This window comes from Lutjanus erythropterus, chromosome 11 (assembly GCF_056507025.1).
Source record: "Lutjanus erythropterus isolate fLutEry1 chromosome 11, fLutEry1.hap2, whole genome shotgun sequence".
Taxonomy (NCBI): domain Eukaryota; kingdom Metazoa; phylum Chordata; class Actinopteri; order Lutjaniformes; family Lutjanidae; genus Lutjanus; species Lutjanus erythropterus.
Window position 1 is genome coordinate 18,830,455 of NC_139327.1, and position 560,945 is coordinate 19,391,399.

At 38.5% G+C, this 560,945-nt stretch overlaps 29 protein-coding genes across 50 annotated transcripts; 16 read left to right on the forward strand and 13 right to left on the reverse strand.

Annotated features, from left to right (window-relative positions):
• Positions 1 to 5,220: 5,220 nt before the first annotated feature.
• Positions 5,221 to 15,054, forward strand: wasf3a (WASP family member 3a). Of its 3 annotated transcripts, none has more exons than XM_084731128.1 (9): positions 5,221 to 5,422; positions 8,359 to 8,563; positions 10,869 to 11,003; positions 11,113 to 11,266; positions 11,371 to 11,488; positions 11,914 to 12,098; positions 13,166 to 13,387; positions 13,484 to 13,788; positions 14,830 to 15,054. In XM_084731128.1, the coding sequence occupies exons 2-9, from the start codon at positions 8,431 to 8,433 to the stop codon at positions 14,985 to 14,987; spliced, it is 1,410 nt and encodes a 469-aa protein (XP_084587254.1). In that variant the 5' UTR covers positions 5,221 to 5,422; positions 8,359 to 8,430; the 3' UTR covers positions 14,988 to 15,054. The 3 variants fall into 3 exon arrangements, with proteins under 3 accessions (XP_084587254.1, XP_084587252.1, XP_084587253.1); XM_084731126.1 differs by having other exon boundaries at positions 8,395 to 8,563; XM_084731127.1 differs by having other exon boundaries at positions 8,398 to 8,563.
• Positions 15,055 to 17,083: 2,029 nt separating this feature from the next.
• Positions 17,084 to 24,451, forward strand: LOC146318917 (V-type proton ATPase catalytic subunit A-like). The gene is made up of 14 exons (XM_084731129.1): positions 17,084 to 17,241; positions 18,235 to 18,363; positions 18,551 to 18,765; positions 18,858 to 18,995; positions 19,078 to 19,229; positions 20,279 to 20,441; positions 20,633 to 20,741; positions 20,936 to 21,058; positions 21,173 to 21,287; positions 21,874 to 21,937; positions 22,051 to 22,254; positions 22,880 to 22,974; positions 23,408 to 23,579; positions 23,693 to 24,451. Exons 1-14 carry the CDS (start codon positions 17,160 to 17,162, stop codon positions 23,783 to 23,785), a joined length of 1,854 nt encoding a protein of 617 aa, XP_084587255.1. The 5' UTR covers positions 17,084 to 17,159; the 3' UTR covers positions 23,786 to 24,451.
• Positions 24,452 to 28,957: 4,506 nt separating this feature from the next.
• LOC146318918 (palmitoyltransferase ZDHHC23-B-like) lies at positions 28,958 to 35,734 on the forward strand. Of its 3 annotated transcripts, none has more exons than XM_084731130.1 (5): positions 28,958 to 29,583; positions 31,099 to 31,252; positions 32,145 to 32,783; positions 34,377 to 34,553; positions 35,053 to 35,734. In XM_084731130.1, the coding sequence occupies exons 2-5, from the start codon at positions 31,134 to 31,136 to the stop codon at positions 35,324 to 35,326; spliced, it is 1,209 nt and encodes a 402-aa protein (XP_084587256.1). In that variant the 5' UTR covers positions 28,958 to 29,583; positions 31,099 to 31,133; the 3' UTR covers positions 35,327 to 35,734. The 3 variants fall into 3 exon arrangements, with proteins under 3 accessions (XP_084587256.1, XP_084587257.1, XP_084587261.1); XM_084731131.1 differs by having other exon boundaries at positions 34,386 to 34,553; XM_084731135.1 differs by lacking the exon at positions 31,099 to 31,252.
• Positions 35,735 to 41,232: 5,498 nt separating this feature from the next.
• On the forward strand, positions 41,233 to 43,792 carry LOC146318919 (lipocalin). Of its 2 annotated transcripts, none has more exons than XM_084730284.1 (6): positions 41,233 to 41,391; positions 42,203 to 42,342; positions 42,761 to 42,840; positions 42,963 to 43,076; positions 43,165 to 43,266; positions 43,352 to 43,792. In XM_084730284.1, exons 1-6 carry the CDS (start codon positions 41,299 to 41,301, stop codon positions 43,369 to 43,371), a joined length of 549 nt encoding a protein of 182 aa, XP_084586410.1. In that variant the 5' UTR covers positions 41,233 to 41,298; the 3' UTR covers positions 43,372 to 43,792. The 2 variants fall into 2 exon arrangements, with proteins under 2 accessions (XP_084586410.1, XP_084586411.1); XM_084730285.1 differs by having other exon boundaries at positions 41,234 to 41,391; positions 42,761 to 42,834.
• A 3,225-nt stretch (positions 43,793 to 47,017) lies between these two features.
• On the reverse strand, positions 47,018 to 57,786 carry LOC146318920 (zinc finger Y-chromosomal protein 1). Of its 3 annotated transcripts, none has more exons than XM_084731137.1 (8): positions 57,392 to 57,786; positions 54,716 to 54,812; positions 53,819 to 54,133; positions 52,484 to 52,633; positions 51,189 to 51,314; positions 50,962 to 51,096; positions 50,673 to 50,816; positions 47,018 to 48,710 (listed from the first exon to the last, which is right to left on the reverse strand). In XM_084731137.1, exons 2-8 carry the CDS (start codon positions 54,780 to 54,782, stop codon positions 47,410 to 47,412), a joined length of 2,238 nt encoding a protein of 745 aa, XP_084587263.1. In that variant the 5' UTR covers positions 54,783 to 54,812; positions 57,392 to 57,786; the 3' UTR covers positions 47,018 to 47,409. The 3 variants fall into 3 exon arrangements, with proteins under 3 accessions (XP_084587263.1, XP_084587262.1, XP_084587264.1); XM_084731136.1 differs by having other exon boundaries at positions 57,438 to 57,785; XM_084731138.1 differs by lacking the exon at positions 50,962 to 51,096 and having other exon boundaries at positions 57,438 to 57,778.
• A 1,250-nt stretch (positions 57,787 to 59,036) lies between these two features.
• On the reverse strand, positions 59,037 to 60,667 carry LOC146318921 (diamine acetyltransferase 1-like). Its single transcript, XM_084730286.1, has 6 exons — positions 60,426 to 60,667; positions 60,283 to 60,334; positions 60,111 to 60,191; positions 59,909 to 60,010; positions 59,735 to 59,775; positions 59,037 to 59,627 (listed from the first exon to the last, which is right to left on the reverse strand). The coding sequence occupies exons 1-6, from the start codon at positions 60,489 to 60,491 to the stop codon at positions 59,460 to 59,462; spliced, it is 510 nt and encodes a 169-aa protein (XP_084586412.1). The 5' UTR covers positions 60,492 to 60,667; the 3' UTR covers positions 59,037 to 59,459.
• A 2,404-nt stretch (positions 60,668 to 63,071) lies between these two features.
• prdx4 (peroxiredoxin 4) lies at positions 63,072 to 68,654 on the reverse strand. Its single transcript, XM_084731140.1, has 7 exons — positions 68,359 to 68,654; positions 66,372 to 66,489; positions 66,143 to 66,259; positions 64,954 to 65,076; positions 64,400 to 64,530; positions 64,190 to 64,224; positions 63,072 to 63,196 (listed from the first exon to the last, which is right to left on the reverse strand). Exons 1-7 carry the CDS (start codon positions 68,561 to 68,563, stop codon positions 63,146 to 63,148), a joined length of 780 nt encoding a protein of 259 aa, XP_084587266.1. The 5' UTR covers positions 68,564 to 68,654; the 3' UTR covers positions 63,072 to 63,145.
• Positions 68,655 to 71,357: 2,703 nt separating this feature from the next.
• On the reverse strand, positions 71,358 to 81,070 carry pdha1a (pyruvate dehydrogenase E1 subunit alpha 1a). The gene is made up of 11 exons (XM_084731139.1): positions 80,917 to 81,070; positions 79,125 to 79,193; positions 78,860 to 79,033; positions 78,543 to 78,669; positions 78,355 to 78,446; positions 77,165 to 77,257; positions 75,868 to 76,023; positions 75,451 to 75,522; positions 75,296 to 75,363; positions 74,640 to 74,748; positions 71,358 to 73,368 (listed from the first exon to the last, which is right to left on the reverse strand). Exons 1-11 carry the CDS (start codon positions 80,962 to 80,964, stop codon positions 73,204 to 73,206), a joined length of 1,173 nt encoding a protein of 390 aa, XP_084587265.1. The 5' UTR covers positions 80,965 to 81,070; the 3' UTR covers positions 71,358 to 73,203.
• Positions 81,071 to 84,308: 3,238 nt separating this feature from the next.
• map7d2a (MAP7 domain containing 2a) lies at positions 84,309 to 102,329 on the forward strand. 4 transcript variants are annotated; one of them, XM_084731144.1, is made up of 17 exons: positions 84,309 to 84,751; positions 88,603 to 88,695; positions 89,199 to 89,273; positions 89,376 to 89,453; positions 90,030 to 90,193; positions 90,624 to 90,720; positions 91,473 to 91,562; positions 95,080 to 95,180; positions 95,276 to 95,391; positions 95,712 to 96,094; positions 96,185 to 96,332; positions 96,432 to 96,654; positions 97,072 to 97,176; positions 97,300 to 97,350; positions 97,565 to 97,604; positions 99,308 to 99,992; positions 101,264 to 102,329. In XM_084731144.1, exons 1-17 carry the CDS (start codon positions 84,715 to 84,717, stop codon positions 101,520 to 101,522), a joined length of 2,745 nt encoding a protein of 914 aa, XP_084587270.1. In that variant the 5' UTR covers positions 84,309 to 84,714; the 3' UTR covers positions 101,523 to 102,329. The 4 variants fall into 4 exon arrangements, with proteins under 4 accessions (XP_084587270.1, XP_084587271.1, XP_084587267.1 ...); XM_084731141.1 differs by having other exon boundaries at positions 84,310 to 84,751; positions 89,199 to 89,282; XM_084731142.1 differs by having other exon boundaries at positions 84,310 to 84,751; positions 89,199 to 89,282; positions 97,568 to 97,604.
• Positions 102,330 to 105,320: 2,991 nt separating this feature from the next.
• On the forward strand, positions 105,321 to 114,952 carry LOC146318925 (uncharacterized). Of its 2 annotated transcripts, none has more exons than XM_084731146.1 (10): positions 105,321 to 105,539; positions 107,710 to 107,771; positions 107,909 to 108,628; positions 108,941 to 109,576; positions 112,450 to 112,565; positions 112,745 to 112,844; positions 112,971 to 113,049; positions 113,939 to 114,010; positions 114,121 to 114,270; positions 114,413 to 114,952. In XM_084731146.1, exons 2-9 carry the CDS (start codon positions 107,731 to 107,733, stop codon positions 114,259 to 114,261), a joined length of 1,905 nt encoding a protein of 634 aa, XP_084587272.1. In that variant the 5' UTR covers positions 105,321 to 105,539; positions 107,710 to 107,730; the 3' UTR covers positions 114,262 to 114,270; positions 114,413 to 114,952. The 2 variants fall into 2 exon arrangements, with proteins under 2 accessions (XP_084587272.1, XP_084587273.1); XM_084731147.1 differs by having other exon boundaries at positions 105,323 to 105,539; positions 107,909 to 108,598.
• Positions 114,953 to 116,297: 1,345 nt separating this feature from the next.
• On the forward strand, positions 116,298 to 118,787 carry LOC146318926 (uncharacterized). The gene is given in 9 exon segments (XM_084730337.1): positions 116,298 to 116,318; positions 116,321 to 116,361; positions 116,739 to 116,778; positions 116,781 to 116,850; positions 117,050 to 117,171; positions 117,536 to 117,646; positions 117,731 to 117,948; positions 118,093 to 118,156; positions 118,649 to 118,787. Coding segments are annotated over 9 exon segments (726 nt in total). The 3' UTR covers positions 118,688 to 118,787.
• Positions 118,788 to 120,393: 1,606 nt separating this feature from the next.
• Positions 120,394 to 128,965, reverse strand: lipia (lipase, member Ia). 2 transcript variants are annotated; one of them, XM_084730288.1, is made up of 11 exons: positions 128,839 to 128,965; positions 128,271 to 128,354; positions 126,222 to 126,592; positions 126,028 to 126,136; positions 123,744 to 123,845; positions 123,513 to 123,602; positions 123,156 to 123,323; positions 122,821 to 122,910; positions 120,910 to 121,018; positions 120,629 to 120,802; positions 120,394 to 120,494 (listed from the first exon to the last, which is right to left on the reverse strand). In XM_084730288.1, exons 2-11 carry the CDS (start codon positions 128,326 to 128,328, stop codon positions 120,410 to 120,412), a joined length of 1,356 nt encoding a protein of 451 aa, XP_084586414.1. In that variant the 5' UTR covers positions 128,329 to 128,354; positions 128,839 to 128,965; the 3' UTR covers positions 120,394 to 120,409. The 2 variants fall into 2 exon arrangements, with proteins under 2 accessions (XP_084586414.1, XP_084586413.1); XM_084730287.1 differs by having other exon boundaries at positions 126,222 to 126,595.
• Positions 128,966 to 131,870: 2,905 nt separating this feature from the next.
• LOC146318928 (choline-phosphate cytidylyltransferase B-like) lies at positions 131,871 to 136,861 on the forward strand. Its single transcript, XM_084731148.1, has 8 exons — positions 131,871 to 132,160; positions 133,593 to 133,692; positions 134,164 to 134,280; positions 134,959 to 135,110; positions 135,223 to 135,301; positions 135,388 to 135,530; positions 135,630 to 135,818; positions 136,432 to 136,861. Exons 1-8 carry the CDS (start codon positions 132,077 to 132,079, stop codon positions 136,672 to 136,674), a joined length of 1,107 nt encoding a protein of 368 aa, XP_084587274.1. The 5' UTR covers positions 131,871 to 132,076; the 3' UTR covers positions 136,675 to 136,861.
• Positions 136,862 to 138,476: 1,615 nt separating this feature from the next.
• LOC146318929 (palmitoyltransferase ZDHHC20-B-like) lies at positions 138,477 to 146,040 on the forward strand. Its single transcript, XM_084731149.1, has 13 exons — positions 138,477 to 138,654; positions 140,513 to 140,539; positions 140,643 to 140,737; positions 140,890 to 141,010; positions 142,659 to 142,728; positions 143,193 to 143,225; positions 143,368 to 143,488; positions 144,059 to 144,191; positions 144,285 to 144,411; positions 144,527 to 144,613; positions 144,705 to 144,781; positions 145,056 to 145,102; positions 145,190 to 146,040. Exons 1-12 carry the CDS (start codon positions 138,492 to 138,494, stop codon positions 145,097 to 145,099), a joined length of 1,098 nt encoding a protein of 365 aa, XP_084587275.1. The 5' UTR covers positions 138,477 to 138,491; the 3' UTR covers positions 145,100 to 145,102; positions 145,190 to 146,040.
• A 3,482-nt stretch (positions 146,041 to 149,522) lies between these two features.
• Positions 149,523 to 156,038, forward strand: LOC146318930 (organic solute transporter subunit alpha-like). Its single transcript, XM_084730290.1, has 8 exons — positions 149,523 to 149,858; positions 150,703 to 150,854; positions 151,547 to 151,620; positions 152,002 to 152,160; positions 152,715 to 152,826; positions 152,924 to 153,070; positions 155,208 to 155,313; positions 155,418 to 156,038. The coding sequence occupies exons 1-8, from the start codon at positions 149,783 to 149,785 to the stop codon at positions 155,576 to 155,578; spliced, it is 987 nt and encodes a 328-aa protein (XP_084586416.1). The 5' UTR covers positions 149,523 to 149,782; the 3' UTR covers positions 155,579 to 156,038.
• A 3,697-nt stretch (positions 156,039 to 159,735) lies between these two features.
• LOC146318931 (uncharacterized) lies at positions 159,736 to 165,015 on the forward strand. Its single transcript, XM_084731150.1, has 2 exons — positions 159,736 to 162,567; positions 162,751 to 165,015. Exons 1-2 carry the CDS (start codon positions 160,432 to 160,434, stop codon positions 164,023 to 164,025), a joined length of 3,411 nt encoding a protein of 1,136 aa, XP_084587276.1. The 5' UTR covers positions 159,736 to 160,431; the 3' UTR covers positions 164,026 to 165,015.
• Positions 165,016 to 171,498: 6,483 nt separating this feature from the next.
• On the reverse strand, positions 171,499 to 197,899 carry phldb2a (pleckstrin homology-like domain, family B, member 2a). The gene is made up of 18 exons (XM_084731151.1): positions 197,748 to 197,899; positions 194,689 to 194,813; positions 192,429 to 192,925; positions 190,596 to 191,057; positions 188,919 to 189,254; positions 184,105 to 184,239; positions 183,700 to 183,837; positions 181,797 to 181,943; positions 180,880 to 180,990; positions 180,713 to 180,802; positions 179,743 to 179,880; positions 178,592 to 178,691; positions 177,065 to 177,263; positions 176,351 to 176,441; positions 175,770 to 175,916; positions 175,431 to 175,650; positions 174,587 to 174,672; positions 171,499 to 174,358 (listed from the first exon to the last, which is right to left on the reverse strand). Exons 2-18 carry the CDS (start codon positions 194,741 to 194,743, stop codon positions 174,218 to 174,220), a joined length of 3,093 nt encoding a protein of 1,030 aa, XP_084587277.1. The 5' UTR covers positions 194,744 to 194,813; positions 197,748 to 197,899; the 3' UTR covers positions 171,499 to 174,217.
• Positions 197,900 to 211,618: 13,719 nt separating this feature from the next.
• gabrr3a (gamma-aminobutyric acid type A receptor subunit rho3a) lies at positions 211,619 to 223,645 on the forward strand. 2 transcript variants are annotated; one of them, XM_084731152.1, is made up of 9 exons: positions 211,619 to 212,063; positions 212,694 to 212,806; positions 216,364 to 216,431; positions 217,139 to 217,362; positions 218,640 to 218,722; positions 219,396 to 219,533; positions 221,336 to 221,488; positions 222,936 to 223,129; positions 223,274 to 223,645. In XM_084731152.1, exons 1-9 carry the CDS (start codon positions 211,921 to 211,923, stop codon positions 223,574 to 223,576), a joined length of 1,419 nt encoding a protein of 472 aa, XP_084587278.1. In that variant the 5' UTR covers positions 211,619 to 211,920; the 3' UTR covers positions 223,577 to 223,645. The 2 variants fall into 2 exon arrangements, with proteins under 2 accessions (XP_084587278.1, XP_084587279.1); XM_084731153.1 differs by lacking the exon at positions 219,396 to 219,533.
• Positions 223,646 to 227,592: 3,947 nt separating this feature from the next.
• Positions 227,593 to 247,444, forward strand: LOC146318934 (uncharacterized). The gene is made up of 32 exons (XM_084730624.1): positions 227,593 to 227,972; positions 229,553 to 229,626; positions 230,240 to 230,311; positions 231,889 to 231,959; positions 232,061 to 232,299; positions 232,362 to 232,519; positions 232,617 to 232,869; positions 234,122 to 234,158; positions 234,244 to 234,281; positions 234,356 to 234,486; positions 234,571 to 234,649; positions 234,799 to 234,857; positions 235,995 to 236,042; positions 236,143 to 236,210; positions 236,323 to 236,360; positions 236,466 to 236,498; positions 237,063 to 237,125; positions 237,247 to 237,374; positions 237,524 to 237,644; positions 237,741 to 238,114; positions 238,212 to 238,413; positions 238,880 to 239,036; positions 241,572 to 241,736; positions 242,138 to 242,260; positions 242,384 to 242,429; positions 242,524 to 242,627; positions 242,720 to 242,844; positions 243,682 to 244,053; positions 244,152 to 244,435; positions 245,945 to 246,046; positions 246,204 to 246,356; positions 246,835 to 247,444. The coding sequence occupies exons 1-32, from the start codon at positions 227,899 to 227,901 to the stop codon at positions 246,936 to 246,938; spliced, it is 4,095 nt and encodes a 1,364-aa protein (XP_084586750.1). The 5' UTR covers positions 227,593 to 227,898; the 3' UTR covers positions 246,939 to 247,444.
• A 2,095-nt stretch (positions 247,445 to 249,539) lies between these two features.
• Positions 249,540 to 260,836, reverse strand: sms (spermine synthase). The gene is given in 11 exon segments (XM_084730625.1): positions 249,540 to 249,639; positions 251,178 to 251,293; positions 253,311 to 253,390; positions 253,496 to 253,610; positions 253,967 to 254,056; positions 254,223 to 254,377; positions 255,086 to 255,261; positions 255,361 to 255,425; positions 256,363 to 256,450; positions 257,804 to 257,924; positions 260,654 to 260,836. Coding segments are annotated over 11 exon segments (1,152 nt in total). The 5' UTR covers positions 260,700 to 260,836.
• A 4,154-nt stretch (positions 260,837 to 264,990) lies between these two features.
• On the reverse strand, positions 264,991 to 270,548 carry LOC146318936 (uncharacterized). Its single transcript, XM_084730292.1, has 5 exons — positions 269,738 to 270,548; positions 268,663 to 268,921; positions 266,796 to 266,829; positions 265,989 to 266,163; positions 264,991 to 265,467 (listed from the first exon to the last, which is right to left on the reverse strand). The coding sequence occupies exons 1-5, from the start codon at positions 269,778 to 269,780 to the stop codon at positions 265,124 to 265,126; spliced, it is 855 nt and encodes a 284-aa protein (XP_084586418.1). The 5' UTR covers positions 269,781 to 270,548; the 3' UTR covers positions 264,991 to 265,123.
• Positions 270,549 to 272,117: 1,569 nt separating this feature from the next.
• Positions 272,118 to 336,728, reverse strand: LOC146318937 (ryanodine receptor 1-like). 2 transcript variants are annotated; one of them, XM_084731156.1, is made up of 107 exons: positions 336,585 to 336,728; positions 330,520 to 330,639; positions 330,323 to 330,421; positions 330,169 to 330,189; positions 329,010 to 329,084; positions 328,791 to 328,869; positions 328,592 to 328,704; positions 328,401 to 328,500; positions 328,225 to 328,321; positions 327,205 to 327,279; positions 326,952 to 327,108; positions 326,703 to 326,867; positions 326,481 to 326,602; positions 326,180 to 326,366; positions 325,930 to 326,065; positions 325,697 to 325,792; positions 324,977 to 325,095; positions 324,678 to 324,811; positions 324,317 to 324,558; positions 323,293 to 323,485; positions 322,959 to 323,175; positions 322,777 to 322,881; positions 322,569 to 322,672; positions 322,401 to 322,484; positions 322,116 to 322,275; positions 321,863 to 322,010; positions 321,039 to 321,244; positions 320,776 to 320,950; positions 320,478 to 320,686; positions 319,815 to 320,173; positions 319,568 to 319,697; positions 319,245 to 319,405; positions 318,993 to 319,155; positions 318,824 to 318,910; positions 318,049 to 318,275; positions 317,528 to 317,966; positions 316,306 to 316,887; positions 316,008 to 316,208; positions 315,477 to 315,588; positions 315,221 to 315,364; positions 314,392 to 314,665; positions 314,183 to 314,297; positions 313,655 to 313,787; positions 313,466 to 313,560; positions 312,964 to 313,099; positions 312,685 to 312,871; positions 312,473 to 312,584; positions 312,236 to 312,356; positions 311,721 to 311,890; positions 311,405 to 311,625; positions 311,238 to 311,328; positions 310,993 to 311,133; positions 310,743 to 310,906; positions 310,554 to 310,632; positions 310,227 to 310,316; positions 309,994 to 310,134; positions 309,839 to 309,916; positions 309,684 to 309,759; positions 309,457 to 309,580; positions 308,600 to 308,715; positions 308,410 to 308,477; positions 308,197 to 308,318; positions 308,006 to 308,055; positions 307,745 to 307,805; positions 307,516 to 307,642; positions 306,673 to 306,784; positions 306,492 to 306,573; positions 306,270 to 306,400; positions 305,860 to 306,180; positions 304,942 to 305,182; positions 304,696 to 304,783; positions 304,501 to 304,593; positions 303,270 to 303,284; positions 298,257 to 298,427; positions 298,043 to 298,102; positions 297,803 to 297,937; positions 296,524 to 296,636; positions 296,308 to 296,404; positions 296,115 to 296,224; positions 295,979 to 296,030; positions 295,792 to 295,884; positions 291,308 to 291,407; positions 291,136 to 291,215; positions 290,958 to 291,034; positions 290,796 to 290,869; positions 288,852 to 288,869; positions 286,564 to 286,644; positions 286,393 to 286,481; positions 285,863 to 285,991; positions 285,679 to 285,783; positions 279,838 to 279,919; positions 278,411 to 279,732; positions 277,693 to 277,775; positions 276,618 to 276,777; positions 276,442 to 276,528; positions 276,047 to 276,319; positions 275,756 to 275,886; positions 275,591 to 275,633; positions 275,378 to 275,511; positions 275,235 to 275,295; positions 274,725 to 274,871; positions 274,482 to 274,616; positions 274,236 to 274,392; positions 274,088 to 274,152; positions 272,767 to 272,867; positions 272,641 to 272,692; positions 272,118 to 272,503 (listed from the first exon to the last, which is right to left on the reverse strand). In XM_084731156.1, the coding sequence occupies exons 1-107, from the start codon at positions 336,630 to 336,632 to the stop codon at positions 272,408 to 272,410; spliced, it is 15,279 nt and encodes a 5,092-aa protein (XP_084587282.1). In that variant the 5' UTR covers positions 336,633 to 336,728; the 3' UTR covers positions 272,118 to 272,407. The 2 variants fall into 2 exon arrangements, with proteins under 2 accessions (XP_084587282.1, XP_084587280.1); XM_084731154.1 differs by lacking the exon at positions 303,270 to 303,284.
• Positions 336,729 to 337,664: 936 nt separating this feature from the next.
• On the forward strand, positions 337,665 to 351,846 carry nfrkb (nuclear factor related to kappaB binding protein). Its single transcript, XM_084731157.1, has 26 exons — positions 337,665 to 337,762; positions 338,157 to 338,309; positions 338,432 to 338,633; positions 338,743 to 338,870; positions 338,950 to 339,121; positions 339,712 to 339,816; positions 339,903 to 339,976; positions 340,053 to 340,134; positions 340,897 to 341,092; positions 341,182 to 341,293; positions 341,378 to 341,504; positions 342,323 to 342,400; positions 342,497 to 342,573; positions 342,708 to 342,754; positions 343,397 to 343,457; positions 343,570 to 343,744; positions 343,830 to 343,936; positions 344,110 to 344,233; positions 344,592 to 344,671; positions 344,865 to 345,061; positions 345,189 to 345,459; positions 345,604 to 345,783; positions 346,626 to 347,360; positions 349,181 to 349,287; positions 349,910 to 350,045; positions 351,009 to 351,846. Exons 2-26 carry the CDS (start codon positions 338,184 to 338,186, stop codon positions 351,147 to 351,149), a joined length of 3,840 nt encoding a protein of 1,279 aa, XP_084587283.1. The 5' UTR covers positions 337,665 to 337,762; positions 338,157 to 338,183; the 3' UTR covers positions 351,150 to 351,846.
• A 118-nt stretch (positions 351,847 to 351,964) lies between these two features.
• tmem45b (transmembrane protein 45B) lies at positions 351,965 to 357,379 on the reverse strand. The gene is made up of 6 exons (XM_084731158.1): positions 357,226 to 357,379; positions 355,577 to 355,774; positions 355,265 to 355,477; positions 354,990 to 355,174; positions 353,801 to 353,943; positions 351,965 to 352,212 (listed from the first exon to the last, which is right to left on the reverse strand). The coding sequence occupies exons 2-6, from the start codon at positions 355,764 to 355,766 to the stop codon at positions 352,101 to 352,103; spliced, it is 843 nt and encodes a 280-aa protein (XP_084587284.1). The 5' UTR covers positions 355,767 to 355,774; positions 357,226 to 357,379; the 3' UTR covers positions 351,965 to 352,100.
• A 528-nt stretch (positions 357,380 to 357,907) lies between these two features.
• Positions 357,908 to 360,114, reverse strand: gng8 (guanine nucleotide binding protein (G protein), gamma 8). Its single transcript, XM_084731159.1, has 3 exons — positions 359,773 to 360,114; positions 358,966 to 359,079; positions 357,908 to 358,121 (listed from the first exon to the last, which is right to left on the reverse strand). Exons 2-3 carry the CDS (start codon positions 359,047 to 359,049, stop codon positions 357,993 to 357,995), a joined length of 213 nt encoding a protein of 70 aa, XP_084587285.1. The 5' UTR covers positions 359,050 to 359,079; positions 359,773 to 360,114; the 3' UTR covers positions 357,908 to 357,992.
• Positions 360,115 to 364,269: 4,155 nt separating this feature from the next.
• brd8a (bromodomain containing 8a) lies at positions 364,270 to 381,236 on the forward strand. The gene is made up of 20 exons (XM_084731160.1): positions 364,270 to 364,685; positions 365,134 to 365,230; positions 366,616 to 366,685; positions 366,814 to 366,863; positions 367,016 to 367,138; positions 367,235 to 367,315; positions 367,433 to 367,497; positions 368,846 to 368,988; positions 369,934 to 370,125; positions 371,434 to 371,518; positions 371,712 to 371,873; positions 372,219 to 372,379; positions 373,647 to 374,130; positions 374,250 to 374,293; positions 374,422 to 374,690; positions 374,845 to 374,937; positions 376,738 to 376,806; positions 377,025 to 377,307; positions 379,936 to 379,980; positions 380,173 to 381,236. The coding sequence occupies exons 1-20, from the start codon at positions 364,643 to 364,645 to the stop codon at positions 380,230 to 380,232; spliced, it is 2,619 nt and encodes an 872-aa protein (XP_084587286.1). The 5' UTR covers positions 364,270 to 364,642; the 3' UTR covers positions 380,233 to 381,236.
• A 3,066-nt stretch (positions 381,237 to 384,302) lies between these two features.
• dnajc18 (DnaJ (Hsp40) homolog, subfamily C, member 18) lies at positions 384,303 to 392,201 on the reverse strand. 2 transcript variants are annotated; one of them, XM_084731161.1, is made up of 8 exons: positions 391,723 to 392,200; positions 390,085 to 390,253; positions 389,631 to 389,776; positions 388,336 to 388,542; positions 387,513 to 387,625; positions 387,068 to 387,177; positions 386,774 to 386,946; positions 384,303 to 385,011 (listed from the first exon to the last, which is right to left on the reverse strand). In XM_084731161.1, the coding sequence occupies exons 1-8, from the start codon at positions 391,847 to 391,849 to the stop codon at positions 384,887 to 384,889; spliced, it is 1,170 nt and encodes a 389-aa protein (XP_084587287.1). In that variant the 5' UTR covers positions 391,850 to 392,200; the 3' UTR covers positions 384,303 to 384,886. The 2 variants fall into 2 exon arrangements, with proteins under 2 accessions (XP_084587287.1, XP_084587288.1); XM_084731162.1 differs by lacking the exon at positions 386,774 to 386,946 and having other exon boundaries at positions 391,723 to 392,201.
• Positions 392,202 to 394,213: 2,012 nt separating this feature from the next.
• ppp3ca (protein phosphatase 3, catalytic subunit, alpha isozyme) lies at positions 394,214 to 438,901 on the reverse strand. 2 transcript variants are annotated; one of them, XM_084731163.1, is made up of 14 exons: positions 438,522 to 438,898; positions 427,365 to 427,565; positions 420,154 to 420,278; positions 419,916 to 420,027; positions 418,981 to 419,126; positions 418,744 to 418,883; positions 406,939 to 407,016; positions 406,738 to 406,832; positions 404,199 to 404,324; positions 404,017 to 404,094; positions 402,744 to 402,828; positions 402,433 to 402,530; positions 400,305 to 400,355; positions 394,214 to 397,851 (listed from the first exon to the last, which is right to left on the reverse strand). In XM_084731163.1, exons 1-14 carry the CDS (start codon positions 438,574 to 438,576, stop codon positions 397,673 to 397,675), a joined length of 1,569 nt encoding a protein of 522 aa, XP_084587289.1. In that variant the 5' UTR covers positions 438,577 to 438,898; the 3' UTR covers positions 394,214 to 397,672. The 2 variants fall into 2 exon arrangements, with proteins under 2 accessions (XP_084587289.1, XP_084587290.1); XM_084731164.1 differs by lacking the exon at positions 400,305 to 400,355 and having other exon boundaries at positions 438,522 to 438,901.
• A 15,790-nt stretch (positions 438,902 to 454,691) lies between these two features.
• Positions 454,692 to 485,548, forward strand: cxxc5a (CXXC finger protein 5a). 6 transcript variants are annotated; one of them, XM_084731170.1, is made up of 4 exons: positions 454,692 to 454,830; positions 454,959 to 455,021; positions 465,781 to 466,801; positions 484,409 to 485,548. In XM_084731170.1, the coding sequence occupies exons 3-4, from the start codon at positions 466,007 to 466,009 to the stop codon at positions 484,451 to 484,453; spliced, it is 840 nt and encodes a 279-aa protein (XP_084587296.1). In that variant the 5' UTR covers positions 454,692 to 454,830; positions 454,959 to 455,021; positions 465,781 to 466,006; the 3' UTR covers positions 484,454 to 485,548. The 6 variants fall into 6 exon arrangements, with proteins under 6 accessions (XP_084587296.1, XP_084587292.1, XP_084587293.1 ...); XM_084731166.1 differs by having other exon boundaries at positions 454,959 to 455,017; XM_084731167.1 differs by having other exon boundaries at positions 454,717 to 454,804; positions 454,959 to 455,017.
• The last annotated feature ends 75,397 nt before the right edge of the window (positions 485,549 to 560,945 follow it).

The following is a 560,945-nucleotide window of genomic DNA, read 5'->3' on the forward strand; positions in this document are numbered from 1 at the left end:
TATCATGGATAATATCGTCACAGTCTGGTACGGTATTGAGACATTGCTATATTGAAATATTCAATTTATTGTTACATTGCTAATATGGTATAATAGGGTCAATTTTAATGATTTGTTCATACATAAGAGTAGTAGTAATGTTCAATTATGTTGATACAAAATTATTTTATGTAATGCTATTTTTAAAGTAGATCTGGTTAATTATTTTTAGCAAACAACTAAGCTTCGATTATGAACAAACAATAAAATAAAAACCCACATGATACATGTGATTTGGATGGAAGCTCCCAAAAAACTTGTAAATTGACCTTGAGTTGTGCTGGGATTGTTCTGTCAAACTACTATCATTATTATATGATGAGAAGAGATGAGAAGTCCTGAAAGAACTATGGATGAAATTATAACAGTTACTGAGTTTGCATGCCAACAGATCCATCTCCATGACGACTGAGCTAACTCCTTCTGCTGATGAAGACCATGTGATATGGTTGAAAGCCCTGGGAAAAGCTAAATGGAACTTGATTTGGAATTGTTTTCTCAAATCCCCAAATATGATAGGAAATGTGTTTTATAGTGACATACAGTGAAGTTTTGGGTGCTTATGGACTGAGTTTATCTGTTACCTGGACTTGGAGGACTGGGACCCAACAGTTAAACCTGCTCCTTCATTGCTCACATAGCTGATCAGCAGCAGGACCTGTTTAATGAAGAAATATATTAATTTAAACATATGTGTCTTTGTGCAAGCCTCAATAACACAACACAAACAAAAATAACAAGTCAATGAAATACAAAAGTGACATAGCAAAGTGACATAGAGAAGAAAATGTACATTTACTAATAGAAAAAATAAGTCTTGAACTGCAGACGAATAAGTAAAATGTTAAAATACTTAAAATCACCTAAAGGGACCCACAGATTAGCTGATAATTCACCTGTGCTACCAATAATAACCAGCAGATGGCCAAGTAAAAACGTGGAGAGTATGAGCATCAGAAGCCTTTATTCTGTTTTTATGATGAAAATATAATTTATTGTACTACTTCAACATGCTGCCATTGTGAAATCTAAAATATTGTAAGTTTAGTACCAAATGAGACATGAAAAGAAAGTTAAATATTAAAGCCCTATGTAATTTTTGACTTAACTAGGGCCACGTCTAACAATAATTGTTTTTGTCGATGAACCTGTTTATCATTTTCTGGATTGATCTATTGGATGTTTGGTCTATAAAATGTCAGAAAAAGGTGAACAATGTTGATCAGCGTTTCCCAAAACCCAAGGTGACGTCCTCAAATATCTTTCATCCACAACCTAAGACATTCAGATAACTGTGACACAGGAAGAAACCAGAGAATATTTACATTTGAGAAGCTGAAATCTGAGAATTTGGGCATTTTTTCTAGATTCGAAACAATTAATCAATAATCAAATTTTTTTATAGTTGTCAACTAATTAATTAATCAACTAATCATTGCAGCTGTAGATGTAATGTCCCTTTTCAGCGATGTTTAAAAGAATACTCCTGCAATCTAGGGTTTGACTTAACACACTGACAAATTGAGGGACTCACAAAAGACAGAATTAAAGCAGAAGAGGCTGAGATGTCCTGACTTTTAGTTCCTTGTTTGGTTCAAGCTCCAAAAATACTTCAGCCGACATTTCCCATAGTGCAACTTCTGCTATCAACATAATTACATTTAGTCAATTAATCAATTAGTTGTCAACCAATAAATCAATTAAAAATTGATAAATGGTTTTGAGTAATTTTGAAAAGAAAATGTCCATATTTTCAGCTTTCAGCTTCTCAATTGTAAATATTTTTGGTTTCTTTACTCCTCCTTGACAGTAAATTGAATATCTTTGAGATGTGAACCAAAGAAGACATTTGATGCAAATTCTATCAAGTTACGTTTACTTTAAAAAAAAAAAGAAAGAAAGAAAGAAACCAATTACCTTGGGAAAAGTAAGTAAAATAACTTAACTGTGTCAAGTTGTGCGACCAACTTACTCAGAAAAAACAAATAAATTAAAGAATGAAACAAGTATGAGGGCAAAAGTACTGGAAACTCAGTGTAAGCAAGTAAAATTCTAGTACATATTAAATTAAACTAAATTTTATGTGTAAAATTGGTGGAGTGCCCCTTTAACAAAACGTTTGTATATGTGCAAGGCTGCTATGGACACCTAACTCTAAAGTCTCCAGCAATGAATCCGGCATTTAAATGTTTCATGAGTCTGCCAGACACAGACACCACAAGGTAACAAGAAACAATCATGAAAGAGAGAAACTGAACATTAAGGATTTCTACACTGACACAGCTCAGCATGTGTGTGTGTGTGTGTGTGTGTGTGTGTGTGTGTGTGTGTGTGTAGGTGTGTAGGTGTGTAGGTGTGTAGGTGTGTGTAGGTGTGTGTGGCACTCTCTCACTAGGTAATAACTGGCAAGGCATTGGCAGTGATCAATATGGAGTAGGACTAGAAAGCCATAATAGGAGGACAAATATCAGAGGAGAGGCAGTCTGGGTGTCTGTGTGTGTGTGTGTAATGGATGATAGAGGAGGTGTTAGTGTTTGGGCTGGGTTGTGGGTAGTGTGTGTGTTTGTGTGTGTGTGTGTGTGTGTGTGTGTGTGTGTGTGTGTGTGTGTGTGTGTGTGCACTAAGTGGGTAAGCTGCTGGTTGGCTACATTGTGTGAAGCCAGCGGGGTCAATGGTGGCGATAATGGGGAGGGTAAGTACTGTATTGGGGTTAATACTTCTGAGCTGGCCAAGAGATTATGGCACTGTCTAAAATATGGAAGACCCCTCAATGAAATGCTTTGCTGCCAGGCTTAACAGCAGACTGACAGCATCAAGAGTACATGTACAACTGTACCAAAAGACAGTCAGAAATAGCAAAAAAAGCTTTAAAATTACACAGTAAAAGAACTGGGTGAAAAATATAGTGGATCCATCTTAAAGGCTTCTTAAATGTGAAACTTTCTGAATTTATTTTGTAAATAATCTGCCTCCCAGTGGTCAGTCAAGTCAGTCTTGACTGGTTATACTGAACTTTGCATGCAATTGTTTTCTGATCAGCTGGGTCTAATGAATCTTCTGCAATGTTGTCATGTAAAACTAACAATCTCTTAACATACTTTTAGTAATTAAAAGTATTTTTGTGTCATAGTAACAGCATCTATTCGGTTTGTGACAAAGTATCTTGACTGTCTTATGTATTTGGTTCTTAGCTATTATCCAATATGATGCTTCTTTGATTTATCTTTCACATAATTTGCTTTCCTGCACCTGCCTAAATATAGGATGGAAAAGTATACTCATATAGTCATCCCCACAAAATCAAAATGGAAACACAAACTCCTCAAGAGCCTTTTTTGTTACTCCAGCTGAAGTGTCTATTCATGAGTTCCTGATACCTTTGGGACATTATTTCAAAATTTTACTTCTTGCATACCAGGCATTACAAGGCCTGGCCCTCTGTGCTTAATGGACTTGAGTTTAACATTTTGGGAAATACACTTTTGGAGGAAGGTGGCTGTTCCAAGGTCATGGGTTAGGGTTAACTTTTTTGTTTAATAACTTTTATTTTGCAGGTTGTACACTAGAAGTTAAAAAGTGCTCTGTAAATAGTAAAAAGTGGCTTTTCTGCTCAAAATTCACTCTTAGCACCCATCAAAAAATGAGACATTAACTTGTACTGTACGCTCATTGCCCATGCAGATTACATCGAGATAGTCAGAGTTAACAATGTCTATATAAGCTATACTCGTGTAGCAATCATGAGTTATGGAATCATGGTGTGCTACTTATAAAGATTTAAGCCCCCCTATATGGGTTACACTAGTCTCTCCCACAATCCAGATGATGCCATCTGGGAGAAAAGAGCAGTATGTGTGTGTGTGTGTGTGTGTGTGTGCGCGCACGCATGTGTGTGTGTGTGTGTGTGTGCGCGCACGCATGTGTGTGTGTGTGTGTGTGTGTGTGTGTGGCTTTCAAATCAAATGTTGAGTGTCTCATTTCACTATTAATCCAGGTTGTCCCCACTAAGATGTTAACAGACCGGCTGTGACTGACATGCTGCTGTTTATGCCAAATGGATGGTTTGAAACAAAAATCGGAAGAACTGTTGCACAAGGTTAAATAAAAAAACACATATTTTTGATCAGCTGCAACACACGAGGAATAATAATGGACATGTACTTTCATAATAATGAGAGGACATGGAAGAAACTCAAAGGTTGCAGAACGAGAAGATGTACTAACCTTAGAAGCACATTTTTCATAAATGTAATGCTGCATGTATGTATGTGATAAAAGCTTTATAATGAAGAACTGTAGTACTGGAGAGATGCCCTGACCTACAAATCTTGTTCTGTAGATGTAGGATAACATGTTTGTTTAGTACAGACCCCCAACAAATGTCACATCATCGTGATCTTAAGAGGTTTTTTCAGTGAAAATGAAAAATGCCACCAATCTCGAAACATATTGAAATGTCTGTCTAAACATTGCTTAAATATTAGGCTGCTAATCTGACAAAACTCTATGAATAATCAATAAATTAAGAAAAAACAGGTCTCTGTTAACATTAATGGACAATTAAAGAATTCCTTAGTTGCAGCCTTGATTTGATTAGTTGTAACTACAGGGCTGCACCATATTGTAAAAAAAAAGTAATATTGCAATTACTGGAGGATATTGCAATTGCCATATGATGCACAAACAGTGGGCATGATTTTTGCAGTACAATTTTCATTTTCAATAAAAAAAATAAATAAATAAAATCATGATGGTGTGACATTTGTTGGGGTCTCTACCAAACAAGAATGTTTTCTTGCATATGGAGGACAGGATTTGTAGGCCAGGGGCATCTCTGCAGCACTACAGTACTTCATTATAGATGATGCTGTTTCATCACACATTTTAACTTAGCTTCTGTGACTTGGATATTACACTTTGCCATATTATGATTTTGATAATATTTTGATTAACTGCACAGCCCTGGTTTTTAATAAGAATAACTGGAAAGTGCCATATTAATATCAAATTCATAGAAGGCAGCTAATGACTTACAGTCCATTAACACAGGAATAATACACCCTAAAATAAAACACTGGATGTCAAACTGCTGGCATGATTGACTGTGATTGGATGACAGGAGTAAATCTGCTGACCAAATCCCCTCCTGGCTCAGGCAGTGATTTGGAGCAGAGAGATTTGTTTTCAGAGTGAACTCCGCCCTGCAGAGATGTCTACTGTCACCGTCCAACAGAGGACTGCAGCAGGCCAGCACAGACACGCTTTAATTTGGATGAATAAATCGCTTGGAGTCAACTTTCACTGCTCCGTGCCAGCGCGCTAACGTGAAAAAAAAAAAAACGTAGGCTACCAACTGACAAGCTAACCCAACGGCTACTCTATGGTAAGACAGATGACAGTTACTGTGTTTTAAGCATCTCTTGGTGCCGGTGAGATATATTTTTAGGTGCCCCATGTTTTGTGTACGTGTGTTGACAAAGTTACCTGCTGTTAGATGTTCAAACTCTTTGTCAATAAGACCAAACAGTTCTGTAACTGTCAGCTTCAATGCGCCTCCAAAGTAAAGGGCCGACAAACTAGCATGTGTGGTAGCAGAGTGCCTTTCTAACGTTCACGCGGTGAATTATGGGAAATTTGAGGCGATTAGTCTATTTGTCAACTGTCATTAAGTTCAATTAATACCCTCATATTAACTTCATAACATCTATAGCATGCTTTATCATTTGATTAAAAAAACATATTTATTTTGGTTATCATTTCCTTTTTATTCAGTCCTATTGGGACTGCAATTAACATTAATGGTTATTTTCATCATTGATTATCTGTTGATTTTCTTGATTAAGCATTTTCCTGCATATAAATAAAATAAGAATAAAATAAATGGTGAATAATGTTGTATGGTTTATCTCAAAGCCCAAGATTTCTTCCTTATGTTGTGTTTCTTCCTTATGTTTTGTACAGAGTAAAGATACCAGAAAATATTTACATTTAAGAAGCTGGGATCAGAGAATTTCAACCTTTTTTTTCTTTAAAAAAATTATTAATTATGTATTATTCACTTAATACATTATCAAAACAGTCGGCAGTTAATTTGATAGTTGACCACTAATGGATTAATTGTTGCAGCTCTAATTTGATTTTTGATTTGTCAATTTGTTCAGTTAATACCCTCACGTTAACTTCATAGTTAACAGCTAAAGCAGGCTGAATGTAGCTCTCAAACACTTTTTTATGTTTGCTTGTAACCAGAAGCACAATAGAAACAAATGAGGAGCAAACAGCTGCTAGGCCACAGATAATAGACAAACTCTATGACAATTTAAAACTGACAGCTATGGTACACTGATGGGACAGCCAAAGAAGGTCAGCTTAAAGGTCCAGTGAGTAAGATTTATTGGCAGAATATGGCAGAAATTGAATATGACATTCATTCTTGAATCTTTGTCATTTAAGAATTTAGGTAAATTTTGCTACTCCAGTCATCAACAGAAATTTGTTCAAGGCCTAGTGTATAGAATTCACAAGGATTAACTAGCAGAATATGGCAGAAATGGCATATAATATTCATAAGTTTGTTTTCATTTGTGTATACTAAGCTGCAAATAAAAACTGCTCTAAGAAACGTTTTCCTTATTGTAGAATGAGCTGTTTATAACTCTAGTCAGTGTGGGTTCTCCTCCATGGAGGCAGCCATGTTGCAACACCATGCAGTAGCCCACAGAACCTTGTTGCTACCTAGTTAACCAGCCCGTGTTTTAAAGTTTTAAACCACTGTAATCAGTGATGTCGTCAACAAGGGGCATTGCGCAACACACAACAACATATATTAGTATGACCCTCTCACCTCAGTTCCCAAAGAAAAACCTGCTATTTTGTTGTTCCAGCTGAGAAGATTTCAGGTTCCAAACCAATTTATTTTTGGGTGAAAATGCCAAATGGTTCAAAATTAGGTGCTTGAACCAAAACAGGGCCTGTTGCATGTTGGTGAGAAAGGTCTATCAATGAGTGCTAGTATCCTTGTTTTTATCAGGTTTTCAGTATCTGGTTATGTTTTGTGCATGTAAGACCTTATTCCAATATCAAGAAACCTGGATATACTACCTGGAGTATGACAGAAATCAGGAAATGGAGGGCATGGAAACACCAAATCCAGGTTTCTGAACCATATAGTGGCTGAAATGGTGAGAAATAAAGACACACCTGCAGGCAGATGATCGGAAACCTGGATACTAGGACTGGGCAATAAATTAATATTATATTGATATCATGATTTGAGACCAGATATCATTATATCACAATATGGCATAAGTGTTGTCTTTTTGTGGTTTTAAAGGCTGCATTACTGATGGTTATTTATTAAAAATCTCATTGGGTTATTTTTTTGTGAAAGCGCCAGTAGTCATCCCTTTAATACTGTCACAATATTGATACTGATATTGAGGTGTTTTGTCAAAAATATTGTGATGTATCATTTTGTTCATTTTGCCCAGCCCTATTGGACACTGTTATCATGTATACAGGGATATGAATAACCATGTTTTTCATATTCCATGTAAACGCCACATCCTGCATATGATCAAAAACAGGATAAGGCTCGAGACCAGGATACTAATGCACATGATAAACACACAAATCAAACATTCTGGGGTGCTCTGACTTGTTTGCTGTGGTACACTGAATATGAAAATCGTGCTGGTTATGGTAAATTGTTCTTATTGTTATCAGTGCGCTGATTCACCTCTATCTCTAATCTCTGGCAATCACTCAATCTCTTCCATGTAATAAAGGAGTGTAAAGTGACTTGCAAATTCACTTAATAATTGCCACATCTGTTGCCTTTGCACCTCTTCTCTCACAATACGCTGGCTGAATGAAACAGCTGTTGCTGAGCATGTTTAATCCTTTATAAAAATGCCCAATAACATACAATAGGTGTACCACTTTGACAGGTGGTGATAAACTGTGACGTTCAACAGCAAGTGGTCCAATATTCAACATGACAAATATAACAAAATCATAAAAGCTTTAATTTTGATTTTGATTCTTTCCATTACACTTTTTACCACTCTTTTTAAACTAATATAATTAAAACAAAAGAGGACAACAGGCCCACCAATCGCTGACTTAAATGTTGAATTCAGTTTAGAAAAAAAGAAATGGAAGTGAACATACTATTTACACCTGTAAGATCATTAACATACAGAAAGTACAGAAATACTGGAAGTCATTACACTAATTATAATCAATAACAGTCTGTACGCATGAATGTGGACTCTATGCTTAATTACTATTGATGTTTCTTTATGAATATGTTTGTAGTGTCCAGTGAGCTGTCAGCTGTCCTCTGTCCTCCAGCAGGTGCTGGGATGTGCCGAGATGTGAGAAGGGGTCATGCCTTTGGTCAAGAGAAACATCGAGCCTCGGCACCTGTGCCACAGTGCGGTCCCTGATGGGATTGGCAACGAGCTGGAATGCGTGACCAACAACACACTGTCTGCCATCATCCGCCAGCTTAGTAGTCTGAGTAAGATCACAGTTGCTCATATTTAGTGATGCTTGTGTCATAACATCTTCAGATGCTTCTTTGACTCAAGGTCATTACAGGAGGGAAGCTGTCACACAAACACATGACGACCACAACCTGAATTGAAATCAATCAAGGACAAGTGCATCAAGTTGAGCAAAATCAGCACAAATTAGCACAAAGCAAGTGAATAAAAAGTCCTGGATTCGTGGATGGTGACAGTTAAGGGGATAGTTCAGATATTTGAAGCAGAGTATTAGGTACTTATTGATAGTCAGTGTATAACCTACTGTAGATGCTGGTTGGCACACCCACATTTTTGGGAAGCAGAGAGGAGGACCAGCAATGTACTGTTGTGGATAGTGTCAGCAGCAAAATCTTAAAAAATGAATATCAGTTTCAGTGCATATATTTAGAATATTTCCACTGCTTTACCTTTCTGTCAGATGGCTTTTTTTGACAGGAAACCCATCCATCCATTTTCTGTAACCGCTTATTCCCGAAGGGTCGCGGGGGGCTGGAGCCTATCCCAGCTGACATTGGGCGAGAGGCAGGGTACGGCCTGGACAAGTTGCCAGTTTGTTGCAGGGCTGACACACAGAGACAGACAACCACTCACACTCACACCTAGGGGCAATTTAGAGTCACCAGTTAACCTAGCATGCATGTCTTTGGACTGTGGGAGGAAGCTGGAGTGCTAACCACTGCACCACCGTGCCGCCCTTGACAGGAAACTGCTTTACAAAATCAGAAATTTTACCTCACAGTAGTTGCTGGTCAATCACTGCTTCAATCTATTAGTTTGTTTGTGTTATTGTGTGACTCCAGTGAATCTGAACTAACCTTTTAAAAGACCAAAGTCGCACAATAACACAAACAAACAAACCAATCAAGGCAGCGGTAGAGCAGCAACTCCCACATTTTGCAAGGTAAAATTACTGATTTCACTAATGGACTAATTTAGCTACCTAAAAAAAGGCTTTCCCAACAGATGTGTTTTCTGACAGGAAACCAACCTTATATAAGCCAAATACATTTTCATACATTGTAGCTGACCCTGTCCACAGCTATACATTGCTTAGCTTCCTACACTGGTACTCCTGCTGTTTCTCCAAACTGGGGGCACACTGGTTGTCATCTATTGTAGGTAATAAACTGACTATGGATAAATAGCTCATACAACCCCACTTCAAAAAATCTGAACCATCCCTTTAAGGCAACCAGGAATAATGCAGTACATAATGAATTCTAACTTATTTGTTTAATATGCAGTCTCATCTCAATTAATATTTCAGTCCAGTTTGGACAAAAACAATGTAGTGACATGTTTTTGGTTGTTGTTACTTAAAAACAACAGCTTCCTTGTGGGTTCTCAGATGATTTGACCCTGGACATATTGACTTACATCTACTTTGTGTTAGAATTTTCTTTCTTTGGAAGGTTATTAAGAGAAAACAATGACCATAAATACCAGTTTCACTTGTTTGTTTGGTTTTTGCAAGACAAAAAGCAATTAACACTTGACAGTTTGAGTTCATGTACATTATTATCTGTGTACACTCTAATCAGCAAATTTGCACAGAGGCAGAGTGGTTTAAATGGTTGATGATGTGTGGAAATGTCTCTACTGTATTACTGTATAAACACTAGTGTACCTGTGTGTTTTATTGTGTAAAAATGTAGAGGGAACGACTGTTTTAGGAGGCATCCATTTACTCCTGGACATCTGGCCCAGGATACTCTGATTAGTGTGTGTGTGTGTGTGTGTGTGTGTGTGTGTGTGTGTGTGTGTGTGTGTGTGTGCGTGTGTGTGTGGATTTAGTGAAGTTACAGGAGCTTAGAGCTTACCGTAAAGCTTTGTATCACAGGCAGATAAGACGGAGAGTGAGTGGGCGGAGACACAAACAGGGGCAGTCTAATGATAGCTTCCACATTAAGTGGATCTGAGCCGTTTGACGTGTGCCACTCATGCTGTTGTGTGCAGGGAGCACACACTTAATGCTTGTGTATAATCCAGAGAAATATAATGCATTCAGAAATGTCCAAACACTACTGTCAAATAGAAAGAATCTCTGTTTAATACAATAGTTTAATACTGGGTTTGCTGTTATTTTATTTAATGTCTTCTTCTGAATACACATATGATTTCTGAATCTTTTAGTAGGGCTTTACTTTATCAAAAAACACTACATAGCATGCAAAATAGGTGTGCTGCTCTTCTGTCTTTACCTTTGACACCCTTTTCTTTGTGTTAATAAAACCGTTTTTTTCTTCCTGTGTTTTTTCTTCTTTGCTCTGGTTGCAGGTAAACATGCAGAAAATGTTTTTGGGGAGCTTTTTAACGAGGCCAACACCTTCTATGGCCGTGCCAACTCTCTCCAAGACCGCATCGACCGCTTGGCTGTCAAGGTCACACAGCTGGACTCCAGCGTGGAGGAAGGTAAGTTCACTGGAAACAATCTGTCTTGATTTCATCTTGTTTTCTTATCTTTTGTTAATTCTCACATGATTTATATTAAATTTAAAGCCTCTGTGTTGCTGTTTTGTAGTCTCTCTTCAGGACATAAACATGAGGAAGGCCTTCAAAAGCTCTACTGTCCAGAACCAGCAGGTTTTGTCCAAAGGCAGCACTCCGAACTCGATAGCTGAGATGCACAACAGCAGCGACAAGCCACCTCCTCTCAGCACCCTCACTGCCTACAGGTGCTGCATGTGTTGTAAAAAGTACAACATCTGAGCAGGTTACGTTTTCTGTTTAAGTGTGCAATGTTTTCTGTTACATGTGCAATGTTATATTTCAAATATAGGGAGGATTCCACTGATGCAATGAAATTCTACTCAGACCCGTCGTACTTTTTTGACTTGTGGAAGGAGAAAATGCTTCAAGACACAGAAGAGAAGAGAAAAGAAAGGCGGAGACAAAGGGTGAGAGTGCACTGTACTCACTGCTTTATTTTTTTTATATATTCAGAGTTCCTACACGGTATGGAAGCGTATTTTACGTTTACATGACAAATTCTGAATAACATTGCACTGTTTTAACATTGCAGCTTGAACAAAATGCTGTGCACTGAACTTGTCGTGGTTTGGTGTTAATTGATTTGCATGAGCTACAGTATTCTGCTACAGTCTTTGGCAGCATACCTGTATACATAGTCAGAATGTAACATGTTAACAGCTGATTTTTAAAACCATCTATTTACATGGTAAACATCTATCTATTTTTAATCAGATGCCAAATATAGTCTGAGAAATTTACCAAAAAGTATGGAAATTTGTAGGAACCCTCTTTATTTATTTTGCAAGTGGGCTTTCATCTCCTTTTCTGTCCTTCCGTCTACTTTTCCCAGGAACAGAAGCGATGCATGGAAAGCAGCACCCTTCAGCGTGAGGTGAAGAAGGTGAGAAAGGCTCGAAATCGCAGGCAAGAGTGGAACATGATGGCATTCGATAAGGAGCTTCGCCCAGATCACCGCCATCCGCAGAGTCTCCGCCGAGGGGCATCGTCTGAGGGCTCGCTCTCCCCAGATGGCAGGTTAGTGATTCGTTTTTGACAGAAAGTAGACAGGCAGTAGATGTGTTTTTAATGGAGCAATGTGTAAGAATCCAAAACTTTCAAAAATTAACTAAAATTATCAACAGAATGTGAAGAAATAACAGTTTTGACATTATGGCAAAGATACCTGTGTACTGTGTTGCCGAAATATTTACCAAAGTTCACTACTTTGTACCTCAAGAAGTGATGCAGATTCAGCTGGGAGATGTATGATTTCTGTGTTTGCAACATTTCATAAGCTCTCTTAGCTTTTTTAGTCTAATAAAAAAAAAACTAAATAAACTCAAAATGTCGAGAAGATAAATCTTGTTATACCAATTTTCATAATTACAAAGAAAAATACAACTGTACACCTATTGGATTCAGGTTTTTCCCTTTAATCAAACTCAGTTGAACTTAATTGCCTTGTTAACTCATTGTAGATCACACATCGACAGAAACTAAATAAAACTCAACAAAGTCACCTTCATTTGTCTCCATTGCTCCAACAATGTGGAATATTTTGTCTCTTCATGCTGTTTTTTCTTTGGATGTTTGCAGTGATAACAGTTGTTAACAGTTGCATCTGTTCTTTCTGATACTGCATATGAAATAGGTTACCTATTAGGAGTTTTATGTTGACTGGATTGATTAGGATACTATAGAAATTGCAAAAATGAAAGGATTGTCCTGATATTCAGATGACATAATATCTCTTCTATGTCTCTGTTCTTATGCTTCCTGTTGCTCTTTAGCTGCACATATCTAAGAAAGGCAACATTTATCTTGGAAAAGCATCTTTAAATAGATTGCATAACTGTTATTATCAAAAATATCAAGGCAAAATATAGATTTCGGGAAATTGTAGTGAAAACAGAAGACAAAGATTGGAATGAGTAAAATGTAAGCTGGTCATCATTAGGGGGGTAAATCCTATTTTCATGAATTGGACCTTGTGACTCAAAAATCTCTGTTGTGTAAGGCTTCATTTTATAACAACAAATCCACCGTCTGGATATTTGAAAGCTTCTGAATGAGAAGCTTTCTGTCTTTCATTGTTTATGCAGACCTGACCTTCCAGACTACCCTGTCCCCCCAGTGCCTGCCCACGCCATTTGTAATTATGCCAAGTCACATGACTACGTACCCAGGAACACACACCCTTCACCACCTGTGGAGCATGAATACCACAGCATTGATGTCAACTACAAGAGGGTAACCTACGCCATGGCAGAGCCGCATGCGGCAGACCGAATGAACGGCTCGATACATCCACCTGCAGATTATAAGTATGTTTGTTTGTGGTTTTCATAATCAGAGAAAGAAGTAAATTTAATGTCGCTTTTCCACTGCAACATAATCCTCTTTCTTTCACTGTCGACCAGCTCCGGCCCCCCGCCTCCTGTCCCGGGCCCACCCATCCCATCAGCCCAGACAGCCTTTGGTTTTCCTCTGGGTGCACTGCCACCAACACCACATAATGGAGTTCTACACATTGGCCCAGGCTACCCGCTGCCACCTGTACCTCCTCCAGGGCCACGCATGGTCCCTCCTCCCCCAGGTCCCCCACCTCCACCTCTTCCTCCCCCAGCTGCACCCTCACACCTAGGACGACACAGCGAAGGCGACAGAGGTGAGACGAAACCTGTGAAGGACGCGAGAAGTGACCTGCTGTCCGCCATCCGCATAGGTGAGTCGGGGTATTGAAGCAAGTCCTATGTGAGTGACCAGTCTACCATTTTTTATGCACATTTGTGACTGTCTGCTCAAGGATCTCTCATGGTAGCTGTGATTCACAATTTTCCTTTTTTATTGTCTGGTCTGTTTTATACCAACTACCTACTTCTCACTCCTCTTCACTGGCCAGTTGGGGCCACAAGTCATCAACGTCTGCTAAGATGCAGATTAATTCCATACCTGATATGTTATGATACGGTAAAATTAGGAATGATACAAGATGAATAAATCCCCATTTTGTTCTCTGCTATGCATCTTCTTAGTCACTATACTGGAGCATTCGAGGTCTACTACCAGCAAATGGAGATGCAAACTTCACCACAAAATGGACTGTAACTCACTTAATTCTAAACCATTGTTTGTGAAATTTAGTTTGTTATAATCTTGAAAAATTAAACATTATAGTGGTTACTTGTTGGAATTAAATTTGATCTAATCTCAGCTTTATGCCACAACATTAACCTTCTGAATAGCCACAACTTTCATTTCATGCAGGCCAAAATCAAGTGTAAATTATTCACAGTTATGAGTTTCTTCAAAAATATAAATTTCTATATAACAAAATACTCTAAATAAATAACTATGTTTAAGTTGAGAAGTTTGGACTTAAAGCCTTGTTTACAGTTTTTACAGTAAGGTGAACCCAGGATGCTCCGTAATAATACCATTACACTGTTTAATGCAGCTTTAAGAAAACTTTATTACAAACTGTGCATACATCTAGATAACATGCTCAATAATATACTATACAATACAAAAATTTAATTTCAAAATTTTTCATCTGTGCTCGCATCTGGCAGTTGTGATGGCATTGCAGTATGTGCTTTACCACTTCACTGCCACTACTCTTGTAGTTTGGCATTGTTCTCTGCTGGTCAGATAAAAGTAGACATGACATGCATAAAATTGCATCTCATCTTGTATGTGACCCTGTGCATGGCAGGTGCACAATATGTGATCTTATTTAAACATACTGCATGTGTGCTCTGATCAGGCATCCAGCTGAAGAAGGTCCAAGAACAGCAGGAGCAGCAGAACAAGCGGGAGCCGGTCGGGAATGACGTGGCCACCATCCTGTCCCGCCGTATTGCAGTGGAGTACACTGACTCTGACGATGACTCTGAGCTGGACGACAACGAGTGGTCAGACTGAACAGCTGGCTCTAATGTTTTGCTTTATTGGATCTTTAGTGCAAATAAAGAAAAATGTGAATCATTCACTTTGGCTCCACCTAGTGGACTCTACATACCAAACCACTGCTGCCCAAGTACCTTTATCTCATGTTGTATTATTAATATTTGTTGCTACACGTGTTACTCTTGAGGAAAATACATGAGGGAACACCATTCTACTGACATTTTCAGGTCTGCTAAATACAGTTTATTGATTACCTGTGATAAATAATGACAAATTGTTTTCTACCACTGATGAAATGTGTATATTCTTTTAAAATGTCCTCTTCTAATAACAAACAGACACCTTGAAACTATACCCATCACTCCACTGATGAAATGTGCAGTAGATTTTAAAAACAATGTCTGAGCTTGAGACCTTTTTCACAGAAGACATTTTGACATGTCACGGTAAGAAAAGAACGGGTATAAATAATAAACTCATTGGCTCAGTTCCATGTAGCTGCTTCAGTTTCAGGGTCCTGGTGTTGTTCATGCTGACACACTGTCATGACACGTGAATAGAACAGAGCCATCTTTAATGTCAGTAGTAACACCTGTGCTTTTCCTGTTATGACAAGTCAAAATGTCTGCAGTGAAAATGGTCTATTATAAATGAATGGGTGCAGCTACATTGAGTATAACTTTGAAGAATTTTAGTATTTATTTTTTATTATTTTATACAGTCCTGATAAAAGTTTGATCTAAATGTACACCTCCCTATATCATATGAGTATTTGATGAATAAGTCCATTTGATATTTTGTAATTGCTACCTCAATTTGTGACCATCTCACTGTCCTACAGTATGTGTAGTAGGGTTATCATGAACAGTCTGAATACAGCTTTGTTCTGCCATCAAATTATTATTTGTTGTAAAGCGTCTCTGAAAATGTTGAAATGTCATTAAATATTTTCAGTATCAGACAAAAAATCATGATAATTGTGATTGTCTCCTCCTTTACTATCTTCCTCTTTCTTCTCCTTATCTGGACAACATAATCCTATAGTTTTTATATTTATAGTATAATCTCAAAAGAATATGTTATGTATTGTATTTTAGTTTAAATGTATTTGAACAGAGGGTGTTCATTATGTACACATAACAGCAGCAAGGCATATTTGAAACTTGTCAGTCAGTCAAAAGCCGACACATAAATAAACAATATAGTAGGTGTACCTTGGTTAAATTATCTTAAAACAGTTTGAAACAATTCTAGTTGGTTAATTGAGGTGGACGTTTTATTTCTATCCAGCAGAGGTCAGTAAAGCACCTGGTGGCAGTGTGTAGACCGCCGGAACTTATCGGTGGGCAGGAAACTGGTGAGCCCCGGCCGCCATGTTGGCTCCAACCAAGTCTGACCGGCGGAAAGCGTTTGAGCCGCAATGGAGATGTTTTCTTCCCGTGACAGTCCGGTGGCTGGCAGGTGATTAGCACAGGGAAGCTCCTCCTCTGCCTGCTACGGTAGAGACAAACCTGGGCAACTGCATATCAAGACAAAGTAAGATATTTTCTAATAATAATATGGGATTTGGGATTTATAAGATTTTGATATTTCCTTCCAGTCTTGTAGCAAATATTGCGCGAATAATCGTCAATTTAGCTTAATCTGTTTGTGATGGTGATGACGATAGCTAATGTTTGCTAGCTAGTGTAGACTTAACGCACAAATCAGCTTTGCTCTCAACGTTAAGTGTGTGTGTGTGTGTGTGTAGTAACAGACATTATGCTACCATCTGGCCAGCAAACATGTCCACAGCCATGAACAGGAGTAACTTACTTAACCTTGTCTTCAACCCTGGTTGAAAGGAAAATACATGTTAGGAGTTGCAGCCTCATCTGAGTAAGCTAGTGACCTCACACTGCCAGGCTTAGTCATTCATTTCCTAGATAGCCCTGGTTAATTTTGTATGGTGCTTATAAGCATTTACATTTCATCATCATTGTTTAAAGCCACAGACTGTGTAAAAGTAGGCTGACACATTTGCTCTGCAACATTAGCTTGGTTATTATTAGCTAAGATGAGGTACTGCATGATGTGTGTGTTAAACTATGTTAAAGGTGTCTACTGAGCATATTCAGTTAAAAGGACTTGACAGCATCTGTCTCATTTTTATCCTTCAAGGGATTCTGCAGGACAGAAACAATCAAGATGGATACCTCAAAACTTCCTAAGATCCAGGATGAAGAGCGAGAGAGCCAGTTTGGATATGTGCATGGAGTCTCTGGGCCAGGTATGGGTTATTCTCCTTCTCTTAGTAGATTGCGTTGTTTTGTTTTTTTTTAAATCTGATTTGTCAAAAGCCACTCACTGTAAGTCCAGCTACTAGGGATGCTCAATATAGATTTTTTTCAGACAACACAGATAACCAATAATAGCTAATATAGATAAGATAACACATAATATCATATTTATCTGTTTTAAAAAGGAGTTAACCTGTAGTTTATGCATACCCGAGGGTAAGAAAAGCAAAGAACTGTTCTTTTTTTCTTTTTTTTTTAAGTATAAGATATGAAAAAACCTCACAAATATAGGCTACTTTGGCTTTTATAGAGCATTTTGCCTAACAAAAAATCGCATTAAATGATTTGACATATTTTGTCAAACCACATATTATAGCCAAAATTTATCAGCTATAATTTAATTGTTAGAATAATAAATGAAATATAATTGTCCCATTATTAGCCGGAAATGTATCAGCCCAAATACTTATTTTGCATCCCTACCAGCTACTATAGGGATGTAATTTTATGGAAAATGAGAAACTGTATATTGGGAAAACAACCAGATCTTAATGTTTTGGTCAGAATACCTGAGACATTATTAAACCTCACCACAGTCATGTACTGAAGACAATGTTCACGGATGCCCTTTATTCCCAGATATATTAAAGGGGAAGCTATCATGGTATAAACTATATTAGGAAAAGAAAAACTCCGATAGTGCATACATTTCAGCTCATAGTGTAGTATATCAATATATTGCCTAGCTCTAAGTGGTCAAGCAACTGAATCAAACAGTGTCTTTGTCTAGGTATAAATCCCTGTAGCTGTTGGCGAACATAATACTTAAAATACAAAATCAGAGAGCAAATATAAAAATCACACAGGCGTCATTTTTTATTTCAAGTAAAAATGTGTTTGGTGATTTGTGATGCTCTACTACATTATTTGCTCATTTTCCTCATTTTTAAATGTTTCTTTTTTCTTCATCTATACAATCACAGTGGTGACAGCCACAGCAATGGCAGGAGCAGCCATGTACGAGCTGGTTCGTGTAGGTCACAGTGAACTGGTGGGAGAAATCATCCGGTTAGAGGGAGACATGGCAACTATCCAGGTCTACGAAGAGACTTGTATCCTTTCTGTTGCTGTATAATCGTCCTCTGAGTTTAAACATGTAACAAACCATGTCACAATCTTCTTTAACTATGTTCACATTTTACAAAAGACAGATTTTAGAGCTAATTCACTGACAGAAAACAGCTGTCTGAATTTGATGTGCATGCGGTGTGTTTTGTATTCCCTAACTTAACGCTACAGCTGGTGTGTCCGTCGGTGACCCTGTCCTTCGGACGGGGAAACCCCTCTCTGTAGAGCTGGGACCGGGAATTATGGGCTCCATTTTTGATGGTATCCAGCGTCCACTAAAGGACATCAATGACCTCACTAAAAGTATTTATATCCCCAGAGGAGTAAACATTGGTGCTCTCAACAGAGACCTCAAATGGGAATTCACCCCTGGACAGAATCTTCGGGTAGGAATAACAAAACTCGAGTCTGGTGTGGACTCAGATGATTCTCCTCTGCAACTGCTCTGACTAATTTCATGTGATCTTCTCTTCTCTAGGTTGGCAGTCACGTGACAGGTGGTGATATCTACGGCATGGTGCTTGAGAACTCTTTAATTAAGCACAAGCTGATGCTTCCACCTCGCAACAGAGGCACCGTCACCTACCTCGCCCCACCTGGAAACTATGACATCTCTGTGAGTGTTAGTCCAGCAGAAAAGTTCCTCTGTTGGTTCAAAATGTTCTGGCGAACTGATTTTCTGATCTTGTTGCATTCAGGATGTGGTTCTGGAGCTGGAATTCGAAGGCGTGAAGGAGAAGTTCACCATGGTGCAGGTGTGGCCAGTACGACAAGTCCGCCCTGTCACAGAGAAGCTACCTGCTAATCACCCGCTGCTGACTGGTCAGAGAGTTCTGGACGCGCTTTTCCCGTGAGTAGACCTCTCAATAGTACATGATGCACTCATTTGTCTTCATAATTACAGATGTTTAACAACTGAGGCCGGTTGCACAGAACACCTAAGGTTTAGGTTTTCCTCAAAGTCAAGGAATCTGGTTTTGCTCCTCATCTTGATCTTATATCAAAGGGATCCCTTAATGTTAGTTAAACGGTTGCATAAAAGACCTTAGCAACCAAAGAATGGGAAAAAAAAATAAGGTACCTCTGTCTCTATCTTAACTGTAATATGGTCAGGTTTATGGGGATGATGTATGGAATACATTCTGTTAAAAATTAATTATTTTAAAGCACATTTAGAAGACTAAGTCATTAAGCCTGCTTCATGTTGCTAGCTAGGCTAAAGTTGCCATCACAGTCTATTTTATATCTTTATCTTAAATACTATCTTAATAATCCAATCCTTAACAATTACTTCAAGTAAGCTGTAAGATACATAAAGTCATTCTTCCCAGATTTGATGGATGTATTCCTGTCTTTGTTGGCCAGAACAGACAAGTTACTGTAATTTTTGGATCTCTCAGAGGAGGTGGTTATAGGTATTGCAAACACCCATGACGGTAAACGAAAGGTCTCCATTGAAACTATGGAATTTTATCGCTGCAAAATCTTTCAGTGCAGTAAATGCCTTGGTTTTTCCTCAACTAAGGAAACTTTTTAACAGAATCTGCACAGCATCCTTGAGTAAATCCCTTGGCTAAGGAGAAATTAAGCCTTAAGTGTCATACTGAAGGAGAAAACTTGAGTTGTTTTGTGCATTCAGTCCCTGGTTTTTAGTTGTGGGCACAGAAAATCTTTATGTACTGTATTGAGTGTGTTTCTCTGTAGAAAAAGTATGGTATTTTTTTGAGATTGTCAGGACTTCAGCCTCTATTTCAACTTGCACTTTTGCTCTTTTTCTAAACTTTCATAAAGTAAGTTTTCGACTGGTGACTGTAGCCATGTGTGGGGCCGCTTCTTTTATGTTGTGTGATTAAAATCTGTATGCTGCAAATTAATCTCCATGACCTCTGTGCTGTATAGCTGTGTGCAGGGTGGCACCACAGCTATACCAGGCGCCTTTGGATGTGGAAAGACCGTGATCTCCCAGTCCTTGTCCAAGTACTCCAACAGTGACGTCATTATTTATGTTGGTTGCGGAGAGCGTGGAAATGAAATGTCTGAAGTGCTGCGGGATTTCCCAGAGGTAGGTGGTACGAAAAGTTTTGTCATATCTGTGATTTCTTCCCAGTGTCCATTTCAAACAGCTCATTTTAAGCTAAAAAAAGAATAAATGAAAAAAGAGAAACATAAATGATTTTATGAAATATTTGTTAAGGGCTAAAAATCTTCAATTCATTTACATTATGTAATGTTAACACCGCTCTCGCCCAACAGCTTACTATGGAGGTCGATGGAAAGGTGGAGAGCATCATGAAGAGAACAGCACTGGTTGCTAATACTTCCAACATGCCTGTGGCTGCCAGAGAGGCCTCAATTTATACAGGTACCAGCCAAAAACATTATACAGACTCTGTTTATTTTAAATGCTACTACATGATTTCTCCTTTAATTTAAGTTAATTTCCCCTTTCTTGTTTCTTTATAAGCCATGGGAAACTTCTAACACCCTGAAATCCCATTCTGATTGATGTAGGAGGAGTTAACATTAAGTAAATGGCCTTGTTTCTTACCTGTGCAGGTATCACGCTGTCTGAATACTTCAGAGATATGGGCTATAATGTGAGCATGATGGCCGACTCAACATCTCGATGGGCCGAAGCTCTGAGAGAAATCTCTGGAAGATTAGCTGAAATGCCTGCAGGTAAGTTCATAATGGATGTGATTGATTCCATATGTATTTGAAAAAAGGCTTTAAGGCGATATTTTGGACAGTTTGTTGTGAACCTGTTACAACTGTGTGTGTTGTTGTCTGCAGACAGCGGGTATCCTGCTTACCTCGGTGCCAGGCTCGCCTCCTTCTATGAGCGTGCTGGACGTGTGAAGTGCCTGGGAAATCCAGAGAGAGAAGGCAGCGTTAGCATCGTAGGAGCGTGAGTTTGACTTTCATATAATCAAGGAAAATTATGTTGTAGTCTTTTTTTTTTCAGCATCTGCTTTATGCTTCAGCACAGCGGCACGTACATGTGGATATTTACTTACAACAGGTTATGTCCTGGTGGTTTTGCTTGTATTACTGCTTACCTACACATCTCCCTAAGCAGACCAAGGATTTAAAATTAGTTTCCTACCTGCCAAGCAGCTGTTGCTTTCAGTTCCTTTCAGGAACAATTTAAATCAACTTGTAGAACTCATCTTCTTGGTGTTTTCAGGGATCCTCCACAGACTGAGTTTCTGCAAGTTTATTGTCATAGCAATATGAAGTGAATTAAAACCAAAGGATGGGTGGAGTTCAAATATACACACAACATAATGTCATACACTGCTTGTTGTACTTTTGAAGCTACCTTTGATTGTGAAATAACTATCGCTACCTCTTCTAAGTTATTTTTTTTTTTTGTATGATTTTTAAAGATTTGCACAAAATAATGAGTCTTGGAAAGGTCTTTGACAGTTGGACCTCATGATTAGCTTTTCAAAATTTTCAGCTGACCTTTCAATACTCTGAATTCCTCTTAGTGTGTCGCCCCCTGGTGGAGATTTCTCAGACCCTGTCACTTCAGCTACATTGGGAATTGTTCAGGTAAGTCATTGGTAGTGGCTCCTCAGCTCTTTATCCTAACATTTGGCATAATTCAACTCGCAGACAGTATTTCTTTCTGGATGTGTCAATCTTCTTTGTCTTCTTTTCTGTAGGTGTTCTGGGGATTGGACAAGAAGCTGGCTCAGAGAAAGCATTTCCCCTCTGTAAACTGGCTGATTAGCTACAGCAAGTACACACGAGCTCTGGATGAATATTACGACAAACATTTCCCTGAGTTTGTTCCTCTCCGCACTAAAGCCAAGGAGATCCTACAAGAGGAGGAGGACCTTGCTGAAATTGTGCAGCTTGTAGGCAAGGTGAGACTTGTTAATATTATGTAACATGATATAACACAAACTATGGCTTCAAAAGTAACTTAAGAATTCAGGCAACACCTGTGAATTGCTGAAAAATAAAATTTCATATGTTATGTGATCAGAAACTCTTATTGTGAAAAAAGAAAGAATTTTCCACACTGTCTGCCACATGTCGTCACTTTGTGAACAATGTTTCAGTCCTCAGACCTTCATCAGGAAAAACTCGTATATGTAGACATCACAGTTTATAGTTAGAGGAGCTAATCAACTTTAATCTGTGTGAATGTCAGGAGTGGATGCCCTTCAAATGGTGGTTTTACAATGTTTATTTTTGTATATATATTCATGGGACTATTAGTGTTTGTCTATTTATAAAGTTTACCCGATGAAGGTTAGAGGATTGACACGTCTATAATAAAGTTGATACAAGTGATGGAAAAAACTGTGGCTCAATACAAAACAAACTGTTGACTATAGAGCCAGTTAATCAGTGTATTTCATGTGTGAGATCTGTGTTTTATAGGAGAAGCTTTCATCAGAGCTATAGATTTAAAATCATTTAAATTCTTTGCATCCTCACCTGGTAAATCAACAACTCTGAAAAAAAGTGATGTTTTGTTTTCAGGCTTCGCTCGCTGAGACTGATAAGATCACTCTAGAAGTCGCTAAGCTCATTAAGGATGACTTCCTGCAGCAGAATGGTTATACCCCCTACGACAGGTGAAGACAAAACATCTCACCAACCACAAAACACTCATCTTTTCCATTCACAAGCCTGAAGTGGCTTTCACACCTTCATCTTCTTTTTTAAGTCCACAATGAACATATTGAATCTTGTAAACATTGAAGTGGCTACACAACAATTGAAGACAAAAACATAAAAAACATTTCTGTTTGACATCCCTTTTTTAGGAAGAAATTATTCACACGAACAGCAAGTTAGCAACATTTCTGGAAGTTATGAGCTACAGCAAAGTCATTACTGTTCAGCAACTACACAGCTTCAAACTTGATGGATTTAGAAGGAATTCACATTATTTGAAGTGTTGTGGTTGTATGAGGTTATGGTTTGTCAGTGTCTGTAAGTATTTGTCCTTCACTTGATAATTACCTTAAGCACGAGCTTCACACCTCCTTCTGTACGGACTCACAGGTTCTGCCCCTTCTACAAAACTGTTGGCATCCTCTCAAACATGATTGCATTTTATGACATGGCCCGACATGCAGTGGAGTCGACAGCGCAGAGTGACAACAAAATCACCTGGGCTATGATCAGGGAGCACATGGGAGAGACGCTGTACAAAATCAGCTCCATGAAGTTCAAGGTATGTGATTGTTCCCCATTTTATGGGGGAGATGTTTATGTTCGTCAATCAAGAAACATAACCAACTATTCTCTGTTGATTTAATTCCTGTTAATGTTCATTTGAATCTTTAGGACCCTGTCAAGGATGGCGAAGCTAAGATCAAGGCAGACTTCGCCCAGCTGCTGGAGGACATGCAGAACTCTTTCCGGACCTTGGAGGAATGAGTTTGTTATCTCCCAGTTCCTCTCCCGAGCATCCAAATCCCAGTGCAGTGCAACATAGTGCAGATTAAACGGCCCCATCTTCTGAACGTCTGCCTCAGTCATGTGAACTCATTTATTCCTCGGTGGTGTTTACGTCCCCTTAAACATTCCATGACCTGCACAAATGTCCATGTTATTTTGTTGATTTTTTGACTCTTCAAAAACACAGAACTGGAATTCCCTGAGACTCCTGAACATATAATGGTTTGCTCTGCGGATGTAGCAACACCTTCATTGCATAGCACTTAAAGATCACTACACCATCATGTTGTGGTTGTAATCAGTGGGCCCCAATCATGCGCTGTATTTGCACTTAAATAATTGCTGCAACAAAGAACGGAAATATTTCTTTTCCCCCAGATGTGACGGTGATCAATATAGGTAATTAATCAAATGGGAACATGCACATGGGTAAAGGGACAGATGCACTGTGTTGCTGTATATCAGGGGGTTAATGGCATTCTTCCACCTTACCTCTTCAGTGTGATAGTGATGTTGTGGACTATATACTTGATATTCTGTGTAAAAATGTGAATGAATGAGTCTGTTAGAGTTGTGTTGTAACAGATGTCTCACTATTATATTCATGGTACATTACTGTGTCCTGAAATAAATGTAAACAAATGACTTAAGTTTACTGCCTCAATGTCTGAAAGCCTGCTTTATAAAACAGAGGGTAAATACATCAAGAACAAATAGCAGTAATCTCAAAAAGACTTCTTGTTCACAGTGATAAAACAAAGATTATTTTTTTAAACTCTTTTAACATTGAAACAACTGAACCTGAGCACAAGAATTGATCTTTAACTGCTGCAGCTCATGGGCACACAGATATTCAGTGAGAGACCCTCACCTCTAGGTGGTGCACACATATTGCTTGAATGCTGCAGGCTGACTGTTAGGAAAAGGCTCTTTTGCAAAACTAATTTTCCCAGTGAGTGTGCTTTTAGTAGCTTTAGTATCCTTTTGACTGTGTGAAAAACAGAATTTTTTTTCATATCCCTGTACCGTCACATCAAATACAAGTGTTCAAACTGTCATGTTTGTCATTTCATATTAATTTCTCTCAAATGTAACTTGACAAAGTTGTTATTTTTTAAATCTTTAAACGGTTAGTCTAGGAGACAATGTCAGAAGGCCCTTCACATGTATAAATATATGTATGTATACATAAATTGGCCCTAAAATTATTTTGTAATTAATATAAAAAATATAATTGTTACATTTTCTAGAAAATCTGCAATCTGAGCATTAAAATGATTTTTTTTTTCACATTTAACAAGCTATTCCTATGATATACTCAGACTGATAAACACTAAATGTGCACCAGTCAGCTGCAGTAGGCAATAGTATTTCATTCTAGTTTTGGTTGCCAACTAAGTTTGACCATTGCATGTCACTAACAATATTAAATTGAAGGGTTCTTGTGTGTGTGTGTGTGTGTGACTGTGGGCACCCAACTCTAAAGTAGTCAATCCTGTCTTCTGGGTTCTGTGTGTCTTGGGCCCAGTTCCAGTTTGGCCACTACACACTCCCACTCCATAACCAAGTGTAACTTTCTGTGGAGTCACACTTGCGGCTGTGGATGGTTTCTTAAATAAGAAGGAGGGTATAAACACAACAGCAAGCTCAGGGACACCCTGACCTTTCTGCAGCGGAAACAGGAAAATTTGTCTGACATGATAGACATTGCAATTAAAGACATTGTAATTAAATAAATGTTTATCTAAAATATCTTCTTACATACAGAATTGACAAGAATCAAGGTGGCAATGACACAACACACTCACTACCTTCATGGAAGAGTAAACTCAGCCACATCTCATTTTTTGTCTTGTCATTCTATCATATGTGCATAAAAAATAATCTATCAAATGTCTTTTTGAGATTATATAACTTATTACGTATTTTTTGGAAATGACAACGATATTTATAAGTATGTGGTGTGCACTTGACAGGAGTGACAGTGCGTTTTTAATCCTGCATCCTTTAAGTGGTTTACATGGCTGCAGAGAGGCAGAAGGTTTTGAATGTTTACACTCAATTTGTAAATTGCAGCTTTAAGCATTTAATGCTCAAAAACTCTTCATTATCATTATCATCCTGTGTGGATGTGGTTTGATTAGATTTGAATGTCGGTGGCCTGGAAAGATGCGCTAAACATACTCCTCAACTGTTATCACATTTTGATTCAGATTTTCATACATTTTGATTGGTGCACAGACGGATGCAGCACCACTTTTCCCCAGTGAGTCCCACCCACTTGAAATCAGTAAGAAGCACATGGAACATGACAAAACAATATGAAAATCTATAACATGGAATCAATCATCTAAAGTGTTTGAACTTGTGCAAAAAGTTGAGTGGTCATGACCTTAATCACAATAAGAAGCGAACTGCAAATAGGTTTTCAGAGCCTCTATAAAATAGGACCAACACTATGGTGCATCTAACACCATTATGACTCTTTCTAAACCTAACCTGGAGCATAGACAGTGTCAACAGAGTTGGACTGATTACTCTATCACTGTACCATCATCTGCAGTGAAAATGTTGTTTCTGCAGATGTGGAAGGATATGAAGCTTACGGGGAAGAAGAGAGAAGAAGGCCACTTTCACCAGTGCTTGTGTTTTGTTTGTTGCACATACATCATTTGTTGTAGTTTGCTGATGTGTGATCTTCAGCATGTGCTCTTGGTTCAGCCGGTCGTCTACGACTCACAGCAGTAATTCCTCCAAAATAGATTAGAGAGCCGGTATCTCAAGTTCCGGGCTCCATCAAGACTAATGGAAGCATAACCCACAGGAGCAAGAGCAGCATCTTTTTCTCTGCATTGATTCAGTCCTTCCAGACTCACAGTGGTGCAGACGTTAAGAGGTTTCAGTGGTCTGAGAATACACCAGCCTATAATGTACCTGCCTCTCTTGCTCTCAGTCTTCAGTTTGTAATGACTGACAGGCAGTATGTGTGTGTGTGTGTCCGTTAAGGACACTTAAAAGAAACTGTCTTTGGGTTTTCTCGTGTGGAAATGGCAGATTCCATCACATATGTGGGTAACATTTGTGCGGCCGTTGCTAACAAGCAAGCAACTGAATAATAAAAGACTCTTCTAGCCAATGTAATTATTGACTAGCTTGTCTCTAATGTCAGCAAACAGATGACTTGTAATTGCTACAAGTCTCTGACTACTTAATAAACTTAAAAATACCTGCTCATAATCCAGACACCAATGTTTTTCCCAGTTCTCTGGGAAATACTTGGATACTTTTAGAAAAGCTGCATTTTACCCCTAAAGTCACACAGTAACTGGCACTACACTTCCATTTTGGTTCCATATGTTTTGGATTCCCCATCTTTAGTTAACTGACATACTGTAGCAGCAGGTTAAGGACTAGATTCAAGCTCCTGTATTGGCAAACAAGCTCTCTGCTGAAGTGTTCATGAGCAAGAATCTAAATCCAAATTCCTGACGCATGCATGAGGAGCTGATTTGTATTTGACCCTGTGCTCTAACCCTGTGAAGAAAAGGGAAAAGAAAACTTCCCTGCAGGGGTCGTTCATCACATTGTCACATTGTTAGTATCCAGTGTTGTCATAAATGTCATCATTGCATTATTGTAAATAGCTTCCACACAAAACTTAAGTCAACTGAACTGGGGTTGAATAATTAGTCTCATTTGAGTTTTGTAAGTTTAATTAACTGGAGGAAACATATTCAAAAAGCTGTTCAGTCACACTGATGAACATTCATACACCATATATTAATTAGTGAATGGAGCTTCTGGGTGTGAAAATTGAAACCAATGTGGATGTGTTTTAAACCTGCATTCTTTCTAATGGCCACATTTCCACATTTAGGTGATGAAGTTCTGTGTAATACGTATCAATATATATATATATATATGAATTCACATTTATTCATAAGGTTTATGAGACTTTCAGGAACAAAGTTCCTCTCTGTTAATCCACTATGAGAGATCGTGCTCCTCTGTCCTGAATCTCTGTAGGTTAGGCTCTCAGACAGCAGCACTCTTCATGAAGTAAAGGTTTGGATATTTTGCACTCCATTTTTTTCCACAGTGGAAGTTTGACATGACTGATAGAGCAGCTTAAATACACAGGTTCTTCCTGACTTCCTAGACATTGTTGTCAAAAGTAACCTTACATAAAAAGCAAGTGTAAAACTTCTTAGGATGGCTCACATTATACGTACTCATACCACAGGGAGACAACACCACAGCAATGGCGACTTGTTAACTTCCACTACTTTACTGGATTAATCTATTAATCTATACAGTATAATGTTAATTTAGTAAATTATGGTCCTATTTAGAGTAAAATGAACCATAAAGCTAGGATGCTTTAGGGCAGAGCTGATTCAGTCAGTGAAATCAAATTGAAATAGTCAAATCTGGATGAATATTCTGATGCTACATTGCCTATTTCTTGCTTAAAATGTCTTCAAAAACATATTTTAGCGCACTGTTTAGTTGCAATATGAGAAAAATTGCAACCAAACACGGCATTATTTCCTGCACAGACCAGCCAAAACCAAGCACCACCCAAGTCCCAGTACATCACCCACCAGTTCCACACTCTTGTTGGTACTGTGCTTGCTGTGGTTGCAGAAAACAAGATAGCGACCCCTGATCATCCATAAACCAATGGATGACTTCACGGTCATTGCACATTATTTTGATTTCCTTTTACATTTTCTAATTTATTGAAGAAGAACCTGACTACACGTCATATGAACATAAAAACATTGGGTACATAATTTACAACCTTATTTTTGTACTTGAACAATGAAAATATATGCTAAGTGCACAGTGAGTGGTGAATTGGTCTACAATTAGCTACAATACAAAAAAAATGTGTCAAATGGACATAAAGTTTTCATGTCATTTTGGCAGTCTGAAAATTTGTGTGGACTCTACATAAAAAAAAACTGTCAGAAACACAGGCTCACATTAACAGCAGCACACACACAGATACACTCTTCCAGAGTTTTCCAGGTTGCTTGTGGGAGGAAATACGATCCCAGAGGGTGGGGCTGCCCCGTGGATCATCGCTCACTCTCTCATCTATGAGTGCCTGTCATGCCTCTCATACACACACTCTGGTCCAGCTCAGTGTGGATTGTCAGGGCTGCTGTTGAACACCTCAACATGGCCTGTCAGCTGGGGATCAAGGTATGAAAGGCTCTTGGCTTCCACAGCCACTTGAGGTAGCGCCTATATTTACCAAGCATGCCAGTGTTAAAACTTCAGATAGTGTCTAATAGAGGCTGTGCATCAGAAATAGGCTTTGCTGGGGAACGACTTGTGAACTATTTAATGACATGTGAGGAAGATAGTCTTGGGGAAAGTGAGCTGGCAGATGCAACACAATATCAAACCACTTGTCAGGAGGAATCCCAGTTGCCTTCTGTTGGGAGACTTCCACCGTGGGAATCTAAGAAATGAAAACCATCTCAGTGCACTGATACTGTGTCGCTGCAGCACCGCCACCAGAGCAGAAACATGCCAATTTCCTTTTTCAACACAAATGACTGATGAGAAAGTAGGCTGCTGTTTTCTTTTTTTTTTTTCTCTTGCCCTCCTCAGTCATTGACAGAGGGAGCTTGGTGACAAGGGGTCATCTTCTTAATCATTTTCCTCTTCATCATCTGCTGAATATCGCACAACTTTTACCTGGAAAGAGAAAATCTGGCATTTCAGACCACGTTTATTGATGTTTTTTGTTGTGGAGCCTAAAGGTAAGAAAAAAAGGAAAGGTTTATTTTGGCTTTGGCAAGTTAGACATTTGTTTTAACGCAACTAGAATATTTGGATAAAGAATTAAATAAATCATTGTTGGTGAGTAATAGTCTTGGATATTAAAACTGTTGAATTAGGCAACTCCATAAGACAAACAGACTGAATTTGACTGAAGTGTATATTTTGTCTTCTTATTTTTAATACTAAGTCTGGGACAGGTTCTGTACGAAGAGGCTGTAACCCAAGTTATAAACCAGAATAAAGTAATAACTCACACTGACAATAACTCAAGTGCATCTCTGAGTGTTGAGGACTTGGGTTTGCTGGCCCAGATACTTTGTCCCCGAGGACACTGTGGCCTTGTTTCAACAAATTGCATTAGGAGCTCTTGGGGACTGAGAATCTTCTGATTTTTTGGGCATGATTAATTTTTATAACAAACAGAAGATCTAGCAACTCTAGTAAGTTACAGATATTAGGTTGAGTCCAGTATAAATTGCTGTAATCCAAATAATAGTGTATTGTTATTGTGTGACTTTATAAATATCATATAGGGATTACAGAGGTTTTATATCATCACACACTGTCAAAGTAGTGGTAGATTTATTGCAGTCACCTGTTTCCATGCCTTGTTTATCTTGGACTCAAAACTGCAATCAAATGTGTGCATTATTTTATATAAATCTCCTGCAGTTAGATTTACACGAGATTCTGGATTTCATTTTTGTCATCATTCTGTAGAAACAATAAAGGGAGAGGTCAGTGTTGGAAGAAGACAGAGGTGTTGAAAATGTTAATTAAATAAAAATAGTAATTTACTTAAAAAGTAAAAGAGCTCAATACAGAGAAATCTTCTTCATGACTGTTATATTAGAATGTATATGATATCATTAGATTATTATTACTCCTAAAACTAAAGCAGAATTTCTCTGCTGTAGTTGTTGAGATGGGGCTCATTTTGAACTATTTTATATTCACTGCAAATAATCTTATTCAGATTATCTCATTCAGATGATTATTAAAATAGTTAATTTTCTGACAAGCATTTTAGTTGTACTGATAAAAATTATTGGGTGGGTTAATTTATAACAAAGCTTCATATTTTATAAGCACTTTAGACCTTTTATGTGTAAAATTTGTAATGTTATAAAGCTGCCAGAGAATGTATTGAAGTGGAAAGTACAATCTTTCCCTTTAAAACGTAATGGAGTAAAAGTATAAAGTGACATGAAAAGAAAAGACTGTGTACTTAGATAGTAGATTACTTGAGTAAATGTACTTAGTTACATTCAGTCACTGGAGAGAGGTCATTAAGTTAGGGTCAGATCTTTATGTACATGTGCGTGTGTGCTTGCAGCAGACAGTGGCTGCGTGCTGTGTGTAGTCCCTTTGTTATGCAGCAGTTAGTAAGATATTTTAGCAGTTTCTCTACACCAGTGTGCTGTAACTGTTCATGGTTCATGGTTCAGGAGTGCAGAGTTTTGAAATGACGGCCTTTTGTGTTGAAATGACAGCTTGTAAACTTCAAAGTCATCTTTAGCAAGCCATTATGAAATGGGAGAAGTTAAAGCCTCCAGAGCCAGATGATCCTATGTGTTGCTGTGAGTGTGATATCTACCAGTACGGATGTTGCTGTGACTGTGAAGATCTGGATGAAGCCTTTAACAGGTACGAAGAGCTTGAGGAAAAGAGTCAGTACCACTAGAATATAGTACTGTACTGGAAAGTAAAAGAAGCCTTTTGTTGCTTGACTTAAATGTTAGGCTGACAAGGACTCCACACGCCATAATGGATCTGTTAAGATAATGTATTTCAATTGTTAGCTCACTAGCTACAACTGATAGCTATTGTTTGCAAAAGTGTTATTTTCCTCCCAAGACTGTTTTGCCTAGTCTCCCCTACTGTGCTGTGATTGTCTAATATTCGTTGCCTCGATGACTTGTAACTTGTAATTCCGACATGAAGGTTGTGAACACAGTGTTGCGCTCACAACCAATCAGAGCACAGTCTTTGCAAACTATCACAGCACAGTAGGGTGGAGCTAAGCAGAACAGTCTTAAAAAAAATGCTTGGCAAAATGAGAGCTAACTAGCCAGCTAATCTACATCAATTGTTAGCTACATAATTATCTAGCATTCTGTTAACATTAGGAGAAAGTTGACCAAGGTTCCTCCAGCTACCAAGCTAGCTCAATTGTGGCAGGACTTAGAAACAGTCAATTATTGAGTGATAATGCACAGCACAGAGAGGAGGAGAAATGAGGGGCCCACACCTCATATTTCCCCCCTAAAGGGTTAGTCTGGCCCTTGTTAGAAATCCTTTATTGAGATTACATCACAAAGTAAAAAAGAAAAAAAGATAGAAAACCTATTATCTTCCTCAATATAATGGCATTTTAAAGCATCAATGTAAGCTACTCTGTAAATCCTAAATTTAAAAAAGGAAAGACCAGTTCTTAATTCAAAATCAGTGTGTTCAAAAACTAATGATGTTCCAGTAATTAAAAAAGCATCTGTCTCAGCCACAAAAACAATGACTTGATGACTCCTGTTCTCTGTAGGTGGCTGAGAGACAGACCACCTAAATGTGGGTATCATTCTGCCGTACTTGGGGCCATAATTGACAACCTGGAGATCTCCATGATCCCAGCCCTGGTGCTGCTGCCTCTCCTGCTGCGGGTTGCAGCGCTGCACTACCTGCTGGGAATCATCATCCTGACCGCTCTGCCTGGCCTGGTGCTGTGGTACTACTACGCCACACACAAAAAGAGGAGGCGTACCCTCTTCTTCCTCACTCTGTCACTCTACTCCCTGTTCTACATGTATTACCTGTTCATCACAGAGATTTTACCACGTGGTGACGTCAGCCAGTTGCAGCTGTGCACTGTGACCGCTGGCATGATTTTCACCATCGTCTGTCTGGTTCACACCAAGAGAGGCCCGGGACTTGTGACCACTTCAACACATGAAGCACACAGTCATGGTCAGGAGCCTGGCAAGGACTCTGCACACCGTAATGGATCTATCCAATCAGCAGCCTCCTCCTCGGGGACTGCTGCGGCAGAGTTACAGGCAACAAAAGAGGCTCTGACAGCCAAATGGAGCAGGTGTCCTCTGTGTAAAGTAATGCGACCCCCACGAGCCGGACACTGTAGAACCTGTGGATCCTGTGTCCTTCGACTGGACCACCACTGCATCTGGTGGGTTGGATTTAACATAAATATTTATATATTTCTTGTGTTTCTTCTTCTCACTTCTAAGTCAATCATTCTTTTTCTGAGTTGTGCATTCACAACAGATCATGAAAATGAATATAGACTTATGATGGATTAGATAACCCTCTAATTACTAATCACAGGTCTAAACATGTTGATGGTCCTCCTGATCTGAATTTGTCTGGGCTTGACATCTACAAATAGGCTGAAACATTCATACTGGTCAGTCAACAGTAAATTCATCATGACATATTTGATGTGAATCAGCCATTAAACTTTAATTTAAAAATTTCCCGCTTACACACAGTTGTGTAGTTGTATTTGTTGTGTGCTGGATCAAAACAGCACCACACAAGAGGGAGTTCTGTTGTACTGAATATCTCTGGCTGTACAGCCAAATCACAGTCGTGCTGATATTTAGTACAACAACACAACCTCAAGTGCAATATTGTTTTCATACAATAGATCAAAATGCACCATTTATTAGTTAACAGTAGTAAGCAACAAAAGTTGATATTGTTGTTTGTTTGTTTATTTACTCATTTATTCGCCTCCACCAACACAAATAGTTCTGTAACTGGACTGGGACTTGACTGTTGCCAAGTAACACACAAACATTTTCCTGCACATGAATGTCAGCTAACTAGCTAATTTGTGTAGGTTGAAACATTAAGATGAATCCATTTGCTGATAATGAAATCTGTTCAGGGATCAGTCTTGTAATTGATCCGTATAATCCATGCATATATTTATTTGGATAATTTCTTAACCATGGTAACAGGAATGCATGTAAGCGTGGGTATTTTCCTTGAATAATAGGTCAAAAGCTGTTAAAACTGCTGTATTTGTATTCTGGTCTTTGCACTTTGTCAGATTAAAAAGTGTATGACAGGGATCCCACAGTAATAAGGCCTGAATCATCACTGTACAAGACGTCCCCTTTACCCTGTAAAGCAGAGTAATACATGTAGTTAAAAGTCCCAGTGATGTTATACTGTATATCAGCACTCTGCCCAGTCAAATAACTAGCACTGAGTAGTGCTTGAACAGTCTGCAACCTTGAGTCTGCACTAAAAATATTCTCAATAAACCACTTTGCATCTTATGCACAAGTGCTGCATTGTCTCCTAAACTCCTTTTACACCCCTTTCGCACAGCAACTCAAGAATCCACAAGCTACTCAGAGGAGCTGTATGTGTGAACACAAATATCTGCATTTTTTGGCCTGAGTTTAACCCTACCAGCTCCCTAGTGCTAAATCTAGGCAAGCCACAAGTGTGATTAGTTTAAGAAAGTCTGTAATACACTTATGACCTGAGACGTAAAATAAAATGTGGGTATTCAGTAATTTTCCCATTCCCTGGCTATAGATATATCCATTGCATCATGTATGAGCATACTTTATCTATTATCACTACACTAGAATATATGATATTAAGTGAAGAAAGACATATGATTATTTATGAAACAATATGAACAAAAGTCATTCAAATGTAAACCTAAAAAACTACATATGGTGTCATCTGGTCTGACTGGTACCTTGTGTTGTGTGTCTGTGTTGTGGTTGTATGTGTTGAGGTGTTGCAGGATAAACAGCTGTGTCGGACAGGCAAACCATCGCAGTTTCCTGCTGACTTTGTCTGTGTTCGTGTTGACCTCTCTGTATGGGATCAGTTTGGTGCTTCGCAGCCTGTGTCCTCGTCAGTATCTAATGACGGCTCTCCTCTACTGCCCCGCTGTCTACACTCATTCTAGGTACAGTAGAGCTCTCTTTTTTGTTCTGTCTCCACCGAAAGCTGCAGGTGACTTAATGTAAGAGTAGATGAGAAGTCAACATTGCAACAGTTCTTCAAAGGTGCAGTGTCTAAGAGTTTGGAGATATACTGGCAGAATATGGCAGGACTGAAATGTAATATTCCTAATTATGTTGTCATTAGCGTGTAATCAGTGTGTATATGTTTTTGTCTAGTTATTAGCCAAATTTTTCATTCAACCCGTATTTATTTCTCAGGGACACATTGAGAGGTGGCCCTCATTTTCAATGATGCTGAGATTACATTAGACAACAAAAGCGGAAATACAAATACAAATTTACAATACAATACAAACTTTGTCATTTCCCACACAGTGAATAGCCTAGCATTGTCCTAAAAGAAATTTTGAGTGCAAAAAAGTTGAAAATGCTGTTCCTTTACATGCCTTTCAAACATTATATATTGTTGTTGTTACAGTAACTCCTTGTTTGTGTTTACAGCACAGCACTTTGCTTCACCTGTGCCTGGTACAGCAGTATTGTCACAGCTGGTTTGTTTTACCTGTTGGTAACGCAAGTTGTGAACATCAGCTTCAACGTGACAGAGCGGGAGTCTCGGCTGGCTCTGAGGAATAAAGCGGGCCAGAGCCGTCTGTGGGGACTCGTCATCGACACAGGAGAGTATTCACGTGGCTTCTGTCAGAACTGGGTTGAGTTCCTCACCATGGCAGATGCTTCGCCTTCTCCTCGCTCCAGCCTCCCTGACTTGGTCTAGTTTTGCTTTAGACTCTCCAGTAACACAATCATAACACACTGTTAATGCAGCATGTGTGAACATGTCCATCTCACGTATTTATTAGGATATATCAGCTGATTACTTCCAATGACTATTGCATTCCAGCCTCTTCATATAATACATTAAGAGCTCTATAAGTTACAGGATAATATTGAGGTACTGCTTAATAAACTACACATTCATAATTGTTTTAGGGTTGGAATTTGTTGCACAGTTGTCTGAGAAAATAACCTACAGGCATAAGGCTGCAGGCACTGCCATGTTATTGTACATACTGTATTTTCTCTACTCACAGAAAGTGAACATTGTTATGCTGTCTGACTGAAAAATATTTTTGACTGCATGTCAGTTTAAAAAAAATGAAATAAAACCTTGTAATTAATGAGAGCTGACTCCGTGGAGTTCATGTAAAGGCAAAAATGGAGATCAGTGTAAAAGATGCAGTTTTGCACCAGATGAAAGATATTGTGACAGTAACTGAAAGTGTTTGTCCTCTGTGCAGTGACCACAGGACTTCTCAGATTTAATTTGTAAGTTTGAGCTGCCACCTTACTGCAACTCCTCAGATGTAATTTGATAGACTCAGCTCTGACTCTGCTGTCATGAACTAAATCCATGTTCGCAACATGCTTGTCATTAGCATGTTTTGCACATTTGAATGTTAACATGCTTTATAATATGTGGCATTTGACATTTAGCATTTTACCATGCTAATATGTACTGCAGAGATGGCATTAAAGAAGTGGGTGTAGCCTGCCAGCAGCAGACTACAAGGTCTGTAAAAAGAAGTCTGATTGTATGTCAACTTATGAGAAAATGACACTACTTCTCACTTGACTTTATTGCTTCAGCAAACAGTTTCTTTTTGAGTTTATGATCTCAATTTCTACTTTCAACTCTTCTTCTATACAGCATGATGTTCATTTTGTAAATGACAATTGCATTTAAAGTAAAATAGACAATTAAGCAGGGAAGGGCATGGCTACCTTATGAGTGATCAGTCACTACCATGGCAACCTATCAGCCACAAAAAAAAGAGAAAGTAATGGCTAAACTCAAGCGTCTAACACAATAATACACAAACTAATGGGTGACATCACGGTAGCTACATCGACTTCTTTTATGTTGTAGTGATGTAATGTATGATGTAATGTTGAGCATGTTAGCTTGAGGTTTCTGCCTGTTGAAAGGAAGGTTTCTCACTGCTGTCACCTCAGTGCTTGCTCTTGGTGGGAGCTATTGGCTTTAAAAAGAGTAAAAAGAGCCAGCTGAGGTCATAAACCTAGGAGAAATGGAGACATGCTGGAGAGATTATATATCCCATCTATATATCCCATCCTAGCACTTCTATAAAGCCTAATGTTAGACTGTTCAGTCAGCATTAGATATAACAAAACAGGCATTAAAAACTGGCACAGACAGATAAAGCCCTGCATCTGACCCCTGTGAGTGAGTCAGTGTGGGTGTAACATTACAGTCATAACTTCCTGCACCAGCATCAGTCATCTTTACTGTTATGACTGATGCAATCTTGTTTTTTCCTGTATTTACTTAATATTATTGTCTGCAGTGCTCTGATATTGATTTTTTAATCTAATGTTTTTTGTCTATTGCTGTCTCATAGTGCCAGCAGTGCACATTTTTACACTGTCCAGACCTGCACATTTTGAGACATGCAGAGATTGTTTCTGTACAGTCAATTACAGATATTATTTATTTATATTAAGCTGAAGGCCACAATCCTGTCCAACACTGTGATGTGTAACATTTAATGTGTATAAGTAAATCTCTTTACCCTTACGCTGCATAAAAATCCAAACTAAACAATATATGTACTCTCCTATAATGCCTACACTCCAGTGTTTCACTCCATTATTTTCCATTATCAGTTATTATAATGCACATCTGGAGCCATCAATCTAGCTGTTTAAATCAATACAGTTCCTCCATTTAAATCACTCAGTCCATCAACTGATATGCTTATCTGGTCTCTTAACTCCATTGTAAGTCCATGCCAGTGGCTGGTATGGATGATCTTTCCTCTGGTGCCACCCTCAGGTCAGTCTGTGCATTAAAGCTGTATGGCTCTAGACCTACACTGATCGGCTCAACCAAGCTTTAATTGTCAGTTATCATATTTTACAGCAGTAAAACTTGTGAACTTTTCTAATTGAACATGTCCCTGCATTTTTAAATTGTCTAGGATACACACTGTCCACCTGCACATCTACATCTTTTGTAAACAGGTCATTTAATCTAATTTTCAACAGTCGTAATATGTAACATTATTGTCATATAACCTGTCTATACATATCTACCATTTTTAAACACTAGTGTGGCATAATTATCCCTGCCACAAAATATATTATTTTCCCATGATATTTTCTCATGTGAATAACTTACAGCCAAATGTCAGTACAATGTCTGATCAGTTTTATAAGCTTTGTTCGTCTTGCAGTGCCTAAAGATGTTTATAAAGCTTTGGTTCACCGCAACAACTACTGATCAGACTGAGATGAAATGTGGTATGTAGATAAAGAAACCTGTCATGATTCCTTTAGCCTCATCTGCAGTTGAAAATACCCTCTTGGCCAACACATTTATCCATGACAAGGTGTCTTAAAAACTATGAGCAGATTTGTATTTAATTTGCTGTTGAATATTCAGCACCACCATGAAATTTTACACTTTCATGCTGCTCAACATAAAACCCAAGGTAGAACTCTTTTCATTTTGGTCCCTCCAAGAGCTTTCCTCTACCGCCATCATCAGGCCGATATGTTAACTTTATCCACAGCAGACTCAGCACATTAAACTCCCTGAGTTTAAAATTTAAAATGTATTTTGTTCATTCTATCACATTCATATCAGAGGTGAATATCTATGACTGAGAATTAAAAAAAACAAAAAAACAAGAACTTCACTCTTGTGTCCTGATTCAAATCTCCTTTTATTTTATTACAATCATTCTTTTTTTTTTTTTTTCTTGCCTTCAATGAATGTATAGAACATACTGTATTCATGTATGGTGTGTGTGTATACATGCATGCCTCACAGCTCCTTGGCACACAGGACAGATATCTCATCACAGAGACTTCTACTGCTTTGGGCAAAGAGCTGTTAACAAAATATTAGGTCATTTTTTTTCCTGTGATGATCTACAGTCTCATGAAGCAGTTAGATGGGAAGTTTCAGTTATTCATAAAATTTTAAATCGAGCAATTCATATATTCCCTTCATCTACTTTCTGGATGGTGTGCTAATGTACTCCATTTCAAGATAAATGCTGCTCATTCAAACTGTAACTAAAACAAGCCAGAATTGCTTATATAGGCTTTATTTATGGTAATATAACAAGATCAGTCATGTGTGAACAATCTAAAGTTGGAATAACTGGAGGACTTGTCCCATTTTCCCAACATGACATGAACTCATTTCACCCCAGACAAACCATTACCTTTATTACACAGTTAATTGTTCCTTTTGTAAATCTGTTTGACACTTTAACAACTCAGTCTGTTGTGTAAATAATGATTAAAAATTTGGAACCTTTCTGCACTGCTTGTGATGACTCATGAATTACTGTTAAATGTTCATTGGAGAGATTTTTGCAGCTGCAGTTTTATGTAAGTGTACAAGTACAATATGCTTTTCTGGCACATTGCCACAATTTTTCTCGCCTCGGGGCAAAAAACATGCCTGTTTAAACTGGCAAGGTATGTAAGAGAGGGGAATCTTTGAACTGTGGCATGATTCTGCCTGTAGTGTACTAGACAGTTTCCAGCTTATTTTTAATAAATCTCCTTATCATTATTTCTGGAATTATATCTGAGCAGTGGAGGTACGATCCTACAGAAAGTCGAGAGCTCAGCCTTGTGACCAACTGACCTAAAAGTGACAATAAAACCTTAAATACAGACTTAGAAATGTTTTCAATTGTGCACTTCAATTCAGTGAAGTAGTGGAAGGAGTGTTCTGATCTTTTACTTAACTTACAGCATAGATATACTGCACTCAAAATGTTGCATATGTAAAAGGACAAAAGGATTGGCATCAATATACTTAAATCCCTTCAGTGCAATCAGTGTTACTTTAATGTAGCAGCTGATAAAGATGGTCATTATCATTATGAGACTGGAGACCCTCATAAGATCAGTCTTCAAACTCTGCCTCGTCCAGGATGAGGGTGGTGTGTTGGTGGAGTTCCTCAAAGTGCTCCTTCCACCACCCGACAATATTCCCAGTCTGGGGTCAGCAGCTCTCCTCCCAGGCCTAACAAAGCTTGAGCTAGCCCTGCTTTCCCTTCCTGAGTCATCGAATAGTTGCAAGAACTTCTTTGAGTCCACCTGAAAGTCCTTCTCCATAGCCTCCCTGAATTCCTCCCACTCCCAGGAGACCCCCGGGCCAATGAAGCCCAAAAAGTCTCCTTCTCCGGCTTGATGGTTCCCTTCACAGTCGCCATCTGTGCCTGTTGTGGTGGCAACCAATGGCTTTCTGGCCTTCTGACCACAGTTTCTCAAGGCTACCTCTGCAGTGGAAGTTTTGACCATGATCCATTCCAGCCTCCTCCAGGAACTGAATGATTTAATATTCCAGTTAGGCTATACTCCATTTGCTAATGGAGGCTGTGTGACATGATTAAAGGGATAGTTCACACCAAAATCAAAAATACATATTTATCCTTTGGCCTGTAGTTCATCCATCTAGATTGTTTTGGTGTGTGTTGCAGAGTTATGGAGATATAGGCTGAAGAGATGTCTACCTTCTCTTGAATATAATAGAACTAGATGGCATTCAGCCTATGTTGCTCAAAGCATCAAAAAAATACATTTGAAAAAGTCAACAGCAGCATCTCTTTCCAGAAATCAAGACCCGCTTACCCAAGATAATCTACAGACTTTGTTGTAAGCAGTTTCATGTAGGAACTACTTTCTTTCAACAGCACAAAGCAGTTTCATGTAGGAACTCCTTTTTTGCTAGTAGTTCCTACACGAAACTGCTCACAACAAGGTCTGTGGATTTTTTTTTTTTTTTTTTTGCACTTTGAGCACCACAAGGCAAGTACCATCTAGTTCCAATATATTAAAAACAGGGCAGACGTCTCTCAGACGTCTGATATCGCCAAAACTTAGCAACTCACGCTAAAACCATCTAGATGGATAAATTGAGAGCTACAAGCTGCATACAAAGTTGTTTTTATTTATCTATCTAATAATTCATGCGCTTTCAGACAGACGAGGAGAGGAAAATATTTACAGACTTTAAACACATAAAAGTCTCTCTCGGTTCCCAGGAAAGCATTTCAATGCACCAAATGTTGATGCATGCATTAGGAAGCCAATCTGCAGGGGCATTTGTGTTGCCTCTGTGTGTTACTATTGCAACTGCTGACGGATGAATTGTATTCTGTGGTCCCTCTGCCACAGAAAGCACTGGAGGGCAGCCATTGCTTTGTTTACCACTCTTGGTTACTGTTTTCACAGCATACACTCACAAACAGGAGGCTGCAACATGAAACTGAATTATGAAAAACACAATGCTTTCCAGCTCTAACTATGTGACAGGCAGGAGAGAAGGTTATCTCTGCACATTTGTTGATCAGGTTTTGTTGATTTTTCTTGGCTTGTTTCTCCTGCTGGCTGCCCACTGCCGTGCATTCATCTTTCACATGGTTGACTGAATTCTGCCCTGGCAGAGCTAAAAGCTTACCTTGTGGCTGTGAAACTGTATGTTTCTCTGAAGCTTCACGTGTTTGAACCCATCCCAGCTCCAGGGTTTGTGTGGGCGTGGGTGTATGTGTGTGTGTGTGCGTGTGTGTGTGTGTTTGTTTGGGCTGGGAGGGAAAAGGTAATGTCACTCTCCACTATAAAAAGGGTTGTCAGGCAGAACTTCAACATCAGATCTACATCCACACTCTTCTCCATCATCCTTTCTGTGACCGATCAGAAGCTATGACTTTACTCCTGAGGCTGCTGGGAGCTGTGCTCTGCTCCTTGGTGGTTTCTTCTGAAATTGTACCCCAGGCAGACTTCAATTTACAGGCGGTGAGACACTAAATTGTTTTTATTTTAGGCACAACATTAATTTATGATGCCTGTATGCATTTTGTTGTTTTATTTTCAATTTTTGTGTTCAGTTCAGTTTAGATTCAGTTGGTTTCCTCATTTTAGTTTAGTTTTCATTGTTTAAAACTGTTTAGTTTTACTTGAGTTTTTACAAGCTTACTAGCTTACTAGTGTACTAGCTTATTTTATAAAATGGGGGGTATTTGTTGGGTGCATGATTGAAGACTTTCCAAAGATGTAGTACAATACAAACAACATTTTGTGAAGGCAACTGACTCACAACCATGTAGTCTCAATAAACATATGCACCAATGTCTCCTCATGGTTGACTAAAACTACAGACATTTCCTGGATATTTTTATTTCAATTTAGTTGGTTTTGTTTTATTTATTTATTTATTTATTTATTTTTCTTATACCTAGCTCACAGCTGGAGCTGCTTTTGGCAAAATACAAGATTTTCTTCAGAATGTTTGATGGCATACATAAACCAACATTTGCTAAATTAAATGAAGACAAGGCACAATTGACTTAGACTGACTGTTGTAAACCTGTTTATAATTCCTTCCTATTTTGTAAAAATAAAACCGTTTACTTGAAGTAGTTGCTTATTTGCCACATTTTTTTCTAAACCTTCCATCACATTTTACACATTAAGTGTGCATAACAATCTTGCAGATGACCACATTTCAAAATTGCATGGCACAGAAATATGGAGATTGAAACACACTGTGCTACAGTGAGTGTTACTGTAAGTATATGCAGTGTTTTTGCCCTGCGTGTGTCCACAGGTGGCAGGGAAGTGGTACCTGATTGGATTTGCCACTAATGCCCAGTGGTTTGTCAGCCGCAGGGCCAGTATGAAGGTGGGCACGGCCATGTTAACCCCGACTGCAGACGGGGACCTGGACATCTCATACGCCAGCCTCAAGTGAGTGTGAGACAACTGACAGGAGGAGAGCAGATTAAAGGGACAGTTCAGATTATTTCAAATGTGTTTGTATGAGGTACTTATCAATAGTCAGTGTATTAGTTATGGAAGATCGGCATGTGACCAGTTTGGAGAAGCAGAGAGGAGTACCAGCTTGAAAACTAAGCAGTGAACTGCTGTGGACAGGGTCTGTACCAAAAGGTACTCTAAATTAATACCAGTGCACACTATTTTTGTACTAGTTTTACAGCTTTACTTTGATGGCAGGCAGTCTTTTTTTATGGGAAATTGCTGTCACAGAAGCCAGATATTGCTCTCTCCAAACCAATTAAATAGTCTGAACAATCCCTTTAAAATGAAAACCTAAAAGGGAGTCCAGTGGTGACATGTTTACCATGTTTCAATGGTTGCCTTGCAGCTCTAATGGCTCTTGCTGGAGGCTGAACAACCTGGCCAAGAAGACGGATGTGCCTGGAAAATTCACGTACACAAGTGAGCGTGAGTCCATCCAAACACACACACATAAAAACACATAGAGGCACGCATGAAACATTCACAATTAATCCATCCAAAGCGTTTCTGCTGTCACATGATCCGTTCTGGCTTCCTCCCTCCATCAGGCTGGGGGAATGAGAATGACTTGTGCATGGTTGATGTCAAGTACGACGAGTATGCCCTGACTCACACCATTAAGACCAAGGCAGGCGTCGCCACCGTTGTCAACAAACTATATGGTAACGCCACCATCATCCATGTTAGACAACGTCCTGAGTCTCGGTGTGTTCAGCACAGTCATGCAGATTAATGTCATGTGTTCAACAGGCCGCAGCATGGACCTCAGCGCTGACCTGCTGGAGAAGTTCAGGCAGTTCTCCTTGGACACTGGCATCCTGCCTGAAAACATCGCTTTCCTTCCCAAAAATGGTACTTATTATATCAATATTTAATATAAAAATAATAAGGGTACTGTTATGCACTAATCACCTTTCTCATTTCTATTTTTCTTTAGCGGAATGCCCAGCTGCCTAATTCTCAGCTCATCATATGTCGATGATGCTGTCTGAAGACCTTTGTTGCAAATATTCTACAACTATGAGATCATGGCCATGAATGAATAAAAAAAAAGTTTTGGTTATTTACTCTGCTCTTTCAGATGTACTAACAAAAGCTCATTAAGTTGCTAAACACGATGTAAATTTTGGCTTCAATATAAAACACTTTGCTTGTTGCAACTGAAAACAATCTTTTACGATTCACTTCAGACATGTTCTGAGACATATAAAATGCTTTTACAATAATTATGTATCTGATATGTTTTTTCTACAACAAAGTTCAATTACCTAATTTAATTTTTTTTAAAGATATCTAGTTGTACACAAGATGTCTCCTCCTTCACTTAAGTCCACTGGCATCTAGACAAGCTGTAAAAATAAAATCATGCTTGCATGTACTCACCTTCAAGGTTCCCTGGGGAGCTTTAGACCTCCAGTATCAATATGGATCTGTTTTTTCATGAATAGTTCTCAGTTTCATTTTTCTAATGCATGCACACATGGGTGATGTGAGGCACATTCCAACAATTTCACATTAATTCACTGATTTACAAATGGCACTGATGTGCCAAAAAATGCAGCAATGCACCGACAAAGGCAGAGAGAAGAGTGCAAGCATGTAACTATGGAGGTATGAAAATGCAGATGTCAAACATACTATGAAATATCAGCTTTGCAAATGTTTAGACCTGAATGTAAACATATAGCATTTGTTTGTTTACAGCAAAACTCCACAAAATACCTTTAAACTCTGATTTAAGGTGAGCATGGAGAAACGTATGGAAGCCCATTTTCTGCCAATGTAGTGAGAAAAAAAAGTAAATAATAAATAATAATGAAAAAAAATTCTCAAAATATTGACTTAGTATCTCAAACTAATTAGTTATAATGAGCTAGTTTCTAAAAAGCAGTATATCCAAATAATGAGAAACTTTCTCAGAATGAGTATGCATATAAAAAAAAATGACATTTTATTTCAAAATAACTTAATCTTATAAACATTTAACTATTTTGAGACATCATCTCAAAATTTGTTAGTATCTCAAAATAAAGACTTAGTACCCAAATCATTATTGTGTGCTGCTAGGTCATTATTTTGATAAGCAAGTCATTTTGAGATAAATAATCATTATTTCAACAAAGTTTCTCATCATAATGACTTAAAGGATCTTCTTTTTCCTCATTACAGTGGCAGAAATGGGCTTCCATTCCCTGTTCAGCACATGAATGTATAAACAGCCTTTTAGTGTCACGCTCTGCACATACATCATTCTGTACAGTGAAGCCCAAACACCCAAGTGATACAACAATGAGCAAAACACACTTCTGAGCAGAACTGGATTTTAACAATGTGGGCAGAATAAGACACAAACAGCTAAAATACTTTGCTTTTATTACCTTTTTTAACAAATACGCTGAAGTACATCCATAACAACACAGTTCAGATTTCCTTTTTATCAAGTGTTTACATCTACACGCTTTGTACAGATTTGTATACAAAACAATAATTTACGTCCCATAGAAGTCTAGTTACACTTAACTATACAACAACTTGTAAATGAAATAAATATAAAAACAGAAATAATCACAGGTGATAACAAAAAATGTAAAAAGCCATAGTACAAGTACACCACCAGCACCTGTCTTCTGAAGTTGCATCTAAAAAGATATACATTTTCCCTTTCTACTGGTAAAAGTACATCTGAGTGTGTGTGGGCAAAAAACAAAGAGTTCAGTCCATAGATTCATAACAGCAGCACCAGATACACTGAATGACTCCTTTTTAGACCAGACAGTTATATACGGATACTGATGAGAAGTATTTTTTAAAAACCCAGCCTAATATCGGTATCACACTGATACTTGTAGATTATGCTTTTTCTATGATTTAACAAATACCGTGTCAATTCATATGAAAAACAAACCATCTGTACGAACAGCTCATCAATGTTGAAAACATTTTCCTCATCACAGAAATCAGCTTTTTCAAATTAATGGGATTTCACTCCCCAGGAAGCATGAAGGGAATACTGTCAGTAAGTCAGGGCTTCATCTCAACTGCTTTGGACTATAGTTCTGAACAACTTACAGTACAGTTACTGACCGGAAACTGAAATATCGGACAATGGGGTAATGTTCGCATGGTGATATACTGTAGATGCATAATGTGACCTTTTATTCACTAACATGACACATCCACTATTTCACTGTGTATTTTGTGTTCATTCCATGATCAGAGACCCCCAGTGTGTAGAAAGCTAAGAATGATTGTTTCTTCTCTCTCTGTGCTGTACACAGCCAGCTTTGTGTTTCTGTTAACACAACAAAACACACTATGTTACAGAGTGGTGGGGTCAGAGCACCAGGAAGCACAACAGATGCTTTTGTTTGTCATTCACTCTCCCTCATGCACACACACACACACACACACACACACACACACACACACACACACACACACATACAGACTCTCATTAGCCCTTTTTACACAGAGGTCACACCATACTGCTGCAACGCTACTTTGATTTTGACACTGAACCAAACAACGCCGCCCCAGTGTGTGATTTTATACAGCATGCCGGTGTTGCAGAATCAAAAGAAGCATGATGTGACACAACAGCATGCAACAAGTGATTTTGTTCGTCTGCTCTTTTCTAATCACACACAGAGCTGAAAACCTCATGAATTTATGAAGTTGAGATTTTTGTGCGTTCCCACAATGCTCAACAATAAGGATAAGTAAAATGCCATGTCAGGCTAGTGAATCAGCCAAGTGGTAAAAGAGAATTAAACTATTTTGATAACTGATGAATGTTTAAAGTAATTTTTCATTCAACAATGGTTTTCAGCAGATTTTATGCTCCTCTCCATTTATATTATAACAAAATATCTTTGGGTTTGGGACTGACAAAAAAAGACATTTAAAGACATCACCTCAACTCTGAGAAACTGGGATGAACATTTTTTCCTTATTTTCTGGAACTTCATAGAAGTCTCAGCTCTAGATTAAACAATCAATTAAGCAATTAACTTTGGTATTTGTTATTTGATAACCTCTGCTAAATAAAACAAATTGTAGAGGGGGAAGTAAAAAGCAAGGTGTTTTCTGACCTGCTTGCTTCACTGTGTAAGTTACTTCAAGTTAACAGGGTGTTGCTTCTTTTGCAACAAAGTTAAAGAGATCACCTTGTGTGATGATCTGTGTGGAATATCAGTCCTGTCTGTGTGTCTGCTAAGTGCACACAGCAGAAAAAATGTGTCCTCTTATCTCTCTCTACTTAAACAAAGCTGACAAGTATGTGGAAGTAAGCAATTTAAAAAACACATCTACCTCTGCTAGCAGATCATACGTGGAATGAAAATGCTCCCACACTGCCTCTCTGTTACTTTTCTACAGATGGTGAGGCAGTATAACAGCACAACAATCCTGCCATGAACAGGCTGTGTAAAAGGGGCTTTCCTTGCTCACACGCACTCACAGCACACACGACTTGATTACTGCATTCAGTTATGATCTTTACCAGGATGGCAAGTGCTACTGGGAACAGGCTGCTAATCCATACTGCTGCGTTTAGTACATTTTAACAAAATGATGCAAATGTTTTGCAAATTACACTTCAGTTTGAGACAAATAATTAGGACCATTGTGATTTGTGACAACTGATTGCTGCCTGCAAAACTTAAAAAATGTTTATCTACAAAGAGACATCTGCACAATCTGCCATGCACACTGTCACCAGCAAGGGACATGCAGTTAAAAGTGCAAGTCTACGGAGGGGTTCTGTTGCTAACTCTGACAGAGCGTTAACATTTATGTACATGTGTATACACTTCTGAACAAACATTAGGCTGAGGATCAAAAAAGGGCAAAACAACAGAACGACTAAGTGCAGCACGCACACACGCCTCATTATCTTAATGTGAATGGTGCTGTGCTGAGGGTGCAGTGATTGGGGTGTGATGGTTGCTTCGACATTGTTCTTTTGTTGTGGCACAGTATTTGGCTCGGTCAGAGTCACTCTGCCTGCACTACGTCCTTGTGGTGGCGCATGATATGCTGGTTCTTCTCCGAGGGCCGTCGGAAGCCTTTTGAGCAGATTTCGCAGCGGTGCGGGTAGTCTTTTGTGTGAATGGAAATCACATGTCGCTTGAAACCTGACGCGTCCCCGGTGCTGTAGTCACAGTACTGGCACTGGTAGATTCTCCTTTCTTTTTGTCCTTTGCCAATAACTACAGTCACACTGCTGGCTAAGCTGGCTGCACTCACTCTGCCAGGCGGGCCGGAGCCACCAGACCCGCTTGGCGCAGACTTTTTAGGTGTTGCAACAGGAGTGTGTGTCTCTGTCCTCTTGGCCTCGCTCTTTTCAGGAGAGGCCTGTTGCTCCTTCGTGTGGACAGACAAGATGTGACGACTGAGAACAAAAGGGTCTGCAATCTTAAAGTTGCAGTGTCGGCACTGATGGAGTTTCTTGGTGCGGTGCGACCCCGAGTGCTTCTTCAGTTCCGACGGCCGGTGGAAGCCTTTACCACAGATGGCACATTTGTGTGGGTAGTCCTTGGTGTGAACAGATATGATATGGCGTTTCAGGTCACTGGAGTTGGAACTTTTGTGATCACAGTGGGCACAATGGTGGGTCTTATTCTCCTCGTGTGTTAGTCCGTGCTGCATTAGCTCCTCCTCCTCTGCGAAGGTCTGGAAACAGCGCTCGCACTTATATGGCATTTCCTTGCTATGCTTAGTCTTGATGTGCGTCTTGAGATTAGAGGAATCGGCCGACTTGTAGTCGCAGTAGAGGCAGGAATAAGGCTTCTCGCCTGTGTGTGTACGCATGTGTTTCTTTAACTCTGATGGGTGTCGAAAGCCTTTTCCACATTCCACACAAATGTGCGGGAAGCTTTTGCTGTGAACAGCCAACAAGTGCCGGTTGAGCAATCCTTGCTCAGCAGTTTCATAGTCACAGAACTTGCATTTATGCATCTTGGTGGGCGGTGGAGGCGGCTGGTTCTTGGGCTCTCGGTGGTGGTGCTGCAGTCTGTGAGAGAACAGCGCCGCCTGCTGGTGGAACTCCTTGCCACACATTTCACACTCAAAAGGGGCCTTGCTGCTCAGAGCGTGTACCTCCATGTGGTTGTGCAGGCTGGCTTTCTTGTTGGTGGTGAAGTCACAGTCTGTACATTGGTACTTTTTCCTCGTCAGAACATCCTGATGATGATTCTTGGTGTGGCGTTTCAGGAAACCTCGTGACTTAAACTTTTTACCACAAAGCATGCAGGGGTAAACTGTGAGAGGCTGACCATATGGACCAATGATGATAGCTGGAGAGAAAAATGACAAGAGGGAAACATAATGACAAGATGGCCATAATCTTATTTGTCAAATAAACTTTTCATCATCTCAGAAGCTTCTATTTTGGTGTTTTAATCTTTTAAAAAACAAACCCATTCTTTACCAATAACAATCCCAATAAAACAAGTGATATCAGTGACATGTTCAGTTGATTTAAATGTATTGAAAACAATCTGTATATAAAGCAATAAATAAAATAAGCACCCACACATTATTGACTCTTGATCCTTATAAGGCAAAGAATAAATTACATGTCCACATATTCAAAAGCAGACGTCACTGTCAAAGAGAAAGAGAGAGTAAACTGCTGATAAGCCTGTGAAACGTTACACGCCACAGCAGCAGGTTCACTGCTGCCACAAGTCACAGAGTGGACTGCAGTCAAACAGGTGAACACACAGTGCTGACACACAGCCCTGCTGACTGTCTACATGGTACATCAAGTAATACTGTTTACTATGGGTGTAATGGTATGTGTATTCATCCTGAACTGTTTTGGTACAGGACGTTCTCCATTCAGTACGACCTGTGACCCAAATTGTCAAAATTGTCTATTTCTATCAATTGCTCGCACAACAGGACCAGAAATTCTAAAGCGCACGTTTCACCAGGAACATTCTGGCAGTGCACCAGTTGTTGTGGATCAGCTGTAGCATGCTAGTTGGCTTAGCCCAGTTAGTCAAACTCATGGAGAGTTGCTGTTCACAGTTAGTTACAGTGAAAAGATTAGTGTCAAACTGTGTGCCAACATTGTTCATCTGAGTCGGTTTGTTTGTGGAAACACATCAACACGTCATTTGTGGCAGCATCACCAGAGTGTATCGATTAGCAACAAAAACGAGATAGAAGGTGTGACAATCTCCTTACAACGTTCATACACCCTATCACTCTTTCATTTTTCTTTTCATAACCATACAGATGCTGCTTATTGATACTTATACTTATCAATAGGAGTGGCTTTGGTTCAATGATGAATAGATTCTGGATGCATCTCGATGCATCAAAATTTAAAACTTTTAAGCCATGGGGTGTGGCTTGGATTGTATTTATCTACAGCTGCTCACATTCAGTCATTCTCACCAAAACTCAAGAAGTAGCCTAGTTTAGAAGTAAACATGAGACATATGATACATTTCGCAGGGGATCTTTTTGTCTGGTTTGACTCAGAATCTATTTTTCACTAAATTAATAGAAAAGAGGACAGAATTTTCAGTCTCTTGCTCCAGTTTCCATGAAATACAATATGGATCATAACTGGTAATTAAATGGCCTGCAGTCTTTTTATTTAAAAAAAATGCATTAATAAGATGAATTAATCAATTTGAAAGAATCCTATAGTCCGACTATATGACAATAAAAAAAAAAAAATGAGGGGAGTGTTTCACTGTGTGTGGCATTATTCACATTATGTCAGCAGTGGAGAGCAGCCTCTCTGCTGCACTGGGAACTCTGAGGAAAAACCTCGCTGTCCAACATACAGAGAAGGTACAGAGTTTTTGAGGTGAAAAAAACAGAGAGAGCAGAGAGTCATTTTCTTGATCACAGAGTTGATTGAAGTTGTTTAATGCAGTGGTGTGTGTTGCTCAGCCACTCTTCATTGTTACAGCTGATCACAACTCTGCCACATAAACTTTGTTTGGACCAAGTAAAGTCTCAAAGTGCCACCAAAAACAACACACTGAGTTGTTTTGGTTTCTTTTTCCTATCAATTTAAATTCAATATGTTGTAAAACAGACTGCTGGTTAGACTGCAGATTTAAAATCACTGTGGGCTCCTTCCACAAAGCGTTCTTTCTGCTGTTGCTGAGCACTGCACAACTCCACTGTCGCAATTACAATCTAAAAGTCTTCTTTTGGTGTGATGAGTGATTTGATTGGCATTTACCATTTAAATTCCAACTTCACATCCACAGACTTTGTGTTGCTCTTACCTGTCTGTACCTGGCGAGGTTCCGACCGTCTCTTGCTCTTGTTGCGTTGTCTGTTGATTTCATTGACCCCGTCAGATTCATCAATGTGCAGCAGTGCGCTGGCTGCACCGTTTCGGTTTTCACAACTCTCGCTATCCTCTGCACCTATGAGGCAAACAGAACATGTTTAATACAGAAATTAAAAACTAACAGCGTTTGTTAAAGCTCAAGCCAAGACACTCAGAGACGTGGTTGATGCACAGGCTTCCAGTGTTGTTTTAAAAGCAATTTAATAGACAGGGGTGCTGACCATAAGCAGCTGCCCAGGCCACAGGCATGAAGTCCTTGCTTAGAGACACGCTGTCATACGAGCGGTCGTGAGTTACTGGCTCTTCCCCTCCTACCACCACTTCCATATAAACCTCATCAGTCACCTTGGACCCACCTGTAGATGAGCCCAACATGTACAAAACCAAAAAACTGGTGACGTTTACTTTCATGACTGTCATCCCCGCTGGTTAGGTCCAAGTAACTCACCATGGTTTCCTTGATTGTGATGAGAATCCCCGACGGACATGTAAACCATCTTCTCTCTGAGCGTCTGGCCTGACTCCGTTAATGCCACACTTTCTGTATCTCCATCACTGATGTCAACAGACTCTCCTGCAGGATAAAAACACCCTTTAAATCCTCCACGTTTCTGCCACAAAAACTGGGCAACTGACCCTCACACCTTTGGGGTATCCACGTGGTTAACCAAGTTACATTTAAGACCGGGCCGTTTGAATAGCACACAGAATGCAATCTAATACTTGTTTCACAATCATACTGGCCAAAGTATGTATGATAGGGGCAATGGAGACAATATGGCCTAGAATTATTCATTATATTATTACATTTTTCTCATTTCAGCAACTTCCCAGCCACAAATAATAATTACTAATTAAATAAATGTGACTTGGATAAGTCGCATAATATGGCTGGGTGAACAAACCAACTGAAAGTGATTAATTAATTTAAGTTTTTGTTAAGATCTCTGCTTGCCAATTATAAAACACTGAGTAGGCCTGTCACTTGTTAGACAATACATTATACCACTGATATGATAATAGCATATTAATGTAAGTACTTTGATTCAAAGAGCAACAAACTTTTAATTGAGACAGCATATGACAAAAGGACAGAAGCAAGGTGATGAGGAATGACAGCAACTCATGTCTCAGCATAGGTTTGCCTCTTCATTTGTCTTCATTTGTCATGACCTTGATCATTGTTGCTGACCTCAATAAGTCAGTAACGTAAGTATTGTGACAGGCCTGAAGATGAGCCTCTCAGTGCTGTAGCTAGCAGTGGTGACAGCGCTTACCAGGCATCTGATGGTGCTGATTGAAATGATTAACAGCCTCCTGTGCACACACTACACTGTTGCAACAGGCCCATCTGCTAGGGGTCTAACTCCTCATGACAGCCCACAAGTGATACAACATTTTATAGCCAACATTGCTGCATACAGAAAGAGGTAATACTGAAAACTTTTGAATACTACATTTAAGGCTTTATTTAGGAGCCTGCATTCATTGCTTTTTAGGATATTTTAAGATCTGCACATACCCTGTTTTCACCTAAGGAACAGAAAACGTCATGTGGCCAATAACCTCAACAATAAAAGTTTTAGAAAGAAAACAAAATATTTGTGCTTAGTGGTGGATGTAACTAACTGTGTAGCAAGTGAGCTAGACTGGAGTAGGACTCAACTTTTTTTTTTTTTTTTTCCAAACAAGACAATATTTTAGACCCACATGAGCAGAAGATGAAACTCAATTGCCACTCACCCATGTCATCCTCCCCAGAATCAGCCTTGAAGATGTACACCTTTATCACCTCCTGCCCGTCCTCATCCTTCTCCACTTCCTGGTCCTCCACAGCTCCCTCCACTGTTACCTCCGTTCCATCCTCAGACACCATTTTACCAGCTTCATCCACTAGCAAGGGGGGACACAAATCACACTTTATGTGTAGGGGGTCAGCCAGACATGAGCTGATATAAATTCTGACAATATGAATGCTTAATAAATCACCACTATTTATATTTAGTAATATTTATAAGCTGGTCTGAATTCTTAATAAATATTACCCAGCCAATTCTGAGATATAATACCATTAATCATTTTCAAAATAATTGCTTTTGGAGAACTTCTGGTTTATCAATACTGCAGCAAATTAAAACTGAGATTAAAGTCTACCATTCCTGCTTTCATGTCACTACACCCCAATGCCTTTTACATGTGGTTAGCAACTCTTTATTAATGCATACGTGGTTAAAGACAAGCTCAAAAAACGTTGTATGTTGCATGTCCACTTATTAACACACAAAGTCAGGATTAAATTTTAACAGTAAATAGTGGTGACAGTCTGCTGCTTAGCTTCAGACTGTGACCTAATACCACTTTGGGGTTGTTAAACAAGGAAACTGTTCAGTGGTGCAGACAGCACTGCAAATTGCTGCTATTGTGCTAATGTGATTATGTGCCAGTGATGTTTAAACTTTGACATTTGTTATGGTCTATATTAGTTCACAAACTACAGTATTAGCATTAACCAGATTTAATATTTTGGACACAAAGTGTCAAGTTTTCCTGCTTTAATCAAATAGAAATAAACAGAATAGAGTAGCATTTAGATTCTAAAAATAAACCCGAAACCTGGATCAGGAACTGCAGGTAAACAGAAGCATGGCTGAATTTGGTTATTTACATGATACTGATAGACTCCTGCCCTTAATAAAAACGAGAAGAAATACATGAAACAACTTCTGTATAAGAGCTGAACACTCAACAAACCTTAAGTGTTAAAATTGCTATTTTCAACACTGTAGCTAGCCTATATCATTTCAAAACCTGTAATAGCCATACATTATTTTTTATATTCTATCTTAGAAACACTTCATTCCTTAGTCCATGTTTAGGCACTATTTTTAAACTATAGGAAGAATATATATTACATTTACACCATTTCAACGTATGTCTTGACCACATCTTCTATGCATTTATGCCTAGCTTTTTTCTGCACAAGACAAAGTGGCTCAAGTGTAAATGCAGTCCACAATGTTGCTTTCCAGTGGAGCAGTGGCACATTTGAATCCAGACCCAGCAGAGCAGTAAACTTACACGATATCATTAGATAATCTCCACAGCCATCTTGGTCGTCCTCCTGCTGCTCTGGGTCCAGCCCATCTTCAGGGATGTCTCCCATGGCAACGCCTTCCTCCTCACCCTCCAGAGCCATCACACAGGTCTCCACAGCAACATCTTCATCTTCATCGCAGTGCACATACTCAGACACTACATCCTCCACAGCGTCCTGGATGACTAGCTCATCTGGGGCGAACCTGTGAACTGCCATGCCTTCGCCCTCACCTTCTGACACCAACACAGTCTCTTGAAGCTCCACAACAAACTCCTGCCCGCCGGCACCACCCTCATCTAGAAGAAGCAGGATTAAGCAGTCAAGCAGAAAGCAGTTAAGAGCAAAGGTTTATTGTATGTGGATTTTTTTAAAAGTCATATTAAATGCGGTTACTAATATCCTACAAACATCATGCAACCATAATATGAATTTGCATTCAATGGTCATAACATCCTGTTTCAGACTAGAGCTGCACTGATAAATCAATCAAAAGTAAATTTGCAAACTATTTTTTGATAACTGATGTATCATTTCAGTCATTTTTTCAAGCAAATATATTTTAAAAAATGCTGGTTCCAGCTTCTTACGTAAAATGTGATTCTTTTCTCTGTAATTTATGATAGTAAATGAAGAGTCTTTGTCTTTTGGGTTTTTGATTGGACAACAAACTATGTGAAGATATCAGATTAACTGATAATGAAAATAATCAGCCCTAATCCGGATAACACTTTAAACATATAATTTAAAAAATGTTAAGTTAATGGGCTAATCAAAGAGTTCGTTTTCATTAACTAACCCAACATTACCATGTTTATCAGAATTCACAAACATACTTTGAGAAAATAAAAACATACATTAATATAAACATGACAAATTACCCGATCCGTGTAATATTATTTTAGGCTCTTCAGAATGTATTGCAAGCCTGGTGACATCCTCATCCATTGTCCTCGCACTGCATTTGTTACTGGAGAGCTGAAAGCAAACAACAGAAAGTTTAGATCTTTGGCGATCAAAACTAAGCAAACCCCAGCAAAACCCAGGTAATTCCTCTCAGTATGAAGGCAAACTGCAGGTCACCCAAGTCCATTTTCCCATACAATGTATTAAATTAAAAATATCTGTACTGACAACTGTCTTGAAGAAGTTTCCTTGTGCTGTTTGTGTTTGAACTCTTAATCTCAAGAATATTTGATCAGCACACACAAAAGCAAAAATCATGTATGTGCTTGTGATCACTAATGTTATTTAAAACTATTTGATTTTTATAAGAAAAAGCCAGATGATGGGGTACCCTGGTAGCTAGAGTGTGCAACCCATGTACTAAGACTAAGTCCTTTTCACAGTGTCCTGGGTTTGAATCCAGCTTGTGGCCCCTCGTTACACTTTGCGCTCTCTCTCTCTCTCTCTCTCTCTCTCTCCTATCATCAATAAAGGCAAAAGAAAAACTTAAAAAAAAAGAAAAAAAAAAAAGAAATCCAACTGATGCAGACCATCAAATGTGATTCTAATATTTCATGTTAACCTAAACAGAAACCAATAATTTCTTTTCCAGAAGCACCAAGGGCAAACCACAATCAGCTTGTCATGCTTTGCTTGTTGAATACAAACACGGTGTGTATGTGTGTGTGTGTGTGTGTGTGTGTGTTGTTAATTTGACATTATAATGTGATTCACATGATGGAGGTCACAGGCCTGGTGGTGTTGCACAACTGCTGCAGTCCGAGCATCACCCTAACAGCCTACAAATCAGTCCTTCAAAGACTGTTGCAGCAAATACTATATGTATTGGTTAGTGTGGGCTTGGTATCAAACACTATGCACAGTTGACATTTTCACCAAGAAATGGGGCAGCAGTTATAACCTCCATTCTTTCTTGGTAGCAACCACAATATATCCCACCTTCATTGTACCATGTAATATTGACAAAAGTATTGATACGTTACCACCTGGTTAAAATGATACAATATTCTTTGATTCCTTAGTCTTTATTGTCCTGCCTAAAATTTTGCTTTCAGCATAGCAAAACCAGACAGTGTTCAGTGACTTTTCCTGTGACAGCACTGTGTACAGGTTGTCAAGTTCCTAAGACTTTAATAATTTTGCTGTGTTTTTGCAGCGTGCTTAGTTGTATCCTGCTGCTGCAATGAACGAGTCCCCCTGTAGAGTACTTCATTTGTTTACCGATTTTATTTACGCACAACAATATAAGGGCCCCTGATATAAAAGACATCACCTATCTGACGCCAGGCTCACTGATCAGTTACCATTTTTTAAGTGTTAGCTTGATTCTGCGACATATGACAGCAAGTGAAATGACCAGCGGCATAATTTCCATGGCTGCATCCCTGCTTCAGCTACAGAAATTAAAACTGTCAGCCCCCTAGGCCCCAACTTCATCGTGGAGATGAAGGTGAGACAATATGCGACAAAATTTCTCCCTGCCACACACAAACGCATAACTAGACGGATGCAGAGATGTAAACAGTGGTGTGGACGGTGCAGCCGGGGTGCCATTTAATTTCCACTGGATGTACCATCCCCCACCTCCAGGTGGAAAATGATGACAACGGTGTGTGGAGATGTGGCGCACAACACAGTGCACCACTGTGCTGAAAGATGTCGCTAATACATTAAAACCTACCAGACTAAGTGGGCTACTCATTTATGCTTGACTAAACGCAGCGTAAACCCCGACGAGATGATTCACGGTCGTGCCTTCAACTGACCACTGGAGCAGCGTTAGCACTGATTACACGCGCAGTGTCCAACTGTCACGAATAAAATACACATATAGGAATAGCTAACTGCACCTACATACATGCTTTTTGACCAAAGTATATCACAAAAACGTTAGGTTTTGTTAGTTGTACACTGGCGATGCTCTGTTGTAGCCTGCTAGCTCGTTTTCTACAACCGATTTTCACCACTGTCCTGTCTAGATGGGAACCTCAAACAAGGAAGAGATCTCGCGAGGCTTATCATTTTAACCCAACTGTAAATCCTTTCCTAACCCTTACCAAATATTTCTTGTCCCTAAATTAATGAGATATTTACCACAGCATTTCACAATATAAACCATAATTATTTTGGATAAGGTACGCGATAAATCCACAGCCCCGTACAAATCTCGTGAGACTTCCGCAAATGTAGGTTTCCCTTTTACACACGACCTTTCAGTTATCGCACTAGCGTCCGCCATTTTGTTAGCTTGGTGTCTGCACGAATGCTAATTTTAACATTAATTGAAAGTACCCCTTGGCGGTCAGGATATATTAACTGCACTTCTACTAAAGGCTACATTGTGTATTAACTGTTACAATCTATCGCAAACAATGTTAGGCAACTCGACCAGCGAATATAAAAGCCCGCTCCTTTCAGCAGGCTGGCTAGCTAACCGGAGAGGCCAGAGATGCCAATTACGGCCTCTATAGAGGCCTGGGCCTGAGAAGAAAAGGCCCAACCCTTTGCGGCCTCTCGGTGAGAATAAAGAAATAAATTAAATACTGCATGCATGCAAAAACAAAGACACACGGACACGCATAAATGCATACATAGCTCTGCAAACGGGCGCCCTCGGAGCAGAAATGACCCGCGTACCAGATTTATGCTGCAGGGATGGCCTCCGTCCGCTCCTCGGCTTCCCAGGCCGCCTGGTTCCCCCAGACTCGGGCAGGATTCAGTCGGGAATTTTGTGTTATTTGGGCGGGCCGGAGAGGAGCAGAGAAGGAGGGGTTAGGGGTTGTTTCTGGAGCTCTGCTGAAAGCAAAGCAGGACGTCTGGAGCCAGATCTTGTCATGCTACAGCCCCCCGCTCCTCCAGCTCTGAGGCCGCCGTCAGCACGACACGTCACAGCCCGAGAGCAGCAGGAAAATGCGGAAGAGTTGTGGTGGAGATCACACCGGCGGCAGGCACCAAACAGGCCATAATCTGACTGACTGAGGAGGCACACTGCTCAAACCTGCACTGACTGTAGTGGTAATTTTAATTCGTTTGAGCCCCAAGGTCGGTGTAGCTAGTAAATGGGCTGAGGGCTGCCTCAGTTCCCCAAACAGAAGAAAACTCGTATGCGGCGGTGAGGTGGACAGTGAAAGGTGATTAAATCATGACCTCCAGGCAGACATCTTCCAACATTTGAACAAATCGCTGACTAGAACTGGGTGATAGGGACAAGATCATCACAATAGTTTCCACCAGATACTATAATGTCGATATTGTGACAATATTGTAAGGATGAATGTTGGTGCTTTCACAAAATATTAACATTAAGGCCTGACCAATATTGGATTTTTGGGGCAGATACAGATATCGATATTAGGGAGGAAAATAATTATGTATTGATATATCTGCTTATGAGCTTTATACAGCATATATAATATATACATAAATACACATTCTTTACAATGACCATCAAAAGTGGTTAACACTTGTGACATAGAGGTGGGATATTTTACAGTTTAACAATACATTTTATTGTCCAAAATGACATATAAAACAGTAAACCTTTATTGGTATTTTTAATAATTATAAATAAAAATACAAATAGAGGAAATTATATGTATGTATTTGACTTGAATTAAGAAAATGACAATGCTGTCTTTAAAGCTAATAGATAAAAACAATCTGCATTATGTTTTGTTAAAAAAAAGGTTTCATATCATTGCATATTGGACAATATGCTGATACTGATAGAGGCCAATTTATCTGTGACAGGCCAATATCTGGCTGATAATATCACTTGACCAGTATATTGGTTTGGCTCTAATTCACACAGATTTTGGATTAATAATTATCAGTAATATTTTTTAATTACTAAGTGGGTAAAAGCAGATAATATAAATACTGGTAAATTCATAAAATTACATCTTTTTACCAAAATGCAGTCTTTTAAACCAGGAAAAGACACTTATGCCAGTTAACAATATAATATCCAAAATTTAAGACAATACCCAGTTTCATATAACAGTATAAATGTAACATATATACATATATGGTCCATAGACATGATATTATACCTAATACCTAATGTAATACCTATATTACATCCAAAGTGATTATAAAGCTATAACACCCAATAACTTTGTTTAACTCAAACATACAGTATGTACAAAGGGCAAAATAATTTCTGGTTGAAATGCTACTTACATATTAATGCATCAGTAATAATAATGCAATAATAACAGACAGGGACCATTCTGCTCCATCATGAGTACTTTTATTTGTGATACTTTAAATACCTTTAGCTGATAATACTTATTTAATTCATAGAACATTTTCAACATGTTGACATTTTGGTGTTGCTGCTTTTATTTAATCAAACTTCCACCACTGATTCTAAGCTATTAGCACACAAGGATCAACAGTGTCTTGTAACTTTATATTTGTTATGCTACAACCAAAGGTTCATTACTGGATACTTTTGATTCAGAAGTTATTTCAAAATGTATTCATTTAATGTAGTGAAAAAAGAGCAAAACAAAAACACTCCCTCTGCAAATAATTATCAGAGGGTAACAGTTGATTTTTAAATGTATCTATTAAGTCTGTGCCTAATCACTGACCAAACAAAACAGGATTATTGCTCTTAAGTCAAGTAATAAAAGTCCAAGTTCACAGTAAACTCTATTTGGCAGTCATTTTCAACAAGTCCTCCTTTTCAATCTCAAAAAGACGCCAGCCCTCCTCAGAGGACAGATCAGCTGCCCCTCTTCGCTTGTAAAACTCAATAGACTTTGTGTTGTTTTCTGCCACTAAGAAGTGCATGCCACTGCAGCGGGTCTTCACCGCAGTCTAGGGGGAGAAAAAAACAAGACAGAACACATGGAGATATATAAAATATTGAATGCAGTTGAAATTAAGTTGAATCTGTCACAAAGAAGTTTTAACCATAACTGTACCTCACTCAGCACCTTCAGGATTTGTGAACCAATGCCAAGACCTGGTGAAAGATAAGATGTGCAGAGTGCAGGTAAAATAGTTAGTAGACCAGAAATGCCCCTGAAAGCTTTTTTCTCTGTAACTGATTAACCTTTACCATCATCATGTACTTATAACAGCACTGACAACCTTACCTCGAAACTCCTGCATGACATAGAAGTCCTCCAAGTACAGGAGCTTTCCAATCCAAGGATCATAGGTGAAGTAGTACATGGCAAAGGCAATCACAGTGTACTCTAGAGGAAAATGGGTCAGGCTGTGAAATTTAAACCTATTTTTTATGTGACATGACACTAAAATTGTGAAAGGTTTTGCGTTAGGATTGTGTTGTTTTACCCTCTGAGTTCTGCTCCTTTGGGACTTCCGCAACCAGACAGTGGTAGAATGGATGATCCCCAAATCCGTCTTCAAGTAGATCTACAAGTGGGACATTGGTTTTATAAGACTGCATTAAGACAGGAAGCATTTTAAGAAAATCCATGTAAATATCTGTATAAAATTTAAGCACCTTTCTCGCTCAACACAACCTTCTCCTCCATCTCTTCAAATTTAGCAAGTTCCTAAAAGGTAGAAAGATGATGCATTTTCTGTCAAAAGGCCCAGAATGTCCTATTGTTTGTCTCACTGTTAGGCTTTGAACATTTGGCTTACCTTTATGAGTCGCAGGATATCTGGCACGTCGCTGGGTTTAGCCTTCCGTAATATAAAACTGGCCATTTTCTCTTTTTACTCTTTTTCCCTTTGCTCACTAGTCCTCTGAATGTGAATAAAAGCAAAATTTGTTTCTTCATTCGCTCCTCAGGAGTTCATCCCCTGGAAATGAATTTAGAAAACCGGCAAACACAGAACTGCATTGGATGCGTCTCGCTGAGTGTTAGAGCAGCTTCAGTAACATCCCTTTTATGTGTCTCTGAGGACGTAAACCTGTTCAATGATCCATTTATGGTCAAACCGCCATTTCCATCCTGTTTTTTCCTTCTTCTATTGGCTCCTTATCTTTGTGTGAATCACTGTGCTTAATCTGAATGCCGTTCAAAAGTTGAATATTAACCAGTCCTGGAAAAAAAACACGGTCAGTGCATGTAATGTCTTGTGGAGCTGAGTAAAGATTAGCTCATGTGTAAAAACGAATGTAAAATCTGTGCAACCTTTAACTATGACCGCAATTGTTCCTCAGTAGGCCAGTCCTGCTCTGCAAACATTCAGTCACAGACAGCAAACATTTGCATTGCTAACATGACAAAAACAAAACTTTTAATGATCTATTAATATTATATAATATGTCATTAATGGGTTGGGCCACCGATTAAAAGTAAACATGGAAAATGAGTTTCGATTTCAGGTTATGAATAGCAGCAGGTAATTAACTTTTGATGTTGTAGTTTAGAGTCGAGGTGACATTTGTTGGTGTAACGATTAGCCAGGAAAGCATCTATGATTTATATTTTGCGATTTTGTGTTGATACTCCCAATGGCTGCAGATGATATATTGTCATCTTTATGTATAGAGTTATTGTCTAGTTTTCATTATGTATCCTTTAAGCAGGCTTTATACAAGTACATATGGTTGACTTGCTTAAGCACATTTTTTCTGCTAATATGAATAAAGTAAAAACATGACATTTATGGTTTTGGGTGCACTTCAGTTACAGTTGCATGGTCTAATAAACCATTTCTATTATTGGTGATAATGCTGGAAGTATTGAAAACATAGATTCTTATATGCATGAAATTCTTGATTATTATTCTCTCTTCTTTATAACTCTTCCATATTGTTTAACATAGAAACGTCAAACATCAAAATATTCAGCATAGTTAGGAATGATGCACTATTATATTTCTCATTCATACCTTTTATACTGTTGAAAATATTAAATGTTTTCTAGGAAATTTCCGACATTTAAAATAATAAATGGAATGCTCAAAATTCACACATTGTTAGTTTTCCAGTCATTTTCAACTCTTATCTACTTATTCATACTTTAAGCCAGAAACTTCATTCAAACATTATAATGTTCCACATCTTCAGTGCTCTATTGGTATTACCAACCTTAAAATCCACTTCATACTTTTTAGATCTTTTCCCACTTTTCCAACTCTTCATATTCTTTCAGCTCCTTCTTTTTACAAGTTATACAGTTTTGCTCCCAGCCATTAGTCAAGCAATGCAGTTTAGCTCCCAGTTTATGTTTTGCACCCTTCATCTTGTTCCCACTTTTATTCATACTCCCTCAGCTGCTGATACAAACAAATTCAAGTCAGTGATTGGTCGGCCAATTGATAAGTCATGTCATTCCTTGGTTGCACCGTTCTAAAATCAGTGCACCTGTACTCACCAATTTTTATACTGTATAGCAAAATAGATGCACATTAGACCATGGACCCCCAATTTGAGAGAATTTTATCTGAAGGAATTAACCTCAAATCTTTATTTATTTTAGCTTTAAAAATAACTAAGACTTCATAGTCAAATCAATCATCAAACTAGGATTATTAGAAATTACAATCAATCAAAAAAAGGCCAACCCAATTTTCTCCCTTTGTTGGTCCCTGCAGCCCAGTTTGAAAACTGCTGTACACTCAATAACTTTTCTTTAACTTTGCACCAGTTCAGCTGCAGAAAATACCACACAATACTCTTTTCTCCACGAGCTCTACTGTCAAGCAACACTTTCAGTTAATGTCCCTTACGAAAAACATCCTATTAGACATTAGTACTAGTAGCGTAGTTACTACTACTCTTTAATTCGCCTGTTGCTTTAGTATGTAGGACAAAGCAGGAATGCGATGTTGATTAACAGTTACTTCTGAGGTTAAGTTATATATGGTTTACTCAGAATTTTAACTTTGTTTTAAACCTTGTTTATGTACATTTGTATGAGCAATGTTGGTGGGTGCCACTTTTTCATTGTTGTGCATATAACAAAAAAAACCTTCAAACTTTGTTTGCTGTTTGCTCTCAGCCGCTCCAGTGAAAACATATTTAATCTTTAGTCAATGCTTAAGCGAGGTTGTCTTTACTGTCTGTGCAGAGGCTGGGACTGGATTCCAAGGCAAGCTGAAAACATCCTAACACCATACTGATACACTTTCTTGACTATTTGTAATCTTGTTGCTGCTTGTTAGCATCTGGTAGCCACTGGGTGATTTCACATCAACGACAGCTGTTCCTTCCCACTCTGATGCAGACTTTGGTGTTTTTAGATTCATCTCACTTGAGCGCTAAAATGAAGTGGCAGTTTAAGCCCACTTTGTACTTTTGTTTTCTTTAGTGCAGAAAGTTTCAGACAGACAACATTTTAGGAAAACACATTTTAATTGTTCTTTCTGTAAGTGGTTGATTTCACAGACAGGGACGACAGAAACGAAGATCAGTTCAGTTTATCAAAATACTTCAGCTTGCCTGATGGGTCGGGAATGATCTGTAGGGAAGAATTAATTAAATTAGAAATATACTACAATATACTACAAACCAGGACATGTAATAATGTTGTTTCTTTACAACAAACTAGTCTTCTGGTATCCTGTTTATTGGTTTGTTTCACAATGAAAAATCTGGCTAATGTTTACAACTTTTTAAACATTAGCCAGATTTTTCATGAAAATAATGCATTTTGGTCAAGCATCAGAAATATCTACCAGCTGTAGCTACTATAGCAAGCCCTTTAACATTTAATTTCAGATATCCTTAATTGCTTTTCAGATATCTATTATAGCTACTTAAAATTATATTCATACTTTTAACAACTGTATGTGAGACATCGTACGACTCCTTTAACTAGTCAGACTGGAATTTAGATATCAAAAAATGTATTTGCACTACTTTAAATGTCATTATAGATATCTCTAGTGCACATATCTGATATGAATATGCTAATTAAGTCAGCATTTCCAAAACGGTTTGTTGATAACTCAGATGTACTGGAAATATAACTATTGATGTCTGTCACAATCAATTGCCACAGAAAAAATGGAAATTCAACTGTAGGTATCTGTAATTGTTTTTCTTATTAGTGAAAAGGGAATTACTGATATCTTTGATTAAAATAAAGATATCAGTAAATCAGTCAAAATGTGTGAAAAAATCTTTCAACATGTCAAAAATATTTTACAGATATCATAAATGAACAATTCGAACATGTCAAAATGTCACTGCCACTAATGAAAACTAAACAAATACTAGTTAAATGTTAAAATTACTTGCCATTCAGTTGTAGCATGTTCATAACATGCTGAAATTTAAGTTATTTGTGAAATGTGAGCGCTTTTCTCTTTGCAAAACAGACAGAGACTGCTTGTCATTTAGATAGACATATTTGTTATTGCACAAGATGTATACCCTAGCTGAGATCTTCTGTCTTTTCTACAACACTAGTTAGTGACCACAGATCCAAATCAGCCCTGTTGATACTTACTGTGTCACTGCCGGGCTTCCATCCTGCTGGACACACTGTAAAAATGAGACAGATGCAGTCAGAACAAGAAAAACAACTACAAGTGTCCAGGTACTGCTGCATTACTGCATTATAGCAATGAAAAATGAATGATTTGAATGACTTAATATAAATCAGCTTGTGCATGCAGAACTTAAATTTCACACATCAGTGCGTTTTAAATTCTCGTACCTTCTCCATGTTTGTCAGTGTACTGGAAGGCCTGCACCAGCCGCAGAGTCTCATCCACAGATCGTCCCACTGGAAGATCGTTCATGGTGATCTGTCTCAGGATGCCTTTGTCGTCGATGATGAACAATCCCCTGAGAGAGATTTAAGAACAACTTACTGTTAGCTGTTTACTGTTTAACATGAACATGTCCGTGAATCACGTGTCCCTACACTACACAATACATAAAGTGGCTGAAAGGTATTTTACCCACTTGAAAAAGGTCTACCTACAAAAATCAGTTTAAGTTTTAGAATATTTACTCTATTAGTTTGTGTTGTTGTGTGACTTTGGTGTTTTTTGTTTTGTTTTTTTAAGGTCTCCAATTTGAGGGTGTGTCGACTGCCATCTACTTTAGGTAATACACTATTGATAAGTATCTCATACAACCCAACTTTATGTAATCTGAACTAGCATAACAGCAGCATAACAGCGTTACATAAACAAGATGTGGTTCTGTAAGTTAGCCGTCTATAAACCTTTGACAATGACCATAAATGTAAATGTAAAACTGCACCTCAGCGTGTGTCCCTGGTCCTCCAGGTAGACTCCGTAGTCTTTTGAGATCTGGTGAGTGAGGTCTGACAGCAGAGGGATTTTCATTGGTCCGAGTCCACCCTGCTTCCTGGGTGTGTTGATCCTGGTATTAACAAGAAAAGTGAGAAAAACTGTTGGGCCATATTACAGAAACTTGTTATCTTAAGTCTTAACATAGAATTTTTCCCAATTTGGTATTGCAAAAGCAAATCATAACTAACTACAGGAATCCTGTCTCATCTTAATCCATCCTATTTTATCTCAGGTTAGGAAATCCAAAATACTCAATCCAACCTCACTTACCAACTTTTATGTCTGTTATCTAGCAAACACCACTACTTTTCTCATTTCACTGAGTTTAACATCTTTGTACACATTTTTTAACACTGAAACAAACTGAAACATACATGAAAACATACAAAGAAGATAGAGCTAAAATAAAGAGTAGTTAACATCAAGACAAATGGGTCAGAGGTTTTGGTAACATCTGTAGAGAAATCCAAAGATGTTATTTTGGGGAAATTTACAACAATACTGACCTAAGAAATAAAAGAAAGTGGGCTAAGATAGCAGACTCAGTCTACACGGTATCCAACATCCAAAAGGAATGAAAGAGTGGCCATATGGATTAAACAAGTTAGTTAAGTTAGCTAGTGTTAGTTAACACTACTGTTCACTATATTGTAAGTAAGTTAGCTACTACTAGAGGTGGAAAAGTGAAAATTCTTAATGGTGTTCTATATTCAGGAGACTTTATTTAAGAATTTGGGAGTTAAGTTAGAATGCTTGTGTAATACAATTTTCCTATTTTAAGTTTGTATAGAAATATTTACTACTAAAATCAGTTCCTAACCCCAGTTACAATGGTTAACCAGTTACGATAGGATCTGCAAGTTAGTAAGTTTCTCTGTTACTGCCTCTGAGCACAAAATAACAAACAACAAAAGAACAATCAATGGGGAAAACACATTTTAAAAAAGGACCAACTTTCCCTCAGAAAAAAATCTAACACCACCTAAATGCCTAGAATTAATCTGTTGAAATTTTAAGTATTTGTATTATTATTCCACTCCGGTCAGTCTACTATAATGGCAATTATTGAATGTTGGTTATTATTATTTTTTTTTTCTGATATCATTTTATGGGTTTACTGAGGACAGTGTTCTTACCAGGCCAGATGGGTGAACTGGGAGTCGACAGAGCAGGCGACCACCTCTGTATTGATAGCCTGAAACTCATGCACGCGATCACTGAATGCGATGATCTCAGTGGGGCAAACAAATGTGCTGCAAAAGGCAGAACAAACACACAGATGACATTAGAATACACGCAGTTGTGCAGCAATCTCTGCAAAACAAATAAAATGATTATGTAAGGTGTATTTCAGATGTTACTCACAAGTCTAGGGGGTAGAAGAAAAAGACGATATATTTGCCTCTGTAGTCTGACAGCTTCAGCTCCTTGAATTCACCATTAATGACAGCTGTTCCCTCCCAGTGTGGTGCAGGCTTTGAAACTGAAGTAAGCACAACAATACATGGATTGATAAAACCAGGTATTTTTTTTACATCCATCACAAGCATTTTGATGCTACAAATCACTATATTTATATCAGAAATAATGTGAAGAGATTGAAAGAAAGATACACACTTCTGTTCATTGTTATCATTTTCCTATGCCTATATTTGCTCTTTTTTTTCTCTCTCTCTCTCTTTTTTCACTGCACAGTGCACGATTGTGGTTGTTCCAAATAAAGTTTCAAATCTTAATTGCCAATGCAGTTTTCCTGCATCATCCTACATCATTACATATACTGATAGTATGCCATTGTTATCATTTTTTATTTGGAACAAGCTCCTTATCCTTTTTTAAAAATGATTGCTTTAAAAAGCAATATGGAACTGTTGCATATGCAGAAATGAGCACTGCAGTCCAAAATCATGAGTTGAAGCCACAGACTGTATATTAAGTAGGTTGAAATCCTATTTAATATACAGTCTATGGGTAAAGCAAATTGTTTCCCCCCAACCCTTCCTCCTCAGATTTGAGGAAGCTCAGGCAGGCTGCAAGAACACTGCAGGAGCGCAAGACCAGCGCAACATTATCATTTGAAAATGACAAGCGACAATGAGTCCCACTCTGCAAGTTGATCAGCTTTTCAGCGACTGCCTGCCAGACTCCAACATATTGGAGTCCCGTCAACATACATACTCCTAAAAAACAAACACTCACTCATTTGGTGAACATTCAGCCTTAATTTTAACTCTAATTAATGTGAGTCAGGTAAACTATAATAAAGTTAACGGGTTGGAATAGAGATTTCTAAGGAGAGCACGCTGGTTTGAGCACTGTTGGCAAAGAACCAAGTATTTAAATTTAACATGTTTCCTTAATATCAGATTGCATATCATGGTCATTTTATAATTTAGTACAGTACACATATTACAGATTTCTCCTTTCAATCTATTTTAAAAACATAATTTTATAAGCATACTTTTAATGGGATTTTGGTCTGATAAATGACTTCTTAAACCCTTTTTATCCAAGTGCATTCTCTCTGATATTGATTGCATCTGTGATAATAAAACTAATAATTTATATTGTTTTGTTTAATTGTCATAATGCTGTATACCTTTTATACTGTTTTTGAATTATTTTTGTCATAGTCATTTGTATATCTGTCTTGAAAAGCATTTTTGTAACTTTTGTTTGAAAAAAATGCTATTCAGGCCTAAATTAAGATTATATCATTATTATTATCATTGTTGTTGTTGTTAATTTTCTTCTCACACTCTAAGCATTACATCATTTTGAAGTGTTAGTGTTAGTTCGCCCACGCAGAGTCCATTTCTGCTGGTCAACACACTGCAAAAGTTGGTATTGTGGCGTGGGTTAAAGTCTGAAAATCCATGACGACACATGACAAACAGACAAAACTACACTTGTGAAGAGGCGCAAGGGGCCGGAAATATGGTAAATGTAAAACTGCTGCATGTTTTAAGGCATCATGCACTACAAAAGTGATAGTTTATTAATGTTTCTGTTATTTTGTCCAGCCCTCTGAACAGTGTTGGTACTGTGCCAGACACCGTCATGTGTGAAAGGGGCGGAGGGAGGGAGAATGACGTGTCCTTCAAAATCCATTTTATTATAAGTTTAATTACCCCACAAAACTATAACATGAGAATCAGACCATAAGACGACAAAACATGAGCACAGGCTGCAGACAGACAGTGACAGTCCGTGTCTCTTGTCCTGACAGCAGGAGCACCATGCAGCAGCTGCAGCAGCTGTTAGACAAAGACATGCAAACCTCTGCAGCGCGTCCTCGTTACGCACAGACAGACATGTCACCTGTATGTCTGAGGGGAAGAGAGAAACTCACTCTTGGCTTTGCTGAGGTGCAGGGAATGGTCGGACACGGGAACACGGAAAGCCTCCCCTGGATAGACGTGTCCTCCCGCGTAGTTGTGACACTGGGAGTTTTTCACTTGAGCGCTTCCCTCTGCAGATGTGACCGTGATGAGGAAGAGGAGGAGGAGAGCGGAGAAAAGCTCCTTCTGTAATTTAACGTGCAGGACGAACTCCATTGTGCCGACGCTTTGAGAGCACGTAGCTACTAAGTGGCAAGTCTTTTGGCAGGATTTGAAGAGACCTTCTTCCTCCTCCTCTTCTTCTTCATGCAGGTTTTGCAGCAGTTGGCGTCCTTCTTGTTGCATTACTGCCATCTCCTGGAGTTAATTAGCCCTCTCCTGTCTCATAAGTAAGCTTAAGATATTAAGGTATGCCAACACTGACAAACAAATACATTTCCCTTTAAATTTTCTTTTTTATATTGAATAAATGTTTTTGTTTTTTTTAAATATATATATATTGGGTCATGTTTCTGTGGTTGAAGCATTCTTAGGTATTTTATTTCCCTAATTCCAAGATGAGTCATAACAACTGCAGCCAGGTATATTATATTTGGAGACATTGCAATTCCTAAAAAGACATCAGAAATAAATAATATGCTCTTCACTCTGCATCCAAGACACCATAATGTTAAAAGGTTTTGAGGATTAAAAACAAAGTTATAAACATGAAAAGTTATACCTCTTTTTGTCATTTTAGTTTTTTAGTTTTTATTTATTGTCTTTCAATCAATCAGTCTACATACAGACATGACTTATAAATGTCCAGTATTATATTATAATATGTTTTCCAGACATACATTAACAAAACAAAAATAAGAACAGAGCAGTTACAATTACAATACCCTAAATGTTAACAAATGCACCCATATGTACTGTACGCTGAGCCCTAAAAGAACAAGAAGAAATTGTCCCAGACTTGATCAAATTTCCTTTTTGTACTTAAAAAAACCCAACGAAATACATAAATGTCATACCTTATAGAATTTACAGGCAGATAATCATTCCCTGCATAAAGTTATCTGCTTTTATTATAATAATAATGTAACAATACATTAATAATACATGAATTGATTGGTACAAAATGAGAGGCTGTATGAAAGACACACATCAAAGTGCTGACATAAACAACCAAAAGGCCATGGTACACCTGAGAACAAAGAAACTAAAATTTCAAAATTTCAGCTACAGTGAACTAATCATTGAGTCACTGACAACAAACAACAGCTCTTAGATACAAACACACAGATACATTAGTGTCATTGTGCTATGGACACTAAAAAATAGAAAAATATTAATCAATTTTGGATTTAAAGTTATCATTATTTGCTGACACAAAATATACGACCTGAATGATTCAGTTCTACATCTTTAAGTGTTCAGGGTTCGTTATCTGATCCAGATATTCAGATCTGTGTCAAAATGTTGCATGAAGGAAGGAAGAGAATGCAGAAGTTCCAAGAAGAAGCTGATAAAGTTTAGTTGACAGACTTGAGTTTAGTCCACGGGTTTGTTTTGTGCATCTCCAGGATGGATTGCTACAGATGTTATGGTTGCACAGGGAAGGATGGGGGTTCAGGGTTTGTCATGACAAACTCTGAAGCTTCTTAACAGTCTTTGATAATTACTGCAGCTCACAGAGTTCCAACCTTAAAACCTGCACGCTTTTATTGACTGGGGGCCACACAACAATGCCAAACAGGCTGAAACCGAGAGACCTCTCCAATACATTAAAATATGACAAAATAGGACAATACAAGTAGAGGACTAACTCTGTTTGACAAAACTAACTCTACTGTAACTCTAGTTACAATCATAACTCATCTGCCACCTGGCTTCAATCACAAATCCCACATCTTTATATATCTCAGAACCTAGTGGTCTTCTGTCTTTTGTTTCCTCCTCAGTTTAAACCTTTTAGAGGTTCACAGTTTGAACGTATTTTGTTACGGTGAACTCCTCCATGCAGGCTGTTTTTTACTGAGCATGCCTTCCCTCCACATGGAGACCTGCGGACCTCCTCAACCTCCTCCAGTGAACAACAGCTGAGGTGGCAGATATTGTAGCAGGGATGTGAATGACATTTTTAAAGCTATTACAAATCATATTGAATTATTAATTATCAGCATCTTAGTCCATACTCAGTCATTGAGATTAATATGAGACTTAAACATTTTTAAACTCATGTAAAAAGTGTAGTGTAACAATAAAATGGAATAAAGTATTTGCTTTAACAAATTGTCATTTTTGTCCACTTGCTTCAACATCAATTCAAGATGTCTACCAAATGAACCCCATGTGACATTAGTTGACTTAAAAAATTCTCAGCTAGACACCGTTAGGGTCCTATCAAAAGAAAAAAATTAAGAAATGTATCCTGAGACCAGGGATGAAGTCTCCTCTCTTGTATAAGTCTGTGCTTGAACAAGCGTGCTTCATAGATGTACCGTTACCATACTGGTGGTTCTCACAGATGGAAATGATAGGGTACCTCCAAAGTGCTGCCATGTCAAAGGTTTCAAAAGCCTGACCCCAAGGTGGAACCCAGAGATATTTTGTTTTGGAAAAATAACACCTCTCTATTTTTACCCAAGACCTCTATGAATAACATCCTCCAAGTGGAAATTCAAAGGTTCATCAGTTGAAATTTAAAGGTCCAGTGCATAAGATTTACAGGGATTTTGATAGAATATGGCAGACATGGAGTATAATATTCATAAGTATGTTTTCATTAGTGTGTAATCACCTGAAAATAAGAATCATGTCTTTGTTACCCTACAATGAGCTGTTTATGTCTATAGATGGGGTTCCATAGATACAGAAGAATAGATACCACATTTGCAATTAATTTATTAATCAATAACTTTGCTGAAAAGTAACTTGCATTGACCACCTTTGACTGAAGTACAAGGTCAAGGTTTTAGACATTTTGCCAAACAGCTGTACACAGAGACAAAGAGAAGTACACAAATACAGGGCCTTACAGTCTTTTTATTACAGTGCACGCACACTCCATTTCCATGGAGCGTTTCCTTGCAGCATCTGCCCTCCTCAATGTAACAGTTTACTACAACAAATACTAGTTGTATTAAGATAGGTACTGACATTTTAAATTTTAGTTTGTCTTCTTGTTTGACTAAATACTTTCCACATTACAGAGAAAAGACCCTTCCCTTCTGGTACCCTTTAAAGGGTTACAAACATTGTTACAGTACATGTTGAAATGCAGGCTGTTTGTATTTTGCTACCTGAGGTGTCTAAACAGGCATTTTTCCACAATAATGTGTAGGAGTGCTGAACAAGAAAAAAACACACTGAAATTCAAAATGTTCATATATCCCTGTACATTTCAGCAAACTATGCACCACCGCTATCTGTCGTGTTAAAGCAGTGGCACATGAAGCTACTGATGCTCTGCCAGCTGAACCAACAATACTTAACCCAGCATGTAGTGAAGCCTAGCTGATGAATACACTGCCTAAAAGTCACGATGTTTCATGTACATTCACTTGGATGGTTCAGTAAACATTTAGGATAGTTCATATCCTTACAAATGTACGCCAGGAACTGAATAAGAGCTTCTGAGTATCTGCAAAATAACTACATGGATATAAACACGTCATCAAACATCTGACTTTTAGATGCTTAGCTTGGACTGTGACACAAACATGAGAGGACAAAGTCACTCCCTCATCAACACTAGATCTGCTAGGCACATATTTGGTTTGGCAAGCTATATTAAAACATTTCAAACCTTTCCCTTCATATTCTTTACCCTCTCTTACAAATTGGAAGAAAAAAACATGGCGAAAGATCGGGAGTGTTGACTGTACCCACAGTCTTTACCCTGATGTCTCTGATGGTTAAATAAAAAAAGACAAGAGCTAGTTAACTCAAACCGAGTAGTTTATCATGTACACTTCAGTATAAAGAGTACAAAGTTGCTGTTTTGTTTTTTGTTTTTTTACAGGTCAGACAGTCTGAGATGAACAGTGATGAATGGACATTTGCTTAATCATACCTCAAAATTAACCAGAGATAATCACCAAACAAGTAAATTTAAGATTTTAAATATATTCACTTGGGGCCAGATTTACAAAACCTTCTGAAGATAAGTGCTCAATGTTAAGAGAACTAATATAACTTTAATACATTCCTCTAAAACATAAGAATTATAAACAGAGGTATCTTTTGGTGCATTTACTACATATATGAAATAATGACTTTAAATAATCCAAAGTTACTGAACATTAAATGAAAACTCTACAGTTTGGTTGGCTAATAGTACTTTAATCTTTATGACAAATCTAAATAAATAGGGGACAGGATTTGAGAAGAATATGGCACCAATGTGACAGAAATGCACTTGAGGTTGTTGGTTTGACATTTCCCTCGGTAAGGCCGTGTTTATGGTTATTATTTATGTAGCACCGATAACTTTCATGGCTGTAGAGGCTGCTTTTGAAAACAATACAAGAATTAATGGCAGTAAATGGCTCTTCTGAAGGTAGAATAATGACCCTGTCTGGTGTCTGTATGCAGACACCAAGAGGAGTAATGTAAATAAGAAAGTTTTATCTATTAGTGTTGTTGTCCATCTTTTATTCTCAGAACATCTTTGTCAATATGGTCCCTGCTGTTAAAATGCACAGCACTGAAATCAATTTACTTGTTGATTCTTCAAGCTCTGGGTCTGAGGTACTGGTTTATGGTGCGTTATGTGATGTGTGTGTGTGTGTGTGTGTGTGTGTGTGTGTGTGTGTATATGCAAAGGGCAGGGGAGTTAGCATACATATATATAATAGGGTGGAAAAACTTTAGCTGACAGACTTCAGCTTGCTCCAGGGGTGCGTGCCGCGCACCTCCACGGGTGGATTGTTGTAAAAGATGTGGTTGCACAAGTCATCCAGTTGGGGTTCAGGATCTGTGGTGGCAAACTGAGCAGCATCTTCAATTTCCTTCCTCACCTCTACATCGATCTCCTGCAGACACAACACAGACGAGACAGAAAATTATAGTAGTCTACTTACAGTACATCTACACAACCAAATTTGGCTTTGCAGGTGTTCTGAAAAAAAAAAAAGGATTAGATTATGGATAAAATATCAGTACATTAGAATTACAAAATACATAATGAAAACTAGATCTTAATCATCTGTAGCAGACATAAACATACATAAAGTATATAACAGACTAAAGCCCTGTTCAGAATGGACTAGCATTCCCAGAGGAACTTGTTCATGTAGAAATTAAAACAAGTGAGAATAACTCTCTCTTGTGTATAAACAATGCACTGCAGTTTTGGGTGTCAACTCAACAATTCCCTTACCTCAAAAGAGGACTGCAGCAGAAATCATGTTCTTTCTTTTATGTGCTGCATGTTATCAGTTTTTAAAAGTCAAAGCTCACAAACTTCTTATAGTCCCTAATAACAACATCCAGCTGAACAGCTGAAGGATTCGTATTTCATACATGTGGTGATAAATTGAAGATGTCATCTGGGTATCATTTTAAAAATTACAGTATCAGTACTTCTAAAGTGACACTGATACCTATTGAATACTTCATTTAATACCTTTTTATTCCCTACTCAAATTGATACCCGTGTGAATGGAAGTGCTCCTGAAGTATCTGCATTTTCTGCATTTATTTTTAATCACATGCCTGTAGTATAGTCATACTTTCAATGTTTACAGTGTTTTGGTGGCGGCATGGCACCGAACTGTCAACTCTGTCAAATACACCACGCTCGACTTCACCGCATCATAGACTGTATGGGTTGTAGCTGCGGTAGTGGGCCAATCACGCGCCGCATTAAACTGAAGAATGCTTCCAGTGAGCAAAACATTTCACTGGTAAAGTTTTGATTCTACTTGTACTTATTTTAGCTGACATCTTAAAAGGTATTAAATACTGACACCTAGCCCCATCAGTTATAGAAAGACATGTGGTCAAAAATGTTTTTTATTGCATTTTATTTTATATTTCTTAGTTAATTAGTTCCATAATGTGTGGTTTAATTTCCATAAACCCAAACATTTCATTAAGGGAGTCGTCATCAAAAAAAAAAATGTTTCTCTTCCTTTATGTTTGTCTTCTTGGTGCATTTTTGTTCTTATCAAAATGAAAACACTCTTGAACTCTCTTGAATAAATAAGATTTAAACATTTTAATGTAAAAAAGTGTTTTTAAAAATTGTTAAGGATGATACAGAAATTTATTTTTTTTTAGTGAATGACTTTCTATAGATTACCTTGAGCTCTTCCACACTCGCCATGTTGTTGCTGAGCATACGGTCCTTCAGCATGGAGATGGGGTCACTCTTCCCGCGGACCTCCTGGATCTCCTCACGTGTGCGGTAGCTGAAAGGGGAAAGATTGGTGCAGGGATGTTGTAGGGAAGCACTAATACAATCATTTTCTATTAATGAGAGCAGAGCTGACACCAAATCAGAGTGCCACAATTTAAGTATTTGAAAATCTTGATCATCAGGAATACATTACTTTATTATTGACTGTTAATATGAGGATAAGTGATTTGTGTAAAACCAATCAGTAGTAAAAAATGTAAGCAACTTTGCTATGATTTGTGGTGTTTTTACATTTCTCACTGGAACTTTGAGAAACTCCTCCTGTATTATTTAAGCCGGTCATTCCTCTGCTAAAACCATATAGTCCATTCCTATGCTCGGTCAGGGTTGTGCAAGGCCACTACAGCGAGAGGGAGACTAAATGAAGACTACTGTGGGACAGTGGCAGGAGCAAGGGGCAGCAGCATAGTGAAGATAGACATTATTATTAATACATAAATAAAATTATTATCAATAAATAAAATAGTTATAGTAATAAGTTTCAGCAAATCTTTAAATAACAACTTAAAATGTACAAACATTAGTAACTGATCATTTACCTGACTCCAGGGTCACTCATACTGTGTCCATGATAGCGGTAGGTCTGAAGCTCCATGAGAATGGGACCCTGATGAAACGGAGGACAAAAATAATTCAGCGGAGGAAATGACAACTACCTTTTCTGTTTGATTATAAGTCAACATTTTTAACTCACCTTCCCAGATCGGCAGTAATCAGCTGCGAACCTGGTTGCTTCCCGAACACACAGAACATCCATCCCATCCACCTGGACACAAAAACAAGAGCCCAACTTTCACTGAATGAACTGAATTGAATAATGTAACTGTCCCCTTCAGAGAACAGATTGTAGTCATTTATACTATAAGGACAACAACACTCACTAATAAACACTCAAGTTACTATCAAGTTCACATCACTTTGTTTACCTAGTAACCTGAAACTTCACAGTAATTTGAGTGTTTCTTAGTGATTGCAACAGATATCCTGGACAAATCAACAAATTAAAACACAGCTGTGCAAAAATACAGTAAAAGTGTGTATGAAATCTATTTGTAGTTGTTTTTTTATCAGTGAGGAGAAACAGATTTAAAGAGATAAGTTGGAACAGTACCCTGAGACCAGGAATAAAGTCTCCTCTCTTGTAGTAGTCTGTGCTGGCTGCAGCTCGCTCCACTGATGTCCCCATACCATACCTGTTGTTCTCACAGATGAAGATAGCGGGCAGCTTCCACAGAGCTGCCATGTTGTAGGTTTCAAAAATCTGACCCTGTGAAGCACACACAAAGCTCAGTTACATGATGTCTATTGGCTCAGTTACAGCTCTGATTTACAAGTAGTGAAATGGACAATTAAACTTATCCATCAATAATAATGGTCTAACTTACATTCACTGTAATATATGTATCAATAAAGTTGCTAGTCCAATGTCTTAATGTCTTTTAGCACATGTAGGCCATGATGGTGCACACAGCTTTCACAAGATGTTTTTGCACTTTTGAAAACATGCAGATGTAAAAGTAGGAGCAACATGGTGGTAAGGTTCATCTACAGTTAATGAGTGTTTGTGTGGGCTCTAATTCCCTGCAAATTCCCTGAACATGATAAACAAGTTAGAGGACAGATGGACAGTTGAGTGCATTAGTAATATTAAACCCTTATAATTGAAAAAAGACTGTCTCTTCCTTTTGAACAAAGTTGCTATTGATCCCACCCAATAACTAAACAAAACTAGATTAAAACTTGAGACCATCTTGCGATGCCTGTCAATGTTGACAGTCCACACAGAATCTAGCACTGAAGTGATTTTGAGTACTCTGCCAGGTGTTTTTGTCTGTTTGTGGACAGATTTTGTCAAAATGATTGTGTCATAACCATGCAGGATGCAATCACAAAACTCAACAGGTGTTTATCAAAATAAATTCTGAGTTTGAAGGTGGGTGAGATCCACACCATGAATACTGAGTACTCATGTAAAAAAGACTGCTGATTACTCATGTATCGTAAGATCAACATGTTGATCTTACAATTGACTTACATTTGTATTTAATACCATGACAACTAGTGTGATCCCACTGCAAGATAGTCTTTAGTTTCACCCATGTCTTAGAGTGGATCGGAATTCATACACCCATCTTCAAATCTCATTTTGATCTCAACAACACACCTATGAAGTTTCGTGACTGTATCTTGCAGAGGTCGTGATGTTATTGCATTGACAAGGTCTACAAACAATCAGACAGACAGACAAATAAACTCTGGGCAAACTACTCAAAACCACCTCTGTGATAGTTCCTGCTACACTCAGTGCCTCCAGGACAATACATTGCCAACATGCACACACTCACAAGGTAAAAATGATACCAGTCATGCTACTGCAACTGGTAACCACAGTGATTTCTGTGTCATACCTGGTTGGCAGCACCGTCACCATAGAGAGCGACACACAATTCGTTGTTGCCCAAATACTTGCAGGCCAGAGCCACACCAGCACCCAGGGGAACCTATGAAAAATCAGAGATGACTGGGGTCATATTATGTCAATGTTTGATGAAACACAGAGTGTCGATACGGATTTTTCAGTGGGCTCATCAGCCCAAAGGTTGAAATCCCCCCACAAAAGTTAAACCATGACATTCAGCAAAACAGTTATTGTTACATGAAAACAGAATCATATAGAAAACCCTAGCTGGGTGTGTTTTGTGTAAATAATTTTTCTAAGAAAGCCAATATTATCTTTAATGGGACTTGCCTGTATCCAGTAACCTGACACTTACTATCCTTTCCTCTATATGTGAACGTATTACTAGTCTATCTACTTCTAAGGAGCCCTGCACCTGCTGTATACATTTGTTTTGCATTAACATAATATCATTAGTCTGGCTGGTGCCTTGAGCTGAATGGCAACTTATGACATGAGAAAACAAATAATACCAAGAATTTATGGAAGGTGGACATCTCATTTTTCCAGGGTTTCTTGCCATAATATTTTTAGCAAAACTAGAGCACCAGCCAGGCTATAGGGTTTTCAAAAGTATCAATACTTCAAGACATTTTGGATCTGTTAATTATAGTATCAAAATCACTGAAGCTATAAAAAAATAATTTGAATGCTCATTCAAGACTTCAGTGCAGTTGCGTCTTTATAATCCTGCATGAAATTTGGCTTTCAGTTTTGCAAAACCAGACAGTGTTCAGTGACTTTTTCTGTACCAGCACTGTGTGCAGTTTCAGTAAAAAAAGGAAAAAAATGATCATACTTTTTTTTTCTTTTTGCCGTGGCATCAAAAGAGCTAGTGTTGTTGTGTATACCAGAATTGCGTCAGAATTTGTGACCAGTGTCACCTTCGTTTAGTTCCACTATACATCCACAATATCAAACCCACTAATTATGCCTGTGTTTAGCCTTTCTAAGACTTATCACAATTACAGCAACCTGACTGTATACTGATACGACATGTAGGTTTGTGTTCACATTAAATCCACAACATATGAATTTCTCCCTTCTGAAACTACTAAAACAACATTCAGAGAGTATGTGGAACAAAGAAACACTAAAGGATAAATCGATAAATGTATCATTTAGATCTCGGGGTTGTACCTGAGCTCCGACAATTCCATTTCCTCCATAGAAGTTTTTACAGTACATGTGCATAGAGCCTCCTTTGCCCTTTGCAATACCTCCTCTTCTTCCTGAAAATTAAAAACAAAAACATGCAGGGATTAGAAATCTGACGTTAAAGGGAACAATTTGCATCTCAAAATAAATCAACAATCTAAATGTCTCACCGGTGAGCTCAGCCATGATCTCCTTCACAGTCCCTCCTCTGGTGTAAGTGTAGCCGTGGGCGCGGTAAGCAGTGATCAGGTGGTCTGTCAGATTAATGGCTGCTTCAATACCAACCGCACAGGCCTCCTACGAAGAGAAAACAGGTGAGATGAGATCTTTGTGGGACATATGTGGGTCCTTTTCAATCACTGAGCATCCACTTTAAAGATAGCCAGTTGTATTTCAAAACTTTACATCATACATACAACATTCAATATTCTCCTGAAGTGACCCTATTCCTATATTTTTTTTTTCTGTAAAGTTTAGGAAAAATTACCTGGCCGTCATACAAGTGACAGAATCCTCTGATGATCTTCTGCTTGTACAGCTGATCTGCCTTCAGCTCCATGCGCCTCATGGTCTGCATGATGCGGTAGTACTTCAGACCCTCCTCACGCGTCATAACCACCTGAGTGGCCGGGGCCTCGTCCAGCTTGTGGACGTCACATTTCTAGAGGGAAGACAATACCCCAAATAACTCACAAACTGCCAGCTGCACTGATCAGTTTAGCTGAAAATACAAATCAATGGTTGAAGCTTACCTTTATCTCAAAGGTGGCCTCAGTTGTGAAGTCAGCATACGTGCGCGCTGACATGATCACTGCAGCTCCCTGAAGTGGGAGAAAAGAAAACAGTTTAGGAAAAATAACAGATATACAGGTTTTCAAATATGCTAAGGTTTGAAATTTTTCAATACTAGAACAAAAACAATGTCTTTCTTTCTTGACAAAACACCACCATGTCAAAACCTCTTTTTTCCATTTAACACAATAAGCCATAAATTCTCATATTCTGTATCAAAGGTCGTCGAAACACAAGCAGCTGTACTACAATTTTCTCTTACTAAAAAAGACTAAAATAATCAAAATACTGATTTAAATTAGGAACTATCTGACCAACAACATGTAGCCAAGATTGGGACATTTGTGACATTTGATGGCAGCATTCAGACAGTTTTTGATAATCAATGTTGTTGATACATTTAACTACCCAGACCTAAAATTTGCAACTGTTTAGTGAGACACAATGTTTGGGTAAACTGCAGAGCAGAAACAAACGCTGCTTCTGACAAAACAAATCCAAAGATATTAGTAAAAAAAATATATAAGCCTCATAAACCACAACCAATATGCATATTCAACTGCAACATGGTATTCATCATTTTGATAAATCCTGATATAGTTAATCCAACAATCACTGTATTTATCCCCCGAGCTTGTGTTTTGATTATTCATCTTACCACAGCTTAGCACAAGACATTTTTAGTGTTTTAAACTAACATGACTAATTGTTTTTTAAATACTTAATTGCAAAGATTAAAACTTCATCATTCCCTCCATTTGTTTCTCCCGAAAGCACTGCATATTAGTATGCTTTTTATACAAAGTAAATTGATAAGTAACGGACAAAACCTAAAAGATGCCAACTCAACCATACCAAAGCAAGAGAACAAAGGGTGGAAAGAAGGGAAAAACAAAAACAGGGGGTGGGGCATGATAGGTAAGGGGCGAGGGATGAGAGCGAGATAGTATTAATAAGACATTTTATAAAATCTGTCTATGTGGTCAATATTATTAAATTTGTTAATGTCATCTCTGATTGTAAAGGTTAGTTTCTCCATGTCCAAAATTTATCCTGTTATTGATAGCCATGAATTTAGTTTTGGTGAATTTGGTTGTTTCCATGTGCTTCTTTGGCTTGCACATACAATACTATTAAAAGAATTGCATGCCAGCTGGTTTTATGTTGTGTGGTAAATTAAGATCCAAAATATCTTCTAGTTTCAGAGCTTATTTTAAGTCAAACTTTAAGATTTCCTCCATCCTCTTCCAAAAAGGTGTCAATATTAGGCACTTAAAAAGTATGTGTATAGTTTGCTGCCTGCCCACATCTTCTCCAGCAGCAAGTCTAATTGTGTTATAAAGGAAATATCTATCAATAAGGACGACAACTATCACAAATTCTGTAAAGTATTCATGAGGAAAGGCACCTGTGGTATAAATGGCAATAAAAAAAATACACATTTCTAGTAACGTCCTGCTGTTTCTTCCACCACTTAACGGTTCAACTAACTAACTAAGTGTGAAACTGCGTAAAATTCAAGGAAATTTTGCAGGACTGTCACACTGCTGACCAAAATACTGCCGCTATTACAGAAACTTTAGATAGATTTTGGAGACTTTAGCTGTGTTAGCCAAACCAGCTATCATTCGGCCTGACAAGGTCAGAACAGCGCTGACAGGACTGTTTTGTGTAAACATTAGAGATTTTAAAGACAGACTGTAAAGAAATGTATGCGTAAAACCGACCACAGTTTGAAATGTGTGTACTTACATTTCTCCGAGCGCCAGCTCTCAGCACATTGGAGATATTGGTCAGCATCTTTCCTGAGCTCGCTCACCACAGTCCTGCCCTGCACAGCACACCGTTCCGTCCTTCTGTCAGCTCTGTCCTTCCGGCTCCGCTCACTATTCTTCTTCTGTGACTCCAATAACGGCAGAACAACACGCTGCTGCCAACACTCCTCCTCTGGTCTGAATGTGGCAACGCAAGTATGACAGAATAACTCATTTCTGAATTATATTTTAATTCTAGGTCATTACTGGGACATATGACATTTTACTATTAGTACTGCTACTACCACTGCTACCACTACTACTACTATTACTACTACTACTAATAATAATAATAATAACAACATCAACGACAACAATAATAATAATAATGATAAATTCTTTCTCTTTTTTCTGAACTAATCAAAGCCCAACGTATAGGACAATATTGAACTAATCCTTCCCTTTGCCAGAAATTATTAGGTCACACTAAATTGTAAAATGGAGCCATGTTTTACAGCTGGGATCTCTGACAGCAGATTATATGAAGCTTATAATTCTGGCATCGAAAACAAAATAAAAAAAGTAAGTAAATAAAAAAAAAATGAGATGGCAAAGGAAATGTTGGCATTGAGACACTTGTATTGTAGAAAGTTGTACTGGCACTCAAACACATTTTGGGACTGACAAGAATAAAAGAATAAAACAAATTAATAATTATTATTATTTTATTTTATTTCATTTCATTTTATTTATTTTTTGTATTCTGGTGTGTTTTTCAATGACAGTGTTCTAATATTTTTCTTCATGTTTTTGGCTTTTTTATGGTGGCAGTTTTTTTCATTGTTACCATTTTCACTTCATGTGCATAACGAAGTTATAAAAAAATTTTAAATATGTATTTTTAAGCTGTTAAAGGGGGCCTGGGGTCTCCAGTACCCCTGCATTAATATAAACAAATTGTGAAGATCCTACCAAAACAGATGAACATGAACATTGTATATTTCTATACTATACAATTTCAGAAATGGTAGGGCCTTGAGGTCACACCTGTGTTATTGCCTAGTCTCAAGGCCATGCCTGTTTCAGGGGTGTTTGTCAAATTCATGTGTTAAAGCTTATTTTTGCTACCTTAATTTATATTGGTTTATATTGCACACTACATTTAGTATCTGACCGACAATAAACTTATGGCAGGAAATATTTCAACAGGAGTATGAGTTAATCTTTGGGACTGCAGGCAAAATAAAGCTGCCCTGTGTAGTCTGCAGTAGGCTGCACTTTAGTAGATGGGATGTTACATTCACTCAGTGCACAGAGAGTTGGAGAAATGGGGAGGATATGAGGCCCACAGCTACATTTTATTCCAGTGCCCAGACCATTAGACCACAACAAAGGCTTTTACTGTAGTCTGAGATTATATTTGATAGCTAAAAATGGTGAAAAATGGTGTGATCCTGTATGTTAAGGACATAGGGTAACAAATTTTGATAAATGCGATATCAGACAATGGTGCTTGGCAGTGTATAGATCTGTCTGCCATCACTGACCCATTACAATGTATTGACCCCACACAATGTCTCTCACCACTGCACGTAATGACCCCACAGACAGGTCTCATGCACAGCTCCAGCAGTTCCCAGTTGGGTGCCCCATGGAGAGGGTGGGAACTGATGTCCTTGGACTGTTTCCCTGCACGGACAGGGGTAACTGTTTCATCCTCACTGCCATGGACTATTTCAACAACTGGCCCAAGGCATACAGCCTGCCAGACTAGGAGGCAGAGACCATTGTGGACGCACCGGTGGAGGGAATGTTCAGCGGGTTCGGGGTGCCTGAAGCCATTCACACTGACCAGGGCAGAAACTTTGAGTCCCGTGTGTTTGTAGTAATGTGTGAGAAACTGGGCTCCCACAAGACCCGCACCACACCCCTTCACCCACAGAACAACGGCCTAGTTGAGAGATTTAACCGCATGCTAGCACAGCAACTGGCCATAGTGACAACTAAACACTAACATGACTGGGATACACGTTCCCCTGGTGTTAATGGCATACTGCTCGGCTGCTCAGGACTCTACATCCTGCTCTCCTGCCCTTCTCATGTTAGGAAGGAAGGGAAATTCAGACCCCAGCAGAGATGGTGGGTGTATAACTCCCAGAGGAAGAATGGTAGATGCCATAATTTGGACAGTGAGTGGGTGGGGCCTTGCAGGGTCCGGAAAGAGACTGCGTGAAGGACCCAGATATCACCAAGAGGACGGAAGGTTGTCCTGCATCCCTACAGGGGAACAGCCACCCTAGTGGGATCAAGGTGTGGGACACAAGGGACTCCAGACATGACCCTGAGTCCCTACCAAGCCCTCTTGGATGTCTCATCCTGCCCCTCACAAACTGAACCGTTTCCCCTTCACCCTGTCCCCACTCCTGCCCCCAACCCTGCCCTGACCCCTGCCCCAGCCCACATCCCAGCCCTTTCGCACCCTACCCTAATGTATCATGACCAGACGCACAAAAAAGGCTCTTGACACATATTCTAAACCCAACAGGAAGTTGGCCATTTTGAATGTCATGTTCAATTTTTTTTTTTATTTTAATTAACTGCTTCCACAGAAATAATCTGATTGACTTCAAAATCAGTTTGTGCCAACTAGACTACATTGAGATCAAGAGTTATTAAAAGATTTGGTCAGCGTTGAAGTGTACCGTCAAGTTTCGGTGTCTCGCCATGAAACACTTAACTGCTATAACTTTGGATTAAATGATGCAATGTACACCAAACTTCATGTTTGATAAGAGTAACCTTTTCTTTCTTTTGTTTCTATAATTACTGTCTCTGTTACTGACTATCCTTATTTTTTAAAAAATCTATAAATATATTGTGCAAAAAGAGAAACAAGCAAACAAAAACCCCACCAACCCCATTTTTCCTCTTTATTTTGTCAACACAATGCCAAAAGACAGCATCAGACAAAAAACGAGTATCACATAGACAAAAGAATTACAAATCTAACAAAGTGAAAAGAACAAATTAAAATGTTAATTAATGAAAATAAAAACGCTAGAATGAGAAAAAAACATTAAAGTTAACATTAATTGTTTTGCTTTTTTGTTTTCTGACGACTCACTTAAGGATACATATTCATACAGTTTCTTTCAGCAAAACGATAAAAGATGAAGTCAGTCTCCTAACATGATGTAATACAGTAGATCATTTATGGTTAACCTCTTTTGTATGATAAGTTTGAAACGGTTGTTTGTTACACTGATGGGGTGCGCACTGTATTAGTATCTATATTTGATTCTATGTTGCCCATGTTGTCAGTGCAGTGCATCCAGACTGGCTCTTTAAAGTCAGCTAAATGTTGTTTGTATGTGGTTTCATTGTGTGCAGAGAGGAAATCTCCGTCTCCCGGTAATGTGTTAACAGCCTGCCTGCTGCCTGCCTGTGCATCAGGGCGGGCTTACGCAGCGACGCACGGTGCGGTTGATCGATTGTAAACTCGATTGTGTGCGCAGCATCCTCTCTCCGCTTCAGTCCCAGCAGCATCTCTCTCCTCCATACACACAACACTGACTCCGCTGTCCTGAACCATCATCTCCAGCCTTCATCATGACCTTTAGGCTGTGTGGTTGACTGCTGTCTGCTTGCTTTTTGTCTGTTCTGTCTCTGCCGTGGAGAGAAACGGATACCTGTGCTGCTGCTGCATCGGCATCACTGCAGCGGACTGTTTGGGGTGACCGCGCGTCCATAGGAGGCTACATTTGGGTGTATTAATCCTTCCTGTGACAGCTACACCATGGCGAAAACAACCCCATCATCCAGTGCAATAACAGGTATGATCGATGTCAGGTTTGTTAGTCTGGTTTCATCACGCTGTCGGGCTCTGTTGTTGTGTTTGAGCCGCAGACTCATGAATGACGCAACTGACATTTCCACTGCTTTATGTGCATCATGCTGATCATCCGCATTCAATTTCTTGTTTGTTCGCTGATTGCTTTGACTTGATGTGGGTTTATAAGATGCATTACGAAACATACAGATTGATAGTGTTTTTTTTAATTATAAAATAAACTCAAATTCATTAGGCCTGTTGTTTTTTTTTATCACGAGTGAAAGTATGTTTCTGCCTTCTGTCATTGTGTGATTCACATTTTTTCATAAGGGGATATCAGCGTAACATTGTGATGAAGGTCTGATTACTTCTAAGCAAAATCTATCTGTGTGTGTGTGTGTGTGTGTGTGTGTGTCTTGTATAGCCCTTTTTTCTTTGGTGATGACGCGTCTCAGTCGGATAAAAGGGTTCAATGGGTGGAGGAGAGAGGAAGACTGGACAGACCCGTGGATTACACTATCATTGCTATGAGCATCAAACCACTGTGTGATGATGACTTTGTGGGTGTGAGGTTGGATCATTGTCTAGATCAGGATCAGGATGAACCTTTCACATTGTATTTACCCTCCACGCCCAGAAAAAAAGGGGGAAACCTCCCTGCAGGTCAATAACAATCACATTTGATGCAGTTGTATGAGTGACTTCATGCTATTCCAGGAAGGAGAAAAGACTTGTCACACTAGTTCACTGTTCTGGTGAGAATGTACTGGAAATGATGCAAGGTGACTACTGGAGACATGAGGGTCATACTTGATTTTCCAGAACACTAATAAGATGTAACAAGATGTACTTTGCCTCAAATTAGACAAAAACCTAGAAGTAATATGTTACTTCTTGTATCAGACCCTAAATTAGATAATTACCAGACACTTTACAACAGAACTAAACTGCAAATTAAAGTGCATTGTTGTCACTGTTAGACTTTCATTTTTTTTTTTTTACAGGGTACTTAGGGACACATTACGACATAACTCTACTGCAAACTAAAGCAAAATTACATATTTGCTACTTTCCCATTTAAAAACAATCTGTGAACCAGATCTGCCAAGTAAAGGCCAAAATTACAGAGGCAGAGGGATATTTTGTCAATGGGTGACTGCACAGACTTACTGTAATACTGTAGGCAGATAATGTGATTTGATCAATGAAATAGGCATCAGTTTTGGCTGCTCCTCCAATTGTGTGGGACCAGCCAAAGAAGCTGCATCTCAAGCAGATATGTGATAATAAAGTCTATTAAGGGCCTAACAGTGGGAAATAATACACTTTAGTTTACAGTACAATTCAGTTGTAATGCGTCCCATATTATCCTCTTATAGCTTGGTATAGCTCTTATAAGTATACTGTAAAACAAAGTGCAGCTGACATGTTGGAACTTTTAGACTGGGGCTGCAACTAAAGATTATTTCCATTAATGATTAATTGTTATTTTCACAGTTAATTATTTTTAATTCAGTTTCTCAAGGCCCTGAGTGACATCTTCTTTTTTCCAACCAGTGGCAGAAAAGTTAAAAACTCTTCACTTACTGTAAATGACAAATAAAAGCAGCAAATTCTCGCGTTTATTAAGTTGGAACCAGGAAATGATTGAGATTCTTGTTTTTAAAATGACTGAAATGATTAATCAATTATTGAGATTGTTGGAAACAAATTTTCCTTTGATTGACTAATCAATTAAGCTCTGTAAGACGGAGAAATAGCATGGATGTCTAAGCAGTATTGCCTTGAAAACCATGAAAGCTTCAGTAAATACATTAGAGGTAGGTACTGTAGAAACTGAAGAAATCAATTGTTAACATGGAAAATAATAAATGCATCAAGATAAGTATGATGAATGTGTACAGTAATATGTTTAGTTAAGTCAGTCAAGTGTAAAAGTTTAGGTCAAGTGAGCAAAGTGGATTACAGGCAGCAGCTCTCCTGTCTGACCTCAGCCAAACCACATTTGTACAGACCCAATGTTGTCTGCCAGGTTTCAGTATAAAACAATAAAAGCCCTGACTGTAAAGAGAGTAATTCACTTGATCAAGTGAAGCGACTGACTGTGTTGGCAGTTTAGCCTACAACGCACTTATTGATTGAGCTGAATTTGTGGAATTAAATTTTTTTTTAATTGGCATGTTCTAAGATAAGCATCCACCCACCGTGTACAGACTTACATGTGGTTACTGTTACTAACTGTCCATGTTACATAATAGATTTATCCACTAGTTATTTATTTGATGTTTATTTTGACTCTAATACTGATAAAATGCATTTGTTTAATGGTACCTGCTTCATATTAGTGCATAAACTCAAAAATGTATCACATTTTGAGCCCATACTGCAATTTAGACATTTTCTCTCAATCACAGACTTGTTATAGTATACATTACAAGTTAGTGTGTGATGTGTCATCTGTGTGGATCCACACCCACACACAGGCAGGGGCATAATGGCAATATTTCAATGTACGCTGCGATAATTTTTGACAATATGACAAAATTAGCAGCTGATTTTTGACTCTCCTTGTACTCAGATGGATGCTTCTGTTTGGGGTGATGCAATAAGTTTGTTGAATTTCCCCCTCAGTTGTAGTCTTCTTGCACTTCTTACATATTACTATGGTTTGTTGTATATTTTGAACCAAACCACTTCCACACTTCCTGAAATTACTCTCTTATTTGGAACTAACTCTTCCATCATGGAGCGAATAATGTTACTTTTGCTTTCAGCCATGCTTGTTGTTGCTGTGCGTAACAGTGTGATGTCTTTCTGCCATAATATTGTCATAATCATGACATGAACATTTTATAATGTAAAAAAAATGCTGCCAATATTTTTGTGAATGACATGATATGGCACACCCCTAACACACACACACACACACACACACACACACACACACACACACACAGGGCAAAAAGACATGCATTTTCCCCCACCCCCAATTAAAAACATGAAAGCAGAGACTTCTCTTTTGACAAACCACTTGGTTGAGAGCCTTATGCATTACATTTCTTTACAATTTGAATTGTGATTATAGAAACTTCCTAACGTATAGGATAAGAAAAGTCTAAGGTAGGATTTTCTCTAGGAAGTTGGTATTACAAAAGCAAACCTAACTTTAGGACTCCTACCTTAATCTTATTTTAGAACCAACCAACACTACCTTTCTCATCTCGCCAAGCTTAACAGTTTTATAGCCGTTATTTTTCTCAGTGAAATATGCTGAAACATTCAAAAAAGGAGCAAAAACAACAACGGGCACTTATCTTCAAGACAGATGAGTTAGAGGTTTAAAGATGTTCTTTTGGGGAAATTTACAACAATGTTGATTTGGGAAATGAAAGAAGAGAGTTGGCTCAGATAGCAGACACAGTCTACACCGTATCTGTAATCTGCTATGTAAAAGCAATGAAAGAGCAACCATACAGATTAATCCAGTTATCTAACACTACTGTTAGTTACTGTTGGTTAACACTACCATTAGTTACTTTGGTGAACACTGTTGTTACTTATTTAATAGGTTGGAGACTACATGTGGGAAAGTTAAAGTCAGGACAGCTTTATGGTTATCTTAAAATTAAGTATAAATTATTATTTTTTTTTTTTTAACATTTTGGTATTTGGATCGGAACATTTACAGTTCATCTGTCATGGCTTTTTTCTAAATCACACAGGACCCTAATTACCATGATTACAGAAGAGTTAAGTATGTATATATTTATTTAAGTGCATATAAGTTGTGCTTTGTGATAACAAGGTGTTTAGGTTAACACTGTGTCTTCTTTTATCTGTTTTGTGCACCAGGTGAAAAGATGGCACCACCATCCATCACTCTACTTCCTGACAAGAAATCTCCGACAAACGGCCACAGCTCTCCAGCCCGAACAGGAAAAACGAGTGAGTAATCCTCTCCGGCTTCTGGCACGTACTATAATTCACACTCTGCTTTCAAGTGGTTTCATATGGATGAAAATGACTCACAAAATGATGTGGATTAATGCCAATTACTAGAGAAACATTATAGACTGAATTATATGCCTCTGTGGGCCTCTTCATTTCAATGTGCTGTTATTAGTGAACGCAGCAGCAACACCAGCTCAGCAACAATAACTAAAGGAGACATTCAGCATATGTGCAGTGACTATCACATCAAGGACAGTTTCTTCCCCTCTCCAGCATACTGCTGCAGTTTGCCCTTGGCATGGATGAGGCTACTTGGCATTTTGCAACACAATGCATTTAGTACAGCAGAGCAGCACCACACACACACACAGCTGAGGAGATGTTTCCCCCTGCTGGTGAGAACGCAGCTCTGCAGGTCCGAACTGTAGCGCTGATGTCATTCCTCTTTGGACTAAGCTGTGTGTGCTCTCTGTTTCCTTCTGTCATCATGATCCCAGCTCCATCAGAGAAGAAGCCGCACATTAATGGACACGCGTCCCCATCACACCTAGCAGCCAATAACAACCATGCAGGTAAACAAAGTGAGTAAGTGTTTCTATTAAATAGCTTTTCCGCTTTGATTTTATTTTACTGCATTTGCACTGCCTTGTCTGAGTTTTTCATTCATCTTTCAGTTGTGGAGGGTTACATGAAGACAGACGACAGGATGCGATTAGCCAAAGAGAGACGTGAGGAGAGGGAAAGAAGCCTGGGTAGGTGATGTCCTGGGTATTTTTGACGCAAAGAGACTGACTTTGTGAACTCTGAAACGCCTTTAAGTTATTATTTTTCAGTTCAGTATCTCTGCAAAGTTTTTTTTTTTTTTTTATGCTGGCATTTTTCTCTCTGCCGTTTAATTGGTTATGGAAGTGCTTGGCTAGCCAGTAGAAGATTTATCCTGAGTTCACTGGGTTTTTTGATGTGATGAGCCAAGTCACTTCAGAGGACGTGACAGTACCAGAGAATAATCCACAGAAGTAGGTCTCTCACTCACAGTTAATCATGCAGCTCCTGCAGTTGCCTCATGATGACAAGGATTTCTATCTTCATGACAATCAAATTCACTGCAACACAAGTTCAGCTCATAATGGAAGATTTTGTGAGATATTACCAAACTCCAAAGAAAAAAAATACACTATTCTTAAAACAAAACAACAAAAACAAACAAAAAAAAAATCTAAGACATCTGAGTTTGTTCTTTGGTATAATGTATATCTTGAGCTCAACATGACCAGCTGAGTAGCAACCATCCATGGGACCTGTATCAGATGTGGTCTTGTCTCTTTCAGCGGCCCGGGAGCAGCTGATCCGGGAGAAGGAGCGCAGAGCTCGACTGCAGTATGAACGCACAGTGGAGGAGCGCTGGAGGCGGCTAGAGGAGCAGAGGCAGAAAGAGGAGCTTCGCAGAGCTGCGGTGGAGGAGAAGAGGAGGCAGCAGCTCGAGGAGGAGAGGGTCAGCTGATCTTACAAAAATGATAATAATAATTTTATTTATTGAGCCCTTTTCAAGTACAAAGTGCTTACCATGGTCAGAAAATTAAAACATAAGAAAGATTAGGGATAACTGAAAGAGGTAAATAATGAAACCTACATAAATTACAAACATACATACATAATACAACCACATATGTAAACATATACATAAACACACAATATTTAAAACTCAATGAAAGAAAATAAAAAATCTACTGGCCCATTGCCACAGAAGTGTAATTTGTCAGTTGAGGAAAAAGCCTCATAAACAAGATCTGTCTAACCTACGAATGCACTTCTGCCTACTGTATCTATCTAATTTGTAGTTGTATGTGTAAAAATTACAAAGATGTAAAACCAGAAGGGTGACAGTGTTGAAATTAAGGATGTTTCTGCTGTGTTGCGTTCAGGAGCGGCTTGAGGCTCTGATGAAACGCTCTCTAGAGCGAAGCCTACAGCTGGAGCAGAGGACCAAACGCTGGAGCAGAGGCTGTCCCACAGGAGCAGGTAAGACCTGAGCATATAGTTGCAACTAGAGATTGTTTTGGACACGCGAGACATGGATGGAACAAATGTGAATGATTGGAAACAGAAGCTGCAGGATATGGAAGAAAAATCGTGCTTTTTTTCCCAGAAGGATTGCATTTTGCTGTATTTCTATAAGATACCATGGCAGAGTATGGGAGTGTATGTATACTATGGGTGTGTGTGTGTGAGTGTGAGTGGATGAGTGTGTTAAAGAGAGGCTTTCTCTTGGCCTGTTCATTTCCGACAGCCTGGCTGCTGAAGTACGCATGAGCAGAAATGTGTTCCTGGTTTCCCACAGAGGTAGGATGGAGTTACACATCTGCACTGGTGTCAATGTAGCACTAAACTGCACCTTTTAACACTAAATTTGCCAGGGTTCCATGACTACTAGAGATGAATGCATTTTATGTTAGGGTATCTTTTAAAAATTAAATAACAACAAGCTGCTAGCTGTTCTGGTGTTAAACTTCTGTGGATGATTGAAATAATGGAGATGTGAAAATAACACTGAAATCTGGGCATATTTCTGTCACCACAGCTGGAAATATTCAAAGCCCACACCAACTGGCTTCAGACTAAAAAAAGGGACAGTTTAGGTTACATTGCATCCCTGCTGCTGTGTTAACTCCCATCCAGGTCTCTACAGGTGGATGAGGGATTGCTAAAATAAACTGTTCATAACGCTCTGACTGCTCACCTCTGCTCTGCTCTGCTCCGCCCGCTGCCTATAGGTGACAGTGAGAATGCCCCACTCCCTTACTCTGCTGCCTCCGCCTTTTCCCATGGCATTGCCTCCCCCCTTCCTGCTGTCAGCGAATCTGGTAAAGTTAAGCCCCCCCCCCCCCCCCCCCTTGCCCTCCCAAATGTATCTCCCCTCCTGTTCAACCAACAGTTACTATGTCTGTGTTTGTTTGCCTTTGGGCGGGCCTGAAACTTCAACTGAAACCAAAGGCAAATGTCTTCTTTCTGTGATGTGTGCATGTTCAGCTGCTGTGTTGCTGAAGTTTTAATGCTGTCCTTACTGTGCAAATGAGATGTAAATGTGCTTATCTATGTACTCTAGGCTTTGGTATGTTTGCTGTGTTTGTGCTCTGCTGCAGTGGCTTTTATCTTTGAGTTAAAGACAGCATGAAGACAGGCTTCAGCGTGCAAATTAACAGGCAGATGTTATCATAACAGCTTATACTGAAAGATATCCAGACATTTATCCATAAACACTGGTGTTATCATGATCTAACCTAATTTTCAGGCAGCATTATGAAATGAAACATTTCAGACTTCCTAATGTCCTGGATTCTTTCTCCACTGTGCAGGAAGACGAGGACAGCAAGAAATGCATTGCAATACAGGCGAATAAGACACATAACACACTTGACAACAAGAAGACATTACAACATGATCTCAAAAAAGAGAGAAAAAACAGTTGGACAAAATAGAAGAATTAAAGGAATAAATAAAAACTAATAAAATTGAAAGAATCCCCTGTACTACTATACTTATTAGAGCCAGACAGATGTATTGGTCGGCCAATATTATTGGCCTGATGTTGGCCTAGCGCAGTTATATCAGTCTGTATAGTTTATGGTGTATATGTTGTCTGATATTTTTAATAGAGATATAGCAGATTTTTTGTTTCATAGGCAGCATTTTATGTATATTTGATATTTTCTGTTTCTTCATTTCTAATTATTGAAAGTTTTGTTTCAGTGCTGTCGTGTCACTTATGAGTGTATTAAGAGTTTTGTATAGTCCCATCCTTCACTAGAACAAATCTTTGACCATTTCCTATTATGTTCATAATGGCTTGTAACAGTTATTTCACTTTACAGAATAATTGTATTTGTTATCTGGGGACAGTGTTAATCCATAGCCTCCAAAATAATGCTTTAATGTTTAAAGTAAATGTGGCCTGCACCAATTTTGGATGTTGGTTGAAAGAATTGTCACATATTGATGAAGGAAAAACAATTGTGTCTGTTTTTCCAATTTCTCATTACAGAATCTACAAAATGATACACTGTTAAACATAATACAAGTTCAATCAATTTAAAATTTCGAGTTATTTTGTTTTCAGACCACCTCAGAACTTAGAAACATGAATTGTTCTGACCTGAAGCCTTTTGATTTGAATTAATGTACTAGTGTGAATTCGCTCAACTCAGAAAAGTACGTTTCAAAAGAGACTTGGTCAGCATATCAGCGGACTTTCCAGCTTGCAGTTGTTTGAGATTTAACACTCTATTCAGACCCCTCTGTTTGTTAGTTTGACATACCTGATGTCATCTTGCTGTGTCTTTAATTCATGTTGAGATAAATCATACCACCATACAATTAGTTGATTTAGCTTAATATTTTATGTTACTTGAATGTATTCTCAAATTTGCTTAACTTAATTTAACTGCATTTACATTTTCAAAACTTATGGAGTAGGAATCAATGGTTGCTTTGTAGACTGTTCTCAAAAATTGACCAAGTCTTTTGTTTTCTTCCATTAATTCATCACCTTCAGCCCTGTATTCATCTGTGATGTGTGAGTAAACACATAATTTCAGTATGTATAGCTCTCCTTCAGATTTCCCTAGAAGTCAACGTCCGGATTAGTTTCCCCAGATTAGTAACTCTCAGTAATTACAAACAGGCTATAGGACACTGGATCGGATTGACTTGAAAATCTCAATGATCTCAAACACTAGCTGCATTATTTTCACAGATTGTAGATGCATTTCTTTCATTTGTCTTTTGATAACGTGGGAGGATGGTTTCAAAATGAAAGCAGCTAAGTGGTGCTGACTCCAGGTCCTGCTGGAGCAGACGGTTTTGGAGATTAACCGCACATGACCTAGAACAGAAATATGTGCACTAAAATAGACACAGATACAGGCATCCCACTGGCAGAGCTGCGCTCTTTAGAGATTACTCTTTACAGATGGTGACAGACGGACGAGAAGTTGTAAGAAAATTGTGTGTGTTGTGTTGTAGTTGTTGTTCATGTTCCTTTGCTTTTGTGATTGTGAGTGTGCACAAGGTCTGTGTGTGTGTGTGTCATTGTTTTGGGTGTGGCAAGGACACAAATGTTGGGAATCGGGTTCGGGATTATTGTTCACAGCCACCATGCTGGCATGTGTGTGCTTGTATCACACTGCAGCATACAGACTCAGGATTCTTGCCTAAAAATGTGGCATTACCACACACCATCCTGTCTGACTGTTGGCTGAACCAGCCGGACTGGCAGTTGAAAGACAAAGATGTGTTCAATATCCCTCAGTCAGGCCTAATCTAATTCTGGGAAAATCAATGGCCTGTTTTTGGCAGAATCAGAGCAAGAAAGTGTCCTTCCATGTTTGTTTGTCAATTTTACAAAAATGAATAGGACAGAAGAGCTGACAGGACAAAGTTCATCATCAGCTTAACTTATTGTTGCAAAAAGTAAAAACATAACATATGATGCTGAGAAATACTTTCTAGATTTTGAAGAGAAACTTATCACTCAGTGAAACATGGGTGCCTGTATCCATAGTACATTCATGCCAGAAATTTATGAGAAAGTCCTTCCCAAAATAAAAAATACACATTTTCTTTTTCTCTTTGCATCTGTGGTGCTACTTATAAAATAATATATAAAATAATAAAATGATGGAACTAGATGTTACTCAGTTTGTGGTGCTTAAAGCGCCAAAAATGCATTTGAAAAACTCAACAGCAATGTCTCTGTCCAGAAATCATGATCCAGTTGCCAAATGATTTGAGATGCAAATAATGTTCCATAACTCAAACTTCAGCGGAATAACTCCCTGGCAGCAGCGTGGCATGTTTAAGATAATCCACAGACCTTGTTGTAGTTCATGTAGGAACTATTTTTTTTTCATGAGTTTTCCCAATTTAATTTAATTTTTCTTTTTTCAGCTCTGATGGCTAAGCCATTGTTAGGCTACTGAGTCTTGATTTGCAAAAATCAATCGATCACTGGTGTTGTGCTCTGACAACTTTTATTTACATTTTCAAATACTTCATGTGCCTGACACCACAAGTACACAAGCATGGAAAGAAAAAAAATCCTAGTAGAGCTGATGATTCTGGCTTTGATTCTGATAATTAAAATTGAAAATTGAACTGTCCTTTAAAAATTGTGACTCAAAATGCGACAGATTCTCATGGTAACTTGTTCTGCAGCATCATTCAACTGACTTTGGCTACAAGTGAGTGAGTCTGTAAGCTTCAGCTGGGTGCAGCAAACACTGTTCAGTCAAGTCCCCCCCCCGGTTATTGTATTGATATCCCTCTATCACTTCACATTCACCATCATCTGATTTGATAAGCATCATGTCTGTCATCATGCAGCGCCCTGCAGCCCTCACAGGTCACCTTTCTGCAGCTCGCTGAACCCTGCAGACAGAGCTGGACTTCAGGGAGGCTCTCAGTCCACTCCCAATACCCCGAAGGTCAGATCTCGCACATACTCACATAACATCTGAACCAATCAAACATTAATGGATATTTGCTGTGATCTTACATCTTAAATCGCTCTAACTTACAGAAAGAGCGTCTACGCAGAGAGAGAAGAACTGCATCCCCAGGTTGTGGATCCCCTGTGAGAAGATCTGAATCCCCTGCTAGTTTCACCAAGCACTTGGCTTCCCCTACTACCTCCAAGTATGATTATTTGTTTGGTGCTCAATTCAGAGTCAGATGAGATTGTTACCTTGTTTGCACAGCACTTCTTTTATAAGCGAGATGGCATGTCGGTGGAAGCAAATTTAGACTACACTCAGAGTGCAGGATGAGTCACCAACAGTTTTAAATTGTTATCCACAAAAACTCGAACTCTAAAATATCATTAAAAATATTCCAGAATACCTACAAAACTAAACTTTGATCATTGTATAGCACAATTCATATGTGATAAAAATACTCAAACATCTTTATGGGAGCTTTATTTTAAGCTACATGTCTTTCTGTCTACCTGTGTGCAGGCTGGCATCTAACATGCGCAGCCTTTCTCCAAGCAATGCACATCGGTACCATTACTCTCCCACAAGACATCGTCCAACCCTGTCAACTGATGACAGGAAAGCAGAAGACAAGAAGGTGGAAAAACAAGCCAAAGATGAGACTGCAGTGAAAAAAACTACAGACAACAACATCACAAATCCAACTTCACAGGCTGAGAAGAATGTGGCCAACGCTGACATCACTAAATCCAGATCATCTAAAAGTGAAACATTTGAGAAGCATCTCAAAGGCAACACCTCTGAAAAAAATCAGTCACCCGACAGAAAGGACCACATGTCTCCAAAAGCGGACTCCTCTGAGAAGAAGATGCAGAGCAACACTCAGGATGGAGACAAGAAAAAAGGTGCGCTTTATACAAATGACAGTACTTGTAACTTAATATTAAATTAAGTTTTAAGATGATCTTACATTAGTTTTTCTGTGCGCTTGACAGAATCAGCATCGTGCACGTCCACAGTGAAGGCGGCAGCTGGCACAACAAATGCAGAGGAGGCTACCAGGTTGCTGGCAGAGCGTCGACGTCAGGCTCGAGCTCAGAAAGAACTTGAAGACAAAAAACGGGAAATAGAAGAAGAAGAAAGGTGAGTTCATTGAATAAACTGTATTTTAAAGACAGCAATAAATAGTATATAGGTTTAAGCCTTGAATAGGCTTGATAAGTGTATGCACCTGTTGATCAGACTAAAGGAAGAGCAGCTGAAGAAGCAACTTGCACAGGAGCAGCGACAGCAGGAGGCAAAGGCTCAATCAGTCAAGGAAAGGAGCAAAAATGAGGAAGATCCTCACAGGCTGAAGCAAGAAGAAGACAAACGAAAGGAGGAGGAGAAGGAGAAGGAGAAGGAGAAGGAGAAGGAGAAGGAGAAGGAGAAGGAGAAGGAGCTACAGACCCAGACAGACAAAGAGGTAGGAGATCACTATAACGTGCTAAAAAACCAAAGGTATACTTTGTAGATCCTGGGTCTGCATGATGTAAATCCCACGGGAATCCCATGTCCTGCAGGATTCCTGATAAAAAGTCAGCCTCTAGCAGTCACAACACATTGGGGGCTCGTAGAATTTACATGTACACTCTGATGACACAATTTACATCAATAAAACAATAATGGTGGCTCTACACATCCATATATTTGTCCATTTGGTAGTATATTCAGGCCTTAAGGCAATTGTTTGTTTGTTTTTTTACTAAATGCTGTATGTATTGTATTTACAGTTTTGGTAAATGTCTTTTGAATTTCAGGTGAATTTTTTTTAATATATTTTGTAAAATATGTTCTGTCACCAGTTTCTGGCCACAAATAAGTTTAATCTTGATATTGACAGAGAGAAAAAGCTAAATACCAGGCTCAAGAAGATGCAGAACGTCAGCGGCAAGACAGAGAACTGCTGACGCAACAAGAAGAGGAGGAGAGGCAACTAAGAAAAAAGGTTATTTTAAAGAGAAAGAAATAACATCCACTGCATGCTTATTTCATGTTGCACTTTAAGTATTTTAAACTCTGAATCCCGGATAGTTCACACTGTGATGAATTATTGATACATATTTTGCAGAGGATCGAGGAGATCATGAAGAGAACAAGGAAGGGTGAAGCTGACTTGAAGGTACTGTAAGAGATGCCCTCTGTTCTCATACAGTAACCCTGCTGCCTTTAAGCACCTGCTGATTGTGTGAAGATTTTTTAAACTTTAATTTATTGAAAACTCTGATTCTCTGTTGTAATTATCTGAATTAAATTCTATTGTTGGTCATACTTTGGTTTGTGTCCTAATTACCCCCAAATGTTGACTCGATCGTCTCTGTTCTGCATTGAATCAGAAGGAGGAGCAGGTGGAGACGAAGGCCGTCTCACCGCCAGGTTAGTTTGTTATTCAGTCACCCTGCAAATACTTCAGTTTGCCTGCTGTCCCTGCTTATTCTTCCCCTCTCTGTATGCCTTGCAGCTGTAAAAATGCAAACAGGGCATGCTGTGTGGTTTATTATTTGATTCATTTATTAGTTTATTTTGAGCATGTGCAGCAGCAATCTACATTTTTATGAGTTGGCTTCTGTGATATTTCAATCAGGGACAGATGCCAATATTTTCTTGTTTTTGTCTTGTAATGATTCTGATCCTTGAACACCTAAGATCTTTGGCTACACCAGCTTAAGTTCACCATGCAAAATTGTTTATTCTGTTGCTTGAGCTTTGGGCCATACATTCAAATCATTTTGTGGGTGGGGTGGTGATTATACAATAATTTCTGGAATATGGAGCAGCAGCCAAGGACTTTCTTCTTGGTGCTGAGAGGGCACCTTTTACTGTAGAGCAGCACCAAGGGAGCTGACTGTAAAATTAGCTGCTCTTGAAAATGCCCTTGGAAGATCTATTCAGCTCTGCGCAGTGTGAGTTAACACTTTATTTGGATTGTCCAGTGTTCATTCCAGTGGTAGAAAGTAGCCAAGTACATTTACTCAAGTACTGTAGGGTTATTTAAGTATTATTTTGAGGTACAGTACTTACGGTGGTTTACTCAAGTCTGTCATACATAATAATTATAGATGAATGCACCACAGAATTGTCTTTTCTATGTGTTATTGTCTCATTCATTTACAGTGAAATCATTTTTGATGTTAAAGAGGCAGCACACAGAGATGCTAAATAATAATAATAATGATAATAATAATAATAATAATAATAATTGATGATTCCCCTCAAATGAATTAAAACTAAATTAAAGTACAGGTATTTGTGTAAAAATGTAGGGAGTAAAAGTAGAGTTGTCAGAAAAATAAACACTCAAGTACAGTACCTGAAAACTCTACATGAGTACAGTAATGCAGTATTTGTACTTTGTTACTTCCCTGTCGTTATAATCCAATAACATAAATATGATTCTGAAATGGAACATTCTGCATAATTATAATGCTTTTATTATTGTTACTTAAAGTACATTTTGATGTTTTGTACACTTTACGTACAAGTACGATTTTGAATGCAGGACTTTTTATCAGTACTTTTAAAATTCAGTACTTTAAAGTAAAAGACCTGAATACTACCTCCACCACTGGTTAATTCTCAACTCAATCTGGTTTTATCATTTCCCAAGCCCCGTCCCTTTTGTGCTCTGTGCTCCAATAAAATGAAGTTGACCCATCATGGAACTTCAGTCAGATTTGTCCCAGCCTGTTTCCTGTACTTAGATATTCTATGTGCGAGAGTCATCTATAGTGAAAAGAAAAACAAATTTTGAAGATGATTAGCTATGCTATGCTATGACTGATGAGGTCATTTAAGATGCAATTCTGTATACTGTATGCGTCTTTAACAGGTCTCCCAGCAACATCTTTTAACCATCTTCAAAATATGTTTTTCTTTCCTACATAGATGTATGTAGCACATACCATGTCTAAGCAGGCAACGTTCAGGATCAACTTGTCCATGAATACTGGTGATATGTGACATCGACTGTTACTATCAGCAGGAACAGACTCAATTCACCTTAAATGAAATCAGTTGATGTTAGCTGGACAGTTCAAATAAAGCGAAGCCCACTGTGGTGTTTTTTATATCCTTCACAGGTGAGGAATCGACTGTTCAAACTAACGCTCAGGTGAACGAGCAAGCAGTCAAAAAGGTTGAGTTTCAGGTCAAAGAGCAGGTCACAGTCCAGGTCAACACGAAGGAAAGTGGCCTGGTGAAGAAAGAAGCAGCTGGAGCAGCACAGATGGACAACCAGAAGAGTGTGCCAGTTAAAACCAACAGTCATCCAGTGACACCAACACACAGTGTTCCTGACAAGAAACCGGACACCAAGCAAGCCAGTGAGGAGCTCAGCAGCCAACCTAACAAAGAGGGCAAGGCTGCTGTCCTCAAGCAACAGGAAAGACAGGTGGAAATGAATGTAAACAAGCAGCACAGGGCAAATGTTACAGCCACAGACCAAATACGTAAAGAGCCATCAAAGCCAGCAGCAGATGCCAAAGTCAACCAAAGGGAGGGTGGTGGTGTTGTGATGAATGGAGCAGTGAAGGGTGAGGAAAGTGCCTTGAAGAGCAGCCGTTTAACAGCTGAGGTAAGCAAGCAACAGAGCCTGTGTGTGTCAGCAGCAGAGGGGAAAGCTAAAGGAGGGTCCCAGACGGAAGTTGTTAGACCCTCTGTGACACCCCTGCCAGTGGGACACCTATCCCCGCCTGTCATCAAGCTGGAGCCGCTGGATGTGAAGGGTTCAGGGTCTGGTGATGAGGTGCGGTCCATGGAGGTCAGGTGAGTCATCAGGTAACTTATTAAAGAGTACCACATTACACGTGTGGTCCTCAAGGACAACAATATTGATTGACCCTTCCTAAGTCCCGCCCCTTTTCACTCTGTGCTCTAACAATTGAAAAAGCTTGGTGGCCTACAAAGTAAAACCTCAGTCAACTTTCTCCTTTCCTGTTTCCTGTACGCAGATTTGCTCTGTGCTAGGCTCATCCACACTAGCTAATGTTAGCAAAATGCTAACCAGCTCGCTAATTAGCCAGCTAATCCATATTAATGTTAATGTTAGGCAGCTACTTACATCTGATAGCTCAGGAGTTCCCAAACTTTCCCATGTTAGCTCATGACTAAGACCCCTTTTTATAAAATGTCTTTAAAACCCCAATAATAATAATACTAATACTACTAATACTACTATTCCCCCCTTTGTAATCACCAACATTTGGATTAGCAATTGTAATTTAATTACATATTTTTTCTCAATAGCTGTAACATATTTTTTATTTAACAAAATATGTATTATTATTTTTATTATTATTATTTTATTTTTTAATGTATTTATTTAATTTAATAACACTACTAGTTACTAGTTTCATGTAAGTAGTCACTCTCCAGCAGTGCTAGTATCCTATTAGATATTTTTGTGAAACTTTTGTCATGATTAGTGTATGAATGCTTGTGGCTAAAAGCATGTTTTGTGAGATCACAGTGACCTTTGACCTTTAACCGTCTAAGCAGTTCTTTCATTCTTCAGTCCAAGAGGATGTTTATACTAAAATTTAAGAGATTCCCTATTTAAGAAAGGAACAGACCTGAGGTCACACTGACCTTTCATATTTGTCTACCAAACTTTAATCAGTCCATTTTTGAGTCCAACTAGTCATTTGTGTTTGACATTTCCTCAAAGCTTCCTCAAGGTTTGTGTTATTGTCTCCTCCAGGTTTATGCCTGGAGGAGACAATAACAATTATATTTTAGATAATAATTGTACATTAGAAATCTTATATTATATTAATAATTTGCATTACTGGAACCTGGCTGCTTAGTCCCCACTTTTCTTTTACAGGTCCCCCAGCAACATCCTCTAACTTTCTGCAAAATTTGGTTTTCTTGTTACCATAGACAAGCTGAGGACATAACACATCGAACTTCAGGAAACAGGAAAGGAGGAGGTTGAGTGAGGTTCCTCAGGTTCCAAAGTTGCTCAACTGGAGCACAGAGCAAAAAGGGGCAGGATTTAGAAAGGGTCACATGTTTTCTTATCATTATCATTTCAGCCCAGCTTCAAAGGAGGAACTGATTTCAATCCCAGAGTTCTCACCAGTCAACGAAATCCAGCACAGCAGTGTGAGCAACACCCGAGCTCTTGAAGATCTGATGGACCTGACAGGCAGCGTCACATACCCCAAACTGTCCTCTGAAGGCAACATCGGCGACTGCAACAAGAACCTCATTGAGGGTGTTGTTAGTCCCATGTCAGACTCAAAGCTCATTGGGATGTCGCCTCCATCCTCAAATAAACTCAGCATTAAGTAGTCCATTAATCTCTTTTCTTTCTCTCTCGCTTGCCTTCTCTCTCTCTTCCCTCTGTCTGTCGCACACACACATTGACATACACACACACTGGGTGTCACATTTTGAGTATGTGCACCTGTGTCACTACATTTATGGGAATAGAGCCATAGAGATTGACTTAAAAAACTGTAAACTATGACTTGCAATAGAACCCAAGCATCTGCTATATTCTAATCTCACAGTAACTGATCATTGAAATGATACTTCAAGGATTTTGTTTAATCTATCTGTTCTAAGTGTGTGTGTGTGTGTGTGTGTGTGTGAAGGAGGGTCAGGTAGAGAAGGAGTGTCTGTGAAATAATGACAAAAAAGACAAATATCAGGGTTTTGAATATTCTAAAAAGAATTTAGAAAACACAGTATTGCTAACGTATGGTAAGACTCTCATTTTCCCTGCACAGATTCCTCACAGCTGGGTCCCAGTTCAGTCCCAGTACTGGAGTAACAAAGCCTGCTCAGAGCATTGATGACTGCATTTGTACCTCTGCCTTTCCACATGCCCTCTTAAGCCTTTAAATCTAATTCAGTGTGTTGCTGGGGAAGGCATGACTATTTCAATTTCAGGATAGCCTAATTTGTAATACTTGTCCTTTCTAGGTAATGTTATACATGCATGTATTGATGATTGATTTGGCTGGAACTGAATGGATTTATCTGGCAAACTAAAATCCAGCAGGACTCTCAGGACCACTGCAGTCCTTCACTCTTCCTAACCCATATTAGGATTTCATGGCAATGATATGATTCCCTTTACTCTTTTTTTTTTTTTTTTTTTTTTTTTAATATCTCTAACTGGGACTTTCTAACTGCACGTGAGTGAGAAGGATGATTCCAAAGCTGAAAACTTGAATGTTATTATTGCACATTTAAAAACACCATAGCATCAGCAGCACAAATGATGGTACATTACGACACGTTTGTTGCAAACTAGAGTGAACTGCAAATATACAGTAATTGCATTCATAAAAGCTTATTTCACTGACAAGGTGCACAATTGTGATGAAAATACTGACAGCTGAGCAACTTCTTGTCATTTAAAAAGTTTTCTGTAGGTGTGCCTTGCTATGTAAACGGTTTCTGAGGCACAGCACTAATGGATGCATTAATCTGTTAGACATACAATAACATACATAGATTCCAGTTAATAGATTTTTGGCTGTTGATGTCTAAGACTGAAGTGAACTGGAGCAGGAGTGTTTGCTTAATGGGACAGTACACCCCAAAATCAAAAGTACATATTTTTTCCTCTTACACGTACTGCTATTTATCCATTGTTTCTGTTATGGTATGAGTTGCTTCGTTTTGGAGATAATGACTGTAAAGATGTCTTCCTTCTCTGGAATATAATAGAACCAGATGGCACTTAACTTGTGTTGCTCAAAGTGACAAAAATTACATGTGAACAATTCATCAGCAATGTCTCCTTCCAGAAATGAGCCAGTTACTCAAGATAATCCACAAACCTTGTTTGAGCAGTTTCATGTAGGAACTATTTTCTTTCAACTAAACTACAGCCATTAACCATATCACCATTCCTGGCGACTAATGTTGCTAACAGTTAAACTGAAATTTTATCTTTCCAGACTGAGCAGGGTCACATGGTAGCCACAACACAATGTTGCTAGCGTTAGCAGAGCTAGCAGCAGCAGCTTGCTCTCCTTGCAGGTTAACGTCCACATTCCTGTGTTGAATGTGGTCACAGATTGATCCATTCAAGCGGTTATATGCAATATTATTCTGACACAGCCAGCAAGCAATGTTATTTTTATTTTCTAGATTAAAATATTGCCCTGGTTTTACGTTATGTCATCTGTTCCCTTTGCTGTTGCTGTTAACATTAATGGCATCCTCCTCAGCTGAGCTGTAACATTAGCACCACTGAACTAGCTAGCACAATGATATGGTTTCGGGTGTCATTTAGTAGTAAGAAAATAGTTTCTACATGAAGCTGCTCACAACAAGGTCTGCGGTTTATCTTGAGGGTCAGGAAAAATTTCTGAAAAGACACCTTGCTGTTGAGTTTTGCTAATTGTTATTTTCTTGGGTGCTTTGAGCACCACAAGCCGAATGCCATCTAGTTTCATTATATTGGAGAGAAGGCAGACATTTCTAGAGCCAATATGAAAAATGTTGCAACTCACAACAAAGCTGTCTGGACAGATAAATGACACTACAGGTAAGAGTGAAAATATCTATTTTTGATTTTGGGCTGAACTGTCCCTTTAACAATCAACTTGTAAGTGTGCCCTGTAGCTATAAAGATGCTGTTTGCTGTTACAGTTCTTCTTCCATCATCCTGTACTGTGTGGTCGTGTGTGGGAAATCCAGTGGGCTCCTATAACTTCTTGAGCAATTCATAAAATCACTAATAACTGCAATCTTTCATTTTCTGTGTAATGTCTCAATGTTATTTCGGTAGAGATGCCTTATGAGGGACTGGATTTTAGTGTCATCTTCTGGCTGTGTATGTTCTTTCTGTTTGGCCACTGGGATTGTTGTGTGTGACCTGTAATACTTGAACCTTGGTTTGAGACGCGTCATCTCCGTCATGCTGCAAACAATTATGCCAACATTAAATTATTATGTCACTTATTAAGGGACAGTTAGTGTTCCTCTGACAATATATAGCCTGGAAAAGGCATTAATTGTCTTAAGTGAAGTAGCCATATATGTATGTTACATACAGTATTTCAAAAGTTAGGATTTGCTGTATATTTTGCAACATTGCTGTTCCACATAAACTAAAATTACGCTTTTTTCCTTTTTTTTTTCTTTTTTTTTTTTGCAAAAAGGACTGATATATAGAACCACTTTAAAAGGTGTTCAATTCTGCTCATAGCCATGTTCCAACACAGTCAGCTTAACTCTTTAAGTTATGTAATTACTGTAGAGATTGTGCATGATTAGCATGGTCATAACAATGTTATCAGAAACAATAAAAGGTAAAACTGAAAATTCTGTGTTTTTGTTTGTATGTGAATGTGTGTGTTATTAGTGCAGCGGTGCTGTTGAATCATATTGGGTTACATTGAGAAGAACTGTCTCAATTTCAAAAATTCAGTCTAATGGTGGAGGAAAATGTCAGAAACAACCTCTCTACATCGTCAAAATTGAAAATGAAGTTAAATAAAACAAAAACTGTTACAACAGACATATTAGGAGTTTCCCCCAGTAAATATTAGAAATAAATGTTTCCCAGTAAAAGTTAGCATAAGAAAGTAACACACATCCCTTTGGAGGAGTGTACGGATTACATTTTTGCTGTCCGTGTGTCAGCTGTGTCCAGAATCAATAAAATTGACATGTCTGAACAGGATTGTTATTCCAGAGGGAATAACTCCAAAGACTGAAATATTCAGAGAAATCAAAGTTTTTGAGAAATGACACAGAAAACCCTCACTGAAAATCTAATGTTAACATGATTAATTTGGTATTATTATTATTATTATTATTATTATTATTATTATTATTATTATTAGATTTTGATGAAATTATTGTAAATATTTTAACTGGTGCCCATGATAAAAGCATCGTATGTGAACAGAAAAAACAATACTTTGCACAGGCCAGCCAGCAGTCTGGATTGACATGTAGTTCACACTCCGAGACAGTAGGTGGCACTTCAGTTTGGCTGAAAAGGCAGGAAGGGCCAGGGCGGTGCGACGGTCTTGCCTACAAGAGAACTCCAGACCCGCGAAGGATCTCGCGAGAATGATCAGTTTAACCAAAACCATGATCTTCCCCCGACCATAACCAAGTATTTTCTGTCCCTAAACCTAGCAGATCTTATTCACAGTGTTGTCACAATATAAAACATAATTATTTTGCGCAACGTTTGCTCTCCGAAGAAACAACGGTTAAAAATCTCGCGAGAGTTTTTCATATCAAGGGTTTCCTTCTAGACACGACCGCGCGACGAGAAGAGAGAAGATAAACTGTGTCGTACATAGCTTTCACTTAATCGACGGCTGGTCTTCGGTAAGTAGTAAACGGTAGCTAGAAGACAAGTTACAGTTATTCATACTTAACGGCATCGTCTCATGTTTTATTTCGTGTATTAATTTATCTTCTTTTGCGAATGTCATTTTGTGATAACCGCGTCCAGCGGCTTTGTAAACAAGCAAAATACCCAGGCTAACGTTAGCTAACTGGCCTTAGCTAGCTAATTTAGCAATAAGGTAAGGTTGTTGGCGTTAGCTCGACCCGCATTTCCAGGGCTGTGTAGCTTTATCTAAAGTAGGCCTAAACATTGTAATACATTACTAACGTTAATGTCTCTGCGGTGATCACCACCCTTCTGCGGGGTTTGATTTGTCCGCAAACGGAACATTAAGACTGAGACGGGTTATTTTCTCAGCCAACTGTCGGTCGTTGATACCTAAAATGGAAGCACGGTCTGTTCAGGTCCGTCACCAGGAGTTAAGGATCAGAAACTGAACCCACGGCGATTCCAGCAACATGTCCAACCTAAACAAGCAGACTAAGGAAGAGGCTTTCGTGAAATTTTAGTTGTTATAATGTTGATTTGTCATTTATTCAATTAAATATGCGATATGAGAAACGAGCACCTACATCACGAGGCCGTACATTTACTTACACTGGTTATCTTGCATCTGTTTTGATTATAGATCCGCGTCGAGAGTTAGCTAACTGATAAAGTTGGGACAATTTTGATTAATTTTAGTAATTTGGACAGTAGTCTCTCCCCACATGCGTCAGGAAAACTCGACAAAGTTGCGTGTACATTCGGAAATTTGTTTTTGTATGTTAGATTTTTCAGGGTGGCTAAGGGTCCGTCAGAAAGTTTTAGTGTCATTACTTGTATTAATAAAAATCATAAAAAGATTTAAATGGTTATAAATTATTTTCAGAAGGTCTTTAATAGTGAATGCTAACGTGGTGGTCTGAAAAGATCTAAAATTTATTCCGAGCGCATGGGTTGTATTTGAATGCCTCTGTCATCCTGTTACTGTCTTGAAGGTTTTTGTGAATGACAAATGTCCTTTAACTCACTCAGTTATTGTCTTATTAATAATTTTGAATTCATAATATGTGCGTATTCAGAAGAGTATGGCTTTATGTTTTCATTGATGTAAATTTTTGTTGCAAAATTTGCCTTAAATTTAATTAAACAGTGGTTTTAAAAAAGCCTTACATTTAACTTGCTAATACATGTAGACACCCTGTTTCTCTACGGTGGGTCGTAGGCCACCGGAGTTACTTCGACGCTTTTATATACTGTATTGTCAGTGGATTATAGTAGGAGAAGGCAATCAGCATGTTCTGTTGGAATGACTGCTATGCATTTTATGCTAAATTAGCAGTTTTGGGGTAGGCCTAAGTATTGCACAATATTGGGTACAGAAACACTCCCTGTTTGGGTGGGTGTTGCTATAACAATAAAAGAAAAAAGGCAGCTGGAATACAGTGTTGTGTGTGTTGTGGAATTTCTGTTTAAACTATCACAAGTTAAGACTGATAAATGGTTATCTGTGATTAATAGTTTACACATGGCTGAGTTAAAGAAATATGCACTTTGAACTTTATGCAAATGCTGACTGTTTCCAAAGTGCACCATAGATTTTGAGATGTCTGACTAGGCTTAATAACGCTGTAAGGTTTAGTTAATTGACTACCCAGCATGTCTAAAATGTCAAAATGTCAGATAGAAATGAATTGAAGTTTAGTATAAGCAACTGAAACTGTATGGTTTAAAAATTTCATATCACAATCATAGTGACCAAAGTTATCACAGTTATCACTATTACTGTGGTCTTGTTCAAATGTGCAGAAAATGTGAAAAAAAGTACAGATACACTGTAAGAATTTCACAAAGTGTCTTATTTAAATCCTCATTGATGGCATCACGTCCTTTGCAATGCCAGTGTTTTATGTTAAAGCTTAAATTAATGTTGCATGCTGAGCCTGTGTTGCTAACATTGGTTGATGCTCGACTGTATGTACTGTGAGTTTTTCAAAACGTAGCGATCAAGCACAGTTATAATAATTAATTAATTCATCCCTGTTTCAGGCTGTTAGGTGCTTGTTTGAACTACGGAGTCAGGGCAGGTTAAAGTTTGTAGGGTGTTGTGTGTAGTCAGTTGTAGGGAATTGTCAAAATTGATTATTCATTTATTTTTGTCCATAGGTTATTCTCTTGCTTCCAAATATGGTCCGACCACATTTTGGACCACCCCGCTTAAAGCCCAGGTAATGTATTTTGATGATGTCAAGTTGCACACAGATAATTTGGTATTGTGTTCATGAATGTTTTTGCAAACTGATGGTATTTTTTTGGTGTAATGTGCTGTAATCTATCAACTTTTGTTTTTCTTGTCTTTTATCAGACCACACGGAGATGGTCATGGCATGGGTCCACATGATGGGAATTACAACCCCAACTCCAAAAATCGCAGAGATGTCCAGGACTACCCAGCGAAGGTGCCCTTCAATTGGAGAGAATCCAGAGGTAGAGGACGTCCCCCAGTTGCCAGAAGAGTCCCCTTGATGGGAGAGCAAAGGGAGCCACGTTTCAATAACTGGAGGTCCCCAAATCAGGATTCCTTTCAATCACACCCCCCCAAAATGGAACCACACCACAGCCAGAGGAGGCCTTCTCCATCGAGGCCAAACCGCGCCCCCCACATCCAGCATCAGTCATCCTGTCGCAGCCCTGCACAGGGATCCCCGAATCACAGGGGCCCACCTTTCCACGGGCACCCTTCAGGTCACAGATCCCCCTCCCCAAGACATTTTCGCAGCCACCCTGCTGACAGGAGACCAGGATCCACACCACCTCACCAGGGGTCTTTCAGAGGTCATAAAAGGCAGCCAGGTTTTCAGCATCAGGAGCAGCGGGGGCGAGACCCTCGTGGGAATTACAGCCCCAGAGAAAGGCCCTATGAGCATGCAGGTCATGGCATGAAGCGCTGGAACGAGCCTGGAGAGTTCTCTCATCCTCACAATGGAGAGCACAGGCCCTCTGGGTCACAGAGGAGCCCCAGAGAGATGCATGGGAGAGGCTCAATGCCAGAGAGGTACAGGAGTGAAGCAGCAATCCCAGCTGGGTAAAATTATTAAAGAGGAGGCCTGAAGCTGGCCCTGTCCTCCCAGTCACAGGGGTCGTAATGATTACCTCTACTCTGCCCCAGCTCATAGTAATTAGAGGGGATTAATGGGGGTCTGGTGTAAATGTGCTTTCACCTGCCATTGAGAGGAGTGTTACATCTGTAATTGCTTTTCTTCTCCTACTTGTTTCATTCTGTCATGGCATTATGAAGGGGCTGCATTAAGATAAAAGTTAAAAGTTCCGCCTCCCACTTAACATGCCAATGGATCACTCATTGTAATGATTTCTCTATTGTTTGATGGATATGCAGGTGGTCATCTGAGCAAGACTCCAGGCGGCAGCGTGGCCCGGTGGAGAGGCAGGGCAGCAGATCCCACAGTAGAGAGAGGGCACAAGACGGCCCTCACCTGCCCCCTTTCAGATCCCCTTCATGGAAAGGAGGACCATCACCATCATCCTCCTACCAAAGAAGCCCTCAGGAGAGGCAAGTGGCAGGACCCCGCAAGAGGAGGATATCAGACATCAGCATGTCCTCCTCAGACCCCGCAATGGAGAATGGCAATCCAAAACAACCCAGAAGAGAGAGACCCCAGCTGCTCAGTATCCCCAGGCCTTTTGGTGGTAAACCATTGTCATTTAGGGATAAAAGTTACCTGGTTAAGAGCAGACAAATCAGAGCAGAGTCTCTAATGAGGCTCAGAATACCACCCTTTGTGAAACCCAGGCCTCGCCTGGGCGACCCTGCCTCACGGGGAAATATTAGCTCTGTTCTTGCAATCAGGAAGAAACGTTTCCAGTCAAATATGGCTCCCCTGAAAAAGCTGGAACCAAGGAGGCCAAAACCACCACAGTCCCCTTCAAGAGAAGAAAGTAGTGCCAAGTCTTCAAGAGACTCTGACACAGGAAAAGAACAGGTGGAGTCTCGCCGGTCCTTGAACTCACACAGGTACGGTATTTTCCTTCTAGCACTGTTCGCAGGGGCTTGATGATGATTAGGAGGTCAAGAAAGAATGTCTCTATGTGAAGGGGGTGCCAGCTGTGGAAAATGGAGATGTCGTGATGAGCTAAATGTGCCACACTGATTCAATTGATGAAAAGCTGCAAACCTTTTCAAATGCCTCCCTCTCCCTGTCTGCGTGGTGCCTATGTTTCAAAATATCTTCCTCTCAACTGGGCTGAAGAAAAAAGTTACACATCATGTCAATAAAGCCAACCCATTTTTAAAACCTGACAAATATATTTAATACCCTTGATAAGGAGTGTGGAAAAAAATATTTGATCTGTGCTGTTGAAGGATTCCTCAGTTTGTCAGCATTGAGGGTCATAAGTTTGAAAGAAGTGCTCTTCAGCATGTTGTGAAGACCCCTCAATAAGAAAAAAAGCAAATTACAGTGGAAGTTGCAACATTTAATGTAAAACAACATATCTGTGTAAGGAAAATGAGGGCATGAAGAGGACTGCACTTAACATATCTAAACTGAAATTGCGATGCTGCCCCTTTAAAATATTTGTCAACATGTCAGCCATACATGGACCATGGGAAAAGAAATGCATCAAACGAATGTCCAGCATGGAACGGTGATTGTTAATGGCCATAACTAAACCTGAGTCAGCAGTTACAAGTCAAGTGGAATGTTTCAGTATGTAAAAATTTTGGACTCGAAAGAAAGCAAGTCTGCGCTGTGACTTCAGTTTGTTTTACTTTGAATATAATCACAGTGTCAAGGTGGATGACTGTGATTGTTGCTGACGGCTGACACCAAAAGCCAGAAAACAATGAAGAGGAATTTCTGTTGCTGAAGGACATTATCAACCTCCATCAGAGTTGGATAACAAAGTGCACCCACTTTCATTTTCACTAACAGATTATCACTAATGTTTTTGACACCATTGGTTATGCACATCAGACTACCTATAATGAAATGTCTTATAAAGTTCTGAAGTGGTTAAACTTAAAATAACTTTATAACTTTTTTAAAAAGTCAAAATCCCAAGATAAAGAATTCAGCAAACAGTTACTAATACAGCAAGTAAGGTGCCATAACCAGGAATTTTTATCTTGATGCTTTCATCAGCTGCGTACCTACCTGCATTATAGACCCGGGGTAATGCCCAATTTGTGTTACACAGAAGAAGAATTTGGAAGTGGAAATCATATTGTTGTAGTGTGCAAAGAAAATGCATATATGCCAGAAGAATGGATGTCAGAAGCATATACAACTGTGAATTCTTGTAGATTCTGCTGCATCATTCCTGTTCAGCAAGATGAAGAGGAGCCAGGCTACTACTGCTTTCATTTCATACAGTGCATCTAAACACTGGAGTTGTCTGCATTTCTGCAGTCATGCAGACTTCAAGGACTCCTTTGGTACCAATTTAACATAAACCACGTGAAATCATGAGGCTTCTCGAAGTATTTTGAAGAAATACTCTAGGGACGGTGATGTCGAACCTGCAACCATAGAGCTACTTTATGGCCACTTCTATTTTCCTCATACAAACAGTGACTGCAGTCAAGTAGGACATTTTAAATGGCAAGAAAAATAAAGTATAAAGTGGCAGAGAACACAAAAGAAGACGCCAAAGGCCGAAGGACAACACTCAAATGATGGAGCAAGACGGACCAAAGAGAATGGAATTAAAACAAACAAGAACCAGACAGATCGTATCAGTGGCCAAAAATAAAACTTGATACAACGTGGGGACGGAAGTAAGATCAGTTTGGTCTTTGCAGCCTACCATACCACCATGTTTTCAGTGTGAACACTCTTGGGCATGTATAGTGGTTAATTCCTGTTTCTCATCTGACATGTGGCATGTGGGAAAATCAGAATATCCGGTAGATGCTTTACGAGGCTGATACAAGGTCCATGGCACCAAAAGTCAACCTGAACGTCAAACTGCGAAGACATTGCATCTTATTCTACTGTAGCCTTGAACTACTACATGAAGAGGAAAAGAGAGTACTGTTTTTACTGCATAACCAATCAGGTGATCATCTTCATTAAATCCTGCCTTTTCCTAAATTGTGCCCAATGCCTCAAATTTGAAGAAGAGTAGGAGATAGAAGATGGAAGACGGGTTAGAAGTCATACTTGTGGGCACTGAAAAGTCTAAATTGCCTTGTAACTTGGACTTTCCTATGGACAGACAAACACTGGGCCATCTCTTAAAACCACTGCACTGCTCTGGAGAAGAAGCCATAAAGCTTACCATATCACAAGACCGGACACGTTCAACCATTCACTTAAGAACTAAAAGTGTCTCCAAGACTTAGGTCTCCAACTGTTCTCAGATGTCCATCTTGCGAAACCCTTTGGATCTCAAGAACTCTAAACTTCAGCATGACTGAGAAAACAGGCATTGTCCTCCTGCACCTCTGAGAGGGGGACGATAGAAGACTTGATGATGAGATCTAGACCGATATCTTAATGTTGTCTCCAAGATTTGCCCGCTCTAACAATCTCTGAGTAAACGAAGAAAGCTCAGATTGATTCAGGGTACAAAAATAGGAGTAAAGAAGCATGGACATTCCATGGTTTTTGTAAGTACCCATATATGATGCGTGGCTTAATGATCATTTGTCTGCCTGCAAATCGGTACAGTTCATTACTGGTTTAAAGTGCATTACTTCTAAGAATTGACAGGGTGATTTTTAATTGTTTTACTTGTAACCTGTTTCCTTTAAACACTGTAATAATATGAATAACATGTTAATCTATACAGGTCACATTCAAGATGTCTATAGACTGAGATACGCCTAACATGATGCTAGGATAGGAATGCTGATTAACAATGCCTCCACTGTTCTCTCTCCAGATCTTCTCCCATAGAGAAACGTGATCTTGTTGTTTTGTCCCACTGGTCAGCTGGGCCCAGCTCCTCCTCTAAGGACGTCTCACGTTCAAAATCTCGCAGCCCAAAACCAAAGACTGGTAAGTCACTTCCTTTTGGCATCTCCAATATTCTGAGAGCAGTCCCAGAGGCCACTGTTGTTTTGTTGTCTCGTATCACTTAACATTCTGTTATTGTTCTGTACGTTAAAAGTTTTTATTTATACATTTCTAAAGCTTCATGTACAGAGTTCTCTTCTTTTTTGTGTAATGCTGTTCAGATGCAGATGCCTCACCAAACTCCCGACTTTCAAAGACACATGATTCCAGATCATCGCCTGACGACAGGAGACGGGGCTATTTGGATAAGAGGATGTTTAGGTACATTTTAGAATCAGTTTTTTTCAATGTTTGAAACAAAGTTTTAATTCATTTGGAAGTGTAGTGTTTTACAAGCTTTGTGCAGAGTTTGTCCTGTTTCTGATGCCATTTTCTATTTTTTTGCAGGCAATTTGATATGATGCAGGACAACCACAGACCTGGGAGGCCTTTCAGGAGACCAGGACCTGGACCCGGACCCATGCAGGTGAGTGAACATGAAGATCAACACGCTGTCACTCATTGGCTTCAAAAAATAGAGCCATGCAATTACAGTACGACTCTTTCGTGTGAACGACGACTAAAGTATGGTGGCTGGCATGTAGGTTTGCCGTGGTAGTAGGTGTTACTGTTGTTAATTGCTCAGGCATATACTGATTACATTACTCGCTCACCACTCCCACCTTTGAGCGTGTTATTGTACTTCTGGTTGAGGGATGATACAATTCTAAGCTGAAAGTGTGTGCTTTGTGTCCCACCAAAGCTGCAGCACAGAGTATTAGGAGTGAGTTTTTCAGCATAATGCTAATGCTTGACAACTGTATATAGTTTTATGGACTGAAATCCATTATAAGGGCATTTATACTGAGTGACAGCATCACCAAACAGTCATGGGCAGTGATTATTCTGTTATTTAATACATTACCAAAACTGTTAACTGATACTTATTTGTCAAAACTAAGGCTAACTTGGCTAAACCAGGCTAACCTTAACAAATGGCTAATATTACAACCGGCATGTATTTAACATTAGCATTACTTTACAGTTTGTCTGTGGACATCTGCTAGAGTTGTTTGGGTCAGTGTCGGAGGTGTTTTACAGACCTGGAAACTTGAAATTCAATGAACCAAGCCTCTAAGCATGCCTCAAGATCTAATTGCTAAGTGCTAACATCAGAGATATTGAGCGTCATCTCTTCTCTTTTCTTAAAAAATGTTCAGTGTAATCTGTAACGCTGGTGGTAACTATTTCAGCTTTGTGAATAAAATTGTGTGAGTATGCATTTACATCTGCTTGGTATTGCTTTAGATGTATAAGGAATAAATAAGGATATTTGCATACTGTATGTACTCAGCCCTCACTGTTCTGTTTTACAGAGACCAAAATTCCCTGGTGGTCCAAGGAAGCCGGGCCCTGAAATGTCTGGAAATTTTAGAAGACCACTCATGGTATGCATCATCAGAGATCACTTGCTTTGTCTGGGAAGTGGGAACTGTTAAATGTCTCATTGACTCTGCTTTCTTAATAACTAACATTTCATTTTCTTGTGTCAAATAAGGAGAGCATAGTGCCACGTCCCTTCCCAAGTCAGAGGCCAGTGTTCAGAAAAAGTCACAGTATCGTGTCCAAATACCGCACCATGAGAGTGATGCGTCAGCGTCCACCATACAACCGAGGACCCAACCAGCAGCGCTGGTGATGATCTCTGGTGAGTTATTGCACTTTTATTTTACCATGAGCCATGAGTAGTTTCCTCTAGATTTATTTGGTGTTAGGTACGAGTCAGCCGTGTAGCTGCATTTGTCATTTGTCCACTGTAAACAAACTTGATCTTTTTTGTCTCCGCACAGGTCCCACATTCTGCAGACATAATACTGCAAAATGTGAAGATCTTCTCTGCTGGGTGGACTGCACAAATCCTCCTTCGCTCACTGCAACCCCAACCTGCCTGTATATTGTAGATGTATTGTTGCTTACATTTGTTCTCCGGTATGAGTGTCTCAGTCGCATCTTTGAAGTGCTGCAGTACTTTTGTTTTAGAATATTTGTAATAGATGCCAGTACATGATACTGTCCTGCTTTTTCCAGTGTATAATATTTTGAGATTTGCTGCTTGTGATCTTGGCAGTCTTCATTTTATGGAAATAGTTTTAGCATTTTCTTTGTTGACCAGCAGCAATTGGATTTTGTGAAGTCCAAGACATGTTTACTTTAATATCTCACCTTTATTGTTTGTAAAGACTTATCACATGAGGTATTTGATTAATCATGGGTGTTTTGATTAGAAACCACTGCTTGTCGAAAGACTCCTAGCTACTACTTGTAAAACTTGTATAATCACATGTTCAATTTGTCATTTACAACTTGAAATAAAATCAGATTTAACAAACGGGTTGAGGTGTGTCATTGTTTGGCTTGTAGACTTGGACAGAGGACAGAAGGACAATCATAAACCTGTAATCCAAGCTTTCTTTATCTCTATAAACGGATATCTGCACATAAATTACAATGGCTGATGGGTTCCCAGATTTAAATTTTCTTAACCTTATTTTGCCTTTGAATCAGTTTTTATATCCCTAATTATATCAAACTAGTTTATCATTTTGCTAATACAAGCCAACTCAAAAAAAGTTGGGATGTTTTGTGAAATGTAAATTAAAACAATATAATGATTCGATATAATGAATACTTTGCAACCTATACACATTTGAAGATTGTACAAAGATATTTTTTATGCCTGCAACATGTTTTTAAAAAAAAGTTGGGACAGGTTTATGTTTACTACTGTTACATCACCCTTTCTTTTAACAATAATCACTCAGCATTTAGGAACTGTCAACACTAATTGTTTAAGTTTCTTGCTTGTTACATGAATTCAGGTGCTAAACACTCTGGGGTCTCTGTTGTTGTATTTTGTACTTCATAATCCATCACACATTTGCGACAGGAGACAGGTCTGGATTGCAGGCAGGCCAGTCACTAGACTGAACTCCTACTATGAAGACACGCTGTTACAACACTGCAATATGTGTGCAATGGCTTGGTGTTGTGTTGCTGAAATAGGCAGGGGCATCTCAGAAAAAGATGTCTGGATGGCAGCGTATATGTTACACCAAAACCTGTATTGTATCTTTCAGCATCAATGTGGCCTTCACAGATGCTTTCTTTTATTGTTTCTTGATGCTGTTAATACATGTCTTTCGGCTTCTATGGTAGATCACGTGTAGTAAGATCCTTTATTCAGTCGTAACAGTTTTAATGCAGTTGCTCCTCAGTGATCAGAGGTCACAGTGATTTTTTTCAGATTCTCTGAATCTTAGTGATATTATGAATTGTAGATGGTGAAATCCCTAAACTCCTTGCAATTTTGCTTTGAAAAATGTTCTTAAACTGCAGTTGGCACGGCAGGCCTCAAGATAATTCACAGACCTTGTTGTGAGCAGTTTTATGCAGGTATTTTTGATTTTGGGCCTAACTGTCTAAGTACTTCATCAAAACCGTTCCTGAGGTTTCAGAATAAATGAAAGTCATCACCTTTTCTGCTCTCTTCCTTGTGTAACTGCACACCATTTTGGCCCTTTAAACACAGCTCTAGCCCTTCAGTCCGTAACGCCCTTCGCTCTGCCCCAGTGATATTTGTGAGCTGAGTGGAGCTCCCCTCTGTCCTGAGCTAAACTTAGCCCTGACAGTATCACTCCTCATCACAACATACTCTGCAGACCTCACTGGGTTACAATGGACGGTGTCGTGTTACCACACAGATGCTGCTGTATCTCAGCAGTGACGCCGGCCAAACAAGGTGAGTGTGTGCAGCAGATCCTTGACTGTAAATGACAATAATCTGGTAATTGGTTTACTATGTTTACTAATGGTGGTATAAACTGTCACTGTGGTCCTTTGTGTGAATTGGTTGCAGCATGTGTTGCACATTTGTTCACTGCTGTGGCATGAAAGACAGCTGTCTACTGTAACACCCCTAAGTTAAATCTCCCCCACTTTGATAAAACCTTATCTGAGTTTAATATACAAACTGATTGCTGTCATATTATGAAGAACACAGGTAATAGTTGAACAATTTTTTCAGTTTCTCAAAGGTGTAGCATGATGCAAGACTGCTCTGAGCCTTGTTTCTGTTGATTTCTGTTCTATTGACTTGCTCCAATCTGTCATTTGTAGATGTAGACTTAAAGACTGCAGGTTTTTCTGTCTTTCACTCTCTACACCTCCTCTTCTACTCTACTCTTCCTCTTTGTCGCGATGGGCAGCTATAGCTCAGCCCTCATTCCTGGTAAGCCTCGCAGCTACTGTTGTCACATCTGTTGCAACATAATTTGAAATACTACCATGCCTGAATGCTGCATGTTAAAAATGCTGAATGTTAAGCCGGTGAATCACAAAGATGTCGAAGGCTAATTATTGTACTGAAAATGGCCTACGTTCTCTATGGTTATGGGTTTAGTAATCTTTATTCTCCATTTCTCTTGAAGACGCTGAGGAATTTGATTCAATTGTGTCAATGGCGGAGAAGCTGAATGAGCAGGTAGCTCATGCTGCAGATGAGAGGTTACAGTCAGAGCTTCAGACTCTGGGAAGTATACTTTTAATAACAGTTACCTAGAATTAGATATACAACTACTTTAACTTGGCTCACTGTTAGAAAAGGAGTGTGTGGTGTGTGTCCCATCTGTCCTTGGGATAAATTTAACTTTTCTAAGCTGCCTCATACACACACAGCCACGTACTGCAGCGAAGAATATCAACTTAAACTCCTTTCTTGAAAGGTTAAAAGGTACTTGCCTTGTGATAAATCTGAGCAATATTTTCTGAATTTTCTTACAATTTGAAAGTCCATGCTGACAGTTTTCTTAATAGAAGGTTAGGGCAATTCATGTTCATACTTAAAATGGTTGAATTAGCCTGCCCTTTGAATGTATTTTACTGATCAGGAGTCTCAAACTAGACTTGACTTACAGGTAACACTCATGATGGAAGAGGAAAGAAAAGAAAAACAGAGTGAAGAGCAGGATTCTTCAACACTTCAAGAAAACTCTCAGGAAACAAGTCAAAACGGGTCTGCCTTGCCCGTAAGTGTAAAAGAAACCCTTAAAATTCAGACTTTTGTTGTGTATTTTGTTGTGTTCCAAGTAATCGTGAGATTTTCTTCACAGGGAGCAGTATCCAAAAATGTGCCCATGCAGTCCTTCTCCTCTCTGTTACCGAAGGCTCTCTCTGCTGTGCTCCACCCGACGCTGCCCCCAGGTCTTAACTCCGACCCCCAGCCCAGCAGAGGTCCAGCCAAACACACAGGTCCACCAAACCTGGTGCAACTGCAGACAGAGCTGAGAGACTTGAGGGACCAGTTTGATCAGATGAAGAGTCAGCACAAGTATGTTTTATACATATATATATAGTCTATGTTTATTTTTACAGTTTTTGATATGTACCTCATTATATGGATATTTGTGTGCTTTGTACTTTCTGGTATTTCTGGTATTTGCTGCATTCATTTGACACTTATCTTGTGTACCAGCAAAGAAATTAAACTGCTGATGAATGAGCTTGATGAGGAGAAAAGGATTCGCTTGACTTTACAGGTGTGTCATGAAGAAATATTACTGTTTTATTTAAAAATGTGATATTATGACATTTAAAATAATAGAGAGATAGATAAGAGTTTTTAAACTGGGCAGAATATCTTTAAGGTGAAAATATAAGACTTAAAGGGACAGTAAACCCCAAATCAAAAATACATATTTTCCTCTTACCTGTAATGTTATTTATCCATCTAGATTGTTTCGGTTGTGAGCTGCAGAGTTTTGGAGATATCAGCTGCAGAGATGTCTGTCTTCTCTCATCATAACCTGGTTACTCAAGATAATTCACAGACCCTGTTGTGAGCAGTTTCATGGAGAAACTATTTTCTTTAAAGAAAGTATTTCCTCAATCTAAATGGTTAAACAATCTAGATGGACAAATAGCACTACAGACTAAAGGAAAAAGTCTGCATTTAAGATTTTGGAGTGTGTTGTCCCTTTAATATTTTCCAACTGCACTCATGGTTTTATTTTTATTTTGTCTTGTTTCAGATGGAGATTCAGCGTATGAAGAAACACATGTCTAAATGATTAGTGGAGTAGAGAACTTCACCATCATCAGAGACAAGAGAACTGGATTTGAAGGACCTGTTGTACACATATCTGATGAATTATGTTTTTTTTTCAGTGTTTCAAAAAAATCCTCCGTGCTTCTTCTTGATGAAAAAGAATTCTGTTTTTAGAAGAAAAAAGAAATCCTCTTACATGACCATTTTATTGACTTTTTTTTTGGACTCCTGAATGGGCTGGCCGAGAGGACTGAGTCATTACTCAAAGTGCAAAGGTGAGGAGGCACAGTGGAGCAGACTTAAGCCTGCAAAGCAACTGTTCCCCGAGTCCCTGTCACACTGAGAGGAGTATCTGTTGACTAGTGCATGGTCCTGTTATACAATCAGTCTGTTTTATTTATTTCTGTGGGCGCACTTTTAGCATCAAGTGGTGGAGGAATGTTTTTTTTCTCTTGAGGTTTCCATTGAGACAAAAATTTGTTTTCTGTTTCCTGAGGGAGTGAAGCCTAGATTTGTAATGAATATTGAATGTTGAAGATCATCACTGTTGAGTTGTTTTTCAATAATTTATCTTTTATCCAATATTGAACGGTGAAACAGGCAGACAGGAGGAGAAATGAGAGCCTGCAGTTAAACTGCAGCATGTGAGCTGAGTTGAAGTGTAATTTGTTTATAATAATGGACGTGGAGGTACAAACATGAAGCTTCTATCATATTTTAGATGCATATAGTTTTTAGAAATGCAATAGTTTGCCTTTTCATAATATAAAAAATGGATTGACTGAGCTGCGAGTTAATTCATCAGTTGTTGATGTGTAGCAGTGTGAATGCATTAAAGTTGTTGACCTTTATTGACTTTAGATTTTAAGTGGTCTTTATTCCAATCTATTCCCAATATGTCCATACCTGTTTTCTTCTTTTTTTGTTTATGTTGTATTATTTTCTTGTTTTTGTCTGTTTGAATGTTTTATTTTGCTTTGTACTTTTTCTTTTCTGTATAGTTTGTGCTTGTATATTTGAAAAATATGTGACAGAGTGCTGTAAAAAATTATAAAAAAAAAATACTCAAAAATATTAAAAGAGGCATAAAATTTTATTTACAATAAGGATGAATTGATATACACAAATAAATATAATTATATACTTTTTAAAAATCCACATTTGATTGAGGAAGTATCTCCTGGAACAAAGTAAAAAGTGCAGAGTCCAGTTATTTTTTATGGAAAGAGTCACCTATCAAACAATAATTGTTAATACTTTTTCAGTCTTATTGATAAATATGTGATTCTATAATCATTTTGGTCTGGAATATGTTCTCCTATCTCTTTGTTGTATTGTTTTAATAAATTGTGAAATTGACAGCACCAATGTGATTTTCAAAGACAAATTGGAGACCAGAAGACAAAAAAGTCCACTATTCTCCATTACTGTGATAGCTTGTTATCATAAGGCATCAAAGATTAATTAATTTCCAAATGCATGAATTAGAAAAAAATAATTTTCCCAACAAATGAAATGCAAATAAATTCCCTTTTGTGCTAAAGTTTTGTATATATTCTCTTAAAAACACACATATACATAATATAGTATATCACATATTGTTTACAGATCACAAATGATCACATTGCTGCCAGGTTTGCAGTCCTTATTGTTTTCCTGTTCACTCCTGGAGGGACTGAAGACTCAGCTGAATCTCTGTGTGAGCAGTGAAATCTTTTGATTTTTTTTTTATTCTGACTTAATCTCAGAAGTTGGACTCTCCACAGGGGAGGGGCCTGAAGGTGACCTCTGTGTTCTTCTGCAGAAGGATGTCGTATCGACAGAGAGGCCTGTGAGGGACAAAGTCAGTATTACTGTAAATCTTGGAGAAGCAAGGGAAAGTGAAAACAGAGAATATGTGTCAAATAGATCACATTTTTTCAAATATATCACAAATTTTTAAAAATCAGTGTCTGTTACATACCTCTCTTTGCGTTCCAGATGTGTGAAACGGATTCGGAGAACACGCAGCTTATAATTGGGCTTCAATATGTCCCCATTGGAGAATTTGAGTGACACTCTTTTCACTGACTGGATGTCTTTGTCAAACTGGGCAAACAGGTGGGTCTCTGTGTACTTCTTGAATTGTGTAGCTTTACTGTTGTAAAAAAAAGAACAACACACATTACTAAGAACGCAGTAACAGAAGTCATGGTGGAATATTTGCTACAGAACTTAGGATAAATAAGTAAAGTGACGACTTACTGGTCAATTGTTGCCACTGCTTCTTTACCATTATCATGAAGTTTAACAGTAATGTATCCCCAGCCACCATTTGTATTCCATATCATCACATCCACCCTGTAGTTTGTCACTGAAAGACAACATTCACACTTTGATTCAAATAATGTCCACCATTTTGAAATTAAATGATACTTCCTCTTATAAAAGTAGAACCTTTGAAGCTCAAATAATCCACGTTAATGAAATACTGTAATGAAATACTCTTCATTCACATGTAACTACAGGTGGCTGCCATGGTCACAGTCAGCCTTCCTTTTTTTCATACTTTTTCAGGAAGATGCAACGTTTCAAATAATCTGCATTCAGTTAAAACACACTCTACAGTGAGCCCAAATCTGACATGATGACAATCTGAAAAAGTGTTAAAAAATTGTTGAAGTTGAACTACAGTTACTGTAGGTAGAAGTCTAATTTGGTTAATTAAAACTACTTAAACTATTTTGTTAAAAAAAAAAAAAAACAAGATCAAACTGACAATCACATGTGATAGGAAATTAAATAAAAATTATAATACAAAAAAAGCAACAAAAACAACAAAAAAAGCCACTCAATTGAATTTACCATTCATTGTTCATGGGCAAATGCAAGAAATGTCAACTATAGTAGCAGTAAATGGTAAAATAAGAATTGCACAAAAGTGGTTGTAGTTTCAGTAGTTATCTACACAAAACATGTCCAAATACTTAAATGACAATACAAATATGAATGTAGTCAAGGTTCCCGTTTTTTCAAGTCTGTCTTAAAACGATAAGCAGGTGAAATATGTGAACATTTTGAACAAGATGAGCAATGGAACAGCTGACTGATGTAATCATTCTCTCTGTTCATACAGGCCTGTACTGGGAAAATTATAGTCACTTCTCATGTTCTGTCAGGCACTAACTGGTTACTCGTCCTTGAACACACAGCTGTTCTCCCTTCAGAAGAAAAACGTCTGATAACACAATCACATCCTGACTCCTGATAAGCACTTCAGGTCCATCCTGACACAACCTCCTTCGTCTCCTAACCCTATAAGACAGATTTACATTCTTGACTCATTATCAGTTCCTTTTACACTTTCTGTGTGACTGTGTACTGATCCTTTGCAAAGCTCTATTAAAACACCACAAAGACAATCTTGGTCTTCGCGCCTGTTTTCATTTTCAGATTTTCCACCACAGGCCAAATAGCCAAAATTAATCTGAGTCTAATATGAGGCTTCAGCATTCTGAGGGACATAAATCTCTGTTTATGTTACCATCCCTCTACTGCACCTCAGTACATAAACACAGTCTGGAGAAACAAGAGACAAGACAACAAGAGAGAAAACTGCACTAAAAGGAACTTTGGAAGATTGTGTTTTTGGAGTTTGATATATTTGCATAAAGTATATTTTTCTTTTCTTTGTTTTTCTTCAAATCTCCCGGCCTGTTTAAACAGAAGTCTTAAACATTTGAACCTTTAATCACTTGAGGGCTATAAGCTCATATTCTTTCTTTTATTCTTTGCACCATTACACATAATTCTTTTGATGTGTTCCCATAAACAGTACTAGTTTTAATGCAGAGCATGTCTATATACAATATTGAAATGAAATCATTACATTGCCTCATTCACATCATCACAGCATTTTTAGTAGGTGCTCTGTTGATTTGTTTGTTTGTTTGATTTCTTTCTGGGTTGTTTGTCTTTGTTTTTGTTGTTTTTGATGTTTGTTTTTAAATGATATTTGTTTGGTTATGGTTGTGTCTAGAAGTATGGCTCTATTGTGTAATATCTGTTGCCACTCAGTTAATGTCTGCACCTCATTTTATAGTAATGCAGCCTGCAATAAAATAAAAAAGATGATAAATTCTGATTCTGATTGATTATTGGTGTTCTGTTACTTACTGCAGAAGGGAGAGACTGAATTTGTGTTGAAGAACATTTTTGTCTGGCCGAGTCTCACCAGGACATCTTTCCACTGAGGGACATCATAACCTGGATTGAAGTGAAACAGCTGCATCAGGTCTACAACAACAACACACTGTGAAGTCTCAAGAAATAAATAATATCACACTGAGGTCCTCCTTTAACAGTATTGTCTTTTTAAAATTAAAACCCATCTACCCTGCACATGAAAGTGGATTTTCAAAAATGTCCATCAGCTTGACACTTAACTCTGAAAAGGGAAAAACAAAAACAATGTGTTCTCTTCATTACTAAGAGATCATTATAGTACCAACCAAAGACAGGACATCCAGCGGCACCAAACCGCTCACAGCTCAAGCATTTCCCGTCCAGAAAGTCTTCGTAGGAGGAGCAGGGGAAGGCTTTACTGGTGCATGTCTGATTCACAGATCCAAGGTAGAGCAATACTGACCTCTGGTGGTCACATTTAAAATAGGATCCTCCTGAAAAGGGGTTTGATAAAAAAGGGTATTGTTCCATAAAATATTGTTTCATTTCCTATGAAACAAATCACCACATGTGATTAGAAAAACAAAAGATCCTTCCACAAAAAATAACACTCAGCAATTTGATACTTTGTGTGTCTTTGTGTTGTTAATTTTTTTTTTTTTCCATAATTTTAAAGTTGTTACCAGAGAGGATGGTTTTTGGGCAGCCAGGCTGGTCTGTTCCCCCATTAGCATAGAAATCAACATGACCCAGAGGTTCTCTGAAGCCCAGAGCTGCGAACACAGTCAGCACATGACAATTACAATAATTATTTTACACATACAAATCGTCTGTATACTTTTGTATGTAAAAAAAAACAACAACTTATATATCAAATGAATGAATGTATAAGACAGTATTACAGTTAAACTGACCGTCTATGTCTGTGTGGAGGACGTCCACAAACTGGGCGTCTCTGGAGTCTAGTCGGTCCTTTGGAGGAGTACCAGTGAACTGAGGCCCAGCAGGATCCAGAGCTGCAGACATCACATCAGTAGAGCTTAGTTGAAGTGTATTTACAAACCCAATATTATCTGGCTTGCAGACTGAAATTTTTACCTTGTAAAGTTTTATGCTTTTACTAATGATCACTGCTGCTCTGCACTGCATCTCAATTACTGTCATTTTGCAAACATCTGACAAACCAGTATTGCTCTTTTATTTTTCAGGAGTATTTTGATATGGCCATGTCTGGTCTCTGTTTTATAAGATGGTATTCTTCGCTGTCAAAACCATGCAAGACATCTAGATCTGCTTTTCTTTTCTTTTTTGTGTTTTCATACTTGATACTTCTTTTCCATTAGTGCTGCTGACCTGGATATCTGAGATTCAGAACCTCACTGACACTGAGGAGGATTTCTGCTTTCACTTTACAATCCATCCACAGCAATTTCAGGTGGAATTACAAAAACTGTGCAAGCACCTTTCTCTCCTGCTAGATGGGCAAAAACCTGAACTGCGATATACTACAGCAACTCTGCAGCTCTACCACAACTAAAATCCTTCATGTACTCCATCTGCCAAACACTTTATCAGCAGGGACTTTGCCACTCTGTTATTAGTTGTAATGTTAGCATTAGAGGAATGAAAGTTCATTTAAGTGTCACAGTTATTATGAAAGGTCTTTGATAAGTATCCCAGCTATGTGCCAAACATGATTGTTTATTGCCTGATGCAGAGGAGCTCAAAGATTGCACAACTAATTCAACTGTGGGGGTATTTCCAGAGGTGTGGACTCAAGTCATATGACTCACACCCAAGTCAGACTCAAGTCACAAATATAATGACTTTATACTCAACTTGACAAAATAGAACTTAAAAAAAAGCTCGCAACTCCAGTGATCTGTGACTTCACTTGAGCTTTTTGATTTGAAGATACATGATCCCTTCTCCCAAGCCCAAACATTAAAAAGTATGTTATTTAAAAAGTCATGAATCAATTAATTCCCCTTCATTTCCAGAATCAGCTAATGTTAACACTATTCATTCTCAGCAAGTTGACACTTAATTCTCAAAATCCACTTTGAACAAATCAAACAGTATCCAATCAAGTTGCAGAAAAAAAACACGAGAAACTAATGTTACATTACTGGGCTCCGGTTGAAAAAAATTGATAGCAAATATAATTTTGTGCAAAAAGTATGTGGTGGTCAACAAAACATGTAGATGAGAAATTACAGACAGAAATGCAGCAACTTGATTTTTGAAGTTGCACAAAGAACGGTATGTTGGTAAGATAACTCACAAACTTAGCTAATGTTCACTTAACAGCTCAATTTGTGAATCAATGAAGCTGGAAACTTTCTGTGACTTTATGACTTTGCTTGGAAGTCTAAACTCAAAGTTTCGGACCTGGGACTTGAGACTTACTTGTGACTTGCAAAAAAATGACTCCCACCTTTTCTTTTACTGATGCAGGTGACAACACAAAACTCAGAATACATACCTCTCCACAGATGTCCTGTTTGAAAACTAGACACCATTCATTTACATTGTTTGTGAGATTCTGAAAAGCTGTTTTCCAGTGGAAATCCAGCAGCGTTTTGTGGACTAAAAAACGAAACTAAAAGTCAATCAGCATGAAGATGAATAGATAACAACTGAATTTTCACTTTTGGGTGAACTACCCCTTTAAAACAAACAATTAATGGGTTTTCTAAGGGGGTGCAAATAAGTATAGGCTAATCATCACCAGTGACAAACTCTGCTGAGTGCAGTGAAGCCCCCTAAAAGTGTCAAACAGTTCAGGAGTTATGGAAGGGGCGCTTGCACAACGGAAATAGAAACTCTGCGATGATCAGTGATGCCTCCCGCATGACTCTATGAGAAACGATTCATAAGTTATGAAAGGAGGAGTGGCTAAAGTATAGGGAGTGGGGCATACATCATTAATGATAAAGGAACTCTTCAATGATGGCTCCTACAAAAATGTACGACAAATGGTTAATTGGTTTGGCCACAGTACGTGAATCCATTTAGAAGCTGAAGGCCACTCCCACACCCCCTTTCTACCAGCTGGCATGAACACAAACACACTCCTTCATCACTTGATATCAATGCCAAGTTTCAGCCTCCTCAGGAAAAAACTGTCCAAAAGGTGGGAAAGCTAAAAAACAGTGAACGTGATCTGAATTTGTATGAGCATGAGCACACTCTTACCTGTAATTCTTCCTATTGACCCATTCAGGTTGGCACCTACAAAGCCTGATATATGAGCCCCGAGACTGACTCCCACCATGTGGATGGAGCTCAGAGAGGCACCGTGTTCCTGAAACGATTAGTCATTAGTCTATTTACGCACAACACAGTCTGTACAGACACAGCAGAGATGGTTACAGAGAGTGTTGTTATACCTGCATCTTTTTAATGAAGGCAGTGAGGTTGTCAGCTGCCTTATGCGTGTTCTCCACCGCCTTAAAATAATTCACATTCGTAGCTCCGTAGTTCCAGTCCACCACGATAAGATTAATGTCTTTCCTGGCCAGCAGCAGGTCTGTGATGTCATGCAGCCAATTTGGGGGCGATCCAGTGGGACGGTACCCATGAATGACAAAGGTGGTGGGTCTGGACAAGCTGAAGTGGGGGTTGGCGGACAGATTGGTGTGGGACATGAGCGTACCACAGGTGGCATTCTCCCTGGTATACAGCAGCAACCTAACTTTGATGTTGGTTCCAATAATGGCGTGACTGAGATTCAGATCTGTGAATTCATCACATCCCTGAGCTGCTGAGGAGTGATGGTGAGGAAAGAGGAAGAAGCAAACAGAGAGAAAGGTGTATTAAAGAAAAGAATAAACAAGGCATAACTGTTTATCTTAGCAAGCATTGCTCAAGAGTGGTTGCATCATCTTCATCACTCAGAGTTTCTGCCATCATCAGTGACATAAAACCCATATATGACTCAGTGTGGGAGTATCTGATGCATCACTACACTGAAAAACACAGATTTGCCCTCTAGACAGGCACATCATGAACAAGTTTGCAGAAGATTTAAAAGTGAAGCAGACATACTTGTAACACATTTTGTCAGAGTTTGTGGAACAGTTCAGCCAATATAAATAGAAAATCCTGACGTTTCACATCAAGTAGATCAGTGGCACATACAGCATGGTCATAGAGTCTAAGAGTAGCAGAGGATGTGGTTATGACAAACACAAATAATGACTAGCAGCTTCGATCTATGACAACCAAACAAAACATAGCGATACTTGAGAGAGAGACTTGATTTGCTTGCATTAAACAGTCTGATAATTCACTTTCAGCAAGAAAAAAGGGCAACCCCATCCCATCTGCCAAACTACATGATAATGGAGAAAAATAACCAATAATAATCAAGACACTCAAAAACAAACACTCATCTCTGTTACTGCAAAGACACTGCCATGCAAATGATGTGTGTCTACAATGACATGATGATTTTTATCCAAACTGGCAGCGATAACTGCATTGCTTTTTATTGACCTGACATTGTTTAAACATTTAATACCGATAGATTTTTCAGAGCACAAATGAAGTAGTATATAAAAAGGATAGTTTGGATTTCTTTTGAAGTGGGGATGTATTTATCCATTTTCTTTGCTTTACCTTGACATCAAACAGCCTTTTCTGATGGGAAACTGCTGGTGCACAAGCTAAATTCTCTCCAAAGCCACCAGACTCCATTGGCAAATACAGCAATTTTTACCTTGCAGAACACATGAGTTTTTGATCTAATGCGGCCTGTGTTTGTTTGTGTCAGTGTGTGACTTTGGTGAATCCTAACTAACCCTGAAAAGCACCAAAGCCAAACAAACTAACCGATTGAGGTGGCTGCAGACCAGCGACTCCAGGATTCTGCAAAGTAAAATAACTGAATTTGCCAATGGAGTTTGGTTGGTTCGGAGAGAAAGCACTATTTGGCTTATATAACAGTGGTTTCCTGTCAGAAAAGGCAGTCTGGTGGAAAGGTAAAGCAGTGAAGATTTTCTTAATATATGCTACACTTAAAGTAATAATGACATCTTTAGGTGGCTAAAATACATTTTGCAGCTGGCCCATTCCCCCAGCAGTTTATTGCTTAGCTTCTTACACAACCCCACTTCAAAAACCCAAACTGCCACTTTAATTTCTACTGAGATGGAAGAGTTGTAGCTTTATTATGATTTGCCATCAGCTGCTCTCAGTAATTGTTACAAAATAGATGTGAATTTCCATTTACATAATCACCGTAGCATATATGTCTATGGTTTTTTTTACAAACCACAGTGACGGCCATTTACTCAGACGAATTGGTTTTTCAGTTCCTCAAATGTTGCTTGAGTGTCCTTTTTCCAAGGAAAACAACTGCTACACATTTACTGCCAAGAGCAACTGTGTTTGTTTACATATATTAAAATTTCAGAGTGTTATGTGTTGGGCTTTACCTTTGCATATTTGAACAGTTATCAGCAGGAGCAGTGCCAGGTACTGCCACAGTAACATGCTTTACACCAGCTTGTAGGTATAATCTGTAGACAAAGTTATCAGAGTCAGACTATTACATAAAAATACATCATACATCATAGTAGGACATTATTTGGTCCGTAATATACTTAACAGTAAATCCCATGTAACACAAACAGACACAGCACAGAGGGAGAATGCTGATGCTTAAGATGTTCAATGAAAAATCTTAAAAAAAGAAGTCACTTTCTTATCTACTTAGCTTCCAATATATCAAAACTGGTCATAAATGAGTGGAAAACAATAATTTACATTTCTGGTAACTCAAATCAGTGTCTGGCTCCACCCTCTGTCATTAATCTCAACCAATGACATCATGTTAGTAAGTGAAACTGAAATCTGCAGTGAAATCTGGTGTGCGACTAAGTTCTTGTGTTACAGCAGACACTTCAGGTTCCCTGAGAGTTCAGTGTCTTTTTCGGGGATTAACTTGAACAAATTTAACAACAGTAAGAAAATGTATAATGTCTTGATTTTTATCAGTCTCACCTTCGCTGTAGGATGTTATTTCCTGGTCCTGGGGTGTCAGAGGTCCAGAATATTACAGGTTGTCCTGTGTTTGTAGCTCCACATATTTGGGCAGTGATCAGGAAGTGAGAGGAGGAACGGCAGAGCAATACTCCCGCCCTGCATGTTCTCACGAGGATAACCACACCCCTTGCCCCAGGTCATTGTGTTCACAGGTGAAACATTCTTGTGAAGTCACTACTGAACCGGTTATGTGACCGTTTCTTGTGTTTCGATCGAACCCGACTTGAATCTCCAAAAACAATCTAGTTTCTGTTTATTGAGCACATTCTTATCCACACAACAAGTAATTTGAGTGGAAGTGAAACATGGTAAGGGTATTTCCAAAAACTTGACATCTACAGAGATAATGTTCCACCCGAAAATTAAAATTCAGCGAGGCTCTACTCACCTGGAGTCAGGAAAAACTGCACTTTTGTACTTCTTACATTTACAAAAAGCTTTACAACAAAATATTTAAACTCCCCACATTGTTGTATTTGTACAAAATGTTTACTTAAGTAAAGTATCACTGCGTACAACCTGTTGGGAGAATATATAGAGCATTTCAGAGCTCTGGGAGACATTGTGACAGCCATTCGACCCCTTTTTATTTTTTATTTAATGTTTATCCTCCCTTGAGTTTTTAGGAGAAGTTATAGTTCTCTCTAGTGCAAGTTTTTGTTTTCTTTAAATATATGTATATCTGAGTGTATGTAGGTAAAAGTATGTCTGTACAACTGTACGTCTCAGTATACACATATGATTTATAATAATTGTTTTTTTAATGTGCAAACAAATAAAATGAAAAAAAGTGGGAGGTGATGGTATCATTTGACTTGAGTTTCCGTTGCTATGGGTGTTGACTGTTCATTTTGGAGTGAATCACTCACTATTCTATTTTTCTCTCTGTGACTACCAACTCAGCCGGAAAAGGAGTTGAATAATGTGTAAAGTTTCCTCTTGAAAATAAGAACAATGATCAAGATAAGACAAACAAGATAAGATAAAAGAGATAAACTTCAAACTTCACTGTTTATCTTATCTTATCTCTGCAAATGTGCATGTCCTTGATCACACCTCTTATTTCTGAAAAAAATAATTTAAATAAAAATTTCTCCAACAAAATGATCACACTAAACAATGACCTTATATTTACATAAGTGTTATGAAAATTATTTGTTACTTTATGTCCAATATATGAACATGAAATATATTGAAGTGTCATCTCAGCCTTTTCTGTAAGACTGTACACACAGCAGTTCTCAGAGCTACATGCTATCGTCAGCATACTAAGGGACTTTACAAGAATCATATAGTGTCGGGCTGCAAAGAAAGGTGTGTGTTTCAAGAGGAGAGGAGAGTCTTTTATGGGAGAACCGGGGAGGGTTTTCCTCATTTTCTCAATTTAAATTTGATTTCAGCCTTACCTACTGAGATTTATTGTATAAAAATCTAGATGTTTATTTTTCACTCATTTGGTAGCTGTAATCACTGTTTCTTTAAAAGTTTTTTTTTTTCACAACTTTGCTGTTGGCTACAGCATACTACATATACATCATTATTTTAACATAGATGTTAAATGTAGTGTAATTTAGAAACCAAATGTATCATCGTTTGAAATGAGTCACATGTAAAATAATCACATGCTTGCAGTTCTGTGTGGGACAAGCAACATGAAAAAACACACCCCAAAACCACGTTTACAATTCAAGTATGTAATCTTGGGTGTTCACGTGTAGTTTTCATGTGGCTTTTATAAGGTTAACATTTGGCTTCAAAACAAAAACTAAATGATCTAAATTTCCATTTAGTCTGTCTCCACAGTGTTGTATGACAGGGCAGAATACTGTTTTAACCATTTTTTCCCAAAATACCCTTTGACTCAATCTCTTACATGCTCATACAATGCTAGCATGCTGATGTTTATTATGAAAAAACAAACATTACATGGAACATATACACTAAACATAATTTGCTGTACACTTCACTTATAAACAACATAGGCCAACATAATGTTAACTTGATTCATGCTTAATTCTAATAGTAAGTCATAGTAAATCATAGTCAGAGACATATGAGTCTTATATGACATTCAATACATATAATACGTAAACATTTACTATTGGAGGGAATTCGATTTTTATTTTATTTTATTATTATTTTTATTTTTACATATGGGAATGTGTACAACTAAAATATTATAAAGAAGTAATGAGAGTTATAAAAAGGTTCTCTGTACTCCTTAACAAAAAGCTACATTTTTTGCTAACTAGCTACAAAGTTTACAAAATGTTATGTTACTTGCTACCTACAGGTAAAAAGTTAACAGGTAGCTAAAAAGTTAGTTAGCCTAGTTACAAGCTATTTAGCTTCTACAAAAATGTCAACTAACATGGGTTACACAAATACTACAACACACCTGTTTTGGAATATATTTCATATATCAGAGATTGAGTAGGTCTTTAATATGCTGTTGTGTGAATGTTTTAGACAGTACATGAGTGTATGAATCCTGCTGACTGTCTGTCAGGTCATACTGCAATTAGTGTGACCATGTAAACAACCTGTATGTACGCAGCTAGTGGTCTCAAAAACTAAATGTAAGTACAGGTAGGAAGAGCAGCATTGATTTCAAGATGTACCCAAACTGTATTCATGACAGGAATTACATAATATCCAGCGTAGCAGCACTGTGGGCGACTTGTGATAGTTTTGTGAAGTGTTTGAACATGTTGTCCCGCTGTGTTTGGTTCCAAAGGCTGACAATGTAAAGGCTTTAGGAACGTACTCACTTTATACCGGATCTGACTGAGCTTCCCCTTTGCAGCTTCTATTGTTGTGTGAAACATTTCAAAACAGCAGCATTTTTCATATTCACTTCCAGCTTGTCACATATGCAGCTTACTGACAGTGTAACATTGCATGCAACATCCTATTGCTACAAGCTTCTGTGTACATAAAGAAAGAGAAAATCCTCACAAGCTCAGTGTTAATGACAAGTGCAGTCTACCTTTGTGAGTACTACGTTCACCAGGCTGGCCTGAACTTTGCTCACTACACTCTTCTGTCATCAGGGTCAGGCAGGCCGATGGGAAGTATACTTAAAAACACACACAGGCTTAGAGATCCCCCTGTGCTGTAGTTAGACTGACTGAGAGGAGCGGCGGGAGGCTGTGGTGGTGTTTTACATAGACAGGGAAGCTGCAGAACATTCAGGATGGCTGGAAGGAGACGAGGCCGAGGCAACAACAACAACCACCAACAACAGGCCTCACAGGGCCAGAGAAGAGGCCCCAGCAGGGTGAGTCCTGCTCTGTCAATATGAGACAGAGCCACCATGTTAACTCTTACACTATGTATGTTTTTGGATATTATTCAAAGAAGACACTGGGAATAAGAGCATAGGCTTCAGTGCATCATATCAACCAGACTTTTATTTTGTGTTTTTATGTGACAGGCTTTGTCTATGGCTAACTGTGCTTATTTGACTTGTGCCTGGGAGTGGAGAGTTTACTGGTTAGCTGGGTGGAACAATGTGGCCATGACTCATGCTAATTTCATAAACACAGTCCAGTAATATATGATCAATCTCAAGTGACATTAAATTACTTATTTGGTATGATACAAGAAATGATACTGTAATAATTCTTCCATTTTCATTGCTGTTAATCTATATATAAAAAAAGAGTCACACACAAAAGTGAAAAAGGTACTCATTAATATCATATAATAACATATTTGTCTTGATGTGGGAAAAATTTAAGTTGTAAGTTGACTGCATGTAAATTGATTAGTAATATCAATTTATTGAAACATTTCAATTCTAATATTTGAAATGGATTCAATACTTATTTTCTACAGTATTGATACACCAGTACCAGCTGTGCTCTCTCTCCCTCTCTTCCCTGTAACAACAAGTTTACACTATTAACTTTACTTAATTTCAAACATTAGTTATTTAGATAATTTTGTTATTTTTAAAGCTTGATCTAACATGAAAAAAAAACTCAGAATGTCTCTAAAGAGTCAGTGTTATTTTATAGCCTAGTTATGTTTTTCTTTTCATAAAAATCTGAACTGTCATGCCCTTTATGTTGTCAAGTTTTAAAAATTGTATCAAAAAATGATATTTGTTAAGATACTGTAGCAAAGTTAGAAATTCCAGTATTGTGGCAACACAAATGGTGACTCCTTACTTGAAGGTGTAAAGTGGGAAATCATTGCTTACTATAAGAAGTGAGAGGAAAATTCATCTCAAATAATAATAAAATACCTAAACACTCTTAAAGTTTGACACAGAACAAGAAACACCAGACATCTGAGCAGAGTTCAAAGTATATCTTACAACACAGTAGACGCGTTTGTGTATATGTATCTACACAAAATTCAAAGTCCATGACAGAACGAGACGCTCATTACTTCATAGTACTGAGATTATTCACTTCTGATAAGATGTGAATAATGAGCTTTGATAATGTCTTTTAGTCGTCTAGGGACGATTCCCATAACCGGTAATTTTACAAAATATATTTAATGTTTATATTCATATTCATATTCAATTCCTCCAATTCCACAGTAAAGGTATTTGTATTTGTGTTGTACTCTTCCTGTCGTCTAATGCATGCTGAGACCCTGAACAGGATAATTGGTTTAAAAAATGGATTAACTGATTTGATCAAAGTTAACATGTGTTTTTTCCCCCTCTTTTCTCTTCATCTTGTCTCTGTATTCAGGCTCTGCGGGAGCCAGCTGCTTTTGCAAAGCCTACAGGTTGTGAATCAGACGTCCCCCATGAAAAGTTGACCCTCGCTCAAGCGCGGAGGGGAACACCAGGTCACACTTCTCAATAGTGTTTTGTTTCCATTACTAATTGTAATGCAACTGCGAGTGTTGTCACATCTTGCCAGTCCCAGCTTGTAGCAGCATGGCATAAGGGAAGACTAGTGGGAGGACTGCTTGTCTGGTATGAGCTGATATCAGCTGTAACAAGCAATTTCATATCAGTGCAATATTGTTTTATTGCTAGTTATTTGGCTGATTGGTATTATCACGATCTTTTTCTGCAGGAATGTGTCACACCACCTGATTAAAGAATTAGCAACAGAATATTAAAGCGATAGATTCAATATTTTGAAGAGGGGTTGTATGGAGTACTGATCCAGACTATGTATTACCTACAGGAAACACACCACATCAAAATGCCATACCAGTAAATTTGAATTAAAAAATTGTAAGAAATGGAGGTGTTTTTTAAAATGTAACAGTAATATTTAAATACATGTTTTTATATTTCTTCTCCTGTAGCTAATCGTCCGGTGCGAGTCTATGCTGATGGGATCTTTGATCTTTTCCATTCGGGACATGCTCGAGCTCTGATGCAGGCCAAAAATGTGTTCCCCAACACACATTTGATAGTAGGAGGTATGAGAACCCGCAGCGAAAACACACTGCAAAAGTTAGAAAATGTGTAAATTAAATGACACTTAATTAGCTGAACATGAAGAGTTGTACTTTAGCCAGTTAAAAAGAAGCAGGAGGCTATTTATATAATTTTATCCTTATTTTCACACTGAAAATGCTTCCCACAAGGGCTTCCAAAATCAACAATATATGAAAGTTCCTTGTAATAGCTTTAACAAAGTTAGTTAGCCTCCTTTGTCTAGTCATGATAGTGCAGTAGAGAAGGTCTATTTTCTCCTGCTTTAAAGAAAACCTGTTTGTGGGCAATATAACCAAATAGTAGTAAAAAACAAGACATTGCCTGACAGCAGCTACACTGTTTTGATGGATCAACTGGAATAAAATAAAGAACAGACACATTATACAGCTGAACTGGATCTGGATATACTGGATCAAACTACACGTTTTAATTGGAGTTTAAAGTTTTGGTGAAACAGAATAAAATGTAATTTAGATTTAGAGTAAAAACTAAAGTGATGCTTAAATAGAGATTTAAATTGAATCTTTCTTATGTTTACACTTGTTTAAAAGTTTGGTTTAGCATAATTTAAAGTTAAAAACCATGATTAGATTGGGTTTAAAGATGAAACCTTGTTGGTGCAAACTTAGTGACATGTTCATCTGTCTCTGTGTCTCCAGTCTGCAGTGATGAACTCACCCACAAATATAAGGGCTACACAGTGATGACTGAGGATGAGCGCTACGATGCACTGAGGCACTGCCGTTACGTTGACGAGGTTGTGCGGGACGCTCCCTGGACCCTCACCACAGAGTTCCTTCAGAAACACAAGGTCAAAGGTCACACAGGCCGCAGACACACAGCTTCTTACAGTGTTGTACAGTGACACCAGTAAAGATATCTGGTGTTCAACCAGTCTGAATATTGTAGTTTTATCCTCACAGATTGACTTTGTGGCCCATGATGACATCCCATACACCTCTGCTGGATCGGAGGACGTTTATAAACACATCAAGGAAGCAGGTGAAGATATGAATTCATATATGTACTCATCATAATGACTTTTAGTTCAGTCAATATTTACTTAACCCTTTATGTTTTAATGTCAGGGATGTTTGTGGCCACTCAGAGGACAGAGGGCATCTCCACGTCTGATCTGATCACTCGTATCGTCCGGGACTACGACATCTATGTCCGACGCAACCTGCAAAGAGGCTACACAGCCCGAGAGCTGAATGTTGGATTTATTAATGTCAGTAAAATTATAGTTCGTTGATTTCAAAAACAGAACATCGAGGGTTTTTACTAAACAAATGTACCGATGGTCACTTGCTTTGTCTTTCACTGGCAGGAGAAGAAATACCGTCTCCAGAACCAGGTGGACAAAATGAAAGAAACGGTCCGAACGGTGGAGGAGAAGTCCAAACACTTTGTTTACAGGGTGGAAGAGAAGAGCCAAGACCTTATTCACAAGTGGGAGGAGAAGTCAAGAGAATTCATCGGCAACTTCTTGGAGCTTTTTGGACCCGATGGAGCCTGGGTACCTGCACTTTTACACTAACCCTTGACTGGCTCTGAGAGGGTGTTTACAAATGAGCCACTCTCTGATTAGACTAAACGCCCAGCAGGGTTGCCTGAGCTGGAGATACTCATGACAGTAACAACACGTTCTTGAAGGGACAGTGGGAGTCTTCACTTGTCCTAATTCTGTAATTTCTGGTTATTAAACATGGCTGACCACAGATTAGTCTACAGTGATTCACAGTGTTGACATGGGATTTTGATACTCACCTAGTGTGAAACCCCTAATATATAGAAGTGATATACAGTAATTTGCTTGTGGTTTCTAGGCAACCAGTGGAGACTCCAGTAAATAAAACTTATGATGAACTGAAATGTGATTGTTATTGTCTCTACACCCATAGTTTTGGTGCAACCAAAAACTACTCATTTACCTCAGAATTTCAAGAATTTGCCTCAGGCACCAACACATCCACCATTGAAATAAAAATGATTATAACCTTTAACTCACCACTCTAATAGCTAAAGTATGGCACATTTACAGAACATTTCATAAGAAAACAATTAACTAAGCCATTGCAACAAAGCACAACATTACAACACATTAAACTTGTGTGTCTGTCTTTGTTCAGCATGCCATCCAGGAGCGGAGCGGCCGTATGCTGCAGGCCCTGTCACCTTACTCCTCACCCCGTGGCTCCCCGAGCAGCAGTCCCACCAGAAGACGCTCAGTTTCTCCTGACTCCTCACCGGCGTCCGCCTCACTCTCCCCATCCCCGTCCTCTCTCTCTCCTCCTTCCTCCCCCTCTTCACCTAAAAAGGGGAAACGCGCCTCTCGCAAAGCTTCTCGCACAAACAGTAGACATTCACAATGAGTTCATGATATTTTAGTTGTCTTTAATGGTCTTCTTACAGGCTATTAGTCATTAATCCGGTATATAATATGTGTATCAACAAATAAAGAGGAACTGGTTTATTCAAGTGCAATATATCATAATGTACATAATGTGTCTTTGCTGAAAAGAAAAGGAAAAAATAACTTACATTTTTGCTTCAGTGTTATTTGTCTTCTGTCATTTGTTATTCTTTCATATGTCTAATAGCTAAATAACTCACCCTGAAAGTGCTTTCATATCAACATTATATACATCCACACAGAGTGGAACATTTCTGCTTTCTAACTGCTGCATGTGTCAGTAAGCAACAGTCTGCTAACACCAAGTGAAAAACTGATTATGTGTGGCCGAAAAATCAGCACCACCTCCTCAGCACCACACAGGACACAGACAGTTACTAACTGAAAATGAAAGAACATCTAGCAGCTAAAGTCATTTGGACAAGCAGAAGTGATTCTCATGGCTTGGATTTGAGTCACAATTTTTTTTAAGGTTATTTTATGGGCCTTTTGCCTTTATTAAGATAGGACAGCTGAAGATGTGACAGGAAAGGGGGTAGAGAGAGGGGATGACATGCAGCAAATGGGCCGCAGGCAGGAATCAGTGCAGTAGCTGGTAGCCGCTGCAGAGGACCGACAGCCTCAACACATGGTGCACACGCTCCACCAACTGAGCCACAGGGACGCGCCCTTGAGTCACAAATTTATTGACTCAACTAGATAAAATCAAAAAAGACTCACAACCTGACTTGAACTTAACACCGCTGACTTGTGACTTCAATTAGACTCTGGCCTTCAGATTTGAAAATATTTCATACCTCTCCATACCTCTGAATCTGCCCACCCCACTGAGTTGGCTGGTTTTGTGAATGTGTCTGTCTGTTTAAAGTGTGCCTTCATTTCTTGAGTCAACCAACAGTGCTATTAAATCTCAGGAAGTCAACACATTATTTATTACATCAATTTTGTTTGAACCAATCCAAAGTTGAAGTAGAAACCCATGAAGAAGTTCCAGTTGGAAAAATGTATAATTTTGTTTGATAACAAAGTAAGATTTTGTGAATTTGTGAAAACCAAAACACCTAAAAGAAATATACAAGTGGGGCCTAAATTTATCAGTTGGCCAGAAACATTTTATTTGATTTCCCTTTATTATCAGAATGTTCTTCAGAGATTTTTTTTTTTTGCCTTCTAAAACATTTAGTATTTCACGTATTTCCAGCATATTTAAATTTTACAGTGTTTGCTACCATGGCTGCTTAACTTTATGTTTTGTCAAATACTTAGTTGTCAGCTTGTTGTGAAGTTCCTTTACCCTCATGTGGTTAAAATAATCGATTAGTGCAGCTTTAAACTCTTTGACACTCTGTATTTTAGAATCACTGAACTTAATGAATAGGCTAAATTAGGGAGTCATTTTTCTGTTTAAACTGTTCACAGATTTGTTTGGACTCTTCACTGATTCAAGAAAGTTATTGTCAGACTGTAAACGGTACGGTTTACGCAGCCAAACAAAGAAAGTAAGATGCAAGATAATTCACTTGTGTATGATAATTGGTTAGTATGTCTAAAAGAACCCCTCATGACAGGGTATCACTTTGTTTGGCGATGTATTTTATCGTCTGACGACTCAAATCAAAGCAGAGTGATGAATACAGTGTCTCAGCCGAGCTCTAAGTTTCTAATATAATTAAATTCGGGACGTTTGAGAACTACGAACATATCTGCGCATGTCCGTGAGTATTTTCAGGGAAACATCTTGGACTCGTAACATCTTTGGCTCACTCATTTAAAACCATGGATATGACGTCACCGCCAGCTAATGTCCTACACGGATTAAAGATGGCGCCCTCTCATGCGCTGAGGTGCTGTAAACGGGCTCTGAATTGGGTACCTGTGCTGTTTATTAACCTGGTCGTTGGCTGGTCTTATTACGCTTATGTTGTGGAGCTCTGTGTCTGTAAGTACACTTATTTTTATAAGTTATTTATCCATTACCGGGCGGATATATCTGCAGCGGTTGACAGTTTCTGTGCTGGCAACTTTGATAAGCTAGTTGAAGTGAGATTTAAAATCGTCCTCAGGCTGCATAATATACATGCGTTTATTTTTCACGACAATATTACACCAAACCCTTTTGCTTCTGACTGTTTTATCATCGGCATACATGTAGTCTGTGATGACAGTAATTTATATGATATAATAGGACAACTTTTGCCGTTAGATTGGGAGGGTGAAGTCTCTGGGTAGCTTAATCATCAATTAATAATTAATAACTTACAGAGACAGTTAACTGGAATCAAACAAAAACAATAACACTTTCTCACATTTATTTCTGTTAAATGTGCAGATGAATGGACAAGTTAATTAAAATTAATTTAAGTGCCCATTATAATGATACACATTGTTTTCTCTGTTAAACTTTCTGTTAAATTTTTTAACACTTTATTTTCTGTTGTTGTTTCCTAAGGTCGGCTCACAATACCATGGCAGTATTTTCTATTTTTTATTTTTATTTTTTGCTTATTGATTTCGACATATTGTGTGCGCTCGCACACACGCACACACACACACACACACATTTGTATATACATGCATATGCATATATAAAATTTTGGGGGGGCACTGATGTCTTCGCTGATTTTCATTACACAGAATATTATGTACAGCATAAATAATATATACATAATCGCACATTTGTTGCAAAGGTCCCCTAAAAAGGCGTACATTAGTGACAAAGACATGTAATGGAGGCAGAATATTTTACAGTTTAACAACAAACTTTACTGTCCAATATAACATCAGACCTCTGAAACGGTAAACTTTCACAGGTATTTTTAATAACTGTAAATAAAAATAAATAAAAAGCTCAAATAGAGCAAAATTTAAATACATATTAAACATGAAGTAAAAAAAAGCATCAAATATTAATAAAATTCTGCCTATAAAGCCAGCAACAACAACAAAATACAAATCTGCATTATAATCTCTTTTATAAAACTAGTTTCTATATAGACACATATTGACCAATGCATTTGCCGATACCAATGTTTTACAAATGTCAGTGATTGTAAATTATTTTCTGAAGTTGCTGTTTGAGTGATAATGGACAAAACTGCTGTAAAATCATTATGGTAGTCATAGTGAAAGATGGCTATAATTTAACCACGGTCAGAGGTCACATGTTATTCATTGTGTAGGCGAAGCTATAATGAGGGATGGAGAAGAATGAAAGAGGTTACAACTCTTAATGTGCAAGCAACCTAACCAACTTTAACCTAAACATTTGTAATAAAAATGCACTTGCTTTTTGTGGTCTTTCAGCTGTAATTTAGTTTATTTGATGTGATGTAACACAAAAATGTGATCATCCACAAAAACATAAAGACAAATGATTGACTGAGACACAGACCCTGGTTTTTAAATGATTTGAGCAGTTCTGAAAGTAGTTCAGCTCACATGAGTATTGATGGTCTTGATGTTTTTACAGATACATATTGATCAGTTGGGGATGTCTTGACATGCACTGTCCACGTTGTCTCAGCAATTTTTTCTAGGTTGTATGAGCGTGGAACTGATGATACCAGCATGTAGATGTAATGTGGCTGTGGTCAGGACAGGGACATCCCTGCTGCTGCTTAAACAAAGCTCTCTGTTATGGGTGGGTCACTGCTGGCCGTGCCAGGCTGCTGCCACATGGTGCGAGAAAGGGGTGGTGTGTGTGAGAGCGTGTGTGTGTGTGGTGCGAGATGTGTAGTCATGCATTCTTAGGACTTCCATTAATGATCCCTAATGTATATTTTCTGTGCCTTATTTAGATACAATCCCAAATAATGCAGAACGAAGTAAGTGATGCTGTAATTCCTCTCATGTTAATCATTTATTATCCAAGATGATGCCAGAGATGCCAATATAACTGCAAATCAAACCTTTTCTTTCTCTTGACAGTCAGCTATTTGGTCGTCTTTCACATTTTCTTTGGCATGTTTATATGGTCCTACTGGAAAACTATCTGGTCCAAACCTGCCGGCCCCTCAAAAGCAGTAAGTCAAGAGAAAAAACTAAGTACGTCCTGTTTTCATGCTTAGTGGGCAGAATTAAACAAATATACATGCGTACAGTTTACTAATTTCACCAAAGAACAAATGCTATGTGTTGGACTTCCTCTGACTGGAGTCTTTTCTTCTCCTGTCAGTTCGGACTGCCCCGAGCGGAGAAGGAGCTGTATGAGCGAGAGGAGCGGGCCGAGATGCAACAGGAGATTCTGAAGAAAGTGGCAAGGAATTTACCCGTGTACACACGCACGGCAGGAGGAGGTGAGGCTTTCACCACAGCAGTGAAAACTAACTGTGGTCACAGAGACTTTCATCATCACTCAGTTCTTTTTTGTCAGTCATATGAACAACATCAAGCAAGCCACACAAATAAAATTGCGCAAATGTGTTGCAACAGTCTCTTCTGCTTTTAGCTAAAAGTGCAACATTGTTTATATCTTTATAAAAGGAAGTGCTCTATGATACAGATCAGAGGCTCTCAGCCAGAAACCCCTACCAAGATACAAAATATCTGATGTGTCAGAATAGTTTGACATAGTGCATTCTTACACCTCTGCTTAGTTATGTGAAAGAACAACACAAGAGAAACATATTTGAAAGACATTAGACATGTTTGGATTTAAAATATTTGTACCATTTCAACACAAATACCCATGTAGAGTGAGCAGGTGCAGGCTTCCACCATTAATGAGTGACATGTGTTTGACTGGAGGGAGGAAGATTTATACATTTAGATATACATTTATTAGGAGTTATAAATTGTTAAATTAGATCATAGTCTAGTAACTGTTATAGATTAAAACATGCATTACTTGTTGAACCGTTTGTAATAAATAAACATTTTAGTTTAGTTTAGTTTAATTTAGATTTAAATGAATTAAACTGAAACCTTTTCATGTCTCCCTTGGGGTCCCCGGACCACTATTTGAGAACCACTGATGTAGACTATAAGGTAATTTTTCTCTGCTAGTGTACATCAGGCTCATTTGTCTTGTGTTTACTGAACTGCATGTATCAGCAGGGTTAACTGGACTCAGGTGCACCTCGTTATCACTACAGGCCACACCTCTACTCGTTAACTGTCATGATGTCACATGCTTGGTTAGTTGTGGTAGTGAGAGGCTGCAAGAGCTCAGAATGGGCCACTTTGAAACATATCAACATAACACAAATACATTATGAAGTACATAAAATATATCTATACATCTATCTATAAAAATTAAGAAGTGTATGCATAAGCACAATATTCACTCAGAGGTTTTAGGAAAAATGTTTCCATGTTTTTCATGTTTTAAAAGCTGAGTAAGTAGAGGTGAATAAAAAAAAACTTTGGCATATAAAATATTTAAATTAATCAGATATTCAAAATTGCTGTCATCTACAGGTTGTTTTTTTTTGTATGAAAGGCATCTGGGTTTCCCCTGGTAACCTTGTGTTTAACAACACAGCGCTCTGAACTGTGGGTAATTCCCTTAGGCAAAGTCTGCAGAGATGCAGACTTACAATAAGTGTGTATAAAGGGCTCAAAAAGTTTGTGAGAGAGGCCTTGTGGACAATTTCACAGTGGGACAACCCTAAATCCTCATGGACTTGCTGGGAACATACCTCAAAGTGTGTGAGTCTGGTGGTGGACTTCGGGATTTGGGCCTTAATCCCTTAAATAAACTTAAATAATTCATGTGAGATGTGGATGGTTAATTTCTGTTTTAAATATTGAAAACAGCAGGATTTTTTTTATTCTAGTCTTAAAAGCATTTAAAATACAAATTTAGAATAAATATCTGCAGAAATGCACCTCAAATTGGTATCTTTTTGAAATATCAACTTAACTCACATGCACTGTGATTGTGCACTCTTTTATATAAAACTCCTGTGTTTAATAATTCTGTTTTCATTTTCTCTAAAATAGCCATCCGATACTGTGACCACTGCCAGGTGATCAAACCGGACCGCTGCCATCACTGCTCAACCTGTGAGATGTGAGTGTTTTCTGAATGTACACGCTTAAACTGTTAGTCACTCTGATTTTATAATCCTAAACATCCAGTCATGTTATTTCTGGCTGAAAAATTAATGATTGCACCAGCAGTTGGTACCACAAAGTGAAGAGCAAATGCAAGTGGATTGTTGTTGAGAAATAAGACAGTAAAGCTGTTTCTCTAACGCCAAAAATTATAGATGTCATGGTAAACTGAGATAAGATAGGATTTCAGACTAAAGAAGTTTCCATAATGAGGCCCCAGGGTTTTAAAATGAGAACATCACCCTTTTTTGTTATACCACATAAACACAGATAAATTCACATTTATCTTTTCCTTTCTTTTTTTTACAATCTTGAGCACTATGTACTGTTATGTTGACATTCTGACTCATGGATTGTAAGTCAGTCTGGGATCATCAAAAGATGGTACTAAAAGGATGTATGTCTTCTGTATTCTTCAAGGTGTGTTCTGAAAATGGACCATCACTGCCCCTGGTAGGCTTTTCTCTTTTAACTATGCATTTAAGCTGGTTTTCAGTCCGTCATAATCCAAGTTCCTTTTTTCTTTTTCTTTTTTGCCTTTAAAGAAAATCCAAAGAGATAAGCATATTTGACTTTGTCTCATAATTGCTTTCAGGGTGAATAACTGTGTTGGATTCTCAAACTACAAGTACTTCGTCTTGTTCTTGGCCTACGCATCACTCTACTGTGTAGTCATTTGTGCTACAGTCATTCAGTATTTCATCAAATTCTGGACAGTAAGTACTAAAACTTCCTCTTCTTTTTTGTTTTCTACATCCTCTAGCGTGTGCTTGGTTTTTGCTGTGGTCACAGCTTACTGAAGGTTGTCTACATTCAGCAGCCTGTTTTGAAAAACTATTGGCATGCTTTGTTTTTCACTTAAAATTGTCCATTCAAGAAGACATAAGTTATTAGATTTTTTGTCAAAAATAACAGTATTTCTAAATAAAGTGCAGTCAGGCTGTGGTGAGGCATGTGATCAGCTACTGATCTGCATCGTAAGATATCGCCTGATTGGTTTACAAATGTGTCACTGTGGTGCATAAGTGTGTCATGTGATCACATATCAGGGGATCCTCTTCAGCGTGCTGCTGTGCATGACACAATGGCTCCTGTCACATAGTCCAACAGTGAAGGACTACACTGTGTTATAGCAAAAAAAAAAAAATGCAGTAATGGATGGTGCAGAGGTGAATTGTCTGTACTCGGTTGTAGGTAAAGATGACTCAACATGAGAAAAATAAATTTAAATATTTTTCATGACTGACGAGACTGACACTTTTGTCTTTTTTTTGTCCCCTCTGAAGAAACAGCTGCCTGACACTCATGCCAAATTCCACATCTTGTTTCTGTTCTTTGTGGCGGCCCTGTTCTTCATCAGCATTGTGTCACTTCTGATCTACCATCTGTGGCTCGTTGGAAAGAACAGGACCACTATAGGTAGCTATAAACAAATAATGCCATTTAATTCTATGTCTGATTATATCCTTTAAAAACCATCATGACTAACTGTAATTTGATCTCCACTTCCAGAGGCTTTTAGGGCTCCTGTCTTCCCGAACGGTCCAGACAAGAACGGGTTTTCTCTCGGCTTCAGGCGAAATGGAGCTGAGGTGTTTGGAGACCAAGCGAAGTACTGGATCTTTCCTGTTTTCTCAAGGTGACCCAACTCTACAGCTATAAATCATCTTAGCAATCACAATTGATGAATCTGAATCTGAATCTGTACTAGGCTAACATGTTTACTAATGCTGTCTTTCTTCCTGTTTTATCAGTCTGGGAGATGGACATTCCTTTGTTACCAGATTGGTCCATATAGATCCTGAACAAGCGAACAGTGTCCTCCAGCAAAATGGCAAAGGGTGAGTATTTTCCTCTTTTATTTAATTCAAATATTTTACCCTTTCAGTTTTGTTTGCTGGGTGTTAAGCTCTCATGTGACTTTAATCACAGTCCTGCTGATGGGGAGACCAACCCTTGTGTGCTCGGTAACAGTGTACACACAGCGGACGACTGCAAAGAGAAAAGCGGTATGTTGTTTCTCACATTTTGTTTTTTGCACTGTATGTTAAAGTAGTAATCCTGAAGATTTTCCTTTACATAAGTATCTGTTACAGGAATGAATACACTAACTTTCAATTGACCTATTTTGTAAACATGCATAAAACATAATCAAACTGTGGCTTTTATCATTATTTTAGCGTGAGAAAGACAACTCGCTGCGGAATGTAAATCTTGTGAATTAAAGTGTTTGTGTAATTATTTTCCTGAGACGTCTCTCGTGTCCTCACTGTTTGCTTTCAGACGGCGGCCAGATTGTCTCAGTGACTGTGGAGAATGAGCCATAGCAGGTATGAGAACGTTACCTGAATGCTTTAGAGTTTTGCTGGTTTGTAGTCCTCCTGTGTTCATTTGCACTTTGCTGGCTGTTGCTGCAGGTTGCAGGCGCATCAGCAAAGACCTCATCGACTGTGATGCCTTAAACCAGGAGCATCAGCACCTCCACAGGAGCCATCCTCCATCCTCATCCTTCATCTCTGCTTTAAACCAGCACCACAACCATACTGTTATCATATCAACAGAGACTGCACAGTGACCTCTTGACTGCACTCGTCTGAAGCAGACGCGATTCACAGGTTTTGTCTTTGTTTTGAGCCAAAGACATTTCAATGTTTTGTTATTACTGCATCTGAAAAAACTCTGGGACTGCTTTTTCACCTTCAAGCCAACATGTCTACATTGTCTTTATGGATTAATCCCATCATACATTTCACGTAGAGAACCATCCTGTGTCAGTATTAATCAAGCATTAATAATTAAGCCTGATTATATTTGATGTCGGGCGGTGGGAGCCATTAAAGTGAGATTTGTATAACTCCTCAAACAAAACGGTGAAACATTTCAACACTGTTCAATATGTCTTATCAGTTTAAATCTCAAAGCACAGTGCAATTATTAATTAAGACCAATAGTCAGTCATCAAATGGTCTGATTTAGTTTACATTTTACATGATTGAACATATTTAAAGGTCTTTCTGTTTACACTTTTAATATATTTATTTTTTACATTTCAAATTTTATACTCTGGTCAAACAGACAGGTGATATAAGCTTAAAATGTGAGGACCAAACGGTTAAAATGGTTTCATCTCATTTCAAATAATTATTTAAGACCCACAGATCTCATATAATGCAAAGTTATTATTGATGAGATGCCATTTTAATAGCACTATAAATATTTGTAATTTATTTGTTGTCAAGTTTTATAAATTAATTGTGTTGTCTTTTAGTATCTGATGATTTTATTGTTATGGCTTATTTGTTTTTTGTTTTTTAAAGGTTAAGACAGTTATGTTCGTTCTCTTAAGTTCACAGAATGTTCACTTTTATGATCAGTCCTTTGCTACTACAGTACTTGTTTTAATGTTAATGCCAAGGATCAAATCTGTGTTCTTTCCATTTGTCTTTTTTTCCAGTTTGATGACAAGATTTATTTGAAAGTTGAAAAGTAAGAGCACAAAATGGAACTTCAATAAAACTGATAAAGCCATATTGCCAGAAAGGTCAAGGACATTTAATGTATTGTGTCCTTGAATTTGAACAAAGATAGATAAGACGGATTTTTTATGCCAGTGATGAAAGAGCAGGCGAGTGTCATCATAAATACTCCTGGAAGCTGTTTCATTATATCACATTCTCTTAGTGGAAATGATGCACAGCACACTGTGGAGTTTGCCTGAGTGATGAGTAGATAATAATAACGTGTAGATATTAATGACTGAGCAGTAGCACATTTGAATGTACTCACAGAACCTCACAATAGCTTAATAACTAATTTCACCGACTCAACCAGGCAGCTAGAGCTGCTAATGTAGGTGAGCCTGTAAAGAACTGCTGTTTTAATGAGACAAAATTATTCATGCAGTTTGATCTTCATTGTTCTGTAACAATAAATGTGATGTAAGAAACTATAATGTGTGATTCTTCATCTTAAACACTGGGTTGCTGTCATTTGTATGCTAGCACAACCAGTGGGTTTTTAGTGAAATTTCTCAACAGCTTTTGGATAGATTGCCATAAAATTTGGTACATACATTCATGTTCTGCTCAGGATGAATTGCACTTGATAACCCCTTAACATCTCATGTGTGTCATTAGGCCAAAATTTCAATTTGTCCAATACATACCTGCAAAACTAAAGGCATTCCCCTCTAAGCTGTAATTTGTCTTTAGTGCTAATTGTCAAATGTTTGCATGCTAACATGCTAAACAATGGAGAACACGTGTTTATTATTAAAGGGATAGTTCACACAAATAAAAATTCAAAAAGTTATTATGTACTCACCCTCATGCGAAAGGTTGGGTTTAGTTTTTTTAGTCCACAAAACACTGCAGGAGTCTGACAGGAAAATAGCGACACAGAATCTCCCAAACAATTTAAGTGAATGGTGACCAGTTTTCAAATGGAAAAAAAGCAACAGAAAACAAAAACAAAATGCCTCCTATACTGCTTGTTTGCTATAGTCCAAGTCTCCTAAAGCCCAACATGTTAATGTGCACACCGTCACGCCACACACACCCAGTTCAGATGAGGATCTGAGGATCTATAGTGAAGATTTAGGCTAAAAAACATGGTGTAAATGACAATTTGGCACATTGGGGCTGCCTTCGAACTCCCACTGATGTCTCAGATTTTTAAATAGCTTTTTCAGCTCCAAGAAAGTTTAATAAATACAAAACCTGCATGGATCAAAAATACATAATAGAGACATAATTGATCTTGTTTACAGTTCGAGGTGTCTCTTACAGATGTCTCTGTTATAATGGTGGCTTATGGGGGAAAATGCTTTTTGGGCTATAGGTGCAAGTGGCCACTGGGAAAAACTGGAAGCAAGACTGAGCAACAATGGCCAGTCTAAGTTTTCTATTATACATCCATAGGGGGACCAGTAAACATTAAATCAGGTTAAAATGTTAGCATGCTGACATTAGCAGTCTCATCCGCACACACTTACCCACCCAACCCCCCCGAGAGATACCTCACAGAGATAGCTGTGACACGAGACTGCACTCTTCACTTTTTCTAGATGATTAACGTTACACACTGTTGACCTTTTGACAAAGTTGGCTGAATAGCTGGGGAGAGTTGAATGACCTCGGTGCTGTTCATCTCTCTGTAACAATGCAACAGATAAAGTTGTAAGTGTCTCAACACTCAGCAGTTCACACACAAAGTAAACCCTCTGAACTGTCTGTAGCTTTCATAAGGATTATCGAGGATTTTCTAATTGTCAAGTCTCGAAATTTAAATCATTATTTGGTTCTTTATTTGTGCATGTCATAAAACAAATGAGAAAAATATACAAAGCATAAAAAATGCACAGGTGGGATGAAACAAGGGCTTGTAAAAGAACTTTAAATTAAAAAGAAAGACAGATACACTACCACAATTTAACAAACTCAGATGTATTAAAAAATAAATAAATAAAATAAGGAGAGAACACGTTTTCAAATAAATAAATAAATAAAAAATTAAAAAATACTGGCAAAAAAAGTTAAAAACAAGGATTACAGTACCTTATATTAATGGTATCTTTGGACTACAATCGTGAAGCAGAAATGCTGTTCCTTCTGTCCGGACCTCTGTACTTTAACTGAAAACTGTCCAAGGGTTGTTCTGTAAAATCGAAGAGAAACTGATCTGGTATGAACTGTATATCTGAGACTTTGCTACAGTTTATTTATTTATTTAGTTTTTCCACATTGATGTAATACTGGCATTCTTGTGGGATTAGTGAGGGAGTACTGAGCAAAAGATTAACAGTATTTGGGACAATGTGAATGCAACACTGAACCAACCACCCACATTTAATTTCGCTCAACTTCTTAGGTTTAAAGTTGAGCTCGATTCAACTACTTTATATACTGTTGGGTAGTTCAGTCAATAGCAGTGCATCATAGTCTGCAACAGCATTTTCCTGAAAATCAAAGAGGGTTTTAAATGGTTTATTTAGCTCATGAAGAAGGAGAATTTTCTCGACCCATAAAGGAGCTCTCAGTCCTCCTGTTAGTCACAGACATTTCAATTCAAAGTCAACAAATTTGGAGATGCAAGGGTTTGAAAAATTAGAATCTGGAAAGAAACTGAAGTTGTCAGATAAATGCAGCTGAGCAAAAAGGACAATATTTGACCCTGACATGTAGTGGAATAAAAGTATAAGCTTGCATACTGCTTCACTCATGTAAATTACAAGTACCTGTAATTTGTGCTTAAATAAAGTAATGATGGTGTGAATATTTTCAGTCACATTCCATCACTGTTTTTTCTTTTGCATCATTGAGCAACTTACTGACATTTAGTGATTGTATTAGTCTTAAAAATAAAATTAAATAAAATTAAATAAAAATTATGCTGAACACATGCTATTTAATATTTCAGTAGTTGTATCCTGGACATTTTGGTGGGTCATACAATGTGAAAAAAATGTGGAGAAGACAGCATAATTTAACTCTGAGGTACTGTATGTGCACTAAAGGCGCCAAAACTGCATTATAAAGTACATATTCCTTCAGCGTAAAGGAAATTCCTTACTCTCTCTTATTTTACTAGGAAGGGAACAACACACCCTGTCAAAGTTCACCTCTGCTGACACACTCACTGGGTCTCACCCTGTTCACTAAAACTCTGACCTTGTGTCATTTTAATTACTGTGTCTTAAGTCTGTGAATGACTGAGCGACTCTTGTGGAAGTGCTCTCATAAACAGGTAAACTCTCAGCCTCCTGTGCCGCCCTCACTCCTTAAAAGTCACCTACAGGGTAAAGTACAGTTGCTGTTGAACCTGCTACTGGATTCCACTGACTGACACGGTGCGATGTAAGGGGACAAGAGGTTAATTCTTATAATCACGACTATTGATCTGGTACTTCACTGAAGTCATTTCTACTGGGGTAGAAGGCTGAGACCAATTTTAAATTGTCCAGACCAACTTCAGTCCATCAGCGAATTTGTCAGGAGGAATATCTACACACCATGGAGGAGACCCTCAACAGCACCATTGATCCAGCTTGTTTACAAGAGCCCCCGCTGGCTATCGACGTGATCAAGCGTAAGTGACCCAATCACCACATCCTGCTTGCTGATAATGTTTGCTTATCACCCAGTCTGAGTGAATGACAATAACAGTTCACTCAGCAGTGTCAGGGCTGTATCTGAGTCTTGACTGTGTCTTATGATACTGGTTTCTTCTTTGATTGTTTATTTGCCTCTGTTCCAAAATAAAATACTGTCCCACAAAGTAAAATAAATACTGTGATAGTTATTTCCTAGGCACCAAATCAACTTTATTGAAAAGCTTAGTACCAGAAGGTTGCTTGTTCAAGTCTAGCGTGGATCACAGTATGGAGAGTGTGTGCTGAGCCTCCGAACCCATCACTCTATCACCTCTCCCACTAACTGCATGTCTATTCATGCCTGTATTTCACGACTGCGTGTGAATATCTAACAATGGAGTGATCAGGTGGTGAGCAAACTGCATAACCAAGGAGTACATATATGAAATCCTGCAGAAAACATAGGCAAAAGTCTGTGAACCTGGTCCTTCTCATCATCCTCCAATCATATGTTAAATCATCAGGGTTAATTACCATCCCTATGTAATACAGCTGCTGACAACACAAAGTTATAAGAAAGGAAAGTATGCAAAATAACTAAAATATGTAAAATCACACAATATAAAACAGGTACTCCAAACAAACAAACAAACAAACAAAAAAACTTAAATTAAAGCAAACAAATAAAACCAATGCATATATACTGTTTTTTTTAACCCAAACACAATCTGTTTTGTGCTGTTGTGTGTGATTTTTTTCACATTAAGTGTCTGCCAGTACTATGTAATAATTTGAACTCCTTTCTCCTTTCCTCTCCCTCTCTTACTGTTTTAAATTCAGAGTTAGATGTGTTTAATTTTTGCCTTTACGCCATGCTCACCTTCATGTCCTGCATCTCCCTGCTGCTGTACCTGGAGCAGTGCGTCTATATTTATAAAAAAATGCCCTACCCTAAGAAGACGACCATCATCTGGATAACCGGTGCAGCACCAGTGAGTACTGAAGTCTGCTTTGTTGTTATAGTATGGTGCCAATAGAAATATAATCATTATCAACCACACACTGTTTGGAGAGTAAGTTTCAAGAACACAACATGAAATCTGATTGAAACAAAGAAGTTCCAGACTGACAAACCCCAAGTCTAAGACTTTGAGTTTTGAGCTCTAAGCAAGTCCTGATATGCTCTTTGCCAAATATAATGTCATTTTTACAAAAGAGAGCTGCAACTAATCATTATTTGTGCACCTTCAAAAGTCGAACAAAGTTGGAAGTTGTTGTGACTCAGTCTGTAAGTTACAGCCATACTGCAATTTGTTTTTTGTTAACCACATCACGGTTTTAGTCCACAAGCAAAAACTGTTTTTGGTATATATTTTTTTCAACTGGAGCTAAGTGACATAATGTTAGTTCTTGGCTCTCTGCTGCAACTTGATAGGATGCTGTCAGACTGGTTCAGACAAAGTGGATCTGAGAAATTAAAGTCTTTGGGTTTGGGTGAAGGTATAAAGTATTTTCAAGCCAAAAGTCACTGGCGTTAATGTCCAAGTCAAGCTGCAAGTCTTGTCTTGATTTTGTCAAGTCTAAAGTTATCAGATTTGTGCCTAAAGTCCACACGTGTATTGAAGTACTGCTGATGACTGCTTTATAGGTTTTTTTTTCACATCATTGAATTTGTCTGTTTCAGGTCATTGCCACTATGTCTTGTTTCGGGATGTGGATCCCGAAGGCAGTCATGATCACAGACATGACGTCTAACTGGTGCGTTTTCTCTCACCTTCACCAAACTACACCTGTCATGCATCAGAGGGTTTCTTTCACTGATATTTCTAAAAAGCTAAAATAAAAAACCTGAGTATGAACTAGCTGCAGCTTCCTGTGTAGTTTTACCACTTGATGAATCATTACACATACAAAGGGCATGCACTTCTTCAATAAAATACAGGAAGTCTCTATTGGATTTTGTCACCTGCAGTGATACATTTTATGTGGTAGCATGAATACGATACAGTATGTTTAACAGGCAGGTCAAAATCCATTAACAAGGGTTGTTTTCTATCTCAAGAGCAGGTGTATTTTGTGTAATAAATAATTAAATTACATACTAAACTTTTCCTGACTTGCTTCTGTTTCTCTTTGTAGTTATTTTGCAGTTGTTGTGTACAAAGTACTGGTTCTGATGATTGAGGAGTTGGGGGGCAGCGATGCTTTTCTGAAGCGGTTTTCTGGTGAACCCTTTAGAATTAGCACAGGACCCTGCTGCTGCTGCTGCCGCTGTTTACCCCGCGTGCCCATGTCACGGTATTTATACCTGCTTACACAAATACACCCTGGTTAACGCTGTTCTGTTTTTTCCATTACAAACAAACAGAAAATGAAGAGATTATAAAATATGATGTTTGGTTGTAAGTCAAACTACGCAACAGTTTATACAACTACATCTTAAATGATTAGCCGATTAATCAGTTAGCAGTCTCAGCCTCTTCAGTCTGGTGGTACGACAGCAGATACTGCTATAGTAGGGTGAACAGGCTGTGGCTGGGGTGAGCAAAACATTTCATAAAACATTTCAGCAGTTAATCATTATACAGTTATCACAGTTAATCATTAGTTGCAGCATGTCAGATAGATTTTCATCAGCTGTGGCAGTTAACAATAAAAACAGCTGATCCCACACTACTTCACACTGTCATCAAACTGTCTTTTGTTTTTGTTATTTATTTGATGCAGAATATTTACTTGTAGTGGAGTATTTTTACAGTGCCTTACTGGTATTTATACTTTTGTAAAGAGTTGGAATACATTCTCCAACACTGGTGTCATGATTGTCTGCATTTCTTGTGTGGATGATTCAGGCGATTGTTATTCTGGCTGAAGTTGGGTGCTCTTCAGTATGCAATCCTTAAGACGGTGCTCAGTGTGCTCTCTGTAGTGTTGTGGACAAATGGCAGCTTCGATCTTTCAGATGTAAGTATTTGAAATGCTTCTCGACATATATAATCATTCTGAAAATGTAATGAACATATCAGTAATTTACAACTATATGTCTTTGCTTGTCTTTCAGCTAGAGATCACTGGTACGGCCATTTGGATTAACCCGTTCATCGGTGTTCTCACAATCACCTCCCTTTGGCCTGTTGCCATCATCTTCATGAACACTAACAGCTATCTACGCCACCTCAATATTATACCCAAGTATGCCCTGTACCAAGTGAGTCAATGCAATCAATACCATATGTATTAGATGTTAATGTACTTTTCTTTCATCATTTCACCTGCCAAATTATTTTATATTTAAGAGGATAGTTTGAATCATTAGAGGCCAGGTTGCATTTGGTACTTATCCATAGGTCAGCATCAAAACATAGCCACTTAAAAAAATCAGTATCAGCTATAGTTAGAATATTTTCACTGTTTTATCTTGCTGTAAGATCACCTTTTCCAATGGAAAACTGTTATATAGCCCAGATATCACTCTCTCCAAACCAACCAAACTCCACTGACAAAATTAAGTCATTAAGTAATTTAAGTAATTTACCTCACAGAACATGGGAGTTGCTGTTTTTTGCTGCCATGAACTGTTAGTTTGTTTGTGTTTGTTTGGTTTCACAAGTCACACAATAACACAAATTATATAACCGATGGAGGCAATGGTAGGCCAGCAACTCCTGTGTTCTGTGAGGTAAAATTACTGTTTTTGCCAAAGGAGTCTGGTGGCTTTGGCTTATACAATGGCAGTTTTCCATCAGAAATTTGCCTTCTGACAGCAAGATAAAGTGGTGAATATACTCTAAATATAGCATACACTTAAACTGATGCTGATTTTTTTAGGTGGCTAAAATACATTCTGCTGCTGACACTGTCCACATTGCTCAGCTTCCTACACTGGTACTCCTGCCTGCTTCTAGAAACTGGGGGCTTACTGATCACCATTTACTGAAGCTAATATGCTGACTACTGATAAGAGCCTCACACAACCCCACTTTAAATAACTTGCTATGCTTCATCATTCATTTAGTCACACTGGTGAAAACAAAGGAAACTAGAAAAAAGGAAAGACGTAAGAGCAGCCTCTCTCTGTGTCAAATTGTTTTATTGCCTATCTATATGGCTAAAAATGATAAGAGTGCTGCTGTTTTTACTGCACAAACTTTATTTTATCTCTCTCTCTTTTTTTTTTGAAAATCTCTTTTTGTGTTTTCAGTTAATCTGGCTGTTTAGACCTCTTCCCATGACTGTGTGGGCATGTGTAGATGTGTAATTGATTGACATCCTGTAAGCTTTGTTGTTCTTGTTAGGACAGGACAAATTACACCTTTATCATTCTTACCGGTAAATGAGATTTGTGACCTAATAAATTCCTATCAAAGCTTTGGCCCACCTTCAACTGGAGCAGAGGTCTAATTAGCCAGATTAACTGAAAACATCTGTGTGGGTGTTAGGACAATTCACCAAAATAAAAAAGATATATTTTTCCCCTGGCCTTTTGTGCTATTTTTCCCATCTTCATAGCTGTGTGAGATGCTGAACATTGAAGATAATGGCAGTACAGATGTCTGCCTTCCCTCGAGTATAAAGGAACTAAATGGCACTTGGCTTGTGGTGCTTAAAACATTAAAAAAACAATGAAAAATTGAAATCACTCCAGAAATCACATCCTGGTTACGGATAATCAGACAATCACCACACCTTGTTGTGAGCAGTTTCATGTAGGAACTATTTTCTTTCCAGAAAAGAAAGTCGTTCTGGTAGATTCCAAAATACTTCCAAATAAATTGTTTGGGAAAAAGATGCTGGTTTTTAATTTTTCAAATGTATTCTCTTGGTGCTTTGAGCACCACAAGCCAAGTGCCATTTGGTCCCATTATAAGGCAGGCATCTCTACGGCCAATATCTCCAAAACTCTGTAACTCACACCAATAAAATCTAGATGGATAAATACCACAACAAGCCAGAGATATAATATGTATTTTTGATTTTGGGATGAACTCTCCCTTTAATTTCTTACGACAAATGAAGAAATCAGAGAGAGCCTGGGGGAGAAATTTCCTCCAGTGTGTTCCTTCTATTCGAGGAAGCAAAAGAGAAAATGTTACACTGAAAGAGTGACAGGGTTTATGGGAAATGTAGTCTCAGCTGAGTGAAACAGGAACTACAAATAAACACTACTGGTGTGACATAGTAACTACCATCCCAGTCTTCTAACTCTCACTTGTCATCCAATTCTGAATATCTTTTCACTGGTGAGCAGCTGTTTTTTTTAACATCTGTTTCATGGAAAATGCTCTCTGGGCATGTCTACTATATGTTAAGGTATGTAACTGATTAAGTATTGTTTTTCTCTTTAGCTAGTACTTGTATTGAGTCAGCTGCAGACTTCAATCATTAACATCCTGGCCTTGGATGGAACCATCGCCTGTGCTCCTCCATTCTCTTCTCAAGCTCGTGGATCCAGTAAGAAACATCTCTGAATGCATATCCGAAGTGGTTGCAGACATATAAAATGAAATAATCCATCTCAAACCCTAATTTCTTTTTTCTCCTTCTCTATCCCGCAGTGCTGAGTCAGCAGATGATGATCATGGAGATGTTCATCATTACTTTGGTCAACCGCTCTTTGTTCCGTCGTACATATGACCCACTTCCCTCTGAGGAACATGACAATCACCTGAAGGCCACAGCTGACCTGCAGGCTGCTGTTGTGGAGCATGACGTCTAAAAAACACATCGGTGAAAGAGTGAACGCTGCTCTTCAATGATGTCAGATCATCTAAGTCAAGAGATCATCAAATAGTAAAAGCTGAGTCAAATAAACTCAAATCTTACCTCATTTTGTCACTCATATCTGTGGTAAAGGGAGAGAGCATCATACTTTCAACCATATTTCTTTTTACTTTCAGTGCCGCATTTACTGACATTTGCATCCTGTATGTAATGTAACAGAATATAAAGGGTTACTTCACCCAAGAAGTAGTCCCTCTGAAGACTGAAGAGTGTGGGTTATGTTAAGCAGAGTAAAGAGGACAGTGATCCTGGAAAGAGGTGTTTACTATTTAAGTGTTAACATGTTTTTCACTGTTCTGTATGGAGGACATTTGTCATAATTACAATTGAAAGTCCAAATAATAAAGTAAATCATTTAGTCACTTGAAAATGTAAAGTGACAATGAAAAACGTGACATTTTTAGAGTCCATCACAATGGAGGTGAATGAAATTTAATTTATTAAATATCATTTACTTCTGTTGGACTGGAACCAACTGAACCAATGTCATCTGGCAAATAGGCAACAGAGTTTTTTTTTTTTTTCCTTTTTGTGATTTGGGTGAACTGACCCTTTAAAGGATTACTTGTGACTTTTGACACATGCACCTAGATAAGAAGATTGATACCACTCTTGTGTGTAAACAGTAAATTTTAAACTACCATTGATTAGGATTGTTTAGCATAAACACTGGACATGAGGAAATAGTTGCAAAAGGCAACACAATCTGCCTACTAGCACGTCTAAATCTCACTAATTAACACATTATATCTTGTTTGCTTAATCTGCACAAGTCCAAGTGTTAAAATGGCTCATTGAGATTATGGGAGGGATTTTTTTCTTGGCTACCCACAGTGACATATTAAAGGGATAGTTTGAATTATTTGATGTGCAGTTGAAGTATTTATCTATTCAGTTAATTAGCTACAGCAGATTCCAGTTGGCACCTCCCAAATTTAACATAACATTTTCACACTTTTACCTTTTCCGATTAGCATCTACTGTTATATGAGCCAAATATCAGTCTCTTCAAACAAACCATGGGTGAAATCAGTAATTTTACGTCACAGAACACAGGAGCTGCTGGTTTACTGCTGTCTTGGTCTGTTAGTTTGTTATTGTGTTGTTGTGTGACTTCGGTGATTCTGAACTAGCCTAAAAAAAAAACACAATAATGCAAACAAGCTGATAGATCAAAGTAGCAGTAGACCAGCAACTCCTGTATTCTTCAAAGTAAAATGACTGATTTTGCCACTGTAGTTTGGTTTGGAGATATTTGGCTGACAGTATATTGGCAGTTTCTCATTGGAAAAAGCTGTCTGAGGTCAAGGTAAAATGTGAATGTGTCTTTTAGGTGGACTTAAAGTGTTAACTGACCCTGTCAACAGCAGTTCATTGTTGAGCCTCTGTATTGTTCTGTATAGTTAACTTTCAATACGTATCTCATGTAACCCAACTTCAAATAATCCAAACTCTTCTACATACAGAGAGTGGTATCATTATTCTTGTCTCAGAAAGCAGATCATGAAAACAAATGATTCTTTTAAGTTTTACTAGTTTCAAAAGATAGAGAATTACATTTAGATGTTTTTTCAGTTTGTAACTAGGATCTGGAAGTAGGACATTTTTACATTTGTATAAAAAATGATAATGAACAATGACAACTATTTATTCATGTTAGTGCATGTGAGTGTTTCTGTGTGTGAGAGACACTGTGGTCATCACAATAATGGTGACTTTAGCCAACTTGTGGAGATGTTGAAGAGAGGCCTTCAATGACTTCTGATGTATTTTTTGTAGTAAAGTGGGTAAATACTGATGCAGTTTTCAGTTGTTATGTATGTACTCATTGCAGTGCCTAGGTTGCATGTATTAATATCTACTGATGATCTGAGGCCCAAAACATAAAAAAATAAAAGGGATCTGGTCAAATTTAGTGTGAATGTCATGCCCATCCATCTCTGCTGTAATCACTTATGTTCCCTGTAAAAACAGACCAAAACACATTTCTTTGTCAGCAGAGTAGCGGTGTGACTGTACCCTTAAACCTCCGACTGTGTCTTAACACAGCCTGGAAAAACAGCCAGATTTGTTCAAAGATTGGTGACCCACTTTAGGCAGACTTATTTGGGGCAAGGAACACATGTCGATGAGACAGCAGCTTTATTTCCAGACTGGGTCTTCATGTCTGCAGCCAAATGGTGCCACATGTTGTTTCTTCTGCAACCACAAGAGGTCGTGCTTGTTCCACCACAAACCCTCATTCATTTACCTGGTTATAAAGAACATCTAGTCGCCTCGCATGACTCACTTAACAAAAACAGTCCATTTCAACCTGAACAAAAAGTTTACATCTTAAAACAACAAAGTGGAAATTTGCATTAAACTGTCACAGTTGCTTATTTTTACAGTAAAATTAAATGCTTGTGCAAGCAGAATATCCATTAAACTGATAGCACTTAATGATGACCATGCTAACAAGATGTACATGAACAACCAGGACGTTACACTGTAAAAATAAACTTTTTTTTTTCTAATTTAAAAAAGTTACTGTTCAGGCTGCCTTTCTTAAATTTCCATTTCAATTTAAGGTTGAATTTGAAAGGATAAGATGGAATTAATTTAAAACAACTAAACTTTCTGGTGAAATTTTACATTAATTCAGTTGTGCATCAGAAAAAATGTTAAGTAAGGTTAAGATATTAAGATGAACCAACAACTCCTTAGTCACAGTGACAAACATTTATAACATTTAACATTTATTCCAATTTATTAACTTTTAACTAATCCAATACCAACCTTCATCATGGTTCGCAGTGTTTTCATTACTGTGAAAAGAAGCAACCATGATTTTAACTGGCTATAAAAAGAAGAGTATCAGGAGAGTTTTAATTCTCAAACAATGCATGCTGGGAAGTTGAATGTGTTTTTTTTGTTTTGTTTTGTTTTTGTTTTTTGACACTTAATATAAAGATTGAACTATGTTGTAATATAAAGATTGAATTATGTTCATTCAAGCCATCATTTCAAGTCAAAAGACTTCATGTTATAAGAACTCATGTTTATAAGTTTTTAGTGTTCTGAAAATAAATACTAGAAATTTAAAGTTAAATTAACTTGAATAAATAAAACTCAAATATTTACTGAAGTTAATGAAAAAAGATTTGTAGATTCTACTAAATTCCTGTATGATTTGTTACAACATATTGCTATAGATGAGCATTTAAGCTTCCAAACAATGTCTGTCACATCAATCAACTTAAAAAACTGTAAAATATTAATAATTGCTTGAGCACTGCCTCAGTTAGAGGAATGCATTTGATGTCACATTTTCCAAAAATCAAATCTCCCCTTTTAATGAATGCTAAAATTCTAAAAGAAATGAAAGAAATTAAAATTAAGTAAAATTTCAACAAAATAATTTCAACAACACCAGACAATTAGAGAGAGATCATATTTAGACTACCATTCTCAAGGTAGTTTAATATATTTTTTTTCCATTATATCTTTCCTTTTTTCACTTTAAAATGAAATCTATTCATTCATCTATGATTATGTAATCATTCTCAAAGGCTCGATTGTCCTCTGGTCTGTTGTTGATTCTGCTGAGATGTTCAAAAGGTCACACACTCAATCGCTTTCAGTGTGATTCTATTATAGTAATATCAAACATTTACACTTCACAGGAAGCATTACACTTGTTTTTTTTAACATATTTTCTCTAATACAGTGGTTTTCAAACTGGGGTCTGGGGACCAAGAGGGGACCTTGAGCAGGTTGTTGAGGGTCCCCACCAAAAGCAGGAATAAAATATTTGAACTTTTATCACAGTTTTTGGAGGTTGGAATAACAAGGGAAGAAATATGGTTGGCAGGTTTTGATTGATTTTCATTTATAGTGATTCTAGTTTGTTCAATAAAGACTTTATTATCTTTAAACTTAAAAATAAAAACATACTCAGAGGGGATTCCTTAAGAGAAAATCCTCTCAAACTGGGGGTCTCATGTGCATCTGTTGTGTCATGAAAAAGTTTGGAAACCCGTGCTCTGATAGATGTTAAAATGATTATTTCTGAAGTATGAAGCATAATAAAGAGACTGAAAGATGAAAATGCTGTACAAATAGGTATATAGGTTAATCTGCTAATTATCTCACAGCATGAGTGTAGTAGGTATTTAAAAAAAATGTAAATTTTGTAAAATGTTTTATAAGATGTTTGACATACTGGGGTGAGTTGCTGGGACACAGTAGCTATTAATAAGACCAGTTTATTTTTGAATAGAAGCAAATCTGTTCCATTAAAAGATTATTAGGCTGCATACCGAGGTACACTGCATTAATCTGGATGAGATGTTTATATAAAGCCCGATCATTTGGAAATTCAGATTTTGGCCCTATTAATGGAGTATTTGTCTTTGCTGTTTATGTAAACAGAGTCATCAGACAGAGAGGAAGAGAGGGAGGAAGAGAGAGCTGCGTTCAGGGTGGGTTGATGACAGCCCCTGGCTCTGCATTGCTGACGAAAGCTGCTTAGCTCCTCAGTTGCTATGGCAACCAGGGAGAGCAGCCAGACAAAAACGAGGCAAAGGGGAGGGGCTTTCGAGGGAGAAATAGAGGAGAAAGGGCTGGATGGGAAAGATAGAAAGAGGGGAGGGATACAGACAGCCGATAAAGAAACGCACCAAGAGCACGAGAGGTAAAACAAGGCTGCAGACGGAGATAAAGACAAGGTCTGGATATAAATGCTCAGACCACTTGCCACTGGGAAATAATAGCTGAAGCAAGTGACAAGAGGGAAAAGGAGAGAAGATGGATGTACAAACGGAGAACATGGACCCCCCGCCTTGTGAATCCCAGTCGGGTGGGAAAATCAGAAAAGGATTCAAGCTGTTTGGCAAACGCAAGCCAGGTAACATCTTTTCTATTAGAAGCAAAGGGGACGGAAACAACAAGTCACCTGTTAACAGGAGCAAAACCCTGGATGGATTATCAGAGAATGCACCAGATTCGGAGCAGGATCCCGACAAGGAAAAGGGACAGGAGGTGAGTCAAGGAGAGATGGAGCAGGCAGAAGAGGAAGCACTCGGCGAAGATGGCGTTCTAGCTGCCGCCCATGCTCGCACCTCCATTTCTTCAGCCAGCTCGGCCAAGTCCCTCAGCTTCTTGTCGTTGCTGAGGGGTGGCCGGCGGGGAACAGGTGACCGCCGAGTCCACACTGTGTCCCAGCCAGTGGCCCGGCAACGTCGTGGGTTGAAGGGTCTCTTTGGCAATGTTAAGTTCAAATCAAAGGATAAAGAGGACAAGGAAGAAGCCCCTCCAAGCCCGCTTCTCATGTCGTCCCGTGCCAACAGTGTGGAAATCATCAAAGAGGATCTCACCCTCACCCCTAAATCTCAGCCTCGCTCTTTGGACAGCCCGGAGACTGAGAGCTGTGAGCCCATCAAGAGCTTCAGTACACAGGACAGTGCAGCGACCACCCCATCAGAGACTGTAACTCCCCAGGCAACAGCAGCCAACGTGAGTAGAACTAATGAGCATGTGCCGCCTTCACCCATCTCTGAACCACCCCTGGTACCCGGTGATAACAGCCTGAGCTGCTTGCTGGCAGACATCTCCTCTCTCCTGACCTTTGACTCAATCACTGGGGGTGGTGATATCATGGCTGATGTGGAGGCAGAGTGGGGGAAAGCCAGTAGTCCTGTCAGCGCTGTTGTGAATGAAGTTACACCGTCATCCACATCTCTTTTCTCCAAACCCTCCATCTCCTCTCCGCTGAGTTCTACGTCTGTCAGCACTGCTGTGGCGGCGGCAAAACCCTCTCCTGTAGCCATCTCCACAACAGCCACCACTAAATCTTTTACTTTATCCTCCTCTCCCATCGCCAAGCCGAGCACTATCATCACAACCTTGACCAAATCTTCCACTTTGACAACTCATTCAGTCAAACTGAGCTCAGACTCTGCTACAGCCTCTGAAATTAAACCAACTCCTACACTCACTACTGGAAAACCTTCAACGACTCCTGTAACGATAACAAGCTTTTCATCTTCCCCTTCAATGACAACTAAATCCACACTGAGCTCCACCTCCACTACTACAACTACAGCTCCTCCGAACACGCCGGCCACTGTAGTGAAGGCTCCCTCAGCTAGTCCAACTCTTTCCTCTACGGTTAGTAAATTAGCTTCAGAGATTCCTTCAGTAATTAAACCTAGCCCTGTAGCTACACCACCTTCTGCACCGGCTAAACCTCCACCAGTAACCCATAGCCCTCCCACTCCTGTTGCTTGTAGCCAACCTCCCCATGCAAAGTTAAGTTCAGCTAGCAGTTTGACTTCCACTTCCTACAAACCTTCCTTAAGTTCAGCTGCAGGAGTCTCTAAAACCCCAGTGACAGTATCAACCTCCTCTCCTGCATCAATGACAACGATTCCCACCTCAAATACAACCTCAGGCTCAGCACCCATGGCCCTTTCCAAGCCTATATTCACCTCAAGCCCGGTGGACTTGAATAAGACCCCTCCCTCACTTGGAACAGCTCCACATCCTTGTCTTTCCTTTACCTCAACTGCCAAAACCCAACCCAGCACCACATCTGTCCCAACTCCACCCTCAACTTCTTTAGATAAGATTCCTCCGATGACTAAACCTGCTCCCATGCTGGCCTCTTTGGATAAGACACCCCCTGCTCCCATAACAACTCCAGCTCCTACCACTCATGCTGTTGTTACTACAGCATCCCCAACACCTCTGGTTCTGGGTCAGATCCAGGTTGCTCAATCTAAAACCCCTCCTCCTCCTGCTCAAATCCCAATTTCTGTATCTAAAGACCCACCTGCTCCTCCTCAAATGCAGGTTTCTCAATCGAAAGCCCCTGCTGCCCCTGTCCAGATCCCAGTTTCGCTATCTAAAGCTCCTCCTGTCCCTGCTCAGATCCCAATTTCTGTACCTAAAGATCTTCCCTCTACAGATCAGATCCCAGTCACTCAAACAAAAGCCCCTCCTGCCCCTGCTCAGATCCCAATTTCTGTACCTAAAGATCTTCCCTCTACAGATCAGATCCCAGTCACTCAAACGAAAGCCCCTCCTGTCCCTGCTCAGATCCCAATTTCTGTACCTACAGATCAGATCCCAGTCGCTCAATTAAAAGCCCCTCCTGTCCCTGTTAAGATCCCAATTTCTGCATGTAAGGACCCTCCGGCCTCTGTTCAGATTGATGTTTCTGTATCTAAAGTCCCTCCTGCCCCTGCTCAGATCCCAATTTCTGTCTCAAAAGATCTCCCTGCTCCTGCCCAAACTCAAGTTTCTCAATCTAAGGCCCCTCCTGGCCCTGGTCAGATCCCAATTCCTGTTTCTAAGGGCCCTCCTGCCCCTGCTCAGATCCCCATTTCTGTATCTAAAGACCCTTCTGCCCTTGCTCAAATTCAGGTTTCTCAATCCAAGGCCCCTCCTGGCCCTGGTCAGATCCCAATTCCTGTTTCTAAAGACCCTCCTGCCCCTGCTCAAATCCCAGTTTCTGTATCTAAAGACCCCCCTGTCCCAGCTCAAATTCAAGTTTCTCAATCCAAAGCCCCCCCTGGCCCTGCCCAGACCTTAATTTCTGCATCTCAAGACCCTCAAGCTCCTGTTCGTATCCCAACTTCTGTAGCTAAAGAACCTCCCACCCTTGGTCAGATACCAATTTCTGTATCTAAGGACCCTCCTGCCCCTGCTCAGATCCCAGTTTTTCAATCTAAAGCCCCTTTTGTACCTACCTCTGCCCCATGCCCTGTCCCTTCTCTTCCCTCCACCCGTGCACCTTTGCCAAGCGAGGCCCCAGCCCCTGCTACAATGAGACAGGCATCAGTGGATGGGCAGCTGACTAGTCCCAGCAGCACAGATGCCCAGGGGTCCCAGACGGCTGCTGCCAAAACAGATGAACTGCAAACTGAGTCACGAACGAGCCTCCAGGCTGCCCCCAAAGAAAGAAGGACACCACAAGTAAAGGCATCAGGACTGAGTAAAATACCTGTCGTTGGTGGGGGCAGAGCAGGCAAGATACCTGTCCGGGAAAGCCATCATGTTGATGAGGAAGTTAGCAGGGACCCACCTACGCCTGTGCTGGAGGAAGAGAGGCCTCATTTCAACTCACATGATGCAGGAAGCAAAGATAAAATCAGCGATGTCAGGGCTGTTGTGCCCACCTCAAAACACACCCAGGAGGAGAGTCAGCAGCCGAAAGTCCTCACCAGTTTACCGCGTGATTCCAAGATCCCTGTGAAGCATGGCGCTCACATTGCCTGCCAGATCCCTCAAGCTAAAGAGCCCCCTCGCACCAAGATACCCGTGTCCAAGGTTCCTGTCCGCAGGGTTGGTAATAAAACTGCAGCTGCGGCGGGTGTTGGCACCCAGATGAGAAAATAAAACAATGGACTGACTCAATCAACACAGAATATGGCTTTGAATGCAACATTTTTCCAATATAACTACATGGCCACTCTTTTTTAATTCATTTTTCTATACTATAATTCTTGGCTTGTATCTCTGTCATCTCTACACCATAAGCAGCAGTAACACAGTCAAGGACGCTGACAGCACTCAAGCACAAAACATCTCCATGGGGAGCCAAAGCAACAAGCTTGGGCTCTTTTGGTGCTGAGCCAACTGGACATGCACTCAGGAAAGGTTCAGGGTCACACCTGAACACACAGCAGCAGAAGCAGCATCGGTAACTAAGGTTAAGCAAGATTAAAGGTCTTCTGGGAACACAGTCTCACACACACACACACACTCACAACATGGGCGAGTGCCTTTTTAAGGGTGCTTTTGCTACAGACTCAGAATTTGTTCAGTCTTTTCTACAGTACTTTTAACTTTTGTTACTCCCACTTTTTGTAGGAACCGTCAAAATCTTTTTTGTCTTTCTTTCCAGCAAAGTCTCTTTGATAATAACCAGTCCCTTGATTTATGTCAAGAGAAGAACCACAAGGAGCTCTACAGATAAATAAATAAATAAATGCAAAACAACCAAATTTACATTCCACACCTATCTCTGGATGTATGTAGCAGAAAACGTGCCATTAATTTTTTGTACAAGATGTTGAACTGTACAGCGCCTGTCTGTGTGTCCGCCTGCTCATATGTAACATGATCTGATCTCACTGTGAACTATGGAAAGGAAATAACTCCTTAAGTGAAATGGACAGTGACTGCAGCCATTATAAATGGCTCTGTGGACGTTTGAGCGAGACAGAGAGGATGCTCAGATGAGATCTCCAGCTCGTACACTGGCACATCCTTACCCGTATACCCCACTTATACTCAGATGAGAACAATATCTCTGTGTATAGTCTCATCTATGTTGTTCTGTTTCCTATTTAATCAATAAAACAATATGACTACTTAGCAAGATGAGATCTGTTTAAGTTGTGCATGATGTCTTCCTTTATATTGTGGCAGACAGATAAGAAATATGAGCACAGGAGCTGCAACTATTACTTGATAAATCGATTAGTTGTCAACTATGGAACGGTAACTATTTCTGATGATTGATGAATGCTACTTTTTAAACAGAAAATGTTCAAATTATCTGATTTCAGCTTCTTAAATAGTGTAAAAAATAGATCTGGTAAAATTAGACATATACTATAAAAATGAAAAAGCTGAGAAAAGTTCAAAGGAAGTTCAAGGGAACTTACTTCAATAGATTTTTTGAGTTTTGAAGCCAACTCAAACGCTTTATTTTAAGAAAAAGGTCCCAACAAAAGATTATAGGTTGACAAAACTTTTAGTTTGACTTTGATTTAAAACTGAAAAATGCAGTGTTGATCAATGTCATCTATTAGATCAATCAGCAACTATTTAGATAATTAATCACGTTTTAAATCACTTTTCTTTGATTCCAGCTTTAAAATGTGAATAACTTTTGGTGTCTTTAGTCTATGACAGAAAACTGAATGTCTTTGGGTTGTGGACAAACAAGACGTTTGAGCAGAGACAGCAAAAGTACACACAGTCTTTACTGAAGCAGAAGTGCAGGTGCCTGTGTGAAAAATAACAACTCTGGTAAAAGTAAAATTAAAATTTCAAGGTAACTTATTTCAATAGATTTTTTTATCAAGTAATAATGTTTTGGTGGGATAATTTACTTTTCCAATTTAGATATCCATTTATCGACAAATCAGTTTCACTGCCCACTGTGAACAATTTTTGAGTTTATCTAACGTTTATCTATCTCAACAGAAGAACTTTGCTTAGTTCATTTAGTTTAAGTTTAATTCAAAACTCAAAAATTTAGTGAGGGCAGTTGCCTTGAAATTATGAGTTTTCTCAGCTTTTTTCTTTCTTTCTTTTTCTTTCTTTTTTTTTTTTTTACAGCGTACCAATTCAACGTTTTTACTCATGTAAAAGTGAAAAAGTACAGCCTCTGAAAAACAGTCACCCTCTGAAGGACATTTCAACTGATTCTGTACAGAGCTGACTGAGTCTTGTTTTTATTTCGTTACATCTGTCATGTGTCTTATCTATGTGTTATTGTCCCATCAATTTAGGTTAAAATCAGTCTTGATGTCGGGAAGATGCATTAAAACTTTTTTGAAAATTTAAGAAGAAGAAAGTACAGATATTTGTCTTAAAATGTAGGGAGTAAAACGTAAAAGTAGTTGGTATTTGTCAGGGAACAATAAAGTACAGGTATCTGAAGACTCTATTTAAGTACAGTAACTTAAGTATTTGGAAACAGTAAACAGCATTTTTCACAATTTTCTGACATTTTCTGGACCAAAAACCCGATTAATTAATGAAGAAAACGATGGACAGATTAACCAATAATGAAATAATCCTTGGTTGCAGCCTTACTGAGCACATATAAAAGGATTTATTGGCTCTGCATTAAGTAGCAATACATCCTCTTTTGAGTTAATCTTATGTGGAAGGAAATTACGTAACTCTGTCAAAGCTAAAGATGCGAGTAAAGAGAAATGTCAAACATTTTATATTTCCACTGACAAATCCCCACAGTGGCTCTGCGTCTTACTACAGCCTGCTGCGCTCATAGTGTCCTCATAGGAAGATGATTCCAACAACATCCACGCTGGAAGCTCACTGACCTGAATAGCGAGCACATGAATGTCAGCAGAGCCTGGCCAATCAGCTGCGAGGGCAAACGCTTAACATGCATACCTTATTATCAGGAAAAGGGTTTGGGAATGTGTGTCATTGCTATTCTTAGTGTGAAATGCACCCGATGCATCTGCTGAATAATACCTCTCTCAGAGAGAAAGTGGATCATTTGATTTGGATGAGAACCAAATACAGATAATTATTTAAACACAAAAGGCTGGAGTGAACTATAAAGACTATGCCAGAATTTTAAAGACTAGTACAAAAAAATAAAAAATCAATATCAATACTACTGCAAAAGAAAAACAGTCCTTTACAAAAAAGTGGATTTTTAATTAACAGCTTTTTTTTCCCCCAAAAAGGTTGTTAAAACAACCTGCACACTGTGCTGGTACAGAAAACGTTACTGAACTCTGTCTGGTTTTGCTGACAGGTTTCAGGCAGGACAACAGCGACTGAACTGAACTGAGGCCTTCAATGAGCACTTAGATCTTTTTTTATAGCACTGATACTTTTGATACTATAATTACCAGATACAGTATCATTTCATTTAACTGTTTTTAATTTTAGTTTTATTTGGAAATGGTAGTATCAGACAGTGTACATATAAATACTACTTTACTGTTCACAATGCTGTACAAAGGCAGAAAATTCCTGAAATTCCTTTTTGGCCTTTTACACTCACACAACACGTTCTCAATTATGGTGCAATACATTAAAAAGGGCCCTTAGGGAACCAAGCAGTGTTTTAATTTGTCGCATGACTATCTGAAGGCCATGTTTCCCTTTCCCACAATGACACACTGTTGTCTGACGGTAACATCCAGTTAAAGAAATACATCAAAAGAGTTCACTTACTTACTGTTTTTAAGTTTCTGAAGTCAAACTTTAGACTAGGGAGGCGATACGTTCTTAGAAATGACGGTGCTAACCAGAACCATAAAAGGTTTCTCGGCTTGTCCCCATAAACAAACCCTTTTTGATTTTTGTTAGAGTCAGTTATTTCTAGAAATAAAGATATCACTTGGAACCCTTTCAGAGAGTTCTGCCTAGAACCTCTCATAGAGAACCATCTGTGAAAGGTTCCACAGAGTTCCCCTATGAGAGGTTCTACTGAGACCCTTTTTGTATTCCAGGGATTGTATCTAGAACTTTATCAGAAGATTTTACCAGGAACCTTTTTATATTTCAAAGGTTTTATCTGGACAGCACTCAGGGGGTTCTACAGAGAACTTTTTTAAATTCTGAGGGTTTTATCTAGAACACACTCAAGAAGGTTCTACTGAGATCCTTCTTATGTTTCAAGTGTTTCATATAGAACACAGTCAGGGGTTCTAACATGAACTTTTTTACATTTCATGAGTTTTATCTAGAACCCACCAGGGCGTTCTACCAAGAACCCTTTTATATTATGGTACAAAAAAATCCTTGACGAAACCTTGATGAAAGAGTTGTTCAACGATACTTAAAGAACTCCAAAAAGGGTTCTTTGAATGAAAAAGGGTTTTTAATGGAACCCTTGACAATCCCTGTCTTCCAAAAAGGGCTCTTGGTTCTGGGTAGAACCTCGGCCCTTCAGGAAGAACCTTTTTGGAACCCTTATTTCTAACAGTATAGAATATTTAAATTTTTAAACAATAACTCCTCATCATTATTGTACTGTGTTGCTTTACAGAAACACACCCTTAAATGAACCCTAAAAAAGTAATGTCTTGAAAGTTTCTTTAAACTATGTTTACTTCGTCCATTTTATGAAAACAAAACAAATATTTTTTACCAGCTGGCATCATCATGTGTACCATAGAGGACTAAAGGCAACTCTACCAGCTGTTTGTGGTGAGAGTAAAAGCTCCGGTTTGAGGATGGGAAGCTGATCGGAGTCATGGGGCGATGTGAAGAGGAGTCTGGTGTTAAGAGTAAGGAGAAGTAGAGGACAAAGGGTGGTGAGGTGACACAAAAAGACCTCTGTTTACTTTAGGAAGCCAGGGGCTGCAAGCTGAGAGGAGAGGACCATCATTTGCCAGAGAAAAACACGAGGATTTCAGCACATCAGGTGCTGATACAGAGCACACAGAGGGTAAAAGCATCTTCCTGGGAAAAGAACAGTCTCCCCCCGAGGCCCTGACACAACACAGGTTTGCTTCTGGGGATCACCTGGGATTAAAATGTTTAAAAATGGGCCTAAGCAGCATGTAGATTTATAATCAGGTCTGTTAGAGCAGAGATCAGGCTGCTTATGAGGGCTCGCAGTGTGATAAATTACATTATGTACATATAAATATGATTCCTGCAGTGTTGAAGTGGAAACTAAAACAGGAATATTTACTGAATGCTGCCTTTTGTCAACATCCATTCACATGATTTTCCTAGCAATGTGGCTTTCATGCTTAACAACAGCCTTGAGTGAAGTACGACCAGGGAACGTGTTGGAATAAACTTTTGAGCTATATTGCGTAAGAGCACCTCTGTTTGTTGTTTGTTTGTTTAAAGACAAACAAGCCTGTTGCCCCAAATATGTTACACAAATTACAGCAGCACCCATAACGCACTGAGGCCACCCCGGCTTTCTATAGTCTGTATGTGTTTGTGTCTGTTTCTGCCTCTGGAGAGATGGCGCTCCTCTTTAGAACCTAATTTAGCATGCTTCATTCTGTGTTTCCATGCCAACCCCACTAGGTCAACCAATGAAAGGCTGTGAGTGCTGGGAGGGGGAGGAGTTTAGAAACATGAGTGCCTTAATGAGCACACTCACTGTATACATGCTAATAAGACCACTTATTACTTCATACACACATTTTAAATGGATCATTGAGTTATAACCCTTTAGTGTCTTGTTAATAATGCTTCACTGTAACTTTGACATGTTTTAACAGTTTGCTTCCACACTCAGTTTTTGCATTACCTGGAATGAACCAGCCAAGCAGGAAAAAAAACTGAACTGCTGAATTTTCTGTCTGTGGGTGCAGAAAAATTGAATTGATACAATACTACAATTTTAAGTTTCAATACCATATTAATACAAAAACAATACTCAATACTTCTTTTGATGCTATGCCAAAAAGAATAAAGTCATAGGCACACAAAATAGCTTTTTTCTCCCCTCCTTTTAAAAAATTAAAAACCCTGCACACATTATTTTGCTGCAAGCCAAATTTCAGGCAGGGCAGTAAAGACAAAAGTAAACTGAGGTGCTGAATGAGCATTTATTTTAATAGCTTTGATAATTTAGATACTATAGTTCAGCGATATAGTGCTGTTTTAAACATGTGGCACTGAAAAAGTATCATTACCCTGATACTTTTGACAACCTTACCTAAAAAAAATGATGGCTAAAAGAGATTTATTTAGCCCAAAAATATGGAAAATTGATGTGGGGATTTGCAGCTCTTGCTTCTTTTTTGTATCACACTTAAATGTAAAGTCTCTGAGACATTTCAAATACTTTATAGATAAACTAGGAGCTGATAAAGCAGCAGAATACTGCCACAATAATGACTAATAATAACTCTTATCAAGACTATTATAAGCAGGGGTTAAATTGGGATTTGTTGTGTGTCTGTGTGTGTGGTAGCAGGGGGGATGTGGGTCTGTGGTTTCAGGATGGCCATGTGTGTGCAAAGACTAAGGTAGGAAGTGTTCCAACCCAAACATTTTTCTAGATAGTTGGCAGTGTATAAACTTTCTGTGAAATAAAAATAATCCTTTCAAATTACATAGCCAACAATAAAGTTATAGCATCATTCTGTAGAATCAAAACATTGTTTGCACAGAATATCAGAGCAGTTTACATTCTGTTATTAACCCTGTCATTTTCTGACCTGTTTTTCTCCCTCTGACAGAAATGACAAGTGACTGAGGCCGCTGCAGCTTTAGGCTTGACCTGATTTTGAAGGTGCCTTTACAGTGTATACCGCATTAAAAAATGCTTATCATGCCAATGTTTGGTATCATTTTTTTCATCATCATGTATATGACCTGACAACTATATTTTTCACTTTGACATACTATATCAATATGTTGGGCCCCAAAACACACAAAGAACATAAAATATTTAAAAAATTCATAAAATTTTTGATCATATCTCTGTTTTTATTCCATCGTAAAATTATAAAAAATGGTGTTTCAGGCCAGCACTTTATGCTGTGGCCTCTTGATCTCTCCTACTGAGATTTGATCACACTGGTGTGACTGGAGACTTTAGATGGTTTAAAGAAACCTATTGACAGAAAAAAGGGAAACCCAGTGAAAGTTCTGATGTTTGCAAGTTCTTACATTACCTCATCTAGACCTGTTTTCTCTACAACTCAGAATAAGAAAGAGAAAAGTGTAAAAATATAAACACTGTTGAAGATGTGTGAAGTTAAGCGTCCCTGATCACAGAGAAGAGTGTGGGCCTTTGTGCTGCGGCTGAGCATCAGACAGCTCTGGCTCATTTTAACCTCTGATTTTAAGACAGATAAAAGGCAGGTTCCTTTCAGAGGTTGATGAAATTATCTAGTTACACTGCACTACATGGGTATTGTGTAGCCCTTTATTACAAGGTCATCGATTCCCATGATGATACATTACATAAGAGTGTAAAAAATACTGTTAGGGTACTCAATATCCATGAGAAACCACATCATCATGCTGTGTTGGGATTTATAAAGTGTCTTTGCAGCAAAAAACAAACCTCAGCAAATCAAGAGCCCTTTTATCCACCACCCTTTAACACATCATCCCTGTGAAACATAATGTTCATGCTCAACAGTTAAAGAAGCCATTTCACAAATATAATTCATAATCAAAATTATTTATTCTTATTCGTATTGAAAAATGTCAATTATAAAATGCTGATAGTGTCGACTAACATTACCACTGTCCATACACAACATATAAAATACTAAACTTCTTTAAAATATATATAAATGCGGCCATGTGTTTGGTTTCGAGGCTTGTGTCTCATAGAGGGAACAACAGTTTGTGGGTGAGATGTTAGCATGACAAATACCTCCGTTCACTGGGAAGCGTACAGCAACAGCTCATCTGTGTCACTGTCAGCTCTGCAGCCTGTAAACCTACAGCTGTTCACCTGCTATTACAGTTATATTTCTTTATCAAATACAGTCAGACTGTCGCAATCAGTCAAATAATATACAAATCAAATATATGGATTTTAGAAAACATTCAAAACTAAATTATAAAAAAAAGAAACATTTTCAGTTCACACTCATAATAATGATTTATGTTTTGCCTCCTAACAGCAAATCTTCAGCTTGATAATACATGTGCTTATACATGCACATACTTGGTATAGAGTCATTAGAAAATATGGATCACGGAGGCTCCATTCTGTCAGCTCATTTATTTAAGTGAATATGAGATGACCAGCCAGAGCATTACGTCATCTCTGTGCAATAGCTCTGCACTGAGGACCTCTGCTGGTGAAACAACATTATGACATGTTGAGGAACATGTGGGTGACACAGTAACTTACAGCATCACTGCTGCACAACATGGCCTCATCATATCAGGCCTGTGGCCTCTGCTATAGATAGAGGGAGCTAGCTGCACAGTGGTAGGCATGAAACACAGTACCATTGTGATTTGGGCAAATTGCATTCTTTTATGAGTAGGACCTTTGCCAAAACTAACAAATAATTCATAACAATAAAATATAAAAAGTGCCTATAATCATCTCCTTCATAAATGAAGTTTGCATATGTGAATCCAAGGCCAGATTACGACTCATTGGAATGGAAGTGATGCAAAGAGAGATGTAGTTGGTTTGCAGGAATATTGATTGTGAACATTCAGACCAGCTTATGCTGGTAGTCTTGCAGCAGCGATCAAAATGCTTGAGTTAAAATGTAAAATAATACTCACACTAATTATATTTGAATATTAGTGAAAATATAGATCTGACTTAAAATAAAAATGTGCATTATTGCAACCACTGATACAGAGAGGATGATCTTATCTGAGAAAAAGAAGTTGTTCCCCACTGATTCAGCCAGACGTTCAAAACAAATAAATGTCAGTCCAACAAGAAATAGAGAGGAGAGAAAAAGAAGAGACAGGGGTGGAACTAAAAGTTAAACGTATGTTTTAACATGTTTGTACATTACAAAAAGCTACAGTTTATAGATAGCTGTTAGACAGACATGCATCTGTTTTAGAGAAGCAGCATCAGTGTGTAACGGTTTAGAAGTGGGGTCTGCGGACCAACAGCGGTCCTTGAATGGGTTGTAGGGGTCCCCAGCAAAAGGAATATTATTTTTTAACTTTTATCAATTTTTTTGAAAGTTGAAACAACAAGGGAAGAAACAGGTTTGGTTATTTTGACTGATTATAATTTCTAGTGATCCTAGTTTGATCAGTTGTTGATTATGAGGACTATTATCGAAAAAAAAAAAAAAAAGCCTCAGAAGGGATTCCTTAAGATCTCTCAACTTAGTCAGTGGTCTAATGTGCATCTATTGTTGGGGTCCTTGACATGAAAAAGTTTGGTTAACCCCTGGTGTACCAGATTGTGGGTCTCTGATAAAGTAGAAGCATCCCTGTTCCCTGAACAAAGGCCAAGGGTGGGAGGTGGAGAGGGGGAGACAAGCACAGATTTTGCACCTATGTCAAGGTTTGGTCAGTGTCCTGGATGTGTGGCCATGTTGGAGATACTGGGATGTAAACAAACAAAATGAATTACACCCTGAGTATTCAATTCAAGACAATTTTAGGATGATTAAACCACAGAAAAGTTAAGGAAAACATGAAAGAAAACGTGGAACATTTTGAGAAACTAAGGTTAACATGTGGTGAAGATCTGTGGCTCCTCAATGATGTGTATTGTGAACGGCAAGGTAGGTGATCAACTGATCTTTACATTTTGAAAATGTAACTAAGACTTTCAGGATTTTGAGCCGGATAGTCTACTAGTACAACTTTTTAATGCTGATCTGTCATAAACATATAAACAATTTAAACATTCCACTTCAACCATTTATTTAAGAAGTCAACTTATACGAGACTAGTTCGTTATTCTGAAAAGCTTACATGGCTGACCAAAATTTTTAGCAACAATACTTTGAAATAGTTGCAAGTTTGGTTGCGCTGTTTGTGTTCAGTACCTCCAACATGGCCAACCCCTGCATTGTTAACATGCTGTGAAAACACTCTATAAGGAATAAGAAAGTTGGAAATTGTAACAGCTTAGTTGTTGCGAGATTTAGCGACGCTTAAGCCACTCATGATACATAAACAAATAAAAAATTAAGTAAATAGCTTAATCATGAAACTTGAATATCAATCTTTTGATCTGTTATAAATGATTACATTATAAAGTGTGCTTCTGAACATGAGCTACAAATACTACAAGTGTAAACAGAAGTTCATTTTTTGTTGACCTGATGAACATCCATCTCAGCTCTTTGCTGTTACGTTGATACGAGCAGAGTTCTGTAAACCATCTCGTGTTTAACAGAGAGATCTAGCAGTGTGGCTGCTGATCTGTTGGGATCAGTTACACCATGAAATGCATGTGTCCTTCTGCACCCGTAACCATAACATCCATCCAGATTCGCATGGCCTCAGGGGACGGAGCCACCATGTAGTACACCCGATCGTGGGTCTTCAGACTGAAGGTCAGCGAGGGATTGGGGCTCTTGGAAGCCGAAATGAAAGCAATTTTGAGAAAAAAGCGAAATAATGGGAGAATAGAAGGGAGAAGGGTGAGGTTGTGCATGTGTGGGAGGAAGAGAAACAAATGGAGGGAGAAGAGGAGAATAGAAACAGATGTCAACAATATTCAAAGAAAATGAAGCATGTGTGGATGATGCCACATGTTAAAAATCACAAGCACAGACACACACATTCACATAACCAGACTTACTTTGTGTGCATTCTTCAGATGGTCGTAGTACACCTCCTCTATAGCCTGGAAGTAAATGACTCCTTTCATCTTGGTCTCATGCTTGTCTGCAGCGAGAAATGTAAACAGAACTGTTTATGGATACTCTCTGTGATCAAAGCTCATTCTCACCATCCAAAGTATGCCGGCACAGTTTAAAGGGATAGTTTGGATTATTTAAAGTGGGGTTGTGTGAGGAACGTCTCGACAGTCAATACACTACCTACAGTAGATGCTGGTTGGCATGCTCAAAGTTTGGAGAACAGAGAGGAGCACCAACATGGAAGCAAAGTAATATACTGCTGTGGACAGAGACAGGAATAAAAGGTATTTTGGCCACTTAAAAAGGGTCCACCTAAAAAATTGGTATATTTAGAATATTTTCCCAGCTTTACCTCGCTGCAGACAGACTTTTCCAACTGGAAACCACCATTATATGAGCCAAATGTCACTCCAAACCAACCAAACGTCATGGACAAAATCAAGGGTCAATGTCTTTTTACCTTTCAGAACACAGGAGTTGCTGGTCTACCACTGCCTTGATCTGTAACTTTCTTAAATTGTTGTGTGAGTATGGTATTTTAAAATATTAGTTTTGATTCACTGAAGTCACACAAACAAACTAACAGATTGATTCTCCTCTCTGCCTTTCCAAACTGGTGCTGACCTCCATCTACTGTAAGGCAATACACTGGTAAATATCTCCAACCCTATTTCAAAAATTCCAAACTATCCCTTTAAAAAGTGACATCACTGTTGCAGTAACTCTATCTCACATTTTAAACTGCACATTTCTGACAGAGAATCGAGAGAAAAAGCTACTCACCTGCATAGTAGGTGAGCGTCCTGCGATTCTGGTCGAAGACGAACCAGCGTTTCTTCCAGGTCTTGATCTTGCCGCCCATTTTGACCAGGAAGCCTCGACAAGTTTTATCTGTGATGGCCAGATGGAAGCAGGCATCAGGATTGTGCCCGGCTGCCTCAATATGGCCGTGAAGATCAAAGTCGTCTTTCCTTACAGGGAGGTAGCGAGTCAACAGCCGGGACTGTGGAAAAACCATTGAGATTCACAGATGTAAACTTTGTACACTACTTTGTTCAGAAAAATGTACATGGCGACAAAAACGCCAGGTTTGAATCTCTTCTCATCAGTTGTTGTGAGTACCTGTGATCTCTGTTTCTCCCTGAGCTTCACCTCTCTCTCTACAAGTTTCTGTCTCCTGCTCGTCTCCTCCTGCAGTCGTTTCTCCAGTTCCTCTCTTCTTCTTCGCTCTTCCTCCAGAGCCTGCCTGCGCATCTCCATCTCACGCTCCTGTAGAGGCCACAGAGTGTATATTACATCTACCACCAAACACACACATCTATATAATCTCTTGTTGTTAATTTATTAGGTACACTGGTAACACTTTATTTGAAGTAACACTTTATTTTTGAAAGACAAAGTTGATATTGCTTGAGATGTCTTAACATTAAACCAAGTCAAAAATATCTTTGTTATAACAAATTGACATTGTCAGACTGTTTAACTTTATGTTTTAACATAATAATTAAACTGTCATATGTGGTTTGTTTTGGCATGGACAAAATATCAGAAACTCTCAATTTAACAGCATGCTGAACTATAGCCTTAAAAATGAAGTTAAATGCAGAAGAATTAAAAATTCTAAACAAATAATGAACTAGGCGTATTAAGTTAACTGGCAAATGAGTGTATACAGTAAGTTGTGGTCAGGTTTGGCACAGTACCCGATGCTCAAGGAGCCTCTGCTTCTCCACCTGGGCCTCTCGGAGTAAACGCTCCATCTCCTCGAGCTTCGCCATATTAGACGTACTGGCACTGAGGGCAAATGGAAAAGACAGGTTGTCAGAAACATGACAAACAAGATTTCCTTGATAAGGGAGACATGCAGTCCAGTTTGTGGAACATATATCATAAGCTAAAACCAACTCAAGTCATTTGTATCAATAACTAACTTACATCAGACCCGCACATATGAAAATAAGGATCTGGATTGTATGTGTATTTGTTTAACAGCCATTTTCCTGTTTCTCTCCATTATGTGAGAGGGTGATTCTTTCCAGCGAAAGGGGGCACAGCCTTGGTGCTTAATGACTTAATGCTGGTCTGATGTATAGAATGAATATAATAAAAAGAGCCAGTTTTGCCATTGCAAAGAACACTAATACAAAGGCTCATAGCTGAATTTGATAAAGTGTATGCAGCTGTTTGTGTGAAAGCATAAGAACAGCTGGATGTCATGTGGATAGCTTTGTCTCTGTCTCAGCTTCTTCGAAAGTATTTCCTCTTTCTGCTTCCTCTTCAGAATATCTCTCCTGAACATCATCTGCGGCCTTTGTGCTCTAACTTCTTTCTAAAAATACAACTTCTCTTCTTCAGATTCACACATATTCGCTCTGTCTACACTTTTCAAAGTAACCTTTCATCCGTGTGCCTCTAACCTAGAGATGTTGTCTGGGGAGCAGGCAGAGAAGCTGGTCTCCAGGCTGTCAGAGCTGTCCACACTGACAGTGTCTGAGGCCTGGCTGTTGTCTGGGTACGAGAAGGCGTCCAAGAACACGTTGGGCTCAGAGACCATCCTGCTGCAGAAATCACTTCTTCTCTGTCTGTCTTCACTCATGTGTGCATGGCTGTTGCTTGCTGACAGAAGAGAATATTACAGTTACTAAGTGGAAATGCCCTCAGCATGCATGATCTAATATCATAGTACCACATAACAGCAACAGGGCTGCAATTCATTAACTAGTTGGCCGAGTGAAACGGCATCTTGTGATCATAATTTTATAAAATACGTTTGCAGCAGCTGGGACAATTCACAAACTGCAGTCCATCAGGGAAGAGAAAGATAATGTCAGTGTCTACTGAATTAAGCTGAGCTCACTTTGTTGAAGCACTCAGACAGGGTCGTACCAACAAAGATTAATTTACTCTCACATTAGTTCTTATGCAAAAACTAGGTTTAAAATGAGTAAATCCATATTTAAAAGTAAGCAGAGCTCTGTTGCATAATTAAAAACTTATCTCCATTTAGTAAATCACAGATTATGATGATATAAACTGAGTTTACTGATTATGGTGATGCTAAATTAGCCAAAGTAAAAAAATAAAATAAAAATTGAGTGCTGTTGTCATCCAGTATGTAGAGAAGAATGCAGGAAACCATCAAGGCTGCTCTGTACTACTAAACACAACATGTTATTGTTTGCTAGCTAGCTTAAAAGTTCAATAAACATTACATTGTAAGCTTAAAAGCTAAAAGTTTATTTAGCCTTATCATGACTAAATAAGAGACACAATCCTTAATTCTTACAAATCTTACACAGTAAGAAAAAGGAATGTGATTATTTTGCTCATTAAATCCCACAAAGCTAGCTATTTTTAAAGTCCTCAAGTTTAAGTTCAAAGTTAACATTGGATCACATTTAAAATTGGAGTTTAATTTTTTGGTGCAACACAATTAAATTTAATCTTGAACCATGATTTACAGGTTTAAAGATGAATCTTTGTTGGTGCAACCCAGCTCCAGTCATCAAGAAAACACTATATGAACACATGAAAAAAAAACATTTCCATACAAATACTGCAGTATCTAACATAATGTATTTCTTGCATGACTCATTACATATAGCTAATGAATTATACATAGCTCACATATCAAAGGATTATATGTACTGCCATATGAATAAAGATACTTGAATGCGGGACTTATTTTGAGCAGGCTGTGCAGATGAATAACTTGCCTCAAAGTCATGAATTCCAACTAATTATTGCAGTATAATGTAGAGTACTTCTGTCAAAACATATCAGATATCAGATTTGGTCTAAGCGTGGCTCCCTTTGTGCATCACTACACAGAATTTCCTGTCCTGATTTCTGTACAGTATAATGCCTGAAGTCTAAAGCTGGTCACACACACACAGTATAGACTTGACGCAGACAAGATGCGACCGTCAGCTGCTCTGACTCACTCTTGGGAAGACGGCGAGTGTTCAGGTCCCGGGGAGAGAAGCTGAAGCCTTGTGGGATGACACTGCCACAGCTGGAGCTTTGGGACAGAGGCAGGTGGGTCTGAGGAGGAAACAGCAGCACACATACAGGTCAAGACCAGGCTATACAAAGGATAGGGCTGGGATGAAAGGTTAGGTTGTAGTTTTACATTTTGTTTATGTCTGTATGTCTATTTGGTGCCACTAAGGGTTATTTTCATTACTGATTGATCTGCCAATAGTTCTCAAAATTGACTGATAAACCATTTACTTTATAAAATATTTAAAAAAATGTGAATAAAAAATATTTATCTCAGTTTCCCAGAGCCTAAAGTGGTCTTCAAATTTCTTTTTTGTCCAAAAAGCAGTCCAAAGCCCAAAGACTTATATCCTTATAGCAATCCTTATATTTAAGAAGCTGGAACCAGCAGATGCTTGACACTTTTGCTTGAAAAATGGGTGAATTGATGATTAGATTATCAATAATCAATACCAATAATCTTCTCCTGATCAACTGATTGATTACTTGACTAATTGTTGCAGCTGTACTGCCCATCATGTCTGGTGTAGAGGGTTGGATGGAAGAAGACAAGGGAATTGGGAGGCAAAGAAACTGCTGTTATATTTTTTCTTGTGTCACTTTTGTGATTGTGATGTTGCCTCCGCTACAGTAAATAAACCATAAAAAATTGATCATAAAAATGGGCCAAGCTATAAAATGTTCACATACAGCTACAAAGCTTTTCTCAATCACAAAGCACCTCGTGAGCTGGATGGGTGTTTCAGACCAGAGTGAAACTAAGAATTCCTGTTTGGGTGGATCATACTCCTGGGACAAAAATGTTCTGGATAAAAATAATGAGGTAGATGAAACTCCCCTCTCCTGCAGTCCAGAATCAGAACGAGCACCATCATTTTGAAACTATTTTTTGCAAACTTTGCTGATTTTAATCAAATATTCCAGTATCTCGCTTTCAAAATCTGGGTTATCCTTGCTTTAACTAAGAGAAAACAGATCAATGAGGTCTTTTGAGCAGATTAGAAACACAGTTTTCAGATTAGAAACACCCATCTTGATCCTACTATATCCAACCTTTAATGTCTGCTAAAGGAAAAAAAAAAAACGTAATGACCTTGGGAGGAAGCGTGCGTCCCAGGGATCTGCCGTAAGAGTTGAGGAGCTGCTGGCTCCTCTTATGAGGTAGGCTGTCACTCGGGTGGGAGGAGTTTTCTTTGCTGCTTCTTCTTCTTTCCTTCAGAGACTGCAAGTGCTGCAGTGATCACAGAAATAAGATGAATCACAAAACAGGGAAATAACAGGACTTCCTGTCAGAGACGCTGGGTCTCATGCATGAATGTTTTCTTACTTTTCTCTTATATTTTATTTTTCTCCTTACACAAAGCAATAAGAGCAAAAAAAGATAATAATAAGAATAATAAGATCCTACATGGGATTCATGAAAAAGCTAACAGTCAAGCCTGTTCCCATCTGAGTAAGTTGCTTGTTTGGTCTTTAATTGGATGCACACACCAGGAAATTTGCACTTAGAGTACTGAAACACCCCAATATGCCCATATAAGGACAGCGGACTTAAGTGTCGTGTGCAAACAGTTGCAACTGTGCAAACTTTTGAACTGATTTATTTTCTACTGAGGAAGGTGGAGATGGTCAATACATGTGCTGAGTAGTATATGTAAAATGGATGTACTGTGGTGTTAATTTGAAAACTTTTAGGAGCACCCAACACTTCCATGACGTCTGCGGCTGTCCATGAGCATAATACAGACTTCATACAGTTTTTTTTAACAGTGGACTGGGATATGGCAGACATATCACCAAACAAGTTTCAGATTTCAGTAACCAGGAAAGCGATAGCCTTGAGTACTTGCAGATGAGATGGATTAGATCATTTTTCCTCTGATCTGAGTTGAGGAATGAAAGAATCTTGGTAACCTAATCATGTTAGAGTGTAAACATTTACAATTATTAAATGAATAAATAGTATAATTATTCACATGCACAATTTCAAATCAAATATGTGTGTGTCTGAGTGATTCATGCATGAGGCTGTGTGAGAAAGTTTGACTGTAACTGACACGCACCTCTGTGATGGCTACAGGGTTGTTGGTGAAGGTCTGCCCCTCAGACAGCTCTGCATACTTTCCTTCCAAAGCCGCCAGTTTCTCTCTTTCCTGCAGACGTCAGGATCGGATGTTCAAGTAAATAAAATCAAATATTTACAATATCAGCATGCAAGGAATGCTCTTACCTTCTGAAGCATGACAAGTAAATTGTTTTTCTCTCTCTGGAAATTCTCTCTTTCTTGCTGAGCCTGTAAAGTAATCTGCGAGGACTGTTTCTTCAGCGTCATGATTCTTTCCTGTGACAAACAAACAGCACAACATCACTACACAACACCCTGCAACTTACTTATATGAAGAAAAGTCATGCTGTTACACTAGCAGAGGTGTTTTATTATGAAGCAGCAGCAGTGAACAAGAGAAAATTCATATTCTGGGGTGGGAAAATTCCTTTTTGTGAGATTTTTCTTTTCTTACAACAACTGCATCTTCTCTTCTCTGTGTCTCTCACCCTTGATTGTAAAAACAATTAATTCTCTCTGTCTTTATTTCTATGCAAATAGTATTTCATGCTTACCATTGCTGGTATTCTTGTTTCTTGTAATTAGTTCATGCTTTGTGCTGCAAATCTCACAATTTTGCAGCTTTATTTTCATGCACAACCTGTAGTAAGATTAATGACAACAGACCACAATGTAGTAATTGAGAAGTGATCACCACAAAAACTTCTTAAAGGGTCTATATGTGCTTCAAAAGATCTGCTGTATGAATGTTTTACAGGAATATTTCTGTGGGCTTATCACTGAAACCTGACGGTAAGAAACGATCCTGAACTTCTGGGACCTTGAAGATACAGTCTGGTGGCTTGAATATGCCCGGAAAAGTCCATACTAATATAAAGATCTACAGTACTTCAGCTGAACCAAAAAATAGCGCACATTTCATTCTGTTATTGTGCTCCAAGAATACCCGCAGTAGTAGTTGTGGTGTGAATATTTTTGGCTGAAAATTAGACATTTAAAAGTGATGCGGTGCCAGCACTAACTGCGGTGGTAAACATGCACTTCATGCTACATGCACACTCACAAAAACTCACTCACTGTACCTTGCGTGTGACAGTGAGGCGCTGACACTCGGCGATCTCTCGCAGCAGCTCTTGGCTCTGATTCTCTTTTTCCTCACTCTGATTAATTTCTCTCTCCAGCTTCTGAAACTCCAAATCCTCCAAACTTTTAGTCTGCTCCTCAGCCTCCTGAGAGACAGCACACACAAAAACACAAACAAAATACCCAAATTATAAGGTAAAAGTACATTAATATATGAGGTTCAAGGTTTAGGAATGTTTAATACAAGGTTTAAGCATTTAATTTAACAAATTCCATGTCCTTCCAAGTGATGTGAGGTTTAAGGTTATTTTAGCTTTCCACCAAATTGGAGTCAGATGCGAAAACAATTTTTTTACACATGGCAACTATTTGGCCCCCTTTCCAAATGTGGGTCTAAGCGGTACCAAAGCTGAAACAGAAGTTGTGAAGGGATCCTGGATTACAGAAAACAAGGTCAAGAGGGATAATAAAGGCACAAAAAGAAACAAACTGGGGAGAAAAGAAAAACAGACTGTACAGGTGAAAAATGAGAACTGGGGTATTATCTGTGTTTTTGTGCTGACTGCTACCATGAGGTAATTCTGGAGAATTCAGAGCAAACTGTCGCATTTTGTCCAGCAGAGATGTTTCAGGGAGTTCTGCCACCTGGTTTATCAAAAAAGATATTGCAGCTAACAGGTCCAGACACAGAAAGACAACATCTTTTTATAACGTTGTTTGGAGACAACTTCACGTTTCTTGTCATGTAGACAATTTTAGGTGAGTGTGTTTTAAAAGGGGTTTCAAGCTGTTTTGCAGATCCCAGTTGTGATGAACCTTCTTGGTCTGGTGTTGTAAGCATTTCCTCTTGGAAGCATCATTTGTTTGCTTGGTTTTAAAGAAAATGTAACTGAATGTATTCTAGAGGAAGCTGTGGTTGAACCGAACTGACCCCTGAGTGGCTTTAGACTCTAAGGACACACGTCCGCAGACTTATGTTGCATTCAAGTGCTCCTCATTTCCCCAGCCGGGAAGTCGTTCTTCTGACTTTGTTAATGAGCTTTTAAGAAGTGATGTGGAAACAACATGAAGTAGTGTAGTGTTGTTGTACTTGTTATAGCAAGTGGCTTGTTCACCTCTGTCCAGTGGCTCCCTGTGGCTTTGACAAAAATATATGGAAATTACTATCGTTTTTTTCTTTCTTTCTTTTAAAAGAATCATCATTGTTTTAGGCCTCCACTTGTAAAATTCTGTAGCCAATACACCAAAAAGTTGTTATATTTTGTCTACTAAAATGTGCCTTTGTCTACTTTGTCTTGACTCTCCCTCGGCTGGCTACAGATGCCAAATCCAAAAACAGAAAAGTCTCTTGAGGGAAATAGAGAATATAATAGTTGTGGTTCCAGACAGATTATTTATTTATTGGCCTTTGAGAGTAAAGGTTGCAGACCCCTGTTCTAGCGTCTGGGTTATGGGTTGGCTGAGAAAAGCATCTCAGTAAGTTTTCAATTTGAAGTTTTATGTTACACAGCGATTTTACCTCAGAGTTACTGCAGCATTAGTACATTCCCTAAAAGCACTAATATTTTGCTTTACCTGACTTATTATCAGGGTTAATTCTAGTAAATAACTTTTCTAACTAATTTAGGTCTACATGGACAGCAACCGATGGTTACAACCTTACTGCATATTGAAAAAAAAAATGTTTCTGCATATATGACTCCAACAGATCTCAGCAAATCATGTGACACAATCTTTGATGACTTTTCAAGTTGTTGTTCCCATTAATTTTTCTCAGTTGGCAAATAATGACTGCACGATTAGTCCTGATGCCTTTTACACCTCTGACCACTGTGTGCTGAAGGACAAACTAGTTAAGCTGTAAGGTCGTTCACGGTTTGAACATTTTACATATTTATATACCTGTGACTTCTCAGTGTGGCTCTTCTTCTCAGTACTATGAATCTTCTCCTTCAGTTGGTCCAGAAGCTCCTTTTCCCTCTGCAGCTGGGCCATCTCTGACTCCTGCTCCCCCTCCAGCAGAGCACACTCCACCTCCATCTGCAGCAAGTAGAGTAAAAACAACAACCTAAGAAATCTGTTGACTTAAAATGAAACAAAATGCACAGTTTCTGATGGCTGCTTTGATCTGCAACACCACAGAACATAAAACAGCTTACTTCATTAGTTTTACTGCTTTGAGTGTGAGTGATAAAATACTTTACAGTGCTCTTAAGTTGTCACGCAGTCATCATCAGCCTATGTGACACTAGATAAAAACAAACACTGTCAGGCTGCTCTGGAGTCAGCTGTGTTTATATGCTGCACCTCTCGGACAGACTCTTCCATCTGGTTGTCCAGGTCTTTGATCTTCTGCTCCAGCTCCTCTATGTTGTTCAGGACTTGGATCCTCTCTTCTTCTATATGCGTTACTTCCTGTTTCAGCTGCATGCTCTCCAAAGCCTGTAGTGACATAAGGAATGTGTATAAATGCCTGCCTCTGCAGACTTTGTGAATACACACATACAGCCTCATACTCATTAGGGATGAAATGAATCAATGAATACCCAGGTTCACAATAACACAGGATAAATTAGGTTAGTAGTATTTTAGTCGCCATAATCATGATATGAAATTTTCATACTGTTTCATCTTTATTGCTGTACATTTAAGAAATACAGAGAAGACGTGCTGCGCATAAAATCCACATCATGAAGTTTATTGTTCGTAGCTTCTCTTGCTGATTGCAATTTTGCAGATATGCCTGTACAAATGTACTGATAAGGCTGTTCTGTTAAACAAATAATTTTATTAACAATATTATATATTTTCTTTAACATGTTAAATTTTTTATATACATACTGTCAAGCAATTATAAAAATGAAAACCGAGAAAATAAAGAATAAAAATTAAATAAATAGCTAAATAAACATCAGTACTGTTCAGTGTCAGTCAGTTGCTTAATGTTTTAATATAATCAGTCAGTTAGGGGAAGGTTGTATAAACACCTGTCAGAGAGGTCTTCTTGTCCTCATAAATGTTTTCCATTGTGCTAAATTTAAATATAAATCACCTGTTTTCTGCATTTAATGTTATGTAAAAAAAATTCATATCTGTAAACATATATGGCGATGCTGTTATATTTGTAATAAGCCCATATCAGGCTGATATATATCAATATATTGGTTTGGATCTCATTCAAAGTTCCAGAGAGTTTTGATACCATGAGAAACCACTTTTTTCCATGAATCCAGTATGTTGTTAAACTAATTTGCCAGCCAGTAGAATCAGTTTTTCTGAATTAGACGACAGCAGCTGCTGTTTTAACTCATCCACAGCTGGATCACTGACAACAGGATTCTTTTCCACTTAGTGTAATGGAAATCTCTATCAGTGCACTCCACTGCCAGCCATGCCAAAGTACTCCCACATCTCTCAGCAGCTACCAGCATTCATTCATACTCATATATACTAAATGTGGGTGCATTAACGGCTCCTGTATTGTCTGTTTTTTGTCCATATAGGAGTCAGGGGGTTTGTTTTTGCGGCCAGAGCCTGATGTGGATTTATAGTTTCCCCGGCAGGTTGTGAGCACTCTTTCTTCCTGCACACACACTGCTCAGAGGAATGCAGGAGATGGAGGAGAGGGTATTTAGAGTCTGTAAAACTCACACTCACTGTCACAACTGACACACTGCAGACATGGTGGTCTCAACTTGGAAATCTAATGTCTGAGTTTGAAAATGGTGTCTTTCACATAAAAACCATCACCTTTGTTGATGTTTTAACTACATTTTCATCTTCACAAGGTCTTCCAGCCATTTAGCCTCAGTATATAGCTCAAAACATCTGGAAAAACGTATGACTTTTCCATGCATATACACTAGCGTTCTTCCACTCACACACACACACACACACCCACAGTCGTGCATGTGCGCACACACACACACACACACACACACACACACACACATGCACGCACTAATTCTCTGTGGAATAAAGTCATTTCCTGCCCCCCCCCACTCCTTGAACAGTTTGAATGGCTGAGTGCTGAAACAAAACTAGGGCTTCTTCATTAAAACCAGACACACCGCTACGTTGTTACTGCGCTAGAGTGGAAAAAAAAAACTGCACTTACAGAGACAGTAAGTAATTCAGAGGACTGAGGACTGGGACAGTGGAGGAGGTGACTGCCTGGGAGATAAAATTACTGCATTTGATAGATCTGATGTATTCATATTTGTAAATAAACATGTTCATTCACTTCCCAGTATGTGCGGTGAGGCTTCCCGATTTAACACATTAAAAAATGTTTATGAGGGAAAATATGAGGTTAACTCGTAGTAACATTAAAGCTGTGAGGAGATCTTGTGTGTTTGATTCTTTGATTTCTCTGTTTATGCGTCTGAACAACCCACATAAACAGGAAATGTACAAACTGTTAACTGCACGCACTTACAGCCCAATGACTTTCAGGAATCTACCTCAGCCAGAAGAGGTTTATGTTGTGTTGAATAATACTGTGTGGGATAAAAACTACAAGTGATCATCGTGCGACGGATGTGCTGTCAGCATATGAGTCAACGTCTGTGTAAGAGCGTCATGCCACACATGTTTGCACTTTTCATCCAGACAAATCCAGTCTAAACCAAATTTGAAGCAAAGTTTGTCATTGTGCATTGTACTATGATTGTGTTTTTGGACCACATTAACCCGCTTCAACCCTGCTGGGTGTTTCTAAGAAAATAGGGAAAAAATGGCTCCACCAATATGTAGGGCTGAACCCTTACTTCTTAAACATTAGTACTTTCCTAACAACTGTCTTTAATGAATATAACTCGTTACTTTCGTCAAACATAAATGTAATTGATGGTGCTGTTACACTGCTGCTCGACCGGCAATTAATGTGCAGGTGTGTGCCTCGCTTTGTGCACAGCAAACTGTTTTGAATTTTGGAAATTATTACAATAGATTTTCGATAATGCTCTGGGATTACTGGAGCTGTTTGGATCACAAGAGCCGGAAACAATCCTACACAGCCACCACTAGAATCCACACATCTACCAGTACAGTAAAGCTGCATTATAGATGCCTTGAACATAATTGTATATATATTTCCTACATTGTTCACATACTAACACATTTGGTATCTTTATAATCTGCAGTAGATTTTAAAATGAGGTTCTCTGGAAAGGGAAATGAAAGCATTTATCCTGAAATTATAACAGGTAAACAAACAAAGATCAACACTCTATCAGCAGTGTGATAATCTGCATTCCACAGTACGGGTGTGTCCCATTAGTGTTCGCTACAGCTTGGTCTTCTCTTTCTCACTTTATCACTCATTCTGTAGCAGGACATAACCCAGACAAGGCAAAGGAGGGATGCGAAGACAGCAAATAAGAGAAGGACAAGGTGCGGACAGACTTGGTCCAGATGTCTCTTTTTCATCAACATATTCAGTTCAAGTGATTCAGCCGATTCATAAACTTAACACCCTATGTTTAACAGGGCATTTTCACAGCGGACATTTTGAAAAGTCATGCAGGAGAAAAAGCACAGGTGTTACTAATAACATCAATGAAGGATCTGTTCTTATCCAAGTGTCCCAGTGAGCCATGACAACATGCACAACAGCTAAATGGAATTCAGATGTTATTAATTATATTTGTTTTATATCGGTGCTCCCCTGCTACCAGTAATGTTAAAACGCAATGGCCTATTGTTAAAGAAAAAAAGAAGAAGAAAGAAAAAAACTTTTTATGAATAGTAACTGCTACAACTAATGCTTATTTTCATTATCAATTAATCTGTAGTTTATTTTCATAATTTACTGATCAGTCTCCAAAATTATCAATAGTCCAAACCCAAAGACTCCTTATCTACAATCATACAATCATGACGAAGTAGTAAATCCCCTCATTTATGAAGCCAGAACCAGCAAACTGTTTTGCTTGAAAAATGATTTTAACAATTAATAGATTTTTATTATTTGATTGATTATCAAATAATAGGCTGCTATTTTTTTTCTATTGACTAATCCATTATTTGACAAATCACTGGAACTCTATTATATCAGTAAAGCAAAGACTGTCAGCAAACGTGCTCCTCGATGTAGCTTTTTAGCCTCTTTATGCTCATTGATTTGGTGCAACAACTTCACTATTTTGTTTCAATCTCATATTTCTCTCACTCACCTAATTTTCAGCTGCAGCTGTCAGCAAAATAAAAACTCTGACAAACCTACTGTACACTACCAGCCAAGCACCGAAGTGAACGAAGCGGACAAAGTTACTAGCTAGCTGGTTAACATAGTGGAGCATTTAGTAACTAGACACTCAAATATTTTGTGAAGTTTGTGAGAAACAAAAGTAGAGTGAATACTGACAAAACTGTTTTCTAGGGGGTCTTTGAGTGGGTTGTTGGAGGTCCCCAGCAAAAGTTTGTATCTAATATTTTAACTTTTATCAAATCTTTTGTAAGTCAGAACAACAAGGAATGAAATAAGTGTGGTTGTTTTGATTGGTTGTAATAAATAGTGATCCTTGTATGATCATTGATTAACTATTAAGACTTTATTGTCTCCTTTCAATCTGGGGGTTTGTGGTTTAATGTTTATCTGTTGTGGGGGTTCTTGACATGAAAATGTTTGGGAACATCTGCACTAACCAGTGTGACATCAGTTTATATAGTACTTGACATAAAAACATTAATGCAGTTTATGAGAGACCGAATAAGACTGATTAGACTAATTAATGTCCCGTTCTGTTAATGTAGCAGAACTAACATCCTGCTGGAGGAACTAACATCCAGTGAACTAACATGCACAATAACAGCACCCTGACAGTGACTGACCTGAATGCAACTAAACCTAAATTAGCTTCATTGGTAACACGTTGTAGTTTTTATGCTTATTTGTTTGTTTTTTGTTCTGTTGTAAAGCACTATGATGACAATTTGGGAGTTATGATTTTGGGATATATAAATGACCTTTCAGTAACTGAATTTGGATTTTTTTAGTTGAGATACTTGACTGGGATTTAATTTAATTCCCCACTTCTTAAAATGTGTCATTATTTAATTTTACCTCCTGACCTGTTTATGTGGATCTCTTGATAAACATGAATTTTGGTGAAACTCACTTTGGCTCTGTGGTGGGTGGAGGGCGACGGGGCGCTGCTGTTCAGGCTGATGGCGGGTGAGTGGGACCTGGCGTCTCTGTAGCTGCTCTGCTGGCGCTGGCTGACTTGCTGCTCCTCAGAGAGTTGTAAGTCTCGGCTGGCTTTGGCCCCAAAGCAGCTCTCTGGAGCGGTGCTGCTGGGGGAGTCAGAGAACACCGACTCATCGTCTGACACCTGCAACTTCTCCAACTCCTTATTGATCTTCTGCAGGTCAGAGACTGCTGAGCCCGCTGGCTCTCTCTCCACATGACCCAACTCAGTGCACAGGTTTAAGATGGTCTCCAGACGCTGGCACTCCTGCAGACAGATGACCCAAATGACCCATACTTATTTTACAATGTTTGAGTTACATTACTGTTAACTTTTTGTTTTCAAATCAAAGATGTTATCAAATTGTTAAAGGGACAGCTCGCTGCAAAATCAAAAATACAGATTTTTCCTCCTAACTGAAGTGCTCAGTATAAATTAGAGGAATTTAACAGTTTTTTCAATGAAATCCACTGCTATTCCTGACTTGTCCACTGGGGTTGCGCTGTCATAATAAGAGTAGCAGGCCCTGCTGTTACACACTATTATACCATCCCACATGCTTACATATAGGACATGTGACACAGCACTGTCAAGTGTAGGCTACTGTTCACGCAGAAGCTACCGGTGAAAAATGTCTGTCTCAAAAAGTAGAAAAGTGGATACAGAGTGTCAGTTTCTATTTCTTTACAGAGGTAGATGTGAAGCTGACGTGCTTAGTGTGTTCACAGCCTCTTTCAGTTGCTCAAGGAATGAAATACTCAGCGTCTCTATCAAACTAATCATGGTGAAAAATACAAGAACTTGCACAGAAAACTGAGAACAGAGAGGATAAATTAATTATTGCCAAGTCTGAGGAAACAACAGTCTGTTCTTAGCTAGCTACCTTATTGCAAACAAAACTGCACAAGCATCAAAGTCTAATCCGAGGGTGAGTTTGTGAAACATGCATGCTGAAGGCTGCCTACATTGTTTGCCATGACAAATTTCATTTTCAGAATGTACTCGTACCTCTTTACACTACAAGAAAAGGAAAAGGGATATGTTGTCATTTATAGGTTATTATGCAGTGGTTTTAATGGCCCAGTCCACTTGAGATCCAGTTGGTTATATGTGTCCAACAAACTAAAATTACTTTGACAACCCAGTTTGGCTTGTTTTGGTGTGAGCTGAGGTTTAGAGGTATCAGCTGTAGAGATCGCTTGAATATACTGAACTAGGTGGCACTCTGGTGCTCAAAGCACCAAAAAAATACAGCTGAAACAGGAGTCTCTCTTCAATAAGCAGATACACGCTTGCTTCTGTGCAGTGATACGGTTGGTGAGTATAGTTTGGTAGAAAGAAAATAGTTCCTAACTGCTCACAATGATGTCTGTAAATTATCTTGAGTAATTAGAAAGAGATATTGCTTTTTAGTTTTTCTAATGTACTTTTTGGTGCTTTGAGCACCACAAGCCAAGTGCTACCTAGTTCCATATTTGAGAGAAGGTGGACATCTCTGCGGCAGATTTCTCCAAAACTCACACAAAAACAATCCAGATGGTTAAATACCACTACAGTCCAGTTGATTTCTAATGAAAGTGGATGAATCAGTTTAAAGAGGAAGCTCACCAGTCTCTGCACTTTCTGCTCCCTGAGTCGCTCATCTCTCTGGTGCTGATGATAGTCTCTCAGCTCCTCTTTCCCGTTTAAAGAGCTGATACTGCCGACTCTCTGCCCAGGACCCAGTCCACTCTTCCCAAAGGACAACCTCCTCTCTCCGAAGCTCAGATCCAAGCCTGTCCCGTCCAGGTCTACACCCAAAGAGCTTAGAGAAGCAAGGCTGGCCCTCCTGGGAGTGCTGGGCATGCTGGCTGGTACGGTCACATCTGGTGGCTGCTCCAGGGAGGAGAGGCTGCGTCGTGCCCCTGCCGAGCCCACTCTGTGAGAACCAACTGAGTGGCGTGACGGCAGCGACAGGGCCGGGGGGTCCACTGCGTTGTGAAGCCGTGGCAGAGAGCGGCTGTGCATCCCCAGGCTGGTGAGGGAGCCAGTGGAGTATTTCCTCTGCCGGGAGTCTCCTCCAGCTTTGCCCTGAGAGTAGAGTTCCAATTTGGTGCATTTTCGTTGACAACTGATAATTGATTAATTATTCATAACTAATTAGATCCTAAACACAGATCATTTTCTCAATTTAAGTTCAAACAATTCTAGCCACACATTAGTTGTAAAACTAATTAATTAGTAATTAATTCATGAAGCGCAAATCATTTTAATGAGCAGAATAATAAATAATAAGGCTTGTGCTCAAAAGGGTTGTTCTTATTCCACAAATGTCTCCGCCAAACAAAACCATATCAAATGGGATACAATTATTGCCACTTCGAGATTAACAAGGCTGACCAAACCAAACTGCCCTGTAAAAATAAACCATTTGTTTTAACTTAAAAAAGTTTGTTCGGGCTTTTAAGTTGACTGGATTTGAAAAGACAAATTGAGGTAGTTTTGTAATAATTCAAATCAAACTTTTCTAGTCAAATAAACTTAATATAAATTCAGTTGTACTCGAGAAAACATGTTGGGAGTGTTTTTATTGTTGTGAAACAAGCAACCCTGACTTATTTCATGGTCTGCTCACACAACCAGTGGCAAAACGTCAGGCTACAAGTCATTTTCAATGAGCCAGCAACATGAAGCCACAAACTGATGACCAACATCAATCAAATGTGAGTTGGCCTCAACTTCCTTTAGTGCTCAAATGATGCAGTAACTGGTTGTGACCAATCACAACCAAACATATGTTTTTGCTTTGCCACCATTGTATCCAATCTGTACATGACTCCCGTGCTGTGTAAACAATGGAAGAAAAAACATATTCTTGCTGTTAGCCAGTTTTATTTAACCCAATCCTTTTTTCTTACGGCGACATCAACAAAAAAATGCAGCTTGAGGATCCACACAAGACACAAGCGCTCACTGAAGTCAAGAAGAGTTACAGCAGCACCTGACTGGCAACTCGACAACAGTATAGCTAGCCATGTTTAGTTGTTTTGTAGCTGCGTTGCCATTAATGTGAAATGGTAAAGGTTATTTGAGACACAAAGTAAGTATCCATCATATGTTTTCTTTAAAGATTAAAATAGAAGGGTGTCCGGAGACTCTCTCTAACAATGCACAGTACATTCAACTCATCACTTCAAGTTAGAAGAACTCATGTTGATAAGTTTTGAAAGTAAATATTCAAAATCTTAATTTTCTTTCTTTACATTATTTAATTTTTAACTGGAGTAACTAAAACTTCCATGTTAATGTTAAGCTAATGAGAAAAGATTAGCTAGTTCCATTAAATTCCTGTATGATTTTTTACAGTGTGTGAGAAAACCTATGAGCTCCAGAGAAATGGCACTTTTGGCAGAATTTAAATTCTCAGAGGTGATTAATCGATTAATGATTAATCATCCCTACCTGAGAGTAGAGCCTGCGGCCCATGCGAGGGCTGGACGGCACACTGGCTGCTCCACTTTTGACCCTGGGAGATCGAGGTAGGGGATGCCCGTAGGAGGAGAGCAGAGAGCTTCCATCAGCCGAGAGGAGCAGACTGTCCTGTGACTGGTGGCGAGAGTGAGGGTGGCGGAGCAAGCCGTTATGGCTCAGCTGGCGTTCACCTTGGCGAGGTGATGGAGGCACGCTGCTGCTGGTCATGTAGGAGAAAGGTCTGGAGGCAGACGGAGGCCGATCAGTGTTGCTGAGGACCGACAGCGGCCTGCTGGGCTGGGATCCAACAGGTGCGGGCACGCTGAGGTACTTGCGGCTGCACTCAGCTGCCCTCAGACTGGCCTCCAGAGCGCTCTTCCTGCGCTGCAGCGTCTCCATCAGCTCCTGAAGCTCTGCCTTAGAGCGGGAGCCCCTCAGCATCGTCCCACCCACTGAGCCACCGCCACCGTGCTCGATCTTCACACAGTCTGTAACAGAGAGAAAGTCATCAGAGCATGAACTCCTGCCTTTGTGTGGACGATGGAACAGAGTCAAGTTTAATGTGACTTCTTTAATAAGCACCAGCACAGCTCAGAGCAGTGCTATCAGACATGTGCTGAGTGAGGAGGGGAAAACCAGTGAAGAATGTACACTCATACAGCTCTGAGCCCAATACAAACATTGGCTAAATCAGTGGTTAAGCTTCTTCTAAAAATGGAAGAATGCTGGTGGACCAAGACAAACCAGAATGCATCACAGTCTCGACTGCAAGAGAAGTCCAGAGGACACCCTCACTGAGGCCCAAATATCTGAGCAAGCAGTGTGAGGACACTGACTGGAGTCATGAGCGGTTGGACGCTGAATAATCATATAATTACAGAGTTCATCTGATAATTAAGAATGTCTACCTCCTGTTTTATAAATCAATTCTGGGCCCTCAAAAGGACTTTGAGTCTGCTAGGCTGAATAAAAGCTGGATTATTAACTTCAGATCTAGACCAAGGCTAGTCCACTTCAATAGCAAGAGAAACTGGGGGATTGTGGGCCAAACAGAATACTTTGTCAATAAACAGCAGAATTTTTTTAATAGTATAATGTTTATAGCTACATTAGTACATGGAATAAACTAGTCATGCACTTCCCTTTTCCTTCACTTTAATAGAGTCATTATAATCAACTCCAGACAGCAGCCAGGAGGAATGCTCTGGTAACAAGGTTACATCTAAAAAAAACCAAGGAGATGTGAGGTGTTATACTCACAGGTTCAAAGCCACAAATGTAAAAAACAACATGAATATAAAAAAAACAGTATCCATCAGACTAACAGTCCTATTTATAATATCCTCAACAACAGACATGAGGCTCTTATAGCAGACCATATACTTGTTAAAGGTGAAAACAGTAAAACAGTATCCAGACTACACTAAGAGAGCATATTTGAATCATCTTTAAACAGATTTGTAGTCGATGCACCAACTGTAAAATTCAGTATTTGTTTTGTTTTTTTTTTTGGTCGGGTGGGCAACGATTAAATCTTCATTATAAAAAACACAACGCCAGAAGTCCTCTTATGTCATGACAGAGTTTCGTCCTGCCAGTGGCTTCTTCTCTGAAAAAAACAGCTGGATATGCTAGCTAACGTTGTCCAAGTCTGACCACAAATAACAAACACAGAACATTTAATGAGTGCAAAATTGTTGCAACACAATAGATGAACATCGACCACTGCAATCTGTGAATATGATCTTATTCCCTGATCGGCCGATTGCAGTCAACATGGCAAATACCAGCTGATACCAATTTCAGGCCAATAAATCTGTGCACCCCTACCTAGTGTGAGTATGCTATTCAGTTTGATCTTTTTTGTTTCGTGTGTATTTTTCACCTGATCATTTTTTGAAAATATAGATCAGAATCCTGTTCCAAGAGGTAAGTTTGATTAAAAGTGGCTTTAAGTGGCTAAAACATGCACTGCTGCTGACCCTGTTCACAGCAGTTCATTGCTTAGCTGCACTGGGACTCCTGCTGACCACCATCTACTGTAGGTAATACAATGACTGTATAACTGAGACAACAATAGCTTAAAAAATCCAAACTATCCTTTTAAGAGACATGCAAATAAATATTACATGTGAAATGTATGATCTAAAACTGTAGATTACTGTGAGATTCAGTGTTGAGTGACCCAATTAAAGCGATCAGTATTTCATCTAATTGTCACTAGAAAACAAAAGAAGTGTCCTTGTCTTACCAGAGCCGTAGCCCAGAGTGGCGACAGCGCTCCTTTGAGGCAGCATGCTGTTCATCACACTGACCTCTTTTCTCTGATTCAGTCTGAGGATGCAGGATTCAGCTGGGCCGTGCGTGCTTTGTTCCCTAAAAGAAGAAATCAATATAAAACTCACAAACATGAAAAGACTGCAAAAAATATCAGCTTCTTTCATTTTTTGTATTGTCACAAAGAGTTACACATCATATAAAACTGATGTGTCCTTAGTTTGCCTTTTGGAATACAAATAAGTAAATCTGTTCAACTTTCCTTCCTAACACCAGTTATGTATATTCCAGAAACTTTATACAGTAGCATCTTTTTATCTAGAAACAAAAGATTTAAAGAACATCACAGTGAGCAGACTTGGTGCCCCTTGTGGCCCTTCAGCTTATTCTATAAAAACTCTACAACAATACCTTGATTTAAGCAGATAGTTCAGATGTGCATATTTAAACAGAAAGAAAGAAAGAAAGAAAAACTTTCCTTAAGACTAAGTAGGAAAACAGATCCAGAGGAAACTTTTTATGCCTGGCTCAGTGTTCCCAATAAAAACCAAGTCTGAAAAGCAGCTCTCCGAGCCTTAATTGATCTTTTAGCCCCAAACTCATGACCAGTCCACGAAAGTATTCCCTCAGAGCCCCAGACCCGTTGAGACAGCAGCCAAAGGTAGAGGGGTCAAGCTGGGTGAACGTGGACTGGTACTGCTTGAGGACATGAGGTTTCCTGTAGCTCATGCTGAAATCATTAGTCCATCAACTCAACATTTATTACAATTCTAAACAGTAAGACCTGACATTTTTCTCATTTATTAAGTAAAAATACCAAATATTGCAGCTTATACCTTCTCTGTCACTATTTCATATCATTATAATTTAAATGCTCTCTCATTTTGCAACTAACAATTATTTTCATTATCCGTTGATTATTTTCACTATTAATTGATTGATCTTTTACACTGGATTGCACCAACAAACACTAATTTAAGCTAAGATTAGTTCTCATGACAGATTAGCAAAACTAGGTTTAAACTAGTTTTCTGATTCAAAATTAAGCAGAGCTCTGTTGTACAGTTCAAGACTAATCTCAGTTTAGTAAGTCCAAATTTAATAAATCAGCTATTAAAACGGTTGGCAACTAATTTACTTTTGGTTGACTAATGAATTAATCAACTAATTGATAATAAACATTATCAGTAGATTGGATGATGACGAAAACAGCGCTATTATAGCCTCAAAGCCCAGGTTTTTCCACTGAAGAGATTGAGCAGCTGAGAGCACAAAAAGAAATTCTTCTTTACGATAAAAGTGACAGAAGAGAAAAGATACGTAAAAAAAATAAATAAATAAATACATCTTCAGGTTCTCACACTCCAGGTTTAACTAACAGAAATCATAAAGATCAGATTGGGTTAGGATATTATAGGTATTAGGTACAGCATTTTAGGTTCCACGTACAATAGTGGGATTTTAAAAGTCAGACTGTTTCCTGAATCCACAGACAGCACACACACACACACACACACACACACACACACACACACACAGAAAGACAGAGACGGCTGATCCAAGACTTTCTGCTCCTGCTGTCTGGAGAGAGAGAGGGCCTACAGGAAGTAGGGTATCCTTTTACACAGTCACACAATCAATCAGCATGAGTTCATTCTCCAGACCGCCTGAAAAAAAAGAAGAGGGGGGAAAAAAAACCCAGCCTCAAGTCAGGAGCAAGAGTTTCACAGCATCAGCCAGACTACAGACAGACCAGAGTAGTGCAGATCATAAACACAGAGAGATGTAAACAGTTTGAGGAATAGACCCTGATAGCATGTTATTCATCTAATGTGTGGTAACACTGTGAAGATAAACACTTTGACTGTTGCATAAGACTCAAACTGTTGCTGCTCTGCAAGTCTTCACTAATTGTCCAGACAAACAGTTTTGTTTTCAGAGCTTTGCAAATGTGATTAGAATCAATCAAGTCAGCAGCTAAGGCATATTTTCATTTCTGAATAAACTTCTAAACTAACTAAACTAACTAATAACTAAACTTATCATGTTCTTGAATAATAACTATACCTATAAGTCATACAAAAATAGTGGAAAATTATAGAAAAACAGAGAAAAGCAGCAAATACATTAGGAATGTTTGATCAGCTACACTGCTAAAAACAAACAATTTGTTTTAACTTTAAAAAATTCAGCTCTTGGGCTGCCATAAAATTTAAAGTCGACTGAATTTGTAAAGACAAGTTGATGTAATTTAGAAACATTTCCAAAAAAAAGTATTCTAATCAAATAAACTTGATATTAATTCTGTTGTACTTGAGAAAACATGTTCAATAGGCTTGAGATACTGAGTTGAAGCAACAACTCACTGACAAACATTACAAATAAATCTTATAAATTTGAACTCACCGTTTCAAGTCAAAAGATTTTATATTAGAAGAACTCAAGTTCTGAAGTGTTCTGAAAATAAATGCTGGATGTTTTAAGTTGAATGAACTGAAAGAAATAAAACTTGTATATTTATATTAACGAGAAAAGATTAGTTGACTCCATTTTCTACAGTGTAACATCTATACTGTGCTTTTAATATATTCTGGTTCAACATTCACACACATACTGAACATGCAAACACCCAAGGATGTCGTCAACAGTTTGAAACTTTACTGATAATCACTGTTGGCTGTCGGCCACCCTGTCATTTTCCAGCAATGTTAAGCTAGTGGAGATAAACACAGAGTCAGTCACCACCGTGTAACGATGACAGCTCAATATACATTCACTAAAGGTTTATTGCCTGAGATTAGACATTTTTCTGCCATTTCTATAGATGCTCTACATTTGGCAACAACTGTGCATTCAGTGGTTTGATAAAAAATCCCTTTAGGCTACTTGAGCTGTACTTTAAAGGGCTGTAAAGTCTGACATAGCAGTATAAAAATGCAGCCATGTGATGTTCCAGAAGCATCACAGTTTGAATCAACCAGATCATTTAGGACCTGAATGAACCAACTTTTGCATAAAATAAGAGTGACTAACCTTTGTTTTCTGTCCCATTCACATAGTTGCTCCTGAGTTTTTTGTCACGTTTTCTGTTCCTGGGGGCTGAAGTCCTTTCTCGCTCTCTGTATGAAACAGCAGAGTGAAGTCTTCCCATGACAAAAGAGCAGACAGGAGACCCTCTCCCCTCCTGTCCCCTCCCACCTCAACTCTCTGCTTAGACTCTCCTTCCCAGGAGAGGGAGAAAGAGGGGGAGAGACAGTGTGTTTACTTTGCAGCATCAGGCTCAGTTGCTGCCCCTCTCTGGTTAGACTGCGAATTGTTGCCATGTACAAAAGTAAAGATGCAAAGGGGCATGAAGGGAATGAAGGAGGGATTATCACTCTATTAGCTTTAATTATAAGTGTGTAAAAGGATTCAGCATGTTAAATCTCTCTAACTTCAGAGAGGTTTTTTCTCTCTGTAGCTGATTCTGACCTCTGACCTCACAATGATCAATAAACTCCAGTCTCATGTTATCATTATGTCATTTTCCAGCATGCAGACACTGGGTTGAGTGAGTTACTGCTAATCTGTACGTGTCATGTGACATTGTCTAATCCCAGTCCTTAAAGGCATAGTTCATATTATCTGAAGTAGGGTTGTATGAGGCACTTATCCATAGTCAGTGTAGTTGGCGGTCAGCACACCCCCAGTTTGAAGAAACTCAGAGGAGCATCACTGTATGAAGCTAAGCAATGAACTGCTGTGGACAGGGTCAACAAAAGGTATTTTAGCCACTTGGAAAAGGGCCACCTAAAAAAAATCACAATCTGTTTAAGTGTATGCGACATTTAGAAAAATTTTACCCCTTTACTTTGCCATCAGACAGCCTTTTACAACAGGAAAAAGCCATTATTAAGCCACATGTCTCGCTCTCCAAACCAACCAAACGCCATATGAAAAATAAGAAATTTTACCTTGCAGAAAATGGGAGTTGGTGATATACTGCCGCCTCTATCTGTTACATTTATACACTGATTATCGGTAAATACCTCGTACAATCCTACATCACATAATCTGAATTACTCTTTTAAACCTTTATACACTGCACTGGCTCAACGTGTCATTTTGTCTACAATGTCAACACTTTTCTTGCTGTCTGGCAAATTTGCTCATACAAAAACAAAACAAAACTTTTCCCACTTTTCTCAGAGAGAAGTGTACCCACAATGTGTGTTTTCTATGGGAGAATAAGCAAGAGTAAGCATTAGTGCATGAAGTTGTAAAAAAAACCCTCGTAGATTGTTGTTTCAGCAGTATGCGGAGGCAGAGGAGGCCCCATCGCTGTGTTTGAAACAGAGCCAACCTCACTCCCCCTCTTAACTGTGCAGGCAAAGAGTAAAAAACCCCTTTACGGTCAGAGACATTACGCACACTGCAACATGGAACATACAGTATCTGATTTTCTTTGATCTAACAGAACATTTATGTGAAGTGATCAGCATAAAAGAAGTGAATCGAATGTAGAAAATAAATCTGTAAGTTCAGAGAGAAGAATGAATGAAAAGTTACTTTGGAAAAATCCCCTGATTCCCATCCCAAATCTTAAACCATCACGCAAAAAAACTCCAATTACATCATAGGGAGGGGGCTGTGGAGTGCAGCCTGGACGAGATGATTACTTCCAGACACAGAGCTGGGGTCTTTGTCATAAAACCACACACATGTACAAACACACACACAAGTCTGTCAGTCTTTTTCTTTCATTCTTTCAGGAAAATAAAAGACATAAATCTCAGGAGGGTCTCATCTGAAAACTGGGACACTTTAAATTTATTGGCAAATACAAAAAGTTAATTGTCATAGAGCGCGGGAATGTTATTCTACTTCCCGTCCTTAAAAAAAAGGTAAGATTTAAAGTAACCACACAACATTTGCTGCAAACTGCTGCATGTGTGTGTGCATTTTTTCAAAACTATACACTGAAACCATATGTAGTGATTCTGAGTGAGGGATGTGGAAAAAGTAGGGAAGAGGGGAAGAAAAACTGGTGTCAGATTGTGGGAGTGGGTGTAGGATCAACTCTGGTAATTGTCGGGAGGTCTGAGTCACAGCGTGAGAAGTCTCAAGTGTCTCAAGCAATTTTTGGTGTTAAACGTGGATCAGTTATGTTTGTTTTCTTTGACCATGTCTACTTATCTTTCACTTTGTTCTGTCTGATTTAAAGTGATAGTTCAGATTATTTGAAGTGGGGTTGTATGAGGTTCTTATCTACAGTCAGGGTGTTACCCACATGCCAGTCGACATGCACCCAGTTTGAAGAAGCAGCAGGAGAACTGGTGTATGAAGCTAAGCAATGTACTGCTGTGGTCAGGGTCAGCAGGAAACAGTATTTTAGCCACTTAAAAATGGTCCTCAATATCGGTTTAAGTGTACTCTACATTTAGAATATTCTAGAATATTGAGAATATTTTCACCATTTTATTTTTGACATGAAAATGCTTTCAAAGGATAGTTTGGATTCAACAAAGTCGCACAATAACACAAACTAGCAGTTCGAAGCATCCTTAAATCATCAACTCCTGTGTTCTGCAAGGTAAACTTACAGCTTTTGCCGGTGGAGTTTGGTTGGTTTGGAGAGAACAATATTTGGCTTGTACAATGGCAGATTCCTGATAAAAAGGCTGTCTGGCGGTAAAGTTAAGCGGTGAAAATATTCTAGATATAATGTACACTTACACTGACTATCAGTAAGTACCTCAAACAAACCCATCTCAAATTATTTCAACTATATACTGTCTGTTTTGATGTCATATCTATTGTTGAAATGTACTTTAACCACAAACACACCAGCAAGACATCAAAGCAATGGGTGGCTTTTTTTTTTTTTAACCTGTGTTGCTTAGTCATTTTTAGGGGATGCAAGCAATGGCAGTGTAAGAGAACGGTTAAAGAAAATACAAATAAACTGCTGCTTTTTTTGTATGCTGATGCACATGGTGATATTAATAATAAATACCTACACAGAGCTGAACTTCTCATCATTAATCCTCCTGGGAGAGATGGCAGAAGAGAGGAAGGAACTCCTGAGAGACAAATGCACTTTGAAACAACGCTGCATATTTGGTTACTTCAATAATTACTCTTTTTGCGGCGTTAAGAATTACAGAACCCTATTACCAACCCTAAATGATTAAGATGTCTAAAGCTTTCTAGAAGAAAATCTGACCTAAAAATGCATGTAAAAATGAAACAAAAAAGGACTTCCCAATTATCAAATTGGAAAATGTGAGGACACTACAGAAAATGTTGCAATAAGTTTCTTTTTATTTTAAAGGTGGGAAAACAAGCTCACATTCAATGTTAATACTAGTTTTTTTTTTTTTTTTTTACAATATTTGCTATACAGTATTACAGATGATGAAGGCATGGCTATGCTCTTAATGAATTTTACAGAAGCCCCCAGAATCTCTCTCAGATCTCTTCTTTGGAGGTAGTTTATACGTTTCTGTGCTTTATCCTCCTCTACATGTTGCTTATTTATGGCCAGATGTTTTAAATGCATGAAGTTCATGATATATGAAGCCCAGGCTCAGTGTTTCCAAACTCATCCTTCTCTAAAGTACTGGATTGCAGCCCATCATTTCCCTCCACAGGTGGTCCTGCTGGTTTTTCTTCTTGTTCTATTTCAGTGCCTGCTGGTAAAGCCACAGTGAAGTCCTCTGCTGTGTTTGGCATGCTGCCTGTCAGCTCATCATTTGCTTCAAGCTGTAGGCCTCGCTGTAGTCGGTTACATTCAACTCCATGTTGTCTGATTATGTATGAAGCTGTGGTGTTTACACCTTTGTGAAGCTCACCTTCAACAAAACCTGCTCCATTGTATCTATGTGAGGCAATTCTAGTCTCCATGGCTGTCAAAGAAAACAAACAAATCAGACATTTAGATATGGCATGTGATACATGAATCAATTTTTAAATATGTAAATATTGCAACGCAAGTTGAGCTGTTGAGTTAGCATTATTGTTGCTTCTGCCAGTCAGGTTATTTCTGGCTGCATTTGTTGGTATGTGTTAATCAGCACAATATTCCAATAAGAGCTGCAATAATAAATCAATTAGTGGTCAATTGTGAATATTTTCTGTCTTCTTTACTTCTTTATGACAGTAAACTGAATGTCTTTGGGTTGTGAACAAAACAAGACATTTGATTGACAATGAGCTGAGAAAAATGATGAGTTTTGGTGCAGAGTGCCACCATGTGACCATAAATAAAGCTCCACATTTTCACTCAAAACTGCACTGTGAGGTGTAAAAGCAGATATCCCTGGTCCAATGCTCATCTGTCAATATGTAATCCATACCCGCTTCCTACTAAACACACTGCATTTTTCAAACTGTGTTTTCCTGCAAAATTAGATATTATTTTGCCAGTGGATGCTGCTGCAGAAAAAGGATCCACTCAATAGGTTATCAGTATAACTCACTTCAAATGTTATGCCATCCTTACATCTAAATCTAAATCTGTATGACTATAGCTGCAAAGATCTGATCAAAATGCAAGTTTATTTGAATGCAAAATGATTAAAGTAGTGCAGGTTTGCCCTCATTGAATGCTTTCTAGTTCATAATATTAAATTGGAAGACAACTTTTGAGCTCCTTATCATCACAAGTCAGCAGGTCTAAATTTGTTTTCCCATCGACATGTGTTACCCCTTAATTTACTCTTAAACATCTAAACATGAACTACCCCTCAACAGCAGAGGGCACTGCTGTGAGAAACAATATCTGACAGGGGAACACAACACCAGATTGCTTTCCATTCCCTCAGAGTCAGAGCCTAGCTCCACGAAGAAATGATCAGCAACACTTTGAAAATAAGAGCGAGGAAAGGAACATGTTCACTGAAGAGGTAAACTGAACAAACTGTCACAAAAGCTTCAGTACATTGCAAATTAAATATCTTACATACCTCTTTGCCTTACACAATGAGGAAGAGCTACAATGACGGTGAGTAAGAAAAAAGCTGCAGAGGCTACAGTGCTCCACCATGACCTCCGCACACTCTGCTCATCCACACCTGTAGGGCAACACACCACATTTATTTTAGTGTATTGTCTCCCTTTTTCTTCTTAGAGTTTACACCTCCTCAGAAACATACTCACTTATCGATGAAACCGTGATGTTGACTGTGGTCTGAACAACGTGTTTGCTCTGCAGGCCTGAGAAGGTGCATGTATACGTCCCAGAGTGTTCCTCAGTGTCTGGCTTGTGAATCAGAAGAGATCCATTTCCCAGAAGAAGCAGGTCTTGCTCCAGCTCAGCTTGACCCTCCCACAGGTTGAAGGTGTGTCTGGTTTTTGTGTCGAATCTCAGGATAACTGTGGCCTCACTGGACGAGGTGAAGGTCCAGGTGAGGGAGAAATTCTGGAGACTGTGCGGGGCGATGCATGGGATGGACAGTGAATGACCCTCTTCCTGCATTATATCATCTGAAAGATATCATAATTTAGCCTTTATTCGTCAGAAATCACCCTCTTTATGAAAACTTTATCATCATGTAACTAAAACCTACCTTGGTTTTTCCGAGAGGCAGTCCATACCTGGGTCTTGTCAGCTGATATGAAAGAACAGAAGTAGGTGTAGTTGGAGAGATTACCCAGAATCCTCAGTGTGCTCACCACAGTGAACAGACCCTTGTGGTCTGTGGTTCTGATGGTTGATTTTTCCAGTGTTTCCTGAGGAGAGGGGGGGTCTGTGGCCCATGTCACCTGAGGGACGGGGTAGATGTTATGAGAGGAGCAGGTGACCGTCTCATCAGTCATCTCCATGATCACTGATTGGATGAGAGCTACATGAAAAGCAGAAAAGACAACAGACTGAGCATTTTATACTTTTTGTACATTTTATACAATGGGTCAGATGTACAAACCGAAAACATGATGCCTTTGGTCATGGCTGTCACTGGCACAGAGGCATGAAAACACAAAACCCAACACAGTATCTGCACTTTGGCTGTGTACTGCGCATACCATTAGCATTACCATTTTAAGCTTTGTGAGTGTTCTGTTTTTTTTTTTTGTTTGTTTTTTTTGAGGGAGGATAAAATAATCAGCCTACAATGACACACATATATTAAAGCCTTTCTGGTTGCCATACTTTGCCACAAAGCCTGAAAACTTTAAACCCTTCTTCTTAGCATCATTGCTGTAGGTTAGTAGGGCAGATAGCTAGCATGACTGAAGTGTCAAATGTTTTCAGGCATGTTTTTTTCATTGTTAGCACATAATGGCCTTTATAATAAAACTTGGATCATTAGTCTTTGCAGTAGATAGATTCCTGTACATATACCTCACAGTGTCCTACTCACTAATCAATAACTCGCCCTTTTATGTGTATGTTTTTGGTAAAAGTAGTCTCCTATGGACTTCAATAATGAACAAAATGTCCTTAAAAATACTCTGTTATAGTACAGTTTAACATTAACACAGACTAAATCCTCCAAAATGTTCAAATTGAAGTTGAATCAACACCTCCACACCAACTGAACATTATAACCTTCATAAAGGTTGGCTGAGCTAGATGTGCTTAAAACTGTAGAAAGTGTATAACAAATACTTTGATAACACAACAATTAATCATTAATAGTTTAGCTGCTGTTTGCTGTCCAACTGCTTTCCCATTAAGACTAGCATGAGCCTGCCAGCTGTGCAGTAATAGAAAAATGTCCCACCCTGTTGTCACGTCCTTGAGTGTAATTTATGAACGGAAACGCTTCATCACTCAAAGCTTCAGCAATTTAAGACCAGAAGAAAAAGCCAAATACAAACCTAGAAAAATAGAGGAATGATCAATATTTCTGATAAGCTGACTGTAATGCTGTTGGGTTTTACTGACCTTTCACCTCCAGGTTGACAAAGATCTCCTGGTTGCCCTTTCGAGTGCTCGTGTAACACTTGTATCGGCCCTTGTCTTGAACTTTGACCCTCCTGAGGAGCAGGGAGGCATTGCCATGAGGGATGTGAGAGTTGAACAAGCAAGTCCGTCCACTGAAGTGCTTGTTCTGGAGTCCAAACTGATCCTTGTTATAGTAGTAGCTGTGAACAGGGATTTGCTGCTTGTACCAGTGGATCACGACGGTGCCGGTGGGTCTGAAGCTGCAGGGAAGGATGCAGTCGTCAGGGATGACACAGGTGACGTTGGCATCTGGTAATAAGACGGTAAAGCTACTGTTAAGATTCAAAAGCACTGCATTCGTTTGTTCGATCATTATACTATTCTTTCACTAAATATTTATGTTGTAGATGATTTTTTTTTTACATTGTAGGTAATGCCCATGACAAATAAATGGCACAATGGAAATTTAATGAAATATATATAAATAATAAAAATACATTAAGCTCTATTTGTTGTGGTTTCATCAAGTTTTTCATTATTAAATAGGTTTTATGTACGTAAGAAGGCATTTATTTGTTTTGGAATTTGTCTTATGTTTTTCTCTCTGGCATGACAATAACAAGAAATGAAACCATAATTTCCCTCATTTTCCTCTGTAATTATATCTACTTGCAGGCATTTTTGTAACCTTTTCCTGCCACATCTGTGGTGCTTTGGGTTTCCAGCTTTAAAGAGCCTGTTGTCAACAGACTTCACAAACAGTTTAGAGCAAACTAAGCAACTGTCCAATTTTATTAAACTGTGACTGTTAAATATAACAAGATGATTGGGTTTAAAAATTACAAACCGCATATTTTATATGCAGATTATGAGCTAAAAAAATTACATTATTTTGTTTTTGTTTAGATCACTGCTGCTACACATCTGCTGCTGTGACAACAACACCACAGTGTGTCACTGATGCAGCCATTTCTGATATTTGACAACAACATGAAACTGCACTGAGAAGAAATGTGAAATCCTTTCAAAGGGGTTTAAATCACTCTCTCCTCTGTGTTTAACTATCTAATAAACATCCAAGCTGTTTGTTTTACTAGATTAATGTTTTTTTTTTAGAATAATGGAGTCACACTTCAACCCGGATGGATTTTCAGTGTTTTCACCCCAGATGTGTGCAGCTGTCACAGCTGGGCAACACTCTCAGTGCAGTGTACTGAGGACACAGAGTGCAGCTGAGTTTACTGCAGCTGTGGAAAAATCATTAGTAAACTGTAACCGCTCTGTGCCATTCTTCAACACATACTGTTGCTAAAAGACAACGCAGCTGACATTAGGAGTTCATTACATGAACTACTGAGCTGTGAAATAATTTTTGACATGTTGTGAACAATGTAGGAGAGATACACTGCATTGTCTTGTTTCTTAGACGCACAAAATGCTCAGTGGAAGAGCTCAGAAAGGCAGTGCTCTTCCTGTAGCTTGTCTGGCCTTTACTCACATTAGCAACTTTTCATATTAAGGTCTTTGTAATAGAATTAGTAAAGCTCTTATAAGTTCTTATAAGATGATTATTAACATTATTATTTGTCAATTTGTCAAGTACATAAGCGCTAATAATATGATAAACATGTTTATTGGTACATTATAAGTCATTTATAAGCTCTTATAAGAAACTCATTGTTAATGTTAATTAAAGCCTTATGAGTTTCTTATAACATTTTTGATAGCATTACAAACTTTTTTTTTTTTTAACTAACTCATCTGTTATGTCATTGCTAAACCTATACTCAGACTAATACATTGGGTACTTAATTATCTATAAATAACAAATAAACATGTTCATGGTGCTGTTATTAACATTTATATAGTCTTATTAACCCATAATACTGTAAATAAGTTTCTTATAAGGACTTATACCAACGCTAAAGACAAATACCTTAATATAGACTGTGAATATAAATGGATATCATCAGTGTATCATAGGTTTTTGCCGTCTACAGTGAAATGCATTTGCCCAGAAACACAAAAATAAGCACCATCATAAACTGAAAACTGCTTTTTCAATCACACAACCTGATTGAATATCAGTTTGAAGCATGTAGCCTTTGGCAGAAATGTAAAGAAATGTTTCCTTGCATGAAAATTAGATTCTCATTATCATCTGCTCGGTCTAATCTTTTGCTTTCCAATTCTTTTGAATTTTCAGAGTTAAAATTAGCTGACAAATGATAATAATGATAAAATGAATCACAACTCAGGCAATTAACCACTTTTCTACATTTACCTACATACTGCATAAAGATTATACACAGCAGTAACTTTTTAAAACACCTCATCTATTCAACTCCTTTTTCTCAGAATAAATGACTTATATGTGAATTGTAGGAACAGATGCTGAGCGTTACGATACCTTTTGAGTTTGTCAATAAGAGTTTCTCAAAGAAAATAAGCAGCATAATCATGAGTCCATGTGTCTCTGCCATGTCAGGAGGCCTGCTCTTGTTGATCCTGCCACAGTATTTGGCATGCATGTGTGTGTGAAATACACCAGTGTGCAGTGAAGTGTTTCTGCACGATTCCACTTTACATCCTTCCTAACACTAATGAAACACTGACTAATTAACCAGTTGGGTAAAAGTTTAACCAGCCACCTTGTGAATACTTCACTACACAACACCTCTACAGAAGCAGTTCACGACACACATGTAACACCTAATTCTTCTTTTCTACTCACAAAATGGGTGCGTCATCTCTATCATCTAAAAAAAGAGATTGTTGTATCTTAAAAGGAGACGCTCCTACAAAACACACATCTTCATAACAGAGAACATAGTGATTTCCTCAGCAGAAGAAAATATTTAAATGGATGAAATACAAGACAGTTTTATCTAGAAGGAGCTCTGTCTCTTTAGTAACGTGACGGTCCTACATATGCTGAAAAAATACATTTACTTTTGCTTTTTTTTGTGAAGTTGTTCTTTTTAGCAACATGCAACTTATCCTACTGTAATCTAACATCAAAAATGTACTTATGCAACAGTAACACTGTGATTTACTATATACTGACCATAAAAACAACTAACACCAGAACAGAACATAATTACTGTAACTATTGTCTTTCTAAAAGCATCTTTTATGTATGCATTAACTAAGATTCCCTTTGAACAAAATTAAGAGCATTGTATTGCATGGATTGTGCTCCCTTACAGCATACGTCACACAAAGGAATCATAAATGCTGGGATATGCTTCAATAGGCTGTTTTTTACATGCCCGATCCCTGGCAATCTTCTGCAGATATATCCAGAAATCCAACATTTACTGAATTCATCTAAGGGGTTGTGAAACAGAGATTAAGGTAAAGGGAAAGTGACAACATCCTAGGATGGGCTGTATACCTCTGTGAAAAGGAGAAAATGGTAAAATGTCACATCGCCCCATACAATTACAAATCACTCTAGATTCTGCTTCAGTATATTCACCTGGCACAAGTCTTTCACTGAGGTCAAGCTATTTTATTTTTCATTTCTTTTTGCATAGTAGCAGAATGTAGCAAATAGCAGTAATCGTGTGTTTTGTTAAGTTTTGAGAGTAAATTCAACAGTTTTGACAATAGAGGGAGACTCAGACAGCAGTTCAGTTTGGGCCGATCCAGGGTTCTCAGGTGAAACAAGGCAGGCAGGCTGAGCAGGGCCGTCACCAGCCCTGCTCAGCCTGCCTGCTGCGGTAGGCAAACAGGTAACTGTGATTGTGGATCTGAGGCACAGGGAAACCAGGTCGAGGCAAAAATCCAAATCCAAGAGAAAAAGCAAAGACACAGCAAGAAGGCTGTAGTTTAGTACCACAAAGGTAGACAGATTGGCAGCAGGACTGATGAGAGCCATGCTCAGACACAGACACAGAGAGAGAGACAAACAAGGAACCAAAAGAAACACAGGGGAGGGAGAAAACAGCTGACACGTGAGGAATGAGGAAAAGGCAGACAGACAGTATTTTGACAGATGACGACCTCTAGAGGGCACATGTGAGAAGTCACTTCCAAACGTGAACGGCTGCCTGCTGTCCAGCAGCTGTGGGGTCACATGTACAAGTGAACCAAGGTCCACGTGCGTGATTCTTTAAGATGGCACCGCTCATGTCTGCCCTCAATCAACTTTAATCCCAGATTAAAAGGGCCACGCCACTAGAGTGGAGTCATACTGTCCATGTTTTGATTTGTTCAAGTTTCTCTTTGTCTGTTCCAGGTTTTCATTTCTGTCATGATTTATGTAATACAGTATCATCAAACATGCTTGTTTCTATAAGCCCATTTTGTTTCCTCATGATTTCTTATGGAGATTTGAATTATTAAGAATTTCCACTGCATCAGTAGATTACTTTTCCTTGATTCTCATTAGTCATACAGGATCATTTTCTGAATGTCTATTATGCAATATATTACAGGGACACACTAGACTAGGGGTGTGCAACCTGTGGCTCCAGAACAGCATGCAGCTCTTTAGCTCGTCTCCAGTGGCTCTCTGTGACTTTAGCAAGAAATTATATGGAAATTAATAATAGTTATTCCTTTAACATTTTAATTTTCATTTATCATCGACGTAGGTGTATGAAAAAGTTGAGACAATTCAACATTTCAAAGCAACATACCACAATAAATTTTTGAGTTTTGAGCTTAAAACAAACTCTTAAGTTTTGAAAAAGTTTTACAAACTACAGATCTTTTGTTGAGATAATTTACTTTTCTTCTTAAGCTAAATCTTTGAGTTTTAGAACCCCACAAATATGTATTTAAAAACTTCAAGTGATTCGAGTAAAAGTGAGAGGTTAAAATCTTGAAATGCATATTTTTGAATTTCTTAAACTTCCAGTTTTCATTCATTCATTCAAAAAAAAGTAAATTATCTCAACAAAACATTATAGGTTGGCAAAACTTTTGAAATTTCAAAAGAGAGTTTGAGTTCCATTGTAGTATGCTGCCTTGAAATTCTGAGTTCTCTCAGCTATGTTTCTTTACAGCATAATGTGATTCTTATATTTGTAAACTGCAAAAATATGTAGCTTATACACCACCCCATAAAATGTATATCATTATCTACATATATGGCTCTGTGGCTTTTCCTCTAAATTTTGATGGTGGCAAGTTGTTCTGAGTCACTGTAAGTTAACTATGGATGCCAAATCAAAAGAAAGTCTTCAGGGAAAAGAGAGAATTTAACAGTTGTGGCTTCATGCAGATTTCTTCTCTTTTTTCGCCAAAAATGGCTCTTTTGATCGTAAAGATTGTTGAACCCCTGCACTAGACCATTATCACATTAAAGGTTAGATGTGTAACATTTAGGAGGATCTGTTGGCAGAAAAGGAATATAATATTCATATAAATGTTTTCATTATTGTATAATCACCTGACAAAAAAAGAAGTGTTGTGTTACCTTTAAAAAAAACATTTTCATCTATATAGACCATGAGTCCTCTTTCATGGAGTCAGCCATGTAGCTCCGCTGTGTTTCTACAGTTGCCCAAGTCAGACAAACTAAACACTGGCTCTAGAAACATACTTTCTTCTACGTGCTTGACAGGCAACTTGGTTGCAATCTGTTATTTCACCACGAGATGCCACTAAATTCAACACATGGGTCCTTTAAATGTCATATTGAATGTATGCTGCAGAAATACTCTGTATGTGGACTGCTTGCTAGTGGCATCATGGTAACAATACAAAAGTTTTTTGTGTTGTTTAACATAATGATTTTTTTTTTTTAATCTTTGGAAAGCTCCATGTGGAGCTACTAGTGTCCATCAGTAGAGGACTGTATTTGATTGGATGAGACTATGAGGTGATGAAGTGACACATACATACAGTGAATGGCTAAAAAACAGCATAAATAAAAACATGGGCAGGGACGCCACATACAAGGGATGATAAAAAATACTAGGAAAACTATTTTCAATTAAAGGACCAGTGTGTAGGATTTAATGGCATCTAATAGTGAGCTTGTAGACTGCAACCACATCTCACTCTCTGCTTACAAGCGTGTGTGAGATAACCTAAGGTTGGCTGCGAAACTCACAGATAATGCAAAAGGCCATGTAGGTAATGTTTGGTTTGTCCATTCTGGGCTACATTAGAAACATGCCAGTAGAGCATGGCTGCCTCTGTGGAAGAGGATCTATGCTTGTCTGTAGATATAAATGGCTCATCCCAAGGTAACAAAAACACAACATTTCTAATTTTCAGGTGATTACACACTAATGAAAATACACTTATGAATATTACATTCCATTTATGTCATATTCAACCAATAGATCCCGCTAAATCTTACACACTAAATCTTTAAAATAGCTCAGAACTTCAGAAATGTTGTGCATTTTCTGGTTGAACTACATAGCAGTTCATTATTAAGTATTAAGTGTTGGTTTTGTTTTGTCCATCCTGCATCCTATGACCTTTAAACAAGATCTAAGCCACAATGCTGGATCATGTCCAGCTTTTTTTCAAAACCTTTATCTGAAAGCTTCTATGTCTAAGTGTATAAGTGGTAAGTTATTTTGTTTTGCATGGGATCATAGATACATTTGTACAAACACTAACAGTGATCGTATATTCCTGGTGTGGGAAAAACAGTTTAAAGCTTCAGTTTAGGAATCACATCCTCTGTCATGAATGAAATCTGCTCAGGAGCCATAAGTGCAATGTTTGCAGATGTGGTCCAGACATATGCTTGCATGTCTCCTCTCGATGGGATCATTTGTGTCCTCCCACCACCACAGATCGCAACTCGCGGGAAAATCCTGCAATGCATAAAACTAGGCTACAGGCTTTTTATTTTTATCTGGTCAGAATGATGATGAAACTGCTGGTTGTATTATCCCCTCCCTGCCCTCTGCTGCCTCCAGTTTGTAGGTTACTGAAAGATTTCACCAACCACAGATAAGAAGATTAGAGAGGAATTAATGGTATTCCTTTGTCATTATAGGAATAAATTGATATTTGGTTTTAAATCAGAGGGTGGGGACAGTGGGTAGCCGGAGCAACATGTTGTGTCAGGAGACGTAAGCAGAGGGATGGCACAGTGACAAGCAAAGTCAACCAGGGGGATGCCTGTGCACTGGAGCTAAGCGCTGGATATCTCGACTGATGTTCACCATGTTACAGGAGATGAAAGCGCAGGATAATGCAGAAGTAGCCGGGTGTGTGCGTGGTGGGGCAGAATGAGTGCTGCCGGGACATGGACGTGCCAGTAGAGGACGGGGACAGCTGTGGCATTCCCTGGGCGAGACACTGACGCAGTGGGGGGAACATTTGGGTTCCTCTCGTCTTTTCAGCCCCAGCTTAACCATGAGAGTGGCCCTCCTGGCCTTAAGACTGATGTGCTTGGCCTGGTTGTGGCCCGTCACCCAGCTCAACAGCAGCCACTTCCCAAACAAGAGGAGACACAAGGAGCTGTACGTTGGAGAGAACACCAAACAAAAGCATGGAGGGTGAGCCAAGTTCTGGGAGCTCTGGTATGATATATAATTGTAGAGCTGCTTCTGTTGGTAAAATTCACTTTATGGTACCTAGCAGTTTTATTTTGTGGCTTTATGGGAGGCTTTTCTATACGCTATGTTATATGGATGGAAAAGTAAGTGCATGTGATAGAATCATATGAGGTGAAAGATGATCTGTGCATTTGACTTTCCTTCCTATAACAAAATGATATTTAGACTTAGTAACTGTAAAATGAAAAAAATGGTTATTTACATCATTAAAATGAATAATTTTCAGTTCACAGAAATCACTTCATGAGGATTTCTAGGAAGACTGTGAAGACAGATGGAACTCTTAGAGTGAAAGCAACAAGTCAGGTGCAAGGTCAACTCATGAAATAGATACAAGAGAGCCCCCACAACATGTCGGCCAAGTTGGAAAGATCAGTGTCAGTACCCAGAAAGTAAAAGAATTTAATTTCCTGAGGCCTTTGGTTGTAATCAAGAGTGCTAAAGTCCACTTAGCCATCACTAACTCCCTCGACCAGATGTCATCTCTGCTTCGAGCGTGTTAGAAAGAGGAAGATGGAGACAGAGAAAGAGTTGCCATGCAAGCTGTTGTTTGTTCTCTTTGGTTCTCAGACGAGTGGATCTTAAGATGAAAAAGCTGGACAGCACCAAGTCTATGCTAATTAAGTCTGAGCAGCTGCTTCGGATCGAAGACCATGACTTCGCAATGAGGCCGGGCTTTGGAGGTAAGACACACAGCGGATCTATCCATCCATTCTATTTAATTTAACTTCCTCCCATTCTTTCTTTTTATTTTTCTTATTATTTATCATAACCATGTGCTTTCCTGGCAACTCAGTAAGGTTAATGTAGGTTACTGTGCTGTCTTTGGTATTACGCTTCCCAAAAAAACCCTCAGTGACCTAGATTGTCTGCTGTGTGAGACAATGACTGCAGCCAGTAGTGCAGATAAAATAATCTGAACTGCATACCTAATTCTGTCAGGGGGAAACAGAAAAAGAGACAACATGATGTAAAAGGATATATATTTTTTTTGCTTTTTTCTATTAAATCAAGTAATGGTGTACAGGTTGAATTCGATAATCAGAAATCATTTATAATTAAATAATATCTTCTTGTGCTTCAAACTAGGAGTTTTTGGATATATCAGTATTAACTGACAGGACATTTAAAAAATATATATTGATATATTAATAATAGTATAATAGAAATAATAGTGTAAATAATTGATAGCATCTCAAAGCTACTTTATGTTCTCCTACCCTACCCTTTGTCTCCCTCCCCCATCACCCATGTCATACATACAGACAAATGTGACGCAGTAAAATGCTAGCTAGCTAGCTATTACCACAGTGCATAATGCTGCACAAAATCATGTTTGCACAGTTATAGTTACAGACTCTCTCTCCACCTCTTTAGACTTTTGAGTGTTATTTATTTGCCAGAAAGAGACAAAACACACAACAACACAGTTAAAGATAAATTTAACTGATACTGATAACTCTCACATCCCTGCCAGGCAAGCGCCCGACATACATCCTTGTGCCGGGTGTAAAAGGATTCGTCTTCATCTGCACACCATGTTTGTAACTTGTTTATGTTCAGCCTTTGAAGCTTGAGACGGAGTGGCTAGCTGGCTAGCTATACTGAGGAAGCTAAGCTACAACAATAGCCCATCAGCAGCACAACTAAAAGAAACACACTAACAGCAGCCCACAGAAAAGAAACACTGCTGGCACCAATCTAACAGAGTATCTTGTTGTTTACCATGATCACAGTCCTTTCCAATTTTAAATTGAGGGTCAGTAAGAAAGGATCAGCCTTAGCACATTCTTAGTGTGTGTTTTCTCACTTGTTTCATCCTACCTCAGACGTTATAACAATCTTTAAATGTGAGTTGTGAACGCAGCAGACACTCCAAATTAAAGTACAAACCTGTCAATTAGTTACAGTAAGAACAGATGAGAGCAGCAAACATACATTCTTGCACATATAGGCATCTGTAGGCGATTAGGTAATTGGTAGTGTAGGTTGTTGTCTTGTGAGCAGCTGACTGAAACAGACTTCCTGTATGGCTGTGTCACCGAGTCAGTTCTTGTTTTCTTTGCAAACAATAAGGTCTTACAAAATCTGCAAAGTGTTGATGGTTGGATTGAATGTTTTGTACAATGCATTTTTTCTTGTGTACTGGTATGTGTGTACTGTTTGCACCTTTGTGAATTATGTAAGCAACTCTCACTCCAGTTCCAGATGCACATCAATAATAATTGACAATAAACAATAAATGCTGCTGTTAATAATTTGTGAGGTAAATACCTTTTAAATTACATGGAACACTTCACATTTTGTTTGAAAGGACAACTAATAGAGTTGAAAAGTTGGCATTTACTTTCAAATATTTTGTAGACTTTTGGCCAGTGAGAGCTTTCCTGCTCCTAAGTCAATGACTGACCCTGTTTGAGTTGGCTTGAGCAACAAAGGACTCTGGTTGAATTTTTTTGTAATGTCCTAAAGGCCTGTATTTGATCCCTTTCCTAAAAATTGCAGTTACAGCCTTTGTTAGTACTGGAGAGTTTCATGCCTGCCACGTAGTTAAAAGAGCCTCAGTGACCTAACATTGTAAAAAATGAACAGGAATTCCAGGCCACTAGCTGCTCGATATAATCCCTCCCCCTTCACTACTCTATTGTTATCATAGACTGGTGGTTTTGAGTGCTTACCTTCATTAGATAATGGCACAGAGAGAACGGGATGTTTACAGTACACATCATACGTTTACAGTATTCTGCCACTGGACGATGACATAAGGGCCATTCCACTTACTATACACTATATTGGATACTCATGTAATAGTACAATATGGTGGAATTTAACATAGGATTGTAACATTTCAGGTTCTTGAGCAAATGTTTGGCTTTATCCATGCAGACTGCTAAATTGTCATATGTGCTTGCAGTCCGGGTTGAACCTTTTGGTAGCAATATTTCTTTTCAAGACCTTTTTATTGAGGTTTTCAACAAAATTTCCCAAGGTTGGGAGGACATATTTGACATTGTCATGCTGTGTAAGAACAAACAGAATGACACTGATGAAAGTAACACTGAAATTATTAAAAAGAAGAAATACACATATTGCTGTCAAATGGTCCCTATTAGTGTTTCACTGTGTTGTTTTTGGATTAATATTACAGCTGCATTAATGGTTATGTTGCATTTGACTGCTGTAGATATTTAAGGCTGAGCTACTTCATATACTGAGGTAAGCTAATCTAAAGCAATGCATTATGTTTTTATAGGCTCGTCATGTCTGTAGTGTCACTGTCATGTGAGGTACACATATCTCCAAAAAGTCAACTTTTCATCAGCTCAGACCAACCTCCCAAAAAAACTCTGGTTTAAACTCTTCTATTCCTTCTGCTGGGGACCCCCTACATCCCACTCAAGAACCCCTGTTGGTCCCTGGACCTCACTTTGAAAAGCACTGGATTACAAGTATAAACCTGCATAAAATGCATAAAATGTAAATACGTAAGTAAGGTACAAATACCTCAAATTTGTACTTAAATGCAGTGCTTGAGTAAATGTATTTAGTTGTATTCTACCACTGTGTGCAGGTTTGCTCCAGGTCATGTGAACTAAAATGTCCACTGATAGGATTGTTAGTGTCAGTGATTGTTTGACCTAGTGTTTGATGGGATTGGCTTTAAACTTTTATTGAAACAAGCAGTTAAACAAAGAAAAATGTTGCGCACTACGTAACACAAGAGATATTTATATCCATGTAGGCTGAGCCAGAGTTATTCCCACAAGCCAGATTTCACAAGTATGATAAAATCAGCTTTGGATCTATTGGCTGTCTGATATAGTCTATTTCTGAATTAATGCTACAGACTAATAGACTAGTAGCATCTTTTTTTTAACTGTGCTTCCTGAATGTGCAGCAGACTCATGGAAATGAGTATGAGGATTAGTGCTTCATCCACACTGTCATTTACAAACCGTTTTCTGTCAGTCGTGTGTAACTGACGAAGTGATGTTGTGGCTATACAATAATTATTAGAAGATATCAACCAAACTCTAAGCAGAGTCATGCTTACACAATGTCAGGGTCATCACTTTCATTCAACCTTTTGTCTCTGGTCAAATGTAAGATGTGGCTTATACCTCAGTAGTGGGATTTACACATATATAATCTCTGGCAGATGTGCAGACAGATGATTCATAGAGGATGTGATCCAACTGTTGCTTAAAGCTGATGCATTACAATGTTGGACCTTTTGCAGGTTCAGCTATTCCTGTCGGCATCGATGTCCAGGTGGAGAGCATTGACAGCATATCTGAAGTAAACATGGTGCGTCACTCTGGATTTCTGTAGTTTCTCTAATCCCTATAGAGGTGTCAGGATTCTCCAAATCCATGATTCCATTTGACTTTCAATTTTAAGGTCCCAATTCAATTAGATTTTTGTATTTAAATTCTAATCTTTTTTCTTGTACTAACAGCTATGCCATGGTTAAGACTATTGAGTCTTGAATTGTTTTTTTTTTCTTGATTTGTTAAGATCAACAGACCATTGTTTTTTGTCATGACAATTGTCATTTAACATATAAAGCCTTCAAAATGCATAAAATGTACACACATAGCAATGATCATGCATGGAGCCTGTGCATATGTCATCCATCCGGTAGTTACAAGCTAAACTGTGATGGCAAGATAGTTATAGGAGGTGAAATAAAGTGAATGAAAATGAATGTTTCAAAAACACTGCAATTGTGGCTCCAAATTGGAACTATTATGAAGAGAGGAGCAACTCAAGAGGAGAATATTTCAAGCAGCTGTGTGGAAAATAAAGTGGATGACAGTGAAACGAGCCCAAGTGCGAGTGACTACTTAAGAAGCGCCAGTTAAACCAGCAGGCACCAAACAGCACAAAACATTAAGGTGGTAACTGGAGAGCTCACTATTTTCTAAGGTGGTACAAGGTGTAAAAAGTTTGAGAAGCACTGCTATATAGTATCTCTTTTACGATTGAGTTTTTTGCTTGGTTCTGTTTCCCAGGACTTCACTATGACCTTGTACCTGAGGCATTACTGGCAGGACGATCGCCTAGCCTTCCCCTCCAGCAGCAACAAGAGTCGTACCTTTGATGCACGCCTCGTGAAGAAGATTTGGGTTCCTGACGTGTTCTTTGTCCACTCTAAGCGTTCTTTTATCCATGACACAACAATGGAGAACATCATGCTGAGAGTTTATCCTGATGGCAACATCCTCTACAGTGTCAGGTAAAAAATGTTTTTTTTATGTTACTTATAAAGAGATTGCCATTATAATACTAATAATTAATGTCACAATCCTTCATATTTCTGTCCTGGTTGATTTGGTGACTGATCATTGGAAACAGCAACTGTGGTTTAACACTACAGGTCAGCAAAACAAACTATTGTCATTTTAGTCGGGCAATAATTGACCGTTTTCCATCATTCTGTGAGCAGCCCTATATGATTTTGATTTTTGATATGATTTTATGCTGCACAAGGCACGAGTCTGCAAACAGTGAAGTAAAAGTAATAGTGCAGATTTATAAACTTTGTAGCACTTTTATCAGTGGGCCAAAGGGTCGGTCAACACTGTGTTGCCTCAATGCATGGTGATAGTGACTCGAAATACATTCATTTAATGAAAACCTTCAAGATTATAACTTTAAAGGGAGAATAACCTTTTCTTCTTCTGCAAGAGGTAATTACAGTCTTGAATATGCACAAGATTTTCTTTAGTCAGATGCTTTAAAGACATCATCACATTTATATGCGATGTGCTAAAATATTATGCAACAGGCACATAACTAGAGAATAGCAGTTAAGTCAGCAAATTTACTTACTCATGTCAGTTATACAGCATCTAGCCTAAGTTTGCTAAAACTGGCTAACATTAGCCACCACAAGCTACTGGTCATACAAGACCAAGTATGGCTAATCCCCTGAGCATACTAAAATGAATAAAGGTGTGTTTTATTGCATTTGAATTCAGTTATATATCTGCAGGATGTGTAAATGTGTAATATGTAAGATGTTACATATTCTCGCTTTCACCTTACATATGCATATAAATATATTTCAATAAGTCATGATTTAAATATCATTAAAATGTTTTGAAAAGTATGTCAATCAAGATATAAAAGAATCCGTTGGATTGTTAATGCAAGCTTTAACCAGCAAAGCTTGAGAGGAATATGAGCTGATGACCTGTAAGCTCTCAGACTACATGCATAATATCAGTTTCAGCCACAGATGTCCATAATGTGGCAACATCCTTAACAGCTGCTGTAGCCTCAGAGCCTGTCAGGCACAGAAACAGTCACTGAATGAACAGATCAGTCCTGTAGTTTTGTTTTAAACCCTTTCTGACATCTTACAACAGTGACTGGTCACCTCAGGTTAAACTACACCATGCCCTTAAGTCTTTTTAACATAACATGTTCTCTGTACACAGTTGCTAATGCTGAATGATTGTTGAATGGTTGATTATGTGGACGTGTCTTTAACTGTAAGCTGTGTTTTAGGATCACTGTGACTGCACTTTGCTCAATGGACTTCAGTAGTTTTCCACTGGACACACAGAATTGCTCTCTGGAGCTAGAGAGCTGTGAGTATCAAACTACTTTCTGTGAATTCCTAATAGGATATCCAAAGCAGTTTTTCAGAGAAATTATGCTCATTTTGATGCATTAAACATGTACAAAAATCCACTTTACATAATGTGCTTGACATGTTTTGCTAAACATGTTACACAACCTTTGCACCGATTGTAATTTAAAGGCACTTGCTAGTGATAACTGGTGATGTATCCATGTTGCTGGTCCAAAAAACTATTAGATATCACAGTGCATTACACACAGTAACCATCACCATGTTCTTTAAGCTTGGAGTAAATACGTCATAATCCTCAACCGGGTCAATCTCTGTCCATTATACATGGCAGTCTTTCTGAAGCAGGATTCACTAGAGATTCTGTTTTTTCACTCTGTTCTGCTCTGAAAGTGAAGTGGGCAATACAGTCAGGATTATATTTATGTTTAGTTTGGAGATTCTTTTGTCTTTTTGAGCAGCTTTTGTCTCTTTATCTCTCTTTCTGTCTGTCTTAAAATATTACATGGAAAAAGCATGGATCCTGATCCCAGAGGAGAGGCAGGAGTCCCATTTCTGTGCACTCTCTCCTCTCCTCTGAGAAAAACATCCATGATTCTTCTAAGAGAGGCAATATGTGAAGGTGTCATCTTCCCCCCTCCCTCTTCCCCCACTTCTCCCCTCTCTTGAAGATGCTTACAATGAGAACGACCTAATGCTCTACTGGAAGAACGGGAACGATTCATTAAGGACTGACGAGATCGTGCTCTCTCAGTTTTTTATTGAAGACTTCCAGCCTTCCTTTGGGCTTGCCTTCTACAGCAGCACTGGTATGTGAGGTTGCAGTCTTGGGGCCCTCTGAGCTGTACCCGCCTTGGGAACAACCAGACAGCTCCTGATTTTATCAGAAAACTCTACTGTTTTTTCTAAAAAGGGAAAGTTTCAAATGTTTATACCTACAATATTATGTTTCTTCATATTCACACCTGAAGGTAACTACAGCAAACAGTGAAAGCAGTGTGATGATGAAGTTTACAATAGTCTCAGGTTCATGTGTACAAAAATAAATAACCTCTCTTTTCAGAGCTCTTCCACCTCAATAAATCAACTTTGACTCTATTCTTTGACAAAGTATCAGCAACACTGTAGATTCATTTAAAGGAATAGTTTGACATTTTGGGAAATATGCTTATTTGTGCTCTTCCTGAGCACTAGACAAGATGACTGATACCACAATCATATTTCACAATATAAAGCTGCAGTTATCAGCTGGTTAACTTAGCTTAGCATAATGACTAGAAGCAAGGGGAATCCACACATCTGGCCCTCTGTCAGAAATAGTCTTGGACAATATCAAGGCATTCCAGGATATTTAGAAATCCTGAGAAAAATAATACAGATGCAAGGGGAGCCTGGTAGCCCCACGTTCGGGGGCTCTGGGTCCTCTGCAGCGGGCTTGGGTTCATTTCCCCACTCTCTTTCCCCATTTCCTGTCCTCACTTCAGCTATTAAACTGACACAGAGATGCTATATTGAAGTAATGTGTTAAGTATCATTTTAGCACTGATATTGGAAAAAATCCCAACGATACCCAGCCTTATTCAAGACCAAAGTCAGTAAATGTCAGGAAGGTATGAAGCCATAGACAGAACAGAGCATCTCTTAAGTTTAATAATTAGCACGTTATTTCGTTGTCGACAGAGAAAGCTAGGCTGGGTGTTTTCCTGTGTTTCCAGTCTTTCTGCCAAGCTAAGCAGCTGCAGGGTCCTGCTCCATATTAAAAGGACAGAGTGGTATCAAGTTTCTAAAAATGTTGAACTATTCCTTTATATACAGTATATGGCTGAATCAATGCCTGACCCTGCTCTGCATCACACAGTGCAGAGCAGGGTCAGAGTATTGATTCATCAAGTCGTTATGAAAGATTAGGAAAGAGTGAGGTTTGTACTCTACACAACAATTTATAGTCTATGTGTGTCTGCTATACAATAAAATAACTGCTACAACACTGTATATTCCAATTTATCCCTTACCTTTCATTCTTTATGATACTGAAACAGCATGTCTATGAGAAATTCTTCAATTAAATGCAATTGCTTAATCCTCAGAGTTTGAGCATTTTAAGCTGTGTTTCAAGATTATGTCAGAAATCATGTGCCTTTTTATCTACAGTATTAAAATGTAATGTAATACGGCTTCTGTGGGATGCTTTTACTATTTAAGCTACTAGCTATTTTAGAGTTTTGTGACTGAGTGTCCAGCCCACTTTTTGAAACCCCGTCTGCTTCTACTGCCACATTTTCAGTCTGAGAAAGAACGACAGAAAGGGCAGGAGGGAGATTTTCTTCTCAGTGTGAAATAATCTTGTGGGGACCGATCCGCTCTAAGAGGTTGTTATATAACTTCAGCTCTAGACAGATCAGCCCAGGGAAATAATTATTTTCTCATCTGAGTTCTAGGTTCCTACTGTAGACCCATCATGTACTTTCTTAGATTTACAACCCTGTGCAGGTGGTTTTGCAACGTTTCCCCAGAGTGATTTTTCTATTTTCTGCTGCCACTCAGTCATTATGCCCCACCCCTCACCCTGCCCACCTCAACTCCACTTTCTCTCCATGTATCTGTGTTTCAGGTTGGTACAATCGACTCTACATAAACTTCATTCTCAGGAGGCATATCTTCTTCTTCATGCTTCAGACTTATTTTCCCACCATGCTGATGGTGATGCTGTCCTGGGTGTCTTTCTGGATAGACAGGAGAGCCGTACCTGCCCGTGTCTCTCTGGGTACTAACACCACACGTTAATATGGCCATTAATAGTGTTGTGCAATATCCTACTGTACAAAACATACACATTTTGTATCATGCACAAAAATGAAAATAGCAGACAGATTTTTTTTAACAATATACTTTTCTTTCATCCATATTGGTAGGCCACAAAAGTATCGCTACACCTTGTTTTTTTCTTTTTTACTTAAAGGAATAGTTTGACATTTTGGAAAATGCTGTATGCTTATTTGTTTTCTTACAGAGTAAAATTAGAAGATCAATATTACTCTCATGTTTATGTGCTAAATATGAAGAAGCAGCCAGCAGACAGTTAGCTTAGCTTAGAATTGCACAAAGACTGAAAACAGGGGGAAATATCAATCCCAGCTCTGTCCAAAGGGCACAAAATAGTGGTTTTTGTTACCTTGCCTACCAACAGCTCTAAAACTCACTCATCAGTGTATTATATCTCATCTATTAAATCTATAAGAAAACCTAATGTGAGAAATAGGCTTATAATTGTTTTGATGCAATTTATGATCAGGTTTCATGGTTGGAGTATCCTGGTTTTGTTTTGCGCATGGTAATGGTTTCAGAAACCTAGGTAAGGTCTTATCCAGGTTAACTGAACCCTGGATACGCTACCTGGATTAGTCTGATAATAACCAGGATACGGTGTCATGGAAACACCTGATCCAGGATACTGAACATTCAATGAGTGGTTGCCATGGTGACAGATCAAGACACAACTGCACACAGATAACAAGAAGCCTAGATACTGTTAGACTCACACATACAGAGATATGAATAATATGGTTTCTTATGTTCCAGCTCATTAGTGTCTGTCATAACTAATGTACATAAAGAGCTAAGCTAACTTTAGCATCGAATTTAACTAAGTTCGTCAGTTTTTCTTCCATCACTCTCTCCCTCCCCCTGCTTGCATGTGTCGCTTCTGGCTACTTCACATACAGCTCTTACTTCATTGGTTATGCTTTAAAAAGTTAGTGACTACCAAGGTCAAATTTAAAGTAATTTTAGCTTTGAGTGCACTGATTTATTGCAGTTTCAAGTGATGCACCACCGTGGAAAACAACACAGAGCGGGCACCTTAACTCTCAGAAAGAAAGTGAATAAGTATATTTTCCAAAATGTTGAACTATTCCTTTATGCTTTTGGACTGCAAAGATTAAGGTCCAGAATTTAATGCTATGCTCCTGGGTGCACATCAGACAGTTTTCCTACTAATTTTCCCTGGGACACTCATGCACTCCAGATTGTACTTACAAACACACAAATTATGTAAAAGGCTTGAATATTATTGGAGAAGAGCAATTTCACTACATATAATAATAAATGTGAGAGTTTATGCAAGTTATACGATTTGGGTATTTTTATTCCTATTAGTTACTAATCTACAGCAGTATGGTGGTTTCTCTGATCTGTATGGTTTCTGTATCCAGGCATCACCACGGTTCTAACCATGTCCACCATCATCACTGGTGTCTCAGCCTCTATGCCACAGGTGTCTTACGTCAAAGCCGTAGACATCTACTTGTGGGCTAGCTTTCTGTTTGTCTTCCTGTCTGTCATCGAGTACGCTGCTGTCAACTACTTCACCACAGTGGAGGAGATGAAGAAGCTCAAGAGGGCAAAGGTCATTCAGATTCAGACTTTTGTGGTCACGAATGTGTCTTGAAATCTCATGTGACACATTTGACCCACAGAAAAATAATTTCCTGACATCTGGAGCTCGCTGACCTCATGACCTAACTCTCCTCTTCTCCCTGTGTTGCCGCAGATGCCCAGCTCCTACAACGCCACCCAGGCAATGGCGTTCGATGGCTGTTTCCATGACAATGACATTGACCTGGCTTCTTTTCCAGAGGTCTCCAGCACCCCAAATACAGAGAGGAACACCCAGTCCCGAAACTCTACTGTCTCTGCACCCACAGAAGGCACCAGGCTACGCCGAAAGCACCCTTTAAAACAAAACCTCAGCTTCATAATGAGCAACAGCTACATGATCGACTCCTACTCCAGAGTCCTGTTTCCCCTGGCTTACCTGCTCTTCAACATCATTTACTGGAGTTTGTATGCATAATTCATTAACCGTAATTATGCAGCACAATAAATAGGGTTAATTTCTTCACCATTATACAATATAACAACAACAAGCCCACAATTGCGCAGTGTCTACTGATGAGCATAGAGATCTCACATTATGTCTTCTTCTCAAAGAAATGTTCAGTTGTTGAATGGCTGTTATTTTTGCAGATGTTTGTGTGTTTTTGGCATGCCTGTTTTATAAGAGAAAAAGATTTTATCAAAAGGATTTTATTTTATTGCTGGATTTGACACAAAACATTAAGTTGTTTAACTACTGTACAACCTCTTGAGAAATAAATATATACTCTTAAAAACTTGTGTCAAGCTGAACATTTTATGATAAAGTTTTAGTTTACATAACTTTATTTACATTCATCTCAGATAGCAGACATTAATTAACATCTGTGTCATGTAAATGTGCCAGATTTAACCATAAGGTAAATTTTGCAGGTTGAGGTTACACATTACAGAGATACTGCACACTCATACGTGTTTTTTGAGACTATACTCAACAAAAATATGAATGGAACACCTTTATTTTCGCTCACATTTTTCATGAGTTGAAGTAAAAGATCTAAAACTTTATGCATACAAATCCATCCACCTGCTGTTAAATGCTGTTTTATCAGCATTTTGATGTGGCACATCCGTCAGGTGGAAGTGCTCCCTAGCACAGATTTTAATAAATTTGTGAACAAAATTGAGAAATAAACCTTTTGTGCGTATAGGAAAAAAGTGTGAGATCTTTAACTTCAACTTGTGAAAAGTGGGAGCGAAAACAAAAGTGCTGCAAGAGTATAAATGATATGAGTGTACTGTGAAGAAACATATCAGTGCTGGTGTTAGTAGTAACATTTCCTATCACATCTATAAAAATCAGCATTTCATGGGTTGGGAGAAGCACAACATGTCATCTACTGTTTTAAATCATCCTGAACCTTGCAAGGCTAATGCTGACACAGAGTTGGGACAGTTGGGACTTATCTTTGTCATGACATTTTTATAAAAAAAAAAATATTATTATTATTATTAATTTTTTCCTGAGAACAAGCAGTGATTGATTTTTTTGGCCTCTAGGATGCAGCAGTACATGCTATAATCTATCATCACCATGATCAATGATATGGAGAAGGTGTAAAACAGTTGTTGTTATCCATATAACAAATACAGAGGAGAGCAATATCATTCATATGGAGACATGTTTCTTTCCACCCTTGCAAACATACTCTGCAAACTCTCTGTTGAGTTGCGTTTTTGGTCTAAACAAACATCTGAGGAAAATATCTGTCTTATTAGCTGCTAAATGATCAACTATGTGCTATGCTCTGTCTGCTGGGTTTGCTGTTGGTTAGTGTTCAGTGAATTTTAGAGCCTTATCAAGAAAAAAACAGCTGCTGTAAGTGTGCTGAAACACTAAAGTTGCAGCCTTAAATCAAACAGCCAAAGGTTTAATACAAAGTATCAAAGCCATGTCTCCATCTGCCCATGATGCTCATGTAATATGATCAAAAGCTCTAAACCAACTAGGACTACTAAACGGACCTTGTGGTAGGATTGAACGAATGACGCTGTGTGTACAACAGACACATACAAGCCTATCAATTAATGTTTGGCATTGTATTACATGGAGATTTATACATATTAATATTAGGGTTGTGTATTGGCAAGAATCTGGCCATACAATACGTATCATGATACAGGGATTACAATTCATTATATTATGATATACTGCGATACTGTAAGCAATGTGATATATAGCAACAATTTTTATCTGATTTTAGGAACACTGTCTTATTATAAAGAGGACACCATCATATTCATAAATCTGACTTAAAAAAGTTTACTTTTTTACGCAGTCAGAACAGGGAAGATGGATAACAACACAGCTGTATGGTCAGGGGTCTTTGCATGTATCACAGTATCACAATATAACTGTTATCAGTTGTACATAAAACAGACCATATTTGAAACTAATTTATGTAAAATCGTAATTAGTAGATGAGGATTGGAGAGCATGAAAAAATATGGAGAGAGGGGATTACATGCCATAAAGTCAGTTATATTTGGTTGCATAACCTTGTGCTGTGGTACATGAAGCCAGCAGGACATCAGATTCATCAGAGGTGATTGATGGATAATGTGATGAATGACTACAATGAAAAAGTGATGAAACATGACCTGTTCATAAGGCTCAGTGGGGGGTATCATAAGTTCAAAATATGGCTCAAAGTGACCATTAGGTATCAAAGCTAGATATCGTCACAGACTTTGGATATCGTAGTATGGCACAGGTGTTACACTTTGATGGTTTTAAAGGGTGCATTACAGTAAAGTCCTGTGATTTTCTGAACTTACCAGACTGTTCTAGCTGGTCTACTATTTGCCTTTTCTCACACCCACAATATTGATAATTATTTATCAAAATTCAGTTGGCTTATTATCCTGTGAAAGCACCAATAGTCACCCCTACAGTATTGTGGCAATATAGTCTGGCTCAGTGTCCCGTTCATACTGTTGCATAGCAATGCATCATATTCCAAACTGCACAAGGGCAGAAAACAACCTACTGTTAGGGACTACAAACAACCTCCACTGTGTGGCGCCAGAGCTTCAGTAAAACAAATATCTTCTTGACTCCTCTACAGTCCTGCTTACAGGATGGCACTGTAGTCTGCCTGCATTTAAGTCTGTCAGACAAGACAGAGTAGTAATGGACCATTTTAGATCTACATATACAACTAATGATGTATAAGCTGTGACTGTACTCAGTGATTTCATCTGGTGAAGCTGTTGCAATGTGACCAAAACATTATGCAGACATTAAACAGATAAAGATATTAACCCCTTCATGTCTCATTTCAACATTAAGGAAGAAACCACTCAAAGGCTGTAGATTTTGGTAGAAACTTTTTGGATCTGCTCTGCCATCAGTGTTTCCCAAACATGTGGTTATCATAGTCCCCTATTGGTTAATTTGTACACCCTCTGGTGCACAAATAGAGAACTACACCTTTTATTTGCTTGTTTCTAACTTAGTTTTATAGGAAACTCTAGCTTGTACTAAGGCTGTGAATTGCCAAGAGTCTGGCAATACAATACATATTACGATGGAGGGGTTACACTCAAAAATACTGTGATATGCTGCAATTCTGTAAGCAAGATAACATTTACTTTTTTTAAATAAAAAAAATCTATGAAAATACTGTTGTAATGTATTAATAACAACAAATCTCAACGTTAAAGAGGTTGTTAAAAATAAGCATAGCATAAAAAAAAAGCATAGTTGGTCCAGCTCTTTAGTTTATGACAGTTTGACCCCTGACCTCCTGGAGGAGGACTGCAGGTTCTGCTGTTTTCCATTTGTGATTTGTTTTTAGCTTAAAACAGGATGAACATGTGGCTTTTTAGATCTATTATTAGGACATTTTTAATGACTTAGAACATTTTATGAGCATACTTGATCATCATGTTCATAGTATCCCTTTGACATGACATCACCAATACTACACACTGCCAAGTGAGTGTGCGTGCACTTTTCAGGGTGTAACTATTAAATATGGTGTTTGCCTGGTTAAATACAGGTTAAAGAATGGAACAATAGAGGAAATAAGTGTGTGTGTGTGTGTGTGTGTGTGTGTGTGTGTGTGTGTGTGTGTGTGTGTGTGTGTGTGTGTGTGTGTGTGTGTGTGTGGCGGTGCGTGACAGACAAGTCCCTCCCATTCAGACAAGCTGACAAGCAGGTGTATAACCAGACTTATAGTGTTGCAGGTGCATGACTTCTTCTGACGTAACAGTGAATGTTTCAATGCCAGGACTCTTTTAGCTCTGTAGTGTTTCCCTGGAGACATTGTTCACAATCATGCCTGTCACTAAGAACACTCAGAGGGTTAGGACACACCCTGAGGCGCACCTTTACAGCCATACAAAAATAGAAAAAGATAAATCTCTTCCATCCAAAAACCTTACAGATGAATTAGCAGCATATGAGAATTGTTTTGGGTGATAGTACAACACAGTAGACCTGTTCTGATCTGGTGTAAAAATCAAATAATTTTCTCTTCAGGAGGTGGACAATTGTTAAGTAAGACTTGTTCAAAGGTGAAGTGAATGCATGCAATGTTCACCTGTTTAGTTTTGACGTTTCAGGGGCGTGCCACATGTGATGGCTATTGATCCAGAGTGAGAAACACACTCACAGTGAACTTACAGCCTGCCAACAACAAAAGCAACAGTGTTGGTTAAAAGAAGAAGAAAATCCACATCTAATGTGTGTGGTTTGGATTCACTTTCAAGTTTGGATTTAGCCCACAGGAAGTTATGTTCCATAAAAATGAAGAAAGTGTTTGTTCTGATGGATCTTCATGTGGGCACATGTTTGCCCTCTCGGTCAGGTAAAGTTCGGGTGGTGGTGTGGTCTCCCTTTTCCAAAATTAGGATCACGATCAGATCTCACAAATCACTGGATTTTTGGATCAGGATTATTTATCAGGCTCATCTATTTAGATACATCGATATACCTAATTCAGCTTCTTTATACTCAAACATCAATATTTCTTTATTTAAACTATTAGCCTAATCACTTTAAATACCTTTTTGTCATATTGCCTTGTTTTATGTCCTTATTTCTGTGACTTTTTGACTATGTTGTGAATGTACTGTTTAATCTTACTTGTCAAGTATTCCATGAAGTTTCTGATTATCAGTACATCAGTATCGGTAGTACAATGATGCTCAGATCATATTGAAGCACTGAGGAAAACTTTCTAAAGATGGAGTCCCCGGATTTGTGCTACTTCATCTATCTATATCTATAAACTCAAACATGAAATCTGGACTTGTTAGTCAAAGCAACATTGTTTATATGCTAAATTGTTTTGGATATCACACATAATCATGGCTTCATCTTGTTTTTATCCATCCCAGGACTTGAGTTAAGCTGTTGTTTGATTACAGTATCTGTTTGCCCCAATATCTCCCTCACTGAGGAGCCATTTTCCACTGGAAAAAATGTTTTTACCAACTCAGTTTCCACTATGGAGAATTTGTGGGAAACTTCTTGTGAAACTTGCTGTAGAAGGGAGTTAATGATTCATTCTCTAATACTAACCACAATATGTTTAAGCTCACTTGTGTAGCCCAGCAATACCTATACCTTATTTATACTGGAGCTTCAACAAACATTTATCTTCATTATCAAATAATGTGCAGATGATTTTCAAGATTAATGGCTTAGTCTATAAAACGTCAAAAAATCATGAAAAATAATCATCACAACTTCCTAGAGCATTTTCAAATTGCTTCTTTTGACTAACCAATAGTTCAAAACCCAAAGACTCTTCATTCACCATCATAAATGACAAAGAAAAGCAGCACATCCTTACATTTAAGAAGCCGGAACCAGCAAATGTATGACAGTTCCGTTTAAATAATGATGGAACCAATTAATCGTTTATCAAAATAGTGGATGATCAATTTTCTTTTGACCGATAAATAAATAAATAATTGCAAGTCTTCTGAGACCACAGTACTAACAGCACAGTGTCAGCAGGTGTCAACACCTCTAAAACACTCAGCAAACATTCAACATGTGTATCTATACAGTGCATTATCCAGGCTACTACTCTCTATATATTACTGTTTGCAATTTCCCAAAGCTGTGATAAAGTTAATGTGTTTGTTCTGTTGTGCACTGATTATAGTCCAAGGCGTGACAGAGCAGGACTGCATTCAAGCATTAAATTTGACATTATCCATTATTCATTTTTCACGACATTGCAAGATATGTTTGATTCACTGATAAGCAGCAAAGATAAAACCTTCAGACATTCAATTAGGCTATGGGAAAGTGCAGTGAAAGCATTTATTAGCATGGGGTGTGATGGGAACTAACTTTTGTATCAAAAGCCAATGTTACTATATTTAATCAAGGACAATAACCAATGTTTAAATGATTGTATTTATTATATTACAGGGTGAAGAATCCAGGCTCTTGTGTCAAACATCCACACTGGTTGTACATTCAGCTTCTGGTCGTCCTACTGGCAGGTATGGTCTCACAACAGCAGACAAAAAAAGGGTTGTTTGCAGACAATGGAGCAGTGGCTTCTGTCACTTTATCTGGACTGGAAACTCCACACCTCTATTTATAACATCTGACATGTCTGACATACCAGTCACCAGTCGGTGTTCGTCATGTAACACACACACACACACACACACACACACACACACACACACACACACACACACACACACACACACACACACAAGCACGTGTTATTTTTCCCTCCTAATTAACCTGGAGTAACCTGTTGTTCCAGTCCAATTGCTGTCTGTTTCCTAACCAGACAAAACTTCACAGTGCTGTAGCTTCTTTGGAGAGCAAGGCGGAAAATATGACTTAGAGGAACAAACTAAGAAAGAGATCAGTAACACAACATCCTCAGGAAACAACCACATACACCTGAGCTTCTCAACCATATTTTAAGGAGCAAAAGTTGTCCAAAGTATGATTATGTTCAAGAGAATAGGAGAAGGTCCAGCATAATTACATAGAAATTATCCTATATATGTATTTTTTTTTTTTCTGAAGTTATGAAGTTGACGTTTGAATTTCATCTTTGCAGTCTGAAAATAATTACTGTTTTTCCCCTGTCAGGTCAGGCCTCCTGCAGTCACACCTCTGCTGCCCCTTACCCTCTCTCTGCTACCACAAATGCACCAACTTCAGGTACACTTGCAAAAGACAAGACAATCATCTGTGTTATACTTACTACCATATTATTAGTTGAAATGCTTGTCATTGCAGAGGAGCAAACATCCATTTTAGGCTATTACAACCTTTATTTTCATCACCACACTGCTGCTGGTCTCACCAACCTGTTTTACTGTGTTATTGATTTAAAATGAAATTTTAACTTGTACAAAGCTCTCTCATTTATTCTGGCTTCAGTAACTGATGAAAACTAATGACAGGAGACAAAATAAGTCAGACAACAGAGATAAATGGTCATCACTCAATGATGTAGTATACAGGAGTAGAATAGGATAAATTTTCAAACAAAGGAATCGTTTGGCTGAAAACTAACTGAAAGTTAGATGAGAAGATTGACACCACTCTCAAGTCTGCACAGTAAATATGGAGCTTCTGCCATTTATCTTAGCTTAGCACAAAGACTGGAAACAGGGGTGAACAGTTAGCCTGGTGCTATCCAAAGATCACAAAATGTGCTTACCAGCACCCCTGAGCTAATTAACAGGTTTGATTAGTGAGGAGAAGAAACCGTTTCTTCCTGCTTTCAGTGTTTAGTCTAGTTTAATATACTCTGTAACCATCCATCATATTTTTTAAGATGATTATACAGCTGTTAAATGATTGAAGTGGAGACAATATTTGCCTCTGAAATAGTGGAGGAGGAGTATAAAGTAGCCTAAAATGGAAGCATTAAAAGTTAAAATAAACTCAAGTTGCACTTTAACAAACTTCAAGGAGTTAGGAAACTGTCTAAGTCTAATAATGGTGCTTTTGTATGTCCTGCATAAGCAAACTAGATCCTCAGTGAGAAGACTGGCTTCTTCTCTATAGTTTCTCCATCAAATGAAACAAGCCTGTGTTTACACCTTCCCTGGCAGTGTTACAGTGAGTAGTGCATTATCCAGTTAAAAATAAGCAGGAGGATTTTTATTTAGGTCATTTTATTTTTGAGGTTCTTTTTTGTGGTTATGGCAGCGGAAGCACTACTGCTTTTGTCCACAGATACCTCTAAAATCAATACAATGAAAAATCAGTTACAAGTTCCTTGTAGAAGCTTTCAGTAAAAGGCCATGAGTAAATGTGCTAGTGTTATTTTGCAGCCATATCAGCCTCCAACAAACCACAACTGTCCTTTCTCATGCTGCAGCTGCTACTAGTCACACATGATCTAAAAATACTGAACATTTTTAATATAAAAGGTGAAATTCACCAGGCATTAAAGGATAGCTTCATTTTGTCAGTCTTTAAACAATGCTAGTCACATAATAACCTCCATTTTCAACATTAAAGGTGTTATGAAGAGTTGTATATTGTCCTCTGTGGTTCTAGGATGTGGATAATGTCATCTGGGTTAGCTTAGGTTTAGAGACTATGAACTTATAACAGAGAGCCAGCCTTACTAACTGTCTTAAAAAAGTTGCTGTTGCTTGCATTATGGGCGATGCAGGACTACATTTTTCAGGGTCAAGATGTCTTTGTTTATGCTGCATTGATTTTGAATGTTTTAAAAATCTCTCACCTTAACTATCTTCTGTAATTTCTTCTTACGGCAGTGTACTACTTTCTTGACGTCACTGTGGATGTCAATGGACAGATGAAGAATGAATCACAAATCAAGGCCTGGGTATGCAGGGAAACTGGTTTTCATTTACTTGCTTAATAAAATACCAGATATGTTTATGGCCTATGATTAAATAATTGTGAGTATCATGTTCTTTTTCTCAGCTTATTCAGGTGTTCCAAAACAACCTCAAGAGCTGCACGTCTCCAAACCATGGAGCAACAACAGCCCCAGCTACATCTCCACAAACCATAAGTGCTTCAAATGAAACAACAGTTATGATGTTACATAGCAACAACACAACTACAGCTGCACCATCAACAGTGTTAACAAACAACACAACTACAGCTGCAACATCGCCAGCATTAACAAGCAACACAACTACAGCTGCACCATCAACAAGGTTAACAAACAACACAACTACAGCTGCAACATCAACAGTGTTAACAAACAACACAACTACAGCTGCAACATCGCCAGCATTAACAAGCAACACAACTACAGCTCTAACATCTACAGCGTTAACAAGCAACACAACTACAGCTGCAACATCAACAGCGTTGACAAACAACACAACTACAGCTGCAACATCGCCAGCATTAACAAGAAACACAACTACAGCTGTAACATCAACAGCATTAAAAACCTCCACCACGACTACAGCTGCAACATCAACAGCATTAAAACCAGTCACCACGACTACAGCTGCAACATCAACAGCATTAAAACCAGTCACCACGACTACAGCTGCAACATCAACAGCATTAAAACCAGTCACCACGACAACAGCTGCAACATCTACAGCATCAAAAACCTTCAGCACAGCTACAGCTGCAGTGTCTTCATCTGATTCCAGTGTGATCACACAGGCACCTGATGGTGAAAAACAGAACAAACCACAGAAGAAACCGAATCCCAATTCAAACAAGCCCCGCAAAGCTCGTGAAATTCACAGAAGCGTGACACAAATCAGGTAACACCACAATGATCTCTCATAAAATTAATTAATGAAACATAGAAGGTCCAAACAGACAAAGGAAAGTTTTCTTGTTGATGTTACTCAAGATTGAATGCAAAAAACTTTTTCTACACTGTAATAGGATAGGAGATTTTGGAGATGTTTAAAGGATAATGCCTAATCTACATTAACTGTTAGTTACCTAGTTAGTTTTTTTAACATTAGCTAATTTAAGATGTGACTATATACTGTATATACAGTTTGTAATGGTCCCCAGCAGCATCTTAACAATCTTCAAACTTGTGCCAACATTAGCTAACTTGAGAAGACCAAGCTTTCACTGGGTAAAAGGTTGCTCAACTGTAATTGGTGCACAGAGCAAAAAGGGGCGGGACCTGGGAGGGGTCAATAGAATGCAGCAGAAGTTTGGATAGCCTGTGGGATTTTTCCATTGGATTTTGGATTACTGCAGGAAAAAAAACTGTGTAAAAAAAAAAAAAGTTAATGATGCTTGCACATTTTGTTCAGCAAGATAATCTTGACGAATGAAACTTTTTTGACATTTGAATTGTGAATGCAATTGGCAGAAGTAAAAAGCTAACACTAGGTTCTAAAAGAACTACACGATAGCTGCATGACTCAACATTATCATCACAAAGTGACTAGTGTTCAGTGTGATGACATTTAATGTCTCCGACAACCTCTGTAGTCTCGTTTAACCACTTTTTTAAGAGTGGAGTATTTACGGGCAGATTTTATGTTGTAGAACCAAACTTTTTTTTAAGGTTGTGTTAACCACAGACCTTATTTCAGGGATCTAACCTAAAATACATTCAAAAAACCATTTGAGTTTGGACAAAGGAACCAACATTGCAAATTTTCTAACTGATTCAGGTTTCAGAATTCCTCTAGCAGAACGTTACAAGATGAGAGCACACAGAATTATCCTCCATTTCCCAAGATCATCTTGAGCCACACAAGACTTGTTTTAACAACTGCTGTATGCTAAAATGAGATAAAATGGATCAGTCAAGTCAATTAACTGACTCAGTAAGTTTGCTAATATTAGCTAACACAGACATACAAGACCAAGTAAGACGATAGCAACAAAACATCAGGTGCATTAATTTTAGCAAGTGTGTTTTATTGATAAACTAATCAACTTTTTATCTGTATGAGAAGAAAAAAAGATATCTTTTCTTTCAGAAGTTGTATAGACTGGCTTTAAATCAATCGTGTTTCTCAATTATGTCGTTTCACTTTACAGTGGGATCAGTAATGACAACACAACTGGCCTATTTCAAGTAAGTCAACATTTAAATGTATCTGTGGGTTACAATATGTGAATACAAGTATCATGTGAATCAAGATTTATATATGTTTTTACAGGGAATTGAAGTCAACTGCAACATGAAGAGGGGAATAAGGTAAGTGACATAAACTATTTTCAATTAGCTGTAAGGAAAAAAAAACTGTTGTTAACACTAACCTTATACTTTAGAAAAACCAGGTGTTGTGTGACGCTGAAGCTGAGCAGGAGCATACCTTCATGTTGTATCCTCCGTACACTCTGTGCAGCCAGCAAAGCTTCCTCTGACATCCAGGTGGTGGGGAAAAAAGCAGATGAAAGATGTGAGTGTTGCATGCTCCATAATGCATAATTACCTACCAAAGAAGTTCCCATAATGTAATCAAATTTCTGTGTCGCTCGAACAGGTTCACTACAAAATCAGTGCAATAGTGATCCACCAGAGGAAAACGGCTGCACTTATACTGGTCAAACTGGTGCATCATGGTAAGACGTTTTTAACCAACTTATTTTTTAAACTGGTCTTAAAAAACATTAACTCTTATATATCTTATCATCATGCAATATATTGCTTTTTCTTTTTTTTTTCTCTCTATACAATACCCCTTAAATCAAATGTGACTGTCTTTCGTCAGTGAGCTGTCTGGGACTGCATATGAGGTTTCTCAACGCAACTCAACTCACTGCAGTGCAGGTGAGCTCTGAACATTTCTTTAATCATCTTCATAGCACACAAAGCACAGGAAGTATTCAGTCCGTTTAATTTTTTATTACATGTAGATGTGTTAATTTAAATTTGACCAAGTTTGGACTTTTGTCACTGGTCTGTATGTATTAACCATCACAATGTCAAAATACACATTTCTTTAGCTGACAGGTTTTCAGCGTCACATGTCGAGAGCAGTTATAGCACATCCTCATAACTCTCAATGTCCAAAACATATTAGCTTACCTTGCCTTGTTTATACATGGCCTATTGATTAGACAGCGTTCTCACTATTAGCTTATGTAGTGTAGTACACATCAAAACAGAAACTTCAGGTAAAGTCCAAAGAATTGTCACTTGAACAAAGGTTTTAAAGAAATTGCTCATCCTTTTGGGAAGTGTATTTCTTGCTGAGAGACAGATGAGAAGATGGATACCACTCACATGTCTGTGCCATAAATATGCATCCACAGCGTGCACCAGTTAGTCGAACTTAAATAAACTGAAAATGGGGGGAAAGAGCTAGGCTGACTCTGTTGAGGTTTTTTGGGCCTGACATCCACAACAATATTTGGGATTTAAAAAAATCAGGTTGGCAGATATTGCAGTGACCCCTCAAATATGCTTATCAAACATTTGTGACACAGATATGTAACAGTATGTATGCTAAGCTAAGTGTCTACTGTCTGTAGCTTCATATTTACCTGGCAGAGGTACAGAAACCACTACATATGTAACAATAATCTCCACTCTGATACTGTAAATGTCTTCATCAGCACCATGTCTGACACTGACGAGGCACAATTGATCACCTTAGTCACACTGTTCTTATTACATTATTAAGTATCATGAAGATAACTGACAAAATAAGCATTTATCATAAAGAAATCTAAAGCTCTGATAAATTATTTTGTAAATTTTGAGGAACGTGTGAGGTCAGGTGTGTAGTTTAAAGGCATAATTTCAATTTGTCCTCATTTTTCCTCAGTCGAATGTAAAGTTATGGCACAGTGCCAGCGATAAATGTGACTGGTTTAATTCTGTATGAACAACTTGAAATTGCTGTGGTTGTGTTCACACTGGCATTTGATTACAGGAAACCAACATGCTTTGACTTTGTTTCAGATAAGCCAAGCAACAACTGCAGCTGCTCTGCTTACTGCAACGGAACTGGTGAGTGTTTTATCACATCACAAAAGCGCCAGATTATTATCAATATAGATTTAGTCTGAAAGCTGAGTTAATTTTGTCTTTTTTGTTTGATTGTTTTTAGATGCATACTACGCTTTTCAAATTTCAATAAAAGACCCCAAGATGAACAGTTCTTCCGTCTTGTCCCTGGTAAGTTTACATGCACACACAGAACATTCATACATGTGTAAGTGTATGTTTTACTATTTATCTGTTTTGCATCAAAGTCTTACTGTAACTATGATCTGTTGAATCTTTACAGATTTCTAAGATTAAACAACCAAGTTGCTCTCTGAGCAAGTAAGTTTTGCCATCCTGAAAGCATGTGCAAATCAAAGTTCTCATATTCTTTACATGCCCTTTCATCAAATTTTAAATAAATCAAAATCTAATGTGCATTTGCAGTGTTTCATGTCCACCATCCATCATTGCATCTACGTACAATGTAAGTATAAATGATTTAACTGATTAAATAACTTTAACTGTGCCAAAGACAACTAATTACTAAAATATGTAGCAATACTGTGACATCACATAATGTAATGTGAGGGTTTGTCACTGAAGCCTACATCTTCAGCTAAGACAATCAGGACTGTCACATTGTGCAGTTTGTTCCCAAAATGCTTTTGTAGTTTGCTCAGTGCCATTTTTTCACTTCATGAATGACAGTTTGGATCTGGGATGCACAATAAATGGAAATATTAGTGAAATTGGAATAATGCCAAATGCAATATCCAAATCACAGAAGCTGAATAATTTTTATATTGCATTCACAATATCTATCCAAGTTTTCTCTTTTTGTGACACCTTTGTTCATTTCACCTTTTACCAGCTTTTCCATTCCACTTAACTGAATTTATTGGAATTTATTGATCTTCAGCATTTCATACTCAAATAGCATTTTTGGGACCTTTTCTTATCTATCACTGCACAAAAGTGCATTTTTTATACAAAGCATTTAACATGTTATGTTAACTACTGTAACATAATCACTTGAAATAGTTTGACTAAAATGGAAATCTCTTCCCAGGATGCCAACATTACCTGCAGAAACACAGCAACGAAGTGAGTCTTATCATATTAATATCTTTGCAGGAACAAGATTTCTAAGCACTGATGTACATATCAGATAATACATTTGAACAGTTACTGAAATCTGTGCTCTTCTGATTTTTTGAAATTCTAGTCTTCAGAGCTGCACAGTGATTTTAGCCTTTGCCCGTGACGTTCGTATCTGTGATGTGGAAACGGCCGTGTGGAATGTGTTTCAACCTGAGAGGCAAATTGGTTATAACGGAGTAGTGACCCGAGCAGGTACAGCATCACAAGTCAACAAGTCAATTCTACATCAAATCATATGGTTAAAATCATCAACTCATCAGTCAGAAAAAAATACTGCAGGTGTGTCCTGTAAAACTTCTCATTTCTGCTTTCTTATATGTCATTTCTTATATGTCACGCAGCAATTTGTGGAAACTCAGAGGTCAGCGGCAATCCATTGAAATCCCAGGTCACATGGGGTGAAGTTTACCTAAAACCTACTATGTTTTGTATGGTAATAGAAAAGTCTACCATCCTTAACTGGTTTGTATTACCTTATAACCATCCTAACTTCTGGACTAACTTAACAAAATCTTTATTAACTCCACCCAAGAACTAATTTACTTTTTTTCTTTACAGTCAAAAAGGAAAAAATGTGGTTGTGCTGCTGGAGGAGTGGTGTGTTCATCAGTCAACCACACCTGGCCCAAATGTGACAACCGCACAACCAAACACCACCACCTCTTCTGTAAATGTAACCTCATCCCCAATGAACACAACAGCTGCAGTCATTAATGCCACAGCGACCACAACACTCAACACAACTACAATCATTACAGCTGAATCTGTTTCTGTGAGCCCAAACGTGACAACCGCACAACCTAACACCACCACCTCGTCTGTAAATGCAACTGCAACCACCACTGCTGCTACCTCACTCAACACAACTACAACCACCACTAATGAATCTGTGACAGTGAACTCATCAGAGAGCCCGCCCACTACAGAATCAGGTTTGTTATCACCTCACGACTGTGTGCAACTCTGTGTGCAACATTTACATCATTAAAGCATCCTTATAACATCCCTTTTAAATGTTGTTGACTGCAGCTGACGGCCAAGCCAACGCACTGCTCGACTTGACCAAAGACGTGTCCAACCTTAACTCCAGCCAGGTGGATCAGCTGGTGTCTCAGCTGGAGAATCTTTTGTCAGGCCCAACTGTCAGCCTGGCGCTGGGAAATACCTCCATACACATCGTCAGCAATCTCCTGGGTGCTTCTCCTGAGACGCTGTCTGACTCCTCCAACAGGTTACTGATTAATTTACATTTCCTAACACATTGTGTACTATTCAAGATGGTACAACTCAGTGATTCCAGACCTTTTTTGCACCTTAAACAGCTGTGTTTGCAGACTGTCCCAACTGGGGACCACATCACTATACAAACTGAAATTAGAGTTAGACACGACGGCGTTTCCCATTAGTCTGTTTGTGAGTTCACATACCTTGCAAGTAGTGACCTCACAGAGATTTTATTTACAGTTTAATGCTGAAATGTTGTGATAATGGACAGTTCAAAGTAATTACCACAAAAATAACATAACAGCTTATTTAACTCATCAAATCATATCACTTCCTCGTAACCCAGTAGCAAATGTTCTGAGGCCTGGTACTGATCTTTAAGCAAGAGGCTGGGAACCACTAGTATAACTGAACAGGCTCAAAAAATTTATTCTAATTTTGCACAATACTAATTAACTCCTTTTTTTCATCAGGATTATAGGGATTGTTGATACAGTGGCGTTGAAGCTGGTCCTTGATGACCAGCCTGAGACACTTCTGTCCCCAGCCGTGGCTCTGTCTGTGAAACCAGCAGATGGCAGTAACTTTCAAGAAACTTTTTTCTCCATCGCAGACCCCAGTAATGTTCAGGTATGTGACATGAACAGTCCAATTCATTACTTCTGTATGACACATTTGTTATGCTTTTAAAAGAAGTGCTAGCCTGTGGGATATTTTACGACTATTTTACAGCTGAAGAAGGTGTTAAAGAATAATATGTACACGGTAAAGTAAAATTAAGTTTCAGAATGAGAAAATGCTGCATACTTCAATTAACAGCTGTGGTAAATACATGCTTTCAAGTCCAGTGCTGCAAGCAGAATACTGAAAAACAGGTATTTCTAATGTCTGCTACTTTATACATATTTACACATATAGCAATCATTTTAGCAGATACTGAGACTGCAACATGATTCACAATTCATGAGTAGTGGGAATGATAATTTTTGCATCACATTTTTTATCTTCACGGAAAAAAAAAAACTATTAAAATCATGAAAGACACATTTGTTGCGGTCTATACCAAATAAACTTATTTTCTTCGTTGCTTTGTAGGCCAGTGCATCTCTGCAGTACTTCATTATAAAGGAATAATGAATAAAGCTGTTTTGTCATACTTTATCAAAAAAAAGTTGCAACTTCTTTAAATTAGATATTGCACTTGTCCATATTACAATTAGTATTAGTATTTTATTTATTTCAATTAATTGTGTGGCCCTACTTTTCAAATTAAGACTTTCCATTAAAAAATAATAACATGATAAGCTTATAAAATACACTGTTAAACCTGTTTAATATTGTGACATATTACAAAAATAGTGTCTACTTGGGGCCCCTTGCCACTTATTTCAAATGTGTAAGAGTTTTTATTAGTTCCTCCAAAGACGTATTTCCCATCCACGGTGTTGAAGTCACCTAAACCATGTTTCACTACAGAAGCTGTCACCTTCCAGACAGCCACAGCTTCTTCCTCTGTCCCGCTTCAGTTTCTTGGAGTGCGTGCAGGAGGCGGGTGACAGCCGTTAGGGATGACAGCCGTTAGGGACGACAGCCTTTGGCAAAAAATTTTAATTAACACTGAGTAAATGTATTGCTTGTATTTGAAGCAGGAAGTTTTACTTCTATCTACAGTGCTGATGTTATGAAATACATCAGATCATGCACAAATACCCCCACAGCCATGCTCCTGAAATAAAATCCTGAGGTATTTGTACTTTACTTGAGTATTTCCACTTTCTACCACTTTATAGGAAAATATTCTATTTTTAACTCCACTACATTTATCTATTATAGCTTTAGTTACAAGTTACTTTATAAATTAAGATTGCTGCATAGAAAACATATGAAGGGTTCATAAAAACAAAAAGTTTGTTATAAATTAAATTACCCAAGTACAGCTGAAATAAAATAGAATTAGTCAAATAACAGCAAATTAATTGCCTACTATTTAAATAATAATTGATGTCATTTTTCATTTAAAAACATTTCATTGCTCCAGCTTCTCAAATGTCAAGAATTGCTGCTTTTCCTTTTAATTGTTTTAATTATCTTTTAAATTTATTTGTAATAGCCTTATTTTGAGGTTTGGGCTGTTGGTTGGACCAAACAAATTTGGTGTGACTTTACGCTCTGGGTTCAAGACCACTGAAAAAGGTTGAATACAGGTGTCACCAATGATATTAATTAAGATCCCATTCTATTTAGTGTAGCAGAGCCTTTCTAGTGAGCCAACAGCAGCACTGTGACTCTGCTTGACCTGAATTGAACAGAACCTCAATTAGTACCATTGGTGACACCTGTATTTACTCTACTATTCTATGTAAAATGGCTACTGTGAAAAAAGGTCTGTGCCTCTGTCTTTACTTCAGTAGAGTTACTTGCAATGGAATATTCTGAGTGGTCTATTGGTACTCCTACTTTTTTAAAGAACCTGAGTACTTCTTCCACCACTGAGGCTATGAACTTGTATTTTCAAGTGCATTTTCAAACAGGCAGTTGAGAATCAAAAACGCTGGACAGACTTGAAAGAAACTGATAATTGCGTGAGTCTGTGCAAGTAAGAGCAAGCCCTTAGGTGAGAAAAATCTTCGACGTAACAAACAGACATTATCCACAGCAGAAATACTGACATGTCACAACGTGAAGAGCGTGTGTCTAAAATACTCTACTTCACTTCTTCAAAACGGAAAATGCTCTCCAACATAACCTATACACATTATAAGGAACTCACTTTAAACAATCCTCAACAAGGATCTTCTATCTTAACAAATACCTGCATTAATAAATAATCTAGATGTTGTGCAAATATTGGTTGTTGCTGCTTCTGCATGAAAAAATTCAGTGAGGTGAACTAGGTTACAAAGTCTTCTGACCTACTTACTTTTATCACAATGATGTGACTTTTTTTTATTACGATTTTTATGGGTTTATCCCAGGATTACACTTGGTTTTTGTACATGTAGCACCCTTTCGAAGAAGAAATGAGCTAAGCTATTGCAGCTCAGCCATCACAAATACTGACCCCTGACAGATTGGTGTCAGATGCCCCAAATAAAACAGTGGTATTACATGCCTACAATGATAAAATCCAGTTGTTAAGCCTGTGTGTCTCTCTGTGTGTTGCAGGTGCGTGGGGATTCCAGGCTCAGACGGAGTCTAAAAAAAAACTCCTCCATCCCTCAGGGCTCCATTAGGCTGCCTCCCTCTCTCACACAGGACCTCACCTCTGAGCAGCAGCAGCTGGCAACCAGAGTGCAGTTCAGTTTCTACCAGAAGAGCACAGTGTTCCAGGTCTATACAACCAACAAACATCCCCATTTAAAACCAAATGCAGAGAAATATGCAGAGAAACATAGGCAACAATATGTGTTACTTTATTTCCCTGTGTTTTAAAGGCCCAGTGTGCAAGAAATGTTATATAATATTCATAAGTATGTTTTCCATTAGTGTATAATCACGTGAAATTAAGAATTTGAATTTGATTTTCATGCTTGGAAGGGTAGGGTGAGGCAAGGTGTTTGCAGTTTGCAAGTTAATGGCTAGATGACACTAAATCCTACATACTAGTCCTTAAATTTTCTATTCCTGAATTAGTGTTTGAAGGAAACTAGTGGGCTACATTTTAAATGATGTGCTGAAATATTGTTTTTACAAACTTACGTTTCACCCGTTGTCTCTAAATGGCCGTGCAGGACAGATCCTTGGGACAACGCAGACTTAACAGTGGGATCTTGGGCGCAAGTGTGGCCAACCTGTCAATCTCAGGACTGCAGGACGATGTTGTAATTCACCTGAGGAACACAGAGCCTGTTCCAGTAAGTCTATTTCACAATACAAAATACAGTTAGGCCACAAGCATGCTGTACGAGTTGTAGCTAAAAACAACCATGCTGTATAAATGGAGATTATAATGTAACACAAGTCATTGTGCCTTACAGGCTAATTTCGTGGCTAAATGTGTTTTCTGGGATTTCACATTGAATGGTAAGTTTTTTTAAACAATGTCTTTCAGAATTACATGAATATAAACAAACAAAAATGAAAAAAAGAAGATAAATCTGTGATTTCTTACCGGCAGATGGATCAGGTGGTTGGAATTCAAGTGGCTGTTTTGTCAGAAACAGCACAGACAACGAAACAGTTTGTAGCTGCAACCATTTAACCAGTTTTGCTATCCTGCTGGTGAGAAAATGATAATGTTTCACTTTTTTTTTTAGTTGTTATTTTGCTAAAATTGATCCGATGATAGTTCTAATCCTTCTCTGTCTTTACAGGACCTCTCCAGAGAGCCTTTAACTAGTCGTGTCCAGGCCACAATCCTTACCTTCATCACATATATTGGCTGTGGAATCTCTGCCATCTTCCTGTCTGTTACACTCCTCACCTACTTGGCCTTTGGGTGAGAATCATAGGATAAATTACACACATCCATCATGTAGTAATTACCACTGAAATAACATGCATTGTTGATTCTGCCACCAGAAGTCACTAAAGTTTAAATACCTTGGTTTCCATATCCATCCAAATAATATTTGTAGATGCATTACACAGTATTTATTAACCATTTATTAAGTATTAATACTCCATGATCAAGTTAGCAATAATAGATATGCAAGGTCTAGGTTGACTTTCAAAATAATGGCAACAAAAACTACTTGGATAGGTTCTGGAAAAGATTGTGCTTTGGGTTAAAATACATGTAGTATGTATTAAATTTCACATACATAATGTACCTAAGTTATGTTAATAAATATGGAAGATATTATAATCATCAGTTGTAATTTTATAATAGCCATCCAAATAATGCTTATAGATGGTACACAAACTATTTATTAACCATTAACTAAGTGTTACAAATATCCAGTCCATCACTCTATATAATGATTTCTTAAAAGTTTACAAATCATTTGGTAATAATTAACAAATGCTAATGATATAATGTGTGCAACAATAAACTGTTAGTTTACTAATTTAATCAGAATGCAATTGGGATAATCTCTTATCAGCTATGATACAATACATGATTTATAAAATAATTATATGTATATATGTAGTATTTATATTACACAAACTAATGATAAAATAACATAAATTACAGCGTTTCTAATAATTTGTATACATAATTATAATTTAATTGTTTGTTAAGAATTAAATAAATATTAACCAAATTTTTTCACATAACCTTTTACAGTTCACTGACATGTTTCATGTTGTCTAAACCATTTGAACACTACAGGAAGTTGCGGAAAGACATCCCATCCAAAATCCTCATCCAGCTGTGCCTGTCTCTGCTGCTGCTGAACCTGGTCTTCCTGGTGGACGCATGGCTGGCGCTCTACCCACAAGCTGTGGGCCTCTGCATCTCCACTGCCTGGTTCCTTCACTACTTCCTTCTGGTGGCCTTCACCTGGATGGGACTCGAGGCTGTCCACATGTACCTGGCCCTCGTCAAAGTCTTCAACAGCTACATATCACACTACATGCTGAAGTTCTCACTGGTTGGCTGGGGTGTCCCGATGATTGTGGTCATTATCGTCATTGCGATTGACAAGGACAACTACGGTCTTGTCTCCTATGGAAGGTTTTCTGATGGCACAAGTGATGACTTGTGAGTCTGCAGTTACATGCATGTTGTTTTACACAAACTAAATATATTCCACAACATTTGTAAAATTAATTCCCTCCCATCCTTGTCCTCTCTCATAGCTGCTGGCTGAAAAATGACATTGCTTTCTACGTGGCAGTGGTGGCCTATTTCTGTCTCATTTTTCTGTTCAACCTCATCATGTTCGTTGTGGTGTTGATCCAGCTGTGTCGGATAAAGAGACAAAATCCCCACAATGCACTTCACCGCACGACACTACAGGATGCGCGTAGTGTGGCTGGGATCACCATCCTCTTGGGCCTCACTTGGGGCTTTGCCTTTTTCGCCTGGGGGCCCGTCAACCTGCCCTTCATGTACCTCTTTGCCATCTTTAACTCCTTGCAGGGTGAGTTTTTCTAGTTTGTGTAAATATGCAATATGCTCAACTCAAAAACAAAGTCAAAACACAAAAGCTTACAGAGGCTCAGGCAGACATGGATATAAACAGTCCAAGACAAAACAAAAAAAAGCAGACAGGTACTCCAAATCCAAAACAACTGAATGAGTCCATGAAACAAAGAATAATTCTGAAAAAGCGGAGGGAAAACACTGGGGTGAATCCTTGACATGAAGATGAAGACAAACAAAGCAAAGGCAACAAAAGGAGGGAAAGACTCAAAAATAAATACACAGGGAAGTTATCAGGGGGAGGTGAAATCAATCAGCAATCAAAAAAGAGGAAAAAGGACAGGAAGTAAAGCAGCAGACACAAGAAGAAAGACACAAACTTCAAAATAAAGCAGTAAACAAGTAAACTAAAACCCAAAACCATGACAGAGGTGACTCATTTCATGTAATAGTGGGTTCATCAAAACCTGGGTACCTGGGTTGAGTATATTACAAGGTAGGCTTTTTATTTGTAAACACAAGAAATCACTGTGTGACACAATACTGGGTTAAGTTTACCCAGCACCTATCTTAGAAGACTGTAATTGACCAATCAGAGTCAAGTATTTAACAAGGCTGTATAATGATTGCTAATAATAGGCAGCTATGCATGGATGTTTGATGGTAAAACTCGAGCTTGTTGTGTCTAACTCTGGGTCAAAATAACCATATTTTAGTTTGGGTAAATACCCCAGCAGTAATATGAAGAAAAGTTCATCAATAACTCTATACTACCTGGTACTGTTTTGACCAGTATTAATCCAGAATAGATAATAGATGTTTGTGCTGTGTTACCACCCCCCCCCCCCCCCCCCCCCAAAAAAAAAACGTGATTTTTAGTTTGCGGCCATCATTGTAATCAGATTTGGTAACATTTTATCTGTTATCATTTTATCAAAGGAATTCCTGAAATCTGGGAACATGGCAGCATGCTACAATTAAGTTTGGCAGGACAAGAAACACCATCAGACGGGTTGTAAACATGCTAACCCTTTAACCAAATTATCTGAAGTAGCTTGATTTAGAGACAAAACTGAAAATAGGTGCAAACATTAGCAGTAAGTCACTGCATTAAAAAATGTATGTGTTCAACTTTGAAGTACAGTAGATCAAAGCTGAAAGAGGATGTTGGCCTGTATACTCTAATTGATGTTTACAGCAGACAATTTAGGTAATAACTTTACCATTTGCCTTCATTTTCACTTCCAAATAAGTCACAATTCCTTTTCAATTCTTTCACTGATAATTTTCAGTGAAAAATTAGACATTTAAAGGAAAGCCATCTGCTGCAACTTGAAGTGATTTAATATGAAAATGAAATGAAAAAAAAACTGCAAGAAGTGTACATGAAGCTGACAAACTGCACTGTGTGCAATGTTGATGTAGGTTTTTTTCATAGGCTTTCAAGCATTTGTCTATACCCCATCTGTCTAAACTAATGTCACTGTACACTGTCTCTGTTTTGCAGGTTTCTTTATATTTGTGTTCCACTGTGCGGTGAAGGAAAATGTGAGGAGGCAGTGGAGGACATACCTGTGCTGTGGCAGAATGAGGCTAGCAGAGAACTCAGGTTTGACATGTTCACACTGATGTATCCCTCTATTTGATTTCTGATTCATTTCTTTCAAAGCAAAGGATTCAAATGAATAAGATGCATGATGTTTCATCAGACATCAAATCTCTGGATGAATATGTTAAATTTCACCTTATGGGATTTCCTTTCACAGAATGGAGTCGCACTGCAACGCAGAAGACAGTGAAGAAGTCATCAGTGACCAGGCTAACATCTCTTCATTCCTCAAAGTCTTCCAAGTCCAACAACTCATCCAGCTCCTCGTCTTTCCTTGTTAGCGACTCTTCAGAGCAGATTAATGGCATCAGTAAGTGAAGACAGTCTGACTGTGGGATTATGAAAATCACAGACTGTGAGATGTTTTAACTATTAAGCCACTGATAGTTGATATGAACTTTACGAAGGTGAAACAGTTTGTTGTTGCTGTTTTCATCTTGGTTTGACATGCATATGGTCTGTTGTGTGATGAGTGCTCACTGGCTTCAATTTGTCAGTGAAATATTCTGTAATAACATTTATAAATTATTATTAGCTTTTTTACTAGATTTACTAGAAGGGACAGTACAACCAAAAATCAAAAATACACATTTTTCCCCTGGCCTGTAGTGCTATTTATCCATCTTTACCGTTTTGCAGAGTTGCAGAGTTTTGGATGGACAGATAAAAATTTATTTCAGGTGCACTAAATATGTGGCAAATTAAATAATGATGCTTTTGCAAAACAAGTTTCCCATAAATGTGATGTATTAGAAATCATACAATCATTCAGTGGTGCTGTGTTACAGGTAGCCCATTTGAAGACAGACAAATCACAGCTGATGAAGAGCCCAGTATGGACGTGATCCTCAACGAGATCAACAGGCAGTACAGAAGTCGGCATGCACCCTGATCCAAATAGGACAAAAAAAAGACTGTTTAATCACTCTTATTTTGAAATACTTGTATATAATGTAAATTAACAGAGTAATTTATATATTGTCCATCTGCATATCACATGTATTGTTTGATCTGTATTAATGGAAAGCCTACATAACACATGGCATTTGATATTTTTTTCACACTTTTTATAATCGTATTTGCACAATGAGGCCAAAAAAACTTTATCCTTTTGAACAATGATTCTATTAAGTATTCATATTCCAGTGTTATGTTACATACTCACTGGTAGCAGTCCAGTCCAACAGATGTGTTACATTCAATCATGTTGTTCAACTGAATCTTTAAAATGCCATATGTTAAAAATAAACACATCCACATTTCTCAATAGATTTCAGAGTTAATAAAATTGCCTTAGCTGCAAAAACAGTGTTGAAAATTCTTCATGTTTTGCCTACATCAGGTTGATAAATGGGCTACAAATGCTAAGTAGAGAGAGCTCAATAAAGTAAAATAAAAGTTTAAAAAAATCATGAGTAGTGGGTAGAATTTACAAGCCACCTGCCAATCCTGTTGAATTTTTGTCTTACAGTTTTTGCTGCAGAAATAAATGAAGAATAATCAGAATAAAAACAATACAGGTCTGCAGCGTGCAACCAGCTTGGACTCCTAACAAAACCTGTATACATGTTTTAACAGGGCCCAAGCAGGCTGTGGTATGCAAGCTCACTCTAGTGGTACGTTAAATGTAAAAATATCTTTAAATGAAATAAATTACTTTAAAAACACAAGTTTTGTTTTTCCTGCAATATTTTGGCTTCATATCATCCTGCTACTTAGTCATGTATGTGGTGCACATATATCAACCAGTTAGAAGTTAAACTGTGATGGCAAGATAGTAGAAGTAAAAAAACAGACAGACAAAGAGAAAATAAAGACTGAAGTGAATGTGCATGAGTCATTACTTATGTGGAAGAGTTGAAGTGCCAGTTCTTGTGCAAGAACTGGAAAAAGGGTACCTTTGTGCACCGTGGCTGCATCTGATAACAGTAAATAATCTTATTAGAAATAAATCTGCCTTCACTTGTATTTTAACATGAGTCATGAAGGTGGTACTTGGAGGGCCTAATATTTTCTGAGGGGGTTGATGATGTAAACGGTTTGAGAAAAACTGGTATAAAACAAAGAAAAGCTTCTCCTGCTATTTTGCATGAAAAATTAACTGTCAGTTTCTACCAAATAATTTTCTTTTGACCAATATTTGTTTGTCTAACTGAAGAACACAGTAATTTTAAAAGATGTGACCCATGACTGAACTGTGAAAAACTTAATGATTGGCTCACGCTGTATCTACACTGATTTCCTGCTCACCGTTTAGATGGTTTCTTAAAATAATCCAAGAATGCCACTGATTATTCATCAATTCCTTATTTTAAAAAAAAAAACAAAAAAAAAAACATTTCCCCCAAAAACACTTTAATTGCAGATGGTCACAAAAATTATCTCAAGTGGGACAGAACAGCATTTGGTGAAATCATATTGAATAAATAAATGTAACTCAGTCCCACAGGGTTAATCACGCGTAAACGTGCTGTGTACTGTATATGCAAGCTACATTCACCGTCCTTTACATGCACCTAATACAGTCTTAAAAAACTTAAAATATATCAGGAGAAACCAAAGGTGCTAATAAAACATGACATATAAACAGCACAAGCAGAGGTGGCAATAAAGTGGTGGAATTGTTTCCCTTTTAAAAACACATTTGGACTCAAACACCTCAGTCTCACTGGACACGATCACATTGTCTTGATACAACCTGAAAGAATCAAATCACATTTGAGAGGCAGTAACAAAAACAGAGCTTAAAAGCAACTCAATTCAGCTGTGCTGAGCCTAAAGATTGCCCTATCACACAATTTGAGCGCATAACTCAAAGCAAAGAAAAAAAAAAAAACCTAAAGAAAACATGAGAAACACACACGCCTGTTGTAAGAGGAGTAACACCACATTATCAGTGTATCAAATCACTGTTTAAACATCTAACAATTCCTTCAGAATACATGCAAATGGACATTCCAAATCAAGTAACACAAACAAAGTACAACTGATAAGTTGTAGCAAACAATGGTAAAACACAACTTAAACAGGAAGACAGGAGAAGGAAGATTAGGGTATGGTGGGGTTAATGGAGAGGGGATCATAAAACTGTCATTGCGCCTTTAAAGCTGTGTTCAGACTGAACACAAAGTGAATTTTCATCTTGATTTATTCGCACTAACTTGACCGCTGGAGTGTTTTGTTAACTAAAAACATGCTTGTTAACAAAAAAACAGCCAATTATAGTACAGATGTTAGCTGGAGTCAGTCAGCTATGCAGCTCACTAACAACAGGGCATAGACTGTGTGCGTGTGTGTGTGTGTGTGTGAACTATGTGAATGTGCCTGGGTGTGAACTACACATTTTACATTGCAAGAACATTGCAATTATTTCTTATATTTCTAATGATACACTCCTTTTTTTTTTAGCAATTTAAGGGCACTGTGACAGCACATTTATTGAAACTTTGTGTTGCCTCTAATTGTCATGTTCAGTCTGAACACACCCTGAAGGCTACAGCAGAAACGGGAGGAGCATCAACATTCCAGCCGCTGGGGATTCAAGCTGAGAAACTGGAGGTCTTTACTTCTTCCACACAGTGTAGAAAACCCATCTGACACAGCACAGTTAAGGACTGTACACAACAAAATGTAGCGGCATGCAAACGTGCAGTATTGCTCGGTCTAGGAATATATGAACAAATGAACAACTTGGTTCTTATTTTTGTACTTCTGTCCATCATTTCTAGGGGTTACAACTAGGGGTGTGCATCTCACTGACTGAGACAATACTATGCGTATCTCGATACATGTTCAACGATACAATATATTTTATAAATCTTTAAGTGGCCAACGATTCCGTTCGACACGATTCAGCTCTGTCATGATATGATACGATGCAATACAAGATAATGCAATGTGTCTGTCTTTACATTTTGATTCAAGTAATGCTACATTTGTAGAGTGCTGTTAAGTTGCCGAAAAATCCTGATAGGTTTACCAAATATGGCAACAGTAGAGACAGAGAGGAGGAGACATTACAGTGATGTTTATATCTTATTATGAGTCTTGTGTATAAATGAGATGAGATAAATGAGAAACTTTAACTCGTGTCTCTGTACTCTGCTGTCCGACATGTTTTGTATAAATGATCTGCAGCAGCATTTCTCATCTTTCTCATAAAAAACAAACTTATTTTACACTTGAGCGTTATGAAAGTTTGGTGGCACGACACGGTACAATGTCACTTCTGTTGCTGTTTTCAGCGCCATCTGTTTTGAGCAAATGAAGAGGAGACACAGGAGAGGGAGGAGGGAGCGCTTGTTTTCGTGAGCGCGACAGCGGGTGTCCAGCGAGAGCAGTGCAGGCAGAGACAGCGGGAGAGAGAAGACGGAGCAAAAGTTAAAGTGGCAGCTCACTGATCCCAAAATTAAACGTATGCGCATCCTAATGAGATGTATCAATACGCTAGTGCTGCACTGATTTGTCTCCAATTCATCTTTTTACCGATGCAGGCCGTCTGAACCGATGCACTTGTATCTTACACATTAAAGTCCAATGCATCGGGCGCATGAGTGAATCATTACACCCCTAATTACAACTGTGTGCTCACCACAGTTATTGCAGAAATGAGGATGTGATTATATTGCTGCAACTAAGATTCTTAAAAGGAAAACAAACAGAGCCTTCAGACCACAGCAATTACACACACACACACACACACACACACACACACACACACACACACACACACAGTCATTTAGTTTTAGCCTTTAGTCTTTTGACTAAATTTTACTTGGCTAAATCTACGGTAGATTGAACTGACTAAAAATCTAATGGATTTTTTGCAGTGTTTAGTGTCACTGTGTTACAGTGTCAATAGTTTTTGACATGGTTTCTGTCATGATAAATCATTTTAAGTTATTGTCTGGTACCATCAACGAAAAAAAAAATATTAGTTAACAAAATGAACACTGGAGTGAACAGTTATTTACCAATAGAAAAAAGGACCAAATCTACAAACTTAAGATCCAAATTGTAATAGGGCAGTAAAATAATATAAAACATTTCTTTAGGGTTATAAATAGTAAATGACGAATTAAAAATTTTGTAAATTAATTCAGCCACAATGGTTTGATAAAAAAAAGGATACAGCTCAGAGTAGGAGGGCACACACACCACCTCTTTGGAGAATTCCACGGGACACGAGAGGTTTCCCAACTGTTCCTCGTACAGACTCAGTGCCTCTGTCAGATTCGAGCTGTTACCCTGATGATCAGAGGCAGAAGAAAAAAGCTTAATGTCATGAGACACACAGACTGCAGCTAATTATGTTTTTCAAGCATAGCTGCAGGGTTATAAATGGAAGTGGTGGGTTCCAACTTTTAGCCAACATTAAAATGAAAACATACTACTACCCTTGGTGGCCGATTTCCCATACCATAAATCATTCCTCTTTTACAATTTGAGACCAGATTTAAAATTAAAGTAGACCATAAAGTTTACTGTCAATTTTAAGCCTTTCATCCCTCCTATCAAACAACACCACCATTATTTCCTTCCTAACAATATTTCCTGTCCAGATATCCTGTTTCAGCTCTGAAAATGCGGTTTTCCCAAGGTTTTAAAGCCCTGTTTACATCTGGTATTTACATGTGTCTGGAGTGGCTAGAGGCACGAAGACTGGATCTTCAAGAGGACACAGAAGATGCTGATTGGGAAAAAGCATGCTTTAAAGCAAAAAGTAATCCCAAACAACTGCATTCAATGTCTAGAAGGAATGGGTACTCTGTTCCACTGTGTATGGGCCTGTCCAAAATGACAAGAATGCTGGAAAACAGTTGTTAGGACTATATCTAAGATTGTTGGGGTGAAGGTGCCAAATTATGTGTACTATGCATATATCCAGAGAACTTTACTGTTAGTTCAAAACAGACAATCTGATCTTTTTTTTCTTTAAGTGTGAGGTATGTGAGGTATTATGATTGCATGCTTTATTGTCTACCCAATAAAAATATTACTGAAAAAAAAAAGATCCACCAGAAAAAAGAAGAATATCAGGTTAAGTGGACACTATATTCAGAATATTTTCAGTGCTTTACTTTGCCAGCAGACGGCTTTTTCTGAAAGAAAACCTTTATTATATTGGGTAACTATCACTGTCTCCAAACCAAACTCCACAAGCAAAATTAGACTGATCGAAGCAGCAGTAGACCAGCAACTCCCATGTTCTGTGAGGTAAAATGATTGATTTAGCCAATGGTGTTTGGTTGGTTTGAGGAGACAGCGATATTTGGCTTATACAGTATAACGGTGGTTTCCTGTTGGAAAAGGCTGTCTGGCAAAGTAAAGTGTTGAAAAAATTCTAGTGTACACTTAAACTGACACTGATTTTTTTTTTTTTTTTAGGTGGACCTTTTGTAAGTGGCCAAAACAACTTTTGCTGCTGACCCTGTCAACAGCACTTCATTGCTTTGCTTTCATGCTGGTACTCCTCTCTGCTTCTCCTAACTGGGTTCATGCCAACCGCTATCAACTGTAGATAGCTTTTTAAGAAACTGTCACTATTTGTATGTATCCATTTACTTATTTAGTATTGTATCATTATTGTTAATAGTAATTTATTTAATAAAATATTGTTCTCTGGGGAGAAAAACCAAACATCCCCTTTTTTCCAGGTCAGTCTTTATAATGACTAAATGGTGTGTGATATTCATGTTTTCTGTACTAATGTGAGGGAAACCTAAACCATAAATCATGCCTTTTTATTGCCTTTGGCTTTCTCCAAACAGGTACTAAGGGTGCAGAAAAAGAAAAAGCTAAGGTCAGAGTAGAGGCACCAAGGCAGTTTGACGTGCCTCATAATGCTTTCAGTGTGTATTCAGGCCTTCTAAAACAAAAGGTGTATTTCAAAACGTGTGTGTCAGATGCTTCCAGTGCGTCTGGCAGCTTAAAAACAACACATTTGGTTTTTGCAAACAGAAACTTTTTGTGTTTAAGTGCACACAGACGCATTGTGATGGCAGGTGTGAACAGACATACTTAGAACTGCCAACCTGTAATTGGATCACCTAAGACGCATATTAATACCAGGTGTAAACAGGCTCTTAAAGGTCTCAGGGTTAGTTAATCTCTCCCTCTTTATTTAACGAAGGTGGGAAAAAATTTTCTTTAAAGAATTTCTGTCTAACCTCTGATCATCTAAGCTGATTGAAAAAATACATGTGTGGATGTATTAACAATGCCAGTATTAACAGTTGGCATTTACTAAAAGGATGAGACTCACCTGTGTGAAATACTTCCCAGAGGGATGCAGGACTTTTATTGACAGATCTAGGATGAGACGCAGGAACTCCCATGTAGAGTCTACAACAAACAGACAAGTTCAGACAAAAGTTGACATCTCTGTATTGTATTTATTTAACACCACGGAAAACATACTGTTTATGTCTTTAAAAAAAGTACAGAAACCTTCTTCTGGCTCTGTGGAAATTGGGATTGCGGTGAGGTCATTAATTACGTAGTCAAACGTCCTTCCTTCCTGGACATACTTCTTCAGCACGGGGACACAGTCCTCAACTAGTATCTAAAAAGGATGAGACATTAATAATACACTGAACTTTCCTCTCAAAGTTTCTTTCATTTGGAAAATATAGTAGACTGCAAGCTAGTGAACACGGATATAAGCATTACATTAAAAGTATTTTTTAAAAAATGCTTTTGCAAATGTTTTATGAGGAAGGAAATACACTCTTTTTTTGTTTTGTCACCTCAAACATACACAATTCATTTTGGTGAGTAAGACTGATAACTCCCACAAGGCATCACTGACACAATCATGCTCTGTGAAACCAGTTATTCTGGATCACCAGCCTTGGGCTCAGCGAGGCAGCAGAGAAAATTTTACGACCGTTACAGATACATATTTGTTGAAACACTCACTTGGTAACAGTCTCCCTTCAGGTTGTCAAGGATATTGCCGCAAGTTACTCTCATGTGCGCTTTGCACCCGTCTATCACCTTCTGGTCAATGTACACACTCTGTTAAGGAATGACCAGTCAGGTTCAGATGAAGACTTGTGTGGATTAATTAAAGGATGGGAGAAATAAGAAAACTACATTGCCTCAGGGAAAACAACAAAGTCACAAAACAGAATTTAAAAAAAAAGTCCAGCAGAGCAGAAACCAGAAAGGATATCTCCAACATGGTGATCATCTTTGGCTTTTGTTTGACCACCTCAGCAAGGATGCCTCCATCACCTCCTCCTAATATCAGCACCTCTTTTCCAGCATAATTCTCTTTTCCACTACCCATGATGGCTTGGGTATAGGCCAAATCACTCTCCGCCAGGTCTGCAAGGTGAATGAATCATTTACTCACTAAAATTCAATTCTTAAAAATAGATAGAAACAGATCAATTCGTATAAATAACACAAACTGATGCAATAATCAGCATCAAATTTACTGAAGCAGGTTTCATGTGGCTCACTACATTAGAGTCTTACAGCACACTAAAGGGATAGTTCGGATTATTTGAAGTGGGCTTGTATGATGTACTTAAGCAAAGCAACATACTGCTGTTAAGAGGGTCAGCAACGTATTTTAGCCAAATAAAGAAAAAAATCAATTGCAGTTCAAGTGTATGCTTTTTGCTGCCAGACTGCTCTTTCCAAACAAACCAAACTCCATAACCAAAATCAGTAATTTTACATCACAGAACTCGGTAGTTGATGGTCAACTGCTGCCTTGATCTGTTTCCGCGTGTTATTGTGTGTGTTTTAAAAGGCTGCTTCAGAATCACGGAAGTCACATAATAACACAGACAAACTAACAGATCAGGGCAGCAGTAGAACAGAAACTTCTGTGTTCTGCAAGTTAGAATTACTGATTTTGCCAGTGGAGTTTGGTTGGTTTGGAGAAAGCGATATTTTGCTCATATTAGGGTGGTTTCCCCTCATAAAAGGCTTGCCGATGACAAAGTATTTTTTAACAGCACACGTTGACAGTCTGGCTCCATAACTTGATATACAAACATGCCATGTACTGTTGTGTGTACTTACTAATGTCTCCATTGAGTACTAGGATATTTCCAAACTGCTGTGAGTGCAATATTTTTATGTTTTGGTATGGAGAATCCTCTTCGTACACCACCCGGTCAATGTCATACTCAATCAGTCTGCCGTCAGCTGTGGGCCAGTATCGGTCAACCGTTGCTCCTCGTACGAGTGCTGGAAGCCTTTGGATGAGCAATGAAGAGCACAGTTAATCAATATTACTACAACTTGAATTAAATATGGCCATCATATTTAAAGAGTATGAACCTGCGGATACATACCTTTTAACCCTTGTTATATTGCCATTTAAGAGAACCTTTAGCTTTGTTTCCAGTGCATTTAAAAGCTGCAGAGAAACAAATGAGTCAAAAACACCACAAAAGTAAAAGTGCACATTTTCATCAACTGGCAGCATACTTTACACTACAAAGGCAAGAACTCTGACACCCAAAATACACAGAGAATGAACAGTGCATTAGTCATACTATTTCAATGTGCTCTGAGGGTGCTTCACAGAAATTATGGGCATAGTTGTATTTTTAGAGGGCAGTTAAATGTGCATTTTATGAGAATGTGAATGCCAGAGTTAAGTAGACAAACATGTGCAGGTAGGCCTGTCACAACAAGTTTTGTAATACAATATACACTGTCCCAGAAATAACTATGATAAATAAAATTACTGTGATTTTAATACCATTTTATTTCACTTATATGATGAGAATTTAATAAGCAAGTACACCAAAGAGAAATGAACCTTTAATTCTTAAGATTAATCAGATAATGGAATTGAAATGTGAAATAAAAACATTAAAATATCCTTAAAAAAACAAAAACAAAAAAAAACCCACACTTAACCGCTGCACCCAAGTGTTACAATAGTAGGGAAAACTCTGCTGTTAATTCTGGCATCATGTCGGCTAAACTGTTGGTGACATTCTTATGTAAATACAACAATCCATATATTGTTCTATGGTGATAATGTAATTATTGTGACAGGCCTATGTGCAGGCAATAATATTGAACTTTTGTACACACTATTGTTCTGGCATAAATCTCAATGTCTCTGGGAAATACTGTACAATGTGGTTTACAGTGAGTACTGATAAAAAGTTGTACAATTAAATTTCATGAGTGATAAAAGTTGCCCTGACAATGTAGTGTAAAGTGTAAAGTTGCCCTGACAATCCTAAAAGTTAGCAACATCAAAAGACATGGTGCACTGTGGGACTTTCTGTGTGTAAATGGATACAGGATTGAGTATTTTTTTTAAAATGATCACCTACATTGTCTAGTTGCGCAATGTTATCCTCTTCATAACACTGCAGATCAATGGTGACCAACCCATGGGCGTGCACACGCAGAATAGCAAGGCTGAGAAATGAGGTGATAAAGAGATGGATGCAATGCAATAAAGTGAGCAGGACATTTTATTTGACTAAACCGATACTCCACCCAAGACTATATTTTCAGACCCTTTTGCCTGGAAAGTGACTGTAAAAGATTTGTTGATTCTTCTTTAGCAAATAACTTAAAATGTTTATGACACATCACAGTGGAAAGCTTCAAATACCGCCACTATTCCTTCAGCATAGCCCACCTCTCTGCTGACCATCAGTGTGTGCAGTATATACTTATCAGTCTTACAACTGAACAGTCTTAAAGTACCAGTGTGCAGGATTTAGTGACATCTTGTTGTGAAATACAACTCACCCTCACCCTCACAGTGGCAGTGACACTCACGAAAAAAAAATGTGTAAGACTGTATCTAGCACCAGTGTTTAGTTTGTCTGTTTGTTACTACGCCACACAGCTGTGTTTGATTTGTGCATTCTGGGCTACTATAGAAACATGGTGGTGCAACATGACAGCCTCAATGGGAGAAGACCTGCTCCGCTCTGCAGATAAAAACAGATCATTCTACTGAAAAAAACAAAAAACACAACAATACTTATTTCCAGGTGATTATACACTAATTAATACATACGTATGAATATTATATTCCCTTTCTGCCATATTCTGCCAATAACTCCTGTAAATCTTACACACTCAAGCTGTAACGTCACCTAAAGAAAGATAAATAACACCTTTGCTAAGCTGTAAGATGCATACAGCTAAACTTGTTCAGCAGGCCTGTCAGCAAACTCAGTCGCATGAGCATAATCTCACAGGTGAAACGTCTAAGTCCAAAAATCTGATTACATGGCGTACGCTGCTTTCTGTTGCGTTTTGAGTCTGTAAATTTCAAGCCAACAGTTCTGGCATATATCCTGAAACTTTCTGCAACAAAGATCTCCAATTTCTCCACAAAATGAGGCATCACTCAACAAACAAACAAACACACACACAGAGAAGAGGGTAAACACCGCAGGGTTATGGTAAAAAACAGATATACTATGTAGTCTCACTGTAGTTCTTCCTATGGAAATAAACAAACCCTAATGATTTAAATAGATAACTTATTCAAATCCAGAGGGGCTGAGAATAGAATAAATGAAATAAAAGCATCAAAATCACTCTCAAATATTTACAATAAAACTTTAGATTCCATTTGGCAGCATTAAAGCATGTTTTGCACAATGTGAAGCAAATACTGTAAAAATAAACTACACGACTCTGAGATGATTCTGTAAATTCCTGCATTTGCACCACAGAGGAAAGAAAACGTAACGCTTTTTTGTCAAATCAATACAGTGCAAATTATGCAAATGCAAATTTGATTCCTACCGGCCATTCTTGCCTACAAAAGTAGCGAGGTATCCGTGCCCACTTGTGTCATGGACAGTCTCTGTCATTTCCTGCTCATGAAATATGGACAGTAGACCAGGAACTGTCGAAGCAGAGTCAACTGAGAAAAGAGGAGACAGAGGATAGAACAATGAAAATAATCTGCCACTTTATACATTCTGTGCATCAGTGGTGAAAGAATTAGTCAGATCCTTTACTTGTATAAAAAGTATTAACACAACAATGTCAAAATGCTCCATCACAAGCAAGTAAAAGGCTAGTAAAAGAGCAGAAAAATTGTTTAAAAATGCGAAAGTGAAAGTGCTAATTATGCAGGTAGACAGTTAAGTCAAGGTTGAGCTAATTTATAGATGTGCTTAATTGAAATTATAGTTGGGTAGTTTATTGTACTTTAAAACAAAGTATTGTATTTTATATCCTCATGATAGTATTTTTTTAATCTTAATCTGCAATGTCATTTAGAGTTTGACCAATACAGGATATTTGAGACCAATCTTGGAGGGGAAAAAAATTCACCAATTACTGACATGGAGGCTGACGCAGTGAATTTTTGAGCTGGAATGAAAATGGACCTTTTCTATGTGGGTTGTGCACAGACTGTGCATAGAAGCTTTGTTTGGTTTGAGTCGATGTGTTTGAGAGTGAGAAGGGCACAGAGAGAGCTTGCAGGGTTCATACTGATGAGCAAAGAGACCCTTGAATCAGAGAAATAAAACATTATTTTTGATTGTTTCAAAGTTGTTATGTTCTAAGCACAAATAAATTCTAGGGTACTGTATAAACATGACATTGCAACATGGCACACTCCATGGAAAAGGCCCTGCACCTGTTGTTGAAGTAAACTGTTCAGTATATGGTAGTGAAAACATACAATTTTTATTTTCAGATGATTATATACTAATTAAAACATACTTATAAATATATTATATTCCCTTTCTACCATATTCTACCAAGAAGTCTTGTAAATCTTAAAAAATGGGCTTTTAAATACAGCTTTGAGGTTACTATATTGTGTGTATATACTACTGTAGTAAACTAAATGCACAGTTACTGTGGACCAGTGCACTGTATTAAAAAAAAAATATGCAATAATATATGTATTTCATGGCACCACATTCTTGCTAGATAAGTAGGACTGATTTGCTCCTCAGTAAAGACAAAAGTGACATAAAGGAAGAGTCATGACTGAGAACTGTAAAATTCTGAGGAAGTTGCTCTCTGCTTGGGTATTTCCATTTGATGCATTTTCTGCTTCTACTCCACTACATTTTAGAGGGAAGTGTTGTACCTTTTACAGCAGTAATATGATACTTCCACAGTAATGAATCAATTCTACCACTGCTTGATCCACAGGGGCAAACTGGGTTACGTTATGCTCGTTTCCATTTAAGAACAGAAATAAATATCTAGTCTGTAAGCATCGAGAAATTCTGAGAAAAACAGAAAACATAAACATCAGGTATGCCTATGTAAAAATGCATGCATATACAACAACTATATACATAGACGTGAAGATATATGTAAAAAACAAAAAGGGGGGTATACTGCAACATATATAACAGTGAAAATAAACAATAATGCTGAAAAATGGGACAATAAATAAGTACATGAAATGCAAGAATATTATACATTAGAGTTTTACTTGAAATGTACAGTGTAAATCCAGCATTGGTGGCAGTAAATATCAGAGTATTGCTAGGTTAAATTATTATTGCATTAAGTATGGCAAAGTCGACTTATTGCACAACACTATTTTATTATTAGGTCTGCATTGCATAGTTGATAATAAAATTTCTAAATAAATAATAACAATGATATAACATAAAATATAATATAGTATAATACTTGCATATGTGCTGAACACACCTGCGTGAAGTTTTACTTACTTACTTTACTTTTTAAAAAACGAGTATAAATGTGGGTGCTTTGAAACATTTGACCGGTAGTCAACGCACATACACTACACTACTCATTTTTCTGCGTTTTAAGTGTTTCTGCTTACTTTAAGTACATTTTGCTAACAATACTTACCAACTTTTACTCGAGTTATATATCGTGTAGGACTTCTACTTCTACTTGAGCATTTCCACAGTATAGTATTGCTATTTTTATATGAGTTAAGGATATGAATACTTCTTCCACCACTGCCTTTACGTATTAGATTTCAACACATTAAACTACAAACATGGCCGAAAATGCGCTACTTCCTGTGCGACCGCGCTGGATTGAACATACTTAAGGGAACCCTTGATTACGGAAACTCTCGCGAGATATGTATGACGTGCATATCGTTGAACACCTTCTGCAAACTAATTATCTTTAAAACATGTACTTAAAATCTGGGTAGGTTTAGTGACACAAAACACCTTGTTAGAGTTAGGGAAACATCGTGGTTTAGGTTAAAATGATTACACTCGCGAGATCTGTCACGGTTCTGGGGTTCCCTTGTAGACACAAATCACACTTTATTCACATTGTTAGCCAGAGCGGTGTTGCACCGCTACCCACAGCATTGGGACTGAATAGACAAGTTAAAAAAATTAACGTCTAACACCTCACGACCATGCAAATGACACTGAAATCAAATATTTTACCCACAATAGCTTTCAGCCTTATAGCCCAGCTTGTCAAAAAGTATGTGTGTATGTGCCATTATCAGCTATGTTTCATCAAAATCAATAGAGCGTTACTGTTTTGAAGGGCAGTGACAGACTAGCAGGTTCATATTAGCAGGCTAGCAGCTAGCTAGCATGCAGCAGCCCTGATGCAGTGGCTGCTGTTAACCTGAATGCACTGACTGTGTTCAGCCGCTACTCGGGCTCATCTTACCTGCCGTAGAGAGGTTGAAGTCGAGAGTATAATGTCGCAGTGCCATGTCTGAGTGCAACCGTCATCCATGCCTGGAATAGGCAGGCTGCGAGTATTTATCTGCAGAGACAGAGGGAGGGCCCTGCTACCACTGCTGCTACCACGACCCACTACTTCACTCACACAACCAGGCGTGGCTACTGCGGTGTCAACGCCGGAGGATGCAGTGACAGAGTCAAAGACACAAGATAGAAATTCACTTCCGTGTTCCACTTCCAGAGTAGAATAAAATCTATTTCTCCTTTATCAGTTTAAAATTCAAGGTGTTAAATTTACTTAGTTAATTAAATCTTAAGAATGGGACACTAAAGCCACTAACTGTTCTTATTTCTTTAGTTTACACAGGGGCGGATTTACTCATGCTAGGGCCTGAGGCAGACACTAACATGGGATCCTCCACATCCTTTGCTCTCCCATTTTTCATTCATTAAATACATAAAAATCGTAAAAATGAAGTTTTATTTGTGGTGGGATGTGGAGCATGAGTAGAGGACATAAGCCACGCCCCTTCCGGTTAGCCCCATAGGACCTAAACTCTGAAAATATATGAACATAGTCTATGGGGAGAGACAAATATTTTTTTTTTATTTTGTTTGAACTGTGCCACAAACTTAGACAGCGCTGTTCTGTGCTCGGTGGCACAGCAGTAGATACTTTTCTGTATCCCTTGCCCTTTTTTTTTTGTCTTTTACTATCCTCCCATTTTCTCCTTGACTGTAGCTTTGCTGTTGCAGGAAAAGATTAGAAGTAACATAATACAATCAGTTACAATTAAATGGGTCTGACTCGGTTAAAACTGATTTGCAACAGGTTCCTGCTCTGCAGCACACAAAAGACAAAAACAGAGACAGTCAACAAAAAGCAAAAAGAAGTAAACCACAACATGGACCTTCAGAGAGGATGAGACCTAAATGAAATGGGCAGATATTATGGGTTAAATCGGTGGCTGTATGTCTGTATGTCTTTCCATCAGATAGTGTTTATAAGCCTGTTTGAAATGTGTAACAGGTTATTCTTCTAATATAATGTGGGATCTCATTCCAGAGTTTGGTGTATGTGTGAAAAAAATTATCTCTGACCATAACTATTTTCATAAGCCAGTACTGGGAGACTGATCTAGCCTTGGAAGGAGATCAGTGAGTGTTGGAGACGTGGTAGTTTTTGGAATCGGATTTAATAGTTTGATTACTTGAGTAGTTAATTTGTTTGCATGAGTTGGCTACTGGTTTCCTGAATCATTTCCACAGATGTGCAGTAAGATCATGGCATAGTATGATGTAATGGGGAGACCCTGATACACTCATGAATTAAGTATAATGATGCCATTTTAGCATATGGAGTTTTAGAGAAATAATTAGCAAAAAGTAAAACAAACAAACAAACAAACGAAAAACCTTCCTAACCATATCACGCATTTTATGGAGCCCTGGACAGAGCCTCTGGACCTATACTTTTTTTTTTTTTTTTTTTTCGCAGTTCATCTTATTAGTTCATCAAATTAGATCCACAATCCAGGAGAAAAATGTACAGTAGCAGCAGGAGAAATGTGAAAACAACTGCATTTTTGTTTCTTATGTTTTATTAAGATGCATAAAGCAATACTTATATTTAGGATTGTGTATGTTGACCTGTATGAAAAATCAGACTTGTTGTGAGAACACCTCACCTTCGAAATAAAAACGTCTTGCATCACATTTAAAGATCCAGTGTGTAAAATGTATGGATTATTGGTAGAATATTACAGAAATGCAATATATTTTAAGCATGTATTATATGGAAGAAGTATAAGGTTTAATGAACTGCTGTCATGTCCTTAAGTCAACTCCATACACAAGATGGAGAGGTTACTGCTTCATATTTAAGCTGTTTTCTGACTGACTAGACATGTTTTGGGCATGTAAATAATTTGAACACACCTCAGCCCAGAGGTGTAGGGAGGAGTGAGAGCATTAGATAGACTATGTGAAACTGAGGGTGTAAACAACACAGTATTCTTATAGCAGACATGTCCTTCTGTGGTAAAAAAAATATTATGTGGTTAAAACTGTTATATGCAAGTTATGAAAGCTACTGCCAGATGTTTTTAATTGGTTATGAAACAGTCTGTGTTTAATTTGGATGACTTTTTATGGCCTACATAAGTAAACAAGACCATCAGTGAAAAGATTGTCTATTTTTATAGATATTCTTAACGCCTAACACCAGCTCAGATTCTCCTTGAAATCAGATGAATTATGGCATGCAGACTGGAAGAGCCGATGTTCACATTCTCCCAGGGAAAGTTATGTTTACAGGAGGGGATTTTTTTTTTTTAAATAATTTTATTTTTGACGTTATATTTTGTGGTTATGGCAGTGGAAACACTGCCAGTTTTGTCCACAGAGGCCTCCATGATCAACTTTATAGCAGCTTTAAGATTGCATTCACTTACAGCAGTAGAGTCACTGCAAAAATACAGTCTAGCTCATCAGTAACTAGTGTATGTTTGCATAAGAAAGGCAAGTACAACTGACAAATTCCCACATCAGTTTTATTCATATCAGTAAAACGGGTTCAAATAGACATGACATTAATTTGCTTTTAAGCTTACATAGATATAAAGCACAGTAACAGCTGGATATTTAATAGAAACACAGTACATGCACAAAAGTGGATGATGCTGATATTCAGAGAAACTCCATACTGTGTGAAGTTAAACTGTTCACAGCCAGAGGTCATAACTGTAACTACATGTAAAATCTGATGCAGATCTATTTTTATCCATTCAAGGTTATAAAATAAGCATGATAGTCTGACAACGTTATGTAGAAATGTTACACAAGTGTGTCAAGCTGCAAATCTCCCATTAATATCCATAGCCTGGTTCACATATAGGTTTCATTTCTGACTTATACACTGCATATTATACATTTTCAGAAATTCCTGTCATATTTACAATCACCGACAGAACTGACAATGAAATGTCATGACAACAATGTACATATATGGGGTGGGTGGTTAATAATTACCACAGTGTCCATATTACAACACAGGTGATAGAGTATAAAGTTAAGAATTTAAAATCACATGGCAAGGGTTTCCTTTGTCTTACTTGTTACTAAAAAGTTACACTTATGGTCACACTGTAGTGTCAAATGAAACTGAATACAGCACAATTTTCCTGTAATAATAATAATAAAAAAAACCTCACACCTTCAGTTGGGATTTAGACAAAAACAGCCTCCTGTGAAAACAGTACAGAGAGATGACCAGTGGAAGCTGTTAAATTAAAGGTGAAACAGTGAAATACGACCGAATGAGTCTAGTGAAATCTGTTCCACTTCCTTTGAATATATCATGATCTTAAACAGCTGGTGGCATGATTTAACACACTATAACTAACACAAAATTAACTGATGCCTGTCTCAGTCCTAGGTAGTCAAATACTGACATTTTGGGTTGGAAGCTGGCTCTGATTTGTTTTTGTTCAGGCACGTGGGAAATGCCATTAGGACTAGGAGGAGCCAAAGGAATTTATTTTTTTTAACATATTATCTGTATTACTACTGTCAGGATATAGTCACAGTTAAGCAAATATGACAATAAGTCAATTTTTGATTCAAAAGAGATTTCTAGAGGTTAAGGCTGGAGCAAAATTCTCTAATATTATGACTAATTTGAGTTGTACAGCTGTGACTGCTCTTTCTAGTTGCAATAACTTCCTGGAAAACACAGGATACGTCAGAGAGTGAGGAAGGGAGTCAGCGGACGTGAGTGCATGTAACGTGAGTAAAACTCCAGTACATTACTTCGTCTGTGAACATAATTCCTGCCTGAGTAAGGTCAGATATATTTTCAACTGCAATGGTGGTTGTGTAACAATGAAGATGACCACTTTCATGATCCAACGCTACGTCACAACGTCATCAAGCTACTTCTTTTGTTATTATTTTAATGAAAGACACACCTCTAGTAGCAGAGCCTAAATGGCACGGTTGAAAATGTCAACAGTATATTGTCATTTGTTTTAAAAGGTTAAAATGAGGTCAACTGACAGAAACTCCTCACTGTTAATCAATAACGGTGTTAATGAGATTATGAGAATCTGCTGAGCTGCTGGAAGAAGATGGAGGAAAAGTAGACTCACAGTTCACTGTAATATATACAAAGAAGCCACGACTGTTTATGACAAACCAATACATCTGGCAAAAAAGATTTCCAAGATTATTACAAAGAATTCTGGAAACTACAATATTATTATCTGCTTCTGACCAACTACGCAGCGCTGCACCCACCCACCTACAGTTCTCTGAAGAAGAACTTGCACTGTTCTTCAACAACAAAATTCTACTTTTTTACTTCACATAGTTCAGTCATTTTGACAAATCATGATGAAATATCAAGCAAGTTTTCAGCATCTGTCCGTATCTGTAGCCTCCACGCAGCTTATCATTAGAAAGTAAATCCACCACAATCAAAAGCATCAAAATCAGAGTCTGCCACTTCAAAGTCAAAGCTGTTGTAGTGCGGGGAGTCGAGCGCAGGACCACAGGTGTGGTACGCTCCCGCTGGTCCCATGCCAGAGAAATCTGTGTTGAGTGACAGGTCAGCGGCTTTGGCTTCCAGATTAGACAGTGAGCATGTTCCAAGGTAACCCATAGCAGAGGAAGCAGCAGCCCCTCCCATCAGCAGATAAACCGCCCTCACTGCTTGGGCATTACTGATAGTGCCGTGACGCAGACACCCGACTGAATGTGCACCTCCTTTGTAATATTTTGAGCGGGGAGAATTCCTGCCTGTTGGATGGAGCAGTTTGCAGTAAAAAAAACATGTTTTTTTATGACATGTTATTTACACAAGTCTAACAAAAACCTGATATATGTTGCTCACATTGCTGCCATGCCAGAAAAGAAAAATGGATTAGTATCATGTTGTGATGTAATATGTGAAGTCTATTATTATTAAACCACTATTTTGAGTATTGATTTTTTTAAAGTAAGTAGCTGTGTAAAAAGCAGGATAACATTTTAAGGTATAAAAAGAAAAATATTACACTATTGTCTTGTTGTAACAATATAAGTAACCTTGTTATAAACTGAAACATTTTCCATTATAACAAAAAATTATTATCACATTAAACTTTTCAGCCTATAACAAAATAAATAGTATGCAGTTACAGTAGTGAACTTTTCACTTTATAACCAATCTGTTTTTCTTTCCCTGGCATAGCAATACTGTTTTGTACACATCAACCTGATTGTTTCCAAGATGTTACAAGAACATGTTAGAGACAAACAAGCACATGTTGCAGACTCACCTTTCTCCCTTGGGGAAGCACAGGTCATGGGCCCCGGGGAGGGCACCTCTGCGTCACTGACTGGTAGAGTTGGTGGGTCTTTGTCCAGGATTTGCTCAGGCAGCAGATCTTTGAGATTGATGCACGGAGGTGGCACATAATGTCGCTTACAAGGACTGAGAGGTGATGAGAGACTCTGTTTGAAATAAAAGAAGAATTCTGTTGAAGGAAAATATGGGTTTACCCAAGAATTACAATGATTTAATTCAGCAATTGATAAAAAGACGAAGAAATCTATAAATGGATGCAGTCATGTTCCCCTCAGGACACACAGATGTCAATTTAATGTCTTTCTTTTTTATCTGGCATCGCCATCAGGGAAAAAAAGTGCTAGTCCCATTGGATTCTGACCAAATACCTGCAGGACCATACATTCCCATCAGCCTCAGCTGCATGGTGTTGTGCTAATTAGCAAGTTAGCATGCTAATACACTAAACTATGGTGAAAATGCTAAACATTATACCTAATGACAACTATGTTGTAATGCATGGCTGTAGACTCTTATTAGGTATACACAATATACCTTTTTCACAGCAGCCATACTGACATAAAATATCAGTGTAAACACAGGTGTTACCAATGATACTAATTAGCCTTTCAGGTGAGTCAACGTACACAATAGCAGCACCCTGCCTCTGTTTGATCTGAATGGAACAGAACCTTAATTCATATCATTGGTAACACCTGTGTTTACATTACTATTTCATATCAAAAAGGTCTATTTCCCCCCAAAAAATTACCTGCATAAATATGACTTATTGACTCACCTTTTTCACTTTTTTCAGCATATTCAGCCATTGGCTAAAAAGTGATAAAAATGATTTAGTTACTACTTTCATACAAATCATACAATACATCAGTTAAATTCAGTATATGAAGAAGAAGTGTTCACATCATTTTCTTCAGTAAAACTATTAATACTCCACTACAAGTAAAAGGCTTGCATTCAAAGTTCTTGAATCAACAGATACTGAGATACACGGTTTTAACTGGGCAAGAAAGATTTGAACAATTCTAATACTGAAAAGTAACTGGTCTCATACAAATGTGAAAGAGTAAAAAGTACAATATTTGACTCTAAGATGTACTGGAGTAGAGTAAAGAATAAGTACCTGGAATTTGTCTATAAGCACAGTACTTGATTAAATGTACTTGGTTACATCCTATGCCCGTTTGATCCTTGATGATGAAATAACACCTTCTGCTACACAGTACTGGTATTGTTAAAAACTGTGTGACATGTTCTACTGAGATGAAAGACAAGCATGAATAGAAATTGTTCTGCAGTGAAATGAGAATCTGGGATGCATTTTTTTTGTGCCAAATAGAGTAGATGGACTTCACATGGTTATGAGGAATATGAGCAAAAAGTATATTTTGTGAAGCACACTTTTTGTAGTTTTCTTGCCGAGTGTTGCCTAAGGAGAGTGGTGCCACTCTCATACCTATCCATTAACGAAGCTTCAACCACTTATCTTAGCTTAGCATAAAGACTGAAAACTGGGGGAAACAGCTAGCCTGGCTCTGTGAAAGGGTTAAAAAATGCACTTACCAGACAGTACACAAACTAACAGGCATTATCTCTTTTGTTAATTCCATACAAAAACAGAAAAGCAAAAAGTACAAGTTGTGGTTTTATGAGGATTATGTGCAAGGGCACTACTTTGTGTTGAAAAATGTTGGGGACATAATGGCTTAGATGAAAATGTTTTAAATGACCGTAAACATGTGATTTTAGGCAAAGTAATGAGGGGATCAGTATAAGGTCAAGGTCTGTAATTTCTAGGGGTATCAAGATTCTCTAAATCCAAGATTTGACTTGACTTTTGGTCTTAAGGCCACGATGCAATCTAAACATTTTTTGGCACAGATGACTATGCCATTAGCCATCAAGTTACATTTTAAAATTCTTCTTTAAGGCTACTAAAGGGAACTTTCATATTTTGTTGATTTTGGTGGCCCCTGCATACAAAAGTGGTAGTTAATGTGTGCTGGGACTGTGGGTCCTCTGCAGCAACAGTGGGTTCAACTCTCACTTGTGGGTCTTATAATTAAAAATTAGCTAAATAAAAATGCAATCTAATTTCAAGGAGACTGGTAGCAGGCATTAAGAACAATTTAGTCTTCCAGTCCAATCTAGTCTTCATCCAGTCACTGATGGTCTCATCTGTTTATGTAGGTCATATAGAGTCATCAGTATTAAACTGAGGTTGTTTCATAACTGCTTAAAACTCTTTGGAGTAGCTTTAAAAATATACAGTATCAAGTGTAATATAATAGTCGGTAAGCTACACTGTGTCATCTCTGAAGTGTTGGTTATTTTCTTCAGACATGGGCCAGACACCATGGCGTGGGACGGGGTGGGGTAAAAATACTGGGAGAATCACAGATTCTGACTCATTTCCACATTTTGTTGTGGCCAAGATCTTTCCCCCTGTTTCCAGTCTCTACATGTTTAGACATGTGATGACATAAATATTCTTGACTAACTAAGCAAATATGAAAAAGCATGATTCCCACAATACAGTTATTCCCTTGAGTAACTGGTGGTAAATTTAGCTGAATCCAACATGCGGACAGTATATCATTCTACTGGAAACAAGGCAAATTAATTAAGAAAGAGAGCACAGTGACCTGCAGTCTGCAGGAGTTTCGGTCAGCAGCAGCAGGTATTTATTCTGAGGGAGAATCAGAGCAAAGCAGCAATCCCTGCATCCACCGGAGGGTAGCTTGGGCAGGTCTAGGATCTCCTTGCCTTCTACAATTGCCTCACAACTGCTCTGCAACTGCACCAGCTGGTCAGGGGGAGATGATGCATCATGGGACACAAGGAGGCTGCCATCCGCTGTTAGGAGCAGAAACCTCTTCTTCCACTGTTTGAAAATAAATCCACCTGGATAAAAGAAGCAGTTTGGGGGAAAAAAACAGGAAATAGTGTTGGAAAAATGATCCCGTGAGAAAGCTTTCTAATCGTAACCCAACACAAAAAGCTTATTGACGATATTAAGCATGGCCACAGTGATCTGATAGCAGTGGGAGCAGTGTTCAGCTGGATTAAAGCATGAACACTCTGTCATTCAATCATCCCCTCAGATTTAGAGGCAGTCACATGGTTGGGAGATCAAGGGGCTGTGGATGTGGGCCTCGACCAATCAGATGATGCTTACCAGTATCCACATCTGGATCTACTCATTCTATAGGCCTGAACATACAGTAAAAAACACATGGTCACACTCTATTAAAGCACATAACAGGATTACAACACCAAGAATGAGATTTAGTCTGGTACATTCATCTTTGTAGTTAATTTTCAGTTACAGCATGAGTTTATATTTTTTTTATCAGGGTTTGCTGTCCAGCTGTGGCTATTGAGTGCAAACCAATTAATTTTTCTAGAGAAAATATTTAACTCTTAAAATCATGATATCTTGGTTGATAAGGGATGATTAAAGAAGAAAATCAAAAGAATTCTTTCTTTTAATGTGTCATCTGTGGAACAAAGCTCCTTTGCTTGGGCAAAAACTGAGACACAAAATACATTCATCTCCCTAATGAACAATTATTTGACATCACTACAGCTCCAGGATGCAGAATTTAATTGAAATTCTCCAATAATGAAAAATGACAAATTTGGAAATTACCCTAAAATCCAGTAAGAGCTGAACAACTATTCTATAGCTAGTTTTAAGACATGCAATCATCAGCTCACCATACATCCTGAGCGTCCCGTGGTGGATCCCAGAGGCATTCATGTTAACGGTTGATGCGTCCCAGTCGAACAGGCTCGCAGAGAAATGTTTGAGGACAGGATGGGTGAAAAGCACATGAGGCTCAATGTGAGTTTTAATGCTCGGTTTTAATCCGCATTCAGCCGGGATGTTCCACCAGGCCAGCAGCTTGGTATGAAAATGGGTTTGTGATGAGATTTTACACACAAACTGCTAGAGTGTGTGCAGAGGGACTGTTTAAAATGACTCATCCTCAGAATTCAAATGAATTTTAATATTTCAGTTCAGTTTTACCAATGCAGAATTGCAAGACATTTAAAATCAGTTGCAATAAACCCCCCGGGCTCATTCCTTCTCATTCAAATCCAAATGCAGAGAAAACTGTTGAGACATGTACTTCAGTTATGTAATCAATCCAGTGTGAACGATAACGACGCTGAAATTCTTTGTTTTGTTGCCATAATAATTTACCCTTCAACAGTTCCACTGCAGTCATGAAAACACGCTTAGGTGAGGTTGAGTCCTGACCTGTGCAATCTTGTCATGCGTAGTCCTAAAAGTTCAGGTGGCTGTTGTGAGGTCAGACCACAATATCAAGTATGAACACAAATATGTATCAATACATATTTATCTTGAAGAGAAAAGAAATTATATTGTAAAAATTGATGATTTGTTAAAATATGTCAGGGTTGTAAATGTAGCTCAACAGTATATAATCCTCCATTAATTTGCAAAGGTGCCAGCTGACAATCTAAAGGTAAATACCCTCTGATCACAACTTACCACAGAATTAGTATAATGCATTATAATGCTTTATACACATACTTCAAATGTATTACAATGTAATAATTGGTACATAATTGTTATAAGCACTCATAAACAGTCACAATGCTTTGTAACAATAATCATAACACATTATGAAGCATTTTAAAATGACTAAAGGTCAAGTATCATTATACTTTATTTCTGGCAATTCACTGTCATTTTTTCTTTTCAACAAGTATCATAGTCTATCGTTATTCTCATAGCTGTGATACATTGTAAACATTTTATAATGCATTATGATCAGTTATAATGTGTTATAATTTGACTGTAAGTTACTCTAAGTGGTCAGTGTTTTAAAATGGAAAAAATAAATCTATGCTAGAACAACACTTAAAACAAACTTGTTTTTTTTTATTTGTTTAATCGTTCATAACAGAAATTTAGAACTCCAACTGGACACGACCTTTTGATGATGAACAACTGAGCGATGGACGTTTATACTAATGCAATATTTTCCCCCAAACAACATATCATAATCATTTTATAATGCATTATAGTCATAATGCATTATAACAGTGACAATAAAGCATTATGAAATAATTATGATGTAATGCAACTTTGAGAATTATAATACACTATGATCCTTGACAAAAAGAAAATGTCATTGAGTGACCAACAAGTATTAATCTTGACCTCATACAGCAAGTCATTATAAAAGGCTCACAGTGTGTTATGATTGTTGTTGTCTGTTATAAAGCATTATGAATATTTATGAGTCCTTGCAACTATAATCATACATTACTATAAGCACAGAAAAACTCATTTTAAGTATGTTTATAATGCATTATAGACATGGGCATCACATCACGATTGATCAAATACACACAGTAGCTAAAAATCACTGTCACATTACACTGAAGCTTCTTATACAGAATTTATTCATCACAGACTTTGAGTTGTCTTGAAAAACAATAAATAAAATAATTTAAATTCAAACACATAAGCTTAAATATCTGAGGAAAACTAAACACAGAACACTCAGTGACACATTTAATACGCTGAAGTGAAAGAGACACAATAATCACAAAGAAACTACATAATTAATTTCAATAAAACTATTGATTACATATAAAGACAGGAAGGCAAAGTGTGAGGCTAACCTCCTAGTAACTTCATTCTGTTATGTTTGTGTTACTGCTAAGGCACATGATCATATTCTCACAGAAACAGTGGTTTTATCTTCTCCTCTTCAACCAACAAATTAATTCATGAATGTGATTAAATAAATTATTACACTTGAAACTTGGTGTTAAAGCTATAATGTGTAGCATTTCCACATTAAATTGAATTAAAAACACAAGAACTTTATTATATATTTTGTTGAATTGCATACACACACTATCTCAAATGCTTCCATCAATGTCCAAACCCAGAGAAATCTGTAAATTATTCAGGGCTACGGTGTTTCCTACCAGCTGCTATTTGCTATAACATCCAAAAAACACTTTAATTACCTTGTCAATGGACATGATTTCTGCCTGAGTCATGTTAGACATTTTCATTGGCTACGTCTTTTGTTATTGTTTTAATACCCTAGTGGCAAAACTTACATATTAGGCATAAATTCCATTTTAATACACAAAATATCTGTCTTTACTGGCAGCTTCTTGCCATCTGCTAAAGATGGTGTTTTTGTAATGAAAGTTGCTCTGTTTGGAAATTACCAAAGTTCCTTGTAATGTTTGTGCTGTTAATCACTCAAGAAAATTATTTCGTATTTTTCATGTCCAAATCGATTTGTGTTTTTTGAGTTTTGTCAGGAATGATGAACACCAGTAGTTCACTAGTTGTCATTTTCAACATGCATGTGTAAAAGTACTTGTTGGCTAGGAAAGTTGATCCTCATATTGCTTTCTGAAACAGTCTCCGGCAGGGAAGAAGTCCCAGCAACGCTCCTGGTACATCTTCCATACGTATGACTCCTAAAACAGAGGATGTAAAAATGAGGACAAGGCATGAGACCAGAAACTGAAAGGAGCAGACTGTGTGTTATCAGTTAAAGTGAATCCTGATAATGAAAAGGCAGTTATATAACTGTAATAAAATAATTTAGACAGACCTGTCCGGTGTGCTCTGTCTCGTCTTTGTTGATAAGATACATTAAGAAGAACCTGAAAAGGACTCGTATGTTAATATTTTAACATTTACACAGACACACACTGTAACACAGAGGAGGCACACTCACATGTAATTGGCCAGGTTGTGTTCATCTAAAGTGTGTGTCTCAAAGCCATGTGGAGTTGTATCAAAGTAGTCGCTTCCAATGCCACATATGAAGCATTTTGTCTGCACAAAAAAACACAAGTGAGAGTGTTAAAGCAACGTTGTGCATACACCAGGAACAAATATCAACTTAGACCCCATTTACACTAGGTCTAAAAATGCGATCTGTATCCTGCACATTATTCAGATGGGAATAAACACATGTGAGGTGTAAATGCATTGTGATCAGATCCGTCTGATCACATCTGGAGGTACTCTGGCTCACATTGTGTTTGGATCTTGGTGTAAACACTGTCCGTACAACGTGCTGGCATCCATACACAACATAACACTGATACAAATATTTGATATAAATATAGGTCGGAGTCCTGGATGCATCCAGTTTTGCAAACCCGTCCCCACCTGTACCTGCAAAGCTGAGATCCAGGACCTATCTATTACCTGCAATTGTCTCTTAGTCAAATCCCAACTGACCTGAACTGTTAATATAAGCCCCACAATCCGACTTGCACCTGTGATTAAACACACATACACACTAACTTGCTACTCACTTGTGTCCTCAGCTGGCACAGAGTCTGTACACCTGCAGCTATCTAGCTTGTTGCAATCAAATTGAAGACTTTTTGAATTTTTTTAAAAGAAGAAAATCCACTGACAGTGTTATCCTCACAGTCTTTGAGCGCACCATAATCCTCCCAAACATCTGGCTTCAATGATGTATTGTCCATAATTTGGTACCCTCCACTGGCAGCTAACAGCTAACCTATATCACTGTCAAATCAAACAGTGATGTCCCATTATTTGGCAGCATTACTCAAGATAATCCACAGACTTTGTTGTTAGCAGTTTCATGTAGGAACTTCTTTTTAGAAAGAATCAAAGACATAACCATACCAACCAAAGACATAACATAAAAACATAAGATTTAACTTTGTATTGTATATTTGGAAAGAGATACTGGTTTAGAATTTTTCATGTGTTTTTTGGTGTTTGGGAAAACACAGGACTTGTGCCATTTAGTCCCATTATACATAAAATAGAAATCTCTGCTCTCAGTATCTACAGGTGAGAGATTTTGGAGTGAACTGGCACTTTAATTAATGTTCACAGGAGCATTAACCAGTTCGTGGCATTTTGGTTTTTGATGTGTACTTCTGTCCAGCACCTATCATGTTTTGATGTGAATGCTTTTGTAAACTTTCTTTATCGTCTGAATAATGACACAGGTATAGATTCCATTTTAATACCAGGTGTACATGTCATGTTAAGATATTATACTGTACCTCCATGTCTTCTTTGACCTGTTCTTGTTGGTCTCTGAGTTCTCCAAAGGCATCAATGATGAGACCTGCAGTAACATAATGATTACAGGTGTTTACAACATCTGTCAAACATATCTTAAAATCAACACTAGGCCATCAGTGTCTTTACCCTGAATAATGGCCAACAGAATGACAATGACGAAGAAGAAGAAGGTTATATCAAAGACCACTCGATAGAGCTCGTATTCATCTCCAGCAGGATCCTCAATTTCATCTCCGATGCCTCCACCAGCGCGCACACCCACGTACATGTGGAACAGGTAACACTGTGGAGCAAAGAAAACACACATCATTTGTGAAGTGATGTGGACAACGATGTATCAGTATGCACACTGTTAGGTCACCGGTGACTTACAGTCATCATGTCATCACATTTCATGTCTGGCTCATCCTCATCCTCACTCTTGTTGTAAAACTTGCGGAAGAAATTGAAGGCAACTACAGTGTAAAGGTACACCACGACAGCCAGCAAGCCCACTGTCATCATGAGCTATCAGAGACGAGAAGCCAAGACACCAGAGACAAGAAGACATGGGGTTAGTACATTCAAAATGAAGCAAATGTAAAACTTTTGATTTTTTTTTTTTTCTGCGCTTGCCTGTTTGCCGTTGTGTGTGACTGAGGACAGGATAGTGCGCAGAGTTTTGACACCCATGGCAATATCCAGCAAGTGACAGGCAAAGAAGAAGTTGTTGTAATGTCCGAGCAAAGACATGATCATGTACCAACAGAGATACAGGAAGGTCTACAAAGAGATGACAAGAGAGGTTTCAGCTCTTAGAAGTAAGGTCGTGTTAACATACTGTAGTATATAACTGTATGGTGCAGTACTCTATAGTATTGTTCCGTATACTGTAGTACAGCTTTGCATAGCATAGTCCGGTATCATGCAGTATAGTGTAGTACTATACAGTGTAGTACTCTATAGTAAAGTGTAGTGTATACTACATTATAGCAAAGTATGGTATAGTATAGTGTGGTATGGTATGGTATAGTATAGTGTAGTATAGTATAGTACAGCATAGTATAGTATAGTATAGTATAGCATAGCATAGGGCTAGTGTAGTATAGTATAGTACAGTATAAAAGTAAATTTGGTTTTGCTTACTCCGTCTGTGAACACAACGCCAAATTTCCAGATCTGATACTTGATGTCGATGGAGGTAATCCTAAAAACACACAACACTGGTTGATATCCACTGTGCATGAATAATATCTCACTCTACCTTTATGGCGAAACATATACTGTACCACGCAAACACAGAGTTGTCTGGTTCCTCCTGTTTCTTCTCATGTTGTTGACTCACATCCAAGGAGGCCAAATCAACACCCAGGAGTTCAGCGATTCTTTCTCTGCCATAAATGTCTCCGTACTTATCCAAAACCTGGACACAGACATTACATTACACATTCAGCCGCTCTACAGAGCTCATTTTAAAATCACCAAAATCAAACACAACTCACCTTTCGTTTGACAAATTTATCCCAATAGTTGTTTGGGAAGGAGCTGTGAAAAAGCACACCATTTAAAACTTAAATTAAGAAAGTAAACCTGATTTGCTTGTGTGTTTATCTTGATAATATCAAGAAGCCTCTGATAGGAGACAAATGATTTCTTCATCCACATACGGTGTATTGAGGACCAGTCGGTCCCACTGGCCCTTGATGTCATCATCCTCAGGTTGCTCAGTGATGTAGAGACCATCAAACTCCAGCTTTCTTGCAAGTTCTTTCTCCCTTTTGAAGATCACCAGTGGAATCTACCAAAAACAATTGCAAATGCTGTTTAACAGAGACATGGAACTTTTTTGCTATCATCTAGTATAAAGCAGACCACGATTCTGCTCTATAAACAGTTTGTTTTACAAGATCTACCTATATTTCTGAATATTATGAGGTAAAAGTGTCCAGCTGTCATACCTTGAGACAGTTGTAGCCAATAATGCAGATGAATGAGATGACTGTGTGCAGGGCAGCGAGGAAGGCCAGCGTGGGCTGCATGTAACCGGTGCTCTCCTCTAAATAGTAATAAATCGGGACATCTTCCTCATCCTCATCTCCTCCCTCACTCATTCCAGATCCCTCTGCCTCTTCACCTGAACCTTCAAACAACCCAGAGCCTTCGAACAGCCCGCTTCCCTCCGACAGTCCAGACCCCTCCATCTCCTCGCCCTCAGGTGGGGTATCAGACACCTTAATAGAACAATGTAGAGACAAGACAGCTCGCTATAAAGGAGCTCTCTCTGACTAAACCTCATCATTATTCTACTAAATAGACACTTTGATACAAGCATAGTGTAGTGTAGTATTTTTACCTTGTAGAACAGCAGAATGAAGTTCAGAGCAAATGCGAGGAACAGAGCCAGGAAACGCAGGTTGTAGAAGTTTCTAGAGAGGTAGTTCTACAAAACAGATATATATATATTAATTGGTAAGTGAAGAGTAACACTAGCAAAATCTATTCTGAAACAAATACTAGCAGATGTATCACCATAAATTTGTTTCTTTGGGTTTCCAGCTCAGTCCAGATTTGAAAACCTCCCTCTGTTTTCTGCTTCTTCTCTTTTTTCATCGCAGATGTCTTTGGTTCTTCTGGTTGCGCTTCCTCCTTGCTCTGGGATTCCTTCTCTGCTTTCTCTCCGGTTTCAACACTGACAATCAAACACAGTGGGGTTATTGTTTTATTTCTGCATTTCATCAACATCAAAATCAAATCACGATGCGCTGCCACTGTTGCAGATGTGCAACCCTTTGAATTCACCATCTGTCTGCCTATGTCTCTCGTCCCCACATCAGAGAGGGAAAGATCTGCACACCAAAAAGCTCACGCTTGAGGTATTTATTGCATTATTTGTGGAACATTTTCTGCTCCAGGCTTTTCCTCAGACTGAGGAAGAGATTAGGGCTTGAGAAGTCACGCAGATAACAGGAATAGGTCTTTCCTTCATTGTTCAGGTATTTTTAAGATCCAGCACCCATCTCACTGGCCCCATGGATGTGTGTGTGTTTTCTCATTTTTCTTCTCCCCACATCCTCTACAGAGGCCCAAATTCCATACTGTAGAGTAATACTTCAGGGGTACTGCACATTATACAGTACATTGGTAGTGATGTTGATGTATTTTGACAGTTAGAGCAAGAAACCGCTGCATGGGAATGATCCCAGGCATGTACCAAAACTATGCAATCTGAGCACAAACATCAAGCAATCCTAAATTGTTTGTGTAAAATATTCTTATTTATTGTATCAAGTTTGGCTCAAAAGTCTAGTCTGTTTTATAGAACCATGACAGACGAAGAAACGTTGAGAACAAATTAACAAGAATAAAAAATCAACCCAGGGTATCATCATCAAGATACTGTATAAGGCCTCCAAAAGGGAGTAAGAATGTGAGTCAAAACATGTATGAGTGAATTAAAAGTTGAATTTTCATATTCACAATCAGATGTTTCCTAATTGCTAATCAATACCTTGATCTAAACATGAGGCCCACCAGTCAGCTGGACAAAGTCAATGTTTGTTTGTTTTTTCTTCTATCTAACAAGAAATCAACTTAAAACTCTTACTCAGCCTTTTCAGGCTCTGGAGGAGGTTCCTCTACAGGAACAGGTTCAGGCGGTTTCTGGCTAGCATCAGCCTCTTCTGGTGCCTGTAACAAAACAAAAACAACACACACAAAAGCCACTGGCATTTTAGCCTTCCCTTTTTGTTTACTTTTTATTTTCTTCCCTTTTGCATAACAAACCCTCATCCTGTTGCTGCGTCCTCAGTCTGCACCGCCTGTGTGTGTGTATGTGTGTGTATCTCGTTGGTTGCTATATTTACCTCACAACCCGCCTCAAGGCTGAAGCCCAGAAGTGTCACAAACACAATAAAATATGAGAAAACAAGAAAATTCAGACAAAAGGGAAGGTGTCTGCTGATACAGAAACTACCATCAGGAGGAATTATTTTTGTATGAGTCGTAACATTGTTTTTTGTTTTGAAAAGTCCTGCAGTAAAAGTATCTGGATTGCTAACAATTTAGGAGCTTGATTAGTAACAAGGTTTCTGCAGGACTTTTTAAAATCTTTTTAAGATCATTATAATGTGATTTAAAATCAGTAAAAATCAATCAGTTTTTGTCCAACTTCTGCAACTTAATAAAAGTAACACTGACATAATCCAATTATTTTTTAAGACCTGTCAAAATTGTGTTTTAGACATTTTAAGGCCTAAAATTCTGATTATTGTATTTGACATTTTTTAAGACCTTTTAAAGACCCTAAGGTGGAAAAAACTCACCGTTTTCCTCTTTGTTATGGGAGTTCCTTCAGGAGTTGGAGGTTCAACAGGCGACTCTACACCCATGTCACCAAGTCCACCTGGTGCATCAATACCTGGTATCCTCCCACCCTCTTTTTCCTGGGTGTCCTCCTCTTCCTCCTCTCCACTCCCAGTCTCACCAGTATCCGTTACACCTCCTGTGTCTTGTTCTTCCCCTGTCCTCGGCTCCCCTGGTCCATCTCCGTGCACATCGTCCTGTGTGGGATCTGGCATGCTCGCTAGAATCTCAGTCACTGTGATGTTTTTTGCTCCCTCCACTAAGCCACCGCCAAACAGAGTTTGCCAGATGATCATGAAGAAGCCTTTGCACACATTGTAAATGAAGTGCAGTATACTCATCAGGATGGTCCAGAAAAATGTGGACAAAGCCACGACGATCTCCTTGATGGTCATCTTTCTCACTCTGCGATACTGTCTGCGGAGGTTACGGAAGGTGAAAATGCTGAAGAAGCTGATCATGCTGTTTATGAAGTCTGCAAAGGCAGAGCTGGACTCAGGCTGCCCTTCCTCTCCGTTGCTGTCCTCATCTCCTCCTCCATTCGCTCCCCCTCCCGGTCCACCCTCACCTCCACCTTCATCTCCTTCATCATCTTCTTCCCCCTTTTCCTCTTCCTCCTGCTCTGAAATTTGGGAGGCTATATTCATCTCAAAGATGGTGTCTTCACAGAAGTTGACAAACATTTCCATCTTCTCTGACTCTCCGCCCTCATTGACCACATCAAAGATGAACTGTCGTTTGGACTCTCTGACCTGGGGCATCTCCCACTGTCTGCGGTTCACTTCACTGATTTCAAAGTAGATGCGTTCAATCTTTCTGCTGGCGCCCATTATCTCAATGCGACCCAGGAAGGGGCGGAAGTAGTTCAGCACGCTCTCAGCTTGTTCTAGGAAGTTCTGTAGCCTGGTGTCATGGGGGACGTGCTCGGACAGGTTGGTAAGCAGCACTGCGATGTTGAAGCCAATGTCCTTGGCAGGCTCCTGGAAGCGATTGGCGAACTCCTCATAGTGGATCATGTCATTCTCGTCTGCTTCGGAGCAGGACAACAGAAACTGTATCTCAGAGGGCGAGTACTGTTTCTGACTGTCCATGGCCTTCTGGAAATCCTTCTTGGAGATCAGCCCTCGAGGGTCTGTGACGTAATCCCGGAAAGCGTCTGAAGCCACGATGTCTTTCAGTTTGAGGAACATGTCAAAGAACTTGAGGATCATCTCCACGTTGCTGGAGGACTCTACCAACATGTCTACCATCTGGCGGGCAATTGTACCATTTACCACGTTTCCTGAATAGCAGAGTGAGTAAAATTCAAGTTGAGGTTTGAAAAAGTTTGGAAGAGAGAAGACAGAAAACAGTTAAAAACTTTATCTGTTGTTCAGTACTCTTGTACCTTCTAGGAGTGAGAGCAACATGACAACCATGTCTTTCTGCAGGTCGAGGAGTTCCTTCAGCAGACCGATCTGGCTGGAGTCCTGCGACCGCAAAGATTCAAAATATCTTACAGTAATGACAGCAGATCTTATATCATTTGAAAATATTAGGGGTTTACATAGATTTATACAGAGATGCAATAGTCACTGGTGAAGTGGGAAAGCACAAGTCAAAAGTGTCAACAGTTATCACACAAAATTATTTTAACATAAATTAACCCAAATACTTGTTATGATATGAGGTGTACATTCAAAATACTGTGTGTTGCATACAGTTACATTCACAACAAAGAAGGTGCTGCAAAAAGAAGTTAAATAACCAAACCCTCATGCTGAGAGAATCTGTAAAAATGTGAAAACTTGAATGTCAAAATGTAAACATGAACAATGTCATCCACCTTAAATAAACCAGTTTCAACATATTTGTTAATTACCTAATTATTCTTACTGTTTCTGTATCTTTATATACAAAATGTGAACACAAGTAAAAATGTCATCTATTCCTAACTGAATAGTAATCAGTCTTCATCACAGTGAGCATTAGATTTGCTATCTTAAACTTTTGTGACAGAATGGACGTATTGGTTTGTAACCACCCATCTAGCAAGGTTCCACCTGTGACACTGCCGTCTCCGCCTGTGCAACAAAAAAAATCAATAGGCTTTGACTTTCAATGCATTATTCCTTCATCCAGAGAAACAGGAGTCTTCAGCTGGAAATACGTAGTACATTTTGATGCCACAGGTCTTATTCTCTTCATATGGTTTGTGTTCAGACATACATATCCTGATAATACTTCAATGCAAATAATACTTATGTTTTACTGTGTTATATAACGTACAAATATTATATTAATGCTTAAATCGTGTTATAACCAAAGCAACTCAGAAGCCACAAAGCAACACAACACAAATTAAAAGCATATCCCTTCAGGTTAATGATTAGTGATTGAAAACTGATTTGTAACCCCTGTTAACTGTGTGCACACAAAGTGGATGTCACATTAAAATGTATATTCCAACACAAAATAATCTCATATTAAAGTGTATACTCCAACAGTGGAGGTTAAAAGTCGGCCCCTCTCTCAGGAAGTTTTGTAGTCACCTGCTTCTGTGTTATGAATGAACTGATTCAGCAAAAACAATGTTTTTTGTGTGTTTTTTTAAAATATATATTTTTTAATAATATTACAACATAACTTTGTGTAGAATATGAGAAAAGGACAATATGTCTGAAAATTCATCTTCAGTATGTCATTCCTGTGGCCTAATGTGGTTCAGTGCATAAGCAGGCGTACCTCAAGATTTTACTTGTTTTCAGAAAAACATGCACCAACCTGATAATAATGTATTTTGCAACCTTGTGGTTATCAGAGTTTTGATCTATTTGCCTGTGTGTTCTTTAGGTTAAGTTAAGTTTAGGAACTTCAGTTTTAAATAGCTACTCATAATAAATGTCAATATAATGATGAATTCTGGCCACAAGAAAAATAAGTAATTGCTGGCTGTACTGAAATTTCTTTAGAGAAAATAACCAATGTTAGAGAGAAAAACATAAATACAATTCAAAATGCATTTAAAAAGATCATATATAATTAATAACCTTGCATGTTTGTAGATAATGCAGAAATTAAAGCATTGTTCCTACTGTAAATCCAATCATCTTACTTACTTTTCAAAACTGATCTTATGTAGCTTCAGTAAGCCTTTCAACAAGATCTCACAAATACTTGTAATTTTAAATAAAGTGTGGATATCATCAAATGAATTGAAAGATATTTGTTGACATGACTACAAGGTAGTAAATTATCTGTGTTTTAAAATCCATCTACAACCTTGTATTCACTTTTGTTTGGAAAGATATTGAGCTTAAAAACATTACTGCCTCTCAGTGAGTCCTATTTACTGCGGAAAATTTAAAATGCCTAAATTTAAATAAACCAATCAAGGAAATAAAGTTAAATTCAATACACATTATTATATGTATTTTTTCTATTGAAAACACATAACAGTGGTCTGCAATAGTGCTGGCAGCTGCCCTCTGCTGGACAACACTGAAATGCAATTCATCTTCTCACTTTGTTTTCTATGTTATATTTTGAGTTTAATGTGGCATGGAAAAGTCATGTGACAGTTAAAAAGTAATTTAATGTTAATTTTTCATTTGAACATTTAATATGACACATTAATGCACACATACAAATTAAATGCAAATAACAATGTATATTCTATTTATTTTAATTTGATTTCTTTGTTTTGTTTGTTTCAATTTGTGCATTGTATATTTTCCGTAATATACAAACCTTAACTAAGTATTTTAACATCTATACAAGCAGGTGGGTACAAAACAGTCTGATAAGGGAAACCAATATTGATAAATTACAAGCTAGTAAACACAATATCACATCAATAGATAAATAAAATGGATACATACTTTACCCTGCATTGACCATGTGGAAGACAATTTAAATAATAAATAAATTATTCAGTTGTTAAGCAATTAAAACACATTATTACATTTTTAAATGTGTATGACATTTTTTTCCCCCTTTCACACTGAAACAATGTTTGGCTCGGTATAGATTCCCACGCTAAATAATTACATCTTTTACATACTGTACCATGATTAGTTTAGTTTTTTTGAATTTCACATACAATATCCTCTGCTCATTGTTTACCACAGAACTTCAAATATCATGATGGCAAAACAAAACAGCTGATACTTGTAAGAACATCATGTCAGGAAGGACAGCGCACCGCAAAGTCATTTTGAGTTAGGTGCATCATATGTGTTAAGCATGTGCCGAGCGTGGAACTTATGAATGATGTATGGCTCAGCTCTTGAATGTGTGATTAAAGGGTTATGCATGCAAAGCATTTTGCGAATAATAAAAATGTGCCATTAGCCTCAATCATCCACAGAGGATGACTGCGCTAGAGTGAAAAAGTCATGTGATTTCACTTAAAGTATTTCAACCTTTTATTTGTAGCAATAAAATTGCACCATATAGTCTGAAATTAATGTGGTTCCACACATCCAGGCAGGCTGTTTTGTTAAAGAGTTAAATTATCTTAAAATGAAGTACAGGTAATTTCAAGTTAATAATTACTGTCTGAGGGGGAAAAAAGCTATGTGATAATATGTATTACATTAGAGTAAATTCCTTTTTCTTTAGCAGATATTTGACTCATGTCAGTGTGAACACCTTCTACACAGGAGCTGAACTGCTGTGAAATAGCAGGGTAAACACAGGCGTTACCAATGATACCAATTAAGGTCCTGTTCCATTTAGTGTAGCAGAGCCTTTCCAATGAGCCAACATGCACAAGAGCAGCACCCTGACTCTGTTTGACCTGAATGGAACGGAGCATTAAAGGTGAAATATGTAACACCCTAGCGTTCAAAAATGGGTATTACAGTCCAAATTCAAAATATTGGAACAAGTTGTTTCCACACCCCCTCCTCCCCAGACCTGATTCTCAGGTGGCTGCAGGGACACTACGGGGGAGCACAAGACGAGCGCAACGTTATATTTGAACAATGGCACGCGACAATGAGTCCTACACCGACTGACGTCTGTCAGTATTTTAGAACTCTGTCACTTGTGTGTTAATGAAAAACTAATCCTGTTATCCTGAAAACAAAAGCCCACTGCTCTGAAGATAAACACTGCCTGTCTTACTGCCTGCCAGATACCATTAACATATTGCTCAATTTAACTGTTATAAACATCTACTCCTTCTGAAAGATTACAAATGATATTTACAACTCACAAACAGACGCTACCCCATTCAGTGAACACTTAATATAACTTGGTATTAATTTCAGCTCCAAGTAAAGCACATAAACATGAAATGGGCAGTGTGGCCAAAACAAAAGGAGATGTTCCACACTGGAATGTAAATTTCAAAGGAGAACATTCTGGTTGTAGCGATAGAAGTCGGTATTTTAACTTAGCATGTCTCCTTAATCTCTGATCATGTAGCTTGGTTATTATATGTTTTAGAAAATATATTACATATTTCACCTTTAATTAGTATCGCTGGTAAAACCAGTGTTTGTTTATCCCACTATTCCATGTCACAATGACTGCTGTGAAAAAGGCCTATACCATGAGTCTGAAACTGAAGCAGTGAAATGGAATTCAGCCATCACTGATTTTATTATTTACATCTGTGCTTTTCCTGCTGTGACTTGTCAAAGTTTTGTCCATTCAGAATAAAAGTGAATGTGAAAAACCACATTGAAGGTACAACTCCAATTCCAAAAAAGTTGGACGTTGTGTAAAACTTAAATAAAAATAGAATGCAATGTTTTGTTAAAAAATTTCCACATATATTCAACTGAATACAGTATAAAGACAAGATATTTAATGTTCAAACTGATTAACTTTATTGTTTTTTGTAAATATACACCTGTTGCTGCATCTACTAATGAAAATTAAGACTCTACCATGCAAAGCAAAAGCCATATATCAACAACATCCAGAAGGGCTGCTGACTTTTCTGGGCTTGAATTCATCTCAGATGGACTGACACAAAGAGGAAAAGATGCTGTGGTCTGACAAGTCCACTTTTCAGATTGTTTTTGGAAATCATGGACATTCTGTACTCCAGGCTATAGAGAAGAAAGACCATCCACATTGTTACCGGTGCAAAGTTCAAAAGCTAGCATCCGTGATGGTTCATTGCCCATGACTTCGCTTTACAAACTGTCACATCTGTGAAGGCCCACATATACTGCCATCCAGACAACGTCTTTGACAGACACTTCCCTGTTTATTTCAACAAGGCAATATGAAGACACATTCTGCTTGTATTATGGCAGCATGGCTTCAAAATAAAAGAGTTCAGGTACTAAACTGGCCTGCCTGCAGTCCAGACCTGTCCCCTAATGATGATATGTGGTGCATTATGAAGCACAAAATATTACAATGGGGACCCCAGACAGTCGTATATCGAGCAAGAATGCAAAGGATTTTTAGATTCTCTTCAGTTCCCAAAGGCTTACTGAGGAAAGGTGCCGTATCACTGTGGTTAACACGAGCTTGATCCAATTTTTTTCGATCATGTAGCAGGCATCAAATTCAGAATGAGTGTATACTTACAAAGAAAAATAAAGTTCATCAGTTTGAATATTAAATATATTGTCTTTGTGGTGAATATAAGTCAAAAACTTTTTGGAAATCACTGTATTGTTCCAACTCTTTTGGCATTGGGGTTATACAAATAAAAAGTTTAAATACTTGTTGAAATCCAAAGTGACTTTGCTCTTTAAATGTAATATTCAGGCGTACTGTATGCAGTGTATACTGGCCAACTATTTAACAAACCTTTGCAAGCACGTTTACTATTAGGCATGTGACAACATAGCTCTTGTCATGCACATGTAAGGAGCCGTTGTATGGTTTATACGGTAATATGTACAGTACATGTACCGAGAAAACTCCACTGAACGTCCACAGAAAGACATTCCTGAAGGCTTGGCAATGATTGGGTGTTTAGTGAACGTCCACCAACAAAATGCACAAAGAGACTCATGATGACCACAGAGAGCCAAAATGAAACAGAAAACGAGCATCGATGGACAACGATTTCTGTCATGATCACTGAAAATAAAATATGTCATGAGATCAAAGTTGTATAACAGATTTACTCCTCAATACTGATCATATTAATGTAGTTCAGTGAGCTCAGTCCACACATGGGGCTGCAGTAAAGAAACACTGAATTTATGTTTTCTTTATTTTACGTGTTTACAGCAAATAGATATTTTTTACTCAGAAAGTATAATGTGCGTACCTGTGCCAGCTTCATCATCATGTGGGCAAAGACATGAAGGAACCCGACAATAGCATCCCACAGCCTGCTGTGGGCCAGGGACTGCTGGTTGCCAGTGCAGGGGCCCTGAGCAGAGAAACAGTATGTTACACACATGATAAACAACGACAAGCTGGAGGAAATGCCAGATTCCTTCATATTGTACCTGAATGTATTCAGTTAGACTGTTGAAAATCTGTTTTGCCACTGTCATAGCTTTGGAGAAATTCTTTTTCCCCGGTTCGTCAATGACGTCCTTGCCAGAGTAATACCAGTAGAAATCACTGATGGACTCCTAAATTGAAAAAATGAGAAGTATGCTAAGTTTTCTCATACCATAAAAAAACTTCATGTTTACAAAAGGATTTTTATCAGGATAGAAGGTATTTTTAGGCATATAAATCCCCTCTTAATTTAAAATACTACATACAAAGTACTTACAGTGTCCTGATCATCTGACTTTCTTCGTTATCTGAGCTACCAAATGAAAAGCCTTTGGGACTACGAAATGACTGAAACTCCATGATTGCAGGCAAAGTTGGATGTGTACATCAAACAAGCAGCTACACAATCAATAGCACATCCCTCATAGCACATGTAGTCTTTGTGACAATGTATTCCCCAATATGGCCTTCCTAATTTTTATTTAAAATCTTTGATAACTGCACTGTCTTTAGGCTAAATCAAAAGTTGCACCTGGAGTCGGAGGAGGTAATCTACGGTACAGATGATGACGTTGATGGTGGTTGTGCTGCCAATCTGTGTCCGCAAGTAGTTCTGAAAATCTGCAGCAAAATACAGATCATTGTGAAAAGTATTAAAGAAAATTTAAGCAACTTTTTTTAACTAAACAGGAAGCATTCTCACCATTATTATGACCCTCACAGAGCAGCTGCAAGAAACGGAAGAGGTCACAGGTGAACTCATCATCTGCCATCACTTTCTCATCTAAAGATAAAAGAAATGAACAGGATTGTTAAATGACATCCTAAAATCAATTTGAGATCAGACTAAATACAAAGGTAAGAAGTCTTTCTGAAACAGTTTACCTGAGTGTAAGCAGTGTGAGGATAGCAAATAAAATGTATTGCTCAACTCACCATCGTCTCGCACTGGATTTTAGTAAGACACTGCAATAATCACCTCTGACCTCTGAGTGTTTTTTTTTAAAGAATGAGCCACACTAAATTGTTTAAATAATATTAATATTACAAATACAAATGACTGTGGACTGACAATGGCCTGACATATAATAAACAACATACATCAACATCACATGCAAATGTACAGTTAACATAAAGACAAGTTTTGCAGTGAAAACCTAACGAAGGAACATATCAAACACATGAACAACACATAAACTTAAGCAGACAATAATAACGTGCCATTGTACAGATAGAATGACAGTGTTAAAGTTAAAACAGCAGTACTCAGGGGTGAACTGGTCTTTGGAGTTTTAATAGTGGGCTGATTAATCAACCTGTACTTTTTTGTTTTTGATAAGGCATAAACAACGTAGAAAAAATGAAGAGATAAGGGAGAATCTGGATTTTTGAGTTTTTTTATCATCCTGTATGTGAACACCATTTTTAAATATTCTACAAAAATGCCCATATACTATATGTGTATAATATTAATTGATTTCTTGACTATTTGAAATCCCAGTACACCACTGGTCATAATGAATACACACACAGAATCATGCAACACACACCAACTTTGCTTTAATGCAGCAGAGTTAAATGTCAGAGAGGTTGGGGCATTGTCCATCAAAATGTTGAAGGGAATCCAGTGCATATATACATATAGTGTAATATATCAGAGAAAGGGTTTTAAATGAAAGACTTCCAACTACTGACTCTAAATAAAAATGGATGACATGACACACCTCCACTCCACTGAGACTGAAATATCAGGGATAAGGGCACTGTTGTCTTGTGCTGATTGTCACTTGAGACCAGAGTCTGGGCAGCAGTGACCTGCATTGACGTGTTTTGAGTTCCTGTCCACACAGCCAAATGTCTCAATCGCGAGCAGAGCTTAGCAGTCAATCATGATGTTAAATGCCCTTTTTTTTTTTACAGCATCAAATAACAAATTGAAACCAAACTTAAAAGAAAAATTAACAATTGAAGCAACATGATAAGAAATCTGTAAAATGACACAAATCATCTCTGGGAAATATTTATTTGAGGTGTACTTTGGTGTTTTAGTTTGGTCCATGTTCATATCTGCTAACATGCAGGGGGCAGGGTTTATGATCTATACTGCAGCCAGCCACCAGGGGGGCAATTGAGATGCTTTGGCTTCATTTTTGGGGAGCTGTCCATGGATGTATAACAGGACTAGACACAGTGTTACCACTCAGCCTACCACACAGCCAACTGTTGACAAGACAACTCAAACTGCAAAGCCAACTATAACTTTTTTTTTTTTTTATCCATGATGGTTTTATGTTTGTATAAATTTCCTAGAGCCGAGAAAACTCTGTGACGCCATCACAACGTAAAGTTCATGGGCCAAATGGGAACTCACTCGCAGGCAAAAGCTGGAAGCTACAAAACCTTTTCTTGGCATATGCACCAGGTGAGCGTTGGACTGAAGAGGTGCCATCTTTGTGTATATATCCAGCTCTTAAAAGCACATCCACTGAGTTGTCACGTCATCCATCTTTATATATGTTGATGTTTCTAACAGATTTGCACTTGGATGAAACTATTCAAAATTTAAAATCAAACAGTCCCGTGGCTTGAATTTAATCTGTTAATTTAGGAGATGAAGTTCAAAAGTTGGTGTACTCAAATCTAAAAGATTGATGGCAGTTGCAACAATATTTGCAGCCATATTTCAAAATAAGAAAAGCTTCACTACGATGTGACTGAAAAATGTGGAAGAAGTGATTAATGATGTGAAATGAGGAGTCCCATAGTTTTAGTAGATTTTCGTGAACAGAAACGACCAGATTCCATTCACTGCCTTTTGAAATGAACAGGAAATGTGAGGAGGGGCACGAGCTATGAATATGAAAGATGGACAGAGGCATCCAATCCTCTCTTGGTGGCGTTTCAGCGTTAGAAAAAGAGGTGATGGAGCGAGGAGGACAGCGGAGAGAGAAAAGGGAGTAAGAGAGGCAGATGGACAGAAACATGATTTACCCCGATCTAGGTTCAAGTCTGAGGACCATGAAAGGAGGGACAAGGGAGAGGTGGCAGTGATCGTGGGGAAGGGAGAGAGGATCAGTGTGTTGACAACAGTAGAGGACTAAGAGATGAGGAGGGGGAGATTAACAACATTCCATGGCAAATTCATTCAGGTAGACTTTCAAATGAACCTCCAGAATTAGATGGCAAAAGTTGGAAAAAGAGTAGGTGAAATCCAACTAGTAACAACTACTGGACATACTACAGAGAAAAAACTAAAATAATTCAAGCTAAATCCTTCAAAATAATAATTTATCAACAGTTATCAAGTGTTAATAATGTTCAATGTTAGGAAACTAATCATTCGTTGTACAGTAAATGTTGCAGATGGAAGATGAATTAATAGATCCTCAGACTGTCTTAACTATATCTATTAATTCATGTCTTATTCGACTGATTAAGTTATTTTCTATGTTAATGGTGATGAGGAAAATATCTTATTTATAGTCACTGATAAAAACATCACTTCTCTTGATTTTTATTTTGACCATTCTGAGTCACTATACTGTAAAATCTGATACTGGGTAGACCAGAGCTGTCTGCTCCATAACTGTCCCTTAAAATATACAAGTTGTGAAACGAAAATAAAAACAGAATATAATGATTGGCAAAAACCTTTAAACCTTTATTCAACTGAATACAGTGCAAAGACAAGATATTTAATGCTCGAACTCATTAACTTTTTTTTTTGTAAATATACACTAATTCTGAATTTGTTGCCATGTTTACCACTATGTTACAATAACCTTTTCTATTAACAAAACTCAAGCATTTGGGAACTGAGGAGACTAATTTTTAAAATTTTGAAATTGAAATTTTCCAATCGAAGCCACGCTGTTGTGACGTGCAGAACGTATCCTGGCATTGTCCCGCTGAAATGAGCAGGAACATCCCTGAAAAAGACGTCATCTAGATGGTAGCATTTATTGCTCCAAAATCTCTATGTACTGTTCAGCATCAATGGGGCTTTCACAGATGTGACAGTTACCCATGATGCCATGGGCACTAACACACTCCCCCACCATCACAGATGCTGACTGTTGATGTTACTTTAGCGCAGAGGACACGATGTCCATGATTTCTGAAAATGATCTGAAATTTGGATTCGTCAAGCCACAGTGCACTTTTCTACTTTGGGTCAGTCCATCTCAGAGAAGTCAGCAGCATTTCTGGATGTTGTTGATACATGGCTTTCGCTTTGCATGGACATTTCCTATGCTCTCCCAAGCCCATGTAGTATCCTTTATACAATTATTTGTGGATATGCTTGTGAACAACTGAGGCTTTCGTGGATTTACCTTCCAATGTTCCAAACAGGTGTTTTTTTCAGCAATCCACAACTTTCCCAGTCTTTTGTTGCCCGTCTCAACTTTTCTGAAACATGCTTCAGGCATCAAATGAATGAATGAGTGTATATTTACAGTAGCAGTAGAATTTATCAGTTTGAACATTAAATATCTTGTTTTGCACTGTATTCTGTTTTTTCTGCATTTTTGGAAAAACAAACAAACACTGAAACTGGAATTAAAGACAGCTACACTGCCACAAATTTACAGACAAACATAAATATTTGAAAATAAGTAGTTGAAAGTTGTGGTACAATGAATAATGGTAATATAATCCTTTCAGATCTGCTTTGAATGTGTTTACTTTGTTGTTGTGGCATACAAGGTACAGGAAAGCAGTCGACATAATATGCATTTGATTCCTCATTCAGAATGTGTGCCATCTTCACTTCTGATGATTGTGTTCATTATTATGTAATGAGATGGTTGAGGTAAGTGTATTCAACAATGTAATCTGTGCCCTCAAACAATGCAGATAATCTGTTACATGATAATATTGAAAACAGTGGCTGTAGTGTGATGTTTTTCCTGCTGTAACAGGATGGAGACTTACTAGTGCCCTCCTCTGAAACCATGCCCAGCCCCTCTGCCTTGTTCTGCCTCTCAAAGGCATTTAGGTCCAGAACACTGCAGATGAGAACATAAACACTTGTAGATTTGCACTTCCCACTCTTCAGATTCATACATTTATAATAGCTGTCAACTGAAAACTGACCAGCATGTCTGCATCAACGCTTGGACACTCAAAAAGAAGCCTACGTCCTTCTTGTCCTTCAAGTACTCCAGCATTTTCTGACAAAAACAGAGGAGGTAATACCTGAAAATTGCTGATTAAAAGGTACCTTCAAATTCCAGATGACCTTATCTGATGGGTTTGTTTTCAGAACACATACCCGTTGAACCTCACTGTTTCCGCCATTAAGGATAGAGATGCCCAGCTTGAGGGTTGTAGTCACCATCGGACCAGTCTCTCCTGCATGACGAAGGACGAAGTCACAAAATGGTAAGGTTTAACTGAATGACAGTGCGGGGGCTTTGCAGTCAAAAAACAGGGAGTGAGACTACCTTTGCAGGCACTGATCATTTGCAAGACCATCTCTGCAGCGCCACGATTATGAAGTCTGGACTGCTGGTACAGGAGTCTTTGTTTCTCCATTTCTTTTTCCTGTGTTGGACACAAACACTATGAGCATTTGCTGCTGTTACACAGTTACACATTTATCTCAGACAATTTAAATGGATAGAGTGGACTCATTCAGCTCAGATATTTGATGAAATATTCAGTGGCCACCTTCAATACACCAGGACTGAGTTGCACAGCAGCAGTTCATAAAATTCATAAGTAAGTTGCTAGGCAGCATATTTAGGGAGGTCACTGTCACATCCAAAGCTAACGTAGCTTCCAAAAATTATAGTTTCAGAGACACAGAGATATAGAAGATATTTCTTTTGTAAATGTAGATATAACATTGTTGTATCTATGTATCACAGAGAAGATGCTTCAGAGTTAGTAGTATTCATGTGTTTAGAATGAGAAGTAAATATCTGATTATGCTAAACCATCTGTTATTTAGTCATTTAGTCAAATATTATTGGCAAAATGTTTTGCAATTTGAGGTATGTTTGTTATTTGAATGCTATTTGAATGTAATGTAATTTGAAATGTCCAATATTTATATTATTATTTATCAAATTTCAGATGTGCTGACCAAAATATTATACACTCTTCACACTACAGGATAATATACTATAATATATATAATATAATATAACATATTATAATTTGTCTGATCACATATCCAATACATGTTTCATAGGATTGCAATGCTGATAGAGAAAATGCAATATGTTACTTTTTTTTTTAATTATGATTAATTGACTGATTGATTGTCAATGATCAATTAATGAAAGTGTTTGCACTTTGCAACCATAGTAGCAACACACTTATGCAAGAAACAAGTTTGTGTGGAGCAAACTGTTTTAATTTAGTTACGTGTAAAACTACAGTTAGATAGAACTAAGCTAACTTTGAACTTACAAACAGCTGGTACAACTGGCTCCAGGTGTTTAGGTGTAAAAGGTGCTGTTCATTAAAAACTTGTCCAATCTATCCAGTTATATTTTCAAAATCATTTCAAATTCACATCCACTCTCCTTTCACTCAAGTCCCTAACTTTTCACCTTATTACTGCCTAATGAACTTACCATTACTCTCCCAAACGGTCCACCGCGATTGTTAAAGGGAAAATAGCTAATGACTGCTAAGTTCTGTGAATTACCTATTAATAACATCCAAGCTATGCCATGCTTTTTCTCTTATATCAAAATATTCTGACACTTATTGCTTATTTTCTTCTCTCCTCTATGTATAGTAACATTGTCATTTTACAAGCACTTGTATTATGTTATTGTTACTGTCTATTTAAAGAACCTGTCTGACTCTTGCACACACTCTCTCACCCCATTTTATTAGTTATGGAGTTGTTACACTACTTCTTCACGTTTGCTGGCTGGAGCAAGCGTTAGACTACAGGAAACAGCCCCATTGGCAAGTATTTTTAGCCATACAGCTTACCAAAGTGTCTGTATTTCAGCAGCCCTGCAAATAAGATACTTTGGACAAGAGCTGTAATCCCTCTGTATTGGAGATATTTCTTGGGGATTTAATAATAGTGTGCCTTTGCACTAATAAATTATTTGGAATACTCATGTACTCAAATAAATTTCTACTTACTTATTAATTGTAGTTTTGAGCCAATTGAGAATTAAATACCATTTATAGAGAAAAATGTCAATCAGAAGAATATCTCTGAATCCAGAGGACAAACTGACATTCCTCTGTTCAGTCACATCACAAATCAACTTGTAGCATCCCACATCCTGATCCTAAAACAACCCCCACCCCTGCCTCCCTCCCGCCCTTCCCACAGCCAACCCCCCTCCCACCCACCCGCGTATGCCTGACCGTGCTCTACCCACTATGTGTCGTGCAGCTGGACCTCAAACTGACACTGCAGTCCCTGACTGTCTAATGAAACCGGATTATGAACTATGCACTGTATGATGTGTGTGGATTAACTTTAAAACTGTGACTATGTGCATGAATGTTTAGCTTTTAACACTGCATGTTCTACACTGGCTTTCACTGTAGTCTGTCAGTATGCTATGTGAGTGGGGGAAGGGAACATTGATCAGTAGCATTCAGTTAATGAAGACGTTATGAGGGTGAGAGAGGTTACATGGAGCGATGGAGAAAGAGACAGAGAGAAAGACAAATGGGACAGCTATATAAACTGGGAGGAATGACATCACTAGTCAATGTGTTTGTGTTAAATCACACTCACAGACATTTTCAGTCAAGATTTGAAATCGAATGGCCTTTGATAACACTTTTTGTAGCTTTTAGCATGTCTAACTCCCCAGTTTGATATAAGCCCTCACACATTATAAAGACATTTTAGATTGTATAAATATTTTTTTAGTAGTTTAGAGCAACATTTATGTGTTGACAAAGCAGAAAAATGGTTTATGGAGTTCTTTTAATAGCCCAGCTCCAGTTGCTTCAGCACTGGGTGTATGAATGAGTATAGTGTGTGAGACTCATAAACCTGATACAAGGAATGTAGTAAAGGCCTGCACAGTGGCAGCTGGTGTTGCCTTTCATGGTAAACCATAAAGTACAAAAAGCCCTGCCAGTCTGCTCCAGAGGAATGGACAGTGGGATGGGCTGTGTAGTGTAACAGCAAGAAAAACTCTGAGCTACATTTTTCTTACACACTGTTTGATTTTCACAACTTTATCCAAAGTGGCTTACTTGAAAACTGATTTTAAAATGTGAATTATTATTAGTGTGATGACTACTGTTTTGATTATTGTTATTATTATTGTTGATGTTAAATTACAATAAGTTAATTCAGATCCAATCCAGATTCAAGACACCAAAAAGTATAAACATAATAAATGGTACATTTAAATAACAGTGCTTATTCAAATTGGAGTACGATATTTTTTGTCTCAAGTTGCAGTGGGATTTGAAACAATTACGGTCCATTCCAAATGTCCACACTCACGGACTTTGAGGCGTTCCCAGGAAGTCCATGAGGGCATGGGGCTGTCCCACTGTCAAATCACCAGGTGTATGAGGGCACACCTTCCAGGATTTCTGTAGATTTTGCTCTGCCACTTAGAGTTCATTGTGCTGAACCTCTGGCTTTGGCCAATCGAATAGAAAAGGGTGGGCATCGCAGAAATATCAGGCATCGCAGGTCAGAAAGTAGTGATCATGGAGGAGCTGATAATGCTGCAGTTGTACAACATGGCACTAGACACATACGAGGACAACCAGAACGAAAACTGGGCCTGGACACCATTTCCTCCAAACTAGTAAAGATAAGAGCAACCCATCCAAGTACTTGGCTCCTGTGTTGTGCTTTTGCCCCTTTTTGAGTGAAACCAACCCCACTAATTTGACTGGTAGCCAATACAAATTCCAAAGTCTTTCCCAGTTTAAATGCATAAAAAAAGGAAATTGCATCACTTCTGAGCTTTTGAGAGCCTAAACCCTCTGGCGATTCAGGTGAATAATCATGCTATATTTTTCCTGATCAACAATCAGCATCATTACACAGAAAAAATTAAAGACATTGGGTCTGGTCTGCCTCCATCAATGTGGAAGAATGACTCCACTGAGTGGTCAGAGGTGGTACATCCTTACATATACAAGTACCTTACTGAATCTTCAGGTGATGTATTTCTGCCATCTGTCACTATTTTGCTGTTTTAGCAGTCTGTCCACTGTAGCGTCATAGTAAACTAATTACATTGCCAACATTAACATGCTTGAATGACACTAGTTGTCTGTACTAGACCTTGTTTTCACTGAAAGTGCAGCACGGTCAAGGGAAGTGATGTACGGCTGCTCTCATCCAGACATGTTGTGGACATTTGGGTGAGTTGTACCAACACTATGACATTCACCTCTCTTGGAGGTACGTGGTTGTCAGGATGGTTTCCTTGTGGCAATGTGAAAGGCGTGAAGATGTCAAAAACAGCTGGTCCCTTAAGTGCCTCAGCCTTGAAAATAAAAAACAGTCCCAAACCCACAATTGTATGGAGCATGTTTTGGTGTCAAGGTAATGTGATATGTTGCAAAGTGCTGTGCAACTTGTGTTCATACCATTTTGGGCCCTTGCAGCCTCTCGCCCAGAAGCACTTACCAGGAGACGTCAATTTAGTCTGTGAGGATTCAGGGTTTAGGCCTTTGTGGGGACATTGGGATTGGGCTATAATAATTGTTACCGTAAAAAAAAAAACTCTGGATTGGAGCTTCAAGTTTCTAAATCAAACAACTCACAATGAATTGAGCACAGTACAGACAGAAGAGACAGAGCACAGACAGAACAGGACAGAGAGAGGTAATGAGACAGCACAAAGACAGAGAAAGAGAGAGATGTGGATGTGAAGTAATGTGCCGATGATGAGGTCACTCAATGCGTCGAGAGCTACCGCTCCACTGTGTTCCTGGTCCCCAGCCCCTCGCCGCCCATTACCAGTTCTGACTGTCGCACCTCAAAGGACATCTCATCCTCAGTATTTTCCACAATTTCATCTCCCCCTTCTTCTTCCTCACCAATATGGCAACTCTAAATACATGGAGGAAAAGAAAAAAATGATGAGCGTTTTCCGGAACATTATGAACATATACAACCTCAACTAACAGCCACACCTTCACCTCACCTTTGCCATAATGTCAGCATATGCCATATAAAGATGATCTGTATCAAGTTTACTGAAATGGGGACAAGAAGAGACAATTGGTGAACAAGGAATAATATGTCGCCCAGTGGTTACACCACATTTCTGCATTTCTAACCTCTTTTCTGTCAGAGCAGTACGACTGAAATGCAGAATAAGCTGGTGGAGTGGATCTGGCTTAGTTTCTTTCTCCTCCTCTTCATCTCCTTCCTCTTGCTCCATCGCTTTCTGGGACGCACAGGGAGAGGAAGGGTGAGCAATGCCACAAAAAAAAGCCATTTCAGATTAAACAGATGTAAGACAACACTCACAGATAAGTCATCTATCATCCTGTCCTCAAATGAGTAACCCTCAGAGTGAAGCCAGTTGCGTTTGTATCCCTCAAGGAACATGTTTGAAGCTCTGTGCCTGCAGGGAAAAAAAAAAGAAAAAAAAAAGAAAACAGCTTGCATTTTCATACATAAATCTGGTTTGGTTATTTTATGAACATCCTAAACTGTACATGTCAGTTCTGACAGGCCTCTCACCTTGGAATATTGTATAGCGGCGTCATCCTAAAACAAGCGACCACAGCCCTGCGTCTCTGTTTGGATAACAGTTTGTGCCACACCATCTTCTTGGATTTAAATGGATGCTCCGTCTATACCAGAGAAGGTAAACATTCGTAAAGCAGCCAAAAAAGTTCCTGTGGTAACTTTTTATGTACAGCAGGTAAATTTGTATATTATACACAACAATTCAAAAGTTCAAATGTTTTGTACGTGAAGAGCAAAACGCCACCAACAAGATTGGAAATTAAAAGGGCAGAAAGAGACAAAGATACCTCTGGAAAACAGTTAAATAAATAGTTAAATAGATGGGAAATCACCAGCCATTACTAAAATTCAATTGGATGCTTAGCTTCAAAATCTGAGCAGATTTAAATAAACAGGTTCCTGTTTCAGTGTCATGTGCACAACAGGTGTGTTGCTTTAGCAAAGCTATTCTTAAAGCTGCAAAACAAGAATAGAAAGTTGGTCTAATGATAGCAACAGAATATAAGGTGAACATACTACTGACTGAAAAATCACAGTTCAAAAAACATGTTCAATGTAACCACGAAGTCGACTGCAGGAGACAAAACAACAGGTTCCCAAAATATTTACAGCCTAATGCCGAGATTCCACCCGGCACCTTGTGACAGTGATGCGATTTTGAGCTGTACAGTCTCGTGTCCCACCAGCAGTGTTTTAGAAATGGAACATTTTGCCTGCCTGATTTTATTGACTTAGATTGGATTGCATTCATTTGGTAATTTTTCCTTGGTTTTTGTGCTTCTACCATGGGTAAGAAGGCTACATACTTAATTAGTTTCCTTCTTGTCTATTTTTATGATCAGAAGCTTGCACGTGGTATTTTATTTTTAAAACTGACGATCTGCTCTGTGCAGCTTGATGCAGCTTTCATCAAAAATAGACCTGACGCATATTTGAAGCGGAGCAGAGTGGAGAGCTGTGTCTAGGAAAAGCTGCAGAACTTCTGGTGGAATCACAAGCATCATGTAGCATAGCCATGATCAGCACCAGGAGCCGTTACAGCGCAGTTGTAGCTAAAAAAGACTTGATAACAGTTAAGCTTGAAAGTGATCTTTGCTGATGTTAGGATATGTTATTTTCATTAATTCAATTTCAAGATTCATATTTGAGTCAAATAATATTTACGCTGTTAGTCTAGTGTAATCTTATTTTTTAAAGCTGGCCAGCCTTTCTGTATCTCTACCAGTGGACATTTCTTGAACTCTCACAGAAACAGTATGCATATACATACCACTTCAAGGTGGTAGAGGACAGCAGAAACCTCTTGAACTCTCTTAACAACTTTGACTGGAGCATCAGCATCTTCAGCCTTCCCCGCCATCTCCTTGTACAGGGCCATCTGCCAGCGCATGGAGGGGTTGTCCACCTGTCCACAACACAGGCAAACGTGTTGTGACTGATAATCTGCTGTGACAAATCCAGTATGAATCCCTTAAAGTAAATACCACATTGGACAGTCCAGGAATTATACCTTGCCCTGGAGATGAAGGTTGTTCTGCAGGAACTCTCTGACTTCTTCATCAGTGTCCCTCTGTGAAGTAAAAAGTTTATCAACCACTGTATTCCTTAGAATAGGCTGGGAGGTAAAACTGTTATGGAATAGTTACTATACTACAGTATTTAACAAGATATAAATCAGAAACGAGACGTTTACCAGAATCATTCAAAGTCAGATAATAAATTACCAAAGAGTATCTGATCTTGGCCAGGTTGATGAGCTCCTGATCGGCAGGAGAGCACATGTTGAGGCCGATGGGGAGCATCTTTTTCAAGGCAGCCACAATGAGTGAAGTCTGCACAGAGTAACGATCGCCCCGCCTCTTCTTCTTGGTACGTTCGGTGTCTGATCCTCCGCCCTGAGAAAAGGGACAATACACCAAAAAGCATTCACAGTATCTCATAAAATGCCACAGGTATGACACCACAGTTAACATGTTACACATTACAGCCTTGATTCAATACCAGGCAGTCACTTTCATGGATTTAAATCCTCATTAGTAATTAACTCTCTATGGTAAGCATTATAAGTTGTAAACTGCATTTGGGGAAATTTTCAAAAAGTTTTTTTTGTAGGGCAAAGTTTAGGATGTGTTACCTTAAAGCAACACTGTACCATAATGGTAAGAAATGTAATAGAAGTTAGTATATAAATTTTGAATAAAAAATATTACAATACTAATGTAAAATATTTAACTGCCTAATCAGTTTAAAATGTGTGCGATTTTAAATTTGAAAATATAAACAAAAGAAATCATTTTATTAGTTTGCCTGGGTTTTACCATTGTGGGAACAGATTACTAGAATGAATGTATTTAAGAGAGTTAGCATATTTCAGCAAACTCATAACCCTCCTCAAAACAGCATAGTGAGACACATTTCAGTGTTTGATCATTAGCGTTAAATTTAAATGCTTGCTTTCTGTTTCTTTCCCAACATACAGTATGTTGCAACCATTTGTTCAGTTGCTGCCATCTTTGGTTCACTGCTTATGAATTAAAATATAATAAAACAGCTATCATTGCATTTTACCCCACATCCTACATTGGCTGAGCAGTATATATGCCTAAAATATATAATACCAAAAATGTCATAGTGGGAATCTGTAATGGTACGGTGTTACTTCAAAGTAACATTTTAACAGTTTTCCGTGACTTCATTATCAAATAAAGTACAATAAACAATTAAAATTTAAACTTTACTCGTCAGTTGATTATTAATCAATTTTTTCCAAATTGAAAAATGAATGAAAAACACATTTTCAGTCCACTTTTGTGGCAAGAGATGATGGCGGTGAACCATGTGAGGAAGGCTGCAAAATGGGACTCAACATGACCTCTGGAGAGTCATGTGACTAATTAAAACACTGCTATTGGTTTCATGACGGTCCTGCCTCTTTCTTAAAGTACTGACTATAATTGAGGATGTACTGTGTGAGTATAAACAGCCAAAATGTGTACTGTACCCAAAGATATTGTACCATAGAGGGTTTAACTATTTCTTCCTATATTGGCTGGAGGGACTGCAACACCGCAGGAGCAAAAGTGAAACTGATTCTATTCATTATGCAACTATACAACACATCAGTATAAACATGAGTATGGCAACACAGACAGCATTCATTAAAATTCATGACAAACCTTGGTGACTGTTTTAATACTAACTATTGAACATCATCCTACCTTTTAGTAATGACTGCTAGCTGTTTATTATGCAACAACAGTAGATCTCTAGATGTAAAAAAAAAATGCCCAGGGGATTCTTATTAAACATGTTACTGTCAACAATGTGTAAATTAAACACAAATGCTTTCATTTGAATGTCTGTTTCTTCTACAAATGATGATTCTCTGAGCTCAGACTGGTAAGTAGAGGGTACAGTGAAAATGTGAGGGCAAAGATACAGGTGGCTTTGGGAAAGGGAAGCTGGAAGGAATGAGCCTTACAAGAAAGTAAACCAGTGAAATTGCATTTACAAAACATGCAAACAGAAAACAGATTTCATTCAAGTGAAAACTCATCCAGCATTCCTCGAAAAGGATCAATAACTAAAACAAACGTGTTTTTTCTGTAATCATGAATTCAATTCTGTAACAACTGCAGCCCTTCGTGAAAGATTAAAATGTTAGATGAAGTTACAGAACAAAACTCTTGAAATTAGACAGATTAGTAGCAGGCTGTTAAAATCACACAGCTACTCTAAAACACTCTGTCTATGGGATATGTCGCTGTGCTTGACTCCTGAACTCCTGTTCTGTTTCTGTGAGAGTTCAGTTCTTCTGTTGTCTGCTCTTTCTGGAGTCCTCCGAGATGTGCAAATGTGTATGAGAGCCTACAATGTATAAATGCATTTTGAAATATGAATGTTTTAGTCTATTAAATGCATGCTTAATGAATAGGTCACAGGGTATTTCTATTTGAGCCGCAGAAGTGTAGATAACAGGATCATAATAATGACCACCTCGCACAAAAGAGTAGGGTGCAAGTTACTGGACAAATTGAGATAAATTAAGTCATTCTAACTCGATGACTGTTTATATCCACATATATGCTGTCCAATATGCACCAATAGGAAACTTTTTTTTAAATTAATACAGAATGTTTTCATTTGTTTGCTTTATAGGTGCCATTTTATGTTTATTTGTCCCCTTTCTTTAATTCAGTTTTACTACATACAAATATTAAGCCTATAGTTACTTATAATTATTAAAAATATCAGTGAAAGTTAAAGTTATAGCTATTATGGTCCATTGACCATTTACAAAATCTTAAGTTGGTTATTATGGTCTTGTTTACAGTGGTAAAGGAGTTACACTATAAATCCTTAACTTGCCTTGTTAAAAAATGACTGACAACATTAATAAAATACTTAATTAGTTTAACTGACTACTATTTCTGGTGCTGACCAGACAGGATAACAACTTTTAATCATTAAGTCGACCAATCACGCACATCCCTTGATTTTGCTGTTATGTCTGTTCATTAATTGCCTGGAACCAGACAAATTCAGACACATACATTATCGGTGAAATTGAAAAACGATCAGAAGAGGCCGGTTACAGGCTTTCTTACAGGAATCTTTTCATGTTTACTGGGATGTAATTGCACATGTACAATTAAAATAATCCCAGAGGCCCTGTGCCCCCTATCCAAGTTAAATAACAAACATTATCAGTGCCAGGTGTACATAAGCCACTGATTCTGCTGCCGTTCAGTGCCAGATGCAGGTGTGTTATGGAGGACTAGTTTAGAGTAAACAGGGTGCAAAGCATTTTGGGAAATAATTTAGCTAATAAGAGTGAATTAATGTATTGGTTAGGTTCATGGTCACTTTGAGCACATTCTAAAGAGGGAACCCAACAAATGTTCTTCAGAAATCTGCTTCAGTGATGTTAAGCATCAAGTGGTGTGTTAGTGTGGATACTAGGGAGTGTAAAGGAAACTAAACCATGACGTGAAAATGGAATTTCCAGAGAGGAGAGAAGAAAGAGCACAGAGAAGACTAACATCATCCCCTAGTGGCAAAAAGCTGCATTACAAGAGCTACGGGTCAACCATCCTTCAACGAAAAGAGACAAAAGACATACTAGACTCCAACTCCACTATATCAAAAAAAGAGCAAACTCAGTGACAGGATGATGGCACTGTGCTCTCACTGCCATTTTGGGCTTGGTGTAAAGCGCAGTGCCATGAGCCCACCTCTACAGCTGAGTACTTTCATCAAGCGCCTCCCGACTCCCCCCCTCACACACTGGCAGGACTGGGGATGGCCCACAGGTGGGGCCGGCCCTTTTGTCCAATGATCCTTCATGAGAATAATGTGAATGTGTCTCCCTAGTGCATTTCGGGACAGATGTTCCTTATGTAGAATTTTCCACTAGTGAAACTTAACCTTGGTATTTTTCAACCTAGACCCTATTTTCCCAGATTTTTGTATCTAAATGACTAATGGGGAAAACAATTTTTTGAAACTGCTCCAGTATTCAGCGAGAGCGCTGCAGCTGGCAGAGGTGAAATTAAGCTACAGTGTAAACCCTCCAAGCCACAGCACACCGTCAAAGTTCATCCGCTATAAGTACTTGTGTTTACCGCAGACAGTTTCAGATTGTTATTGTAAGTGGGATGTTTTTTGGCATAGAAATGATCATTTTAATACCATCAACTTCATTGAAACTTGACAGAAACAAACAAACAAACCTCACCAAAACCTCTTGGCCCGTGTTTCCACTGCTCAAACAATCACCAACTCTTGCTTGAAGTAGTGGAAAGAGGAGCCAAAATATTTTGGGGTGAGTTTTACTTTGTTTCTGTTGAGTTTGAATGAAGATGACAATGACAATGTTAAAATTAACGTTTCTGCAAAGGGAGTCTGGTTAGTTTAATCTCTTAGTCTTTAAAAAAAGGCCTTTCTTTGTAGAGATCCTTTCTACAATGTTGTCAGACACTTATAATAACAATCCGAGCCTGTCAGCTGCTTTGAGCGGCACATACTTTAACTGTGCACAGTTGCCCAGAGGGCTTTCTTTATAGGTTAGTTTCACCTCTGCTGGCTGCTGCTATACATCAATACTGAACCAGTTTTTCAAAATAACAACATGTGTTGTCATCATTGGTCACTTAGTCACAAATACTTGGGAAAATAGGATCCAGGTTGAAAAGTAATCCCTAAGTTACCCATTAAAGTCTCAGTATGTAGGAATAAATCAGTAGTTTTGTGTGAGACATGAAATAATCTAATCTAAGACTGTGTGTCAGTGAACATGTGCACAGGCTCGTACACACTGGGGTATAGCCATATGGCAGTGTAAGTGGATCCAAACTTCAACAGTCACTCCTTTGAAGAAACTTCTGGCTGGGATTTTCATATTCTATTAATATAAATAACTCTATATTTATAGCAAATGACAAATTCTCAATGGAGTTTTGTTCCACTGATGATAAACTGCAAAGTATCCATGACTAAGCAGATACAGCTGCACGTACAGGAAAAGCATTTGTCACTGGCACTAAATTAATCGTCTCAGGTCATGTCTGTCTGCATGGGGTGTGTACATCTTTGTGTGCCTGTGAGTAAGTATACTTGAGTGTACGTGTGTGTTTGTGGATCAGATGTGCCAGTGTGCAGGAGAGGTTGATGAAAAGCTCCCCCAAAGTGAGGTGCCATGCGGTCAGCACAGCGGTCGTGCAGGAACAAAGTCTAACCTCTGAGTCCCCGCCCTGGAAACCCAGCCGAAAACGCCAAAAGAAGAGGACAAGGGACAGCCAAAGAGAGAATATTGTTAACACAGCTGCTATCGTTCTCAATTTTTCGAATTCAAATCAAACCTCCAAAAGTTATAGCAGGCTTTGCTATGTTTTACAAAGCATAGCCTAATAAACAAGAATAGTAAAAAAATAGAATAATATAAAATTGGAAACTAGCAGTAACTGGGCCACTAAAATACTGTACCTGGTGCTTTAAAGGATTGTAGTCATTGATACAGTATTTTGAATTTCCCAAGGCCATGTTAAGGTTACTCTAGAGTTTAACGAATTAGTTCCGATCATTTGGTAAAGGGTTACATGAAGTACTTATCAATAGTCAGTGTATCAGCTACAGTAGATGCCGGTCCACCTGAAAAAATCAATATCAGTTCAAGCGTGAGTTACATTTAAAATATTTTTAACTGCTAAAATTGCCCCCAGACAGCCTTTTCTGATGAGAAACTGCTGCTGTATGAGCCAAATATCACTCTCTCCAAAGAAACCAGACTCCACTGGCGAAAACATTAATTTTACCTTGCAGAACACAGGAGTTGCTTTTATACCACTGCTGTGGCTTCTGTGTTTTAAATGAATAGATATACCAAGGTCACACAGTATGGCAAACAAACTAACAGACCGAGGCAGCAGTAGACAAAAAAACTCCCGTGTTCTGTGAGATTAAATTACTGCTTATGCCAATTTAGTTTGGTTGGCTTGGAGAGAGCAATATTTGGCTTGTATAATGGTGGTTTCTTGTCAGAAAAGGCTGTCCAATGGCAAAGTAAAGTGGTGAAAATATTCTAAATATAGCGTACAATTAAACTGATATTGATTTGTTTTTAGTCATACCTTTTTTAAGTGGCTAAAATCCCTTTTGTTGCTGACCCTATCCACAGCTTAGCATCTGTGCTGGTACCTCTCTCTGCATCTCCAAACCGCCTGACATCTTCTGGAAGTAATACACTGACTATTGATAGGTAGCTCATACAATCCCACTTCATAAATAAACATTTATAACTGGCTGAAAATGGTTGGCAAGGTAACAAAATCTTAAAATCATGATGAAAAAGTGGGAGGGGAGGGAGCAAAGAAAAAGAATCATATACAGTTGTAACACAATATGCCTGATGTGAGATGTGACACTACACCAGGCCCGCTGCAGTGCCGGCTCTGCCTTTCATTAACTCACCTTGCTCATTTTGCTCTTGCTGTCAGCAGTAAGGAATGACATGTTATTGATCTCATTCATCACCACAAAGTTCTGCTCCTCTCGCTTGAAGTTCTACAATAGAGAGAGAAACGGGACACATACAGTACAGTACGGTAATGGATGCGAGCTGCTACAAATAACAACATTCAAAGCCCAAATAATGAACATACTCACATGAGATTTGGACCAGAAAATAAAGACCTCTCCAACCATTCGGAAGAGCTCTTCTGCGTCTGGGTCGGGGCATGTGAGCCACCTTGCCCTGCAGCAGAACAAAAATTTTTAAGCCTCCCCAGAGTTACAGTATTTTTGGCTAATGAACAATACATGAAATGAATTACAATAAGCACATTATGTTGCATTTTTGTCAGTATGAGGCAGGATTCAAAATGTATAATGTTGGTGTTATGACTATTGTACCTGTTGTTGTCCACATAGCGAATGAGTAGAGGGTAGAGGGCATATAAGTCTCTGCAGAGGACAGCAAACTCATCACGTATGGTACCGTCTTCCTCATCCCCCTCTGATTTCCCCTCCATCCGCAAATGGTCCTCTTCAGCCACCACCTTGGAGGTGCGTTTCTTCAGCTTCTCCATCGTCGGGATGAAGTGTGACTTGAGCATTTCTGGCTTTGCCCTGCTGACAATTGGCTGCGAAAACACTAAGGGAGAAAATAAATGGTGTCATCTCACCTGTACAGAAACACCCTCAAGTGTACACTGTGACACATTAAAGGGATGGTTTGGATAATTCGATGATGAAGTTGTATGAGTTACTTATTTAATTGTCAACAGCAAAATGAATTTACGCCCAAAAAGGTCCATCTAAAAATATCTGTATCAGTTTAAATATAGGCTATATTTATAATATTTTTACAACTTTACTTTGACATCATACAGCCTTTTTTCTGATGGAAAACTGCAGTTATATAAGCCAAATATCACTCTCTCCAAACCAACCAAATTCCATAGGTAAAATCAATCAATTTAACTTGGCAGAGCACAGGAGTTGCTGGTCTTCTACTGCCTCTATATGTAAATTTGTTTGTGTTATTGTGTCACTGTGGTGAATCTGAACTATCCTTTAAAAACATAAACAATAAGACAAACCAACCATGGAGTCTGGATTGTTTTGAGAGTGACATCTGGCTTATATAACTATGGTTTCCCATTGGAAAAAGCTGTCAGATGGCAAAATAAAATGTTGAAAATATTCTGAATATAGCGTACATTTAAACTGATATTGTTTTTTTTAGGTGGACGTTTTGCTGCTGACCCAGTCCACAGCAGTTCATCATTGCTCAGCTGTCCCTTTAATAAAGTTTGAAATAGAACTCACCTGCCAGTCTCTTCATCCAAGAGGCCTCATCGATGCCCAAGTTGTTAACTACAATTTTCATGATGCTGCCAAGCAGCTGATTGAGGTGTTCTGATGTGACATCGGTGCAGAGTCGGCCCTCATTCTCGGGGAGGTTCTCAAGTCCTCTCTCCCACCAGCGAGGCAGGTAGTTACACAGCATGGGCAAAGTGATCTCAATCACGTGGGGCATCTCAGTATAACGAGCACCTGACTCCGCCAAGTCTCCGATCTCCTTTAGCAGAACATCCAGCTCTGGAATGTCTGGACATAACTCTTGGACCTCATTGGGAAGGCCCAAGACTTTGACATTCACAAGAGAGGAAGTGAGAAGTTAAAAACAAGATTTTGTTGGATAGAAAACAAATGAGATTAGCGAGTGATACACTCACTGGCTCTCTCCCTGGGTGTCTTTGTAGTGTAGACGGAGAAAGCGTTGAATTCATTTAGATGGGGCTCTAAGAAGGCCACTGGCATAGCTGCTGCAAGGTGAGCCAAACACTCTCCAAGAGCCGGCCTCTGCCTGTGAATGTAAAGAACAAATGCAAAAAATATGCCCAAGTATCTCCTTCAAGTTACTTTACACATCTTCATGCATGCAGCTGTGGAGTTACCTCTCAACATGTGGATTCTTGACAGTCCCCAGTGAGTAGATGCTACACATGATGCGATAGCATGACATCTGTAGATCATCCACTGTGTGCAAGCAACAGTGACAGGTACAGCAGTGTCAGGATGAATGAATAAATAAACACCACGTAAAATCAGAAATAGCACTGCTGTGAAAACACTCACAGATGACGTCATCTCCAAACTGGTGCTGAGCGATATGGTCAAACAGGGAGGTAAGAACCGGGAGCAGGGCAATGGTTGTGTAGTTAATGTTCTGGGACACGCCTTTCACTTGCTGTACAGGAGAGAAAAAAAAGGGTGTGAAACACTGTAAAATTTAAAATTTTTAAACAAATAGAGCAACATCTGGCAGATGATGCTGCCTGCATGTTTTCACATGCAATGATTTTTTCACATGTTGAATATTGCTTTACTAGCTGGTCACTGACAGACATAACAACACTTAAACCAACAGAAACACTCTTCAAGAAAGCCATAAAAGTGTTCGATTTAAAAAAAACAAAAAAAAACACTCTCATTTCATCTTTATAACATTCTGGAAAAACATAGTTTGTTGAGATTTCGGAATTTTAAAAAATTTAAATATGAATGTTTTATGTAGAAGGCTTTGCATGGGCTGGCCACACCTCCTTTACGTGAATTAATTAAACAGGGGGTTGACAGTAGCATCGGAACCAGGTCACATCTGGCAGATACCACTTTAAAGGCCCATCTCAATCATGGCTTAAATCAAACCAAAACTGTGATAAATTTTAATTTGACATATTGCACATTACATTTAGCCTTTTTTACCTGTGTTTTGTTTATTTGTATATGTACATTGTCATTTGTAAATTCTGTTTTTGATACCTGCCTGGGGCCCATGGATGCACATGAACATTTTTGCTGAAATACAGCATGTTTACATCTTGTGTTTTTATGCTGATGTTCATTAACATGCACTGCCCCTATCAAATAAACTAATAAGTAAAGTTAAGTAAATGGTATATGGTGTACTTCTATTACCTGATTGCCTTTGGATACTTTGCCCAGTTTGAGGTTCTCTACCATCTTCTCGATATCATCAGCAGCACTCTCAAAGAATGACCGCAGCCCTGCTTTCACAATCTCAGGCCCTGACTTCATTACTGTCCTAAAAGAGCACATAAGAAAGATGAGTGAAAAACTAAATTAAAAAAAAATATTCATTCCAATGACATTATGCATCTTAGGAGAAAATGAAAAACTGCTAAACCTTGCATCCAGTGATCGTGCCAGAATGTGAAGACAGTTAACAATTGCAGGAGCATCCGTTCCTGCACATACAAATACAGTTCTGCTGTTATGAGGTTTTCTATAGGATTCAGATCACCACATACTGTATACACATATAAAACAAGCACAACTGCAGTTGCTCCAACATGCGTAACAATAAATTAAAGTTAATAAAAGACAGCCACATTTACCAGAAACAAAGAAAAGAGTGAAAAAATTCAGAAAGACGTGGACATCTTACCAAAGAGAGAAACTCTGTGTCTCACCAGAGCAGACATTTTACAGAAGATACTACGATAAGAAGCAAAGAGAAGGAAAAGAAAGGAAAATGCAAGAAAAAGGAAATTCTAATAAAGATGGGAAAGTGATATATGGAAATAATGCAAAACACAACATCTCTGTGCGTTATATCCATGTAAGAGAGGAGATCACCTCGCAATCATCTCCTTCTCCTTATTGGACGAATGGCCACCACTGCCCAGAACTTTTGCAGGTGTCGACAAGAAGTACAGGCAGTGGTTTTTGAAATACTGGTTGATTAGAGGCATCAGGATCTGAAATGGAGAGTTCCACACTCAGTACAGCAATGAGAACAAATGTGGTCTTCAAAATTGTGACCACTCTAGATTCACACAGTAGTCTCACCTTGGCAAAGAATTTGATTTCCTGCTCATGAGGAGACTTTTCCACTCGTCCGCTGCTCACCACAGCCTCTGTACAACAAGGTGCAAAATACGATGGTATTACAGTATCAATGGCAACAAAGACCTTCTTTAAGTTGCACCAACACAATTCTATGATGTTGAATCTGTTCTTCATCCCTGTCCCACAGTACCAAGATGAGCGATGAACTCCTGGGCAATTTCCATCCATTTTAACAGTTTCTGCAGGAAACCATAAGCAAATCTCTTCTCGATGGATGAGATGTCAGACTCCATGTCTTTCAGGCCCCTGAAGAGAAACAGTTCAACTTTTTGTACTTGAGTGTTGTCACAGTTTTTTGCTTTTTTTTCAGTTTTTTGTACTTAATATTCAATACTTGTTCCCTTATAGTCAAATGATCTATAATCATAAGCAGAAAGTACCACCTAAAAATAATAATACTTTCCCTGCTTCATTTCTGTCTTTCTTCATAAACAGTATTTTTGATTTTAATTTTTAGCTATGACTGTAACTGTACAGAGTGGCACAGCTACATGCATCCATTAAACAGAATACGTTCAGGGTTGGTTATTAATAGATAACATGTAAGTGGAATTATGTAGTCAGATTACAAAAAATAAGAAGCTTTAAAATCAGATTACATTTGAAAAAATGTGCAGTTAGATTATAGTTACATTGTCAAGAATTACTTGATTACAATTTTGATTATGTCTTTAAAATACAGCAGTTTTAAAGTTATGATTTTTTTTTTTTTTTACTTTAAATGATAAGCTCGAGAAAAGTGTATTTGACATAGATGATTTCTTAGACAAGTGCTGCACTTTGTGGTGGACCTGGCAGGAGAAAAAGAACCCTATGCATTATGCAAATGCATTTTATTTGTATTGAAAATGTTTTGAGATGTTTAAAAGGAGAAAATAATATTTGTGGAACTCAAATTATTGTGTCTGCATCCACATTTTTAATAGCCTGAAACAAATACAATTCCCTGCTGAATGTTCTCTATAATTTCTTCTTCCTCATTATTACCTTGTGACAGCATATCCATTAAGCTGCAGGAACTTGAGCAGCTCATAAGCCTTCTCTCTGTCTCGTGCCTTCTCTTTTGCTGTCAGAGTATCGTAGGGCACCAGCAGAGGATGTGTTCCACCTCCTACACAAACACAATCAAACCTCTTCACGAAAAAAGGACAAAAGCCAAATCTCTCATTCTCTATATGTCCAGGTTCCCTCCTCTAAAAAAACATATATCTTACCTTTAGACTGCAGCTCCAGCTTCTTCTTCCGTCCCCAGGTGTTATGGTAATTTTCTGCCAGTTGCTCTGCCATCGACTGTGAACAGACATAAACTATGAATAGTGATCAGATGCTGAGATTAAGACACATAAGGTTCAACTATTTACTGCGGTACCTGGAGGTCTCTTGATAGAGCCATGTGTGTGATATCAATGGGCTGTGGACTGTAGCCATGGCTTGGGTCATAGGTTGCCTAGAACAGAAAGAGTTATCATTATACACTATATATAAAAACTGTGACAACATTACATTCATCCATCTGCTCTATACCTGAGCGGTCTGTGAGATTTTTCGTGATGTTGCCTTCTTCTTCTCTGTCTCTTCCTCTTCTCTTGCTTTGTCTATGTTCCACTCCCATGCAATCATGGCTTTGATTGACTCTTTGATTGGCCAGCGGTAGATCTCTTTATCCTGCCAGGAGAAAAATCAGAGTGTGAAGAGCCGGTAAAAAATGAGGTAACACGTACATTAAGATCCAACACACAGTATGACTGTGAACCTACCTTCTCTGAGAAGGTTTTGTATGGCCTGAGCATAGGATGAGTTTTTGCATTTTCATCCAGCACCTCACCATACGACCAGTTATTCTGGATCTGAAACATACATACATATACAATAATGTATTACAGCTGTCATTCATACTTCAACATATTTAATGGCTTCCTTCGTACATGGATTAAGCCTGTATCCTATTGGCATTTTAAATCCTATGCTTTCCAGCACATAATCTATGTTCTGATCAAACTAACCCAACATGACACTCCTGAATCAGATGAAGAATAGATTAGACTATTGTGAGTGATTACAGTGAGTAAAAACAAAAGGTCTACCTTTTCAAAAGCCCATTTATCATGTGTATATTCTGCATATTTGTTGATGAAGGGATCCAGTCTCTCGGGGATGATAGTGCTGTGGTTGGAGGAAGGGTCAGTGTACATTTAGTTTGATTTATTTACAGAGAAATAAACTTTTTTTTAATTATTTTAATGTCTTGAAAGGCATTACAAAAAAAAACTCACTTTGTGGTCTCTACTGGTTTAGGATCAAAGTTTCCCTCTGCATCTACTGATGCCTTTTTCTCAGTTTTGGAGGAGTAGCTGGCATCTACGTAGTCGGGAGGAATGGCTCCAGCAATGGCACAAATGCATGGCATCGAAATTTTGAAAATCTCAGCATCAAATTTCTGCAATCACAATGACAAGATATCAAACTGTGTTCATACCCCATTTAATGTAGTGACAAAAAAGTGTCATACTGCAGGAGATCCACCTTGTGTGCGAGTGATTCAAATATCCCCCAAAACAGTTTCCGGGTCAGATGAAGCTCCTCCTCTGATGCAACTCCAAAGTTGGCCCAGCCATTAGGGAGGCAGTAATATTTCCAACACCGCTCATAGTGATTGGTCAAAAGCTGCAGGGAGCAAAAAAATAAAGTGAAAGTAAAACATGAATACCAGAAGAACAAGTGAGCACTTAGCAGTTTAACAGTTTCAAAATATTTAAAGGTCCTCATACCTTCAGTGGCATTTTGGCGTACTCATTAAGAATGGGCACATCAAACACCAGTCGTCTCAGCAAGTGCTGAAGCATGGAAGGACGTAGATGTCTGAAAGAAAGACAAACAAAGTTAACTTCAGCTATGAACCTGGCAATATTAAAGTTTGGCAAAAACTTTCACTCACTTGCACAAAGCCATGAGGCACTCTTCAATAATGTCTCTCTGCGCCTTCGTGAAAGCTCGTCCACGAGACAGCCGGTAGATTGTGTGCAACATGGAGTCAATCATTATGGCTCTGTGGTCGCTGCCAGCAAAGAGTGGTGCACACTTGGTGATGAGCGGCAGCACAGCAGAACACAGGTAGCGGTTCAGAGCGAGGGCCATCTCTGTGGTGCTGAAGGCTACCTGTTAGAAAGAAATTCAAGCACTGAATAAAGTCCAGCTGTTTGGTTCTAATCCTGCTCTGCACTTCTCCCACACGACAACAGTTTGATGCTCACCGTGTCCAGAGAGGCCGCAGCCCTCATGTCAGGCAGGAAGCCCACCTCCAGCACATGGAGCAGGAAGTCCTGGTTGTCAATACCGTACACTCTGTCCAGGAACAGAACCATGGGAGCCTTGTGATCCGGCACAAAACTAGCCGACATCTTTGGTTCTATGATGCTGTTGTCTGAGCACAACATAAAGAAAATATTTAGGAAAAATCATTAACAATATGCAAAGTTGATTAGACAAAAATGATCTGAGTTAAACCAAGTTGAACTATGAATGAGCGCATCATACAGCAACAACATGCTCTTATTTATAGTTACTGTTATTTATAATTGTTAAATATATGAGATGTCATGTTGAACAATAAAGTTAAACTGTTAAACTGTAAAATATCCTGCCTCCATTCAATATTTTTGTTAAAAACACATTTGAGGGATCACTGCAAATATCTTGGCCCCAAAAATCCAGTATTGGTCAGGCATTAATTTAAAAAATAAAAACTTGTGTTTTTCCGAGCATCTACCTTTTCCAAAAGAAGGAATCTGAACAGGAAGGCTGATGACTCCCACCAGATCCTCAATAGGGACCAGAGACCTCAGGATGGCCCTGATCCTCAGAGCCTCACCCTTACCAGCCTGGATCAACTGTAGAGACAAAAGCTCATTCTTTCTATAAAGACATTTCCAGCTAGGTTTCCTATTCTTGTACTTCTTTTTTCTTTCTTTGATAAGCCCTGTATGGTGGCTACTACACAGCTTACGTGCATCTCTGGAGCGCAGCGTCCCAGCAAGTCAATAAGGGCAGAGTAGAAGGACATGATGGCATTTCCCAGGTGCACCCTGTTCTCCTCATGCTGCTCCTCTCCTCCAAACCTTCCAGAAAAAACAAAGAGTAGCTGAAATCTTTCTGCACTCTTTGATGCCTCATTAAATGCCATCAGAAGACCTTCAAACCAAAGCTGTAAGCCCTTACATAGGAAAGCGTCTGTCTTTCTTAACAGTCGGGCCATCCCTTGCAGGGTCCTCTGATATTTTGATGGCCTCCTCTATCGCAGCCAGCAGACCGTTACCACCCTCCCCTCTCAGGGCCGGACCAAAGCACTCAGGCCTGCGAATGAGGAGACGTACCACCACGTTGGCGTTCTCCTCTACGCTCTCTCCTACAGGAGGGAAGAAGAAAATCTGAAGAAAACTGAAAAAATACAGACATTAGAATTAAACATTGTATTGTGTAGCAAGTAAAAAATCAGACCATTAACAAACACGGCAAAGCGAAGAAAGTCGAGGTATTTCTCTCCGCCACAAGGATTCCAGCCAATGTCAGGGTAGCCTTTAGCGAGGAGCATTGGACAGCTCTGAAGTCCACAGCCAGCTAAATACTTCACCACCTGGAAGGATTTCAATGTACTCAAGTGAGGAAGAATTTTGCACTTTGCATCTTTTGCAGTCAAAGGTCCAACCAATATACATGAGTACTTGCAAATACACATTAGGCTACAGCAATAATATTTTATATTAAGAGCTTCCATTACAATGTCCTGGAAGCTTTTTGTCGGCAGAACACAGCCGATATAGTACATTTTTATGACTTTTTATATGAAACATTAAATGTATTGAAACTATGTCTGTGTACACCAGATTTCACTGACCAGTGAGATATGACTTTAGAAAAATACCTTCACACTAATCAATATTGTCTCTCTTTCAACCTAAAATTGAATAGATGTGGAAAAATAATTATTGTAGTATTTTACCATTTCCAGGTCCTGCTCTTGGAGAGCCAACGCCAGCTCATTGTTGTCTATGCAAGAGGCAGCAGCCACGTCCAAGGGGGTGGAGCCCCGCATCCCTAAAGAACGCCACAGAGTGTCTGGTTTTATCACAGTTCTCACATCGAGAATAAATCCCCTAGAATAATGCTAGAACTCAACAAAGACAATCACCAAGGCCGATGCCGCTGTTTTGGAGAAGGTAGCTGAGGTGGTCAAACATAGAGCGCTGATTCTGACGACTGATACGACAGAAATAGCAGAGAAAACGGCAACAGTTTGTCACCACTCGAGGGAATCTGATCTCCTGAGGAAGAAGAAAGCATGTCACAGATGTACAACAAAACATCTCAGTTCACAGACGCAGATGTCTCTGCAGGAAAGAGACTCAGGCATTAGGGACTCCAGTTCAGATGTATGCACTTTCTTGTACTGCATGTTAGCATTATACAATGATTTCCTTTCTATTTATCAGTTACAAAGCCATTTGATATCTCAGAAACATGCATTTTGATCATTCTTTAAATTAACGGCTAAGATTTTAATAATTTCCTGTCTTAGAATATGACAAAGCACAGATGCTGTAACATATAATGTTGGTCTTATTGCACACTTTTGTCTACTTCTGGCTTGGTAATATATAACTCTATCTGTAAATTGAGCACACCTAAAATGCCGCTGAGTGGCATAAGAAAAATGTACCTTTGAGTCTCCACCGCCCAGTACATTAACCATGACCTCCATGACAGTTTCATGCATGCCTAGAGCTCGCATCAAGTTTGGGTGCTGATAGAAAACTTTGTTGCTCATGATGTTCCTGTGGAAGACAAAACAATGCTGTTGATGTACAGTTTCTGCCACATGCAGTTATCAAAGAATATACTTCAAAATAAACAAAATCTTATATGAACCCGATGCTTTGAATCATCAGTCTCTCCTCCTCAGGACCCATCTGGACAATAAGCAGAGAGCGGATCTGACCTAAGCACTCCAGCAGGTCCATGGTGTCGTGAATTGACACGGCATTGATGGTGTAAGCCTTGGGAAGGGCACGCATGAGCTCACCCAGCCCATCGTACTGCCTGTGAAGGAGGCTGAACATCATACGCACAAGCTCAGGGTTCTGGATAAATGACTCCTGGGCCCAGTGGATCATGGTGTGGGAAATCAGCTCCTGCAATGTGCCTGGTAAGCAGAGAACAAAGAGATAAACAATGATACAAAGATACTTTGACTGTATTAAAGTGATTAAAATGGAGGGTTTTGATATGGGGTGGTAAAAACTTAATCAGCTCATCTAAACTTACCAGAAAAAACTTGCTCAAAGTGGTGACATGTCAATAAAAAAGCAATAACAGCGTGGCATTGTCAAAGGGCAAACCACAAATGTTCAACAAATCCTCTTTTGTAAATCATAATAGTTAAACAGTAAGTGCCGTTTTTCTGCCAGTGTAATTCTTAAACAGGAGTTTAAAAAAAGTATGGCCAATAGGTACCATCATATGTTGTGATTTTTTTCTTTATTAATATCTATATTTATATTATTATATATTATTATGCACTGGAATATGTTTATCAAGGGTTTCAATGAAGTGTGAAGTGCATAATATTATTTTAAGATTCAAACACTCATTTTTATATTCTTTATCTTTGATCTCTTAACAAGTATTTTTATTTTCTAGTAACAGATATTAAGTTCACAGGTATATTGCAGCTGTACATGCCATGCAAAAGGCTCACTTGGTTTTTTATCTTCCGGCAGCTCTGGCTCCACCTCTACCTTCTTCTCCCGGAAATGTTTCACCTTTTCCAACAAACGGAGCAGTCGACCACGAAGGGAATTATCCACTTCTTCCTCTTGTTCTTCTTCCTCAATATGAACACCTGAGATTGAAGTTTTAATCGAGATACTGTAAGTTCTATTTAATGCTGCCATCTGCAACGTTAATTGTAAATGCTGACCTTGGTAGACTTGATACTGTAGATGAAGACTTACCACAGTGCGCCAGCAGCGCATTGTGAAACATCAGCATAGATTCACGGACCTCATCTGGAACAGGGCACTCTTCATCCTCAGCACAATTCTTGAAGTTCATGAGCATATTGACCTACACAAATGCAAGTGTGCTCATTTTAATTTGAATTCATTTTATAAAACAAACAAACAAAAAAAAAGATCTAATAATAGGAAGTGATGTTTGCTTTTTTGAGGAGTAGACTCTCAAAAAGAAGTAACTGACAGAGATGTTTCTTTGGTAGGATATAGTGCACATGCTTTCTGCCCAATGTTTCATCCAAAGTTAAACATCATTCACTTCTTGGTGATCAGGACAAAACGCTCAGAGCAGAACAGATGTTCAGGGCTGCAGAGTGCAAAAAAAACATTGTTCCCTTTGGAAACAACTCAAAAACTTTTGTGGACACAGCCTTGAAGGATGGAAGTTTTCTTTAACTTCAGAATTCTTAATACAATTACTTTATTAACAAATGAACTCCACTCTCTTTGTATGCATTTGCGTGGGTGTACCTGCTCCTGTGGTGGGGAGCGGAATTCGCGGGTCTTGCGGGCAGTTTCAGCTGCACTCATGGTGAAGGCCTGCATAAGTTCATTGTAGCGCTGCCGCTGGTTGGACTGTATCTGGCTGACGAACTGGTCTGAAAAGGCAGTGATAGCCTCAACTCTGTGACGTAGCTCACAGTCACAGAAATACTGCAGCAGAGTACACATCTAAAGGACAAAAGCAAAGTGAATCATTGATACAATACTCACAATATCACTGGAGAGAAGAGCTTTTTTTGTATATTCTAAAAAAGATAACTCATACCTGCAGTTTGACAGATTCTGGTAGCTTCATCTGGAAAAGTCCTTGTTCCAGATGTTCTTCTTTACTCTCCCCACCTGTCTCTGCAGGTTTCTCTTTCTCTGTTTCCTCAGCTCCTTTCTCCCCATTTACTGGCTCTGTCTCCTCCACCACTTCTTCATGTGGCATGACAGCTTCTGCATTCTCTAATTCCTCCTCTTCCTCCAGTTCTTCCTCCTCCTCATCCTCCTCACCCAAGCCATCATCCTCATATTCCTCCTCTTCTTCGTCTCCCACGGCTTCGTGCTCTTCATCCTTCGCTGCTGTTGTTTTCGGGAGTGCTTTTTGTTCCTTTTCTTCCTTCATGATGGTGTTTTCCTCAGCGGGCTCCTCTGGCTTCTTGCCACTGAAGACCGTGGGCTCAAGCATCTTCAGAATGTGTGTCACATCTTCGTCATCAAACACACCCATGATGAGGAGGGTACTGATGAGCTTCAGGATTGGGACAAAATGAAACTCTACGCTGCCTCCCACAGGATCTCTCATGGCTTGACCTCCATCCTGCACAGCCTCAGTCAACATGTTCAGGGCCTTTGACTTCAGCACCTGGAAACACCCCACAGTAGCAAATTACAACTACACAAATTACTATAATTTAGTCATTTCTGGGGTATTTCAATGCATTGGTTCCCAACCTGGGGCCCGGATTGTAATCTGATTACAATTTTAAGCACTTTATTCAAAACACTTTTCAGACCTTGAAAACACTACATTAAAATTCAAGTGTTTTCAAGGATTTCCAGCACTTTCAAACATTTTCAAACTCTGCAATCTATACAAAGTCTGTGTTCGGCCTGGGGGGCTCAGCTTTCCTTAAATACAGGTAGTGGGGGCTCCAAGAAAAAAAAAGGTTGGGAACCACTGCTTTAATGAATATTTAAAATTTTTATAATTTAAATTTATATTTCACTCCTGACTAAGCCTACATATTGAAATAATATCCTATTTCCGGCTGAATGCCTGCTATTGATTATACATTAAACATTAAAGGTTAAAAAGTAACTAACAGAAGTTTTTGAGAAGAATACTTTGTACTTTTACTCAAGTACCATCAGTATTTTTACTTGTAGTTGAGTGATATCTCAGTAATGTCAGAGTTAAGGTACTTAGCACAGATTTTCAGTACTCTCTCCACCACAGATTATTAGTGTGAGTTTCCTAAAACATCAGAACTGTCCAGCCTTACCTGTAATGGGATAACTGGACTCAGTGTGTAGATGTCTGGATCTGTTCCCACAAACCCAACAGAGGAGAAATGGAGTTTGGGCCGCAGACACGTGGTGAGGCCAACCCCGGGTAAAGCGTGAGATTTGTCAGTGTAAAGCGTGATGGTGCGTGTTTCGTCTGTCATTGGAACGATGAATTCCTTGTTGGTTCCCAGCCGGTTCCTCTTGGCAGACTCCAGGTGCATGCTGATGAGCAGGTCATAGAAGCCGCTCCTCATTGGTCCAGGCAGGTAGGTGTTCTCTATAGCGTAGAAGAGCTGGGATTCGTCCACATGGCTGCATAGGGCGTGAGCCACGCGGTTGTTTCCCAAAGCACACACTGAGCCATACAGCTTCAGAGTGTGATAGTGGAACTTCAGCAAGTCCATACGTTCAGACAGCTCCTGGATGTCAATACACCTAAAGGAGGCAAAGGGGTCATTTTTACCAGGAAAAAATCCTAACGATGCAGCAGATAAATGCAGAGTGATGCGGCTCTGACCTGTTCTCCTCCGGGATGTGGAGGGCCATCATGGTGAGTGGCTCCTGACACTGCACCACCCAGCCCAATCTCTCACTAACACGCCCCGTCTCTGGAGCCAGGAAGTGGTTGGGCATGCGGCTCCAGATGACTGGGGTTAACATCTGGACATCCAGTCTAGGAGGGCACTGGGGCACAGGGTTCTTGCGTTCACTCCGGAACATGGCGGCAGAGATGGGCATAATGTTCTAGCAAGACAAGAAAACAAGGGCAAATTATGTAATACAGAAGACAATTTGTCCTTTGAACAGCAACTGCCCCATCATAGATTAGCAACCATAACTAAAGCCCTGCAGACCTCTCAAGCTTTGCATTTCTCTAAATGTTGAGCCAGCGAACATGGGGCTCTAAGAATAGTTATACTGTGGGTTTCATGAATTTAGAGGGTGGTGTCTTTTTTGCAGTCTTCAAAGCCCTAAAACACAGGAGCAAACGTGAGGTATGTAAGTATCAAATTTTATCTTTGTCTCTGCTCTAACTTAAGCTGCAAGTGTTAGGGCTGTACAACAAAGAGTTGTAGTTCCTTCATAATACACAGAAACTACAACTTATATACAGATAATTAATTAAATTCTGAATGAAATCGGGTGAACGTGTATATTATTATATATGTAGGTATGCAAGAATGAATAGCTTGACAGGCATAGCAACAGTAACTAAGGAGGTGGGGATAAGCAAAGGACCGATTCTAGTTTTACTTTTGTGGAGACGCAGACTGAAATTCTCTGTGACTGACCTTGAGCTTGCCTAGTTCAAACTGAATCATATTCTGACTGGAAGGAAGGACAAAGACAGCTGGGAACAGTTTTGTGTTGGGTTCCACCTGTAAAAAGGAAACATAACATGAGTGCATTAAATATTCAACATTTTGTAAGGAACTGTAAGAGTGCAAGACTAAAACTGACCTGGTAAAAGGTGTTTATCTCTTTTCCATTAGCAGTGAAAGTCATGAGTCCGGTGTCCAAATCAATGAGACAGCCAATCACAAAATCCTCCTGACTGACTCGGGTCTGCTGAGAGCTGCTGAACTCACCTCCGCAAACCATGTAGCAGTTACTGCGTTTTATACTGAGCGAGACGGAAGAAACACCACAATATTTATTTTGTTCATTTTATATTTGTTGTTTAAAATGAAAGCACACAGTTTTTGTTTTTACCTGTCATGAATGTTGCCTTTGTCATCACCGACAGTGACTGTCACATTTCTCACTTTGCTGAGGTCAAAATGAGGGTCATACTGGTGATAGTCAGGTGTGATCCAGCCTACCCACACGCCACTGGGCTCCTGCCCCGCAAACACTCGTACAGAATAATAGTACTGATAAAGGAAGGGGGTGGGTGGGAAATAAACAAAAATTAATATGAAAAATTATTTGATAAAATACTGTATCCACAATTACCAATTTAAGCCCCAATAAAAACAAATGTTCATCATGTTCGTAGTATATGACAACTATATAAATATAACTCATGGTCTTACTGTGGTGGTGTTGAGGATGATGTCGACGTCATCCCTGTCATCTGGCACCACGTCCTCCACTAAGCGGGGCATGGTGGGAACAACAGGGGGTGGAGTTATCAATGCAGCCTTCTTGGCCTTGAAAAGGAATCTGTAAATAACAGCTGCAATTACTCACTGTACATGAAAATAGAAACACAGTATCCAAGCTGTACCCTCCTGCACACCCCTTCTCAAGTCACTCTAGATGAATCAAACCATCACAAACCCTTTCTTCTTGCTTTTCTCAGTTGAGGCGTCCTTCTCATTCTCTCCATTTTTAATGGCGGGAGTCTCTTTAGGCACGGAGGGCTCTTTCTTCTCCTCCTCCTGCTCCTTGCGAGTTGCTGACTTTTTGAGTATTTCAAAGTCAGAGTCTGGATCCACCTCCAACACCTCATCCTCAGGGATGGTCAGGGCGCGAGTAAGGAGGGTGGTGCCTGCTGGGACTTTAAAGGTTTCATGAAACTCAACTGGCATGCTGAGTCGAAGGAACAGCAGATCTGTGTTGGCGTTCTGAGATCCAAATGTCTTGTGGGTCACTTTGAGACAAGGAGGAGTGTCCACTGTCCCATCAACCCGGGACACCTAGAGCATAAAGGAAAGAGAGTCAGGTGGTGATCTAGAAATTATGAACTTAAAAGGACAGTTCACCCCAGAATCAAAAACAAAAACAAAAGACAGGCACAGGACTTATTATTTATGCCATTCAACATCATTATATTCAAGAATAGGCAGACATCTTGAGCAGCCACTATCTCCTAAACTCAGCAACAACAATCTAGATGCATAAATAGTACTACAGAGATAGAAGGAAAAATATGTATTTTTCAGTTTTGGGGTGAACTTCCACTTTAATCATTGTAACTCTGACACAAGTAATTCACAATACCTCCATGTGGGGGTGATCAGTCGGCACATTGATGTACTGGGGTAGGCTCTTGCTAAACCACATGGTAATGTCTCTTTTCATGTTGATAGCAAAGGGTTCAAATCCTTCCTGCAAGCCACAGATGGTGAAGTAACGAAGACTGCTGACATTCTGACCCAAGTTGATCCTGCCGACCTGGGACAGGCCCAGACTGCACACAGGTATGAAGCCTATGGATTTTCAAACAACGCATCAGAAACTCAAACCCACACATCGTTACCCGAGAGCTTCATTTGCTACTAGTTGTTACTGTGCTTACCCTCTCCTATCTCGATATCCTTAAAGGCCATCTCTGAGCCTGAGTCACTGATCAACATTTCTCCATTGAGTGTAAACATGATGTTCATCTCTGTGAGGTCAATCATGCAACCCACCACATCACCAGATTGCCACTGACGACCAAATGGCTCGTTTCCCACATGCCAACGTTGGGCCTGAAAAAGAAAACTGTTAACTTAAGTGTTTTGTATTACAGAGGCTTTGGAATTTTTCACAAACACGTGAACTAGGTCTCACTCCCACCTTGAAGCCATTGAAGACGTACGCCAACTCATCTGCACCAAGTTCAGTGTCAGCACGAACAGAGGGCCTGGCCCAGCCGACCCTCATCTCCCCGACTGTCACGGCCTCAAACTCAAAGTACCATTTCCCCTGTGTGACAGCGTACGATTTCTCCGCTCTGAACACTCTGATCTTATGTCCACAGGAGCTGCCTGGTCCATCACCGCCTACAGTAACACAAACACAGTAATGAGCACTGAAGCTTATAAATTCATAAAAGACCTGTAGAGGGTTTCTACACTTTTTCAAGAGTCGAATTCAAGCACTGTTCAAACATTTTCAAGGTGAATTGTCAAGTTTTTCCAGCACCTTAAAGCTCTGGCAAATTGATTATTTCACTTGTTATGCTATAAACAACCAAATTCATGTTTCATAATAACATTCTACAACAGGGTGACAAATTAAAGGAAAACACAAAAAGTTCCATGTTTTAAAATGTGTCATCTGTCTGTCAGTAGACTTGGCATCATATGTAACCTAATATATAACTGTGCTAATATAAAACAATCATATGGCAAATGGAACCAGAATACAAGTGGTAGACTCAACCTAAAGCACTAAAATAATCTACTTGGCTACCCCTAAAAATATTGGAATGCAGTTAGACTTTCAAGCAGTTTCAAGCATTTTATCTAAGCATTTTTCAAACCTTGAAAACACCATATTAAAATTCAAATATTTTCAAGGATTTCTAGCACCCATGGGAACACTAGTTTTTAATAAAAACTCTTGTTGGACTACAAATATTCCTGCTGTTCCCTTTGTAGATAGCAGTGCAAACTTACTGCTCTCCTGGTCAGGTGGTTCTATGTTGTAACCATAGCCAATGAGAGTGCGAACAGCTGCGCAAACTGTGTCTCTGTTGGTCTTTTTAGTCTTCTCATCCAGGAGGTTGTAAGGAACCAGGCGGGGGTTGCGCTTGTTCATTATATCCTATGCAAGAAAACAATACCAAACAAGAAATATGTAACAGAATTAACTTGTCCATAAAAATATCTACACCTACTAATTATTATCATAAGGATGGAAGGGTGGTACCTGCACAATACTGTATGTCCAGCCCTGGCGAACCCGGTCTCTCGCCCACACATTGTGTCCATTTTCTGCCAGTCTCTCCACTAGAGTGTTTTGATTAGGAGTCAGCTTGACGTGGTTGAGATCCAGAGGGGCTGGTTTATATCCACTACTCTGCATGTAACTAACAAACAATGCTCTGTGGTCAGAATGGGTCCTGGAGAGCTTTCACAAAGCAGTTACCAGTAAACATGATAAAAGAGAAGTAATTAAAATTAATAAAAATTAATGAAATGCCTTGTAGCTCACGTTTTGGGGAGTTTGGTCCTCTTCAGATTCTCCTCTGCTTTCTCGTCTCCCATCCCCACATGACAGCCAAGTGCCAGCAGAGTCCTTTGAAATAATTTACATGTGGCATTAGAAACACAAAGAGACTAAAAGCACAGGGCTGTAAATTAAGCAAAGGCACTAACTTACTTGAGTGTCTCTCCTGACATTGCTAAATTGTAGTTCTTCTCTGGTTCAGGCAGACTCTGGAAATCCACCAGGCAGGGGTGCAGCTTCTTGTTGTCATCACGAAACTTGACGTTGATTCAAAAAAAGATCAAAGATTTTTTAAGGGAATTGTTTGTATTGTACAACTATATTTTATATGAGAAAGATGACTGATTTTGAAAATACTCACTGGTCCATAGGTCCACCCTTGCTCAATGCGAGTAACAGCCCATAACTCATGGCTGTTTTCTGCAAGCTTCTCTCGAATGCGCTCCAAATGAGGAGGAAGTACAATCTGAAGGAACAATAAATTCAGTGCAGTGGAAAAGATGAAGATGAAAAAGAGGATTGGATAAGGAAATAAGATTTTACCTGTATAGTGTCCACAGGGCATGGTGTGAAGGCTGTATGTGAGAGGGACTGAGTTGGACCCAACAGGTTGCGGACGCCATTGAAATCATGTTTATACTCCTTGATGGGCTCGATCCGCAAGCGGTCCCTGGGAAGCACTGCTTCATAGCACGGAGCATAGCCTGGAGGTGGGAGGAACTTGAAATCGCCATGACGCCCTCCAAGAAGAAATCTCAACCTGGTAGTTAGAGTATGAAATTGAGATTAATCTCATGTCATAACTATAACTAACTTATATTAAAGGAAAAAAAAATATAATAATTATTAATAATAATTCTGATTTATAATGTCCTACGTGATGCCTGCAGAGAAGCTGACAACCGGGAAGAAAAGTCCATCCAAGTTGAAGTTCTCAAACATGCCCTGAACAGGATGCCCATTGATACGAAAGGAAATACTGGGCACACTCAGATCCAAACAGCAGCTGACCACGTCCTCTGCTGCCAGGACGTGCTGATTAGGTGTGGCAACATGACGCAGAACACGTCCTATGGACACATAGGACACAAATGAACATGTCTGACAACATAAATCAAATCTTAAGGAGTTTAGCTGTATAACTTATGAGAATCATGTAGGAAAACGTAAGTGATATGGCCACAAAGCATAAGCTCAAATTCACTAAAAGGAATACAGATACAGACTTACATAAAGGTATTAGATGTATGTGAATATGTATTACATGTATATCTTCCAAGATTATTATATATTATATTAACTTAAAACTAAACTAAAATGTGTGAAAAAAACATTTTAGCCAACTGAAATGAAGATAAAAACTAAACTACAGACAAAACAAACACTAACTGGATCAATATTGTGTACATACAAAACTAACTACAATAAAAAATACATACACATATATGTAGATAGTTTTAGTTTTTGTCAGTTTGGTCAAATTTGTTTTAAAAAAACAAGTATGAGGAGACATTGGTGCAGTCTACATAACAGAGAGTCTTTCACAAAGTGTTGTGTTTGTATTGTAGTACCTGTTCTGAACCTGTTAAATCTTGCCCCTGACAAATTGCCCCCATATTTTATTTTCAAAAACCAACCTAAAACTAATACTGAAACTAATGCACAACACTAAACATTTTTAAATGAGAACAACTAAACTGACACAAGCAAATCCACTCTAGAAATTAACTGAAAACAAAAATTAAAAACAAAATAGAAATAAATACTAATAAAGAATACAGAACTATAATAACAGATATGTTCTTGGAAATAATAATAATGTCAAAATCAATGGCAATGGTGTTGGTGCTGGCCAAATGCATGCAAAAGACTACTTCTAAGTCACACCATGTTAATGTTACCTGACCAGAGGTTAAGCCCGTCAAAACCATAGGAGTAGAGGTCATCTCCAACCCCGTTGCCCCCCCAGCCTTCCCCTCCTCCAGGGTAAGGACTGTAGCCCTCTGTCAGAGCCCACCCGACACGCAGGTGATACGGCTGAGCTGTAAGGAATGGCTCCACGTGGTCCACCATTACCTCAAAATACCACTTCTTATACTGAGTGGATCCTTCACATGTTCCAAGGAAAATGTTGGGTCTCATACTAAAGTAGGAGTACAAAACAAATAGATAACTCAGAGCAGATGTTTGGATAACTAAGCTTCAGTACAGGAGGAAGCATTTTCAGTTTGTACTGAAGTGTGCATGTACAAAGTAACTCACCTGGTTACATAATTGATAATGTTGGTTTGAAGCAGGAGGTCACGACCTGGAAGCAGATTCTCTGTGATGAGATTTTGATTTGACCTCACAGCCACCCCATTACACACACAGAGAGAGCAGAGCACATCCAAGACCTGACAAAAAAAGACAGAAACACCATGAAGATTGTTCTTGTGCTGCCTTTTAGCTTAAGATTTTATACATTATGATGATTTACATATTAAAGAATAATAAAAACTACAATCAGCTCAGATGTCTCAGGTTTTACTAACATGCAAACAGTGTTACATGCTCCTGACCTTATGATTGCGTCCATGTTTATCCAGCAGAGAGATGATTGATTTGATGTGATTCTCCTGGATGATATTCAGCACCTCTGGACTCTCAATCAGAACACAATACAACACCTCCAGGATTCCTGCAAAAATATGACATTAAATAAATACAGAAACATTAGCAGTATGTGTTTACATGTTATGGTGGGAAAGCACAATACGGTAAAATACACCTTGGGAAACAAGAGGAACACGGTACAATACCTCATCAGCACAGACATTACAAAGCTTTACAAGCTTCACATCGTTGAATGTGAAAAAAAAATAGTTTAAATATCCTTAAAAACACTTAAGTGCTGTGCCCAAGCATTATATTAGTAGAAAAAAACTTATGTAAACATACACAACGGGCAACAAAGATTATTAAGGTCATGTCAATATACTGCATGGTAAATTGATACTCTAATCATGGTGACAGGCATTCAGGAATATACGTTTAAACTGCATCATATTGCCAGATGTTCTTGTCATTTTTTTATCCCTGTGTGTAAGCTGTTTGTAATAAGTACGTCAAATGACAGGGCAAATGACACGGTGTTTCCTGTTGTCTGCTGGGGGGGGCGCAGTTTTCAGCACTGTCACTGTTAGGTGGTAAGTGTACTATATGTTGGCTTTTGGAGAAAACAAACAAGAAACAAAACGTACATTGCGCATTTAAATGAGCTTCTATATGTCTATTTATACCTGAAGATGCCTCCAAACGATCCAATTTACTGACCAGCCAGTCGAGGTTATCACAGAACAGGGCACAGTTGGCACGGTTACCTCTGATCAAAGAAGCTTCATAAAAGAAGAGAAGCAGAGAAGACTGTTAATTCACTGTATTCACAAACAAAAAGGTGGTCAGATATGGGGAACATAAACGGCAAATCTAAAATCATATTGAAAGCATAAAACAAATCACTAAATGGGCATACCCAGCAATTCATATAGCAAATTTACTATCTCCTTCCACGACTCTGCAGCTTCTTCCCCAGCATACTCTGAGAAGTGGGCTGCTGTGTTGTAGACATTGAGCCGATCGACACAGTCCAAGACATGAGTAATCATTCCCTGTTAAAAACAACAGAAACATATAGACAACTGAAGTAAAAATACTGAATGGAGATAAATGACAAACATGCAGCTGTCACACATCCCGCATCATTCCTCATCAGATGGACCAACCTCTTCCTGGAAGAGGTTCTGTCTGTTCTTGAGCGAGCGCAGCTTGAACTGTTTGTCCTCGTGCTCGAGCTCCTCCTCGGGGGGTCGGAAGTAAAAGATGAGGTCCTGCAGGGTGAGGACCACCGTGTCCATGGGCAGAGATGGGGGGTTGGCAGATTTATTTTTCCCACTCAGGGCATCAAGACCTCTGAATACATTAAAACAGCATGATAAAAATAAAACAACCAGCGTCATGTATCTAAAAAACAAAAACATCGCTATTGGCAAAGATAGGAATAAAATAGAACGGAAGCAGTAGTACTTGATGAACTGGTTGAAGAGGCCGGTTGTGCTGTAAATCATTCTGGCAGCCTGGGACTCTTCAGTCTGAGATCGAGCCACTGTCAGTGCATCATCCATATGTCCTTCTTTATGGAGTATGGCCTAAGAATTTAACACAGGTGCTGTTAAAACACAAGTATGCACTCAACACTAATACAGACATAGCTCTGTATTTTGCCGATCATCTTGACGTCTGCTTTACCTTTCTCTTTAGAGGTCCCAGACGGGCAGATTTGGCATCAACAGCAGCATATGTGAGCCAGAGGCCAGATGAAACGTGCTGTACGAAGCACATGGACTCTCCATATTTGATCTCAGGCGTGCCCATGCCTTCCACATCTCGCTTCTGGGTTACTTCAATTTTCTCCTGTAGTTTCAATAAAAAGTAAGAATCTTTATGCTGTACACTCAGGTCTCAAACACAATGCCGGCAAAGCTGACTTTGAATGACCTTTGAAATTCTGAAGCAAAAGGCGGACATCTTGGAATTCGCCTTCTCCGCGTCCACCAACAGCAGTCCTTTCTCTTCATCCAGACAGAGGTATCTGCCTGTTGTTATGTGACGTATCCGGAAAGACTGGCCCCATTTAATGTGACCTCCGCTCCAACTACCAACAGACACAAAGGGATGAGCATCAACATTTCTCTGAGAGTGAAAGACTGCAGTACACATGTTGTTAAATGCAATGAATCAAGACACTCACGCGATACGTAGTGGCTCAAGTCTCCATAATGATCGAGCATGACTGCAAACAGCACCGCCTTCATAATGAGCAACTCTGAAACAAATAATAGACCAGTCAATGATGTGCAACATGTATTAGAAAATTTAAGGCTGTCAAATTTGAAAACATGTTAATTTATTTTGCACCTTCTATTTTATTCAACTACAGTAAATATATTCTTCTCAAAAACTACTCAGAGTAGTTTATTTAAACATTGACTGCAACATCAAGACAGACCTCCACAGACTTCTCTGTAACTTATTAGGACCTTGTTGTCCAAATCTTTTATACTCATGCTCACTAAAAACTGAAAAAAGTAACTGTAATCGAACACTTAGCATAGTCCATTATTTTAAGTATACATTAATTATTGTATAAATATTAGAACATTAATAACACGTCACAACATACACATTTTATAACATAAAAATATGTACTTAAAGGGATAGTTCACCCAAAATTGAAAATTCAGCCACTATCTACTTGATGAGCAGTATGAAGGAATTTTGTGCCTTTTTTTTTTCTTCAGTTGTCTTCGAACATTTGAAAACTGGTCACCTTTTACTTACATTTTTTTGGTGAGATTCTGCAATAGCATTTTCCTGTGAAACGCCAGCAGTTTTACATTACATTAATACTGTGATACTTGGACTATGCTAATGACTACATTTATTAAGAAGTAATTAGTAAGTGTATCCAAATACATTTTTAAAGTAACCCCCACAACCCTGTTAAAAGGGGCAGTCTGCAGCAATCTAATAGCACTATAAATTATATTCAAGAAATAGTAACAGGAGGTTATGGTCTATCACAGTCTCATTGTGGTTCGTGATTTATTTTCATGAATAAAAATGGTTCGAAAACATCCTCCTTCTAGGCGAGTAATATTTTTTACTTCATGAGCACATTCTAAATGTAATGACCAGTTAGATTGCTTGGTCACAACTTCCTGTTGTATAATATTTGATAGCATGTACAGGAAATACAGATATTGGTCACCTGCGCTGGTCGTCCCCTTGGTCAGCTCCTGGGATTGCCAAACACTCGTCCATGTGACCGTGGAACAGCCTTAGCACGTACCCTCCAGTCAGAAAACCTACGGGAAAAGACTTATGTTTCAAGTGCACGCGCACATTTTGGACCAAAAAAGGACAAAATAGAACAAAATTACAGACCTTCAGCGAGCTCACATCCAGACATCACAGGGGTCATGGTCCATAGTGTTTGCATGAAGGAGGCATCTACCATCAAGTCACCGCTGGCATAGGACAGATGCTGAAAAAAAAAGAGTGCAGGTGGTAATATTGGTGGGATTAATGTGCAACAAATTGTCAGTTATGGTGCAAGTAAATAAAATCATGTTTACCAGGTATCGCTCTGAAGAAACACTGACGAGAATGAGGTCATCTCCCACCCTGACCTTCTCACCTTCAGACCTTTGCTTAGAGGCTGGATGGATGGTCCACCAGCAGGCCTCCCCTGTGACAGAAGAACAGATTTAGAAGACAGAAGTCTACATTGGTGTGTACTGGACATAATATGCAGTGAAATGCACGGTGGAGCACCTGTGGAGTCTTCCTGCAAGCCCACATCAAAAGCCAACTTGTCTGTCAGTGAGCGCGAAGTAGTCAAACAGCTCAAGTACTGTGACATAAAGAGAGGGAAAACAAATTAGTGTTGTGAGATGACGTGAACTCCAAACAACTTAAAGAATAATAGATATTGATGAGAACTGGTGCTTAGAGGAGAGGACAGGACAGAGCAGCAACTGTAAATGTACTCACCATACTTGAGTGAGTGTGCTTTAGGAGGATGGCATGTCCGTACAGCAGGGTTCGGTGACCCCCACCTTGTGATGACTGGAAGAAAGAAATAATGACGTTGTCATATTCAAAGTTGACAAGATCAAAATAACAGTAGGTCAAGTCTACAGACTCAAAGCATGTCCTTAGATCAGGGGTGTCAAGCATATTTTAGTTCATGTGCCACATGCAGCCCAACTGGATCTCAGGTGGCCCAGGCCAGTAAAACCACTGCATAATAACCTATAAATAACACGTCTACATTCTGAACACAAAATTCTGATTTCTCAGCTATGGCTAAAAACACGCCGTTGTTTCCTCAAATCCAATTCCTGTATCTTCTCCATTCACAGTTGTTCTTGTATTTTTGATTAGTCTAATAGTGGCACCAAATATTATATTCCTTGGGCACTGAAAGGTACTGTGAACACACCAAGCACACTGGCTTCACATCTGCCCCTGTAAATAAATAGGAACTGTTCCATTTGTGTCAGGAAACCTGACACCCTGTGTCCACTTCTACTTTTTGACAAGGATATTTTCCACCAGCAGTCCCTACATGACATAGGACAACTCAGGAAAAGCAGTGCAGAGTGACTTCTCTACAATTTTCACACTATGCAAAGTGATCCAGTGGGCCAAACAGAACCATTTGGCAGGCCAGTATTGGCTCATTTGACACATGTTTGGCACCCCTGGCTTAGGGCAATAGGAGTAATAAAAAAAAAAATACAATCATGTCTTATTATTGTAAAGCCAATGTAAGTGAAAGGAAACAAAAACTCAGAACAGATTAAGTAAATAAGCAAAACAATAACTAAATTGCAAAGTCTAAATGAGAAAGAACATATAAAAATAGCAACTACTTCAAATATTTTTGTCATTATGTAATGTCATCATTACTGTTTTTCATATATTTCATATTCACTGTCTGTTATTGTTATTTATTTCCTGGATGTTAAAAAAACTTGAGGTTTACCTAAGATGACTGACATTAATCAGCTGTGGTATTTTAAGCTAAGCTGCTCAACTAATGAGGTTTTGAAAAGAAGATGCTATGCAGTTATGACACAAGCTTCCAGGCTGAAGCAGTGGACAGACATTTAATGGGACAGTGACAGGGGAGCGTGAGCAAACATACCCATTTGTCCAGATCGACAGCCTATTGTTGGCAGGCGAGAGAGTGAAGGAGCATGTGGCATCAAGTCAGAGGGGAAACAACATCAGCATCAGTTACTGAATGAAAAATACACTGCATTTGTTTATTATGTCACAGGCTGCTAATTGTGTCTTACTTCATCCACAGAGGAGTTGGACAGCATCTCCTGCAACGCCCGCACAGACAGGGACTGCTCCAAAATGAAGCAGCAGATAGCCAGGTCTGGAGGTACATTCTGAGACACAGAGCAACCAGTAAACCTGGAGACTAGTAGCAATAAATTTCTCACAGGAAGTAGATAAAAAGGCATTAAGCACCGTGTCCTCTCACTACCTGAGCGTTCGAAGTGGTCTCAAGGAAACACAGACGGTTCCCAAATGCCTCACATGACAGACACAGCTTGATCTGCTCCTTGAGAATGGAAGCAGTGCACTGCAGCACCACCTGGTCATCCTGCGAAGACAAAACAAGTCCAGAGTGAGGATGGAGGGTTTTTTCAGGGGTATTTTTGCCTGAAAACACGAGAAACAGGGACTGACATGCAACAAAACTCTCAGGCAAACTTGTTGTCATAATAAGCGTAATCTATTAGACTTCGTATGGATCCCTCTGGAGACACAAAAGGCTTCTGACAGCTCTTTTTCACATATGCTGTACTAGATCTCTCCATGACCTGCAAACAGACTTTGATGTGATCGGTGGAGTTTCCCTGTAATGAATTCTGCAAAGCTTAGATTACATTATGCCTCTTACATTTCATGGGTTAGCACAGTCATTCCCAGAAACTTGGTCAATTTTCAATGTATTACTTTAAATACGTGCCTTTACAGTACTGATCTTGATGTTTCTTGTTCTTTTGCCCTTTTCAACGAAACATGTTTTGCCCTCCATGTGGAAACATGAGACTGTTCACACTTGAGAATAGATCAACAGATCTCAGTCACCTGTGCTTGTGTCTATATATTGCTTGTTCTGCTTTGTGATGGTGATTTCACAACGTCTGATGAAGATCTCTGTTAAACAGAAAACTCTTTGCATTAAAATTGCTGGGAGCTACACCACAGTGAGTGGATCTTTCGTCTTTTGTCAAGAGTATCTACCAGCTGGGTTGTGATGTTGAGTGAGTGAAACAGAATAGTCAGATGGGATATAACATTAGGAGGAAAGTTGAAGTCAAGTCAAGTCAACTTTATTTATACAGCACATTTCATTCGACAAACATAAACCCTACTTGCTTCAAGATACATCATACATGACAAACATAAAATAACATAAGATAATAAAGTACTACATATACAAAAACAAGCAGAACATAAAAACAAATACAATAATATAATTATTATTATCATTATTCTTAAAAAGGGAGATAATAACAATAATACAAATTCCTAAAACAAATAGAAACACACTTAAAAACCTAAACTAAAAGTTTGCGAAAAAACATACGCTTTTAGTTTGCTTTTAAAAGAGAACCCTGTTGTAGCAGACTGTAGTTCATGTGGAAGAGAAATCCAGAGAGAAGGACCGTCACAATTTGTTTTACAGGAAGAAAACATTTTATTTTCATTTAGGAATATGAAGAAATTGATTTTCAGCTTTTTGGGGGATATTTAGGGTTTAAAAGGCATTTCTCATCTCATTTTGACTTTAAACTTGTCTTTTATGACTCTTAGGTCACATCCACATGACCCCTTCTGTGTCTAGGCTTACGAAGGGTGTTATAAGCTAAATTAATCTAAAGCTGGCTACATACCAAGGAAGCAGTTAACAAAGGAACACAGAAAGTGTAGATATTTTGGCCTTATCTCATTACACAAATGAGAATTTTTTTAAATCACAAACATAACTTCATGGACATAAACAACAGAACCTCGAGACAGTGCACAAATAACAGAAACCTGAAAAAAACAGCAGCATTCTTACACAACCTCTCCTAACCTTCACTTGTTTCTGTCCTGTTAATGTATTTCTCTTTCTGTTACTGGCCCAGCTCTCTGGCTCCATGACACCAGCCACTCCCCCCCCTCAGCTCTCTATTTCAGGCTGCTGCACCTGCTGTTCACACATCCCATTCTGGAAAGCAACAGATATTTAGGATTTGACGGCCAGGGGGGGAAAAAAATGGCCTACATTGCACTGACTCGATAATGCAATTAGTCAGCTTGCTGAAGAGAGGAATATTCAAAAACGCACTTTGAGTCAGCTCAGATCAAAACTTCATGCTCAGCTGTTTGCATTTCTATTCGCAAATGCTTCTGGTTTATTCAAATCCTTAATCAATGCTCATGCCAGTAACACAGGTCATGTCATGTTTTTTGTTTATTTGTTTTTGCATTTTTATTTATTTATGGCTGTGTCATCTTAGTTTTCTCAGACTTTGTACGCTGGTGTTTAGCAATAGGTTATGTCAATTGTCACTCCATATAAATGCCTTGATGACACAACTATGTGTTCTTGAAAAACCCAACAAACAATTTCAAAAAAAGAAAAAAAAATGCACAAACAACAGGTTGTTAATTGAATGTCTACTCAGTTTAACTATTGTATTATATAATTTAATTTAGTTTAGTGTTTTTTGAAGCTGCAACTTGCAGATTCCGTCAAATATAAACTGCTGATAGGTTTGAAGATTTGAACAACTCTTAGATGACAGACGTAAACTGCTTTTGAAAATAAGACTAACTAATATAAATATAATTTTACTCACAGCCAATAACTGGAAGTGTTCTTCTTCAAGAAAGACCTTTGAAAACAGGTACTGGATGAAGAACTCCATTGGAATTGGTATCACTTTAATGGTTTTGGTATCATCATTTTCAAACATTACCCAGCCCTAATGACAGTATGTAAAACAAAAGGAAGTCTGTAAATTGATATTTCTTTATCTTAACAGGTATGTTCAAAGTTAAGATTTTGTGATCTGTGAGCTCTCTATGCATAGTACTGCTACAGGCACAAACAGGTTGTTAACACATTTAAATTTACATCCAAGAGGGTTCAATTTAGATCAGAAACACATGCAATGATGACGAAAGAATGCAAACTCAAGACAAGACGGACCAGAGATTTCAAGTTAAAGCCACAGTAGAGTACAGTGATGCAGTTCTACCACTATGACCCATATCATGCATGAGTTAAAGAGAAGTTGTATTGGGCTTGTATAACAGTTTGTAAGTTTGCAGTGCTGTAAAGGAGATTAGATGGAGTCTGTTTCCTCTTCATCAATCTAACATCCTGAATACATGGACAACTGTAATATCTATCCTATTCTGTAGAGATAAAAGGCAAGCAGAGGTTGCAAAAGTATATATATTCTTTACTCAAGTAGAAGCACAGAACTTGTTAGTAAAAGTAAAAGTGTTAGTACCGATTCAACGTCTTTACGCAAGAAAAAGTGAAAAACATACAGGCTCGTGAACTCAAAGTATGAAAGCAAAAAGAAGGACATTTCTACAGTTTGTTTCTGTGCAAAGCTAACTGAACTTCAACTTTTCTCAACGGTTGAGTCTCCATCTGTCTGTTTTGTCTTGTTGCATCTTTTATATTGTTTTCCTCTTGTTATGTCTTGTTACGTTGTTTTCGTCTTGTTACATCATTTTTGACCGAGGTATTTTATGTTGTTTTTGTCTTGTCTTTTTCATCTTTTACCTCTTTTTCATCTTGTTACGTTGTTTTTGTCCTGTTATGTCTTTTATATTGTTTTTCATCTTTTTATGTTTTTTCATCTTGTTAGGTCATTTTCGTAATATGTCATGTTGAATCTCTTACATTGTTTTCATCTTATCACGTCTCTTGTGCATGACATAGACAGATGAATACACCAAGGAATGGTCTCAAATGCATCAAAACAAAAGTAATGAGCCTGTTTTGAAAATTTAAGAAGTAGAAAGTACAGATATCTGTGTTTAACTGTGGGGAGTAAGATAAAAAGTTGTATAAATACTCAAGTAACTGAAATCAGTACTTAAGTACAGCAACAAAGTAATTATACTACATCCCACTTCTGAAGGCAAGTCAGTAGTTTGCTAATAATTTATAAAAGCCATTGGAAGAGAAGAAAAAAATGCAGTGCATTTGGCACCTTAAAGACTATTCAGCAAAATATCAGGGATCTCTCAACAAACTGACAATCCTAACATACCATATGACACATGTAAGTATTAAATTTCTGTGTGTAAGTTGCTGTGTGCACAGGAATGTGTCTGCAGGCAGATAGACTGACAGACTGACAGACAGACTGGAGGACAGATGTCATCATGAAAACGTGAGACTAGCAGCTGGGTGCTTATCCAAACTTTCACCAGGTTTTGCCAGAAATTTGCCATTTAAGATCAATGATAAAGAGATCTGACAAAATGTTTTGAAGCCATCATCTGCCAGTGCTAGCCTACTTTAGTAGAACCGTTCCCACATGGACTGAAGTAAGCAGGTGCTGAAATGGGCCAGGCTTTGAACTTGCTAAGCCTCACACAGTAAATATAGAACTCAGTTGAGTTCAGGGTGAACAGCGACAGACTGAGAGTAACTTTATGACACATTGTTAGCATATTTTACTTAACATATTTCAAGCCATGAGACAATGACAACTAAAGATGTGTGTTTTTTTTTAGATGTTTGTGACTGTTAGATCAAATATGTAAAAGAAAGACACTTGAATTTAAATATACTCATCAAAATATTAAGTAAATGTTTTTTTACGCGAAAAGACTACACTCTCACCACAGGATGTACAACTTGTAATCAAGTATCTGCTTTTCAAGGAACTGAGTTTCAAGCATGTAATGCAGTCTATAGATAATCAGTATCTGGCTTACACTTAGATCAGGGCTAGAGTTACCAAGGTCTAGAGAAACTCAAGTGACCTTAAGTGGAACATCTACAATAGCTGAGTATCAATGCTGACTATTCAAATAGAAAGTGTTACACACTGTGGACTGCTTGCAAGGCCACAATGCCCTTCTGCAGGCTTTGGCACTGAGATCTAAAGTGGAAATCTGATAGCTCAGTGGGGAGTAACACAACAAAAATAAACTGATTTAAACTAAATATTTTAGAACATTTTTAAAAACTATAACAAAATCAATTGAAATTAAAATGATTAAACTTCCGTCTAAAACTTAAACTGAAATCTCCTTATTCAAGATGTTTATATTGAAAATTTGAGTTGCAACAATTAGTCGACTAATCTATCAGTTGCCCCACAGACAAAAAAAATCACCAACTATTTTGATAATCAAATAATCAATTTTTTCATGTAAAAATGGTAGAAAATGGAGCTATGTGTTTTCTTCTATTGTATTATACTAAAATGAATATCTTTTGACTGACAAAAAAGACATTTAAAGACATCAGCTTGGACTTTAAGGTACTGGGATGAACATTTTTCATTGTTCTCTCAATCTAGAAAATCTGGAAAATAACTGGCAGATTAATCAGAATGAAAATAATTGTTAGTTGCAGCCCTTTTTTAAATACATATTATCTAAACTGATGGGGCTGTGACAGGGAGAGGACCTGAGAACAGACACCAGGAGCATTAGCCAGTAAACTCATAGTAGGCTACATTTCCCAATAGTGGGCTGCAGTCCCCGCGTAAAATCACCTATCAAACAAAAGTTTGGGACAAATCAATCTGAGTGTCAGATGTCATCGTACTGTCATTTTATTTTCCAAAAAAGTGGATGGTGTTCAATGGTTATTCCTTATGAGATAAAGGACTAGTCAGAGTAGATTCTGTAGGTAAATTCAAATGATGGTGCTCTGCCCATAATACTTAAGTTGTTCATATTTTCACTCTCTCTAAAACTAGCAAAATAACAAGACCAAATATTCAACCTGGAATAAAATCAGGCAACAAACATGGTGAAACTGCATCAACAGGATGTTCAACCCATATGAGTCCAGTAGTTAGCATTATTCACTGCTAATGAATGAATTATTAGTTTTGCTGTGACCCAAATACAAACCATAGAAAATTAAGTTTATGAGTAATCTAAGGAACTATTTAATAATTATCTGAACAGCCCTCAAAGTAAATATGATGGTGTCAGTGTCAAAATGTTATAATATTTTCATGTAACTTTTTATAATTGCTTTGTGTAATCTGTCACATGTGTACGTGTTAACTGGCATCAGAAGTTTTGTTCTCTGTGACAAAACAGTAACACGTTAAATACCCGTTGAGGATATAAATAGATAACAATGCCGACAAAACCAGCCACCTGTCCTTGTCAATCTGTGCTCAGTCTATGTAAGAAAGAAACCCACAGTAAATGTGTGTCTATTGTCTGTTATGAAGCCACAATTCAATATACAAAAGCTAATTATTGTACACTGTGACTGTCTAAGTTCACTGATAGCTGTAAACTACTTGAGAAGAGGGAGACAGCATCACTCACCGTACGCAGGAACTGAATCTCTTCCTCTCCATCTGCACCTTCTGCCATCCCCCCAAGGCGTTAAAGACCAAACCTTGAGAGAAATGGGAAAACGTTTGCCTGTCACTTCTGTAACTCCTGGTGCTTATGTGCCCACCACATAAGGCTGTTGGTGAAGGCTCCTGAAGGGCACTGTGGGTCCTGTGCCTCTCTCTGGCTGTGTTATGAGCCAGAGGGATTGACTGTTCATTCCTGTTCATTACAACATCATAAAGAGGTGGAGCAAGCTGACCAGGCTGAACCACTGACTCAAATACTGCTGGGTTATGAAATCCAGACCATTGTTTTATACTGTGTTGTTACATTGGATTTGGTTGAAAAAAGTAAGCTATCAAATTTTAAGCAAGAATTCTCATAATGAAAAGAAATATTTTTTGTAATGTAAAAACTGAAAAAATGAAGAGGCTGGCTTTCCCAGTGTGAAACTTCAGTCTCAGAGTCAGATGCTTTTTGAAGTAAGTCTTTTTTGGAATTTTCAGCCATTACTCCTTAAAAAGGCAATATTACGCTGTAACAAGAATGCTGTAAAATTTAGAGTAACTTAGTGGCACATGTCTTAATCAAAATACTCAACCAGAACATGCAGTTTACATGACCTGAATCAAATTCAGAATACTGCCATAGTCAGAAATGTCTTAAAGTAAGGTCTCATGTGAATTCCTGGTTTAACTAGTATAGTTTAAGGCCACCACATGGATTAATCTAAGCCTTATCTGTGAAACTGGCCCTTTATTTTCAAATTAACTTAATTTATTAACTTATTAACTAAATCAAGTTGGTGTAAGGATTGACAGAAAAATCAGATATTTTACTGCATTTAATAACTGCAGCTGTATTTTAAATGTAAATGCTTTGGTAACATTTGAAAGAGTTTATAAAACATTAAACAAAGCTGGAACCTTTTCCATCACGCAATCCCTGACCTATTGCTTAAATGCATATAAATGCATTAAAAACAAGAGTAAAAGAAAAATACAAAAATTAAGATGTAGTAAAGGCAGAGGAAAGAGGTGCTCCTTCCTGTGGAGGGCAGCAACGGGCGGAAGGGAAGCGATGTCCGTTCAATATCAGCAGAAGAAGAAAACGGTACGTCGGTAAAACAGTTCCCTCTTCATTTCCGAAACACCGAGCAGTGACAGGTAAGAGCTATTTTTTTTGCAGTTTAACCAGCAGTATCTATGTAGTCATAATATGCACATTTGCCAGTATACCGAACGGAAATAGTTGGCTTGGGTTGTAAGTTAAAACAGCAACCCGAACGTTATAACTTGCTCCTTTGCTAATGTAGTTAGCTGCTAGCTTAGCTCGCTAAGCACTACTACGTTACCGTACAAAGTGGCTAATGTTTTGGAATTGATGAATGCGTGGTAATGTAGTCGTCGTTAGTAGCATTGAACAACAAGAATCTTCCAAAACATAAACCCTGTGCGGTATCACTATAACCGTCTGCATGTTAAATGACTCTAGATAAAGGCGTAAGTTGACATCAGTCAGTTGTGACTTTGTGGTCATAAGTGTTTTTCTGTGTGAAAGACTTACTGTTTGGCACAGAGGAGAAGGATGGATGCCCTCACTCACATGCTAACAGACCCTCTTGATCCTAAAGAAGAAAACGATGGACAAATCACAGAGGAATGCATGCTGGGAAACTGTAGAGTGAGCCTCCCAGAGGACCTACTTGAGGACGTGAGTTACCTGGCACTCCGTGATAAAATGCTGCTCTTTCCTGCTTTGTTTGGTTGTTTACAGGTGTAAGACACAATGCGGATGATGCATTTATTTTTGCTGTTTACTTCTGTTTGCAACAGCCTGAAATTTTCTTCTCCGTGATGAGCGAAAGCACCTGGAGTGAAGTGCTGTCAGATTCCCAGAGGCAGCACCTTCGTCAGTTTTTGCCACAGTTTCCTGACAACAATGTTGCAGAGCAGGACAGCACCATCAGTGACCTATTCAACAACAGAGATTTTAACTTTGGAAATCCCCTTCATCTAGCACAAAAACTATTCAGAGGTGCTTCATAGTTATCACTTAATTACCACCATGCAACACAATTATGCCATGCTGAGTGATTTTTTTTTTAAAGCACTTTGTGATCATTACTCTCATTATCTCAACCCAGATGGTTACTTCAATCCCGAGGTGGTCAAGTACAGGCAGCTGTGTGCCAAGTCCCAGAGAAAGCGTCAATTGTACTCCCTTCAGCAGTATTACCACAGACTGTTGAAGCAGATCCTTGTCTCCAGAAAGGTATTTTTCTTTGTTAAAGTTTTATGTATGCGGCAAAATGCCTCTTGCAGTCAGCCTTAAATGTATCTTCTTCTTGTAGGAGCTGCTGGAATATGCTGTTCACAATGGTCTGGACTTTCCACCAAAAAGAAAGTTACCGTCCAAGACACATGCTGAAATGCGAGAGCCAAGGGTGAGAAGACGATTGAGCCGCATATTAAAGGAGGTCAAAATTGAATGTGGAGACAGCAACGCTTCATCTGATGATGATGGTCAGTCTGTTATTCTCAATTCTAAGAGTTCACAAGCTTATTTTGGCACAAGTATAATATGTATAACAAGTATACAACTAATATGCAATGTGAAGATGAAAAAAAAGGTTAAAAGACTTGAAATGAAAAATAGCGTCAAATAAAGATGGATTCAAACTGTGATTGAACAAGTAATTGAAATGTTGTCATAACCATAGTATGGCAAAGTGCAATATCCAAACAGAGGCTGCAATTTTTTTTGATAAAGGAAAAGTGTGATAAAACAGCATTTTAATGAAGTACTGTAGTGCTGCAGAGATGCCCAGGTCTGGAAACTGTTTACTTTGGATGTAATAAAACATGTTTGTTTGGCCTAGACCCCCAAAAATGTCACATCATCATGACCTTTTTTGCTTCAGTAAAATGAAAATTATGATACAAAATTGATCGTTCCCAATGATCGTGTTTTTTGTTTTTTTTTAACCATATCGTGCGGCCCTAATTCAAACCTCATCATAGAAAACATTACAAGATTATCAGTATGAGATTGAAGTGCATAGAAGTGTCAGTGCTTTTGAATGTCTTATTGTGATTATTGCACATCCTTGTAGACATATCCTTATGGACTCCTGCACCACAATCGCCGTCCTCTCCAACACCCACTGTCTCACTCAGAGTTCTTCCCAGCCTCTCCACCCAAGACATGAAGACTACTGGTCAGTGATTTCTGCAATATCCAGATGTTCTGCAGATGTTTGAGCACAGTGAACATAATGTTTGAAACCATTTTATTTCTTCATAGAAAAAATAGAATTAGGGGAGCGGGACTTGAAAGCCATGCTGCAAAACCATCGGGAGAAGAGGAAGCGACAGCCAGTAAGGAAAAGAAAACCCCACAGATGTAGTTTAGTGTTAATTTGTCCAGTATATCACTAATGATTGATTTACTCAGGATCATCCAGACTTGATGACATCTGATATCCATCTTGGAGACATACTCTCAAGAACAAATATTGGTCGGAAGGGCACTTTGCGTGAGTAAATAGATTTAAAGAAAATAACTGTGAATATGTGTTTTATTTGAACTTTATTGAATAATTGTGCCTGTTATTATTATTGCCAATATTATTATCATTATCTTTATTTATATAAACTATAAAAAAAAATCACATCACATCATTCTAAATCCACCTTTTTTCAAACACCTCTTCCATTTTCCTTATTTTGTGAGTCATTTTCTCCATGAGTTGTACTTCTTGAATTGTATTTTTTCATTTTATTAAATCTGGGGGTTTGTTTTTTTTCTCCAAACTTTTGTTATTTGCTTCATCTCTGTCCTGCTGAGAATTCTGAATAAATTTTCATCTAGACTAAAACCATTTGGATGTTTCCCCAGTAAGAAATCCTCTGCTTTTAGATACAGAGGATTTTTTTTAATCTCCTCTATAAACATAAAAACCTCCAACCAAAGCAAACTTTTGCATAAACAAAAAATATATAAATGATTTGCATTACTTTCATCACAGTTCTTCTCATTATATTATATTTAAAAATAATTTCTGAGGTCAGGAAGTATCTCATATTTATTTTCCAAGCAGATTCTTTCCAAAATTAGTAGTTTTGTGAATTTCATTTAACATCTGTTTCCACTCTTCATCTGCTTTTATTCCCAGGTCTTCTAATTTTGTCTTTGTTGTAGAGGTTATTTCTTATTTAAAACAATAATAATAAATCTAAGCCAGAGTCTGGCTTTCATTGATTTCATGACATACAGTTTATTTCCTTTTTTCTTCCAGCACTCTTTGATCTGTCTCTACCTAAGAAGAAGATGAAAGAGGAGCGAAGGAAGAAGAAAATGAGGACAATAAAAGTAGAATCTGAGGATCCCTGTGAAGCTCTTGCACCTTCAGACACTCCAGCAGCTCCACCAGCGAACATCATCAACTCTCTGCCAGACACGCCGTCTACTCCACTGCCCAACATCAAGGAGGAGTGAGTTTAGTGTCACGCTGCTGTCAAGAATAACTACATAACTGTGTGTGGTTGTGTGTTTGTAATATAAAGAACCATCATTATTGCAGAATCGTGGAGGAGTCTCAGAGCAGCCCGGTTATAGTTGAGGAAATAGCTGTCAGTTTCTTCAACTTGTTGGAGGCCATTTTAAGGACAGAAACCTTTTCCAGCACTTCAATGGTAATGCACACATTGCACAGTCTCACATGTTTTAAAAGTGATCACAGTTCTTAGGACACATAACGCCTATTTTATTTTTTTCAGTTGGAGGATAAAGTTCAGATGTGGCAGTCATCTCCAGCCAGCTCCCTCAATGTGTGGTTTTCATCTGTGCCATGTTGGTCTGACTTGGTCCTTCAAGCCCTGCAGTTCCTTGCAGGAGAGACTAAGGGTGAGTAGCAGTGGTCGCTAGGGCTGCATGATTAATTAAATAGTAATCTCAAGATTGATTTTGTCTTTCCACAATTAAATGAAGTTGGTAATTTTGATATTGATGTTTAAAAGTCGTGCTCTGCTGTTATAAATCTCTGGACTGTGTATCAAATCAAGTGCTTTCTAAAAAAAAATTGCCTGTGCAACATTTCTTGCATGTTGCTGCTGCAGTCCTGAGTAGAAGATTGAGATACAACAGAGAGCACACAGGCAGTACAAAAACTAAATGTCTGAAGCAGAAGGCGTTGTGGTGGTCATTCTAAATGGATCATCGTCCATTGTTTGGAAGTGTTTCATTTTTAGGGAAAGTGATGTTAAGCAAGAACAAATCATATGCAAAGCAAAGTAAAACAACTAACTTGGTCAACCACTTGAAAACCTGCAAACTGCAGTATGATGAGCAACAGAACAACAGCAGTGTTGTACAGCACATCATTGTATGAATTCACCATAACATGAAAGTGAAAACAGTGCTCTGTTTAATAGAATTTTGGCTAGAAAGTTTTGGTACAATTTTTGTTTTCCTTCTAGGAATTGCACTGTGCATAAGGACTAGTCTTATTTTAAGTTACACTTTTTTGCATTAGCAGGAATCTAGCACAACATAGGGACAGTGTTCATTTGTTTAAATGTGAAATAGCAATAAAAAAAAATCCCTGAAATCAATGAATAATCATGATCTTGCAGTCCTAGTTGTCATTCACTCTGAAATGATGAGATTTTATTTTCCACCTCGTGTTCATGCTTTTCCCCCATCGCTCTTTATTTGTTAATCAGATGGCATGATGGCGCTCCCCAGTGGCTTCTCTCCGTTTGTAGAATTTGTTGAGGAAACCCAGCAGTGGACTTGGATTGGTGAGTGGGATCAACTATTCAAAATCCTGATTAATATAGCAGTTGGTATTCAGACTGTTTTTATCCTTGAAGATTAAAGTCAATCACTTATTTTAGGCCCCACTCAGGACACAGAGAAGGATCTCAGTGCACTCTGTCAGCTGTGGCTGGACTCCAAAGATTTAGTTGTCAAGGTAATACAATTATTATATTACAAATACAGTTTCAGTCATCACTCTGCAGTTTGTGCTGCTCTATGCTGCTATATTTATGTTCACCGCTGTTTTATTTGTGAGAAAATCCAAACCAGCTTCTTTGTTCTCCACAGACAGAGAATGATGACATGTTAGAGATTACGTCTCCCACACCAAGAGTGTAAGATTCAGTGACTCATAAAGTATTGCAAACATGATGTAATTGCTGAAAATTTCAAGGGATAGTTTGAATTATTTGAAGTGGGGTTATAAGAGGTCAGTCAGTGTATTACTGGCTGACTTGGTAGAACCTAGTGGGTGCTCCTCCAGTGTGGAGAAACCAGTACAGAAGCTAAGCAATGAACTGCTGTGGACAGGGTCAGCAGAAAAATGTATTTTAGCCACTTAAAAAAGGTTCACCTAAAAAGTTAATATCAGTTTAGTTGTGCACTGTGTTTGGAATATTTTCCCAACATTACTGAGTCAACAGACAGTTTTTTCAGACAGGAAACTGCTGTTATATAAGCAAAATACTCTCTCCAAAACAACCAAGCTCCATAGGTGAAATCAGTCATTTTACATTGCAGAACACAGGAGTTCCACAGCAGTATATTGCTTAGCTTTTGTCATCATTACTCCTGCTGCTTCCCCAAACTAGGAGCGTGCCAACCACTATCTACTGTAGTTAAGACGTTGACTATGGATAAGTACCTCATACAACCCCACATCAAAAACTCTGAACTATTCCTTTCAAATAGTGAAGCGGTTTGAGTTGCACTATCATGGTTGTAAAGTTAACAGTGTGTTATCTCTGAACAAGCAGTTCGACCGATTATGTGGTGCGGCCCAGCACAGGAGATGAGAGACAGGTGTTTCAAATCCAGGTTTGTTTGTGCTCCTGGAATTATTTTTCATATATATAAAATAACAATTTGCCTCTTTTGTCTTGACATGAACTCTTTAAGCCATCATACTTTTTGTTTGTTTGTTTATTAGGAGCAGCAGCGATACAACCAGCCACATAAAGCTTTCACCTTTAGGATGCATGGCTTTGAATCTGTGGTGGGGCCTGTTAAAGGAGTGTTTGATAAGGAGATGTCTCTCAACAAAGCCAGGGAGCACACGCTGCTCCGGTCAGACCGGCCACCATACGTCACCATCCTCTCTCTGGGTCAGACCTTCTGTTTTACTCGCGACTCCATCTTACAGTGAAAACCAATTGCACGCTTCTGATTTCTGTGCTCTTTCTTCTGTAGTGCGGGATGCAGCAGCCAGGTTACCCAACGGAGAAGGAACAAGAGCAGAGATCTGTGAACTGTTGAAAGACTCACAGTTTCTTGCTCCTGATGTCACGAGTGCACAGGTGTGATACAATTTAATTTTTTTCATTTACTTAGTTTGGCAGAGTGATCTAGTTTTGTGTTGGCCTGTTTTGTGTTGGCCTGTCCAATTACCACTTTCCAGTGGGAGATGCTGTCTTGTAAGTTGTCTTATGGTGACATTTCCTGTGAATAAGGAGCTTTCTTTGACATTTAGGTGAACACAGTTGTCAGTGGGGCTCTGGACAGACTTCACTATGAGAAAGACCCCTGTGTGAAGTATGACATCGGCCGCAAACTCTGGATTTACCTGCACCGCAGTCGCAGTCAAGAGGAGTTTGGTAAGCAGCTGTGTGCTTGATTGAAGGGATGTCCATCCTTGTATTTTGTATGGTAGCATAGTGTAGTGATATCTAGAATTTTTCTAGGTTTATTATCTATTGCCTGAAAAGGTTGATTTCCTTTCCTATAACCCCTGCAGAGCTGCTTGACTCTTGACCCTTTTAATAGTTTGTTTTTTAGCCACAATAACAGATATAGATTGAAAATGTTCAGCTTCTGTCCCTTTTTATGCTCACATTGATGATTGCACTCACATGTAGATGTATAAAATGTCTTGTAGCATATTCTCTTGGTCTTTAAGATCACTGTAATATGGAAAAAATGTCAATACTGATGTTTTTTCTGTCTGCCATCCAGAGAGGATCCATCAGGCTCAAGCTGCTGCTGCAAAAGCCAGAAAAGCCCTGCAGCAGAAACCTAAACCTGCTTCCAAGCCTGTGAGTCCACTGCCTCCTGAACTTTCTATTTAGCTTTTTGACATATGGACATATTTGGTACAATAGTCAAAAATTAATGGGCATGTAAACACAGTCACTGTTGAAAAAGTTATTGCTTTCCCATTTCAGAGTTTTAAGTGTTTTAGTGTTTTAACATTTTAGCTGTTGATTATGAATCTGAATTATGTTTTAGAAGTCTGGAAGTAAAGACGGAGGCAATAAAACCCCTGGATGTCTGGAGGTGGGACAAGATGTAGGCGCCAATCCCATGTCGCCAACCCCTACTACACCCACCATAACCACACCTGGAACTCCTAAGTCACCCTTACCCTGCACAGCCACCACGCCAACAAAGACTGGAGGCCCGGATGCACTTAAATCTAGTCCAGGGTCAGTGTGACACAAGATGTTTTTGTCTTTATTGATATTTTAGAGTACATACACCCTTGTTTCACATGTATAATTTGACACAGACTCCTCTCTTATCTGTTGCTTCTGCCCCCTCTTCCTCTCCCAGTGTTCTTCTTGTGTCCCCGCCCTCATTGCCCCAGCTGGGAGCCATCTTACCCAGCAGTCAGGCAGGTCCACCAGCTTCGCAGCCGGTCACATCCCAGCACACGGCTCGGATAGTGAGTCACCTGGCGGCCGGCTCTCTCCCTCAGGTGCGAGTTGTCTCTGCTCAGCCTGGTCTCGGTTCTTCAGCAGGAAGTCAGCAGGCCACACTGGTCCATCAGACCCCTCACCAGATCAGGATGCCGGTTTCAGTGGCTGCAAAGGGCATCTCACAGGTAACCAGATAAAGAACTGTGTCTGTTGTTTCTTCTTCTTCTTCTTCTTCTTCTTCTTCTTCTTCTTCTTCTTCTTCTTCTTCTTCTTCTTCTTCTTATGAATGTTAGATTAAATGTGTCTGTGTTTATTATGTATATCAACAGGCAGTAGTTTCTGTACCTCTGAGGAGTCAGTCTGCCAGCAGTCCAGTCCAGGCGCCGACCACCCTGTCGGTGTCTGCTGTGGCTGTGGCCAAACCTCAGACCGGATCACCTGGTAGCCCTGCTAACAACCCTGCCTCTCCTGCTGTGCTGCAAGGAGTCACCAGTCCGAATATCAAACAGGTGACCAGTTTGCTTCAGTTGGGTTGTTTGTTAGGTTGCATCTAGGGATGTACAACATGGATTATTTTCAGCAGGTAGCAAATAATTCCCTGCTTCTCGTGGCAAATACATACAAGATAAATTATTTCATATTTTTGTTTTTTTTTAAAATAATACAGATAAAATAACAAATGATTTCTTATTAACCTGTAGTTTACGCTCAGCTGAGGGTAAGAGGAGCTAAGATATAGTGAGCAAAGATGGATGATTTATTATTCCATTTCTCTGACCAAACCACAATCTAACTGACATCACTACAACAAAAGGAACAGTTCAGAAATGTTCATTTAGTTTCTCTAGCATAGAACAGGGAAAATTACAAATATACTTTTATGTAGCATTTTCTCTAAGAATTCACATTAAATGCTTTGACCCAATCTGTCAAGTCACATATTATTATAGTCAGTATTTATTGTGCATCCACAGTCACGTCCTTGAATCTTTTCTGAGCAGTCTTGAACTGTAAGAAGGTCTCCCCCAGGCTGGAAGTTTATTACACAGCTTTAAAATATGTTGAGGAGGCTCTGCTCGCAATCTACAAGATGCTATTAACAGGTAGATAAACAAATTTAACTCCTCGAACACTCGGTGCTAAATGCTAGAAAAAACTCAATGCTTATTCGTCCACACCTATGGTACGGGAATACAAGCACTGAAATTACAAGCTGAAATTTGGCTTTTTTTGGTTTCAACAGAAAAAGTCCTCAGGTTGTGGAGCTGACTGAAAAATCCATATCCTTAAATGGGTTTCAAACGTCATTTTCTGTGTTACTGATAACAAGATTTATCTGTTTTATTTAAAGGTGTCCATCACAGGCCAGCTGGGAATGAAGACTCCAGGAGGAGCAGGAATTCCAATAACGGCTACAAACCTGCGCATCCAGGGTAAAGATGTCCTCCGTCTTCCACCATCCTCCATCACCACTGACGCTAAAGGCCAGACGGTGCTGCGGATCACCCCAGACATGATGGCAACACTTGCCAAATCCCCAGTGGCAACTGTCAAACTGACCCCAGACTTCCTGAGCACTGCCACCACAGGCAGTAAGAGCATATCAGCCACTCTTCACGTGACACCACCCCACCCTTCACCTTCCTCTGCTTCCACTGCTGCACCCTGCACGGGGGAAGTACAGACGACTAAAGCAGGCCCTGTTGCCTCCACCTTGTTGAAGGCTGCAGGAGACACGGCCATACGACTGATGCCCACATTGGCTGTTACTGTGGGTGACCAGAAAAGTAGGACCTTCTCCACCGTGTCTTCCTCCCCTGACAAGAGTGGAGCCACCATTCGGATAATGCCTGGCCTTGGCGTTATTCCACAGAAGCAGGGTCAGACCATCACAATGACAACCACCACTGGCAGTAAACCACTCACAGCGTCTACATGTGCTAATGTAGTGACCATGGCTGCCAATGTTGTGGCTGGTGCTAAAGGGATCACGGTGGCTCCTGGGGCCTCAGGCTCACCTCTTACGCTAGGAACAGCCACGGCCACAGTGCGGCAGGTGCCTGCTACAGTGGTGACTACACCAACGGTAAGAGGATTGTTCAGGTTCTGGACATATTTTAACGAAATATATATATAAATATATAAATTCTCATTAGATCAGGTAGACGGTGTCATATGATTACACCTTTAGTACACAGAGAATGTTGAATGTAAAATTCTGCACTTTTCATGTGGATGTCCAGTCACTGTTGATTGTAAATAAAGTCCTCAGTGCTATATTGACCGACACAGAGTTCTCCTACTGCAAAGTCTGTAGTTCCTCCTGTATCCAGTGATGTAACTGTGATTTAGTTGTTTTTACGACAGAACCACAGAATCTTACAGTTAAGATTTCTAGTCTCCTCCTCTGGCTAGCCAGGGAATGTTCTGGCCAACAAAATAATAGTTATAGACTAAGGTGATGATACCCCATTGCATCCTGGTACATGAAGGCGCTGTCAGCACAGCTCCACGAGCAAGAGAAATCAGTTTTCTTGGTCGAGGAATTTATTGCTTCAGTTGACTATATTTGTCATCAGTGCTGACTGGACAGCCATGTGAAAAGTGCCAAATTTTCCCTTTAATATTTTAATCTTAATGTTTTTAGTCCCATTTGAAAAGAGGTGCAGCTCTAAGAGTTTTCTGTTTCCATGAGTTTTAGTTTGTTTGGTCAAACCATTTTCAGGATGTACATTTAAGAAGAAGCATGGCGTTGTACTACACTGGTTCCTGTGAGAACATTATGGGTGCATTACAGTACCTACACTACCATACTCTTTAGTATGCCAGGAAAAGATGTAGTCTGTCAAATGCATTCTGCCAAAAATACCAGGAAGACCTACTGCATGTGGTTGCATTTCGCAGGATGCAAGCCAGCATGTTTTTCTGTCTATTCTGACCCACAGTCCTCTGCAGAATCGGTTATTAATTAATCACCAGCTATTTTGATAAGTTGTAAGTTGTATGCAACAGTATGTGAGAGCAGCTGCAGTAGTTACAAGAAGTAAAAAGAAAAAGTAGGAGATTTGGAATGCAATTTTTGTTTCATGTGGCCCTTACATTCTTATCTGTTAAAAACTAGCAATTTAATATGTGCTAATGTGCACAAACCTATGCAGACATACATGCAAACAAATCTAACATGTCACACTCTGGCTCGTAAGGCCATGACAAAGTGGGAGACACACCGTTTATATTGTAATTTATTAAACAAACTGATATTAATTCACGCAACATTAATTTATTTCAAAAACACACAGAGAGTGGTAGTCAGTGCAATCAGCAGTGTAGGGTATGCATGAGAGAGGAGATAGTGTGTGATAGTGTGTGTGATAGTGTGTGTGCTGTGAGGTGCATGTAAACATGAACAGAAGAGGAACTGAAGCTGCAATATAACCAAACCGGTGCCTGAAGTAAGAAAGAGACTGTTGGTAACAGTCAGGGTTTTTGGCACTGATGACGATCCCCTCCCCCACCCACCAGGTATCTGTAAAAGAAATCCTTAAAGAAAAATAAGAGGGATAATAATTAGGGAAATAACATTTGTTCATAAGTCATCATTTGAGTTGCATTTGGATACCAGCTGTGAACTGCAAGATGGTGACAGACATGTCTGCATATCTGTATCTGAATGTAACCTATAAAGTCTGAACTACAGGATGTCTCCTCCCAAATGCCTCTCTGAATAGTTGGTTTATTGACTTGCATAGTTTCCTCCAGTTCATTGGATTTGTGCCGGATGTGTGTGCATTGATCCCTCTTGCACTGTTTATTTATGAAACTCTTATCAAACGTGTCTCTGTACTTAACCACACATTCTCAAAGTCACATGACTCAGGAACAATCCTTCCTTTGACAACACTACAGGGGAAGTTACCTGCACGGATAACTGTGCCGCTCTCTGTCCTCAACCAACCACTGAAGAGCAAGAGTGTTGTGACCACACCTATTATGAAAGGAGGTCTGAACCCAAAGTAAGTCTCAGCATGCACTGTTCTTTCTTTTTTTTTTTATTGTGAATATTTTTCTTAAGTCCCTCTCCAGACAAAATACTAGACACATACTTAGACATGTAAAAGAAGTTGTAAATATTGTTTTATGCAGCGGTTTCCACCATATTTTATTTGAATGTGTTGGGAGATTGAATGCTTTGAGGTTTGACCTCAAACCTCCCTCACCAGATGCAGCAACTTTGTGACTAATTTTTCATTTTTCTCTCGTTTATGTTTGTTTTGCTTCGTCAGCACACTGTCGGGGGGGAAGGCTGACCTGGCCCTCATTATACGCATTAAATATTCTGACAATAACAAGTGGTATTAACCAATACTATGGCAACAGGTGGTTAGCAAAGTAAATACACTGTCAGGGCTGATTACACAATGACTACATAAGCAGATGCACAGGTTTATATGAGTAAATGCATCTGAAAATTTATATTATCCACCACAACTGTAGAGTTACAACTATTCATTTGAGAGCCTCTTAAGTACATATATTTTTTTAATTGTCTATTTTTATATATATATTTTTTTACTTTTCCTTAGATGGTTGGTAGACTGACATGTTTTTTTCCCTTTTCATCTCTTTTCTGAGCAGTATCAGCAGTCTGGGCAGGAACATCATCCTAACCACCATGCCTGCTGGCACAAAGCTGATCGCAGGGAACAAACCAGTCAGCTTTGTCACAGCGCAGCAGTTCCAGCAGCTTCAGCAGCAGGGACAGGCCACACAGGTGAGCTTAGGTTTCACTTGTATTTTCATGCTGCAGATGAGGAAGTTTTGCCAAGAAAAGGGAATAATATATTTTATTAGACCTATAGATGTACCAGTACCATTTTTTCCTCCAGATACCGATTCTGACACCTGAACTTTGGTATTCACTGATACAATACAATACAATAATATCAGGTTAAAAAAAAAAACTGCATGGGACACTGCTAATAGGGTCCCATTTCCAATAAATCCCTTTTCCCTAAACATGAAATATTCTCAGTTAAATACACAAAGTGACACATGATTTTAAAAAAAAAGGTGAGAACGGGAGAGTTTGCGCTGAAGTTAAGTTTTAATCTTTAGTTATGTGGTAGAAATAAAGCCTAGTTAGGCAGGTGCAAACCAGGTAGATTTGAAAATAACTAATATTTAAGTGTAAATTAAAATGTGCTTTCACTGGGTGGTAAATAGTTTGATTAAATATGCTGTTTTCCTTTAGTAAATCAGGCATATAGAGTTATTGTAATAATTAGAATAAAATTATCAGTTGTTGCACTCTCTGGCCAACACTCAGGGAAACACATATTCATCAGTCCAGGCACTAAATGTTTTGGTAAATTACTCTAATTAGCTTTTTACTCCTGAAGCTTTTATTGCAAGACATATTTGTCCTCTGAAGTGGAGGGGGGTGGCATTTAAATCACAATGTTACAATGGTCAGGGGCTCAGTGGTCTCAGATCGGTGCATTGATTTGCATACGCTGATACTTGACCCACCATTTTAAGATGTACTGGAAGCCTCACTGATACTTGCATCAGTATCAGAGCAGCCCTAATACTACTCTGATCAAAACAAGTTATAAGCAACAATAGCAATAGCAGTAACAGCTAAATAAAATTTTAATTTGGGGTTTACAGTCATTGTTATGAGCCTACAAAAAAAAAAATTAGATTATTCATTTGATGCCTTCACTTTCTTTAGGTTCGTATCCAGACGGTTCAGGCGCAGCAGCTGCAGCAGCACATGGCAACAGGCTCCCCCAAATCTGTTTCCACAGTCGTAGTCACAACAGCACCTTCGCCCAAATGTGCACCTGATCCCCCACCCGCACCTCAGCAGTGATCCTGTGTCATCAGCCAGTAATGAATCGGAGGTCCACTGCACAACACAGTATTCGTGCCTGTATTTGGTACTTTTGTTTTCTTTGACTTGTTTCTACTCTCACAAGGGAAATTATTGTCATGACAGCCTGTAATATGCCTTTAATTCTTTTCAATGTGACTGTTGACCCACAAAAGCCAGAAGCATAATTCCTCTCTGTGAGTTTTGTGGAATTGTGAAGATTTATAGTTTCTCTGTTGGATGGTTTTGGTGTTTGGAAAGTTACCAGTGTCACCAGTGTGTTGGAAAAACATCAGTATTCCTCAATTACATTTCAGCCCCTGAGTTTTATTCTCCACGTTGTTAGAAATATCATGTAAAACAGCTCATCAGGTTGTTGACAGCTACGGCCGTAATCAGGCAAGATGCATAGAAACTATGTTTTTCTTTCAGTGGTTAAAATTTGAAGAGACCAGTTGCTGTGTTGATAATTTCATCTAAATATAACTGCAAATCACAACTTGTCAATTCATACTAAACTAGTCAAGTCAAATTTCTATAACTGTTAATAGGATTTTGTCTCTGTCCCTTTCTTTAAATGTATCATGTAATATTAACAAATGTGAAGTGAGTGGGACTTAAGTATGTCTGATTTATTTTATTTGTTGTAACTTGTTTTTTTGTTTAGTCTTGTTTTAATACATTATTTGTTCTCTTATTGGGTGTTTTCTATTATTTGATAGCAGGTCATACACTCAATATAACCTCACACTATATAACCTGCCCTTTAAAAAAACAAAAAAACAAAAAAAACCTTCAGCACTTGTAATAACAGATGATTTTTCAAGAGTTGTATTTAATACATTATTTTTTACAGATGTACAAAAAGAATCAGCAGTACATTGTGCAAAACAGCAGAGTTGAAAATGAAATCAAAAATCATTAAAATTTCAAAGGACTATAACCATGCATTCACTCTTCATCCGATTCTTCAAGCAAAGCTTTCTGGGAGCTCATTTTGGAGGATGTATTTCGCATTCCAATCTCGATGTCCCGTCCCCTTCCGGAGCACTGCGTCACTGTGCTAAAAAGGAAACACACAAAAAACTTGAAGATTAAGCATCTAGACAAGAACTGTCTCAACCTTCTTAGAGATAATTAATTGTTCTGAAATACTGTAAGTTAGAATTGCAGCTAACATTTATTTTTATTGTGAATTAATCTGTCGATTATTTACATGATTAATCGTTTAGTCTATAAAATGTCAAAAAATTAAAAAAATTCTTATCACAATTTCCCAAAGCCAAGAATGACGTCTTCAGTTGCTTCTTTTGTCCAACCAACAGTCCAAAACCCAAATAATCTTCATTCACTATCATACATGACAAACACAAGCAGCAAATCCCCAAATGGAACCAATAACTGCTTGATATTTTTGCTTGATAAATGATTGAAATGACAAATCAATTATCAAAATAGTTGGAAACTAATTTTCTTTCAACTTGCATTGTTGCAAGTGTTCCTACAAGCTGTATCTTGCAGGGAAATGGCGAAATATAGTCAGAAGATCCAAACCAACTCTTCAGTTTTGATCATCTCATGGTCTGCCAGCGTGTGCGTGTTTGAGGGTAATATGATACACATTTCCTTCTGACTACTAATGCACCAATAAAAAAGACAGAGGACAGTGGCTCCATGGACACAATACAGGTTTCTAAACAAGCGCTTTGCAAATATTTGTTAGACCGAGGGCCGATTAAACATTTTAAACATTCATTCAGCAAGTTGCATAGGCCTTGAGCACACAGTGCATCTTTGTGAGAACTGTTGAATATAAACAAATCCATGTTGACTATAAAGACTTAACAGGGTAACTTTAAAATTCAGGTTCAGCGATCAAAACTCCAAAAGCGCTGCTATTTTCTAAAGGTTTTGGGGAGTAGACACTATAGATTGATTGACTGATATATTTGTTCATTTATGTGTTCATTGCTCACTTTTTAAATCAACATTGATAAAACTCTCAGGTTTCCCTGTAGGAAGCTAATACATCACATGTATTGCGAGCATGCAAATTGCCTTTCTGTTTATTAAATGACTGGCAACAGTCCAAGAGCTCACCTTACACGTGAATTCAAGGGACATTTGCACCTGACTGGTGGCACACTGAGGGACTTTAAGAGCTTTATAAAGGCAACAAGTATATCCTGTTCTGTCTTTGTTTTGGCTGGTTGTCCTTGCATTTCCCTGAGACGGACAAGCTCGTATTATTGCTGCATTCCAGTAGTGGTTTAACTTGATATTGTTTACTTGCCCTTGAAACCTCCTGACAGAATGAATCTCTACTACCATGTTATTCTGAAAACCTATGAACCTATGTTGTGATCCCCCATTATTTTCTCTGCACAATAAGTACATGACATGTGGGTTAACATGTCCTGAAATACTCAAATATTTTACTTTTCACTGCAATGATAATTTGAATAAAGGTAGATAGGCTCACCAGTTTACTGCTAGCACCATGTACTGTAGGTACCATGAAAGTGAAGGGGTGGACAAATATAATTCAACTTACTTGATTCCAAATATGTATTTACCCAGTTCTGTGTAAACCTATGACTATGACACATTCAGTATGTATTGATTGTATAGGTTAATGATGGGATACTTACAACCAAACCCCAGAGGAGGTGCAGGCAACTAACAGCAGGGCCACGGCTAAATGCCAACAGAAGCACATGGTGACGAACATGACATTACCATGCTCTGTCAAGTTCCACTCTGATCCGTTTGGTGGGTAAAGTACAAATCCAATCTGAAAAGACAAATAGTGTGATGAACGGGATAACTGCAAAATATTTTGTTTTTTCTAAACTGACATTATGTCTGAAAAAGAGACAGATCAAAGGTCAGTGTGAAAGCTGACGCAAATGGGCCAAGATTAAACTAATTGTGGGCTGAAAAGTGCACAAAAATTAATTAAATCTATTGCCTGTCTAGAATCAGAAAAAACATAATCTGGCAAACGACTAACAGAAATGGAAAGTATTCACTAGCTGTAGTAACTAAGCTCAAATGGTCAAAAACACTGCCATGCTCCTCTCAATATGTTGAATGTTTGTAAGTACGTTCACAGTCTTCCATAAATCACATTTAAACGTCCAGTGTGTGAGATTTAGGGAGATTTATTAGCACAGTATGGCAGAAATGGAATATCATTGCGTTCATTAGTACAGAATAACCTGAAAATAAGACTGGTATTTTCATTACCCACCACAGAGGCCGCCATGTGGCAACACCATGTTCCTACAGTAGCCCAGAATGGACAAACCTACACTAGTTATGTGTAGGTACACAATATTTCTTCAGTCAAAATGACACCATTCTGATTAGAAATTCTTAACTGTTTACATGGACGCTAAATTAAGTAATCTGATAAACCATGTGTGTTTACATACCCCAGAGCATTAACAAGAATATAACTTTCTTACTTGCACAAACTGGTTCCACCCCAGCAAAGCCTCTAATCTACCAGAAATATAAGAAGTGATTCTGGTTTACCATTGGCAGTAAACAAAGGAGGAGGAGAGGGGTTTCCACAGAAAACAGAATATCGCTACCACCATGTTTTTGTCACTCCTGGAAACTTATTCATGACATAACAACCATAGAAAGAATGTCCACATAATAATAATGTATGTTTATACCAAATAGACAGTAATGATCAGATTTAAATGGTAGAAAGAGGGTGAGACGAGCTGTATTTCAATCTGCAACCTCACTTCTAGATGCCACTAAATCCTACACACTGGATCTTTGGGACATTACGAGACTCTGAGTGTCTTTTTCTTTGCTAATCACCTGGTAGAACCATGAGCCCTGCAGGATGAACAGACAGGCTCTGAGCAGCTCCAGAATAATGTTGTCCTTTATAAACACCTCCAACATGGTGCTGGCTGATCCACCAAACACAGCCACTAGCAGCAGGGTGTGGATGTGAGCGTCCAGGAGGGGCCGACTGTGCACATGGTAATAGAACAGAAACCCTGGATGACATGAGAGAGTCAAACACGTGTCAGCGGGACATAATTGTGATGTAAAGGAAAAACGTCTAATTAAGATTCCTCGTAGCATACCTTCAACAAAAAGAGCCACAGAGAGAGCAAGGCGGTCAACACCGGCGGGCACCAGTTGGGATGCTGTACGGGCAACCAGTGCTATTCCAAAGATCCCAAAGAACAGATACATGGTGCTGTGCTGCCAGTTCATCAGCTTGACCCATGAAGTGGTGTCTCTGTCGTAGAGTCGGGCGTGTGGTCCATCCACCACAAACTGTTCTACCATAATACCTGCACGGGACAACATCAGGCCACGTGAGAGGAGTCAAGAACAGATTTTTATAGAGTTTTAAAGTGTGTAGATTGATTGGATTGAGGGGGAAAACTGACCGACAAATGAAGCAAAGATTGCGAATCCTCCCTCGATGTAGTCCATTCTTTTGAAGAAAGGTGGCATGATCCGTCTCCCTTTAGGCTGATTTGTCCTCCAGTAGTGTTGGAGAATGTGTTTCACTGTGTGCCAAAAGCCAAAGAGCAGGAAGAAAGAGCCAGGAATGGCATGTCCTCCAAAGTTGGCCATCGTTAGGCCTGAAAACATAAGACATATACCTCAGTGATAAGTCATTGATTGATGGGTTTACTGTTTTAGGTCAATGCTTTTACTCCTCTGAATATGACAGGAGCAGAGGTTAAAGTACAGGCTCAGAGCTTTATTTTATGGTGTCTGGATTCATAAAATGATTACAAGAAATCAAGTGTCATTTAAAGGAAAATGGACTAAAAAGAGCAGCTTACAATGACATATCCACAATCACAGGGTGGTAGATAGCTTATATAAAGGTCCTTGCAAAGCATGTAAGTAAATCTTAAATCATCACTGTAAAGAATCATGGACGTTTAGTGAAATTAGCTGTTTTTTCATTAACATAACATAAATACACAGGTTTTATTTATTCCTGTTGGTTAAACATTTTAGTATTTTGAGAAGAAATCCAGTTTGGTTGTAATGTTTTCCAGTGTGACTGAAGATTTGTTGGTTCAATTTAACATTTTAAGTTTATTTGACTGGAAAAGTTTCTTTGTTTTGAATCATCACAAAATTACCTAAACTTGTCTTTTCAGTTCCAGTCAACTTAAAGTTTTTTTGGCAGTTACATAATCAGTCAATCAATAAATAATAATAATAATAATAATGATAATAATAATAATAATAATAATAATAACAATCTTGTGAGATGTAGTGAATTTTGAGACAAAACACCAATTTCGTTTAACTAGGAAGTTTTATATGTTATTCATCTCTTCAAACCCTGTGAGTAAAGATCTACAATTCAATGAAAATGAGGAAAATAAAAAAGTTCTATATCCTGTGTTTTATCTGATCAGGGCAGACTGGTAGGGCAAGCCCTCTCATGCAGACGAGAGCCGCTCATTTGTCTTGCAAAAATGAAATTCAAAGCAAACAGAGCCACTGGGTAGATGAACATGTTATCCACCTACATTTCAAAAAGTTTTAGCAATATCGGTGGCACTAACTGAAGTGTTACTGCTAAAATATGAAAAGTATGTGAACAAAATGTGAATTAAAAATTAGACACATTCCTGTAGCATTCATTCTTTCTCTTGTTTTTTTTTTTTCATGTCAGTGGCTGAATCAATTCTTTTAACCTTGCGTAACTTCCTCCTACGCTGTGGGCATGAGGCACGGGTGTGTTCAAGACACGCACCTTCAGTTAGACAAGTTTTTCTTGACTAGCCCTGTCTGACTAGGTAATTCTGCATATTTTTTACTTTCACACCTGAACAGTCTCACATGAATTTATTCACTTTATTCAGTTATCGGGAGCCACATGCCAATAAGTAGATATAGTTTTCACTGAGTATATTGATTGTAATCTGCAAGTATTTTCTTCTTATTTAAAATAATACTGAAGGTATGTGAGGTGCTGATGAAGCAGAAAAGTACCCCACAGATACTAAATGTGAAAATGAACCTTTCCTTTCACAGTTATAAAAGATGGTGGACCGATTGTACGTACCTTATTCTCTGCTGCTATAATCCCCAAAGGCTCAGGAGCTTTGTGGAAATCTGTGAATTTTGGCAGCTGTCTGACATACAGCACGCTGGTCTGTGTAAACTGTGCACACCTGTTGTCTGCACTTCTAACCTGTATTGACATCATCACAAAGCTCCACCCATCATTTGCATTGGTTTCTGTGACCAAGGGACATCCTCCTGGGAGGCAGCAGTGACATTCAGGAGGAAAAACAAAACCCAGCTAAAGATAGTGTTGTTTATTCAGGTATTAATATTATAAAAAGATGTTCTTTGACACATGTCTCTGTCACCTTAATGTAGAGTATGAAACATGATGTAGAGCAAATATATTACAGCAAAATTGTCATTTATTTTTGCTTTTTCATACTATAAAATTAGTCAGTCTACAACAATAATTCCAAAATCTCAACAAAGTTTTGTTATAATTGTTTTTAAACTCTAGAGCCAAAGACATTTAGTGAGAACTAACTATTACATACTTAGTATATAATTTAGTTAATATATAAGCTCAAACTGTGTGCACAAGGAGAGGCAGCATTACTGGCCTTAAATGAACTTTGCACCCATTTACAAGAAATCTTTATTGCCCTTTATCATGTTCAAATTATCATTTCTCAGGTCACCGTCACCAAGACCGTCTTTAATTATAAAACTGGATGTTGTTGTTTTTAATAAAAAGGCCATTGAATTCCCACATTAAACTAGCTGTAAGTGTTAATGCGTAGACATTTGTCTTGTACACGAGAGTTACAATATTACACAGAATAATTTCTTCTCTCGAAACGGATTCTCTGAGGAAGGTACTGGTGTCACCAGAGGGTCCTCTTTGGCGTGACTTTCACAGTAGGCCATCAGCTCAGCTGCTGCTTTGGATACCTGCACAAAAAGATTGTGTTATGTAAAAAAAACATTTGAAATTCAGTTTATTACTTATTTATTAAGTGTAAAACTGATACCAAAAAGGAAAGGAAACAAATTTTATTTAGTAGGTTGGATTTAAAAATGGACGAGTGTTTGGCAAGATAGGTTTGAGAATAAATATGAATTTAAATATACATGAAATTAAATCTCTTTGCAGAAAAAATTAAAAGAGCATTTTTAATGTTTTCATCGATATTCATTCATAGTGAAACACAAGACATGTTGCTATCTTAATGGTCCAGGTTGTGCAATAAGAAACTAAACAAATGTGTTCATCAATAAAACATATTCTGTTCTGCATTGGAAATAAAAACCCTGTACTACTGTAATACTGTAAGGATATTAAAAAAATCCTTTAGTTGAAGTGAATAATCTAAACTTGCCATGACGCCACACTGATTTTCCTTGATGTGGTAATCTTACTGCAGTTCACACTACTGGAATATTATACAGCGCTTGTATAAAAATGTACTCTTAACAACACTGTGTTACATTTTGTAATTTCTGAAATAATAACAACTTCGAGCAGAAGAAATATCTGTTTCTGACACATTATTTGTTCTTTCCCAAATAACATTTTTGGATTTGGTTGCATCCTCAATATCTGCAAACCTAAACACATTTTGTGAAAGCTTCGCAGCCACTGTAGGTTCTCCTACATGCTTGGAAAGGGAGGATGAGACAAGGTTTTTGCAATCTGCAAATTCACCACTAGATGCCACTAAATCCTACACACTGGTGCTCTAACAATCTAAAGGAGTTTCTATCAGCTCTGTAGTTCCATAATGTGCTAACTCACCATCATCCTCTCTATGTTGACCTCCAGTTTCAACTGTTCTACCGTCTTTCGAGCATCTGCGATCTTGGCCATGTTGTTGGACATCCTGCGCTTTTCCTGCTAAAGTCAACCAGCCTGCCGCGAAACATCAAATGTTGAATTATTAGACATGAATATAACAGTATGCATCACTGAAGTGGAAGAAAAAAGTGCAAACACAGTGCGTGACAATTCATTGGAGATATCTGTGCCATGGTTGGAGTCTGTTTCAATTTGCTCGTTAATTCTGCTCCCTGGGTCTCAGCTGCAAGTGGCACAGGGAGGGTCTCAGAGGAGGAGGAGGGCAGGGGAGGGGAGGCAGAGCAGCCTCCCCAGGGGAGGGCATCCGCTATGGCTGAGAATGTAAATACACCTAACATTAACATTAACTTGTTGCCCTTTCAGAATACATTTGTATAAAACTGCAGATGTAGAGATTTAATGTTATTTATTAATCTTCCAACTGTTGTTTCCCCACAGCTGCTATTATGTTGCTCAGCTGCAGACTGATGCAAGAGATCAATCTTGTTAAACCACTCAGAGAGCAGTAAATGAAAAGCATCATTAGTCAACAACAAAAGACTATTTATTATATATGAGTGTGAAATTAATTGGACAATTATATCAATCCAAATCATTTCTACATATTAATATAGTCCACAGTCAACACACATGGAGAGATTTGTAGAGATGTTTCCGTGAATCTGAACAAAATTAGATTAGAAACAGAGAAATTAGACACTTTTTCAAGGTTTATCCTAACTCATAATAATTCACAACATCACTCACCCCAAGACCAGCAGCAACCGTTCGGCTCCTGGAATGAAAGTCTGCGTATCCTCCACAGGGTCCTCCGCACCAACTTACAGTAACAAATGAAGTCAGATTAATGGCAAAGATGAGGAGGAAGGCTTCAAAAGGTTCCCTCCTTCAAATAATAAGCTGTGGTTCTGCCCCCAGGATGGGCTCGGTGCAGCAGTTAAAGGCAACATGTGGTGTGACCTTCATCTCCATCACTCACCTACCTGAGATAACACACAAGCTCAGAGAGGGAACATTAAAGGTTTTTAATAAAGTGTGAATAGGAATTCGATTTATATTTAAAATAAAGGTATTTTTCCCATAACACCTGAAAGCAACATGAAAAGACATTAGACTATAATGAGGAGGCTCTCAAGAGAATAGGTAAGGTTGTTTTGCATGACTTAAATTAATTTTCCTGTTTGTCATTAATTCTTACAGATGTGAAATCTTCAATACTTACAGTATATTTACCAAGCACATTTATTTTAGTTGCACTGGACATGTTTTAATACAAGGATCACTCAATACTAAATAATCAGTATTTATAACAAGTTTATGAATTGTAGAATTAAAAATTAAAGTTGTTCAAAAGTCATCAACATAAATTTCTGTTTCATGTGCTGTGGAGGAAAACACAATTCAGACACCAGGTAAAATTCAAAATCTATTGGAACATAATGTAGAAAGGCTATCAGGCAAACAGATTGTCAAACTTAGAGCTGCAGTGATTAGTCAGTTTATTAATTAGTCAGTCAAAAGAAAATTAGTTGCCAACTATTTTGCTAATTGATTAATCTTTGGTTAATTTTCAAGCAAAAGTGTCAAACGTTTAACAGCTTGAATGATATATAAAATAAATCCTGTTATTTTTGCCATTTATATCTTTGGGTTTTGGACAGTTGTTTTTTTTTTTTTTGACATTTTGTTGACTAAATGATTAATGAAGAAAATAACTGTCAGATTTATATATCATGAAAATAATTATTAGTTGCACCCCTTGTCAAAATAAAGGTCCTCCGCACATTTTCATGATTTTATTGGGGATTTTATTTTCTAAATACTGAGGGGGACCTGTCCCGTCCACCCCCCTTGAAACCTACACATATGTGGTTGTTCTTTTGTTCTTTTTGTATTTTATTGTTTTGGCTGTAGATCAGATGTAACCTGAGGGTGTTTCTCTGACAAAGCCACCTGGACCCTTGTGTAGATTTACACTGTAACATTAGTAAGCAATGACTTTAAATGCACAATGGTTCACAAATAATATATTAATATGCTTCAAGAGGGTCTTATAAAGCTCCAAACAGATACTTTAATAGCCTCATTCTTTCCTGCAATAAAACCCAAGTTCACTGGCTATAATGGAATATATCCAATTGTAAGATTGCAAGGTAAGTGATTGAGTTTTCTCAGACAACAGGATTATTTGCGGCTGTCGTCTACACTGCTGCCAGTCTTTCCTGTAGAGCTGACAGTTATTCCACGCAGCAGCAGGGGGCAAAGTGGCAGTGTTATGGAGTTAAATGTCAAGTGCCTCATTAACATTTGTTTCCCTGTAGTAATTGGTCTCTCTCTGTGGAAGATGTGGGACCATATGGGTAGAAAAAGCTGCTGCTTCACCTAACCAACCTCTGTCAATAAGGGCCGTAAAATACAATTTGTCCGCTGCTATGCTGTTAAGCAAGGAATATTCAGATTCAGTGGTCCTACTTAGTATAAACTCTGACCATTCAGCCAACCAGCATTTATCATATTGTTTATTTATGAAAATGTGATGACTCAGAGAAACAGCAAGCTTGAATCTAAAGGCAAGACACAAAGACAATCAGATTAGGATAAAAATTCACATTTACTCAATCAAAATACAAGCAAACTAGAAAGGCAGTCAGGACAGAAAAACCTATCCAAATGAGTTTCGCAGAAGACAATCATCAATCCGGGGGCCAGGCAAGCAAAACAGAGGCTAGAAAGCTGGGACAGATGCAAACTAGACAATCTGGCAACGTGTGGGTGAAAAGGGCTGGTTTCAATGAGGGAAATGGGGAAGAACTGAGCAGCTGGGAGGGGAAGGAAAGGTAACGAGTGAAAACAGAGAAGACAAAAGAATGAATATGAGGAACTAGATGAGGCCGTAAGAGTCAGACACTACAATAATGGACAGATGAAACCAGAGAGGATGGCAAAGTGCCCACAAACCATATCCACACTAGTGCAGGCTACACATTGCAAAATGTAGCAGGTGACCAAATGCATCAACCACAACTTTCTGTAACATGTTTTGGCACAATCAATTGGGCTTAAAACATTTTTACTGTCAAAAGATTGACAAGATGACAGTCACACATAGGCTACTGACTGTTTAGGTTATTCATGTCCATGACCGCCCAGTTCCCAGAGAGGTCCTGGCTGTTTATTTTGATTTGTCATAGTGGTCACAAACCAGTTTTTCTACTCTGTAGGTCCTGCTTAATGTGTAAAAAACAAAACAAAAAAAAACTGCTTTAAGTTTCACAAAGTCAGAACACCATTTACAGCTGGTTATTGTAAGTATTCTTTGGTTTTACTGTGTTCTGATTTATTTTCAATTTGCATGGAAACATTATGTCACCATTAAAGCTAAAATATATAATATTTACGTATTAAAATATCCAAAAGAGACATATGCCATCTACACTGTTGAGTTGTGTGCTTACATTATCCCAAATGCTTCTAAGAATGTTCAAACAGAGAGAAATCTAATATATTCAAAGTAATAGTTTCCTGCTAAGCATTAATATCTAGCTGCTACTTACTATAACTTACAGGAAAACATGGAACAGGCTTCGTTGTATATCTCAGAGTGAGAAAGTCTGTGCATGTGACTAAATGTAACATGAATAAAACATTAATATAACCCCCTACATGAACATGATTTGTACATAAATCATTTCAAAAAAGATTTTCATCAGCTATGGTAGTTGTTTAAAAGTTAAGAAAACAACTCCCATGATCCCATACTAATTAACAATGTCACCAAACTAAATCTTTTATTATTGTTTTAAAGTGGAGAGACCCTTAGATGCAGAGTTATACAATTAATTAAATAATTAATTCCGCTATTGAAGCCAAAAAAGCTAAATAAATGTCCTTTTAACATGTTTTTAATTTAATTATGAATGCAAATAACTACTACTGCTACTACTACTAGTTATAATAATAATAATAATAATAATAATAATAATAATAATAATAATAATAGTAATAATAATTATTGTTGTTGTTGTTGTTAGTATTCAACAGCTACAGCTAAAAGCTACAGCTAAAAGAAAAGGATCAACTCTGGATAAAAGTTAAGAATATTCTACGCTAAATTTTCTTGCATGAATGTCTACTCACACACACACACACACAAATACATACAATACTGTCAATTGCATCACACTTTTTCTTTGTTTGTTTGTGCATTTTAATCTTCTGGCTGGTAATCCGTTTAATATTTATATTTGTATCATTATTATTGTTGTTATTTTTGTTGTTGTTTTACAGCCAAAAGAAAAGGGTGATCCCAGCATTCAAGGCTGTACCATCATTACTGTGGTGTTGCTGCTAGCTAAAATTATCAAGCTAATTACCTTTTTTAAATTCAATTATTGCACAGCAAATGCCTTAATAAAAATGTCTATTGTATCTCACTTTATTTCTTTGTTTGACTTGTTTGGCATTTTAAATCTTCCATATAAATGTAGACTACATGTTATTGGTGATTATTTATTTATAATATAGCAGGTTTTCCTCACAAAATAATGATATATAATAAGATATCTGTAAATTAATTGTCTGGCAAACAAATAGTTACTGGTTAGGTTTTTTCCAGTCCATTTTAGCCTAACCACAAAAGTGACATTCAGTATTCTCTCTACATTTTAGCCTTTTAATCTAATCTAATATTTATACATGTATAACAATACTAATGCTAAATTTTCTTGTGTGGCTGTTACTAAATGCCTACAAAAAAATGAAGTACATTTAAAAATGTCTATTTTATCTCTCTTTATTTCTTTATTTATTTGGCATTTTAAGTCTTCCATATAGGTGCTGATGACATGTAATTGGCTATAGTTTTGTTATTTTTGAGTTATGCCTTTATAACAGGTTCTCTAAATATAATAATGTTAGATAGTGCTTATAACTGAATTGTCTGGCAAACAAGTAGTTACTGGTTAAGGTTTCTCACTTCTTTTTAGCTTAACCACAAGAGTGGCATCAAATATCCTCCCTACGTTTAGCCAGAATGGTAAAAAAGTCTGTTGATCTATTCAATATTTATAATATTTATACCTGTATTATGATTATTGTTGTTGTGTTGCTGTTCTGCAGCCAGATAAAATGGGCATCGTTGTATAAAACTTAAAACAAAGCGAGTTAACAGTTAGCCGAGTTAAGAATATTCAACAGCATCTTATAGGGCTGTACCATCATTACTGTGGTGGGCGTGTACGAACCCTTCGCTGCTAGCTTAAATGATAAATAACGTTAGTGACCACAGTAAGCTAATTTTTCTCGTCTGGCTGTAAGTGAAGACCATTGACTCTGTTGAGGTTAACACGACATTAAACCGTTTTTTTTGCGAGTCTTCACAGGGAAAGCCACACATAGCATTCGAGCTAGCTGCTTAATCTTTAAGTTACCAATAGCTAACGTTAAGACACACGAGACTTTAACGGACAACGGTGATTCCGCGTGCTAGCTCCAAAGACAAATCTTTAAAGCTTCAACGTCTTTAACAAACAGTCATTGATGTTAACGTCCATCATTTCATGTAGATCGTTTCCGGATCTCGCCAGTGTTATTAATTGCTCTTTTTCTGCCAAGATGTATGGGATGTCGGGATGACAGGAAGATGGCAAACGGGGTTGGAAGTGAGTAACGTCGGTACAAAGCAAATGTCATGCCATGCTATCTGTTAGCGGCGAGTCTGTGTCGTAACGTTACTGTTGATGTTATCACTGTACTAACTTCCTGCATAGCAGCCTCCGCTCCCTGCAGGGGAGTCTGCAAGGATTAATGGCTGTCATCACGGGTTGACAGCTCTCTTTACTCTATCAGTGGCTCCTGATTACCACCAACTGTATAAACGACGTGCTTTTTGTGACCAACTGCTGTCTGTGCCCACAGTGGACTGCTGTTGGCATGGTGGGCAGCTTTAGGTGGCAGAAAAAAATGAAGCCAAGCTCAAGAGATTACCAATTCTGTCGGTACCAGGCCTGAGCTGCAGCAGGCAGTCAGTTGAGCATGCATGACATATAGGCTTTGATAAACAATATAAAGCATGTATCATGTTTTGTCAACCCCCCTTCACATCTGCAGAACACAAGCTGCTTGTCATTGGACCAACAGAGCCATGGTCAGTGAGGGAGAAGCTGTGTTTGGCCACATCTGTCATGAAGAGTGGAGACCAGAACTGGTACTACTGCTCTATTTTTTGCCATTTGGTACCAGTGATTCTTTGTTGTGTGCAGAAATGTGTATGTCATAGGTTTATGATATAGTCATTACTCCTGCGACCAGTTATTATTTTCAGCATCGATTAATTTGACCATGATCAATTGGTCAAGGTTTTCAAAGTGGGTGATGGGCCTTCCTAGAGGGGTCCAAACAGTTTCAGGGGAGGCTCAATGAATGGAACTGAAAAATATTACATTATTCTATTATTTACTCATCAGGATGTCATGTAGAATGTCCAAAATGTGTGTGATTCGGTTAAAGAGAATCCCGAGATACAATAGTATGGGAAAGTTTCTTTTACTTTCCCAGTATCAGAAACTAATAAATACCTTAGTTATGTCAAACTATTAAAAATGTTAAATGTTAAATATTTTAAAAATATTAAAATAAAAACATTAAAATATTAGGCTGTTTTGGCTCAATTGATGATTTTCTATTGGATCAAATAACATAATCATGATTTCATAGGTATCCAGAAATTGAGTGAAACTAGGTAAGTATTCTAAGTAGGGTTGTGGCTTTTTCCAAGTTTTGTCTGAGGTGGGCCCACTGTCTCAGACTTGACATGTTTTAGTCTATAATTTTCTTCTTACAATTCCTTGGAGTCCAAAATGATGTCTTCAGATTGCTTCTTTTGTCCAACCAACAGTCAGAAACCCAAAGACTCTTCATTTACTGTCATAAATGGCAAATCCTTACATTTAAGAAACTGGAACCAGCATTTTTTTTCTTGAAAAATGACTGAAACAGTTATCAGATTAGTTGCCACTAATTTTCTTTCAATCAACTAACTGATTAATCAACTAATTGTTGCAGCTCTAATAGTCATATGCAGTCAATTATCTTGACCTAGGGAAGTATGATGTGAAAAAATCATCACATATTGCAGTATGATCCATGATTTTCATTTTTACTGAAAAAAAAGTTAAAATCATGAAGATATGACATTTGTTGCGGTGTGGACCAAACAAACATGTTTTCTTACACCTGGAGTACAAAGATTTGTAGACCAAGGCATCTCTGCAGGACTATAGTACTTTGTCATAATACTGTTTAGATGAATTAACTTTGGGAAGGCATGCAGTTGTCTGTCTGTATTACTCCTGTGATGGACTAGCACACATGATGTTACCCAGTGCATACTAGCTTCAATTTTGCATATATTTTGCATGAATTTACACTTACAAGACTTCCAAAAAATAACAATAGCAAACAAATAAACAAAAGATTTAGAAAAATTTTGACTAATGAGAAAAAAGGTCTAAGACTATAACAATCCAAGGCAGAAATAGTTTGCTGTTTCAGAGATTTCCAAGTCTTTTATGGTTGTCTTCATCTCAACAGGGTGTCTGTCAGTCGAGCCATCAAACCATTTGCAGAATCTGGGCGACCACCTGACTGGTTCTCTCAAAAGGTTTGACAAAATCCTAACTCTCTACTGCTGAACACAAAGACAAAATTTATGATGTCTGCAGCAGGTTTGCCACATTACATCTTGTCTTGTCACAAAGCTGTTCTTGACTCTCCTTTGGCTCTTCACAGCACTGTGCCTCCAAGTACTCCGAGCTCCTGGAAACCACAGAGGCCCCAAAGTGAGCGCATAAGTGACTTTTACCTCGGGCATGCTTTTGTAGACTGGCAAAGCTAAAATAGATTACACAACTTTTATACTGTTTGACACATACTCTGACAGTGTGCGCCAGAAAACAATGTCTTATACTAATAATGCATTTGTTGCCTTCAGGCGGAAACGTGGTGAGAAAGGTGAAGTGGTGGAGACGGTGGAGGATGTGATAGTACGCAGGCTGACAGCTGACAGGATTGATGAACTAAAAAAGTTGATCAAAGAAACACAGGAGAAGCACAGGTACACAAGCACTGCTTTGAACGGCATGAACAAAACAAAGCCGATGCATCATAAACGGCGTGGATGAGATTGGTTGTTGTGGTGCTGTTTTCATAGGAAGCTAAAGAGAGAGGCTGAACTGATTCAAGCAGGACATCTAGACTCCAAACTCGAGGAGTTATGGGAAGAAATCATGCAGTAAGAAGCAGCAAACTTTCTATCTGACCCGTTAATAAAATTATATAATAAATCTCTTTTTCTGTCTGTAAATGTAGACACAAGACTGTAATAAATTATCTTGTCTGTGTCTGTCAGGAAGAAGAAACTGGAAGAGGAGGAAGCAGAATTGAGAAGAAAAAACACAGACGCTGCTTATCAGGGTACCTCATTCACTTTTAAGTGGTATCTTGGAGGAAGTCATCAATATAATAATATAAATAGTGGCTTGTTACTGGAAAACAACAAGGATTAAGTGAAATTGTTAAATTGAAAGATCCTTATCTGTTCTGTCTACATCTCTTGGCGCCTTTGCTGTAGACATGAACCATTATTCAACCTCAGCTGAAGGTGTAACAGCTTTAGAGGTGGCAGATTAATTGATAATATTGTATAGCTTAGCCGTTGTGTAGCTTTACTATTGCACCGTAGTGTTGATAAAACAACATGCACAGGAAAAAAATCTCGTGAGATATTTTGTATTCTTTGGAACTGAGCACTCATTTTGAGAGTATCTCTTAAATAAAATCAGTCAAAAGGGATGTTTAAATTAGTTTTGGCTCAGTCTGAAGTCTTAGCCTTGGTGTATTTAATTTTTCAGCCTTACCAATAATCAATGTTCTCACATTAAATATAATAAATATAAATATATGTAGAGGTGTTTGGATCCAGGAGAATGCTGAAACCACCAGTGGGAACAGCCGTACGACTTCCATCTCCACCATGTGGAACTGGAAGAGAACAGGTGACCCAGACAAGAGGAGAGAGACGAAGGGGGCAAGAGAGAAAAGGGAGGAGAAACAAAACAGAGGGTTACAGAGATGCAGTGATTGTCAAAGTTACAGTTTTATTTTTGTCAGCAGGACAAATATGGATTGTACTTACCAGAGAGAGGACAAAAATCATATTGACTGTAATAATAGCAATAGCAGTAATGGAGATATAAATAACACTGACACCACTACCATTATTGCCATCAATAATAATAATAATAAGACTGATAAATGAAGCAGTGGATGTTGTGCAGCCAGTTTAACATGCTTATAATCAGCGTAGGAACATGCTGTAGTTTAGTGTAACATGCTAACTTGTAAACTGTCAGTATTCATTGACCTTACCTCAGGTAGCAAGCTCTTCGCAGGGGCAATTGATTGAAAAGTCTGATTTGGTAAGCTGTTTTAGAGATATTATGTCATGAAGCAAAATGTGTCCTGTTGGTGGTGCTGTAAAGTTTGGGGATCATGAAAGTCAGTAGGATTCATCTTCTGGGGACCGGGAATATTTGTACAAAATTTCATAGCAATCTGTCCAATAGTTGTCCAGATATTTCGCGCAAGTTGGCGACCAATAGACTATTCTTGCAGAGTCACGCTGCTAGCATGGCTAAAAGTGGGATAATGAAGGCACCCTTTTCTTGTTTAAAAAAATAAATAAATAAAATAAAAAAGTTGAACGTCAGCTTTTGTGTGACTGATAAGACAGCCCTCTTTGTGCTTCTCCTCCCTCTTCCAGCCAGACAGGCAGCAAAGAACACACCTAAGCGAGTACCTGGCATCACCATGCATTCACCCTCAGGCTGTGGCTCCCCAAGCCCGGAGTTCTCACCAGGTGACCCTCTCGAGTGCTTGACTCTGGATCTTGCATCAGCAAAGAATGTAAGTCACTGTCCAAGTTTGCATCTCTCATTTGTTTACTAGTGACCTTTAACACTGAGGCCAAAGCAGTTGTTGATGACTTGCCTCACTTCCTGTTAAGAAGAGTGAGGAGTCAGCAGTTGGTATAAAACAGAGCAGTCAATAAAATAGGCTTTTCAAGGTTTTAAAAAAAATGTGAATCACCATAACCATGAGAGGTCCCTGGGAGTACAGTCATAAATGTACACAAAAAATAACAGGTAGTTTGGTCCCGTACTATGTGAGGTTAGATCAGGTTATGCCTGGTGAAGATAATTATAATTTAATCAGCAGAGACTACACTCTGAGTGTACGAATATATTTAATTCACATGTGCACAATCTGGATGACAGATGTAGGAAGTCTTTGGCAATTAGACCCCATAGTGATGCCATAGTGATGAAACCCCCCCGATGGAGTCTAGACACTGGTGGTGGTGAAGGGATGACTGAAGATCAGGATGTGATGAGAAATGGACTTCTGATGAGCTCAGCTTGGGCCCTGGATATGAAGAACTGGAGGTGAATGGGGTGGAGGAGGGTTGCAACGATTCTGCACTGAAGTGACAACTGACAACAGCAGAAAGGAGAACAGGTTTTAAAGTTTGACGGCAACGACATGATTAGCTGATAGAGATAGCAGCTAAATCTGGTTGGTTAACTGAATAGTAAACACACATAATCTGCTGATTGAAAATAAGCAGGCAAGAGAGTAAGAGAGAGAGTTGTGAATGAAAAGGGCATAAAGATAGTCTTTCTGACTGAACTTACCCTGTGCCTCATTATGACTTCATTATCTTATCTTCTGAAAAGGTGTCTAATTCTCCTAAACATTCCCAGAAAGACATGAGTGACACTAGAGAAAGAGTTGATAACTGACTGATCATTGAAAGCATTCGACTTCACATTCCCCTCTCTCTGTCTCTAGGCTTCAGCATCTGTCAGATTAATGACAATTCCCGAGTCTTCTGGACCTGGCAACGATGACCTGAGCCACGGATCACTTCTGGATGACCCCACCCAAAAGAAGCTCCTGGGCCAGAAAGCCACACCACCACCGTCTCCACTCCTGTCAGAGTTACTGAAGAAAGGCAGCATCTTGGCCACAAATTCCAGGCTGGTATGTGGAGGGGACTTACTGCTTTATGCCAAAAGTGCCATGCTCTGTAATGAATTAGTTCAAGTCTGCTGTCCCATCTTCATCTCATCATTTGTAGATATACTGTGCATTTAGGAAGTATTTACTTCAGGACGTTTCAGTGTTACAATTTTCTCTTAGTAGATTTGCTCAAGCTTTATAAAGTTAGATGAGGTGCATGTGTGTACAAGAGTTAATTCGCCTTTATTTGGAATGGGGTTCAGTTGTTGTCCTAGGCTGTGTTACACAAGGTCATTCAATGGCTTTAGGCCACTGCAGTTTTCTGAATATGAATGGTTGTTGTACTGTTTTTACATCTATCTGTGGTCACATGCACTCTGAAGCCTATACTTAACAAGTTTCCTTTTTTTGGACACAGAAGTTGTTCTTTCTACTCTTAAAATCTTAAGAGGCTGTATCACAGAAACCGTATGTTCAGTCAAGAAATCATTTTGACTTGTTTTCTTGAAATAAGTTGACTTGAAGAAATAAAAATATGTCATTAACAGTTAACATATCACTAAATATGTTTTGCATTTGTTTTATGAATTTAAGGCTGTAATTGATTTTTTTTCAGTGCCCCACTAAATGTTTTGCTTCTTTCTCAGGCTGTGGCTTGCTTCTAGTTTGCTGTCATGTACTTGTTTTTAATCTCCAAGCCTTTTGTCATGTGTCATGAATTGTTCCTGTTTTGTGTGGTTAGGAACTGTCATTCAGTCAGTCCCTGACCAAAGTTCTTCTTGAGTAGTTGCTGGACAGTTATCTCTTGGAATTGTCTGGCTTGTTTCACATGTTTTTTTTTTCATTTCCATCTGTTGTCCACTGTGCTATTGTAAAATCCCAGAATGTCAAAATAGATTTATCCTTTAGTAAATCTCCCCACATTCATACAATTTCTACTGTAACGTGGAGTGTTGCCTGTAGGGTATGTACTAAAATATATTCATGATATATGTAGTATACATATAGAATTTCCTTTGACATAATGGATTAATATTTGTGAATCATGTTTGAATCATGTCAGGTTTGAATGATGTACAACACCAAGAATGTGTGAAAGACGTTGAATATTTTTAAGGTTTGCTGAAAAGCTGATGCCAAACTCAGTAGCTGACTTTAATAAGTTGTATATGGTAAGTATGAAAAGGAAATTGGGAATTGAAAGTGAACAACATTGTAATCGGATTATAATCAAGGAGTAGAAAAAGTACGACCAATGCATTATAATATATGATGTGCATTTTATTATTTTATATATTTATTTATTTCATTTATACATTTATATTCCAGATTGGTGACGGTGACTTGTCCACTGTGACAGGAGCACATGACTTGCAGCTGCCTCCGTCTAATCAACCTCTCTCTCAGGCAACAGGTGCAGATAGTTTTCATGACTGATCAAATATATTCAACCCACTGGAATATTTCATGTTTTATATTTTTACAATATTGAATCACAGTGTATACTCTTCATTTTAAGTTTTTTTGCTCGTTCACTTGCTAGGTGAAAGCCTCAGCTGCTTTGCCTGCACTCTCTGTGTTAATATGTATGAATTCTTGCATTGCAGGTGCCCCGATGTTGTCTCGTCTCTTGGAGGCGGGTCCAAGCCAGTTTTCCACCCCGTTAGGTTTCATGGTCAGTGCAGACTCCAGCGCCTCCAGCACCTCCAGCGCTCCTCTCTCTGCTGCCACTCCTGTTCCTGTTGACTCCACTGCCTCAGCGAGTACAGGTCCGTCCACTTTGACCTGTATCCAAACCACTCAGCAATCAATCCACAGACTAAACCTCTTCACATCCTCAATGTCACCTGCTTTGTAGCGAGAGAATTTCAGACTCTCACTTTGTTTGCAATTTCAAAGGCCTAATATAATGGCTACAACTGTTAAAGGTTAAGGCAGCAAACAAGATTTAAGATTCATTGTGGTTAAATTTTAGCCACAAACTAGTGATGAAGCTTGAACTGTGCAGGAATAGAAAATGAGTGCTTTTACTACCTGCTTAGTGCTGCTACTGCTAGTTTAATATTGTATATGGAGAAAATCATAGTTGAGAGTCAGTTGTTGTCTTTGTGCAGAGATGGATGTGATGGTGTCGGCTGTAGCCCCTGGATGTCAGCCCCTCTCTGCAGAAGATAAGGTGTCAGAGCTCAGTGAGGACGATGTGACTGTGTCTTACATAGGAGATGAGCTGGACCTGAAGACAGTGGGGGACATTATCGCCATCATTGAGGACAAGGTGCAAAAAGACGAACATTTCTACATATTTTTGCAGTACTTGAGATCAGTTGTTGATAGATCCTATAATACACCTATAATGCCAGCTTGAGGTTTTTAAAGAAAACTTAAAGGGACAGTTCACCTCTAAATCAAAATTACAAATATTTCCTCTGGCCTGTGATGGGATTAGTCCATCTAGATAGTTTAATTTAGTTTTCATCTTAGTTGCTTAGTTTCATAATAGTGTATGGATTGAAGGGTATTTCTCCTAGCAATAAAAATTTCAATTATAAGTAAGCATACCTTCAACTGTTTTAAGTCATCTAGGCTGCTAATGTGTGTTCTTGACATGTTCTTTCATATCACATAAAAATGAATACATAAGTCATTATTGATACGTCACTATTGGTTATCAGACACTGATGTTTATTACCTGACAAAACAGACTTTTTATTACTGAGGCCTTCTGCTAAATGTGGCTTCATATTTTATGTAGTTGAAGTGACTGTTTTAATAAATCAGCAGTGAAAATCTGTAAACTACATTGTTATGATGAGATTTATCTGGGATCATCATTCATTCACTTTACATTGAGTTAAAATGAATAGTGAATTATGTTCAATCGTCGTCAAATTAGTTAGTGTGCATTTATAAGTTGTAAGAAGTTATTCACAATGTATTAGAAGATGTAGAAGCTAGAAGAGATAGAGGTAGATATTTGCTGTAAGAACATTCTATTACATTTAGTCCTAAAAGGGAATTAACATACATGCTATCAAATCAATCAACTTACAATTTACCTTGGCAGACACTTAGGGACAGTGTATATTTAGGTCTCTTTTCAAACTAGTTATATTTTTTTCTGCACATCTGTAATCCACAAAACAATAGTTTACAGCTCAGCTGAGGAAGACGCCATTAATGGAAGCTATTTCTGTAAGATACATTGCTGTTGAGATTTTCAAATGTATAATTTTGGCACTTGAAGCACCATAAGCTGAGTGCCATTTAGTTCCATTATATTGGAGAGAATTCAGATAGTTGATATCTCCAAAATTCTGCATGTCACAATAAAAGAATCTATACAGACAAATAGCACAACAGGCAAGATGAAAAATATATATTTTTATTTTTAGAATGAATGGTCCCTTTAAGTTCTTTTAAAATGTTCTTTTCATGTTGGTTGTTAACCTAGTGAGTTATGACAATGCTTTACTCACATGATGGACTGAAAAAAACTCCACTACATCGTGTTAAAATGTGGAGCCATATCTTTTCTTCTACAGGCAGATGAGACTGCAGAGGCTTTGGATGCAGCTGCAGTGGAAGCTGCTCTGTCACTTTGTGAGGAGAACGGCCATGCTCTGTCCAGTGCCTGGGAGGCTGGGCCTTTCCAACCCCACGAGTCTCACCCTGCAGTGACCACAGGCGTCCCACTGCAGTCATCGTCTATTCACGGTGGCCTGGAAGGGAAGACAGACATGTTAGAAGTTCAAGGAGGGGCTTCAGCTTCACTCTCCTCTCTGTGCAACAGTCAGGATAACTGTCTTGCAGCGTTCCCCCTGGGACTGAGGGGCCTCCCTCCTACCTCCTCATCCTCATGCAACTCAAACAGTTTGGAGCACTGCCACAGTGGAGCACCTCCACAGCCTGAGGCAATTAGAGAGACTGGAGAGATGGTGCACCAGAAAAGCCAAAATTCACTGGATGTCACCATAAAATGTGAGAGTGAGAAGTGGGCACAGCAAAGACCTGATAAACCCCGTGGAGGTATGCACACCCATGAATGAATACTAGTATACACTTGCTTCATAAGATGCAGTTTGCATGCAACTATGCATTTTACATAACCATTTCCTTCTTATTATTCATCTTTACTATCTTGGCAGACTCAGTATTAGAAGATAGCCCACTGACAGAAAGGCATCCCAAGGTATAGCACCCATCGAGGACAGAGCGAACTTGTAAATGCTGTTCTGAAATGCAAAGTGTGTAGCTCCACAGTTTACCTGCACTCTCCGCTCCATGTGAATCTCTCTGCATCTTTCTCCATCTTTACAGGAGATGAAGGCAGAGGATGGTATAAGTGTGGGGCGAGGTCAGAATGCCTCAGGGATGAAAGTGCACAATGAAGTCAACGGGCCCGAAGCGGGCGGAGAGGAAGATGGTGACGGGGTGGAGGGATTCTTGTCAGAGCCAGAAGGGGAGACGGAGCTCGAACCTGCAGCCAGCGAGAGTGAGGATGGATACAGCCTCCACACGGCGTCCTCATCTCTGCAGCTCCACACGACCGCAGACTCCATCCCCAGCAGCCCGGCCTCATCACAGTTGTGAGTGAGACACATTCAGGCACACGCAGCAAGCAAAAAACTGTCATTTGTGAAAGATGGTGGTAAAGTTCCAGATCAGGGTTTTCTTGATATTTCTTTCCTAATGACCTTTATGTTTCTACTGTCTTCCTTCTTATATTCCATTACCATGCAGTTCTGTGTGCAGCGAGGACCTGGAAGCTCTACAGGCTCACAAGATCTGGAAGAAAGCCATCATGCTGGTGTGGCGTGCAGCAGCCAATCACAGGTCGGAATATGACTTAGTAGTTAAACTAGCCCCTGATGCGCAGACTGATGTATTATAAGGTGCAGCACAGGCTGCATGTTTCTACATAAACTAGGGATGGAATGGTACAAAAAACTCACGGTTTGGTATGCATGTCGATTTTAGGGTCACAGTTTGGTATGTTTTTGCTACAGCAGGGAAAGAAAATGTGCAAAAAAACACAAAAAACATATGCGTCAATAATTTTGAAAAAAAAAACATTCAACATCACTGTCGTCCATAATTCTTACTGTAAGACTCAAATACAGGCATGTTGGCAATAAGAAAAAATAAGTAACAAATGTCAGTAATACTCCACCATAGAACTTTGACCTGGTAATAATTGTTGAACAACTTGTGCTCATTATAAGAGTAACATGCACATGTGAAGGCACATTGTAGCAGTGCGTAAGCTTTTTGCCCACATCCTTAAATCTTGTATTCTTTTGACGGAGTGTGGTCTCATATCCACAGAGATAAATGATCATATAGTATTGGTTATGGCTTTGGTCTGAATGTGCAGTGAGAGGCTGTCTGAATGCTGTGGGGAGAAGAACTCACCTTCCACACACAATGCTGTTGTAGATGGTATGTCTGAAGTGTTTCCACAGACAAAGCTGACTTCAGTTTGACAATGTCAGCACACAGTTTGACACTAATCTTTGTCCATTTTCACTGTAACTAACTGGGAGCAGTGTCAAAACATGAGCTTGACTAAATGGGCTAAGACAACCAGTAAGCTACAGGTAATACACATTACACAACTGTGCACTGCCAAAACATTCCAGGTAAAAGGCACGCTCTAAAATTTCTGTTTCACGTGTGTGAGCAGTAGGTGTAAATAGATGGTTTGGACAGTTTGGGTCACATGGCTTACCAAACTGAGTAGGTTGTATACTGATCTGAATGTCCTGTAGTGAATGGTTCAGCACAAATACAGATACCTTCCCATCCTTAGACCAAACCCAGATATAAGAGAGTAGTAACAAAGCTCAACCCCAACCCGACAGAAATTCTGTTTTTTATATCTGAGCCCAACTTAGTTAATGTTAAAGATTAAACAATGAGTTTGTGTTACTCTGTCAAGCAGTCGTTGTTACCATGGTTACAGCGTGGCCATTTACCCTAATACATGTGGGCAGCGCACCTTAAATGACTGTTGAAAGGCATTGTTATATATAGTGGGGCAGCATAGCTCAATATTTCATGACAAGTGTTGATTTTGTGATAAAAGTACCAAGATGTGTTAAAAGGTACATCAGAAACAAATCTGGATATTGGGCCATCAGAAGTTCCCCCCTGGTGGGTGCTGCAGCCATTTTTCAAAATGACTGCTAGCAGTTAGTCAAACCTTCCTATTCCACTGGTTTCACACGCAATAACAGACATATTCTAGATCCTAATATCCCTGAGAAACAAATAAAATACTCACTCACAATTCTATGGACAATTACAAAACAATTGGCCATGTTATTATAATTTTAATAGTCCTACATCGTGCCGTGAAAGAGTAAAATCAGTTCTCATTGTATTATTTTGATGGTGGATATAGAGCAAACAGTACAAAAGTGCATAAGCGATGCATATATAATTCTGTTAGTGGTGTGACATAGGCTACAGGTAGATTGTTTTAACACACGCACTTATTACGCAGTATCATCAACAGTTCTAGATATAACTGACTTGACTGAGCTGAAGTATTTGTCCAAACGCAGCCAGACCACCCAATTTTGAAATCCTTTGTCTTTATTGAAACATGTCAATTGTATGAACCTTTTGTAGGTATGCAAATGTCTTCCTGCAGCCAGTAACAGATGAAATTGCACCTGGGTACCACAGTATTGTGCACAGGTAAGTACAAGATAAGTTTGTGGGAGTAATTTTTTTTATGGCTATTTTCATTTCACTAATAGTTTTTATAGCGGTTGCTTGTCATATTGATATCAACTTTTCAGACTCTAAAAAAAGCAACCTTGTTTTAGCTGGATGACTTTGGATTATTGACCTTCACCAGTCAGAAAACCTCATCAGATTGACTGCCTTTTTCCCTTTGCTTTTCTCTCCTGCAGGCCCATGGACCTGGCCACCATAAAAAAGAACATTGAGACCGGTTTGATACGGACCACTGCCGAGTTCCAGAGGGACATCATGCTGATGTTTCAGAATGCAGTTATGTACAACAGCCTGGATCACGACGTGTACCACATGGCTGTGGAGATGCAACGCGACGTCCTGGAGCAGATCCAGCAGTTTCTGGCCACCCAGCTCATCATGGAGACATCAGAGTCTGGTATCAGCGCCAAGAGCCTGAGGGGCCGTGAGAGCACACGCAAACAGGACTCGACTGACAAGGTGCTTCACTAGAATTTTGACAAAAGCAGAGAGTACAGAAGAAGAGACAAGGGTGAGACAACAGGCTGACTTAAAGGTAGAAGAAGTGATGCTAAAGTAGATCCGCCTGCCATTTTCCAAAGCATGACATTCGATTTTACAGTGATATCATTTCAGATATCATCAGATATTCAGCCATTGGTTCTGTTTGCTATCAAAATCAACTTTTAGAGACTCAAAACATTTTTGTAGTCTATCACAGTGAAAATCTGTTTGTCAGAAGTCAGCTTTTTTTAACCAAGAATCCACCAAATTATCTTTTTCACATTGTCCATATTTGTTTATTGTTCATCATATGATTCTGACTTTTCAGACATCAGTTAGTGCATGCCGTACTTTTGGTGGATTATCTTTGGATGCATTACTTTACAAAGATAATGCTGAAAAAATAGAGACAATACATTGTTCACTGTGGTGATTACTGTGTGTATTTCAAACACACCAATGGTTGACTGGAAAGCAAAGCAATAATATTTTATATATGTTATGCTTTGGAAAATGGTAGGCAATAATGTAATAACACAATAATGTAAAGAGCATTACTGACAACTGTTTACCAAAGCATACAGAAAGTTTTTACATTGACATTCTACCTTCAAGAGAGCTATTGTTTTATATTATTTTTTCAGATAGATAATTGATCTGTTAAATCACAAGTAATATTATTTTTTCAGTCTAAGATGTGTTATTTTGCATGATAATGTGAAGAAAATACTAATGTCGATGTTGTAGATTTGTACTAAATATATACAGAAACCCTGTCCCCACATTACAGCTACAATCCCTAATTCCAAAAAAGTTAGTACATTGTGTAAAACATAAATAAAACCAGAATGCAGTGGTTTACAAATACTGTTTGATTTGTATTTAGTTGAATACAATACAAAGACAAGATAGAAAGTTCAGACTGTTCAAACAGGTTTAAGAACAACAGTTGCCAACACACAAATACAAGGAATTTAGGGATTTCATAATCTACAGTCCACAATATCATTAAAAGATTCAGTGAATCCACAGAAATCTCTGCATGTAAGGGGCAAGACCAGAGACCAACATTAAATACCTGTGACCTTTGACCCCTCAGGCAGCACTGCATTAAAAACTGCATTAAACCCCCACATGATTGTATAAAGGATACTACATGAGCTCTGGACCACACTGGAAAACTGTTGTTTGTTGCTGTAGTTAAGACTAGTTAAGACTCTACCACACAAAGTGAAAGCCATATATCAGGAACATTTAGAAATGCTGCTGACTTCTCTGAGGTCCAGGCTCATCTGAGATGAACTGATGCAAAGTGGAAAAGTGTGCTGTGGTCTGATGAGTCCACTCTTCTGATTGTTTTCTAAAATTATGGACATCGTGACCTACAGGCTAAAGCGGAAAAGGACCATCCAGATTGTTAACAGCACTAAGTAAAAAAAAAAAAACTGCATCTGTGGTCGTAGGGGCTGTGTTAGTGCCCCTCATGGGTAACTCACATCTGTTAAGACTCCATTAATGCTGAAAGGTATGTACAAGTTTAGAAGCAATATTTGCTGCTACTTAGATGAGGTCTTTTTAAGAGACGTCCCTGTTTATTTCAGCAAGACAATGGCAGACACATTCTGCATGTGTTAGAGTTCAGGTACTACACCTGCCTCCCATTGAAAATGTGTGGCGCATTTTGAAGCAAAACCTGCAACAACAAGACAATTAAGCAAGAATGAGAAAGAATTTTACTTTCAAAATTTGGTGTCTTCATTTCCCAAACACTTCCTGAGTGTTGTTAAAAGAAAAGATGGTGTATTATAATGCAAAACCTGCCCTTGTCTCATTTTTTTTGGAACACGTTGGAGCCATGAAATTCTTGCAAAAAACAATAAAGTTAACCAGTTTAAGTGTTAGATATCTTGTCTTTGTACTGTATTCAGTTGAATATAGGTTGAACAATATTAGCATGCCATTGTATCCTGTTTTTATTTACGTTTCACACAGCATCACAACTTTTTGAAATTACAGTTTGCACATTATCAGGCCCTGACGAAGGCCCCGCACCAAAACACCTTGGTGAAATAAAGAATACTTTTCCAGTTAGTCAGCTAGTGTTTTTGAGTTGCTGTTTTGTTAATGTTTGTTCCTTTGTTACTTAATCACTTTGTTGGCAGGTGAAATAGTGACAGCAGACTCATAAATATTTTAATGACAAACTACTTGATGCGCAGATTGTTGTTATTAACTGAAACCAGTAGTTTACTAGACATTGGAGATGTTTGTAAAACTTCCTGTTATGCTTTGAAAAATGGTTGACAAAAATATACGGTGTGTCTGCAGTATTTGTTGTATGTAGTTAATCAGCTAAAGTTGCTGGCATGTTCCTTAAAAATATCTAAAGTGGATAAGTAGTGCGATTGCAGTGCAGCGAAGAAGTAAATAGAAAACATTCAAAATGGCCACATGTTCAATAACGTCATATGTAGAAATGTGTTCTGTGTTTTCATTTCAGCCTTTCCTTGTGTTTTGTCTTTCTTGGCATTATTTTGCTTCCCCTTTAGACTTCCAATGCAATTTTGAGTCGCAGCTCTGATATATGTCATTTTCTTCTTACAGGACACTGTCTCCATGTCCTCTCCTGCCTTCCTCCTTTCTCTTTTTGTAAGTACTTTCCCTTTCTTTCTTGTCTTTTTTTCCCCTGAAACAAACAGAATGTGTTGTAACAAAGAAAAAGATCATTCACGTAGAGTTGAATTCAAACGATTATTATACAATACATGTTTTATAAGTGAAACACAAGCATCAGTTCAGTCACATATTAAATCAGCTGTTTCATCCTGTCTTTGGCTTTAGGATGGTGGCACCAGAGGGCGCCGTTGTGCCATAGAAGCAGACCTCAAGATGAAGAAATGAACATGCAGTATGAAAATGACCCAACAGTGTCCCCGAGTTGAAATGAAAGGTGTGATACCACAACGCTGAACTTACTTTGTGACTTGCACAGATTCTCACCCTGTTTAATGTGCAGTGTAACCTTCACTTGCACTCTACATTAAATGGGTAGGACTGTGATGTGGAGAAGCTTGTTTCTTCTGAGACAGCCCTGCAGACATGGATTACATACTGTATAATCCCAGATTACAATGGGGCATTCAGAAAGACTAGGTCAAACCTCTCATAGACGTAGCTGCAGATCAGTAAGACTTAGCCCACATCAGGTTTTAGAAATGAAGATAAAAGTTACTGCGAGCCTACAAACAGGCTAAAATTAAGCCTTCAGGCAGGGAACCAGGTTGAATTTTGGATTAGTGTGGTTGATTCTGAAAAGTATACCCTGTTGGTGATCATATGTAAAACCAGAGGCCAAAGACTCTGATAAACCTAGAATTTCTGAATGATCAGGGGGGCACATACTAATTTCAAAAACATTTTTTGCTGGCCTAAAATCAGTTTTTTTTTTTTTTTTTTTTTTTAGTTTTCTAATTTTAAAAACTTCCAGATCATTTTTAAATATTGCTGTATTGTTTGTGATGAATTGATTTTTATCTATGCTACACTTCCTGTGAAACAGTATTTACATGCATATTCTGCATCATTTTCAGTATTTTTGAGTAAACGTCACGTTAATGAACTGTTTTGTGGACTTTTAACATGTTTAAACAATAAAACTTCATGAAGAGCCCTCAAACCACTATGTCAACCTTGAATTTGAACATAAAACACCACAACAGCAACTTTTCTCCTCCTCTTTCTCAAATCTAACTTGCTGTTTTAGAGCTGTTTAATGGAAAATGTTCATGCCAGGTTGTGTGTAAAAATTCAGTAAGAAAAGTCTTGAGCTTGTAATGGGGAATTCAGATTGTTGGGATTTCATGTCCTTATTTTTTTAAACATAAATGTCTGCCTTGCCTAACTCATGACGTGGATGTTTAATGTACTGTGTCAGTAGGGAAAAGCATGCAGATTCTCTCAGGAATGGGTTTAGGCAGCAGTGGCCACATGACACGATGCTGTGTAGAGGAATTACCACTGCTGTGTTTCATAGAACTTCACAGTGATATCTGCACATAGATGGGATACACCATCTTTCTTAAAGCTTCCATCTAAGAGTAGGACCAGTGATGACATATGTTGAATTTGGCTTTTGTTTAGTCATGTTAGTGCAAGACTATTATGGTACTTGCAGTTTGAGGACGACCTTTTGTCTTCTCAGCACAGACATAACATTTTAGTTATAGGTAGAATCAGTAGGATTTGTCTGAGCTGTTCATAAAAGCACCAGAAAGATAGTTTGTTATTGAGTCTCATTGCCAGGACGTCAAATATCAATATTTAGGTTGGTAAAATGTCCCAAGCACAGTAAAAATACACGCACATATGAGAAATACAGGCAGAGGGCAGGGGCTCTGTAGAAAATTATTATTATGCCTTTAACTGAAATAAAATTTATTAGACTTTAGAAAAAAAGAAAACTATCTGAAGGAATAGTGTTCTTATAAAGCTAAGTAAAATAAAATAAAAACATAGGTCTTAAGTTTTTTTTCTATGTCTGTTGCCAACACAACAAACATGGGGAGGCATTGGTGCATATTGGGACTGAGACTTGAGTCCTTGATTTACTAGTAGCCCAGTTTGAGATGATCAGCCTACATAAATTGAACATTGCAGCTAAAACAGCCTTATACTTTAAAAAGGTTTGTGTATTCTTCTAATGGTGGAAACTGGTACTAAACAATCACTAAATATGTGTCACCTCCTGCATCCTGGCAAACCCACGATGCATTCAATGAGTCAAACCACAAATGAACAAATCACACAGGCCAAAACATATTCTGGTTACATCTTTAATTTTCTGGTGTTTTTGGCTGAAAACATGTTGCTCAAGTGTACTACCACACTGACTGATACCAAAACCTGATTTTTGTGTATCACAGTAAAGGTTTGACATGTTTGTGACTCACAGCGAGGACCTGAATATTCTAATAATTTACTGTGTCAGTAGTCATGAAGATGTGTTCGCCACAAAATAATAAATATGTAACTAATAAAACACTCTCTCACTAGGGTGCATGCAACAGTAACAATATGGAACACAGGGTTAAATATGAACTTAAAAGTGCTTGAGATGAACCTGAATATGTCACAAGTATGAGAACAGCTAAGGCAGTTTGGCAGTCTTAGTGCACACCAACGAGTATCAATGACTATAGGGTTTGAATGGTCTGGGTTTGGTTGAAAGAATTAAAAGCTGACAGCTCCACAAAGTTAGCGTCCTACTCATAACAAGACCTGACCGGAAAAGTCACAACTCTGGTTCCTAAATGTGGGAAAAGTTGTTCATGTCCACAGATATCTAACAGAACTTTTAAACAGGGTTTAAACTGTTTTTTTTCTGTTTAAGATGACATTTTCAAAACAAACGCATCTTCTTTATAAAACGTCAATGTAAATTAAAAGTGTGAAGTATTCATAAAACAGTTCATATATGGGCTGAAGATCATTTTTCTGAGAACACAATTATTTATACAGAAGCTGAGAATGGCTGTGCTTGGAATTATTTAAAAAAAAAAAAAAACGTTACTTCAAGAGTTAATTATTTTGTTATCTCAGGCTCATTTTCTTGTGATAACAGGATCTTTTACCCCATTATCTCCAGAAATCAAAAGGCCAATTTCTCAATAACCAGATAATTTATCATAAGAAAACAACTGAAATGACTGGTCACGAGTGAATGGGAGCAGGAACAGCTAATACAGCTAATCTGCACCCCTCCATCATTCAGTAACCCTGAAGATGACCTGGGCCCCTTATCTGGTCACTAATGAAGTTTCCCTTAAGGAGTCTCTGCCTGCCTTAGACCTTGATTGAGGTACAGTCTGATGCATTGATCAATAATGGGTCCTCCTTGATGCAACACTGTCAGCTTAAATCGGTTGCTACAGTTGTCAAGATGCCATCTGTGCATGCTGGCGTCACGCTCCTTATCTTTGATAAACATTGTAAAAAGAGGAAACGACCATTTGTTTTGTTGTGGTAACAGCAGGGTTGTCCTGAAAGTTTTTTTGGACTGTGGAGCTTTGGTAGTAATCAATATCAAATATTTGAAGCTTCAACCGATTGGACCTACTAATATAGGCTACTAGTTTGTTAAAATTCCCCGTCAAGTTGTGTGTGTGTGTGTGTCAGAGAGAGAAAAATCGCTCTGATAGCAGCTGCTCCTAGCAGCAGGATCAGCCCTCACAACTGTGCTACTGCAGCGCACTGTTTGATAGTTTCCAAGTCAGGTCGAGTTCTGGTTGTTGATTAACGCATATTTCAAGATGACTTGGGCAGTGCAGAGTAGCTCTCATAATGGGTCAGCTATTGAAAAACTCTGGCCCGTGCATAATCTAGCCAAAAATTGAATAAAAAATCCACTTGTGATCTTGAGATAACGGCATTAAAAAATATTTGCGAGCACAGCTGTTCTTGGCTTCAGCAGCTTTCAGCTTGTGCATGGTTTAGGAAGGTTTAGAAGGTACTGCATGCCATTTAGGCCCCAGCTATCTTACGGACACATAACACTGTGCAGACTTGTGAGTGGGCTTCTTGGTTCAAGTGGACTTCCTGCTTGTGACAAATCAAAATTACTTATTCAAAACATAGCCTTTTTTTTTTTTTTTTTCCAACAGTCATTCCTCATACTTAAACCTCAAACATTATGCCTTTGGCTAAAACACTGATTCCTGAATGGCAGAAGCTTAATGAGCAATGCGACAAAGACACAAAACAAGATGCAAGCAGTAGTGCAGGGAGCAGGAAGATCTACTGTAGGACACAACTCATTTTTGGCAAGGACATTTTTCTTTTGTGTAATAAGCACATTAAGTCAGAAAAATGTGTTTTGTAAAATTTTAGTCTACTGCGCCTCCTCCTGCTACAGTGCCAGAGGCCAAATTGTCTGATTAACCACAGTATAGATGTTTAAGTCATTTCTAATATCATTTCTAATGTTTGATTTGTCTGTTTTAATAATAAATAAAATGTCCTCTGTCATTTCACAGGACAGAAGCTCTGAGATTTGTCCAAAGACTTAATTACTTCCTACAGAAAAAAAAACATGAGCCAAGATACTCAAGTAACATTCACACTCATTAACTATTAAATAAATACACCTAAAATTTCAGCCAGGACACAAAAACATTCAAGAAAATAAATACAGATAAACTACAAAACCTAAACATGTATGTGTGAACATACAACTGCCTTCATAACCCCAAAGGGAGACCCCATATGTCATGCCATTTCTATAAGAAAGTTTAAAGGCTCTGACACATCTTATACACACCGGCACAGTGAGTCTGCACTTGATGCTGCTGCAGCAACAGCAGTGAACATGCAACTCTTACTTCCTACCATCGAAGAGGAGAGAAGGCACATTGTTTCCAGTGGCACTATCTCCCACTGGCTGCGCTGTACCTAAAAGAGATTTCTTTACAAAGTGGCCAGATTGGATCAATTACACACTTCAGTAAAATGTATTATTGTAAAGTCTGTAAAGAAACTGTGTTCTCCTCTCAAACAGTCCTCATTTTCCTCTCTGACGGCCAACCAATCGATGCAGTTTCTCACAGTTGTCCAGCCTCATCGACTCTGCCTTCTGCTTTAACCGTTCGTCTCGGTACAACTGTCCCAGGTTTGCCAAGTCCGACTCTGAAAAGGAGAACACAAAGACAAAAGAAAGATGTATCAAAGCTATTTATAATAGTTTTTCACACTGAAAGGAATAGCAAGAGCAAGAGCTTTGGGGAAATATACTTATTTGCTTTGTGGCAGAGAGATGAAAAGATCAATATTGCTCTTACATCTGTGTGGTAAATACAAGCTACAGCTGGTTAGCTTAGCATACAGATAGAAAACAGGTGGAAACAACTACAAAATCCACCACCAGCATCTCTAAAAATCAATATATCTTGGTAGTTATCTTGAAGGGAAAAAAAGTGAATTCACTGTTTTACTGAGGGTTATGTGCTGGACTATTTCTTGGGTAGGATCAGTTGCCAGGCAACCAGCAGAGACTCCAGGAAGTTAATGTGTAATTGCTCCCAACACAGGTTAACTGAATATTTTCCATTATTAACAGATTTTTTTTTAACAGTGATGGAAAACAAAGGCTGTGCGTCATTTTGAAAGATTAAAACAAGGGTGATCTGCTGTAACGTGCGGTTGTGTTGGTGGCAGTGAAGGAGAGATTATGTTAAGCCATATGAAAGATTGATAGAAAAATCTTTAGCCAAATAATCATAAACTAACCACAGGGAAATAATGTATTTCAATCAAAAAATCCACAAAGGGAGGGAGAGAATCAAATGAACTATTTATATATCCAGAGATCTGGAGGGAAAGAGTGAGACAAAAACTCTTATAAATGCATAATCTGTAAGTTTGTTCTGTATATTATTTAAATGTTATTTACTCTTTGTCACTTCAGTTGTACATCTGTGTAACTATGTGTGATCCCAGACTCAGATTGTGATCTTTTACCACTACGTATTTTGAATTTACAGGCTTTCCAAAAGAAAAGTGTTTCCGATGCATTCTAATTTCAGTAATCCATCATATACACTTATCTTCATTATTGTATATTTTAATCCATTTGCCATTGTGACTATAAACATGCAGTGAATTTTTGTAAAGGAGAATTGGGCTTCCTGTGTATTTTGCCAACATATAACTATAATCAAATATGATTCAAGTTTTATTTTTTGCATGCACATATATGAACACATGTTCATGTGCAATGCATTTATCTTTTTTGAGCTGCAGTTTTATAAGACCGTTGGCCATTGGCATTTATCAAGCATAAATAGCTGTCTGAGTCTCACTTTTGTCAGGCAGGAAGTCACAGAACACAGAGAAAAACACAGACAGACCAAGAGATGCACTGACCAGCTACCGCTAGCTAAGCAAGACACACAGAGAGAGGTGCACCGCAAGCGAACACATCAACGTAACTTTACTGTAACTTTGCCAGCATCAAACATATGGAGCAGAGAACACCTGACTGCTGTTCTAACACTTCACTGGTATTTTTTTCTCTTTTTAAGACTAAAGGGATAGTTCTACTTTATTCTCTTTGTAAACATTCATTACAAGGGGGACATAGCACCATTGTGTAACTGGGGTCCTATCAAGCATAGGACCACCTGACTCAGCCTGACGACACCTTTAAGGAGGACACCCATACCCCCATACCACACCCATAAAAAAAGTTGTTTGCATCCCTGAAGCTTATTTCCCAAAATGCCACACTTCCTTTACAGTGACCAACTGAATGCAATATAAATTTGAGAGTCTGCTTTCGTCACAGCAAAAAAAATATGAAAGACTTGATATGAAATTAGATTTGAACTTTATCAAAATCGGTGATAACTTTCACTAAAACAGACTTCCTAGTTAAATCAACTTTGCTTACTCTGCTGTTTCTCTTTCCAGCAACTATTCTGCAGATGTTCGATATAGTCGCTCTCAATGGTTTTCTCAAGCTCTTCGAGCGCAGCTCCGCGGTATTCCTTCTCAAAACTTTTATCCACGTAGTATGGTACACCCATGTGCTGCGTTTCCCTGGACACCACCAGCCCCATGGCCCTGAAACCCAAACACACCATTAAAATGTATTCAATGAAATTACGGCGTCACCTACGGTGGAACCCAGTGATTTGTTAAAATGTTGCTGTGGTGAGGTTGATGGTGCAACAGACAGACTCACGGCTTATAGAAGAGACTGTAGGGCGGGTTAGTGGCCATCATCTGAGTAAACACTGATATGAGGATTAGCACCAGCACAGGAAGAAGCTGCAGGAACGCTGTGAAGGTGTTCTGTGAGAAGATAAAATCAGCACAGATTACAAAGCACATAATGCTGCATGTAGGCTGCACTGATACACTGTACTCATGCCAGCACAGGACTTAAGTGTCTCTGAAGCAAACCACGATCATCCAAGGCAATAAAGCCACTTCAGTTATGAGGAAAGTAAATTTTTGACATGAAGTCAAACATTATGGGGACAGCAGCCTTGTTAAAAATGTATCCATTTTGCTCTGATGCTCCATTGCATGTTAATGATTACAATAAGGCCATGTCTACATAGAGCACAGCATAATACTGTGTTTGGTTAACAGAGATTTGTCCTTATGTTTTGTGAGTCACTGACCTGACTCTGGTTTTCCTCCACCACCTCCTCGCGCCTCTCATAAGCACGTCGACGACGAGGCTGATAGAACTGAGAGTAGGAGGCTCCCTGGTTGGTGTACACGTGAATATTTCCTGAAGACAGACACACATAGTTCTGTAGCATCTACACTTCCACAATAAGACGGTAGATAAAATTTCTGAATTATAACTAACAAAAACAATAATAAACAAAACTGAGTGATATCAGATCTTGGGTTATGAATTTCTTTGATGACACACCTTAAACAGTTTCTTCTTAAAGGGACAATTCAGATTATTTTATGCAGGGTTGTATGAGGTTCTTCTTGTATTACCAGCACAAAAGCTAAGCAATTAACTGCAGTAGGTGGGGTCAGCAACAAAAGGTATTTTAGGCACTTAAAAATCTGTACTTTAAGTCCACACTATATTTAGAATATTTTCACTGCTTTATCAGCAATTTTATTTTAGGGATCACAGGAGTCGCTAGTCTGCTGCTGCCCTACTCTGTTAGTTTGTATGTGTTATTGCATCACTTTGGTGCTTTAAAAGGATAGTTTTGATTCACCAAAGTCACACAATAACACAAACACAACAGCATCTCCCATGCGCTGCAAGGTAAAATTACTGATTTTGCCTATGGCATTTGGTTAGTTTGGAGAGAGTGATATGTGCTTTGTGTAGCAGTGGTTTTCCATTGTAAAAAGGCTGTCTGACAGCAAAGTAAAGCAGTCAAAATATTGTGAACACAGCATACACTTAAACTGATATTGATTTTTTGATGAACATTTTATCCAACCTAACACTTGTACACAGCACCTCACCTGTGGGAAACCTTCCACCAAAGAAAATGTTAAAGAGCTCCTCAGGTGAAATGTCGGCCTCAAAGTCTCTGTGGAAGTTTCGGTAGTATCCATGGCGACTGTGGCTGGAGTGTTGGGGTGCATTTGGAGCTGTGGATTGATCTCCATATTGATCATACTGCTGCCTCTTCTCTGGATTGCTCAGCACTGCATACGCATTGCCTATTGCTGTTGGGGGAGGAGGGAAACATTTGATCATGGCACACATTAAAACAACATTATGTAACCATTCTGCCTTACAAGAACAGCTTTAAAACCACTTTGATGCTACACTGACTTGTAATGGGGTGAGTGTTGCCTCTGTCATTCCCACTTTGTACCACTATGCAACTTTGCTGGGAAGCAACCTACAAAATAAAATACAGGTATATTCACCCCTTCCCTGTTATTTTGTTTTGGGGGATGTAAACATTGAGTTAGCTAGCTGTGGGCTACAACTCAGTCTACAAGTCAACAACTCATTTTCTTAGCCTATATTTGTGAACATTTTGGCATCAGTGTAAGTATGCTGAATTTATTATTAGCAGCTCATGTTTGCATGATGTACAGACAGCTATCATTGGATTACTTTGATACTGAAGGAAACTTAAAAATGTAGTTCTGTCTTCGATGATTGATGGGTGTTTATCCCCAAAAGTTCTCAGAAAGTTGCACTGAATCTAAAAATATGTGTGTCATGTCTGTGTGTTCAGATTTGACTGAGGAAGGAGTGCTATTTTTTAAATTGTGGTAATTGGGTGTTATGGCCTTTAACGAACAGAAATTGCCTCCATGAGCTGCTTGTCACAGTCAATTACTGCTGCCTGTAACTGCTGATGCTGTTGTTGAATGAATCAGTGGACAAAACTACAGCAACTAACTTTCAGTTGTTTTTAAAACACTGGCATGTACCTGTCCCTTTCATCTCATACCCCTGCCTCTGCACTTCACATGCAACTCTCCCGTGCTCTCCTGGTGTTTGAAAACTATTGAAATTAATAGAAACAGCTCACAGAATTTCTAAACTTAACTGAAACTGGTACAGCTGGAAGACCCAGCTTCAAGCTCTACTCTGCTGAAAGCTTAAGTCTATAAACACAACAATACTAGCATGAGGGTGCTGTTCTTGACCTGACCATGAACTCAAATGTCTGTTGTGGGATCAGTAGAGGCAATAGCAGTGCTTAGAAATAGAGTTAAAACCATCAGTCCCACAAAAAAAGATTTTTCTTTCTGTTAGATACCATAACAATGGTAATGGTCTGCTGAATTTGTACCTTTGAAAGCATCTGTGGCTCCTGGAGCAAAGTTCTTGTCGGGGTGAAACTTGAGGGCCAACTTCCTGTATGCCTTCTTTAAATCTTCATCACTGGCATTTTTGGAAACACCAAGGATTTCATAAAAGTCCTTACAATTCTTTATCCTGCAATAACACAACATAACGGATGTCAAAACTCAAGCCTGGATTTCAAAGCTAAAAGAGGTAATCTCTCTCAAACTCATATGAAGTTATTAAGTGTGTAAGACCCTTCTACAGTTGGTTACATGCACATTTACAGAGCGTTCCATCCAACATTCAATGCTATATTTTAACCAGTGTATAACCATTAGCCAGGTTTCCTCATGTGACATAGCCAGAGTTATATGAGGAGTAACAATGGCAGGCGTCAGTCTGTCACTGTATAACAGTTTGAGAAACTAATATAACAGAGGTGAAGAGACTCTGTGCACCTTTGAACACCCTGCCGTTGATCTTCGGTGTAGCTCTTCTTTTCATCACTACTTGCTGTACTTGTTTCATTGTTTCGAATGTCCTCATCTCTCCAGCCTGATGGTGGGGGTACGTGGTTTGCCTCTGGAGCAGCAGTGCCTCCATTCCTTACTATGGCATCTATCAGCACTATAAACAACAACATAGAGTCTGAAGTTAACTGACAGCTCAGAACAGTTTAGTCAAAATCACAATGGAAATTATGGTTACTGGCCAACACAAATCTATATGCCTGGGTTGGGTGATATCATGGTATGTGCCATACGGCAGCAATGTGTCCACAGGTAGAAATTTGGCATTACTGCAGTAACCACCCCTGTGCTATATATTCTGGGCAGGCAAATCAGAGCAGGGGATCTTGCAATTCTCTTCTCATCTTGTGAATCCAGCTGCTTTACAAGGTTAGGACTGGTCAATATATCAATATTATTATCAGACTGTTCTAGCTGTTCTAATATTTGCCTTTACCCACTTAGTCATGATCTCCTCATTACTTATGATAATTTATATTAAAAAAAAAACCATTAAAATCTCTGGGTTAATATTTTGTGAAAGCATCAATAGTCATGCCTACAATGTTGTTGCAATATCAATATTGAGGTATTTGATAAAAAAAAAAAGTGATATTATTATTATATAGAATCTGTATAGAACATAGAGATTGATGACAAATTAAAAAACAATATTTAGTATCTTAGTAAGGGTTGTGGCCACCACAAGCCTCCAGAACACCATCAATGCTCCCTGACATAAACCATGTTTCCACAGTTTTGCCAAATCTTCACAGGTCTTTAGACCATGTGGACATGCAGACAACAACAAGCTGAATGAACCTTTTAGCTCCTTTAAAAGTAGTTCCTGGGACCAAAAGTTCTGGCTACTTTGTGTGGAAATGTGGCTATAGAATATATACAACTCTGTTGTAGGGATGGACACAATTTTTCCGAAACACATTGCTCCAAAAACTCCCATAGATGATAACTGGCGGTAAAGTTGAAGATTATAGTATGTGATTCATATCATTTTCATACTCAGACCACTCAGTGACTTGTGGATTGTATGAAAGCATCTGCTCATGTTCCACCACTAATTCTTTCAGGTTTGTCGTTTGTATTTGTGTACGAGCAGAGTGACACTAACACAGCACAACAAGTTTTTCACTCCTTGCACAATATGTGCAATTAAATACAAGCTGCTGTAAGGTAGATCTTGTGGCATTTAGACTAACTGCCTTAAGCACGCTTAGTCAAAAGAGCTAAAACATATCTATGACGGCTAAATTATACTGGTTATGATGTCATTACTGCAAAAGCAAGGTAAAGCAACTGGAAGCACAGTCAGATCTCACAGTGCTGTCTGTCTGTAAGGGGGGAGGGAGCCTTTAAAAGCCCTATATTTCAGTATGTAACCTGCACAGATTTTAAGTATGAAAGCTAGCTAGTTAGCTAAATTTTGACCCCATATAAAATAGCATTTCTGTACACCTATCCTGAAACCTGAATATACATTTTTTACAGTTAGCTAAAAGACTAAGATAAGTTAGCTAGTTGTGCACAGTTAGCTAGTGTCACTGCAGAATGTGCGTCAGCTAATTTTACCTCTGGCCCGGGTGCTGGGGTAAATATTCTGGGCTTCATACAGCAGCTGCAGCGCCCGATCTTTTCGTCCGGACCGTAAACACAGCTTCGCCTTCTCTATCAGCCGGTCTGCTTCTTCTTTGTCCATTTCAGCGTTTCGGGGTTATTTCTGTCGCAGTCTCTAGTGGTTTGTCCCTTTGCAATGTGCGTCAGTATCATATGGTAAGACGAGCCGTTACAGCTAACGTTAACCGTAGATAGCCGATTAGCTGCGTAAGGTTAGCCAGGCGTCGGCGAGCCCGCAGTCAGTGTCCGAGTCTCAGACGATAGCGGTTGCTGTCAGGCTGCAAACAGTCCTGCAGAGAGGCCATTTTAAGCCGAAAACCTGAAATGCGGACTGTTTTTGTTTGAGGCAGTGTTTAAAGGGCCACCCTAAGAAATTACACAGGACCCCCTAAACTGCGATGGACAGGAGGAGGCGGTGAAGCAAAAGCGACGTCACATCCTGTCAAGTTGAAGTAGAAGCTTCTGCATGTGAAGAAAACCAACCGCCCGTGATGTTAAGTCAAAATGCTTTTCTAAATTAATTCTGTTTGTTAATAATTGTGGCAGTTATTTTTTTATTCATATATAGCGTTAAATATCCATCACTTTTCCGGTCTGTTACGTAACGGTCCTCAGAAAACCCAGAGGGTTGAGTAACATCAGCAGGTGTAAGGTGATGCTGCTGCTGCATTCAAGATCTCTCTCCAATACTTGCTTGTGATGCATTCAAGTGCATATGAGGGACAACAATGTACAAAATTGAAAATTTGGTGTTTTATCTTTTCAGTGTATGAGTAGATGGCCACACGCAGACAATTTGCTTGGTCTCTTTTGTGGTGCGGGGATCACACCCCCCCCCCTTCTTGAGAAAGTTTTTTGTGACCAAAACGTCTGCTCTTCTTCTTTTTTTTTTTTTTTTTTTTTTTTTAATAAAATAATTTTAAATGATCTTTTTAGTTTTTCCATCAAGTGGTACATTGGTGCCTTTGACAGCAGTGGCAGAATGAGAAGACAACAGGTATGTACAAGATATTTTTAGTTTTGCTATTTTAAAGTCAAACAAAATGCATATTTAGTGAACATAGATTATGGAAACATTGCATAAAATGGCAGACTGTCTTCATCTGTGTTACAGTTTGGCATATGATCTTGACAGGACATTTAAAGGTCCAGTGTGGTGAGATTTACTGGTATTTATTGGCAGAATATGGCAGAAATTGAATATAACATTCTTAAGCATGTTTTCATTATATCAGTGTATACTCACCTGAAAATAAGATTTTGTGTTTTTGTTAACCTAGAAAGAGCTGTGTATATCTGTAAGGGGCGCAGCTTCTCTTCCTTGGAGGCCTCCATGTTGTGCTGCTATTTCTACAGTAGACCAGAACAGACGTCCGTGCTTGAAAGGGGAGGGTAAGGTGAGGTGTCTTCAATCTGCCAGGTCTCCGCTAGATGCCACTAAATTCTAGAGCATGGCAATATGGCTAATGAACAATACCTTGACATTTTTAGGAAATTCCACAATATAAAATATATATCTCGATAAACATATTTACTCTAAAATAACAAGCTGAAAATTCTCAAATAGTGCAAACATGATGATCTCATTGATATGATGCATTGTAGGTTAAACCAGGGAAGTATGATAGAGTGCCTCAGTTACACCTCTTACATTGTGCCCCATGGTACATAAATTTAAAAAAATATATGAATGGTAGTGTATGGCGACAGGCAAATTACTTATTTTTTATGCTGTTTGAACTGTGCCACAACGTACACATATGGTGTTTGTGCATTTAAAAGACAAATTTACAGAAAATTGTGAAACACTTACACACTCTGATTACACAACTAACCTAAAGTTTATACAGGTTCCAACATGTTCAGTTTAAGACCATTGTTCTAGAAGCTCAATAATTATCAGCTGGTTATTCTCAGTTATATCTGCAGAGTGTGCATCTGTTAGAATGCATGTTCCCCCAAGACTTGATGTAGGTGGCCATTTCCTACCATACTGGCCATTCATTCATTGAGCGCATGTGTTCACATCATGACTCTCTGAACCAAAGATATGACATATTCTGAGGTAAACCTTTCCGTTTGCTGAACTTTTATGATTGGCACAGCTGTTTCAGAGGTGCACAAGGAGACGCACAGTCCGTGCGCCAGACCTACCACTTTGCGCTTGGCATTTATTGTTCAAATTCAACTGAGGCTGCAATGATAAGGCACCAGATGATGGCCATGAAATATGGGAGCTACAAAGGAGGTAAGGGCAAGGTGCACAGCCATATTTAGTTAGATATAAGATACTTTAGTGATGACTCTGATACAGAAATCAACTTTAAGTGTAGTACTATCATGATGGCTATATCAGTGACAAGCTGTGGGTTTGTATGTGGGTGTCATCAGGGTGAAAGATAAAAATAGTGTTAATAGTTTCATCAGTTAGTTAGAAACTAACACATTTTGTTCATGCATATTTTATTCAAGAGTAAAAAAATGTGATTTGTCCCATAGGGCATGCTTACAATGTGTGTTATCATTTAGGAAGTCAAATGCGAAAACATATTTCCATAGATAATAAAAAATGTTGCAAGATAAAATCCATTATATTTGTTCGTTGAAATATGCATGTAGACCATACAAGAACCAGAAACAGAGGAAGGAAAATAACCATAAGCTAAATTGTAACAATAATAATATCAGCAGTAAATATAACCAGAGTACAATGTTTCCTGTTAAACGTAAGTGCGACACATGATTTTCTTTGTGTCCATTTCATTTACATCTGAAAACCATGCTATCATGCTTTGGCAGCCTGAAAGTTGCTTTTCACTGAGATTATATTCATTCACACTATTGAACAGTTTCTGTACATCAGTACAACAGAAAAACAAAATAAACACAAGGCTTCACACCTTAGAAGGGCATCTCTGCATACAGTAAATCAATATAAAATTAAAAGCAGTGGTAATAAATAACAGAATGAAAAAATGGACAAAAACAATCAAAGGAAGCCTATTTATAAAATTTATAAAACAAGACAAATAAAACTACAAATATATTTCAAAAATAAAATAATTCAAGTTTACTATTTGAAACACAACTATCACAATTATAATCTCACATAACAATTAGGAACTTAATTGCATGCATTGATGCGTTCCGTACCATAGATGCTGTGTTAAAAATCACTTTTTGTCCATCTTTATTTCACATACCTTTATCATTAAATAGAAAGATGAAATATAAAGTAGAAAAAATATTAATGTATGAAAGGAAATTCTAGAAATTTATGTGATAGTATGTTTCGCTTGAGGTTGGAGCTTCACTGGTATAGCCGTTCCCAAATTATTTATTTTGAAAGAACCATAACGTTTCTTATTTTTAAATTTTGCTCTTCTTCTATCAGTCAAAAAGACTCCTTCAGTGCAACATGGGATTTTAGGATACAAATGGATTAGCCATCAAAGTATTCCGAAACAATATTTGGACATGGGAAATTATGTTTTTATTTGGATCACAGTGTGGGTTCACTTTAGATTTAGATTAGATTAGAACATTTTGATTGAAAAACAAGAAATGATATATGATTAACACATGTAGATGCAATATGGATGGATTCATAAACCAAATCTGTGCTCAGATTTCATGTGGAAAGTACTTCTGATAACATTAAATTAATCTATGAACAATTTCATTGATAAGGATATCCCATTTGTTCCAAAAAGTAGCAGTAATTTGCTTAATTCTGGTCAGGATGCATTCCTCAAATCCCTTCAAGGAATATTTTGGATTATTTGAAGAGGGGCTGTATGAGATAATTACTGATAGTCATGTATTACCTCAGCAGATGTTAGTCTACGTTTCCTCAGTTAGGAGAAGCACAGGCACCAGCACAGAAGCTAAGCAACGTAGTGCTGCCTCAATCAGTTAGATTGTTTGTGTTATTGTTTGACTTGGGTGAATCCAAACTATTTTTTCAAAACGCAGAACAGAACAAACCAGTAGAGGCAGTGATAGACCTGCAACTCCCGTTTTCTGCAAAGTAAAATGACTAATTTTGCCTATCGAGTTGGGTTGGTTTGGAGAAAACAATTTTTGGCTGATATAAAAGTGGCTTCCCACTGGAAAAGCTGTCTGATGGCAAAGTAAAACAGTGAAAACATTCTAAATATAGCATACACTTACATTGAAATTGATTTCTTAAGTGATGAAAATACCTTTTATTGCTGACCGTGTCCAAAGCAGGTCATTGAATAACTTCCATGCCAGTACTTCTCTCTGCTTCTCCTAACTGGGACGTGTGCCAACCGGCATCTACTGTAGCTGATACACTGACTATGGATAAGTGCCTCATACAACCCTACATCAAATAATCTGAACTATCCCTTTAAATAAATTTCACGATGGCTGCAAGCCTGCTTATTCCAAATGACACAATCGTGTGCGGTTGTTAAATAATATTTCAACAGTGTGCACTCACAAATTTGTAGAATTTCCTTCCCACTCTGATATAGAACTTTGTGTGGCTCTTAGGCATAAAATCTCATTGAATTTGCAGCACAGCAAAAAGTGCAAAAACTCAAAGGGCTCTAATGTATTCTGGAGTGACTGCATGTATTCTTTTACTTTCTCTTTAGCGACGAGCAGGTGAGAAATGATCAGGTAGTGTGTGACAGCAGGGCATGTCCCAATGTGCGAAATCACTTCTTCTTCTTTACTCCTCTGTGGTCCAGATATTGGCGTTAATGCTGCTGTGTTGCTGCTCAAAGTCGATGCAGAAGAGATGAGAAAAAACACGATTGAGAGCCTCCTTCGGCAGAGGATGCTCAACTGTATACTTTCCATAAGGTGAATTGCACGACATGTGTGAGGTATAGCTTGATCGAATGCCTTGCTTCTCTGATGTGACTTAAATATTTAATGGAGGGGTGGAAAATAACTTTAAGGATGATCTGGATCAGAATACACCTCTTTGATATTCACCTACAGATGGTGATGAAGTTGCATTATCATATGGGATAGTTTTCAGATATTGAATCTGGGTGCTGAGGTATCTACAGTAGCCAGTGGAGCCAATCTTTCCCAATGCTCCTTTCACCACCTCCCCTACTTTTCTAACCTCATCCCCTCCAAGTAAGTTCCTGCTAGGAGATGACTGATAATGAGGGAGGTGTGGAAAGGAGCAGCACTGCTAGTGAGACATACCAAAGATGGAGTTTGGGCTGCAGTGGCTTTGGTGGTCAGGCTGGAGCTGTGAGCACACGTGAGCACCCTGCCCTCATTCCCTCGCAGCATCTTACTACAAGGTAAATCAATAAATTTAAGTCCACTGGTAAGATTGCACTGCAAGTTTGAAGAGGTACGCATTTTGCATCATTTCTTTTTGCTTTATCTCTCACAAAGTGGTGTGTTAATACTAGCAACACAAGTAGGTAAACATGTAAGATTAGTCTCCTCATGAAGTGAATTTGTGAGTGATTCATAATAAACACTTTATGAAACAGTAAAATGATTTGTGTGGCATGGATACTGCAATTATGTCTTCTGTCAGGCCCTGTAATGAAGGAGCAGACGTTTGTCAGTGCTCAGAACAACACAACCGCCAACAATTCAGTCTGTAATTGAACTGAGAAAGGGAACAACAGCCAGAAACAACTTTCAACCAGTCGAGCTGCAGCCCCGCTGATCTCTCCTTATCCCCACCCTCTGCTGTGAACCCCTTCCCCAACTGTGCGATGACACACTGTCATGAAAAAAATGACCTTTTTTCCCCCGCCCATTTTAGATTTGCTGCAGATTTCATGTCTGTCTGTGGGCCTGGTTTATTTCTATGTTCTGAGGCCTGAATTCCCGATTTGGCAATGTCTTGGTTGCACAGCGCGACAGCAGCACGGTTCTGAGGCTTACAGACAGCACATCACTGGATGTTGCTGTTGTCATCCGTGCCGTTTGCCTCAGACATATTCATCTTCCCCATGGAGTGACCCACATGGTTCACCCCGTCCTTGCGAGGTGGCATGCGCTCATTGATGCGGTCCAGGCCCTTGGCCTCCTCGAAGCTGGTGATCTTGTGCTGAGGGGAGAACCCACGGATGGCTGAAAGGAGAAAATAGATATAAAGGGATATGACTCACCTTGTAATGGCACAATCTCAGAATATTCCTGATATTATCTCATACTGTGTATTTCCCCAAAAGTGTAAATCTCAAGTAGAAACAAAGGAGCCTTTTTTTCCATAACAAATGAATGTACTAAATGTATAGTATGACTCATTAAAATGTCACATTACAGGGTTACAAAGTACCAGCATGCTATTCAGTTATCTCTGCAACTGACAAGAGTGACACAGCAAAGTAGAAGCTGCTGCAATTTGACACCTCAAAGATTCCTTGTGACTCTCACACCAGCTGTAAAACTTTGAGCCACACACAAACACTGTAAAATATAAATAAAAAATGAGTTGTAAGACTCTCTTTAGGAGGCAACACTGACATGCCATCTGTATGCATATAAACTGGTATAGGTGTGTAGGAGAGTTTTTCATCAAGTAAAACTGATATCCTGTTGTTTTACATATTTAAAGGAATAGTTAAGATTATTTGAAGTTGGGTTGTATGAAGTGCTTATCCATAGTCAGTGATTTACCTACAGTATATCCCAGTTTGAAGAAGCAGAGACGGGCACCTACATGGAAGCTAAGCAATGAACTGCTGTGGGTCAGCAACAAAAGGTATTTTAGAAAAGGTCGAGTGTACACTATGTTTAGGACATCTTCACCACTTTACTTTGCAGTAAGACCAAATTTCTAATGGAAAACCGTTGATATACAAGGCAAATATCACTCCCACCAAACCAACCATACTCCATAGGCAAAATCAGTCATTTTACCTTGCAGAACACGAAAGTTGCTGTCCTACTGCTGCCTCAATCTGTTAGTTGTTTATGTTATTGTGTGACTTTGGTGAATTGAAACTATCCTTTTAAAACACCAAAGTCACACAATAAAAGAAACAAGCTAACGGATCAAGGCAGCGACTCCTGCGTTCTGTGATGTAAAATGACCGTTGCCTATGGTGATTGGTTGGTTTGGAGAATGATGTTTGGTTTATATTACATTGGTAAGAAAAGTCTGTCCAATGGCAAAGTAAAGCAGTGAAAATATTAGCATACATTTAAACCGATATTGTTTTTTTTAGGTGGACATTTTTTAAGTGGCTAAAAAACCTTTTGTTGCTGACTCTGTCCACGGCAGTTCATCGCTTAGCTTCCGTGCTGCTGCCCCTCTCCGCTTCTACAAACTGGGGGAGTGCAGACCGACATCTACTATAGGTAATACAGTATCAATGAGCACCTCATACAACCCCACATCAAATAATCCAAACTATACCTACAAAGGTCCTTCACTGTACATGTCACATCACAGTATCCAGTAAGAAAGATATCCTCAAAGTCCTTTGTATACTCATGGTAGAAAAATTCAACTAAGACTCAATTAACTTACCATCATTGTGAAAAGAGCCAAACACATTTCTCAAGAAGCAATGGACATGTCTAACATCCTGGAACTGATTTCAAATAATTTATATGTGTAAACAGAAAAAAAAATAGAATATGTGTGCTAGTGCTGTAAATCGCTGCCTCATACTGAAGCTTCTTGGTTCGTGAGCAATGATTACCTCAGACATATCACGAAGAACTTAGGCTTCAAGATGCATATTTCATGTTGATGCTCCAGTCTGTTTCTTGTTCTTGTGCATGCAACACTTTAAGAACCATATGGAGGCCATTTACAAGCCAAACCTCAAAACAATGCAGTATTTTAGTCATGCATCTCTTAGCAACACTTGACTTTGCAGTGTTTTACTTTTTTTTTCATAAACATATCTTGATGCCTTAATAAGCTATTCCTTTTTTTATTCAGAATTTTCACTATTTTCTCCCAGTTTGTAATGACCATACTCAAAATCTGCACTAAAGTGATTATTGGTGTGAAGCTTCTCTAGTCTGCAAGTCTGTCTGCAAGAAATGAGAGTGTATTAAGAGGAAAATCTAGTACTTTTCACATGGATGTCCAGTCAAAGTTCATGTTAAATGTAGTCAATCGAAGCAATAAATTCCTGAGTGTACTAGATTGGCTTAAAAAACTTAATTGACTACATTTAAACTTAAAACAGTGTCTAGAATATTATCCCTCACTGGCTTCCCACCCTGCAAATACTGCCAGTTGTGAGATGCTTTCCCTCTTCAGTGCTCCCTTTAGAAAACAGTTCCTTACAAAATCATCATTGTGCATAAGGTGACCTTCATCACTGTATAAAGGATCTGCATCCCGTATCTCTAAAATTTAAAATCCAATCATGTTGTTGGATTTCTGTTTTAATCGATGGTACTGCAAAGTAAAGTGCCAGCCACACCAGCATGAGACCGCCCTGTGAAATGTTACTTGATGGAGTTATTATTGTGTGAGCTGCAAGTGGCAGGTGGCCTCTGTAGCAGCAGGAAACCCTGACAATATGTTGAGAGGGGTGGAGGGTGGAGCACAGGTTTACCTTCTCTGTCCTCATCATGCGGCTCGATGGCTTCAATGGCTTCAATGGTGGCTGAGGGGGGAGGAGGGGAGCAGGTTACTCCTGATAAAGCCATGCAAATGTAAAATGCAGCCCTCCAGCGGAATGGCGGCTCACATTAGGCCAGATGAGATATTCATGTTCACTGGCAATGCAGCCAAACTCAGAGGAGTGCCATGCAGTAATACTGAGAGAATTAGTGTTAATATGGACTGATGTCAAGACAGATCCATAGAAAGAGAGAACAGAGATATTGAGACAGGAAAGTAAGAGGTTGAGTTGAGACTGTAGCAGATTTTTGAGAAGAGGACAAAAATTGCTTGTTCTGTCCTTGCACTAAATACTTTAAAAGGATTTTTTCCATCTGTAAAAACAATTGCAACTGTCTGTTAGCTAAAAAATGCCCTTGCTGTCACTGCTATCATGCAACCTAGGTTTTGTGAACACATACAATAATTGGGCTAGAGATAGCTACAACCTTGATTTGAAAATCCATTTTGACTTTAACACTGAATCAAATGGCTCTTTCGTGGTTGCTTGTACTGCCAATCCCACTGTGAATCAACACTGAACTCTACAGCTCTTTGCAGCTTTCAGCTGACCGTAGTTAGTCCCAACAGGCCTGGGTGCTGTCGAGGTATACCAGGGTATTAAAAAACCCAGATGGTATGATTTTTAATACCATCAAAAATACAAACAGTCTTTGTTCTGTTAAACTGATATGGAGATGCTATATTGAGGTGACATATTGTAGTGCTCAGCATTTGTCACCAAAGGTCAGTCTCTGTACTGGTAGTCTGACTCACTGGATGTACTTCCTGGATATAAGCCTACCGGTAGATGACATGTTTTAGTTGCCATTGCGGCATCTACTGTCTGTATTTTCAAGTCTTGGGGAAACAACAATGACCTCCGAGATACAATTTTACCTGCTGAAAATTAGCACCAGGGACATTAATGGTACAAATGTAAACAAGCTAATAGCTGTAATCTTTTTTTGTTGTTGTATTTTATTGCCAGGGCTCGCTTCCTGGCACATATATGTTCCACGAGAGAAGTTCTCTCCCAACACGATTTTGTAGGGGTACCATCACTGCATCTTGGACTTAGTGCTGCCCAAGAAAATTGTGATTTTTTTTTTTAAGAGTAATACAAACAAGCCAGATTGTTTTTTTTTTTGTTTTTTTTACCACTATTGCAGAATGATTATGTGTGCAGCCAGACCTCTGTCTCTGCCCCTTTTTGGGAGAATTTTGGGTTTAGGACCATTGATGAAGGTAAGCCAGCAAACACTGCGAACCACCGATTGGTCAGATTAGTGTAGCTAATGGTAATTGGTCTGGCAGTAAATGTGCAGTGTAAGTTTCAATTTGTCAGTAAATAAAGGCTGCAGCTTCTCAAGACCAAAGCAAAGCTTCTGCTTGTGTGTTGATTCACAACTGTGGGAGCAGCATTGCTGTGACGATCAACTCTGCTTTTTTGAGGGAGTGCTGCCTGCAGTGGAGAAGAGTCACACTGAGCCATTTTTCACAAGTTTTACACAAATACCATCGTAATACATATACCCTGGTAAAACGTCAGGAAGGTATGATGGTATGAAAAAATAGATACTGCCCAAGCCTACTTAAGGAAGGGTGAAACAGGACTCAAGCTGGAAGTCCCATGTTGTTCTTTGTCTGCTGTTTTTGGAAATAGGCTGTTAGTAACAAATCACCTGGTATGTTAATTTTAGCAAGTTAACTTGGGATATGTTGGTGTGAGTTATTTTTCTTCTGCCCATAGCTAAAAATTGTTCAATGCAGCGAGGACTACCTTTGTCTGGTGGGATCTATGATAAGGCAGCAGCAATAAGATCTAGTAAACGTTGTGGTGCAGATTTAGTTGGGTCTGTAACATAATTAGTTTTTTCTTCCACTGCTTAAATGTGATAAGAGCATCTCTAAGAGGCTGAAAAACAAAGCTTATTTGCTGCTCTATATTAAAGTCAGAGAGGAGAGAGAGACAGAGAGAGGTGAGACCGATGGTAGGACTGAGAATGGTGATGAAGAAATGAAACAAACAAGATGGAGTAAAGGGTAGAGAAAAGGCTTATGCGGCGCCTCATACTCACCACTCTGCAGTGTCTGTCTGCCTCCAGAGAGAACCCCGCTCGGCAGCATGCCAGTGGGCGTCAGGCCCTTAAGCGTCAACACATTTTCACTCTCCTCTCTGCAGGAGCCACAGACACAGACAAACAGGTCAGAAAACTTCACTGAACCCTGATCAAACCGGAAAAAATACTTAATGCCCTCACTTTAACACCAAATCAAGAGCCACATATAAATGTGTGCAAACCTGACATGCATTGACTCTACACAAAAGTTTCAAGATTTGAAAACATACACTCCAATTTAAATTCTCACACACAAACATAAAGTCTACCTGAGCACTGAGAACATTTTGGCCATTTTTCCAATAGCACGGATCTTGTTTTTGATCACCTCCTTGCGTGCTGCAGCTGCATTGGCTAAAGAGAAATATATATTATTAATAATACAATATATACATACTGTCATGTACTGGCTTCTCTGATCAAATTGATGCTGTCCTCACAAGCCTGTACAATGCATAAGAAACTACTTATGCTATTCTGTGACCAGGCTTGGGGAGTAATGGATTAGATCTAACAGGACTATGTAATCACACTACAAAAAAGGTAACATATGACCATTGTAATGCATTAGATACTGTAATTACCTGCCCATGTGACTCTTTACTACAGAGTCATACCATCATAGCCTGTACAGTATGTAGTGAATCAGAAACTGTGTTTATTAGTCTGGATTAGATTTATCTGCTGTAAGAAACGCTGGTATGTTTTGTGATGCAATAAAGCTCAAATATTTAAACTACTGTTTTAGTTTTACATAGTTAACATATCAATATTGAATTATAACCTATTTTATATATTATAACAAAGCTGAATTTAAAGTGGCACTCTCAAAGATTTTCACATTAACAATATGTAACTGGCAATAACAGTGCTGACTTTTATTATGAAGTACTTACAGGAAATGCCATGTGTTTGTCAGTGAATTTAGCTCTTACCGCTATTGTTCATCAAGCCACAGTGAGCTGTCAGATGAAGAACAACAGGCTGCACATCTCCAACTTATAAGCGAGGTAACAACTCCTTTCTCTGTTCCCATAGACTTATGCAGCTTGCAGCATAAAATCAGATCACGGTTGCTCACAGAATTATGTGGAAAGGAATGGGGAATTATTTCTTGACTTCCTTATTAAAATTACAATAGTCTTTCTGCTGCCCTCAGTATTCAACCACATTTTGTTTTACCACCAATAACCAAATCATGCAGGACTTTGAGATCTTTGAAATCTTTGAGATTGCCACTTTAAGGCAGCATTTAAAGGCGATGCCATCATAAAAACACATGAAAAAAAGAATCATTTGATGCTTGATTTTTTTTTTTTACCATGCCTGAAAAAAACTAAACTTTCAAATAAATTTGGCACAAACAAACAAACAAAGCCAAAAATCTTCAGTGTGACAAGTTCAGATGTGAACAGCTTAAGTGTGCAAATCTCATTCCATCAAAGACCCAGTTTAGTGTGTGGAGACTGAACTGAACCCAAGACGCACTCATGATAAACACAAATAATGAATCATTAAATGATTATTCACAAAACCTCTTACCATCAAAGATCTCATCTTCATCATTCATGAGTTCATCGTCAGAGCAGATGCTCAGCACATTCACCAGCATTTCTGTTACTGTAGGAAAAAGGTTTGGTCATAGAGCAAAAAGCAATGAAAATAACGGATTAAGATGTGGTGTTGTACTTAAAACACCTGACAGATATCAGAAGACTTAATACCTTTCTCTCCAACAAACGGCAGAGACCAGGTGAAGACATCCATGAAGTTGGGCAGCCAGTAGGGATGGGGTGAGCAGTTGAACTGTCGGATGTTCATGACATTATTTTCATATTTCAGTACAGCAGCTGTTGGAGAGGCAGGAGAGAGACAGTAATCTTATAGCCAGGTGACACACTGATTGTACACTTTATGTTGTATAACATATAATTTTTGACATACATACAGAAACTAAATATTGAGTATTATCATATAATATAAAGTGCTCTGCTCAGCAGGCTAGTTAATAATACGCCATTCTAGATCCCCTTGTCCAGACTATTATGGATAATTGTATTTGATAAACTCATGGATTAGAGGTCCAGAGAGCCAAAACAAACAATAACAAAAAAGTTAATAATACTAATAAAAACTAAACTACTACAAGAATCATTTATTTAACTTTGTAGTTTGCTGATGATAACCCAGTGACTTCAGAGTTTTATTATAAATAAACAAGTTGTTCAATTGCATATCTTTGTTGGTGTAGTCTTTGTTAGTGAATCAATTAATATTTACAGTTCTAGTTTGCCACCTTCCTTCCTCACCCTCTGATTTATTGTGTTTTCCTGGACTCAAATAACATTAAACATTTCACTGGGTTTGAACATGGTTGGAAACATTTGGGATAATGTAAGAACACAACTCAACAAAATATATAACGAAGGTCTTGCCATTTTTATACATATTTATATGGAAATGTTACATATTACCCCTTTAAATAAGTCTCTGTTGCAGCTACATTTACACTCTGAATGACCAAAGTAGGTACAGTTTTAGTTAATAGTCAGCTCAAAATGTTTTATGCTTCTGTAGGAGATGTTTAATAGCACCTGATGTTTCTTTAATAACATTGACGTAAAGGGAAAGTCGTAATGTGGTTTGGAAATCTATACTTGCATAACAAACATTCGGGACAATGGCAGACAGAAACTGTAATTTTGTCGAATGGTGTGCACTGTGTAGGAGTTTTTCATTGCATACCATCATCGCCATATGCACAACAATGTTGTGTGTGTGTGTGTGTGTGTGTGCTCTCCTCAAATGTACTCAGTGTTCTGTGATGTTACCAAGCAGCCTCCTTTGTACATGCAGTATGTGTGAGAACGGAGACAGAGCGTGAAATGAGACGCTCAGCCACTAGATGGCCTAGCTGAGGCCAGGGATTGCTGACACTGTTACATCAAGAGGGATAAAGCCACATGGAGATAGTCAGCGATGCCGACAGTCCCTCCCACGCTCCCCATCTCCCATAGCCCATAGCAACCAAGGCACAGATCTGAGAACACAAACAAACGGGGGCTCCCTGATGCATTCTTATGCCTGTTCACAAGCTAAATGCAGCTACATTAACCCATACACTCCAGTCTGTGGGCTGAAAACATTTTTAAAGATAAGTCGAAAGAGGCCATGATAGTCATTTTGCCAGATGTAAAGTGTTTTTTATTCAATCTAACCCAGATGCTGTTAAAATTCCAGAGGTTTAGGTGTTACAGGAACACTGGAAATGGGGTACCTCTTTCTCAAGACCATGTTTTACTGTTTACTGTTGTAACATTTAATTTAAAGGGATAGTATTGATTAAAAGTGGGGTTGTACGAGCTATAGTCAGTAATGCACCGATGGGTAAGTAGGTCAGCTGCAAAATGTATTTTCGTCACTTAAAAATGGTCTACATAAAAAAAATGATCACTTTAAGTGTTGCTATATTTAGAAAATGTTTTACCACTTTGTTTTGTTGTCAGACAGCCTTTTCTGTCAGGAAACCACTGTTATTTAAACCAAACATCACTCATTCCAAAACCAACCAAACTACATAGGTGTAATCAGAAATTTTACCTTGCAGAACACGGGAGTTGCTGGTCTACCGCTGCTTCTATCAGTGAGTTTGTCTGTGTTATTGTGTCATTCTGGTGAATCCAAACTACCCTTTTAAAACATGGATGTCACACAATAACATAAAGAATCTAACAGATCAAGTTTATGGTAGACAAGCAAGTCCCATTTTCTGCAAGATAAATGACTAATTTTGCCTATGGAGTTTGGTTGGCTTGGAGAGAGTGATATTTGGCTTATATAACAGCGTTTTCCTGTCAGAAAAGACCGTTTGACAGCAAAGCAAAGCAGTGAAAATATTCAAAGCCTACACTTAAAGTGATATTGATTTTTGAGGTGGACATTTTTTAGGTGGATAAAGTACCTTTTGTTACTGACCCTGTCCACAGCAGTACATTGCTTAGCGTACCAACAGCCTTCTACAGTAGGTGATACACTGATTATTGATGATTATCTCATACAGTATCTCATCCTTTACATAGCAATAGAAATAATTTGATATATGGAAATAATAAGGAATTTAAATTTAAAAATTTAAAGGAAATTTCCTATCATTCACTAAAATCCATTTAGCCCATTTCTGTGGTTTAGAAAACAAATACGGTACAGATGCAGGCAGGAACAAATGACAGCAACTGCAAACAAAATCAAATCAGATTTTCTGACCTTTGTTGTTGTAAACATCCAGGTAGTTTGGTGCTGAGAAGATGGTGATGAGGGATGGAAATCCAGTGGTCTGACTTTTACGGTACATCCGGTAACTTCATGGCGGTCAGGTAAAGACAAAGAAAAGGGAGATCTGGTCATTATATATGTAAGTATTTGTCTTTAATTGTTTGTTGGGGTATATGTGTTGGGATAACATACCCTGCATCTTGTGCTTCATGTGCCCGGATGATTGATAATAGGTTATTGCTCTGTAGGAACTCACACACAGCTGGGTAACTGGAAAAGAACAGATAAAAAATGGATTTAGAGACATAACTGAAAATGCTTTTGATATTCTCTAAAATAAAGAGCAGGGCCAGCAATAAGGTATGCCCGAGTACAAATCAATTCGGTTGAGCACACAATCTTAATATTTTTCCATCACACTACAGAGCTACATTTAAGTAATTTCAAATACAGTTTCACCACACCAGAGAATGAACAAAGATTTATCACTCATTATGAAAGCCTTGCTGAGGATGATGCAAGCGTGTGAAAAACCAATCCAACAGCTACCTGTTGCAGTAAAAAGACAAACTAACACACTAATACCGTGAGCGGCAGTCAGAGCTTCCTGCCCCCAGCTCTAACCTGACAGGAAAATAACTGGAAGGGAGTGAAGCCTATAAGCTGGCTCAGACAGCAGCTGAGGGCGCTGAAACACACACATCTGGCATTAGGTAGCTGCTACCTATGGACTGTATATCTGACAAATCCTTTTCAATAAGGCAGTCTGTTTAAGCTGTCGTTGCTCCCGCTGTTGTCCTGTTACTGCTGAAAACGCCTGCTTAAGCAGTCTGATTATGTTACGTCAGGACAGCTTTATTAGTTTAGTTTGCCCCACCTTTTCCACTGCTGCCTTGATTTCACAGCTCCGTTTATCGGTCATTTTGTCAGCCAGAACAGCAGATTTTTGTTTGTGCTGTTGACAGTTTGGGGAACACAGCAGCTCTTGTCAAAGGATTTACTGCCCATTGAGACGCTGGCGACCACTGATGTATGTTTTTGATTTGTGACTGCTGGCTGCTAAATTATACTGTTATGCTGCAGATATTTTTTTATGTCCAGTACCTATATTTCTATTACAGTATTTGTGAATTAATTAAAGTTATTATAACTTATAAAAGAATATTTGCATGTAAACTCTTTGTAATCACTAACATTTTGAACAGCAACTGTAATTAAATTACTTATTTTCTCTCAGTAAGTGTAACAGATTACAATTCCATTTAATTGAATATCATGTAACTAGTATCATGCTCGTAGGTAAGACTTGATTTTAGCCTAGCAGTCGTTGATGATTTGCTTCAGATTAATTTTCAAAAGTGACCAGTAAAAATATTAGTGTGACTGGGCCTCTATCTTCAAAAGGGGCTATATTATGTACCTGCTTCAAACAAGGACTTAATTGTACAACCTCTCCAGTGTCTCGTGTAACGAAACCATTTTCCAAAGACTGTTAAAACTGTGGTATTGTTATTGCTCTACTGGCTGCTTGCCGAAGCTGTCCTCCATGTTTTTCTGGCCAGATGGGCAATGAGCTGTCCCATGGAGAAAGACAACCACATGACTTCTATGTGACAGTTTGGACTAGTGTTGCACAGCTATGCATCACCTGAGAAGCAGATTAATGTCCAGACTTCGTTTCCACAGAAATAAATGAAAAAATAAGATTGCACAGTGGACAGGAAACATCAAACCTGTGTCACACAAGAGGGACAAATAATCAGAACTGGGACACCTTCAGCTGCAGTGTGAATGTAGCCTACCATTTAACAGCTCTCACCACAGTTATTATGTAATACCTAGAAGGTTGTGTCATGTCATTCAGAAACTGTACCGTCCCCTCAAACTGTCCCCTGAGTTAAAAACAAAAGGGATTACAGTGTGATTAGCTCTTTTTAAAATGCAGCAATTAATGCCCTCAATTCAGCAGCTCCTCAATCTGTCACGTCCCTGTGGGTCAGCATGAGCATAGAAAAGTCCTTTGTGACTCCTTTATTTCTTCCAGCTGTTGTATACAGCTGCAAGTATCAACCTGTTTACAAATTAAGTTTTCTAGATTGGTATTTAATCTAATTAAATTAACTATCAAAGTAATTTCTTCTTTAAAAACTTTGATAATTATGACTTGAATGATTGTCCAGTCATAATCGTGCTCAATGGGGGTGGGTGACGCCACAAAATTTGGTTTTGATCTAGAAATAATCCCAGGGTCAAGATCTCAGATATTTATACTTTTTTTTATTGTTAAAAGCAACTAATGTACAATCATGTACTAGTATTCTACCACCAAATAATTCTAAATAAATAAATAAATTAATTAATTAATAAATCTCAAACATGAAACACTTCTTTTTTACTATTCTATGTTAATTATCTAATTATATGCATGTTTAAACATAAGACAGTTTTTAATGATAAAGGTAGCACTTCATTTGAAAGACTGACAGTGAGCAGTTTGACAATGAATGCAGTACAAGGAGGTTTTCTCACTGGTTTTGTTTTCCCTAAATGATTTCAGCAGGACTAATTTCTGATAATTTGCTTGTTTAGAAGTTCTGTGCAAACATTTAGAAATTGAAAAACTTTTTTTTTTTTTTATCATTTCAGTCTTTAATTACTATTTGCAATGATCCATATTAACTGTACTTACGCTGTGCAATCCAATTTCATAGACTGACAGAGAAAAACAAAGATAGACATACTGTATTTGCACAGACTGCATAAACCTAATTAATACCAGTATCTGCTGTCTTTGACAGCATCATATTAAAATGTCACTTCCAGGGCTGCATTATTTTTGTTATCAGTGAATCGGCATGTCATTTTTTATTCATCCTTTATGTTTTTTAGCTGACAGACAAAATGACAGACAATGGTGAAAATGTCCATCACAATGTCCCAGAGTTCAAGGTGATATTAGCCAGTTACAGCTATATTGGTCCACATCAGTACCGGCATAGATATATGTTAGCTTTAGACAGTAGTTTATGTATATTTGATCATTTCTCCTTTTCTTAATTCAGGTTCAATGTATACATTAGAGCTGTACTGAATGCTCCAAAGCTTTGTTCGCTACCATGGTAATCAAATGAAAAAAATTAATATTCAAAAATTTCTATGCATATCTCTATCACAAATATACATATGTATTGTCACAGTGATTATTAGCTTAGCTTTGAAAAAAAAATTAGAATAGAATAATTGCTGCCGAAGCTTCGAAGCCCAAAAATGTCTATTTGGGACAGCCCTAATATACATATATTTTGCTCCATTTGTGTTTTAAAAAAAAAATATATTATTAATAGTTATTAAAAATTGACAGTAATATTTATTATAGTGTAAAATATCCTGCAAAAGTGTTAACCAATTTTCAGGGATCATTGCAAAAAATGTGTGTTTATGTATATATTCTATATTCTGTATATTATACTCTGAATAAAATATATTGGCTGATATTGTTATTAGAATATTTTTTACTCCCTAAACATCATTCCTGGTATCAGCCCCAGAAATCTAGTGTCAGTCAGGTAACAACAGTATTAGACCCTGGATATTTCATGTACAGTGATAAACTACAGCAAAGCAGTAAATTTGAGAAGCTGAAGAGCATTTTTTTTTTTATTCATGAATGATTAATCACTTATGAAAAGTGTTGATTACTTTTCTGACTCGACTCTTGTTTCAACAGCATTTCCTTTTCCCTTTTACAGATCACATACAGTGCATCCTCCCCAGCAACAATCCTCTCTTCCGGCACTTTCTTACAGTCGCTGCCATCCATGGAGCCATCAAACTTTCAGAAGTGTTTAAAATATTTAAGTGCTCAAAGGTTTGTGCCGGAAGAAAAACAAGGAGACTGCTGTGCCCTGAGCACCTGGTGAAACTGTGCCATCCTCATATATCTAGGTCACATGGCCGACATTCCCGTTGTGGCCACTATATAAATGACAGGAATAGCTGCGTTACACACTAACATGAATATGCTGTAACTTCTTCCGCTATGGCCGACAGTGCACCCTAATAGAACTGCAAAAATATGGTCTCAAAAATGTTATATAACCGTTTCTATTAAAAACACATCCACAATGCATTTCTAACTTAAAAATAAGGGCAATTTTTGCATCACACTTGTTAAAGATTGTTTGTCACAACTGCAAAGCATTATTTTTGTCTCACTGCACTGTGACACACATGACATGTAATAATAATAAAATAATTAAGATGCCAATGTATAGTACACTATGTACTAATTATTTTTTTGTCCACTCCAACGGTATCTATTGATTAGCATGAGGGAACACAGCACATACACACACACACATCGCTCGCCTGCGGCTCACATTCCTTCTCCCTCCTTTGTGAAAACACACAATTATGTGTCGGTGAGCCTGTGAGTGAGAGCGCGAGAAATCTGACAAGTGAGTATGAGCGAAAGAGACAGAGAAAGAGAGAGAGATGGAAGTGCTGTGTTGTGAGTGTGAAACTGGGAGGTTTTTTTTTTTCTTCCCCTTAAGAAAATCCATCTGCCAGGCTGGTGGTCATCACATTCATGTCCCCACGATATAAAAACCACGTTCCTAATCACTGAGCAGAATCACATTTTTATAATTACCGCACAAGATTAGACTTGGTGAGTCGGGGGCATTACAGGCAAGGTTAAGAGCGAAATGTAACAAGACTTTACCCATAGAGCAGAGAGTAGCCGGTGTTATGTAACAATAGCCTTAATACAAACCCTTATGTTTTAAAGCATTACAAGCCTCACGTTACTTCTACATTACATTGTTGAAATAGATAAGAAAAGTCTGTAGTTGTGCTTCCCCTCCATGTAAACAAGATATATAATATATATGCAAAACTTCAATAAAATACAAGAGCATTTGTTTCAGATTTATCTACGGCCTCATGATGTCATCAGAAAAGGGGGCATGAAAATTTTGTAATCTGACATGTGGGAATCAGTCTTCTTTAATGCATCCATTTGATTGTTCTTACCAAAACCTATGCTTTAAAGAGACAGTACATCCCAAAATCAAAAATACATATTCTCCCTCTTACCATCTCGATCAGACTTATTCCAGGTGCAGCAAGTATTTGAATAATATACTAACATACTAAGTATGTTAGAAGATCATCGTTTTATTTGTAGGCTAATGAGCCTATTCTTTGGTTATGTCTGTTGTTCAGCACAAAGACACTTATTCTGTTAGAGGGTTTTAAGAGGGGATTAACAGAGAAAAAACTGAATGAAAAAAGAGGTTAAATGCAATGCACTGTATTTATCAAAATAACAAGTATATCATGTACTTTTGTGTTTCGCACTTACTGTAAATTCTAACTTTACAGGTCAGACAGTGGAAATGTAAATGTCCGGTTCCTCGGTGCTTTACTTTTTTCTAATCAGGCCCTTCTAAAAAACTGAAGAGGCCTGGAGATATATGTTTGAGACGTCTGCCCTCTCTTGAATATAACTAGATGACACTTGGCTTGTTGTCATCCAGGCGCCAAAAATACATTTTAAAAAGTCAACAGCAATGTCTCTTTCCAGGAATTATGACTCCAGATAATCACAGACCTTGCTGAGAGCAGTTTTGTGTAGGAACTGTTTAGAGATGCACCAATCCACTTTTTTCAGTTCCAATCAGACTCCAATACCTGAATTTGGTTAACTACTGATAATTGACACATATTACAAATTACTGTCTTGCTTTTCTGTGTTTCAAGACTAAAATATCTCCAAACTAAGGACATGTTGAGTTGGCCAGCTGTTGATATTGTAGCTTGCTCATTTAGAGACTGTCTCATGTTACATTATGGCAGGTTCATTGTCTTGTGCAAGCTCCACCTGTACGTCTCAATTTTAGAATTCTGGAAGACAAAAAAAAAAAAAATCTGGACTACTGGATTTGTTTGTAGAACTGTTTACTTCCCAATTGATTAATTCATTAATTTGTGCTACAGTATCTTGGTTAAGGGCTTAAAATACCATTGTCACATATTTATAATTCATAAAAACTACCATGGACTCTGGATCAGTATGTGGATTTAAGATGTCAGTTCGATATCCATTGAGTGAATTATGTCAATACTGGACTGGATCAGTCCCAGTGCTCAAGTATTTTCTTTAAAGACAAGTCAAGTCAAATTGTATTTATACAACCCAATATTATAAATCACAATTCGCCTTATGGAGCTTTACAATCTGTACAGAATGTGACAATCTTTGTCTCATAAACTTCTACTGAACCATACCCTGCCATCTTATCGCCGCACAGAAGGAAGAATGCATCTCTTCAGGGACAAGAAACTCGAGCTTGTAAACATTGATGGTGTCCTCCTTAGCTGACCTGTAACCTCTCATCCATGAGTACATGTACCAAAATAATTTAGATAGCAATACAGGTTAAGAACAAAAATATGTATTTTTGACTTTGGGGTGAACTGTCCCTTTAATATCATGGAACAGGGAATAGGCATGAATGGCATTTACTGTAGAAAATCCATGTCAGACATTCTGAGCTCTGAGGAGCAATTGGCCGGGTACTTGTGAAAAATGCTCTGTATTGATTTTATGGAGTCAAATATTGCCACCAATACATACACACACCATCAGTGTGTGTTTGCACTTCATGTATTGCTACAATCAGTCATTGTCAGCGTGTAGCTTTAAGTCAAATAACAGCACTATATTTGATTGGATTTTAATGTACCCTCTTTCTTCTCAACCTGCTTATACCTACTTCTATTTCAGATAGAGATTTTCTTGTGTTTCCCAAAATCCCCCAGGAGTATGTGGTTTTCTCTGTGCTGCATACATACTGTATAGTTGGCAAGAGTCATAATGATGGAGAGGTAAGTTTGAGAGTGAAGGCAGAACAAAGCCATGGGGAGATAGATGACTATTATAGCAGCATCCTCCACACATCCACAGAATAATCCTCACTAAGCTCCTCTCTCACTGTGAATAGATGTTTTCTTATCAGTGACCATTTAACAGGAGCGAAAGGGGAAGTTAAGACCCGTCACCTGCTTCTTTCTACTGTGTCAGATTCTCTCCAAGGGTGCTGGTTAACTCTACCAAGGCACCATCAGTGTTAATCATGTGTCAGATGCTTTTTTTTATCTCAATATGGTGAACTAAGGTGACCATTTTCCAAAGAATAATACGCTATAATTTCTTAGATTGATTGTAGTTTCCGGACCATACTCATTCCAGGTCTTCAAATACCAACACTTTGTCACACCCCTCTGCATTTTATACAGAAGCACAAGATGGTGGTGGTGGACCTGGTTCCCTTGGTTCACCCACAACTAACTCATCAACAATTATTTTGTTTATGTATTTTTAAGACAGAATGGACAGAGGGGTGATTACAAATCTGTCTGCTACTTCAGCACCATGGACAGCGCCCTGGATTTATCAGTCCATGGCACAGTTAGGCTGTTGATATTTCAGAACCATGGTCAGGGCCAGAGATTCTAACATGTACAAACCTCAGTCAGACAAAGGATCAATAAGTCAGGCACACTTGACTATCATATTCAAGTAATCAGCCCCTCTGCCCCTGCATTGTCTCTGTTTATAGGGGATGGACAGTGGGGACAGCAGATTAACAAGGGTGATACAATTTGGTCACTTTGCTAACAAGGGGTATGACATCCCCCTCACCCCCCCTCACATCACCTACTGACATTATCTAGTTTTAAGTTACATAATGTTATGTGTGTGACTTACATCATATGTACATTATGACCCAAAATATAATCTTTTCCTAAAGGTAACCCAGTAGTTTTAGTGCCTACCATCTAACTAAACTGTGACCATTTCACAAGGTTAACCAGGTGTTAAAAGGCTGTCTAGCCGGATCTCATACAGACAGTAAACGGTACCTTGTGCATCAGTATGAGCAGGGTGTGACAAAGATGTCAGGACTTAATGACCTGAGATGAGAACAAACTGTATTTTTCAGTGCTTTCAGTGCATCTCAGGGTGGTAATGAGATCAGCTTCAAGATTTCAGACATTTGTTGCTTTTTCTGTTGCAAAGGTGTCCCAAGCAGAGTTTTCAAATCCTTGCTTGAGGTGGCATCGCGCAAAGATAACACAACTTTGTTAGAATATAAAAAAATATAAGAAAAACTTTGTGTCTCTACAAGCAGATTTCTGGAATAGAAATCTGACAACTTGAAACAAAAAATAAATTAATACCAGTGGTGTGGACTTAACCAACTCGAAACACAAATTTGATGACTTTAGACTTGACTTGACAAAATGAAAAAACACTTCACTTTGACTTCAGCCTTTTGATTTAAAAACATTAAAAATACACCAAGCACCAAGTTATTTAAACAAGTGGATTGAATTTGTTATTTTTTGTTAATTTCCTGAATAACTAACTCATTCTTAGCAAGTCCGCACTTATTTTCCCCAGATGCACTTTGTTTGAATCAGTTTGACAGCATCCAATCAGGTTGCAAAGAAAGACTCACAAATGACTAATGTTATTTTACTGAGATCCAGTTAGAAAAACTGATATGAAAGACAGTTTCGTTTGCATAAAGAAACTACGAGGTGGTCAACAAAAAACAAGATGCTGTATGCAAAATTCAAAACGCAAATACAAACTTCTTTTGATAGTTGAAATTACGCAAAGAATGGTAAGTAGAGGCTAAAATGAACATAGTTAGCGAGCTAATGCTTAGCTAACATTAAGTCAAAGTTACATTATGATTTCTTCTGGACTCAAAACTCAGAGTTTAGGACTTGGGACTTGAGTGCAAAGACTTGAGACTTGTTTTTGAATTGCGTAACAATGACTTTGACAAATAGCTCATTCAAAAATCCCGAACCTGTCATTCTTTGGAAAAAAAAAAAAGGACAGAAGGTCAGGATGGTTTTACAAGTTTGGTCTCAAAGTAACAAGGTCTGTTGTTAACAGGGGAACTATTACATCTGATATCATTTGACACGTCTCTTTGAATTATAACATGAATGTGAACTGCAGTTATTCTGCACTGACTGTGCAGAATGTCATTTCCTCCTCGGTGGAGGAATAAATCTCCCTAGCTTTACTTTTTGTGATGTGAGCCGAACTGCAGCTCCCACGCCTCGGTCTGTACTGATCTCTGAACCTTCATTAAGAAAACTCTCACCACAACTGCCACCTAATCTCCTCTCCTCACCACCACCTACTTCCACAGCTTCTTCTTCCATCTCACAACAATAAGGGGACAGTGCTCACTCCTCCTTCTTTTACATGCTCTGTCACGGAGGTTGAAGAGTTGCATAACAACCCCATTCCCAATTTGCCTTGCCGTTATGTTTTAGATTTTATTCCTCTCCCTCTCTGCCTCTATTTTTATTTGACTCCAGGTTCACCTAGCTAATCCTTTGTCTGTAACAATCTGTTCTGTGAGTCAAAAAGACAAGCTCTTATAACAACTGACTGTTGTTAAACACAAGGCAATATGACCCATGTACTCACAGACACAGACACTGTCTATAGGCTTTAAGCATGTGTTTACCTATTTATCCACTGAATTAGTCAGTTCAGTCTCTTTATTCTCATTATGGGCTGTTAAGTGTGTCTATTGTTTGGTTTGTTCATGTTGGTTTTGCTCAGGTAGCAAAAATGTTTGATATCTATTAATAATTTACAATCTTAACATCTATTTTTGATATTAAAAATAGTTCAGTTGCAAGGCTTCTGTGTAACAGTCAAACTTCACCCTGTGCTCCAGCAAGTCTCTTGAAAGATTAAATTAGATCTCATCAGCACTGATGATTTCGGGCGTTGTCCTCTGATGCATGTCAATACCTTCCTCCCGTCTTCCTCTTTCTCTTAAAAACAACATGAATGAAGCAGAAAAGGTGTAACGAGATCATGTTCAACCAACATGGGTTCTTTTTTTTAACTTTTTAACTTTTAAAAAATGTTTTATTTTCATTAGATGATCACTTACTAAATGTAACAAATCACTGTTGCTGTTTCGTGCTACAAGTGTAACCATAGTTAACACATTACATTTTTAGGTTATTTGTAGTAAGTTACTTTCCTGCTTTTGTGTTTCTTATTAAGCTGTGCAGTTTACTGTGTATATTTCAGTATAATAATTTCACAACATTATTATGGATTACAGAATCAAGTTTACTATTATAAATGGTTTTATATATGATAATTATTTCATATAATTTACAGCATTTTACCTAGTATTTTAATTTAACATTTACATGTGTAGTACTTATAGTTTCTTCTTCATGTCTCTCTTGTCTAAGAGCTCATTAGTTCCTACCTGTCATTGTTTAGGGGGGGACAGGTATGAGTGTGGTGCCATGTGTGCATCAGTTTTGTTGACCCCGCTGTGAACCTCAAAGAGTGAAGTTGCGTGTCCTGAGCTGTCAGGTCGTTTTAGTGAAGAATAAGTTCACAGAGAGAAGTTGTAGCGGATTATTACGAAGAAAGGAGCGGCGGTGTTTTTTCTTCGTCTTCGGATTAATTTGCCGAGACATTCAACAAGTTTAACCCGCCAGGACTGATTGGACAGCGGCTGGCTGCGGTCTACAGCTGCACTCTGTGCATTTATTTCAGTTTTATATGGACTTACATGGAGTTTTACGGACAGTTTCCAATGTGCGGTCATTAGTGGATGATGGACAGTGATGGACAGCGAGTCTCTCGCTGATGATGACGACGTGTCCAAAAAAAGAGGGTAAGCTTCAGCAAACTCCTTGAACTCTGCATCATGTTGGTTCTTTAGATGTTTGTTTAGATGTTTTGTTCACTTTTCGTGAGGTGATATGGAGTGTTGGATATCGTAGTAGTTTTATGAGTATGAGTACGAGGACGCAAGGACAGTATGGGACCGATACCTGATGCTGGTATCAGTATCAGCGCGTCTCCAGTACCTACCGTTTGTTTTGTAGATAACCGTTAGCAATGATAGCTAGCTAGCTAGCATCATTATCTTTGTACAAACTTGACAGAAATAAAATAAAACTCAGCAAAAACATTGTGGCTCATTTTTTCACTGCGCCAACAATACCCACATCTGGTTTGGTCAGAATAAACCCTTAATTCACTGTGTTAGATGTGAAAATATTCTGGCTGTTCACACTGTTTCTCCCCTCTGCTTCTCGACATCCCTCTCGCTCCTTCCCAGGTGATATTTTCACATCTAACACAGTGAATTAAGGATTTGTTTTGACTAAACCAGAGCTCATCAATTTGATTTGGTTGCTGTTGAATCTGAAAGAAAATGATGAAGCTAGGTAGCTAGTTAACATTGTTAGCTAGCTAGCAACTATTATCTGAGACATTCAGGTGCATGAGAAATCATTGCACTGTGTCCTGTAATGCACTGGTTCTAAAAGTCACACTAAAATCACAAATGCTAAAAATCAACAGGGTTAAAATGGCAAGGCTTTGTCTGTTCTGAGGTTGTCAAAATTAGATTTGCTTATGTTAACTAAAATCAACATAAATTAAAAAAAAAAAATCATCAAAGATAGTAGACTACTTTGTAGGCCACACCTCTGTGACCTCTCAAGCCCTGTGATGAATCATTGTTAATGTTTTGGTAAGGATGAGTTGTATATTAAGAAAAGACTCTGCTGGGCTGTTAAAAGAAAAAATGTTATGCTTATACTAGAAAAGAGAAATTGACCGAAAGTTAAGGTTCTAAGAATGGAAGCAATTATTATTGTTAACTTCTGACTTTTGGTGTGTATGCATGTGCATGTGCTCAGTGTGGGGAGCAGGCTCAGCTTTTTTAATAAAGGGGGGGTGGGGGGTGCTCCAAGGAAAAAAGGTTGGGAGTCACTGCTGTAGTGACTTTGGATTTCAATTTGTGGTTATTTTCTCAAGTATCTCAGTATGTGCAACAACAGAGTTCAAGTTTTAATAACCCAGATGGTCCAGAGGACTGGAGTTGCTGCAGGGAAGAAGAACAAACAGCTCACCTGTAGAAGTAGGAGCAGCCTCGCACTGTGTTGTGGCTGAAATATTCCTGGGTTTTCTCGTTGCCAAAATCCTCCAGAGGATCAGACCACAGCAGGTCACACATGGGCCCAAAGGCCGGTGGCTCCTTGAACCGATCCAACTTCACACAAAAAAAGAACAAATATAGTTTTTATAGAAACTGCACAAACAAAAACAACCAAGTCAGACCTGATGGTGCAGGGGAAGCAGGCTAGTACCTTTTTAATGTCATCTAAGGTGTGTATTTCAGGTGAGAGTCCACCGTGGACACACAGAAACTGTTGGTTCATGAGTGCAGCCAGTGGAAGGCAGTCAAATGCATCCATACATGAGTCATACACCTGCTCTGAGTACTTGATTTTACCTGGCGGGAGACAGAAATGTAAAAGCTGCATCAGTAAAAAAGAAAATGTTTATATACTGTAGTATGTTTACACAGAAAATGAATGTTCCTGTGAGTCACCTTTGATATCGAACAAGACAAATATACAAAACTAGTACATTGAAATAGTTTCAAGAAGTAGCTGACAAATCTGTTTTTGAGAACATATATAAAGGAGCAGATATAGTATTTATACAGTATGCATGTGGTATGTAATATAAGAATGAATATATATTTAAAATTACATTTAAAACCACAACACAGTGCTGCCATGCCAGATAAAAACAAACAAAACAGAAGGGTATTATTTAGTATTATGTCATAATGTTAAAAGTTTATTCTTAATCCAGGATGTTTTTCTGGTTCTAGCAAGACATTTTATTTTGCTTTTATTGTTATACCGATCCGTGTTCTCTCTTTTTTGTGACAGCAATACGTTGTGGTATAAAACTAATCGAAAGTTAAAAAAAAAACAGCTCATGAAATGCACTCATGTATTTTGCTATGAGCTCTAAATTTTCAGACTATTTCATCCCCTTTTTTCTGTGCTGTCCTACAGAATTAACAGTCCTGACAGACAGATGCATTAATTGTAATCTAAACAAAAGTGCTCCAGGCTAAACATGACATTAACAAGACAAAGACAGAGAGAGAGAGAGAGAGAGAGAGAGAGAGAGAGAGAGAGAGAGAGAGAGAGAGACAGACAGAGAGAGAGAGAGAGAGAGAGAGAGAGAGAGAGGAACAATATGATTGACACTGAGAGCTACTCACATTCTTGTTTGAAGGTGAAATATTCTGTCAAATGTCTACATTCATGATTTCCACGAAGTAAAAATAGTGTCTTTGGATAGAGGATTTTCAGCGACCAGAGGTATAAAACACACTGTCAAAACAAAGACATAAATCAAGCGTTATTCCGTGCAAAAAAACAGAAATATCAGTATGAAAATCTGCTTTCTGCAGTTTGTTTCCTCCGTGAATATCTTAAATGATATTCTGATGGTGTTACCTCAATACTGAAGTAGCCACGGTCAACGTAGTCCCCGAGGAACAGGTATCGCGTTGTGGCTGGTGATCCTCCCACTTCAAACAGCTTCATAAGATCAAAGAATTGCCCATGGATGTCACCACACACTGGAAAACAACCAGAGAGCAGCAAATGTTACACAATCAAAGATCTAATTGAATATCTTGTGTAGATGTGTGCACATCTACCTTTTTTCTTGCACAAATACGCACTCTTCATGTTCAGCACTGGTCTGTATTCTAAGTTGGGTCATTTTGGCAAATTCCATTCAGTGAAACAATTCATGATTTCTGAGTTTAAGTGGATGTGTAACGCCTGCAGCTGTAAAGAGAGCAGGAAATCCACTCCTCTTATTTACTGGTTCTGAAGTTTGAAGACAGAAAACAAGAGATGATAGATGATAGTTTGTGTCAGAGATGTGTTTCTTCTTCTTCTGCTCACAGGTTAGCTTTATAAATAGACAGACGGGCAGGCGGGCAGTGCAACTACATGGAGATGCTTCCGTTTGTGTTTATACATCATCAATAATTCATGTTTGATAAAGGTGATGGTGTTTTGATTGCTGTTGCTCCCATGAAGTTATCAAAGCAGTAAACATACAGCAGGTTGTCATTAATAATGAAGTATAATGTACTATGAAATATAGATGTTATGTAACCATAAACACTGCAATGAATAACAATAGCTTTATATGTTCTAAACAGAAAAAACAAAGCGTATTGTATGCTTGTTAAAAGATGTGTCAGTCTGGCCTGTTTGTATGCAACAGGCTAACACAGAAACACACAATTCTCAATTAATAGCATTGTCACTATGGAAAAAAAGTGTTTTTTTTATTCTAGTAAAGCTTATTTTTGGAATCACTTGGCAAAATGATGTTTTTATACCAGAAGTTTGAATATCAGCTGATACCAAGTACCCATTTCAGGGCTAATACATTACGTGGTACTGGATTGCTGCATAGATGTGTACTTGCGATACCCAGTGCCACATTTTAGGCAGTATGGAGACTTGACAATCAACTGTTTTTCTCCACTATTGCTTACTGCTTAGTCTGACTCACAAGAAGTAGGCTGTTGTCTACCTACACCATGAAGTGAAAAAACATCTACATTGATAAATTGATAAAGAATGCAACAAACCATAAATTTAAAATGTAAGTAAAATGTATTTATTTCATTATAAAAGTAGATCACAGCAACAACACCACCAAGGAGCTGTCTACTAAAATGCTAGAGGGCTTTTAATTTGAAATGGATACAGGAGAGTTTGTATTAACTGTGTAATGCAGTAACTTTAGTGGGCCAAATGGGAGCGGATCAAACTGAGGCTTCACACTAAATTATGCACTGAGAGCCCACATTTCCCATCATGCCTGGACTGAGTAGTCTGTGAGGTTTGCTGTTTTATGATCCAAAATGCAAATGTTACTTTTTGTTAGTGCTTGCACCATGTTCTGTGCAGAACGCGGTGGCTCATATTGGTAGCCTAATTATCATTACATATGCTTGTTTATAGTTTTAACTATTAGCGAGGTGACTGTGATGTGATGTCTTGGCCTCAGCTATATTTTGCTACTGTGTTTTAAAGGGACAGTTCATCCCAAAATTAAACAAAACAAAACAAAACATTTTTCCACTGGCGTGTAGTGCTATTTATCCTTATAAATTATTTTGTTTTGGAAATATTGGCCATAGAGTTTCCTGCTTCTCTGGAATATAATGGAACTAGATGGCACTCAACTTGTGCTCAAAGCAACAAAAAATATATTTGATAAACTCAACAGCAATGCATCTTCCAGAAAACCTGGTTATGCAAAATAATCCACAGATCTCGTTGTGAGCAGTTTCATGAGGGAACTACGTTCTGTGTATGGCAAAATCTACCAGAACTATTTTCTTTCTACTAGAAAGACATGGTCTGAGGATTATCTTGACGAAGTGGTAGAGAAGCAGGTGTTGAGTTTTTCAAATGCATTTTTGGTGCTCTGAGCCCCACAGTCTGAGTGGCTTCTATTTCTACTCAGTATGAGAGAAGGCAGACTACTCTCTCTACACCTGGCAAAAAACCTGGCAACTCACACTGAAACTATCAAAAAAAGACACTACAAACCAGAGGAAAAATACATATTTTGATTTTGGGGTGAACTGTCCCTTTAAGTTCTAATATCATCAAAGGGTTAACAGTGTCATTGAAACTTGCTTTCTGTCTCTCAATCAGTATTACCTGTCACTACTTGAGGAAATATGACATGGATTGTACTCTGCCAGTTGGCGACCCAATAAAAACCCATCAGTGACCCATTTAGGGTCATGACCCTAAGATTGGGAAATGCTGGTTTCAAGAAATACACACACAAGCCCCTATACAAGATATAAGATATTTAAATGAAGTGTGGAGATAGAGGTCTGGCTCTGTGAGACTATTAACTGCTTACTCTTTAGCCTCTATAATGTCTATTTGAATTGTGTCAAGTAGAGACAAGATGGACTTTACCTTAAACACTCAGGAGAGCCGTGGAAAAGACTATATGTTATGAAAATAATAGTCCTGCACATGCATATCCCTTTAGCAAGAATATATATTTAATCTGCAATTACAGCCATACTGCCAGTATTTAAAGTACTTTGATTCTTTGAATTTGAGAATATAGTGTTCTAAATTTCTCCTGTCCTTAAACCCTTATCATGTTGAGTTTTTCTGTGGTCTTAGGCTGAAAGGCCACTGTCCTCCGCAGAGAAATGAGAGGCTCTCACCTCAAAGAGGTAGAAAAAGCTCAAGCCCCCAGGGAGATGCACACACTTTTTTTTCTGCAGCGAACACTATGGCTCTGGAGTGCAAACCTACATCTCATTTCCTCGCTGCCTTCAATTTTTCATTATCATCTTCCTCTGTCTCCTTCTCTCCTACTCATCCTCCATCTCCTCTCTCTTTTCTGTCTCCCCTATCAGCTCCACAGTGGCCTTCGCCCACTCAAAGCTTAGAGCAATGTGAGTGGGAGACCACTTGTGTGACTAAAGCAATCAAACACACACATGCGCACATACATACATGCACATACACACACAAACATCCATGCGAGCAAAGATTCACAAGTGCATAACTGCCTCATAATATATGACTACACACTCACACCCACACACACACACACACACACACACACACACACACACACACACACACACACAGCTGCAGAGACATTCAAACACAACTCGAGCTCACACAGATAAAACAGACCTCCACACTCACAAACGCCCGTACACAATACTCAGTTCATCATCCATATTTCATGCTTAATACATAAAGCCTCCATTTTCCTGATGCCAGTCAAGATGAACAGCTGGAGACTTGTCCTCAAGTCAGTGAGCATTTCATCCATTTGTCACCTTTGTTTCTCTTAAACACTGTATTTGCTTTCAAGGCAGACAATTAGACAGAGACAATTACACATATATTTAATGTCATCACACAATGTTTTGGGTGAACGACTAATGCTAAAAATGATCAGAAAATAAGTTTGTGGCCTCATAGGCACCAAAATAACATGTCCACCATGCAAGGTTTTAAAGGCAATTTCAGTAATATAACATCAAAGATGTCACTCTTTTGATGGATACCAAGATGTCTAGCACGAAGGACTGAGTATCATTTTTTTTATATATGTGCCGTTATTGATCCAAATTGAAAATCTGCAGAATTTACCAGACACTTTTTGCTTGTAATATGATAAATAATATATCTAAGAAAACAAAGATTGTTTTTGAGCAAAAATGAACACACAATACATTAAACAACCTAAAACTGACTCAAGCAGGGTTGAAAGAACTAAGGTTGTTAGAGAATATAAAAAATATAGTATATTGCAATATTATACCGTGTGATACTGTATCGATTCTCAAAAGACTGTATCGTGATATTGTGATTCACAGCAGTTCTTAATTTTGTGTTGTGTTTAAACCCCTGAATGCTTGATAGCAGTGGTGTTAAACATCCTCCCTGTTCTGATTGAATAAAAAAGTAAAGTCAAATGTTTTACCTAAGATGGTTTGTTGACAGTTTTCCTAAAATTAGATTAAGAAAATAGCAATATATCAACTTGCTTACAGTATCGCAATATATAGCACACTATATTGTATCATAACACCAGATTCTTGCCAGTACACAGCCTTAGAAATAACTATTTAGTAGATATGAGTAAAACCTTAAAATTTGTGACTTACAACAAAGTAACAATCTTTTTAAAAAATGTCTACTTAAATGCAAAGTTTACTGTGGACCAGGGAAAGCAAAACTTAATTTGTGAAACCCTTAATCATTAATCATTCATATTCCAACAATTACCAGTTTAAAATTTACAAACAAATACATGAATGAATAACTGGTAAGATACTTGTCAACATTCGGCGACAGCCTGTTTATTCAATCTGCAGAAAATCTGCAGAGGTGTCATCAGAATTGTGCGGCACAAATTTCAGTTCATCAACTGGAAACAGTAAACAATGCATCAACTGGAGGAAAAAAGTCTCCTTATTCATTTCTCTTATGTTTTATTAAACTATGGTTGAATTCAGTGGTAAAAATTGGTTTGCATCAAACACATCCATGTTTTAGAACATAACTAGGACACTGTGTTGGTGATCAAAAGGAGAAAGAAATGTCTGCTAGCATGTGAAGAAGATGCTTTTATCAATTCATACTTTTCTCTGTACTTTCATACCTTTTATATTAATTTATGCTAATGTTCCTGGTTTACTAAAATAGATGTTCCACCCTTTTTTCAACTGAACAACCAGAGTTTTAAATCCCCTATTCATGTTACCACTGTTTACACTGGTGCTTTTACGGAAATAAGTTACATGTGTTGAGCAGGATTACTTTGAGCCAGAATGAAGTTGATTTAGTTAAAAAGAACAACACAATAATGCTCTCTTCAGAGTCAAAGCACTGCAGTCTACATTACTTGAAAAGTCTCACCCATAACAGTGATTTAGTCTTTGTTTAGAGGACTTTAATGGGAGATATGGTATTTCTGAGATATCGTTGGTCTATTTAACTTGACAAGATAATGATGATTTGACCTGAAAGTGACAGTTTCCTGCAGTAAGAATTTACATTCATATAGATTCCTATTTTCCGTGTTTTATCTTTGATTGTGCTCCTGTCAGGTGCCTTGTTTATTTTTGTACTACAGGAACAAACAGCAGTATTGTCAGTCCACATCCTCTCACTGCTTCTTAAGTCTTTATGGATCTTTTTTTCCCCTGTCATCCTCTCTTCTAGACTCTCTACAGAAACATTACCATAAAACATAGTAATCACGAAAATGAGAAATCTGGTGAAGACACTCATGCTCCCATCAGAGTAAATTGTAATAATTTTGATGATCCTCTGACTTTCAGGCTAGTGCCACCATCAGGTCTGCATTAATTTCAGCTTCACCTGTACTTTCTTTAATGTTAATTAGCAAATGTTAGCATTCAAACATGCTACGGGAAACATTCTAAATAATATTCCTGTTTAATTTCAGCATGTCATTGTGAAGATATTAGCATGTTAATGTTAGCATTTAGCTCAAGTACAGACAGATTCAAGTTTTATTTTTTGGACATGTGTGGCACATATAAGCTGGTCATTCCTAAAAACGAGTGTTAACTACATTTAGAGTGACTCAGGCAAATGAGCTCAGCAAGATGATTTTGAAGTATTCCAAAGAGTAATCTGAAATATTTAGATGGTGTTATTTAACTTGAATAATCAAATGGAGAATGTTGCAAATTACATTTCAGGGCATTTACTTAGCGATATGTAGTCAATATGTTTTAAAATTAACCCTCCCAATAATGTAAGTTATTAGCCTAACACCAAGACTATGAGGCAGCTGCTATATGTTGCAACTTGACTAACTGCTAACTGTGCTATTCATTAAGTTTTGCTAATGCTAACAATGAAACACTGGGCGAAGACGCTACTGAAAGATCGAGCAGTTTGGTTAAGAGGATTATGATGTGGTAATTATATCTACTCTTCCAAGACTGTTGTTGCTTCAACTGTCTGCATATTTTTTTTTACCTGCAAATTTTAGACTCGCTCAGTCTGCCTCGCTCTCACCCAGCACCACACTGGAGACAGGCTGCCAGTCTGTCACAGGTCTGAAATGTTTATCCAAATGATTTATTCTTTTACCTTCTAACACAGAGCACATGCTTTTAGAGGCACTGTGCTCATGTCATTTCTCATTTCACTCATTTTATTTTTTTTAAATATTTATCTCAGGTTAAGTCGCATGTAGCTGGACAGATAATTTGAACTTTTAGTATATATGGTAAATTGTTCTGCCTGTCTGTAAATTGTCCCTTTTGTTGTATGACCTTCAAATCACACACCAGACATCTTACTGAACAGCTGATGCACCCATATGCACTTGACGTTGTGTTATTGTGTATTGTATATTGTGAATATAATGTGTGAAGTCTTTGTGTAGTCTATAAAGGTCTGAAGTGTGGGTCCTTTGTGTTAAGGCAGAGAGAACCAGGGCACAAGAATTTCATTGTATTTCTCGCACACAACAATACGGTTGAAGTTGAACTTGGGATGTCCTTGTGACCCAGCTCTATACTGACTTTTGTTGCATTTCCACAAAGCAATAAGACAATATAACACATCCGCAGACCAGACTCTCTACCCTCAGTTATGTAAATGTGGTGGAGAAAATATCAGCAGAGATTACATTGTCCAAAATGACCAGTGAGTTCAATCAACACCTCTCTAAAACAGTTTTAACTTATGAACTTCAGGAATATAAGATTAAGATCAACACATCAGATTGTACTCATTCTCACAGTAAACTATCTGATTATCTCCAGAATTGGCCTTTTGTTTTCTTAAGATAAATTAACCCATTATTACATGAAAACAACAAACAAAATGATTTAAATAATGGCAAGCATGGTCGTTTCCCTCTTTCATAGTTTTGTCTACTGTAAAACAGCCCAGGCAAGACATTAGCAAACTAAAGCAGTAGGTAGCAGTGCTGGGATCTTTAATTCAAGACCCACGTCACATTATATCTGACCAGATTAAATACGTTTAACCAGAATGCTGAGTCATTACAATTTCCCAGTGTGGCATCCTGCAGCTGACTGTAAGTGCAGCAGGACAAGATCCAAAGTAGATATCTCTAACAGGTTTAGTACCTGTGACTGGTGCCTCGATGTCCAGTATAGTTTTCTCCTGACGCAGGATAGCTGCTCCCTCACTGATGATTCGAAGTGCCACAGCCTCCTCTACGCGGCCCTCCTTGGTGAGGTGGGCCTTCAGGAGATCCACGCGGGGTTTCCCTTCACAGTCGAACACTTCCTTCAGTGTAAGGCGGTGGCTCAGGGGAAAGGGGACAGCTGAGGACAGAGCACATGGTGACATTTAAACACGGGGGTACATCCCAGTAACTATGGTTACTGTCAAAGCCGTCAAGAATATAACTCTTGACTCAATTCTTGTTTTTTTTTTTTTGCACTGTTGTGAGAGAACAATGGCAAACACCACTCAGGAATGATACGGACAACATATCATCAAGGAATTCATGCAGAAATCCTATTTGAGAAAACTCATCCGTGTTTTGCCTGCAGCCATTATTGTACTGCTGCTGCCTCCATCCATCTTTGTTGATGCACAGTATATGTAGTCAACATATTTGGCATGAAAACCACGTTTATATACACGCTTTGCTTAACATGCAGAGGAACAATAAAATATAAGAAGCAATTTGCTGATTTAAATTAAACAGAAAATAGAATTATCTTGAATTATTCAGAAATGATATGTCAGACACCATTATTCTTCAGAGATATATATATTCACTTTTTTTTTTTTTCCCGAGGTGCAGATCACTCACACATAGTTATGTCTGCATTTGTGTGTTTCAAATGTGTTGCACATACATTGTTATATTCATTTACTGTCGGTAATATGTATTTGAAAAGCAAATAATAAAATATAATACGCTGTATGTCTTAAAATATAAATTTAAACAAACACTGTATAGATTTATGTACAGAATATGACAGAAATGGAATAGAGCCCTACTGATACTGTATTTTTGCGGCAGATGCTGATATTAGGGTGTAAAAAAATTCTGACATCAATATTGGGGAGTATTCTCTACAGGATATAATATACAGAATAAAAAATATATACATAAGCACACATTTTTTGTAATGATCCTTCAAATGTGTTTATCAAACACAGAGAAAAATATGTAATGGAGCCGTTTCTACAGTATCCCAGAATGGACAAACCAAACTGGTTATAAAGAGGGCCTTTCATGTTTTTTGCTGTATGTTCTCTTATACCACTGAATATCTGAATGACTGAATGAAATTTTCATGATTCATGATCAGTTTCATGATAAAATTCCAGATGGTTAGTATTACCATTACAAATTTTAACTATTATAAAAAACATGTTTGCTTACTGTGCTTTGAAAAAACTTGTTGGCCTGTGAAAACATTCGCACTACACACACATAATACCATTTCAAATTGTTGAGAGGTTTCAGTATAAAAGTTGGTCGAGATTTCAGTGTGTATCAGTGCTTTTAAACAATTTCAGCACATTTTAACAACATCGCAATAATACTGATAACTGTGATAATTTTGGCCACTATAATACTGATATAAAATTTTCACACTTTCATTTCTACTGTTGGAAGAGGAGGGTGAGGTGAGGGGTATTCAGTTGGTCGCAATCTGCTAGATGCCACTAGTGCCACTGGTCCTTTAAATTTGCTATATAAATTACACTGAATGGTGTGAAATGCCAAATACAGAACATTAAAGCCTCTTATATCCCTGCTAATATTGTGAACTCTACTTTTAATATGTGTAAAGGGCAGCAGGCGAGATCAGTAACTGGAACAGATTGACACACAAAAAGTCCTGAGTCAGTTAATAACAGTTTCTCTAGTACAGATGTGTGGTTACTTGCTAAGTATTTTCTGAGTGCTGGATAAAACTCAGCTAACATCTAAGCACTCTATTCATCCAGCACTCTCCCTGGATTGCTAAAGCCTGTGGCCATTAAAATGCACCAGTCACCTACCCAACAGACTGCCTGTGAAACTGTGAAATCCAACCACAGATCATTACTTCAGTGGCAGCAAAGGTTAGTCATTAGATCTGCTGCTGATCTGTGTGTGTGTGTCTGTATGTGTGTGTGTGTGTGTGTACTGTCAGTGTCACCATGAGCTTTCGTGGCTCCACGTATTGACATTAATCTACAGATCATCTGGCTTAACACAGAAAACTGCTTTTAAGTGTCAAAGCTGTGAGTAACTCAGATGAAAAGAAAAATAAGTCACATGAAGTCCAGCTGCAAAATTCCTTAGAGCAGTGTTTCTAAAACTTTTTTTTTTTTAAAAACTGTTTTGTTTGGTGCACGTACTACAACGATACTTTGAAAATCAAGGTCTTAGCTTAGCTAGACACAAACACACACTCACTCCCAGTATACTAAGGGAAGTGATTGCATTGCATCTTGCAAAAGTAACAAAGTCCTATCACTGATTTAATCCACCGTCCAGCGAGCATGCTAAGTGACAAATTAAATGCACCCACAATGTTGCATGACCAACAGGTGCATGCTGGGTCTAGCTTACACTCTAAATATGTCTAAATATATATGCTTGTAGCAAATCCTCAAGTTGTTTTCCCTTCAGGGAGGTGTCTGAAGTCTTTTTGCTGTTTGTGACAATCTTTGTCACAGTTCTAACTGTTGAGTGCTCATTCAGCTCAAAACCTTTTGAATTTGAAGAGTGCAGAGGGTCCAGAGGGGTTGAGTGGACAGAGCTGATTGAGGAGGGTTTAACAATGGACAAGACTAGCAGATGTTCAGATAGGTGAGTACAACAAACTCGTTGATTGATGGATGTTACTCCGTGCTCAGGAGAACATCAAACACTACTGCTTCCCAGAAACGTAGCATTTTGTGTTTTGTGCTACGTGCTGTGTAAAAAGTAGAGTAGAGAAAAGTACAGGCTCTGTTTGTGCTTTAAAGCCGGGACATGCAGTTTATTTCTGGTGCGGAAGTTCCATAATAACCTTTAAGCATGATGTAATTTAAGTGGTCTGAGAAAATTGGACTTCTGTTCCTCCTCTTGGGTCTGTTTTCATGCTGTGGAAAACCTTGGCTGTGATGAGACACTCTTCTGGCCAATCTTAGGTCAGTAAGATAGTTGATTGTTGAGTCTTATTCTCAAAATGCAAATGTTTGACAACCTGGGACAAAGACTCAACAATCAACTATCTTTTTCAAGAATTGCTTACTGCACTTTTATGGCAGCCTTCATCTAAAAATGGCAATTCAGTCATTTGCTACTATAGAAAATAAATGTATTGTTGACATTTGTGAAAATAATCTGCAGATTGATCAATAATGAAAACAATCCTTAGTTTCAGTCCAATCGGTCAATTGTTAAGTCTATAAAAGGTTAAAAAAACCTTGACATCTTTACATTGCTTCTTTTGTCCAACCAACAGTCCAAAACCCAAAGACTCTTCATTTACTTCAATTTACTCTACTTAACCATCAAAAGTTTGACATTTTCACTTTAGAAATGACTGAAATGATTAATCAATTAATCAATCAATCAAAGTAGTTGCCTAATTGTTGTGTCTCTATTTGACATGAGGGCTCACACCTGTAAACTAGTGTATGTTACTGTTCTGTATTTTGTAGCTTTAAGTTGGTCTTTAATTTAAGAGTTATATTATATCACATTATATCATGATATGATCCCTCCCCCTTTTTAAAAATCTATTGCGGTAATGTTTACTGAGACTATGTTTTAGTTGACATACTTTTTACTTTTACTTGTGTAAGATGTCTTGAAAATAACACTACGTTTGCTTGGGTCTGAGATTTTACTACTCTTTCCAGCCCTGCACATACTGTATGTACACATAACACAAGCTGTCAGCAGTAGTATATTCAGGAGTAAGGGCATGCTTGCCAGATTTGTGCAGTGCATAGCAAACAGGGCAACTCGGCAGTGCCAAATGAAGAGACGACAAAGGAAGAGTCTCAAAGCTCGGGCTTAAACTGAACATGATCAACATGCTCTTTAATAATGAATGCTTGACTAGAGAAATCTCAAAGTCGCTGCTCCTGGGATAATGAGGCGAGACCCAGCCAGTGAATTTAATGGGACTAAAATATTTCACAGTGTGCAGTGTGTATCTGTGATGGCGATGTGTGCTTTGACACTTTACCATCTCGTATAAACTCAGCACAGTCGCCACTCAAGTTTTTAGTTTAGTTAATGACAGTGTGCGCTGATGAATTTGCAGTGTTTTACCTTTGATTTGACATTAACATAAACAGTGACAGCTTGACTGTACGATGATACAACTTTGGAAAATACGTCTGAAATGTAGTGATGAACCTTAAAGGGATAATTCAGATTATTTGAAGTGGAGCTGCAGGAGGTACTTATTGATAGTCGGTGTCTTAGCAACAGTAGAGGCCGGTCAACATGCTCCCAGTTCGGAGAAGAAGAGAGGAGCACCAGCATTAAAGCTAAGCAATGTACTCCTGTTATATTTTCACCACTTCACTTTCCTGCCAGACATCGTTTGCAAGCGGGAAACCACCGTTATATAAGCCAGATATAACTCTCTTCAAACCAAGCAAACTCCATAGGTAAAATCAATTTAAAATTACCTCACAGAACATGGGAGTTGCTGGTCTACTTGTTTGTTTGTTTGTGTTATTGTGTGACTTCTGTGAATCCGAGCTATGCTTTTAAAACACTACAATCACGTAATAACACAAACAAACTAACCGATCGAAGCAGTGGTAGACCAGCAATTCTAGTATTCTGTGAGGTGAAATTGCTCATTTCACCTATGAAATTTGGTTATAGTAATTCTGACTGAAAAGTATCTTATAACAGTCAGTACTGGAAGGCATTTGGCAAAATATACTGGTGTAGGTACTGTTGTTTATGTAACATCAAGGTAAATGTGATGCAGAAACCTGATTCAACCTGGAACTATTCCTGTAACTGACTTGACTTTTTGACACGCATGACAATACGCACATTTTTTTAAACCGCCAACACATTTTTAAAAGTAAAATAAACTGAAACCCAGCAACATGCAGATAGTTTGAGAAAGACACTGCACCTCTACAGTTTTTTAGGCAGAGTAAAAAAGGATTTAACCCACTAATAACAAAGAAATTCAAAAAAGCAACACAGATACTTTATAAGTGATTAACAGCAGATACTTTGCATTTCACAGATGCACACATGTAGCTGCAGACATACAATCACGCTGATGTAGTGTAGTAGATGTATGGTGAGATGAAATGAGATGAAAAGCTGACTTCTCTTCAGCACCCGAGCAGAGTTGAACTATGAAATACTGTATGTTGCTGGGCAACAGCAGCAGCAGCAGCAGCAGCAGCAGCAGCAGCTGACTGTTGGAGTACAGCCAGTGCTGCCATGGAAAACTGCAATTTGTATTGGAGGTTGACATGTTGGAAATGAACATGCAGAAAACCCACATCAACATTTTCCTATTATATTGAGAAAACTCAGTATGAGTGTATAATGGACACCTTGTTATGCCAAAAGGCGTTTTCATGAGAATGGTTTCTCCACTCTGCAAGCTGGAAAAAAAAATTAAGCATACAGTAGGTTTGTGTTGCTAATGAGGCAACCCTGGGTTCAGTTGGGAAACACTGAATGGCTTCATCTGATTGGACTAACTAGACAGTGTACATTTATAAGAGGTCCAATTAACATACACAGACCCAAATGTCAAGCTTTTAACATAATGTCATGAGAGTTGTGTTGCTTTTTTCATGCACACAGATCCACCAGCTACAATCTGCTTTATGTGATGTTTGAAGGGTTATGTACCTCCTTAATGTCAAATGTGTAGAAAAAAGCAGATCTATTCTCCCAACTATTAACTAACGCCATTGTTACCATTAAAGGGATGGTTCACCCAAAAATTAAAAAAATAAATAAATAAATAAAATATATATATGTATATATATATACTTTTTTTTCTTCTAGATTGTTTTAGTGGGAAAAATCATGACCCAAGATAATCCACAGATCATGTTGTGAGTACTTAGCATAGGAACTGTTTTCTTTCTACCATGTAACTGTCACGATTCTTTAAATTCGTGATATGATTTGACTTTCAATTTTAAGCCACAATTCAATTTTTTATTTAAACATATTCTTCTTAAATTTAACAAAAAGTGCAGCCGCAGGTTTCTGGTAAGCTATGCTGTGTTGTCTTCGAAGTGTTTTGTTTTGTTTTTCTTTGGACTCATGCAAGACGTGCACAAGTAGGTGGGAGTGGAGTGAAAAAATACATACTGGGAGAATTGCCAATCCTGCTTTTGACTGAGATCCATTTTCAATTTAGCTCATTTCCACTAATTTTGAAATTGTAACACCCCCACTACAAAATTACACCTGCCAAACTTATCACTACGCAGAAGGAAGTGTGCATCTACTCATGGATGAGAGACTTGTGCTCGCGACAGTGCAGGATGTAAACAATAATGGTGTTCTCTTTGACTGAGCTGTAACCTCTCTTCTATGAGCAGATGCACGCTGCCTTCTGCTCAGGGAAATGGTTGGCAAAAAAAAAAAAGAAATAAAAAAAGAAAAGTTTCCTACATAAAACTGCTCACCACAAGGTCTGTGGATTATAATTATTATTATGTGGAGTAACTGGGTCATGAGTTTCTGGAAAAGACATTGCTGTTGAGTTTTTCAAAATTTTTGGGCACCATCTAGCTCCATTATATTGGAGAGAAGGCAGACATTTCTATGTCTCCATCCCCTAAACTCACACCAAAACAATCTAGATTGATAAATGGCACTACAGGCAAGAGGAAAAGTATGTATTTATGATTTTGAGGCTCTGCCTTTAATAAGCTATTAATGTCAATATAAGTGTTGTTGGAACAAATTTGCATGTTTGCTTCTGAAAACTCGAGTGAGTGTCTCAGCCTGTCACAAGGCATGTCGACTTTAAAGTTGACATACCGTTTCACTGCAACGCTTCTCATATTGTTGCATAATTTATTTGAAGAAACTGTTTTTATAACTTCAAACAAAGGATAGAACAATTACAGATTTACATACAGCATTTCTTTCAGGATACAGTGACTGTGTCAGTCTGTGAAATCAGGCCAAATATCAATATCAAAGTAGGTAATGTGAGGGAATTTATTTTCTAAGGTGCTATAATAAAGTAAGATAGTTCACAGGTGTTCTGAAGGCCTCATCCCTGAAATAACTGACCTAAATATGCCTCTTGAAGCCCACAGCACAGTGGTGACAGTGCTATGGAAAAAACAAACTGCACAGACCAGCAGTTATTGTATCTCTTAAGATAAGTTCTGTCAGGTTAAAACATGTAAGAAAAGAGAAACTTGCTGAGGAGTAAGTTAGAGATACTACAGTGATAAAAATAACTTGGAGTAGCTTCTAGTATCAGTGCTAGGTAGTTTGCAACGTGCACCACCACACTCAATACCCGTAAGAAATGTCAGTCTCAACTCATCAACATCACCACTGTCTTGATGGATTCTTTTGATCACCTAAAAGATGCATGATTCATATTCTGGAATGTATTTTTTTTTTTCAATTTTCAGTCTTGTGGGGATTGGAAAAAAGGCTTTTATTACTTTTGAAGTGGAATACAGGAACAGGAGAGCTGCGAAAAGTGACAAAAGGAATATTCATATGTTAGTCAAGCAATGTCTAACCTTTCGAGCATAAATAAGTTTTGATATAATAATAATAATAGCTTCTGCCTCACAAGACGATGAAATGTTGATCCAAGACCAAATTAATGGGGGTTTAGCTAAATTACCCAACACAAATGAAACAAATACATATGAGTGTAGTCAGTCAGGAAAAAAAAAATGTTTTGTGTTTCACACCCCAAACCCTAAATGTTACATGATCATGTTACAAAAGCAGAAAACTGAGTCAGAATTCTTGGCTGGGCTACATTTGCTGATGTAAACCTTTTGTTTGATGTATTTTTGAATGCTGTAGCTTTATCTACTGTGGCCTGTGAGGTCTAGTTCAAACATACAACATCTAATAACAATGTCATTTTAGACCAACTTTGTTCTATTATTACGTTCATTAAGTTTGACAAATGATAAAGAGTGCAGCACTTGACCCTTTTGGAACTTAAGTGAGCTTTCTCCTTTCCCGTTTCCTGTACCTTTATTCATCTTTGTTGAAAAGAATCATAGATTTTGAAGATGGTTAAAAGGTGCTGCTAAGGAACCTGTAAAGGTGAAACGTATATACTCAAATCTTAACTTAGTTCAGTGGTTCCCAAACTTTTTCTGGCAGGCTCCCCCTCAGAAGCCCAAAAAAGTTCATGCGTCCCCACCTCACATTTTTTTAATCAATCATTACTGACAGGGGAAGCAACTGATAATAAAGGATTAAAGATGAATATCAGTGAAATAAAGGTTAGAATGATATCATCAGCAAACTCTTGTTCCTTTATCTCACCTACATAAATCATATTCACTTCACTTTGTTTCACTCTAAATTTCTCCCCTGGACATCCGTGACTCCCCTTGCCGTGGCTTCATGCACCCCTAAGTTAGCTAATGTTGGGGCAAGGGGGCTATTCTACAACAAGTAGTCAGTTAGCTAGCTTGTTAGCTAGTGTGTTGCTCTGTATCAAAATGCTATCAATTATTAGCTAGCTTGTTACAACTGATAGCTAATGTTAGCAAAACACTAGCTAACTAATCTTCAATCTTTATCTGATTACTTAGCTAGCTTTTTAGCTAGCTCACATTAGCATGAGCTATTAAGCTGTTACTCTACAGGCCTATATGTCGCTTTTACAGGTCCCCCAGCAACATCTTCTAAGCATCTTCAGAATTTGTCTTTTTTTCCCCAACATAGGCAAACACATAGCATATCTAACAGGAGAAGAGAAAGTTCCTGGGTGCCAAGCTCACTAAACTGGAGTTCAGAGTGAAAGAAAGGCAGAGCTCAGGAAAGGTCAATTAGATTATGTCCAAGTAAAACAATGATCTGTGTAATGTGCTGACAGAGCAAATATAATTTGTCAGCGGCATGACAAAATGGATAAGTTTCAGAATTTTGGATGCACACGTTGATGCACAATCCCAATGTACCAACTGTACAGGTCATTTTAATAACTGTCATATGGCATACATTGTCTTTTACTGTTTTTCTACTATTTTGTTGACTATTGTTTATTGACTTGCAGTACTTGCTTTCATCTTTATTTATATTTTTCTTATATCTTATATCTATATTGTCATGTACCAATATCCCATGGCAAATTCCTTGTATGTGAAAACCTACTTATCAATAAACCATATTCTAGCGCTGCAACTAACAATAATTCGTATCACTAATTATTCTGTCTATCCTTTCTCAATTAATCAATTGTTGTTTGGTCTATAAAATGGCAGAAAGTGGTGTAAAATGTAGGTCACTGTTTCCCCAAAGCCCAAGGTGACATTCTCAACTGTCTTGTTTGGGGGAATAATTGTTTGGGGAACAGCGACCCAAGACCTGGCTGTGTGGCTAACTAGACTAATGGCAGTTAGCAATTAGCTTCTTTAGCAACAAGCAAGGCCATATTTCCATCAGAAAACTACCTCTGCACTGTATTCCCTGTCGGTCTCAGAGGCCCGAGCCTGAGCATAATCAGATACCACTTTCCTCAAAGTGAATAAATTCTAGCAACAAGGTGGTAATCACAGTATTTTGGTGAAGCAGAACAACAACTTGTACGACATACCAACATACTGTTGCTAACAAGCTAACTAATGAATCATAAAGGTCCTACGGTCTTTGTTGTGCACCACTAAAAGTTGAAGAATGATTAACAGGTGAGTGTTATGATATTATTATATAAATATTATAATAATAAATATTATATATATATGATTGGCTCTAGCACCCCTCAGATTTTGTTTTACAGGAAGAAAAAAAACAACTGATTTTCCATGATTTTGATATAAAAAAGCAGGCCTACAAAACAAAAGATTTTTAGAATTTTTTTGTATTGTTAAATACGTGCATAACATGACTAAGGATGTGATCTAACAGGGTTAAAAAGATATTAGTTTAATCTTGATTTTAATCAATTATCAAAATAGTTGGCAGTTAATTTAGTAGTTGACAACTAATTGATTAATTGACTACTCTTTGCAGCTCTGATTCTGTCTATTAGACTTCAATATCAGTTTGTGTGAGTTTGTGATTGGAAACTATGTTTGCTGTGTCCTACTTTGATGAAGTGTTCCACTAAAAATTAGTCTGACAAAATACTGTTGACAGTATAGTTCCTTTTTGAGGGTTCAGATCTGTTAGTATAATGATTAAATAAAGCAGCTTCTTTTGTATACATGCAGGACATTAGTTCTGCCTGCATCCATTGTCACATGAGTGTATCTCACAGTGCAGATTACTCCGTGTCTCCACAACTCTGTAGCCTAAAGGACAAAGTTGTTAATGCTGACTGAGCCGCTCGACCATCACAATAATAATATACTGGAGTGAATATATATTCAGGCACAGTGCGGCTGACTGTGAGCTGATCCATGGTCCAAAATGAGCAGGGCTAAGATGACTTATGGCACAACTGTGAGCACTTCATCATCCTCCATTGATCCAAGTTGTATCCTCATAGTAATTCTCAGTCCTGTCCACATCTCGACTGAATGATGCAGGCTTTGGGATTCCTTATAGACTTTTTCTCCCCCTAATCTAATTAAAACATGACTCACTCCTGGTGAAATATACCCCATTAAATGTCAATTTCATGCCCTCTTCCTCTTCCACTGGCCCTGTCACAGCCTGTGAAATCCTGCTGCATCACTGCCCCAGCTTCTACCATGCACAAGCTCGGCAATTCAGCTGTTTTTTTTTTTTTTTTACCCCCAGTCTCTCCTCTCATGCCTAGATACAGTTAAATCGTGACAGCAACCATAATGATATAAATAAATGTGTGCAATAATAATAAAAAAAAAAAAAATCCATATTCTCCGGTGCTGCTGCTGCTGCTGCCTCTAAGCGTTGTGCCCGCTCTTCGTGGGGGCTGTGCAGCAAAGAAAACCGGATTGTTTATCAACATCAAAGCTCCAGCAGCAGCCCACTACCATCACCATGAACAAAACATACACTCCATTAATGCACGACATGGAAATAAAGGCCATATTCTGCACTAAAAAAGCACAGGGAGCTGAAGACCGGAGATGTTATGTAATATCCACAGCCATAACCGAGCGCAAAATGTAGGCTAACTTACATTTCACCATCCGATCGGTGGCGTTTAAGACGATGTCAGCGTTAGACATCTTCATGGGCAGTTTGCTGTCTTCGTGGCTGAAGCGTTATTTTCTCTTCCCTCCTCCTCCTCCTTCGGGATCTACTCTCAGTATTTGTCGGAGAAATGCGACTGATGCTGTGGCATCACTTGAATGCAGCGTCGGTGCTGCTGCTGCTGCTGTACCGGGTAGGACTGCTGCTCCCCAGGCAGGCAATCAGGAGGCAGGATGGATGCTGTAGGAGCTGCTGCTGATGCTGCTGCTGCTGCTGTGCTAAGCTGTTAATGTGGGGGAGGATGCACGGAGAGAGGAGAGAGGGAGGGAGGGAGAGAGATGTGCACTATCCCGATATGGCGGTGGAGAAGGGAACTCCCACGCAAATGTTTCGCGGGACTGCCTGCCTGATGCTGCCATCAGATGGAGGCTGAGACGGGGTTGCCCCCACGCACGCACGGCGAGCCATGTTTTGGTATTCACGAAATTTCGGTACGCCCGAAGATGCTGCCTGCGCAGCGCGGGGCCCCGGTGGCTCAAACATGTGGAGGATAAAATTCACGATAAGTAGAAAGGTTTGTTTTGGTTACGTGTGAGCGCGTGTGCACGGGAACATTACAGCTGACATTACAATGATGATGACAGAGAAATGTCACTTGGTGGCGGCAAATCATCAGGGTTTGTGCAAACTGTGACACTCAAACTGGTAGTAGAGCTGCAATGACTAATCAATCATTAATCGACTTTTGAATTAATCGCCAACTATTTACATAATCAGTTAATTGTTTTGTATCGTTTTTTACTTGAAAAAATGTCCAAATTAAGCTGCTTAAATTTTAATATTTTAATTCTGGTCTCTTTACTCTCACAGTAAACTGAATATATTTGGGTTGAGGACAAAACAAGACATTTGAGGACATAATCTTGGTCTTTTTTAAACAATGATCAACATTTTAACCATTTTCTGATATTTTATGGATAATTGTACCATTTTTGATTAATAGAGAAAATAATTTAAAGATTAATCGACAAAGAAAATGACTTACTTGCAGCTCTATTATATAGCACTTTTTTTTTTTAGGAAAAATATTAGAAATTCAGGCATGTTACCTAATTTTGCTTCATCATTTTCTGATGATTACATTTAGCATACGTAAAAAAAAAATACTTGACACTTCAAACTTGCCTGCTGCAAAATGAAAACTTTAATTTATAGGGGAGACAAGGGACAGTTGTAACTCTTTTTGTGCTTCTCTCAGTTAGGGTGACCAGATGCCATGAAAAATTTCGGACGGTCCCTGTGTCAGGCAAGTAAATCTGTCAGCTCACTTGCCTTACCCGTTCAAGTGGAAAAATAATTAAACAGTTATTTTGATAACTGACTCATGGGGCAAGTAATTTTTCATGCAAAATGTTAGAAAATGCTGTTTACAGCCTTTAAATATGGAGGTTTCCAGCTTTCCCTGAATATCTTTATATATTTAAAGACATCACCTTGGATCTGGAAAACTGGGATGCACATTTATCACTGTTTTCTGACATTTTTTTTTAGATGTTGCAGCCCTAGACTAAGCATGACAATTTAATTGAATCTTTGTTGTTATTTGATCAATAGATAAGAAAATTTGTACAGGGGCTTGTAAAAAAAAAAAAAAGTTTGGGTGAGTAGATTTTCTGTTTCTGCCTGACTGGGAAAGTGAAAAAAAACATTAACGTTGAACTCTGCAAGCACTTCTGAATCCAAAATTCCAAATATAGTCCTGTTTGTCCCAAAAAAGAACTGTTCATAGTAGATAACATGAACAACATATGAATCTGTGAAAATATTTTGTTCAAATCACTTAGACTGTTTTTAGTTATTAAAATATCCTGTTCAGTTTTGTAAAATATAAAAGTATTAAAGTATTGTTGATGTGTTTTCAGTTGTCTATTGCACTGATTAGGCTATCATAAATAAGACTCTTTAAGTCATTTAAGGCATTTAAAATAATTTGTTAATTAAATCTACAGACTGAATTTTGTTTCAGTGACCTATATTCGATGTATGGAAATAAAATGTATTGTAAATTATATAAAAAAAATCCACAAATATTTATAGGTGTTTACAACTACATGGAATATAAATCCCCGAGTGTTGACTGCAAGGCAAATGTCTGACTGCACTGTACCTTGTTCATCTATTCTCAGATGTCCCACCTTTAATCTAGGGAAATTTTACACAAACCAAACATATAACCCTTCATTTATTTCATTTAAACAGATCAATACTGTTTTGGAACATCATATCAATGTGAGAAATAAAGTTAAAATTGGTGCAAAATGTATACAGTCTAAACTGCTTGAAACAAGTTACAGTTTAAAATGAGCAAGAATGTAAGGCTTATAAACACAACTCAAAACCTGGAGAAATATCCTGAGTCAAACATGTTGACAGGTGATGTTTCTACTCAGAGAATCCAGTGTTTGAAGTGATGATCAATGTGTCTGTAAAGATACCAGAGAGCAGGGAGCCATGTTTCTGTTGCAGTTCCTACTGACCACCAATAGAGGCGGATTCACTGTCTGCTCAGCACTACAGCCTTAATGTTATTTTAACGTTTATGCCATTATTACTCATGTCATTAACACTTATATAAACAGAAGTCTATTGTAAAACTATCCGAATGTTGCTGTGGTATATTTATTTGTTTTAGTTTTGTTTGTGCAACAGAACTGCATATGCAAAATTATTTTTATAGTATCGTTGAAATGTTAAATAAATGCTGTTAATAGAAATACTGACAAAATTAAAAAAAATAATTGAAAATAAACAAAACCAAAAGGGAATCTTAAACTGAAAATGGTCTCCTTTTCTTAATTACTTTGTCACCTGGTTCAGCAGGTAAAATCTGTGTGCTTCCTCTATATGTTTCATCACCTTTTTTCCTAATATAGTTATCTGAGAAATATATGGCATACTGCTTGACTGAATCAGAGTCTTTATCATCATTAGATTAATCGCTATATAAACAACAGTCGTGACCACTGACAATGACTCATTTCAGTGCTTGTGATGCTTGGTGGCTTTTCATCTTCATCACTGCTCCTGGCAATAAAAGGTTTGTTCACACTGCTGCTCTTGTTTGCTCTGCTGTTTTTAGTAGCATTGCATTCTTGCTTGCTTTCTCCTTCTTTTCCCCCCTGCTCTTAGTTTTCTTTCTTTATTTCTGTTATCAAAATGGATATAGGAATCTCTGCTCACAGTCACACCAGCCATTGCGTTAAAGGTGTGACACAATGACACAGGGGTCATACCTCAAGAGATGTGCAGGGGAAGAGCTGGGACAAACTGATGTACAGAAAATTATTCACATTAGTACTGGCACTTGTTTAGTTCTAGTATAACAGTGAATGAAGGCAGTTCTGTGTCCTTAGTTCAAAATGATGTATTGTTGGCATTCTGAATCAATGCAATGTTAATACAGTGTAGGCCTACATCACTGCTGTGTTCAGATTTCAGCAAAATAAAACCAAGTAAACAGATCCCAAAGGTACAGTGTTGCACACTGTTGGGAGGAAACATACTGTTAAACTAGATGCAAATTGGCACCAGATGTTTACCCCAGGTGATCAACAGCAGGATAGTTGGTTTGATTTTTTGGGAGTCTAAGAAACACTACACTTATGCAGTGCAGTACAAAAAAGCCCAAAAAAGTGCCCATTAAAGTATATGTATACTATACTATAAATGTATTTTTGTGGCTCCACAGGGCTTGTGCCATTTAGTCTCATTATACTAATATGTATTTTTGATTTTTACTGTCCCTTTGAATTAAGTTTCTAAAGAAATGTGATCAGCATAATAGCAGACTTCCCAGCATGCATTTTATGAAAATTGAAAACCCTGCGAACCATGCTGAATGTTAGTATTGAACGCAGTCCCTACCTCATTACACCGGGAGCAGTTTCACATGTTCTCTTTGTGCCAGTGTTGGAACAAAGTAGCTCCAACAGGAGCAGCTACAGCTGAAAGTTCTTTGTATGAAATAGAGTACCAACTTTTCAAACTGAGAAAATGTAAAAGGAAATCAAATTTGTTTGTAATATTCATCAGCATAACTGAAGAGTTATTGGTTTAACTTAATATCTTAAGCTTGTTGAACATAATTTCTTGAGTACAACTGAATAAATAGAAATTTTATTTGACTAGGAAAGTTTATTTGTTTCAAATCATTATTAAATTACCTTAAAACCTTTAGTTTTTATTTTTCAACCAAAACTTTACAGTCCAGTTTCTTATGAGCATATAAAAGAACATGACTGAACATTGCTCTTCAGAAGCAGCACAGGGTAAATACTGTTTGAACAATCACTGAGAGTTTTTTGCACTAATTCTCACAGACAGCTTCTGTGAAGACTCGCCACTAGATGGGGCCCTAATCCTGATTTTAACTGCAACAGCAGCAACAGCTGGTCCGCTGGTACTGCTACAGGAGGGGCACTGTTTGCTTCTTAACATTTAGAGACATGATAATTTCAGAAAGCAATGACACTATGTATTTGGCGGTGCAAGCTAAACAGTTGTTGATGTAATTTTGTCATGCTTTTTGTCCTCATACTGTCAGTCAAGACAATAGAGCCACTTGCTTCCTGACAGATGAGGCTGAGCATGTGATTAGTGGCAGGATGAGTAATAAATCTCTAGTAATGGAGCCAGTGTTGCTCATCAGGCAGCGGGTCTCTGCGGCGAGGAGCCATGAGGCTCACACAAGGCGTGACTGAATTAGGTTTGTTCATTGAGACGAGAAGACACACCACAAAATCTCTAACACTTTAGAGACTCAGTTGATAGCAGAGTGGCCAATACCCATCCTAGGTGTGCATTGTATGTCCTTGAAGTTGCCAATATTACTTGGAGAGATAAACCAGAGAGCGGTGATGAGAGTAGAAGGAAACTGCTCTAGATTTTGTGCTGCTGCTTTGGGGCCATATTACAGAAACTTCCTAACTTGCAGATCCTATCTTAATTGTTTGGTAACCATGGCAATCAGGGTTAGGACCTGATTTAGGAAAAAAGCCATTACAGATGTTCCTAAGTAAGTGGCTGTGTCTGAAATCACTCACTACTCACTACTCACTTCATAGTCAACTACATAGTGAGTTCTCCATTTTGAAGTGCTGTCCAAATGTATAGTGAGAGTTACTACACCCTATATAGTGGACTCCCATAACACATTGTGAAAAGTAGTGTGCAACCGATAGTCACAAACCAAGCTCTATATCTCATAAAGCATTCTGCTGAAAGAAGAACGATAGAATTGATGTAAATAACTTTATAGTGATCTCACTATATAGTCCTCTACATAGAAATCCCTTGGGAGTAGTGAATGAATGGTTTCAGAGACACAGTGTTCCTATCCCAACTTAATACAGAAAATGTATATAAAGCCTACACAAGCATCCTAACTTCCACAAATTTTAGAATTAACTTTCTTAACTCTAGAATAGCTTTTAAGCTGTCCTAAGTTTCACTTTACCAGCTGTAGTAGTAGGTAACTTACTAACTAGCTAGTGGTAGGAAATGGCAGTATTATCCAACAGTAGCTAATGGTAGAGTTAACAGTAAATAACAGTAGTGTTAGCCAATAGTAGCTAACGGTAGTGTGATGACAGCAGCTAGTGTTAGCAAACAGTAGCTAATGGTAGTGTTTTCTTAGAGTAGCTAATGGTAATGTTGGCTAATAGTTGCTAACGGTAGTATGACAGTAGCAGCTAGAGTTAGCTAACAATAGCTAATGGTTGTGTTCACTAACAGTCACAATAGTATTCACTAACTTGTTTAATCCATATGGCTGCTCTTACTGCTTTCACACAATGGATTACGAGTATGGCAGAACATTGTTGTAAACTTCCTCAAAAGAAGAGACATAATAATTGAGAAGTGATGTTTGATTGTGTATTTAGGATTTTTTAACCTGAGATAAGGTAAGATGAAGTAAGACAAGATATTTTTTAAAGTTAGTTAGAAATTGCTTCTCTTCCTATCGTAATACTGTAGACAGGATTTTTTTTTCTTATATGGCCCTTTTCTCAGATTAGTGCTGAGACCAAAATGAACAATATTCTTGAGGCATATTTTAATATGCATAATACACAAAAAGGACTGACTGCCAAGTCTGATTTACTGCCTTAAAAAGCCTTGCATTGCCGTAAAATGACATATTCTTGGAAGTGACTAACTGACTGTCACGTGTACAGAGGAAAAGTGTGCAAACCAAATTTTAAATGAGATTTACTTTATGAAAAAATGTGGTTCTCAAGTGTAGAGTGTTTCTGTAGTGGCAATGACCTGTTGGCAGCTACGTTTGTTGACCCCTCCTTTAAATACTGTTGTTGCTGGCATGCTGTGCTGGCACAACGGTAGGAGAAAACGGCACTAAGAAATGGCCTATTCCAGCATTATATACTGAAGCTTATCCAGCTGTAAGTTCCCACATAATTAACTCACAGTTACTTACTCGCAGTCCCATCAGCAGCACAAGCCATTAATTAAATCACAAGCCATGTTGTATGTGATTCAATTACATCATAAGTAAAATGTCTTGGCTTATAATAGTAACAACTCACAAGTGTATTGAGCACGAATACATTAATCTTGTGTGCTTATGTGCTTATCTGTCTAATGGCAGAAAGTCACTGGGTTCCACAGAATAAGGATCTCATTACTTTGGTAAGTAAGTCTAAATCTGGAGTACAACCACAAATACACAAATGATTTAGCGAGATGATTTTATTAAGCAATATCCTTTGGATCCACTAATTTTGTTAAAGGAATAGTTGGACTTTTTTGTGAAATAATCTTATTCCAACATATTTTCATTCCAGGTTGTCATCCACTGATGTTGATTTGTCACATGACTGATACACACGTTAACCTAACACGTTTGCAGTTTAGGCACCAAAACCACTTGGTTAGGTTTACGAAAAGATGGGTTATGGGTTTAAATTAGAGTGTTGTGTTGCGTTGCATTGTGTTGTGTTGCGTTGTGTTGTGTTGCGTTGCATTGCATCAGTGAAGCAAGTCATTAGACAAAAGTCACATGATGCCACCAATGTGACATATGTAGACTTATGCATGGTCACAATTGGTAGTAGTTTAGGTAGGTTGGGGAAAAAAAACTACTTGGGTAGATTTAGGATAAGACCATGTTTGGGGTTACGACAAGTAGGCCTATGCCATGTTACATCAGGATGTTACATCATGATGTTACGTCATGATGTTACGTCGAGATGTTACGTCGAGATGTTACGAGATATACATCACTTCACTGAAGCGACTCGCAAGATGAAAGCCACATGACAGTAGTAATGTTATGTACCTTCACATTTTTAATAATGTTTTAGTTTCACTTGGGACATGAACCCTGGTCACCTGGGTGAAAGCCCTGTGTTTGTTTGTGCCATCCATCCACCCATCTCCTCCTCCTCCTCTATACGTGGACTTTCTCCCTCCTTATGCGGCCAGCAAAGCCTGGTGTGTCTCATACAGTTGCAGATGGATTTACATTGAAGTCACTTGAAAGCCTGGTGTATCTGAGCTCCATGTAAATGCAAATTTGCACTTGTGACCATAAAACCTTTAATAAACCTTTGGTTTCACCTGGGGCTGTCCTTTGTCTCCTGGGTGAAAGTGTTTGAGCCACAGTCCACCCACCTCCTCCATGTGCAGACTATCTCCCTCTTTATAAGCCTGCAGCCTAATGCGCCTCATGCAGCTGCAGATAGGTTTACATTGAATTCATCTGTATGAATTGCAGAGAAATGGTGAGAGAACATCGGTATTTGATGAGTTGGGAATGGAACAAACTAGAACAATGCACACAGGTCTTTGCTATTGGTTGAGACTGCAACTTTGTTGGTCGAAGTTCACCAAAGTTGAACTCCATGTGATGTGAAGATGCAAATTTGCGCATGTGTGACCATAAAAATTTTGTGTAGTTTTGGTTTCACACGACACAAACTCTGGCCTTCTGGGAAAAAGTCCTGTATTTGTTTGAGCCAACCATCCATGTTTTTTCTTACTCATAAAGTCTGGTGCGTCTCAAACACCTGCAGTTGGATTTTCATTAAGGTCACTGGGAAGCCCGGTGTGGCGCATATACAGTTGCCTTCTATGTTTGTATGAGTTACAGCAGAGTGTGACAAAACACAGGTAATTGACAATTAAGGAATAAGAATTGTCTGCTTATTCAGTGTCTTGTTGAGAATTATAGATTTATACCAATCTCATATCTGTGTATTATGAAACCAGAGCCTGCATTTAGGCATTTAGGCATTTAGCTTAGCTTATCATGGAGGAAAAACATCTAGCCTGTCTGGCTCAAAAAAAAGCCTACCTGCACCTCTAAAGCTCATTATAACATGTTGTATCTCATTTGTTTAATCTGTACAGAGACAGAAATGTGAAAACAACACATTGTGGTTTTACTTGCTGGAACTATGTTTCTCCGGGCAGTGACTTCCTGGAGTTTGTGAAAAGAAACAGCAACTGGAACACGCTGCTCCAGCAGCTGGTAAATCTTGGTGACAGATGATCTATGGTATTCTTTGGGAAGTGACATCACCTGGCACAAAAGACGAGCCAGTAGGAGAGGGAGAACCTCATTTGTTGCCAGTAGATGTCATGTTTCAAACGCACAGTGTTTGGGATAACATGGGTTAATTTTGTAAATGCAGTTGTATTATTTATAATATGATTAAACAGCAGTTCCCCATGACTCAAAAGGTTAAGCAACAAGACAATAAACAAATCATCAGAATTTTATAGATAAATACGTCGAGCTAAATGTGGAGATGGCCTGATAGTGTATATTGACACCGATACGGGTTAGAGGTTGAAGACTGATGGTCTCTGTGTTTGTGCTGCTGAACAATGAGAACAAGAAGGAAATTTGTAAGCTGTGAGAGAAAAAACTGGCAGAGCAAGTAGCCAGCCTCTCAGAAATAAGGGGGGATGTTGAAAGTGTGTTACAGTGATCATTTGGAGAGTGTACAGGGCTTGCAACATTCCTCAGTGTTGGAGAAAGCTGATGTTCATGTCTCGCCCTGCTCCCATCATCCCTTACGTACCTCTTTTTGGGCCGTCTGCGGGGGCTTTCCTACGGTGCTGGTCATGTGTGCAGCTGGGGATGGAGGCCATGCAACGCTAATCCTCCTCCCCGGCTCAGGAAAGTACCCTGCCTCCCTGTGCAGAACGAAAACAACAAAGAGCTGAGTGTGGCTGCAGCCTCCGGGGTTCAGTGCACCCACCAGAACATGTCCAAGAGTCACAGCTTGCTGCTTCCTCCTACCCATCTATCCATGCATGACTCTCCTCCTCTCACACGCTTTTTCTCTTTGACCCTCTTTTCAACCTCGGAAAGACACGTATGATTGCAGACGACAATGTAATATTCCTCCGCTTCTTACCAGAGATAGAGGACTCTAGAAGGTCAAAAGGGAAGACATGCAGAATGCTACAAAAGAGCAGCAGAATGTGGCCACAGTGGGTTTTATGGAGGACAAATTAGCCCTGTTTGTGTTACATAACTCCATGTGACTTTATAATTACAGTGAAGTGGTCTACAACCCTGAATGGAAACATATGGAATATATTCAAACATGAAGCTCTAATTAATGTCCCCAAAATTAAAAATAAAAGAGCTACAAGAAAGAGACAAAACAAAACATGTAAACATGGAGAAGGCAAACTTTTTCTTTTTTTTTTTTTTTTTTTTGCATGGTATCAGTGCTTGTCATTGCATCAGGGGCTACTCCGTCCATATGGTTACATGTAAATAAATGCATATTCAGTATGTTTGGCCTGTTGTAATACCGGAGGTAACTGGTATATCAAATCAAATATATCAAATGTATCAATAACAGAGGCGGGAATTAACGAAGTACAAATGCTTTGTTACTGTACTTAAGTAGAATTTTCAGGTTTCTGTACTTCTGTCAGCTATTTGTCATGACAAGATGCAAAAGATGTAACAAGACAAAAAATATGTAAGAAGGACAAAATGTTACAGATGTAGCGACAAAAAAAGGTTGTAAATAACGTAACAGAGGGGAACTTTTTACTTTCATACTTTGGGTGCATGTCAGAGCCTGTACTTTTTCATTCCTACCTGAATAAAGAAGTTGAATCAGTACCTCTACTTTTACCAGTCATTTTTATTTTTTAAGTGTCTGTACTTTTACTTGAGTAACATGTATACTTTTGACACCTCTGATTAATAATTACGTTTGACGTATTAGCTGCGCTAGCAGCATGACTGGTAGCAGTGTCTATTGGCTGGTTCACTGGATGAAATATCTCAACAAACTATTAGATCAATTGGCATGAAATTGTGTGCAGACGTATATGGGGGCTGGATGATGTATCCTACTGACTTTGGCGATCCCCTGACATTTCCTCTAGTGCCACCATACTGGATGGTTTGCTGTTAAATTTGGTGCACACGTTGATGCGCCCCTAGTGCAGGAATTTTCAAAGTCTGAGACAGTGGGCCTCCCCTCAGACAAAAGTTTGGTAAAAGATGTCCTCTTTAGTTTAGTTCTTGCTTATTCTTTTCAATTACTAGATGTACGTGAGATCATGATTATGTTATTTGATCACATAGACAGTCAACAGTCAAGCTAATATATCCTAATATTGTTGTTTGATAAAACTTCAGACTACACCAAATACAGAAAAAAGCTCTGTTCCAAGGCACTCATTAGTTTCTGATGCTGGGAAAAATTGTAAAAATCCCCTAAACTACTGTATCTCTGGAGTGTCTGTTAAACCAAATGACACACATTTGGCTCCTCTGTGAGATCTTGATAACTAATGCAATATTTTTTCATTTCCATTCATTGAGCCTCCTTGAGACAGTTTGGAGCCACCCTGGGGACTCTAAAAACCTCTGATCTTGTGTCATTTGGACAAAATTTCAATTTGTCCAATACAGAATATGTTTATGGCAGAATATCTTCTAAACCTAATGACACTCCAGTCAGCCGCAACTTTACTTAGTGTTTAGTGCTAATTAGTATATGTTAGCAGTAACACACTAAACTAAGATGCGTAAGTCATGGTAAAAGTCACACCTGTCTAACATCACTATGTTAGGATTGTCACTGTGAGGATTGTAGCATTCTGACATTAGCTTGAGGGCTTATTTGCAAGTCCTGCCACACAGAGACACTTCTGTAACTGTAGACTCTTAGAAGTGTAATTCAATAAGGTGCATGTCAGTAAAAAGATTCGCTCTGCAGAATGACAGGATGTCTGTTTGTTCCACAAAGGCACTCATCAGATTAGTCAAATTCTGGCATTTTTTAAAGACAGGATTCTCACCTAAAGTCACAATTTGTTCGTCTCCAATGAATTATTTTCACGTATGCAACTTAAAGGTGGAGTATGCAATTCTTAACAAAAAAAGTTGATTGTTCAGTCTCATTCTCAGGTCGTCAAATACAAACTCTCTGGCTTGGTGGCTCGGACCATCCACTCAATAAAACAATGAGACTCAAATCAACCCAACCCAAAGTGTATCTGACTACCTGAGAATGAGAATCACTTACTGCACAGTTACTGGCAGTAATAAGTGCCAATGCAAGAGGCAAAAGTCTGGATGCTGGGGCATAGTTAAGGTGTTTGACTGTAATACCAGTTTTACATATAGTGTAACTGTACTCAGTATTCCACATCCTTATTTTACCACAACCAACATATTTCGAAAACATGGAAAGGAAATATACTGTATGAAATTTCTTGCCTGATGTGCTGAAGGGAAACATTCAACATTCAACATTTTCTGCAGCGTGTTTTGCTTTGCTGGTCTTGTAATGTCCTCTGTTGTTGTTGTCGCTGCTGCATAATGTCCACTTTCCTCATCTCAGAGGTCTTAGTCCAGGCTAACACTTTACCCAGGAATCACTGAAAAGTCTATTTCTAATGAAAATTTGCTGATCATCACATCACACCCAGGTGAAATATATTCAGACAAAGATAGTCCTGAAAATGTGTCTCCCAGCTCCTGTTTGATCTGTTCATGTAATTTTCTTCTATATTTTATGCACATATTGTACTCTGAATATAGATAAAAGTAAGAGAGTGATATTCTTTGCTCATGTACTGTGAAATTTTGAGGATTTTTATCCCTTAAGAAGCTTTTCTAAGAATAATTCCACTGATAGGTATATTTTTGTGTCACCACATATCAACAAAAAAGGAAATTAACTGGGCTGATTTGAGCCTTCAATTATGTTGTAGATTGAGATTAATTTTTGTGTAACTTCCAGCTGAGAAATTGAAGCACCCCTCATGGAATTTTAATGAACAAAAGTAGAACATGTTAACCATTTTATAATAACATAAACTGACTGACTTTTTTCCCTTTTGAACATTTTTGAATTATCTGACCGCACTGGAGTACTTGTTTTTGCTAACTTGTGCCAGTCACTTCCTGGTTGTGATAATGTCAGCTGGGTGCTGATTTCTGGTAACACAACTAATGTTTAACAATCTCAATACACCAAGTATGAGAAAACAGATAATATAATATGGTAATATGAAATAATGAAAATAACATTTTCACGTTTTCCTTTGCTGAGGTGTAACAGCTCTGTGGAGGTGTCAGAGTAACCTGCCGCCATGTCGATTTACCAAACGTATCTTGAGGTGGATTTAATTTGGATTTTAAACAATAAGTGTGTAACTTAGGAGTTACACTCCAAAATGAGACACCCATCATTTTAATAAATGACACCCACTCTTTCATACTGACTGATGGAATGAAAGTTAGACAGCACTATTGCTCTGTATTGAAAATAGATGTTGTCTGAAGACATTTTCTTACATTTTGGGATAAAATTAATTATGTATCTTTAATATACCATGATGAATTGAAAGTATTATTCTAAATAAATATAAATCAAAGCGCATAATAACTTGAATCATGAATATGGATGATCGGCTATGTGTTGTACTACATTTTGGCTTTAATGATGTTCTGCCTAATCACTCAGACCAGATGATGCTGTAAAGCATCTTATGAAATATTACAACCAGGTTTTTCCAGCTGGAAAAAAATGTGATTGGTGAGATCATTTTCATAAGTTTCCAGTGTTTTTGAAACAAAAACTTAGAAACAAGTGAAACATCCTTATTTCTCCGTGGCAGATTTATTTTAATTGTGAATTTGAGAAACAATTCACTATGTTTGCATCACCAACAAAGGCAACTACTTTGACTGATGTGTGTTGGTACTACTTTACAATAACATAGCCCTTATCAATGCTTTTTTCAGTTATAATAAGGTTGTAAACATTTAACACTCATTAATAAGACACATTAAATAAAATGTCCTGCTGCTTGCCAAATAATGAGCCCACATTTATCTGTACTGTTCAGCATCAGCATTGCTTACTTTGTTTTCCTCCATCGGCACCATGTATACCTGTCAGCGTCATCAGATACTTGTTAATAAGTTACTAGCATTTAACCACCACGAGCACATATTTAAGGCATAATCTGCTAAATTTTCTGAAGAAAAATCTCACTAAGCTCATATATGAGCCAGTAGAAGTGTGTGGAGGTGTCTTATCTGCAGAGACCCTGTCTCTGACCTGTATTTCCTTATTTTCTCATTATTTTGCTGTGCTCAGGACGTTTTACCAACCCAAAACATCTGTATCTGACATTCTGGGAATAAAACTTCTTATCTATCTACTAAATCTATCTGGTACATTTGCTTACAACGTGGAAAATTTCAATTAATTTAACCTTACATGGTCAAAACGTTTAATTTGGCATCAGATTATCATATCAAATTACCAGATTCATTCACTCACTCACATTTTCTGCATGCACCATTTTACACTTTAGTATAAGGCTAAGTTTCGGCAGTTATAAATAGAGGTGATGAACTGTATACTTCACAACGACGCAACCTTTTGCTATGTTAGTAAGTCATTTGGAAGATTAATTTGTAGTCTTGCCAAATAGTGTGCACACATCGGCCCATGAAAACTGTTATAAGGTGTTTATTATAAGCCATTTGTGAATCATTGAAAAGAGTAGTGTTATTGTAAAGGGTTACAGTAGATTTGAAATGGACAAAAGTGCAATGTATCAACCAACTTCTGATAACATAAATAAATTTCACATTTAAATTAATTTCATGTTAAGTCATTAATCTAAATGCTTTTACATTCAATAAAGCCATGTAACTTGTTTAGCTAGAAATCTTCGCTGTTTGGAACACAAAATCCCGTGCGTAATTACGCATTTGGAGGCTTTTTAACCTTAGTATTTACTAAGTGAGTGTCATGTTTATGAGAGCCAGAGCATATTTGTTTGCAGGGCGGTTGGTTGGCTACTGACAGACAGAGTTGGTTGAACACCCCCTCCTCTCTCTCTCTCTCTCCCTCTCTCTCTTTCCCTCTCTCTCTCTCTTCAGCTGCCGCGATATTTTCCAGCTCTGGAGCCTCAACCGCACAGCTCGATCGATTCGCATTGATTGTCCCTGACGAGCTGCTCCACTTTCTAGCCAATGTCAGCCAGTCTGCGATCGGGAAGGAGAGAAATGAAGGAAAATCTCTGCCGCCCTGGCGGTGTCATTTCCACACACTTGGGTTGGCCGCCTGCCAGCAGACAGGCCAGTCGAAAGAGGTGGAGTGGACTCTGAGGGCTGAGGGAGAGGAGGCGCAGCAAGTAAGCGGGGATGAGGCTGCTGGATTTCTGTCCGCCTTGCATAGTGGATAACCCCTGTAAAAAAAAAAAAAAGAAAGAAAAAGAAAATAAATGAAAAAAAAGATGGGTGAATTGAGTTCATCCGTGTTTATGCCCCACCACCATTCACCCCTTTTCACTAAGAAACTCGCCTTAAAAACACAAACAAACAAATAAAACAGTGCCATATTTAAAAATCACAGCTAACTATATTATTTAGGCCTATTACTATGATTTTTTTTTTTTTACCTCGAGTTGACACAAAAATAAACAATAGGAACAATAGAAACAAGATGAGCATTGTCAACAGGAGGAAATCTAAACAATAGAACCAAGAGAACTAATGACCATTTTAAACAAAAAACAGTTACAACAGTTGGATTAACACTACTGCACATAGGAAGTATTGATACTGAACAGTATGAAATGATGTTAAACCTGAGTGGAATATTGATATTGCATATATTGCAATGAATTAGTCATTTTCCATCCTCAAAAAGTACCTTAAGTTATTTTGTATTAGCGTAGACTGGGTACGGCTGCAACAGGGGATGGTTTGCAACAAGTCTTAATCCTCAGTCAGCACCATGCTGGAGTGATGAGGGTCCCCAGGGGCCCATCTTCATATAGAATAATGCACATAAAAGGATAGTTCACCAAAATTCAGATTTGTATTGCTGTTTTCAACATATACAAGCCATTGTAAGGAAAATAAAGTTTTATAAAGATAATTCACAAAGTGGAGTGTAACAGTAAGGTTTGTTGTAGTCCACTGGTTAGCATCTTTAATATCTGCAATGATGACACTGACTCAAGTTAGGCCTGTGCTCGAATAACCAAACAAAACTCAACTTATTCAATCTGATAAAACTATAATATTATTGTATAAATAAATTTTACTATAATATTACTGTACAGTAGTGCATATTATCAAAATACTATGCTTACTGAGACAAAACACAAATGTCAATCAGTGAAATTTAATGTATTTTAACATGTTGCAACCGCCTCTTAATTGTGTTGCATCTGTTCCCAGTGTTGGGGTCAGTTTCAAGTTGACTTCCTTCCATTCAAATAAATATTGCAAACAATATGCCATATGTAATTATCTTTAAATGGCATGGGTAATTAGTAGGTAGATGTAAATTTTATATAAAGATTTGGACAGTCTAGTCCAAATAGTCATGGTTTCAGCCATGCCTAGTCTCCCCTGATTGAGCTACAGCAAATAATCTCACAGGTGGATTACAGTCATGTTCTGTCAGCCCACAGTTTTATTCTGAAACACCACCTCTCTCCTCTCAGCTGTCCTGAAATCACACTGAACCTCACGGCCTCTCTCGCTGTATTATTATCGCCTCTCAGCTGAAGCGCGCCGCCCGCCGCAGAAAAGTCCAGTTCGGTTTTTCCGCGAAGCTCCAAAAATCTATGAAATGTGTTTGCATGTTCCTCTCTGCAAGCGGGGATGTAGAGGTGGGATTGCAAGGACCGAGAAAGCTGGGGGAACCCACGCGTTCAGCCTCAGAGAAAGTACGCTTTTTCCTAAATAACTGACGGTGAATATTTTTTTTCTTTTCACATTTGTCATTAACAGGCAGACACTCTGTAGGATTGTGTTCTCGGAGAATAAGATTTTTCCCCCTTGTCCTTTTCTTTTTTTTTTTGTCACCATTCTGCACGGCAGGCTGAAGAGACGGACCGCTCGGACTGTGGGAGCCCTCCCCTCTGCTCGGATCTGCTTTGGTAGGTGCGAATAAAACGGGCCCGTGTGTTTGCAAATATGCAGATACATGGCAGTGGAGGGAGGAGGTGTGGGACGGGGGGTGATCATACTTTGTTGAAGTCTGCTGAAAAGTTGGGATGTCATCTTCTTATATAGGATCAAGTTATAGCGGCAGGCTGAGCCGGGGCTCCTCTCCTGCAGACCATATGCTGGTACCGCAGATAGGCTACCGTCCTCATAGATCACTGAGTCCAGACAAAAGACACATATTTTGATCTCAGTGTAGTCTTAAAAAAGAAAGAAAATTAACAAAGGTTTGTATTAGCTATCCGGTGATGATGCTGAGGGGATTTTTTTTAGAGGCTGCGCTCAGTTTTTCAGGAACAATCTTCGTTTCTCTTGATTTAATAAGTCGCCGCCAGCGCTGAGCTGATACGGATAGACACAAGCCCGATGGTTCACTGGGAATCAGCTGTTAATGATGCGCACTAAACTTGACGCTTCTAGTTAATGAAAGAAATGATCAACGCGCATTAAGAGTCATGCTTTCATTTAGACTCTGATCATCACCCCTGTATGATTGAAACTTTTATTTAAATCCAAAAAATACAAACTAGTGACAGTTTTCCACTCGCGTAAGAGAGAGATGAAGAATTTATCGTCTTTTTTTAATTATTCAAATGCCATGTTCTTCTCATGTTTCTTCATCTGTTCATCATTATAAAGTTGTCAGGTACCCTTTCACCGCGCGACCCAGTCAAATATTTCAGTCATCCCCCTGCAATCCGTCGCCAGTATCTCATCTCCAAGTGCTCCATATGTTTGCGAATGATTTGGAGTCACAGTACGCGCGGCGTGGTTGTTTTTCCCCTCCAACTTTTTGTGCGCATACAGCCTAATTAAGGAGGAAAAAGACGCAGCAGGTTATAGAGAAAGGGTGAAGTCTAATTGTTGTCACCAGGCTTTTTAACTTCCTCTCTCTGCGTTGGTGCGTCTGTGTGTCCGTGTGTGTGTGTGTGTGTGTGCGCGCGTCAGTCGACAGGAGGTGGGAGGAATAGGGAATGTGTGGCTCACGGTAGACAAGTACAGGGTCCGCAGACAGCGCGTCTGAGTGGGGAGGAGGGGAGAGGGGGAGATGGGGGTGCATTTGCATCGTGCATCGCGTGGTGGTCTAATGCATTAAGTGTTGAGAGGTGTAGTCAGCTGCTCAAGAGTTCGTGGCGGACCCAAATCCCTGTAGCCCTGCAGGAAATTGGATAATATTTGTTTCCCACCACGTTCTTTAAAAAGCTCACTACCATTACCTGGCACCTGCGCACGCAGTGACGTCAGTGAGGGAAACTTATTCAAGAGTTAGGGGAGACCAGGGACAATTGTAACATTTAAAAAAAATATTTTATTTCATACATATATTCATTTGTAAGGGCAAGACTATAATATTACATTTAATGCAAGAAGTCAGTGTTACAACTGGCCCGTTGATTCAAAGTGTTCATGTTACTGCTGTTGCATCTAATGATGTTGCTTAAGGGGGGTTGGTGTATGTATGGTTCAAATTCATTTGCAGAAGACAAAGTAACTATTCTATTGGCAACTAGATTTTAATCAGTTAAACAGAGTTTGGGTGATTTTACATTGAAATTTAGAAAATGATTTCATTTTTGACAGAAAAGTATATCAGCAAAGACAACGTGCCAAAGACATGTGCTTAGATCAGGACATGTGGCTGATGGGTGATTGTAATACAGTGTTTATAACTGCCCCCAATCTTGCTGCCATCATAAAATATTATATGCTAGCTAGTAACACCTCTATTAAACTGGATTGTTCATGTTGATTTTTAGCCAATAATCCAAAAAAAATTGATGGAAGTTTAAATTTGCAGTCATCTAAACTTTAGATAGCAGAAGAAAAATAATGAACACCCAAAAAGTAACTTTCATACCTCAAAGTCTTCTTCTGCAGAGATGAAATGATCCTGTTCCTGTTCCTCAGGCAAAGAGAGTTCTACTGAGCATGTGCAGAGTAAGTGTCACCACTCTAGAGTGTTTCTGATCGGAGGAGGAAGTGTGTTATAATAGCCCCATGTTACAAATACCCCAGCTTTCCCCTACTTCAGTCCTAGCGAAGGAGGTTAATTGTAACAAAATCTGAATTCATCACTTACTGAATGAGTCATACGTTGAGTTTATCCATCACACGTGTCATGCTCAGTCTCAAGCTAAACGAATTAATGTGTTTCATTGACCTCCTAAGTGTTCACAGCTCCTACTGAGGGGGCCACGTCAATGTGTGATAAATATTTAAGCAGCCATGATAGAAAAACATCACAGATTTCTGGTGGTTTTTAATTATTCTCATGTTAAGGGTGCGATGATAGGCCTACAATGCCAAAACAGTGGGCAATATAAACACACACTGGCCTGAAATGCTCCATTCTGCAATCACCTATTGATCGGTCAAGTCAACAACTAAACCAACCAACCATTCATCTGTCACTCAGACATCCCTATATTGTGGACTGACATTCATTTTTTACACACATCTGTTTTTTGCCAAAAAACAAAAAAAACAAAAAAAAAGGTATAAAATCAGGCACATGAGAAGATTAAAAAAATGTCCATTAGAGGTGACTGTTAAATTTTGGAGCTATTACTGTACAAGCTGAGAGCCGCATGTGAATGTTAAATGAGCTGTTCATGCTCACACAAGTATCACTGTACTGACAATATTCACCCAGCAGCAATATGACTGATAGGAAGCACTAATGTTTTTATTGTTGTCAACAATAGAGTGTAATCTGTTGAAGTACTATTAATTCAACAATGATTTAAGATTGACAGTTTTTGTAAATATTCCACACAAAATAATAGATGTCTGCTTGATTTGTATGCAACAGATTTTTACCAGTGATTCATATGCTGAACCTCTGATATATTTTTGACAAAGTGATGTTACGACCAGCTTTGCATCAGGCATAAATAATATACTGACCATGTTTGTTCCATATGGCTTAAAGGAAACATTTTAGAATAAAACTTTATTGGCAAGAGTTCAGTGAGAAGGGGGGCAAAGACAACATGGCCGCTAAAACTGTCAGAAGCAACAGAGGATAACCATTTAGCAAGCTATCTTGTGGGTAATATAATGTATGGAGTACAAAGGCATAATGAAAAGATTTCACTGTTAGGAATATTATAATTTTTCTCATGTACATGACTGAAATAACAATATATTAATTTACAGTCCACCAAAAAATGAGTTTTCATGGCCTCCATCATTCTGGAAATGTCAACAAACATGTCACAATTTGTGAACCTGTACCTCTCAGAAATTTACACTTGTGATGTCATGATGTCATGAATATGAATCCCAAGGCAAACCAAAACTCAGCGTTGACTTATTTAAAGTTTAAAGTTATTTTCATTGTGACTTCCTTAACTTCCATCATGTGACATACATAGCATAATTATGTGAACCCAAACGCAATCTTTTCCTAAACCTAACCCAACTGTTTTGGTATGAGCATGTGCTGAAGTACAACAAGAATGGGGTTTTCAGATGGACTCCTCTCGCAAACATGCTTAACTCGATCCCATTTGAAGACATTTCTTAGCTTGGACCTGTAGGCCTAACTTCCTTGAGTCTTAACTGGTTGCACGGTAACTGGCTAAGAAATAGTTCACATCATTCCCTGTTAAATGTCAAACTGTTTTTATTTTACGCTTCAGTTTTTCTATGGAATAAACAGACAAGATATGACGTGTTGATTAGTGAGCTCTAGCTGCTGGTAGCTGAACTTTTTTTTACTTTTGGACAGAGCCAGGCAAGCACTTCCCCTTTTTTCAGTCTTTCTGCTAAGCTACGCTATCTGTCTGCTGACTGTTGCATCATATTTACTCTGATACTGATATCAGTGTACTCATCTAACTCTCTTTAAGAAAGCCAACAGTATTTCCCAAAAGGCTGAACTTTTCCTTTATAAATGTCTGTCTCAAGTCACCCATACTGAGCTGTAAGTTTCATGCAAATTATTAGATATAAACAAACATGTACACAGGCCGGGGTGAAACGATTTTCAGGCAGCATAGTCAAGTAGCAAATGCGGAGACAGTAAAAAACTGAATATCTCTGAAAGGATCAATACTGTATTCTGTAGAGCTGGAATATCTGGATAAAAACACCACATTTCACACTCACATGACACTCTGTGTCTTTTCAATTTTGCATTTCATGAGGCTGCTTGCACAAAATTTGTTATACATGCTCAATCACACAGAAGCTACAGTATATGAGAAACCAGACTCAGTTATAAGCTATTAATTCATTGAAAATTAATATATATGTGACATTTTGTTAACTATATTCAAACATGGTTTTGAGATTCACAGGCTCTGCAGGTCAGCTGGTGTAGATAAAAGCTAACATCACTCAGCTGGTTCAACAAAACAGACTCAAATTAATGTCAAGATTTTCACTAAGTGTCTTCATTGAATGTGCAGCAACATTTATAATCACATCAAAATCATGATGTTATAACTCCTCAGGCTAGTCAATATTTTGTTTGATGCACTAAATAATTTATTGGTGGTTAAAACCAGAGTAATTGCCCAGCACTCAGAGTTTAGTGAAAAAAAACTTACAAAACTGATTCAGTTTTGCCTATAATGACAATCAGGTGTCAAAGAAACAGTTCAAAAAGTCACAGTTACTGCTCCTGCTGCAGTTTTGAATTTACGGAAACAAGAGGCCACCAATTATTTTTGTGGATGCTTCGATCGCAGGTTCACGGCTGAGCTCATTGGTCGATCCGAGAAAGGCTTCACACACGCAGTTGTTGGACCGTATTGATCATCTGGACCATTTATATCCAGATCTTTATCTCCATTCGCTAATCCTGTGCAGTGTGTTGTGTGCAGATAGATTAACAAAAAACAAGAAAGACTCGGGGAAATATCAGAGATAGCTGATATTTACACCTATTTTTGTGCTGAGACAGCTTGAGGTGAGAGAGATGTGTCTCTCACAGGCTCTAATACGTGACTAGTAATTATAGAGCTCTTGTCAGGCCAATTCACAGAAACTTGAGGTGTAAGGCTTTAATATGAATCACAGTATTAAAGCCTGTAACATCATAGGAAACTGAGTAAACATGCTTAAAGGACAAAGAGCACCAAATATCTGGTTTCATTAGTATGGCACTGACACTTTCAGTAGCAGAGGCAGCTGTAGTTTAGGACACAGTTCACATGAGGACATAAACCTCTCCTGTAAATGATGTGGTGAAGGGATTCTGAAGAGCCATGACGCTGGAAGTCGAGGAGGGTGATTAGCCAAAGACTATACACCCTGCTCAGGGTTGATGATGATGGAAAGAGTGTGACTGATAGGTCAGGAAGATGGAAGGCAGAGGAGGGCGAATGTGAGGCTAAAATAGGTGCCCCTGCATTCATCTGTTACACAATGTGCAGCACAGTCTTATGGCAGTTTGTGAAATAGTCACACAATTTAAAGCTACTACAAGGAGTTTTTAAGTGGTTATGAGACAGTCTCAATTTATTACTGATGCCTCTATATGACCAATGTAAGTTAACAAAACCATCCATGACAAGGTTGGCTTTTTCTGTATGTTCATAATGCTTGGCTTTATTTATGAAGGCCTATTCTCATAAAAAAAAACAAAAACAAAAAAAACCCTAACCTTCTTGTTTTACATTTCAGTGTGTGTTAAATGATTGAATCAATGGTTCAAAAAATTCAGCAAGCAGCTCAAGGATAACAGTTCAGGCTCAAGCATGGATTGAAGTTTTGCCACGGTTTATGTTGTTACAGTATGTATTTCGCAGGTTAACCTGACTTGACGTTAGCACGTTAAGCGGCTAATGTGTAGTGGCCACTACCACAGGATGGGGCGATGTTGGGCTAATGTTGTAATATTGAGGGACGTTCAAGAGAAACTGTGTGAATGTTAAGCCTCATTTGAAGCCATCCACCGTCATCTAGGTTTAATGACGCTTACTGTTTCTTCTTGTTGCTTTTTGTCAAAGTTTATACTGGAAACCAGCCAGTTCTGCTCTGTGATACTCCCACTGATGTGTGTATTTGTGTTGCTGCTGTATGTAAATCTACCTGTCAGACATGGCCTGAAGTTAACGATACAGCCACATGTGAAAAAGAAATGGTCCACTAGCTAGCTTGCTCAGACCATAAAGTTAAGATGAGACCATAAGTGAAGTGAGAACCATGGATAACATTAAACAAAGTGCTAAATTTATCATAAATGAAGTCATTTGCAAAAATAAACAAAAGAATGGTAGTAATTCTGCATACTGGGCTGTTGAGCAAACCTGAATATCTGCCAGAATGAAAAACCCTAATAACTGTGACAGTCCAAATAAAAACATATTTATGAATATTACATTTCTGCCATAGTCTGCCAATAGATCTCCATAAATCTTACACCTCCCATCTTAAATCTATTAGATTTGTGTACATGGACACAAATTTTCAATTTTTTCATGATACCAATGCAACTTTGAAACTTATGTATTACCCAACATCGTTCTCATTCTGCAGTCAACATCCTGTAACACTAACACTAACTAAATATGCAACTTCCTGTAACACTAACACAAATAAAACTTGCTGAGAACCATGTCAGGTGCAATTTAGGTTTCTGCAACAAAATACTTGGTTAGCTTTAGTAAATAATCATGGTTAGGGTTAAAATAACATTAAACAGTGACTATCTGTGGACTTTTCTCACTCTTTATACAATGTGTGTCCTTACCACTTTCAAAATCTTAAAATGTAGAATTTAAAACATATTAAACATTCTTCAAGCACTGTCTAGATATAAGTATTACTGAAATTATTACAATAAGTTAATTTTTTTACTGTTTTACAAATCATAGGATAGGTGTCATTAAATACCTTAAAGGACCAGTGTATAGGATTTAGTGGCTTCTAGCACCTTCATCTAGCAAACATTTAGGAGAAACTACGGTGGCTGTGACACTACAGCCAGTGTTTGGTTTGTCTATTCTGAGCTACTGTAGAAACATAGTGGCGCAACATGAAACCTCCATAGAAGAGGACCCGCGCCCTTTGTAGATATAAACAGCTCATTCTTAGGTAATGAAAACACAGTGAATCTCATTTTCAGGTAATTATACACAAATGAAAACTTAACTATTAACAGTATATTCCATTCTGCCAATAAATCCCCCTAAATCTTACATACTGGACCTTTAACTCTGTGTGCCATCAGATTAATTTGCTTTTCCCCCATTAACATAGGATAGAATGCACTGAAAATGTCTTAATGACTGAAGTCATGCCTGTCCCACTGTCATATGTTCCAAGTATGGGAATTGAGAACTTTTTCTTAACTGTCCAAGCCATCGGAATCGTGTGCCTCTGAGATGACCAATTACTTTTATCATTACCACCATGTTTAGTTGTGCGTTGCAAAACAATGACCTCAAAGTCGTACATCATAGTGAAGAGCCTTTTTCTACTCTGTTTCTACACTCTTTTCAGACTCAGACATAACAAACACTGAAAACCTTTGTAGGCCTACTTTTTTTCCACACAGAAAATTGTTCAGGAATCATTAAGGGAATCAATAAAAAATCAGACCAATAAGAGGAATCGATAATGGCATTGGTATCAATAAAATCTTATCAATTCACATCCCTAGATGTCTTCAGCTTAAACACAAATGAAACTTGTGCTTACCTTAAATCCAAATCATCTGTATAATTATTAATACCGTACTGAATAAATAAGTACTGTGTGCGTGCGTGTGTGTGTGTGTCACTGCACTGTCGTCACACACAGCAGGTGTTGCTGGGAGTGACGCAAACCAACTCCGCTGTATGAAAAGTATTGTGTCACATCCATACTATCAAGATCATCAACACTTTGGAGGAATGGCAGTTGAAATGCATGTCTTTTCTATCTGAGAGACTTTTCAAGAAGAAGAAAATCCTTTTTTAAAAACCAGTGGTGTCATCAGCAGGTCAGCTGCTGCAAGGCTGGTGAGATAATAATCTCCTGGCTGAATTATAATGTTACAGCTGATGAGTGGTATTTCTGAATCTGTTTTCATGAGCCATGATTGCCAACTTCACTGCTTTGTAGCCGACTTGAGAACTAATTTATTTTAGCTATTGATAATACGCCAGGTCATTAATTATGTGGAATACTCAAGTCTTTTAGCACATTTACTGTATTTAGAGCATTGATGAAGCAGTTGGATCAGAGCTGGATATTCTCCCAGGCGGTGATTAATCAAGAAATAGTGCTTTTGCACAAGTAGAGTTCAACTGAGACAATGTAACACTAATACCCCCCCAAAAAATCGCCTTAGACAACATTAAAGTACTCATAAATGACCACTAAATACATAATTTTCAGGTCCAATACTCTGTAAGACCACAAAACCTCCCATGCATCCACAGCTGAGCAGAGATGCATTTAGTTTGAGATGCTTTTGGGAAACCGGACCCTGCTCCGTGCTGGTCAGGAGGAGAAACTGAAACTATAGGACTGAGGGGCTGCGGAGCTGGCTCTGGTTCGCTGGCGCCACATCCCCCTGAGCTGGTGAGAATGTGGGGGCTGTGCTCTTGCCTTTGAAGCTTTACCTCCCACTAATTCTGGCCTTCCAATTTCCACACACTGCACAGACACCCCCCCTCCATCCTCTTCCCCTCCCTTTCCCTTTGTTTCCCTTATAAGGACTGGCCCGGCCATTTCCTCAGCTTTTCTGTGGGAGGTGGTAGGCTTGTTTGTGAACATGGACAGGTCAGGAGAATAGCGGCATAGTTTTTCTTTTCATAGATGAGCAGTCACAGGAATCTTACGCTAAAAGCCGGTGGGCGCATACATCTCTGTCCAGTGGGGAGTCTCCCATTACTACCCCAGTTAACCCTCTTCATAAGCCCCACCACTAGTTTTGATCTAATATTTTGCCAGATTATTATTGCTTTACAGGTTTGGTCTTTAAATCTAATAGAATAGAAAATAATTCCTGCCCAAACAGCTGATTGATGGAGTGAAATTATAGCAATCAAAAGAAATCCAAAGTTAATGAAGAGAAAATCAACTTCCTTTGTTCTGTGCCTGCTTTTGGCTGCATTTTTCAGCAGCGTCTCAGAAAGTCTAATAAGAGACATATTTATTTTCTCACATACTGTATCTCAAGGTTATACACTCAGATCAATGAGCATGTAATTGTTGGTCAATACATGTAACATTTCTTAAATGACTGAACTGCTCCCAGGGCAAAACAATTTATTTATGAAGGATTCAGTCCAAATAAGGTTGGTCTCAAATCAGGGTTTTTTTGTGTTTAAAGGGGACAGATAAATACTCATGAAATAGATTTCACAAATGACAAACTTCACTTTAAAATACAGAAATAATCACTGACCAATAGATTAATAGGCAGGTCAAAGAGTTCACCATGGGCAATCAGGTAGAGAGGTAAGGTAAGATTAAGACAGAGAGTTTTGCATAAAACAGCCTATACCTCTGTAATTACAGCATAAACTGTGTGAAATATATATACATATATATACATGTATATACATAAACGTGATTGAATTTTAATTGAATATCCAACTTCAGGAGTTTGTCCTTCAAAACAATTGTTTGCATAATTTTAATTTAATTAAAATTTTCATTTATTTTTTTTTAATTATGCAACATTATTATATGTATCATTTTGTCAAATTATCAGCCTGGATCAGGATGTTGGGTTTGTTAAGTCTGCTAATGTAGTGACTCCAATCTTGGGCTGTTAGTCTTCCTTAGGCATCTGAATTTAATATCTTTAAAGAGGCTATAGCCGATTTTTCACAATGACATAATGAACAATTTAACATAATGTGAAAGGGGTCTATCGTAGTGATGAACCTACAAAGAATTATCACCTGAATCTGCAGCACCCCTCGGCTTTACAGGGCTTTTTAGTGTGTTCAAGCTCATTGTTTAACTGCCTGGCCCTTTTATTCTTGAGTTTCACTCTCACTCTTGCAGCATTGTTTAGGCAGCTAGAAACCCACTGTACAGTACTTGCTTAGCACCAAACACAGTGAGTGACACGCTGGGGAACATAGTGGAGCGTTTAACAGTTAAAGAACCACATATTTCCCTCAACAGGCAGTAGAGACCAAAAACTGAGTTAAAAGAGGACTTGGACTTGCTTTTGTCAGATGGCCAGAAACCCAACTCCAAACGAATGACAACATTGCACTGTAAGAATGTAACTAAACAAGATTACATTATGTACTTAAAGGGCCAATGTGTAAGAGGTGTGTAACAGGTATTCATTGGTAGAATATGGCAGAAATAAAATATAATATTCTTAAGTATGCTTTTATTTGTGTTCAATCAAAACTGAAAATAGGATTTATTTTGTTTTCATTACCTCTGGTTGTGGGTCCTCTTCCACCACCATGTTTCTACAGTAGCCCAGAACGGAAAAACCAAACATTGGCTCTAGATAAAGGCTTTCGTGTTTTTCGTGAGTTTTGTGGCCTTTAGGTTCTCCTACAAGCTTGGAAGGGGAGAGAGAGGGCAGGTGTTTGCAAAAAAGGTGATGATATGCCAGTACTGTTTTCACATCTTCTGTTTCTGTTGAACCCAAGAGGCCAAAAAAATTACTTCCCGTTTGAGATACTGTTTTAGTTCTTCTTGCATTTGTCCAAGTGTTTCAGTGTTTTGGCGAATTGATCAGTGATCAGTTATTTCTCTTCTCTTCTCTCCCTGTGTAAAGTTTCCAGATAGCCCATGGAAGAACGTGGATGAGGGCTGAGCTGTAGAGCGGGCAGAAGGCTCCGGGGCCTGCCTGTTGTCGGCTGGCTGATTGGTCCATAGAGGTGAGGAACCACTCTCACCGGGGCACAGAACGGACCGAGAAAAGGTCTCTGCTCTCCCCCTCCTCGCTCACCCCTGCCCCCTTTCCACCCTCACCCCCAACCCAGGCACGTACGCTCTGGACCATGTCTAGCGGGCTGTCTGAGGGGGGCCGGACAGAGGACCAGGAGCGGAGTAGCTGCAAACAGGACTCTCCTGTCATAGAACGCAGGAACCGCAGTGGCATCATCAGCGAGCCGCTCAGCAAGAGCCTTAAGAACTCCCGTACCCTCTCCCAGTACACAGCCGTCTCCTCCGCCACCACCAATGGACACACGAACACCAGTGAGACTAAGAGCCACTCGGCCAAGCCTCAGCCGCCCCCGCAGCCCCAGCCCACTGTCTCAGCACTGACGGCGGCCAAGTTGGACCGGACCCTAGAACAGGTTCTGGAGGGACAGAATGGCCTGCTGCACTTTGCCCAGGCAGCAGCACTGTTAAAGCGGGCCGGTATGGAGCACATGCTCCTGCCTGGGGGCATGGGAGTGGGAGTTGGCGGTGGAGACACAGGCTCGGGGGCTAGCGACTTGGAGGGTACGTCTGTCACGGACGCCGTAGGTGGTCCTGTTGACTTCCCATATGGAGTAGGGGGTGGTTTCCCCTTCAACCCGGGGCTTTTCATCATGACGCCGGCTGGAGTGTTTCTGGCGGACAGCGCGCTACACATGGCCGGCCTGGCCGAGTACCCGGCGCAAAGCGAGCTGGCCTCTGCTATCAACTCCGGTAAAAAGAAGCGAAAACGTTGCGGCATGTGCCCACCTTGCCGACGGCGGATTAACTGCGAGCAGTGCAGCAGCTGCCGGAATCGCAAAACAGGCCACCAGATCTGCAAGTTTCGCAAATGTGAGGAACTGAAGAAGAAGCCCTCTGCTGCTCTGGAGGTAAGACGGAGTTGGTTATGATGTGCCATTGCTTTGTGGGCCATTCTTTAGGTTTCCCCCCAAAAATATGCTGAAAAGGTTTTTATCCTAAAAGTTACTACAGGGCTTCAATGCGCAGGCAATGTTTAGGTGAATTAAAGGGAAATTCGTATCATTTTATGTGGTCTATATTATAATATTTTCACTGCTGTAATTTGCCATCAGGCAGCCTTTTCTGATGGGAAGCCACGGTTATATAAGCCAAATATTGCTCTCTCCAGACCAACCAAAGTACATAGGTGAAATCAGTTTCACTGGTCTGTTGGTGGGTTTGTGTTATTGTGTGTCCCACAATAACACAAACAAACCAACAGACAACAGCAGCTCCCATATTATGTGAGATAAATTTACTGTTTTTTATGGTTTTGGAGATTGTTTGGTTTTGACACAGCAATATTTGTCTTATATAACAACAGTTTCTTGTAAGAAAAGGCTGTCTGACAGAAAAGTAAAGTGGTGAAAATCATCCAAGTATTGCATACACTTAAATTGATATAGATTGTTTTAGGTGGGACCCATGCTGGTGTTCCTTTTCTCCAAACTGGTTGTGTGCCGACTGGCATCAACTAAGTAATACAGTGACCATCAGTAAGTACCTTTTACAACCCCACTTAAAATAATTCAAATGATCCCTTTAACCATTGTGTCTAGGTGAGAGCTGTGGCATAGGTTTGTCTTTGTGAGATCTAAAATTTGGAGTTGATCCATGACAAAGAACTGGAAAATTGCTTAAAAGAATACTTGAGACAACAACACAACCCAAACTAATTTCAGCTTCACACCTGAAAGCACACAAAAAAAGATCCTTTGGTTTCTACCTGAATGGCATTCCCCTTTAAGGGAAGTAATAAAGGGGGGCTTTTTGGTGGGGTGATGGCTCCACAAGCAGGGAAATGACAGGTGGTGAGGAGTGTGGTGGGTATGTGCAGGGTAAGCATGCACCATGGGGTCTCTTTAATCTGTCCACCAGAACCATGCACTCACCCAATCATTCAGTTGTAAAGCTTATTCACTAAAACACAAGACTGTTTGTGTTTTTTCACACTGAACTACACAATGTGTGATCCCACTGTACAGTAAGATGACTATACATATAAATTATTTAATATTGGTTTATAATTATGTTATAATTAGGTTATTAACATTTAATTAATCGTTAATAATCTGTTACAAGATAGAAAGGGCAACAGTGACCTGTTGCTTGTTAAATAGTGAGCCCACATTTATCTATACTGTTAAGCCTCAGATCTTATTGCTTACTGAGCCTGTCTTCTCCATCAGCTGCATTTATACCTGTCAGTTTCATCACATATTTGTTAATAAGTTGCTAACATTTAACCAGCGCCAGTTTATCTTAAAGTACAAATATGATTTATATTTACTGTACTAAATCAGAAAATGATATAGCATCATAGATTAAGGAAACATGCAAGTTGAAATTCTTGTTTGTCAATTTCATGATTATTAGAGTTAAAATTAATGCTAAATGTTTGCAGAATGAGTAATTGTTTGTTTATGAGTCGAAAGAAATCATTAATGATCTTTTAGAAGGAGGAGATGTTGATCATGGTTAAATTAAGCAATAAATTAATGGAGTCTGGCATGCAGTCACTGATCTCTGTCTGTTTTCAGGATAACACATTTATCTTTACAGAGATTGTAGATCCATAGATCTTATATTAAATAGGGATTTGACCTATCGAATATACCGTCTTTGGCTTCAACTTACTGTTTGGACTTCAGTACTCATTTTTAAACATTAGGGCGTTACTCATTTAATAGTCAAAAAGTTTCATCAAATTAATTTTTTTATTAATTGGTAGTAAGCAGTAACAGGATCTCGCCAGATAGATGACTGATGTATGAAAACTGTGATATAACTTGTTAGTAACTGCTTATTAATGACTTATAATATTGAGTTTTTACAACTTAATTAATAACCTAATTATAAACCATTTATAAGGGTTGTCTGATTGTAAAGTGGTGCGCAATGCATTCCCATCGGTGGAGCAATTTCTGTTTGGTCACGTCCTCCTCGTGCTTACTTGTGCATATGTTGTAATCATAAAGTGATGCAAAAATGTGTGTGCAGGCAGAGTGGCAGTAATTGTAAATATGCGTACAGTATGTGTTTGCGTGTAAGTGTACATGCGTGGGTATGTTTGTGTATGTGCGTGCATGTAACAAGGTCCATCTGGCCACAGAGCTGTCATCTGGAGCACCAGGTGTCAGTGTGGCACATGCAGCCCCCCCCCCCCACTCTTTTCACTGCCGCTGTCCTTCTCTCCGGTGACACTCATGCTCATCTAAACGGCCCCTCCAAACTTCCTGTCTGTTACCTCAGTCACACTCGGTGGCCTAACTATCCCTGGCTGTGATGACAGAACGACCAATCATGAAATCAATTCCAGCAGATGTTCCATCTCAAAGGAAATAAACTTTTGTAATCAATGGATAATAGTGTCACTTTGGCATTACGTAATCGATTGATAAATACGTATGTAACACAGTGTGAACATGAACCAGTGGAGAGGCCTCTGGTCTAATTGACACAAACTGGATCTGCGCTTCAAACTGCTAATGGCTTTACTTCTTTCTCTTTCTGATGCTGATTGAGGGTGACAGCTTGGCCCCGAGTTTGTAGGCTGAACTGTTGGTCGTTCAATCCCCATGTGCTGACTTTGGCCATCCACAGTGAAATGCTCCTTAAAGGGATAGTCGGGTTACTGGAGTTTTTAGGGAACACACAAACACAGGAAAGTGTGATGGCATTTTGAATGTAACATGTATGTTAGCTTCGCTGAGCTCAGTTAATGGATTTTGATGGAGCTTTAAGATTGACTGGACAATTCCATATTTTTGCTGCAAGTCCTACCATGTTTTATCTTCTCTTCTTAAGCTTGAGGGTTCCTAGGAGGTCACATTATTCTACAGATTAGGTGGATTAAAGGGACAGTTCATTCCTAAATAAAATACATATTTTTCCTCTGACCTGTGGTGCTATTTATCCATCCTGATTGTTTTGCTGTGAGTTGCAGAGTTTTGGCAGGAGTGATGTCTTCCTTCTCTTAAATATAATGGACTAGATGGCACTCAGCTTGTGCCAAAAAAGAAAAGGATCCAGCCACTCAAAGTAATCTTCAGACCTTGTTGTGAGCAGTTTCATGGAGGTATTATTTTCCTTCTACCAAACCAACAGAAGGAAGCGTGCATCTACTCATGGACAAAAGGTTACAGCACAACTGAGGAGGATCCCATTAATGTTTACTTTCCTTTTTGTCACAAGCCTGTGCCTCTTGTCCATGAGCAGAGTAGCAGAGCATTTTAAATTTGGGGGTGAACTGTCCCTTTAATAGGATGCTGGACTTGACTGACAGACAACCATTTCTTTTAACAATAGCCATGATTTTCCCAAACCTTGACCACATTTTTATTGTTGTACCAAGACAACATAGAACCTCTAACTTTAATGAAATAATTTAAACCCAAACCATGATGCTTCTCTAAGCAAACAAAGTTTTTTTTTTTTTTAGCTTACTGCTTAAACCAAACAATAATTATAATCATTGTCACATCATAAAACTCATCTGTTATTTAACAGCGATTTGAAACAGTTTTGTAAGGCACAGTCAAATATTGTCATCCTGCTGACAGGGGGGTCGTATCAGAAAATGTGTTCTAAAGGCAAACAACCTATTTTGTTGTTTAATTTGAAGGACTTGTTGGCTTGTGTCAGGAAGTCCATCACAGAGAAGATCATGTCTGGTTTTATTTGTTGTCAGAATTATGTTGCCATTGAGTTAGTTGAGACTGGTGTTTGACCAAATGCAAATCACTGCCTACCTGGACTACAAAGGAAAGCACATCAAAAAATTTAAAACAATTGAAAGATACATGGTAACCATGTAATCATGAAATGACTGACAAAAATCAGAAGCATATATTACTTCTGTGCCAGTAAATAAGTTAAACATTCAAAAATTATGGCATGTACGTCTGTGTAAACTGAAGGAATCATATGCAGGTAGACCACTGTGACTGAAAAAAAAAAAGATTTTCTCACAAGTCGAGAATCAGACTGGTGCGTCTGAATATCAGCATGTTGTTTTTCAGTGTTGCATTGTTCAACTGCAAATTAATGAGAGGCTTCATTTGTCTCCGTCGATGATTCACCAAAATGGTGAAATGTGTCAGCTCGCTATGTAGGTGGTACAACTCAATGTCTGCAACAGAAAGGAATTTAATTTTAATTTATGATTTGCAATTGATGTTGTCATGGCAGTTAGCCTAATACCAGTCGTTCACACCAGTGATGCCAAACCCAAGGGGGCTTGAATATTCATGACTGTTGATGTTGATATAGGTCATCATGCTGCTCGTAACGTCACAGTCTTCTATTGCCAGTAGCCACCTCATATGAAAGAAACTCCAGGGTACCATAAACCTGCCAACGCTCCAAGTACCAAGTATAATAGCAGTCTGATTATTGACGTTAGTAATTGTATGTGCTGTAATTACCTTGCACACATTTTTCTTTAATTTATTTAATGTGTCTGTCAAGCATTTTCCCATTTTTCAGACCAAAAATGAGAGGGCTAATCTCTGCTTGCAACTAAATTTACTTGTACAGTATGACAATATTACACCAATGAATATTATTCAAAGATCATATCAGTGTTTTTTAAAGTTTGTCATTGTAGTAAACAGTGTGGAAAAACAAAAACTAGTCCATTGGTGTCAACATGAAGTTTTAACTTTGCAGAAATGTTGATTATGTTGTACTAAACCTGGCTCATTCATCAAATACAAATGGAATACATTAACGCTCAGGGTCTTATTAATTGCCAAAACAACAGGTGCACTGAGGGCGCGAAACAGATGAAATGTGACATTATATGAACAGATATGCAGTGCCACTTTAGAGAGCTGAAAGTTTTTTCAGTGTCACAGACATCCTGAAGGTCTATGGCATGAGATCGCCATGGGAAAGGCAGGAGACATTCATGCCAAAGTGTGCAGCATCTGTACATCTACCCACATAGAAAGCATGAATAAAACCTTGACCACTTGACAACCCATCTTATGAAAAAGAAAAAATTATGACAAAATAATCCTTGTAATATTCCTCTGATATCGCTTTATAAACCTAATGGCCTTATTCATGTTCCTTACTGCAGAGGTCCTCAATTTATTCTCAGCCAAGGACCCCTTACAAGATAGAAAATATCCCAGGGACCATCATGTATGTCCCTGTAGAGAGTCAGTTGGTGGGAATAAGATTTTTATATATGTTTGTCAAGAGCTATTGATTGTTAGTTTAGAAGATGATCTATGAACTATTTTAGATTTAAAGCTAAAATATATGTAACATTTCTACATTAAAAAATGCTAGACCCATGTCATATACTTTCTTGAGATGTGTACTTACATTATCAATAATGGTCAAACCCAGGCAAATCCATAATTTATTTAAGGTAACTTAAATAACTAAATAACTAATATTAGTAACTTAATAATTATAATTAGTCTGTAACTTCCAGAGAGTGAGGAAGGAAGTTGCTGATCACGACTACATGATAAAATAAAATAAAACATCATTAAATTACCTAATCTGTAAACATGACTTTTGTATGAGTCACATCAGATAGATTTTCATCAGCGCTGGATGTTTAGCAATGAAGACAACAACTCCCATCATCCCACACTACTTGATGATGTCATCAAAGATTGACTTGTGTTATTGTTAAAATGTGAGAGAGACCCCCAGTGCCAGGACCTTTGTAAAAAACAAAATAAAATTAATAAATGTTATTTTAAATGAACCAATCTGAAAACTCCTATTTTAGAACCATTGCCTTACAGTGCTAATTCTGATACTATAAAAATTATATTTTAAGAATGACTTAAAACAGCTAAGCATTAATGCATTACAACATAGCTGACAATAATAATAATAATAATAATAATAATTATAATAATAATAATAATTATAATAATAATAATGTTTATTTGTATAGCACTAAACAAAACCACTGTTACAAAGTGCTTGACATATGTAACACAAAAATAAAATACACAGTAATGTATGAATAAACAAACAGGCATAAAGAATTAAAGAGGGATGTAATTCAAAAATCATCAATGAAATCAATCAAAGCCATGAATAACATTTCAAGGATAAAATATAAAAACAATTTGTGCAATAAAACTTCAAATACATGAAACAGTGCAATACTTGAGCGTTAACAGCACAGTACAGTGTAAGTCAGCAGTAAAGAGGAAAAATTGTAAGAAAGTCTTTCAATGTAAATAAGTCCTCAAAAGTGAAAATACTGATGTAGCAGGCCAGAGTTCGTCAGGTCCGTCGCTCTGCAGCTGAGATGCTCAAACAGCAAACTCTCTGTCCCCTTTAGTCTTTAAGCGTGAGCTGGGAACAGACAAAATGTAAAATATACCTTGATAGAAAATGAGACCAGTATTCTCATTTAATCTGATCACAGAGACCTGCAACCTGTAACTTTCTTGCCTCAAACGTGATTTGCTGCGGTACCACAGTATCCCCTCCTGTACAGAGCTCTGACAGGCGTACAACATTGTCAATTCTGCCCGCTTTTTATTTGTCCTCACGCACTCATACGTTTCCCATTAGCAGTCTAGTAGTTGTCTCAAATGGCTTTGTTATTAAGTCAACAGCTCTTGTTCAGCAGGTGATTAGATCAGAGAATACAGCCTGGGCCGCGCTGTCAGTGAGCGTGATGTCATCAGCACAAGCTAAATGTCAGAGGGTGAGATTCATGGACGATGTGCTGTGTCAGGAGACAGAGTGGAGAGCAGGGAGTCAGCAGTAAATCCACAAATGTCAGTAATGAGTAGATGATGTAATATTGTCAATTACATTTTCATTGTCTTTAAACAAGGCTTCAGAAAGAGAAAGGTCTGCTCCCCCCAGATGCTCTTAAAGGGATAGTTTGGATTATTTGCAGTGAGCTGTATGAGGAAATTATCGATAGTTGGTGTATTACCTGCAGTAGATGGTGGTCGACACATCCTCAGTTTAGAGAAGTAGACATGAGCACCAGCACAGAAGCTAAGTAATGTACTGCTATGGACAGGATCAGAGACAAAAAGGTATTTTAGCCACTTAAAAAGCCCCACCTAAAAAAAATCAATATTAATTTAAGTGTACACTATAAAAGGTTGTCAAAAGTATTGATACTTCAATACTTTTTTGATACCACATGAATAAAATTATACAATATCCTTTAATAAAGTATTGAAGCTGTAAAAAAATGATCTAGGTGCTCATTCAAGACAGCAAAACCAGTGCTTCAATATCTTTATGTTATAATCTATTTTGTGTGCCTTGGACTTTTTTCTTTTTGCCGTGGTATCAAGACAGGTATAGAGTATTGTACTGAAGCTTAAAATCCTTGTATCGTTACAACTGTAAAGCTGTATTTACAGTGTTTTCACTTCTTAACTTTGCCATCAGACAGTCTTATTGACAGGAAATTGCTGCCAAATATCCCCGTCTCCAAACCAACCAAGCTCGGATGGAATCGGTAATTTTATCTTCACCGACATGTGAGTTGCTTGTCTGCCGCTGCCTTAATTTGTTTATTTATCTGTTCAGTATCCCTTTGAAACTCCAAATGAACATATCAAGGCCGCTGTAGACCAGCAACGTCTGTGTTCTGTGAGCTAAAATGACTGAATTTCACCGGTGGAGTTTGGTTGGTTTGGAGAGAGAGATATTTAGCTTATGTAATGGCGGTTTCCAGTTGGAAAAGGCAGTCTGATGGCAAGGTAAAGTGGTGAAAATATTCTAAATGTAATGCACACTCAAATTTTTGGGTGGCTAAAATATGCTTTGCATCTGAGTCTGTCTACAGCAGTACACTGCTTAGCTTCCATGCTGGTTCTCCTTTATGGGGACACACTGATCCACCATATACTGCTGGTAATACAATAAATGTTGACAAGGACCTCATACAACCCCACTTCGAATAATCCGAACCATCCCTTTAATGCATATTTAGAGCGACTTGGGCAGCACCTGTGCCAGAAGAGAAGCTCATCCACAGTGAGCCTCAGCTGTAGCTCAAACAGCCCCTGAGTGTCACATTCCCCTCCAATCAAAGACAGAGCGGCACATCCCCGTCTGCCGTGGCTGTTACACTCAGTGTACAGTCTCCAAAGGGGCATGACGTCTTATTTAAAGTGTCTTGCGGTCAGTTTGTCTGCGTTTCAGCACTTCGCACACATGTGGGTAGAAAGACTGGATGAAATATCTCAGCTTTGTTTTCCTGCGTTTTGTATTGAAAGGTTATATGCATGTGTGTGCGCTCACGAGCCTGAGAGCGCATACGCGTCGGTACACAAGTGCAGTCCAGCAGCAGTGTGCTTATTTTAAGGGTGTTGACGGTTTCCATTGAAAGCTCATGGCAGCTCAAAGAGGAGCGTAAAATTGGCAAGTGAGGGGGAGTTAGCATGCTGAGGCCTTTGCCACCTCATAGCTCACTGGCTGAAGATGTCTGGATTTATTCTGGGAATGCTACATTTGAGAGAAATAAGTGGGAAGGCAGTTCCTTTCTGCTCTATGTCTGAATACCCTCCAGTGGTGTCAGTCTCAGCGCTGCTGTTCAACACCGACAGAAAGGAGGAGAGTCAGGGTTAGGAAGTTGTAGTGTACCTTGTTTTTACTTGTATGTCACTGTACGTGCAGGATGTACTGTACCGCTGGGGTGGGATGAAAATAGCTAAGACAGGGGCTGAGTTTTTGTCTTTGTCTGCTTATAGAACAACGTATTTTGTTATGAAAGTCATCGGTTGTGTCAAAGACTGTGCTTCTTTGTCATCAGACACAGCTAACACCTGAATATTCTAGTGTTGTGTCCATCGGGGGCCACTTTGCCTGTATCAGACGTTGATATGGGAGTAGTGTATTCCCCCGTGGTCTTTCCTGCCTCCCAGACACCGTACACCAGACAGCCAGGACAGAAGACGCTCATGCAAACTGACAGGCATGCAGACTGACACCGAGACACATGGATGTGTGGGCAAGTTGCTGGGCAGACAGAGGGACAAGTTGGAGTGGACAGAGGAGGGTAAGGAAGACCGAAAGAGAGGGAAGGCAGCTGAAGTGTCGTCCTGTAGACTGACATCAGGATTAAGCAAATGGCCAAAGAGAGACAGAGATCAGATTTCATTCCACTCATTATGAGCTGGTTTACTAATGTGCAGGTAAAAAGATATCTAGATCAGAGGTTCTCCATGTCTTTTCACCCTAGGACTCTCTACAAGTCAAAATTTACCAGTGACCCCCTCATGTACACTGCAAAAACGAATGCTCAAATTAATTATTTGTAGTAAGCAATGAAAATGTAAAATTTGCTTCTACTAACTAAAAATGTTGAGTGTCATGAGAAATTTCTTTCTTTTGTGTTCATGTTTTTTGATTAATGAGGCAAATAAGGTCACTAAAAAGGTCCTTCAAACACAAATATTTTAAGTGAGTAAAAAAGCTGTTTTCTTTATTACTATATTGAACATGAAATAATGCGTTTTTATACTTAAAATGTATTAATTTCTGTTGACATATTGCAATTTATTGGACTGGATACAATTTTTTACTTGTAATTACTGAAAATATTACAGTTGGCTTAATTAATAATTTTAATTTAACTGTAACTCCAAATATTTAAGCTCTGATAACCTCCAACTTTTGAGTTTACGAGCACAAGAACATTATGGCAACTGATTGCCTCAATTTTTCTGTGTTTTGTTGACTTACTAGGGTTTACAGCGTATGTCCCTTGAAATAATTTGTAGCCTTTTTTTTTTTTTTTACACTTTTATAGTCTATTTTATAGTCCAGTCTTTTATAGTTAAGTGGGAAGAAACATGAGATATATATTAAAACACTTGCAGTATCTCAACAGAACACACCTAAATCAATGCAATTGACAGCAGTTCAGTTAGGTGCAAATAAAACTGAACAAAATATCAAAGCCTCGTCATGTCAAGGGAAAAAGGCTAATTTGAAGTGCATCTCAGAACATACACAGACAGATATCAAGAGAAAGTTGTTTTTCACTCTCTGTTTTCATCGGCTGAATAAAACACAATTGTAAGGCATAAATGTCTCATTGGCAAGACACTGCAGGCAGATAAAACTTTCCAGCTGCCTGCGCAATCGAATAAAACCATATTGGAGATGCCTATCATCATATTTTCTTACTTTTGTTTGTTGTTTTTCATTTACTTCGTATGTTGCCTAGCCTGTTTTAAAATCTTTGTAACTACCAATCTCTAACTTCCCACATTGTTTTTTTCCATAGTAATGTGTGACGTGCTTTAAGATTCTATAGATTTGTTTGATTAGATTAGATTAAATTATAGATATTAGAGATTATACCCCCCCGGCAGCAGATGTCTTGAAAATTTGTCTTTCAGACATCTATGTTACACGTAATTGATTTTCACTGCCTGCATTTCAACATGTAAATGTAGCCATTTAAATGCATCAACTGCAGCATATTTACAACTCGAGCTGCAATGATTAGTTGATCTCCAAAAATGAACTGGCTACTATTATTTTAATTTTTTGCTGCAGCTAGGGACGATAATACCGGTTGTGAAAGGCTTTAAAAAGAAACATGGGTATCTGCTCAAAAGGAACACTTGTACCGACATGACAGTCTGTTAAGAAGACACTTAAATTATAAAATGGCACTTTAATTAATTTAAAATTAGAAAATGTTGTCAATTAAAATGCCTAGCAAGTTGCAAAAACTGATGCTGGGGTTACAGGTCCAGGCTTTAAGTGGCAGAATATGGCAGAAATGGAATATAACAATCGTGTCATCAAGTTTTTTTCTTTTGCTGTGTAATCACATGAAAAGCCGTTTATATCTACAGAAGGTACGGGTCCTCTTCTGTGGAGTCCGTCATGTAACAACATGTGTTTGTACAACCCTGAAAAGACAAGTAAAACACTGGTCCTAGATACAGCCTTTTGAGTTCTGATGTTTTTTTTCCCCAAACCTTAACCAAAGCAGTTTTGTTGTAGGAGTCCTCCTCCAGCACATTATATAGATCTTTGTTTCAAAGAGACATCATCTGCGAACACAGTCCAGGCAGGGATTATGTTGTCACCACAACGTTATTATTAAAAAAAAAAAAAAAAAAAAAATAGTAAACAGAATTTCTAGGAGACAGGGTTGCAGGAGTAACTTTCTTATTTTGTTCAGTGAATATGTACATTTTGAAATTCATTTTGTTTTATGTCAGTGGATTGTCATGATAAAGGTCGACAGAATGAGCCAAAATGAGCTGGAAAATATTGGCATATATCGGCAGAAATCAAATATTGTGCCTTCTTACTTGGAGTCCTATTTACCCTGGATGCCTGGGCATGTATAATTAACTAAACAAATCACTTGCAGGTTGAACTAGTGTGCAAATGTTTCTGCCCTGCCTACCAGATGTATGCACTGGTCCAGTTAAAGAAATGGTTTAAATATATCTACGTATGAATCAAATTTGACTCCTGGAAGGTTGAGCAGTCAGAGGGAAATGCTTCACATTCAGCCAGACAAACAGAGAGTGTTTATGCCAGCTGGAGGTCATCACTGTTTTGATTCAGTTGTTTCAAAAGTTAACTTTTCTGCTCCTTGTGAGCAGCAGACAGTGTTACATCCCACATACACTACAGCATGAGGAGATGCTTTGCGTTCATTGTGTCAGTTTGTGTTTTTTTTTTCAGTCTTGTGGGTGTCCATAAGGGAATTCTCACAATATAATGTAACAACTGTTGATGATGAAGCCATGAAAACAACAACCAGAATGCTCAGCGGTGCCGTTTGCATCAGTAACACCTAACAACATGTAATGTGCTCTATGACATGGTTAGTCTGAAAATAAAGGATGCTTCCCTCTTCTTCTTTTGTGGTATGCTGCACACAAATAAGACAAATGTGCTCGCACACATCCATCGATTTTAGTGATTGGCCACTTCACACCCACAGATCCCATCTGTTTGAACCTGTGCAATCAGGAGGGGTTTTTCTATTCCTGCCATTTTTCCATTGATTGCTCATGTTTGATAATGAGGAAAAACAGCATTATACGGTTCAGTCGAGGGATGTGTTGTTTTTCCTTCCCGCATGCATTACGTCATGGTCAGCCCAGCCCTCACCAGGTTTTTGACATCTGTGGTAGCAGCGCCAGATGTTGCTGTCCTCTGACTGTCTTCTTAACAGCTGAGTGCTGCTGTAGAAAGGTCATCACAGAGATGGATGACGGGCTAACGATATTTAACACACAGAGCATGAAAATATGTTGGCAATATGTTGGCTGTTAACCTCCACATTTGTGCTTCTTATTAATATTCATTTGAGCCAAAAAGAATATGTATAATGTACTGTGCATACCACTGAAAGCTGCAGTTTGTGTATTTACTAGTAAATTGTGTGAGATTTAAAAAAAATCTGAAGATTTGATATAAAACATTGTATATCAGAGATATTGTGGGAGAAATTTAAGCCATCCATTTGTATATTTGACAGTGAGATATTGGTGTAGTTGCATTGCTCTTTTTTCTTCAATTGTATTAATGAAACTGCTCTGGAGGTCGTCTAATCATCAGTGAATACACTGAGCATGTTTTACTAACATATCTTTATTTATGTATCACATAGAGACAAGATGAGAAAACCAGTGGAAAGTGCTGATGTAGGGCTTTCACATACAGTAGAACCTCATATATGTGTATAAATGTTTTAAAGTAAATGTTTGAAATGATTCATATTTTCACAGATTTATATGCATACATAAATTTTAAATGAAAAAAAGCATGAAAACTATCACCAATCACTTTACATATAAAAAAAGACTATTATATTTTTGTTTCTTGGATTTTATTCTGCTGTATTTGTGTGTATAAATAGTAAAAGAGATGGGATGCGTGCGAGGTGAGGACAAGTTTGAAAGTTGGTAAATAAAGACAAAATGTGCGAATGTGAACGTATAAAAAGTCAGAAAAAATGAACTGAAATCAACCAATGTTTTAAGACTTTTACACTGGAATTCCACATACTCTCCTACACTACACACTTGAAAAATGAAATGTGTTGTTATTTGAATATGGAAAAGACAATAGCCATTTAAAAGAACCAATTAAGTCAATTTGAAATCACATGGGGACAAGTATTGGAAGTGTTGATCGAATGTGGGACAGGTGGATCATGTGTATGTTTATTAATATTAACATAGTTCGTTATATATATGATGTATACTTCCTCTGGAAGTCGCAGTGGAGCACCAGCATCTCAGACCACAACAGATGCATGCTAAAATGTTTTCAGAAACATATTTTAGCTTACTGTTTAGCTGTAATACAAGAAATATTGCAATGCAGTGGCTGCCATTTTGGCTCTGATTTCCAATGCAGGCTCCCAAAACTCAGATGAAACTGTGAAACTAGCCAGTGCTGATGTAAGATTATGGTGCTACATTGCTTATTTCTTGCTTCTTAAAGTGTTTTCAGGAAATAATTTTACTGTTTTTGTTGTAATTCTAGATATATTGTGACCAGGCAGTCGCAATTTTGAATCTGATTTATAAAATAGACTCACAGAATTCAGATCAAATCGTCAAACCAGGCGGTGTTAATCCATTTATCACCTACAATGTTTTCATAGACATATTTTGGTCATAGTTTAGTTTAGTTTCACCAGGCTACCATATTGAAAACAGATGCAGGGAGGACTTAGACACACATACACAAATGTTTACAGAGTGTAACGTTCTTTTCTGCCCAGGATGCCATAACTCCATTATATCTTTACATAGCAAATTATTGTTTGCTGATGTCTAGTGAGGCTCGATATTGTATATTGCACCTTTAAGTTGATCAGATATGAAGATACAGATGTTGAGCTTGTGTGTGTGAGTGGGTTAAATGTGTGTCTGTCTTGTTTTGTTTTGTCTTCTGTCTTGTTGTTTTGTTGTTAAGTTCTTTATTTTGTTGATGTGGAAAGGATATAGCTTATAGTCTGAGAAATCTGAATAAAATCCCACATAAAAAAAAGGTCAGGTAAAAATAAAGTAGCAGCACCAGAAACAGTATTCAGTCAAAACCTGCATCCATCAAACAACATTTGCTCCGTCTTTGAGAAATGGATATGAAGTCAAGAGTTTGATGTGAACTGGCACATGCATATGTGGGCTATGAACAGCACCGTGGCATTCAGTGTCTCTGCTGTCAGATTATTCCTGATTGAGTGAATTTAACAAATAAAGCCCAGTGTGGGCTATATTTGGCTGAGATCACCAGAGTAATTACCTTGTTTGAAGTCTTTTTACCCGAGCAAAAATGTTTCATTTTTGTCAGCAGGAGTTAACTTTCAAAATGAAAGTAAATGAAACCTGCAGAGCACGAACCCTGCTGTCACTCAGTTTCATGTCCAGATATGAACAATAGCATTCAAAAGAACGCTGCACTGCTGATTCAAGGGTAGAGGAATGGTTTAAGTGGGTCTGAAAAGTAATTAGGGCTGGTATTGTTTTTGGTTTCAAACAAACTTCTCTGAACTAATGGGCCATTTTCCTCCGTGTCGCCTTTGTTGAAAAACTCAGAATTTCACTGCTGTGCAAGAGAGCTGAGCGACAAGACGCACAAAATTAAGTATGATTATGTTCAGGTGACACATTATTTTTTCATTAGAATTTAGACAAAACTAGGGGGATATTGTGGATTATTTGATGTGAGGGGATAGAAGTGGAGCTGAATGCGGCACTCATCGATAGTCAGTAATATTGCCTGCAGTAGATGCCGGTTGGCACTCTTCCAGTTTGGAGAAGCAGAGGAGGACCAGCACAGAAGCGAAGTAATGTGCTGACGTGGACAAGGTCAGCAGCAAAATGTATTGTAGCCACTTAAAAAAGATTTTGACTGTGGAGTTTGGTTGGTTTGGAGAGAACAGTATTTGGCTTATATAACAATGGGTTCTCACCAGAGAAGACTGTTTGACAGCAAGGTAAAGCATTGAAAACATTCTAAATATAGCGTACACTTTAAGTAATATTAATTTTTTTTAGGTGGATTTGGTTCTGGACTGGTGCCCCTTTCTGCTTCTCCAAACTGGAGACGTGCTGACTGGCATATACTGTAGACTGACTGTCAATAATTACCTCATACAACCCAATTTAAAATAATCTGGACTACCCCTTTAAACTTTTTAACGTCTTCATAAGCCAATACAAATATGCATATGTGAATGCTGTATGGCATGCTATACATCCTCTGTTTCCTTTCCATTAAATAGGTGTGATTGTATGCATGGATGTGTGTATTTGTGTTTGCACTCCCAGCATGTATGATTCCGTATTAAACCTTCTGCTGTCGATTACTGCTGCTGGAAAAATTTGAATCCATCGTGTATGAGAATTTTATTTTAACAGTCTCACTGTTTGGTGTGATTTCGGGGGTGTATTGTGAGTGTCGGTTAACGTGCCACTGTGTGTGGAGGTGTGTGACTGTACTTGAATACATATTGGTTTGGTGTGAGAGTGTGTGTGGGTGCATAAATGTTTGCCGAGCTCCTCCTGCCTCGCTCCAGGCAGAGCTGGCTAAAGGAAGAATCCGTGCTGCTGCAGAATCGAGTTGCACTTTGCAGGACGCCAGCCGTGCTGCAGCTCCAGGGACCCTGAGCGGCTCTCTATCTCCTGACTGGCAGGCCGCTGCTGAGCCCTGCAGCTGCATGCATGTGTGCCACTCCTGCTCAGTGCAATCAGACACACAGATAACCACAGCGAGGGAGGGAGGGAGGGGTGAGGTGAGGGAGGGAGAGCGGCATAATCATTGGTGATGGTGTGGGAGAGCAATGCGTGTGGTGGCTAAATAATAAATGTGGCATATCGGGTTTTGTGTGAAGCCAGGACTGAAGCCTGCTCCTGTGGTGGTGCTGAGGGGAGAGGGAAGGATGTCGAGTTTTCACACATGCTCCTCATCCAGGGATGAAGAGTGGAATAGAAGTTTAGCTGTTTAATCGATTAGTTCTTCAGCATTAATCATTTTATTCATTTGTCAAAAAAACAAAAAACAAACGTTAACTGCTGGCTCCAAATTCTTACATTTAAATTTTTTTTGGTTTTGTCTGTTGTATAATGTTGCAAATTGAATATTTTTGTATTTTGGACTGTTGGTTGGATTGTTGGCTGGACAAAAAAGCCATTTCAAAACTCCACCTTGTGATCTGATAACTTACAATTTTTTTTTGTAAAACACTCAAAATTAATTACAATCAACTAAAATTATAAACAGAATGTGAAGAAATAACAGTTTTGAATTTATGTCGAAGACATCCATGTATTGTGTTGCAGATATATGAACTGAAGTTAATAACATTATTTCAATAAAGGAAATATTCTTAAAGCTTGATTTCCCTGGGCATGGCTACGCTATATTCTGGTTGTGCTGTGAGCAGCAGAGCTGATCCATAGCATAAAATCAGACAAAAAAAGAAAAAAACTACTTAACTACGTAACCTACTTACCCATGAACAAAGTACAAAAATCAAGGTAAAATGATCAAATTATCAAAATGCTCCTGCGGGGCGTGAAGCTGAGTGGAGGACGGATCAATACAGCCTAGCAGATGTGACATGCTCAGAGAAATCAAGGCATTAAACCTATTTTCCTTCATGAACACAAAAATACAACTGTACACCTGCTGAATTCAAGTTTCTCTGTTTTACTGAGCTAACTTGCTTAATTGCCTTGTTAACTCATCGTAAAACACGTCATTCAAACTTGTAAGAAACGAAATGAAACTCACCAAAACGTTCTAGGTTACTCTCTCCACTGTTACAACCACCACAGTTCTATAATTTTTCGGTGGAAAAATACTCAGAACGCTTCAAAATTAGGTATGTGAATGGTGCTGGTTCCGTGTTGGTGGCAAAGCCCTATGAGAGGCTCTAGTACCCATTCTTGTGCTGCTCTGGTGCTGGGTCCCTCTCTCACCATGGGCCTGAAAACCTCCTCCTTTAAAGCTTCTGAGCTAGGGATGCAAACACCAACACTCCCCAGTGCTCTGAGCTCCCAGTCCCCGGAGACTGAGCTAATAGGACTGCTACTAGCAGCACAGCTAACTCATTTAATTTCCTAATGGTGGCTACATTTTGGAGCAGTTAGCAGTCACTCTGGTGATATGCTGTCCCCTATGTTTTTTGGAGTATGACTTCAACCAGTTGCCACAATCTTGCAATTCTTACATAATGCTCCTTTAAGCATTTAACTGAAAAATGCAACCCCTACATTAGTTGATAATGAAAATGGTCATTAGTTGCATTCCTAAATTGAAGAAACAAGAGAGAATGTCAAAACGGGAAGACCAACCAGTATGCCTCTCTGCTGAGGTGTATAGAAATGGTAGCGTCTCAGTGAAGTAGTAAATTTGGGATTAACACTTGTGTGCTGCTTTTCATTAACAACTCCAACCTCCTCTCTTCTCTCTCCCCTCTCCTCCCCTCTCCTCCCCTCCTTGTCTTGTGTTTCTCCAAGAAGGTGATGCTTCCTACAGGAGCGGCGTTCCGGTGGTTCCAGTAGGACTCCTCCTCCACTCCCTACCCAAAGCTCTGCCATCAAGTGCAATGCCAACTCCTGGATTGTCTCCGGAACAGACACTGGCTAACAAACAAACAAGCAACAAATAAAAATTATAGAAAAAAAAAAACAACAAAAAACAAAACAAAACAGAAGAACAACAGAAAAAAAAAATCAATCGGGTAATGGATGCACCTACTTATTCCTTGAACCAAAAATGAAGCGTAAAGAAAAGCATCTATGGCAATTTTCATTCCCTTTTCTATGTTTCCATTTTGGTACCTTTTGTCCTTTTTCCAGCAGGTTTTTTTCTGTCGCTTAAACATGGAACTGTTCATTGCCAGAAACAGAAATGACGGACTGAGTGTGGACAATCAACTAATTTCTGTGTTTGGTGTTAATGTTGTTCATGTGTGGAAAGATACAGTACTTGTGTAGAGAATGTAAATTTACAGCTATATTTCAAAAACTAGTGGCTAATGGCAAACATTATTGTAATTCTTCACCATTACGTTACTTAAACCCTTGTCTATTTTACGATTCATTTTGTCGGAGAGTCTAGTTTTCAGACAGATCGATGGTTGTCTTCGAAAGACAGAGAAAATGTTTCAAACTGTGACGCTGTGGATTCAAACTGAAAAAGTCATGCTATTGGGCAGGTCTCCAGAGACTCCTCACTGGGTTGAAGATGCTGTTCGCCAGAGCCGTCACTACTGTAATCTCCTCAATCAGCCCTCCTCTGCATTTCCAAAACTTTTCCTTTAGTGAAACTGGCAGCCTTATATGTTACTGTGGCCCTACTGAGCATGTGCCAATACTGCTCAGGGCAATAGCATTAAGAGACAGCACTTGCTCTGAGTCTACCCTACTGAACGCACTGAGACAAGATTACATTTTTTTTTATTTGTTTGTTTATTTGTTATATTTTCATGATTTTTTTTGTTATGTTGCTGGGTAGCTACAGCTTTTAAAAATAACCAATCTTTGTATTCGTTTAGAAAATTGGACTGGTTTTGTGAATAAAAAGGAATGCATGTATTCGTGTCAAAATTTACAATTCTGATGTTTGTCTACTTGTCTTTTTGCATGTTTTTTTTTTTTAGAAAAACAGCTGGTTTGACAAAAACAGAAACTTTAAGCATAAATTTTCCATGAATTTAAAAAAATGTCCCCTTTTCTTTTATAATTGGATATATGTAGGAAAATTCTGACGCAAGCTGAACTCATTAAAAGTAAATCAGGCGGTGGTACAGTATTGATCACCACAATGTCCTTGGTTTGACTGGGATATTTCTCTCACTGCCTATGTAATATCTTCCTATAGTGGAATGACTGATGGAGCCTTGCTATGCTAAAATGTAACCAAAATGATTTAAAAGATGTTTGAATAAGAACAATTTTGGTTGCAGTGTTTCTTCAAAATGCATGAAACCTCTTTAAAAAAGCCTCCCAAATGTCATTTTTCTCAGCGATTTTTACTCTTCTCAAAGATCTTTGTGACATTGACCAGACCTGGCGACACTTACAGTCAGAAAACACAAGCAGAAAATCATTGATGATCACAGATAACTGATGGGAAATTTTGTCCTCAGAGCTATAAAAGGGAATGAAAAAATTTTCATGTGGATATCCAGTCAGTGTAGTAATAAATTCCTCAGTGTGTGCAATGTTAACCATGAAAGCTGAGTTCTCCTGCTCGCTGAACCCTGCTGACACTGCCTACATGTTCCAGGATGCATTGTGCATTGGTGTATTACCAACCAAACCTATAGCTCAGGGGTGGGCAATTATATTATTATTATATAACGATAGTGATAATAGCCAAATCGCTAATAAAGGAATAGTCAGACGTGTTCTGTGTAAGACACTCCAGCACGTAGATGTCTATGAGTTAATTGCTGGCTAACACTGCAGTGCACCTCGACTGTTGGTCACCCTCTCAGAGTTACCATGTTATAAAATTGCGGGTTAATTATTTTTGTTGGCAGGGTCCAAAACCATAAACTTTACATTATGCGTTACATGCCAGATACAACAATTGTATCAGCAACAGTAGAAGACGAACAAAGTAAACAGCATGCATGTATTACATCAAGTGAATAAAGTTACAGTTTAATATAAAAGCTTCAGTTCATTATTGCCAATGAACGCAGTACTTTTTATTAGATTTTATTTGCAATATTTCCACATGCTCATGATGGCCTTGTGGGCCACATGAAACCTTTCAGCGGACTGGATCGGACGGTACTTTGCCCAGGTCTGGTGGAGCTGTTACTTTGTTGTCCAATTAATGAGCCTCTTTTACACTGGACCAAAAGCCCACTCACACCAGCTAACATCTGGCTTTTGTCTTCGGTGGCACTGAAGGAAACATGTCACCTGGGTGGACAGACACTATTTTCACCCCTTTTTGGTGGAGGCAGTGAGGCCTTGTTGGCTTCACTCTGTGCTTTTCTCCTTTTTCATACACATGAAACGAAACTATAAAATAAAGTAGATACTTGAAAGTACAAACAGAGAAGAGCAGGAGAGAAACTAAACTTCAAACCACAGAGATTCAGTTAGACACTACAAAACTACTGACAGCTGAACACACAGACACTTTTAAAAATGTCTTTGTTCTCTTGCACTGACTTAGTTGAGTCTTGGTTTGTCTACTGGCAGAGGAAAAAGGGTCATTCACCAATTTATTAGTAGGATTAGCTGCATTAGCACATCCATGCTAATTTTGGTGTAAAAATGGTAACAGCATAGGTGACAAAAATACTAATCTAGCATGCCTCCTCGCCAGAAATCCAAGGTGAAATAGCTTGTAGTTCTTCAATTACATCACTGTGACTTTGCAGGAGGCAGGAAAAGCAACAGATTTTGCAGTATGAGAGCTCAGTTTTCTCAGTCAATATAGCAGTGCTGAAGAATTTATTGCATCAGATGACTACATTTACCATCACCACTGATAGGACACCTGCATGAAAAGTGCCAGATTTTCTCTTTAAATACGGTGGCCCTGAACGCTCTACACACTGCAACTTTAAAAAACATATGTTCATGTATATGCAAATAGACAAAGCACAAGCAAATTAAAGAAAACATCTCCACCAATCTAACAACACAGCCAACATTTAGGAAAAAACACAAATAGAGAGAAGACAGCCAAAAATACAGAAACACGGTGCAAGTAGCACAGATGACAATGGAAACTGTTTCTAGGGGAAACTAAAATGTGATGAACATGCCCAGACATGGCTAGGACATGCTTTTTATGCCACTGAAATAGCTCACAATTTAGCTCATTTTCAACACCACTTAGAGATAGGTGACTTCAATGAGTCAATAACTTCATGAGTCACAAACCATGGCAACAACAAGCGTGTCGCAGCCGTGTTCATCGTTTTTTTAGTGAACAGGAAAGTGTTTCTGTATTTGGTTATGTCTCCATTTTTTCTAAATGCTGTTAATGTTGTCAAATTGATGAAAATGTTTTCTTAATTTACTTGTGTCTTGTCTATTTGTATGTTTTCTGAACTTCTGAAATAGTGTGTTGAGCTCTCGCGCCTGTATAAAGTCTCCGTGTTTAGGGCTCGATGTGTTCATCACACGTGCACTCTTGGACATAAAGATGCTAAATAGAACCATATAGAGTTCTTCAGCTTTTCCCCATAGAGGGAACCTTTCAATGGAGTGTTGGTGTAATGGTTCTATCAAAACCTCTCCACCTTCTAAGGGTTTAATCTAGAACCAACCCAGGGGCTTCTACCGAGAATCCTATTATATTTCAAAGATTTCATCTAGAACCCACCCAAGGTGGTTCTACTGAAAATCTTTCATATTCCAAGGGTTACATTTTACATTTTATTTATATTTTACCAAGACACCGTTTGAATCATGGATAGATTTGAGATTGAGAATTGTTTAATGTTCATGTTTTCAACAATCCTTGAAGAACTTTTAAGTTCACAAGTGTTTTTTTAATTTCTTAATGGAACCTTTTGTCTTACAAAGAATCCTTGGTGGACCCTTTCTTCAAAAAAGGATTCTTCAGAAGCAAATGGTTCTAGGGTAGAACCCCAGCCCTGCAGGAAGAACCATTTTGGAGCCCTTATTACTCAGTGTGTGGAGTTGCACAGAGTGAAGTTTGGATGAAGACATGGATAAGTGAAAGCAGTGCTGATTTAAAAACCTTTCCAAAATGTGGTCAATCTCACATGGGTCTTAGTGTAATTACTGATTCTAATGCCTCGGGTCTGTGACACCAGAGTGAATTTCCATTTCCTGCTAAGTGATGATTCTCAGTGATTTTTTTTCACAGCTCCATAGTCACTCTTTCATATCCAGGTGGGGAAGTAGATGCAGATTTCTGCCGCAGTCGTAGTGCTGAGTGTTTTTAATTAGTGAATATCCATGGTGGAAGGCCCAGTATGGTGGGCTTGTGTACGAGCTCGTGATCAGCTTGGCGAGCGGAGGGCTGGAGAGTGTAGCTATATTCCCAGCTTCCCCCCCGGTGACAGTGCTGGGCTAGTGCCATCGCCATGGCGATGGGGGGAGTGTGTGTGTGAGTGTGTGTGTGTCTGGGTGGGGGGGGTGGCTGAGGCCTTTCATTATTAATGTGCACCGCGGCGTCCTTACCTCCTCTGAGCCCGCACAGCTCACTGCCTGACCTGCCATCCAAGGGAGAGGGGAGTGGGGAGGGGGGACTGAGGAGGCAGAGATAAAGAAAGAGAAGTGAGCCGGAGAGAAAGAAAGAGACAGCACGACGAGTGTGTAGTGTAGGAGCATACGACTGTAAAGCAGAAATTCAGTCGTGTACTTTTATTTCATGTTCGCACCTGAGACAGAAAAATACGTCAGATTGAGATTTTGCAGTTTGAGTGAGGAGGTTTTGGGTGTGGCTGCAGGTGACTGTGCCTGCTGAGGTGTAGCAGCCCAGGGGTTGAGGGGGGGAGGAGGTGGGGGTTGTGTGTGTGTGTGTGTGGGGGGGGGGGGTCACGTTGTACCGGTTGTCTTCATGCAGAGGGGTGTACGGCTTGGTGAGCAGGCCTGTCACACTGGGAAAATCCTGGAATCTTATCACCGCCTCACAGACACTGAGCAGCACTGATCTACTCACCCTCATTGCCAGCAGACATGCCCTTCCCCCATCCAAATGCCCCTGCACAGGCTGGCCCCTTCTCAGCTCGCTCGCCACCTTCTTCGAACGGGGAGATAGCACAAGCTGATGCGGTCCAATTGTTGAGGAGGGAGGAATGTTGCTCGTAAAATGCGACTAACAGGAAGAAAAACACAAGCTTTGCAAGTGAGTGCGCAGGCCAGAGTGCTGAAGAGTGGTGACCCCTGTTTTACTCTGTGACCAGTAAAGGGACAGTTCGGATTAGCTCAGCTTCCATGCTGGTCCTCCTCTTAGCTTCTCCAAACTAGAGACCTGCCGACTGTCATCTACTGTAGCTAATTCACTGACTATTGATGAGTACGAGGAATAAGTAAGGAACATAATGTGGATCCTCACTGCATGGGCAAAGACTGAACTGTAATCTGATATGCTTTTGTGGGAATTTAAAATTTATTAGTAAATGAACTGTAGCTGTTAAAGTATTTCATATTTGTTTCTGTGTAATGAGGGGAAGAAGGTGAAAAACTTTTACTCATTAGGGTTCAAATTATTCCTTTCTGTCTCACCAAAGAAGTTACAACAGCAAAAACAAAGGTCATGCATGATGCAACTGTCTTAAAATTTGTCTAGCCTTTTGTACATTATAGTCTAAAACTTGTTTTTCTCAATTTTTTGGATTGAATAGGTTACAAGTGTTTACGACATCACACCAATTTTTCCAAAACCTACTGTTAAGAAATCTAATTGTCCAAAGATACATTCCAGTTGAGCTGTTCATTGTCATTAGAAAAGATAGTGGTACTGGTTGCTATGCCAACTGTGGTAGCAACAAAGGTAGCCAGATTGAAATCTTTCTTACTTCTTCTTTATTGTGCATAAAGTACATAAAAATGATAGATTGTAACTCTTGTTTGAACGCCTTAGAATACAGTGTGTGGAAATGACCATAGATATAGATATGCTGCAGATTACAACAGTAGTTAACAGTAAATAGGCTCTATGCTAATATTATAAATGATGTGTTATTAATATTATTAATAACATATTATGGTCACACATGTTTTTGTGATATGTAAGAAATAATCTACTGTGCTCACTACAACTACTTATTAAAAAAGTAAATAATTTGACAGAAAATATTAATTTAAAGTGATTTCATTAACTTAAAATGATTTAATCCTCCTCCAGTGATCAGAACTGCATCAACAGCAAAGATCTATTATTCAGAAATAACAGACCTTAGAATGATGTAAAATAAATAAATAAATAAATAAATATCAATAAAAGAAAATGTTAAAATAAAATGTTGTTCCCGATAATCCTAAGAAACTCCTTAGAAACTGACATAATTCTGTGAAATCCACACACTTTCCACAGAATTGACCAAAGTTAACAGATGTGTAGCCACATGTAGCTAATGTAGTTGTTATGTCACTCTGAAATAAAAATGACTAATCTGTTAACTTAAAGCGACATTACACTTTCCCAGAATCCTCCACTTGTGTGAATGACCTCACAGGCTGAAACACTGAACCATAGAAATCAATGCAACCAATACTCCTGTTGAGTATTGATCTTGGGAAATCGGCGATTCTCTGTTCAACTGATTTGATAACTGAGTAAACAATATATTACATGTAAGAACTCCAATAGTGATAATGATGACATAATGTTTGTCCATTCATGACATTTTTCAGCTCTGAAAAATTGAGTAAAATGTGGCTCAAGTTAGATACATCAACCTGACATGTTTTCCACTCTGTGTTTTTGTTGTTGCAGGACTGTTTGGAGGAGAAGCGTACCCTGTTTCCACCACACTACTAGACCTCTATTAAAGCTCAGACTCACCAAACATAATAGATGCTGCTGGGCCTCTTTCTCAAAGTATTAATAGTGTGTGTTATTAAAGAAACTACAGCAGGTATTCTTTGCTTTGGGTCAATTAAGACAGATGCTGATCACATATGAAACTTGTCATGTTGTAGAAGATAAACAAAAGCAGGTTTTATTTGAGACTGAAGGCCCATCAGTCACTTCTACTGTGTTTATAGAACAACAAACTGGAGTTTACTGAAACTGTACATGATGTAAATGTTCTGTAAAAAACCCATGCAGTAGTTTTGTAAGTTTTATTCATTCAGGCCAATTAAACTTAAAATGTGAAGTATTAGGCAAGAACCTGAGTTCTTCTAACTTAAAGTCTTTTGACTTGAAATGATGAGTTGAATGAATGTACAGTAGAGTCCAGTCAACAAGTTTCTTAAGAAACATGGTCAGAATGTTAGCAGACTTCCCAGCATGCATTGTTTGAGAGTCAACACTCTCCAGAGACCATTTTTCAGATTGAAGAAAACCTCTCTCTGAAGAAAAGTCTCTCTAATACTCTTTAAGATATAAGAACGCACTCTTCAAACTGAGAAAATGTAAAAGGAAATCAAAATTGTTAAAATGTTAGTTGTGACTGCAGAGTTGTTGGTTCCACCTGATGAAGCTTAGCTAAGTTCAATCAGGAAGACTAACTTTACGCCTCATTCTTTCCTGCTTATTCTCAATCAGCTGAGTGCAGGTGTTCAATTTTCAGTTAACCAACCGGATGTAGCCGTGTCTCCATCACCCAATCATGTCATTGCCGATAAAGTTTAAAATCTGTTCTCCTCTCTGCTGTTGTCAGCTGTCATTTCAGTGTGAAATCGTCGCGACCCTCCTCCTCCCTATTCTCTTCCAGTTCTTCATATTCAGGGCCCAAACTGAGCTCATCAGAAGTCTACTCCTCATCACATCCTGATCTTCACACATCCCTTCACCACCACCAGTGTCCTCACTTCATCAGGAGGTTTCCTGCGATAATCGTGGCTTCACGACAACCCTTAGTGATGATGACGCCATGATGGAGTCAAAAAAAAACTTTCCACATTTCTCATTCAGATTGTGCACTTGTCAATTAAATATTTTTCATACATACAGAATGAAGTCTCTCTTGATTGAAATATCTCATTGAACATGTTCTCTCAAGTATGACTGAATTAATATCATGTTATTTGTTTTGAATCATTACAAAATTACCTCAACGTAAAGTTTAAGGCAGTCCTGACAATAACAGACAATTATTTGAGTTGAAACAAATACTTTAATTTTACAGTATGTGGCTTGTTTGCTGTCATTCATATGTGTGTCAGATAGAAGATAAAAATTAATAAAGGAAAGAAAAGCACAATATAATGCTTACTGGTAAAATAGCAACTAAATTCTCATACGTTACCTGTTACACATTTGTATTTTTTTTTTTATCTGATTACTTTATTAAATTACAGTTTTAAAGTTGGAAGGAATTATTTAAGTTAAATTTAGGACACATTTCTTACCATAGCTTCACTTACTATACTTAAACAAACCACCTTGAGTGAGGTAATATATTATACACAGCTTTGTAGATATCCATCTATCAAAGAAACATCAGATTTCATTAGAATAAATGTGAATATTCCCAGTGAGATCAGGCTTCATATTGCGGGTAAATGTGCTAAATAGCAAAGGATAAATCTCACTTTGGGTATAAATGAATAAAAATGTTTACTTTTCCAACCACCACCACCCATCAATCCCTCCACACACATTTGGTTGAGACAAAATTACTTTCAGCTGTTAGTATATTACTACAAACGTGTTGATTTCACTCACTTATCGTAAACACACACACTGTCACCTGTTCAAATCCGCCGTGTTCATCATTATTTCAAATAGTAGCATATAGCAAACACATGCTTACTACCTTGACTGTGCTGTTCTTTTAAGAAACCATCTGTGTCATACTGAGTTTTAATTATTTTAGTTGTGAGAGCATCTCATTATTGCCACAATAGTAACGCCAGTGTGTACTTTCTGAAAACATTTAATTGCATCCAAAAACCGTACAGAGACTTACAGTTCAACCTGCTGCGGGGTAAATGCATGATAAAAAAAAAAAAAAGTCAAGCATCATGTCCAAATACTCCCTTAATGAATACACAATATATCTAAAACCATATTTGAGTTAAAAGTGTTTGAGTCACGTTGAGCTCTCATTTGAAGATCTGTTGTACCTTTTTAACCTGAAGCACTAAACAGATGGAATCAGGAAAGGGCTTTTTGTGGGTATTTTTGCTGAAACCCCATTAAAAATATGAGCCGGTGACAATCTGTCTGTAGTGGAGAGCTGTTCAGTTTCAGTATTTTTTAACTTCTGTCTCTAAGTGGTGATGATTAGCTGTTAAAAAAAAGAGACAAAAACATGCTGTCTGTTCCACTGAAAGTTTGACAATAAAAGCTGCCTCTGTAAGACTACGTTCCGTTTAAACCGCTGGATATGCAGGGCTGGGTCATACTATTTTGAAATATAGTCAGTTACTGAATACAAATTACACTGCAAATTTTGTAACTAGTGATGTAATCCATTAGATTACATAGAAATCTATCTAATCTGAATTATTTTGGATTACTTCAAAATTAAACATTGCACCTAATAATAATAAAATGGATGCACCCACAAAAATTTGAGTTTCCACAAGTATTCTATTTTCTCTTTAAGCATCTCAAAACATGTTAAATGCAGAAACAATACACTTTTGCATAGGGCTATTTTTTCTCTGGTCAGGTCCACCACAGTTTGGAGCATTATGGCAATGATGAAAAAAAAATGTATAAAAAATCCTTACCAATGTGACTATAATTTCTAATTTATAATCATGTTTTCATATGTCATCTGGGCTGATTAGAGTTTTTTTTTTTTTTATCTGATTATGTAATCCCAATTACATGTAATCCATTACCACTCAACCCTGGATATGCCATATAACACATATATCAAGCTTAGAGCCTTTAGATGGAGAAATAAGTACATTTATACAATTTTATGGCTCTAATAATGAAATACATGTTGATGTACAAGTTGGTTTAAAGCACAGTTCATAACTACTAAATGACCTGAAATTTGGCTTTGAGATCTTCTGGAAAATGTACTTTTCTGGTCAGATTTGTGCTTTAATCCAAACATACCTCAGTGACCTTAAATGCCTTTGTTAATTCACACAGCATAACAGTGTAATATACATTTTAAAGCAAACTAGTTAAGAACTGGCTGTTAGGTCATCTTACATTATAAAAATTTGTGCATGAAATAAAAGTTACATCTGGCAGACTTCCTTCACCATCAGTTTCTAGTATTTGAATACATTATTGATAACCAGCAGTGCTTTAGGGATGTCTGAGGGCATGTTCATCAAAAAGAAAATTACAGAGGATCAGCACAATTTACAAGTGACCTTGCTCAGAGGGGGCTTTAAGCCATTTACTGCTTTTTTTTTAACCTGTGTCAAACACCTAGAAAAACACAATTTAGACTCTATTTAAACTTCTGATGCAATCAAAACGACTCACAGTTTAATAACCAGCATTGTCAGAATTATAGTGAATGTCGAAACTGACTGATGAAATAACCAGCTTGTGCGATTAAGAATGTTAATGGAGATGACCAAAGACCCCTTAAACTGGTCTTACAATGGCTGTCCTGTGAGGAAATGCTTGAATCAAATCGAACAACAACAGACTTGAATTCTTACATGTAAATTCTGTGAATAACAACCACAGTTAGAATAGTTTGTGACGACCTTATTAAAACATTACAGTTTGTATCTTAACAAAAAAAAGTGTTATTAATGTATGAAAATCATGATATACTAGACTTGTAAACAGGTATATCGAGGTCGAAGCATTTGACACAACTCTGTGCCAAAGGCACACTGCCTCAGGGCAACCAGGAGGACGAGGTCACCACTGCGTAGGGCTTAAAGAGCTTGTTTAATATGCATTTGTTTGTATGCTCAGGCAGACTGAGATGTACTCCTGCAGTGCACGCTGCCAAGATCTTCTCCAGCCTTGGACTACAAGAGCCACTGAGTCTGAATCTGCTACAAAACTAAATAAATCTCAATAAATAATTTTCAGCCTTCAGAGTGCTGAAGTCTCTTCTAGCTTGTTGTCTGTAAGTAGCTTAAAAGGTAAATATTAAATGTAAGTATTAAGTCCTTTGATCAGTTGACTGATGTGTGATTCACTGTAGATAAACTTCTGAACCACCATTGTATAATAATATAATATAATATAAAGATAAAATACTCATGGTTCAGTTATGAAGCAGAGATACACATAAACACTTATACATGCTTACATACATTTTTCTGGAGAATTAAGGCTCATTTTTGCTGAATGTTAGATATGCATACGAATAGGAATGGAGCCTTCTGTCCATACTCTGCGTTAATTTCTCCCTCTACAAGAAGGACCAGAGCTGTCTCTATTTTCTGAGGCGGCTGAGGTCCTTCAACATCTGCTGGGTAATGCTCAGGATGTTTTATGAGTCTGTCGTGGCCAGCGTTATCCTCCATGCTGTTGCGTGCCGGGGCAGCAGGCTGAGGGTGGCTGATGCCAACAGACTCCACAAACTGGTCTGCAAGGCCAGTGATGTTATGGGGGTGGAACTGGACTCTCTGACAGCAGTGTCAGAGAGGAGGATGCTATCTAAGTTGCATGTCATCTTGGACAGTGTCTCCCACCCACTCATGACAAGCTGGTTAAACACAGGAGCACATTCAATACGAGACTGATTCCACCAAGATGTACCCTGGAGCACCACAGGAAGTCGCTCCGACTTGTGGCCATCAAACTTTACAACTGACCCTGGACTTATTTCACCACTGTCAAGCTACTCATTTAGTCGTCATTTATGTTAAACTTAGCAGAAGCTAATTATTATCTATATTTAATCTATATCTTCATCTGTGCAGTATTAATCTGACAACATTTTTGTGAATAATTCAACAGTTTAATACTCTGTGCAATAATAATTCAATAGTGCAATACAGTATACTCTTATTTATAGTGCTCTTGCATCCTAACCTTCTTCAGCATTATTGTTCACTGTTGTACCACTATTATATAAATTGTTGTTTACATATTTTTACACTCCTTATTTCTACTTTTTCTATATTGTTGTATATAGTGGTTTAATACACTTATATACTTACACTTTCTATTTCTGTTCTTATATTTTCTACAAACTTATATATACTTCTACTCTTGGATTGGAGCGACTGTAGCACAAACTATTTTCCCCCATGGATCAGTAAAGTATTTCTGATTCTGACTCTCATTCTCACACTCTGCATTCATTTCATCTGTATTTATGCATGTTTTCTGGACATTTACAGATACAAATGAAATAGTCCAGTACCACTGTAAGCTGTGAGGGGCAGCATACTAGTGTAGGCAATAGTTTAAGCCAGACAGAGCCACAGGACACGATAAAGAAGCCTAACGTGTTGGAAATAACGTTTGTTCTCAATTAGTTAGTGAACACACTCATTTGTCCATGTGTCCAATTGTAACCTCCTCTAGCGTTGCCATGTTTATTGAAACGTTTGACTCTTCTTCTCTTTCTCCTTTGGAGTAACTTTTGATTCTGAGCAGCGCCCAGTAGTGGATGTATTGTTTAATCTCCATGCCAATGTAAAGGTAGTCTGGAAGTAAGAGGGCAGTGACATTACATTGTTTGAATCTGAGCCTTTACCCTAATCCTACCCATAACCACTGCTCTCCTAACCCTAGCCCAGACCCTAATTAGAACCACAGACCCAAAAGTGAGCATTTTTCTGACTAGAACCCAGATTTTGTCCCCAATTGCACCAGGCATCCCCAATTAACTGGGCTTGAGTCAGAAATGTGTCCCCAAAAACAGCTTAACTCTCTCTCTCCCACTCTCTCTCACACATGCACACACACACACACACACACACACACACACACACACACACACACACACACACACACACACACACACACAAAGAAAAAACATTTGAAATTCACTATGCACTAAAACATACACAAACATAAACACATACACAAAACCATGCATACGTCCCCCCTTCTTTCTCTCTTTCTCTTTTTCTCTCTTTCACACATACACACACACACACACACACACACACACACACACACACACACATGCACGCACACACGCAAACACACCCACGAGGACACGTGGGAACAGATTAAGTCCAAATCAATGGCTGTGGCTGGACTGGGAGAGAGATTTCACCCAGGGTTCTCGTTAAGGTCTGACACATGCGGCAAAGGCTGGAGGGAGTGTTATTACCAGGGTGATGGTTGATAAGACACTCGTTTCTCCACGGTGCGTCCCGCGGGAAAATGCATCGTGCAGCCATGGAAACCATAAGGCTAGGTGTTATGCTATAATTGGGCCAGCGTTTTGAACGGTGCAGCTGCACTGCCAGGTATGCCACTGTCTTCAAATGAGAAATTATAGTGGAGCCGCCACAGCACAGAAGATGCGAGAGTGGTTTTCTTCCTGTGTGGTTCCTTTTTGATTTGTTTTGATCAAACAGACTTAGACAGAGAGGATATGACACAAGTTGTAATCAACAAAATGAAGTAACAAAGCTAAAAAATATCAACTCATGGAGATAGTTTGTGTGGCTGGGTGAGCAAACACCTGTCACTACATGTTTGGAGGTATTTACATCCCACAGAGTCATTTTTTTAATTGCTTACTAGCAGTTTTACCTCCGTCTGGATGCATCAGGAAACACAGCATAAGATGGAGGAAGAAGACGAGGAAAAAAGAAGAAGAAGAGGAGGAGGAGGGAGTAGGAGGAGGAGAAGAGGGGAAAGATGGTCGTCGGCCAATCCCTGCTCAGTCTCTGTAACTTGGTTGATTACGATCAATTTCCCTGGTATCGATGGCCTCCCTGGCCCTGAGCTACACTCCCTCCTGCACTTTGCATGGTACGTGCTTTGTGTACCATGACATGACTCACCCTCCACCACACCATCCCCAACCCCTGACGCTCCCAACTGCAGTCCTGCAATCCTGGCCTTGAGAAATATCAACAGCTGGGTTAACTGTGTGTCGAGGGAGGAGGGATAAAAACAAGCAAAATCGAAAAACACAAATATTTCCATCATGCTTCATTTTACAGCTCACTAATAAGACATATAAAGCCCTTTATTAGAGCCTTATTAGACCCTCTTAAAAGGCAATGAAGGACACATTACAACAGAACTGTACTGTAAACTAAAGTGTATTAGATCCCACTGTTAGATCCTTATTAGACTTTCACTTTAGTTTACACTACAGTTCTGTTGTAATATGTCCCACATTGCCCTCTAAATAAAGTCTAATAACCGTCTAACAGTGAGAAACAATATACTTCAGTTTTCAGTACAGTTTTTTTTAATGTGTCCCAGACCTTCTAATAAAGTCTAATAATGGTCTAACAAAGGGTCTAATACTGTTTAATAAAAAACATATAATTTCTATTCTTGCCTGATTTGATTTGATGCATAGTACCACTTATTAACCACTTATAGGATAACTTATTTTATCCTAATAAGGATCAAACAGTAAGAAATAATCTGCTTTAATTAACAGTACAGTTCTGTTGCAAAGTGCCTCTAATTAACCTGTAAGAAATTTCAATAAGCACTCAGTTGTGAGAAATAATACACTTTAGTTTACAGTACAGTTTTATTGTAATGTGTTCCTCATTACATTCTAAGAAAGGATCTGGGTCTAATAAAGAACAGCTTGATACAAAGTACAATTGTTACATCTTATTAGTGTAATATTTGCACTTCTGTGTTCGCAGTTTAAAATCTGGGTTAATGCAGTATTTTTAACTGATTGGCTTGTGAGTGTGGTAGGTGTAAAAAGTTTGGGTGGTGTTACTGCAGCAGTGCGGGAGGAATGGGAGATTTTTTTTTTTCTTTTTCTTCTGTCAGGGCTGCTGAAGGATTGAGTGCTAGCTGAAAAACTCTGAGAGACAAGGTGGAAATGATGAGATGAAGTTTGGTCACGACGTGCTGGACCGAAAGCCCCCAAATCTGTATTTGTTCTGGGGAATGTGAAACTGTCCTCCCTCCGGCATGTGCGAGGGCGCATCCCGCTCGCTCTATCTCTGCACACTTGGCACGCTCTATCCGAATTAATTGCATCTCTGCGAGGGAGAGAGCGAGATGGATAGAGGGAGAGGGAGAGAGGTTTAGTCCTTCTGTTGGGCTGGTCTTGCTACAAGGGGAGTCATTTAAAATTCTGCCTCCCATGTGGCTCCTGGTTTTCACTTTAATGACCCCCCTCCTCTTCCCCTGCTTTCTACCCCATGACTTTCCTGGGTTTGGAGCTGTGAGCTCAGTTTCCTATGGCTGCAGCATGGTGCCGATACAGATCTTATTCATGCATGTACACAAAACAATGCTTGTTTATTGACCAGCATTAAGGCCATTAGTGACAGAATACTATGTGCACCTTCTGCCTCTCGCTCTGCATCTTCCTCCTGCTTCCTCTTTGTCACCAGACAACAACCCCCCACCTCCACAACCGCAATCAACCATGCTGCCATCAACGATCCAACTCTCTGCTAACTGTGTTTGCTTGCCAATTACTGTATGAGCACCACCTTTTCTCTGGGAAAATGGCCGCTACACCTGTTGTCATCTTTGAATTAGTCGTCTTTGCACTGAAGTATTCTGGAAAAAAATGATGGAAATCTTTTGTTTGAAGGAGTTCGTGACACTCTGCCAGGGGGTCTGTGAAAAGTTTACAAATTTATTCATTTAAATTATCATGAAAATTTCATAAAACAATCATGGAAACATGTATTTAGGGGTCCAAACAGCTAATGTATGTGCATTTGCAACCAAACTCAAGGCACGTGTTTAGATGCTAGGTCTGAGCTTCAGTGCACAGTCCTGGGAGATTCTGTCACTGGGGTGCGCCACGAATGTAAAAAGTTGATATCTCATGATCGACTTTACATTCATTCATAAATAAGTTGGCACAATGTCGCGTCATGACTCAGAAGATGGATTCATTTTGGCAACAATTGATTAAAGGGGGCGTGACTTATTCCAACAAATTTAAGCCCCTTTCACACAGTTTGTTCAAGGTGGGAATATTGTGCCGTTATTCCACCTCAGGTAGTAACAGAGCTGTGACAGAGCTGGATCGACATCTTTGTAAAAGGGTCAAGATGCTGCTGAGAGACATGTTCCCTGCTGTTTGTGATTTTGTTGTTTAAATAATGCACTTATTCTGCAGATACTTTTTACAGCGCTGACACAGTGCTGCACGCAGTAAGCAGACAGGCAGGAGGACAGAAATCCGGAAACACATAAAAAGCTTCATGCCTCTTTTTTCCAAAAAAACAAACAAACAAACAAACAAACAAAAAACCCCTGTACATCCTATAGAACCAAAATGTGGTTCTGGTTACATAATTTTAACTGACTGGCTTTCACTTTATTTCCAAAATATACCAAATCATTTAACATCTGTATCCTCACAAGTCTTCATTCAAATGCGACAAAAATAGAAACAGACAGTCTGCAGTAACATTCAGTGTTTTACTTTAACTGTATGCACTACATTTTCTTTTTTGCCAAAGTATTTGACAATACACCTGAAAACAGCTGAATTCGTGATTTTTTTTTCAGAATTTTATCACCAATATTTTGACTATTGTATGAATTTTAAGCATAAACAGACAAAAATAGTCCAGTCTGACATGTGACATCATTGCTTCAACTTGTGAGAGGGTGATTTGAAAATGTCTCCCCAGTGCCAACAATGTTGGAAGTTATCCTTGTCTTGTATTATGTCTTGTTAGAAACATGCATCTAAATGCCTGAAGAACCTCTGTTATGCTTCATTTTATGTATTTATTTGGATCCCCCTTAGCCACTACTGAGTTTGCAACTATTTTTCCTGGGGTCCACACAAGTAAACATCAGAGACAGAGGTCGGCAACTGCCTTAGGCCCCAAGCTGCCAAGGGCCCCATAAAACGCCCCATAACCCTATGGTTAAGATTTTGTTCTATTTTGTTTTGTGGTTTTACTTTTTTGCTAATTAATTAGGTCTTTCTAAAAATCCATACACTAAATTATCATCAGAATGCTTAATTAATGAGTGTCTCAGGGCCTCTCATTGCACATCTATGGAAATGATTCAGGAAGACAGTGACCAGGTCGTGTAAACGAACAGCTCAGCATGTTGTACAGACTGTTGAAAAATTAAGCAAATCTACCCAAGTTTGCTGAAAAAAGGAGAAAACGGGAGGATAATAAAAAAAAAATACATGCTGCTACAGCCTGTTCATCTTGCTGCTGTCTGGCAAGATATACAGAAGTATCCCCTGCTGCACTGTACCAGAGTTTAGAAGAGCTGCTTTTCAGAGGCTGCGAGAATCCTCATTTCATCCGCCACACTCCACCATAAATTAAAGTTTAAATAACTACAAATCAACACCAAATAAAGCTGTCAATAGGGATAATAACAACAACGGCAACAAGTCTACATTACCAAGTCTACATTACATCTAAACTAATCTAATGTAGCCAGATTGATAAACAGTTTCTACCACAGAGAAAAATATCCCCTGAATCAATCTGTCTGGGCATCACAGATCAGAGACTCTCAGTTTATATTTTAAGTTACATACCTGCACTACTAAACTGACATATTTGCACTAATTTCACATTACATATTTCAACTGCTGCTAACATCTTTGTTTAAGTGCAGTCTTTACATCCTGCCCACTTGCAACTCTTACTATATATTTATCTTTGTCATTTTTATATTTTATGTGTATATTGATATTATGTCTGTATTTTACATTTCTATTCCTTCTCTGTGTAGCTTTGTGGTACACTGAATCTCATTGCATTGTATGTACAATAAATGACAATCAAGGTATTCATAGTCATTTTCATATTTAGTCAGTAAAATATTTTGTACTGCTGAAAAGTAATGGTAGCACTAAAAACAGTGTACAGTGACTGTATGTAGTGGTTTACAGTAGTGAAACAGGTGTCTGCTTGGTAATAATTCACAAAGTCGAGATCATAACAGATATAATGACCTATCCAGATGATTTCAGAGGTCCAGCTCTACATAAGGGAGTGTCTGGGACTTTGTGGTTTGCGTGTGTGTGTGTGTGTGTGTGTGTGTGTGTGTGTGTGTGTGTGTGTGTGTGTGTGTGTGTGCAGCAGAGGCAGCAGAAGGCCCTGTGGACGTGTGTTAACTGCCGCAGTGTTTACCGGAGCTACGGTGCAAGCTTCGGAAGAGGCACGATAGGAAATGGCCTCAATAAGATAAAGCTGAGCTTTCTGCATAGTTCTCTGCAGGGGTCTCTGTCACACACACACACACACACACACACACATATCTGTGTATGTGTGTGCGAGGTGGGGGTAGAGTGGTGTGGGCTGTAGGACAGCGATGGCCCACAAGGTCAGAGTAGGCAGTGTATATGGTTGTTTTTCTCTGTTTTTTCTCCCTCTCAGCGGTGGAGCTGTGTGCTGCCTCCCTGGGTCTCTCCTCTATCTGGTCAATACCACCACGCAGCTTCTGACGATCAATGGAGGGTCAATACCTCTCAGACGCCTGCCTCTTTGTGCTCTCACTGATTTAGCTACCACCTACCCAGGCCTTTTTTTTTTTTTACTTTTTCTTTCTCCCTCCCTGTTTTTTTATGACCCTGGCTCTCACTTAAATACGTGAACCTGCTGAAATTAGAGACACAGCAGTAAATCTGAGGGACAGAGCGCACGTTTTCTGCCAAACGGCATAAACCTTGGCCCCTCATCGGATATGCGCACAAACGTTGTGGCCTATTGTCTGCAGAAATGTCTTTTCAGCCTTTTCATTAGCTAAAAGAGAAACAAAAAAGTCCATTCATCTCAGGGAGAACCTATGAATCACGCTAGTATGGAGAATATATGAACTAAACGCTCTAGCTATTATTTTAATTAATGTTTCTCCAGGTTCAGGCTGACTACAATGAACTCAGCCTGCTTCACCTGTAGATGGGGCTAGATTAAGTCTAAAAAGTCCAAACTCTGACATAATGGAGCATGCAGCAGTTCATAAAGGACACTCAGTCATGCGTGCTATCAGCTGACCCATGAGCACGCAACTTACAATCAGGCTGACAATAAGTCGGTCTGTTAACGCTCACACTCATTCCTGCAGCTCATTCACACTGCTGCTGCTGCAACTGTGGCTGCTGATGATGATTGGTGTTTGTGAAGCTTTCTTGCACCACTCCTCCTCCTCCTCCCCAGCTCTGTCTGCACTGGTTCTGGTTTTACACAGAATCAATCTCCTCTTAACATGTGGTGGTGGATGTGTCCACTGACCAATTATGTTGATTATGTCACCAGGTAAATCTCGATACTTGTTCTGTGTAATCTGGGAAGCCTTTGAGCCCCTTTCCACTTTTTCAGGGACTGTAAGGAAAATATTACAGTGAGGAATGGGGGTTGAATCTTTAATATTATTTTATAAAAAAGCAAGGCCCTCCAGAGCATTTTTGGACTCTACCAATGATGATTGCAATATTGCTTCTCAATATCTTTATTTTTTATTTATAATATATAAGAGCATAATATATATTAAAAGACAATTTAAGAAAAGTTTGAACATTTCTTAGGAGAGTTTGGAATAAATATCAATACTACTGCATAAAAGAGTGAAGACAAAGTAGTAATACACAACTGATAAAAATTTATATGTACAAGTTTATGTTTACGAGTTGAGATGCATTATGATGAGATCCAAGAGGTTTAAGAAATCATTGCTAATTAGAGACCTTTTCAGGTGTTTTTAGTGTAGATGTTGATCATAGTGATGGAAGTAAATTGGTCTAAATGGTCATATTCATATCTATATGTGGTGATGAAAGTCCATATACTTTCAAAAATTCTGGAAAGCGCAGAGTTCTACATATTTATACATAAGCACAGAGACATTAGAAATTGATTGAAGTTTGTACTTCTTGAAAAGAGGAGCAGATGAGTCACACGTTTTTAAAAAAAGCTAATCATTCTCAAAACTTTCTTTTGGATTAGCAAATTCTAAAAACAATCTCATTATTAGATATTTATGGCAAATATAACAAAATGAAAATGAACAGCCACACTTCATATTTGAAAAAAGAGCTGCTACCCTCCCATTAGCAAACATTAAAAAGACATATCCCTCCCCTCAGTGACATTTTTTTCTGTACAAGCACACTTGAAGTGGAATTTGGTTTCAGTGAAGCAGAGATGCAGAGCCTTTGCAGCCAAATATAACAAATACATCAGACAATGCAGAGGAACCTCAGTGATATCCCCTCAGTTGTTGTTTTGACTGATCTTGAAGTAAAATCCCCAAACCTCTTTGTCTGTGACTGAGACTACACAGAGTATAATGTGGTCAATTCTGTGAAAAGACCGAGCCTTTCAAAGACTGGTCTCTAAACCAGTCTCGACACCAAGACCGAGCTCAAGCAGTGCAACACCACACACATTCATCATGTGTAACAGTCCCACAAGTACAATGGGTAGTAAAACATTGATAAACTACTTTTTGTGAATACAAAAGTAGTACCCATTTTATATATGCTTAACATCACTGGCAATTAAATCTTCTGAAAAAACAAAACAAAACAAAAAACAACAGTGGCTACCCCAACACACAGCAGTCTGTAAGTTCTGTGATGCAAACCTCCTGAGACAGCTGGGACCACAACAGACTTGTATCAGCATATAGAAAGGAAAAATAAAGGAAACAAGAAATGTAACGTTAAGCAAAGTGTGAGTGACGCTGTGCTAAACTTGGCAATCTGCCCTCTGTGCCACAACAGACTCTCTTCATTCCTCATCCAAAGGGATTTTAGCAAATATTAGCTTCCTAGGTATTTATATACTGTAGGCCATGTTTCAGGGTGCTACTTTCAAGAACTTGCCACCTCGCTAAGCTAGCTGTGTGAGCTAACTAATTTAAAACACGAGAGATGCAACTTTAGCTAATGCAGCCAATGGTTTAATGTTAAGAATATGTAAGAGTGTGAGGGTTATGTTCTTCCTTGTGGTAAGCAATGACAAGACAGGCTACATAAAGCTATGTAGCTAATGTTACCTTACATCAATAGCTCTGACATTGACACTATCATTGGTCTTACCATGCCTTGGTCTTGACTTGGTCTCAACCTTTCAAAGTCTCAGTGTCTTGGTCTTGGTTTAGGAGTTCTTGACTACAACACTGTTACTATACAGTATGTACTGAAAGATTAGATAAACATCATTTGATCACTGTGGTCATTTTTAAAATAAATCATTTTGTCGCAGAAGTTGAATCAAAGAGTTAAATTGTATGAAAACATTTCATGAGGTCAGTGTTAATTTTGTGTCTTTAAACGTGAGTAATGGCTTCAGTACAACTGTACATCACATGTGAAGGAGAATTCCTGCCAGCCTACATGTGCAGGGTGCAGAGGTGGAGAATACAAGGTGACTGACTGATCTGACTGCAATCCACGCTATGGTCTTAATACTTTGGTCACGTTATTTAAAGAAATTTGTCAGAGAATTTCTTGAAAGAAATCATTAGCACTAGTGGCGCAGCTGTTATTAGACCAAAATTGCTGTGGAATAATGGCAGTGTGACATCTGTTGTTATTCCATTATTTGGGTACCAGTTTTCCCCACTGATCAACAAAACAGCTCACACTCTTTGTACTGAAAGAAACAGAAGAGGAGCTTGAAAAATTGTGGTAAGAGCATCAGGCTGATCATCGTTCCACAGCAACTGTAAGTCAAACATAAAGACCTTTAAGACTTGCGTCTCGTTTTAACTGCATTTTATTCTAAACCCAAATGTTTTTTTCATTTCTCATTAAAACTTGCCATGATGCATGGTAAGGCACATTAGGAAAAAAAATGAAGAAGAAACATTGATTTTTCAACAGTAACTGAATAGCAAACACAAGCCAAACACAGTAGGCCATTAAAAACACCCACAGAGCCATTTGGCATTGTTCTACTGGAAACCCAATATTCTTTACTGAGGAAATCAAGTGGGAATAAACAAACAAACAAACTGTATTAAAAACTGTATTTTGACCAAATATTGGCTCCTCGGTGATAATCCTAACTAAAAGTAACTATCTTTAGCTCATAAATCCATTCATTGGCTTTAATTAGCAGAACATCATTAAGAGTAATGAAAAAAAAAAACAACTGCGTGAGACGAGACACAACTGTACATGAACAACATGAGGTACCGTGCTGTCTGATATAATGTGTGAGGGTTATCAGACCATATATAAAAATGTGACATGTGCACAAGAATCACACTCAATAACCTCAGATCTGTTTCATAACTTTTCAGGCCAATCACCTCCCAGTCTGACACATACGGAGTCAGAGATTCAAACTGCTGGTGTAAATATGTCCTTTTTGATCCTGTCAGCTGAACAAAACTCTTTATTCTGGAAAGACCAAACAGCTACTTTTCAATTCCCCAAGTAATCATCAACAGTACATACTGATTGAGTCTATAAGGCTGTGCATATGGTAATATTTTTCCTACATGAGTGGACAACATATTTCTGTTTTTTAAGCCTGTACTATGCCATGAAGATTTATCTTTTACAATGTTTCTTGACTAATGAATGAGAAAGTAAAGCAAAGTTTACTTGGTATAGCACCTTTGAATCACAAAGTGAATGAAGTGTAAAATCAAACCATACCCCCCAAAAAACAGAATAAAAAATATATCACATGCAAAAATAGACATGAAACAAAATCTCTGGTAGACAAGCTAAAAATTTGGATGTAAACCCTTTGTTATCACCAACATTTTGATTAGAAACTGTAATAAAGTATTAACTCTCTAACACTGCTGGTATCCCTTTAGACATTTGTGTGAAAGTGTCATAATTAGCAAATAAATTCTTAAGTTATGGCCAAAAATGTATTTTGTGAGGCCGCAGTGACCTATGACAGTCAAAATCTGATCAGTTCATCCTTGAGTGGAAGCGGACATTTGTACCAAATCCAAAGAAACTTCCTCCAAGCATTCCCGAGGTATCACGTTCAACCTTTGACTACTAAAAACAAACCAGGTCATGACTCAGTCCAAGTGAACAGCTGTGCAAAGCTTTGAGAAAGTCCCTCATGGATTTATTGAGATGTCATGTTCACAAGAATATGATGACCCAAAACATTATATAAAAAGATCCAGCATCAGTAAAACAGTGACTCATGATGCAGTATGTAGTGACATTCAATTGTTACATGAAAGCCTTAAAGATATACAAGTCTGAATCAGGATGTTGTGTCAAAGACAAAACAGTCAAAAGATAATATTTTTTTGATTCAGTTAATAGTGAGTCGAGACAGATGCTTTGCATCACAGCCAATATTATCATCTCTGTGCTCCCACAAACAGGAACCAACTAAAACTAACACAACCAGCAGCTTTTAATTCCTGTTGATTCATGACACATGTTGATTCCACAGATATTTACAGAATGACACAAAAAATTCAAGGCATCTGACTTTTATAGTTGCATGAATGGTAAAAGTTTTTATTTTGTTTTTGGGGTGACCGTACATCACTTAAAGTATTTAAAGTGGTGAATTAAAATACTTTTGTTTTACCTTCAGACTTATGAACCATCTGCTTGTTGATGCTATTTAGAGCTCCAGTGTTTAAGATTTATGAGGATCTATTGGCAAAATAGGGCAGAAATGGAATATAATGTTCATAAGTACGTTTTCATTTGTGCATAATCACCTGAAAATAAGGATCATTGTGCTTAAGTGACCTTATAATGACATATTTGTATCAGCATAGGGCATGGGTCCTCTTCCACACTGGCTGCCATGTTGGTGCAGAACTTTCCAGTATCAACGTATTTCCAAAGGATGGGCTGTACCCTGAATCTGCTGGACAGATCCAAATTGCTCCAATGTGACATTTTTAGTTAACTGCCAAAAAGCTTTGCAATCTGAGGCAATCCAAAGGACAAATAAGTCAACACAGATGTGAAAGTATTTATAAAACACATTTGTGCTTTCAACTACATTTCCAGAAAAAAAGAGCGATCATAGTTGATAAAATGCTTTTTTTCTGATTTCTGCAAGTTAATTTTCGTAGCTTAATGAAATAAGAGGAAGCCAATGGCAGCCTGGAAATTACATAACAAATCTAAAAAAAAAAAACATATAATGTTTTTGGTAATGTAAATGTAATTTCTTTTATGCCTACATTCTCTCTAGGCCACAACTCAATGTCCGATTGGAAGATTCATATAAAAGGGCATTTTTGGTCCATAAGATCTGTTTGACTCCCTGATAAAGGCTTGATGCTGAAACAAAGGTTTGATTTAAGGTCTGACATGACCATATCATGACAATAAAGACATTTAAATAATTTAAAAAGAGAGTGCCATTTCTTGTTAACGTATGATGTGCTTTGGAAAATAGCCATTAGATATTTAAAATTCAAATTATTTGTAGTAAAATGACTGAAACGTTAAATACTACTGTGGCTGTATGAGGCAGAAACATACAGTAGCTCACAGAGTCCATAGTGTCTTTCTCCTTGACATCTCTCTGCCTCTCTTATTGGCTGACACCGACCCATTAAAGGGAATCCCTCATTATCACATCTCACTGCCCCTACTTACCTCCACCTCCTGACCCACTCTTGACCCCAACTTTTGCCACAGATGCAGCAACTTCACTCACTGTAGTGGTCAAATGCAGGACTCAACCAGCGGCTGCTTCAGGTCATTTACTTGCCAAAAGACCGTCAAATAGCACACAGTGGTTAAGGCTTCCAGTCAGTTTGACAGATATCATCCTCTGACCACCATCCATCTTCAAGTTCAAGGTGAAAAGTGTTCTGGTCTGAATTTTGCCATTCATATTATCTTAATAACTTGTCTTGTGTATGAATGTGTGACCAACCTAAAGACGTCTGAATTACTATGAAATTCAGTCACTTTTGTATGTCACTTGAATTTGGTGACTGAGCTTGTTTACATATGTTATTAGTGGGATTTCTGTATTGATAGGCAGCATTGTTATCAAAACAGGTTTGCTGTAGAAAAATGGAAGGTGCTTTACTAAAGAATGGGAGCGGGATAACAGTCAGTCAGAACAGCTGTAAACAAGTGAGAGGAGGCACACAAATCCAGGTTTTGAGTCAAAAAACAAAAACAAAACAGCAAATTATCTACCTGCAAAAAGGAAACAAAGACCACTGCCAATGCTAAATGCTATACTTTGCAGTGTTGACAAAAGTAAGAAATAATTTGTGACATCATCCCATGTAATTAATAATAGAAAATTAAAAAGAAATAAGAAAAAGAAAATAAAAATTCATATGGTGTCAAATACAGTGCTGCAACCTTTGAATCTAAGGCAGCAGTTGACCAACATCATCCCCTCTCTCAAAGTGACGGATGGTCGGGAGGCCCGTGTGGAGCCCAGTGACATTATGGTAATTGTCATTACTGGGGTTGGAGTGCGTGCGTGACTGACGCCATTAGAGAAAGTGCAATTACAGTAGGCTTTGGTGACCTTGCTGACTAGTGGAGGTCAGGGCTTCTCATTAGAGTGTGGTGGAAGGCAGCCCAGTGTCTCCACTGTGCCAATCAATAAGAGCGTAGCTTGGTCGGCGCTAATCATAGCTTGGACGCAGCCTCACGCCCTGCCACCCCCCAATACCCACACATCCCCACCACACTTACTCTGTTCCACCTTTTAGCTCCCTTATTACCAGAGCACGAGCACCTTTTTCAGTCCAGCATGATGGCAAAATTGGTTTAAACACAGTGTGTATGTGAGAGTGCAAGCACATACAGGGAAAATGTAGAGATCAACAGAGCTTGGTATAGTAAACTGCTGAGACAGTGCATTACATATATGAATTTGGGTTAATGTACAATTTGAGCTTTCCGAGGTGTGGTTGAATACTACCAGAGTGTTATGAAAAAAAAAGGCTGAGCATACAGAAGCTCAGGTTTGTAACTTCGTCGGGTCAGTTCAGGTGCAGCCTATGATTTGCTTCTATTCCTCAGGCCCTTGTTTATTGGCCTAGACTTTATAACCTGTAGGTGGTTTCAAAACTTCCTTTCAGATAAGTCTCACTGTACAGTTGTGAATGATATATGAACAGCTGTTTTAAACACAAAGTGCAACGATACCGCAAAAACTGACAGTAAAGCATTTTGGAGAACGTCTCTCTCTATTTTAGATGGTGAGATGATGATGCAATCTCTGGACATCCATTCTTAACCCTCTTGGTGGTGTCTAGACTTATTACCAGAGATACCAGGTACACAGCTCTCTTCTTTTAGGTAAAAGTGGGCCTTGTCTTAATGTGAGAAGACACCTGTATTGATTTGTGTTTATTTATAAATCTCCTCTCCAACAGTTACCAGCATATCGGCCCCGTTTGGACTGGAGTGTATGAGAGATGCTGATCCTTGTGCACCATATCCCCTGAACTGCTGCATACCCACTTTTTAACGGCTTGTTTAATTTTTTAATTAGCGTGATTATTATGCATGTATCATACTTATCAAACTATATCAAACCCTGCTATCATTACTTTAGTGAGAAGTGACTATGTTTATGCTATATACCCACTGAAAGCACCACCACAGCTCCAGACCGGTGTAGATGATCTGGTGCAGTGCTATTGTTCCAACTGCCCATTATTTTGAAACCAGAACCACTGAACCAGTGTTTCTCATTGTGACAAAAGCAACAGATACCCACAACTGTCCCCACAGCACTTTTTTTTTAAATCAGTCACTGACAATTTTTGAAGAAAGAATTGATAAGAAAGGAGGCAAGTTGGATTTTAGTAAAATAAATGTCCGTATCAGTAAACTCTTAATTCCATTCCATATTTTTCCTCTGGTCATCTGTGCCACCACTGCATTGGACTGAATGATCTATTATGCCAAAATCTGTTACCTGTTATCCCCAAAATAAACGCCGCTTGCTCTGAAGGCCTATTGCTCCAAAAATCCACACTCTTCTTTCAGTTGTTAATTCTAATCTTAACCCATCTATCCACTTAGTTGACCGAGATATGCACCAAATGAGGTAAAGATCGACATTTGAAATTTTGTCAGTGAAAGGTAATTTGGTGTAACACACACACACACACACACACACACACGCAGATTCAGCACCATGGACAGAACAGTCACTGAATTAACAACTGCAGGGAGAGTGTGTATTTTTGGAGCAATGGGCCTTTGGAGCAATGAGTGTTTTTGGGATAACAGGCTGTTGGACAAATGGGATTTCAGTCCAATGGGACATTTTTTGGACTATTAAGGTTTCAGAATAATGGGCCATCTGAACAATGGGAAGTCCCCGATGATCCGGTGCTATCAAGCCCCAATTATGAAACTTATAATTACTGTCTTTACTGTGTATTTACATCGTCTCAGTCATTGTATGATACAAATGTCTGAGAGAGGTCTGCTTTGTTTTGTTCCATTCTGTCCTCATGTTTATGTTCTTACCTTCACTGATAAAGAGTGACAATTGAGCAGGAAGTTTGCAGATGACATGGCTGTTTGTGTGTTACTGAGCATTTCCTGAACTTCATTAATGTTCTTGTCAGTGTTATATCAACAGTCTCCAAAGGAGAGGACACAAGCAACCAAAGCTGACCAATCACCGTTCTTGCAGCCCTCACAAGGCATCTCCATAGCCACTGTAACACAGACCTGTATTTCAATTCTTAAGGAAGCACAAATCAGCTACGGTGTACCCTACAGCAGCTACATACTCTAATTTAAAATCAGCTTTAGACCCTTGCTGCATATCTGAACATCACATAGATACTTGATTGCATATTCCTTATGAAGATTACCCCTAACCAACAAACAGCAGATAATAGCAGGATTTGTGCTTCAAATCTGATGAAGTTATATGGGGTATTTATTATTGTCACTCCCTCATCTCTGCTGTGCTTAGTCCAGTGTATGCTTGTGGAGAATAACAAAATCAGAGAGAACCTTGACAGATATACACCCTGTACGTATGCACAGAAACACCATATTATATGAGGTGGCAAACAACATATGATATGTCCAACTCACACTTTGCAGCAAGGACGTCATTTGTTAACATTGCTGTAACACTGCTACAAATACTGATATCGCTGCTGCATAGGTGAGCTCCTGATGAGCAGGTTGGCACCGTGCCATTATTGCATGAATGGGTGAATGCTGACTTGTAGTGTGAAGTACTTTGAGTGGTTAGAAAACCAGAATGGCACTATATATATATATATGCAGTCCCTTTGCAGCCAATATAGCATTTCAAATGCAACACCTACACATCATTATAATCTGTAGGATCTGAGTTGTCACAACACGAAAGTTAACACTGCGAACTAGTAGCAGCCAACTTTTAAAACTGAAGATATAAACAACAGTATGGAGAATTAAACTGGAGAGGTGGTTAAGTAGAACAACAAAAAAATATACGAAATAAAGAGAATTTATTTTATTTATTTTTATTTATGGCACACTTTCTCGTTTGTCACTATAACTGCCAGGAGAACTTTTATTCCGCAGATTTCCCACCTGTCATCATTCGAGATGAACTATTAATATGCTGAGGGATTGATAATGGCTCTGTGTTGTAAGTGTGTAGCAGTGTGCTCTGTCCACGTTGGTGTGAGGTATGCAGTGTGGCTTGGGGGCAAAGCAGTCAGGCAAACAGGCTGTGAGCCAGTTGTCTACAGAGACAGAGGGGGAGGGGTGGCCGGCCAGAAGACTCAGGATCAGCCACAGCTCTTTCCTCACTGTTTGCACTCCAGTGGTTTAGTCACCAGACCCGACTATTAAATCAAAGGCCCCCTTCGACAAAGACTGCCAATTATGCCTCGATGAGATGCCCCCCCCACCCTGCCGCTTTCGTGTCCCTATCCGGGTTTTGTCATTCTCTACCCTTGTTTTATGTTGCTTCCACTATTTTCTCTTTTGCTCCATCTGACTTATTTTTCCAGGTCTAGGTCAAATGGGAAAACACTGTGTTGCATCTCTGACCTTCTCCTGGAGTCTGTGCAACTCTGTCTCTCGGTCCATCTGAAGAATGAAAAAAGACCTGTAAAGGTTTTTTTATTTGTTGATGGCAATTATAATTGTAGCTGAGGTTTAAAACTAGTATCCCAGGGCAATTGTGGCTTTTTGTGCCTTGTTTGCTAGAAAACAGGTTGTGTAATTTTGATAACAAGATCAAGATCAGGAAGGACAGGAGGATCACGATTTTTAGCTTTGCTAGCAGCTTGTCTCTAGGGATGGCAACGTTAGTCAGTCCACCACTTTGGACTAAACTGAAATAATGGACTGCAATTAAATTTTGCACAGACATTCATGGTCCCCAGAGGATGAATCCTACTGACTTCGGGAGTTGCTTAGACTTGTAATCTCATGCCACCATCATGTCAAATTTTCAACTTGTCCAATACTTTGGTTCATGAGCAAATACCTGCAACACCAATAACACACCCATCAGCCTCAGCTGTACATTGTGTTCAGTGCTAATTTGAAAAATGTTAGCATGTTAATGCTCTAAACTAAAATGATCAACATCGTAAACATTACAACCAACAAACATCAGCATGTTAGCATTGTCATTTTGGCTGTTTTCACCTGTATGATCCAATCACAAGCAGACAGCTCGAAGTACGTCAGCTCACACCTGGAATTGCAATGACTTTCCAGATGCAAGTAGGGTGATTTTGTCAGGTGAATGTCCAGTACTGTCCATTTGGCCATTCAATATGAAGATTCAACTATTCACTACTTTTTTCAGTTCAGCACCAAAACTAAACTCCTCTAACAGCCTACATGAACGTCTCGCTGTACCTGCACTGTCAGCAGCTCAGCAGGAGAGACACTCTGTGGTGCGCTGGGATTTTATACCTGAACAATGAGCCAGACAAACACTTATACTTTCTCTGTGTAGAAATCTGATGTTTTCACATCCCTGATGATAAGACAGGCATTGATTACAGAGCCAGAGAACGTAAAAGTGTGCATCCTGATCATAGCTCAGTTATAAAACTCCAGCGCACCACAGTCTCTCCTGACGCCGCCTCACAGCAACAAAATGATATTGCATTTAATGCTGAATTTACGAGAAAGCACAAATGATTACAAATTTGCCAGAGCCATATCACAAAGTTTATAAAGTTTTTTCTCACTCAACAACTTTCAAAATTTTGCAATTTTTTTTTAGGGCCTGCCGATATTTGTTAGTTCAGCAGTGGAATCAGTAGAAACTGTGTGTTGAAAAACATCTGCTGCTTATCTTGTCAGGTGAGAGAGTCCAAATGTGCAATTTGCATTACAGGGAGCCAAATGGAAATCAGACGGCTGTTTCCCTAAATGTGGCCCAGGACACGTTGTGGACACATTGCTAAAAGAATGTGGCCAAATATGACCCAGACCACCTCCGAATCTGGTCTGAGCGATCTCAGTGCGTCCTCCATGTGTCTTAGATGCATTCACACCAGCTGTCCACCACCCAGGATGCATGTTAATACCAGGTCTAAACAGCCTCATCGTGAGCATGCTTTGTTTGCTGTAACTTTTATATAAATTATTCTATTTTATAACATATTTTATTGTTTTTATAATTTGAATATACATTTTTCTGTGTATTTAACATGGATGGGGATGAACCTTTAACCTGAAGGGAAAATATCATGAGGGCTTTCAAACAATTAACTATGAAATAGTAGCAACTAACATGCAGTTCATTCCAGTTTAATTTGAATGAAATTGACGTAGCCTCATCTCTTGCAGAACTAATGTTCTGCTTTTTTGTGGGGTCTTCAGTCATGGATATATAAATGAAAACTCGATACAGCATTGGAGGAAGGCCTCCATTCATAACTATGAAAGCTGCTCAGTGGCATATGAAGCCAGCTTCCTTGTATGAGCTTCTGCATTGTACGGCCGATATAGCAAATGCAGTAGAGACTTCCATCAGCACTGTGGCTAACTTCTGATTTGGCCCTCAGTTAACATGAATGCAAATCAGACAATTTAATTGTGCGGCACTTTTAGACTTTCCAAATGTTATCGGACCAAATGGATCTCATCCTGTTAGTGAAATGATGGTTGTGACACATTCATCCACCGTTTTACAGCCACTTCTTTCATAACGTAAATATCTGGGGAAACACATAGTGCATCATGGGATGTTGTCATTACATGGTTTGGCCGCTATGTCAAATTAACCTCAAAGCTCAGGGCTCTTCCTGGGAGCTTGCCTCAGCTGTGTCAGTTGAGAGACAAGGTTTAGGTGAGTTCAGATTTGTTGTTTTGATGTTACTGTAAAGCAGTTGCATTTTAAAATGTACCAAACAGCCTCATGGTTATCCGTGATCCTTTCATCTATATTGTCAGAGTCAGAATGGTCAAAATGCAAACAGAACTGCATTTCCTAGTTTACTGATACTGACAAAGCATGTGTGATGATACTGCATTTTATGAACACCCTAAGGCACCTGCTATTGCACTTACATACTGTGAACGATGTAAAATCACCACAGATGAAATGTTTATTTTTTGCCCCATGTTTGAATTCATGTTTGATAGCTCCACTGTACATGGTAATATGTTGGTGTGTGTGTGTGTGTGTGTGTGTGTGTGGTGTGGTTTAAGCTGGCAGTTATTTTCCAAACACCTTTTTTTCTTTTTTTTGAAGAGAACACCTTCAGATTGCCCCAAGCTTTTCTTACCTAACGCTCTCTGCCCCCCTCAACACACACACACACACACACACACACACACACACACACACACACACACACACACACACACACATACATGTCTAACCACTGATTTGTTTTCTTCTAGTTCTTGTTAAACTTGGTATATTAATTTTGTGAATGGATATTGTGTATTTCCCCTGATCATGGATTGTATTCCGAGCCTCTGAAGCGTGATTATCAGGAGGGTTTTTCACTCATTTTAACTTATGTAACCCACTGTTTGCACTCAGTGATGATCTTAAAGGACAAGGCTGGTAATATACTGTCAACAATTCTATGAAAAGACCAAAACCAATGATGCTTTAGCTTGTCTTAATACTTGGCTTCACCAGCCAGTCTGTGGTTCTAAGCCCTAAGGTTCCCACTGAAACATAAATCAGGTGCAAATATATAGTTTAATTTAAAAGAAAACTCAGTATTTTCCTAAAACAGCCGGACACTGTAGTTCTTAGTAGATGTTCCTTAAACCAGAGTAAATAGTGTGTTTGTTGGGGTCTATTTTCAGCCACAGCTTTGGTGCTTGTGCGAGTATTTATGGCAGCGGGACGGTGTGTGTGGGATTGACTCAAAATAATCTACAGTGGCCATGTTCGTGTTAATGAAGGAACATATCACCCAGTGCAAGGATGTGGCTCATTGATGTGTTTTTGGAAAGCAATGGAGCTCGATGGCACACAGGAATGAGCTATATCAGGCTTTGGCTACACAGGCAACACTAGTGGGATACATTCATTGTTGGATTTGCTGTTTTAATGGGATTTGTTGACAATAAGAAAAATACAGCCAGACTTATCATAGCCTTTAGCATATGTCAAATACATGACAGTGCGAAACAGTTAATGGTGGCTATGCATTATATCAAAAACTACCATATTTAACTGTTATTACTTCATCCAGTCACATTATTTTTGTGTGTCAGCAAAATCACTTTTGAACACCACAGATGCTCTCAGAGAATAATACACAGATTAAGAGTTTTTATGCTTTTAAGTTTCTGGTTGAGAAGCTGAATGCTCAGAATCTCACTGTTTCTGTTGTACTATCAAGCACAAAGATGAGGTGTCATTGATGACAAATGTAAGTGTTATATGGAGCAAGGTAGGAGTTAGCATGTACTAGTGGAAGGAGAAAATTGGGATGAACCATAGGTACCGAACTCTATACTCTATAACATGTCACCCCTGCAGCTTGTTCAAGTCATAGTGAGTGGAAGTGTGGTTACACAGACAACAGTTGCTGCAGTATTTGTAATGTGAAATGCAAAGCTGGACAACACATTAAACCAGAGGAAACATTCGGTCAGACACAACATATATCTAAACACGCTTAAGACTGTTCCCGTGTTTTAATAGCTTGAAATCCAAGTCCCCCACAGCAGCTGCAGCTAACGTCAGCATGTCTGCGGTTGAACCCTCCATGGACGACAAGAATTTTAAGGGACAACTTCGTCAGCATTTTCAGGTAATTAATTAGCTTGTTGGATAAGTTGTTGAAGATAATCAGACTTTATTCACTGTCTTGGTTGACAGCATTTTTACAAGCATTAGTTAACACTCCGCCCTTGGCTGCATCCGAAAGTCCTCCACATGATATGTAGTACATTTTAGTTACTACAGAGAGAGTAAAATTAGATTATAACTGTTTGTGGGTGGAGCTTAGGTGGAATGGCTGAAGAAAATACAGATTTTTTGCTAATTCAATGGACTGGGGTTGATCCACGACACACTCAGCAGCGCAGAACACACCCACTGGGCTGGGGGACAAAACTCTTTTACTGAACTAAGCTTTTCTTAATTCAGTAAAAGAGAGAAACTTACACTCAGAAGGTTGTATTTTCTGTTTAATAAGGAAAAAAAGGTGCAAGAATATTTCCTTTCTCAGCATTTTGCGAGTTATGTGGCCTGCTAGTCTGAGGTGAGGTAGTTGTTTTGCCTCCACCTAACACTGTGATGTAATCATGACATCGACATTAAAAGGATCTATATGATGAGGTAAATCAAAATACATTTGCTGAAGTGTGGGCCTCCTGTAAAGCTTATTTATAATATGCATCTAACTGAAGCACCTTACAAAGGCTTGGTGATTACTATAGGATTTATTTCAAAAAGATTACGTGTTATGAAAAGGTAAAAAATGAGTCGGTGTGATATTTGCCACAGCTGCCAAACATGCTGCTTGTTTGGAGGTCATCACATTTCTTACCTCCAATCAATAATGATCTAACAAGCAGAGCCATAATCACATTTTGGGTAAAATGTAGACCGACAGACCGCTCTGCTTTGTGTTTTGTCGATGTCTGTGCATCGCTCCATCCACTGGCTGCCTGTGGTTGTTCGTAATGGATTGTAAACCCTGGTGCAGGCGTACAGAGCTGCCGAGGGAGCCGCACCCCCACATACCTCCAGGCGATGCTCCAGCCCTGCATGCCGCTCGTACTCTACGCTCTGCTTCCCTCTCATGCTCTCCCTTTCCTTCTCTGGTCCACCCAGCCCTAACTCTTCTACCCTACACCTCCCAAATGCTGCTCCTCTACATCCTGAACAGCAGTCACTATCTATCTTTGGATGCAACAGCCCACCTTCTCAAATTCACTCTGCAAAACCTTAGTTTTTCTGACTTTGGATTTTCTATTTCACATTTGGATAAAGCTGTGTTTTTTATGAGTTCTTTAAATCACCAAAGCTCTTATTTCACCTGCTTCTCATTGTAGCTATTCTTTCTCTTAAGATTTCAGTTTCATTTCATACAAGTCACAGTAGTATGCCATTACATAAAACCTATTAAAGTCCTCATGAAACAGAAAGCAGAGTGCTGTTTGATTCTTAATATTGACGTGTTTCGTGTAAAAACAGACAGCGAGGGTGGGACTATGTAGCCAATAATGCTGAATAAGTGTTAAAACAGCACCCTCCCGGCCATAAGGCTACAGACTACCATCCATCAACCTAGCGGACTCTTCCCAGACTGAGAGCTCCCAGTGAAAATGGTGAAACTGGGACCGAACACCGCCTCAGAGACCAGCAGAGGTTTGGCAACAAGGAATACAGTACAAAGGTAGTTATCTTGCCTGATATGGCTCTTGGCACCCTGGGGCTGAGTCAGCTAATTTAGCTGCAGGGATAACCAAGCTAATGGCAGTTACTGGTTGGTGGTTAGCTACTTTAGCAACAAGTAAATATTTCTGTCAGGAAACTCTGCAAACGACCTCAGTACTGTATTCAGTCTTGGAGAGTTCAGTTCTGCTGTGTTGTTATTAACATTATGTCTCCAGCAGGGGAGAGCGGCCACCCCGCTGCCCCGTTAGCTCCAGGGAAAAACATATCGCTGTCCATGCAGAGTGGACAGAGTTTTAGAGGTGAAACAGGAGTAGAAAGTGATTTTATTCGTCATAGAGTTGGTTTAAGTTGTTTAATGTTGTGGTGTGAGTCACTCAGTCGCTTCCGTTTGTTATAACTGATTTTTGCTCTGTTCTGTTCACATCTTAATGTCTCTGAAAACTGGGGTAAAAAGTATTAACAATACATTTCACGTTCATCTTGCAAGCACAATGATTAAAAAACTAAATCTAAAACATGCTTGTATCCACTGCCTTTTGTGAAGATGAACTACATCTCCCTGTTAACTGCTTATAACTAGCGTGTGCGCACTGTAGTCCATCCAGATGCTACATTGACCTTGCAGCTGGGTTCTGCTTTTTGGCACCATTAACATCCTGTTAATTAACATTTAGAAAATTGATTTTTGACATTTATGAATCGATTAAAAATCTCCCACATCCGAATCACTTTGTATCTAAGAATCAAATATTTCCTCCACCCTTAATGCCATTGGTTGAAATTAGCTGGTTCTGGTTTACGTAAGCATGCATCATATTTTGTTTTACAGGAAGAAATTATTGAATTTTGATATAAAAATACATATATATATAATTAGGTGCACAATATTAATGATGTGATCTAAAAGGGTTAAAAAGGCAATTTTTACATTTCATCTCGACTTTATATGAACGTAGGCCAAATTTGGACGTACCTTGTCTTTCTTAAGGTAAAAATATTACATATCAAGATAGAACAGCAAGTACAGCACGTACATTTGCCTTTGACTGTCAATCTAGGAAGATGAATAAAAAAAAATCATAATATTTGGTAATAACTGATATTTTCCACAGATGACTTTCACTTCTGCTGCATCAAGGATTAGTAGGGAGCTCAGAAACCTCATGAATATCACGGAGCAGGCGCTCAGGAGAGGATATAGAGAGAACGCCACCAAGCCAAAAGCCAGCTCAACAAGGCAATCAGACTGGAGAGTCAGGTTGCCAACAATGACTCATACTACAGGAAAAGACTCAACACTTCTCCTTCCCTTCACTCACCAACAACCTCAACCCCCTTTATTGTCTTCTGGAGCAATAAATCTCCCCCGTTCCCCCTTACACAAAGCAGAACTCCTCTATTTCACCACACAAGATGCAATTTGTGTCATTAGCGCTAACGTTTGTTTTTATGTGTATCAAATGCAAATCAGACTTGGATTTGAAGATGCAGCGTCACCTCCTATCAGGATCATATGTCAAAGTTTTAAAAATATCTGCTCCTTCCCACCCACTGATTCACTTCTGTTGTGTGTGTGTGTGTGTGTGTGTGTGTGTGTGTGTGTGTGTGTGTGTGGTGGTGGGGGGGGATGCAAAGACACCCATCAAAAATGATCTTTTTAAAGAAAAACAAACAGATGTTCAGTTTGCACTGTGGGAGGCCTCCTATGACGCTGACAACACTTTCTGACAATATAGGTGAGAGAGACACTGTCATATCTATTTCTATGGCTTTATGGCTTATTTTTGCTTAATTTTACACATAGAGGTGAGTGTAAATTGTGATGCAGGAAAGCACTGATGGAAGGAGTTTTGTTTAGGTATGAATCCAAAAGACAAATTATGTTTGGCACATGTTTTCGAACCTTAATAATGTTCAAAAAAAGTGATGAAATATTCAAGATTTGACAACCTGATATCAGACAGAATTGTCAGCTTGGCTGTAGGTAGCCTACTAGCTGCTATTAGCTCAGTTACCCGTGCAGCTAGAGGTCCTATTATAGCTCAAGTCTGGCCAGACCTGAAGCTCGGGGCAATACGTGACTTATTAGTTTTACACCTCAAGAAATGGGAACGGGCCCTGCAGCTGCTCAGTGAACGTGGCCAACTATGGATGGCAGATATGTGCAGCGGTGATTTTTGACCAAGACTGAAGACAGCCAGCAGGGACAGGAGCTAGAGAGAAGTCAGGCACCAGAGAGGCACAGGGGAACCATATTTTCACATCTAATGCAGTGGATTAAGGATTTATTTTCAACCGAACCATAGCTGTTAATTGTTGAACAGTGTAAAGCCGAACTTGTTTCTGTTGAGCTTAAGCTGTGTTTTACAAACAAGCTCCTCTTAGTTTAGCAAAAGAGAGAAACTTGAATTCAGAAGGTGTACAGTTGATTACAGGCAATAAGTGTAAAAATATTTCCTTTCTTGGTATTTAGTATAATTTTCTATTCATTTATTAGACTACAAAAGCTAAGAGAGCTCATGAAAGAAGCAACATCGCTGCTCACACACATTTCCCAAAGGAAACTAAAAGGGTGATAAAACACAAAATGGTATTACTGGACAGGACGGGTCAGGGCTAGCTGGTTTTCATGCTGACTTCAGCAGATATCTTTGCAAGACAATACATAGATGCCTTTGACGTAACATCATAACTGTTACTTCTTCATGTTCTGTGGACAATGATGATTTTATAATGTTTTAAATTTAAGTTCTGGACATATTTTACACCTTGCTCCTTTAAAGTTTATTAGTCCTCTCACAGAAACCATAAATTTCACAGCTAATACTGTTGTCAGCATAAAAAATGGAAACCTGGAAGTGCGTTGACTAATACAATAAACACAAACTGGGATCATAACGAGAAGCTGACATTAAAAAAGCTCTCCAGCTGGCTCCCTCAATCAATACATATTTAAACGAATATACAAACTGATAATAAATGGAAACAGCTTTGTGTTTATATAAGAATAACAATACAGAGAAAGACACAACATTATTCATCCATAATACAATGTTTTCCAGTCATGGATGCCCAATATGATTTCAGTGTTGGCACATCTATTATCCACTGTTATCTTAGTGCCTGTGTCTGCCTGGGAGATTGACAATGGTTGAATATTTTTGTTTATTTTATAGATAGTCTTCAAACTTACAAACCTATAAGAACTGGCAGAAAGTTTCTGTTTAACAATGACAAACATGTTGTGACCACCCAGACTGTGGTGCAACATGGTAGATGCCAGGTGGGAATAAACTAGACATAATTATATGCATATGGGGTTGAAAAACTGAAAAAGAACATACTTGTGCTTGACAAAATCCATCCTTGTATAAGTGGTTATTAAAAACATCTCAGAACATCCACATGAACTCAACCATGTCCATAATCTTTTAGGAGTTTCTTGATTTTTACGGTCACCAGTCCGACCATTTGCAGCATGCAGACTTACCCTAACAATGAGGGAGAAGGGAAGAGAAATGACCTGGTCTGAGTGGGTTCTCCTTTCAGCGGGGGAGACAGATGCTTGTTTACTGGCCTCATTATGTCAGCAGCTGTCCTGAGCAGGTCACACCGTGGTCCTCTGTCCACCTACTGAGACCCATAAGTCCAGCACCTGGCAGTGGACACACTGTAAAGGGTTTCAAGAAAAGCTTGAGGGGCTCTTCATTTAAATTGCTGTCACTTGGCCTCTATGTGTCTGAGCATAATTGCAGCACAGACTAAATAATGGCCTAATGTACTGAGTCATTTAAAGGTGTAATGTGTATTTTTTGGCAATATATATTATAGGATATCCACATATAATTGAATAGTTTGGCTTCTGCTGAAGATGGGAAAATACATTTTTTTTTTTCTATTGTAGTACTTTTCTCCTCCTAAAATGACTGGTTTTAATTTTTGATCACAAACCCCCTACCTAACAAGATGTACTTTGTATCAACTTAGAGACAAAAACTAGAAATAATATGTTCTTCATGAGAACTTAAACTCCTTTATTAGACCACTATTAGACTTTCCTAGATGGTAATTAGGGACACATTACAACAGAACTTTACTGGAGAGTAAAGTGTATTATTTTCCACTGTTAGACCTTTATTAGACTTTCAAAGGACAACTAGCAACACATTACAACAGAAGTGCACTGTAAACTAAAGTGAAATTACATACCTGCTGCCTTCTTTGGCACATTATCTGCTTACAGTATTGCAATAAGTCTGTGCAGTCACCCATACACAAGATATTCTTCTGTCTCTATAATTTTGGCCTTTACTTGTAGATCTGGTTCAAATATTGTTTTTAACTTGAATAAAGTCCAACAGTGGGAAACAGTACACTTTAGTTTGTTGTTCAGTTCTGTTGTAATTTATTCCTACTTACCCTTTAAAGAACATGCAATTTATAGCCTTTGTCTAATTTGATATAAAACACTTATTATTATGTTTTCTTTGTGTACCGTTGATTGTAGAGTGTCTAATTAGGGTATAACTGCTGTGTAATAAAGAACAAATTGTTTCAAGTTCTTGTCTAATTTGACACAAAGTATGGCTTATTACATCTCATTAGTGAACCGTAAAATAAATTACAACCAAATTATCTTTTAGGTTATGCGTAGACTTTTGCTTCTCGCACTGCTTTCTGTTTACACTTTTAAACCAGGGAGAAAATCTGTGATTTCTGAGATTTTTCCATATCCTGCAGTATTCTTCTGTTCCTGACATCTACAATTTAAATCACTTTGTGCACAATAAAATAAAAAGTATTCAATCTAAGACCACAATACTAATTTTTATGTGCCTACTGCATATTCACAGGCATGCTTTTGCCCCAATTGCGTACATGAATGTGTTGTTTTTCCTCTCTGCAGTCCCCACATCTATAATCCCTTTTATTGAAATCCGTGTCACCTGCCGCCTGCGCAGTCCAGCACCCTGAAGCATTAGACGGCTGGCATAGTGACGGGTACTGCAGTGAGAGGAGAGGGAGGCAGAGACATGACCATAATGTCTTTCATTTAGTTGTGTTGATAGGCTTTTAAATTTTAGACAAATTGGTGGTTTATTTCATGTGTTAATCTAACTGGAAGGCTACACGCAGCTCATCAGCAGCAGATATTTGAGCCACTGAAAGCACCTAAATTTTCACTGACAGTGGTACCAAATTTTGCTGTGAGCTTGACATCTCCCTGTTGTTATGGCAGCACACTGTCACCACGACTGCCCACACTGTTGGTCAGAAAGACGGAGTCATGGTGGGCATCTTGGCTGGACGCTTGTTGCCTGTTTCCCCCCACAAGTACATTAGCATTTCTTCTCCCCTCTGAGCACGCAGCAGCAGCACCAGACTGAGCATTGTGTTTGGGGGAAAGATTGAGATGGAGAGGGTGAGGTAGCCCACGCCACGAGGGAGGTGGAGAGAAGACAGAGTGAACGAGAGAAAGGAAAGCCAGAGGGGGAGAGAGGAAGAAGGGAGGATTGAGCAGAGGGAGCGGGAGGCAATTTTGCAAACCTGTGACACATTAATTATTAACAAACTCGGGCTAAATGCGTAAACTCTCCCTGCTTGTTCATTCTCTCTTCTCCTTTCTTCACCTCCTGCGCAAAACGACGGTCACATGCACTCTGGATGTGTGTACACACGTATAAACACGCACACAAAGGACAGCAATGTGGCGTGTGATGCTCATAACATGAAGTGGAGCATGTCAAAGGGCTGGGGAAGGTGTCAGGCACAAGGCCCGCAAAGAGTGGGAGACCGCAGGGAAGAAGAAGCCAGTGAGGATGATGTGACGCAGAGGACGGAGGAGGTGTACACTATAATATCTAAAAGAAGAGAGAGGAAAAGCAAAGAGAGAGCAGGACTACAAAGTGTAAGACAAACGCTATTTTACATCACACTATTAAGATGTAACAGGCAGTACTTTGTATTAAATTAGACAAAAACTAGAAATAAAATGTCTTTGCTTGACAGCATTAGACCCTTTACTAGACCATCATTACAATAGAACTGTACAGTAAACTAAAGTGTATTGTTTCCCACTGTTAGACCCCTACCCTTATGTCTTTGGTTGGTCCCATATACTTCTACTACTACTTGGTTCACATGTTGTTTTTAAAGTAGGAAGGGGAAGTAGCACAAAAATGATTTCACTTTAATTTACAGTACAGCTCTGTTGTAATGTGTCCCTCAATTACCCTCAAAGAAAATCTAATAAAGGGTAATACTGTCTATTAAAGAACATATTTCTAGTTTTTGTCTAATATGATACAAGGTAGAATTGTTACAAAGACATAAACAGCAGGGAAATGAGAGAGATAACTGTTTAAGGGGGTAAAGAGAGTGGCTGTGCATGTGCTCTTACATTAGAGGTGGATTTTTGTTTGCAAGAGCTAATGAGGCTGCCAGCTTCGCTCACAAAAGAAATATAGACAGCAGGAGCAAGTGGTCTGACTTTGAAATGGACAAATGATGGATGACTAGGGTACTGTACTGAAAAGTACAAAAAAAATTAAGTGTGATCTTGTGCAGCAGTTGAGCTAAATTCACCCTTTGTTTGGAGAGCAGCCGTGTATCTTTCACGCAGCTCGGTTTGCTGCTAATCATTAATAGGTGGTCAGTCCATTTGGCATTCAGTATCCTCTAATCAATTGGCCAGAATGTTGCAACGCCATAACATGAACGTGCTTCAGTGTGTGTGTGTGTGTGTGTGTGTGTGTGTGTGTGTGTGTGTGTGTGTGTGTGTGTGTGTGTGTGTGTGCGTGTGTGTGTGTGGGTGGGTGGGTGTGTGTTGAGGCAGGCACTGCTTGAGCGGTCACTCTGCCCCTCAGGCGATGGTGTGTGTTTGGAAGGGAATGGATCCTCCCCCAGGAGTGCAGGGAGGAGATGTGTGTGTGAATGTCCCTACGATACTTTTGCTGCAGTCTGTCCTCACCACAACGGTTGGCCATCCATGTGTGTGTGTGTGTGTGTGTATACAGTGTGTGTGTATGGATTGACAATGGATTGGATAGTATTTAAACGTGTTGAATAGTGTCCAAATATCATCACAATCAATCAGATTGCAGGAGGACGTGATTATCTTTATATGCTTAAAATGAACTTGTCAGTGACATTGAGTTACATACATAACCCATAAATCTGTTGTGGCATGGTGGCGCCTCACAGCAAGAAGATCATGAGTTCAAATCCTGGTTTAGGCAGGGCCTGTCTGTGAGCATTTTGCATGTTTTCTATGTGCTTGCATGGGTTTCCTCTGGGTTCTCCAGTTTCCCCCGCCATCAAAAACACATATGCTAGGTCAATTCCGAGGTGCTGGCTTACAACTGAAGCGGCAACATGAGTGAACGAACATCAGATTGTTTCAGATTTTCCCAATGAAGATGTCATACCCTTTTCAGAGTGTGAGTGAACAGGCTAAGCAACATGTCGCTTGTTTGAAAAAGCATTCAGCCTGGTCCTTAAAAAAAAAAAATGTTGTTGTTTATTGTTCCACTGCTCAAAATTTAAACTGATATAACCTCTCATCAGCAGACGATGGATAGATGACGAGAGCCTAATTTACGTGGCTCAGAAGTAGCAATTCTTTTATGATCCACAGCACCCCTTTTTAAAGGATAACCTCAAAAAGAACAAAGTGCTGGGAGCTGTTAGGTGTTAAAACAAATTACAATGATCATTCTAGCTGTGGGGCAACTGATGTTGATAGACTTAAGAGGTTACGAGTTAGTTAACTATGAACACATTACAGACACTGATTTGAAGAAAGAAAGAAAGAAAGAAAGAAAGAAAGAAAGAAAGAAAGAAAGAAAATCACCAGCGGTGTGTCCATCTGCTCACTGAATATTAAGAAGAGGAAGGAAGAAAAGATGAGGATGTATGTTAAAGTCATCTTTCTGACTCCAAACCTCTGGAGTTTTTCTTTTTCAAACTTCAAGTCTTCAGTATCAACTGACACAGACTCAAATGACATCACTTGAGGCAGTGTATCAGATCTGATGCTGCTCCCTCTGGAGCCATAAAAGGATTTATACAACTTTTTGCCACCTATGCAGCTCTATGGTGCTCCCAAAGACCTGTAAAAAGATTTTAACACAAAAAATTGTTGTTGAGTTACCCTTTAAATGTGGATGCATCATTCATCCAGTATTGTAAATATCCACCACTAAAGATCACTACGTATGAGAGGAAATTCATATTTTTAAATGAGCTTTTTCTGTGTTTTGAATAAACCCAAATTCATAAGATAATCTTTCAGCACAAGAACTGAGAATTTTCCAAAGTTGCAAAGTTGTGCACATTAATATGATGAAGACAAAGCTTCAGTATAAACCTCATCTTTCCCTCTATGGTAATAAAAATAGAAACACCAGTGTTAAACACACAATATGCAAGTTATACAGTAACAGCAATTGCAAAAGATGACGTAGTTTGATGACGTTGTGAAGTAGCGTGTGATCATGGGAGTTGTTCTCTTCACTGCTAAACAACCACAAACCACATGATTCAGGCAGAAATCACAGACAAGTTAATGTACCGTATTCAGTTTTATTCATGTTACATTTAGTTGCATTTGCCAACTTCCTTCTTCACTCACTGACAAATCCTGTGTTTTCCTGGAAGTTATAGCATCTAGCAACTAGTAGTAAATGCACCATTACCTTGAATAAATTATGGATTTCTCTGAGATAATATAACATATAATAAATGAAGACATATATAAATAACATTATATATGTATATAAAATATATATTTTAGCTTAAAGTGCTAATGTTGTAAACAGTTTTTTCATAGCCTCTCTGTGCTTTACAGCCTGTTCTAGGTAAATGTCTGTCATACTTCCATCCAAATGGCAAACTGAATTAATGGAGACATTTGAGAAAATGAAATGTTCAATCAGAGACTTCAACCCACCACTGAGCTGAAGTGAATAAAAAGGCTTCCTGAACATCACAAAAAAAAATAAATCATTGTGGAAATAAGTCTTTTTCCAGAATTGATTAATATTTGTTTTGTTTGTATTGTTCCTTTGTTCAGGCTCATGATGGCTATATTTCATTCTGTCCAAAGACAAAAACAAAGAAATGTTCTTTTAAAATATCCAATATGCTAATGCACAAACAAATGGTCATACATCTTAGTCTGCACCTTTATATTACAATGGACAACTTTCCATCACAATTGGCGCCATTAAGTCACAATGGCTACCTTGATGCTTGCAGCAGGGTGTATGACATTTCTGTGATTTCAAGGGGGACAAACGTCTTCTTTGTTTCCAATTCAGATTAGCATAAACACTCTTCTGTGATGCTGAATTACTACTGGGCCTCATGGTGTGCAATGCATATTTTGAATCTTAGCTATAGGTCGATGTGTGTAGAGTCTGCTTCCTGTTTGAGTCAACATTTATGATAAATGAAGCATCTCTGCTCATCTTACACAATGAAATACGATATCAACACCAGTAAAATTTTATTGTGGGTATGGATGACGGAGAATCTTCACAGACATTGTGGTATTATGGGTATTAAGGCCTTTGCACACCAGATGGGTGTTTTGTGTGCAATTAATGTGCATATTAATACTATTTTTCCAACCTGTATGCAGCAAATGCTAGCTTTACATCACTGAAGGAATTTTGCTCAGCTTTTATTTGTTGGAAGTTCTTGCCTTACATTGCTTTACACCCCCACTACACCACAGAACTAAATAGTGCTACAACAGATTGACAAAAAAAAAAAAAATTCTGTCCAACAACAAAAATATGAAAAGATGTGGGGTCTGCCTTCTGATATCAGTGTGGTATTTTGCCCAAACAGGCCTACAGACAACAAATAAAGTGATATCATGTTGTATGTTATTCAGTCCAGTTTGCTTTAAATATAATAATAGCCTATACTTTGTCACTCAGCCCAACTTTATGTCATGTACTCAGACTGAGATGGTCTCGGAGCTCAGTTTGCTGAAACATGCACCCTTACGTCCAGCGAAACCACGCCTGTCCACTTGTAGGGAGTCCCCATGAAAAATAACAAAAGTCAAAAATGGTGACTGGTACACTGAGAGGATGCAAGAAATTATCTCGACTTTGCTTTGAATGCTTTGTTGTGTGAAAGGTTGATCTACATGTCTTCACAAATGTGCAGACTCAGCTCTACCTGCCATCAAAGCTCAGTGAGTCAGTGCATCAATTCAACCACTTCCCTTCATCATATTCATAGAAAGCATTAATATCAGAACATGTCTCATTAGCCATGTCATACACCTACATTTTTCTGAAGTAAAAAAAAAACACACACACACACACGACCTTATCCTCACATTTCCTTTTTCTGTTATGTGACCACTTGAGTTGTACCCCTCAGTGAAGAAGAGCTTTCAGCCATTACCTGCTCCAGTCCAACTGCACCGTACTGTGCGATTTTGCCAATGGTAGCAGTAATGCCATGTTGACTTTTACGCATGAGAAAACTTCAGACCTGGGTGTTAGCCAGTTGCTCGAGCACTTCACGTCAGCTCAGAGCTTCACGTGCTTTCATGTGTCACAGCTCCAGATACAGAGAAACAGAATCCTGAGTGGACGCTGGTCACGTTTGCTGCAGTGGTCACCAAAAATATTACTGTGGTAAAAGTTGTAAGTCATATGAGAGTGTTAAGTGTAACCTGCCAGATAATTACACCCACACAATGGGTTATCATAATATTATGTGCACAGAAAAGTGTATGTGTGTGCGCATGGGGCCGTATAAATAAACAAGTGCTCCTGCTCTCGTTCTTTCTCGTCCCTGAGATGCTTCCTGCTGTCACTCAGGACCACATGTCACCGCGTGTAGGTGCAGCCGTCCTCTCATTAACTTGGCCATTAACTCTGGTTTATATATATCTTACAGAATCAGCACATTTTTTGTCGTATTGAGTAATGAAGAGTGACTGTATTTATTATTATGACAACACAAACTAACTGACAAATAACAAACTCGACGACGCATACATCACGTTAAGGATAGTCAGTCTTAAAATATTGCAGTTCTCACCAGAATTGCTCTAGTAACAAATGCTTTCCACCCATTTTAATGTGAAAAATCACCATAGCTAAGTTCCCATTTTCTGCAGTTGATTTTTTTTTTTTGTTCATTTATTTTCACATAAATGTGTGTTCATTTCCCCTGAAATCTGACCTACTGTGTACAAATACCTTGATAGTCAGATAGTCACTAAATTTGAGAAGACAAGTTGAGGTAATTTTGTAAAGATGAAAATGTTTCTTGCAAACTAAACTCATTATTAACTGAGTTGCACTTGAATAAACATGTCCATTAAGCTGTTAAATTATATCATATAAAATGAAATATTAAAATGAACCAACAACTCTTCAGTCACACTGATAAGCTTCACAAATAAAATTTTATTTCCTTTACATTTTTTCTTCAAACTATAAAAAAGAAGGGTCTCAGGAGAGTTTTAACTCTCAAACAATGCATGCTGCTAATATGCTGATGTTTTCCTAGAAACGTAATTAAATTAGTTGATTGAAATTGATTCATTCAACTCATCATTTCAAGACAAAAGACTTCAAGTTAGAGGAACTCAAGTGTTCTCAAGTGTTCCCAGTAACATATAATAAAATATAAATCTTAGGTTTAGTTAACTTTAATAAATAAACACATCAATAAAAAAACGTGTAATTTTACATTGAGTTAATGAGAAAAGATTTGTTGATTCCATAAAATTTCTGTATGGCTTTTTACAGTGTGTTTAACCTAAAAGATCTGATTTGATTGGTGGAGCTTGATTTGGATTGTGCACAGTATTGGAGGAAGAAAATAAATAAATAAATAAATAAAAATCTCTGACTTGGAATGAAGCCTGTGATGATTTCCACAGTAAGAAAACCATCTCAGAAAACATTCACATTATCACAGTATGTGGTATCACACTGTTATTATTATTATTATTATTATTATTATTATTATTGTTAATTTGTTTAACAAATGCTTTTTGAAATATATAATTTCACAAAATGGTCCTGACAGATATGAAACTTGAAACCATTTTCAGATGGAAGAGGGTGATCAATTGTACAACAAAATGTAAAATGTGTAATAAAACAAGTAATGTCTTCAAATAAAATTAAAAGTTAGGGTGTTAGTTTTATTTTATACCGTTTGGAAAGAGATTAGGCAATATCAAATTTGTGCCAAACCTGCCAAAGTACATAATAAAAAAGTCAAATAAACTTGATTTGATGACATATTTCCTCTTCTTAGTTGTTTTTTTTTTTTTTTTTTTTTTTTAGTAAGGGTCTAAAACGTCTGCAGGCAGTGACTGAATGAAGAGGCAAGAGAGTGAGTCAGCATGACTCATATTCTGAAATCTTGCCAGAATGGCCAAATCTCACCTGAAATTGTGATAATGTCATGTACTGAGTGCTCAGCATCTTTGTCATACCATGTCTGAGCCTGACATACAGACTATCAGGACTCTTCAGCAGTACACAGGGTCTGATTTAACAATCCCTCGTGCTGCTGAACTGAGGTGGGCAGCTGCTCTGAATGCAGGTTGAATCTTGGAGTAAGGCTGGGTGAGGGACGGTGCAGTCATTACGCTGTCACACATTGACACCGCACCTACACTTTTTCTTACACTAAGGACCGTAACATCTCCAATAATTTCCACACTCAACATCAATCTTAATAATGCTCAGGGAAAAAAAGGTCATCTGGCACTGCTGACAAGAAAAAATCCACAATGCCGTTCAGAAATATGATGTGATGACAACTGAGCCAACTCCATCTGCTGATAAAGGCCATGTGTTGTGGTTGAATGCTCTGGCAAAAGCTGTGTACCTTGAGCTAAGATTATTTTGTCAAAATCCAGAAATATTTCAAATCCAATTTGCTGCCTATTTTTTCCCAAAACAAAGTTACAGTATGTTACAGTTAGTTTTTTCTGATACTTGCTTCTTCATGGAAGAGTGGACTTAAAATGTATGCATACAAACAAATCCAACAAAGATATAAAGAGAAATAGAAAACAAAATGTTAAATGTATTTGAAATACATGCCACATCAAAATCAATTCACTCTAATCAAACTCTCGGTGACTTTATTCAAGGCCACAACATTTACATATTAGTACATCATTCATTATAGTTCAGTGATATGACATATATGATTCTGAAATGGTCCATTCTGCATTACAAGCAGCCCACATTTACTTTTGGTACTTTTTGATTTTAAGTACAGAGTATTTTGCACTCTGGTATTTCTAACAAAAGGTCTTAGTACTTTGTCTTCCACTACTGAGAGCCAAACGTTTTTTTGTTTGACATACTGTGTTTAATCTTCTGCATCCACAGCTACAAACGTTTCAAGTAAACAGTGTTCAGAGAAACACGTCATGTGTTTTTGCACCTTGTAACTGCGGCTCAGGTTGTATGTAAGCTCAAAGGATTTTCAAAATGTTCCCTGCTCATTTTCCAGTGAGCTGCTACATTCATCACCCAGGATTTTATTTTATGACCCCAATGGGCCAGATGGGGAGCTTAGAATCGAGAAAGGTAATGAAGTAATTTTGGTATTAACTAAGAGGCCCACTTACAAGTAATGTAAGTCTTGTAAAATAATACTGCTCATATTAGTTATTTCATCCTCTGCATTTATATCAACAGACTACAAAAACATATCTTTACTTGATGGTTGAATATTACTGAAACACTTTTCTCCTTTTCACAAAACAAATGTGAAAAAATGTGGTGGACTCAGGCTGTCTGAGGGGCAGGGGCAAAAAAATATAAAAAGGGCACCAGCTGTGAAGCACCATGATGCATTTATGGTGAAAAAGTTCCAAGCTGTGATTTAGATAAAAAAAAAGAAGAAGTTTTTTGGTTATGTGACTAAATGTACAGCAACTAGTACACCTCTGTAATGAAAATTAATGGGGAAGTTTTAGCTATATAACAATTTAGAGGAATGTGGAGCCCAGAGCGCACTGCTAGCTACTATGTAGATATAAATGTAAATTTAAAAATTGCTTCAAATGTGGAGGAAAACAAATAAACAGTAAGCCAAGTTTGAAATGTCCAACACCAATCCAACATTTTGTGAAGGCAATGGAGTGCTGATTCAAATAAAGAATTGTAACTGAAAGTTATTTATTAAAAAACAAACTATGAACTAATATTTAACAGTAGGCATGATAGGCAAGGGTGTTGCTCTCTCAGTGAAAAAACAGGAAAGTGCAACTTCAAATAGTTGTCTCCAGATGTGCATTTTCACATAATCACAGAATTACAGAATCATCTCAGGACCACAGCATGTCTTATTGTTCTAGCTGAGAAACTGTTGAACTTAGGCCTTTGTTTCACCAGCTGCGATAGAAATAATTATACACACGTCCACTTCATCCCATCCTATTGTAGCTCCTTTTCACCTGTCTCAGCAAGATTGTTAGCAAGTTGTCCAGAATGTGGTCTCAAAAAATTTATTGTTAACATCTCATGTAACTCTCGATGTTTTTCCACTGGCATTTGGGAATTGAGACTGCAGAAAGGCCAATCTATTACCTGTACTCTTTAACTACGCAGTCACGCTGTTGTAACATGCAGAATGCGTCTTGGCACTGTCTTGCTGAAATAAGTGTGGACGTTTCTGAAAAAGACATTGTCTGGATGGCAGCGTATGTTGCTCCTAGAGCTGTGTCTTTCAGCCTTGTCCCAACTTTACTTTTTACAGTGTCCCACCCTTTTTTTTGGAATTGGGGCTGTAGATGTTACATGAGCTTTCGAGGTCTAGTTGGTGAATTTTGCTATCTTTGGACAGATCCAGGCCAGCTGTTTTCCTGTGTTTCCAGTCTATGTGCTAAGCTAAGCTAACGGGCTCCTGCTGCGATTAGCATGCAGCCATGAGAGTGGCATCGATCTTCTCATTTAATGCTTGACAAGAAAGCAAATAAGTGTATTTCTCCATAATGTCCTCCCATTCTTCTAAATATTTGCACATATTTGTCTAGCACACTGCCTTTTTCAAAGCCCCTCTGAGAAACAAAAACCTCATAAGATCCCCCTTCCTTAGCTCGTCACACATGGATGACTATAACAGACACATTGTACTTGGACAGTGTCACTGTGGCTCTCTGTGGGCTCTGCCTCTGTGGCACTGGTCCCAGTGGACATGATCTCGGAGGACTTCTTACTCTGTCAGCTGCTGCGTCTGAGGAAAGGGGGAAGGAGGAATCTCAGTTTGAGGTAGCCATCAACTTTGTGCATTACTGCTCTGTTGCATGGATTTAAACCACAGCTCTGTTAGTTTTAGTGTTGTATTGTTATAATTTTGCACTAATACTTAGGACACATGTAGCAAAGACAGTTGCAGCGACCATGTGGACTGTGAGGATGGTCTCCCCGGTCCTGACAGCCTGGCTCACCATGGCAACACTTCCTACTGTGCAGGCCTTGCAGCTGCATTAGTCTTCTGCACACCGCATGCAAACCAGGCCATACACACCCCATAAAGAGTGCATACACACCCACAAAAACACCTCTTCATAGGCATGTACGCACATACACAATCACACCAAAGCAGTTTCCTATAATTTTCAGTTTTTGCGAAGTAGAACACCCCATTTCTAATTACAGTTAACAAGAAAACAACCTGCAACAAACAACAGTGATTAAAGGTTTTTAGTTTAGTCTCTAAGGTGTTTCGATCTTCTTTTGATATTTGTGAATTTGTTTTTATCAAACGTGAGGGATAAAGAGTTGAATCAGTGCTTTGTACTTTGTTCAAAGTATTTTGGGGTCTTTGGTCGGTGACACTGAGCAAGCAGCTGCCTACAAGCCGTGCTACTGCCTCCGCAGTTCAGACCAGAGCGGCCACCTGCTGCTGTCTGGCCAGCCGACTCTTTTAACAACTTTTTTAACAACTTGATCAACAGCTCGGACACCCCCAAGGTACTTGGTCATGGATACACTTATCATTGTCGCTATGCTAAAGGTCATATTTTACCAGATCAAATGTATCCTCTGTGGCTACAGATCTGTGTGCAAACTCTCCCTCTCTATCTTTTTGTATTAGATACTGCATTTGCTGTACTGTATTGATGCTGGATCATGTCTAGATTACATATAATTGATTCACATTGTGAATTTGACAACTCCCATACTTGGACCAGAACATCTGAAAGCATCATCTGCTAAAGAGACACTTCACTTATCATCTCAAGTGAAGTCATTTGACCCAATGAAACACAACAACATGGCCCTTTTCTAACCGCCTGTTTAAACTACTAGAGGGATAATAATGAATTTTTTGACACTCTAGATCCTGAAACTGCTTTTTGTATTAATTAGACATGACACATCTAAGTGAAACTTAGTAGATTATTGAAAAAGATCATGGCGTATATTGAAGATGCTAAAGTACTCTACCTCTTGGTTGTTCAGGAAGGTCATGTAACTAAAACAAAACATCAAATCCACTTCAGGCAGGTGAGCTATTTATTGCCATCTCCTCACTCATTCCTACATGCTACAAATTGCTGATAATAGTTATTTTACCACTAGAAAGACCGTCTTTTCATAAAACTGGGCTGTTAATACAGGTGAGAGATATAAATACTTTTGCAACTGGTGCTACATGACCAGAGAAAACAGAGAAAGCCTACAATAACCCCAATGAATGGGCCCGGGCCGGACACTCCTATAGCAAGCTGAAGTCATGCCCCTTCTGGTGGACCACTATGGGACCTAACTTATGAGAAAACGTAAACTGCAGTCAACGGCAAGAGACAAATAATTTTTTTGATTCTGGCTAAATTGTGCCACAAATTACACATATGATATTTGTCAATTTAAAAGATTAATTTACAAGTCAAGAAAACTCTCCAGGAATTGTCCAAGTCCTGCTAACATTAACCTAAATTATGACAGCACCACTATCTTGAACAAGCGTCATAAAACTTTGGATTTTGCAGCAGTGCAGACCCACCCCTGTCTCGATCTGACTGACCGTTGCAGGGGACATACGTGAAATGTGGAGGTACAAACAAAGTTGGGAGCTCTGCATGCAGGCAACATTCATTCGAATATACCATCGCAAGGGCTGCTCCCTGAAAGAAGAAGATTCCCATAATCCATAAGAGACCCCTCAGTCAACTGAGATTATTCCAGTCTTTTTTGTTTTTGTCTTTTTGTCAGTCACTGTGCATCGCATTCCTCCAGTGAGCACTCCTCAGTCTCACACCACTATCTGAGGTAAAATCATTCCAATGCATCAAGTTGTCCCGTCCACAGTCCAAGATTTCTGCCACAGGTAAATCTGAGTAGCAAAGGGTGAAGGGTGGGACTGAGTGAAGCCTGGTTTATACTCCAAAATATTACATAGTAAAACATAGTTCAGAGCTGCAGCTACCCGGAAAAAAAGACAGGCCATGCTCCATTAAGACTGCGAGATAACTTATCTTCTGCCTTCTGCTTACAACTCACACCAGCTCAATATGATCTCTGGCTTTTGTTTGATATCTCGTGTCAGCAAAAATTCGTTAGCATCAGTTACGCACATTATCTTGGAGGGGTAACTTGGCATGAGTAGTTCATTGGCATATGTGAATGTCACTGTCATTCTGAACATCCCTCTGAGCCCTGTTCAAAAATCTGGCAGTTCAAAAATTGCTTGTTGTTCTATAAGAAGAAAATAGACTGAATAGTTAAATATTTGTATTGAACAGCAAAATCCAATTCTACTGGCAACTCCACAACCTACATTGAAGTGATACAAAGCTGGTTTAAAATGGTTGTGCTGTTTAAACTCTTCACCAATCCATTTTTCTTCCCCAATATAAATCAATAATGTGATTGTACTTGTATGTTTGTGGGTGTGTTCACTGAACTTTAAACTCTTAATGAAAAAATGTCTATTAGGATTTTTTATTTTTTATTTTTTTAATTCTAAAAGCTTGGGGTGATCATGGCGTTTCTACAGACTTTTAGCACACTGTTTTGATTCATATTGAGGAGAACCTGAAGAGCAGAGCACGTTGCACCCACATACTGTATTATCTTTTATGCAGCAAATGACCCATAATGTGTGTTCTTAACTAAAAGCTTTAAAAGTATCTAAATTTGTCAAAAAGAAATATGACCATTTTTTGCAAGTTGGATATTTAGGTGACTAAGGTAGAGAATGATTGTATGTTCCCCGTGCTTTAAGTTTAAATAGTGAGAAAAATGTATATTCAATGTGTTTTAATATCGTGCCCACGCATGCAGTTTGTCAAAATAGAGTTTGAATGTCAATTAGGTGTTGTAATTTGTATAAATATGGATGATGTATGAAGACATTATGATTGCTAATGTTAGTAGCTGTTTAAAGGAGACAGACAGGGAGATAAAATGAATTTTTTTTCCAAATGAATTGGTCAAGAGCCAAAGTTACGATCTCTGTGAGGTGTCTTGACACTTAATTTAGGGGGTTGAATAACAATTTCTTTGAATTTCTTTGAATTTGTGTACAGATATTTCAGTATGGAGTATACTATAAATTACAAACAAATGCTTGTCTAGTCCTGTATATGATGCATACACGAGGGTTATCAATAAGAACCACAGCTGTATACAGTATATAGACACTGATATGAACACTGTCCCGGTGTATCAGCTAGTAAGCAGACTACAGATCAGGCTGTGGTGCATTTTTTATGTCATTTCAAAGAGGGTATGATCTAACCTCTAACGTCATCCATCACAGTGGTGAGATGTAAATTCCAGGACTGCTGCTTCAAATCTCAGGCTTGCAGTATTCGTGTTAAAGTGTCACTTTGAGTTCATTCAGTCGCTTATGGGCAAGAACTACGAGGAGGCTTTGAGATGATTTAATTACATTAGTGTTATTTATATAGATTGAAACAAGCTTTAATTGAGCTGTGAGCTCATATCTGACATGAAAGTATCATATCAGGTTTTATTCATATTTTTATCTTTTTATTCTGCACACATACAGACTCTGACTTACACATTCTGACAGTTTCACAAACCCTAACCACAACCTGAACCCGGTATGGGAAAACACATACAATCATGTAGGGCTGGAACTAACAATTATTTTCATTATTGATTAGTCTGCTGATTATTTTCATAATTTCATGATGATCACAAAATTGTTAAAAATGCTCATCACAATTTCCCAGAGCCTAAAGCGACTCTCTCATAAATGACAAAGAAAAGCAGCAAATCTTCACATTTAAGAAGCTGGAACCACCAAATATTTGACATTTTTTCTTGAAAAATAACTGACACGATTAATCGATTATCAAAATAACAGGCAACTAATTTAGTTGTGATCGACTAACCGATTAATAAACTAATCGTTGGAGCTCTACAATCATGATTATCTGACCTGTTTCCAACATCGATGTCTTGATCTTACTGCAGTTCACAGTACTAGAATATTACACATGTAGATTTAATATTATAATATATCATGATATTATTATAATTATTATATTAATAATAAGTACTTGTGCAAACATGTATTCTAAAGGTTAGTGTTACATTTTGGGAGTATTTTTTTCCTGAATAATTACAATCTACTTCAGGTAGAAGAAATATTGTTGTTTTCTTCACATTATTTGTGCTTTCCTGAATATCATATTCAGATTTGTGTGCATTCCTAACTGATAATGTGCTGTTTTAAATAGGCAATAGCATCAATGTAAGTATTTCATTCTGTAGATGCACTGAGACACATCAGATTAAACTACATCTGATACAGGTTTAATATTAAGAACATTATTAAAATGCAAGCAATTTTTTTTTTTTTTTAAGGATTCATGACTTTATATGTGTGTTTTCCTCCATGGAGCATGGCTGTAGATCTACCTGAGTCTGTTGTTCCTCAGGGTAGGTTTGACTAATATGGGCACAGCATGGAGCGTGTGGCTCGCCTGATTGGCTGGATGTACGTACTGTATATACTGCTCTATGTGTGTGCATCATACGTAAATATATACATACATGATCAACTGCTAAGGTCCTCTTAAAGTAAGTCTCTCTCGCTCTCTCTCACACACACACACGCACACACACACACACTGAGCCCCTGGTTTGTCCCCCTGCCCACTTCCTCTGCAGCCTATGGTGTTTCCGCTGGGGTGAGACAGTGCCAGCTCCCTCCCTCTGCTTCCCAGTGGGGTCCTGCCTCCCGGCATCTGTCAGGGCAGCTGTCTCTCCTCTCCACTCTGCACTGCACCACACTATGCCAGGCCTCTACACAGGATCGTCAGCCACACACACACACGCACACACACACACACACACACACACACACACACTTTTATACGCATTAATACGCACCAAGACACGATAGGACATGTCCTCATAGTTTTATTGTGTGAAGTCGAAAGATTTTCTCCAATTGAGAAGCCAGATTGAATCAATTGATTTAGAGCACTGAATTACCCAAACTGCACACGCTGTCTCGCAAAAGACTGTAGTCAGATGAAATACACTTGTTAAATCAAAGGCTTGTTAAATCTTGCTCATGTATGTTTCCAACAAATCCCAATAAGTGCTCAAATATGTGCTCACACCTCCGTGCTGTCAAACTGACACAGTCATACCATTTTCAGGTGGTGAGAGATGTAAGGACAAAGAGTGCTGACAAGTTTAACTGATAATTAAAATAAATAATCATAACACATTATATGTAATATGAATAGGGCTATGACTAGAGAATATTTTTTAACTGTCGATTAATGTCTCAATTATTACTTGATTAACCAATCCAATGTAAATGGTAAAATGTCAATCAGTTGTCCCTTTTCAATACACGTGTGGGTTTGGCTCGACTCCATTTAACTTGGCATGTTTGCCCTGCATGGCAGGGATTTGCATTAAATAAACTAAGTACTATATATTATTTTGTTATCGTAGTCGGAACATTACGTGAGGCTGGAACTGAACTTCAGCCTGGAAAGTTTGTGTTGTTTACATGTGCAGCTGTGGGACAGCTCTGAGTTTAAGTTTGCTGTTTTATGTTCCAAAATGCAAATGTTACTGTTTGTTAGTGTTTGTAATGTGTTGTATGTGTTTACAACATGGAGGTTTATGTTGGTAACTGCCTTCGTTTATTTTTACACCATGAGTGAGGTGGCAAGTACATTTCTCCACTCCAGCTGTATCACAGCATCATGAAATGGAATACGTCATTCTCATTGCATTCCATGCAAATTCAGGGTAGTTGTAGAAAGTGCTATTTAGCCCTTAAGTTGTGCTGCGTAGGCTATTGATTATGAATAAAAAACATGACATGTTGCGAGTCTGATACCGACTGATTGCCTAACATTAGTATTGAGCCGCAGTACTAATATTGGATTGAATTTCTAATGTGCACCTCCATTACAACAGGGCTAATAGCTTGGTGGCACATCTTTTAACTGAAGACAAGCTTAAAATTGCAGGTGTAAAAAGGCAAATAAACATTTTATTTCCTATAAATGCTTCACAATAAAAGTCCCCCATTATTTTGTTATTTAAAAGCTTTTATTATAAAACAACAACATCAGGAAACATTGAGTTTTCACCAGCAGCTGAAAGTAGACAAGAAACAGTGAAGTAAGGCAGAGTCCTCAAAGTTAAAACAACATTGCAGGAGTGAAACTAAACTTTAGACCACAGAGATTCAGTTAGAAGTTCTAAAAGTACTGAAAAAAAAGTACTTGCCTCTTGGCAGCGGTGGACGAGATGTTACCACAACCCGTTTGAAGGTGGGTCAGGCGCACTTTGGCCCCACTTCAGATCCATCTTGGGCATGACTCGACACAGCTCAGTGTGTTAAAAGTGGTAATGGAAATACAAAGCAATGCAGCACAGCTAAACTCGGCACAGCTAAACTGCCAAGTGATTCCCAAAGCCCAAAATGACGTCCTCAAATGTTTTGTTTTGTCTACAACCCGAAGATATTCAGTTTATAGAAGAGTAAAGAAAACAGAAAATATTCACATTTAAGACACTGGAATAAGAGAATTTTGATTTGTGATTTCTTAAAAAATGACTCAAACCAGTTGATCAATTATCAGAATAGTTGGTGATTATTTCAGCACTTGACAACTGATCTAATCATTGCAGTTCTAAAATGAAAGCACATTCATGCATCCAAGCAGACTCTAAGTGAAACCAACAGAAGCTACTGATTTCTCTGTGGAAACGTACACACTGACTGGCCTCATATTATTCAATTTCATTTGTTATTCATATGAATAGACCTGGAAAGAGGCTGGAGACATAACAGCCAAACAGGGGAGAAACTGGAGAGCAGAGATGAAAGAAGGAGGGGTAGCTGAGGTCCAGGTGTGCCAGAAGCTTCAGGAAGTAAACATACAGGCACTGAGCTACACAGGTGCTGAAAAATGATCCTTCTCGTAGCGAGGCCCGACAAAGCAGAGCGGTGTGTGTGTGTGTGTGTGTGTGTGTGTGTGTGTGTGTGTGTGTGTGTTAGGGGGATAGAAGGGTCGGAGAGGGGGTTAACTGATGCTGAAACTAGTAGAATAATACAGACAAGGAGGAGGACGGTGGACGAGAGAAGGTTGTCCATGACTGTAGTTTTGACTGCGAGGCTGGAATCAGCCCAGCATCAACAACCTCCTCCCGTCTTTGCCGGCAAACACTCACAAAACACACAAACCCCCCCTTCACTCCCTCCCTTACCATCCACTGTGCACTCTCACAGGTAGCAGGCACACACACACTCATGCTCACACGCACAGGAACACAAAATGCGTGTGTGTACACAGACAAAAACACAAACGTCTCTGCTCCACCCCCTCCCCTTGGGGTAGAGGTCCATCCAACACAGATGTAGCCCTGATTAATTGGGCGCAACACAGGGAAGTGGGTCTGGAAACTACCTGGCAATTTCCTGCAGCCTATCCTCCCCCACTACCTTCTCTCCACCTAAACCTCCCCCTCCTCCTCCCTCCTCCTCACATTTGGATCACGTAAGTCAGCAGGTGGGCTGCTGGGAGGAGTGTCTGCCGTGTGGCGTTGATATTCTGCCTGCGTCCAGCTTGCTGGGCGCCCTACATTGCAGGCACTCCCTCTGGCAATGCTTGCCTTGGCTCTGGGCTGAGTGCTGGAAACGCTGAGAGTCTGACAGACTCCATGGGCGCACGTACAGGTACACACACACACACACACACTCACACACAGAAACACACACACAAACATGCAGAGAATGGACTGCTCTCCACTGCCCAGCAGAGCACATCACAGAAAGAGAGAAAGAGGGAGCAACAGAGAGAAAGAGATGGCAAAGCAGACATGGTGGAGGCAGAGAAATGGATAGACATACTGTATTTACCTCACACTTTTTCAGTAAAGCATGTGGATTACCCTGTGGAGCACAGGGAGGCTTTTTAATGAAAGCACAGGAAGGGGGCAGCAGCTGGTGGCATGTGTTTGAGCCGGGAGGATAAGACCCCTTGCGCTTGGTTCGCCAGTCCCCCCCCCCCCCCACTCGCTTTCCTCATCTCCTAACGCCGCCCTTCATCCAACCATCCACCCTCCCCCCTCCCCTCCTCCCCCCTCCCTCCCCCCCCCCATAGAGAATGAAGTCCTTTGTCCGTTCCACTACTGCCTGTCCTGGAGTTGGGCCTGAGCCGCGGGGGCCTTCTGGTCAGCCAGCACCAGAACCAGAGCAGAACCAAGTTGAGCCCCTCACAGCCCTGGCTCCAGCCTGCCTCCACAGACCAACTCAACTCCCCAATCACCCAGAGCTGGGAGAGGAAAAAGAAAAATGAGCAAAACAGAGAGAGACATCAACAGAATGGTTGGACAATACCAATGAGAGAGACGGACAGAAGGAAAAACACAGAGGAGCGTGGCCAAAACAGAAAAAGGGGACATTTCACTCTAAAGTCGTGCAGCCACAAGATGTCTTATTCTGAATTGAAAAAATGTTCCCGGCTGAACAAAGGAGTAAATTATTGTGCTAAAGACATACCAACACATTTTCCTATATTATTAAATCAATACATTCATTTGCCAAGGAGCTGTGTTGAATAAAATCCAAGTGTATTTATTCCGTTCTGTCTTACAGAAACAACTGGATAATATTCAAAACTGGAAAGGAAATTCTAGTCAAAATGAGCAAGTAAATATAAACAGGGTTGATCACATTCAGATAGTGGTACTGGTATCGGCCTCTGACATGGCCTAAAATGCTATGTACCGATCTACTACCATGTAATTTATTAACACTGAAACAGGACCACCTGCTCTTGACAACAGCGAAGTGATATCATTTTATACAGCAATTTGTTTTCTTTACATCACTGTCTTAAATAAATAAATATTAAATAAATGAATGTAGAGGATTTGAGTGTAAAATTCTCTTCAACAAGGAGATCTGACTACAAGGTTGGCTACAGAACAGCAGCTTGGAGCAGAAAGGCTGAAAAAAAGAGAAAAAGATTGTGCTAAAGACATATCAACACATTTCCCTATATTAATAAATCAATAGATTCATTTGCCAAGACAGTGTATTGAATGAAATCCAAGTGTATTTGTTCTGCATTGGCTTATATAAACAACTGGATAACATACAAAACTGGACTGGGAATTCTAGTGCAGGCTACATACATGAATATAAATAGGGTCGATCCAATATTGTACTGAAGCCTAAAATGCTGGTGTCGGTATTGGCAAGTATGTGAGTCTATGCACAATACCATTTATTAATTGTCAAACAGAACCTGCAACTTCACAACTTTTTTAAAATCTGATTTAAGGAAAACTGCCATAGTGTAAAGACCACACTTAAATAAAAAAAAGTCAACTTTTTTTGTGCAATTGGAACAGTGAAAATAAATAGCAACAAAAGTTTGTGGTCTAGGGTTCAACACAAAACGCGACATATATCATAGTATCACAATACAGTGTTTTTGAGAATTGATACAGTTAAAGTCCCCACACATGATCAGTGATAAAACCACTCTGTGTTGGTTGTTCTATTGTTTTCCAGTGGAGAGAGCGGTGGCGCCCAACTAAATTATTTGAACTTTGACCTCATTTGCTGCTGACCTTTCAAAGTGCAACCAATGAGATAACAGTTGTATGTGACAATGTGGCCAGAAACAACCATAGATGTATCTAAATGACACAAGCAGTGTAGGAAGAGACTGATGGTCAAGTCTTGAAGGGAACCCAGACCCATGAAAGACCTTGTGAGAGTGATTGTTTTAATGTTTGTACAATGTCACAATAAAGAAACAACACAAATCTTGCAAGATTTTTCAGACATATCTATTTTCATACATAAAGCATAAATGAGTCTTCAGTGGTATACAGCTTTTAAAAATAATTGAATAATAATGTATATTTCTTAAGTCAGTGGTATCAGATCAGTACACAGTATCAGCCAATGCGAAAGTTCAGGTATCGCAATCTATATTGGGAAGAAAAAAAGGCATCAAAATATCTCTAAATATAAATATGAATGAATAAATATGTTACATATTGCAGCAATGTAATCTAATAAATGATTACTAATAAGCCAGCAATAAGAGTATGTTGACATTCATCCTCTGTACCATCCTTTACTTTTTTTTCCAAATATTCGTCCCACATGACTGTATGTTTGAAATCAATTTGAGCAAAAGAATGGGAAAAACCAATATTTTATAGTAAAAAGAGAAATCTTAACCTTGAGATCACAAATATTCAACATTCCAGTTTAGAAGAGTTGGCTTGGATCAAAGACGAAACAAGTCAGTGATAGACTAGTGAAGAACACTCTGGTTGGGAGTGAATCAAATGAAATGAGGTGGATGTTGCAGTTGTAGTATCTGTATCAGGTTGTTTCCAGAGTTATGTGTGTTCAGTAAGAGTAGATATGAGGGGCTCCACTTATCAGAAAGCCTTGGTGCACAAAAGACCTTGTGTGTATTTCAGTAATTGGATCTGCGTCACCTTGTTGCCCCTCAGACCCTAAACTACTGCTTCATCCCACTGTGCTTCTGAGCTTTCACACATAAAAGTGCCGTCATTCTGTCTCTCCACTTTAACAATATTTCTGAGCCTTTAAGGATCAGCAGAGTAGAAACGAGTAGAAACACTCAATAAAAGCCTTTGTCCCCACAAAGCTTTCAAGGTTCTTGCTGCTGATTGGCTTTTGAGAGAATATCTGAGAACTCTTTTTTGATGCAATTTAAGTTTCTTTTCATTTGTTCAGTCAAGGTGGCTCTGAGCACTCATACTAACTGCTTAGGTCTTCTTGAATTGATTTCAAACAAACTGCTGCTGCTGCTTCTGGTAATGTATCAGTTCCTGTGCACCAGAGAGAAATATTCCCAGGAATAAACATCAACTGTATACTCACAACCAGCTGTTCGCAGCAAAATTCTACCATTTTATACAGCAATTTCTCCACCATCTTAAATACATTTTAGTGTAAAATTATCTTCCACAAGGAGGTCATACTACATGGTCAGCTGCAGAAAAGCAGCCTGGAGGAGGAGGGTTGTGTGTCAATGGAGGGGCTTGAACTTGGTGGCTTAGGTTGAAGGACCTGTCTCACTTACTCCAACACAAAAACTATTTGCAGTAATGTGCAATATAATTCACTTCCTGTGAACCAGTATTATTACAACCTATAGCATAATATCTTGTTCCTCACAGAGACATTTTATTGTATTGCATTTCAATTCACTGTTACAGTATGGTGCAGCTACAGATTAGTATACAGGTTGTGTCAAGCTGTCGAAATTAGATGACCATAAGGTCACACCTGTGGTGGTGTGCAGGGGTATACACAGGTAAATAGAGTATACCCATTTATTTTTCAGTCAGCATTGGGTATACCCACTTCTAAATCCCCTCACACATATCATTCAGTTTTTTTTTAACTATGATGGCGAAGACATGACCTGCCACACTACTGTTCTGATTAGCTAGTACTAATTGCCTTCATTGGTTGTGTTGGTTTGGTGTAGGAATAAGGACTGATGATTGCTTAGGGATTAGATATGAATATCAGGCTAAACCAATCAGAGGCAGAGTAGGTGCCTGATCAGACAGAGCACAGTTTTGGCTGTAATAGGCATCTTTATTTCCAGTTGTTTTCTATAGGGAGCAACAGTTCCACATGCTGCTGATGTGCCCTGTGCACATTGTGTTTTAGACACTCAGAGAGAATTGTGTGTTTGCAGGAGTGCTTTGAATACCTCAGTCTGAAAAAAAATTCAACTCAGAGCAGAAAAGTGCCAAACATCATGCTTTTTTCCATTGTCCAATCGGGTTTATTGAGTGACAGTCCAGACAGTTACAAGTTTATAGATGCCTGTAAATAACAGTCATGCTAAATGTAGTAACTATTTAAGTTGTTATGGTAACGCTAGGTGACTTTTAACATCTCCCTTGGCAAGCTACTGTGTAATTTCTCTTCTGCCCTCTGCCTGTCCATTCTTTATCTAGATGTTTAGCTAGCCAACAAACTGTTTACCTATTAATAAGTTAACTACTTCTAGGTAACCAAAATATAAAGTTCAAGATCTGGGTTTACTTAACAGCCAGGCATGGTTAGGATAGGTGATTCAGTGGTTGCCTAGCAACAGTTTAAAGAACAATTCAACGCACTGCTTTAAAAAAAAAAAAAAAAAAAAAAAAAAAAAAAAGAACAACAGCTTCAACAAAAAAGGCAGTGCAGTGGATCTTGTGTTTTGTAACCTGCCTGAAGTGATCTGTCAGGTCATAACTTTGCTTCACCATCTTAGGATAAAAACGTATTGCCTGATATACTAATATCTGACTGAAACACCATGTTCGCTAACTGTTACTCAATAGTGCGTTCTCTCCTTTGACATTTCAGAAAATCCTTATATAAAGGGTTTTAAGCGTGGAACCAGACCAGCCAACTACGAGATGACTCATGACCACAAAACATTTAATTCAGAGCAAAGAAATATTGGAAAAAGGATAAAAAGCCAAATCCAAAAGACTGTGTACATAATTACTTTCAGAGCAAAGGAACTACTCATCCCATAAACCATTGCTTCATCTTAAATTTTATAAATATTATATCAACAATTGTATCAACAAAGGTTTGTCATTACTATAGTGTTTATGTTGTTAATAACTGTTTTGCAATGTGTTGTAGTTTGTGTTGTGTGTGCATATTATTAAGTTATATTCACTGCAGCATAACAACATTATTAGTAGTATTCCTGTTACAGCAGCTACTTAACTAGCAGACCTGCTAATGAAACTTCCCTTTTGCAAGGTCAGTAAACATTTCCTAGGTAGTAGTGGGCTTCACCCATCAGAGACGATGCTGCTGTACTTTAGGATTGTGGATAATGTAATATTTCTCCATGACATAGCGAATAAAACATTTTTCTTAAAACGAGGTTGATATCATACGAACTTGAGAGCTCACAGTGAGTCTTCATTGGATGGTTCCAAAATAATGATTAATTATCTAAATCCTCTGTTCATGGGATTTTAACTTCTGGAACCTCACTGTTGAGCTCTGTAATGTTTTTATACTTTTATTGTGGTGGCACACTCTGTTGCAAATCAGCTCGTCCAACAGATAGTTTACAAAAGAAAACACAATACCCATAGCCTACTTGCAAGGCAAGAGAATACTTGTCCAGTTTTCATGTATGGGTGGACTAAGGAAAAAGGAATAGTTCACTCAAAATGTATAATTATGTGAATGTCTCACCCTGTGAGCCAGTATTATCTGCAAAATCTTCACCTCTTCTATGGCTCGCGTTTCTTTCAGAATGATTTTTACTCCCTGAAGTCAAGCAGCAGAAGTTAAATGACAATGTGCAAATTCTACTGGCCCATTTTTGGGTGACCTTGGTGCTGGGTGTTTATCCTTTGCTGGACAAGCTGCTTTAAAGAAATTGGGGCATAAATTAAGAGTCTAACCATTTCTCCAGGCACCACCACACCACTAAATCACACCTTATAGAAGCCTTACTGTACTGGGCACTGTAGTTATTGTGTTGCTACCTCATTATCATTTCATATTGAGCATGACATCGCTGGTAAGGGCCAAACACAAATAGCATTGTGATTTATTCTATTTTTTTTTTTTTTTTACTTGAGTAGTATTGAGATATTCATCATCTACTCCACTCCTGTGTTAGGATATGTAAGATTTCTCCTTTTATAAGTCTCCATCCATTTTCCACTGAAGCTGATATTTAAGTTATTATACTTGAAAATGTGTGTAGTTCTTTTTTTATTTTTTAAAAGAAATGTAGACATCGAATTTCAAACATGCACAATCCAGTTCAGGCTCAGGTTCAGGTTTAGGGGAGAAAAAAAAGATTCACCACTCACCACCACTTTTCATTTGAGTTACAGAACTACAATGGAGCATGAAATATAATTGAATTGTGTTAAAGGGGTGAATTTCCCTTGATCTATGAGTTTAACAATTCAAAGCTTAGGATTCATAAATTAACAATAAAAAATGAATTTTACTACATATAAGAACTAAGTAAGTTGTACAAATTTAAAGTGATTGAGATTCAAGGTCTTTGCTGCATTGAATTGTTATTTTAGTGAATGAACCACCCCCTTATCTATCCCTCTGTGTTATCTCCTGCTCTGTGTGGACATTTATGCTCAGGTATGTGTGGGAACATTTTTCTGTAATCTGGTGCGATCATTGTTCCCTGATCTCTGAACTCAATGTTGATATACCTGCTTTGTCTCTTTGTTGAGTTGCTGTAACAATGTGCCTGGTATTAAACTTAAAAACTTTTCCAACTTACTTTACTTTAGTATGTTTCACTCCACTCCTAACTGTACAGCATTTAAACCAGCTGCTGATGACTTGTGCTGCACAAACCTGGCTAGGTTTTCCTCTATCAGTAACCATAGACTGTGTATTAAATGAACCAAACCAATCTATTATTGCCTTAAACCTGCATTCTTTCTAATGGCCAGCAGGGGCAACTCCAATGGCTGCAAAAGGAAGTCTGTTTGTATGTACACTTATGGCAAAATAACTATGTCTCACTTGATTTATGACCTCAGAAAACAGTTTCCTTATGAGTTTATGATGGGTCATTAGTTTAACAAGCCCTGACAGCACTCAAATTTATTTTTCATTTATTTATTTTAATTTGGGCGAGCAAACATTTCCATATCCATTAAAATTTATTTAATTTCTGTTAACATCAAGAAAGATTCACTAAACTGAGAAAAGTTTTTAATTGTGTAACAAAGCTCTATTTAATTTTAAATCTGGATTTTCTCATTTTAAACCTAGAATTGTTAAACTCTGATTAGAACTAATCTTAGATTAAATGAATCCTTGTTGGTGCGATCCAGTCTTAGTAGACTATTTAGTTGTAATACGAGAACGATTATGATCACCATGAGAGTTTCTGGTTTCCAACAGAGCCTCCCAAAACATAGAACAAACTAGGTGGTGTTGATCAAAAATGAATCATATACATACATTGCCTATTTCTCGCTTAAAACATTTTCAGAAACATATATTAGTGTACTGCTAATTTTCTGGTTGTAAAAAAACAAGATGGAAACCCCCATAATGACAAAGTTAAGTCTTCAAAATGGTAGTCCACAAACTGGGTGACGTCATGGTTTGTTCAAACTACTTAGCAACCAATGTCATAGCCATAAGCCAATTTCAAAATGATGTGAACGTCATAATTATTTGCACCTTAACACCTTGTTCTCCACCTCCCTCATAAACCTCTCTCAGCTCTTAACTGACCATCTCCGAGGCAGCTACAGTGATCATGCGCCTGTGACATCTATTCCTGGCAATCACAAGTGTTGGATTGGTCACAGCTCCAATGAGGAAAAGCTGGCTCTGTTGGTCGTGTGACTCAGGTGCTGAGGGTGCCCCCTAGAGACAGGGGAAGTCATTACTAGTCCCTCATGATGATGATGATGATGATGGACCACAGTTTTTCTTTTTCATGGCTCTTAAGGTCCTTTCACACATGCTCGCTGAAAGAGTATTGAATCCTTGTCCTTCTGCAACATCGGAGCATGGCAGGCAACAGCATCCACACATGGCAACACCAGCCCAACAACCATCTCCTAGCAACGCACGTCCTCTGCCCCAGGAGGGATCTGGAGGTCTCTGCTGTAGTCACACCATGCATTTCCTGGAGGGCAATCAGTTTTTTCCTCATCTCTTCGCTCTCGCCCTACCTCTCTCTGCTTCTCTCATCCCGATACTTCATTCCAACTGGCTTAGCTGTTTTGGATGGAGTTTTCCTTGGGATGAAAATAACAAGCCCACAAAATTTTCAAAAAAGAGGGGGTGAAAGTAAATGAGCCTCAATTCTTAGAAACTGCTTGGCAAAGTGAAAGTAGCAGTGAGAACAGGGCAAAGAGGATCACTTAAAGAGTTTGGTTATTGGACATGGGGTTGTATGAGGTAATTATCTATTGGGTATTAGCTACTGTAGATGGCGGTCAACATGCCCCCAGTTTGGAGAGGCAAAGAAGAATACCAGTATGAACAGAGTCAGCTGCAAGATGTATTTTTGCGACTTGAAAAAACCCCATCTAAAATAATTCAGTTTAAGCAGGGCTGATACCAGGATTATAGAAATTCTGAGGCACTGTGTTGAAGTCCAAGACCCCCAGAGAAATCTGACCAGTTACCATTAATTAAGTCTCAATTTTTATTATTTGGGTTTTAATAAACTTTTTATTTATTCCTTTAACTGTCCATTTACTTTCTGTAGGTTTTATTTCCCAACATGTCTCTGAAAATTATTTTCAGCATTGTGACAATGTATTTTTAGATAATAAAGTGTGTTTTTCAATTAATTATTCAGACAAAGGCATAGACATAGGAGTCCACAAATAAACAGTGGACACCAATTCTGCACATGCCAAGAATGATATTATGATGGATAAAAAATCCTTTATTTGTTTATGTATTGGGCCTGTGTTGTGCACATGACAGAGGACATGGACATGACCTCAGTGTCGCACTACACATTATATCTAGAATATTTTCCCCTCTTCCTTATTTTCACCATGTCATCAAACAGCCTTTTTCAGCGGGAAACCACTGTGATACAAGCCAGATACTGTTCTCTTCAAACCAACCAAACTCTATTGCCGTAATCAGTAATTTTACTTTGCAGAACATGGAAGGTCCTGGTGTACTGTTGCCTCCATTAGTCATTTTGTGACTTTGGTGTTTCAAAAGGATAGTAATGACTAAACTTAATCTGATGGTGATTTTCCTTTTTAGGTGGGTCTTTTTTGAGTGACTATTGGTAAGTGGCTTATATAAACCCAATTCAGATAATCTGAACTATCCCTTTAAATGAAGATCCATTTTTTTTCACTTTTGCCAGTGAATTTCCATTTTTGTTGTTGTCATTTTCTAACTTTCATTCACTTCTATATCACCAGAAACAATAATCTAATGTATAGTTTAATGTTTTTGTCAGTAAAGAAAGTTTCCCATGACCTTGTATAACCTTTCTAAACTTCTACTATGAGACAAACCAAAAAATACTCTGAACTCCAAATGAGCCTTCGTGTGACAGAAGGTACCTAATCAAAACAGCCTCTGCATGCAACTGCTAACATGCGTTTCCCCTCCGTGCTAGTCCCCTTCCTCCCAGCCCCATCACCACAAACCACCGTTCCCACAGTATTCCCATGACTCTCTGCTGCTCCCCCTCTCCTCCCTCGAAGGGCCCAGACTTCACCAAAAGGCAGGAGGGCTGCGTTGGCGAGCAGCGAGCTGCTCTAGCCCACCTTCCTCACATCTGAGAACCTCTGTGAAATCCTAATCCCCAGAGCAGGGTGAAGCGCAGGCCCAGCTTGCCTGACCTCTCTGGTTGCCATGGATACAGCGCACTATAAATAAAACAGAGGGGGCTTTTTTTCAAGCAGTTTGGCAGGGCTGTGTGGCCTGCTCACTGGTGGGGCTTATTTTCTCTCTCCCTCCCTCGTTCTGTCTCTCCTCACTCTCATTCTAGTCCCCCTTTTCACTTATTCTCTCAATCATTGAGTGTCCATCCTCTTTCTTCTGTGTTGTGCGTCCTCCCTCTCCTTGTCTCTGTGGCTCATTCAACACTTTCATTCAGCCCCTTCAAACCAGAACACCTGTATTAACACCATACCTGTGTTTGGATTCACTCAATTCCTGCAAAATATGGCACTTTTACAAGGCATTGTTCAAATTAAGAAAGTAAACATGCAGAGAGGCAACTTGTTTGGTCAAGTAAACACACGAAGAGCCATTTCAACGGAGGCCAACTTGGTAAAAAGAAGACCTATTTTGAGGCAGAAATGCATCGAGAGACGAGGGGAGGCTGAGTGTGCTTGCGCACTGAATCAGGACTGCGCTGCAGATTTTTGTCTGGCAAGGCAAATCTCGGGAGGCTGGAAAATAATTTGGTCATGGCTGTGGGAGGTTGTTGGGAGTGGGAGGCGTGTGGGTGATGTGGGGGAGAAGGTTTGAGGGGTGACTGGTTGGTGGGAGGAGGAGGAGGAGGTGGAGGAGGGGGGTAGGGTTTTGACCGTCTCGCTGTGGTGAAAACATGCTTGACACTTCATTCCTTTCCAGTTAATGTGGAGCGGACTGCAGGATGTTAACCCTCTGCCTGCCTTTTGATGCTCGGTCTCCACTGTTGCACAATAGCCAGTGCTCACAACACTTCCTGCTTTACAACGCTAAAATATTCCAGGACGGTCTTTGGAAGAAATCAGTCCTGCCAGTCGTGGGAGGCACGGTTACAGTATACATCATTTTCCGGTGGTATCATGTCTACATTAGCTGAGTGTAATACTGTGAGACAATATGACAGGCCTGCTGTGCGATCCTCAGAAGCTGTCATGGTGATTTGAAAATTTGACCATCACATGCCAAACACTCTTTGTCTGGGAGAATTTTGAAGAGTAAGCCACATTTCCTGGACCATCTGCCTCATATGAATTACACAAAAGACGAGACCGGCACCAGCAAACATCCACAATGTTGCCTGGGAGACAGAGGTCACATGAGAGGATGAGTCACAGAAACCCAGAACTACCTAGAAACCAACACTATTGAACGGCCTCACATTGTGGTGCTCTTTACAGTTTGGCGACATGCAGAAGGATTAGTGTCGTGTCAGTGCCTAAACGACAGTGAGACGGCGCCCTTGGCAGAAGACAAGTATACGGTTAAACTTAATGGGGCCAGAATCTGATACCTCAGTAGGAATCGGTGCCACTTATTTTACAGAACTCAAAGAAGCTGTACAAGCTGTACTTTTTATCAAACTAGACAAAAACTTGAAATAATGTGTTCATTATTGGACCCATTATTAGACCCTTGTTAGACTCTCAGAGGGTAATTAGGCGGGCATTACAAAAAAAAACCCTGTACAGTAAACTAAAGTGTAATGTTTTCCACTATTAGACCCTTATTAGACTTTCTTAGAGTGCAATTGGGGACACATTAAAACAGATCTGCACTGTAAACTACAGTATATTGTTTAGAAATGTTAAACTTTATCAGACTTTCTTAGAGGGTAATTAGGGACACATTACAACATAACTGTACTGTAAACTAAAGTGAAATCACATATCCCCTACCTTCCCATTTAATTACAATATGCGAATCAGATTTACCAAGTTAAAGCCAAAATTATAGAGATAATTACCCTCTAAGAAAGTCTAATAAGTGTCTACCAGTGGGAAATAATATACTTTAGTTTACAGTACAGTTGTGTTGTAATGTCTCGCTAATTATTGTCTAATAAATAAAAATCTAAGCAGGATCTAATAAATGTTTTAATACTGTCTTGCAAAGAACAAATTATTTCTTGATTTGTCTAATTTCATACAAAGTACAGCTTGTTACTTTTTATTAGTGTACTGTAAAGTAAAGTGCGACCTAGAAATCCACATTTGTGCCAGTCACTTGTCTACACCAGCTACACACAAACACACACAGCTCTAAGTGTATATCTACCTGTGTCTGACCATGGGTCTGCTGCTGGTGTGTGAATTAGTGTGTGTTCATGTGGACCTGGAGAGTAGGGAGTTAATGCAGGCAGGGCTGTGGCAGTCCTCCTGCCCCTCAGCCAGATTAATCATGCAGGAGAGACACAGCAGGCCCCCGTTCATTCTGCCTGGGGGTGAAGCTGTGCCCGCATGCTCTGCGTATCACATGGCCCTGGCCCCCCTCTCTTCTCTCCTCTCTCACTCTTTCTCTCCCTACTGGGGGTGCTGTGGATGGCGCTGGTGGTGGAGGAGAAGTGTGTGTGTGTGTGTGTGGGGGGGGGGGTCATTGGCGGTGTGGTGGAACGCCACAGCACGCAGTATAGCTTTCTTTCTCTCCTCCACACTCTTGTTTTTTTTCCCCCCCTTCACTTCTTCCCCTTCTGTGGGTGCGAAGCGACTGAAGCAGAAAAAAAAAAGAGAGAAACAGGCGTCCATCTCTCCTGCAAGGAGACAACAACAGCCTCTTTTTTTATCTCCCGTCGGAGGGCCCTGACGACAGCAGTGGCCAGGCTCGGTGGATGAAGAGGAGAAGTGTGTTGGGAGGAGGAGGGGGTGGGGGGCATACCAAGGGACTCGCCACAGATATCTCCTGGAAACTGCTCGACGATGTCTCTGCGCATCAGAGAACAGCCACAGCCATTGTTGGGCTCATTGGGAAACAGAGGCGGCGTCGCACAGTTGCGTGCTTCAGCATTTTGCAGTGTGTTGCACAAGCACCTATAGTGTGTGTGTACAGTAGGACCATAAATGTTTCATGATGCGTTTAGCTGTACGTCTTCAGGATGAGCAGCCTACTGTAAATCTGATCGTAAACAGGACATGTGTACGTGTGCTGCTTTGCTTCCCTGCTGAGTGTTTGTCAAATGTACTTTTTTACAAGTGGACAAAACAGAGACGCTGGTGCCTACTGTACCTCTACGTGGGCCTACACAGATACAACAAATCTGTGTGCATTTGGACAGCAGTGCAGTGTTTGCAAGGCATGCTGTGGTGCCAGAGTCTTATCACTGTGGCCATGAAATGACACGGTGACGAGGTCGAGTCTTGCTTTGCTGGGTCTTTGATATACTTTTTGAAAGCACTGTTAAAGCAGATCGGATCATAAACATTTTCCTTCATAAAGTCATGATTTTACATGTTATGGCATTTAAAACAAAACAATATACAGAAACTGGACAAAAAACCTTATGACATCTGGTCTTTGTGGGAAAGGGTACAATCTAAAGGCATTCCTGCGTCAGATGATTCCACAGTAGTCCTGGGTATTTTATCGGCTCCTTTTCAGGGACGATGCTTGAAGGTTTGTCACCTTGTAACTTCTGCAACTCTTTGTCATCTCAGCCACAAATTCCATCCGCCTCCATTCAAGCAGAGCTCAAACATCGCTCCAAATTAGTCAGTGTTGAATTTCAAAGAGAGACTGAAGTAAAAGATATGAAAAAGTAATCATGGTAACAGCCTCCATGCTGCTTTCTACAGTTTACTATCCTTGTTTACTGGCATAACATGACATATCAGAAAAAAACAAAACAATGGCTATAATACAAACTCATCTTCTGGCAAAGGGAAAGGAGTCAATCACTTATTTTTAGCAGGTTTATCAAGTTAAAAACCTGCATATAGTCACTAATTTAGGTAAATACGGTGTGAGTGATGTTTTAGCTGAACCACAAGACTATGTTGACTATAGCAGCGGTGTTGTGGCTTTACAAGAGTTACCAGCCTGATTTTGAAATATGTTTCCCCAGCTGGGAAATGTGTGCTGGAGAGGTGATTCACTTTCATCCCATGTAAAAACTACCATTGACATGTTTCTGATCATTCATTTGAAGGATATTCTCAATATAATTTAGTTTTAATTTAGTCCAAACACACCAACTGGGGGCGGCACGGTGGTGCAGTGGTTAGCACTGCCGCCTCACAGCAAGAAGGTCCTGAGTTTGATCCCCCAGCTGGCTGGTGCAGGGCCTTTCTGTGCGGAGTTTGCATGTTCTCTCCGTGTCTGCGTGGCGGCTTCCTCCCACAGTCCAAAGACATGCATGCTAGGTTAATTGGTGACTCTAAATTGCCCGTAGGTGTGAATGTGAGTGTGAGTGGTTGTCTGTCTATGTGTCAGCCCTGTGATGAACTGGCGACTTGTCCAGGGTGAACCCCGCCTCTCGCCCAATGTCAACTGGAATAGGCTCCAGCAGCCCGCAACCCTTACGGAATAAGCGGTTACAGAAAATTAATGAATGAATGGACACACCAACTGCAGGTCTTTCCAATTTCCAGAGAATTTGACTTTAATATGCCATGTTGAACATGATATATTTGTCCACTGACATTTTCCAAACTTGAGGACACAACTAATTATTAGATTAAGTGAGGCTCTTTCCAGCGTTTTCTCATCTGTTATTTTTTACAAGCTTGAATAGGCGAAACAAAACTTAAAGGCATAATATGCAATATTTTTCTAGAAAAAAAATCCAAAACAAAACAATGTATAGACTCATATAAACATAATCCCTCTAAATCATGACGTCTCTTTCTCATTATTTTTTTGTTGTTAATGACATTTCTGGGATTCAGCATATTTATCAGTTGCGTGTAACCCCCAGTCAATGCAGCATGCAGATTTTGAGGTTGAAAACCTCTAAAAACATAGTGACCAATGGTTACTCTCATCATTACCCTCTCTCTGTTTCCCTCCTGTGCTCTCTAGCTCTATCAGAAAGAGTTTTACACACAGACACACACCCACAGGCAGAGCAGGCTGTGGATTGCTTTGGCTGTATTCTCACAAATCTGGTGTTGTGCAGAGGTGTAGGCAAGTTTATTTGTGTTTCAGAATGTAACTGCTGTGAAACAATCAGAAATTAACATTTTATTTCTCTGATTCACTGTTTTGTTCTCACCGATGGCACTCCCTCACTCCATTCAGTCTATAGGTCTCTCTCCCGCTCTCTTGTTTGTTGGCCAAATTTGAATGGTGGATTAACAAACAATGCTGCATATTTTACCTTTACCTTTAATGTATCGAGAAACTATAGTTCCCATACATCTTCAGTTACCGTGTATTCAAAATATTGTTGAAAAGCTGTAACACTATTTAAAACAATAACAATAGCAGCTTGTGTCTGTTCTGATGTCTTCTTGAAAAGACCAAGACCCGAAAAGGAATCTCTTTCAGGATCTGATCTAAGGGTTGAGTGGGGGCACATCTGGTTCCAGATGCAGAACACTTACCCATTCAGTTTGACCAAAACAATATCTGGTGATGATACTTGTTAAAGTTTTCCCAAAAAGAAAAATAAAGCGATGATGACGGTGCAGCATGTGTTTGTGTTTGTGAAGGCAGCCTGTTGAGAAAAGAAAGAGACTTGATGAATCACTGTCCCCTGAACTTCTCTAAAAAAAAGGCAACACAATGACTACTGTAACATTACACACTCTCTGATATACACACACAGACTTGTGTAACCGTATTCTTGTCATTGACATAATGACCCTGGTCTCTTACCTTGACCCTGCTCATCACAATGGAGTGCCGAAACCTAGCATCAGTTCTTAAAGGGATAGTTGGATTATTTGATGTGGAGTTATATGAGGTACTTATCGATCGTCAGTGTATTATCAGTGTATGGAGAAACTGAGAAGAGCACCAACAAAGTCCTGTAGACAAGGTCAGCAAAAAAGGTATGTTAGGCACATAAAAAAATCCACTTGAAAAAATTCTGTAAGTTTAAGCGTGTGCTATATTTCATAATATTATCACCACTTTACTTTGTCATCAGGCAGCCTTTTCTGACGGAAAACTGTTGTTTCATATCGCCCTCTCCAAACCAACCAAACTCCACAGGTGAAATACTTCACAGAACATGGAAGATGCGAGCGTTCCCCATCTCGATCTTTTTGTTAGTGTTTGTTAGTGTAATTGTGTGACTGGAGTTTTCTGAACCCCGACCTTTTTCCCCTTTTAAAACACCAAAGTCACACACAAAAAAATAACAGATCAAGGCAGCAATAAATGAGCAACTCACAACTTCTGTGAGCTGAAGTTACTGATTTCAGCTGTGGAGTTGGTTGGTTTGGAAAGAGTGCCATTTGGCTAATATAATCGCTGTTTCCCATCGTAACAGAGTGTCTGGTGGCAAGGTTAAGAGGTCAAAAAATATAGCCCACATTTAAACTAATATTGATTTTTTGGAGGACCTTTTTTTTTTTAAAGTGGTTAAGATACCTTTCACTGCTGACTTTATCCACATCAAAATCTTTCAAAATCTTTTTCTATGCAATATTTATTTCTCCAATCCAACTTACCTCTCTGTGCAATCTGCCTCTGCAAGGCAACACAGTTTACGTTGCTTCTTTCTTCCTATTTTTAATGTTACACACCATGTGTGTATTTTACAACTCTGTGTGCAATTATCCTGCGCAACTATCAGTATATACCCATGTATATTCCCACATATCCATTTTTTTCTTCCATACAAGTGGAAGGTGTATATATTGTAAATAGTCTTGTGTGCACAGTCTTGTCAAATCTAGTACTTTAAATATATATATTTTTCATATTCTGATACATACATATATATATATATATTTTTTTTTTTTTTTCTAAATGTTATCTTTATCTTTATTTTTATAAGTATCCTTTTGTTATTGTTAATGTTATTGCATTGCTTAGCTTCCATAATGGTTGTTCCCTCTGCTTCTCCAAATTGGAGGTTTGCTGACCGGCATCTATCCAGAAGTACCTCATACAACCCTACATCAAATCATCCAAACTACCCCTTATCCCTCAAACATCCCTTTAAACTTATGGGGTTCATAAGTTTTGTTAATTAATATACTGTCCAGCAGCAGAAGGCATTTCTTCATCAGGCATCACTTCATTATTAATCACTAAGTGGTATGCCAACTTATATTATGTTGGTGTATTGCTTATATTTACCCCTAGTGAGCTGTTTTATTATAGTGAAGCTTGTCTTTAAACAAATTAGCCAGCTGCCAAACATTAGCCGAGGTAATGGCGTTCTGCAATGGAAATTACAGGTACAAATGTGCAAAAAATACGCCTCACAATTTTAGCATCAGCAAACATTTCAATTTCATTTGCAAGCTTGGAGAGCATTACTGGAAATTAAGCAAGAAATGTGTGAGCACAGTAATAACAAATGTGGGGGTGGATGTGTAGCCCTGCTGAAATTCAAATTCAAATTTTACACTGGCCCTGGTGAAGCATGCAGGTCTATTTGCTGAGCCTGGACATTTAAAAATTATGTATTCTCAGTGAACTAAGTGCAAACCATACGGCATGTGAGTGTGGTAGGTTGTATTCTGCTTTTTATTTCATAAATATAAATCTGATTGTGCAAATGTGAATATTGTGAATTCTGAATAGTGATTTATTCATTTACATTTTATTCTTGTAATTCCTGTGTAACCCTGTGCTTTGCTGTGAAAAAGCCTACTCTGTGTAGTAGTTTGTATTTTTTTATGTGGGCTTTTTGCATTTTTTTAAAATCATCTTGTGGCTATGTCTTGCTGTGGAATTAACTGCGCAGTGTTGGGCAGTAAAACATTACTCAGTTACTTAGTAATCCACCATCCATTCAAATGTATTATTTTCTCCTGCGCCTCTGTAGGTTCCATCACATTTTGAATGATGATTCAGTGCAAGCCTTCCAGGTGATTTCTTTATTGTGTTGTATAATAGATGTATCAGTGTTTTCTTCAATGACTTACTAATGATTAGAGAATATAATAATATCATTATTAGTAATATCATTATTTTTTAAATGAATAATATATAAAAAGTAATTTATGACACTTGCTGAGTGAATTGGCCAACACAGGCTATATGACATAACAAAGACATTAGATGTTATATTTCAGTAAGGAATTTTGAGGATGGAAGTGAGAGACCATTGTCAATGTTTGCAAGTCAGGACTGGTAAGTCCTGTGTTCTAAATTTTGAGTTTAAACAATTCATAATGTAACAGCGAGCCTCATTGACTTACAAAGTAACTCAGCTGTTAAGCCTAACAAATTACTCCGCTAGTTATGTTAACATTAGCTTTGACTAACTGTTCTTTGTGCAAATTGAAATGTCAGAGAAAGCTGGAAGTTGTTGCGTCTCCGTCTGTCCATGTTTTTGTATGTAAACAAAATTAACAGAATTTTCAACTGGTGCTCAGTAATCTAGCACTTGTTCTAATGCTCCTGTCCTTCAACTTGACTGGATGCTGTCGGCTTGGCTCAAACAAAGTGGATCTGGGGATGGGATGTAAGGAAAGAGTCAAGTTGCTCGGAATAAATAGTGTTAGCTGATTCAGGAAATGATAAGAAATGAATTAATTCATTCATTCATTCACACTTTTTAAACAACATACTTTTTAATCTTTGAGCTTGGGAGAGGGTACCAAGTATTTACATATCAAACGGGTCACATACAAGTTGCAAGTCTTTTTTGATTTTGTCGAGTTGAGATTAGAGTCATCAAATTTGTGACTCTGTTAGTGACATAGACAGAAAAAGAGAGAGACAGTGACACAGAAATTCACAAAATCACACAACAAAATAAGACTTTCAAGAC

What these genes read in the sequence shown, in the direction of transcription:
- wasf3a (XM_084731128.1), top strand. Translation starts at nt 8,431, where the DNA reads ATGCCTTTGGTCAAGAGAAACATCGAGCCTCGGCACCTGTGCCACAGT. An exon ending in AAGAAAGGCGGAGACAAAGG is followed by an intron (nt 11,489 to 11,913) that starts GTGAGAGTGCAC and finishes TACTTTTCCCAG; the next exon opens with GAACAGAAGCGATGCATGGA. An exon ending in GCTGTCCGCCATCCGCATAG is followed by an intron (nt 13,789 to 14,829) that starts GTGAGTCGGGGT and finishes TGCTCTGATCAG; the next exon opens with GCATCCAGCTGAAGAAGGTC.
- LOC146318917 (XM_084731129.1), top strand. Translation starts at nt 17,160, where the DNA reads ATGGATACCTCAAAACTTCCTAAGATCCAGGATGAAGAGCGAGAGAGC. An exon ending in AGAGGCCTCAATTTATACAG is followed by an intron (nt 20,742 to 20,935) that starts GTACCAGCCAAA and finishes TTACCTGTGCAG; the next exon opens with GTATCACGCTGTCTGAATAC. An exon ending in AGCGTTAGCATCGTAGGAGC is followed by an intron (nt 21,288 to 21,873) that starts GTGAGTTTGACT and finishes AATTCCTCTTAG; the next exon opens with TGTGTCGCCCCCTGGTGGAG.
- LOC146318918 (XM_084731130.1), top strand. Translation starts at nt 31,134, where the DNA reads ATGAAATGGGAGAAGTTAAAGCCTCCAGAGCCAGATGATCCTATGTGT. An exon ending in CTGGATGAAGCCTTTAACAG is followed by an intron (nt 31,253 to 32,144) that starts GTACGAAGAGCT and finishes TGTTCTCTGTAG; the next exon opens with GTGGCTGAGAGACAGACCAC. An exon ending in CTGGACCACCACTGCATCTG is followed by an intron (nt 32,784 to 34,376) that starts GTGGGTTGGATT and finishes GTATGTGTTGAG; the next exon opens with GTGTTGCAGGATAAACAGCT.
- LOC146318919 (XM_084730284.1), top strand. Translation starts at nt 41,299, where the DNA reads ATGACTTTACTCCTGAGGCTGCTGGGAGCTGTGCTCTGCTCCTTGGTG. An exon ending in ATCTCATACGCCAGCCTCAA is followed by an intron (nt 42,343 to 42,760) that starts GTGAGTGTGAGA and finishes GTTGCCTTGCAG; the next exon opens with CTCTAATGGCTCTTGCTGGA. An exon ending in CGTTGTCAACAAACTATATG is followed by an intron (nt 43,077 to 43,164) that starts GTAACGCCACCA and finishes TGTGTTCAACAG; the next exon opens with GCCGCAGCATGGACCTCAGC.
- LOC146318920 (XM_084731137.1), bottom strand. Translation starts at nt 54,782, where the DNA reads ATGGATGAGGATGTCACCAGGCTTGCAATACATTCTGAAGAGCCTAAA. An exon ending in AATAATATTACACGGATCGG is followed by an intron (nt 54,134 to 54,715) that starts GTAATTTGTCAT and finishes TGCTTCTTCTAG; the next exon opens with ATGAGGGTGGTGCCGGCGGG. An exon ending in TTCTGGGGAGGATGACATGG is followed by an intron (nt 51,315 to 52,483) that starts GTGAGTGGCAAT and finishes TTTATCCTGCAG; the next exon opens with GAGAGTCTGTTGACATCAGT.
- LOC146318921 (XM_084730286.1), bottom strand. Translation starts at nt 60,491, where the DNA reads ATGGCCAGTTTTATATTACGGAAGGCTAAACCCAGCGACGTGCCAGAT. An exon ending in ATATCCTGCGACTCATAAAG is followed by an intron (nt 60,335 to 60,425) that starts GTAAGCCAAATG and finishes TCTACCTTTTAG; the next exon opens with GAACTTGCTAAATTTGAAGA. An exon ending in TCCTGAAGGTGCTGAGTGAG is followed by an intron (nt 59,628 to 59,734) that starts GTACAGTTATGG and finishes TTCTCCCCCTAG; the next exon opens with ACTGCGGTGAAGACCCGCTG.
- prdx4 (XM_084731140.1), bottom strand. Translation starts at nt 68,563, where the DNA reads ATGGAGTTCGTCCTGCACGTTAAATTACAGAAGGAGCTTTTCTCCGCT. An exon ending in CAGTTCACCCATCTGGCCTG is followed by an intron (nt 65,077 to 66,142) that starts GTAAGAACACTG and finishes TGTTAATACCAG; the next exon opens with GATCAACACACCCAGGAAGC. An exon ending in GACCAGGGACACACGCTGAG is followed by an intron (nt 64,531 to 64,953) that starts GTGCAGTTTTAC and finishes AATCTCTCTCAG; the next exon opens with GGGATTGTTCATCATCGACG.
- pdha1a (XM_084731139.1), bottom strand. Translation starts at nt 80,964, where the DNA reads ATGCTGACCAATATCTCCAATGTGCTGAGAGCTGGCGCTCGGAGAAAT. An exon ending in GATCATGGCTGAGCTCACCG is followed by an intron (nt 78,447 to 78,542) that starts GTGAGACATTTA and finishes TTTAATTTTCAG; the next exon opens with GAAGAAGAGGAGGTATTGCA. An exon ending in ACTTTATTCCTGGTCTCAGG is followed by an intron (nt 75,523 to 75,867) that starts GTACTGTTCCAA and finishes TTTTGTGTCCAG; the next exon opens with GTGGATGGGATGGATGTTCT.
- map7d2a (XM_084731141.1), top strand. Translation starts at nt 84,715, where the DNA reads ATGGCGAAAACAACCCCATCATCCAGTGCAATAACAG. An exon ending in ATCATCCAGTGCAATAACAG is followed by an intron (nt 84,752 to 88,602) that starts GTATGATCGATG and finishes TTTGTGCACCAG; the next exon opens with GTGAAAAGATGGCACCACCA. An exon ending in GCTTCCCCTACTACCTCCAA is followed by an intron (nt 95,392 to 95,711) that starts GTATGATTATTT and finishes ACCTGTGTGCAG; the next exon opens with GCTGGCATCTAACATGCGCA.
- LOC146318925 (XM_084731146.1), top strand. Translation starts at nt 107,731, where the DNA reads ATGGTCCGACCACATTTTGGACCACCCCGCTTAAAGCCCAG. An exon ending in CCACCCCGCTTAAAGCCCAG is followed by an intron (nt 107,772 to 107,908) that starts GTAATGTATTTT and finishes GTCTTTTATCAG; the next exon opens with ACCACACGGAGATGGTCATG. An exon ending in CGGTCCTTGAACTCACACAG is followed by an intron (nt 109,577 to 112,449) that starts GTACGGTATTTT and finishes TTCTCTCTCCAG; the next exon opens with ATCTTCTCCCATAGAGAAAC.
- lipia (XM_084730287.1), bottom strand. Translation starts at nt 128,328, where the DNA reads ATGTTACTGTGGCAGTACCTGGCACTGCTCCTGCTGATAACTGTTCAA. An exon ending in CGCTGGATGTCCTGTCTTTG is followed by an intron (nt 122,911 to 123,155) that starts GTTGGTACTATA and finishes ACTTCAATCCAG; the next exon opens with GTTATGATGTCCCTCAGTGG. An exon ending in GCAGTGGCAACAATTGACCA is followed by an intron (nt 120,803 to 120,909) that starts GTAAGTCGTCAC and finishes TTTTTACAACAG; the next exon opens with TAAAGCTACACAATTCAAGA.
- LOC146318928 (XM_084731148.1), top strand. Translation starts at nt 132,077, where the DNA reads ATGGCTGGAAGGAGACGAGGCCGAGGCAACAACAACAACCACCAACAA. An exon ending in TAAACACATCAAGGAAGCAG is followed by an intron (nt 135,302 to 135,387) that starts GTGAAGATATGA and finishes TTTTAATGTCAG; the next exon opens with GGATGTTTGTGGCCACTCAG. An exon ending in TGAATGTTGGATTTATTAAT is followed by an intron (nt 135,531 to 135,629) that starts GTCAGTAAAATT and finishes TTTCACTGGCAG; the next exon opens with GAGAAGAAATACCGTCTCCA.
- LOC146318929 (XM_084731149.1), top strand. Translation starts at nt 138,492, where the DNA reads ATGGATATGACGTCACCGCCAGCTAATGTCCTACACGGATTAAAGATG. An exon ending in CCCAAATAATGCAGAACGAA is followed by an intron (nt 140,540 to 140,642) that starts GTAAGTGATGCT and finishes TTCTCTTGACAG; the next exon opens with TCAGCTATTTGGTCGTCTTT. An exon ending in ATGGACCATCACTGCCCCTG is followed by an intron (nt 143,226 to 143,367) that starts GTAGGCTTTTCT and finishes AATTGCTTTCAG; the next exon opens with GGTGAATAACTGTGTTGGAT.
- LOC146318930 (XM_084730290.1), top strand. Translation starts at nt 149,783, where the DNA reads ATGGAGGAGACCCTCAACAGCACCATTGATCCAGCTTGTTTACAAGAG. An exon ending in GGCTATCGACGTGATCAAGC is followed by an intron (nt 149,859 to 150,702) that starts GTAAGTGACCCA and finishes TTTTAAATTCAG; the next exon opens with AGTTAGATGTGTTTAATTTT. An exon ending in CCCCGCGTGCCCATGTCACG is followed by an intron (nt 152,161 to 152,714) that starts GTATTTATACCT and finishes TGGATGATTCAG; the next exon opens with GCGATTGTTATTCTGGCTGA.
- LOC146318931 (XM_084731150.1), top strand. Translation starts at nt 160,432, where the DNA reads ATGGATGTACAAACGGAGAACATGGACCCCCCGCCTTGTGAATCCCAG. An exon ending in CTGCTCAGATCCCAATTTCT is followed by an intron (nt 162,568 to 162,750) that starts GTACCTAAAGAT and finishes CCTACAGATCAG; the next exon opens with ATCCCAGTCGCTCAATTAAA.
- phldb2a (XM_084731151.1), bottom strand. Translation starts at nt 194,743, where the DNA reads ATGAACAGCATGCTGCCTCAAAGGAGCGCTGTCGCCACTCTGGGCTAC. An exon ending in GGGAGAAACAGAGATCACAG is followed by an intron (nt 175,651 to 175,769) that starts GTACTCACAACA and finishes GTTTTTCCACAG; the next exon opens with TCCCGGCTGTTGACTCGCTA. An exon ending in ATCTGAAGAATGCACACAAA is followed by an intron (nt 174,359 to 174,586) that starts GTAAGTCTGGTT and finishes TCGGCTTCCAAG; the next exon opens with AGCCCCAATCCCTCGCTGAC.
- gabrr3a (XM_084731152.1), top strand. Translation starts at nt 211,921, where the DNA reads ATGAGAGTGGCCCTCCTGGCCTTAAGACTGATGTGCTTGGCCTGGTTG. An exon ending in AATGAGGCCGGGCTTTGGAG is followed by an intron (nt 212,807 to 216,363) that starts GTAAGACACACA and finishes GACCTTTTGCAG; the next exon opens with GTTCAGCTATTCCTGTCGGC. An exon ending in CTCTCTGGAGCTAGAGAGCT is followed by an intron (nt 218,723 to 219,395) that starts GTGAGTATCAAA and finishes CCTCTCTTGAAG; the next exon opens with ATGCTTACAATGAGAACGAC.
- LOC146318934 (XM_084730624.1), top strand. Translation starts at nt 227,899, where the DNA reads ATGTTCCATAAAAATGAAGAAAGTGTTTGTTCTGATGGATCTTCATGT. An exon ending in AACATGAAGAGGGGAATAAG is followed by an intron (nt 234,282 to 234,355) that starts GTAAGTGACATA and finishes CTTATACTTTAG; the next exon opens with AAAAACCAGGTGTTGTGTGA. An exon ending in AGAAGAGCACAGTGTTCCAG is followed by an intron (nt 241,737 to 242,137) that starts GTCTATACAACC and finishes ATGGCCGTGCAG; the next exon opens with GACAGATCCTTGGGACAACG.
- LOC146318936 (XM_084730292.1), bottom strand. Translation starts at nt 269,780, where the DNA reads ATGAATGCCTCTGGGATCCACCACGGGACGCTCAGGATGTATG. An exon ending in CGGGACGCTCAGGATGTATG is followed by an intron (nt 268,922 to 269,737) that starts GTGAGCTGATGA and finishes TCTTTTATCCAG; the next exon opens with GTGGATTTATTTTCAAACAG. An exon ending in TGCTTCCCCAAGGGAGAAAG is followed by an intron (nt 265,468 to 265,988) that starts GTGAGTCTGCAA and finishes TCCATCCAACAG; the next exon opens with GCAGGAATTCTCCCCGCTCA.
- LOC146318937 (XM_084731156.1), bottom strand. Translation starts at nt 336,632, where the DNA reads ATGGCAGAAGGTGCAGATGGAGAGGAAGAGATTCAGTTCCTGCGTACG. An exon ending in TCATCCTCAACACCACCACA is followed by an intron (nt 319,406 to 319,567) that starts GTAAGACCATGA and finishes TTCCTTTATCAG; the next exon opens with TACTATTATTCTGTACGAGT. An exon ending in TTGGATGAAGAGACTGGCAG is followed by an intron (nt 305,183 to 305,859) that starts GTGAGTTCTATT and finishes TTTCTCCCTTAG; the next exon opens with TGTTTTCGCAGCCAATTGTC.
- nfrkb (XM_084731157.1), top strand. Translation starts at nt 338,184, where the DNA reads ATGGATGCCCTCACTCACATGCTAACAGACCCTCTTGATCCTAAAGAA. An exon ending in CCTTGCAGGAGAGACTAAGG is followed by an intron (nt 341,505 to 342,322) that starts GTGAGTAGCAGT and finishes TTTGTTAATCAG; the next exon opens with ATGGCATGATGGCGCTCCCC. An exon ending in CAGTGGTGACTACACCAACG is followed by an intron (nt 347,361 to 349,180) that starts GTAAGAGGATTG and finishes ACAACACTACAG; the next exon opens with GGGAAGTTACCTGCACGGAT.
- tmem45b (XM_084731158.1), bottom strand. Translation starts at nt 355,766, where the DNA reads ATGGCCAACTTTGGAGGACATGCCATTCCTGGCTCTTTCTTCCTGCTC. An exon ending in TGTGGCTCTTTTTGTTGAAG is followed by an intron (nt 355,175 to 355,264) that starts GTATGCTACGAG and finishes CATGTCATCCAG; the next exon opens with GGTTTCTGTTCTATTACCAT. An exon ending in AGGGCTCATGGTTCTACCAG is followed by an intron (nt 353,944 to 354,989) that starts GTGATTAGCAAA and finishes TTGTCTTTTCAG; the next exon opens with ATTGGATTTGTACTTTACCC.
- gng8 (XM_084731159.1), bottom strand. Translation starts at nt 359,049, where the DNA reads ATGTCCAACAACATGGCCAAGATCGCAGATGCTCGAAAGACGGTAGAA. An exon ending in TCAACATAGAGAGGATGATG is followed by an intron (nt 358,122 to 358,965) that starts GTGAGTTAGCAC and finishes CTTTTTGTGCAG; the next exon opens with GTATCCAAAGCAGCAGCTGA.
- brd8a (XM_084731160.1), top strand. Translation starts at nt 364,643, where the DNA reads ATGGGATGTCGGGATGACAGGAAGATGGCAAACGGGGTTGGAA. An exon ending in TTATGGGAAGAAATCATGCA is followed by an intron (nt 367,316 to 367,432) that starts GTAAGAAGCAGC and finishes TGTGTCTGTCAG; the next exon opens with GAAGAAGAAACTGGAAGAGG. An exon ending in CACTGCCTCAGCGAGTACAG is followed by an intron (nt 371,874 to 372,218) that starts GTCCGTCCACTT and finishes GTCTTTGTGCAG; the next exon opens with AGATGGATGTGATGGTGTCG.
- dnajc18 (XM_084731161.1), bottom strand. Translation starts at nt 391,849, where the DNA reads ATGGACAAAGAAGAAGCAGACCGGCTGATAGAGAAGGCGAAGCTGTGT. An exon ending in AGCCACAGATGCTTTCAAAG is followed by an intron (nt 388,543 to 389,630) that starts GTACAAATTCAG and finishes CTCCCCCAACAG; the next exon opens with CAATAGGCAATGCGTATGCA. An exon ending in CTGGAAAGAGAAACAGCAGA is followed by an intron (nt 385,012 to 386,773) that starts GTAAGCAAAGTT and finishes TCTCCTTTTCAG; the next exon opens with AGTCGGACTTGGCAAACCTG.
- ppp3ca (XM_084731163.1), bottom strand. Translation starts at nt 438,576, where the DNA reads ATGAAGATGTCTAACGCTGACATCGTCTTAAACGCCACCGATCGGATG. An exon ending in GGATGTTTACAACAACAAAG is followed by an intron (nt 404,325 to 406,737) that starts GTCAGAAAATCT and finishes CCTCTCCAACAG; the next exon opens with CTGCTGTACTGAAATATGAA. An exon ending in GCATGATGAGGACAGAGAAG is followed by an intron (nt 397,852 to 400,304) that starts GTAAACCTGTGC and finishes TTCTCCTTTCAG; the next exon opens with CCATCCGTGGGTTCTCCCCT.
- cxxc5a (XM_084731170.1), top strand. Translation starts at nt 466,007, where the DNA reads ATGTCTAGCGGGCTGTCTGAGGGGGGCCGGACAGAGGACCAGGAGCGG. An exon ending in AGCCCTCTGCTGCTCTGGAG is followed by an intron (nt 466,802 to 484,408) that starts GTAAGACGGAGT and finishes TGTTTCTCCAAG; the next exon opens with AAGGTGATGCTTCCTACAGG.